Here is a 537,050-nt window from a genome sequence, read left to right on the forward strand (position 1 = left end):
GGAGCCCCTCACTCATGTCTGGGCTGGGGCAAAATGGTGGAGGGAATCTCTGGAGGCAATGATAAACTCCTCCAACTTTACTTATTGAATGCTGTGAGACTTAGACCACCCAAGGGTCAGCTGGCCAGATAATGCCTCCCCTCTACAAGTCTGGTGCATTTTAGAACTGATGAGTTGGGTACTGACATTAGCCACAGCAAGGTAGTAAAGTGAGAACAAAGGGAATGATCCAACATTCTTCTTACATGCCCGGTGGAAGGGGAAATGGAAAGATGGGGTCAATTCAGAAAAAAACAAATTGGGATCCCCTAGGAAGCAAACGAGACCTTGGCTTTTCAGAGAAGGGGGGGAGGTTTCCCTAGGGGTCAGTGGTGAGTGCTGAGCACCTCAGGCACTTCCTGTAGAGGGTGGGGAACTGTAGTGGCCAAGCAGAGCGCTTCACATGGACTCATAAGACGAGAGGGGGGGGGGAGAGGGGGAGAGGGGGAGAGGGAGAGGGGGAAGAGGGGGAGAGAGAGGAAGAGAGAGAGAGAGAGAGAGAGAGAGAGAGAGAGAGAGAGAGAGAGAGAGAGAGAGAGAGAGAGAGAAGTTGGAAGGAGTCCTAGAGCTCATGTGTGTTTGTATTCGCATGCTTATGATGAACTGGTCACAGGATCTTGGGTGATCCATTTCACTTTGCTGGGCCTCAGTTTCCACGTCTGTAAAATGAAAGGGTTGGACTAAATGAAATATAAGTTGTGTATCTCCTAGTTCTAACATTTGATGATGTGAGTGTTCAGTGGGACTGAGTCCTGTGTCAATCTGGTATCTAGAGACATGTCATAATGTCATTAAGTTTGATTCTTCCTAGGACAATAGATGAGCCTCAGATGCGATCTGATCTACCCCCTCCCCATTTTATAGATGAGCACACAGAGGTCCATGGAGGTTCAGAGCTTTGCCTAAGGCCATATGGAGACTGAGCATCAGAGCTGGCATTCAAACCCCAGCCCTCTGAATCCAGATTGGGGCTCCCCTCACTGTATCAAGCCAGTTCCTTCTATCCCAGGCCTTTCTATTCCACAACACTTATTTTGAAGAATAGACAGAGACTAAAATCCTCTTGGAATGTGCCTCCTTTGGCCATAGATTGCATCATGCTATAGATTAAACCATTCTCCACTGCTGTGGTCAAGAGAGAGCAAGGAAATGTCTCTTTTCCATTGCCCTTGATAAGATCTTTTCCTACTGCTTTGGGAATGTTCTGTCTTGGGTGAACCGGCTTTTGACTTGCAGACTGGTCTCTCAGGACAAGCTCCACTGATGCTGACCAAGTGAAACAGCTCCCGGGACAGCCCCTGGGACTGAGGTCAGTCCAACCATCGAGTGTGATGTGCTGAGCATGTCAGCCACCTCCCAATGCCACCACACAGCTGTACCAGTCCAGTTCCCTTCAAAGGCTGGAGCTGTATTTTTATTAGTTCCTGCATGATCCAGTCAACCTCAGAGCCATGTGGTCAACCCAGGCATTGCTCATGAAGAAACAGGCTTACACATTTCCACATTTTGCTGTCCGATTCCTTGGACATAGAAAAAGTTTTTAATACCAGCCCCCTCAATCTACTGCCAGAAGGCACATAATCCCGAGAAGATAATGGAGTGATTGATGAGATTTTCCCCTTCATTTATCCAGATTACACTTTTTTCTAGGAGAGAATCCCATTCCTGGTTCATTGCGCCATATCTGGAGCTGTTTACACAGGAGTGTTTAAGAATGAGCTTGGAGCTGTATTTGCAAATGTTTATTCTCCAACTTGTAGTGGTTGGTGGTAGTGGTACTTCTCCCAAGGGCTCACGTCAGCAGCAGTGACTGATGCAGGCTCAGAGTGAGTCAGACAAGAGTCACCAGGCCTCTGCCCCTTCCCTCCTTCCAGCTTTGACTCATCTTTCCTGTCCTCCCTGGTCCTATCACTTATTGGCTGTGTTTGGGAAGCATCAGTTGGGGTGACAAGAGGAGGGTTGTTCTTATACACCCCCACTGAGGCACTTTTGCTAGTTCTTTGTTTCTTTGTCACATTTGTGTCAAGACCGGTCACATCCAGAAGACATGCATGGCCTAACAAGTTAGATTAAGCCCTGTCCAGTTATGGCATGCTATGATCCCGGCAACTGGGAGAGAGTGTTAGCCCTGGTATCAGAGAGATATGTGTTTGAATTTTGGCTCTGACATTGACTAGCCACAGGGCTCTAGCAAACCATGTTACCTTTATAAGTCTCATTTCCTCACCTGTAAAATAGAGTTGTTAATGGTCACCAAATAGAAATTAACGATGCCATGAGACAAAAAGAAATATTAAAACAAAATCAAAAGTCTGAAAAAAAGTAGTGGAAAATGGAAGTTCTATCATATTTTCAAAAACCAGTCTAGAAAACAATCAAGGAGAGATCACTTTAAAAATCGTTGAGCTACTTGGAAAACATTGCCAAGAAACAAATAGCCTGGATATATTATTTTAAGAAGTCACAAAAGAAAACTGCTCAGATTTATTAGATCTAGAAGGTAGAGTAAAAATAGAAAGAATCAACGAGTCACCTCCTGATAAAAAATCCAAAATGGAAAAAAAAAACCCCAGGAAATTCATAGCCAAAGGACAGAGCTTCCAGGTCAAAGAACATAAATGCAGGAAGTTATCAGCTATCTTTGTAAAGGGGAATGAAGAAGGGGAAAGAGAAAAAAGTGGAAGCAAATAAAATGGAAAGAAATATCCGATAAATATAACTGCAGAGGTGATTGGGATGAGCTTGTCCATAAAGTAGAAGAGCACAGTGGAAAGGATTAGAAACCAGAATTAAACAACATGTTGTTTCAAGAGATATACTTGAAACAAAGATTCATACAGAGTTAAAATAAAGGGTTGGAACAAAATCTCTTATGCTTCAGCTGAATTAAAAAAAAATAACAGCAAAAATGTACATGACTAAAAGAGATAGACAGAGAAATTACATGATGTAGAAAGATAGACACATACATATGTGACGTATTTGATATTGTCCTATTTCTTTGTGGAATGTTTATCTATCCATCTATCTATTTGTCTGTCTATCTGTCTGTCTGTCTGTCTGTTATTGACCAAACAAGGAGTGGAGAGGATTTACAGAAGATAAAATGGGCACTTTTATTGCATAAAATTTCAGAAAAAAAATGTGCACAAATAGAACCCAATGCAGCTAAAATGAAAAGGCAAACAGGTAATCTGGAAAAAGTCTTGGTAGCCAGATATCTGATAAAGATCTTATTCTTAACATATTCTTAACATTCCCATGTATAAAATGAAGAGCTGTTGGCTGTTGGCTCTGACCCTCGGGCTCCTCTTCTCCTGGTGGCCTGGTTCCTTTGCCTCTGGTAACTGGTGAGAGGCCTCCTACAGGGAGAGCTTGGGGGATGTTTCCCCCTAAGACCATGTGCCCCCAAACAGGTCTTAGCTGAGTCTTTTTCTATTCTAGGCAAGGGGAGCGAGTGAAACCAATGTGACCTAGCCTGCAGGATGCAGGAATGCTAAGGCTTATCTGACCCAGAGCTCTGAACCTTGCCCCTGTCCAGCTGCTTGTTTGCTGAGGTTCAGTCCGAGGCACATTTCCTGGGTCCCTGTCCGTTATTCCTCATTCTTCATTAGACAGCTCAGAGGATACCCTGATTCAAGGGTCCAGACTGTCCCAGGGCGTCTTCTCCCTGAGGGTGGATTGGGATTTGTCCTGTCCTGTCTAAAACTCTGTAAATCTGAGTGCTGAGGGCCTTGGGACCTTGTGTTCTTGTGTCTTTGGGGCCTTGGACCTTGGGTCCTTGGGTCCTTGGGGCCTTGGGCCTTGGGGCCTTGAGGCCTTGAGTCCTTGGGTCAGGAACTTGCTCTTTCCCACCAGGTTCTCTGCCTTGACTATGTCCAGCCTGTCCTTGTCCCCACTGCAGACACTGCCTTGTGCTGTTGTGTGGATGCCTCTAGGAAGCCAGTGGGATGATAGGAAGGTCCAAAGCCTCCAGTCCCTTCCTCAAAGTTCCAAAGGGTCCTCCTCCAACCTAGTGACCAAGAATTGCTTGTCTCCCTCCCCCCAAAAATAAATGATTTCTCCAAGTTTCTGGAGTTGCTTCTGCCCCCAAGACATGTATGCTTGACTCCTGGTGTGAACTGACTGATGATCATTTATAGTTGGGACCCTGGACCTGCTCAGGCTTCCCAGCTAAAAGTCCTTCTGTACAAGGTCCCAACAGTGGACTGAAGGCTGTCTGCCTCCATCCCACTTCTGTGATGGATGGATGAGACACATCCTCACCCAGCCAGGGTAGCGCTTACTAAAGGCTTGGGACAATTTGATGATATCCTCCTTCAGGACTTGCCTTTATATACAAGAATAGTCATTTTGGGCTTTGCTTCTGGCTGCCAGACTGAAAGTCTGGATTAAGAAACACAAGCTTATATCAGAAGCATATGTCTCAGAGATGATCTGTTGGCAAAGCTCCTGCTAGATGACTTCCTTAATAATAGAAATTCAATCTCTTCTTCTGTCCTCCCTCCCCACCTCTCCCATCTCCTTCTCCCATTGCTTCAAACTGGCCTGTCAAGACACTTGGCTAAACCAAGAGTGAGGGAACTTTTAAAATCAATCAGCGGGGATCCCCATTTTAAAAAAGAAAAAGAAAAAAGAAAGACTTCTCTAGTTACTCAGATGTCAGGGGAAAGCAGGAAGGTAGAACGTGCCCATGTGATGCTATAGTACAGAGTCCTGAGCCTGGAGTTAGGAGGACCTGAGTTCAAATCCAGCCTCAGACACTTACTAGCTGTGTGACCCTTGGCAAGTCACTTCACCTCTGCGTGCCTCAGAGTCTTCATCTGTATGTTATCTCCTTTGATCCATATTACAACGCCAGGAGGTAGGTGCTGTAATTATGCCCATTTTACAGACTAAATCCATTAACCCCAAGCTCATGTTGAGGATCAGCAGGAGGCTCTGACCCTTCTCTAGGACACTGGAATGGCTGTGTGATCTCAGGCAAGTTCCTTGCTCTCTCTGGGCCTCAGATGGTTCTTTCATAAAGGAGGGTCCAGGGTTGAAGGTCCAAGGTCTGGCATTTTGCCTGGAGGACCTGGACTCAAGCAAAGTTGGGGTGTTGGCCTGGGAAATAGAGACACCCCAGCACTCATTAGAGGCTTACTAGCTGGGTGACCCTGGACAAGTCACTTAATGCTGAAAGAGTTGGGTGCCTAAATTGGTGCAAAAACCGTATGATGTTGCTGCTTATTTTAATTGTTGTGTTCTTTACCTTTGTATAGAAATAATAATAAAACCCTGCATCAAATGACCGAGCCTAGTTCTTTGAAGTATTCTCAAAGTCCTGTCCTTGAACCTCTCAGCCTCAGTTTCTTTCTCTGTAAAATGGGGGTTAGAAACCTTTCCCTTACAGGGCTGTTGTGAGGATTCAGTGAGGTCACACACAAAGTCTCTGCAAACCTTCAAGTGCTGTATGAATGCTGGCTATCACCGACCAATGAAAATATCAACATTATCTATTATTACTGTTTGCCAGTGTTGAGTGGGGCTAAGTGCATTAATTCAAATCTTTGTTCATTGTCTGAAATCAGTTAGAGAATCAACTCAGTGTTCAAAGACCCTTGGATTTCTTCTACCTTGGTGCTGGACATGGTAGCATACACACACACATACACACATGCATGCACACACACACACACACACACCTGATTGGCCCCGTGTGTGAGAGCTCAGTTCAGTATGTACTGTACTGAGACAAGGCAGTGGGGAACCCTCCCCATACTGCACGTCGACAGCCCCATATGTGCTCCCAGGCCTGCTGGCTGGGGACGGGTTAACTTTTTTCCAGTTACCTCATCTTGGCCCCTGGTTCTATGGAAAAACAAACCATCTGGTAATAATATATCTTTAATAGCTGTCTGAGCCTGCGGGAAAAGGTTGGCTTAATTTCTTTAAAACCAAGAGCAGATTTAGATTAAGTTGGGATAGTGGGAGTAGAGTAGGCGGAAAGGAGTACAGGAAGAAGCCTTGGGCTTTCACACACACTCATGTACACACACACATACACACAAGTACACACATGTGCACGTACACACATGTACTCAGGGCTTCCTCCTGGACTGCAGACAAGTCCTCTCCCTTCTCCCAGCTCAGGCAGTCTGGCCTCCCCAGAGTCATGAGTCTCCAGGTGGAGGGAGACACAAGGCATGAGTTGGATGTGGCTATGCCTCTGTAAGGAGGGGATTTCCTAGGGCCAGGGTCCCCTGAGTGCGGGCTCTATTGAAGGCTGCCATTTTGGGGTCACCTTGGCAGCAGAATTTTGCCAGGATTCACAGAATCCTAGAATTGTCCCAAAGTCCACCTGAGGCTTTCCTTTGGGGGAGCAAGACTGTTCATCCCACACATTGCTTCCCAGAATGTCTCTTCATTTCAGAAAAAGAGGGAACAGTAAAAAGGAATTTGAGCTTCTACGCTGGGTTGGGGTCGCATGAAGGGAATTAGAAAGGCTTTGGACCCATAAAGCAGAAGAGGTGAGATTCTTCTTGGGTTACATGACAGAAATCCCTTGGCATTTCCATGAGACTGCCCCCTTCCCAACACTAACACTATCTCTCTCTCTCTCTCACATACACACACACACGCGCGCACACACACACACACAGTCTTTTCATGGGTCCAATTTCCTCTCACTCATTAAAGAAAGGATTGAGATCCTGTAGTCCATGAAAGTACTGGCCTCCCACTGGCTGCATATACCCACAGTCTGGCCGCAGTTCGGAGAGGCCCAGCCTTCTCAGGAAGCTAGGCCAGGGAGCCCCAGGGCCCTTCCCCAGGAAAGGTTTGGTCTCTGCTGATGCTCCCAAGGCATGGAGTCACGGTGAGCCAGGCCCCAGGTGATGGTGTCAGGCCATGCTGCCCATCAGAGCTGAGTCTCTGTGCAGTATAATATCTCCGGGCCTCTAGTTTCTGTCCCCTCCAAACCACTTTCTATGAAGTTCCCCCTTGAGTCTTCTTTGAGGCCAGCTCTGACCCTTCTGCTACCCGGCTCAAGAGCTGCTGGTGATTCACTGTCCCTTGAGGTCATTCTGTTTTGTGTCTGGAAAGTTCCAAGAGGCACCCTCCTCCCTATTGAGAACCTCTGGATACCCCAGAGAAAGCCAAGCAGCCACATCCTCCCCAATTCAGAATTGTCCCAGTGAGGTAGGGCTGTATCTATGGGTCTGTTCATAGAACAGCACCCAGGGGGAACCTTCACCTAACTTGCCATGGCCTTCCTTACTGATTTGGGATCACAGACAAGAGAGGCCATCTCTCTGCCAAAGAAGCTCCAAGTTGGAAGGAGCCTCAGGGGCCATCTAACCCAACCTGAAGCCATAGAATGCCTGGCAGGGTCTCCTTGAGCCCTCCTCGGAAGCCCTGTGGTGAAGGAAGCCTGGTAAGTGCCATCAACTGGTACCTGGAGGTGGCTACCAATAGGGGCTGCTTAGGGATGGGAAAGGCAGGGAGAGGCAGGGGGCCTGCTGGCTGGGCCAAAGGTACAAACTACCAGGGATCTCTGCAAGGAAGCAGGGCCCACTGTGAGTGACTGTGGCCAAGGTCAGGCTGGGCATTTGATCACAAAGCATTTGGTTTTGATTCTCCAGAAGCTTGGGTCAAAGTTTGAGCCAGGTTGGAAAGCATCAGCTGACGTGGCTGAGGCAGTCTTTGTGAGCATTTTTAAGTTTAGGCCTTTGGGAATCTCCACTCCCCTTCCCCCCCCAATTTCCATGGAACTGTCCTCTGGTGGTTTCCTGTTGGCCCAGGATGGGAGTAGGGAGGGCCCATTTGGAATGGCCAAGGGCCGTTCTGCCTCTGGCCAGGAACCTGTCAGCCCTAGGTTGGGAACCCTGGTCCAGCTGAAGCCAGCCGGGTATGCTGGGGTGCTGGAATTGCCAGGCATGGGTTGGCAGCTTCTCCTCTGGGGTGACAGGCAGGAGCCTGATTCCCTTACACACCTTTTCTATTTCCACCCTTCTTCCTAAATATAGATTGACAGAGTTCTTGCTGGCTCCTGATTCTGTCCTTTGGGGTACAATAAGAACAAGTCCAGTCCTTCTGCCTTGGAGAACTGTAAATGTCTGCTGAGAGTTATCCTGTTGCCCTCAGTCTCCTCTTCTCTTGTCCTGGTATCTCCTGGTCCTTCCGCTGAATGCCCGGCCCCTCACCATCATACCTAATGTGGGATGCCCAGCACAGAATATGGCCCTTCAGAAGTGGGTGGGTTGGGGCAATGGGCAGCACCATTGCCCCCCTCCCCCAAACCAGGGACTCCTTTTGTTTTTTTCCCTTTGTCCCCAGAACCAAGACCAGTGCCGTGACAGGCACCTAAGGACCCACTCTTTAGGCCGGTGGATTGGAGAAGCAAGGAGAGGATGGACCTGAAGGGAAGGCCCATCTCACACCTACTCCCTTTGCACCAGCCCCCACAGCGGAATCTGTGCTGGCACCTGCTGCCCCCTGGCTGCACAGAGACCCTTCCCATGAAGAAGACTGGACTCTCATGCCCTGCCTCCCCCATATTGGAGTGTCCCCTGGTCCCGTTGATGGCTGCTGCCTTCACTTTAGGCTTCCCTCCCACGGTGCCATAGCCCCAGGAGGCCCCATTTTAGTCGAGGTCCTCCCATGATCTGCCCATGGACTCCATGTGAGCTGACATGCGGCTTCCTGTCCCCTTTCTTTTTCACTCATGAAAGGCCATGGGCCTTGGTGGAATAGTTACACATTCAGAGGAGGGGTCATTGAAGCCCTGTCCTTGGAGTCTCTGGCTGTGCCCAGCATTGACCTGACAGCTGATTCTTCTCAGCATAATCTCTAGTCTCTGGACATTCAGCCTTCTCAAGGAAGGGCAAGGAGGGTCAGGCTGATGCCCTGGGGGGTGGGGGTGGGTCAGGCTGATGCCCTGGGGAGTTAGGGGTCAGACTGAAGGGGCTGGCACAAACAAAGTCTCTTTTGTTTGACTAGAAACCAAGTGACTGAGGCAGCAGACTCACAGAGAAGTCTGTCCAGAGTTGAAAGGGTTTAGAGCTGGAAGAAGCCCTGGAGACAATGTAATCCCAAAGGGTCCAAGAGGCTGCTTCATCTAGTTCAGTTTTCCCTGTTCAGATGAGGCAGTAGAGGACCAGAGAAGGCAAGCTTTTCTTCCAATGTCAAACAGCATGTCAATGGCAAAAGCTCTCACTGCAGATCCCAGGCTCTTTGCACAGCATCTTCCTGCTTCTTCAGCCCAACACCTTCATTTTACAGTGGGAGAAACTGAGTCACTGAGAAGGGATGTAATATGCTCAAGGTCACACTGAGTTACTTTCCCTCTGGGTAAATAAGCCCTAGAGGTACTTTAACTGACTGGGTGATTTCTGAGTCAGCCAATGAATATTTATTAAGGGTAGCTAGGATTGTCATAGTGCCTAGACTGCTGGACCTGGAGTCAGGAAGACCTGAATTAAAGGGCTTCATACACTTCCTAGTTGTGTGACCCTGAGCAAGTCACTTAACTTCTGTTTGCCTCAGTTTTCTCATCTCTGAAAGGGGATAACAGTAGCACCTAACTCCCAGGGTTGTTGTGAAGGATCAAATGAGATAATACTTGCAAAGCGCTTGGCATAGTACCAGACACATGGCAAACACTGTATGAATGCTAGCTATTTATCACCATCATCATCCTCCTTATCATCATCCTCATCCTCGTCCTCATTCTCCAGACACTGTGCTAGACCCTGGACATACAAAAAGAGGCCACAGGCAGCCCCTGCCCTCAGGTTAACGAAGGGCATAACATGCATACCAGTCTAGACAAAGCCAACCTTGCAGCGAGAGAGGAGGCAACCGACAGAGGCACTGGAGTCCAGAGAGGTTGTAGAAGGCCTGGTGGGGCTCAGAGGAATCCAGGGAGGCCAGGTTTGTGGGAGTTTTTACCCCAATGACTTCACAGTTCCGTTTCTTTGGGTAAACAACAATCAATGTCTCCCTATGCCAGCTGCTCATGTGGTCATCAGCGGTAGACCTGCCCAATTACTACCATTGACCGAAGGGGCTGCCACTCCTTCCTTTCCCTCCCACTTTCTCCTCCCCCTTTGAATACCTCTTCCCCATTATTCAAGCCCCCAGCAGCTCACTCCCCATTTGCTCCACTGTGATGGCTGGGTCTGTCCCAGTCAAAAGGCATCCCCAATCCTTAAGGTGTACATGAGCTTGATGCAATATCTTTTCATCCAATCTTTGCTTCCATTGTGTAAAGTTCAGGCTCATGGAGGGATGCTGACTTCAGGACACATCTGAAACAATACTGGTACAATCTCTAATTTCTGAAGCTAGGGAAAACACTAGGAAAAAGAAATGAGGTGGAGGGATAGCTAGCCTTCTCTCTATGTCTGCTAGCTGTCTGGGGTCTGCCCTAATTATTTTCTTTTGTTTCCAGCATTTACTTATATCAGATTTTGAGTTCCAAATTTTTTCTCCCTTCTCCCCTCCCCTCCCCTTTCCCAAGTTGGTGTGCAATCTGATATAGGCTACACAAGTACAATCATATTAAACATGTTTACACATTAGTTAAGTTGTGAAAGTAGAATCACAACAGAAGGGGAAAGTCATGAGAAAGAAAAAAAAAAGTGAAAATAATCTGCTTTGGTCTGCATTCAGACTCCACAGTTCTTTCTCTGGAAATGGACAGCATTTTCTATCATGACTCTTTTGGAGTTGTCTTAGATCCTTGCATTGCTGAGAAGAGCTAAGTCTATCAAAGTTGGCCCTCAAACGATATTGCTGTTACTGTGCACAATGTTCTGGTTCTGCTCGCTTCACTCGGCATCAGTTCATATAAGTCTTTTCAGGCTTTTCTGAAGTCTGCCTGTTCATCTCTTCTAGCACAATAGTACCCCATCACATTCATATACCACTGGTTCAGCCACTTCCCAATGGATGGGCATTCCCTCAATATCCAATTTCTGGCCACCACACAAAGAGCTGCTATGGGGGGATCATCTCACGTTCCTTTCTTTGCACTTTGTTTTGTGAGATCTTCTTGGGGTGAGAGGCTCTAATCCCTGGCCCCAAATGATTTGACTTTGTCAGCTGTGTTCTTCATAGACTGGAGTTCCATTGTGATTCTCCCTTGGTGTACAGGTTGGCTGTCCTCACTCACTGAAAGTAGGGTGGTGGCCTCTAATAAAGAGAGCCACACAGTCACATGGCCCCTCCTCTCATCTTGTCTTGGTGAAGATGACATTTGAATTGAAGGGTAAAGCTTTATGTTTGTTTCATTTTTTGATATTTCAACAGATCTATGATTTCCCCAATATGGGTAGTTACCCTGTGATACAGGTAGCAGCCCATTTTGCTCTGTCTCATGTAAGTGTCTTCCTAGGACAGCTTTACATGGGGTCTTCTCTGACATTTACACACATGGATACCATTGTATCCATGGTGCTCATGGGCCATTTTTGGGCTCTCTCTCTGCTAATACCTACCCTGCCTTGCTCCTTTCTCAGTCACTTCTATCTCTGGTGATGTCCTTCATGCCATTTCTTGCATTTGTTCCTGCATCCCTATTGCCATTATAGGGGGGGAGAGCTTGGGGATGGGAAGGACAGCCTTGGGAATAGGCTGCTGCCATTCACACTCACCACATGACTGTCCCTGGTCCTCTGCTTAGTGTTCAGCGTTCATTGTTTTGGGGCCTTTAGGACTTAGTCACACAGTGTGCAGGGGGTCTTCGGAGCCTGAGCAATGGTGGTAGGCCTGTGGGGACTGGGAGTGCTTTTGATGCACACAATGTATGCGTGGGCATGTGCGCTGACCACGTGTTCTTGCATCACACAGGGCTCTATATTTCAGAAGGATTTCTCAGTGTAGAATGTCATTGCCAGGATCCATCTCTGACCCAGCTCCAGATTCTGAGGGCCAGATGCTCAGAGGAGGGGGGGCTTGGCAGGAATTAGGGACTTGAGGCTGCTTGGATCCCCCTGGTCTAAGGTGCCAGGGATGCTAGTGATGTGTCTAGCATGTGCCTAGAACAGACCTGATTTGCATCTGTGTTGGATATTAAAGTGTGCAAAGTAGACACCAGTCATTGTCATGTAGCCTTAGTAAGCTCTTGCCAGGGAGGAGGCTTAGCTTTTGTCACTCCCATTAGACAGATGAGGAAACTGAGGCCCAAGTTGTCACAAAACCTCTCAGGAGGGATTCAGACCCCAGTTCTCCGGCCCTCTGTTCTCTGTGCCATACCCCACTGCCTCTCCACCCACATACAATGCCATCAGGAACCCACCATGGAGGTGCCCTGGAATGTATACACGGTTGATGCGAGCACCCCAGCAGCCTGCACATTGCTAAGTTCTTTGGAATGCCTCTGAACAAGGGATGTCACAGAGCCGAGGGAGAGCTGGTGCCAGAGACCCCTTGGAGCTCCCTGAGCACAGCGTGAAGATCAAAGGAGACAATGCCTTTAAAAAGCACTCAGCCACAGTGCTGGCACACAGTAGGTGCTGTATAAATGCTAGTTCCCTTCCCTTCCCTTCCCTTCCCTTACAGGATTGTTGTGAGGATTGAAGGAGGAAACACAAACAAGGCTCTTTACATCCCTCCAAGCCCTGTACAGATGTTCATTATTATGACTATCCATCATTAGATCCAGGGACAAGGGGTTCTGAGGGAAGAGAGCATGCCTGGGAAGGGGGTGCTATCACAACCTGCCAAGGGAAGGGAGAGGGAGACCTGGGAAAAGGCCCCTGGCAGTGAGCCTGTAAGTGGCTTGGTTCAGGGGCTGTGCTTCCACGTTGGGTATGGGGGCTCTCTCAGCCAAGAGTGTCGCTGCCCTGCTCCATCTCTGCCTTTGAATCCCATCGCCTGCGGGCAGCAGAGGGGCTGGGGCAGGACCAGGCGTCCTGGATGAAGAGACCCTCAAACACCCCCCACCCCCACCCCGCCAGGCCCCCAAGCCTCTGCTGGAGGCCGAGCCTGACAGAGGACAAGGCACTCCCACAAGGACACCGCCTCTCCTTGAAACCTCTAGAGACCAGCTAGAGCGAATATGGGTTTAGAGTGCCACCTGCCGGCCACTAGAGAAGGAATGCCAACCATCTCTCACAAGACTTCCATGCCCAAGGAAAGTTTTCCAGGGGTGGGACTGGGGACATACTGACCTAACCTTTCACAATCTCCCCACGGCACATGGCCCCATGGTCCCCAGGGACACTCACAAGAGAAGCCAGCCAGGGTCAGGAGAGGAAGTCTGTAATCATGGTGGAAGACCAGAAGACCTGGGGTCTGGTCCTAGTCTGGTCTCTGCCACTAGGGAGTCATTGCTCCAATGTTTGTCCCTCCCTTGGAGGGGTCTCTCGAAATCAGAGGTCCCTGAATGTCACACCCTGGGATGGGGTTCTGCTTGCTCCACCTAGTTATAGCACTGGGGCAAGGTTTGGGGAGCCCAGGGAGTGGAATGGACACTTCCTTTCTGTGAAGCAGGGGCCACCCATGGGAGAACAATGAAAAAGTTCAAGTCATTCTCCTGACCCATTGGTGCCCACATGCAGGCCTGATGTAAGGAGCCCCAGCACCTGGGGAAAGGAAGATGGCGGCATCTCTGATCAGTGTTGCTCAGAGTATGTGACTTGGCAGGAATTATGGCTGCCCTCAGAGCTTAGGTGGTGAATTCAGGCAGATGCTTTAGCCCTCAGATCCTTCATCAGTGAAAAAAATGTGGCTAATGATGGTGGAGATGATGGCTACTATTTGTACCTTTGATGAAGAGCTGACACCCATAATCTTGTCCACATCCCTGTCAAGCAGGTAGGATAGTTAGGGCATGAGTGGGAAGGGTGGAGCTTCTGGAGTCTCTACCCCAGGCTTTCGACCTCCATACTTTGGAGCTCCATTCTCTATAGTGAAGTAGCTGGGAACCAAGGCAGAGCAGATTCAGGCCTAGGCTCTGTGTTCTCAGCCCCCAAACCCTGGGAAGAGGATAGAAACCTCAGGCCAGATGTTTGGACTCTAAGAAGCTACACATCTGGCTAGGTAGGACCTCCCTGATAATGGATTGGAGTTTTCATCTCCCTACTAGATGACATGTGAATTATTCCAGATGAAAAACTATGATTGATTATCGTCTTTATCTCTGCTATAAAGCACAGCATGTTTGAGAGAAGAAATGTGAACACGACCTTCCCCTAATCCTCCATCCTTCCCTAGGCTGAGAGTTCTTTCAGGAAACTCCCTCCTGCTCAGCCTCTCCAAGCTCTCTGGAAGGAGCAATGGGACCCCAGCCTAGGGAATTCTTAGCCCATCACTTAGACACCTGCAAAATTCTACTCAGTAATGATGCGTCTTCACTGTCGTGAGGATTGGGGCATGGTGGGCAACTTTGGCCAGTCTGCTTTTGGCACCCCCACCCCATGCCTGTAATTGTAAAGAAAAGCCACATTCTGTCCAGGAAACCAGATCACAAGGGAAGGCCTTACCCTTGACAACTTCAAATCAAGGGTGGGTTTTCTTTTTAAAATTTCTTTCTCACAGGAATCAGAACCACTGCAGGTCCTGGATTCCTGGCTTGGCCAGTCCTGATTTGGAGCAGGGTAGTCCTCCGCCTCCGTCCTCAAGGCAGGGCATCTCTGGTGCCTCACAGGCTCTGCCAGCTGATTCTGGATGTCTTTAGGGAAGATAGAATTTGGAGAGACCAGATAATGAGCCAGCAGGCTGTCCTGAGCAAAGGGAAGCTTATGCGTGCATGAGGGCTTGTGTGTGTCTGCAATTGGGCCCAAGTCTATAGAATCAGCAGATGTGGCCAGTAAATTGTGGGGGAAATAACTAGAGGATCAGAGGCTTTAAAGGTTTGGCTATATGCCTGGGCCTGAGGAAGACTGTTTATTAGGCACAACTGTTTCCTTTGGGAAAAACAGGCAAAGGCCAGTGGTCCCCAGGCACAAAGATAGCAAAGGATCTAGAGGACGGATCCATATGTCTTCTTCTCCAACTCCAGTCTGCTCCAGTAAGCAAGGCAAATGAGGTGGAGGGGAGTCAGGGGACAGCACTTGGATTTACCCCAAGTCTTCAAAAAAGAGATTCCACAGATATTCTTTGTGTCCTATGATATACAAGGGAGTGTGCTGGGGATCTGGGAGGGCTTGTCTGCCCTGCTCATCCACCTTTGGGGTCTCCCTGATTCACCCAATTATCTAGCTCCAAGAAGCCGTAGCTTGCACAGCAGTCACACCTCAGTGAAACTGTCTTGGTTGATGGGCTAAACCAGGTTAAGGATAACTAACGGGTCTCAGAACCATTGGTGAGGATGTCTACCCCAAGTATGTGAAGACTTCCATGGCACCATGGGCAGATGAGAACAGTTTGATCCAATCCCATGAAAGTGGCTGAAGCAGGCACTGTGGAGCACTCAGAGCTTGGTCAGACACCAAAGATGCCAAAGTCACCCAGTGCATCACAGGCTATTGCCAGTAGTCCTGAATTTTGTCTAGCTACTGGACTTTGATGACTGGAAGAAAGGGTGAGGCCAATGACTTTGTGCAACTCTGCCTCATTTAAATCTAATTTATGCCCAAGTCAGGACATCACCTCGGATGTCACTGGTCCTCTTCAAAAATGAAGGAGAAACACATGATGTACAAGGCACTGCGATGTGATCTGACTGTGGTCAGGAAGTTCAACAAAAGACAGCTCTCATTCTCCAGGAGAGTGCCATCTTGTAAGGGGCGAGGATTGGAAAGACAGAATGACCCAACGAGAGAGTGGTAAGGGAGTCTGGGGACCTACTTGTCCAACCAGTGCACAAAGGGAACCCCCACTGTCACATACCCAGCACATAGTTGTCTAGTCCTGAAGACTCCTAGTGAGGGGAATCCTCCCCCCGCTTCAGACAGCCCCACCTTCTTTAGGACAGCTCTCCTGGCAAGGAGGGTTCTCCTAACTTCAGGCCTCAACTGGTCTCTTTGCAATTTTTCCCAGCATTCCTGGTTCTGCCCTGGTTCTGCTCCAGGGCCAAATAGAACAAGCTTGTGGTTTGTCTTGTGTTTTCAGAGGATGACCCATGGCATCACAGGCTGATGTTTTAACTTGTGTGTGATTTGGATTTAAGCTGAACAATTATTAAAAGAGTCAACACAGGATCAACATAGGAAGAGCTTTCCATAGGGCCAGGGTGGGGGTAGGGCTGGAGAGAAGTTCTCTAGGACACTTCCTGGGGTTCAGTAGGGTCTAAACATTGGAGGCACACTATTGACTGGAGAGCCTCTTTCTGATGAGCCTGTGAGGGGATGCCTCGTCCTTCATGGAGTCCTTCTCTGAGCGCTCAGAAGCCACAATGACATAATTTCACAGCTCCTCCTCTTGTTCTCCTGATACTCATTGGCTCTGTGAGGTCACTGATGTGCTATATGTTCAGTGGTGCCCATTCATGACCCTCCACATCACCTAGAGTTCTAGATCCACCCCCCCCAATTCTACACTCAGGATGTCCCCACCACACCTCAGGCCTTTCTTTGGAATTGATTATTAGATATGGGCAAGGCAGGCTGACTTCCCTCTCATTCTCTCTATGTGGCTGTTCATGGCATGTAAGCCATCAATGGTCATTTTCTTTGCCCCATGATAATCATCACAGATCTTTCCACTGGTCCTCAGGTCACCTTCCAGGGTGCTCCATGTTTGGCAGCCATTGAGTATCATCAAGAAGAATTCCTTAATCTGGGCAATGGACATCCTTTATCCTCTTGACTATTTGGGGTAGATTGCCAAGCTGATTTCTTTGGAATGTCTATAGATCTCACTGAGGAAGCCAGAAAATGCTCTAGGCATCACTGAAATCAGTACCATGTCTTCTGAATATGAGGAGTATGCCCTCAGAACCTCAGCCTCTACAGGGAATCCTTTGGTTTGGACTATGAGCAGCACATCTTCCACGATGCCCATCATGAACCTTCTCATTGTTTGTTTGGTCACGAGCACATTGGATCAAGGTCTTTATGGTCTGGGACAAGGACTCAGGGTCCTTGGTCAGGGCAGTTTGCTCCCTGGGTGACCCTGTGGAGAGGTCCTGCTCTCTCTGGACCCTGTTTCTTCATCTCTCCAATGAAGACTCAGGATAGGTCACCCCTAAGCTTCCTTCCAGCTAGAGATCATACAATTAATTCTTCTGACATCATTGTGTTCTGAGGTTTGTAGCACTCATGGTCATATTGAATCACCAGGAGAATATTGGTATAAAAATGAGCTTTTGTTTGTTTTGTTCTGTAGCAACAAACAATTGGGGATGATGGAAAGAGCTCTGAATGTCTTCAACTCTGATCTGGCTCCCACTCTTCCTCCCACTCAGTTCTGGGCCCAGCTCATTTTCTGTCGGCAGCACCTGCGTGAGATCTAAGCATGGACAGACCCTCTGGCAAGGCTGTCTCTCCAGCTGCATGTCCCATGGTGTGGGATTTATACATCAGTAATCTATTTTCCCTCCAGTCTCACTGATTAGATCATTCCTTCTTGTTTGGCTGGATCTGAGGTACTATTCAAGATTCTATCCATTTTGTGACTGCTCTGTGGTTGACTAGAGGGAGTTCCAAAGACCAGCTGGTCCCCTTTCTTTCACAGAAAGAGACCCTGGTGTCCACTTAGACCAGTATCAGGAGGGTTTGAGAGGATGAGACAGCAGGTGTGTGGTTGGCGTTTCAATTCCCTCCCTTTGACACAAACACTAACAATGCCCCATCCACTCCTTTGGAATTTTATCTGAAATAATTTGAAAAAAAATAATTGTTGTTGGAGTTCAATATTTCTTCAGTTAGGTTCATATTTTTAGTGAGATTTTTGAAATTAGCTTTTGAATTTATTTATTGTGAACTGATCAACAAATACACACATTTCACTGAAGAAAAAAGAACAAGAGTTCCAAATGACTATTTCCTATTGTTGTTACATACATATTTGTATCCCTTATGCTAAACTTATGCTTGACTTACAAGCACTTAATAGAGGCTGTTCATTCCTTCATTCATTCATCCACCTATCCACCCCTCCATCCATCCCTCCATCCCTCCATCCTCCCATCTATCCATCATGTCATTGCTATCATTATTATCATTGTGGGATCTCCTTCACAAGGTTGTGGTTACATGTCTTACAGTTTCTTCACCTGTCTTAGGCTTCCATTTTCCCTTCTCCATCTTTGCTATGTCCTTTACAGTTGTAAGATAATTTTCCTTGTCAAAGAAGTTGAATGCATATTTGGAGCTGAGAAGCTCTATTTCCTCTTCCTTATACACCATCACCTGCTCAAAGGAGGGCCCCTTCCCTTCCTTCCTTCATTGCAATGAAGTCATACAAGTAAAGTACTTTGTAAATATTAAACACATTACATACATGTGAACAACAACAATGGCTGTCATGAATGCTTATTATTATTTCTTATTCTGAACAAAACCTAAAATGCTTACTTTACTGTATATGAACTTTTTCACAAAACCCATCCCATTTTAGGAATTGGCTTCTCTGAGCTCAGTCTCCTAGGCCCACATTAATGCCCAGTGAAATCTTTGGCATGATGGCTAGGTGGCAAGGGCTGCAGGGTGATGCAGAGACATGTCTGCTTACAGGTTGTGGGTGTCAGCACCCATTAATACTCATTGGTGAATCATTACCATTCTTTGGGTTGAGAAAATGTGAGAATTCATCTAGTTGGAATATTCATTGAATATTTAAAACATCACTTCTGGCCCTATGGGATTCTGGGATGCTATGACCTTTTACCTGGCTAATTTATTGGGGACCCTGAGTATCTTTTTTCCTGGTGCTTCTTGCCTATGTTTGGATCTTCATTGGAAAGACTGTATCTTTGTGGGGTGGAGCCAAGATGGCAGAGTCCCAGAGTCAGAGACCTGCCTGAGCTCTCCCCCCAAACCCGTCAAAATACCTGTAAAAATGACTTTAAACAAATTCTAGAGCAGCAGAAGCCACAAAATGGCAGAGTGAAACAGATTTTCAGCCCAAAACAATCTGAAAGCCTGACAGGAAGGGTCTTTTACACTGTGCTTGGAATGGAACCCAGTCCAGTGTGGGCTGTGCCAGCACAGACGGGACTGGAGCAGGTCTCAGAGTACTGAATCACTGGCAGCTGTAACAGTTTCCATATTTCTTAACCCACAAATACCAAAAATAGCTTCAAAGGTCAGTGGGAAAGCTCTCTCACCTGGGTGAGAGAAGAACGTCATCTGGCCCCAGCTGCAACCCCAGCCACAGCCCCAGCCCCAGCCCATGGCAGCAGCTTTTTCTGGAGCTCTCAGCCTACAGATGGTGGGAGAATCAAGTGATTGATCTGTGTAGCAGTCCTGGGTAATGGTCCTGGGGTGAGGAGGAGCACTGATGTGGAAAAACTGGTGGCGGCTGTGGAGAGGGAATCCTACCTGTAGTTCCAGGGCAGAAAAGAGTACCTATGGTTGCTCAAAGATCAGAGCACAGACCAGACCAGGAGAGCAGTAAACACCTCTCCTTTGATCATACCTCTTTGGAGGAACTAAGCATTTATTGGTCCCTAGAGATATCTCTGAAAACAGCTGCACAAAACCTCTGAAACTTAGGACAGTACAGCCTCCACTAAACAAAGAACTCAAAAGTCAAGTAATTATCTGGGAAAATGACCAAAAAGGGGAAAAATAAGACTATAGAAAGTTACTTTCTTGGTGAAAAGGTATTTTCTTATGACAAGGAAGATCAAATCATACAACTGAGGGAAGAGCAAAGCATACAATCAGAGGAAGATGGCAAGGTCAAGTTTCCTACACCCAAAGCCTCCAAGAAAAATATGCAATGGTCTCAGAACATGGAAGAGCTCAAAAAGGATTTTTAAAATCAAGTAGGAGAAGTAGAAGGAAAATTAGGAAGAGAAATGAGAGTGATGCAAGAAAATCATGCAAAATGAGTCAATAGCTTGCTAAAGGAGATCCAAAAAGATGCTGAAGAAAATAACACCTTTAAAAATAGACTAACTCAAATGGCAAAAGAGCTCCAAAAAACGAATGAAGAGAAGAATGCCTTAAAAAGCAGAATGGGCCGAATGGAAAAGGAAGTCCAAAAGCTCACTGAAGAAAGCAATTCCTTAAAAATTAGAATGGAGCAAATGGAAGGTAATGACTTTATGGAAAATCAAGAAATTATAAAACAAAGCTAAAAGAGTGAAAAAATAGAAGACAATGTGAAATATCTCATTGGAAAAACAACTGACCTTGAAAACAGAACCAGGAGAGATAATTTGAAAATTATTGATCTACCTGAAAACCATGGGAAAAAAGAGGCTAAGCATCATTTTTCAAGAAATTATCAAGGAAAACTGCTCTGATATTCTATAACCAGTGGGTAAAATAGAAATGGAAGGAATCCATCAGTCACTAGAGATCCCTAAAGGAAAACTCCTAGGAATATTGTAGCCAAATTACAGAGCTCCCAGGTCAAAGAGAAAATATTACAAGTAGCCAGAAAGAAATGATTCAAGTATTGTGGAAACACAATCAGGATAACACAGGATTTAGCAATTTCTACACTGAGGGATCGGAAGGCTTGGAATATGATATTTCAGAGATCAAAGGAGCTAGGATTAAACCTAAGAATCTCCTACTCAGAAAAACAATATAATCCTTCAGGGGAAAAAATGGAATTTCAATGAAATAGAAGGCTTCCATGAATTCTTGTTGAAAAGACCAGACCTGAATACTTTCAAATACAAAAATCAAGAGAAACATGAAAAGGTAAGCAGGAAAGAGAAACCATAAAGGACTCATTGAAGTTGAACTGTTTACATTCCTACAAGGAAAGATGATATTTGTAACTCATGAGACCTTTCTCAGTATTAGGGTAGTTAGAAGGGAATACACACACACACACACACACACACACACACACACACACGTATAGACAGAGGGTACAGGGTGAGCTGAATATGAAGGGAGGACACCTAAAAAAGAAAATTAAGTGTTGAGAGGAATATATTGGGAGGAAGGGAAAGGTAGAATGTAGTAAAGTATTTCACATAAAAGAGGCAAGAAGGAGCTTTTACAATGGAGGGGAAGGGGGGGGGAGGTGAGAGGGAATAAGTGAGCCTTACTGTCATGGGATTTGGTTTCAGGAGGGAATAACACACACTCAATTGGATATTGGAATCTATCTTACCCTTCAGGAAGGCAGGAGGGAAGGGAAAAAGAGAGGGAGGATAATAGAAGGGCTGGCAGATTGGGGAAAGGGGTAATCAGAAGCAAACATTATTGTGGGGGACAAGTCAAGGGAGAGAATGGAATAAATGGAGCCAGGACAGAACAAAACTGAAAATAAATAAATTATATTAAGAAGCCAAAAAAGAAAGGCTGTAGCTTTGGCTGAACAGTTCTGACCTAGTCTTGGTGAATCCTATTGTTCTGCTCCTCTCTTAGGATTTCTCACTCAGCTTCTTCTTCCTTATCACCACAAACAAGTTCTTCTGGCCAAGACCCCTCCCCTTAACCAGGGTTTTGTCTGGGCCCAGATGGTATGACGAAACATTTCCGAATATTCTCTGAGCAGAAAAGGTTGCATGGACTTAGGCAAACCCAGTCACAATCTGAGATGCAAGGATGGTTGGCATCATTTATTGTATCAGTAAATGAGTGACAAGAGAATTAGGGTTTGGACTAATGAATGAAAATTAAAAGAGGGATTTCCAATAACAGCATCATGAAATTTTCACTGTTAAAGGATAGCAATTCTCTGTCCATGTATATGAGTGATCCTTCACTAGACTTCTTAGTGATCCTAAACTTACCAATGAAGGTGACCCAGACATTGAAGGGTGTTGGGTCCATGCAGTATGACAGTTAGTTGAAGAAATCAGGAATGTTTAGCCTGGAGAAGAGAGCACTAAGGGTGGCATCACAACTGTCTTTAGGTAAAAGACAAATTAGCTTGATTGTTTGGGACCCTACAGGTCAGAACTCAAAGAAACAACTGGAGTTATAGAAGCAGACTTTGGCTCTATCTAAGACAAACCAGTGGGTTCCTCTTCGAGCAGATACTGGATGCCCACATGGTCAGAATGTCATAGGAGGGATTTTTGACCAGGTGTGGGTCGGGCAGGGTGGCTTCTGAGGGCCCTACCATGTCTGAATTTCTGTGACTCAGTGTATAAAGGAAACCTTTTTTGAGTGTGTTTGTATAAGAAGACTGAAAGCTATTATTCATGGGTCCTCTGACCAACTCTATTAATGGTTTCTTTTCACGTTCCCTCATTAATGACATGAGGATTGATTCAGTGCAGAGCCTTGATGAAAATCAGACATTTCACAGGCTGGAGGTATCTGCTGGGACTCCCGGTCCCCTCCTTTCTTCCTCCCCTTCCTGTTCCCTGGAAGGGCCTATGGTCACACAAAACCATCCCTGCAGTTGAGCCCATCTTGCCCTGCTGGAACAGGCACAGGGGACTCTGAAAATAGGACAGCACATTCACTGGATGTGGTATGTAGGCCTACGCACTGGAAGGGGATTGAACAAAGTGTTAACAGATGTTCTCTGACGAGTCTCCTGCGCTTTCCCTCCTCCAGTAAAGCCTCTGAGAGGGAACTCACTCCAGCTTTTCAATCAAATGGAAGGCCTGCTTGGCACCAGGCCACCTTCCAATGAGGAGCAGAGTCTGCTTGGAACATTGTGCCGAGTATGAAGCTGTTGAGAGCAGGGAGGGAGGGAGGGAGGGAGCAAGAATCCTTAGGACTCGGGTTCTGGAACAGTTTGGTCAAACTCCTGTTCCTGAGCCCATTGGGCTTCCAAGCCTGCACTAACCTGCCTCCTCTTCCCTGAAGGCTTTGCTGGTCCCCAGACACAATTCCCCTCCAGGCTCTGAACTTTCAAGAAGCTCCTTTCTTCCTTTCTTATAGCTCTCATTCACTTAGCCCATTCTCTCTGGTAGTATAGCTATTTCATCTTTCTTAGAGAGTTATCAGGGTTGTCTTATCTTTGGATCCCCCTTGAGTGCCTAGAGCAGCGCTACAGTAGGTGCTTAACAAATCCCATTTTGTATCTACTTTTCTGTGCCCAGCTCCCCTAGGATAGTGCAAACACCCTGAGGGCAGAGCCTCATTGCTCTTCTCTTGGGATCCCCATACTTAAAAAGTGCCCGGCACATGGGGAGTGCTCAATAAATGCTTGTAAAACTGGAGAATGAAGGAGCAGATGGGCCAGGCAACACCAGCATTTGTTCACTGGAAATCCTCAAGAAGCCATTGCTGTGTCAGGTCACCTTGTCCTGACCCACAGTAACAGGGACCTGTAATTCAGGAGGCCATTTCAGTTCAGCTCAACAAATCCATATTAAGCACTGGGGGATGTAAAGGCCAAAAGGAAACAATGCACATCCCTGGGAGTTTGGATTCTGCTGTGATGAAGCGAAATAGTTTATACCAAAATGCAAGTGATATATAGAGTGTGTGTGTGTGTGTGTGTGTGTGTGTGTGTGTGTGTGTGTATTCAAGAGAGGGACCCTGGGCACAGTTGAAGGCACTTCCGAGACTGTGGGCCTGAGGGCCAGAAGGATGGTATCACCTCTGCTACTGAAATTGGGTGAGGAAGACTGGTCTTTGAGGGAAGCATCCTGAGTTTTTCCAAATGAAGTTGTAATTGGTGGCAATAAAGTTCATTGCTGGGCCCAGGGCCAAGGTTTCCTGCTTCCTTGCTTTGCCTCCTGATCACAGTTCTCCAGGCACAATGGAACTGCTTTCCCTCTTACAGTCAAGAGTGAGGTAGTAGATTTTCTCCTTTTCAGCGTCAAGGGGATACCTTCTCTCTACCTCCTTCATCCAGCCTGTTCTAGGATGAAGAAGAAACAGGCCGTGATTCAAAGATCTATTTTCTCTTCTATTTCTTGGCAGGAAGGCAACCCTTGCTCCCCTTAATATGGCCATGTAAGGGCCCCCTGGAGACTCTGAAGTGGCCTGGAGGAAGCTAGTTAAGATAGCTGGTCAGAACTGAAGTGGAGGGTGGCCTGAGATGCCCTCCCAGCTGGGCCTTTTCCCAGATTTGGGGTGGCCCCTTTCTTTCTTCCCAGATCCCACTGAGCAGATAACTGCTTCTGAGGCTCCACCTGTCTACTGCCAGCCTGCCCACCATCTTTGGGCTCTTTTAACACATGGCCTCTTGTCCTTTCTCAGACAATGGAGACTACCCTACTCTTTCCCGAGGACAAAGAAGGGCATTCCCATTCCTCTGCCCCACCCCTCCTTGCCATTCAGTAATGATTATCTGGGGGACAAATGGCATTTGAGGACAAGCCTCTCCCAGCTGGAAGAAATAGCAGTCTCCCATCAATGCCATGGCACATTAAATATTGGCAGTCCCAGTCTCCACAGACCCTAGAGCTATTGAGACTCCACCCATATTTTCCCCTTGGCTCAGGAGGTTTCATTTTGAGCATTAGGGTGGGGTGGAGGAGGGTGATTTTTGATGCTGTTCAAACTCTGAGCTTCCCAAGTCATTGCCAAACTTGGATCTTTGTTCAATTTTCATTTCTAACAAGGCTTAGGTAATGAAGAGGAGCAAATGAAGTAGGTTGGGCACTCCTAGAAAAGAACCCAGCAAGGTGCAGACATTGGACAGAAGTAACACAGCTTAAGAAAAAATGGTAGATTACTGCCAGTCTATTGGAAGGCTGTGGACTTGGTTTCCTTAAGCCACACATGGGCTTTAGAACTTGGATAGAGTGCACAAGTGCAATGACTTTAATCATTTTTGCGAACTTAGAAAATTAGGAGAAATAGTTTGAAATTCTTGGACAAAAAGCAAAGGTCCTAGGTTTCTGCTTTTGTCTCACTTCCATCTCCCGTCCTCCTTCCCTGTGTCCAAAGTGTTGAGGAGGACCCTTCAGGGGCTGGGAGGCTCTTCCTTTCTGTATCCGAATGCTAGAAATGCCACGAGAGGCCTGTGACAGCCACACTTCTCTTGGAAAGTCTTTTTTGACCCAAATTGTCAACTTCCTGCCTCCGCCTCTGCTTCCTTCTCATTCCTCTTGTTGGGCTGTGGTTTGACTTTCATTCGGGTGCTTTGTTCTGATTTCTGCCACACAGACCTCTAAAGATGGAGTCAGCAAGAGATTCATTGCCATGAGGAAGACCGCAAGGGGATGGACTTTTTGGCTGGGTACTCACAAAACAAAGGAAAATACAAATGTGAAAAATCTCCATCAGCTTCTGCAGCAGCATTGGCAGGAAAGATGGAGGAAGATAAGACTCACACTAATTTTAGACTCCTAGGAAACATTCCTTTAACCACTGATACACTCAGTGTGTGATTCTGTCTTCATGGGAGAACTGGGCAAAAATCCACAGGTGGGTTGTAATCTGCTATAGTGGACGAAGTACCTATATTGGTCATGTTCAACTCAACCTAACGAGGATTAATTAAGTGCCTATTATGTGCTATGTTTGATAACCTTGAGAGCTATGTAACAGAGAAAGGTCACAGACAGAGGAAAATTGAGGCCTTTGAGATTCCAGATGCAAACAATTCTCTCCTTCAGTGACAGTGAAGCCACAACAATAGAGTCACAGTATCCTAGCTCATAGTATCTTGAATAAGGAGGAAGTTGGTCCTAAAGAAAACAGAGATGGGAAAAGCTCCTGGACCAGATCAAATTCTGGGTATATGAACATATATATGGATATATATACATATACGTGTGTGTGTGTGTGTGTATGTGTGTGTGTGTAAATAAAAGAAAGACAAATTCCCCAGGGCTTCCTGGTGAAGGAAGACCCATGCTGCAAGCAGATGAGTCAGTCTTCAGGATGACGATGGATCAGTTTTCAGGATGCCTGAAAGAGAAGATACCAAACAACTGGAATAAAATCAAGGCATCATTACTACCAAAAACCTCTATGAGTTCCTTTTCCATCTCTCCAAAATCTTAATGGGAAGAATCCACACATATATGGAAGGTGTCCTTGAAGGTGTCAAGGAAAGGCTTTGCAAGTGATATTCTACCACAGGCTATGTCTTTACAGTCACACTCTTGACAGATCAGGACAGAGAATAAAAGTCAGTCAGTCCAAAAGCATTTATTAAGCACCTATTACACACCAGGAATGATGCCAAGTGCCAGGTATGAAAAAGAAATCCAAATCCTACCAGGCTTACTGCTTGTTGTTGATGTAAAAAAATGGGGATCCAGCCAGAAAAATGCTGCCTTAAAGATGTCTTTCTATCAGGGTGTGTCTAGTGCTCATGTCAACATTACACAGGATGCTTTGAAGAAATAATAAGAGAGGCCTTTGTTCAATGGCTCCTAAGTATACATTTCCCTATAATTCGATGTTGACTCTCTATGACTACAAGTTGTAGATCAGGTGCTAATCTAATGTGGTAGAGGACTTTCCTCAACTGAATGAAATGTAATACGTAGAAATGTCTTATACTTGAGTTAGAAAAGAACTTCTTTCCCTTAGTAGATTAGACAGAAAGGGTCTGGGGCTTCTAGTGTACTTCAAGATTGCGAAGTCATCAGCCAAAAGTAGCCAGTGGATTCTTGGGTTGCCCTAGGGAGGCTTTGTGTCCAGTCTGGGGAGATAATGTTTTCTTGTTCTCTTTCCTGGCCAGACTATATTCAAAGATTCGGGTTCTATTCGTGGGCCACAGAACATAAAGGACAATGACAGCATGCAGAGAAGGGTGACCAGGGTGGTGAAGGCTGTGCCCTATAAGGTCGAGTCAAAAGAATCTGGAGGGCTAGCTTAGAGAAGAGAAGACTCTCATGGCCCACAACGGCTGTAATGTCTGTGATGTCCTTTAGGAGGTTAGATTATGCTCCACTTGGCCCAGAATGTTTGTACCAACTCACAGCTCTACGAAAAATGCATCAGTTTGCCCATTTTCTCACAACTCCTCTAACACTGACTATCGACATTTCTCTGTCAACTGTGATAATTTGCTGGATATGAGATGAAACCTCAGGATTGTTTGGATTGGTTTATTATTACTTATGTTATCAGTTATTATTAGTGATTTGGAGCATCTTTAATGTAATTGTTAATTCTTTATAATTCTTCTTTGTAGAATCGTTTGTTCATATGTTTTGACCACTTACATTGGGAAATGGCAATTGATCTCAAATATATTTATTAATTATTTATATATGTATATACATGTATACATGTGTATATTTGTGTATGTATGGAAACACCAAATCCTTATCAGATTAATTTCATAGAAAGATTTTTTTTCCTATTTCACTGCTTCTCTTTTTGTGCTACGTGAATTTTTGTTTGTGCAGAAACATTTTAGTTTCATATAATCAAAGTTATCTATTGCCTTCTTCCTTTGGTTAATAATACATCTCCTACCTATAGCAGTGAAAGGTGTGTGACCTATTTTTCTACTATTTTTTCATAGTATGATCCTTGATAATTTAGGTCACATATACATTTAGAATATATTATGAAGTGTGGTGTGACGTGTTAGTCTAAGTAAAATTTCTGCCAGACTACTTTCCAATTTTCCCAGCAGTTTTTTTTAATGAAATAGGGAGTTCTTTCCTAGCAAATTATGTTTTCTGCTTTACTGACCACTGTTATTAGGTTTCATTGTTTCTGATTCTCTCCTGTCTAGTCTGTTCCATTGATCTACCTCTCTGTTTTTTAAACCAATACCAAATGGTTTTGATTACTGCTATTTTATAATACAATTTAGTCACAGAAAAATGGTTTGACAGGTCTTCTTGGGGCTTTCATAAACTGCAATTATGGTCATTGTAAGTATGTCTTATGTGATCAGAAATTGTTTCCAATTTGGAATATGGATTAATAAGTAAAGTATACATACAAATTCATCTTTCTCCAATTTTAAAAATGAAAGGCCTTAGGCAGGGGATATGCCTGCATGTCACAAAAACCAGGATCCTATTGAGGTTGGGCCCTCCTCCCTATGCAGACCATAGCCCCATTCTAGTCCTAGAGATGGTTTCATGAGGTGTTAGAGCCCCTGTGGCTGAGGAGGGAGAGGGGTTTGATTCTCTTGAGACTTTGGATTTTGACTAGTCTTCCAGGCTCAGGTATATCATCTCCTCAACTTGTGCTCTGCTGGCAGACATGTCAAGAAGTCAAGGTTACGTTCATTCCCCAGTGAGGTACCCAGGAAGATGGGAAATGAGAATAAAAGGACAATGCAGAGCTGCTCCAGTTTCTGGTCTTAGGAGCCCAGCAAGAGGTCTGTACCCGGAGTATTAATAATTGAGCTCAAGGACAGGCCAATTGAACACAGTGCCTGAGGCAACAGACGCCAACGGGGCTGAAGAACTTGGCAGTTGCTCCATCCTGGATGGAAAAATAATCCATCCTCTGTGCAGTTTTTCAGGGCTGCTCCCAATTTCCCCAATAAACAAAAGCAAGCTGTTTGGTTACGTATAAATGATGCCCTAGTCTGCTTGGATATACAAGCACAGGCTTCTTGGGTTACTTCGTCTGTATCAGCCAATGATGAGAGAAGTCAGAGGAGAGCGGAGATGGGAATTGGCATCTGGCTTTTCATGGCCATGTTGGATTAGTTAGCTGGGAATAGCTGTCTTTGGGTATTTGGACAACTGTCACAAGCTGAGGGATTAGCTTTGTTCCACTTGGCCTCTAGGATGAAGAGTTAAGAGTAAGGTGGGGCTTCCTTCCCTCAAAGAAGAACGGTTCCTAGTAGGGTTTGAAGAATTAAAAAAAAAGCAAAAATCAATCTCCTAACAAAGTTATCCTATTTGTCAAGGGCTTCCCAGGGAGGTTGTGGGTTCTTTGCCTCCCTATGGGACTTCTCAGGGTCATAGATTTAGAATTGCATGAGATGTTAGAGGTCATCCAGTTCAACCTTTTCATTTTACAAATGAGGAAACTGAGGTCTTAAGTATTTATCCAGGTGATGCATGTAGGATGTAGAAGAAGCTAGGACTTCTGACTTGAAATCTCTAGTTCTTCCATCCACTTCATATCCCAAGGTTTGAGATGGCGCACGGATGATTCTTATTCAGGTCAGGACTATTTTACCTTTTTTATATCCTGGATACCCTGGTCAGTCAGTCAGGCAAAGCCTCTGGACTCCTCAGAATAATGTGCTGAAATCCATAAAATGTACAAGATGGCCAAGGAAACTCATACTATCAGAATACATTGAATGAGATATTACAAAAAAACAGTTTCATGGACCTCATGATGATGCATGAGGCTCACTTTTCTGTCTCTGAGGCTTTGTCTTGGTTTTTAATTGGTCCTCTCATCTGTGTCTCTCCAGGGATGCAGGAAGAGTGGCTCCTGTTTCTCTGACACCCCAGTCACAGGAGCTCAAGAAATACTCACTGGGACATTCCTTAGGTTTCCAAGCCCCCAGCATGGAATCGTATGGTCATGGAATTGTATGGTCATGGAAGGTCTTTATATCTCTGAGGAAAGCATGAGTTCTTTCTTTGACATGTGAATCAAATGCCCAATGGGAGAACCAGAGCTCCTGCCATGGGGATTCAGAATCTGAGTCTCACAGATGTTGAATGACAGACCTGAGAAGATGGGGAGGAATCGTCTTCAGGTTGTTTCAAAGCTGTTTTCAGTACTTACCCCAGTGGGCCCTTAATAAATGTTTATTGACTGATTGTCAATGGATTGATTTTTCGGCAAACAGAACAAAAACAATGTGCCATATTAGAGAAACAAGAACCATGGACCCTCAGCCCAGGGCCTGGAACGTAGTGACAAGTGTGTAACAAATGCCTGTTGGTTGATTGGCTGGAAACCTTAATGACTTAAAGCCTCCCCAAACCCAGCCATCTCTGTCTCTGGGCCATGGTGGCAAGATTGTCTCATATTGCCTTCCTCAATTTTGATCAGCCTTGGGACCCTTGGATGCTTTCTGGGAGGAAGGCCATGACCAGGCAGACCTCATGGGCTGTTAACCCACGTACACCTCTCTGGCTTTGGCCGATGCTTGCACGGATGACCCGGAAGCCATTGGAAATTGTGGCAGTACGGTGACTCCCAGAGGTGTCAACTGGGGGTTTGGTGAGGTTATTCACAAGATAGGCCTCAGAGCCTGTTTACTTGTCATGTTGAGACTTTGCAGATCCTCAGAACATCACTCTGACTGTGGCAGGGGTCCTACAGTCTAACTCCCTTACAGAGAAGGACATGGGGGCTGGGAGGGGGTAAGTAGCCTGCCCAGGGACACACAATACTAACTGCCAGGAGTAGGATATAAACTGTGGACTTGCTGACTACTGTGCCGGCCACCTCTTTGGGGGCCTGGAGCTTAGTTCTTGGTAAGAGTGGATAACAGTTATTGCTTGGCTTCTCAATATACAGGAAGTGATGAGTATAGGCCAGAGGGTCAGAGAGGCCTTCCTATGCCCAAGACCACATGGCCTACTTGTGCTGCTTTCATCTCTGGCCCATGCTGAATGTCCCCATGAATCCCACTCAGGACTGACCTGGAAATGCTTTAGCTGATAAGGTTTGGTTGACCTGTGCCTGTTTGCCTGTGGATTATCTGAGGAGATAGGAAATCTCAAGAGCAAGGCCACCCGGAAGACACCAGAGTGGACCAAACACCGTGCCAGGGCTTGGAAGTACTGCCAGGAGCACCCGACTCTCAACTGACCCAGGCAGAGTCAGGCTCAATTTATTTCCCTTTAAAATTATTTTTTTATTTTTAATATTCTTATTTTTAAAAAATTTGAAGCTCCAACTCTTTCAAGTTATTTCTCATGCTCTATGGTCTTCAGACCCCTCCCAGCAGGCTCCCCTCTTTTGGATTTGTTTGGGTTGGTTCCTCTAAGAACTGGAACCTGGAACTGAACCTTGTTCCCTTTCCAGGGTCTGACCAGCACTGACTACAGTACCCTACTATTTCTCCTGATTCCGATGCTATGCTTTGTGAATGAAGCCTGTGACTGAGCCAGCTCCATTAGGGGGGTTGCTATAGTCCCCTCCCTGCTGACTCTTATTAAGTTTGACATCAAATCACATTGAGGACCTCCCAGCCCTACAACTCCCCAATGCCAATGGGCATTGTGGTCTCTCCCATTCTTTCAGGTTTTCTGTTCTGGCATCGGATTGCACCATCATGCTGAACCTTATGGATCTTCTCATTAGGACCAGGCCTGAGTCTTGCCTTGTTCAGAATCTTTTGATCTTACTTCTGTTTCTCTAATAGGTTAGACATTTATTCAAATTACTGATCAAAGGCCTTATGGGACCATCGTAAGATGATACCTGGGATCCAATTTCATCCTTTTGCCATGGCCCCTGGGTGAAAGCCCCTTAATCTCTCTGAGACCAAAGCCTACACCTATAAAATGAGGGGCTTAGGCCAGAGGGCATCTCAGAGCCTTTTCAGTTCTAAGTCTCTGATTTTATGTAGACTAACACAGAGGTGAGAGTAGAATCCTAGGAGCCACCTAGGAGGTGGCCTAGGAAGCCTTCCTACCAACCCATTAAACAGCACCCTGGATCAGGAAGCCAATCTGAGGTTCAGGGTAATCCAGGACCCCAGAGCCCACCGTGGGAATCTGCCCTCACTTCTATGGCCTGCAGAACCCCTCTTTTCACCTCCTGCTCATGAACAGTCTTCATATTAATTCCACCATTGGTACTGGAAAGGATTGGACTATCAAGTGTCCTCTGACCCCCCTAAGCCTCTTCCTGTCTGAGTCAAAGCCCCTTTCTGGCCACATGCCCCCATCATGTGTGGTATCCACCATTAAAGCATACTCTTTTAGCAGACATTGTCTGTTTCCTCAGCACCAAACAACAGAGCCTGGCAGCAGCAGTAGGGGGGCTTAATAAATACTTGTCAATTATCGGTGATTGCTTTCTTGTCCAGGGCCAGAGTAATGCGGCTTTAAACAAACATCCATCCAAAGAGCTCCAAGAATGGATGGGCACAAAGCAGTTTCTAATTAGCTCTCATGCCCATCTCTCCCCAACCCTTCCAGGATTAACTTGTGTCCATGTAAAAAATCATGAAACCAGCAGCCTGACAGTTCCTGGCCAATGCCTCAGAGCTGTCCGTCATATTGCCTCCTCCTGGACTTGGAAAGCAGGTGGGAAAAATATACTCCTTGAGTCTGTCAGTGCCTGGAGGATGGTGAGTCATCCTGACATCCAGTCTGCCAGTTCCTTCTGCCCCCCAGGCCTTTCTCCCCCACAGCCTGATGTAGGGGGCTGCTCTGCTCCCCCCAGACTTCTCCCCCTCTGCAGCCTGATGCCATGGGGCCCTGTTCTCCCCCTCCCCAGTTGGCAGGACCTCTCCAAGCCATTCCTCTCTCCTGAGCTGAGTGGAAAGTGCCAGGACTTCAGTGATTTTAGGGCCTCAGCAGCTAGGGCTTCGAAGTTAATCCCCAGGACTCCAGGGCCTCCCCCACTCCCAGCCCAACTCTAGGTTCCCTCCTCCACATCCCCTTCTGCCAGAAGCCAAGCTGCTCTCTGGTCCTTCCTGTCACATTGTATGAAGTCAAGGCTGGCTCTAGCTGTGGGTCTTGGCTCTGTCTGGTCCCAGGCAGGAAGTAGGGGCCTGGAATGTGGTGGAAGGCTGATTCAGTCCTCTTGATTAATGGAGATAATCCTCCAAACTTCACTCTGAGAAGAAGGTTCACTGGAGGAAGGGACACTGTCCTCAGCCTGGGCTTCGGGGGGTGGTGGGAGATCTGAGGAATGGAAGGGAGCCTGGATCTGGGGCATGGTCTGAGAGGGCTCAGTCTGGGGTTAAAGGACCCAAGTCTGAGACTCAGCTTTGCCATTTATTCCCTGTGAGATCTTGAGTAAATTCTCTACCTTTCTGAGCCTTGGTTTCTTAATCTGTCAAATGATGGGGTTGCTTGAATGACTTCTGAGGTCCCTCCCAGATCTCAGTCCAAGTCATCTCATCTTCCTGGACTCAGGGTCATCATCTCACGAACCAGGGGTGGAGTTAGGAGTTCCTAACTAATAGGGAGCAGCATGGGCCAGGCTCCCTGGTCTCCCACATGAGCCAAGGGGCCACCTTGGCAGTGGAATCTTTCAAGGTGAGAGGGCTGCTGGGCCCCAGGTGGCCATAGTCAGAACTGCCTGGCTTTCCACTGGATTGAGAGGTGGAGGGCCTAGGTTTCAATCTGGACTCAGCTGTTTAGTACCTGTGTGACCTTGGTTGTTATGTTGCCTTTTGTGGTCCCAGTTTCTTACTCTTCCAAAGAAGAGATTTGGACTCAACTCACCCATCACCTAGGAAGTCCTCTTTATACACAACTTAGAGACTGTCCAAATGAATTTATTCTGCTCAGTAGGACCCCCACATCTATTCCTCATCATCTCAGGTGACCCCCCAACATTCTTGTGCTACACTCTGAACTCATCAGTAAGACTTAAGAAATGTTAGCCTTTGTCTGATAGCATTTGAGGAACCATGGAGGCTCTATGGTTTAGCTAAGGGGTCAGGAGGGGATGGGACTTTCCCCAAGCCCCCTAGCTGGGATTTTAGCCATGGTCATCTGACTCTAAATCTATCACCCTCTCTAGCAGGTCATGCTTCTTCTGTCATCAGTCACGGAAAGAAAGGCCTTGTGAAAGAGAATACAGAGCTAAAGCCAATGAGCATAGCAGTACACCAATGAGTATGGCCAAACTGAGAGCTCTCCTGTGAAAGTGGCCCCATGGTGAGGGCCCCTACGAGGATGTGAGTTCCCCGTTCCTCAACGTGTTCAACCAGAAATGGGGTGGCTTCTGTCAGGGAAACTCGTGTATGTGGAAAAAGCCTGACCTTGGTGATTTGAGGGCCCCTTTGGCCTCCAGGGCACTCGGTGTGTGGGCCTGTGGGAGGCTGGCCACCCAAGGTGGGTCACTGGTCACAGAAGGCACAAAACTAATCTGTGGGGAATCACAGAACAGTTTGGCGAATTAGGGGGGAAAGCAAAGGAAAAACCAGTACTGATTTGAAGGCCAATTGTCTTAATAAATGCCAAGTTAGCAAACCAGTGATTGGATTGGAATCTTATTACTGACTTGATGTGGTCTTGGTGGCTGGGAAATTTCAGTGCATGCTTTGAATTAATTTGTCCATCATTGGAATGAGAGGCTCTTAGAGCCATAAGCGTCCTTGGAGATGCTCAGTCCCAGCCACTTTTTCAATGCCCTCGCTCAATAAAAGCTGAAGCCGCAGCTTTGCTCCTTCCCTGGGGGACCCGGGCTGGGTTCAGGACCCAGGACTTGCCCTGCTCTGCAGGCTCCATGTAGACACTCAGTCATAGCTGGGCCTTTTCAGAGCAACCAGAACTCCACCTTCTCCCAGCACTGAGCTTTCTCTAGGCCTTGTGACCAGCCATGAGTGACAGCCACCCCTGTGAGAAGGCCCTGGCTGGAGATCCTCCTGCCACTCCGGCCAATGCCAGGGCTGGGCCCAAGCATCCTTTACCTGTTCCTCCCACCTGTGGCCAACTCCCAGCAGCCCCTGCTGCTCACTGGTCTTTTTGTCCCTTACTCCCAATCCCATTCTGGGCCAATTCCATGTTTCTTGGGTTCAGTCCTTTCACTGAAAACAAACAGAAGGACAAAGTCCCACCAAGTTTGTTTCTGCCTTGGCACTCCTGGAGTCAACATTTGAAGGACATTAAGAAGGAAGGGTACCACAGAGAGAAAACGAAGCATGGTCTAAGTCCCCAGGTGACATGCAGGCAAATGGAAGAGGGGAAAGAGACAGAAGCAGACAGAGACAGACAGACAAGAAGGAAGAGAGAGAGAAATAGAGACATTTACACAGAGAGAAAGAGAGAGGGAGGGAGGGAGGGGGAGAGAGAGAGAGAGAGAGAAAGAGAGAGAGAGAGAGAGAGAGAGAGAGAGAGAGAGAGAGAGAGAGAGAGAGAGAGAGAGAGAATAAAGAGACAGAAAACCAGAGAAAGAGAATGACACAGACACATAGAGAAAAGAAATAGAGAGCCAAAGCCAGAGCTAAAGCAGATTGAAATAGATACAGCTAGACAGAGATTGACAGAGATAGTCAGATACAGACAGACAGAGACAGATGGCAGTCCTCTCCATCAGGCGTTAGGGCCAGAATCAGGCTCTGTCCCAGTCATGTGCAGGGTCTGGGTATGGTTTTCTCCTTAACAAGGGCCATGGCATTGCTCCAGCCTTTCTCTGGCCCCCAGGCTGGCCAGTGAACTCTCCCATCTGGGCCTCAGGCAAGCGTCTGGTGTCTGAAAGGGGATGAGCCAGGCCCTCCACCTCAGCCCCAGTGTCCATTTTAGGATGTGAGCTGATGCCCAGATTGGCTGCTTTTGTCATCATAATCTGGGGCAGCTGAGTTCTGGGCCTCTGGCTTTAGTCACAGCCATTGAAAGAGCTAGTTTCTAGTAACCAGAGATAGCTTTGGACACCGCAGGGGAGTAATGGAAGTCAGAGGCCCTGGTACTGTGATTTACAGGCTGTGGGACCCTGAGCAAGTGCCTTCCCCCCTTGGGCCTAAGTTTCCTCTTTTGTAAAATAAGGTGGCTGGGCTCCATGGCTTCTGGAGCTTGGATCCCCAGAGCCGAGGAGTTGTCTGCCCACCCATGGCTACATTTAGATACTTGCCTAGGGGAGCTCCATGTACTTAACCTTGAAGGCCCTTTGAGGTCCTGGGTGAAGTCCACATTGCTGGCTTTAGGTGGCCTGTGTAGCCCCCCTCATCCCCCCTTTCTCTCTCTTCCCCCACCTCCCATCTGGGAGGAGAAGGGGGAGCTGAATCATCCTGAGGAATTGTGGGGAGGGGAAGGATTGTTCCATCTCTGTTCTACTCGGAATCCTCTCCCATTCATGGTCAGTTGGTCTGAGGGGGCAATCTTTGGCCTTCAGAAACTCATGGGGTCACCTGGATGATGAGTTGACTAAAGCCACAGAAGACCCTTGTAAGGAGTGTCTACACAGACCAAATCAGAGACCTTGAAGAGCCCCTGTTTAGGCACTGTCCAGCATATGGACTCTGGGGGACTCCAGCACTGGCCTCAGGCCTTCTGGGATTCTGTAAACTGTAGCACCTTGTTGATTTATTAGCCCAGGTGAGAATACCCTGGGCTGTCTACTGACATAATTTTGGTGCCTTTGTCTTAGAGGCTGCTAGGGTAGGGGTGGGGGTGCTACAGTGTATAGAGCACTGACTTTGGATTCAGGAAAATCTGAGTAGAGTAGGAGACCTGCAGTCAAGGGAGCTGAGTTCAAGTTCTGACTCTGACCTATAGTGACCAGTCACTACATCTTGCTGAGCCTTGGTTTCTGATTTGTCAAGTGATGGTAGCTGCTCACAATTAACAAAGCAGATTAAGAGCCACAAAGCTCTTTCTTACAGCATCCTGTGAGGTATTGTTGTAAGCATTATTATACCATGTTATACAACTTTACAGATGAAAACAACGAGGGCTCACAAGCTTAAGAGACTTGTCCAAGTAGCAGAGGCAGAATCCAAGCCCATTTCTCTCCTGACTTCAGGTGTAACACCTCATGGGGTCCCTGGCTGCTCAAGGGTGTCAGCCATGGAGATGGATGGAGTCTCTCTTTCACCTGGTCGCGTTCCCCACATCTGGTAGGAGGGAGAGTGAATCCACTTACAGAAGAAGCTGGAAGTTTCCAGCAGGGAAATGTCTGGTCTGAAGATTTTCCAAGGGTGGGTAGGGGAGCGTCGGGAGGGTGGGGAGTGCCTAGAGTAGAAACCAGCAGTTATGAGAAAAAAAGATGATTTACTCTCGTTTTTTTCCAGACCCTGGTGAAACTGCAAAGTGCCAGCCTATTACGCTGGCGAAGCTGGCACCTTCCCACTGCCCTTAGCAGATCACTGCTCTACCCTCAGGACTGAGCTGCTCCCAAGTAGGACTGACCAGTCTGGGAGCACCCCGGGCTCTGCAGTTATTCTGCCTTCCTCCAAACATAGCACAAGCCCAGGATCTCAGTCTTTGCCTCTCCGACACCGCCAAGCTTTAGTGACTGATCACAGCCTTCTCTTCTTTCCAAGGAAGCTTGGAGGGTCACTGGAACTGGCTGCTTGGCTGCCACGAGCTTGAATTTCATTGTTTGCAGACTGCTGTGGCGAAGGGTTGGGCTTTGGAACTGAGTTCATGTTTTGGGGCATAGGCTCGATCGCCATCAATCACTGCCCGTGTTCTTGCCTCTGGGGTTCCAATCCCCCAAAGGAAACCATTCCCTGGGGACTCTTCAGTGGAACTCCAGCAGTGCTTGGATGGGAGTGTAGATAGTTTCACTGCAGAACTACCCTCATGCCTTGGGGCTCAGCCTCAAGATTTCCTTTTTTTTTTTTAAGCAAAGAGTGAAACAGAAATCTCTCAAGGGTTCAGGCACTCTTTGGCTTGGGGCCACCTATGTCCCTGATTCTACCATGGCAATGTCTGCTCCTTGCTGTCTTTGTTATCAGGGGCAGGGAGTCAAGAAACATTTGTTTTTTGGGGTGGGGAGCTCTCTCCAGATGCATGACTCCTGTGGGGTCTCCTTCACCATTCAAAGTTTGTCTCCTTCTGATCCTCTGGTCTCCCTGAGGCCTCTCTCTCTCTCCCACCACACCCAGAGTCATAGGCTCAGAGTTCTCTAGATTCCTTATGGTTTGGATGAGGAAGATTTTGTTTGGCTGCCTTTGTTAGAAACATTCCTCAGTCTTTCTGGATAAATGTCATGGGCAGGGGATTGTGGGCAGCAGTTTGGGCTGTGATCATGGGCCAGTTTTAGGGCAATCTTGGCTAAATTTCCAAGGATTGCTTGGGGTATGTATTGGAAGTAGCTGGCATTTGTCATTGGTTATTTTATGAAGCTCAGGAGTCTTCACGTATAATTCTGGCCACTGGATTGTGTCTTTCTAGGCATTCACTAGGGGCTTAATGTCTGTAGTGCATGGTTTATACTATTTTTCAGACCAATCAACTGGGCTCCTGCAGGTCATGTCTGGTAGCAGATGAATGGCCCTTCTCCATGGCCTTACCAGAAACCCCTCCATGTTTATCAAGGCTGTGGTGTGACTGACTAGCCTGATCACATCAGACATTTGAAGGAGGGTTGGAAGTTTTGCAAACACTTTGCATGTGCCAGCTTCTTTGTCAAAGCGGTCTCATAGAAGTAACACCTTAAGGAAGAGAATAGGGCTAATGGTGGAATCCTGTGATTAGTAGGTCAGTAGATGATTTTGGGAAAAGGGCAGGGCCCCAGTGATGCCCTGCTCATCCTTCTGGGGAGGCAGACATGAACCCTGCTGGTATGTGAGACTGGTTCTGCTCCACAGCCCTGGTGGGCTTGGGGCTTTACCTCTGACCTTTCTGCTCAGAGAGTACTGCCTGATTGCATCTTGGAGACGTCTTCTCCAGGTCTTCTAGGTCTGGGGAAGTTGGTGGCTGGGTCCTATAAGCTAAGATCTGTTCATGTGCATGGTCATCTTTCTTGGGGAAGGCAACCACAGCCTCCAGTGTATCCACTCCCCTCCCCTGGAAATGGGCCTTTGGGAAGGATCTAGGTTGGATGGGACCAGGACTTTACTGGACAGTGCTGACTGTGCCTGTGGACAATAGGCCTTCCCTGTGCCTGGTCCCATCAGACACATGAGCACGCTGGCTAATGGGAGTTCTACTCTTAGATTTCCTGAGGGGTGTATGATCTGGGGAGGGCTGCCTGTGGTTCTGGGACAAGGACCCTGCAGTGAGTGACACACTCAGGGCACACAGACTGAGAGCAGCTGCCCCAGGATCCCTGCACTCTGAGTGGGAGGCAGGAAATACCACAAGTCCTTTCTTCCTTTCTCTCCTCCCTGTGTCTCTTGTCATTTTCCCTTTCTCTCTCCTCTCTCACTTCCTCCCTTCTTTTATTCCTTTTCATCCTTTTTACCATTTTCCCCCTGTTGGCATCTTGGCAGATTTTGGGGCTGGGTTTGATCATTCCGTTATCCTGATGGGGATCCAGGCATCTGAGGCCCTTTTTCCAACAGGCGGGTCATGGGTTTCAGGCAGAAGCAGAGCCAAGACTCAGCATTAACCTTGTAGGAGCCCCAGGATCTGTCTCCTGCTCATCAGTTTATACTTGAGTAAAAAGTAGTTTTAATGGAGAAACTCGGACAAGCCCCACTGTCCAGAGCATCCCCTCCAACTCTCCAGAGGCTGCTCCCCCCACTGACCAGAGCCCCTCCTTAGCCTAGGCTGGGGGTGAGGAGGGCACTGTTCTGTGATCTTGAGAATGCACTTAAGAGGAGGGACTGGACAGGAGGTAGGAAGGAGAGGTCTTCATGGTAGTGACCCAGTGCTTCCAGGTGGGGGGACATGGGGTAGAATGGGCACCATCCCATGGATAGCACCTCCAAAACCAGGCGGGGCTCTCAAGGCTTTGATTAACGGTGGGGAAATCTGCTGGGCTGAATACAGGGACAAGGGGAAATCAAAAGTCTGAGCTTTAAGGTGAAGAGGAAGAGTCTGACACCTTCCCAGACTGAGCTCTTAGGGTGAACTGTGAGTGAGAATCCAGACTCTGACCTTTACTAAAAAGGCAAGGGAGCATGTCCCTATCACTGTGTTCCACAGGGTGGGGGAGAGCCTATCAGTCTTGAAAGCCAAATCAGCTTTGACATTGGGCCAGTGATAGAAGAATGAAATTGACAATCCTGTTTTGCTCAGTGCCTCAGAGAGATGCATCCTGGGAAAATCCTGGGCATCCTTCTCCAGCTTTCTGGCCTGAGGGTAGCTTCAGGTCCCCTTCTTTGCTTTGTGTTCCTTTCCTGGTATTTTTGTGGACACTAATTAGACAGCTGAGATACTTCAACAGTGGTGTAGTATCACAAAAGGATTATAGAGCTGAAAGAGACCTTAGCCTCTCACCCTCTTGTTTTACAGATAAGGAAACTGAGGCCCAGAGAGGTTCAATCACTTCTCCAAGGTCACACAGGCAGGATTTGATCCCATATCTTCTAACTCCAAAGCCAGTGATCAATCATTCCACTAAGTCTGTCCCCCTTTTCACTCCTGTCCTCTCCACTGAAACTATAGTACAAGCCACTTCTCCAGTAGAGTTCCTAGGACTCCCAACTCCAGGCTCAGGTTTGGCCAGATGGGAAGAATCCTTCACAGGAAGCCTCTTGGGGCTGGCATTGACTTGGAGTCTGGACTGGTTCTCTGGTTTTAGATTCACCAAAAGTGTCCACTATCTGCTCTGGGCTGGTATGGCAGGGTGGAAGATGGCTCTGATCTTGGAGTCAAGAGGCTCTGTTTCAAGTTCAATTGGGGATGGATGCCTGCTGACTGTGCTGACCTTAGAAAAGTCACCTCAACTCCCATAGGCTCAGTTTCCATATCAAAGAGGTTCTCAGAGGACTACTTTCCGCTGTCCAGCCTTCCACATCACTTTTGATGACGTGGTCATCTCAGGCCCTGGGCTCCTTCCTTTTTGGTCTAGTTCCATTCTGATTCCTCCACCACAAATACTACCATTCTGTTTCTCTTGTCCTGTGACTGATGTGACCTCCAGAGGGTGAGAAGTGTTCAGCTGATGCTAAGTGCTCTGTGGTTCAAGGAGCTGGAATCCTGGACTCCATTTTAGCCCAAGTCAAACGACCTTGTTCCATGTGCTCGTTCCACTATTTCCAGGAAAGCGGAATAATCTCAAAATCAGTCACTTACTTCTCAAATTTATTGATGGAATTCCCAGTAAAAGCTAGTCTGTGTCCAAGAAAGCTGATGAGCATATTTTCCTTAGACATTTTCCAAATAACTGAGTTCAGGTTCAAATGCTAGACCCATGAATTGTTCCCCAAACTTGGGTCAAACATATTCTTTCCTTTTACTTAACACAGAATAGAATTCTCAGGAAGAAGGGATGGCTTGAAACCTTGACTTTCTCTAGATCACAAAGGCATAGCTCTGAATGGTGGTCATGCTATGTAAACAACTGGAAAGATGTGGTGAGTTCCATATGTGGCCATTGAATTGATTCTTTCTGTCTTGGGTCTTTTTCCAGTTGCCTTGGTAAATTCTTCACAATTGATTGCATGGTCCTGGAATTCGACCTGGTTGGCTGTTGGTAGCTCCCAAGGACAGAACTGTCATTGTGGAGTAAGGGAAATCAAGGAACTTTTATCATGAGAATGTGACCTCTGTAGGGATGATGGGACCTCTGACAAAAGGTGTAGTTTTCCTGTTGGCAAAGTTAGTGGGAGAACTAGGGGCCAACAAAGTATAATCTCTCCATTGGCATCAACTCCCAGGAAGGGACCTTCTGATGTTGAAGCTATGCAGGCATAAGACGTAAGGAGCTTCAACCAGGTCTGACCACACAAGGACACACTAAAGGCAGTGAGGTCATGCCCTGAATTGTTTAGAACACCCTGTGAGTGAGCACCCAGAAACCACCTGAGAGACAGGAGAAACTAGATGTATTTATGCTTGGAAAATAGTGTTTGGTAAAAGGTCTCTGCTTTGTTTAAATGGAAATTTGAATTAAATATCAACTTCTCTTTTAAAAAGCTCTGTGATAAGGAACAAAAAAAATTTGTTCTCATGAAGGGAAATGGGAATTAATTTTTGAAGGCTGCAAACATAATGTGGCCTCATTAAGATAGATTAATCTAATCTAATTTCCTTTGAAATAGCTAACATCAAAAATATTTTTTACTGAATGGATACATCATGAGATTGTCATAAGTACAGATGACTGAGATTTTCACAAGGCATTTGATAAAGCCTTTCATGTTACTTTTGTGGGAAAAGGTGAAGAGCCATGGTCAACACTCAGAAAGCATTTATAAAGTGCCTACTATGTGCCACACATTGTGTTAAACTCTGGGGATAGAAAAGATGGGAAAAACCTGGTCCTCCCAGTCAGGGAGACAACATGTAAACCACTATGTCCATACAAGATACAGATGGCATAAAATGTAGATAATCTCAGAGGGAAGTCTTGCAAGCCTTGGCCTGACCAGGCCATATCCTCAGGATCATCTTCAGTTCTGGGCACTCCATGGCATTGATGAGACAGAGAGTTTCCAGAGGAAGGTAATCAGAATGGTGAAGCACCTGGAGTCCCTCTGAAGATGGGCTTAGGAATGTGGGAACTTTGGGCTAGGAAGGGAGACATGATGGCTGACTTTTCTACCATGTGCTAGAGGGATCAGACTTGGTCTGGATGGTCCCAGAGGGTAGAACTAGGAACAAGGACTGACAACTTTAGACTGGATGATTCCTAACAATGAAACTAGTCCCATGTGGACTGGGATGCCTAGAGAGCACTAAGTTCTGCTACTATGGAGGTCTTCATGCAGTAGCTGGACAATCACTTGTGGGGTATCTTTACTGGGGCTTCCTCTGGGTATGAGTTGGACTAAAAGGTCTCTGGGGTTCCTTCGAACTCTGAAAGTCTAGGATTCTGTCATTCCTTACCATGATAGAAGAAAGGAATTAGTTTTTCTCCAGTGGAGTAATGGAAGTTGCTGAACCCAATTAGCAACCAACAAAGATTTCAGAGAAAATGAACATCACTTACCTTGACTATCCTGTGGTTATGTCCATTGGAAAAGATCATTCCTTTGGTGTCCTCTTGTCAAATTCACCTCAAATTCTTGGATTTTCTCCTTTTTTTAGAATGTTCTCTCCTTGACCAAAGTCCTCTTCTGACACCTTGTTAGGATAGAACGTTGGCCCTGGGCTCTTGAACACTGTTTTCGGGTCATGTAAGTTGGAAAGGTTTAAATTTGGTTCCACGAATGCACTCAACGAGTGTGAGTTATCCAAGAACTAGTTGTCATCATTTCTTACTACCAGCTTATTTACAGGATTAATTTGGGGGCCACAGAACCTCTCAAAGATAATATAGAGAGATAGATACTGTCTGCATTGAAGGAGGAAGATCCCATTTTGTTTGTGAAATGGCCAAAAGGCTGGGGTCACTGAATATGTGTTGAGGGGTGAGGTATAAGGAGACTGGAAAGGGAGGAGGGAGCAGGGGCTGAAGGGCTTTGAATGCCAAACAGAACATTTTTTATTTCATCCTGGAGGCAATAGGTTTATTGGGGAAGGGGGGTGGGGGAAGGAAGTGGTATGATCAGAAGTTTAGGAAAATCACTTTAGTGACTGAATGTAGGATGGATTATTTTCAGTTGCTTTACTTTCTGCTTGTGTAATCTATTCCAGTGATCTTTTTTTTCCTATTTTTTTTAAAACAAGTCAAACATAGTTTTGATGACTATTGCTTAATAATATAGCTTAAGTTGTGGTAATCCTATGGTCTCTTCATTTATATTCTTTCTCAAGATTTTCCCTTATGATTCTGAACTTTTTCTTCAAAATGAATTTTGATATAATTTTGTCTGATTCTATGAAGTGTCCTCTGTGAAATTTCATTTGTAGAGAACAAAAATCTCTAAACTGATTTAGGTGGTATTTTCATTTTTGCTTTTATTGGCATCACCTAACCATGAACAGTGATTATCTCTATAATTACCTCCTTTGATGGCGATTGGAGCTTAAAGGGTGCTTTTCAAGTGTATTTTTATGAAGTTTACATGTATCTTGGGAGGCTAGCTTCCAGATATTTGGTTTGTTTTGTAGATGTTTTAAATATAATTCAATGATAATTTTTATTGCTTTTTTTAAAGCATTGCAGAGGAATTCTGATGATTTTGTGAATTTATTTTGTCTTGCTCACTTGGCAAGTTAATGATGAAGGTCCTATTTTGAGAGTAAAGGTAAACCCAAGAACTAAAGGCAGCAATGAAGGCACCAAGACTCTGCTGATCTTTGCTACTTGCTTTATTTTGCACATGGTGAACTTGAATAGCTAAATTTTTGATGCATTTTCACAAGTAAGTTGATGCAGGCATTTAGTAAATACACCACGGAAGAGCAAGCCCCAGCTGGAGGAACACAATGCAGATCACGGCACAGGGAGGCATCACATTGACTCACAAGAACCACGTGGGGTCACCAGGGGCTCTCTGACTCTATGAAGAGGAGGAGGAGGAGGAGCAGGAGCAGATGCCTTGGTACTACTGGCAGGCAAAACAAGAAAACCCAGGGCAGGACTGGAATTCAAAATAATGAGAAGAAGAAGAAAGAAACCAGAACCTGGCATTACTTCATCACCGCTAAAAAGGAAACCCACACCACCCTAAAATCATGGCATATATCACTATGGAGATCCCAGGAGGAAGGTCAGATTGGGCCAATAGAGCACACACATCTGCCTGTTCTGGGTCCTGGAGTCTCCCCTTCCTTAGCTACAGTTCCCAAGGGTCTGTCTCCAAGTATAAAGTTGCTCTCCATCTCCACCAGGGAGTCTTCACAGCCAGGTCCCTCTCAGAGTCCAGGTTGCCTCCTTCTCAGGTACCATCTTCCTTTGCTTCAGAAATAATTCATGTTCAGTGAGCCGGTGACGTTGGCCTGCCGGACTACTCCTGTCATGCCATGAACGTACTTCTCACATAGGGCTCTGGAGCCACAGAACTGAAAGAAAGAAGTGAGAAACCAGCCCACTGGTGAGGAGAGCTGTGCTTGTCAGGTTGCAGTGCCCTCTCTTGCCCCTGACTCCTTGGTCACCCAGAAGCACATACCAGAACTCCTACTCCAAATGACTTTGAAATCACCATGGCTGGCAAATATGTGTTAGAAGTGGATAAAATAAGGTATCAAAGAGTGGTGGTGGTGGTGATGGAGCCTTGGGTTGGATGGAGTTTGGCTCCCAGTAAGTTAATGAGTATTTACTAATGGTGCATGCCCAGCTCTTCAGAGTCCATTGGGATTCATGGAGGATGAACATGCTCAAGTTCGTAGAATTCTAACTACAGAGCTAAGAGGGCCCTCAGAGGATGTTTGGTCTAGCCCTCTCATGTTATGAATGAGGAAATGGGCCCCACAGAAGTTAGGTGACTAGCCCAAAGTCATAAAGCATCAGGGCCAAGATTCCGACTCAGATCCATGACTCCAAGGGGAAAGTTGTTCATGGACCCATTATGGAATGGAATCACGAGGCAGATTAATCCCCTTGGAAGAGGAGCTGAGGTGGACTTCATCATCCTCTCACTTCCCCAGTACAGTGTAAGGTCCTCAATAGCAAGGGCCATTGATTCCTTTTGTTTTTCCTCTTCTACCCCCTTGCCTATTAAGGGGGGACTGAAAAAAATATCTGTTGAATTGATGTGGATATTCCTTTGGGGGCCTCGGTGTACTCTCCTCATCCACTCAGGAGACTGAAGGATAAGGAAGCAATTGGGGGGCACATTCCCAAATCTGAAGCCAACAGTGTTCAAAAGTTAGAAAAGAGGAAAACAAGAAAGATCCTAATCTTGCTCCAAATACCAAAGCAGAGAATTTAAATCAAACTAAAGAACCGGTTCTTATCACAACCTCATAAATGTTGACCCAACTCCTCTGACCTTCTGGCTTTACTAGGCTGGGAAAGTTGGAGTTGGCTTTTCAACATCTCTGTTTGGAGAAGAAATGCCTCGTGGGAAGTTGTTTATCTAGTTGAGACAAGATGGATAGAACAGGAAGAGCAGTTTGCTAGAGACGGAGGAGAAAAACCAAACATACCCACATGCACTCATGTACACCTACATACATACACATACAGACAAGCAAGAGTTCTTTCCACTTCGAGGTTGAGGTGGACCAAATAAACTCAAAAGAGGGCAATGAAGGTGGCTAAAATGTCCCATACAATGTTAGACTTGGGGGAAGGAGAGGGGACCAATGCCTTGGAGGTTACTTGTCCAGTTCAGCTTCCCCCAGTGTAGAAATCCCTTGCAATGCTTCTGTCAGGTCACTTCCACTGGAGGATTTCCAGTGGTGGGAAGTGAATTACCTTGTACTAATAAAGACTATTCATTTCTAGACAGCTCTAATTGTTTGCAATTGTGTCCTGATATCTAGTTGAAATCTTCCTCTCTGTAGCTTCCAACTACTTGCTCCTAATTCTGGCCACAGGACTATCCAGAAAAAGTCCCTTCTCTCTCACATGAATGCCCTTCTGCTTTTAAAGACAGTTTTCATACCTCCATCTCACTCAAATATCCAAGTTAAACAGCACAGTTTCTTCAGTCATTTCTTAAAACACTTAGTTTCATGAATGTTCACCAAACTAGTTATGTTCCAAATCAATAACATCTCTCTTAAAAATATGGTTCCCAGACTGAACACAGCACTCCAACTAGGTCAGTCACATTCTACGAGACAGTTTTTTTCTCCTCTGTCCTCAGAGAACCACATAAACAAAGGAGATTTGTGACAGCTAGCTCACACTCTCAGTACTAAAACAAATTCTTTATAAAACAAAGATAACCATTCTTGTATCACACAGGGTTATGGAATAATGTATGTGACAATCATAGCAGATAAGGACAATATATTTGAAAAATCCTGTACAATCCTGTGTAACACAACCTATTGCCCATTATCCTATGGCAACTATGGAAAAATGGACATTTCATTGACAAAATGTGGAAAAGGAAATGAAAGATCTCTTAGAGCATGTAAGAAACAGTTTGAAAACTTATATAAATACTTCTGAAACAAACATAGAGCAATAATTATGGCTGACAATAAGTATAGCATTGTCCATTAAATTCACTGAATGTAACCAAAGGCCATCCATGGATGACATCCACATGCACTCAACCAACAATGTATTTGCATAGAAACATAACAAATGACTTAATTATGGGGATTTACTTCTAGAAATAGAGAGGATCAGGGTTAACGTTAGGGGGCGATTCAGCACGTTATGGCTGCCTTCAGAAATTAGAGAAGGGTTATCCTTAAGGAGCCTATGTTTATTGATCAATGCAGGTTGTGCAAAGGAATTAGAGAAACTGTAAATAATATCAGTGCAAGTTGAAAAACTTTAGTCCCAATGTGAAAATATGCTTGATAAGAATGTATATGTAGAACCTATATTGGATTGCACATCGTCTTGGGGGAGGGTGGAGTGGAGGGGAGGGTGACGGAGAAAATTGAAAACTTATGCAAGTGAATGCATAAACGAAAATGTAAATAAATTAAAAATTAATTAATTAATTAATTTGTAACAAAACCTTTAGTCCCTACAGAAGAGCTAATAAGGTGTGACCTGTTGGATTTTACAATAGAAGCCTGCTGTCTTTTACAAACTAATGGATAATAAATCTCCATACAACCTCAAAATTTCCTTGAGAACCCAAGAAACTGTCCTGGGATGGGACATTATACAGAAAACTGTTGCCCATGCCCAGATACAGCATTGATTCACAACAGATTTTAAAAAAAATGTTTTAAAGAGTTGTTACCATACCACCTCCTCATAATCTCCAAGCTACATGGAAGAAAACACTTTTGAAATATAGAGTTATAGGGGGAGAAATCAAAGTTATGTGGTCAAGCAATCATTGACATACACAACATCCTTGTCTCCTACTGTACTTATTCCAAAGATAGTGTCAGTGAGACTAAGGAAGATGATTTTACATACTAATGGTTTTATTCAACTATAAGAAAACAGTTGTTTTATTCATCTGTGCAATAATAAATGAGATATTAAATACCAAATAGTAATTCAAGGAGAATGACAGGACTTTTTCTATACGGATTCTATTGAAAAAGTTGAGAATAAGATGAATATAATGATATTAATAATAATATGCATGCAACATGGAGGTATAATGAATAGAGAACCAGCCTGAGGGTCAGGAAGATGTGGATTCAGGTCCCACTTCTGATGAACACTGGGTGTGTCATTGAATATTTCAATGCCCAGGCAACTCTGTAATGCAAGGAATTAAGAGAAGATGTGATCTGCATTGGTGGTGGGAATCTCCTCAGAAAGAATCCTCTGTCCCAGTGAAAGAGCAGGTTCAGCCTCCAAAAGATGATGATGATGATGATGGTGGTGGTGGTGGTGGTGAGGTGGTTGAGAAATGAGACATGAGAGTGCTTGAGTATGGTTGAGATCCAAAGAATGAAGCTGAAAGATATTGAGAATGGTCTGCTCTGATTTTGAGGGTAACATTTTCCCCTTGCTGACAATGACCATGAGAGGACCAAGAGGCATGTGAGCTCCTTGAGGGCAGCATTGATTTCATCTTTGTCTTTGTAGCTCCAGTGCTTGATACCCAAAAGGAGAGAAGTGAATGCTCTTTGATTGATTGTATATTCTTATATCCATGAATACTGATTCCTCTGATAGAATGTAAGCATCTTGGCAGAAGGAGTATTTCCCTTTTCTTTTTGTATCCTCATTGCTAAGAATGGTTGTTTTTTGTCCTTTGGTTTTGAAAAGAACCATGACATCAGGAAGATGATGCCATGACATGCAAGTGAATTGGATTTGTGAGGGAGGGCTGTGCAAAATCACCAGCCTCACTTTCTCCTCCAGAGCCATCTGGGTCCATTGGCCAGATATAGATCAGGACGATTGGAGATGGCCCAGGATGCACTAGGGGACCTTGGTTTTTTCAAGCTAAAGTCTTTCCTAGGTTTCAGTTCAACCGAGGCAACACTTAATAAGTGACCAAGGCCTAGGTAAGAAGGAAGAGAATGGCTTCTTTTACCTAGTAAAAAAAAAAAATCAGTCTGGGAGAGGAAGACCCTTAGGGTTTCTGGCCAAAATGGAAACAATTGCTATTTATATCCACTCTCAGCATTCAGGGCTGGAGAAATGGTGGGCTTGGACTGGGCCTATTGTTGACCAATCAATGAGAGCCAGAGTGATTTGGGTTTAAGGCATGATGCCTAACACTTGTAGGTACTTAATCAACAAATAATAGATGAATTAATGAGTACTCTGTGCAAAGAACTGATGAGCCTTTGTCTATTTCCTGGTTTCTGGGCTGCATCTTTCCCCCAGAACTAGGACACATGGTTATTATAATAATAATGCTAATAAAACAGTTTGTGTTGGGAAAATGAACTTCAATATTTATTGCTGGTATTTTATTGATGTTTGCATATGCTGTTCCCTTCTGGGCGCTGAGTCAGAATACAATTGAAATGCAATGTTCTAGTCCCAGGCTTGACTCAGAGTTTTTGAGGAAAGAGTTTAATTCCTCAGTGAGAACTAGATTCTCTTGCACATTTGCTGGGACTCTTTGGTTTCCAAGAAGTCCTCATTTTCTCAAATACAAACCCTTCCAAGCCCAGCAGCTTTTTCCCCAGAACAACTGGGAATCAGGGGATGAGGTTTCTTGTCCTGGCTCTGTCCTCAATCAGCTGTGTGACCTAGGGCAACTCAGTTCCCTTTCTGGGCTTTAGCTTCTTCACATTAAAATGAGTGGACTGACTTGGTGCTCTTCCAGTTCTTAAAATCCTGTGAGTCTTCAATTCCTAGTACTTCAGAGTCCAATGCCCATGGTCCCTTTCACATGAAAGCTCAAAGCACCATAGCTCCAATAATTATTGTGAAAAATAGGGTAATTCCAGCTGCCAGCAGCTGGTTAGCACCAGGTGTGTTGATTAAGGTAGGAGGTTGGTTTTTGAAACAGGTTCAATAGAAAATATCCTTCATTTATAAGTGGTAGACCATAATAATTGTTTACAGGTATGTGGTGTATATATAGATAGGATCTTAAATCACATTACAAAATAATTTACAAGATAAACCTTCCGATAACTCAACCATTCTAAGTAATCCTGGCCCTCATCCTGCTTATTTGGAAGAGCAAGTGCTTATAATGCCCATGATGACTAATTGATCAGCAAATGGAGCTGATTCTCTATATGCCTGAATGGTGGGTTGGATAGCGATTCAGTAAGAAGGTAGCCTAATATAACTATGATATCCATGCTCAATTACAACTACAGTAGTGGCAGGGGATATGGCAGGCCTGCTGACACAAACTCTACTGAATTTCTAGTTACCTGTGACATTTACTCTGTTGCCTCTTTATTGGTCCAACAAGTGGTCAATTCCATCAAAACATTTTTTTTTCAATGAATCAATCGGTTAGTTGAGACAGATTGTTAGAGTGGAGAGAACAGGACCCAGAATGGAATCTGTGGGTCTGATTCCCGCTGGCATGACACTAGGCATGCTACTCCCCTTTTCTGACCTTAATGTTAACATCATGATATACAAACAAGAGGATGAGATCAGATGACCTCCAAGGTCTTTGTCACCTCTAAATCTATGACCCAATGAGTCAGCTTAGGGAAAAGTGAAGTAACTTCTCCAAGCTCCACAGCTGATGAGGGGCAGAACCAGGATCTGAACCCAGGATCTCTGACTCCAATGCCATCTCTCTACCACACGTCATCTTGTCCAGTAAGCATTCCACTTTACAGCATCTGGGACAAAGGACTGGCCCTGATTTTGAAGCCTCTGGGATGAGATGGAAGCATAATTGCTCATAGGAATCAATCTCCGGGTTTAACAGCCCTCCCTGTCAGGAAGTTCTGCCTCCTAGCTAGATTTAACCCTTTACAACACAAATGAAATCTACATTATGAGCATAAGTATACATATTAAGTAGCTAGGCAGTGTAGTTGGTAGAGTGTTGGGTCTAGAGTTAGGACTACTCATCTTCCTGAAGTCAAATCTGGCCTCAGACACTCACTAGCTGTGTGACCCTAGGCAAGTCATTTATCCCTGTTTGCCTTAGTTTCCTCATCTGTAAAATGAGCTGGAGAAGGAAAGGGCAAACTGCTCCAGTATCTCTGCTGAGAAAAGAGTTGGACAAGACTAAAACTAACTGAATACCATAATAACAAAATGTGCATTATAAATAGAATAAATTTATACACACAGAAGGCATGTGTGTATATACGTGTCAATGTGGAACACGTCAATAATCCTAGTACACACACACACACACACACACACACACACACACACACACACAAGTTCCACATCTGCTTGGCAGGCATGCCTCATTTGTTTCTCCAGCATCCCAGCCTGCTCTCTAGTTCGCACTCTGGGGGCCTGGGTTCCTGCCTGGGGAGAGGTCTTTATGTTCCACCCTTTTCCACCTCTGGCTCTGAGTACAGTAATCAAGTCTACACCCCCATTCCGGAAAAAAACATGACTCCAACTCACTATCCCAGCCAAATGACTGACCAGAACACCCTGCCCTGGTCTACACTCACCCACACGTATTGTCTTCCCTGGTTGAATATGAGCCTCCTGATGCAACAATAAAACTACCAAAGAGTTCCATTACTGATAGAGCCACAAAAAATAGCACAATTTGTCTGGAGAGATGAAGGGGCAAGAGTCTCTAGGGAAATTGGGCCAAAAGTGGGTAGGAAGGGGGCCTCACAGTGCCAGCTCTGACACTATACTTCAAAGCATCTGGTACTAAAATTGTCTGGTACTGGTTAAAAATCAGAGGACAATTAATGGGACAGATCAGGTCCTCAACATACAAATGCAGAACTCAACAGCCAGTATTTGATTAGCTCAAATACACCCACATGTTTTCATTACTCTTTGATCAAGAAAAGAAAACAACTTTTGGGGAAATTGAAGTCTGAAGGAACTAGGTGAGGACCACCACTTCCTATTGTACACCAGTGTATGCTCCACATGGATTCAAGACTTGGATGTCAAGGGAAATGTCACCGACACATTAGGGAGACAAAGAAGAAAATTTCTTTTATAACTAGGGAGAGGCAGATGCTTTTGGTCAGATAAGGAATGAAGAACATAGAAGATAAAACAGATAATTTTAACTACGTAAATTAAAAAGGTTTTGCACAGGCAAAGCCAATGCTGCTGACATTAGAACGGAAATAAGTAAGTTTGGGAGAATAATTTTTGCATCAAGTTTCTCTGATCAAAGATATAATAATATAGAATAATAAAAATAAAATAATATAAAAGCTTTAATAGCTTCCAATTGCACTAAGACTTTTGGGACATGTCATATATGAGCCGGTAGTCAGTCAGTCAATAACCATTTTTTAAGCACCTAGTATGTGTCAGGCAAGATAATTTTCAAAGGAAGAAATAGAAGCTCTAAACAGTCAGAAAAACCCTCGTTTAGTTCAAATATCCTCTTGCTGTCACCCCCAATCTCTCCTCCCTTTGGGGCTAAGTTCCTTGAGAAAGCATTGACACCTGGAGCCCCCCTTCCCTCTCCTCTCCCTCTCTTCCAAACTCCCTATAGTTTGATCGCTAGTCCAAAGTCACCAACGGTCTTGTAATAGACCAATTAATAGCCTTTGCTCAGTCTCCATCCTTGTTTCCTCTCTGCAGCCTTTGGCATCAATCGCTGGCTCCTTCCCATTCTCTTCTCTCTAGATTATTGTGACCCTTTTCTCTCCTGATTCTCCTTCCACCAGTCTGACCACTCCTTTTCAGTCTCTTTGGATGGATCTTCTCCTAGGCCATGCCCATTAACCAACAGTCCCACAAGGTTCTGTCCTGGGCTCTCTTCTCTTCTTGCTGAAAGATAGTGGCTCTTTTCCGTGGCGATCCCATCATCTCCCGTGGATTCAGTTACCATGTCTATGTTGATGATTTTCAGATCTACTTGTCCAGCCCTAGCCTCTCTGATGGCCTCTGGACCATTTCAAGAGGTATCCTAAGCTCAATATGTCCAAAGCAGGATCATCTTTCCAGCGAAACATTTCTGTTTTCTGGGTTTCCCTGTGACTTTCCTCCCAGTCACCGAGGCTTATGGCCCAGCTGGCATCCTCACTCTCTCTTACCCTGTCACCAAGTCTTATCGATTCCCCTTCACGCTATTTCTCACAACTTCCTTCCTTGCCTCTGACGCTGCCCCTACCATGGTACAATTCCTTATCACCTTCTACCTAGACCATTGCAGTAGCCTGCTTGTCATTCTCCCTACCTCAAGCCTCTCTTCTCTCCAGCCCATCCTCCAATTAGCTGCCAGTCATCTTCCCAAAGCATAGGTTCGACCATGTCAAATGCCACCTCCCTTCCTTCACCACTCAACAAATTCCTGTAGCTCTCTATTATCTCCAGGATCAAACATCTCCTATTTGGTTTGTGCCGTAAGAAATAACAAAAGAGACAGTGTCAGAGAAACCTTTGACAAAGAGAGGCCATGGGCTGAAGATGCAGAGAAGATGTAGATTTTGGACTTAGCCAAAGTAAGAATTTGGCTTGCTTTTGTACATGTATTGCAAGGGTTTTGCTAGTCTTTTTTTCAGGTTGGGAGAGGGAAAGGGTAAGGAAATGGAGATAGGGATACTGTTGCAAAAAGAAAAAAATGAAAAGAAAGAAAAGAAGATCCTTGAAGCATTTCAAAGATACTGAGAGGTAAATAGAAGGAAGTAAGGAGTCATGATAAACAGAAAAACTTTGCAAGTTACATGTGGAATTTATTCTATGCCTTAATGAAAGGTTGGCTCTAGAATAGGTATTTGCCATGTGTGGCACATATCAAACTCTTTTTCCATTTATCTCTGTATATGTTAAATGCTCATGTGATTTGGTGCTTATTAAGTTTAGAATAAAAAAAATAGGTTTGAAAATGAATGGTAACTCCTTCAGGGCAGGGATATCTTTATATCTGCATCTCAAGAACTTAGCAAAATGATTGGCATCTGGTAAGTTCTGATAAATGCTCCATTCATTTCATTTGTTCTATTTAGAATACAGCAGCTAGGTAGTGCAGTGGATAGAGCACCAGTGCAGGAGTCAGAAGGACCTGAGTTCAAATCTCACCTCAGACACTTAACACTCACTAGCTGTGTGACCTTAGGCAAGTCACTTAACCCCAATTGCCTCATCCTGGGACATCTCTAGTCATCCTGATGAATATCCGGTCACTGGATTTAGCTGGCTCTGGAGGAGAAGTGAGGCTGGTGATCTGCACAGCCCTCCCTCACTCAAAACAAAGTCAAGTGCAAGTCATGTCATTATTTCTCTGATGGCATGGTCTTCTTTGGCAATGAAGGACGTAAGCATCTATTTAGAATCAATCTTATTTTTCACATAATAACAATCCTCTCATAGCCACTTTCTTGTGTATGCACCTATGAATAGAAGGTTATGTTTATACAATGCATTACAATGCACAAAACTGATTTCCTCCCAACAATCAGTCCTGTGGGCTTGATTGTGCCAGGGTTGTAGATGAGGAGCCTGAGGTTCAGAGATGGACAGTGATTCACATCCAGGGAGGGTCAGAGCTGGGACTCACTCAGTCCCCTCCCTTTCCCATCAAGTTGTCTCCTCAGTGGAGGATAAGAACCTTTGGAGGTCTATCAGTCTTTGGAAAATGCCATAGGCACTCAAAGCAACACAAATTTTTGATTTCTTTTTCTCATCAAATGTTTTAAAGACATCTCTACAATGTCCTATTTAAGGCTCACTCTAGAGATCCATTTACTCCAACAAGAGTGAGGTCAGGGTCCCTTCCAGTCCCACTTTTTATGATCCTTAGGAAAACTTAGTACTTGAGGGTGTAAGCTGCCCCCTCTCTTGGCCCAACCCTACTCAATAGGCTGCCTCCTTTCTTGTTGATCAGCCCTTGGAGGCCTCCTGTGCCTTGCTCCGTACCACGTAGACAGTGGAGGTGCCAGCTGCCAGGGTGGAGACCCAGCTGAGTGCACCAAAATAGGTGACTTTTCAGAAGTGCACATCCATTTGCCACCTGGGCCAAGGGAAGCCAGCCAGGAAAGTCTACAGGGGTTAGAATGCCACCTTTAGAGGCCTTGCCTGGGCTTCCATATTCCAAGGAAGGCTGGGCGTTGGTTTTACAGAAATACTGAAAGATCTTTTCAGTGATTCAGAGGAAGAAGACAGTGCCCTCTGCCCTGCACTAGGAGGAGGGAGAATGGGAATGTGGATTCCCCAAGGCCCAGAGGGGGGCAGGCACAGGCACACGCACACACACACACACACACACACACACACACAAACTCCCACTTCAGTTGTGTGTGTCAGGGCTCTGGAATTTGCTTGGGCTCCCAAGGACAGACTGAATGAAAATGTGGGGAAACACTGACACCTAGTGGAAAGCTCCTGCAGCGGGCGAGGGATGTTTGCTTATGCAGACTGCACATCTGAGATATGGGACGGGGCCAGGACGAGGCACAAGTTGCCAATCAGACGGAATTCAGGGGAACACAGGCATGAAGCGGTTTGCCATTTTCTTCTCCAGCTCATTTTACAAATGAGGTAACTGAGGTCAACAGGGTTCAGTGACTTGCCCAGGGTCATACAGCTAGGATGTATCTGAGGCTGGATTTGAACTTAGATATTCCTGACTCCAGGTCTGGTGCTCTATGCACTGGACCACCCAGCTGCCCTAGTGCGTCACACCAGAGTTTTCTACTGAAATAATAACAATCACAGGCTCAAAGGATTCTAGAGAAGAAACCTCAGAGTCCAACCTCTTCATTTTACAGATGAGGAAACTGAGGCCCAGAGAGGCTAAAATGCCTTGTTCACGGCATGGGCAACAAATGTCAGCAGTCAGACAAAAACCTGGGTCCTCTGACTCCAAGCCTCAGCCTGACCCCTGACTGCAGGAGCTCCATGGTGATGCTATGCCTTCACTGGTCCCCTGGACTCAAATCCTGCCTCTGGGACTGCTGTTGCTCCTCATGTTCCTGGGGCTGCATCTTCTCTTCGTCAGATGAGGGGCTGGCTTTGATTGTCCCCAGAGACCTCTTCCAGCTCTGCTGCAGAGATGGGGAAAGGGAAGAGGCTTGGGCCTCCATGTCACCCTCCTCCCCCCCACCCCCATCCTCCCACCTCCCCACTCGAGGGAGTGAGAAGGAAGTGACTTTTAGGCAGAGGCTGCCCCTGGCCCCAGACTGCCAAAGACCTCAAGGTGTGAGAGAGGCCTCCCAGACTGAGGGTGGACTCAGCCAAGTGGGCAGTCATGGGAGCCTGCATCGTTCAAAAGTTCCTGTATCTGACCTTGCCTTTGGCCATCATCCGCTGACCCAGAACCATCCCATGACTGTCCATGCCAGAGAGACTGTCAGCATTCCTGCATTCAGGACAGCTTGTGTCAATTTAGGGACCTCAGGGTCAAGTTCAGTGGACGGACCTGCTCTGCTGAGCTGCCTTCACCTCTCAGGCTCTGGAATCAAGCAGTGGCTCTGGAAAGATGGCCTGGTCTGCAATTCATCAGGCTTGGGTGAAGTGTTTCTGCTGGGGGTGCCGATCCTATGGGTACCCTCCCCATGCAGTCACTGGACACCAAGAGGAATACAGTCAGGCTCAGAGAGAGTGAGGCAGAGGAAATCTGGCTGAGTCTCTTGTGTGTGGCCTGATCCTCTACTGGGCAACCCTGGCCAAGAAAAGCTCATTCTGCCTGCGTCTGCAGTGTGCCCAGACACTGGAGCGGGAAATACTCAGTTTTTATTTACTTTTGCCATAGCAATGAGTCCTTCCCTCTTCCCCCTAACCTCTCCCTGATGCCTTTCCACTTCTGCCCACTCTCTGTACCCCCACCCTACTCTATAGGAGTGTGGTTTGGGCTCAGACAGGGAGGTATTGCTTCTGGAAACTGGGCCTTCTGGCATCGAGTGAAAGGAGACCAAGAACTTCCATGACTCCCTGACCCCAAACAACTGGTCAGTTGGGCACACCCATTTTTCAGTTGGGTCCCCTTCTAGCCTCAGTTTCCTTACCTGTAGAGGCGTGGGGACAAGTCTCTTTCAAAACCAAGGATCCATGAGTGAACTTCCGAGTCTGAGCTTTGCCACTGTCTATGTGACCTGGAGCAAGCAGACCTCTCTGAGCTCCATTTCCTCTGCCCATAAAAGGGGGATGGAGTTGTTTACACTACCCAAGTGTGAAGTCCAAGTGTTAGGAAGATTAGTGCCCTCCAGTGTCCATGACTCCACCCTTGGGGGAGTAGGGGACCACCCCCTCTCTGAACCCTGACTGACCAAATATACCAGCACAGCAGGCAAGTAAGGCTAGGGAAAGCAGCAAGACCGCCTGAGGGATAGTCAGTCAGGAGGAGATCACACCACCTCCTCTTCAGACCCTGGACAGGCCCAGCCAGTCTGAGCCCTCTAGTCAGTTGGAGGAGATGAGGTTTGGTCATTTATTGCCTGCCTCTTTGGCGACCACACTGATGAAAAACCAGGAAAAGAACACTCTCCCCACCAAAGTCCTGGGCACTATCGAAAGGTTCAGCATCAGAAATGGAGCTGGCTGTGTCAGTGGAGATGACATCCGAGAAGAGGCCTGGCTGTTGCTTTACCTCAGGGTTTTGGACCCTGGGGCCTTCCTTCTGCCCTGCAGCTGAACTCTACTCTGGATACTGGGAGGTTTCTGTGGTCAGGGTCTGTCCATATTCCTAGGGCTTAGGACACAGGGCTGGGCATCCAGCTTAAGCCATGCCCTTCTTCTGGGGCTTTCCTTCCCAGCTCAGGTTTGGGGAAGTATTGTGAGGCATCTGAAGGAGGGTCAGCTCAGTAATCCACAGGCAGGGGACTTTTACAGACCACTCACACCTCAGCACCTCTGATACCCCAGTGAGGGTAGATGCTGGTGCAGTGAAGGAACGCTGGCTCCCTCTTCACTGAAAAGATGCTGGGTCTTAGCAGGCCTCCCAGGCCTGTTCTCCAGGCTGACTCAAGCTCTGGGCAATTCTCTCCTGTCCAAAGTCCAAGGGGATGGGCAGAGCCAGGAAGAGGCACAGGACCTTCCACTCTGAGCCTCACAGGAGTCAGAAGGTTAACCTACCCCAGGACAGATGTCGTCCCTCTTTAGTCTTTGTCTCACCAGGGTAGAGGGGCAACATGAACTCCAAGGCCCCTCTGACTTTTCCTGGTTGGGCAGCTTTTGGTGGTCACCTCATATCCTCAGACCTCCGTTTCCTCCTCTATAAAATAAGGAGGTTGGACCTCTGAGTCTCCTTCTAGCTGCAGGAGCCCGTAAGCTCCAGCATTGGGGGTGATGCCCTGTTGGAGGAATTCTACTTGTCCTTAGATTGTCTTCATTTTCCTAGTCCATCCATTGGTACCCATGGAGAGCCTGGTGGGTGAGGTCACAACACATTAGGAACCTCATTTCTTTTTTCTCTTTTCCAGTGGTGGTGACAGGATAGGGGGTGGACAAAGATACAAGCTTGAACAGACTAATGAAATGTTAGCCAAGGAAGAGGGAGGGCTGGGTCCTCTCTCCTCCTGTCATTCCACCTGTCCTCCCCTCCCAGTGGGTGCTGCAGAGGGTCAGAGGTCTTGCAGTCCGACAAAGAAGATCCCTTTAGTCAGGTTCTCCCTGAGCCCCTCACTTTGCCTTGCGCATGCAGGGCCAGAAACCACCATCATGCACACAACACTGATGAAGTAAATGCCCAGCTCAGGATAGGCTGCTGGAAGCTTCTATTCAGAATCTATGGACAAGACCAGGATGCCCTGTGCTGGAGAAAAAAATACTGTCATTGTGGCCTTCTGGAGCACCTGGACTCATGTCCTCCCTCTGGCATTTACTAGTTGTTTGACCCTGGGCAAGTCACTTAACCCTTGGCCTCAGTTTTCCCATCTGTAAAAAGGAGGGCTGACCTCCAAGGTCACTTCTAACCCTAAATCTTTGATCCATTCTGCTAAAATGCCAAGGAAACCTTCATCTAATTTCTGGTTCATTTTTGGGGCAGGGGCTGCTGAAGGAAGGGAAGCTCATGTTTCCTTGAGTATAGACATCCTTCTGCACCTCAGAGTGTTGCATCAGGACCATTTGGGCCAATCCACTCAGAGACAGAGACCTGGAGGGGGAGGTGGCTGGGGATGAGGCCCCATCCCCAGTCTCCTCTAGGCCCTAAGGAGCCCAGTTGTCAAAGATGAGCCAGGCTCCGAGCCTCAGTCTAGGCAAGACCTGCAGGCCACCAAAGGGAAGCAAGGAAGAGCTTGGGGGCATTCTCTCTCCTCCCATTACCAGGACTTTACATATATGAAGACAAACTGTATTCCTCTGGGAAAGGGGAGGGGGAGAAACCACATTGGTTTTTTCTGTGTAGACCTATGGTGCCTAGACTTGGGGTTTGAAGACACTAAGCACTTGATAAATGCCTTTAATTGGCTACTATGAGTTAGCACAGAGTCACAGACTTCAAGCTGGGACAGTTATTCTGCTGTTGTCATTTCCCCTCATAGGGGGAAACTGAGGCCATGCAAGTCGATTGACTTGTCCAAGGTCCCAAAGTCAACACAGCTTGGAGCCAGCCAGCCAAGGTCCTCAAATTCCCAGCTGGTGAGTGTGGACACATTTTTCACTGAATCAGCTAGTTCTCTGTGGCTGTGCGTATCCCCACCAGAGGTTGAGTCTCCAGCCATGACCAGCTGGTGTGTGAGACCACATTGCCTCATATTAATAGCTCCCATGAACGCAGCATTGGAAGGTGTCCAACGCACTGCTGGACATCACTTCATGTGATCCTCACCACCTCGTGAGGCAGGCCCCAAAGGTATTATTAACTCCATTTTAAGGATGGGGAAACTGAGACCTGTGCAGGTGAAGCAGCTTGCTAGTGATGGGATTTGAACACAGGTCTCTCTGTGACACCATGATGCCTAGCTTTCCCTCTCCCTTCTGAATGAGTAGACAAATTGTACAATGCTCCCCACAGTGAAAGCGCTAAACTGAGTCATACAAGGAATGGGATTTTCTTTCTTTCTGTTTTTTTTTTTCCAGAAAATGAAATGGGAAAATTATCCAAGAAATCAATGATGCTGAGCTCCAGGTTGACTCCATCTCTGCAGTCATGGACAAAAGAGAATCTAGAACCATCTGTCTGACAAAATACAGGAATAGTTAATAGGCAGCTGAGAGGCATCACAAGCCACAGAACACCAGGGCTGGAGTCAGGAAGACCTGAGTTCAAATCCAGCCTCAGACACTTAGTCCTGAGCAAGTCACTTAAGCTCAGGTTTCTTCATCTGTAAAATGGGGATAATAACAGCACCTACCCTGCAGGGTTGGGAGGGTCAAATGAGATAGTCATTGTGCAGCTTGGCATGTAGTAAGCACCATATAAATGCTCACTATTACTATCATTGCTCTTATTATCATTATTAATGTGAGAGGAGTTGGGGAAAGACTTGCACACTGATACGTTGTTTGTGGAGCTGATTGATGTTTAACCCTTCTGGAAAGCAACTTGGAATTAATTCAGAGAAAACAACTAACACGTCCATATCCTTTGACCGAGGGTCTTGCTGCTAAGCATAGATCCCAAGGAGGTCATTGCCAGAAAGATACCAACGCAAGCAAAGTAGCATCTTTTTTAGGGTAGTAAAGAATAGAGAAGTCACTGTGTGCGAATTCAGTGGACCGTTACAAAGTGGTTTGCCCAGCACCCATTCCCACTTCTGGCCTGGCTGTCCAACGCTCCAAACTTAACACCGCATATCTGACCAATTCTGTGCCTGTTCCAGACCTCCCTGCTCCCTGGCCATCTCACGCCTGGTAGGAAGCTCCAAGCTCCTCCTCTGGCACCATCTTCTCCCACTTCTACTCTGGAAGTAGCAATTGATCAATATCTCAATGCCAAGAAAGGATGGGTCAATCCCTTGCCTTGGGACTCTTCTCACCATCCCTGGCCACCACATATAGAGCATGAAGGCAGCAAAAGTAGGGGACAGCACAGACAGTGACTACAACAATGTCTCATGCATGATGAGACAGCCTAGAGTAGCATTAAGAGAAATGGGTATGGAGCCAAGGGACTTGGGCTCAAGTCCTGCTTTGTATACCCCTGAGGAAGCAGTTCTTACATTCTGGAGAAGTCAGGAATGATGAATTCAGATTTAACAATTTCCTTCAGAAAGCTCCCCAAGTCCAGGGGGGGCAGTGAGAACACCCCCAGAGCTTCCACTGAGCCATTGGGGTTGGGGAGCCAATGCAAGAAGCTGCTCCTTTTTCAGATGTGGCCAGTCACTGATTGGGTTTACCAGACTCCCTGATAGGCTCCCTATTTCTTGTGAGCAAGAGTTCTACTGGGGAGAGGGAATCACTAGGAAATGAGAGGGATGTCATGGAAATGAAAAGACCATCGTGCAGCATTAAATAAAGGAAGATAAAGGGAATAGGAAGAAATCTGCAGAAGTTTGCTTCTGGCAGGTTGGAAGGAGGCTGTGGCCAAGAGCAGGGAAGACCTATGAGGAGTCACTGGCTACTCAGGTCCCACTCGAGGAAAGAAGGCAATGTTCTGGACTAGGAGTCTAGAAAGCCTGGGTTCGAATGCTGTCTTGGAGGCTTCCTAGCTGTGTGAAGTTAGTTTGCTTCTGTGGGGCTCAGTTACCTCATTTGTAAATTGAACGGGTTGGGCTAGATGGGCCAGAGGTCCCTGCCAGCTTGCCCCCTGTGCTCCCATAGTCCTAAAAGGGGAACAAGGACACACGTTGACCTCTATATTTATGCCTTTCCTAACAGAATGTTACCATGCTCCGGCTCGCAGAGGGCCTCCTGTAAACGCAGAGTGGTTTACTGCCCTGCTAGATAAAGCTGAGTCTCTGGGAAGGGAGATGCTCTCCCAAGCAGCAGAGACCATGGCACTGTTCTTAGACCATGCACATCAGCAGCTTTTGCTCCAGGGACATGGAAGCTGGGAGAGGGAGCCAGCCCAGCTGGGAGACATCGCTTAGAAAATCATTTCTTAAGAGCAGGAAAGGGCCCAAACCTCATTCAGATCCTCCTTCTCCCCAGCAAGAAGCAAGCAAGTCCCGCGAGGGAGGTTCTGTTCACAGCCCCTATGTTGATGCGGTCCAAACAAGGACTCTGGGAAGGTTCTGGGCTGGGCAGGTCAGTAGATCATCCACCTAATCCACATACATTGAGCCTGCCTTGACTGTAGGACTGATCTCAAGATAGTCCTCGGGTTGTCCACCTTCCTCAGTATCCCCAGCAGTGCCAATGCTGGGCACTTGTGACCACAGCACCTCGGGGCTGCGAGGAACATCTCCCTCAAAGGGCTCTCGGGCTTCGCTCAAACGTTCTCCCTCACTTTGAGTCTCTGTCAGCCCCTCTTCTGCTCCTGGTGTTGCCCTGTTAGACCAAGAAGACCAAAGGCTGACCCTCGCCCTGGCCACACTCACTCACGTTCCCAGAGCATGGAGGGAGGCTTATACATGATCTCAGTTCAGCTGCCACTCGTGAGTTCTCTCGCCAAACCTCTCCTGCTTTCACCCCCAGATCTCTCTTCTCTGGACCAAACCTACCCTACTGGTCTCTTCAACCAGCCCTCATCCACGCGGCCTCAAAGCTCTTAGCCATCCTGGTTGTCCTTCCTGAACATTCTCTATCAAATCTTTGGTGCCCAGAACTGAGGCTCTCTGGGGAGGGAGTGGGGGTGTGAGCAGGCAGAAGTCAGGAGAGTCCTCTTCCTAGGGGCTAGGATCCAGTTCCTTTCTGAACTGCTTCATCACACTGGTTTGTCAGGTTGAGTTTGGAGTCCACTAGAACCCTTTGATCTTTTTCAGATAAGCTGCTCTGTACCCCTTTCTCCCATCTAGTCCCTGTGAAGTTGGCTTTCTCAACTCCAGGGAAAGATTTTTTCCTTATCTTAATTAAACTTCATCTTATTGAATTCAACCCAATGTTCTAGCATGGAAAGATCTTTTTGGATCCTGACCACCATCTCTCAAGGAGTTTCCCTCCTAGTTTTGGGTCATTCACCCATTTTGTAAGCCAAGGGGATAAACAAGTAGAAGGGATTTTACAAAAGCCTCACCCTGCTTCCTTTCTGACACATAAAGGAAAGACCTTCCAACATCAGGGAGCACTGTAACCCTCACCGATAGTGATGAGGATGTCCCTTCCAGCCCTAAGACCACATAAGGATGAGTGTGTAGCCCTAGGGACATTACTGACCAAGAGGAGAGGGGAATCTAACCAACACCTCACTTACTGAGCCACTCACCCTTCCTAAAGAGGCAGTCTGGAGCCTTGTCCATTTCCACCCTGACCATGGAATCACTCCCTCTCTGTCCATCAAGTCAGTTATCAGGGCCATCTCCTTACTTGAGAAACCTTTTCCTTAGTGGTACTTTGTGCATCTGGGTTGTGTTAACTTTTTGAGCTCCAGGGACATTTGCTGGTGAGATTATTTGAATCGTACTGAACTTTAAAAGCTGCTGCTCTGGGAGAAGGGGCTGAACTAGGAGTGAGAACTGAATTAAAATCTCAGCTCTTTCACTCACTGTGTGTGTGAGGTGCATCACTTCCCTGGAGCTCAATTTCCTCATCTGTAATATGAGGGACTAGATGGTCTCCTCCACCTCTGAGTCTATGATTCTACAATGGGGGAGGGGGATTTCTAAAAGGATATTCAGTACTTCCTGAGCCTCCAGTCACCTTCAGGCATTTGGACCCAAGAAGACTTTGTTAACTCTGGCAGAGTGTTTTCTCTTCATTCCTCAAGGTCCCACAGACAAATGTGAACTGTGAAGGGTGGGTGAAGCTTCCCAGGTCTTTCAAGACCAAGCTGGACCCTCTGAGCTCATCTTCCTGCTTAGAGCAGAATCAGAGTGGAGCTTTGGCTGACCACCATAGAGACCAAGAAAAGGAAGTGGGGCATTATGGGACATCTCGGTGGGAGAAAAAAAAGAAAGGCAGGATTCAGCCTCAGAAGTGGATCATTCTGCTCGTTGCTCTCAGACACAGTCATTCTCACTAACAGACTGTGTGGTTGTTGTCCCTTCAGGATCCCCAGGGACTAAAAGACTTATTTCTTCTTGTTTCATGTTTAGACAAATTTACCTGGAAAAGGTTCCAGGAGTTTTAGTGGACCACCAGCTCAATGAAACTCCATAGAGTATCATGGAAGCCATCAAAAGGAGGCAGCATTAAGAGGAACGGAATTGAGAATGATGGAGGGCAGTGACAGTGGATGCCATACTCTGCACACCATGTCTGCATATTGTGTTCCCTTCTGGGCACTATCTGCTTTCTTCATAGACAAACTGAAGGCCCCTAGCATAGAAGGAGGAACCCATAAGGCGCTCGGAGTGTAGACCATGCCAGGAGGGAACAAAGGATTCTCAGCCCAGAGAAAAGACATATATAAGAAGGATTGTCACTGAAAGAGGGATGAACCTCCTTCTGCTGGGTCAGGGGTAAGAGGTACAGCCAAGGCAGTGGGAGAGGAGAATGACTCTGCAGGGAGATGGATTTGGTCTCAGTGTAAAGAAAAGTTTGCTAATATGTGTGGATAATAACATCCTCAGAATCTGTGTAGTGAGACGGGGAGGGGAGGGGAAGGTCCTCTCACTGGAATTCTAACCGTGGAGACTGGATGATCCCTTGTTATAGATTCTACAGAAGTATTTCCTCTTCAAGTACCAGTCACACTGAGTGGCTTTCTGTATAACTCTGAGACTCTGTGATTCTGTGAAAGGAAGGGAGCTTGTTTCCTGCCTTCATTGGGCTCTCTGTGAAGGAGAAGAGTCCTCTGCCTAGCCATGAGTAATGAGAGATCACAAATCATAGATTCAGAGCTCAAAGGGACCATGGAGATCATCTAGTCCATTTTTCATTATACAAGAGATGAAACTAGGCAGAGAAGGGTCCTGACGAGTAGGGCAGCAGAGGTTGGCATCTAGCCCTCTGTGATCTTTTCCTGCCTCAGGCTACAGGGAAGAGCTCAGCACAGTAGAAAGAGTAGTGGATTTAGAGTTAGGACACCTGGATCAAAATTCCATCTCAGCCACTTCCTGTCCATGTGATCATGGGTAATTCTCTTCTCTCTATGGGCCTCAGTTTTACTATATGTAAAATGAGAGGACTGTGTCTTTGAGACCCTTCCCAGCTCTACAGCTGATCCTAAGACTCCCTCCCCACTCTGAGTCTCCCTTTCTTCCTCTGGAAAATGATGAGATGACCCTAGTCCATTCCCACAATGGAGTATTTTATGGTTCAGTGATTCTGATGTAAAATGGCACCAGGCAGATATCATGTTTGAGTCAGGGTCCAAGTTGAAAAAGACTACATTGCTGCCCCTAGCCCTAAGCCAGTTGAAGTTAAGTGCCCTCCAATGTGCAGATTGCAGCCTCTCTAATCATTTGGCACACGGTTTTGGAAGAGGCTCCAGATCAAGAATTCATGGGATTTCAGGGCCAGTGATGAACCTCTGGGTGTGACTACACTGGCCCTCAGACCCCCAAGGAAGCCTGGCCAGCTTCAGAGTCCCCCCACTGAAGATGCTCCACTGACAGATGCAGCTGGACCAAGCCCTGTGCCCCTTTTGTGTCATGAGGGGGTCACTGAGGAAGAGGAGGAGGAGCCGAAGGTGACGAGAAGAGAATTCCAGAACACTGGAGTTGGAAAGGTCTCAGAGGCAGTCTTTTCCCACCCCACAAGGAAGAAGTGTCCCCACAACAGAGCCCACAGGGCATCTCTATCCTTTGCAGAAGACTTCCTCAGATGGGTGGAGAGGCCACCCTGTCCCCAGGTAGCCTGTTCCATGGTGGGACCACTTCACTGTTAGGATGGTGTCAAGCCTTAGTCTGTCTCTTGCTTGGTCCTGCCTTTGCTTTCAGGGCCCAAGCAGAACAGGCCAGCCCTTCTGATGTCTGAAAACACGCCATGTCCCTCTACCTCCCCAGTCCAGAATCCTGGACCTCTCTTCATGGCACCTTAGTCTTGGCTTCCTTGGCTCCCCTGTCCAACCCCTGACCCACTGTGGGTTTGCATCAATTTTGCAGAGCACCAACTCTTGCCTGCCTCTGGCTTTTCTACACAATCTGCTGCTGAGCCAAGCTCTCCCAGCTTGCATTACATTTTTGAGTCTAAGTATAAAACTCATCACTTATCCTGACTAGCATGCATTTCATTACATCTAGTCAACTTTACAATTTGGTGAGATATTCTGATTCCTACTTCTGTCTCCCAGTGTGTCAGTCAGCTCTCACCCCCCAGATCTGTGCCATTAGCAAACAAAGACATGCAGTCTATGTCTGTATCAAAGACGCAGAGGCAAAAGTCAAAACAACAGATCCATAGGGCACCCCACTAGAGACCACCATCCAAGCTGATCATTGATGAACACATTCTGATGGAGATAATGCTTTGGGTCAAGAATCCATCCAACCACTTCTGAGAGTGTCTCAACCTACTATTCGCTAGCTCATCTCTCTCTAATTGTCAAATACTTCCTTAAAACTTATGGGCACTTAGGTGGTGCTGTGAATAGAGTACCAGTCCTAGAGTCAGGAGGCAAGTAACTTAACCCTGATTGCCTTGCCTTCCCTCCCCCCCAAAATAAACTTAGGTAAACTCTATCTACAACAACCAAGATTAGTCCATTGTGGACCAGTGAGTCCTCTCTGTCTCTTCAGAAGCTACACTTTTGGGTCTGTATGTTGTATCCCTTGGGCTTGAGAGTCAGCATGGCATGGTGCAGAGAGAATTGGCTGGGAGCCAGGAAAATGTGGGTTCCAGTCCTTTCTTTGACCCCTACTGGCTGTGTGCCTCAGACAACTCAGCCTGGAAGTTGCAGAGAAGGTGTTGACCTGCATCAGTGGAGGGAATTTCCTTGCCAGGGAATTCCCTAAACCAATGAGGTCATGGATCCAAAGCCTATCACCATATTTTTTCCTTAGGAGAAAAGAGAGTTAAGCTGTGTCTTGAATAATCATGGAGAGTGGGAGAGTTGGGCGTATTTTGTGTTTGCTGGCCCAGTGCCTACCACAGAGAAGTTCTGAACGTTTTCACAATGGGACGGATGCAGCCAACACTTCTGAGAATGAGAGGATCCTGGGGCTCTTGCTTTTATTGAAAATCTAGACTCATTGCTCATTTCCAATCCTTGGGCCTTTCCCACTCTCCATGATCTTTCAGGACACAGTTCAGGCATTTGTCTTCTCAAGGAAACCTTCCCTGTCCCCTCTACTGATAGTTCCCTTTCTCCCCAACCATTTTGCATTTGGCCACCTTATTTTTATTTGCATTAATTCTTTTTTTTTTCTGTAAATACTTAAAAGTATGTCTTCCTTGTCTCCCCTATGAGAATATAAGCTCCCTGATGGCAGGAATTTCTCACCATTATATTTGTATCTCCGCACCTCTTCCAGAGTCTGGCACCCAGCCAATGCTTGATAAACATTTAATGATTGAGGAGGTGAATCAAAATTAGGGTGGGTGATTTTCCTGTGATAATTTTCTTTCCTGCTCATATCACAGTTCTCTAAATCCAGACTTTACTTTCTCTGCTACAATTCAGATCCCTCCTGTCCCAGCCCTAGTACAAAAAGCCTTTGAAGCTGCTCAAAAAATGTTTGTTATGAATAATTACCAATCATTTTGGTTGGCAGGTAATTCTCCCTGAGCAAACCCCAAACCCTTCTCTGGTGTGTCCTAGGGATGCAGGCATATGGAGGTGTTCCCTTCTGACCCACTTAAGTTCCCAAAAGGTGCTTGTGGGGCATATTGAAATTAGGAATTAGAGACTCTAGGCTAGGAGCTGATTGGAAGCAAAGGGAAACATTTGTAGAAGGGTGAGCTGGCTTGGGTGGACACTGCAAAGAGTTGGGGAGAAGTATCATGAACACAGGAAACAATAAGGTTCCTAAAGCAAGAAAAAGACAAAAAACGTGTGTGGAGTGATGGAGGAAAAGGGGAGGGACAAATGGGAAAGGGTGAAAGGGGGCAGTGGAGAGAAGGAAATGAAGGGAAAAGAAATGGGGGAAAGTGACTCACTTGAGCCAACTCTCAAGTCTAGGACTCAGTATCTTATTTAAACACATTCGTTGATACTGGGCATGCATTCACTGACATCATGGGAGAGGCATCAGGTAAAGCTTTGCTAGACTGAGATAATGTCATGTTTTCATTACACAGTAGCATGTTAGTTCAGTACACAGTAACATGTTTTATGTAAATTGTTTTTGGAAAACATTACTTTCCAAAGGGAAAAATCAATATTTGGTTAAATACTGAAAAAGAAGGAATAAAGAAGAAAGTAAACTAGAAAAATGATCAAATCATGTTCTTCAATACTAGTGGGTCTTTAATAAACAAGCTTTATGAAAATGGGGGACCTTCCCAAGAAGATTCTCCCATGGGCTCATATTGGATGAGTGTGAAAAGATGGCGAATGTACAGGATTCCATTTGGGACACTGGAAGTAATTTCATAAAAGGTTAAACACTTTCTTGGTGGGTAGTCTCTGCCTCAAATGGAATCAAAAGTAAATTTCTACAGTTTCTATTCCTGAACCTTAGATCCCTAGGCCAACCATGGTGACCAGGGGCAGGGCATGGAAGGGTGGCATGATGAGTTCACCTGGGCAATCCTGGGAAGAAGGGAGGAGGAGGGGAGGAGGAGAACAGAGAGACAGAAGTCAGGGCTCATTGGTCGCAGAGCTGCACAGACATTTATTGAGTACAAACAACAGCACACGGCAGGCTCACAGAGACTGGAGCATCCTGAGCTCGATCCAAAGAAAAGGTTCTTGAGAAGCTATTGTCTTGAGCAAGATCCCAGCAGTCCCCGTGGATCCTAATATCATTTCATTCCCCCCACCCCAGCCCCAGCAAATGATTTCCCCATTAAAAAATAAACCTGACTTTCCCCCTTGCTCTCATTAATACTACAATGGCTTGTCTGGACCCTGTCACACTGGGAAAAGACCCTTCCTGTGTGGGCTCCAGTGGAGATGTCTGGAGGTCTCCATTGGTCCCCACACATTCTCTTTCCAAAATAACAAGGGAAATGCCATGCCATGGCTTTAGGACATGGGTTGGAGGGTAGAAGTTGAGCCAAGACAAGCAAAGGTTGGGGGGGGGGGGGAGTGGAGTGGCAGCGAGGTGGGGAACGGAAAGTCATAATGGAATATTGGAGAGTGAAGACATATTGCAAAGCAACCGTAGTTCTAGAGGATGGATTAGATTATAATCTAGTAGATAGCATCCAAATGTCAAATCAAACCTTAGAACATCTAAGCTAGGCTGACACTGAAGGGACGAGCTTCCTTGAGAAACAGCACAATTGGGACCATCCCAAAAAGTATTTAAAATAATCAACACCACACGTGCACCCGAAGCATGGACAGACCTGGAGCATCAATTAAGAGCTCAGGAGACATCAGGGACAGAGGCTGGAGCTAGTCAAGAAGTGTGTGTATGTGTGTGTGTGTGTGTGTGTGTGTGTGTGTGCATTATATATATAGAGAGAGTTATAGATAATATATACTTTTGTTAGTAAAGAGGTTGAGGGGAAGGGAGTACAGTCAATATACAGATTGTACAAGCTGGGTGGAGAGCCACTGGCTGAAGAGGGTCGGGTGATGCAGAATGGAGGATGATGGGTAGAAATTAGAGTGCGCCCATTCCAGTGACCTCAGACGTCAGCCTAGAATAGACAAAGGTAAAGAGAAAAGGGAGAGGAAAGAGATTAGAAATGGAAAGCCACATAGTTTTGGGGCAGGACACTTGGGCCATCTTTTGCCCTGCTGACATGGCTACTCATTTCTCAACTATCAGAACAGGAACAAAGACCAGGATGAGGCCATTGAAACAGTGGATCTTCTACTCTGTTTTGGACTAGTTCCTCCTGTGTGTTGTGCACACACAACAAAAGACAGGAGGTGCATCCATCACAACTGAATAGTGACAATAGCAGTCTTCAGTGAACTGCCAGGGAGAACTCACAGGAAACAAATTCCAAGGGGGCTCCAGAAAGACCTCTGTGGTATATGGCTATAACCTGGCTGTGTGGCCAACTGAGACCACAAAGCAGCTCCCGAGGACTCTGTCTGCCTTAGGACTATCTCCATCTCATAATTCGGATCCCCCATTCGATGATATCTCAGGCTAGTATGACAGACGGCTGCAATCAGGCAGGGTGGAGGGGTGTTCACTGAGAGGTCCCAGAGGGAATAGCAGAGGGAAGGGGACAGCAGAACAGAGGATTCCTAGAAACTGACAGAAGAAGGGTTTTTCTAGCAGTGACCAAAACAAAACCTGGTCCTTTTGAGTTTCCTAGGGTCACCAACAAGAGATCTATACTCAAAGGTAAAAGACGCTTGTGGTCTTTGGAGGAGAACCAAGGCTGGCTGTCATACAAAGATATGTTCATGGGGTATGATAAATGAGAGAAGATTCTCCTTTTAATGGAGAGTTTTATAACCTACATTTCCCAATGCCCCCCCCCCACTAATCTCATATTTTTCCTGTCTACAATACCATACAATAATCCTATGATAGAAGGAGTGAAGTCTAGGGCAATTTTGGTTAAGAAGCCAGATAGTGTCAGGAATCAGATAATCTACGCTTAATCTTGGCTCTGTCACTTTGAGAGCTGGAATAAAATCCTTTTTTAAAAACTCAGAGCCTCTGTAAAAAGCATGGGTGGGACTACATGGTCACTTATACTCATTTCAACTCTAAAATACTGAAAGGTTAAGAAACTTGGTTTCTGGTGGCAGAAGGTGAATTAGGGTCATTTACTGCAGTTGAATCAATCTGACCATCAGCCTCCACTTTGGGCTCTCTCGTCCTGTTTCTAAAATGGAGAGACTTGGTCACACCTGTTCTTCCAAAGGCCCTTGGTTCTTGCTCATGAATTACTCATTGATTTGCCACCAGTCAGTCTAGAAAGGTTCTATCAACTCTCTAGCTCAGCAGCCTTAAAGCAAGAATAATGCTACAGGCAACTCCAACTTGAAGAATTTTTGCCTACAAAGTAAATGTGTTCTTCAAGAATCCCAAATGCCTGTTGAATCATCAAAAAAAGGTCAGGTTTTTACTTTATTCAGTTATACTGTGCATCTGTTTGGATTCCAGTTCCCTCGATGGAAGCAATCTGGGGAGGGCTATGCCCAGTTGCCCAGAACACCCCATTCTTCACCCAGCTGTTGAGAAAATGATGATGCTGGAGAATGGAGCATGGGGCAAATACTGCCCTTGCCTTCTGTTATTGGTCTACCTCATACCTCCCTGCCATTACTACCTGAGCACTCACTCAGGACTATTTGCATTTTGCAGGTTTCTCCATAGAAGATCACTATCATGTCACAGAAAAGGGAGACAGACATATGCTTTCCCATGCAGATATCCCTCTTGGGTGAACCACCTTTACCTCAACTTTTCTAATGGACTATTTTTTAGTGTTGTTTTTGTGTTTTTAAATAGGAAATCAAAATACTGCATGCACAGGAACAAAGACTTTTCCTGGAAAAATGTGTTTACTGGAATGAATCAAAGAAGTGGAAGCTATGTTGGGGAAGCAACTGCCAAGTAAGTAAATAATAACAACCTGGGATACATTGGGATGAAGATGTCAGCCTTGGCCTTGAAATATGTCCAGGGATTTCTAGTGATTTGGGCATCTCTGTTTCCATGATACTGATATATGTGTGCATGTGTGACAATGTAAAATCCCACCTGGGAGATGGAGGGGAATTAAGGGGTTGGGAGAGATCTGCTTAAGCAAGGGATTGAGTTTTGTGGAAATGTGGTCGCCACTAGCCAATCTGTGGGCTAGTCTGACAAACTCTTCCCTGGTCTCTAGTTAGTTGGGACTCAGATGGTAGCCAGGGATCTGGAAGGACTTGGGATTGCTGCACTGGCTGTAGGGTTAGGTGAAGAGAAAGAACAAAGTCTAGAAGTGAGAAGCCAATGTGGGAGAATGGAGGGAAATCTGAAGGAGTGAGGAGAACCTGCCACTGGATTGGTTTCTAGGGATTCAATGATCATTAAACTTCCAGGAAGCTGATTTGAATAATACATATTGCGAACCAGCCAGGCAATGGGACTTCCCCCAGCCCAGACAACTTTTCACATCAAGTTTCAATGAGATTGGAAAGGGAAGCGAGCTGAATGTGGTGTCTACCGCTCAAAAAATGGCACCAGGTATCTCTAAATCATGGCCTATCCACTTGCGGCTCTCCAAGATGGTAGAGAAGCTACTGGATGACAACAGGGCTGGTCCAACATTCCACTTACTTTGAACAAGTTTCAAGTCTCCAGATGCCTTCTCTTCCTGCCTAAAGGTACAGGGACCTCTCCTGAATCTGGATCTTAGCCATAGGAGGCTTGGTGCTATCATATCTGATTGCTTGTTTGTCCTTCCTTTAGCAGGAGCCAGCCCCAGAGGACTAGGGTGACTGGCTCCAGTAAGCACGGCTCACCTGGCATTGATGAGGTACTGGGCAAGACTGATGTTAGCTGGGGTTCCTGTGATGGTAATTTGGCGCTCCGATGACCCTTCTGTGGCGTTGGCGATTTTGATCTGTGCTCCAGACATCTGCCGAATTTCATTGATTTTGGTCCCTTGGCGTCCGATTATGCAGCCTATTAGCTGGAAAAAAGGACGGAGGGAATTTCTTAGAGAAGAATCTCAGGGAGTCCTCTCCTTGCCAGTAAGCGGGATCTTTGCATCTGCTGGCCAATTGACTTTGCTCTTTGAACCAGTGGGAAAATTTAGTGCTCCTGAAAGGAAGAAACCCTGCCTGGGGTCCCACTGGAACTGAGGTCGCTTACCCCACAGTCCAGCAGGTATACCCTCTAACTCTTTCTCCTCAGTGGGATCCCCCATGGTTAGGACCCACCAAGCTGGAGCTCTCTTGCCAAAGGATGAAGCCTTGTGCCGTGATCAGAATTCTTAGGGTGACATTCAGCCTGAGTCATTTACACCTCACTTTCACGTGGAAATCAGATCAGAACTGACCCTGGGGCTCCAGAGTTGGAAGAGGAGTGGGTCGATGCCTTGCTTCTGAGGAAAGTTAATTTAGGGTTAACTGAGTCACTGAAAACCCTTGCCCTTGGTTTGTGGATTTCTGACCAATGGTAGCTCTGTTTTTTCCTCCTAGGTTTCTCTTATTTCTAACAAAAGATCAGATAAAGCCTGGGGAGAGCTCTCATTTGACTCTGCACATCTGCCAAGCATCAATCACCATCTTCCAGCCTCCAATCAGCCTGATGAGGGAAGACAAGGAAGAGTTGTTCTTCCCAGAGGCCAGGTTTAAGAGAAGCAAGAAAGAGGAGAACATGGTGAGAAGGAGGTGGAAGCCAGCGATCCAAGAGTGGCCAGGAAAGGACACTGGGCCAAGGGCATGGAGATGAAAGCCCTCTCTTGGTATCAAGTCTACCATCCAGAGAGAAGCCTGCCATATTAGCCTCCTCTACCACTCTGACCCTGCTTGCCCACAGAAGATCCTCAGGGAAGAGAATGCTGGTCACTTCTTGGTTGCCAACTTTGGAAACTGCAGTTGTAAGATTGGTGCCTTCTCAGGACTTGCAGCAAGGTGAGCACCTGTCCTTTAACATCCCCAAAGTGGCTTTGGAAAGACCATGGCTGACAGGAGCAAGGACTCAATGGACAATACACAGACACCAAGAAGAGCCAGGAGGCCTCCAGTAGCCACTGGCAGAGGAGTTTCCTAGGTTTTCTACTCAGTAGGAATAACAGTGCAGGAAGAAAAGAAGACACTAGCTAGTCACCAAAGATGAGGGAAACTCATGAAAGTCTTGTTTTCAGCTTTGCCTCTGACACCATTTTCCCATCTTTATAATGGGAACAAGAGCATCGATTGCTCTTTGGGAAGTCTGAAGAGTACACATCTAATGACAAAGTGTGAGAACATTTAGGAATTCCAGTGAGAGCCCTGTAGTAGCATCAAGCCTGATCAGTGCCCTTTTAGTTGATAGAGGGGAGATGGTAGAGAGGACACCGGATCTTTCAGCAGAGATGAGCACTAGGGGGTCCCACAGCCACTGATCTTGCACCTGTTCAGAAATTTGCATTCTCCTCCTAGCTGAGGCATTTCTGGTGTTTCTGCTGAGCCTCAATGGGTATGTTAGCCTGTTCAAGATGAGCTCTGCACATGCCAGCTGCTATCAGGTGCCTGGTCCAGGCCCCTCTGTGAACCACAGGGCGCTGGTGGGGCTGGGTGCACAGGAGTTTGGGGCAATCCTTTGGCCCAGGAGAAAGAAGCTGCGACAAGGACAAGGAGGCGCCCACTCCCTGGTTCCAGTCCAGTACTGGGTGGAAACGTCCTCTCATCTCTGGCTGTCTCCACAGTCATTCATTGGACACTTAGAAATCTTTCCGCTCACTTGGATGCTTGGCCAGTGGCCTTTCTTTGATCCCCTCAATCACCAGTGATGGGGCATCTGCATTCTTAAGGCTTCATGGTTCTGCTCTTTGAGCCTATTTTTAAAACTATCTTCTCAAAGGTTGGTTTGCTGTTTTCCATTCAGTTGCTCATTTTCTCGCTTTGCTTGTTAAGTCTCTGACTGGTTTCCCCCTGGGTTGTCTCCATTTCCCTGGGGCCGTTGCTTCATCAACCTCTCGCCTTTCTGCTCCAATCCATCCTTTGTCTGTCCAGCTCCCTCTGTCCTGAGCATCTGTGGCTCCGGCCCACGCTCTTTCAAACCTAAGCAAACTCCTCTCCTTCCATGCCAACTCTTGGGAGGCTGCTTTCTTACGCGGTGTGACCAGTCCAAGGAACAGGGTGGTGCAGTGGGTGGAGCTGACCTTAAATCAAGAAGACCTGGGTTCAAACCCTGTTTCCGATACCCACTGGCTGTGCCAACTGGGCAAGGGGGGTGCTTTAACCTCTCAGTGAGCCAAGCCACTGCGTAAGACTAGAAGGGGAAAATAAGGTAATGACCTGCACATTAGAAGGAGCTTCCTCATTCAGGCATTCCCTGGGCCAATGAAATCAGAGGGCCAATAGAAAAAGAAAGGAGGGAAGAGGAGAAGGGGAGGGGGAGAGGAGAGGAAAGGGACAGGAGGGGAGAGTGGAGAGGGGAAGAGGAGGTGGAGAAGAAGTGGAGGGGAAAGGGAGAGGAAGGAGAGAAGAGGGAAGAGGGGCGGGGAGAGGAAAGGGAGGGGGTAGGATGGGAGGGGAAGGAAGAAGAGGGAGAGAGGAAGGAAGGGGAAGGGGGAGAGAGAAGGAATGATGAGGAGGGGACAGGAGAGGAAAGGAGAGAAGAGGAGGGGTAGAGGAGGGGGAAAGGAAGGGAAGGGAAGGCGACAACAGTTACAATAACCCAAAAACAAGGTCAGAAGTCAGCCACAGGTGAGTCATGGTGGTAGAATTCCTTCTCTCAGGGAGTGCAGAACATCGAAGATGGGATTGGTTATGGTTGTAGACAGAGGCCTGGGGAGCTCAGAGGTTATGGTACTTGCCCAGGTCCCCACAGCAGGCATGTGTCAGACCCAGAGTGTGCCACCAGGTCTTCCTGACACCAAGCAAGGTGGGATCTCTACTCAGTCACACAGGCTCTATAGTCTGCCTACCACCCCCATCATTCCTGATTTATTTAGACAATCTTTTTTTTGGTCTGTGAGAGCTGCTGAATTCCTTCTGCTTTTGTGGAACAATCCAAGGCAGCTTCTTTCTGATTGGAGCCCTGGACCTCTGAGAGGATGGCTGTTCTCCAAAAATACTTGTAACTGATGAGAAGAAAAGGTCAGTTACTTACCCCATGTGCTCCTCTGGCTCCCCTTTGGGACCCCCATTCCCTGAACCTCTCCAGTCATCTCCTCCTCATCGCATGAGCATCCAGGGAAGCAGCCTTGATAGCTGCCCATGCTCACATGCCATTCACCATAGTAGACATCCCTGGGGTAGACACAGCCCTTCTTCAGTGAACTCTCAACCTTTGGGAAATCCATAGGTACACACCAGATGGCTCATGCCAAGATTCAAGTGAGCCATGAGAAAGGCAGCCCAGCATCCTGACGTCTCCTAATGAGCAAAGGAGTCCTTGGCTCCCTCTTCCCAGACCCACAGTCTGGGTCTAGCCATTAGGGCAGGACAGGGTGGGGGACATTGTGGGTGCTCTGGAGATGGAGAGAAGGTGATCTTGGGCACCACTATGAACACTAACAAAGACAGACTTTGATTGATCATCAGGGTGATGTTGTCAATGTCAGGCAGAATTCTTCAATGGAAAGAAGCCAAAAGCTGAGGATGCTTTCATGATCTTTCAAAGGTTACGTCCCTTTGGGGGAGGTTTGGCTCTTTTTGCCTTTAGATCACCACTGACCTCCCTCCCCACCCACACCTTGGGCCTTCATTCCCAGGTGTTAACAAAGACTGATTCCTATCCCTTGCTGTTGCAGGACCATCTTATGTATTTTCCTTCTCTTTACCTCTGTTTCTGTTTATCTCCCATTCTCAGTTTTGACCCTAGTGAAAGGAAAACCTTCAGATTAATGGGGGTGGATTTTCTGACTGTTAAGGGACTCCTAGTGACATCAAGACTTAGAAAATGTTTGCTTGTAAATCATCCATTACATATAAGTAGAAGAGATGGGACATTATGAAAAAATCAATTACCCAGATTGGTGGCCAAGAAGAAATCTCAGGATATTAGAACTTTTAAGTGAAGATTCTAAACATTTGGAGGGAAAGAACTCAGTCTATGTCAGTCTGTTTCAGAGGAAGGCAACCATGAAGATGGTGGAGCCCATGCCAGATGAAAGGCAGCTGGAGGGATGTTTAGCCTAGAGAGGACTTCAGTGAGATACAACGCTTTCTTCTGTAGCTAAAGGTATCCTCTGGAAGTGGCATTATGGAATGAGAATCAAGAGTTAAAGGTGGGAGTTGCCAAGATGTAAACATGGCTTGGTTTCAGGAAAACCTTCCTAATAATGAGAGCTGACCCAAAGCAGAAGAGACAGGTTCCCTTGGGGAGCTGGTGGGATTGCCCCTTTAGGTATTCATGCAAAGACCAGACAAGTGACCATCAGAGATGGGGAATCTGCTGTGTATGTGTTGGATTAGGTGACCACTCAGGACCCTTCCCTCCCGAAAGTCTGTGCACTTCCCTGCAGACTTGGAGCGAGGAGGGCTCAAGGACTTCTGGATCCCTTAGTTCTTTAACAGATCTGGTCTTCTTCAGTGCTGAGGACTTTCAATCCAGCCTCTTTCATGAGCACTAAATTCACTTTAAAGGCAGATACAGGAAGAAGAAAAGATGGGCAAGATTTGAAAACAAAACAAAGTCCAGCTAACCAGTGGACATGGCCACAAGCCAGTGGGTTTCTCAGTCTGGTCCCACGTGCTTGTTTCATGGTGGGCCAGTGCTTAGCTACAAGGTGCCACTGAGTTAGGCAGCCTGCCAGCCAGCCAGGGCTGGTCTCTCTGCCTCATATCGAGTGCCCGATGGAGCACCCAATCACACGTGACCCTCCCTCACACACGGGCACACAGAAGAGTCAGAGAGGCAATACTCACATCATTGGGAATGGTGAGTTCATGAGTACTGGCCGGGGGACTGGCATCCAGACCTGGTCACAGGTAAGGGAACATGGTTACAGCGTGAAGGAAAACCATACCTCATCTGACATTGGGGAAGAACAGAGGAACACACTGATCACAAGTGGAGCTGCTTTTCTACCGAGGGAGGAAGGGAAGGTGCCTAAGAGTGGGAGGTTTGGTGAGTACTGTAGCAATTCCATGGATAGGGAGCCTGGGCCGAGGATGCTCAGCATCCAGGCCCAAGCTGGGGATTTGGGGAGTCTTCTGTCCTCTATTTCTCTCTAAAAATTTATCTTTTTTAATTTAAAGGAGTCACCAAAACCAGGCAGGGACCATCTCCTTTACCACGATGCTGTTGTCTTCTGCCTGCCTTTAGTCTCTTTTGTACAATATCAGATTAGTGGAAGCTACTGAGAAAACTTACAAAACCCATTTGGGAGTCATGAAGCTAGGCAGCATCCTATGAAGAAGCCACATCATTAGACAAGTGGAGACCCTCCCTCTTCTGTGTCAGCAGAAGGTTTTTCACCCTTCTGCACTGGGAAGATTCCATCAGTGTCCAGCAGTGCATGGCTCCGGTCTGGAGGTCACCAGCACAAACCACACTGACCGTAAGAATAGACCAGGTATGAGGGGAAGCAATCAGCCCCGAAGGGAAGCCATGGCTCTTTCTAGTAGCCAAGGTAGATAACTTGTTCTTGTGAGATATAGATGTTACTGGCATACAAGCTTGCCCCACTACCAGCTCTGAAATATATGGAGAAAGCAGGGGAGGAAGGAAAGAAAGAAGGAAGGAAGGAAAAAAGCAAGAAAAGAAAGAAACAAGGAAGGAAGCAAGGAAAGAAAAAGGGAAGGAAGGGAGGTAGAGAAGCAAGGAAGGAAAGTATGAAGAATAGAAAGAGGGGAGGAAGGAAGTGAATAAACAAGCAAGAAAGGAAGGAAAAAGGAAGGAAAGAAGGAAGCAAGGAAAGAAAGAACAAAAGGAAAGGAGGGAGGGAATGAGGGAGGGATGGAGGGAAGGAAAGGAAGAAAGAACGAAAAAAGGAAGGGAAGGATTGAAGTGAGGGATCCTGCAAGAAAGGAAAAAAAGAAGCAAGGGTGGAAGGAGGGAAAGAAGGAAGGATTTCATTCAGTTTTGTGCTGAAAGCCTCGAAAGCCAAATGTCCTTGGGTCAGCATACCACGACCAAGGGGCGGAATGCATGCTAACTAGCTGGGGAAATTCTGGTCCCATGCCATTTCTCCTTCTCTTTGAAAACCAAACTAATGCTTTCTCAACCTGTCTTAATGGCTCAGTCAGTAAACATGTGGGAACTACAGGGAGAGGTAGGGAAGGTGGGAGGTTTGGTAAGTATCACTGAGATTAAATGGAGAGAGAGACTGAGTCAAGGATACTCAGTGTCCAGATCCAAGCTGGGGATCTGGGGACTCTTCTGTTCTCTACTTCTTTCTAAAAATCTAATTCTTTTAATTTAAGGAAGTGATCAAAGCCAGGCAGGAACCATCTCCTTTACCAAACTGTGACAGTTCTCCTTGATAGGAGTTATCAAATAGCTTCTCTGAGAAGGCTTTTCCCACAGTGTCATGCTTTGTTTTGCTCCCATGACTGAAATGGGTCAGCCAAACTCCTGCCACTGTCTCAATGGAAGACAATTGTCTGGCTGGCCATGACATGGGGCCATGAGATTCTTACCAGCAGTGATAGTGGGTGTGCAATTGAACCCCAACATCTATAAGTGGACAAGGTTGGGGTCTGTGGTAAAAACAGCCAGGAGGGGATCAAGGTTGTTTCATTGACGGAATTCTATTCAGTTGGATGGTGTTTACTAGATTCTAAAATGCCAGATACCAATTGCCAGATGTTCTTCTGTCCTAAGTTCAGACAGAGGAACCAAGAGTGTCATCACTTCCTCCAAGGAGGACTTCACCTCCTCTCCCTAATACCCTATAGGGGTTTCCTATATAAGGAAGCTTTGCCAATTTCCTATGGACTCTTGCCCAGGCATCCATAAACATTTCTAGAAATGACAAGGTTAAGCCATCTTTCCTTTTCTTGGTTTTGGAAACTGCTGACCACAACAATGTAGGGGTTATTGACCATGCACTGAATACATCAACCAATGAGTCACATCTCAGCAGACCCTGAGCTGAGGAGATAGGCCAGGAGGCAGAGAGGAGAGGGAGATGGAGGGGAGGCAAATGTGGGAATTCCATCTATTCAGAAGTCATTGATACTATGGCCACAGCCCACAAAATTCAGTACCCAAACTGACCTCACCTGTCTACTCCTGCAGTCTTAGCACCATTTATTTAATTGGCAAATCCCTCTTAGAAGCCTGTGTCCTATGTGCTTTCTGACAGGACAACATAAAACTGTCAACACACGAGTCAGAAGAGAATGCCAAGATGAGCTCCCTGCGAGGGTCAGCCTGAGCGCCACTGCCCCCAGGAAGTCTCTCCTGGTCTCCCAGCTGCCAGTGCCCCCTTCCCCAGTTGCTCTGTGCATCTGATGTCTGTGCACGTGTTGTTTCCTTCTGATTGACTGTAAGTTTTTTGAGGAAAGAGGTCATTCTGTTTTTTGTCTTTATGGGCTCAAAGTTTAGCAGGTTCAGTGCTTAATAAGTGCTCAATGGATCATTGAATTATAAAAGCGGGATGCCGGTAGAGTCAGAGGTGGCCATGAAAGAGCCCTGCACACAACTGACCTGACCATGAGCAGCCCAAGTCTCTTCTGTCTCAATGACAAGTTTGGGACTGGGACTGATTGAGGAGCACAGTTACACAGACCCACCAGGGAAACTCTCTGGAAAAGACCCCATGGCCATTGGTCCAAAACTGGAACGAAACTTAAAGCTCCTCCACTTCCAGCCCTCATGGACTGAGGTCCAGGGAAGGAAGGGACTTGACCAGGGTCACCTAAGCAGCAAGGGGTAGAATCTAGCAATTCTGATCCCAGTATCTTTTTTCCTGTCCCCAGATACCTCAGAGAACAAGAGGGCATTGTTCATGCCCTCAACTCAAGCTCTGCGGTCCAACAGGGCCAGGAAGTTGGATAGGCCTCAGCCACATAGCCCAGACCACTGACATCCAGGGACCAGCTGAGCTGTGTGCATAGTGGAGAGGTATGAAACTTTATTGCCTCAAGTTCTCTGGCCCCTGTGGCTCTCAGGCTGAAAGAAAGGCTTTCCACAGGGATGAAATCGAAGGTCCTTGGAAAACTGAAATAGAATTTTAAAGTATGTGTGTGTGTGTGTGTGTGTGTGTCTGTCTGTCTGTCTGTCTGTCAATCTGTCTTAGGATCTTAGAGTCATAATTGGAATGACTTTTAGACCCTCTTATTTTATGGATGAAGAAAATGATGGAATGGACGGAAAGGGACTTGGCTTACCCATGAGACGTACTAGACACAGTGGGAGCCTGTGGTCACATTACTCATGTGCTCAAATACTCCAAAGTAGCTTGTGTTTAATTTGCATATATTTTGTAATTTATCTTTCTGTCTATCTCTCCATCCATCTGTCCATCCATAATCTGTCCATCTATCTGCCTATCATCTGTCTGTTCATTTATCTATCCGTTCATCTGTCCATCTATTTATCTGGCTATCATCTCTCAACTCTCTGTCCATCCATCATCTATCTATTGATCTATCCGCCTATCATACATCCACCTATTTATCTCTCTCTCTGTCTGTCTGTCTTTTTCTATCTCTTTTTTCTCTCTTTCCCTTTCTCTATCTACCCACCTATCTATTTTTCTTTCAACCCACCTCTCCATACACGCTGTCTCCCCCCTATGAATGTCAATTCCATGCAGCATGGAATGCTTCATTTTGGTGTTTCACTAGTACCTAGCACAGTGCCTGATCATTTAATAAATGGTTTGGGTTGTTTGATTGGTCTGTGATGTCATCAGTGAGAACGTTCTATGCAGATTGACCATTCTGGGCATCTCTTGTTTCTGTCCTCCTGAATGTATCATTTCTACCACTTACCCAGAATCAGTGTGTTAGTAACAAAGCTGGGATCTCATCTCAAGGGTGGCTGTGAATGTGACCTAAGGAATTTGTGATCAGTTAAGGGAGACATGCGGCCTCTGGAGGCCTCAGGGACAAGCCTATCTGATGGATCTTCCAAAGCTAGTGCTCTTGGGCCCAAAAGTAGAGCCTGTTTTTGCCATGTCTGCTTACATAACTAAGGCTCACATATCCCTCGATGCATCCCCATTTATGACTCTTCACAAATGAGCATTTAGAAATGTTTTCACTGAAATAGTTTAAATTAATGAGATGCAGATCTTAATCAGCTTTCCAGGGAACCATCTGGTCCAGTTAAGGGCCTGACAGCTGCCCCCAAACTCAGGGAACGGGACCACTGTCAAGTCTGCTCAGTCATACTCATTTGTTCAATAGTATGGTGGCTGCCATATTGGCAGGCACCAACTTGAAAGTGTGGAGCCCTGCAAGACCGTGCTGATGGTTCCTAAAAGGAAGCAGCAAAGGAGACTTAGGGAGGCCCTGGGGAATCCAGAGAGCCATGTGCCCACTTCATCTCTAGCGCTTCATAGCTATGGGTGACTGTAAGGAAGGCCTTGCCCTGTGAAATGACGGTGTGCTAGAGAGAATGTGGGAGCAGCTGTTACCAAGGTGCTGCCTAGAAGAGAAGACCTTGTTCCTCTCTCCTGGGTCTGGGGAACCTCCCACCCAGAAATGAAAGGGAAGAGCCTCCATAGCAGAGACGGCCTCATGGCCTGCCCATCAGTCAGTAATCTGGGAAGACATTCTATGATCATAAGAAGTATGCATTCCATCTCCCAATCATGGTTTAAAAATGTCTGTCCGTACATCTCTCTCTCACAGATTTAGAATTTGAATATGAATAAATCTGCCTTCAAACCAAACCAAACCAAACCAAACTTTTTTTTTCAGGATTCCTCAAGGGTGAACATGTGGCCTTGATGACAGATTGTCCTTTCCTGGTGTCAAAGAGGCTTAAAAAGAACCAGCTGTCTCCTTGACCCCTGACCCCCTCAGGCCTTCCTGGTCCATCATTGAAATTCTAACAGGACACCCTTTCTTCTCCCTCCCTCCACACTGAATCCTGCCGCTGCCCCTACCCACATTCCATCTTTTATCTCTGCTGTTTTGGAGCCAACTTGGGAAAGTCTTTTCTCTGTTGCAACTGATGTGGCTGCCCATCACCAGGCAGCCTGGCCTCCCTGACTATCTGTTGGGGAGATTCACACTAAGGTGCACCCTGAGGGATTGGAGGGCCTCTCAGGCACTCATAGTTTAGAAGAAACCCTTCTTTTTCCTTTTCATGATTTGATTTCAGGAAAATTAAATTGTCCAAACAAGACCTTTCATGCCCAGCACTTATTTGGTGTTGTTGAGCAAATATCAACCCTGGAATGGGTCTGAAGTATCATCTGGTCTGTATATGTGTGCAGATGGCAACCCATCCTGCATGTTCCATCCTTGTTCTCCTAGAATTTTGAAGCCAGGCCCATCTAACATATTTGGAGTCTCTAGGTCTTTCAACATTCCTGTTGAAACCTTCACAGAGAAACAGGTGAAAGGGAGCTGGAATCCAACTAATCAAGGCATTTTCAGTATCAGAACGTCACCCTTCATAGCTGTTCCATGGAATGCCCCAGACCCTACTCTGGCCATTAATAATCTGCTGTGCTTGGGTTTATCCAGAGACCTAAAGATGGATGTCACAAAAACCCAACAAACCACAACCAAGAAAACTTTGAAAAATATGGGACTGCTTCTGTAGCGGTGAGGTAAGGTGAAGGTGTGTGGGTGGTTACAGACTAAGTGAAAATATACAAAACATGAACCCTAAGTCTCAAGGACTTTCAGTTAGAAGATACTGCAGATGGCCCTGGGGTTACGAAATTGTCATGAGCCTGGGATCTTGCTGTATGACAAAGCTCCCTACCCTCAGAGTCATGCACCCCAAGTAGCAGCACTAGGTCTATGTCCTTGTGAAAGGCAAGAGGGATGGACCAAAGGGAAGATGGTTCTCTGAAGGCCATTATCCTCCTGAGAGCCCGATTCTCCCCAGGGCATGACTTCGAGGAAGGAGTGCTCCTCCCATGGGGGTTCCTGTGCTTTACCTGGTGACTGGCCCATCAGATTTTGAGCTTCTTCGGAGGAGTGTAAAGGCAGCTTTTCTCCTGAAGAGCAAAGAAGAAAGAGATTTAAGGCTTTTGCCCTCAAGGAGATCAGCAATGTCATTCCAACTAGGGAAGCTCAAAATATGATTGATAAAATGGCCTTGTGATCCTCCCAAGAAACTGAATGAACCACTCTCCTGTGGTTATCCACTCTCCCCTCCCCCCTGGCCCGACCAGGGCTGTACATTCTCACTGGCCCCTAGTAGATACATCTACTATGAGAGATGGACTGCTCTGATTAGAACAAGCCCTTGGTCCTTAGGCTGAGTCTGTTCCTTCACTGCTCGATTACCATCTGTCTCCCCTTGCTCTCTCTTTCTGTCCTTCCCTTGCCTAGGTAGTCAGGTACTGGCTCATTCCTGCTTTCTTGTTAGTGCACTCAGTAACCTGGAGAAAAGATCCTGGCTGATGAGCCTGGGAGTGCTGAGAGGGAAGGAGCTCTGGCCCCTGGTGGCTGGGAAGAGGAGATTGTCAGGGACCCAACTAAGGGAGCTGAGGAAGTCCCCCAAAGTGTCAAAGGCATCTCATTTGTTTAGCTCTGGGGAAGCCCTGACAGTTTACACAGGGTGGTCCTGCTCAACTTGAGAATTAATTGAGCCAGGGAGGAGATAGACATGCCCCCCCCCCCATCATAAGCAAGACCAGACTGAACAAAGACAAATTATAAAGTAGACCATTCCCTCCCCAAATATAACTCTGTGCTTTTCATCCCCACAAGTCTGTTAACTTTACACCAAAGAACTTCACACCAAAGTGACATTCACAACATTGCCCTAGTCCAGTATTATTTCATTAAATGATAAAAAAAAAGCTGAGAGAGAGAGAGAAAGAAAGAGAGAGAAAGAAAGAGAAAGAGAGAGGGAGAGACAGAGAAGAGAGAGAGAGAGAGAAAGAGAAACTCTACAGGTAAAGAAGAGAAGGAAATCAGTAAAGGGCATGTGGGTACGTACCAGGGAAAGCGGGGGTGGTCTGTCCAAGGGGAGGAAAGGGGGTTTGCTGCATGGCCAACTGGTGGAGCTTGGTCAACTGCTGAGGGGGTAGGAGGGACATTAGAACTAAGAAGGTTATTGTCATAGAGTACACGTCACACTGAAGCAAAATCAAAAACAAGAAACCCAAGAACAAAATGAGATTTCAAACAAAAACAAGGAAGGATGCCATGTCAGCACATGGCCCACACAACATGAACGGAAGGACTTGGCCTGGGTAAATGCAGGAAGCCCAGATCGGCAGCAGCCATGCTCCCTCACTGCCCAGGGGCCTGAGGACACCCACAGGGCTGGGCACCCCCTGCACTTTCTGGCTTCCCTTCTCCTGGGGCTACTGGCAACTTGCCAGTGGCGAGACCCTGGGACTTCCTTGCCTTACTGGGAGTCCACCAAGGCAGCTGGGGGCTGGGGGTTTTCCACAAAGCAGCATTTGGTGACTGTTCATTAACCCTAGGGCAGGCTCAATGCTCCCTTCATAGAAGCATAACAATCTAATCATCGTCCCCAAGTCATCTGGCTCCAGAAGACGTAGGCAATCATTGCCAGGAAAGCTGCAAGCAGCTGCTAAGGACTGGGTCATTCTAGAGTTCAACTCTGCCTCTCTCTCCCGTTGGAATATAAGCTCCATGAGGGCAGGCACAGCATCTGCATCCTGCGTTCCTGGCACTTAGCACAGGTCTTACTCAGAGTAAGCACTAAGGAAATGCGTGCTGACAATGAGTCTTTAGATTCTGCTGCTTACAAGGCGACTGCTCTGCTTGTCTGACTGGCCAGGGCTTAGCGGGGTTGTGCTGCCCACCCCTCACACCCTTTTTGAGCCCCCATCTGCCTAGTCCTTGGGGTTTTGTTCTATGCCTGTCCCTCACCTCTCCCTCATGCTTGGAGACTTTTCATGGCCCTGGTAGGAAGCATAGTATTTGAAAAGAAAGGTATTTCAAGGTGAGAGTCTCAAATCTGCTGGGGTGCCTAGTGCCCCTTTTACAAAACACAGTGTCTTTCTAGCTGTTGGGAGCCAGAATTCCTGCACTCCTCACCCATCATTCTGGGAGGCCTGGCTGCCTGTGGAGGTGGAGACATTAAGAAAAGACACTGAGGAGGGAGAAGGTGGTGGTCGTGCTGAACCCTGGGCTCTGAAGGGCCGCCAAACAGAACCCTCGATCTTATAGTCCCCCCAGGGGAGGGAAGGCAGGACAGTCAGACAGCAGCAACGGGGTGATGCAAAGCATTGGTGCTGGGAACCCAGGGCACTGAAGAAAATGGGAAAGAAAAGGGCAGGGAAGGACTTGGAGAGGGGAGGGAGAACCATGACTATGCAGACGATCGATCTGCCCCTGACAAGAGACATCTGAACCACCTGAGGAATGGGCACGCACACTGCTAGCTCTTGCACTGAATGTGGAGGAAGCAGAAAGCCTGGCACCAGCATCCTGCACCTCCTTCCACATCTGAGGGAGGTGCCGCCTTCCACTCAAAGCCTTTCCTGCTCTGCTCAGGAGTCAGCGTTCTCCCCTTGCACTATTTTGCAGAGTCTGCATTAATGACTCACAGATGAGTGCTAGTCCTCCAGGGGTAGGGGAGCTTCTGCAGGCAGGTATGGTCCTGCCCAGCCTGGCATCAACTCCTGCCCTGCAGGAGTCCCAGATAAGTCCCAGATCAGTCCCTGCCCTGCAACTTACAGCCTCAGAGAGTTGTCCAGGACACTGAGAGGGGAAGAGGCCTACCTGGAGTCACCCAGTCAGTGTGTCCCAATCGGCATGGGTAACTGTTCTGCAACTTCCATTTTAGAGTACTCAGAGGTGAGGTGGCTTAGTAGGAGACACACAGCCTGGCACAAAGTGGGTGCTCAATAAATGTATGCTGACTTTCTTCTATTGCCATTGACTCCTATGCCTGGGCACTTCTGGGTCCCTTTTCTACCCTCTATTTGCTAATGCTTCATAGTGCAGAGAGCACTGCATTTGCAATCAGAAGACCTGAATTCAAATCCAAATCCCGCTCCTCAGAAGTTGTGTGACCTGGGCAAACTGCTTCCTCTCTGGGCCTCATTTTCCTTATCTAGAAGACAAAGAGTTGACCAACCCTAACTCGAGCTCTACTTGGCCTTGGAATCCTCATGCTACCTTCCCCAAGAGAAGTGACTTTGAGTTTTGTTGAATCAGAAACCAGTCACATTGGAAACGAGGTACCTAGGTGGTAGGTGCCAGTTTGCATCATGTAAGGAGCTTCCCAGGATCAAGACTGATTTCAAAATGAGAGGAAGTGCTGAAACCATCATCCCCACTGGTCTGTTTGCCTTCCCTGGGCCATAGCCTAGGAGGGATTCGCTGGGAGTCTGAGGGCATCCCCAGGTACCCAAAGCCCTCGATGGAAGGACATAGAGCACTCACTAGGTTGTTGCCAGTTCCATGCCAAAGACAGCCCAGCAAGAGCACCCCCTCCCCCCACCCTGGGGGACAAGTGTCATTAAAAAAAAAGATTTTCCAGCGGGAGTCCCTTTTCTCGTGAGCACATTCCAAAGACACAACTTTGTACAACTATTGACCAAAGCCCTACATGTTCCCAGGAGGCTTCATTCCCTTTCTTAGAAAGTCTCCCAGGAACACACTGGGCTGCATGTCTTCAATGTCCCTCTCTCCCCTCTTACTCTGATTCTACTTCTCTCCCTGTTTTTCCTCATGGAAATATCAAATATCACGAAGCCATTTCAACGCGCTTTTTTGGTCAGGACAGTTAATACCGATCCTTCTACAGGGGAGCAACTCAGTTGGCAGAGGATACTTCGCCCCATGCCTAGAAAGATTAGCCCAAAGTTCAGGTAGGAAGGTCAATCTTAAAGCTTAAGATGCATACCATTGGTGAGTGGGTGGAGAGACCACGTCCGGGGTTGCACACTGCGCTCCTAACAAATGGATCATTTGGCCAATTTACTCAGTTTTTCTGGTCTGGCGTTTAGGAGCCAAAACAACCAGGGGATCAAGGGGTTCCCCAGACAGTTAGAGTGCACCCGCATCAATGTGGCCTTCAGATTGGAGCCTAAACACATGCACAGATACTCACCCCATTAAGGTCACTCACCAGCACAAGCCTCTCCCTTGATGCTCCCTCTCCATAAGCTGCGTCCCAACCTTTGAGTCATCCTCATTTCTTCTCTTCCTTCCTCCTCCCCAACCCCACTACTTCTGATAGATTGACGGATGTTCTAAATTCTGTCTTCACTATCTCTCTAAAATCTACCACCCCTTCCAATCAGATTCAGCCCTTTAAACAGCCATTACTCCTTGCCCAGATGGTTACAAGGGCCTCCTAGAATGCAGCCTTTGCCTCTTTCCAGATCACTGATCCCAGAGATGAGAAATGGATGTTAAGAAAGCCCAGGTATGTCTTTGTTCCCCGCAATGCTCAAGAAACTCATTCCTGGTTCCTCTAGGACGGAATGTAAGCTTTTCAGTCTGGCATTAATGTCTGAGCAGGCCACCTCTCTCCTCTCTCTGCCAGCTAAGCATGGATTGTACCCCCCCATGCAGCTTACATCCCAGCCAGACCCGCTTACAGATCACGTTCCTTAAGCACATTGTCCCATTTCTGATCTCTAAGCCTTTGTCTAGGCTGTTCCCCAAGCCCTTCCCCCGCAAGTCTTCTTGGATTGCTGTTTGCTCCAAGAAGCCATTCCAGATTGTAGGTAGCCCCAAGCTTTTTAGTTGTTTGCACCCACAGCTTGTTTTCTTACATGCTGCCACGTTGTCTCTCTCCCCCTACCCTCCCCCAGCGAAAGGGAAACTCTCTGAAGGTAGGGACCACTCCCCTTCTGTCAGTGTCTCAAGTCACTGGAACAGAGCAGGTGCTTCACAAACACTAATGGAGATGAAGGGAAGTGCTGGCCAAGCCACCAGGTGCCGCTGGCTCAGTAGTGCAGTTCTTTTTCTAACAGTTGCCGTGGAGAGGATGGCTGCCAGGCCAAGGAATCAGCAGAGGGTGGTGGTGAGGCCTGGGGAGACAGGCACTGATTTGTATTGCCTTACCCTGGGAAGGGTAAAAGGCCCTGCAAGGGGGATGTCCAGTTCACATGATGGCTCACTATCTGATGTTAGCCCCAATAATGGAAACTGCCTCAATTTCTACCTCAGTCCTTCCTGGCTGCTGCAAGGCTTTAAGACCCCGTGTTCTCCCACACTTTCCTTTCATTCCTTTTTATTCCATGATGGGTGGGAGGACAAAGGCAAGAATGTCTACTTGACAATAACTTTTACACCTAACTTCATACTTGTGATGTTGGTGGCCTATTGGTTGGACAGAAGCCTCCAGGGACAACAGACCATGTTGGGAAATTATAACCATGGCCTTAAACTCTCCCCTGATCCCACAGGTCAAAGAAGCACTGTGCTCTTTGTTCCTTTTCAGTTAATGTGTTTAGTTAACATGGATGAAGTTCATATGTGTTCTTACTCTGATCCATACACACTGTGTGACCCTAGGCATGTCATTTGATTCTTAGCACCCCAGCTACTTCTCTAAGACCAAAAGGTGCAGGGGAGGTGCTGACCTGAATTGGTAGAGGGCATTTCCTCCTCTTGAAGTTCCTTACCCAGAGAGATACCAGGTGCAGGCTTTGTCCCTAACAATCTCCTGCCCTGCTCTCTTGGGGCCCTTTTTGCTTCAGTCAAGATGGCCTCGAGGCTTAGAAGGTTACAGGAGCTAAACCAAGCTGTGACCTGCCCACAGCAGCAGCCCAGGGTTATCTCCAGTCCTTCCTCCCCAGGTTGGTCTCTCCCCTCAGTCCTTCTCTTGCTCATTGGTCACCGGAGGGATATCAGTCAAGTTTGTATAGTAAGATGCTCAAGGCACAATTGCCCCCCTAAGACAAATTCCAAATGGGGAGCAATGAGGCTACCAGGGCAGTCTGTATAGGAAGAGCCAGGGTACCCAGGCACTGGTCAACAACATCAGGCAAACCAGAGAGGATTATTCCAGGTCAGAAGCCTTCCAGGTTCTAAGAGACCACTCCAATGCACTTCATAGAACTCAACTGGCTGCTGATTTAGCAATCTAAGTGATTTCAGAGGAGTGGAGCCGAGAAAAAAATAGCATCTTGAGAGTCAGTTTCCAGCTCTGTAAAATGAGGGGATTGGGAGACATATATACACACACGTAGATGCAGATTGGCATATTTGTATATATACATATCCACATATAGCATTCTACAGATATGATCTCATCTCATTCTCTCCACAACAGCCTCACAGGAGGTAGGAGTCCTTAGAATCTCATTTTACATCTGAGGAAACCAAGCCAGAGAGAGACTTTCCCAGAGTCACACAGTTGATAAGTCTGAAGTTGAATTTGAACTCAGGTTCCTCTAAGGCCGAGACTAGTGTTCTACCCACTGCACCCTCTGTTTGCCTTCTACCATTCCTCTCAGTTCTAAACCTGTGATCCCTAGATTGGTGTTAGTTCTTGCAGGGCGTCCAGGCCTGTCTACAAATGATACTGAGGTCTTCCCAAAAGTTTTTACTGACTAGGGATGCCCCCAATGTTTCCACTTCGCAGTTTGGACCCTGGGATCGAGCTGCCCTTCGGTCACGGGGCTGGAGAACTCCCACAGTGAGACACCATCTTGGCCCCACACGTTGCTAACAGAGCTGAGCTGGGCCCAGCCATGTTGTTCCGTTGCATCTCTCTTGGAGACCCCTCTGGCTTGGGAGATTTCTAAACAACACACTGAGCCCAGGGAACAATGCCAGACCAGGTGAAAATAAAGGCGGCTTTCTTCATGTTTGCAGTTAAGGCAATGGGACAGAAAAACAAATCGTCAGAGGCAACTCAGCAAGTCGGTGACCGAGCCGGAGACAGAGCCAGAGACAGGGTTCCGGGCTTACCTGGGCCCGGGCCAATGCAAACAGAGACGCCGCGCCTGCTGAGCGCACCCAACATCATTCAGGAAGGAATCCGATGTTCCCGTTACAAGGTTGTTCCATTTCTTTCTACAGTGGGCCTTGAATGCCGCAGGGAGCAGGCCAGTAAAAAAAGAGGCATTTTCGTGTAGGGAGCGGAGGAGACAGAGGCAGAGAGGGCAGACCCTGCACTTCAGGAGCTCCCATTGAGGGGGAACGGAGTCAGGGGGCGGGGCCAACTCTGCCTCCCCGGGGTTGAAGTCCAGTTGCCGAGCTCTCCAGGTCTCCAGTTCTCTATCGGACAGGGTCATATTGTCCTTCCACCTCCGGAGATGCTGAAGGACTCGTGGCTCATTTCTCCGAGGCCAGCTCTTTCCTGATCGTGGCTGTGTCTTCTCCTTCCATCCAGGATGGACTTTGCTGGAGGCTTCTGCCGCTGAGGGCTTTGTTGGTTCATCACAGAATGCCTGGGGGGTGGGACAACTGTTCGAGATCCGGCCTGAGGTGTTGAACTGTATAAATGAGAACTCGTTGTCTTCAGCAACAAAATCGTCAGAATGGCAAAGCAAAGGGAGAGCCAGGTCACTGAGACAGCGATGTGGACGCAACTGCAGCAAGTGCCTTGGATTTGGAATCAGGAAGACCAAGGTTCGAATCCTGCCCTAGAAGTTCCGCAGTTGGGTGACTCTGAGAAAGTCCCTTCACCTGTGCCCCTCAGTTTTATTATCTGTAAAATGTGATCATGGTGGCAGCTATCTTTCAGGGCTCTTGTGAGGATCCAGTGAGAGAACAATACTCATCAGATGTTTGGCAAACCTCAGGTCGCTGTGTAGAAGGCAGCCATCACTCACCCCCTGAGACCATTCTTCAAGAAACAGTCTTTGTCTACTCATTTCCAGTTTTCAAAAGAAAACCATTTATGAGAGGGAAAGGTCTCTGCTTCTCAAGACAATTCTCCTAGTGGCACAGAAGTGGGCTGGGGTGAAGTGGGTCTTCTAAGGCAAAAGTTGTCTTGAATTGAGTACGAATGCAAGACAACATTAGAGAGGCCAGGAGGGTGAACGGGCCCCAACCGGGAATGGACCTGGAAACTGCTGGGCTGCCCAGAGTCCTCAGAAAGGCCTGCCACAGGAAGGGAGGATCAAGGGAGATGGCTCAGGGAGGGTTGAGAGAAATGGCTCAGGGAGAGGCAATCTGGAGAATTCCAAGCACTAAATCAACATACAGCTAACAGAACCATTAACAATAGTTCACATTTGCAGAGTGCTCTGAGGTTCACCAAGCATTTTGCTAATGTGATTCATGTGAACCCAGAGAGCTAGCAAGGTGGGGACCAGCCCCTGGGCAGCAGCCACAGGAGATTTGTCTTGTGTAGAATCTGTTGGAGGAGCAGGACCCAAAGCCCTGCCAAGCCTGGTCCAGGGCCAAGGAGTAGGCTAATGCTGCCTGACACCCACATGGACTCTTCACATCTCTGGTGACCTGAGAAGCATTTTTCCACTCTCTGCTTCCTTCCCTGACTGCATCTTCTAATACGTGGGGCCTCCCACCCCCACTGCCTGCTGGGCCTTTCTATACCTCAGTTTCCTTATCTGTAAAATGGGGATACTAACAATCTCGACCTGACAGGGCTGCCTTGGTGATCATATATGTAAAATGCTTTGCAAACCCTAAAGAGACATTGTAGAAGGACTCTCTCCATAAGCACAAATACATGTGCTACCATAGCTGGGCACAATGTAAAGAGCACAGGTCTAGGAGTCAGGAGGCCTGGGTTCTAGGCCCAGAGCCACCATTACCCAGCCCCGTGACCTTGAGTCAGCCCCTTCCATCCTCAGACTGCCAACATCCTCCTTTCTAGAATGAGCATATCCAGTTCCATCATCTTAGAGACATCTTTCCCCTCCCGGACTGTCTTTGGAAGCATTGCTAGTGTTTGGTTACCTTAACCTTCTCCAGCCAGGCTTCAGCTCCAAGGCAGACCCCAGGCAGGGATGTTCTCTTGGATCCCAAAGCCCACCAAAAAGGGAGTGGACAAAGTCTCTGCACAGATATGGGACGGCCACAGCTACTTTTGTTGGGAACCAGGAGTGAAGGGCCAGGACGTTGGCTGCCATTCTGAAAACAGGCAGAGATGGCTCCCACTGGCCAAGGATGGGGTCTCTCACTTGCCTCCTCAAGCGCTGCCTTGACCGTGAGCTCTTTCTCGTCGGCACTCCCTCCTCCGCCTCCTGGAGGACCAGGGCTGAGCCTGCAGCTTGCTTCCATCCTGGGTGACCTTCCCTCGAGCTTGTCCAAGGCCCCTGGGACACGCCTCAGGCTCACAACGTGACCTGTCTGACCCGGCGCCTCACAGATGAGCTTCTTGGTGACAATTCTCTCCCACAGATCATTTCTGGCAAGGTTTCACCCTCCTCACCGTCAGCCTCCCAGCAGAATCCTGGGGCTGGAAGTGCCCCCAGAGGTCATCTGGCCAAGCCGGGCGTCGGCATCCTGGGCCTATGGCACCGGACTTTGATACCTCTGAGGTGGAGCCTCTTCCTGGCGAGCTCACCTGTTCTATTGCGGGGATCTCTCATTCTTAGGGTTTTTCCTTTTCCTCCATTTCCGTAAGATCCCAAATCTGCTCTTTGCAGTTTCCCCCACTGCTTCCGGTGCTCCTCTCTGGGGTCAAGTAGAACCCGTCTACAGACGCTGCCACGTTTCCCTGAATCTTTCCCTCGCCCCTCCGGTGACACTCTGCCCTTCTTTCATTGATCTTCCTATTTCCATGATATACTATGCATGGATACAAGTGCGGGCATAGGCTAGGAGTGGGGGTGGGGACGTCTGAAGTCTTAAATCACCCCGGCTTCCTGAGTTAGACTTTGGCTCATTCCTCCACTTTCCCCAAGCTAAACTGGTTATTTCTCTTCAGCAGAATCTCCTAGCCCCATGACAACTCATTCCCTCCTCTTTCATTTATTCAGGGGGCAAGACTTTGTCAGGAGGCTTGGACTGCAAGCCTTTAATCAGATTTTTTTGCTTTTTCTCTCTTAGTTATGAGCCACATATTTAGACCGCAGAGGCTGTGAGATAAACACGACTGAAGAATGCTTATTGACCTGAGAGAAAATTCAGAAGAGGGAAGCAAATGGTTCCAGAAAAGACGATTCTGGCTGGGACTTTTTCAGAGGACAAATGTGACCAGTCAGGTGCTAGAGCTCCTGGTTATCCCTCCTGGCCCAAGAAACACGGTGGTGACCGCGGCAGAGCCCAAGACACAAGTCCTTTTGGAATCCATCTCACTCCCACCCCCCATATCAGATGCTTAGCGATCAGGGAGTCGTGTGACGGAGAGCTCCGACTCGTTGGGTGGAAACCCAAAGGTGCAGAGGAGAAACGGGGGTGATCGGAAAATACACACTTATATTGAAGACTGATTAATACGTCCACTCACCAGGCCACGTGACCAGAAGCAGCTGCCCCCTCAGCACACTCCATTTCCCTTCTCTCAGCCTCTGCCTGGGACTCCTTCCCTCTTTACCACTTTCTCTCAGAATCCCTCTCTTCCTCTAAGGCTCCCCTCACGCACCTCCGCCTCCTAGCTCACCTTCCCATCATCTTGTCCGCCTGTCTTAATACACACATTTGTATGTACATACAGGTTGTATACACTCATTTAACGAATAAACACTTTAGCGAATAAACACTTTAGCGAATAAACACTTATTAAACGCTTACTGTATGCCAAGCACAGTACCAAGAACAAATAGAAAAACCAGGCAGCGTGAAAACCAGACATTGTCTCGCTTGAAAGAAATGAATCTCCCCGAGGGCCGGGGTCATTTCAGGCTTGTCTTAGCAGCGGCGGTGCCTGGCTGGTTCTCACGCAGCTCCTTGATTGACTCATTGTTCCCAAGAGCACAGGACAAAGTGCACCCATAAGCAGGCACCTCCTCATGCACTTCATGGAACCAACCTTTGAGGACAGAATTTGTTTTCCCTCGAAAGCATCTCTACTCAAGTCACCTCCTTTGGCAAGTCCCCACCCCCCCCCCCCCCCCCCCGGCCCCCCACTTCAGCAACACTCAACCAACACTCAGACTTTGGAAGCAGGCTGTTGGAGGTAAGGAAATGAGCATTTCGCGGGGGCCTCACTCACTGGCGTCCCTAGGGATCCCAGAGCTGCCCGCTGGGGGCAGTTCAGAGGAATCTGAAATCAGCCACCTATGGGGACCCCGATTTCCCTCCCCTGATTGTCCCTGGCAACACTTTACCAGAGGGGTTAGGAGGGAGAAGGACTCAGTTCTTCTGCCTACTGCAGATATGGGGAGTTACCAGGGAAAGGAAGTGCCCTGTGATGTCAATGGGAACCCAAGGACCCTGTGCCTGGGGTCTGCCCAGTAATTATTGGAAGCAAGAGGGCACAATAACTAGAGCAATGGTCCTTGAGTCAGGAAGACCCAAGTTCAAATCCAGTCTCCGGCACTTGCTAGCTATGTGACCCTGGGTAAGGTACTTCACATCTGTTTGCCTCAGTTTCTTGGCCTGTAAAATTGGGATAAATCTCTCCCAGGGTTGTTATGAGGGCCCCTTTGCAGAGTGCCCGGCACATAGGAAATACTATGATAATGTTAGGTAATTGCTGTTGTTAATGTTCACAATAGGATATCATGGATGCTGTTGGAGTGACTTTCACATCATCTGTCTCCTGGTCACTGGGGCATCCGTAGCTGCAGACCCCAATCCTCTCAGTTACACACGGTGGACTCTCTGATGGGGCTGCCATGTTAACTTTGGTGTTTAAGGCAGGGAGAAATCAAAACCACTTGACTTTCTAAGTTGCTCCAACTCCAGAGCCAGAATCCATGGTGTGCATCCTGCAGGCTGAGGCACACTTCATCACTCCCAGGAAGGCCCACTTAGTCATCCAGATTGCACAGTGTTCTAGGTGCACCAAGCTCCCTGCTTGCCCTTGCTCTCATGGACTGTCTGGCCCCCACACCCAGACCAAGACCCCTAAAGAATGGAATCATTGAGGCTGCACAGTCACTCAGTGCCTCACACAAAAGCCTTCTCCCACTCCTTTGCCATCTTGTTCCACCTTTCCACATCTGACTTTCACTCAAAGTGAAATGTTCTGATTTGGGCAACAAAGTGGGTCATTGAGGGTCACAAGCTGGCAAGTTTGCCCAAACCCAGAGGCTTCATATCTATGGAATCTTTGGGATTTCAGGAAGAGCTATTGGGCTGCTCTGGGTCTGGAACCATCAGGGCACCCAGGAAAAAGCAACACTTTTGTTTTAACCCCAAATATAGGAGGGGGAGAACAAAGCCTTTCTCTATTTGGTGTAGAAGGACATGAAGACAACATGCCCCCAGGGAGGTGGAGGACCACGGGTAGCAGATAGTACATACAGTGTTTCTGTTGGTTGGTTTGGTTGAACTATTTTGGCTTGGTTACAAGAACAGATGACTGGGGGAAGGGAGAGAAAGGGGAGAAGTACGTCTGGAAATAGCTATTTTATAAAAATGTAATATATCAGTATTTTTAAAATAACATTTACTCAGAAGGTGTATTTGTCTGCTATTGATCCCTATCATTCGCAGCAAGAGTCAGGGACACACTCCTTGTTTTGTTCCTTTCCCCTTTTCACTATCATCCTCCACATTTACATTTTTTTCTTTACCTCCTTCTATGCTGTATTTAGGATGCACCAGGAAAATCAGTGTCCCCATCATTTATTTATAAAAGAGATTATGTTGCACTCACGTAAATGTGCGCACACACACACACACTGCATTGACACCCCCACCCAAATAGCAAGAAACCACTAGTTCCTCTATGAGAATACAGTCAAGTTGGCAGCATGAAAGGACAGGCTTGTTTTAGCAGAGATAACATATACACTCATTTCATTGTGCACATCGTCCATGTGGTAACCACTGTAACTCTCCCCTCCCCTTTCTTCTAGGAAACTATTTAATAAAATGGAAACAACTTGATTCTTATTTTAGCACTGACAAACACAATCCTTGTTCACAGGGTAACAAGAATCCACCCTCCAACCGTCCCAAATGCCTTGAACTCACCCACAGTTCTGCACCATCTCTGTAGACACTCAATGAACAAATTCCAGACATCAATTGCTCACCATCGCCCAAGAAGTCGGCACAGTATGGAGGTGAGAGAGACTGTCTCATCTATTGATTTTTACATTGTGAAGCTGTTTCTCTTTTCAATGACTAATGAAAGGAATAAAGACATACACGGCCACTCAAGAGGTCTTTGGGTAAACTATGAGTGGGAAACAGGCAGGAGGACAAGGTCTACAGTTTCCCAGAATGCTCCCCTTGGCAGGTTGGGTCTTCTTTTTTCACTGAGGACTGAGCCCAGGAGTCTGGAGTCCTTTAACCTACAAAAATCCAAGCTACGCCTCTGAATAGGAAACCAAACTGGCATTGCCAGCTCTCCAAGTTTCCCTTCTGAAGGTGTAGGGAATGTGTGATGATGGACCCAACTTGGCAACTGACTAGTTAGGAGGAACCCCATTATTGTGACCTGCTTCAAGATGTATCTAGACAAGACTCATAGAGACAAGGTTCTTTGTATTGGATGAATGAGGGGAGAGAGGGGCAAAGCCACTATTAGGACCATTCTAGAAGAAACGACACCATAATGGAAGGATAGTACGGGACAATCCAAACAATTTAACATCAGGCCAAGTCCTCAAGATTAATCCAATTAGTGCTAATAGATTAAAAGTCTATTTGAGGTCATATGGAGACTGCACAGGTCAGTTACATTTAGTCAGTGGTATTAATATTAGTGAGTAATATTAATATATTAGTAGTGACGGACAGCTGCATGCAGGCAGGGGAATGTTAACAAGGCGGGGCAGAGAATAAGAAAATGAGATAAAAACTCACATCCGGGTGTGGAATAGCGTATTGTCCCTGAATTGTATAGGCCTGCAAGAGAGAAACCCATTGTTAGTTTGTGAAGACTAGACCCCTCCTCCCTGAGAGTGGCCACCACTGTCCCCAGTTCCTAGTGACTGTCAGGGGTGTTGTGTGAGGCACTTCCCCAGCCTTCTGGTAGACCTAAAGAGGCTTTCTTCTCCCACTGTGTACTCCATTTCAAAAGCCACTCATGTTAAAGTGTGAGGCCTAGAGTAAGGGCTTTAGAAAGCTAAGAGGAAGTTAAAATTTCAGAGTCTAATTTGCTACATATAAGGAAATCATAGCTAAAGGTGCAGGGGCAGACTTTTAGGGTCCTGGTTCACTTTTGGGGCATGAGACCTTCAACTGACACTACTGTGACAATAACATGTTGTTCATTGTTCAGAACCACTTCTAATTTAATTATAAAAGGAATTCTGTCCCAGGAGGCACATATTAAGTGCCTACTGTATACCAGGACAAGTGAAATAGTCGTTGCCCATAAGAAGGTCACGTTCTATTGGAGAATCAAGAGATCAAATCTGCTCTGAAGTAAGGAATCCTTGTGTCCAGGTATTCTTTGGCGATCTCCATGCTGGTTCTCAATGGAGAGAATAAAGACTCAAGGACAAATACAGCAATGAATGTGAGGGACAGCTGGTTTGGGAGCAAGGTGATGTAGTCTGAAGGCATGGCTTGGTGTAGGTCAACACTCAAACTTAGTTGCCAGTCTTTCCTGAATCTAAGCTTCCTGAAGGCAGGGAATATTATTCATTCTCATATCTACCCCAGTATTTAGTATATGATCTCACACACAGGTACTCAATATATGTCTATGGAAAGAAAATAGACATATAGACAAATGCATGTATGTATACACACTAAATATACACATATGTATGTGTATATTGTATATTTCCCCTTTTCTTTCACAAAGTGAATCAAAAGACTTGCATATTCCTAACAAGGTTAAGTGTGAAACTTTTAGTTGGTAACCTGTTCGTGGTAAAACTGAACAGTATCTTGGGCTCTTCTGCCCTTACAGATCAGTGACTCAGACAGGGGTGTCTCTGCGTTTTCACTAGCAACACTGTAATGATATATGGGAATGTCCATGGGAGTGGGGTGGGTGGAGAAGCACACTGTGGGTCAAGAAAGCCTTGGACCTTTGTTTCTTTCTTCCAACTTCACCCTCCTAGCAAGAAGAGTCAACACTAGGCAGCTCATTCCTCCTTGTGGCAACCCTTGGATGGACTCATAGACTCCTGGATCTCCTTGTTGGAAGGGACCTTAGTTGCTTCATGTTGACAACATGAGAAGCTTGGACACATTCTAAGGTCCTATCCAGCACTAGATCTAGGAGCTTGTGAGTCTCTAAGCTCCACTTTCTCATGTTGTAGATGAGGAAACTGAGGCAGAGAGGGGAAGTCATTGCCTAAGCTCATATCACTAGTAAGTAGAAGAGACTGGATTTGAACCCAGGTCCTCTGACTCCCAATCCAGCCCTCTTTTCACTGTACCACATTGTTAGGTTGTGTAAGATAACCCAGGAACTGGACTCCCATAGGGGACCAACTTCAACCCATCTAATTGACAGAGAGCAATGAATCTCCTCCAATTTACATTATGCTTCCTTTAGGAGGAAGAAATCTACTAAGCTGTGGCAGTAAGGAATGGGCGTGCCTCACCATGGCTCCAGGAGCCACAGAATGCTCTAGCCTGGACCTTCAGTTGGTCCACAGTCACTGAAATGATGATTTCCAGAATCAGTCAAAATACCTTTAAAAGGATAAGGAGCCATTTGTTCCAATGATCATTTTTTTTTATTAGTTTAAGGGGCTTAATGTCAATTGGGAACTAATTGGCAGAAGCCAAACTAATAAGAATAATAATAAAGCACATGTAACAAATGTATAAAGTCCAGAGGTTTAAAGAAAGGCTACTCTCTGGAGGACCCTTGGGATCAGGTCACCAAAGGATAGGTGATACCCACTTTGCAAATACTTCTTTTCAACCTACAAACTATGGCTACCAATTTAAAAGTCTATACACCTACTTCTGTGAAGATAGGGTGAGCTCTAAAGAGGACCTCTGGGTCCTTTTCCACCCCCCACCCCCCACCTCAAAATCATGACAATGCCTTTGATCCTGCATACTCATGCCTCACTGTGATTCTCCATATGGTATGGGTGAAGAGACTGAGGCTTGAATAAACCCATTCCCCAGCCCCAAAGGGCTTCTTGGACAACCAGACACACTTTCTTGGTTAAGATGATTTTAGATGGTTCCAAAATCATGGCAAACAGAAGATGAACCATACTTTGTAAAGGGAGAGCAGAGATGAGACATGCAGGAGCATTGGTTCTCTATGCCCATCAGACCTTCTCAGAAGGTCACCCTGGGAAATGCCAGGCTGGTCCAAGAGAGCCAATTCAATCCACCCCCTCCATTCTGGGCCAAGAGAACAGTGAGGCGTGTAAATGAGGAGTCTGAGACAAGGATGCAGAGCAAGGTTGTGGCAACAAGGCCCATTCTATTGCTTCCCATGGAGTGAGATCATCTCAAAAACAGCTTGATTGATGAAGCTGATGCTTTGGCTCACTTGACTGACATCCATGTAAAATGGGGTCTCTACATTACTCCCCTTGGAAACTCAGTTTGGAGTAACAAGTCCAGCTTCCATTTGGAGAACTTCAAAATGGGAGCCCCCAAAGTTACAGAGCTGCTTAATCGAAGGGCCAAGATGAGAACTCATGGCTAACTATTCATTTGATTGTGTGTGTAGTAGAAATGTCTGTTTAGGCATTCATGCGATTTCAGCTACACTGTAGCATGAAAATTTAACAGGAATGGAGCATGTATTTCAAATGAAAGTTTAGGCAGAGCCCAGATTTTGCAAAACCAGGGCCTTTTGTCCTGTCCAGTTTTTCAGCCAACTAAAAATAATCTCCAACCCAAGGTCTACGCAATCTCTCACCCAGCCATTGGATTAGTCCCCTGTGGCTTTGGGGGAAGGCCAAAATCACAGAGTGAAAATGGCTGTTGAGTCTACCAGGATGGAGCATAAAAATGGGGTTGCATTGTCTTGTTTTTAGAGGAACAAAACTCACAAATAAAGGAATCTTATCAAATGCAGGAAAGTGGACCGTTCTGAAAAAGTGCTTGCTAGTTTGCTGAGGAAAATGGCTCCTCTGCTCCAGCCCCAAGTTTAGGGTCAAGTCAAACTAGCACATGACTTTGGGCTGACTCTTTGAGGATTTCAAGGTATGAACATGACATGGCTCACTTCACACAAGAGGGTTGTTTCTACATTATCAAGTTCTGAGATAAAATTTTGTCCTCTGCCTCTTGGCACAGATAGACCTAAGAAATTTCCAGTCTAAAGGACAGAAGCAGTGAATCCTTCTGCTCATTGAAGAATCCTGGGACAATGTGAACAAACTTTTGGGGAGTATTTTTTTAAACTGGAGCCCAACACTCTCTTGGAGAATTCAAACAACTGAGGGAATGCAGTGGGATGGCTTGGCTGGGGTTATTTCAAAGGGTCATGTGGGGAAGGAGGTAAAGAATTCATGTTGCAGGCAATCCAGAACGCAAAAGTGCATTCTGGATGATTCCATGCTTTCTCATCTTACATATTTGGACAATCCAGAGTCAGGTCTGTTTACACACATGCATCTCTCATGGTCAGTGATTGTATCTTTCCTGCATCATAAGTTGTGGCCAAGGGCCTGTGGCTATTGATCATGAGGGCTCACAACACAGTTGTCTCCATATTAGACACCATTTCTTGGGTTGGTTTTGGAGATGGCAAGGTGGCTTTTCTAAACTCTAGTGCTAGAACTGCTGTGAACCCTGCAAAATTCACTGACTTTTCATTTCTGTGTTGGTGACTGACTCAGTGTGTGGAATGAATTGCAAGATCTTGGAGGAAGCTACATTTACAGCTATTTAGTCCTATGGAAAACCTGGAAAGGGAAACACTCCCTGAGAAAGTATGTCCAGGTTAGAGCACAGGGTTCCTGTCTGTTTCCCTCCATCCTTATTTCTTATGGTTTTGGCTTGCTGGCAAACACTGACTGACTTGAATATTTCCCACCCCAGAGTCTAAATGTAGGGCAAATCAACTCATCCAAATCCAAGTCAGTGTTGGCCAATCGCTGTAGCAAATGGGTAGACCATTGGGTGATGAAAGCAACTACCACAAGTAAATTCAAGAGTCCATTTAAATCTGATTTTCAGTCAGTTCAAACTATCTGTTTTTCCTCCCTGAATTGATTGAATTCACCTTCAATGGAATGAACCACTGGTCTTGTCATTTTGGGGATAATTTTTGTGTACGAACATCACTGGTGTCTCTCTTTAAGTTGTTTTTATTGTTCTAAAGTCATTTACTGACGTCCAACTCTTTGCGACACCATGGACCATACTGTCCACGGGGTTTTCTTGGCAAAGATCCTGGAGTGGTGCACCATTTCCTTCTCCAGTGTTAAGGCAAAGAGAGCTTAAGTCACCTGCCCAAGATCACACTAGCTACTAAGCCTCCGAGGCCACATTTGAACTCAGGTCTTCAGGGTTCCAGGCCTCTGTGCCCTGTGGTGTCCCCTAGTGGCCACCATGTCTTTAAGTTAGAAACCCCAAAAGGATTCTCAGTAATGGTGCTCAGAAAATGTAATTTTCTCTAAAGTTTGACATAAAGTGTATTTTTCATGTAAGTTTATAGTTATGTATACTTTCTTTGCAACAATCCTGTGGGGTAGGTACCAGCTCTCTCCCTTTTCTACTCAGGAGGCAAGGTAAATAGTGCAAGGTCACACTCTGAAGACCAGAACTGGGCTTCTTGGAACAAAGCCACATCTCCTCTTGGGCCTTGCCATGGAAAATGATATGAATGACTTAGAATAAGCAACCCTATTTTTGGAACTCTTCCCATTCTTCAGAGTCCATAGCTTATTAACTGATCCAATATCACTACTAGAAAAACCTTACACTAATTAAATCCATAAACCAGACATTTTGTCTCATGAGTCTTTTCTGGTACTATATAACTCAGCAGAGGGTATCTGATAAGATTCCTTTAAATATCCAGTATTTAAACCAGACTTTATTCTGACAAAGGAAAAAATAAATGTTATGTGAATATTTAGCCCCTTGTGAAAGCAAAGCAGCAGATCTGGTGGAATTCCTTCATGGACCAAGTTCAGAAATGGGGAGTACCTGAATGTAGTCCATTTCTGGTTATATGTGAACATGTAAGTCTATGTGTGTGTATGTCTATGTGCACAGAATGTTCATTTATATACCTGTGTTCAAAATTTACATGCCACCTGTTCTCCAGTCCCTGGATTAGTTTCAATTTGAGTTGAATAATTTTTCAGTAAAGGAGGGGAAAGGCTTCTGTCTTACTCTCCCTTTTATAAAGATACAATTCACTGAACAGCTGGGCCCAGAGCTCATCCACAGGCTGGCTGCAAGGCCAATTGGCAGCCAATTATGTATCAGTCCCAAATTTGGTGACTAGATCGAAGGCCAATAAATGCCAAGAAAGGGGCAAGAGTTGGTTTTTGTACCATTGCACACACTTTTGTATATGTGCCAGGGGTGGCGGTCGGGGTCTTGACTTCTTAGAGACCATAAGAGACTATAGGAGCAGGCATGAGTGCAGGAGAGGGAGAATTCCCTACACTCTTCTCTCCACTATCCAGGTTACTATGCACTACATCCACAGAGAAAATTGCAGCTCCTATCCCATTCCTGGTAACTTCTTCAGTGCTTTCTAGCTATTGGAGGAGAAGACAGAGCAGAGAGATTCAAAGTTCAGGATGAACAGCTACAAACTTTGGATGTTGGGAGTGACCAGCAGCTCCCCTCCGAGGTCTCCTGTGACAAGCAGAATGAGGAGTAAAAACCATCTTGAGGGAAACTTTAACATTAAAACAGGCACTGGTCAAGGAGCTGCTCTCAAGGACACTCGGATTGTTTGGGGGCATCTGGCTTTTTGCCTCTGTTTCCCCTTTTGGACTGCATCTATGTTCTTGTGTAGAGAGATGCTCAAAGCCCAGAATTCATGGTGGCTCCCGTTAGCACGGACACCAGGACTGGGGTGTGTGGAAGACAACATTTCTGCTAAGAAATGGGGTCCCCTGCTTTCCAGTCCAGTTTGCTACGAGAGTCATTAGAAATTTGGAATGGGACTAAACCTACGTTGGCCCTATTGACTAACTTTAAAAACAAAGGAAAATATTTTCAAGACTAGTCTGAGGAGAAAACTAGAGGTAGATAATGATGCTCAATTATATAGATGGATTTCAGGTGTTATACTTGGTCATAAGCCATGATGAGAGATAGAAATAGATAATCTATTTTTGTTAAGGCATTTCTTCCAGGGGACTCTAAGCCTTTCTCTGTACTGAGTTCATTAGGTCATAGACTTTTTATCTGTCTTTGTTCTGCTGAGAGAGAGACAGAGAGAGACAAAGACAGACAAGACACACACACACACACACACACACAGAGAGAGAGAGAGAGAGAGAGAGAGAGAGAGAGAGAGAGAGAGAGAGAGAGAGACATAGAGACATAGAGACATAGAGAGGCAAAGAGACAGATACAAAGAGACAGAGAGACAGAAAGAGAGACAGAGACACAAGTCTCCCCTTCCTCAGTTCACGTCCTAGCAAAGGAGGCAAGCCCCCTGCTCTCCCACCAAGCGGCAGAGCGGTCCGTGCTCATTTGGACTGAATCGTAGGCTGTGGAAATGATGCAGAGCTCTGTGCCCAGCTGCGTGGGCATGCTATGAACGGGACGAGACCATGCAAGTGAGAAGGCGAGAAAACCTGAGCGCACTAACGGGCAGCGGCTGGTGCTGCAGTAAAAGGCTGAGGTTGGCAGTGGAGGCTGCAAGCGGGTCGGCTCTTACCTGACCACCTGCAAAAATGACAGGGGTGGAGGCGGGCTTTGGGCGGTAGGGGATGGTGGCACCTTTCGGTGGGGACTAGGAAAAGGGACAAGGAGAGGGAGAGAGAACATTAGAACGGCTTTCCGGAGACACCCGTCAGAAGAGAGTCAAGAGCGCGCCGCGGCCAGCCGGGGCCAGCAGAAGCCAGGGAGGCTCTGCATTCTCTGAGCCCGTCCTCCTTCCTCGCTCAGAGCGCTTGGGGATCCTCAGGCCAGGCCCGCCTGAAGAACATCCAGGAGAGGGCGGCTGCGAGTCAGACCCCAAAGCTGGCCGCAGGAACCAGCTCAGAGGGAGGAGGATACGCTCTTATTCCCCGCTCACTGGGGAGTCTCCTCCCACCTTCCTTGCCCAACCACACCTTCTCAGGTTAGCCCCTCATAGCTGTTTGTGTTAGCCCATCCTCATCAGCCCCACTTATTTAGGACCAAGCATCCTCACGCTGTCTGTACTATGGGAAATCAGAGACTGATCAAGCCCATTCCTAGAACCCTCCCTGTCTCTGAAGGTCACTAACCATCTTCCCCTAATGGACAGGAAGAGTTCTGTAACCATAGACTTGGTTCTTTGGTGTGGCATTCACAAGGCTTGTTTTCATCTTTCTGGCATGTGCCTCAACAGCCATTGACCAAAGGGGAGGGAAGCATCTTCCCAGCGGTGAGATGGGTGATCACCTGAGCCCTGGCAGTCACTTGTAGAGGACACTGTGCCAGTGTTGATCAGAGACTCCATTAATCTGGCTCCCTTACTTCCATCCCCCATGATTCCCAGGAAGAGAAAGGGGACCTCAGCATTCTGGGTGGAGTGCATGAGGGTGGAATGTTCCTATGGATGGCAATCTCAGCAGAAATTATCATGCCTCCAACAGGATTTTAGAGAGGTTATGGCTACTGCCCAGCAGATTTGTGCTGAAATGAGAAACTTCTGTTTTTCATGGCCCAGAAAAGCAGCTGAATTCTTAAATGAAGCATGTTCCTGGATGTTCCAGACCCTGAAGGCCACATTCAAATCCTGATGAAATCACTTAAGTGACATAGTCATGTAAGGCAGAGTCTACACAAAGCAATGGGTCCAAAACATGCAGCTTTTTGTTTTTCAAAATGACTTCTTTCCCATACACATCTTGCCCTGCTCAGTCTGAAGTGTTGGTGTGTAACAGGCAAGTAGATGGGATGCCATAGCAAGGCAGGATGGGCTCTGGATCTACAAAGAAGCAGTGGAGAGCTCCCTCTCCCTCAGCACACACACCAGCGCCAGCCTACCATGGGTGTCCAGTTTGTCGTTGTTGTGTAGATATGACCTCAGAGGGACAGTTTTGTCCCAAAAAGTAAACTTAACTTAGAGTGCCATATTTGTCAAAACAGAGATTTGCAGAGTGATATTATCATGAATCAGCACTAACACCATGGACCCCCTCTTGTGCAGGATGCTGGCTTTCACCTGGTCATCCTCTCTACAGCTCATTATTTTGAGAAATTTATGAGACCAACATAGTGGCTCATAGGGGCTGGAGGCTGGGGTGGGGCTAGAATTGCTCCCCCTTCAACTATCTCTCATGGATCCAAAGAAGCCCTAGCTTGGTGGGGACTTCAAAGCCATTTAGTCTGGCCTAAACAAGAATGGCCCCTATAGTACCCCCTACAAGAGGGCAACTGGCATGTGTTTAGAGACCATGAATGGTGGGTAATTCATCACCTCTCAAGTAAACCCCTTCCATTTCTGCATAATTGGGAAGCTTTTCCTACCTCTCAGCACCCTCCACTCAGTGTTCCAGTTCTACCCTCCAGGGCTAAACAGAACAATGGAAAATTCTTCTCTAAGTGGCAATCATTCAGACACCTGAACATTGCCCTGACATCCCCTTCCAACCCTGTCCCACACACCCAGTTTTCTAAACTGATCCTTGTATGGGCTTTATTTTATTACTCCTCACCATCCTGACTGTCTTTTTCCTTGGACTCTGCCACTAATATTTAGTAAAGCTCTTAAACAGTCATGCCTAGAATTCAATGTCCCAGATGTGGTCTAGACACTTATTACATGGAGGATGGGGGAAATATGGCAAGGAAGCCCAGCAAATACAATCCAGCTTTCAAGAGGACCTGGTTTAATTGGGTTACCTAGTCCCCTAGTTTGTGCTGGCTCTCCCATCCCACAATAGGAAGGACTGGGCACTCCCTTACCATTCAGTTAAAAAGGCTGGCTTGAGGATTCTGTGGCTTTCATTTCTATCATCTCCACTGAACCATTCCTGTCTAACCCTTGTCTTGGTGACATGCTGAATTTAAAGCATATCTCTGAGAGTAAAATTCAGCCTGGGCTCATACACCTAACTGACTTGACTTTTTCCTGAGATGGTTAGTTAGTGTTCAGCCTGTGGATTCATTACCAAACAGAAAGAAACAAAAACACATTTAAGGAAGCTAACATGAATCCACATGTGGATCAGGTCAGAGCTGAGGACCCTGTAGATGGAAGTTCGTGGCTACTTGAAGTAAAGTGGGTGCCTGTGCCACTTACCCACATGGCTTGTTGAAGGACTTTCTTTTCCAGAATTCCCCTGAAGTAGGGGTTTATTGGAGAGAAATCTGACCTTTCTTGTTTCTAAGGTTCTATGAAGTAAAATGTGATTCATGAAACCCAACACCAACAATCAAAGGAAAGGCAGTCTAGTGTCTGATTTTCCCTCCAAACTCATTTTTCATCCTAAAGTTTAAGTATTTTGTCCGTGGGTCATTACAATGACCCTGGGCATCCTTCACTTCATGACATGATGCACAGTTTAACCAGTAATTATATCCTCACTGTCTCTTCTATATCATTCTCAGGGAAGATATTACTTTAGAATTCGGAGAGATGGCCGATTTCCATGGTATGTAATCACACTTCTTGAGGCTCTCTATTATTCTTCCTCTTTCCATAACACAATTGAAATCTGCCTGTCCCATTTTTGTATACACCTCTTGGAGTTGGCCTGGTTCACACGACCTTCTTTCCTATTCAGATGGAGATCAGTCTAGTTGGGATTTGGCTTCTCTTCCAACTCAGTGATTCTATGGCATTTTTATTTATTCTTTTAACATTTTAATGAGCTGCTCAAGGTAAAAATAGGCTCTTCTTCCTTTGTAGCTTCCCACAGCACTTAGCAGACCTTCCCCTGCAGATAGCAATGTGACCAATTGTGATGACTGGCTGTGCCAAAAGGGCTCAGTTGGGACCCACTTTGGATAATAAAAGTCTGTTTTCTATATAATTCTTGCTCTTCCAGCTAGGTTAAAAAATATTTTTGATTTCTCATTTTCTCATTAGTTCATATTGCCTCTGTGACTTGGGAAGCTATAATTATGTGATCAAACCCCCTTTGACATTGTCATAAGCAGCAAGTTGTATAAGGCTTTCAAAAATTTTTATTTTTATTTTCAGCAGTGGAATCTCTAGACAAGAAGATTTAATGAATGTCCCCCAAAGCCTTCCTCTATAGCTCATTGTCCTCAATGGTTATGGTAGTGGACTTATCAATCTGGCAGATTCTGGTCACCAGCTGATTTAAGTCATGAATTCTTTGAGCATAACGTCCACACTGGGCAGAATGATAGAAAGGAAGGAGAAGTTAAGAATCACACTGTTTTTAGATTGTGTCAAAACATTAATTAAGTGATTGTACTCTAGAAATCAGATATTTATCTGATCATCAATAAGTTGATGCATTATGGGGGTCAAAAGACCAATATCTTTCTTAATAGTCTCAGTATAAATGAAGCTTGAAGAAAAAACATATACCAGCTCAATGTAAAGATGAATCCTGTACTCCAACACAGCTGAAAATATCATTTTATAGGACACTTCAAGATGTCACCTGGCAATACTAATGATGGCTATATGCAAAATGACCAGGAAGATAATTATACCTTATGTGTCAACATTGGTTGGAGAGGATAGAGTAGAGATATGCTATGAAGCTCTTGGCAAGATCTTCCAAACCAAGTCAACAATTTCCACTAATAGAACTAGAAATTACAGAGATCCCCATCAATCAGGGAATGGCTGAAGAAGTTGTGAATTATGGTTGTGATGGAATACTACTATGCTGTAAGAAATGAAGAGCTCAATGATCTTAAAAAGGCATGGAAAGAGTTGTGTGAAATGATGAAGAGATAAGTGAGCAAAACCAGGAGAACATTGTATAAAGTAACAGCAATATTGTTTTAAGAACAACTTTGAGCAGCTCAGTCATTTTGACTATCATAAGTACACAAATTAAAAATAAAGGACATATAGAAATATGTATAGAATAATTTTACATATATATGTGTGTGTGTGTGTGTGTGTGTGTGTGTGTGTGTGTCTAACGGTAGCCATCCCTACAGCAGGGAGAGGAGGAAGAAAAAAAGGGAAAAAAAGAAATTTCCATTATAACTTTGTGGTATATTTGGAGGAAATAACAAGTTGTACACTATATATTTGCAGTTTCATGTGAAATCAGCTCTTTTATTGTACTGTTATGGAAATGCTTGTTTTAATCTGTGAATTGAAAAGAAAAGAAATTTTAAAAAATGTTCAGTGATTTTAATATGAAAGTGGGCACTTGGGTTGATGGAGGCAAATGTATTGGAAAATAAGGCTGAGGTTCAATAAGTGAAGGAAGCCAAAGGCTTATGCCTCACACTTGTAAATCCTGAATACTTTCTTCAAGCTGGAAGTCCCTGGATTGTGGATAAGCACAGAACATTACCACTCAAAAATGGACCTAATTTTATCTTAACATGCAGGAAATGGTTGGTTACTGATATAAGAATAATTTCAGAATGAACTGACTGTGCAGTCAAATCACCTACTCGTTAGAGCCAAGATCTTTATTGATTATATCTGTAACAGCAACAAAATGAAGTAGGAAGTGTCTTGTTGTTAACAACAACAAAAAGAACTGGAAAAAGGAGTGTGGATGAGAAGTCAGTATGTGTGATATCAACAGCTCCAATTCAACCTATTAAAAAAAGCTGTTGACAATGGAAAATGGGAAACAGACAAAGGTAGAGACATTGATTCTGATTGTTACTCTTATTTTGGAGGGCTTAAAACACTAGCTATGACAAAGAACCTAGTCAATACAGAGTATAAGAAAAGAACTCTGTAGAGAATTGCCATGAGGCCCAGTTAAGCCAAATCATATTCAGCACATTAGATGGAACTGGAAGGAGGACAGCAAATGAAAGCGAAATGGAACATGTCAGTTCGCACTTCTGCAGTGATATATTCTCATGACTGGTGTCAATGTAGCCACCACATCGAACCTCTCCACTTTGGTACATGATTTGTTAAATGAGAAGTGATAATAGTGCTCAAGAAAATTAAGTAGGAAAGGGTGATTTGATTTGACCAAATATATATTGAGGAAATTTCTACCACTGGCAACTCAATTTAAGATGAACTTCAAATTAGTTTGAAAGATATCTTGAGAATGTAAAAGAATAGTTATAAAACCTCAGATTGTATTATTGTCCAAACAAATGTAACCAAGTTGATATCAGTAAGTATTGAGGCACTGGTCCATTTTTCATCTCTATAAATGTTTATAACAATAGTCTATATGCAAACTGGGATATCCTTAATGAAAATATCAGAATGGAACAAAATCTACAGACTGTTTTGCTATACTTGGCAGCATCCGTACAATCAGACAACTGACTAAACTGAGAACGTGTGGAGAAGATACAGTCTGGCCTTATTTATTATTTGTTGATTATAAAAAGAAGAAAGTGACAAATCTTGAAGGCTCTCCTTCCAATTAGGTGTTTCTCATAAATGTATTAATATCCCATTATGCATCTATGACATGTAGCCACAGAGACAACTGCAGGACCAAGCAAGGCATAAGCCAGGAGGGTGCATGCTTGCCACAGTTGTCTGTCATTGCCATGGTAGATATCCTCGGCAATCCTACCCAAATGATAGATGGTGAGATTCTCCATGTGAACCTATCTCCCATGACAATGTTCTGGCTGCATGGAGCCCCAGAAACTATGGAACCTCCTCAGGAAAAGTATGGCCTGTGAAAAGGTCTTGTCCTATCAATCCACACAGAGAAAATCCAATGGATGACAACTGCACTTTGCCCAGATGACTTGCAGCCACATAGGCAGCCCAGGGAGATCATTAAGTGAATTTATCTTAGATAGGTCCTGTAAAGGGGCCATAATCTGGACCCAAAACTGAGAAGGAAGAGGAGACCAACCTGGATGGTATCTGAGGAATTGTTCACTGCTTGCAAAGAGCCCAAGTTGTTCTGTGCCCCACACCCAGACAGATACTTTGAACCTGGTTATTCTTCTAATGTTTACTTCTTGAGGGCAGGGACAATTTTTTGTCTTTCTCTATATTCCCACAGTACTGGCCACCTCGTAAATGTTTAATCAACGCTTGCTTATTGACTATTTGATAGTGATGCTTGAAGTCAAGGAATTATGGGCCAACCTGATTTCAGAAGAGTCAAGATGGCAGATAACTCAAAAGGCAATGGAGAATCTCAAGGTGGGTATAAGCAGGTTGTGGCTTCACCAACCTTGACCCATATTTCATAAGAAGTGACACATATGACAGGATCTGGGAGGGGGTAAGTTATTGGTGGGAAAAGCAGTGTGCGAGCACAGTCCAAGAATGACAGTGGTATCTATGACATATTGAGTGTGAAGGGATGGGGGAAGAGTCTCTGCAGATATTTTGTAGGACTTAGTGATAGTCAATGATGAGGTGGGAGTGGGTTGTGATCTGGTCCAGTGGAGGGAGAACAGTCCTAGAAGAGATCACAAATCCATCATGGTGAATAAAATATCACGTGATTGTCCAATGCTCTTAATCCATTATCAAGGTAATCCAAGCCCATACATGTGCTAGTTCATATGTTCCTTAGGAAAACTGTGATGGTTTGCCTAAAGAGGAAAGCAATTCTTACAGTGATATTCTTGCAGGACAGACCGATGCAGCCAAGTAAGACCAGCCCAGTGTCCAGTAGAGTCAGCTTAAGACTCTCGAGAGTGTCCCCCTTCTTAGGAAGAGGACTGAAACCCTGCCTGATTTGAAGAACATTTGAAGGGGAACATTAGGAAAGAAAACTGGCAGGAGTTTTAACTTTTCCTATAACACTTCAAGGGAAATATCGTCCTTAAAACACCTTTGAGTACAATTAATGTTTTAAAAGCCCTGGCAGAGGAAGGCTTAAAGGAGACAAGAGCAGGAGCTGCATGAATTTAAGACTGGCTCCAAATCAGGTCAGAGGGTGCTAGACCAAGAGCTGGACGAGGCTGTGGAGCCCAACCCCTGAGCTGATGAAGAAACAGGCCTGGGTTGGGGGTGGGGTGGCTTGTCCAAGGCCCCAGAAGGAGAAAGTGCCACAAATAGAACTAGCTGTGTTAGAATTTTTTCAAGAGTTGAGAGAATGATCCAAGAATGAAGATTTCAACATGAACTTTGCTGTTATTTTTCAAGAGAGAAGCAATGGGTAGTGCCCACATCAGGGCAGGCTGGCCACAGTGAAAGTAATAAAACTCACTGCTTCTTTGTTGTACTTTATAATGTAGAAAATGTTGCTGTTTTTAACCTTGAGCTTTCCCATATTGTTAAAATGAACTCAGGGTGATCTCCGTTGTTATCCACGGATGTTCTCTGCACTTTTTTGAGGTGTCACAGTTGAGTTAATTTTGTGGGAGCCCATCATCAGAAGCATTGATACCAGGCACTTTTGTTGTTAGTACTACTATTATTTACCTGCACCTTGTAAAGACTATTGACTTGGGCATCACAGCCTTTGCAAGGGAGAGGAGAGATGGTCGGCATCTTTGAAGAACTGAAGATGTCAAGTACAGCAAAAATTGGATTGTCCTTTATTCAGTTGGCAGTAGGTGCATGACCCTTATACTTCACTACTTACCTCACATCAAGGGCTTCAATCAGGTTCACCAAGATGAGATCCTTGCTCCTTGACAGTGGACTTTCAATTGTGAACCAGGAGAGCACCTAGAACATCTCTTCTGATGAAGGTAGGGCCACTGAAATCAGAGCAAATAGTGGAAGTCTTGTGGCTGGATGCATGACCTTTCTTGGTCTCTTTTCTTTCATGAGTGCCCATTTAAATTTGCTAGTGACATGATAAAGTGAATAAATAATGCAAAGACGGAGAGAGGGAAGCACCCATGACTGAGTTATGCCTTCTTCAGGACGTCCCTCCATCACCTGCAGTCTGGACATTTTCCTAAGAAACATGTTTCGCCTTGGCATGGCGACCATAGCAGAAATCCTCCATTGGGTGCCATCTTGCTGTTCCTTGATTAGCCCACATCTCTCTTCTTTGGTCATTGATGTCGATTTTAATTCCCATAGCACTTTGCTGGGACCTTGGGTTATAGTGGTTTCTGTATTGATTTTCTTCCATCATCCAGCTGCTCACTGTCAGATCCATGAGGAAAGGATATGACATCCTTCTCTGTGTCTTAAAAATAGGTGCTCGGTGGCCCCCTGCCCCTGCCTTTTACATTAAGTCAGTGAAGATGCAATGGCCCAGCTATTCCAGAATCCCAGCCACAGTCCCCTTCCCACTTTGTTAAACCCCAATATTAGTTTTCTCTACTTCGAAGCTGACTTAGGAGCCTTCACTCTTTCCCTCTCTCTCTGTCTCTCTCTCTCTCTCTTTCTCTCTCCCCCCTGCTCTCTCTTTCTCTCTCCAATTCTGTGTCCTTTAATATTATTCCTAAAGAACCATTTCTGGTGCACATATTTCTACCATTCATGAGATCAGGACACCCTTGAGAAGCTTCCTGTAACCATTCCCTCTAGTTTCTAGAAGATTCCTTAATTTTCTCCATTTTCCCAATTCAAGGGGAGTGGCTTGCTTTTAGTCCATGCATTTTTTTCCCTTTTTCCCAAACAGTATGAAATACATGAAGACTGTGTGTGTGTGTGTGTGTGTGTGTGTGTGTGTGTGTGTGTGTACGGGTGTGTGTGTGATGAAAGATGCCGAATGCAACCACAATGGGCTTGGCATTGGGTCACCAGGTCTGACCAAGGAGGAAGCCAACACTGGATAACTCACTGATTCTCTCCTAGGTCCAACCCAAATACTCCAAAGTTAGATTAGTTTGGGTAGAAGCAGAATTCCAGGCCCTCGAACTAGGGCAGTGGGGCTGCACAACAATTTCCTGAAATTTACAGCTGATTCCTGTCAATATCCCAAATGAACTAAGATGAAGCCACACGAGAATGGAGATGACCTGAACCCAGGTCCCCGAATGTAATGTTCCCATGTGCCCTAACAGCAAAGGTCTAGTCTGACAATAAAAAGGAATGCTACCAGGAAACGAGAAATGACTCAACCTATGGGTTGTGATCAATGGAAGCAATCGATGGCTGCTCGGCGGTTTGCAGTGGCAAGATTTGTTAGATGGAGAGCCGCTATACATTACCCCCACTGTTACAGACTGTACCTCCAGCATCACCACACAGATCTGTTTGACACATTGGATGATGGCATCGGGGGTCCCCGAGATGGTCACTGCCCGCTCTGTCGAGTTGGGCAGCATGTCCCCCGCCACTTGAACCTGAGCACCTGTAGACTGGAAAAATGAGGAAATTGGAAGAGAAAAAAGAGAGAAAGAACACTGTTGAATCAGCAGAAATGAATAGGCAAACAGTTTCCTTGAGATCTCCATCTCTGCTTTAAGAGGGGCACTGTGTGTTTTGTCTTTAGCAAATCCCATACACATCCACTTGGATTTGCAAGACAAAATAACCAACTATTTTTAGATCCTTCCCAAAAGACCCCTTGTCTTTAGATGTCAACCTTTGCTATCCTCTGGAATATTAAAAAAAAATTAAAAAGCACTAGTTATCATGATCTTGATTTGAGGGAGGAGTTCTGATGAGGGGGCTGCCTATAATTTGATGGACAGAGATTGAGTAAAGATACAGTGGTAGAGACAGGGAAAACGTGGGTTAGTAAATGGAACAGATGGGGAAAGGTTAAATAACAATCTTGAGAGGAATCTTATTAGAGGGTTAATGATCATCACCAAATATATGATATTTTACCTCTAGAATTACACACTAAGAGAAAATGGGTTTAGATGGGACCTTGAGGTATGAAAGAGAATGTTGGATTTTAAGGGCCATAGTATCTATAGTATGATATAGAGTTGTGAGAGATCTTAGAGGTCATCTCACCCAACCATACCATCTTAGAAAAGAAGAAACAGAACCCAAGAAAGACTGAGTCATTCTCCTAAAGTCACACGGTGGTCGGGACTTGAATCCAGGTTCTCTTTTCACTGCCTCACTCTGGTCTCCTCCATAAAGGGCAATGCCTGTGACCTTCTCAGTCATGTGTCTACCAGGCCATGGAGGAATGAAAAGACCTTTGTCAAAAGCCCAAACTTTATGCTAAGGGGGTGTGTGTGTGTGTGTGTGTGTGTGTGTGTGTGTGTGTGTGTGTGTGTGTGTGTGTGTGTGTCTTCTGTGTGTTCATCCTTAGTTTTCGAAGAAGACCATGACATCAGAGAAATGATGATATGACTTGCAAATGCCAAGGGAAGTAAGAAGGAAACCACCACACATCCAAAAAAATCAGAGGAAGTGCAGAAATAGCATAAGTCATGAGGAAGGAGATGTTTAGTGTTCAAAACTAGAAGATATTCTGGCCTCTCATTCTGTAGAGGCCCCAAGAAGGAGCAATTATCCTTGCATCACACAGTGAGTGAGCATCAGTCCAGAGCTCATTCCACCACATACCACTTACCTAGTGAGAAATCAAGACCAGGAGATACATGAAGTGAGAAAGTGAGAAGGTGCCAATGTTCCCTGACTCATCCAACTGACCCAGCTCGAGCCTATGGGGATTCTCTGTGACCCACTAGACCTTGACGACTAATGAATGAAGTCACTTGGGGTTCTGGGTTAATAGACCTGTTTCATCATTATCTATTTGAAGATTCTCAGTCACAGATGGGTCTTAGAAGCTTCATCTATCAAATGCGGGATTTGGTTGAGATGATTTCTCTGAGACGGAGGAGGCAGGCTTTCCCCAAGTCCAGTTTTCAGGTTTGGTGTGTGGGTATAGTATGGTTGTACATGTGGACATATATGTAAACAACATTTACTCATTTTTACTTATCCAAATCCCCAAATCACCTCTTTCAAACTCACATCCTCTGTCATTCTCAAGACCTCATGTCTTTGGGACACATTATATTCACGGGCACTTGACTCAGTGATGTCGTTTTATGGGTATTGGTTGTTGCTCATTTTGTTTTTGTTTGATTGTAAGAGCTCAGAGCAGGGAAGAGATTTTCAATTATGTGTGTGTGTGTCTCCCCCCATGACACCTGGAAGTGTGTCCTTCAATCAGTCAATCAATCAATATGCCAGGCACTGAGTTAAGGGCAGGTGTTCAATAAGTTTTGATTGATTCACTAGATTTGAGCTGTGAATGATGGAAAAGAATTGTTTCCCATGGAGGTGAATGGCTACCATGTTTGTCTTACATGCAGAACTGCCATAGCACAGAACTTTCCAACTGTTTGAATCAAAGATAGGGTTCCCATTACCTCCCGAATCTCCTTGATCTTGGAGCCTCCTTTGCCAATCAGTGACCCGCACTGGCTGGCTGGGACAACCAACCTTAGTGTTACTGGTGGCTTACTGGTCGCCGTGCTGTTACTCATGGAGTTAATGATGTCCTGGGGATGGAAAGAAAAAAGAAATAAAGGAAGATTTGATTATGGGCAGTGGAACTTGATCTGATTGTGCTAGAGAGCAGCCCAGGGGAATCTGTCATGTAGCATAGGATGGAGCTGGAGGAATCAGCCCTGAGTTTAAAGGGCTTCCCAGATCACTAATTGTCCTTGGTCATGAGCCTCCTCCAACACTATTGGTGCCATTTTACACTGAAGAAGAACTGAGGCTCAGGGATAGCCTCAGTTAAATGGCCTCGTACTGTACAGTTCATTGTGACAGGAAGGTTCTTTGGTCCATCAATCAACCAAAAGTATTGGTCAGTGGCTTCTTATGTGTCAGGCATATGGCACATACATTCTGGAGGGAAACAGCTCATGCCTTAAAGGAGCTGCAATTCTGTTCCAGCATCCTTTCAGGGAGTGCCAGCAGGATGGGTCTTGCTCTGAACATTGTATCTGTCCTCTGAGAACCAGCTGAACTCAGTGGAGACAAGGAGTCTTCTGAAGTGCTTTAGGCTGGCACCTGAGACCTGCCTTCATGCCAGAGACATGGACTACCTCAGAAGACCTCTTAGACCTTGCAGAACACAGAATCATAGGATTGTAGCTTCACAGCTGGAAAGAGGAACCTTAGGGTACAGTGAGCTCTCATTTTGCAGAGAAACAAACTGCGACTCAGACAGGAGAAGTGGAGCTAAGGTTGCACAAGTAATTAGTGGCAGAGCTGGCATTTGAACCCAGGACCTCTGACTGAAACTCAGCCTTCTTTCCTTGGCTTCACATCACCGCAGCAGCCCCCTCCCCAAAGCAAGAGCATGCTCATTACTCCTAAGGGTTCTTATCTATTTATCCAAGTAACTGTGCCAGGGTATGGATGCCTATGCATACCAACAGCCATAGGATGTTGGGGTGAAAGGGCTCTGAGGGGTCACTAAAGAAAGCTTTGCCCCAAATGGGAATCACTCTTCAACTTGAAAGTGAGATGCCCCTTAGGTAAAATGTGTCCTTGATAATGAGAAAATTGTATTTCTTGAAAAACAGCTCACCACGCAAAGGCTAAATGAACTAGCCTGTTCACAAGGAACAGCTGCCCTGTAACTTGGAATGGCTCCTGCTTGATTGGATCCTTGGATCTTGTGAGGAAATCTGAGCACTTTTAGGGCCATATTAGGGTATACGACCCTGAAGCCACCCTGCTACCCTCTTAGTTTTGTCCTGGAGCACTATGAGCAGCGTCACTGGGAGGAAACCCCAAATATTGGCGGCAGCACACTTGAGGAGACAAAAAATGGAAGCCAAGTGGGCATTGTTAAAGAGCTAAGCAAAGCGTCCTCGCTGACTCTGGGCATGTTTTGTTCTGTGAGAAACAAGCCCGGCTGAATCCAGAGAGACAGGAAATGACATGGAGGGAAGTGTGGAGAAGCAGGAGGACCAGAAACTCAGCAGCCCTAATAACAGAACCAAAATCAGGTGGAAAGGGGAGCCAGGCTTGGGGGAGCAGCAAGGACCGAGTGAGAGACCTACAGCCTCGCTAGCACCTTGGTGGTGGAGTGCTGTCCAGCAAGATTTCCCCGGGCGGTCGGGAGCAGTCTTTCTGTTGGTTGGTGTGGCTTAATATGATGAAGGGCTCAACGGTGCTGGGGGAAGGAGGTTGGTTTGGAGACCAAAGGCGCTAATGGGACCTTTCAAATGAAGACAAACTCGAATCTCCTAGTCTTTTTTCACACTTGCAAGCAAGCCGGGTTCCACAAGGGGATTCAGACTGGGCTAATCCCAGGCTTTGGCTATGACCTTCCATGAATGTTACAAGCATCCTGTGTTTATTCTGTTCATAGTGGGAGGGGGAGGGTAATGTTCTTACCTCCTCAAACTTGTAGGCGATCATGGCGAAAGCCTTGAAGATGGCATCGGTAGGGCCAGTAATGGTCACAATTCTTTCTGGGCAATTTCCTTCAGAGATGTTGATTCTGGCACCACTCTGGGAGAAGGAATGAAGCAAATCTCATGGGTTGCATTTAAGACTTATTTAGGAAAGAGGGCATTTACTCCAAACGCTTGGTCTGGGCTTGTTTGTGAAAACCAGTGCAAAAATATTCATACAACATCTGCCTGGCAATCCTCAGAAGGGAATTTGGATGTCCAGGGGCCCGCTTGCTACCAATTCCCTTTCATAAAAACCAAGGGTAAGAGCTCCAGAGGCTCATTCTGCCCAGTCTGCACAGATTGCATGTGGAGAGCCTCCTCTCTGCAGAGAAATGGGAACCAGCCCCTGAGATTCACCAGAAGGAGAGGCAATGCTCAGTGAGGATTTCCAGGGCACTGAGCTGAGGGCGAGACATTTCCAGTGGCTTAAGTGCAAATGACGTGTGTGTGTGCGTGCGCATGCATGTGTGCACATGCGCGTATGTGAATGAATCTATGTGCATGTGTGTGTGTGAGCATGTGTATATGTGTATGTCTGTGTGTACGTGTATGTGTGGGTGAGTGGATGTATGCTTGGGGGTACGTGTGTTAGGCAGCCGATCCTAGCCCTTTCTGGGAACTCTGGGTCCTCATGGGTATGAGGGAACTCCTTGTGCCCCTCTACCTTCTCTCCCATTGACAGGCAGAATGTGTGGCCCTCCCTCACGCAGTCAATGAAGGACCATGGATGCTATGTGAGGGCACCATGGAGGGCTTCCCTAATTAGTAACCTCTAAGGTTACTTAAAAACTGAAATGGATTGACTCAACTTACCTCCTCACGCATCTTTTTCACTGTTTCTCCTTTCTGAAACGAGAGTTAGAAAATAGAAGGAAATAATGACATCCACATTTCCATTTGTTGGAATGTTCCCAAAAGTCTGTCATGGTGGTGATGGACTACCAGGTTGGAAATATCTGTGCCTGAAAGGCTGCCCAGGGATGTAGGGTTGGCCTGAAAGAAGAGCTCCCATGAAAGTGGGATGGGACTGCTCTGACCATCATTAACTCTGTCTCTTGGAGGGGGCAGTTGGCACTGTGGACCTGACTAAAGGAATTTTGGGGTGCTGTGAGCCCCCAAATCCCAGGGAAGTTGGATAGCAGCTACCCTGCCCCTTAGGAAATGTGACCTCCATGTACAACAGCCAGAAGGGGTGACCCCTGACTGCCCACCTCCCTCCTCTCCCTCTCCAGAGCAGTGGAGACTTTTGACTCATGACCTTGTCTGGTTCCAAAAGGCCCAGTGGCCCAGTCTAGCCTGAGTGGGTCTTTCCCTTTTGGCTTTGTCTCCATATTTGGGTCAGGGCAGGGGTACACCACAGGCTCTGGTGGCCTTTCTGAGCTTCTCCCAGAGCATCGCCCTTCTGGACTCCATCCCTTATTCTGGAGGCTTCCACTGAACTTGGCATGGGAGCTCTTCCCTGGACCCAATATGCTTCCTGGTGACTATTTCCACAAGCCATGCACCCCGAACCCTAAAGATGTGAGCCCTTCCCTTCTTTCTTCAGGTATGCTCAGGGAATGAGTAGAAATTAGGGCTATGGTTGGGCCCTGAACCTCCCATGCAACAAACAAAACTTAGGGGTATGTTTTGGAGCTCCAGCATCCTAAAAGTTGGCCACACATTTTTCATATACACCATCTACAGCTATCTATGTGGTGTTCCTGCTGGAGTAAGTTCCTTGAGGACAGGACCTGTTACCCCTCAATTTTGTTCCTCTTGCTCTTAGCACAGTTACTGCTACAGAGTAGATGCTTAATTTATTCTTGTTCATTGACTGATTATCAGATTTTGATAAGTATTACCCCTCTTTTCAAATGAATTTCTCTGCATGAAAGAGGGATTTATCAGGCACTCACTGCTAAGCTGAGCTATGCCCAAAGTCACAATGCTCTTAGGTCATGAAAGACAAGTTCTGAGGGGGATCAGTCATTATCACATGGCTATTAACACCTTTACTTGGATAAATTTCCCATATTATCAGGTTAGTCACCCAGCAGAGAACTGAGGGACTAAGGCCCATGCCTGTGATGTGGAGCTGCCTGAGTGCTAGGCCAGGGGAGCAGTTCTGGGGAGCTGAGACCATTGGAATGTCTGGTTGGTTCAGGGGTAGAATCCAGCCTCCAAAGCTAACTTTCTGAGTGACCCTAGACAAGTCACTTTATTTTCCCTTTGAGTCTTTCTATAAATTTCAACAGTAGCAACTGTAGTGCCTAGCTAGGAGCCTGCTAAGGCTTGGGTGAGATAGTGATCCCTGAGAAGTTCTTTGTAAACACAGAAGGGCTCCCTGTGGAAGTGAGTGCAGTGATCAATAATGGGAAAGGCCCAGGGCCTCACTTTGGCTCCAGGACTGTGGCTGTTTCGAGGCTTCCAAGGGGAATAAGGGGGTGGATGTTTGAAAGCAAACTTCCTGTGGCATGACTTGGGGACATTCAGGAACCTGGAGCAACATGGACCTGCTAGGCAGCAGGACAGCCCAGAAATTGGGCTTCGTTTCAACAGCTGTGCAAAGAAGACTGTTTATAACACTAATGGGTTGTGCTCATCCCTGGTCCTTCCTCCAAAGCTCCCCAAGAGCCTCCCAAGTAAGAAATCCAGGCTGCTTTCTGGGAGCACAGGATGCAGAGAATGAGGGCTGTGGCACCCCAGTCTCCAAGGGCCCTTCCAATGCCGCTGTTTAACAGATGAGGGAACTGAGGCCTGAAGCCACCAGGGGAGCATTTGCCCAAAGCTGGAAAGCTGGTAGCTGGGTGGGGACAGGAGCTCAGGTTCCATGGCCTCCATGTCAGCCTCCTCCCACCAAAAGTGGTCGAGGATTAGCCATTATCAAAGATATTGCTTTCATCTCCACAAGGAGGAAATAGGAAAGTTTAGATGTAGAGGGTGATCCCACAATTGAGAAAGTGTGGACCAGAACTGGAATGCTGCATGGGGACCCTGCCTGACACCCTCAGGTCATATCCTGCTAAAAGGCAACAACTTCACTGCTGACCCCACTGGGGGCCCTGTCTCTCATTCAGTAATGGAAAACAATGGTGAGATTCACTGCATAACTTCATCTCATAAAGGGAGGGGCACCTTCTGGTGCCCTCCTTCCCCGCAGGCCCTAGAACTCCTGACCAGAAAGTACAAGGAGGCCAGTAGAGGGTAGTTGGAGGGCTGACTTTTTCCTCAAAATTAATCTCTCACTTTTTGACTTCATTCCTTAATTTAACCATCCCCCTCCCCTTAGAGAGCTAGTTCTTATAATAAAGAATAAAGAAAAGAAAGGAAAATGTTTAGCAAAACTGACTAGCTAGATGCCTTGACTACGTTGGGCACAGAGTCCTCAGTGGTCAGACTCCATTAAAGGAGGACAGGCTGCCCTTGCCATGTGTAGCCCATCCCCAAGCTCCCCAGACACAAAGATGATCCATCCTTACTGGAAATGGTCAGCCATGGAGCCTTTGCTCCCAACAGGGTGGCCGAAGCCTTGAGATCTGGCATGGAGGGAGTGAGAGACAAAAGGCAGAACCCCAGAGCTTGAGGGGGCACCAGAGACCCTGGAATCCCCCCAGAGCCCGCCCTAGCATCCTCTCTGAGACCTGTCATCCCAGACAAGTGGTTTTTCCAGCAGGACTCAGCAGCCTCCCCCTGGAAGATCACCCCACCCTACGGACTCTCGGTCCAATGGGTCAGATGCCTCTAGAACCTCCATTATAAGGAAACAGCCCAGGTTGGCCCTGTCTGAGCACCCTTTCTGAGGACTCTTCACTTCGTTCTCTCTTCTCCTCCCCCTTGTATGGACTGCCTTCCCCAGTCTGAATGTGAGCTCCCTCAGGGCAGGGGCTGTCTTTTTTCTTGCTTGGATCTTGACACAGAGAGTTTAATGATACCTCTAGATTTTGCTTGGCTCAGCTGTTCAGCCCTGGCTGACTGTCACAACTCTAGGAAGGGAAGCTGACCACCAGCCCCAGCAGCAGCTTAGTCAATTTTGGGAAAGCTTGCAGTTTTTAGGTTTTTTTTCCTAACCTTGAAATCTAAATCTGCCTCCCTGCCACCTTCCCCTCCCCCAGGCCCTCCTGGCTCTGCCCCAGGAGTTCATGAAGAACAAGCCTATTTCTTTTTCCCTGGCGGCCCTTCAAGGACCAAGAGGTAGCTCTCAGACCCTCCGTCTTCTCTTCTGTGCGTTGTGCCACACTTTCTTCAAACTGTCATTCTGTGGCAGAAATTGAGGCCTTCCCCCATCCCATCGACACTTCTGTCTACGCTCTACAGGTCATCCATGTCCTTCTTGCCCTAAACCCCTTGAGTTCAGCTTTTGTATCCCTTCTAAGGTCATCTAATGTCTCATTAACCCAATTCACTGCAATATCACACTGGTCTCCCACTGTGAGCTTGTGGGCCACCCAAAGTCCGAGGTCCTTTTTTGTTTGTCTGTTTTGTTTTTGGTGGGGTAGAAGGGTAAAATGACTTGTTATTCATCCTGGAAGTGCATTGTGAAGTCATTAAAGAGACTGTATTTATTATTAAAGAGACATTTATCCCTAACAGCAGAAAAAATGCAGATTAGAAGTCAGGGAACCTGAATTCTGATCCTAGCTTTTCCTCTCACTACCTGAGTGACCTTACATGAGTCACAGAATGTTCTGGACCTTGGTTTCTCCAATTGTAGTGAGGGAGTTGGACTTGATGATCTGTAAGGCTCTTAACCCTATCATCCCACTGCTGTTCAATCATGTCTGACTCTCCTTGACCCTGTGGACCTTCCAGTCTATGGGGTTTTGTGGACAAAGTTACTGGATGCTTTGCCATTTCCTTCTTCAGTGGATTAAGGGAAACAGAGGGGAAATGACATGGCCAGAGCCATACAGCCAGGAAGCGAGGCTGCATTTGAATTCAGGTCTTCCTAACTCCAGGTCTGCACTATCTATCTATCACCCTAGGATCTTATTTTATTTGTCTCAATGTCCCAGATTATGGAGACTTTGCATCCTGACTTTGCTCTCCATAATGTTGCATGTCTCCCCCCACCTCCACTCCCCACAGCTTTATTCCATCTGCGTAAGCAAACCCCCTCCACCTTTATCTGAGTCACTGAAGATCAGTGTTTCAAAAACAGCACTTAGTCAAGAGCTGTCCTTTCAGGCTGACATTGAACTTGAGCTCGGGCCCTTCAGCCAGCTCTGGAGCCACCAAATGCGGCTCCGTACTGAGCTCAGCTAGGACTGAGTGTGATCCCAGACAAAGATTGTACCTAGAGGCTGGTCCTCACTGACTCTCAGCTTGTCCTGAGAACAAGGCAGGACCAAATGGCTTTGACTGAAGCATAACCAATCTAGGTTCCCCGAGAGGGTTGTCGCTGTTGAATGGGTATTAATTGCCAGGAAGGTTATCCAATTTCCTCCTTTCTTATTTTTAAAAAGCAAATAGAGCAGCATGGTTTTGTTATGGTCTAAAATGAAGGCAGGCATGAGAGAGAATAGATTCTGCAGCCACAAGAGTCTCTGGGGCTCTTGGAGATATCAGGGCTTGTTACAAAACCAAGGATTATTTTTAGTTGCTATCTGAGACTACCAATTACCCAACGTGTGCTCACAATTAATATAATCAGGCATTACCAGGTCAGGAAGCATAGAGATAAAGGAGGACATTCCATGAAATAATTACCTTCCCAATGATGCTTCCAACTTCCTGCAGAAAAAGAGAAGACAAAAAAAAATGAGGCTTCAGACCCCTGGAGATGGAGCAGAGATGAGACAGCGCTAAGGGAGCTGCAGACTGGAAGCTGGAGAGTCCTCAGGGAGTCCAAAGCAGGCAAATGACTTTCTTTTCCTTCCTGCACTGTTCATCTTTCTCCCCCCACCTCTAGAGAAATGAACATGCCTATTGGATAAGTAGCTATTGTTTCCCTAGGTGCCTTTGCACATGCTTTAACAAGGCCTGTAAACAATGTGGATTCAGGGGAGCACACAGGGCTAGAGAAGCTGAGCAGCTGACTGTTTTCCAGATGAACTGTTCATGAGATGCACTATATATAAACATAAGACCTTTAGGGAAATGTAGAAGGAGTCAGTGAGGAAAATGAAATCCCTCTTCCCTCACATTAAGGATGTTTAAAATTCCTCTCTGTCCACATAACCTTAAAATCAATTGTGTCTTTGGAGGGACTTTTGGGCTCCATAGCATAGTATAAGAGTACTCCATGCTACTCCACTCCCACCAGCCCCTTTCACAGCCAGGACAGAGCCAGGGGCCACTGCCAGCAGCACAGGGCTGATATTAACTGAACGGCATTGACTTACCTCCATTTTGTCTTAGATTGGCAGGCTAGTGTTCTGGTTTTTCTACTGGTTTGTATTTTATTTATTTTTCTTACCTAGCCCTAATCACTGAGTAGGAGTCTCTTCAGACAAACTGAGAACTGGCTTAAAAAGGCCAATGTCCCCCACTGCATGTGGGGCCATTTTTCAGTCCCCTGATCTATGTCTTGCCACTGGACTCAGATGCCTCCAGAGGAGAGAGTGAGGCTGGTGACTATGCACAGCCCTCCCTCACTTAAATCCAATTCACTTGCAAGTCATCACCTTTCTGATGTCATTGGTCCTCTTCCAGAATGAAGGACAAACAACATCTTTGCCCTGAAGCATTTCACCAGAGAGCAAAACCCAGCCACCCAAGGAAAACTGGGCTTTTGGAAACCTGATTCATTCTAATAATTGACATAATTTTCTTTAATATCGTGTCTTTCATTGTGGTGATCCCTATTCTATGCAGTCACAGAATAAGGTACTTGCATTACATTGAACAAAAATTAAAGAAGCCCCTCGTATTGGTTTTAGACAAAGTACATGTGCAGCTCACCCTTCCAGGAAGTGTCAGAAATGTTTCTTTACTCAGTCCTATTAGATTTTTACAAAATGTCTAGGAAATATGGGGTGATACAATACAATGTGTCAAGTAGCTGTTAAATGTTTTCTCTGTGCATAGCATAGTTCTACAATCTGAAGGAGATACCAAGTCTAGATACTACATGGCCTTTGCCCTCATGAAGCCAAGAATTAACACAGACTGGTGTGCCACACAATATTACATTTTGTTTTACAGAGTTATCAAACAAAATTCTTGGAGAGGGTTCCCCTGAGAGGGAAGGTTATTACCAAATAGAAGAATCAAAGAAGGTTTTGTTTAACCAAAAGGGTGGATTTCAAGGGATGAGGAGGACCTCAACTGATGAGGATGGAGAAAGGGAACATTCTAGGCAAGAAGATGGTGTCATAAGCATTGTAATATGTGCATGAGAGGAAGTAATTGGTACTATTTTTGGGGAAATTGGAGTACCGACAAGGGGGTAATTTGTGGCAAGGATGGAGAAGTCATGTGGTCTCCAATCCTGGAGGTCCTCAAAGGCCAGGGAGAGGGATATAAACACCTCTCAGGAGACAATAGGGAGCAGCTCAAGTTTTCTGAGCAAGTCATAACAGACTCAATGTGCAATCCTAGGACCTTGATTTAGAGCTAGAAGCAACATTAATGACTATCGAATTTAACTCTCCACATTCTACAGATGAGGAGACTGAGGTCCAGAGAGTAAAGTCCCTTACTCAAAGTCAAATGGAAAGAAGGGAACAGAAGTGGGGTCAAAGTCAGTGCTATTTTCATCATGCCACACTGCCTCAATTTGTAAGCAAGATTATTCCAACAGTCCTATAAAGGACAAATTGGAGGAGTGTGAAAGAAGCAATGGAAATAACCGGAAAAACGTTAATGGAGTAGTTGGTGGGTGATGATGGTTGAGAGGAAGGGAGAGAAGGATAAATGTCATGTAGATTGAATCAAAGGGACTTAGTAACTTCTCAGATGGGAGAGGTGCTAGTGGCGATGAAAAGCCAAAGATAAATCCATATCATGAATATGGGAATTGGGTGAATGGTGGTGACCCAGAAATAGAGAGCTAGACACATGGGTCTGGAACTCAGAAAGACGTTAGGGCTGGATGCAGAGATTTGGGAATCATCTGCAATATGGTAGCTGAAGACATGGAAATGAATGAGAACATCAAAAGGGAGAATATAGAGAAATAAAAAAAGAATAAAACCAAATGGAAGGGGTTGGGAAAAGAAAAAGGAGGAGACTGAGGAGAAGCCAGCATGGTTAAAGGAGAACCAAGAAAGCCAATGAAAAAGAGAGTATCCCATAAGTCAAGGACTTTTAGGATTGAAAGGCCACTGGATCTGGCCATTGGTAGGTCATGAGTGGCATTAGAGAGAACAGTTAGAATAATATTAGGGTGTCCAAGGGGGGGTGAAAGTGAGAGTGGATAGTGAGGAAGAGAAGGAAACAAACTATTCAAGACAGCAGTGATGGGGAAGCAGAATTTATGGGACTGAAGGGTCAAGAGAAGAGGCCTAACCTAACCATGTTTGTAGGCAATGGAGAAGGAATTTCATTTAATTCAGCCGACCTGTTACAGGTGAGGGACTGAGCATAGTGCTGGGGTTACAAAGACAGATCCAACGCAGTGCTTGCCCTCAAGGAGCTTACATTCTCTACTGAAAGAGGATCGGCATCCTAGAAAAAGCAGGAAGGAACAGGATAGAAAGGAAAACTAGCCTTAGGAAAAAGTAGAGATAGATCTTTCAGAGTATGCAGGGAAGGAGAGGGGATGCTAGGAAAGCCTGAGGAATGGGGGTGGGAAGCTTCAGTCTTCCCCATGAAGATAACGTCTGAATTCACTTCCAACTTTGTGGTTCTTTATTTCTCTAAGTTGGAGGCAAAGCTATCTCTCTGTAGGGGTGAGGGGCAGAACTATAATTTGTGGCTAAAGAAGGGAAGGAAATATTTGGAAGTGTCATTATGGGAAATGAGAAAAGGAGTTCATAAGAGTAGATTAGGATAGTTGGTAGTACTCAGCTGAAGTGATACCCCAAGAATTTAGAATGGGTCAACTCAGTTGACAATGATGACTTGCTCCATTGATGTCCTGGAGGATAGGAGCAGGACTGATCCAACTAGAGGGTGGTGTTACTTGGAGGTTGGGGATAGCAGCTGGTCAGGGAGCAAGGGATTATAGAGTAATAACTAGTTACATATTATGCTGGTAATCTTCGGGATTCTGGAGGCAAGTAAAGCCAGGGCAGGTAGTGGTGGTGGTGGTGGTGCTGGGGAAATGAACCACATGAATATGAGGAGGGGTTAAGAAACCTGAGTCATTGTAAGAGCTTAATGTGAATGAGGATATGAGAGTGAGGGAAAGGTTTAGAAAGGTAAGAGTTTGAAGCTCCCAGACAAGTATGAAATGAACTTCTCCATCCATTGTGCTGATGGAGAGAGAGAAGGACCAAGTAAGGGACTCAGCAAATAGTGAGGTGTGAAGTCAGGTATTCTGGAGCCTAAATAACATGGCAGCCCCAATAGGGAGGCTCTGACTCTAAGCTCTCAGAGCACAAGCAGATTAGGTTTAAGATTTTTTCTTATTTGAAGAAAGCATGTTAATGTCTCCGTGAAAGAAACATGTGCATTTTCAGAACAAGGGATGTGCCCTGTGGGGAAAGCCCTGGGGATATCCAGAGATCCCTGTGCCTTCTTGTGCATAGCTTCTGAAACATGGGCAGTTAGCAAACAAAATGGCAGCCCTGTCCCCACTCCCCTTCAGTGCCTTTTACCTTTCCATGCATGAGCAGTCGGATGGTCAGGGTCACATTCAGGCCCCCTTCAGAGACTTTGGATTCCATTTTCTGTGGTGGTGCAGGAGTCACTGGGTCAAGGTGTGGAGGAGCTCTCAAGGATGGTCAGAAGGGATCCAAATGATGCTACCTGTACACAGAGAAAGAGAGTACATGCAGACTAGCAACTCTGAAGCCCATGAAAGTACCTCTCTACTTGAGTAATCTTCATCCATTTTCCTCTTGAAGAAACTCCAGCCTGGATAGCATCAGCCTGCTATATGTGATTGGTTTGTTAAGAAGATTACATTGTAGACCATCATGATTTCATGAATACCTAAACCTCCCCATGGTGCCTTAGTACATCCCACTGCCCACATTGATAAGGCCAAAGTGACTGGCCAACAGCTGCGGCGGGACCCGAGGAGGAGGCTGGACTCATGAGAGACATTTGAGGTCAAAGGTTCTTACCTGCTGATTCATGGACCACCAAGAGGGCCAGGGATAGATTTCAGAGAGTTCTTGAACGTGGATGTGTGAGCATCATATCTTTACTTCAATTTAACTAGTTCTTTTTGCAATCCTGTGTAGTTTATTTGCTGCATTTAAAAACAGAATTCTGCCACACTACCAAAGGGATCCATGATACAAAATAAGTAAAGAACATCTACCTAGAGGGTGGAAGAGGAGAAGGCAGAAAGTGCAGATGGCAGAGAAAACAAGCTGAGACCTGGAATTCAATTGGAGGACACTGAGGCAGAGGATCAGACAGAAGAGGTGTAGCCTTGACAGAAGGATGGGGCCAAATGCCTCCTCTGTGTTCATTCAATTAATCTCCAGCCACTCCTGCCTAGGAAGCCCCTTATGCTTGCCTCCCAGAGACTGCCTTCAAGGCTCAGCCTGAAGCCACCTCCTCTTGGAAGCCTTCTCTGATCTCACTCTTCCTGCCCCCAATATCCTCAAGCTTTCCAAAGGTACCTTACCTTGTCATTTCCTTGCCCCTTCACTCCCTTTGTGGTTGAATACTTATTTGTATGTAATAGAATCAACTCCAAGGAACATAAGATCATTCATAGGACCATAGGTCTCAAGCTTAGCAGGACCTCTGAAGTCACCATGTCCAACTCCTCACTTTACATATTGGGTAACTGAGGCTTGGGGAGGTGAAATGACTGATCCAATGTCATATAGGTGATACAGGACAATAGGATCTGAACCCATGTCCTTTGACTCTAAGATTCCCCAGTGCTTTGCATGGTTAAACTGGGGGAAAAAGAGCACATTTTCAATATCAAGCAGCAAACATTTATTAAGTACCTACTGCGTGCCAGAAACCATACAAATCATCAAGGCGGAGTCAGCCACAAAGGAACCATCCAAAATATTTCAGATGTTTTATCTCAGAAAGAGGTTTTGACAAATTGTCTCAGCCAACATTTTCCCTCTGAGGTTCTCACCCAGACTGAAGCTGTGACTGCTGTTTCTCCTACATAGGTAATGACAAGAAGTGGAGTCAAGATGGTGAAGAGCCAGGAAGTTGCCTGGGCTCTCCCCAGTTTCCATTAGAAACAACATTAAATCAAGCCTTTAAACAGATTCTGGAGCAATGGAACCCACAAAATGATGGGGTGAAAGAATTGTCTAGCCAAGAAAACTTAAAAGGATTTTGGGAAAGATCTGTCTCACTTGGGTAAAAGGGGAGCACAGCTAAATGCAGGTGGTGTAACAGGCTCTTAACCACAGCTGAGATTGGTAAGGTGGTCCTGGCTCAGCAGGCTAGTGGCAATGGAGGTCAGCCATGAGGCCTCTAACCCCAGCACAAAAGGCAAACTACTAGCTCCAGAACACAACAGGAGAGACTAGACCTGGCCACCCTAGCACAGTGGACATGCCACCAGCCAGAGGCCCCAGCTCAGAAGGCCAGTGACCAGCCCCCCAGCCCCCAGCACAAGAAGCTTGGGACAGTGCTCCCAGTATCCCCGGAGCAGAGTTCAACTTTAAAAGTCATGAAATGGACTAAAAATGAGCAAACCCCAAAACAAGCCCTGACCATAGACATCTACTATGGCAATAAGAATAAGAAAAACACAAACTCAGAAGAGGACAACAGCTTCCAAATGCCCAACATGCAAAGAGAAATTGGTGTCAGGCCTCAAAAGTCTTCTTGAAGAGCATAAATAGAGCCAGTTATGGCTTCCAATTTACTGGGAAGACACAGACATGAGGAGTCTGATTCTGGCTGCCATGTTGTTGAACAAGTTGTGACTGTCACTGAGGAGAGCAGACCAAGATGAATAGACCAAGATGAACATGTGTGGTCTCCACACCAGGGAGCTGACACCCCTGACAGGGCTTAGAGGGGGCAGCCTGGTCTTGTGGGCAGCATTTACTCTCCATCCATCACTGGTATGCCACAGACACCTCTACCTTCTCCCCCTTGGCAGCTCCTTTATGCCTTACCTTTCCCTGTTAAACCGAGAAGACATCAGGAGAGTCACAGAAGCAGAGACACAAAGGGAGGAAGGAGGAAGCATGGCTGGCCTGGACACTTCCTCCAGATGGAGGTCCTGGGAGGAGCTCACTGGCGAGGGGAAGGGGCTCTGGGGATGGAGGTGTGAGAATGATTCCAGGGGGCAGTGGAGAAGTCCAGAGTGATTGGAGTGGCACTGGGAGGGGAGTGAAGGAGGGACCAAGTTTGCTTACATTTCAGCAGGACAGTGAGCAAAATCATGATGTTCTTGTGGAAAATGCAGAGAGATGTGAAGACTAGACAACAGACAATTATGTGAATGAAGCATAGACCCTTCACAGAACTGACAGTTCTGTCAAAGTCAGTTTGGAAGGAGAACTTTTGTCACATGCCCCAGGCATCTTTGTCCCAGTCTGTGCTGCTCAACATTGTCATCAGTGACTTGGATAAAGGCACTCAGACCATGCTTAGTACTTTGCTGATAGTAGAAACCTGGGGTGGAGAGCTAGCACTCCAGGGGAGAGAGTGAGGATCCTGACAGGGCTGGAGAGACCAAATTTTTGTGCTGAATTAGAACAGGGGACATTGAAAGGGGCTCAATGTAAAGTTTTACATGGGTTCAAAAAATCAATTTCACAAGCACAGTCCGGTGACTCCAACAATATAAGCAGAAATAATAGCCAAAGGAAATTGAATGCTGTATCATTATCATGGCCAAATGTGGGCTCAGAAAACACGCCTGCCTCCATTGTAGAAGTAGAAGACTATTGATATGTAATACTGCACAGCGTGGCTGACAACGTTGGTTGATTTTACTGAATTCGTTTTTGACTTTTTTTTTTTTTAAATAAGAGAAGACCTGATGAAAGTTGTGGGGAAGATGATCATATTCAGAAACAAATGTGATATGAAAACAAATGGAATCAACGACAAAACATTAAATATGGGAGATGTGGCTAGACAGCCATGCATGTAAGAAGAGATCTGGGGCTGGTAGCTGACAGCAAGTTCTATGTGTGTCAATAGCATCTTACAACAGTCAGGATGTTCAGTGTAATGTTAGCAGAGTTTCACAGTGTGTGTTTGTCCTTTGTTGCCAAAAAAGACCATGCCATCAGAGAAATAATGACATGACTTGCACTTGACTTTGTTTTGAGTGAGGGAGGGCTGTGCAGGTCACCAGCCTCACTTCTCCTCCAGAGCTATCTGAATCCAGTAACCAGATGTTCATCAGGATGACTGGAGATGACCCAGGATGAGGCAATTGGGGTTGAGTGACTTGCCTGAGGTCACACAGCTAGTGAGTGTCAAGTGTCTGAGGTGAGATTTGAACTCAGGTCTTCGTGACTCCTGTACTGGTGCTCTATCCACTGCACCACCTAGCTGCCCCTTTAGCAGAGTTTACAGAAAGAAGGAAGGAAAAGCCCTCCCAATCTCTGCTCCTTGGGCCCCATCCTCCCCAGGGATAGCCTCTTCATTTCCTTGGTCAGATCCATCCTCATTTCTCCATCACAGTAGTTAGTTATGGCGATTATAGGCAGCCAGAAAAGCTTTAGAAAATGAACATGCTCCTCACACCTAGAGGCTAGAAACATCTACATAGGAAGAACCTTTGTGAGGGACTTCTTTCTATCTGGAACTGAAAAGACATTGGGCCCTGTGGGAACATTATTCCATGGAAGAATGCTCAGACATCCTCACTGTCTGCCCCATGACCACTTGGGTTAATCAATCAATGAATTAATTAATAATTAGTATTTCATGAGCCCAGAACTTTTTTCTTCCTGTCTCACTAGTGATGATGGTGATAACACATTCATATAGCACCTTAGCCTCCCTAGTCCTCAGATTCCTCATTTGTACATTGAAGAGGCTGAACAGATGGTCTCTGGTTCCCTTCTTCCACCCCTGATCTAGGAGCCTGTGAGGCTATCCCCCCAGGCAAGAACAACTCCACTTTCTTAGCCCATGGGAGAGCAGCCCAAGACAGTGGGAATAGCACTGGCTCTGTAGTTATTTGACTTACCTCGCACTTGGTCTCCTCTACTACACAATTAATGGCTGGACTCAAGAATTTCTTGATTCTTTTAAGTTCTAAATGTACAATCCCATGACTTAGGTTCAAGTCTTGTTTCTGAGGTTTGCTACCTATGAGTTCTTGGGCAAATCATTTTTCCTCCCTAGGCCTCAGTTTCCCCATCTGAAAAATAAATCCAAAGACTCTGAGATTTGCAGAGGGTCTCACAAACACAATCTCACTTCAAATTCACAAAATCTTTTTGAGGTAAGTGCTATTATTTCACCCAGGGGATGAACGGACAAGTGGAGGTTCCTAAAAGGGCTTATCCAAGACCCCTTGGGGCAGCTAGGTGGTACAGTGGATAGAGCACCAGTGCAAGAGTCAGAAGGACCTGAGTTCAAATCTCACCTCAGACACTTGACACTCACTAGTTGTGTGACCTTGAGCAAGTCATTTAACCCCAATTACCTCATCCTGATGAGGTCACCTCCAGTCATCCTGATGAATATCTGGTCACTGGATTCAGATGGCTCTGGAGGAGAAGTGAGGCTGGTGACCTGCACAGCCCTCCCTCACTCAAAACAAAGTCAAGTGCAAGTCATGTCATTATTTCTCTGATGGCATGGTCTTCTTCGGCAACGAAGGACGAACACACACATATCCAAGAACCACTGTCTGTAGGAAGGACTTGAACTCAGGACTTTCTGACTTCAAAGAACCTAACACTCTCTCTGCTATGCTCCGCTCTGCCTCAGCACAATGTTCTTATCCTAGCCCTATTTTCAGCAGAGGCTGCGAGACAAAGTTCTCTAAAGTTTTTGAATGGTTATTTCTATCTTCAGGGAGGAAATGTGGGGTGGTGGGTAGTGAACATGGCTTGGATTCAAGAAGACCTGGGTTTGAATTCTGCTTCAGATCTGTACTGGCCAGATGAGTCTAGGGAAATCACAACCTCTCTGGCCTTAGGTTCCTCATCTGTAAAATGAGGGGTATTAATAAAATTGACTTCATCTGTCATGAGGGTCAAAAGTGATCATATCCATCACATGCTCAGAAAACTTTCTAGGGCTGAAGAAGCTTGAACTGCTGTGACCCACCCCCCGCCATGATTTCCCTCTTTCTTGAGGGAGTTCCAATAGATGCAGGTCTGGGGGAACAAGCCACTCTTCTATTTAATGTCCAACAAACTGCTGCCCAGCTGGATAAAGTAAGGGTTATCATTACTATTGTCAACCAGCTGATAGATGACCGACTCACCAATCACCCTACTGCGGCATCCTGAACAAAGTATCATTCCAAAATTTTAGCCAACATGTCCACCTCAGGCTTTCTATATTTGAAAATAGCCACAACCTCAGAAAGAAGTTGCTCTGATGTTCCTCCCACAGAAGAAAATCAAGGCTGTCACCTCCTGCTCAAGACTCGGTCAAGCCAGTAACCATGACCCCACTAATTCATTTGGACTCCAGAGCTCATGGATCACTTCCTATCTAACACATTAATTCAGACTTTCACCCCTTTCTATTGAATTGGTCCCTTTTAATTAAAACTCTTTCTTCATTGTGCTCAGAAAACATGGGGCCCTGGGTCAGCCTGTTATGTAAATGTTTCCGATTGATTGAAAAAGTGGGTCATGTGTGAGGTGAAGGCTCCTGGCCTGGAGAATGATCAGCATTATTAAATTAAGCACGCTTCATGCTCTGTTGAGCAGGAGGGCTGCTCAGGCTATCCCCTCTCTTGGTGCAGGATGGGAAAATCTTCATCCCTGGTGCTTGGCTCGGTGGGGAGTGGACCACCGGGAAAGCATCTACCAAACAGCTCCCATGTCCACCGACTAAAACGTGGACAAAGGACTGGGGACCTTTTCAGGAGGGAGAAAATGCTTGCCTCTCCCAGTTTGTCCAGCAGGAGGAATGCCAGCCCTCTGGCTCTGGTTAACAAAGACTCTGTCCTCTGCCTTTTTTTCTTTTTACTCAAAAGAATCGAAGACTGGTTTTTTCTTGTCTCTGGACACCCTACAAATATTCTTTCCATTCAGTTCCTGGGCTAGTAAAATGCACAACAGGAGGGGGGAGAGATCTCAAATCACAATTCTGATCCCTCTCTTTTCTCTGGCTCCTGGAGTCTTTCTCTTTGGAGAGGAGACCATGGGACATCCAGGCAGTATCACAATGATCATTAATTAGCAAACTCCTTGAATCTAGTCACTGAGAGGAGCGTCTGAGAGAATGGAGTCAGATCACCTGGAGTAAATGGTCATGCCAGGTGCTCACCAAAGAGTAAGGGAACCAAGAACACCCGCTTGGGGTTGGCTTTCTGCCAGTGTGTCCCCAAGAGGGGCAGGTGGTGCAGGGGAAAGGCCTTTGGCTCTCCAGAGTCCTGGGATTCACACTCTTCCCCTACAGCCTTGGGCAATCTCCCTGTGCCTCAGTTTACTCTTTTTAAAATGAAGACTAGACAGACAGAAGGTCCTTTTTAGCTCTAGACCTTAGGAATCTTGCAGAGAGACTGGAATGAATATCCTGCTGTTGGGGGTGCTTAACTTGTGGAGGGCCCCATGGGACACAGAGGTGAAAGGCTGCCTGTGGGTTACTTTGAGGTTTGGCTTGTTCGGCAGGCCCACCAGCCGTGGAGGGGAGATACTGGGCAGGGAGGCCTTTCCAAGCCCCAGAGCCCTAACATAGGGAAAAGCCTCGACTATGCTAAGATATCCATTCCCTGACTCACCCACAGCAGCCGGAGCAGGATCACAGGCAATCTAGGCTGTGGGGGAGTGAGCTACTTGTTACTTCTTGGCTTATTTCACATTGCCGTCCCCATACACCCCACATTCCATCCCGACTGGCCCACTTACAGTTCCCAACACAGAACATTCATCTCCTTTTTCCATGCTGTTGTACAGCCTGTGCCCCATGCCTGTGATACCCTCCTTACTGATGAGGGCAGTGGATAAAAAGGCGCCATTAGAGGGAAAGCGAAAGGCTGAGGAAGAAGGGGAAAACATGAAAGGAAAAGACACCCTTTCCCTGGTTTCCCCTCCTCTCACTTACATCCACTTCACACATTTTTAGGGCTGACCTTGCTAGGGAGAAAGCAGCTGAGGAGTCCGTGTGGTCTGGGCTATGGGCCACATCTGTCTGTGGCCACAAGGTAAGTACATCAGGGTTTAGAGTCCAGCTTACAGTGGGATGAATCAGCCTCAGACCTAAGCAGGTGACCTTGGGCAAGCCCCTTCCCAGTTCTGGGCCTCAGTGTCCTCCGCTCTGTGGCTCCTTCCTCCCATGATCAGCCTGGGGGGGTGGGGGTGGTGGCGCGGCCTCCCAGAGGCCCCGGTCTGCCTTTCTATCTGCGTCAGCCCCTTCTTAGCCTGTCTCTGACTCCCTCCCCGGGCGATGATGGGAGAGGAGCGTGCAGAAGCGAGAGTGGCTGGCTCTAAATATAACGCAGGCTGCACATCTTAATTATTCTCTTCGAGCCAAAGTTAATTGGAAACAAAAGGCTCGGATCTGGGGGGATTGGATGCCTGACATCTCTTGCGGGAGGCTGGCTGGCCAGGGAGAAGCCAGGCTCTCATTTGCTGCTCTCTATTTGCGCTCTGCTGGGAGCTGAGCCTCCCATTAGGACCTAATCCAAGGCTCTTCAGAGACGGGCTTTATCTCCTGGGAACATGCTATCTCCCAAATGAAATGGACCCAGGATTATGACGTCAATGCCTCTGTCAGCGAGGACCAGGAACAAAGGACGAAGAGACACGCTGTGTGGGGGAGAGGCCCAGAAATGCACTCTCGGTACTTAGAAACACAGATAGACTGCGCAGACAGGCATCAAAGACACTGAGAATGGGCAGAGTGTCTAAGTGTCTAAGGACTAAGACACGGGCAGACGCGAGCATGGATGAATATCCCAAAATGAAATACTAGATTCCCTTAAATCCTACCTCAAAACCGAGGTGCGCTAGGAGGGAAACCTTTGAAAAGCCCCATTCCGCCCCCTCTTCCCTGGACAGCTCCCACTGACAGGCCCAAGCAGGGTTGGGAATGTAGACAGATAGGAGCTTTGGGAAGGTGATTTTGACAAGTTATGAGGAGGGACAGAGAGCAGACACGTGAGAAATGCTGTGGATGGGAAATCTTCATCTGTGGGAGAAATACAATGGAACTTTAATTCTGGGTCAGTATTGGGACCTTCCCTGGGCCAGATAAAGGAGCCAAAGTGGGTCCAGGGGCCTTCCTGGACAACACCATATGGGCATTTCCACAGCAAGAAGCAAAAGGGGAGGACCTCAGGCAGTGGGGAGGGGGGTGGAGCAGGAGGTCACTCTAGACCAACACCCACAAGCTCATTCACACATTTGTAATTGTGGCCAATTCACATATTTATAATGCCTCTTCTTCACCTGAGTGGCTGATATCACCTTTGATTTGTCAGTGCCATTCAAATCATTATTTACAATTTCTGTATGACTGACCCCAGGGGCCACAGTCAGTTCCTGTGCAGCCCAGCCTCATTCCTCTTTTTCATTTGTACTGGATTTATGGCTGTAAGGGAGGGGCATCTCTTACCACCTGAAGGTCTGTGGGGGGAGGGGGGGAAGGTTTAGAAGAGCCTCCCTCAGTGCTCCTAAGTAGCAGCAGTTGATTCCTTTCTAAGGGACTCACAAGAATCTGAGAATAACTGCTCCATTATCCCCATTTTACAGAAAAAAAACCCAGACCCACAAAAATGGTCACATCCAGGTATCTCTGGGCTCCCAGTTCATCACTCTTTCTCTCATATCATCCTGTCTCTCATTATACCATATCTTTACATCAAAGGGTTGTTTGAAGGAAAAGGTGGTACAGATCCTAATTGCTATTGAAATGGGAGTCACTTTTCTCAGAAATAGATGATACTTCTGCTGATCCAACAGAATAGTTTTCTCTGGGCTTTCAATATTTGACTTTGAATAGAATTCTAGGGAGAGAAACATGAAAAATGCACCTTTTAATGTTAAATGAAAGTGCATGCCTGTATTATGCCTGCCAAACCTTTACATGAAATTTTCCCTGTGACAGTATCTCATGATCTGAATAGCCTCCGGGATCAGAGGTCTGATCACTCAGGTAACATCAAGAGGAGGAAGAGGGTTAGAATGTTCCCAGACAATAGCCGCGTTTCCTTGGGGCGAATCCCACAATTTTCTAGCAATCAATTACCTTTGAGACAAACTCCAGTGAGTCTGTGCTTCTGAAATGATCTTTCATTAAAGCATAAAAAGATGATGGAATCAGAAAAGCACCAAACCTCTTTGTTTCTCCCTGGACTTGTCTGTGCAGTTGTGCTACCTTTGAAATCTCTCCGATGATACATCCCAATCACTTAGGGTTTCCTTTGATGGACTTCTTCAACATTAAACATATGCAAAAACGATCAACCCGTCCTTCTGCTTCACTTGGGAACATTTTATCTGCTGGGACTTGTGAAGGGAGAAGCTGTCAGACCTCAGCCAAATAGGCAAAAGTGTTCAGGGGCTAGACTGTGTTCCATTGTGAGCTATCGGAAAAAGCCACAGATTCTCCTGCAGTTTCGCCACCTTCTCTGCTTTCCTTCTTCATGCTCTGTCTCAGTTTGAAAGGTCAAGGCTGCTTAGTCCACTGAATTTCCTCATGAGAAATGTTTGCCATCTTCTCTTTTCACTAAGATCCACCCATTGAGATAATGGTCCCAACACTCACGGTTGGGCTGGGACTTTAGCTGCCTCTGAATCTGTAAAGAATTCAACTGCCTCACACAGAGTAAATGACCCAGCATGGTAGGGATCCATTGCTATGTTCCTGGGATTGCTCTCCTCAAGTCTTGCTTGCCCTTTGAAGACAAACATAATCTGCTTCTTGACTTGATGGAACATGGCTGTCTTTGATCATAGTTTTGAAGCTGGTGGGGACCTCAGAAGTTTTCTAATCCAAGCCTCTTATTTTACTGATGAGGAAACTAAGGGCCAGAGAGGATAAGTGGCTTACCCACATCACAGTAGGAGAGTTATTTTGACAGAATTTGGGAACTGGAAGGGACTTCACTGACTGATTAATACAACATCCACACAAAAGGAGCCTTCCCTATAAATTAAAAAAAACAAACAGTCTCTGCTTGAAGACCTCCAAGGAGGAGGAGAAAGAAGGGGAGGAGGGGAGAGAGGGAGAGAGGGGAGGGAAGGAGGAGGAAGAAGAAGAAGGGGAGGGGGAGGAGAGGAGAAGGGGAGGAGGAGGTGCTCATCCCTTCTAGAGGCAGCCCGTTCTATTCTGGGATGGCTTTAACTGCTAGGAAGTTTGCCCTGACATTCAGCCCCATTTCCCACTTTTCATCTCCCTTTCCCTTTCCCCTCATCACTCTCCTCATGGCTTAGGGGCAAACAAGCCGCATCTAGTGTCTCCTCCCCAGGATGGCCCTTTACTAGTTGCACCCGTCACCCTGCTCTCCCTTCTTTTCTGTCCACTAGACATGCCAAGGGCCTTCACAAGTCATAGACTCCAGCACCTTCCCCATCCTAATGCACTCCTCCAGACACTCTCGAGCTTATCCATGTCTGTCTTAGATTAGGAAGGCCCAGAACTGACCACAGTCATCTCAATGAGGTTGAGGGTGAGCAAAGGACGATGGACTCACCTCCCTAGTCCTGGATACTTTTCCCCACCCTCCTATCATCCTGTTGACTCCCAGTGAACTTGCATTCCGTCCAATCCTTCAGATTTGCTGGGGCTCCCTAGCTTCTTGAAGTTAATTAATAAGATTAATTAATGGAATTAATTTTGTTTTACTCAAGTACAAGGCTTTACATTGATTCCTCACGAACTGACAGATAATGCTTTCATCTGTCAAGATGAGATCCTGACCCTGTGATCCTCTTCTTCCCTGGCCTTGTCACCTGCAGACCACTTATGCCTCTATCTGACTTCCTGATAACAACCTCAGAGAGCCCAGAGTCAAGCACAGACACCCAGGGCACTCTACTGGAGACCTCTTGTCATGGTAGCATTGAGTCATCAGCCGCTACATTGGGGGCCTGGCCATTCAGCCCAGTTGGAGTACTGCCTCATTCCAAACTCTGCATTTCCTCCAAAAGAATGATAGGACCTATTTGATCAGTCTAGAATCACCTAGGCAGGAGCCAGAGCATTGAACTAGGAATTAAGAAGACCTGAATTCAAATCCCACCTCAGACACATATTAGCTGTGTGATTTTGACTGGCAGTGTAGAGATGCTATCAGTGACTAGAAGAACATTGACAAATAGTCTTTCCTTGCGCTCAGCCTAACACAAGGCTTGGGGAATGGAAGAGGAAGGGGAGGAGGAGGGAGGGAGGGAGGAGGGAGAGGACAGGAGGAATAGAAGAAAAGGGAGGAAGGAGGGGAGGGGAGCTCTCTTCTCAGCTCTCCTCTGCTGTGACGAGATCACCAGAAGCCCCTTGAGGGCAGGGGCAAATTGTTTCTCTTTTATGGTTTTCATATTTCCAGTGCTTAACATAGTGCCTGACACAGTGTGTCTTATAAATGTTTAATAAATGATGTTTAATAAGTGTTCGCTGACTCCCTGTAGTGAAGGAGAGGCCGCTCCTTCTGAAGAAGCTGTTCAGCAGCTTTGATTCTACTTGGGGAAACACTGAGTTCATGTGTACATGAAACTAGAGACAAAATAGGCACAAAGTGTATTTTACATATATATGTAAACACACACACACATGTTCATTTCGTGCCCATTTAGAGGCTACTAAAACTGGGGAGTCATGATAGATTTCTTATAGGAGGAAGCACTTGAAGTGCACTCTTTTTCCAGTGGGAAATAGCACCTGGAACACAGTAGGCACTTAATAAATGTTTGCCAAATTGAATTCTTGAATTGAAATGGTTGCATGATTGAGAAATAAACAAAATTACAAATTAACAAGAAAAATTGCTTATATTCTACAATAAGGAAACATGAAAATCTAAAGTAATTCATTCCCGAAGGGGATTATATATTTAATATTATAGGCCCAATTTTAACTAAATTAAAAAATATGAATTAGCTGTTGACTGTGATGAAAGTGGTTCCCAAATTTTGCATATAAGCTATACAACTACTTTCCTTTCTATTCTTTCTTTTCTACTTTTTTTATTTCTACTTTTTACAAATCTTAGGAAGTCCCCGACTGACAAATTATGAATGCATACCCAGACCTCGGAAGCAAACCTGATGATGCTGTGTGGTTAAGAAGAATTGGTTAGTCCTTTTGACTGTTGTACATAGATAAAGTGTTGGGGCCCATTTTTAAGGAGGCTCAGAATTCCAACAGGCAGAAGTAAGGAACAGATGTATCTAAGGGATGGGCTGTTACACTGAGATAGGAGATTGAATGTCATCTATGGGAAATGAGAGGAAAAGATGTGCTAAGATATTATTACCACTAACTTCTTGAAGTTATACTTGGTCTTAGTGTGTGGTTAGATGCTTGACAAACCACTTTCATGGGGCTCTTTTGCTCTGTGATCCTCAATGCAAGACCTTGGGAGACAAGGAGTACCCCTGATTCCCACTTCCCTGTTGTCTCTTGACCCAGTGAGTGGGGCAGGGGCATCCATGACAGTCCCAAGTGGCACCACCACATCACGGTCATTTGACTGACCCCCCCAACATCAGAAGTGCTGTTGGCTGGTTTACTTTCTGTTTACTCCTAACAGTCATCCCATTTCTCAAAGCCAGAGTCATAGCCTTTGATGTGCCTATGAAGTTTCCAAGGTGAAGAATCCAAGGAAATCCCTCCATACTCATTCTCTCCTTTGACTCTCCCTGCAACCTTTAGGTAGGCACTACAGCTATGATACTCATTTCAAAAAGAAGGAAACTGAGGCTCACAGAAACATCAAGGGACTTGCCCAGGATCATGCCATTAGGAAATATGAGATGGAGTTCACACTCAGGGATCCCAGAGTCCAAGTGGGGTATTCTCACCAGTATCAGATAAAAGGCCAAATTTATCATCTTGTCCCCTTTCACAAAGGGAAAAGGAGTCAAGGCCAGGACATGACTAGGGGGAAAATACATTCCAGTGTCCTCTTACATCTTCTCAACATATCTCCCTGTCTGTGGTCTCCTTGCCCTCGTGTTCTACCCCTGACTGATGATAATCATTTAATAACCTTTCTGGACTTTAACAAGGGCTGGAGCCTGAATTAATCATCCAGAAAAAGAGCCTGAACCTAACAGCCTCTTTGTTCTTTGAGCAAACTCAGAGAACACCTCTTCCTATGTCAACAAGGTCAGATGGGGCTGACTTAAGAGCATTCTTTATGAGACCCTTAACCCAAGGCTATCTTGAATGATGGAACTTTTCCCACATCTTAATATTTTGTGGACATATACTATGTTATGGCATGTTAATGGTAAAGGAAACACAGATGCAGGGTGTTGAATTCAGTGAACACTTTGTCAACTCTCTAATCTTATTGTATTTACAACTTATTAAGAAAATTCCTTTCTCATGGTATAGTTAAACATACATAGACACCATAAATCTGAGGGATACAGACATCCTGAGATTGTCCTAAAACAGATTTGAGTCTGACCATTCTTGTATGGGACAGTCAGAAGCTTTCTTCTGGCTCCATGACCATGCATCTACTAGTTTTAAGGGAATAAACAAAATGGATTTACATATCACCACCTTGTTTGCCTCCTTCAACCAAATTTTCAGGTGGACACTGACAAATGCTGGAAGTGTGATCTTTCCCATCAGTTTTTATCATGGAACATGGGACAAGGTCTAGCCAGAGAAATAGTGATTATCTAATGGTGGAACTTAAGAGTACCAATGTAGAAAGGAAAGTGGTGGAAGGAGAGGGGCTTAGAATAAGGAAAGAGAGTTTCAGATGGGGGAGGGGGAACTTTCAAGACACCTTCAAAATATATCACTTAGGGAGCTAATGACTCCACCTTATGGAAACTAATTCTGACTACCAGGCATTTGCACCTATTTTTAAAAAGAATTTTATTAGAAGCATGTGATAATTTATAAGAAGTATGGTGTAAAAATCGCTGGACTTGAAATCAGAAAACTCTAAGATCAGATCTTAAGCTTGCCACTCTCTGGACCCTCCCAAAGTGAAATGTGACATGAGATAGAAAAATGGGGACCAGCCCTCATGGAAGGGAGTTTCTTTATAAGGACAGGCTACTTCATTGTGCTTGAGGCAGGGCCAAGACAGGGGTGATCAGACAGACATCCAGGTGGGGAAATGCTATTGTCCACCTTGGGGAAGAGGTGAAAGTGCTAATGGAGAAGATGAGGAAGCATAAATCTAACCATAAACCATATTGCTATCAGGATGTTTGTGGAGCAGTTAGTCCCAGGTGTATAGATGAAGAAAGGGGGAAAGCCTATTGTTGGAGAAGACTCAAGTTGAGAGCTCCTCAGACCGTTAGATTAGAAGATAAAATGTGGAGATTGCTGGAGCTTCCCTCAACCCTCCATAATGAGCTTGCCTGCACCAAAATGTCTTTCCCCAACTTGTTTTCTGTAAAGGCAACTGTCACCCTTCCTTTGTCCCCTGGTCCCCTCCCCAATGTGCCTATTCTCAGTGTTCTCAGGGCTGGGGTCCCCTGTGTCTCCTCCCACCTAACTTTGCCTACATGCCATGAGTGCTTGCATATTTTGGGGAGTACTTTCCAATATGGTGAAAAGAGATACCTTTGGGCAAGAAGAGTAAGTGATGGTCTAACAAAAACTATCCAAAATCCGCAGTGGCCCTGAAACTGGAGAACTGGATCTGCCAGCTTTGTGGATCTAGTCCAACCCCATCTCAGATGTCCCCTCTGCTGAACAAGGTCTTAAGCCTTATTGTCCAGCACTCAGTTCTTCCCCAATCTCTGCTTTTGCTGACTCAGTATCATCCTCTAATGATTCATGTCATAACCGCACCCCCCCCCCAAAACAGAGAAGGTTTCATGAGACCCTGGGGCTAAACATAGTTAGTTCACTATTTGGTGGCCAGTCTTGGCTTGATGAGCCCCCTGAACTGATCCAAGTTTATCCTAGGACAATAGACACACAGACCACCATGTTATCACCCTACCCAATAAACTCCAGTGCTTCCTATTGCCTCTAGAACCATGTAAAAAACCCTCACCCTTCACAACCTGGCTCCAGGCTGCCTCTCCAGCCTCACTGGTCATTGATCTCCTGTCCATGCTGGCCCATGCAGCTAACCTGGCTCCTCTGGTCCTTGCTTGCTGATTGACCGATTGATGGTCACATTCATATGTGAAACATTTTGAGACTTGGAGGGCCTGCCAGGGCAAGAGGGAACAGCTCTAAGTTGTCAGTCACCAGCAGCTATAATGAGTCATTGGGCAGAACTATGTATGTGAAAATGAAATGGTAACCCCCAAATCCACAAAAGGGACCCTCATCTTTGAGCCCCAAACACCAGAGAGCCAACACTTTGACAACTCTCTTCCACTGCATTGATAACTCAGAACTACTGGCTTAGGAACTGGAGCTTTATCCATGATTTCCAAGGAATTGTGGCCATTATGCAAATCTCAGGCCACTAGAGGACAAGGAGCTCTCACTCTCACCCCCTACCATTCCATCCTGGAATATGGACAGTTGGCCTGAGAAGGGTCTTTTTATGGTCTCAGAACACAAGCATGGCTGGTCTGCTCCCAAAGAGTGGTAAACATTGGCAAAGCTTCACAAGTCTTTTTCTTTCTTACTTTCTTTTCATGGAAAGCAATGGAGTGAGAAAAAAACCAACGATTTCCCCCCAGACAACGAAAAGTCACCCAAATTAGGAGTTATTGACCTCTGTTGTGCCTGGCATTCCTTTGGCAGGTAACTTGGTGAAGCCTATGGGCCCCTTCTTGGAGTCATGCTTTTAAATCTAAGATAAAATACAAGGATTACAAAAGAAAACAATTATATGAAAATATAGTTACCTGATTTAAAAAAGAACGAAATCTCAAATTCATGGATCTCTGGTTGAGTTTCTTGTCTAAGACAAATGCAGGTGGGTAGTCTTTGGGTCAAGCATTTCCCCCTCCCCCCACAATTGAATACTGTGTATGAGCAGCTGTGATTATTTGCATTTAAGAGGCAATGCTAAGATGATTCCCTAGCATGTGCACAACATGGAATGAACACGAGTCTCTGATGGAGTCCTCGGGCTTTGATTTCTTTGGGACTAGTTCTAGGAAGAGAGGAAGGAGGCTGAGGGACTTTAATCCCCAGCAAATGGTGGCTCCTGCCTCTGAGTGGTCAGGACATAAGCCTTCCCCATTGTCCTCCCACATAGTGGCAGAGGATGAAAGAGGACCAAGATAACTTGCCCCTAATTAGGGAATAATAACCCCAGGCTTTGCTGGCAAAGAGAAATCCAGGTTCCTGGCTTCTCTCCCACCCATCCACACCCATGCACACAGAAGGAAAAGAAAAGAGAAAGAACTACAGAGGAAAATGTAATATTGGGGGCAGAACAAAGCTGTGGATGGCACTTGACTGCATCCCTTCTTAAGGAGGAACAGATGCCTATGGTACCTGAGAATGAGAGGACAATGTGGAAAAGTCCAAGAGTTCCAGTTGTGGGGACAGCCTCTGTGTTACTTTTAAATTTACAATCAAACACGTCGTCTTTTCTCAGACACCAACATAGACCAATTCTACTGATGGCTATTGGAAGACCAGAGTTGACATTGAGCTCAGCCTTCCTAGACATGAGGCCCTCTTGGTTGGTCCTAAGAGCATCTGTGTGAGGAATCCCGGCGTGAGGGACCTACTCCCAGCAGCATCTTCAGTTTGCAGAAAACCAAACTGAAACAAAACCTGAGACTCAGGGAGGGGAGGTCATTGGCTTTGGACCAAAAGACTAGCACATGGCAAAGACTAGCACATATCATTAAAGTTCTGCTCATCTCAGGACTGGCACTTTTCCACTGCCTAAGGCACCATGTGGTAGGGCTAACAGTCTCATGTCTGTAATGCTTTCCACCACGGTTGCTGTCTATAGTTCCACACCCAGTGGTTATTATGTGTATGAAGGCATGGTTTTGGTGCCTTAGAATCTGGAAGCTGGAAGTGCTACCTTTTCTTATATATTATCTATAAATAGATAATATGTCCATAAAATAGAGCAATATGTCAGAGATGGGACTTTTTCTATTAAAAAGAGGAAACTTGGGAGGGGCCCATGGAGCTCCTATTCCACCATCCTTGGAAGAACAACAATATTGTAGTGCCATCCTGGATGCAGATTTGGCAGCCCACACTGGCTCCCTTCAGTCTCCAGCCAAGCTCCACAGGATATCTTCTAAGAAGTCTCCTTGGATACATGGTTTGTGCATGAACTTCCTTGTCTTCTCCCTAGCACAACAGTCACTCACTGGGAAAGGATTTTGGTGCTAAATGAAGGCTAAATGAAGGTGTAGAAACTGACCCAATCCCTTCCTCACCTGCACTCCTCTTTAGGGAGCCTTTGTTCCAGTCCCTGACATGAGGCACCCAGGTTCTGGTGCCACTCTCACAATACGACCTAAAGGAAACCATTTTGCTTCGAGTTTTCAAGGAAGATTCCAGAAATTCAGCATTCACTTCCTGATACATCCAAATGCATAAGAATCAAGTGTCTGCTATGTGTGAGACATTCATTGAATCTAAAAATGTTACAGATATTTCAAGTGAATGAGTAGTTGTGAAGGTTGAGTGAGATACAGTCATTTATGTTAGCCAACGGATGAGGGAAGCTTATAGTTATTAACAGTATAAAGGATTATAGGCCTGGGGAGGTTCCATACAGGAAAAAGTCTCTTCCCTTGCTACTTCCACTTATGGAACTCCATGATGGAGACCTAGTGTCATCAAGTGTCCATCCATCCATGGTCCATGAGCCTCGTCTGATTCTAGGTCAAGAACAGCAGTTCCTGCTGAGCCTGCACCTACCCTGCTTACAGAGTGCCAGGCTTCAGCTGCTTCAGGAAAATTTTTCCTCGGAAGAAGCGGCCAAGACCGCGGGCACGGCCCTGATTCATTGTGTTTCACGGCCCAGTGCCCACATCAGCACACACAAGAGCCAGGAGAGCAGAAACTGACAGAACTCATTAGAAGCTGTGTACTTGTCGGGGATCTCACATCAAATTATGTCCTTGAGGCTGGGGTGACGGAGGGTTGGGACCAGAGGCGGGGTGGGAGGCGGGACCAGGGGCGGGACTGGACTTCCTGGAATCTCAAGCTTTAGTAACATCTGGTAACATCCTGTTTCCCAGTGGAGAAGCATTAAAGGTACTTAGGTGTGACCTGAGACCTTCACCCATACTCTAAAGCACCATTGCCGCACCATTCCTTCAAACTCAGCCCTCAATCTGTCAAGTCGCATGAGTTGAGTATGAAAGCTGGTAGCCAGAGGTCCTGCCACATGCTGCCTCCTCTGCTTCTTCATGTCCTGGTATTTCTGCGGCTGGTCTCTGACATCCCCATTGGGCTTTTCAGCCCTGTTTGCAGGCACATGCATGTACACAAAGGCACATACGTACATATGAAGGATGATGGCCATTGAGGCAGCTTCTTGACTCCACTGTCAGAGGGAGTTGCTTCCAAATGCATGTGTGTGAGCATTTGCCTTTGTCCCAAGGGAGGATTCAATCTGGATGAAAGGGGGGGCATGATTGTGATATAAACATAAAAGGTATCAATGAAACTTATTAAAATTTAATTAAAAATCACAAGACCTTGAGAAAAAGGAGAAAAAGCAATGAGAGGCAACGTTGCCCCTCTAATGTTATGGGGCAGCATGGCCCATGTAGAGACAGACATAAGATGGTCCATAGAGACATGCCCCTCATGAACAATAAGTAACCACTTTCTTTGTTCACCCTCCCATGGATCGTGTCCTGGAAACTGAACAGGATAGCAGGTCAGAGCAAGAGGCAAGCCCCACTGCATGGCTCAAAAAAGGCTCCAAAGCACCATTCCCCCAGCCCAATGACTTCAAGCTCTCTCTAAAGGAGCAGGGGCTGAGTTCACAAAACAAGAAGTGAATGAGATGGGGCCTTTGCCGACAGAGTGTAGAATCAGGGCTCTAACCTGTCTTATTCTGGTGTGTTTCAAGGGGGCTTGACCTTCCTGCAAAGACCTATGGCCAGACTAGGTATTCATAACCTGAAGAAACTAAAGGTGACTTGGTTCTTTCTTGGTAGAACAGTGAAAGATATACTACTTTCTTTTATATTTTTTTCTGTATTCTATTAGCTGTTAATATTTTCTCCCCCTCTAAATCTGCAGAAAAGCTTTCTGTGCCTCAGTGGTTCCCCTCAGGATGCATGCAGGATGTTAATGTAGAGTGCTGTGGTTTTCTGAATCTCCCAAACCTCCATTCTCTGTCCTCTCTGTGTCATCTTATTCTGCACTTCCTGTCCCTTGGTGTAATTTCCCCAAGATTATCAAAAGCTTTACTTTCATCCACCTATAGAGAGATGTCTAGTCCAGGCATTTGAAGTAGCTCTCTCTCTCGCATGACCAGGTTAATAAGCACAGAATATTAGCTTGGCTGCACTGTAACAGGTGGTTATTGTTACAATGGTGGGAAGATGCTTTGTATTTATGGGATTGCACATTCATCGAAGTATAGCCAATGTTGTCAAATTCTAGGATGGTTAGAGATTGTGCACATTTTGCTGAATTTCACTGCCCCAAGAACTGACCCTACCTTCCACAGGTCAATTATGTAAATATTCTTCATGATTTTCTCCTTTGAAATAGAGAGGTCATATCTTCCCTTCTCATGTTATCCTTGCTTCTCTTAAACAGTGGAAAAGTTAGGTGGTCATTTTCCCTTCTTTGAAGTCTATGTTAGCTGTTGGCACATAACCCTAATGTGCAAACTGAATATAGATGGATGATATTACCCTTTATAGTGTACAGAAAAGGTCAATTTGGACCTTAGATTGTGGAGAAGAGAGTCATGTATGTAGAGATTTGAAAGATAGGTTGCGAAGGACTCTAAGAGCCAAACAGAGAAGTTTACACTTTGGCTCAGAGACAGTGGGCAGTGATTCAAGCTTACTGAGTTGGAGAGGCAGCATTCATATCTTTGCTTAAAGAAAAGCACATTGGCAGTTGCATGAAGGCTGAATTGCAGTGGAGAGTGATTGGGAGCAGGGAGACCAATTTGGAAGCCCTTGCAATCAACCAGGGAGAGGGAATGATGGTCTGAACTAAGGGGAAGCTGGGTGAGCAGAAAGAAGGGTTCAGAAGGAAGACAGAATCAGAGGCAGAAATGGCAAGATTTGGGTGACTGATCTTTGAAGTGAGGGAGGAAACAATACTGAATTCAGGCTTACAGACCTGAGAGACTAGAGGGATGGCAGTACACTTGATAGATGGTGACATTTGGCAGAGGGGTGAATGTGAAGGTGGGAGAAAGATTTCTGTTTTGGACCCGTGGAATTTCAATTGTCTCAGAGACAGAGTTCAGGAAAAAGTCTAGAACTGGATAATTAGATCTGTGAGTCATCTGGCACCAATGATAATGAAATCCTTGGCTATCCCTGTGGACATTGAGAGTGTCTGGAGAGGAGAGCCCAGAGAGTAGCCTTTCAGTGTATTATATATAGATGATGAGCCACTGATGGAGACGGAGCCCGAGGGGTCCTACCAGTAAGACAACAAAGAGAGAGAACAGTGTCACAAAGACCAAGAGAGGAAAGAGCATCTGGGAGGAGAGAATGTAACAGAGAAACTGGGAAGATTTAGAACTGAAAAAAGACTACCTGACTTGATTGATTAGAAATCATTAAGATAAAGTTTCAATTGAGTGAAACACCTACTGTGTGCCAGGTACCATGTTAACCACTGGGTGAGCACCTATCGTATGCTTACTGGGTAAAGTGATGAAATCAGAAGTCAGATGACAAAGGAGTGAGGAGTGAAGGAGAGGAGAGAAATTCAAGTCCAGGTGACTTTTTCTGTGAGTTAGATGGAGAAGGGAGGAAAGCGATAGGACAGAATCTTGAAGGATGGAGCACTGGTGAAAGGCAAAGGACCATGGGCGGTCTCCCATGTCTGTGTCATCGACTGCCTGTTGGGGGTCTCCACCCAGACATCTCCTAAGTATCGCAAAGGGCCCCACACAAGGACCATCATCTCCCCCCAGAGGGCAAAGTTCTTAAGGGAAGCCCTGGTCTTGCCTTGACTTTGTAACTTCAGTATTAGCCATGTGACCTTAGGCAAGCCAGCTGTTCTTGGGCAGTCTTCTTAATGGTAAAGCAAAGGTGTTGTACTCAGTGGCCCCTAGGAGCCTTTCAGTTCTAAATGCTGGGTTCTGTGAAGGCTCACATAAAAGCTGGATCCACAGGAGCAGTGGGTTTAGCAAAGGCTTATCTCCAACTATGCCATATTTCTGACCCTCTGGAGCCTCAGGATTTTTCACCATGCTTGTGTCCTGGACCCCTCCGGCAGACTGTCTGGAGCTGCCTGGGTGCCGCAGCTTAGAAAACATTTCTAAAGGCATAAAATAAAAGCCTCTGAAATATAGAGGAAATCAATCTGATTGCAATCCAGCTGTCAGGATATTTTTAATTTAAAATATATTAAGGACCCCAGGTTAAGAACAACTCTCCTTAGGGATTCATGGCTCAAGTAATGCTTTGCTATTAGATCTGGTCCCAAAGGTCCGGCAGAGGAAGGAGGGTGGATGGGAGCCAGGTTTGATGGGCACACACAGGCGTATTTTCCACACAGAATAAATACTGAATTTAGAGATCTCATTTCAAATCTTATCTCAGCCATTTGCTGTGTGATCATCATCGATTCACTTGTCCTGAATCTTCATCTGTACCTTCATTTCCTCATGCATAAAATGGAGCTGTGACTTCACCATCTACCTTGCAAGGCTGTTGGGAGACCCATTGACACCTTGCATGGAAAGCATTTTTCAAACACTTAAATTGCCACATAAATAAATGTCAACTCATGATTACAGGACCATGGAATGTCAGAACTACACATGCCCTTGGCCAGCAAGGCCAAGCTGTTCACTTTATGGAAGAGGAAACTAAGGCCAAAAGGTCAAGAGATTTGTTTAAGATTCTCAAGAATCCAAGTCAACCTTGTTTGTCTGGATTTGACAGTCTTCACCACGTGCTCTGCCCCACTTCTCCCTAGTGTATCTTGGGGTCACTTGGGGTCACAAGAGTCTTCCTGATACTAAGCACCTTGCATAGTGTCTTACATAGCAAATGTTTTTTTATGACTGAACAAAAAGCAAGTTTTGTTGTGTTTTGTTTTCCAATCCAAATTGCCATGAATTCTGGGTGAAAGAAGAGCTTGAGAGCAGTGAGGGGGAGAACAGAACCCAGTGCCAGGCAGCATGCCCTTTGGAGAGAGGCTGTGCCTGGAGCAGGAAGACCTCACCATCCCTCCTTTTCTTTTTCTTCAAAATGTGGTGGTGACAATGCATCAATCGTCTTTGTTACAAGATGGGGTCAGGGTCCAGAGAGAAAGCGCATGTGAAGCCCATGCTTTCTGAATGTTAGAGACAGAGGTATTCTTTTATAAAGAGCATGGCATGGTTTACAGGGCACAGCCTCCCTGGCAGTAAAAGTATCCTATTGATATTTTATAGGAGAGTAAACTGAACCTTGGAAACAGAGCCTCTCCAGGGCCTGTCATCACATATGTTACCGATAAGAAGGGGGCCCAGGATCTCCATACTGCTGAATCTTGGTTCTGGGTCCAGTATGGAAGACTCTTTTCAAAGAGTTTCTAAGGCTCCAAATCCATTTTACACACCACCCCCAACAGCAATGGAAACCAGAGGCAGCCTAGGTCCTAGCCATGCAGGGCTGTATTACAGCAGGCTGCAGGCGCCAGGGAAAAACAAAAACCAAGGCCAGAAGTCTCATCTTCTTTCTCTTGGGAAAGAGAAGACAATGCAGAGTTAAGGATGTACTAGAGAGAGCAACGAGGCAGGGACTCATGTAATGGCTGGATAACTCATGTGGGACACAGAGGGTATGGCCAGGAGACACATGGACCCTGGGGGTTTCCAGGTGCCTATGAAGCTTGTGGCCCACTTTAAACTGGTCTGTAGAATGTGCTAAGCTCCCTCTGGTTCCCAGTATAGAGCAGCATCTCTTCAGTGTTACCAGTGGGATCAGCTGGCATGTGAGGGGGTGGCCATCGGTCCCCACATCTTCTCATCGGCCATTAATCATGGGAGCTGGGGGCCCTGATGACCTCTCCATCTGGGACACGCAGCTCAAGCCTTTGCCGTGTTCTTGGTTTAATCCTGTAGGTGATGCCATCTACATAATCTTCTTTGGCTTTCAATCTACTGATCCATTAATACTCTCCCAATCCTCCAAGCCTGAGAAGAAAAGCATCTTTCCTGCCTTATTTCATCTGGTTTCGGGTTATTACTGGTGTTGTTATCCTGGGTAGTGTTGTTACTGTGGATAGTGACGGTGTTGGCATTGTTGGTGGGGTTTGGGGAGGGAATGGGAGTTGTCACCTCCAAATCCCTGGACACACAGTAACGCTAGCAGGATCAGGCCTGATTTTAGTTTGATCTGAGGAGAAGCCCTGGGCAACAGCCCTTCCCTACCCCTACCCCCAACCCTGCCTTTTTTTTAACCACCTGTGTGGTATTGGGAAAGTCACCCTGCCTCTCTGGGTCTCAGTTTCCTCATTTAGAAAATGAAGGTGTTGAAATACTTGACCTTTGAGGTTCATTCCCAGCCCTCAACTTGCCAAAAGAAGGTTGTGGATTCCCGTGTGTCTAAGACCCATATGTAAGAAGGCCTCTAGGCAGGAGCATATTTAAGTGATCCTAGCAGAGGGACTCCAGGGAAATCCATAAATCTGAGTCTCAGTTCAGGTACCAAATAACTATATCACCTTGGGAAGAGCTTTCCCCTATCTAGGTCTCAGTTTCCTCATCTGAAAAATGAGTGAGTTGGATTGGATGACATCTATAAATGTGCTTCCATTAACTCTATACCTATATTCTTCTCCCCAAAACCATTCCTTTTGGGGGGGGGGGTGGTTTTGTAACTCTAGAATAAAGCTGAATACATAGCAGGCACTTAAAATCCTTATGGATTGATTGGTCCTAGAAATTAGTCATGTTCAAATACGTAGGTAATGGGTTTGGATCCAGAAATCTTCAAATCACAGATTTTGAGCCTGAAGAAAGCTCTGAGACCATCTCACCCAACCCCCTCTTACTTTGCAGATTTGAAAACTGAGGCCCAGAGAGGTTCAATGATTTGTAGACTTACAGGACTATAGAATCGCAAATATAAAGTTGAAATCTATGTTAGTGCCCACTTGATCCTGCCCCCAAGGAGGTGAGTGCCTGCTTCAACATCACATGGGCCAGGAGGTAGCAGAGTAGGGTCTCAAATGCTCCAGATCCAGAGCTTTTTCCATTGCAAGACTTTCACCCTCAAACAGAGTTGGGTCTTTACCCAATGCAACCCTCAATCAATTGCACCAGAGGTCTTTGTTCCTTAGCTAAGAGTTGATGGAGAACCACAGAATCTTGGGGCTAGAAGGCACTGTGGGCACCTGACCCTTCAGCCTGGCCAAAGACCTCTAGAGGCTGAGAGCTCACCAGCTCGAGGCCCCTCCCACTTGGGGACAGTTTATGTGGTTGGGAATCTTTTCTTGTTACTGGTAATTCTGGGCACACAGTGGACACATGCAGGTATATGTGGGTGGATCTTCCTTGTGACTCTGAAGATGGTGAGGGAGGAGAAAGGACTTTGGTGCCATGTTTTCCTGTCTTCTGCCCTCTCATCATCTCAGAACCTCAGAATTAAGGGATTTTAGGGTTGAAGGGGTCCCGCAGGGTTGCTCGGTGCAGTTCACTTCTGAATAACAGGCCATGGGGCTGAGGAAGCCAGTCCTTAGCTGTCCTACCCTGGTTTCTCCTCTTCCTGCTGCCTACTCAACCAGCCACTGAACTGAGACCTCTGGGAAGCAGAGAGCTCCCTCAGCATGAGGGAGCAGCATTGGTGACCAGGCCTGATAGGGGCATCACTGACTCTGTGCCACAAACCTTACAGTATGACTCCCCCTTCCTATCCAGTTGGACTCTGGTAATGCTTTCCTCTCCTTCTTCACATATCACTACCTTCTGCCTTGTGCTCTCCAGAAGCCCCCTAATGCCTGCAAGAAAAGCTAACCTTTGCCTGGCATTCTGCTCCTCCATTATTTGGTACCTACTAAGGGGGATATGGGAATAAGCATTTATGGAGTTTCTACTGTGTGCCAGGTACTGTTAAGTGTTTCATTGGACCTTTACCATGACCCTAAAAAGTAGGTGCTATTATGAACCACATTTTACAGATGAAGAAACTGACTTGCCCTGGGTCAAGTGGGGAAAGGAAATTTGTGTGCTAAAACTGCAAAGAATGCTGAGCTTGGGGACATCGGAGATCAAATCCAGCTCTGCTCCCTATTCCCTGCATGACCCTCAGCTGGCTGCCTAATGTCCAGGGATCTCATTTTCTCATATCTAAAATGGGGTTGAGGGGAAGGGGAACTAGCTCCCCCTAAGCTCTCCCCTGACTCCAGATCTCTGACCCCATAATCTGCTTTGAACACCTGACTTCCATGGTATTGGTGGGGGTGGGGAAGGTTATTTTAAAACCAAGATTATATTTACCAACAGTAACTCTAATACATTAGACACTGCGGACATGTCTTGTATGAATTGGCGGCTTTGAAGTATGAGGGATGGAACTCTGAGGATTGTGGAGATGACACCCAGCTCTCAAGCAAATTTCAATCAAATCCAGCTGCAATCATTTTGTTTCAAGCAAACATGACTGTAGACCACTTTACTTTGGACCTAATTGTGGAAATAGATCCTCAGAACAAATGTACCAAAGATGACAACATTCACAGGCCATTTGTCCCTTTTGATCCAAGCCTCAGGCAGGGCCAGAATTCTGGGGAGCACGAGACAGTGTGATTCCACTGATTGTGTGGGCTTAGGTCAATGGCTGTGACTCAGACTGTTTACATCCAAAATCTCTGTTACATAACTCTACTCTCTCCTCAACAATTCTCAGTTCAGGTGGATTTACTTTGGCACTTACAGAAAACTGGAGAACACTCTCAATAAAACATCTCACCCTGGTGAAAGGAGACGCGACTCACAAACCACTGGCAGCATATTCTCCGCCAAGTGTCCTGAACTCCCGCATGAAGTATCCCCCACGTTTCTTAATTATGCACTTAGTAGTCTATTTTTCTCAAAAATGTTCCCCTTTGTTTACTTTGTCACTAATATCTTATGTTTTGACATTCATTTCTGAACATATCCCTCCCTCCTTTCCTACCCATGGAATAATCCCTTGTAATAAAGAATAAAAGGGAAAGATTAAAAACTCAATTCAGCAAAAAAAACAAACAACCAAATACATGATTTGAGTCTGATGGTATTTGCATAAAACTCAATTTGTTTGATTGAGACAACCAGACAATTATTCTGGAGTATCCCCGCCGCTTTCCTAAAAGGGAAGAACAAACGTGAAATTTTTCATGTCTTCTTCAGGAGTGGGTTTGGTCACCTAATCACATCTATTTACAGAGGGAGATAGAAGGCTGAGAGAACCCCTCTTTGGAGGTCTCCAAGCAGAGACTGACTGACCTCATGTTGGGAGGTTGTAGGGGAGCATCCTTGGAGGGGAAGGTCTGGGGGGTCGCTTCCAACACTTAGTTTCTGTAATTTCAAGTGAAACTGCTGACCCCGTGCTTGGGGTCACATGTACTGAATGCTTCACAGGTATGATAGACACTCTTACTGAGGTTTAGAGTCTATGTGGGGATATAGGTACCCTGCATTTATACCATGCTTATACATAAAATGTTTTGTTTTTCTCTACCTTAGCTCTGGGTTCAAATCCCCCTTCAAATACTTGCTACCTCGTGGTCTTTGCCTAGTCATTAACCTCCCTGGACCTCAGTTTCCTCTTATGTAAAATGAAGAAGTTTGACTAGCTAGTCTGTCAGATCCCTTACAGCCTGAGATTGAAGGGGATGTGACTTTCATCTGTGAAAATCCCTGCTGGCCTTTCTTTTACTTCTCTTGGGGCTTCCAGGAACTTGGCTAGTTAGAGGCCAGGAGAAGGGAGCAGAACTCAGGTTTTCAGGTGATGCAACCCTCAAGAGAAAAAAGGAATTTATCTCTGGATCATTCATCTTCTGGGGAAAGGTGAGCTCGCTTGGCCTTTGGGGGCCCTTCTCGGAGGCCTTCCCAGAGGTTTACTTTAGCTGGCTGGTGTAAGTGCTGTAACTCAGTCATCACTAGGTACCCTTCAGTAGCTGAGGGTGTGTGTGTGTGTGTGTGTGTGTGTGTGTATATGTGCGTGCACATAATTATGTGTGTGCAAATGTGTGCACGTATGAGCGTATACACAAAATTATGTGTGCACACACACAATTATGTGTTCACGTGTCTGTGCGAATGCTCACATGTGTGCATGTGATTGTGTCTGTGTGTATTGTGTATCTGTGTGTGCATATGTGAGTGTGTGCATGTAATTATATTTGTGTATGTGTCTGTACATGTGTGCCTACCCCCCCTCCAGGGGCTTCAAGCCTGTCACCGCAGATCTGTTTTCATTCCATCTATGCCTCAACCCAAATTATAGTCAAGAGAAAGATTCCCCACATCTTTCCCTCCCCACTCTGCTTCTTCTCTGTCCCACCACCCCATCCTTCCCCCAGGTCTCTGCACCACCAGTGAAACAGCCACTCCCTGGGGATGGGGATCTGGGAGGGATTTTTGGTTGGGAGGGCGGATCCAAGGGAAGAGTTGGCAAAACAGTGTCATTTATTCATTTTTTATGGCCCAGCATCTGTTGGGCATGAAACTATCAAACAGTAATTTGTTTACAGCCTTTTATATTACATTTTGATTCACACATCCTAATTATTTCCCGTTCACAGCTAATGTGCCCTCCAGCATCCTTAATATCACAGACACAGGCTTTTGTAATGTAATGATCAGTGAACACTAGGTATAATAACCCTTCTCATCCCACCCAAGCGCTGAAGGTGGGGGGGGCGGGTCAAGAATGGGTGAACTGGGTGGTCTGGTGAAAGTGCAGCAAAGGGGAAAGAATCAGAGGCGGTCCTGCCAGGCCCCAGCTCCTCTTAGGCTGCCTCTGTTTTACACACACACAAACCCATTTATGTCTACACATAGGTGGTTTTTTATGAGGTGTATGTGTATATGCATGTATATGTGCATATGTGCATGTGTGCACACACATACATAAACACACATACTTGTAAATTAAAGCTCACAGGGCAGATATGATTCTTGGGGAGCAAAGCCCAGAGTCTGCTGTCAGAGCTCGGGCCTTGTACCTCAGAAGGAAATGTCGCCTACATTCTGCCAAGGGCTGTGATTGAGGCATCCTTCGTGGAATCACTAGAGCGGGGATCACAGCTTTGGGGAAGTACCTCCTTTCTCCAGCCCAAACTGGGGAAGTGAGAGAAGGATATTGGGGCATCCCAGGGATCCCCAGCAGGCTCAGGATTGTGTAGGACAAGGGCTTAAGAACCCTGGCACCTAAATCAGAGTGTCCTCCTATATCGCCTAGCACGGGGCACTTGGAGTCAGGATTGGTGGCAGCAGGGTGGCAGGGTGAAACTGATGTGATTTAATTAAGTGAGATCTCGGTAAAGTGCTTCGCAAATCTTAAGGTGCCACAAAAATGCCAATTATTACTATTATTATCATTCTTATTTAGGGAAATGAGACGTCATTCAGACAGGGCATGAATGAACCCTCAAGATTTGGCATTAAAATTACACATGATCAACTGGAAAACCAATGGTAGCAATTTGAATGCAACATACAAACGTTTTGCTTCAACTGTATACTTAGAACTGGATCGAGAAGCCAGAATTATCCATCAGAGGCTCAATATTCTTCCTAAACTAAGGAAAAATTATCAGCCAATACCCCCCCCCCATTATTCTTGAAAATTCGGCCAATAAATAATAATTATTGCAGACAAAGTTGTCAACCATATGATATTAACCCACATATATTCAGGAATAACATTTTTGACATCTGTTTCCATACCAAATGCTCCTAATCCCCACATGACATGAAATGAAAGCTTTCAGAAAATAGCAGAGGAAAGACAAATCCTGAGAGGACAGGATGAGGGCCACGTAACACCCACTATCCCGAAGGTGCTTGGGAAGGTTACCAAGGAAAGAAGACCTCCCATCCCAATGGCTTCATTCAATGGCTACTCACTTACTAATTTGTTGAATATTAAGTACAAAACATTAATAGCAGGAGAGCCAGATTGCTAGGTTTGTTTCTATCTGAACTCTATCCAACATGAAAATCAGAAAAAGATGAAACGTGATTAAATGCTAACTCATGTTTGCACAGCTTTGCACAAAGCTTTTATCCCATTGCCCCTGGGTTACCATTGCCAGTTTATGGATGAGAGAGCAGAAGTGAAGGGACTTGTCCAGGGTCATCTGTGTCCTTCCATATAAGAACTCAGCTGACTCTACACTCTCTTTCCATTCCTGCTAATGACATTCATTTGACATTCCTCCATGACTGGTGCTCCCAATGAGTAGCAAAATCCTGTCCCATTGTACTAGGACATTCCTATTGCCACAGAAGCAAGGGAAAGAGACTTCTTGAGAATAATTAATGCAGGGACAAAGGCCCTTTGGCTGGCTTTGGTATTCCCAACAGGATCAAGACAAGACATAGCAAGCCGCAGTTTAAGAAATGGAGTCAATGAACAAGCATTTAATAATTATGTGCTATTAAATGATATTCATATATTCTCATATCCTTCTAAACTAGAGACAATGACCATCATGCCTCATTACTCGCTTGTTGTCTTCAACAGGAAAAAACAAACACCTAGTCTATTGAGGTAGAAATAGAAAATCAGACAGAATCACCAAACAGACTGTGAAGGACAGAGGGCAATGTATGTCCAAAGTCATGTAGTTTACACCTGGCCATCTCTTTAAAGTAGTAAGCTGTCATTCTCTTAATAAACAGGAAAATCACAGAAATCTCTTCACTCCTTTATTTCTGGAAAATTAGATGAACAGAAATCACCATTCTCTAAGCCTTGACATTGGTGCCATTTTCATTTCTAGAGCTGGAAACAGTCAAATGTTCTCTGAAAGAACCACAGGCAAGGGAGAGACATGAGGAGGAAAGGGGAACCCAACTTTGCTATTAATGGGAACTTGTTTTTGCTCAATAAAAACTGTTGTGTCGCCCTGTAGCTAGAAGACATCTCTCATCACCAAATGTTTATGGTGGATTTGTGATCTGGGATACGTGAAATGTGGGAGAAGAGAAATGATAAGGCTATAATGTTTCAATCCATATAGAGTGGACTTTGTCTTTTTCTAAGCTTAAATATGCTTCAAAGGGATACCTCTATAGCACAATTATAAACCTCCCAAACAGGCAAATAGTTTTTCTCCCTTCTCACCTTACTTTGACGAAGCAAATTCACAGCACAGGGCAATGATTTAGAAAAGGGAAGTTGGGGAATTATTTTCCTTTCTATGGGATAAAAAACAAAAACAGAAATGTTGCATAACATCCAAATAATTCAAAGGAATAAAATAGGTCATTAGTTTTTTGTAATCAACTTGAATACTTAATACTACCAATATAATTTAATTAGATTCCAGACAGCATTCCCAAGAAGAGAAAAATTCTTCTTGCAATCTAGGAGAGTTTTATTTGTTTGTTTTTCTTTAATCTCAAAGTAAGCTAATCGTATTTCATTCCTTTGCATTTGTAAAATGATTAACCTCTTTCCACCTTTGGGCACAATTCTGAAGAGTCCATGTTTCAGAAAGGCTAGAATGCAAATAAAAATAATTTCTTATTCTAAAGCAGCATAAACAGCCCTAGATTGCAATATGCCCCAAATAAGTGACAAGCACACCAAGTAGAAGAAAGTTCTATCAACGTTTTCTAATTTCAACCAATATAAAAACTGGGTTGATCTTATGTTGGTGGGGAAACAAAGCAGTTATGCTGGTGCTTTTTTCTTTTTGAGCATTTCTAGCTTTCCCCTAGTTCTTGATCCCAAACCATTATCAGAAAGATGCAAGCCTTAGAAATGCCTCAGTCCAATGATCACTTTGGTACTCAACAAGATGGATTGTCCTAGATCCATATAAATGACACCAAATGGAATTACTTTGAAAGAACTTAGATAGCTCATGATTATAGTCACAGAGAAACCATGGAGGATAGCCACCTCAAATGTGAGCAAAGAAAAATCAAACGTGTGTTCTATTTCATAAGGTAACATTAACTCTTGAACAATATTTTCTTAACGAAAACACTTATTTTTTCTTTCCCCCTTCCAAGATTCTACATCATGAAATGATTGCATGCACAGGAGAGGGTTTTGTAAAATACAAATTGAATTCTATCAAACCCAACAAATACTTCATAAGTGCCAACTGGCATATTGCAAAGCAATGTACTGGGCACTTGGTAAAGTGGCATTATGAAAAGCCGAGACTTCAGTTTCACAGTAGTCGCTATTGAAATTGAACACTATATACCTTTACAAAGCTATCAATCAATCAATTCAATTAATACACATTTATTAATTACCTTTTCTGTGCTATAGACTTCCTTTTTAGAAATAAAACTTTCTATCTTCATAATTTTAAACCAATATTTAATATTTGTCATGTAAATTGATCCTTAATAATATTTCTATCACCAAAGCAAACAAAAAACTGAATCAATTATTAAGTAGCTAATATATTTAAGGGAAATGTATTCATTTGCAACTTGTCAAATAATAGGTTTATAAAACTTCAATTTCCCTTTTTCCACTTAAGAAGAAATTCATGCCCTTTATTGTTAATTTTGATCAAGTACATGTTTTAAAGTCCTCACTCAATGGGCTCTGTTTTAAGTTGTGAACTTCCTTTGTCTACCGGGTGCTCTCCCCCTCATTAATTCTGAAAACAGGTCTGTAACAGCACTTTTAATTTTCTGAAGTGATGTCCCTCCCAGGAAAGTGTGTTAAAATCTCCTTACCTCAAATCAAAGCAGCTTTGCTGTTTGGTCACTGATTTGGTTTGATGCGGGTTTTGGACAGATGGTCACTCTTTCCCTGTTTAGAGAAAAATGACAAATGCTAAGAGGAGAAAAATAATCACAGTGATATTTGGTTCTAAATCTGAGAGCACTCACCCTCCCATTGGCCTCAGGAAGAGGCCCACGTGATGGACACCAATGGCACGTGACCTATTTTCCCCCCCAATCCCTTGGTTTCCTGGGCATGGGATGCACTCACTACTGATGCTGCTGTCATGTCAATGACTTTGGGTTGGTTTAAAGGTCCACTGAACAAATCCATCTGCCTCCAGGACATGAGGCTGCATCAGCCAAGTCCTTTTGATAGGAAGGGTAAACACAAAGCCCAGGCTCCAAGACTGATCAGATTGGGCTTTGGCTTTTATTTTGCTTTGCTTTGTTTTCTATGAGAATCAAGTTATGGGTTGTTGGGGCTGTTTCTTCTTGAAGAGGCTCCTGTAACCTCATCATGCGTCAGGTCCTCTTGAAAATTTTTTTGAGGGAACAAGTTGGGGCATGGTACTAAGGGTTCTCTCCAAGATGCCCTGTATTTCACAGGAGCCAGGAAGTCTTCTATTTTGACACCTGACCCTGCTTTCTCATCATGGAAGATATTCAACCTTGAGAAGGTGATGTGAGGTCAGGGAGAGGAAGAACAAGTCACACTGGCTGGGGTTGGTGGCACACACCCTACACTGGGCATGTACAGGGGAGCTGTGGGATTTACTGCCCCCTTCTTTCTACTCACTCGCTGTGGGAACTTGACCAAGTCCCTTTCTCCTTCTGGATCTGTAGGAAATTCAATTAAATTCAATTCCACAAACTTTGTTCAGCTCTTACTATGGAGAAGGCTCTGTTCTAAGCACTGGGAAAAGTTAAATTCATGGATCCCTCAGGAAAAGAGATAAGAGAAGACTCTCAGAACTCCCCAAGGACCCTGGGTGAGAGGGGCAATGCCCAGAGGAGCTGCTTCCCAGAGCATCCCAAGAGACATGTGATGGGCACCAAGGGCACATGACCTACCCCTCTCCCCCAAACCCTTGTCCTATTAGGGATGGTGATTAAAGTTCCCAGGCTTAAAGGGAATCATCAAAAGGAGCATTCAGTGTTCTTTTGGGGGCCAGATGGCTTAGTCATAACTAAGCCTGATGAGGGGAAGTAACTAACCTTGCCCTTTCAAGGAACAGTGGAAGGGTGGGGCTTACTAGGATGGTCTGGGGAAGTCACAATTTATCTCCTAACAGGGCAAATGCCTGGGATTGGATTTTGCCGAAGCTCCAAATCCCAGTTTGGGTTTGGAGGTAAGTGAGCAGCCTTCTTGGCCCCATTCAAGCTGAGACAGTAGACGGCCTTAGGAAGGTCATAGAAAGAATGTCCAGAAAGACCTAGATTAGCCAAGCTCGCTGTCTTCAAATACTCAACTGACCACTGGAATTGAGGGGATCCTTAAAGACTGCTTAAAATGTGAATGCCTTTATTTGTAACCAGGCTCAGATGGGTGATGCAGGCAGGTAAGAACATGATCCAAAGCAGCAACCTCTAGCCACTTCTAGAAATGATTCAGAAGCCAGACTCTGGCTCCACATGAGTTCTACAAGGAGTGGAAGGCACAAACCAGTGTTATCTGCCTATGTCTGACAGCATGAGCTGCTGGGGACATGGGATAGCAGATGGTTCTCTGATAACTTTCAGGGCCCTCTTGGAGGCTCATGAAGTAGGGCTGAAAGCAGGGATGGGGACAACTGAAGGGTTGTTGCCTCTCAACTCTGTGGAGAGCCCATTTCTGCATAGCCAGTGAAGACATCACACCTTGGTCAGCTGGGTCGTAAGGTGATCACTCCACTCTCTTTGGACTCTCCAATTCTATGATTTTGTGAGTTTACAGACTGATATCTGCAGAAAGAATGGGAGTGGCTAGTCAAATCATTGTTCTCACTTTGTAACCAATATATGGATGGACAAGCAGAGGCCCTGCCTCCGTCACCCTGGGACCAATGGTTAAACCCAGGAAGGCCAACAAGCAACCTTCTCATTCCCCCTCCTAAAGGGGATGTTGCTGGAGGCTTGGACTGAACAGCCTGGAAATGTTTGCCAAGTCCTTGAAGACAACATCATTCTAACCAGGTGCTGGATGACATTGAATTAGACAGAGTTAATTGACTTAGGAAGTCAAACTGACTAGTTTAATCCAATTAGCCCAACATAGTCAATATGGCTAAACTAGAGCCTTCAGCTGACTAAAATGAGAATATCTGCATGTCTGTAAGTATCCTCATGGATTCATGGCACCAGCACCTCAAAATGTGAATCTCTATGCCCTGACATTTCTATGTGAACATTTTATGTACATCTTGACTCTTGGAAAGAGTAGGATGGGTATTATCTTAGCTGACAAGAGTCACCAGCCTCCTCTCCTTTTCCATGGATGGAGATGGTAGGGAAAGCTACATCATTCCATCACTGTGGTCTAAAAAACCTGGGATGTATCACAGAATCTGAGATCTGGCAAGGCCTTTGAAGGACACCTGGTTTAGTACCTACCTAAACAAGAATTTCTCATGTCATATCTCTCATAAATCCCTGCCCAGACTCTGCATGAAGATCCCAGAGAGGGGGAGTTCATTACTTCCCAGGTAGCCCCTTCCACTTTGGGATAGTCCTCATGGTGAGAACATTGTGGGGACTTCAAGCTGAATTTTGCTTCTCTGCCACCACCTAGAGCATCTCACCACCTCATAGATGAGATAGAACATAAACAAGCATCAGCCAGTGTGCCTAAGTTACGCATCATATATGGAAGACTCTTCTGAGCCCCAATGAAATTCATGGCAGCTTCCACCTGAGAGGTGCTCTCCTAACACTTGTGGACCTAGATGTTGTTCCTAGATGGCCTTAGATGGCTTGCATGGTAAGACCTAAGGGAAGGAAGAATGACTGGAGCCATGTTATGGCCAGCCTGAACACACCCTCTCAGCTCCATCAGTTGGAATGGCCAGATCCCCATTATTGGGGTCCTCATAGTGGAAGCCCATCCTTCAGAACCACTCCCCTCTTCATTGTGGTCATCTTCAGGATATACTGACATTCAAATCTATGACAAAAGACCACTGTGGTCAATACAGTTCAACAGACATTTATCAGCCACTGTCTACCTGTCAGACCCTGGGAATAATACATGAAAAAGAATGCTGGCAATGGGTGTGAATCTTACCAGTACCACCTTGGGCAAGTCTCTTATCCTCAGAGGCATCTGTTTCCTCACTTATAACATGAAGGAGTTAGGTGCAGAATGAAGATGGAAGAATAGAAGGACACACTTACTGTAGCTCTTCCCCCACAGTTCATAAAATACCTATAAAAAATGACTCTAAACAAATTCTGGAGCAGCAGAAGTCACAAAATGACAGAGTGAAAGAGATTTCCAGGCCAAGGAAGCCTGGAAGGCTGACAGGAAAGGTCTATCACACTGGGTATGGAGCACCAGGCTTGGCCTCCTGGCACCAGCAGGAACAGGACCAGAGCAGGTTGTAGGGACAGAATCCCCGGCAGCAGCTGCAGTTCCCAGATCCCTTAACCCACAATGCCAGAGACATCTTCAAAGATAGGTAAGAAAGCTTTTTCACCTGGGTGAGAAGGGAGCAGGGTAGACCCCTAGCTCCTGTCCCAGGTGGCAGAGGTAGCAGCAATAGCATCCATTTTTGGAGCCCTTGGCCTAAAGACCCAGGGGGAATTGAGCTGCTGATCTGGGTCTCAGCCCTGAGTGGAGGCCCTAGGGCAACGAAGAGTGCTGATGTGGTGCAGCTGGTGGAGGCTCTGGAAAGGGAATTCTATTTGCAGATCCTGGGCAGAAAAGCTTTCGTAGCTCCCAGAGCAGAGGGCAGGTCAGGAAAGGAATAAACTCTTCTCCCTTGATTGTGCCACCTTGGAGGAACTGAGAACTTACAGGTTGCCAGAGTATACCCTCCTTTTGACAAAGGACTCAAAAGTTAATTAACTGATTGGGAAAATGTTCCAAAAAGGGGAAAAAATAAGACTATAGAAGGTTACTTTGTTGGTGAACAGGTATTTTCTTCCATCCTTTCAGATGAGAAAGAACAATGCTTACCATCAGAGGAAGGCATAAAAGTCAAGACATCTGCATTCAAAACCTCCAAAATAAATATGCAGTGGTCTCAGGCCATGGAAGAGCTCAAAAAGGATTGTGAAAATCAAGTAAGAGAGGTGGAGGAAAAACTGGGAAGAGAAATGAGAGTGATGCAAGAAAATCATGAAAAGTGAGTCAACAGCTTGCTAAAGGAGAACCAAAAAATGCTGAAGAAAACAACACCTGTAAAAATAGGGTAACTGAAATTGCAAAAGAGGTCCAAAAAGCCAATGAGGAGATGAATGCTTTGTAAAGCAGAATTAGACAAATGGAAAAGGAGGTTCAAAAGGTCACTGAAGAAAATAATTCCTTAAAGGTTAGAATGGAGAAGATGGAAGCTCATGACTTTATGAGAAACCAAGAAATTACAAAACAAAACCAAAAGAATGAAAAAATAGAAGACAGTGTGAAACATCTCACTGGAAAAACAACTGACCTGGAAAATAGATCCAGGAGAGACAATTTAAAAATTATGGGACTACCTGAAGGCCATGATCAAGAAAAAGAGCCTAGACATCATCTTTCATGAAATTATCAAGGAAAACTGCCCTGACATTCTAGAACCTGAGTGTAAAATAAATATTGAAAGAATCCACCAGTCACCTCCTGAAAGAGATCTGAAAACAAAAACTTTTAGGATTATTGTAGCCAAATTCCAGAGTTCCCAGGTCAAAGAGAAAATATTGCAAGTAGCCAGAAAGAAACAATTTGAGTATTGTGGAAATACAATCAAGATAACACAAGATCTAGCAGCTTCTACATTAAGGTATTGAAGGGCTTGGAATATGATATTCCAGAAGTCAAAGGAACTAGGATTGAAACCAAGAATCACCTACCCAGCAAAACTGAGTTTAATACTTCAGGGAAAAAAACAGCCATTCAATGAAATAGAGGACTTTCAAGCATTACTGATGAAAAGAGCAGAAGTGAATAGAAAATTTGACTTTTAAACACAAGAATCAAGAAAAGCATGAAAAGGTAAACAGAAAAGAGAATCATAAGGGACTTACTAAAGTTGAACTGTTGAAAACTAAGAATAAATAAATAAATAAATAATAAATTAAAAAAAATAAAATGAAGGGGTTAGATTCAATGAACTGGAGAATTGTCAGAAGAAGTGAGCTGCCCATCACTGAGGGTCTTTCAGTAAAGGTTGGGTAATGACATTCCAGGAATAGTCTAAACGTGTTTCTTGTGGGACAACAGGGAAACCTTCTGAGAGGCCTCTCCCAAGTCTCAGATTCTGTTATTCTGGGGAAGTTGGGGGTATTATTCCCTCTCTACATCTGCTAGATTTATTGGTCTTCTACTGGGCCAAGTTGGGCTTCAGAGAAGACAGCTGTCTAGGAAGCTGCCCACCATTAGCTTTTCAAGTTAAAGGACTTTTTCTTCCTCTCCAGCCCCTTCTCACTGTATTCAAATTCACACAATCCTAGCCTGAAACTCAACTCTGTTCTTTGTCTAACCCTGAGATAGAGACCCTATCCTGGATAAGAACCATTTCATCCTGAGATTTCATACATGGAATGAGTATAATCCTCATAGGCAGGGAACACCAGTTTAATTTCATTCTTAAATAATCTTCTAAGTAAACTTTTGCACACGTTCAAGAGCTGAAAGGGTTTTTGTAGCAAAAATGAAAGCAGGATTAAAGAATCAGGCCAAGCACTTGAGGGATTAAAGACACTCAGCTACTGTTTGGTAAAATAAAAATACATTGGTGTGAGTCATTGGAAAGGGAACAGAAGGGGCTCAGACAGAAGGAGAATTTAAGGGACTGTTTTCTGGGGCAGTTCACTCATCGTGGCTCTTCACAGTCCCAGAGAAAGCCATCCATCCATTTCAGAGTCCTGGCTGGGAGCAGATCTCAGGAACCAAGGTTTCTCAACATTCTCTCTGGTCAATTCACTGTGGGACCCATAACACATATGGAGTGTCCACTTAGATTCTCTGAGGAAAGATTTCTGTTTTTTAAAATGCAATTCTAGAGGATCTAATGGCTAGCAACACTTTCCCCTCATGGATTGGAATCCCTGCTCTGCCATGTGATATTTAGTTCATTATGTTTCCTATCTGTGCCTGTTTTCTTATTTATCAAACAAACATATCAATGATCTCTCTGTTCCCCTTGGCCTTAAAATTTCTAGCAATTTTTCCTCTCTGCCTCAGATAATGAGAGTGCTCAAATAACCATGAATTTTTAGTGCATTTAACTGTGTTCCTAAAAGAGATGAATAAATCCTCAGACAAATGGATAGCTGAGATTTAATCCCAAACCCCACCTTCCTGGCATATCCTGGTGCACATATTCATTCCAGTCTCCTATGCCTTCAGTATCCTTAATCATAATTATTCAATCTAAGTTAACTCCACAAGCCTTTCTTAAGTACCTACTGTGAGCCAGGCCCTGTACTATGCACTAGCTTATGAAAGAATAAAGAGAAGATTCTTTGCCCCTTAAGAGCTTCCATTCTATCAATGGAGATCATACATACATAGATAGGCATGACAAAAGCAAAATACAGGAAGGAGAAAATGCCAGTGATGGTGATGTCTTGCCCTGGGCAGCTGGGGGAAAGCTATGCCAATGAAGGGCCCCTGTGCTGAGTTTCCACCTTCTCAGGAGCTGTGTTACCCCCATGGGGTGCTCTTCCATTCCCAGAAGCCCAGCCCCCTTTTCCATGCTTCCCAATTAGAATGTAAGCTCCTTGTGGGCAAGGACTCAGTCATTTTTCTTGTATTTGTGTCTCCAGTGTCTAGTACAGCCCTTGACACATTGTAAGCACTTAATAAGTGGTTTATTTCTCTGTCTGAAAGAGAGTATTCAACTTATTGAGGCAGAGCCAAGATGGTGGAGTAGAAGCAGGGACTTCTAGAGCTCTCCCCTAAGTCTAGCCAAATATCTTTAAAAAATGACTCTAAAGAAATTCTGGAGAATGACAGAATGAAGCAAATATCCAGTCCAAAACAGCCTGGAAGGTCAACAAGAAGTGCCATGTTTGGAACAGAGTACAGTCCAGCATGAGCCACATTAGCACAGAAGTGACCTGAGTAGGCTTTGGGGGGGACTGGATCTTGGGCACCTGTGGTGGTTTCCGGACTTCATGACCCAAAAATGCCGAAGACAAATTGGAAGGTCAGTGGAAAAAATCTTGTGGGACCTGCGTGAGAGAGTGAAGAGGTCTGGTTAGGGTGGTAGAGGAGGGGTGGAGTCCATGGCAACCTCAGCAGCAGCAGGAGCAGAGGCAGCAGCTGTTTCTGGAGTTCTAGACCCACAGACTTTGGAGGGATCGAGCAGCTAATAGTACACCCTTCATCCTTACTGGAAGCAGAGAACTACCTTGACAAACAACTCAAAAGTCAAGTAAATGGCTGGGGAAATGAGCAAAAACGAAAAAGAATCAGACCAAAGAATCTTATTTTGGCAACAAGAAAGACCAAAATATACAAACAGAAAAAGACAACAAAGTCAGAGCTCCTATATTCAAAGCTCCCAAGAAAAATATGAATTGGTCTCAGACCACGGAAGAGCTCAAAAAAGGATTTTGAAAATCAAGTAAGGGAAGTAGAGCAAAAATTGGGAAGAGAAATAAGAGTGATGCAATGAAAAATGAGTCAACTACTTCTTAAAGGAGACCCAAAAGTGCTGAAGAAAACAACACTTTAAAACCCAAATGGCAAAAGAGATCAAAAAGCCAGTGAGGAGAAGAATGCCTTAACAAGCAGAATTGACAAGATGGAAAAGGAAGTCCAAAAGCTCACTGAAGAAAATAATTCCTTAAAGATTAGAATGGAGAAGATGGAAGCTAATGACTTTATGAAAAATCAAGAAATTATAAAACAAAACCAAGGGAATGAAAGAATAGCTGACAATGTAAAACATCTCATCAGAAAAAACAACTGACCTGAAAAATAGATCCAGGAGAGAGAACTTAAAAATTATTGGACTACCTGGAAGCCACAATAGAAAAAGAGCTTAGACACCACCTTTCAAGAAACTATCAAGGGACAGGGAGAGCCAAGATGGCGGAGTAGAAGGACACACATATGCAGAGTCTCCCCACACAGCCCATAAAATACCTGTAGAGAGGGGACTGTCAACAAATTTTGGAGCAGCAGAAGTGGAGAACAACAGAGTGGAGGAGATTTCAAGCCCAGGGTGACCTGAAAGGCCCACAGGAAACATCAGTTGCACCAGACGCAGAGCCAAGTGGGGAGCCCAGCCCAGCCTTGGCTGCACAGCGCATGGCTCGTGAATAGCCCTTGAGGGCAGAATCTCCAGTCGAGGAATCCCCAGTCCCAGCAGCAGCAAGTTCTCAGATCCCTCAACCCACAGGCAACAAAGGTCAGTGATGGTGGTTTTTCAGCTGGCCGGGAAGGGCGAAGGGCCTTCCCATAGCTCCAGCCTCAGGCAGTGGCCCACAGAGGCCACATTGGGCAGGCAGCAGCAGATCTCAAGGCAGCCTCTCCAGCAGCCCGAGACCATGCTGGATCATTCCCCTGGGGACACTGAAGGAGCTGGTCTTTGTCTCGCACTAAATGGTGACCCTACCCCCACAGCTTGACTGAATCCCCCCCCCCCCCACCCCCAGTGCTTGCTTGGCAGAACTGGAGGTCAGGTGCCTGTGGAGAGGAAACTCTGCTAAGATTCTGGGCACAAAAATCCTACCCAGCACCCAGACCAGTACACGCTTGATAATGCCACTTTGGAGGAACTGATATCTTACAGGTCCCCAGAGTATACCTTACTCTTGACAAAGGACCCAAAAGTCAAGAAACAGGTTGGGAAAATGCCCAAAAAAAGGGGAAAAAATAAGACCATAGAAGGTCACTTTCTTGGTGAACAGATATCTCCTCCCATCCTTTCAGATGAGGAAGAACAATGCTTATCATCAAGGAAAGAAATAAAAGTCAAAGCTTTTGAATCCCAAACATGCAAAATAAACATTCAATGGGCTCAGGCCATGGAAGAGCTCAAAAAGGATTTTGAAAATCAAGTTATAGAGGTGGAGGAAAAACTGGGAAGAGAAATGAGAGAAATTCAAGAAAAACATGAAAAGCGGGTCAACACCTTGCTAAAGGAGGCCCCCAAAAATGCTGAAGAAAACAACACCTTTAAAAATAGTCTAACTCAATTGGCAAAAGGGGTTCAAAAAGCCAATGAGGAGAAGAATGCTTTCAAAAGCAGAATTAGCCAAATGGAAAAGGAGATTCAAAAGCTCACTGAAGAAAATAGTTCTTTCAAAATTAGAATGGAACAGACGGAGACTAATGACTTTATGAGAAACTAAGAAATCACAAAACAAAACCCAAAGAATGAAAAAATGGAAGATAATGTGAAATATCTCGTTGGAAAAACAACTGACCTGGAAAATAGATCCAGGAGAGACAATTTAAAAATTATGGGACTACCTGAAAGCCATGATCAAAAAAAGAGCCTAGACATCATCTTTCATGAAATTATCAAGGAAAACTGCCCTGAGATTCTAGAACCAGAGGGCAAAATAAGTATTCAAGGAATCCGCCGATCACTGCCTAAAAGAGATCCAAAAAGAGAAACTCCTAGGAACATTGTGGCCAAATTCCTGGTCAAGTTCCCTGGTCAAGGAGAAAATATTGCAAGCAGCTAGAAAGAAACAATTCAAGTATTGTGGAAATACAATCAGGATAACACAAAATCTAGCAGCTTCTACATTAAGGGATCAAAGGGTATGGAATATGATATTCCAGAAGTCAAAGGAACTAAGACTAAAACGAAGAATCACCTACCCAGCAAAACTGAGTATCATACTTCAGGGGAAAAATGGTCTTTTAATGAAATCGAGGACTTTCAAGCATTCTTGATGAAAAGACCAGAGCTGAAAAGAAAATTTGACCTTCAAACACAAGAATCAAGAGAAGCATGAAAGGGTAAACAGCAAAGAGAAATCATAAGGGACTTACTAAAGTTGAACTGTTTACATTTGTGCATGGAAAGACAATATTTGAACTCTTGAAACTTTTTTCAGTATCTGGGTAGTTGGTGGGATTACACACACACACACACACACAGAAAGAATGAGAGAGAGAGAGAGAGAGAGAGAGAGAGAGAGAGAGAGAGAGAGAGAGAGAACACAGGGTGAATTGAATAGGATGAGATCATATCTTAAAAAGATGAAATTAAGTGGTGAGAGAGAAATATATTGGGAGGAGAAAGGGAGAAATGGAATGGGGCAAATTATCTCCCATAAAAGAGGCAAGTAAAAGACTTTTCAGTGGAGGGCAAAAGAGGGGAGGTGAGAGAAAAAACATGAAGCTTACTCTCATTACATTTGACTAAAGGAAGGAATAAAATGCACACTCATTTTGGTATAAAAACCAATCTTACAATACAGGAAAGTGGGGGAGAAGGAGATAAGCAGGGCGGGAGAGATGATGGAAGGGAGGGCAGTGGGAGGAGGGAGCAATCTGAAGCCAACACTCTTGGGGAGGGACAGGATCAAAAGAGAGAATAGAAGCAATGGGGGGCAGGATAGGATGGAGGGAATTATAGTTAGTCTTACACAACACAACTGTTATGGAAGTCATTTGCAAAACTACACAGATATGGCCCATATTGAATTGCCTGCCTTCCCAAAGGGAATGGGTGGGGAGGGAGGGATGAGGAGAAGTTGGAACTCAAAATGTTAGGAACAACTGTTGAGTATTGTTCTTGCAACTAGGAAATAGAAATACAGGCAATGGGGTATAGAAAGTTATCTTGCCCTACAGGACAAAAGAGAAGATGGGGATAAGGGAAGGGAGGGATGTTAGAACACAGGGCAGACTGGTGATAGGGGCAATTAGAATCCTTGGTGTTTTGGGGTGGGGGAGGGGAGAAATGGGGAGAAAATTTGGAACCCAAAATTTTGTGGAAATGAATGTTGAGAAGTTAAATAAATAAATTAAAAAAAGAAACTATCAAGGAAAACTGCCCTGATATTCTAGAACCAGAGGGTAAAATAGACATTAAAAGAATCCACTGATCACCTCCTGAAGGAGTTCCCAAAAGGAAAATTTCTGGGAATAATGTAGCGAATTTCCAGATTTCCCAGGTCAAGGAGAAAATATTGCAAGCGCTGGAAAGAAACAATTCTAGTATTGTGGAAATGCAATCAGGATAACAGAAGATCTAGCAGCTTCTACATTAAGGGACTGGAGGGCCTGCAACATGATATTCTAAAAGTCAAAAGAGCTAGGATTAAAACCAAGCATCACCTACCCAGCAAAACTGAGTATAATATGTCAGGGAAAAGAAATGGTCATTCAATGAACTAGAGGACTTTCAAGCACTCTTGGAGAAAAGACCAGAACTGAATAGAAAATTTGCCTTTCAAACACAAGAATCAAGAAAAGCATGAAAAGGTAAACAGGAAAGAGAAATCATAAGGGACTTACTAAAGTTGAACTGCTTATATTGCTACATAGAAAGAAAATATGTGTAACTCTTGAGAGTTTTCTCAGTATTGGTAGTTGGAGAGATTATATACATATAGACAGAGGGCACAGGGTGAGTTAACTATGAAGGAATGTTATAAAAAAATAAAATTAAGGGGTGAGAGAGGAATGTGTTGGGAGAAAGGGAAAGGGAAAAATAGAAGAGGTAAATTATCTCTCCCATGAAAGAGGCAAGATAAAGCTTTTTCAGTGAAGGGGAAGAGGGGGGAGGTGGGAGGGAAAGAATGAACCTTACTCTCATGGAATTTAGCTTAAGAAGGGAATAACATGCACACTCAATTTGATATGAAAATTTATCTTACACTAAAGGAAAGTAAGGGGTAAAGGGATAAATGGGGGTGGGGAAGATGATGGAAGGGAGGACAAATTGGAGGAGGAGGTAATTAAGGTAAGCACTTTTGAGGAAGGACAGGGCCAGGAGAGAGTAGAATAAATGGGAGACAGGATAGATAGGAGGTAAATATAGTTAGTCTTTCACAACATGACTTTTATGGAAGCCTTCTGCATAACTACACATGTGTAATCTATATCAAATTGCTTACCTTCTCAGTGGAGATGGATGAGTAGGGAGGAAGGGAAAGAAGTTGTAACTCAAGGCTTGAAAGACAAATGTTAAAAATTGTTTTTACATGCAACTGGAAAATAAGACATAGAGGCAATGTGGTATAGAAATCTATCTTGCCCTGCAGGAAAATGGAAGGGAGGGGGATGAGAGAAGGGAGAGGTGTGATAGAAGAGAGGGAAGATAAGGGGAAGGGGCAATAGGAATGCACAATATCTTGGGTTGGGTGGAGGGGAGAGATGGGGAGAAAATTTGGAATTCAAAATCTTGTGAAAGTGAATGCTGAATACTAAAAATAAATAAATTAATGAATATATATATGCATTCAAGTTCAAGGATTGTGGAAAATCACACAGGAAGCAGTTAGGTCTAGTTTGAGGAAAAGCTGGCTTGCAGACCATCTGATGGGGAGTAGTACAGATGAAAAAAAAAACCTGGAAAGATGGATGCCTAGCAAACTTTCAATGTCAGGTTTTTTTATCCTAGAGGCAACAATCAGCTACTGAATATTTTTGAGCAGGGGAGAGACATGAACGAATAAAGAAATGAATAAACAAATGGGTGAATGACAATCATTTATTAAGTACTTACTTTATGCCAAATATTGTGCTAAGCACAGGCAATATGAAGAGGAAAAAAGAGTTCTTGTCCCAGGGGCTTACATGATAATCGAGGAGAACAATGCCCAGTGGAGAGTGGTGTCCAGGGAGAGTCCTGAGATCAGGGAGGTAAGGGAATGGTAAGGGAAGTCATAGAGCAATGGATGGACATGGTCAAAGATGGCCATGATTGATCTGGCAGTTTCGTGGAGGTTGGGTTGGAAAGGGGAGAGCCTGGAAACAGGAAGACCCATCATGTGGCTCCTCAAACATTTAGGTCAGATGTGATCGGTTAATGTTTTTGGGTCCAAAGTCCTCCCTAGGCCTGGATCCCTCTATTCTTTTCAAGTCCTCCAAGGAGAAAAGCCACAGCTTATTCTAGAGCCTCCATCAAGGTTGATTGCTCTGTCGCGTTTCAGGGCTTCCCTGCTTATATCCCTTCCCTCAATGAACTGGTCCAGGAAGAAGAGGAGGGACTAAAGTACCCGAACCTCTGGGCTGGTGGCCTTTCTACTGTACACACCATCTACCTTTGGTTGTTCACAGTTCTCTGTTAGAATCAACACACTCAGAACATTCAACCATAGGGCAAAGAGAAGGATGACAGAGGAAGAGGGCTGGGTTCCAATCCCAGGAAACATGGTGAAGAGATTCTCTTGTGGTTCAGAGTGACATCTTGCCATGAGGAACCCTACTTACCTTGTTGTAGCCAATGAAATAACTTCATTTATTCAAACTCTGCTAATCTGATTTACATAATCATTCCATCTGGGACAGAATTTACCTTTTGTACTGTCTGCAGAGAATGAGTCTGCTGGCACATTAATCACATAAATCTTATTGCAGGAGGTGTACAGAGACCAGGCAAGACAGACTGTGCTCATGTCTTGGGAACATTTACTGTAGGGAGGCAAATGAATTCTGGGAAAGCCAAATAATTCTACCCAGATTAATCAAGTGAAGGTGGCTGGTGAGTCAATCTTCCATAATTCAAACAACTATCACCCTCCCTTTGTTTAAGGATGACCAGGGGTGAGTGAGTGAATGTGTTTATGGGTATAAAGACAGGAACTGGATAAAGTGTGAGGATGACATGGTGGCTATAGCTGCCTGATGTCTGCAGAAGGATGATAGAGTGAGAGTCAGAGGATACAGATGTCCAGGTACAGGTAAGAGTAGGGGCAGACATGGATTGGGACAGTGTCTTTGATGTGGGTAGTTCACATGGCACAGAAATCATCCTAAGGATCAGTTAAGGGAAATTGAATCAATGGCAAGCTTCCACAGAATTGAGACCAGATTAATCATTGCAGGAGGTGATGGAACCCTGGGAAATGGGCAAACCAGAGGCTGCTTCTCTTTGCCCAACCCTCTGCATTCTTTTCTCTGTAGCCTTGAGCAAGGTTAACAGAGCTCACAGAGCAAGCGGTGCTGTACCAAACTATCTCTTTGACTAATTGCTTCAGAAGGGCGTGAAGAGGATCCAGAAACTAATGGTGGGGGGGGGGGGGGAGTAGGATGGTCCCACTAAGTGAGGGGCAGATGTTCTTTCCTCAGGGCCACATTGTACTGACATAACACCCATGTCCCAGATCAATAAAATTAGCTTTATTGGTTCACCTTCAAATTCCCATCAAGCAGAGAATAGTATGCCAGTGAACACTTTCCCAAACAGCCCCACTCATCTACCTCAACCTGTCCTTCTCCCTTAAAATTGTGCACTTAGCATAATGAGCATGGCTCCAACTTCATAGTGTCACCAGAGGCAATTCTCATAAAAAGACATTTGAATTGATTCCGGATTCTCCCAGGGTGGAAGGAGGCAGAGACCTTGTGGGCAGGAGCCCAAGGACTCTAAGTCTGGTTTCTCTGCATTCATTTGGTAAGGGACAATGAGGACTTGAAGTGAAGGTGGGATCCATGTAACAATCAATCTATTGAGCAGATAGCACACGCATTATTGAGCACTACCACGTGCTCTGTAATGTGCTAAGTCCCGGGGATATGAAGGCAAAGCAAAAACCAATTCCTCAAGAAAGTTACATTCTAAGCACAGCTCAGGGAGAGGAGAACAGGGATGTTGGAAGCAGCAAGACCTGGGCTTGACTCTCACCTCTGACATGTATGAGCTGGATGACAACCTAGGTAGCCCTTCATTTCTACAAGAAAATTATAGTGACAGCAGCCACAATGCCTATAGTACTGGTGTTTACAGGGTTTGTAGGATTATAGTCACAGTCACAAGCAATCTTAGAGGCCAGCTATTTCAGTTACTGATTTTACAGAGAAGAAATAACTTGCTCAGGGTCACGAAGCTGATGTCTAAGGTGATAGGTGAATCCAGTTCTTCCTGATTCCAAGTTCATGGCACTACCTCTGGTGATTCTGTCCCACATTTTATCGACCGGTCAAGTCTGGGGGAATATCTAGGCCAAATACCCTCTGCTTATTCTGCTTCCATCTCTGCTCAAGACCTGGACCCTGCTACCAGAGTATTCCTGAATCATCCCCTCATTGCCTAGAAGTTCCATGTTGGAGTGACTAGTGGGTGAATGTATAGAAGGACAGTAACCAGAGAAGGCTCTGGCTCATTCCTGCAGCTCACTGGGGCTGAGGTGTGTGCAAACCAACCCACTGATCCCACTATGCCTGGAGACTTGATCCCACGCTTGGGTTGTCAACCATCCAACTAGACCATCTCCCCTTCTGCAGCTGCATCTGTGCTTTTTTACTTCTGCAGATAAACCAACCAACCCCTTTCTCTCTTGGCCACTTCTCCCAAATTATGCTTCCTTCCGCAATTAGAATGTAAGTCCCTTGAAGGCAAGGCCTGTCTCTTTAAACTCTTTCCACTCCCAACAATAAGCACAGTGCCTGACATAGAATTGGCACTCACTAATGCTTTTTTGTTACTTAATTCATGTAAATACTTTGCAAGTATTGGAGTGCCCTATAAATGTGCCTTAGTGTTATGAAAAAAGGGATGCAGGTGAGGAATGTCACTAAAGAAGACCAGAAAGACCTTGGCCTGTGCTCCCACAGGCAGCCAAAAATGTATCACCATGGGCTTCTGAGCCTGGAAGAGCAGGAGAACAGAGGGTCAGAAAGAGAAGGGTGGAAGTTGGGAGGAGGAAGGAAAGTAGGGGAGGTGCCAATGATCTCAGTCTTGGGTGTCGTACGCTGAGTGTGAGATGCAGCTGGTGGGACTCCCACCTTTGGAGATCACTGCCTAGAGAGGCCTCCAGAGCACCTTGAGCACACAGCTTTCCTGGTCATCTTTGGAGGGTACCTCACTATGACTGGTCTAGAAAAGACGCCACTAGGGAGTAGGGAATCCTCATATTCACACACTCCAGAGGAGAAATAACTTTAAAGCATCTCGCTACCAGTGATAGATAGCTTTACATATACGGTGTGGACTAGGGTCGTCCAAGACACACCGTTTGTGACAGTAGGTCAAGGGTGACCTACCTGTGGCAAAAAAATGGATTCTTGCAGTGAACACATTGAATCACAAAGAGGCAATGTGATTCAGTGAACAGAACGTTGGTCTTGCTTAATCAGAAGGTCTGACCCAGATCCCCCATATTCTAAGGGCAGAGCCTTGGACAAGCCTTTCAGTCTCCATGAGCTTTGGTTTCATCACCTGTGAAAAGGGGGATCCCAAGTGATAAATGATCAAAGGATATGAACAGGCAGTTTTGAAGAAATTAAAGACATCTACAGTCATATGAAAAAATGTTCTAAATAACTGTTGATTAGAGAGATGCAAATCAAAACAACTCTGAGGTTTCACGTCACACCTATCATATTGGTTAACATGACAAAACAGGAAGATGATAAATGTTGGAGAAGATGTCGGAGAGTTGGGACACTAATTCATTGTTGGTGAAGCTGTGAGCTGATCCAACCATTCTGGAGAGCAATTTGGAACGATGTCCAAAGGGCTACAAAAATGTGTATACCATTTGACCTAGCAGTACCACTTCTAGGACTGCATCTCTAAGAGATCATAAAAATGGGAAAGGGTCCCACATATACAAAAATATTTATAGTAGCTCTCTTTGTGGTGGCCAAAAACTAGAAATCAAGGGGAGGTCCACCAATTGGGGAATGGCTGAATAAATTGTGATATATGAATATAATGGAATACTATTGTGCATAAGAAATGATGAACAGGAAAACTTCAGAGAGACCTGCAAAGACTTATATGAACTGATGCTGAGTGAAAGGAGCAGAACCAGGAGAACTTTGTACACAGCAACAACCACAGTGTGTGATGAATTTTTCTGGTAGATTTAGTACTTCATGGCAATGCAAGGACTTAAAAAATTGCCAGTGGACTCCTGAGGCAAAATGCCTTCCACATCCAGAGAAAGAACTATGGAATTTGATCGCAGAATGAAGCAGACCATTTTCTTTTGTATTATGCTTTGTTTTGTTTTATGATTTCTCCCATTCATTTTCATTCTTCTATGCAATATGACTAAGGTGAAAAGTATTTAATAGGAATGTATGTATAGAACCTATATCAAATTGTATACCATCTCAGGGAGGGAGTGGGGAGGGAGGGGGGAAGAAGGAGAAGGGAGGGGAAAGATCTAAGATATATGGAAATGATTGTAGAACACTGAAAACAAATAAAATAATTTAATAAAAAGAGAAAGTGAAAAAAAAAAAAGAAAAGGGGAATAGTGATTTTCATCTTCCTCCCTTCATTGGGCTGTGGTGAAGACTGACTTTGGCCATGCCCCTTCTCCTCTGAGCTGAGCCTCTGTTTCCTCATCTGTAAAATGAAGAAGGAAGACTGGCTGGTCCCTAAGTTCCTTTCCACGTCTAGTAATCTATGATGCTACAAATGAGATAATGGATCTAAAGTTTCCTAGGCAGAGAACTGAATAATGGTGTAATTCCTGTCCACATCACAGACAAACACAGCCCCCCTCTCTTTTCCCAGACATGGTTCAGATTGTCCCCAGGGCCTACTCTCAATTTCTACTCCTTATTCTGAACAGTTGGGTCAATCACAAGTGTGCTACTAGTTATTGGACACCCAGATAGACCCCATTCCCCTAGTGCTTAAATCTGAGAGGAGCCAAACTGAGTTATATAGAAGACAGTCCCATGGTGACATTGCTGATGGAGGACGATGGATTCTAGTCATGCTTTCTTTCTTCTCTTTGGTAAGAGAGACACAAGGTGCAGCTGGGTGGTGCAGTGGATAGAGCACCAGTGCAGGAGGCAGGAGGACCTGAGTTTGAATCTCCCCTCAGACACTTGACACTTACTAGCTGTGTGACCTTGGGCAAGTCACTAAACCCCAATTGCCTCATCCTGGATCATCTTCAGTCATCCTGATGAATATCTGGTCACTGGATTCAGATGACTCTGGAGGAGAAGTGAGGCTGGTGACCTGCATAGCCCTCCCTCACTCAAAACAAAGTCAAGTGCAAGTCATGTCATTATTTCTCTGATGGCATGGTCTGCTTCAGCAATGAAAGATGAATGCACACAAGAGATACACACTATACCTTATGACATGCATCGGAGGAGATCTATGGTGTTTCCAAGTGGATCTCATGTGCTTAATAAATGATTTTGGTTGATTCAGAATACTGCACAGTTCCCATGTCTTTGTATTCAAGGGTTCCAAGAAGGGAGGGAGTGGGGGAACCAGACATTCTGCCTCACTGAGGCTTTAAAGCAAGAGCCAGATGCCAACTTGTCAGGGATGTTGAAAAGGGCATTCTTGTTCTGGTAGAGGTGGGAACAAAGCTTTGGAGGCATCTTCCGGTCTGGAGATAATTAAGTGACTCTGTCCTTCTCTGTCTGAGATGAGCCCAAGTCCTCAGTACAGGGCGATGGAGAGGGACTGAAGGACAGCCTTTTGTTTGGTTTTATGTCAGTAATAAGTCGATCGTCAAAATGCTGGGCAATAGACTTCAGTCCTACCCTTTAATAGGTCATGCTCTTTGAAGTGGGCACCTCGCCAGCTGCTGACGTGCAGACCTACCTCTGTGCTCATGTCTCTACGCTTAACAACTGAGCAAAGACATTTCCCAGGGAAATAAAGAGACAGAAGTGGGTGGCGGCGGGCTCTCCAGTGTCTCTTCTCCTGCAGATCTCTTCTTTACACTTGACAAAGCCATGCCAGGGAGAGACAAATGCAGTCCTCCCCCCTCCTCCTTCATACTCCCCTTCTTTTCCCTCTAATGGGAAATGAAATCCAGTCAGCCATTTACTGGATTCACATCAGAAGAAGGCATTAAGCTAAAGCGACTTTTACTGGGGCTAACAAAATGTGTGTGTGTGCGTGTGTGAGTGTGAGTGTTTGTGTGTGAGAGAGAGAAACAGAGAGAGAGAGAGAGAGAGAGAGAGAAAGAGAGAGAGAGAGAGAGAGAGAGAGAGAGAGAGAGATGGGGGGAGAGGAGAGGGACAGACAAAGAGAGGGAGAGAGACATAGAGAAACAGAGAGAGGGAGGAAGGGAGAGAAGGAGAGAGACAGACAGAGACAGAGAGGTAGGTTCAGCACATAAAATTTATTTGAATTTCCATTAGCAAGAGGCTCAAACCCCACTCAGCTGTGTAGCTACAGTTTCTTCTTAATATCCATCATCCCAAGGACAGATTTTAAATTGGATAAAGGGGAAGAGAAGGAGAGTCGGATCTACAGCCAGGATTCCCTTCTGGAAGGTGTGTTGGGAGAGATGTCTCCGTGGCCCCAGCCAACTGCTGCCCTTCCTCATTGCTTTCTGGTGGCTTCAGGAAGGCCAGTCCACCCCACCCCCACTTTCTTCTAAAAACACTGTGAAGCCTGCTGGAAAGTCACAGTGCCAAGCCAGGAATCTGTTGTTGCAAGCCTTTCCTGAATCCCCCCTGCCCAGAAAAAAATCATCCTGCCTTCCCTGAAATTTCTATGGCATCTCTCATTCCATGGCATTCTCTCACTGTCCTTTCATTGACAAGTATATGTTGAACACCTACTATGTGCTGGTCTTCATCAGTTCCTGCCTTCAAAGAGCTTTCTTTCTGGTAGGGGAAGTGACAAGGCTGTGTATGTATGTATGCACATGCAAAATAAAGACAAGACAATGGGGGGAAGCAGGACCAGTGCCTGAGAAATGGGGGAGAGTCATCAGAAAAAAGCTTCCAGTAGAAGATGGAGCTTGAACTGAGTCTTGAGAGAAATGAAGGCTTCTATGCAGTGGGGGTGGGGAGGGAGAGCCAGTGCAAAGTACAGAGATCTGAAGAGTGTGAGAGAAATGGCAAGGAAGCCACTATGGTGAGATTGAACCTGAGGGAGAGGGGAATAATGTAGAGCCACATTGGAAAAGGCATCTTCAACAATCAGACAGAGCCTCTTACATTCGGTCCTAAAGGTAATAGGCATCCACTGGAGTTTATTGAGTAGGGGAGTGAATCAAAACATGCCTGGTGTTGAATTCATGGAACTATTCCATCTCACCTATGAGGGTGTGTACCCTACACTTCACTCTACCTTCACAGCAAATATTGATCCTATGAATGGATCAATGGATGGTTGGTTGAATGGATAGAAGGAATGATGGGTGGAGAGACAGAGGGATGAATGGATGGATAAAGGAAATAATCAATGGCATGTATTAAATGTACATTACCAAAGGACTTAACTTGAGACAGGTATTGCAAGGATAAATCCTTAATGATGTCAGGTGCTCTTCTAGAAATCATTTTCTGTTATCCTTCTGAAAATCTGTGACTATTAGCAAGTCCTGCCCATCTGATGCCCTAATGCCCACAAAATGAGTCAAAGAAGTCTTGCTCCCAGACACACTGTGGACTGCATCATTGTGAACATGATCAGTATCTTAACAGTATGATCTTAATACCCTTGAGTATTTTGAGTCATTGAGTTTGATCGCTGTAAGACATAAATGATTACTTAAGAAAAGTAGCAAATGCCTCATAGGTTCAGAAAGGAGTGACTCACCTTGCCCCATAAGCTGGCTCTGAAGTTCAAACAGAGCTGGAGTCAGCAGATGTCTCCAAATGATCTCATCTTAGAACGTTCCCATGAAGAGCTCTCAGCTGAGGCTACAGATCCACACTTGGCTGAAACACAAAGAGATTCCTGACAAATGAGCTTGATTCTTTTTGCCTTGACCATATAGACCTACCATGCCATGTATGCCCTGTTGACTTGGTGTTTCACATGGCACATGTGGTGCCCACAGTTGTTCCATGTGATGGTAGGGTGGCTCCCCAGGAAGTCAGTCTTCCAAGATAAAGGCTAACTCACTAAGCATCTACAGCTTCCCTCTGGGATGTTCTATGGATTGATACTGCTTTAATCCTAACCCTATGTCCAACAGTACCCCTTGTTCTCCCTGGGTGGGTCATGAACTCCCTAACTATGTTACCTGCTGCATGGCTTAGTTTTCATCAAGACTCTATGATCACTTTGGGGTAGTCATCTTCCCATGACCATGGACCCAGCTCCAACTTGACAGGTGGTCTTTGAGAGTTGCTATGGCACCACAATGCATCCATCATTCTGGGGGCACATTAGTGATGATGATCTCTGAACCTTGCTAGGCTGATTCTGAGAAAGCAGCCACACCATCCATCTCTGGGCTTTTACTAGGCTAGAGAGCACCTGGGAAGGAGGTGTCTATCCTCATGCATTTACCCTTAACTGTCTGGGCCATTCCCCTGCTACATAAGAGACCATGGAGGGAGGGTGTTAGTGAGGACTTCACCGTATTGGTCACCAGATCCCTGGTGAGCTTATCCCTAGGCTCCCTTGTTTGAATTCAGTTAACAAGCACTAACTAAGGCGTTGCTATGTCCCAGGCACTTGTGCTGCACCTTCTGTGATCCTCTTTATTTTAGCAATTGCTTCAATTATCAAAAGGCATGATTATGAGAAGGGATTCATCAGTCTACCCAAAAGGGTTCATTGTATGAAAAAAAGATGAGGAAACAGAGTTCTAGAAGCTTGGGATTACTGCAAAAGGTTGACGGTAGGCTCCACATTATTACCCTGAAGGATTATGAGTAAACAGCTTTCCATAGGAAATGTTGCTTCTGCCTAACACTGTAATTATAGTCCACTCCTAAGTTGCTGCTTCCTGGGATGTTCCCATAGTACCTCATTCAGTTCATACTTCCTTTGTCTTCCAACTCTGTACCATCCCCATTTTTCTTTTGTCTTCCCAACCCAATTCAAAAGACTTCAAAATGTTTACATTTTCCTCAGCTCAGTGAAGACCTCATTCATGGCACCTGTTCATGTGGCTGTAGGCTAACTCTTTCCCTCATGTCAGTTTCATTTAAGTTTTTTAGCCAGGTTTGGGACTCACTGTTCTGTGACCAAATTCACTCCTTGAGAGAGGAAGAAAAGGGCACATGACTCAATGTTCACTTCAGGAGGTTGGATGGAGGATGGAAGAGCATTTCAGGAGGATGGAGAACATTGCCTTGACTGACATCCAATCTTGGTCCCCAGATGTAAGTCATAAGAATGCTTTGGCCAAACAAGAAACAAGTTGGTTCTGAAACAATTCAGCAATAAGATAAGGAGTGGAGGAAAGAGAGGCAAGATCAATAAAGGCACTGAGGTTGGAGGTCAATCCAGGTGAAATTCTCCATCAAGTGCTCTACCTTGCCCACCCTCTGAAATATACATTGGTCACATGCCCCCCCATTCCCTCTCCATTTTGATTTATGACATGGCTTTCTTTAGCACAGTCAGCCACTAAGTTAATATCCAACTTTACTTTGATCAGGGTTTATCAGGGGACAAGTAAGGCCATAGCAAGATATATTTTCACCTGTGGCCAAAATAGTCCAGTATGGCAAGGAGGAAGAGGCTGTGGCATCAGAGAAGGCAGTTCTAATGTGGGGGAGGTCATACCCAAAGATGGCATGATCTAAGAGGAAGATCGCCACCACCCCCCCCCCCCAGAAAGGGGACATCAAGGCAGTGAGACCCTTGGGAATGGGAATGGAAATAATCACAAGGTGAGGGACAAAGTGAAGAAGGAAGGATGCCTCCACCAGATGTCAGCACTCTGGGATAAAGGCCCAGTGACCCCTCTCTGATGTCCTCTCTGGCTCCAAATCTATGATCTCAGGAGACCCTGAAGACTCATTTTTGTCTCATGAAAATCAAGGGATGTGCAGAAACAGGAAAATGGCACCAGCATAATTCCACTAATTCTCAGAAAAATCCATTAATGCTTGACAGACAGAGAGAGAGGAGGGGGTCCAAAGGGATGAGGATGAGGATGAGGATGAGGATGAGGATCAGAACAAACCTATGAATGAATGTAACCATGCATTGGATGGAGCTTGTATTCAGGGATCCCACCACCAAGACCAGTAGAATGTACCATTCTCCTCTGTCTGAAATGGGCCCTTTTCCACCCTGGCACAGTCATATCAAATGTATGGGTAGTGAAATCTCTCCCTGGTTAGCCCCTAAAGGCCTGTAAAAGCATGTTTATTGAAAGTTGGACACTTTTGAGAAATTCACTATACCCAATGGGATTATTTAACTTTGTGAATGAAGGTACCTTAGAGACTGTCTAGTCTTTTTTTAAAAATTATTTATTTATTTTTAGTTTTCCACATTTGTTTCCACAAGATTCTGAGTTCCAAATTTTCTCCCCATCTCTCCCCTCCCCACGACCCCAAGACACCATGCATTCTGATTACCCCTTCCCCCAATCTGTCCTCCCTTCTATCACACCCCTTCCTTCCCTTATCCCCATCTCCTCTATTTTCTTGTAGGGCAAGATAGATTTCTAGACACTATTACCTGTATTTCTTATTTCCCAGTTGCAAGTAAAAACAATTTTTAACATTCACTTTTAAAACTTTGAGTTCCAACTTCTCTCCTTTCTTCCCTCCCAAATATCCCCACTGAAAAGGCAAGCAATTCAATACAGGTTATATATGTGTAGTTATGCGAAATACTTCCACAAAGTCATGTTGTGAAAGACTAACTATATTTCCTTCCATCCTATCCTGACCCTCATTTATTCTATTATCTCTTTTGACCTTGTCCCTCCCCAAAAGTGTTTACTTCTAATAATCCCCTCCTCCCATTTGCTCTCCGTTCTAGCATCCCCCCACGCTCCACTTTTCCCCTTCTCCCCTATTTTCCTGTACTGTAAGATATATTTTCATACAAAATTGAGTGTGCATGTTATTCCCTTCTTAAGTCAAATGTGATGAGAGTAAGCTTCACTGTTTCCCTCTCACCTCCCCCTTTTCCCCCTCCATTGAAAAAATTTTTTCTTGCCTCTTTTATGAGAGATAATTTGCCCCATTCCATTTCTCCTTTTCTCCTCCCAATACATTCCTTTCTCACCCCTTAATTTTATTTCTTTTTATATCATCCCTTCCTATTCAACTCACCCTGTGCTTTCTGTCTATATGTATATAATCCCTCCAACTACCCAAATACTGAGAAAAACTCAAAAGTTACAAATTCCTCTTTCCATGAGGAATGTAAATAGTTCAACTTTGGTAAGTCCCTTATGATTTCTCTTTCCTGTTTATCTTTTCCTGCTTCTTTTGATTCTTGTGTTTGAAAGTCAAATTTTCTATTTATCTCTGGTCTTTTCATCAATACTGCTTGAAAGTCCATTGAATGTCCACTTTTCCCCCTGAAGTATTATACTCAGTTTTGCTGGGTAGGTGATTTTTGGTTTTAATCCTAGCTCCTTTGACTTCTGGAATATTATATTCCAAGCCCTTCAATCCCTTAATGTAGAAGCTGCTAGATCTTGTGTTATACTGATTGTATTTCTACAATACTTGAATTGCTTCTTTTGAGCTGCTTGCAATATTTTCTCCTTGACCTGGGACCTCTGGAATTTAACTACAATATTCCTAGAAGTTTTCCTTTTGGGATCTCTTTCAGGAGGTGATTGGTGAATTCTTTCAACATTTATTTTACCCTCTGGTTCTAGACTATGAGGGCAGCTTTCCCTGATAATTTCATGAAAGATGGTATTTAAGCTCTTTTTTGATCATGGCTTTCAGGTAGTCCAATAATTTTTAAACCATCTCTCCTGGATGTATTTTCTATGTCAGTTATTTTTCCAATGAGATATTTCACATTGTCTGCTATTTTTTCATTCCTTTGGTTTTGTTTTATAATTTCTTGATTTTTCATAACGTCATTAGCTTCCTTCTGCTCCATTCTAATCTTTAAGAAATTATTTCCTTCAATGAGCTTTTGGACCTCCTTTTCCATCTGGCCAATTCTGCTTTTTAGGGCACTCTTTTTCTCATTGACTTTTTGGATCTCTTTTGCCATTTGGTCTAGTCTATTTTTTACAGTGTTATTTTATTCAGCATTTTTTGGGTCTCCTTTAGCAAGCAGTTGACTCATTTTTCATAATTTTCTTGCATCATTCTCATTTCTATTCCCAATTTTTGCTGTACTTCTCTTATTTGATTTTCAAAATTCTTTTTGAGCTCTTTCATGGCCTGAGACCAATTCATATTTTTCTTGGAGGCTTTGGATGTAGCAGCTTTTACTTTGTTTTCTTCTGTTTGCATGCTTTGGTTTTCCTTGTCACCAAATCTATAATCTGATTCTTTATCTGAGTTTTGCTCATTTCCCTAGCCACTTACTCTTTCTTTTTTTGAGCTCTTTGTCAAAGTAGTTCTCTGATTCCATGGGGGTGGAGGGTTGTAATGTTAGCTGCTCAATCCCCCCACAACATGTGGGCCTAGAGTTTCAGAAACAGTTGTTTCAGCTGCCCTTGCTGCTGCTGTGGTTGCCATTGTTTCCTTGACCCCATCCCCCACCACCCTAAGACTGGGCCCAGACAGCTCCACTCTCCTGCACTGGTCCCATAGACTTTTCTTACTGACTTTCCAATTTATCCTCAGCCTTTTGAGGTCATGAAGTCTGGAAACTACCACAGGTGTGAGAGATTCAGTCCCCTCACAGTCTGCTCAGGTCTCCTCTATGCACTTGTGGCCCACACTGAATTGTGCTCTGCTCCAAGTGTGGATGATAGACACTTCCCAGTGACCCTCCAGGCTGTCTTGTGCTGGAGATTTGCTTCACTCTGTCTTTCCGTGGGTTCTGCAGGTCCAGAATTTGTTGAGAGCCATTTTTATAGGTATTTGCCTGGGCTTGGGGAGAGCGCTCTAGAAAGTCTGAGGTATTACTCTGCCATCTTGGCTCCGTTCCCCCAAGACTATCTAGTCTTAATTTCTCTTTTTATGGAAGAGGAAAAAGATCTCTCAAGGGATGAAAGTATTGGGCCAAAGTGGCACAGACAATTAGTTGCAGAGTTGTGATTTGGATCCAAGTCCTCAGTCTCAAAATCTAGAGGTCTTTCCCTTACATTAACTCAGCTTAAGACTTTGACCTTGCTATTCAGTGACCTCTTGTCTAATTAATTCCTTATAAAAAGAATTTAAAAGGCATGTGGTTAAAGTATATTTCAGAGGCAAAGTAGAGCAGGTGATGGAGAAATCCACCTTGACTAGCATCTGACCAAAGTTCTTCAGTTGATCATGCCTCTCTTCTCTCCCTCTCCACTCTCATTTTTATATCTTAATAAGGAAGGGGCTTTCAAACCTTCTGGGAAACAATTTGGATTTACGTGATAAAAGTGGACCCACTGATACAGAGCATCCATTACTGGGCATTTATTACAGAGAGGTCAAAGATAGAAAGAAAGATAAAATTTCATAGCAGTACCTTTTGTAGTAGCAAAGAACTAGAAACAAATTAGATTTCCATTAGCTGGGGAATGGCTGAACATATTGTGGTACGTGAATGTAATGGAATGTTATTGTGCAGAAATGACGATGAATATGAGGAATTCAGATACTAATAATGTGAGGGCTTGTATGAACTGATGCAGAGGGAAAGAGGAAAAACCAAGGAAACAATATGAACAATGATTCCAGCAACAGAATGGAAAAGATCATTTAAAGAAATGCTGTGCAATTATAATGGTCAATTTTTTCATCAAAGGGAGATGAGGAATGGTGGGATGCACTGACCTTTTTGTTTTCCATAGGAGAAGTGGGAAACTATGGATGAGGAACATGGTATACACTTTTAGATATCAATGAATTTTCAGTTGAGTTGGCTCAACATTTTTCTCTTTGTTACAAGGAAGGTGAATGATGGGAAACTGGGGAGGTGTTGATATCTAGAACTATAATTTTAAAACTATAGAGCAAATAAAAAAAGGAAGGCTCACCATGATGACCTGTTGTGGTGATGTGAATGGAGGCTGGAGATTTGATTTGCAAGGAATGGGAGCAGCTGGGGAAAGTGAAGCTGGGGATATTCTACCATACCAAAACAATTGCCTTGGTGTGTGAGGGCTCCATCCAGAGATACAGATCTCAGGGTCTCTAAAATGTAGCAAACAAGCTTTGCGATGAGTGCTATCTTGCTGTGGAGCTCCTCCAAATGCAACCAGGCTGGACCTCAGACAACAAATGTGTCATGGATCCCTGTTACACCCCTAGTAGAGGTCCTCATCCCCTCTCACCTTGACTCCTCCTTTCAATGCTCTGCTCCAAGTCTTTCAGCTCACCCATCTATCCTCTCACCACTGCCAAAGTCTTCTCCCCAGAGCTTACTCCTGCCTATGGCACTCCTGCTCTCAAAGATCTTTAGTGGCTGCCCTTCACCTCTTAGAAAAAATTCAAACTTCTCATTTTGGTATTTAAAGCAATTGTAAAGGTGTCGAGGAGTGGGGCGAGTAGCGCTGGGTACAGACATTACAAAGTCATGGGAGGAAATCTAGAAACTAAAAGGTGGCAGGGGGTAAAACATGGCTGTGCAGATTAATAGAGGCAGATTCTGGAGCCATATGATCAATGGCCTATCCGAGAGATGATATATGAGGCACAGAAACACGGTAGGTAGTGACATGACAACAGTTGTCTGAGCATCTGCTGAAGCCTCTCTCTGTCTCTGTCTATCCTTTCTATCTCCTTTCTCTCTCTCCCTCCTTCCCTTTCTCTCTCCTCTGCCCCCTTGATCTTCTCTCTCTGTCTCTGTTTTTCTCACCCCTGCTTCTCCTTTTACCCTTCTCTTCCTCACTGTCTCTAGATTTCTCTCTTTCTCTTTCTCTCTCTCTCTGTGTCCTTTCTATCTCCTCCCTCTCACTCCCTCCTTCCTTTCTCTTTCTATTATCCCCCCTCACTCTTCTCTCCGTCTCTTTCTTAGCCCTCTCTTCTCCTTCTTTTCCCTCTCTCTCTCTCTCCCTCCCTCTTTCTTTCTCCCAATCTCTCTCTTTCTCTCCTCTATTTTTCCTCCTCCCCTCTTTCTTCCTCTTCTTTCTCCCTCCTCACTTCTTCCCTCTCATCTTTCACCTAGAAATATCATGATTTGACTTAATAGTTATTTCCTTATTTAAAAGAGGAAGAACTCACAAGAGGGAGGGGGAACTACTATACATGGTTCTCCCCAACAATGAGGACCTAATTTCTGGGGTGTGAATGATGAGAAGCTTGGGGGGCAGTGATCGCTCCATCCTGGGGTCTGTGAATAAGGACAGAGAAGATTGACTTGTACATTATATTTGAGAAGAACAGAGATCAGAGGTTCTGAGAAATGATAGCCAGGATCTTACAGACTAAAAATTCTGCAGAGGGAAATGAGCCTTAGGAGGGAATGTGTATTGTCAAGAATGAAATTCTAGAGACAGAAAGAGAAACCATTTTAATGAGGGGAAGGGCCAGCTGTCTAAATAGATTCATGTGGATGAACAGAGACCTCATCAACCAACTCAAATTTTTAAATGAAATAGACAGAATATTTTTGCATCATAAGAAATGAAAACTAAGTAATTAAGATAAATACAGAAAAACTCATAGGATTCAATAGTCAGTGAAATAAGCAAAACCAAAAGGAAAATTTACACAATATCTATGACACTGAAAATTAAAAAACAAAACAAAAAGCCTTTCAAAGGAAACCAAACTTGGTACTGTAAGAGCCAGCAATAGCCTTGGAGAGCACTTAACATGAACATTCTCTTCATCACTGCAGCCCAGAGGCAGGGGATGCTGGGGTGGAACATGGCCATCTATGTCATCAGGCACTTGACTAGAGCTGGTCCGTTTACTTAACAGTTTCTGTTACAAGGGACGCTTTAATGTGGAGGAATTAGAGCGGGTGGTTGTTGGTGGCGTTGCTGCTGTTGTTTTCCCCAGAAAGGACTGTTGTGTAAAGACAAATGGCATCAAGAAAGCAACCTTTCTAAAATGTACAGAAGATGGAAGTAAGGGCAGGCACTGTGAGAGGAAGGCAGACATGTGGCATGACTGTGTAAGAAAAGTAGGAGCATTACTAATGCTCTAAGATAACTGGGGCTGGGGAGGAGAGCTAAAGATGAAAAATGTCAGGATGCATTATGTGCCTGTGTTTGTGCATGTGTGTTTGTGTGTGCATGTGTGTGTGTGTGTGTGTGTGTGTGTGTGTATTGTGGGAGGGAAAGATCAGAGCCCCGTGTTCTGTGGCTTATATCTCCCAAAACTAGTCTATCTTAAGCTTGTTTGCCTTGACCCAGACTCTCCCCCAGGAATCTCAGAATAGTGCTCGTGCCTTGGTCTCCAAAGATGTGGACAAATAAGGTCCTTGACTCCAGCACAAGTACTCATCTCATAATATAACCCAGAAAAAGGACAGGGTTTATTCACCCAAATGAAGGAAACAAAATAACATAAAAACTCACAACAGCCTGCTAATTTTTTTTTAGAGACAAGGTGATGTGTTGAGAACTAAAAGGTTCCCAATTCCCTTGCTAGCACCTTTGGAGTCTCCTATAGGCATCCTAAGCACAAGGACTATAAGACTACCTGGGAGAAATGAAATAAGAGACAGAAAGCACTGAAAACAAACCAAAAGACACAATGATAAATAAACCCAAAGAAAAACATTTACAAACTCTTCCATCTAGTCCAAGACATCACAACATTTCATTGTCTGATCCTGTAAATACTGAGAGATATCAACTTGGATCCAGAGTAGGAGACAAGATTAGCTAAGTTCCCAGGCATGATTGTGCCCAGGCCCACGCAGTCAAGGACCAGGGTGACTGGCACTAAGTCACAGATGGAGAAAGAGTTAGAGAAGTGCCTGAGAAGCAAAGCACCTGGAATATAGCAAGGGGCCTGTTACTAGGATGACCCACAATATTTGAGTCACAGCAAAAGAAAGAGACAATTCTGGGTTAAGAATTATGTACAAGAAGAAGAAAGAGGAGCCCAGGTCAAAGACACCAGAAAGTCAAACAATCAGAAAATCCAAAATTCGGGAATTTCTAAAGAAAATGGGGCCTAATAGAGAAGTGAGTCAAATGTACAAGAAAACAAGTCATTCTCTAATTGATAAATGGTCAAAGGATATGAACAGGCAGTTTTCAGAAGAAGAAATTAAAGATATCTATAGTCATATGAAAAAATGCTCTAAATCACCATTGATTAGAAAGATGCAAATCAAAACAACTATGAGGTACCACATCACATCTATCAGATTGACTAACATGATAAAACAGGAAGAAGATAAATGTTGGAGAAGATGTGAGAGAACTGAAACACTAATTCATTGTTGGTGGAGCTGTGAGCTGATCCAACCATTCTGGAGAGTAATTTGGAACTATGCCCAAAGGTCTACAAAAATGTGCCTACTCTTTGACCCAGCAATATTGCTTCTAGGACTGTATCCCAAAGAGATCATAAAAATGGGAAAGGGTCCCACATGTACAAAAATATTCATAGCAGCTCTCTTTGTGGTGGCCAAAAACTGAAAATCAAGGGGAGGCCTATCAACTGGGGAATGGCTGCACAAGTTGTCGTACATGAATGTAATGGAATACTCTTGTGCTATAAGAAATGATGAACAGGAAGACTTCAGAGAGACCTGGAAAGACTTATATGAACTGATGCTGAGTGAAAGGATCAGAACCAGGAGAAATTTGTCCTCAGCAACAACCATAGTGTGTAAGGAAATTTTTCTGGTAGACTCAGTACTTCATAGCAATGCAAGGACCTAAAAAATTTCCAATGGACTTTTGAGGTCAAATGCCTTCCACACCCAGAGAAAGAACTATGGAATTTGATTGCAGAATGAAGCAGACCATTTTCTTTTGTGTTAGAAAAAAAAAAAAGAAAATGGGGCCTAGTCTCAACCATCATATCTAGGACCATAGAGGACCTGCCCACACTAACCAAGAGTGAGAAGGAGTGGAGTCCAACCCAACTGTGATGTCCCAATCCAGAAAATAAAGTAGGAGTAAACAGAATAAAATGTGGAATACAATGAAGAAATGGTATACACTGAGAGAAATCCAAGAAATAAGCAGATGAAGAGAGTAACTCCACATCACCTCCAAGTATTGTCCCAGAGAAATAATGTCCTAAGCACAGAAGCTCTGGATAACTGGGAGAAATGGAACAAGAGACAGAAGATCTTATGTTAAAGGCAATGATAGTTGGGGAGAAAAGAACGGCAAAGGGACTTGATAGCTAGAACAGATGACCTAAGAACTGAACTACGTGAAAGTGTGTAGGTGCCCAAAAAAGCAATGTCTCCATGAGACAAAATTAAATTCAGCAAAATAAATTCAAAAGATTGGGGACAAAAACAGATGAAAATGTAAGGCGTTGTTTGTCCCTAAGTTATTTTGGTCATGTCTGACTCTTTGTGACCCCATTTGGGGTTTTCTTGGCAAAGATACTAACCTGGATTGCCATTTCCTTCTCCAACTCATTTTACAGATGAGGAATTGAAACAACCAGGGTTAAGTGAGTTGCTCAAGGTCACACAACTAGTGAGTGTTTAAAGTCAGATTTTGACTCAGGGAGTTTTCCTGACTCCAGACCCAGTGTTCTAACCACTGTGGCACCTAGCTGCTTTCATGGTAGGACAGAACTGAAAATCAAATAGATGCCCACTGGCTGGGGAATGGCTAAATAAGTTGTCATATGTGAATGTAATGGAATATGACTATGTCATAAAGATGATGAATACGCAAAGTACAAAGAAGCATGGAAAGATTATATGAACTGATGCAAAACGAAATAAGTGGAACCAGGGGAGAAAAAGAAAGAAATATTTGATCAGTCACAACCTGAAAGAAACATCAAAATGAAAACTCCAAATGCAGAACTTTAGGGTTCAAGAAAAAATATTGTAAGTAGCCAAAAATAATGAGTTCAAGTACCAAGGAATTACTTCAGAATTCCATAAGACATGACAACTGACACTATGAAGAAGAGGAGAGTCTGGAAATTCACATTTGAAATGGGGAAAAAAATATAACCAAGAACACTTTGTTTGACAATATTGAGTATTATACTACATGGGGGAAAATATCAATAATGAAATACAGATTTTCAAACATTCTTGATGGAAGGAACTGAATTGAATACTCAAATGCAAAAAGCAAGAGGGAACAAAGGGGATAAAAAGCATTTTTTCATCATAAATGGAAAAGGAAAACTTACAATTGAAGATTAAAAAAATTCACGTCAACAAATCTGATAATAGTCAACACTGACTTTTTTTAATGAAAATATAAAATATCCAGATTAAGAGAAAAATCAACAGATTAAAGAAAAAGCAATCAGACAAGATGTAAGTTAATACACAAAGTGGGAAAATAGGACCAGATGAATTTACAAGAGAAGTTCATCAAGCATACCAAGAATAGTTCATGCCAACATTACACACATTATTTACAAAAATAGGAGATACTACACTTCCATATTCTTTCTGTGATACAAATATGATATTGGTATACATCCTGGGGAGAGATAACATAGAGAACGAAAATATAATATTCATGATGAACATTAGCATAGATATTAAATAAAATATTGATTAAAGAGGTTACAACATTTAAAGATTATATACTATGATTGGGTTTCATTTACTCCAGGAATTCAGAGTTAGCTCAAAATAGGGAAAACTATAAACTGAACATATTGATAACAAAAATAATTAAAGTTACGTGATTATATCAATAGATACTGAAAAAGTTTTTGACAAAACCTAGTAGCCATTTCTTTTGAAAGTCAAGAAATCATAAGAACAAGTAGACCTTCCCTTTCCAACGAGAATGAGAAATGCTCAACTGAGAAATCCTAGTGGTTTCCCAATAAAATTGAAGGGTAGAAGTGGGGCAAGGAAGTCTATTATCACCGCCACTATTTAATATAGTGCTAGAAAGGCTGGTAAAAGCAATAAGATAAAAATAAATCCAGGGGACAAATACAGGCAAAAAGAAAACAAAATTATTACTATATTTCAAACCATCTCTATCTAGAGAATTCCCCCAAAGTCAGTTAAAATGAATAGAAACAATAACTTCAACAAAGTTTTCGCATGTAAAATAAACCTATATAAATCACACGTCACCAATAAAACCCTAAAGAATGAGGTAGAGACATTTCATGAAAATGACTACAGAATGTATAAAACAGTTTAGAGATGATCTATCAAGACACACAAAGGAACTCTATGAACTCAACTACAAAACACTCACTCAATAAACATTTATTAGGCACCTATTATGTGCTAGCACTCTGCTAAACGCTAGGTCTACAGAAGAAGGCAGAAGGCAGTCGCTGACCTCAGGGAGTTGCAATCTAATGGTGGAGATAACAAGCAAACAAGCCATGGACAGACAAGTAGGAGATGGCGAGAAAGGGAGAACCTCAGAGTTCAGAGGGGATGGGGAAGCTTCCTATAAAAGGGGAGACTTGAGTTGGGGTGGGAAGGAAGCCAAGGAAGTTGGCAGTGGGAGTGGAGGACGGAGAGTATTCCAGGCCTAGGGGATGGTCAGAGAAAATCCTTATAACAAAGAGGCAGAAGGTCTTGTTCATGGAACAGCTGAGAGTCACTAGACTGAAAATTTGGGGTGGGGTATGTAAGGTGTAAAAAGACTGAAAAGGTAAGAGGGGCAGAGGTTCTAAAGGACTTTGAAGGCCCAACAAAGCATCTTATATTTTGTCCTACAAGCTACAGTGAGTCAGTGGAGTTTTTTTGAGTTGGGGAGGGTGATGTTGTCAGACTTGCACTTTAGGAAAGTCACTTCATTGGCTGAATGAAAGATGAACCAGAGTAGGGACAGACTTGAGGCAGGTAGACCACTCCCCTCACCCCCCCCCACCCCAAGCAGCTATTGTAATAGTCCAAGCCTGTACCAGTGGGGGGGCCATGTGAGAGGAGAAATTGTCCAAGCACCAGATTGGATATGAGGGGTGACTCCTAGTTGGCTGTCTGAGGGATAGGAGGAGAAGAAACAGGAGAGGTAGGAAGATAAGAGTTTAGGGGAAAAGAGAATGAGTTCCATTTTGAACATGTTGAATTTAATCTACAATTGGAGATGTCTGAAGGGCAACTGGAGATACAAAGTTCAAGGACAGCAGAGAGATTGGGGTAGGAGAGGTAGATTAAAGTTGATTAGTGTAGAGATTGTCATTAAATCCATGGGAGCTGATGAGATACCCAAGGGAAGCAATATAGAGGGAGAAGAGAAAAGGGCCCAGGACAGAACCCTGAGAGTTATCCATGGTTAGAGGGCCTGATCTGGAGGAGGATCTAGCAAAAGAGACAGAAGAGGAGTGGCCAGATAGGTAGGAGGAGAACCAGGAGAGAGGGGTGTCTCCCTAACCTAGAGAGACAAAATCACCAAGGAGAACATGGTGATCCATAGTATCAAAGGCTTCAGAGAGGTTAAGGAGAATTAAGATTGAGCAAAGGCCATTGGATTTGGCATTTAAGGGATTCTTGGGACAGAAGGCACCTGAGTGATAGGATATAAGGATGAGAAGAGAAGAAGGAGCTCACAGGGAATGGCCTCAATTTTTACTGTAAAATATGAAACAGGGTTCTCTACTGAGAGGGGAGGATCATGTAGAGGACAGATTAAAACATTTGGTTCCACAAATGAAGATAGACCTTAGTAAATGGTGAAATATTAATTATATTGGCAATGCCAATATAATAAAAACTGAGAATACTATGTAAATGATTTTGCTTATTCAGTTTGCTTACTTAGTGCCACATTATTCAAATGATGAAAAGCTTACTTTATAGAGCTATAGCAAAATTCATCTGAAGTAACAAAAAGTCAATAATCTCAAGGGAGATGATGAAAAAAATGGAAAGGAAGTGGGTCTGGAAGAAACAGATCCTGAACTATACTACAAAGCAGTAATCATCAAAGCAATTTGTTAACTGTAGAATTTTAGCAAAGCTGATCTATGGCCGAGATTAGGTACATTGCGTACAGAAGCTAAAGGGCAAAGTAGCAAAATGTTCAGCAAACCTAAGACTGCAGCTTCTGAGGTAATAACCCCAGGATGACTGGATGAAAGATTCATGTAAAACTGGAAAGCCCTTGGTTGGAAATTGGCTCCAGACCAATATTTCATATGATCAACAAAGAGGAGCTCCATCTAGATCTGTGACTTGGAGGTAAATCATTACATCCTAAGCAAACTACAGATTTAAGAAAGAAATGACCAGATCCATGGATAGGAAAGATCATACTCCCAAACATGAGAGAGAGAGAATCAAAGAAGATAAAATGGACAATTTTTGTTACATAACATTTTATGTATATATGAACAAAATTAATTCAATTGAAATTGGAAGTGAAATGAGTACTTGGAAGGAAAAAAAGGGCAGCAAATTTTTCTGAAAAAGGCTTTGTTTTCTTTTTCTTCTTTTTTAAGAATTTATTTTTTTAACATTCTTTTCTTTTTAAATTTTGAGTTCCAAATTCTCTCCCTCTCTCCCAACCTCTCCCCCTCCTACTAAGAAGGTAGCAATGTGACCTCAATTATACATGTGACACCATGCAAAATATATTTCCATATTGGCCATATTATACAAAAAAGCAAAAAAAAAATAAAGTGAGAAAATTATACTTCAATTTGCATTCAGAGTCCATCAGTTCTCTGGATGTGGGCAGCGTTTGTTCATCATGAGTCCTTTGGAACTGCCTTGGATCATTGTATTGATCAGAGAAACCAAGTCTTTCACAGCTGATCATCATTACATCTTTGTGTTACTGTGCACAATGATCTCCCAGTTGTTGTCATTTCACTTTGCATCAGTTCATTAAGGTCTTGTCATTTTTTTAAACCACCTTTATCATTTCTTATAGCACAATAGTGTTCCATCATGATCATATGCTACAATTTGTTCGGTCATTTCCCAATTGATGGTAATCCCTTCAGTTTCCAATTCTTTATCAAAAATAGACTGTAAATATTTTTGCACATATAGACCCTGTTTATTTGATCTCTTTGAGATACAGACCTAGTATTGATACTGATGAGTCAAAGAGAATGTACTTTCGGCATAGTTCCAGGTTGTTCTCCAGAACAAAGACAGAATGGACCAGTTCACTATTTCACCAACAGGAAGGAGTGCCTCAATTTGGCCACATCTCCTCCAGAATTTGCTGTTTCTAATAAGTGTGAGGTGATGACTCAGAGTTGTTTTGATGAGCATTTCTCTAATCAAGTGATTTAGAGCATTTTTGTATTACTATAAATAGCTTTGATTGCTTCTTTTGAAAACTGGCTTTTTATATCCTTTGACCATTTATCAATTGGAGAATAGCTTTCATTTTTATAAATTTGGTTCAGTTCTCTATAAATTTGAAAACATAGGTCTTATCAGAGAAATTTGCTGTATTTTTATATTGCTTCATGCTCTATGGTTTCATTGATTATCTCTTAATTAAAAGATTAATTCTTAAGTTAATCTTTCAATTAAAAGATCTATTTTTGCTTTCATTTTGTCTGAGATCATGACTACCATCTTTGCTATTTTTTTTACTTCAGCTAAAACATAATAGGTCTTGCTCCAGTTGTTATTGGTTGTTAAATCATTTCAGTTGTGTCTGACTCTGTAAACTCCCTTAGGGGTTATCTTGGTAAAGATACTGGAGTGGTCTGTCATTTTCTTCTTCAACTCATTTTACAGATGAGGAAGCTGGGACCAACAGTGTTAAGTGACTTGCCCAGGGTCACACAGCTAATAAGTATCTAAGACCAGATTTGGCATTCCATGCACTATGGTGCCTCCTTGCTGCAGATTCTACTTCAGTCCTTTAAAAGAGCTGCTCACAACTACAGAAAATGTGAAAATATCCATATCAAGATATGAAGGCATGGAAGTGTGGATGCAAGAACTGATGATCTAGATGAGACGAGTATAATTAAAAGAAAGACATTGGATCTTGGGCAAGTCACTTAACCCCAGTTGCCTCATCCTGGATCATCTTCAGTCATCCTGATGAATATCTGGTCACTGAGTTCAGATGGTTCTGGAGGAGAAGTGAAGCTGGTGAGCTGCATACTCTTCCCTCACTCAAAACAAAGTCAAGTGCAAGTCATGTTATTATTTCTCTGGTCTTCTTCCACAATGACAGATGAACACACACACTGCAGTCTTTTATTTTAACTCTGTGTTTATCTTTCTGTTTCAAGTGTGTATTTTGTAAACAACATATTGTTGGATTCTGGTTTCTAATCTATTCTAATATCTACTTCTGTTTTATAGGTGAGCTCATCTCACTCTCATTTAGTTATGATTACTATGTATTTTCCCTCCAACTTATTTTCTTCTATTTATTCTTCTCTCTAGTTTTTTGTCCTGTCCCTCCTCAAAAGTCTGTTTTGCTTCTAATTATTGCCTCCCTTAATTTGTTTTCCTTTTTATCATCACTTCCCTTTCTCTTGTCCCCTTCCCTTCCTATCTCCCTATTGAGTAAGAGAGATTTCTATGTACAATTGAGTATATATTCTTTCCTCTTTGAACCAATTCTGTTGAGAGTGAAGTTCAATCATTGTCCACCTCCCTTTATTTCCCTCTCCACTATAAAAGCTCTTTTTTGTGCACCTCTTTTATGTGAGAAGACTTTCCCCATTCTACTTCTCCCTTTCCCTTTCTCCCAGTGCATCCCTCTTTCTCGCCCTTTCAGTTAGTTAGAGATCATTCCAGAGTAATCAGCTCATACCTGTGACTTCTATGTAAGCTCCTTTTAACTGCCCTAATAATGATAAAATTCTTAGGAATTACATGAATCATCTACCCTTATTGAATCCCTTATAATTTCTCTTTCATGTTTACCTTTTCATGTTACTATAGAGTCTTGTGTTCAAATGTCAATTTTTCTGTTTAACTTTCTTCTCCTCAGGAATACTTGAATGTCCTCTATTTCATTAAGTATTCATTTTCTCCCTGAAGATTATATTTAGTTTTGCTGCATAGGTGGTTCTTGGTTGTAATCGTACTTTCTTTGTCCTCCAGAATATCATATTCCAAGCCCTCCACTCTTTTAATGTGAAAGTCATTAAATCTTGTGTTATCCTGACTGCAGCTCCATGATATTTGGATTGTTTCTTTCTGGAAGCTTGCAATATTTTCTCCTTGGCTTAGGAGCTCTGGAACTTAGCTATAATATTCCTGGGAGTTTTAATTTTGGAATCTCTTTCAGGAGATAATCGGTAGATTCATTCAATTTCTATTTACCCTTTGGATCTAAAATATTGAAGCAGTTTTCCTTGACAATTTCTTGAAAGATGATGTTTAAGATTTTTTTATTAAGGTTTCAGGGAGTTCAATAATTATTAAATTATCTCCCCTTGATTTATTTTCCATGTCAGTTTGTTGTTTTATTTTTAGATGAGATATTTTACATTTTCTTCCATTTTTCCATTCTTTTGATTTTGTTTTATTGTTTCTTGATGTCTCATGGAATCATAAGCTTCCAGTGGCCCAGTTCTAATTTTTAAGGAACTACATTCTTCAGTGAACTTTGATTCCTCTTTTTCCATTTGGCCTATTCTGTTTTTTATGGAGTTCTTTTCTTCAGCGAATTTTTGCACCTCTTTTACCATCAGGCCATTTTTTAAAAGTGTTATTTTCTTCAGTATTTTTTGTGCCTCTTTTACCAAGATGTTAATTTTCTTTTCCTAATTTTCTTTTATCACTTTTATTCCCATCCTCCCTATAGCTTTTCCTCCAACACTCTTAACTCTTACAGGAATTCTTCTTGTGCTTTTGTCCAATTAATTTTTGTGAGGTTTTGATTGTAGCTGTTTGCATATTGTTGTCTTCTGAGTTTGTGTCTTGGTCTTCTCTGCCACTGCAGTAGCTTTGTATAGTTAAATTCTTCTTCATTGCTTGCACATTTTTTCCAGCCTACATATTGACTTTGAACTTTTATGTTAAATTTAGTTGGACTCTGCTCGCATGGGTGTAGGGAGGCACTGCTCCAAGCTTCATGATTTTTCTGCTGCTGTTTTCAGATCTAGTTCTGGGGGTCTATAAGTTTTTGGTGCTTCCAAGGTGATCTGATCCAGGGAGAGGTGTGGTCACTTCTCTCCTGGTCTGTGCTCTAGTCTTTATCCGGGAAGGGCCTCTGATCCTCTGTAGCTACAAACATTAATGCTCCTCTTGTCCCTGCTACCTTATGACCAACCACAAGTGCTCCTCTCTTCCCTGGAATTGTGATCTAGAACTTCTATATGTAATAGACTTGCCAATCAGTGCCCATTAAACACAGTGCCAGCCAAGAATTCCTTGTAATCCCCTTCTGACCAGCTATCTCACCATTTTACCATCTCTAGGCAGAGAGTTCCTAAAGCTGACACTTCTGCTCCCATGGTCACTTCCAAAGTCCACTGCTGGTGCTGATGCTGCACAGTGGCCAGCCCCAACCCCAGCATCACAAACTTCTCCTGCTGACCTCCTAGGTTGTCTTAAACTGAAAAAAAAATGTCTCACCTTTTGTTGGTTCTGCTGCTTCCAACATTTTATTTCAGGCATAATTTTAAAGTTGTTTGCAGGGGAATGTTGAGACAATTCAGCTGGGTTGCTACCTGAACTCTGCAATCTTGTCTCTGTCCCAAAACTTCATTTTCAAGATACGTATGGCACTGAATTATATTTATAAGAATAAGAAACACTTCCTATACTCAAAGGATATGAATGGGCAGTTCTCAAAGGAAGAAATCCATCACTCCTTTTCAATGAGTCTGCAAGTGCCCAAGCCTACCACTGAGGTTCTATGATCAAAGTTCTAAATGGAAAGATTCTCACTTATTAAGGAGACAAATCCAAATCCTGAATAAAGCTCTCATGCTCCTTGGGCTCCCTTGGTCCTCTATACTGTCGAAGAAAATCAGTTTCCATGAAAATAATCCCTTGAGGCTACCCTCAAATCAAATCCTCTTCATTTATACACCTTGCTAAATTCATAAGCAAGGGGCAACTGTTTAAGCCTCAACAGAAATCTTGCTAGACAAAACTTTTAGTACCTGTCATCATATCTCCAGGTCTGGGGGATGGACATTATCCTACAGTGTCCTGATTAGCCAGCATCATCCAGAGACTACTGACATTTACCTAGAATGGTAATTCTACACATAGTATTGAAACAATGGCCTGATACATTAGAAGCATTTAATGATTTGGTCTTCTTGTCAGTTGTAAGCTTAGAGGGTAGTGGGAGGCCAGGTTAGGCAGTCTGCTCTCTGGAAAATTCCTATGAGTACATTTCTATTCCAGATCTTTCCATGATTAGTTCTTCTTTTTTCTCCATTCTCAGCTCAAATCTGGATAGACAGAATATGACAGAAAAGAAGAAAGAGCAGGAACCAGGAAAAGTGAAAATGGCCAAGCTGCTTTCCTTTCAAAGATAATTTCACCAGAAATAATTCTGTCTTTCTTTGTGAATCGAGAAAATATTTCAAATGGATTACAAAACACTCTTTTGTTTTCTACTGAACTCCCATTGTTCCCCCCGCCCCCATCCCCAACAGGGACTCTCTAATTGAATTGCAGTAATATTGCTGCTAGCCACCAGAATGAGTCATCTGGTGCTCCCACCCTGTGATAAGATGGATGATCAGAAAGTCAATGGACATGGGAGCAGATACATTGAGAACAGTGTGTAGAATGTTGATCCTACTAAGAAGTGGCTCTTTGATTGAGGGTCCTCAATCTAGTGCCGGGACAGACCTCAATCTCATCTGGTCCAACCTTCCTTGTTCAGAGGCCCAGGAACACAAATGGACTATTCCTAGTTCCTGTGGGAAGTGGGTGGCAGAGATGGGATGCATACTTGGGTCCTGTCCATTCCTCCAGGCTCAGAGCACCACCCTGATTGCTTATGGAGAGGCCCTGAGGCAGAGGTGCAGAAGGGACAGGTACCCAGTCCATGTAATGTCCACATCTGGCAGAGGGGCTGGAGCACCTACAGGGCAGGCAGGACAAAATGCAAGAGAAGGCCTTTCCACATTGAGAACTGTGCTTTCCAGATGCAGATGAGGTTAATGGCATGTTGGGGAAAGTTTGGTTTTTCCCTAAAAGGAGCTCTAGCCTGGGAGCAGACAACCAAACCATTTAGCATCGGGGGTGTGAAGATAGAGGCTGGGATTGGTCATCAGGCACCAAGTAGGAGATCTTGGTACCAAACCATGATTATCTCCCCTCCCAATGGCTGGAGAGTCACCCTGCCCTACCACGCACCACTTTGCAGACAGTGTCCAAGCTTTTGCAGTGAGCTCTAGAAAGCCAAGCCAAAGGGAGAGCTGGGATGGGGACCACACTATGCATGCCAGCAACATGACATTAGACTGGGTCACACAGATGAAAATTCTGTTGCTGACTGGTTGGTGACTGAGTTATCAGAGGCATGGTGACATTGGGAGGCAGAGGAAGGGAGGCTTTTCAGAAGCATACCTGGATTGTGAATAGAGCCAATAACGCTATGGAAAGTTACTCATCGTCCCTTAGAGAGTAGCAAGCTAAACATATGATTGAGATGTGGATTCAGCAAAGGAAAAAAATGAATACAAAAGTTGGTCAAAAATAAACACACTAATCCATAAAGTAGACAGAATCCCAGGATCTCTGAGCCAGATGATGGAGCCTCTGAAGCCACCCAGCTCCCAACCCAGACCTGAACAAAAATCATGCTCATGGTGGTGGAGATAGTAGATTTAGAGTTAGAGGAGACTTGTTTCTGCTCCTTAGGCCAGCTGCTTCCCTGTTTTGGCCCCAGTTTTCTCATCTGTCAAATGGGTGTTGGACCTAAGGATTTCTAAGCTCCCTTCAGGCTCTGAATGTCTGATGCTTTGAATGTTAGAGCCAACAGGGACCTCAGAAGGCATCAGGTCAAATGGAAATTGTCTCTGAGCAATGTCCATTTATACCTCAGTTCTGCCACCTGCAAATCTGAGAAGCATTCCATGTATGCCTTTGTCCACATCTTCGATGAAAATTTCAATAGCACAGGTTCAGAGACAGATCCCTAGGGCAACCCATTGGAGACTTCTCTTATAAGGGCACCGTACCACTAATGAGTACTCACCGGGCATGGCCATACCTTCAGTTTCAAATCCACATAATGTAGCTGTCATCTGACCCACATTTTTTCTTTTAGTTCACAGAAATGATAGGAGAGAGACATCAAGTGTTTCGTAAACCAAAAAGCGCTGTATAAATTTTTTTAGTTCAGTTGCTTTTCAGTCATGTCTGGGAGTCTTCCTGACCCCATTTGGAGTTTTCTTGACAGAGATCTTGGAATGGTTCACCATTTTCTTCCCCAGCTCATTTTACAGATGAGGAAACTGAGATAAATGGGGTTAAGTGACTTATCCAGGGTCACACAGCTTGTTCGTATCTGAGGCCAGATTTGAACTCACAAAGATGAGTCTTCCTGACACCTAGTGTGGCGCTCTTTCCACTTTGCCACTCAGCTGCCTGGAGAAGTGTTTACTATTATTTTACTTAGGTGTTACTATTTATACTGATTTAGAGCCTACTGGGCACCAGTCACATGAATACAACGATGAAACTGCTCCTGCTTCCAAGGAATTTGGATTCCAAGGTCATGGTATGAGCAAAGCACAATTGCAGTCACTGAAAAGAAATATGAGAGGTGCAAATGTAGAGACTTCTCCACCCTGAATGTTCACGTGGATTATTTGTGCCCAAGTGTGGTAGAGTCTGATCAGTCACACTAGGACACACCTCACGTTGACCCTGACATAGTGACACCATTTTGGTCTTCTTTGAGCACAAAGGACAACAACCAATCAACTGATCCAAGTGGACACTGTGACAAGTCCTAGAAAGATGACAGAGTTGATAGTGCTAAGAGTGCAGACTCAGGGACTGGTCACAAGTCTGCCAGCCAAGAAGCAGCATCACCAGCTAGGGAGGCCAGGCTCCCCAGCCCTATCTTTATGCACAGGAAGTGTCCACCTTGTGATAAAATCAGGATCCATATCAGCACAAGATGGACATGCAGCAAATGATGCTGCATTATGAGTCTGGGAACCCAGGCTGGAATCCTGGCACTGGTCCTTATCCCCTTACTGACCACAATCTCCTAGACAATGAGGGAATTGAACATGGTGGCCTTAGAGGTTCCTATGCAGGGGTGAGAATGCTGAGTAGTCTGCAAACTTTCCCCTCTATAGTTTCTAATTGAACTCTCATTTCCAATACAAGTTTCACTCCACCTAAGTGAGGTGGCTCAGTGGATAGAGCACCAAGTCGGGTGTCAGGAAGACCAGAGTTCAAATGCAGTCTCAGACACTTCCTATCTGTGTGACCCTGGGCAAGTCACTTCACTCTGTTTGCCTTAGTTTCCTCATATGTAAAAGAAGTTAGAGAAGGTACTGGCAAACCCCTCCAGTATCTCTGCCAAGAAAATCTCCAGTGGGGTCACAAAGAGTCTGATATAATTGAAATAACTCAAAAATCACAGCATCTCCCTTATGCCTACCTTTTCAGTGAAGTCACCAAACATCAAGGAACACATTGCCTGCACTGGAAAGATGAGTCTCTGCCTGGTCACCCTCTGCCAGTGATGCTGGCACTTGAACTGCATTGAGGGGTTTCATGGTGGTTTTTCTAGTCATGGTCCCCATGCCCTGTAAGGTAGGCTGACCACCCACCTGGAATGAATTTTGTTGCTTATTCCCTTTCGGGGGTAAAGTTTCTTCTCCCACATCCTCCACTGGCCTCTCCAAGAACAGCCAACTTCCTGTTCAGCAAGTTTCTCATGCTCACAGCCACCTGAAAGTGGGGTTCACGGGTCTGCCATCCCACATGTGTGGCAGTGTGCTCAGCTGTGCCTAGGTTCTCACTTACTCCAGAAAGGCATCAATTTCTTTGCTAGGGCCCTGCCAAGCCAGCTTTCTCGGAGTCCCTCACCCATGGGGCTCCTTTGCCTCCTCTTGTATGCTTTGCCAAACTGTCCCCCATGTCTGAAATACAACCCCACTTGACCCTTTCTCAGCATCTCCAGCTACTTTTGGATCCCAGGTCAAGAGCTAGATCCTACAGGACATTTTCCCTGCCCCCGTCCCAGCTGCAATGGGCTTCCTACCCCCCCCAAACCTCATCGTGTACATTTTGTAGATTCTTGCGTGTTCACTTGTGGCTTCCCTGTCAAAGCATAATTTCCCTGAAGAGAGGAATTGTTAAAATGATTTGTCTCAGGGTCTTCAGCACTTAGCCCAGGGCTGGCACACAGTAGGTGCTTAATGAGTACTACTGAATATTGACTACTTGGGTTTAGTTAGAAAACAAGAGGGAAGCACTTTCTGTATATAAAAGTAAAACTTCAGCATCTCCTCACTGGGAGGAATACAAGCTCTCTGAGGCCAGGAAGGGTCTCCTTTTCATCTTTGTATTCCCTGGGCCCCACACAGTGACTGACAGGTCGTAAGGTGCTTAATAAAAGCATTTGTTCTGTAAAACTTGGACTCAGTCAAAAGGTCACACTGAGGACCTAGAGGGCCACATGTGGCCTCGAGGCCACAACTTCCTCACCCTGGCCTAGATTCTGAGAACCCAGGGTCACCTCCACAGCACAAGGTGAGGCCAGAGCATAGCATCTAAGGAAAAGGCCTCATGTCGGATCTGGGGACAGTCAGAGGGAGAGGAGAAATAGCCTCTACCTTCCCGAAGCTGGGAGATGCATTGGCCCGACAGGAGTACGAGTATCTACAACACGAGGAAGATGGTGAAAACCTGAGAGGTGAGCAGTGGGGAGAGGGACAAGAATCCTGAAGAAGTGACACTGGGTGTGGAGATGGAAATGGAGGCGTAACCTCCAAGAAGAGGCTTAGAGGGAGGTGGGTATTCTCCCAAAGGGAACAAAGTGATGGCTCCATGGATGAATCAATGGGTTAGTGACTCGATGAATTAAACAAACCAAGGCAGAGCAGAGGAAAAGTTGAGACTGGCTCAGGGAATGGAATAAGTCTGGCTCCTGGTTGGCAGGGGCAAGTGGCACGAGGCTGCCAGAAGGACAAAAACAGATCTGCCCTCCCTCCCCCTGGCACACACCATAGATCTGGGCTCCATGGAGAAGGAAGCCCACTGCAACCAAAGGGTGAAAAAACCTAAATCATAGACTTGGGACTATGCCTGGAAGAGCTTATCCAATGACTGTCTGCCCCTGATCTGAGCTTTCTCATCAATAAAATGGGGCTCAAAATACTTATGCTCTGGCTTGTTAAACCTGGCCTGAGAGATGCCATGAACTGTTGGCTGTGACCTCCTTCCTCCACCCCCATCAACCCCAACAAATGGCTCAGGGTATTTTCCCTTGGTTCTAGCACCTACACACACTAACAAGTTATGCCAGTTGTTCTGGACCACGGGGGGCTCTTGACTCACCCGTGTCTGGAAGGAGCTTCCTAGGGGCCGGTGTCTTCTTACATAGGACTCAGCAGAGCTGATGATTGGTATCTGTGCAGCCGACACGGACCTGGGGACAAAAGGAATATTAGCTTTAGGACACTGGATGAGTTAGGGCATTAGCTAAGGATGCAACCGTGGAGGATGAAGGAGGAGAAGATTGGGCAAGATGGGTCATCTCCTGAGGAGCGAAAAAGAAGTCAGATGCCCCTGGCATCTGGAGACACCAGCCAGGGGGGTCATCTCTGAGCACCATGGGCCTGCCTCCCATGGGACCAGCACGGCTTCTGATATGGCCCCTACAATGTTAAAGAAAATCAACGTGGGCAGCAGAGCAGGTTTTACAAAGGTCCCCAGGCAAGTGGTACTGGTCTCAGATGCCTCCCTTCCCATGACCCTCCTCAGTCCCACCTTGCCTCTGAACTAGCTGCCCCTGAATCTGAAGTCAGGAAGTTTTGAATTCAAATCTGGCCTCTGGAACTGACTAGTGGGACCTCATACAAGTCACTTAGCTGACGTTTGCCTCCTTTTCCTCATCTGTAGCATCTACCTCCCTAGCCTCTTCCAGGGTATTGTGATCATCAGATGAGATGGTGTACAGGAGCATCCTTCCTTTTGAGGAAACCCTTCACCAGCATCTATGGTCCTGATGAAGCAGTCACAGAGCAGTGAGTGGCAGAGTGGTGCTGCAGATAAACAGCTTTCTTCAAAAGCCAGGAGACCCTGGGTTCAAATCTTCTCTCTGTTACCACCAAGCTGTGGGACTCTTGGACAAGTTTCTTAGCTTCTATCAGTGTTCTAGGCTGCTCTAGTGGTGGTCTGATTAATAGAGAGAAAGCCTTCCCTGGGATCTCCCTGTATCTACAAAATCATAGGTGGCACCCACAGACAGACCAACAATGTACCAGGTGCCAGTCTCTGAGGTCAACCAACTAAACTGTGAAAAGACTCAGTTGCGGGTATATGATGGGGGATGGATGTTGGACTGGGGAGACAGATCCCTCTTTAGAAGGGCTATATTTGCATAAAGGGCTGGACTCTGAGCAGTACCAGGGACCCAGGCCCATTGGCTCAGTCCAAAGTTCTTTCTCTCTTTTCATAGGTCTGGGGCAAGGACTGACTCCAACAAGTTCATAGATTTGGCAGCATGAGCAATGGTCATGGGCCCAGGAGAGCTGCACCATCCACTTTGTCAGACATTTGCCTCGGATGGGAATTTTTTCTCATTTCCTCTTTCTCAGATGTAATTTAAAAAATTAATTAAGTAAAAAGGACATTATTTTAAAAGTCATCTCCCAGAAGCCCTATCTTCAAAGCAGTCTGCAAAAAAGTAGAAAATTTCCTCAGTCTCCTTAAAAATTCATAGTTCCCTGGCATCTCCTGGAACCCTCTTCCTGACGGTGCCATTAGGAAGAAAATGGTCCAACTCTGCGCTCTGCATGGTCTTTTGGAACATCTATTATTTTAGAAACTTTGAAAGGACACCGAGTCCTCCAGAAGCCATTACATCACTGCTAGCGCTGGCAGAACTGGAGGCAAGGCTGTGCAGCTTGAGATGGACAGAGCCCCAAAATGGGGTCAACCTATGGCTCCAGAGAATGATGCCCCTCCCCACCGCCTGGCCTGACTGAAGCTTCCATGGCTGCTGCAGGGGTGGGCACCTTAAAAATACTCAAGGAGAGCGAATATTTGGGACTTTTCTTCTGCAAAAGAGATGGGAGCTCAGAGGGGAAAGGGGGAGACAGTGTAGAGAGAACACAGGAGGATGCTTTCTATCTGTGACCTCTGTCCCCATCACTCAATCCTCTCTGTGTTTTATACAGACAGATGCAATGATTTAGTATTTCAGTAAGCAAGCCATCAGAACAAATCATCTTCAAAGAGCAGAGCCTTCATCCCCGTCACATCACCTCCTGGGCACAGCCTGGTCAAGAAAGCCCATCCACGCATGCGTATGGCCACACATTAAACACAGTGGTGTGTGTGTGTGTGTGTGTGTGTGTGTGTGTGTGTGTGTGTGTGTGTGTGTGTGAATGGATGAGTGTGACTGGTACACAATCTTTTCCTGTTCTTAATAAACCACTAGGCCTCCTCCTGAAGGCTTAGGAAAGCAGAAAAGCAGCTGATTATCTCATTCAGAGACCATTCCTGGACACACATCCTGCTTCCAAAGCAGACAGCTAAGAAAGCAGCTTTACCCAGACAGGCCAACATAACAGGCAAGGAAAGCAGTGACCTGACTACATCTCCGTCTTGACAAAGATTAACTGAGAAAAGCCAGGCACATCTGTGAGCAGAATTGACATGCCCCTCAGGTTGACACCCCAGGAGTAGAGGGGAGAGGAGATCAAATTAAAAGGTTTACAGGCTGATGCCTGTAAGCCTTCTCTAGTAGTCCTGCTATAAAGGGCACTCAAAAAGTCAGCATTTTTATCCTGACTAGAAGACTTGGTCACCCTTGAAGAAGGAGGCACAGAACCACATTTGTTCAGTGTGGACCAAAATAAAAGGACACCCTCTTTCTTCCTGAGCCCTGGACTTCCTTTGATCTTTTCTAAGTGAAATATTCTCCCTCAGAGAGGTGACTTAGGCAAATGCCCATTGGTCTGGCCAGATCTGTGTCCTGAAGCTGGGAGGAAGGTGGGCAGGGGCATCTTGATCTGCCTGACCAAACCTAACTGAAGACAGCTGGACATCAGCACATGTGGGTCACTCACACCCTCTGTGGGTGCTCTTAGAGGGGAGGAGAGAGCTAACTTCCCACCAGCAGAGCTGAGAATCCAAGACAGTGGCTAGAAGGGTAGAATAATGGGACAAAATCTATTGAGGGCATCAGGCAAAACAGGGCGGGGGGTGCTGGCAGGTGTATGGAGGCAAGTAAGGTCAGACTGGGCCAAGCCAAGACTATAAGAAGGGGGAAGGAGGGCAGCCCCTGTGGGGTGCAAGGAAAGGGAGACAGAGAGAGAAATAATGTGGGCAAATTTGGCATCACCATGCCAGGGCAGAACACACAATCTCAAACTGAAGGCCCCACTGTAGCATCAGGTCAGAGTTGATATTTGGGCCCAGATCTGGGCTATGTGGAACTAAGCCCACAGTGAATCAGAGAACCTTCAAAAAAAAATAAATCAAGGTACTTGGATTCCCTCAAAACTCAGTGCTCCAATCAACCTCACCTGTCTCCTGGGCATTCACGATCTTCCCAGGTTCAGGCTCCAAAGGGAAGCAGCCACAAAGAAAAGGCAGAGCTGGGCTGTGAGTCAGAGAGGTATGGCAAGATCACTGCCTCAGGAGATTGGAGGGGCCAGCAAACAGCAGCATTTCCTAGGTTCACTCAACCTCCCTCATCCCAGTTACTCCCCTTCCTCTAAGGTTAGTTCCTACAAGTATGGATCAAGTTTCTGAATGCTGGGTTACAAAGACCAAAACAATGCCATCCTTACCCCACTGGGGATACAAAGAGAGGCCAAAGTGGAGCCTCCTCCCAATGATCTTTCATTCCAGTGTGGGGAAGAAATTGGGAATCATTAGATCCAGACAAGATCCAAACAGTTAAGATAGAGGGCCATCTCAGGGGAAGGTTAGCAGTGAAGTGACAATGGATCAGGCAGTGGGCTGTTTCAGGAGGATCTGAGTTCAAATGTCAAAGAGTCAGCAGACTGCCTCTAACTGTGATGTGACCTTGGACAAGGAGCCTTCTCTATCTAGGTCTCAGGTTCCCCATCTATTAAAGGGGTGTCAGTCGAGATGAGCTCATAGGTTACTTCTAACTTTAGAGCCAAAGACTTGTTGGATGTTTTACCTCCCTCTTTGGTGATGTCAGAGTTAGAAGGCACCTGACAGAATCTCTGAGGCATCATTCTGAATGCCAATTACTCTGAGTCTATGCTGTGGGGGCTTCTGCAGGGGCAGTTTGTACAGGGAGGAATCAGGGGTCAATGGAAGGGCAGGGTGAGGAGGAGGTGGCTAGGAGAGGTGAAGCTGAGGGGAATCTAGTGAGAGAGAAGGCATGTCAACGGGGGAAGGAAGATTCCAACCAAGGAAACCTTTGATATGTGAATCACAAGGATTCATAGAGGAAGGGGGTGCAGAGAGCAAGCGAGAGAGAGAGAGAGACAGAGAGAGACAGAGACAGAGAGGGACAGAGACAGAGAGGGACAGAGACAGAGACAGAGAGAGACAGAGACAGAAAGAGACAAAGCGAGACAGAGAGAAAGAGAGAGAGGGAGAGAGGTAGAGAGGGAGGGATACAGAGAAAGAGAACAATTAGCATTGTTAATATGATTTGCACACATTTGGGCTATTGGGGATCGTCTACCTCAACACCTTGGTGTTTGGGAAGAGCCACAAGATATTTCTTGACTGTCCTTTTTACAACTTTGGACAAGCTGTGCCTCATAAACGAGAAAATGGTGGTCAAGAGACTACTATAGGCTAGCTTACATAAAGTCACTGCTGAAGCGGAGCAAAGCTGGACTCCAGACATCCCCAGTGCTAAAGATGCAGATTTTGCAACAGCCCCATAGCAAGGCCATTCCCCCTGGGGGGACCTATGGACTCTGAAGTCTATATATGCCTGCTGCTGGCATGGCAGGGTCTAGGAGGACCGCCACCATTCCCCCAGACTCTGCTGATCTGTGTGAACATTCCTCCTGAAAGGGTCCTGGTCCATCTGGGGCATTGCACACCGTAACTATTCTAATTGACTTGTTTATTTTGTCTTCCAGAGACTTATTAAAAGCTGTGTGTTTCCACAGCTAATCACCAACATATTAAACAGCTGTGATATGTTCCCCAGTGGTACACTTGGACACCTTCTTCTTCCCGGTCCATGACCTGAACTGACCCCAATTCCCACTCAAATCAATCTCAGGTCAAGGACCTAGGGTTCGATTGCCATTACTGGTAAGACTATGATGGTCGCTCTCTTCCTCCCTGAATCCTTGATATTCCTATTCAAAACCTATCACAATTGAAATATCCTTTCCATTGCTAACATTTATTAAGACCTTACTGTATGCCAGGCACTGTGCCAAGGGCTGGGGGACCAAAGAAGAACTGGCTCTGCTTTCCAGGTGCTCAGCCTGATGGGGGACACAGCACACAGACAATTGTGCCTAAATGAGATCAATGCAGCGCTGATGGGAGGTGATCTCAGAGGGAAGAGCTAGCAGTGGAGGGGACTGGGCAGGGCTTTCTCCAAGAGTTGAGATTTGAGCTGAGTCTGGAAGAAAGCTGGGAAACCAGGAGGCAGAAACTGTGTCTGTGTAAAGACCTGCAAGGAGGCTGGTATTGTTGGATCACAGGTTGTTTGGAGAGAAGTCAGCAGATGAAGATCAGAAGGGTGGAGAGGAACCAGGTTAGATAGGGCTTTAAAAACAAGACAGAAGATTTTATATTTAATACAGAGCCACTGAGGTTTACTGAGCACGAGTTGGGGGAGACAACATGGTTAGACCTGCGCTTTAGGAAGATTGCTTTGGGGACTCCATGGAGGATGAACTGAAAGGGACAGACTGCATCAGGCAGATCCCCAGCAGCTCTGGCCACAGTCCAGGGGTAGGTGATGAAAGCCTGCACCTGGTGGGCGCAGGGTCAGAGGAGGGGGGGACAGATTCTAGAGATGCTATGGAAAGAGAAACAACAAGAATTAAAGACGTTGGATATGTGAGGTGAGAAGGCAAGGCTGACAGGTTGTGAGCCTGACTGACCAAGAGGGTGGTGGTGCCCTCAAAAGGAGTGTTAGGAAGAAGGGTGGGGTTTCTGGGGGGAAGATAATGAGTTCTGTTCTGCACATGTCGAGTTTAAGATGTCTACTGGATATCCAGTTCAAGATGTCCAAGAGGAAGCTGATGATGCAAAACTGGACATCAGAAGAGAGGTTAGAACTTGATGAATAGATATGAGAACCATATGCATAGGGATGATCACTGGAATCCTGGAAGTTAATGAGATCACCAAGTGAGAGACTACAGAGCAAGAAGAGAAGAGGGCCCAGGGTAGTGCCCAGAGAATACCCATAGACACAGGCATGACTTGGGTGAAATAGCCAAGGACCTGGGGAAAGAACAGAGAGATACATGGGAGCAGAGCCAGGAGGAGAGGAGTGAACACCCCAGAGGGAAGAGTCATCAATAGCATCCATGGCTGCAGAGAAGTCAAGAAGGATGCAGACTGAGAAAAGACCATTGGATTGGACAATGGAGAGATCAATGGGAGCTTTGGAGAGGGCAATTTTTGTTGAATGATAAGTACAGATCTGGACTACAAAGAGCTTAGAACGGGGGAGAGGAAAAGTTGAAGCACCAGCTGAGAATGGTGCCTTTAAGGGTTTAGCCATGAAAGGGAGGAAACATGTAGGAATATAGCTAAGAGGGGTGCTCAGATCCAATGAGGATTTTTTGTGAGTGTTTTTTTAAATGAGAGACACATAGGAATGTTTATAAGATGCAACCAATAGACAGAGAGAGAGACTGAAGATAAATGGAAGAGTGGGGATGACAGAGGGGTCAATCTGCTGGAGAAGATGGGATGGAGTGGAATCACTTGTGCATATGGAAGAATTTGCTTTGGCAAGAAGAGCTGTCTCTTCAAGTGAGATATAGGTGAAGGAGGAGATGGTGAAGGAAGACACATGAGGGGTGTGAAATGAGGAGGAGAGGAGAAGAGGGAACCCATGAGGAATGGCTTAAAATTTTTTCAATGAAATATGAAGCAAAATTCTCAACTGAGAGGTTAGAAAGAGGGAGAGTAATGGAGGCTTGAAGAGAAATAGAAAAGTTTGGAAAAAAACACTGTGGTAGGAGAGATAATGATAGGTTAGGAAGTATAAAAAGATTACCTGGCCACAGTTGAGAACCCAATTGAAATTAAATAACAGAAATTTGTTGTGGACCCAGCCAAATTTGTGATTTTCTACAGCTTTATTCAGCAGCATATGAATTGAAGTCAAAGCAGTGGATGGCGGGAATAATTCAAGGCTAGGGTTGGGCATGATTGGTGATAGGATAAGGGGAAAAGGGGCTAGAGTCCAGACTCTTGAATCTTAACTGGTTCACCAAAGGGTCAGGATAGGGAAAGGAAGAGAGCATACCTAGGAAAGAGTATCCTAGGAAAGAACTGAGGGATAGAGAGGTTGGTAGTCATGCTGAAAATGACATTCAGGATTAAGGGTTAAAAGACAGAAATAAAGATGGAATGATAAAAGACCACGATCAATAAACGGATTTCAGAGTTAAAATGAAAGATGGAAGTAGAACATGTGCATGATGGAAAGATGAAGAATATGTGAAGTGAAGAAGTAGGTCATGAGAAATGAGTAGATTCAGGAAATAGGAAGTTAGAACGTTGGAAAGATCAATGTATATGTTGAAGTTCCATAGTATGAAGGCAGGACTGTGAGGCAGGCACTGAATACTGAGAAAAGAGGGAGAATGTCTTAGGAGATGCTAGACAACAGCCCCTAGAATCTTGACTGTGTGATAAATTTGGATTGAATAAACCTCAAAGAAAGACAGGTTATTGTGTAATGGTGGAAGAGCGATCATCTGGAAGTGGAAACGGATGGTAAGGAGCATTTCAACTCTCCTATCTCAACTAGTGAGTCAGGGGGTGTGAGTGAAAATCTAATTGGTGCTAGACAGGGTGGCCAAAGATGTTGTGTCACAGGAGGAAGCTAGGGCTCAGTGAAAACCAAAAGATGGAGGGAGTGCAAAAGGAAAAATGTTTAAGATGAAAGCAAATTTGTTAATTATGGAACAAGCATTCTAGAGAGCACAGCAGAAAAGGTAGAGAAGCTTTGAGCTGAGCTGTAGAAGGTTTGGGTTATGGAGAAAGGGAAGAAGGGAGAAGATAGAGAGAAATGTGGAATGTGATTTGTGGAGGTTGAAGTTTCACAGTCACTGGGACTGGGAGAGAATGTGGTGTTAATAATATGCCAAACATTGAGGAATAAATCTAGGCAGATTATCAGTGGCTGGAGGGGTTTGTCGAAGTTAATAGGTGTTTAAACTGTTCAAGATCCTCCTTGAAGGTCTAACTTCATGGAAAGCCCACTCTATTCATCTCAGTCAGAAAGAAAGGAAGAAAGAAAGAAAGAAGGAGGAAAAGAAGGAAGGAAGGAAGGAAGGAAGGAAGGAAGGAAGGAAGGAAGGAAAGGAAGAAAAAGAAAGAAAGAAAGAAGCTGGAAGAAGGAAGAAAGGAGGGAAGGAAGGAAGGAGAGAGAAATAAACTGACATAAAAACAGGCAGTATAGACAAAAGAAATAAATGCGAACAATGCAAATGCTATCACCCTCAAAAACATGGAAAGGTGAGAAGGGGAGGGGAGGAAAACTGCAAGGAGAGCCATTTTGATCACTTTTTCATTTTAAGGAGGAGAGGAATATGACATAAAAGATTATTAAGACTTTAAGCTAGTAAGCCATGATTCTCCCGAGAACTTTGTCCAGTATGTGTCTGCTACCCAGCTTCAAAGACGTGGTGACTCTGTTATCTGGCATTCAGCTCTTGTCCATGTGATATTCAAACTACCCCCCATAAATACAAAGAAATGCTTGACAGGTGAAGTCAGGAAAGGACATGAAATTCACATACAGTCAAATTGCTGGATCCCAAATGAGTACATCTTGTACCTAGAAAAGGTTTGTTGAAGGAAATCTTGCTAAGCAAACTTCTTCAAGGGACTAGGAATGGCACCAGGGATGGAGTGGGTTGGCATGTGAGACAAGGTGTATTCTACTCCTCACTATATATATATACCTGGCAATTTCATACTTATTGTCGTCTTCCAGGTCTGTGAGTGAGGGCTTAGCACAACCTCCTCCCTGTCCCTAAATGACCTTAGGAATTCTGGTCCCCAACAGGTTTAGGGCACAGAAGACTCAACAGTAAAGGTCAGAGTCAAGACGGAGGACTAAAAGCACTAACTTGCTATGGCTCTCCACACAAGCCCAGCTGAATGCCTATGAAAATGACTCTAAATAAATTCTGGAGATGCAGAACCCACAGAATGATGGAGTGAAACAAATCTCCTTCCCAAGAGAGCCTGGAAGGTCAACAGGAAGTATCTGTCATACAAGGCTGGGAGCACAGCACAGTGCAGTTTGGGCTGCCCCAATACAGATGGGACCTGAGCAGGCATGGGGAGTGGGGAGACTGAATCATTGGCACCTATGGCGGTTTCCAGACTTCACAACCCAAAAATTCCAAAGACAAATTGGAAGGTAAGTGGAAAAAAGCCTGTGGGACTTGTGAGAGAGAGAGAGAGAGAGTAGTCTGGCCCTGGTCCGAGGGCAGTGGAAGGGGTGGAGGAGTCTGCAGCCACTTCAGCAGCAGCAAGAGCAGTGGAAATGGCAGGAGCTATTTCTGGAGATCTAGGCCCTCATATTGTGGGGGGATAGAGCAGCTGAGAGTACACTCTCCAATCCCTACTGGAACCAGAGAACTACCTTGACAAAGAGCTCAAAGGTCAAGTAAATGGCTGGGGAGATGATCAAAAATTGGAAAAAGAATAAGACTATACAATCATACTTTGGTGACAAGGAAAACCAAATATACAAACAGAAGAAGACAACAAAGTAAACTTTCTTACATCCAAAGTCTCCAAGAAAAATATGAATTGATCTCAGGCCATAGAAGACGTCAAAAAGGATTTTGAAAATCAAATACCTCTGAAGCTGGTAAGTCAATGGGGCCCTCCCTAAGGGCTCTTCTGGACACTCCTAGCTCTAGCTTTAGAGTGATTATCAATAGTAATTGTGGGTGTTTCCCTCCCAGCCTGATGTCTTTTTCTTTGCCTCAATAAAGGGGCCATGCCTTGGCTACTTCTTAAACAGTCATATTCAATGAATGGGCGTTGCCTCACCCTAAGTGAGTACCTGCAAAGACTTTGGCCTAAAGGGTCCAAGGTCTTTCAGTGCATCCTGGGTCATCTCCAGTTATCCTGATGAATATCTGGTCACTAAATTCAGATGGCTCTGGAGAAGAAGTGAGGCTGGTGACCTGCACAAACCTCCCTCACTCAAAACAATGTCAAGTGCAAGTCATTTCTCTGATAGCATGATCTTCTTTGACAATGAAGGATGAACACAAAAAAAAGAGAAGTAGAGCAAAAATCAGGAAGAGAAATTAGAGTGATGCAGGAAAATCATGAAAAAGGAGTCAATTACTTGTTAAAGAGGACCCAAAATGCTGAAGAAAATAACACCTTAAAAAATAGACTAACCCAAATGGCAAAAGAGATTCAAAAATCCAATGAGGAGAAGAATGCCTTAAAAAGTAGAATTGACCAGATGGAAAAGGAAGTCCAAAAGCTCACTGAAGAAAATAATTCCTTAAAGATTTGAATGGAGCAGATGAAAGCTAATGAGTTTATGAAAAATCAAGAAATTATAAAACAAAACCCAAAGAATGAAAAATAACAGAAGATGTGAAATATCTCATTGGAAAAACAGCTGACCTGGAAAATGGATCCAGGAGAGACAATTTAAAAATTATGGGACTACCTGAAAGCCATGATCAAAAAAAGAGTCTAGATATCATCTTTCATGAAATTATCAAGGAAAACTGTCCTGATATTCTAGAACCAGAAAGTAAAATAGATATTGAAAGAATTCACCAATCACCTCCTGAAAAAGATACCAAAATAAAAAATCCTAAGAATATTGTAGCCAAATTCCAGAGTTCCCAGTTCAAGAGGAAAATATTGTAAGCAGCCAGAAAAAAATAATTAGAGTATTGTGGAAATACAATCAGGACAACACAAGATCAAGCAGCTTCTACATTAAGGAATCAGAATGCTTGGAATATGACATTCCAGAGGTCAAAGAAGCTAGGATCAAAACCAAGAATCATCTACCCAGCAAAACTGAGTATAATATTTCAGGGGAAAAATGATCATTCAATGAAATAGAGAACTTTCAAGCATTCTTAATGAAAAGACCAGAGTTGAATAGAAAATTTGACTTTCAAAGAAAAGAATCAAGAGAAGCATGAAAAGGTAAACAGGAAAGAGAAATCACAAGGGACTTACTAAAGTTGAACTGGTTTATATTCTTACATAAAAAAATAACATTTGTTACTCTTGAGACTTTTCTCCATATTAGGGTAGTTGGAGGGATTATGTACATATAAACAGAGGACACAGGGTGGGTTGAATATGAGAGGATGATATCTTAAAAAATAAAATTAAGGAGTGAGAGAGAGGAATACATTGGGAGAAGGAAGAAGGGAGAAATAGAATAGGACAAATTATCTCTCACATAAAAAAAGCAAGAAAAAGCTTTTTCAATGGAGAGGAAGAGGATTGAGGTGAGAAGGAAAGAGTAAACCTTACTATCATTGTATTTCGCTTTAGTAGGAAATAACATGCACACTCAATTTTGTATGAAAATCTATCTTATACTATAAGAAAGTAAGGGGAAGGGAATAAGCAGGGGGTATTAGGGATGATAGAAGAAGGGAAAATGAAAGGAGGGGGTAATTAGAAGTAAACACTTTTGAGAAGCGACAGAGTCAAAAGAGAGAATAGAATAAATGGGGGACAAGACAGAATTAAGGTAAATATAGTCTTTTGCAATATGACTGTTATGGAAGTGTTTTGCATGACTACACATCTATAACCTATATCAAATTGCTTACTTTCTCATTGGGGATGGGTGGGGAGGGAGGGAGGGAGAGTAGTTGGAACTCAAAGTTTAAAAACAAATGCTAAAAATTGTTTTTTACATGCAACTGGGTAATAAGACACACAGACAGTGGGGTACAGAAATCTATCTTTCTGTACAAGAAAATAGAATGGATGGGGATACGAGAAGGAAGGGGTGTGATAGAATGAAGAGCAGATTGGGGGAAGTGGTAATCAGAATGCCCACTGTCTTGGGGTGGGTGGAGGGGAGAGATGGGATGAAAATTTGGAACTCAAAATCTTGTGGAAGTGAGTGCTGAAAACTAAAAATAAATAAATTAATTGAACAAAAGAAGACTCAATGGTAGATAAAAGGGGAGTAAGGCTTTTTCTGCTAATAGGCTGCTTAGTCAGTTTACAAGTCTAGAACTAGTGAATTCTTCCATAAGCTCCCTCTTCTATTGCTTTACTAAAGTGAACCAAGGTGAAGACATTCTCTAAACAGCTCTGTAAGTCATTTCAATGGCCTCCCTCCTTCCCTTCCTGCCCAATTACACTTTACTGGCTTAGCCCAGACCCTCTCCCACTAGAGAGTCTGGAGTGACTGTTCCTGCCATTGACTTTTCTGAAGCTTCTTCTGTGGAGATGAGTTGGGTTGGCAGGTGACGGGGATAGGAAAGGCCTTTGGGAATGTCTGAGACTGTTTGGTTAAATCTAAGCAGATTTTTAAAAAATGTATTATAAAACCTGGCCCTTGGCTATTCTGTGCTTTATTCAATTCTAGGCAAATGTCATGAAGGATTTTCTATGGGCTCAGTAAGTGGGCAGCAATGACAAAGATGCATTTAGTGGAGGTAAAGAAGGTAATGATTAAAATAATAGCAACAACAGTAGCAATATTTCCTTATCCCTAACTCCATTGAAAGAGAAGAAAACAAGATATCTATAATGACAACTCTTTTAAAATCCAGCTTATTGCGTGTGGGATAGACAGGGTGAGGAGAGGGGAGAAGGGAGGAAGAGAAAAGAAAAGAAATGCCTACAAGGCTGGAGAATGTTGGGTATGTCATACAGCCTGAGCCTCTCACAGTTCCCATCAAGGCCTGTCAAGGGTCCTGAAGTGTTGGTAAATTGGACACTGGCAATGGATTAATACCCCACTAGTGGCATGGACTGTTCCTAAAAGTCAAAGAGATGGGGGAGCAATGGTTCCTACCCAGGTCCTACTTGAAACCAATGTAATGGTCAGCTTGACATAGAGGACAGGGAGTATGTGGTGCTCTTTTGTGCTTGGTACCACAAGAAGGTAAGAAAAGCCAGAATAAAACACAAATACAGAGGCAAAGCCAAGATGGCAGAATAGAAAGATGGACCTGTAGAAGCTCCCCTCCATAGTCCACAAAATACCTGTAAAAATGGCTCTAAACAAATTCTACAGTAGCAGAAGCCACAAAACAAGAGAATGAAAGAGATGTCTAGTCCAAGGAAGCCTGGAAGGCCAACAGGAAAGGTCTATTGCACTGCGCATGGAGTGGAGTGCAGCCCAGCCTTGACTGCATGGCACCAGCAGGAACAGGACTGGAGCAGAACTTGGGGGCAGAATTCCCAGCAGCAGCTGAAGTTCCCAAATCCCTCAAACCACAACACCAGAGACAGCTTCAAAGGTCAGTGAGAAAACTTTTTCACCTAGGTGAGAAGGGAGCAGGGTCCTCCCTATCCCAAGCTCCAGGCAGCAGTAGCAGCAGCAGCAGTGTCCATTTTTGGAGCCCTTGGCCTAAAGACCCTGGGGGAATTGAGCCACTGATCTTGGTCTCAGGCCTGAGAGGCAGTTCTGGGGTGAGGAAGAGTGTTGACATGATGGAGCTGGTGGAGCTCATTGAGGCACTGGAAAGGAAATGCTCTACAGATCCTGGGCAGAAAAGCTTTGGTAGCTCCCAGACCAGAGTGCAGGCCAGGAGAGGAGAGGAGTAAACTTCACCACCTTGGAGGAACTGAAAAATTATAGGTCCCCAGAGTATACCCTCCTCTTGACAAAAGGCTCAAAAGTCAAGCAACTGACTGGGAAAATTCCCCAAAAAGGGGGGGGGGGGGGGAATGAGACTATAGAAGGCTACTTTCTTGGTGAACAGGTATTTTCTTCCATCCTTTCAGATGAGGGAGAACAATGTTTGCCATTAGAGGACAACATAAAAGTCAAAGCTTCTGCATCCAAAATCTCCAAAATAAATATGCAATAGTCTCAGGCCATGGAAGAACTCAAAAAGGATTTTGAAAGTCAAGTAAGAGAGGTGGAGGAAAAACTGGGAAGAGAAATGAGAGTGATGCCAAAAGAAATCATGAAAAGCAAGTCAATAGCTTGCTAAAGGAGATTCAAAAAAATGTTGAAGAAAATAACACCTTTAAAAATAGGCTAACTGAATTGGTAAAAGAGGTCCAAAAAGCCAATGAGGAGAAGAATGTTGTAAAAAGCAGAATTAGCCAAATGGAAAAGGTGGTTCAAAAGCTCATTGAAGAAAATAATTCTTTAAAAATTAGAATGGAGCAGATGAAAGCTAATGACTTTATGAGAAAGCAAGAAATTGCAAATAAAAGATAATGTGAAATATCTCATTGGAAAAACAACTGACCTGGAAAATAGATCCAGGAGAGACAATTTAAAAATTATGGGACTACCTGAAAGTCATGATTGGAAAAAGAGCCTAGATATCATCTCTCATTAAATTATCAAGGAAAACTGCCCTGATATTCTAGACCCAGAAGACAAAATAAATATTGAAAGAATTCATTGAGCACCTCCTGAAAGAGATCCAAAAAGAGAAATTCCTAGGAATATTGCAGCCAAATTCCAGAGTTCCCAGGTCAAGAAGAAAATTGCAAGAGGTTAGAAAGAAACAATATGAGTATGGTAGAAATACAATCAGGATAACACAAGATCCAACAGCTTCTACATTAAGGGATTGAAGGACCTACAATATGATACTCCAGAAGTCAAAGGAACTAGGATTAAAACCAAGAATCACCTAACCAGAAAAACTGAGTATAACACTTCAGGGGAAAAAATGGTCATTCCATGAAATTGAGAATTTTCAGGCATTCTTGATGAAAAGACCAGACCTGAAAACAAAATTTGTCTTTCAAACACAAGAATCAAGAGAAGCATGAAAAGGTAAACAGGAAAGAGAAATCACAAGGGATTACTAAAGTTGAACCGTCTACATTCCTATATTGAAAGATAATATTTGTAACTCTTGAAACTTTTTGCAATATTTGGGTAGTTGAAGGGATTATACACATATATCTAGAGACAGAGAGCACAGGGTGAGTTGAATAGGAAAGGATGATATCTAAAAAATAAAATTAAGGGGTGAGAGAGGAATATATTGGGAGGAGAAAGGGAGAAATGGAATGGGGCAAATTGTCTGTCATAAAAAAGGCAAGAAAAATCTTTTTCAATGGAAGGGAATGGGGGGAGGTGAGAGGGAAACAGTGGAGCTTGCTCTTATCACATTTGGCTTAAGGAGCAAATAATATGCTCACTTAATTTGCTATAAAAATCTATCTTACACTGCAGAAAACTAAGGGAAAAGGGCATAAGTGGGGCGGGGTTGATGATAGAAGAGAGGGCAAATGGGAGGAGGGAGTAATTAGAAGTAAACACTTTTGGGGAGGGACATGGTCCAAAGAGAGAATTAAATAAATGGGGGGGGCAGGATAGGATGGAGGGAAACATAGTTAGTCTTACACAACATGACTATTATGGAAGTCTTTTGCAAAACTACACATATATAGCCTATATTGAATTGCTTGCCTTCTCAATGGGAATGTGTGAGGAGGGAGGAAGGAAGAGAATTTGGAACTCAAAGTTTTAGGAATGAATGTTGAGAATTGTTTTTGCAAACAACTGGGAAATAAAAAATACAGGTAATGGGGTATAGAAATCTATCTTGCCCTACAAGAAGAGAGAAGATGGGGATAAGGGAAGGGAGGGATGTGATGGAAGGGAGTGTAGACTGGGAAAAGGGTTAATCAGAATGCATGGCGCTTTGAGGTGGGGTGACAGGAGAGATGGGAAGAAATTTTGGAACTCAAAATTTTGTGGAAATGAATGTTAGAAACTGAAAATAAATAAACAAACATTTAAAAAAACCACAAATGCCAGGTGAAAATACCACACATACCTCTGGCTCTGCAATCTGAAAACCTGAATCCAAATCTTGACCCTGATGCTTGTTACCAGTGTGACCTTAGGCAAGTCACTTAACCCCTGTGGGCCTCAGTTTCCTTCCCTATAAATCATGGGACTTGAATTCAATCAGTTCTTAGGTCTCTTCCAGCTGCTAAAAAACCATGGATGACTTAGCTTCTCTTGGCCTTAGTTTCCTCATCTGTACAATGGGGGAATTGAATTAGATGACTTCTAAGGACCCTGCCAGCTGTGGGACTATGACCCTATGATCTAATGACCAATAGCTTAACTGCTAGAAACGCTTCCATGCAGATGTTGTCAACCACTAACTTTGGCAAACTAAGAGGATTCCTCTCTTGTGCCAGTTCTATGCCATGACAAAACTGCAAACACTTTACCCATTACAAGCAAGGCCTTCACACTCCCTCATCCCAACAGTGCTCTCAACTCTAAGTCATGTGACAATGCACTGGCAAGTAGTACAGGACAATCATAAGATATAACTTCATTAACCCAAGGCTGATGCTGATGAAATTTGAGCCCAATCAGTGGCTACAATCAGAAGAGGAAAAAATTAAGGAACTAGACACCACTGAAAATCTTCAGTTAAGATAAACATCCGAAACTACAACCAATTGTGAAACCAGTGGAGAAAAACAATGAACATATCTCAAATGATTTTGAAAATAAGATGGACATACTTGAACTGGAATTCCAAAAAGCACAGCTTGAGTCAGATGGCATGAATCCAGCAAGCAGACCAACTCTTCTAAAAAGAAAAATTCAAAGAATCTGGACCTTGCCATCACCATCATGAGAACCATCCATAAGGGCAGATGTTGAATGGTACCCTGGCAGAGAGAACTTGAGAATGTTTTTAAGACTGTGTAGAAGGTCCTGGAAGATACAGCTAGCCTGTAGTTGGTATATACTGTAGAAACTTTGAATGTCCTTTTGGTCAATTAAAGACAATACTAAGAAACCTGAAGAACTGAATGTGGCAAACAAAAGTAGACCAGAAAAACATAGTGTGAGTGTCATAGGAAGCACCTGGAAGCAAACAGTTCAGGCCATTCCAACTTGACTCCAGAGGCTTGAAAAGTAAAGAAATCAGAAGTGAGAGAAGACTCCAAAGGAAGGAACATTCAAAAATTTCAGTTGGTTTGTGTGATCAGAAGAAACTCAAAACAATAAAAATGAAAGTTGGATCCAAAGAGAACCCCAAAGCTTGTGCACTACTAATATAATGACTGAGCTCAGTTATGTCAGAGGTTTGGGATTGACTGAAATTCTGCATTTCTTCATCTCTGCATCATTGGCTCCAATGTTTCAGAAAGAACCAGCAAAGCGTCTTTGCAGCTTCCTTTCAGATGCAATTTATTTCATCTTTCTTAGCAAAATTCATCACAGATTTATCACTAAAAACAACACCACGGAGCCTTCCAAGTTATGTTTATGTACTTTATTATAATGTATTATAAGGCTGAAATAAAAAGAAACCTCTATAAACACAGATAAGAAAATAAAATAATATATGGGCTGCTAAAAAAAAAGGGTGAGCCAAAAAGTTTCAGTAGTATAAAAAGCAGCTTGTTTCCTATTCAGGAATGATTAAACAAACTAAGCACCCTAACGCCCACACTGCCTTTACTGATTATCACAAAGCCTTTGACTCAGTCCCACACTCATGACTTATCACATACTTAAAATATAGTGAGAACACTAGACTATTTGATGCTCACTTAGGAAACTGCTTTTGAAAACAGACCACTTCCCCAGTGTTATCAGGAAGTATTCATGCAAAATATGGCATTGTTCAAGGATACATTTGAAGTTCATTATGATTCTGCCTATCCTTACATCTATTATTATCCCTCCTAAATAGAACTATATATGGCATTTCACGTTCTAACAAGAGAAGGATAAAAATGTCTTATTCATAACTCAGTGTACATAGATGACAGCAAACTGTACAGTTCTCCTGAAAAATACACGTAACAATTCTTTCAGCTCATAGAATCTTTCTTGAGGGATAGCAAAACATCATTTAGACTTGAAAAAAATAAAATCTTAATATATATCAAAAAAGGTAGAAGCTGAAGGCTTTGGACTTGACCCCAAAGGTCATGGTGAGCCAACAAGTGACGACCATGACTATGAATGTCTTTACTTCTGCCCCATTGGGCACATTGGACCGAAGACCACGGAGGGATACAGTCAGAGATTTACTGAAACTCAAGGTGGAAGGGAACAACATTCTCAAAGCAATGATCATCTATGCCATGTCAGTCTGAATCAACACTTTCAGAAGTGTGAAATGAACCGTAGCAGATGTAGAAAGTATTCCAACAAAACATAACCATCTGGGAATGCAGACAACCCAGAGCCCCTCCCTCCAAGGCAGATCTAGAAAGAATGAATATTTCATTACAAAGAGAGGAAGAGAATTGAAAGATATTCTCAGAGCATGTGATAGTGCGAGTTCAAGTCTTGCTTCTGACACATTCTATCCATGTGACCCCAGACAAGTGACTTCCACTCTCAGGGTTCTAGACCAGTCTCCAACCTTATAAGCTGGAGGGAAAGGGCTCACTTACATTTCCCTGGGAATTCAAAATCACACAGTCTAGTCCCTCTCTCTCTCCAACCCTCCCAACATTCATGAAGCATAGGGTCTATCGCCTTAAGGCAGTGACAGACAGATAAATATGGCTTCCTTTAAAGCAAAAAAGAGGAAGAGAAATGACAGACAGTCTGAGCCCAGGCTGGATGAATTGGTGCCTACACTGGGAGGAAGCCAGCATTGCTCCTTCTGGAGGTCGGGGCCATTCCCCAGCTGTCCTGGCCTCTCCAACCACTGCCTACAGGCAGAACACACAACTGCCCACTGCCATGCCAGGGGAAGGAGGCACAGGAACGGTAGAGTGGCCATCTTTGTCCAGCTGGCACCACCAGGACACTCATTATGTGCCCAAGCAGCCGCTGTGACAAAGACAGTTCAGTGGCACAGAGGGAGGACAGAACAAGCCCCTTCTCTGTGGTTCCATGGCACCCCTTAACAAGTTATTAAACAAGGAAATGGAGGTGCCCCATACCAAGGGATGCTTTGATGATCAGTTTGCAGCAGACCACCCCTCCCCAGCCTGCACAGCCAAGTGAAGTTTGATTCCTGGTTCTCGCTGATAGCGTGAGTTCTATGCCAATTTCACTTCTGAGTTCAAGGAAGCTGATGACTTTTTCACAAGAGGCTTGACTCCATCACATCGTTAAAGAAAAGATGACCTTCTCTTGATGGCCTGAGTCCTACAATATTCCTGCTCTTGGGCATTCTGTCCTGGTTCAGCTACCTGCCCCTTTGATTTCCCATTCAATGTCTCCTAAATGTTTGTTAACTGACATCTTCCCTGGCAGGTTCTCTTTGGGTCTTTCTGAATTGGGCTCTTTTGGCCAGTGTTCTAAGAGCCTTGCTTTCCATTGGCATCTTCTGGAACCATCTGCCTGATGCTGTATTCTGATGATAGGATGAAACCTTTCCCCTGTCTCTTTGCACTTGCCTGTGAGCTCTTTTTTTTGTGCAATGGTGACTGATCTCAGCACGCTCAGGAGCAGAATCCCCTGGAAGTCAATATGCTATTTAATTCAATTTCAGTTAGACAAAGGCTTCTGGAAACGCTGTGGTCCAAGGCCATGTGTTCGGGGCAGGGGATTTCACCTCTGTCTGCATCATTTTCCTCATCTATAAGATGGAGATAATAACAGCACTTACCTCCAGAGTTGTAGTGAGAATGAAACAGGAAAATATTTGTAAGGTCTTTTCCAAGATTAATGCACCATGTAAATGCACAGCATGAGCAGTGTCCCCATGCTAGCTGTGACAAATTCTAGGTTTTTGTTCCTCATTTAACAGGGTCAAGAAATTTCACAAAAAATCAGTCACCATTTCATTGCCTCTGAGGATATTGGTTCACAGCATTTGGAGTGGAAGGACCTCAGAAACCATCTTGTCCAACCTATCCCTGACCAAGAATCCCTCTTTAGGTATTCCAGCATTTCAGGAGTGGGGAAAGTGGGGGAATGGGATCCTGTGTTTCTGTGCTACCCTTCCTCTGCCTCAGGAGGGTCTTCAGGAAAATCTTGTGCCCTGGGCCGTTCTGTCAAGCTGTCTGAGGTCTTTGGCTCAGAGAAGATCCAACAATCTGTGTGACTACTAAGACACCTGGCAATCAGGAGCCTGTTACAGTCAATGAGAGCTATATCCTGGATGCTTCTCCTCTCCCTCTTGTCAAGGGTGTCTACAAAAAGTGGTCCTGAAAGTCTGTCTGCTACAAATGTCAGGTATTCTGTGTAAGGGAGGGGGGCAGGGCTCAGTTGCCGAAAACCATGAGAGTCTAGTTTCTTCCCATCTCAGCAAGAGAGGAAGTTAATATTATGAGATCAAGATGGGAGGTAGGGGACAGAGAGGTGGAGAGAAAAAAAGGAAGAGGGAGAAAGGGAGGGAGCGAGGGAGAGAGGGAGGCAGGGAGGGGGAGAGAGAGAGAGAAATGGGGATAGAGAGAAAAAGAGGAGAGAGAGAAAAGAAAGGAGAAACACGAAGGAGAGACAGACAGACAGAGACAAGACAGAGACACAGAGAGAGACAGACACACACAGAGAGATTCATATTAGACTTGAAGAAGAGCTGCTGGACAACGGTGGTGGCAGAGGAGACACTAGCAGCTCTCTTCCTTTTCCAGGGGAACCTGGAGATGCCAAGCTAAAGGAACGAAGAATCATACTGGTTGTTATCACAGGTGGTCACTCAAGAGCCTGGAGATAAGAAGACCTCAGAGAGGCAGGAACTGGAAAAGCCGCCTTGCAAAGGAGGGATCTTAGGATGGCTGGGACTGGCCCCCGTCTCTAAGGGTGTCCTTCTCTTCTGGTAGAGCCCGCAGCTGACTGGTCTAAACCTAATCCTCATAGACATCCGCAGTTGCCCTGTCCTTGGCATGTCCTGGTGCCCCTTGGTTCAGGGAGCCAGAGCATGGGACGGCTCTGGGCACAGAGGGGAGGGGCTCAGTCTAAGCCCAACCTAGTCTGAACGTGTCCTCTCTCTCTGCTGGAGGCGTCCTCCCCAGTCCTTCATATGTTTCATAATTCTCCTTCCAAGGGCAGCATGACTATGGAATCAGGCTTTTCCATCTGCCCCACCAGTCCGAAAGCCTGAACCTGTTGTGCCGCCTAGTGGTTACATAGACAGGGACCAATAGCACACAAAGAACACACTCAGACCCACCAAACCTCTTTTTTGCAAAAAGAAGATTCGTGCTCTTAACTGGGAGATATCTGGGATCGAAGATTCTGAGGAGTTTTGCCTTTGTCTTCTCTCATTCCCTCCCCTTGGAATCCATCTTCTCTCCTTTTACCCTTCCTCCCAGTGTCAGAACCCTTCTCCCGCTGCTCTCCATTACCTCCCGATCATCCCAGGCAGGCCTGGGGGTCCTCTCCCATCGGTGTCGGGTTGACTTCCAAGCTAAGGATAGTTTGTGGGTTTTAGTGAGTTTGTCCATTAGCATCTATTAAGTACTCACCACGCACCGGGCCCAAAGGCAGACATGTGGTCCTCACTGACAGTGGGGGCGGGGGGGAGCCAACATGCAGAATACCCCTCTCCTCCCACAAAATATATGTGACTTGCAGCAGATGGAATTAGATCAAGGTCTTGAAGGAAGCCAGTAGAGTTAAGAGGTGATGGTTAGGAGGGAAAGTGTCTAGGTATGGGAGACGGCTAGTGCAAAAGCATGGTGATGGGAGATGGAATGGCATGGGGATGGAGCAGCGTGGAGCCAGTACTGCTGGATTTAAAGTACACGAAGGAGGATACAGTGTAAGGCTACTGGAAAGGTCAGAGGGCCAAACTAGGAGGACTCCAAATGGGATAAAATAAGGAACCACTGGAGCTCACTGAGTAGGGAAGTGCCCAGTCGGACTCGGCTTTAGGAAAATGCCTTTGGTAGCTGAGCCGAGGCTGGACTGGATTGGGGAGGCCCTGGAGGCCGGGAGACCCAGGCACGCGCCCTAGTCACGGACGGTCCTGTGAGCCGAAGCGGGGCTGCGGAGAGGCGAGGGCGGAAGCAGGAGAGCAGCGCACAGCGGGCAGCACTCCCGAACCACGCAGCAGAGCCGGCAACTCGCCTGGTGCCCACTGCGCCTCCGGACTGCGCTGTGCTGAGCTCAGAGGGCACTGGCGCGCACGGGAAGGCGTTCCGACCTCGGGCACCCTTGGGGGCTGCAGGCACTTTGCCCTGGGCTGGAGAAGGCCGCGTGCTCCAGGACCGAGGAGGAGAGGACACGCTGGGCAGCAGCCGAAGGAGCGTCTGCAGGTCAGCGGAGGGACCGTCCCCCTTCCTTGCAGCTGAAGCCAAGGGGCCGCAGCCAGCACAGTCCGAGCACCGCGCTGGGGAGCGGCGGTGATCAGCTGGGTCGAGTTCCCTGTGCGCAGCGGGGGCAGCGGTCATTCACAGTTCTCGCGGCTTACAGCCACGCCCGCAGGAGCTGGGCAGCTGCCAAGCAGCGGGGGTGGGGTAGGTGGGATAGGTGGGGTAGGTGGGGAGTGTCAGCGCCCTTTGGTGGCCAGTGAAGACGTTGCTCCTCTCGGTTTGCCTGGTCTTAAGGAAAGGACGGCAACCAGGTCACGGAGCGACCGACCCAGGACCCTGGGTGGACGGCTCCGCCCGGGGGACAGATCAGACCAGCTCCTCCTCTGGAATAACAGACAGACGCTGCTTAGGCTCAGGAAGGCAGCCCAAGACCCGGAATGGGACGTCCAGGCTACCGCCGTGTTCGCGCGTCCTCCGGAGCCCACCCTGGGTTGAATAGGATGTTTCATGGACACCTTTCGTTGAGACACCTGGAGGACTTAGTGGATGGAGCGCTGGACCCGGAATCAGGAAGACCCCAGTTTAAATGGTGGCTCCCATGGGCATTAAGTGGGAGACCTTGGACTAGTCAATCAGACCAGTTTCTTTAAACTCTCTAGCAGACTTTAAACCCCATTATCTATCAGTCCTCGAACCACTATCAGACTCAGAATGTTTAAAATAGGAATGATTAGAGCACCTGCCTCCCAGGGCAGTTTTAAGAAACAATTGAAATGACTACGGGCACGTCTGATCAGCAACCTGAAGAGCTCGTGGCGGCATAGAAATCTATCTTGGAGGATGACATTCTGCCGCACCGCTGCTCACTTCTACTTTAGTCACCATTGGGATGACAGCATTTATAAACACTGGCTGTATTTTCAAAGAAGAAAGAGTTGACTCCACAAGCATTTACTGCCATGCACTCTGCCAACAGGGCTCCTGCTCTTAGTGTGAGTCAGTGCCCGACTTATCAGAGCTAGAGAGATAACAGCAGTTGGCGTGCATGCGCATCTCACCATACCTTAATGAGAATGGAAACTCACAGATATGAACTAATACAAACTTTCCTCAATTGACTTGTAATTTCAGGCTATTCACTGAGTTATTTACTCTAAAGTTCCTGCTGGAATGGCTGTCTGATGGGTTGGGGGGACCTTGATCTGGATCAGGGGTCTCAAATAGGGGAGACTTGTGGGGTTATCAGAAAACTTCAATCCTAGTCATGCACCCAAATTTCTTTGAAAATAGTAGTCCCTGACTTGCAGGTAATGAGCCCAGCAAGCGGGAAGACTTTTCTCCAGTCCCTATTAACTCTCAAAAGACCTGCAACTTCAAAGTATAATTTTGCATTAGAATTAGAACAATGAGAACTGAACCGGGGGGCAAGAAAGCAAGAAACCCAACTAGCAAACAGCCACAGGAATACCAGAGGATGCCAAAACCTCAGTGACACTGAAAATCCCCTCTCTTTGTGCTATAAAACGCTTCCAGGTCCTTGTTCCATTGCAGCAAGTAGCAGGCACTGATTTGGACCAATTCCAAGAAGGGGAAGAATGAGAATGGAGCAAGACTGGGTTTCCTACTGCACAGGTTAGAAAATCTCAAGGTTACAGAGACTGCCCAGAACATCTACTCTACCTTCCTTCAAATCTTCAAAGAGCAGCAAGTGCTTACAGCCTAGTAAGAAGAGGAAAGAGGGGCTGGGCATGAGGCAAGGAGCAGTATACATGGTTACCGCAGGTTTAAAGGACAAAGAACTAAAATTTAGGTGGGGCCAATTCCGTACACCCAATAAGATACTTACAGAAACGAGACGATAATGAACAGTAAATTCCTTAATTTAGGCAGGAGACTGAAGCAGCGATGCCTCATTCAAGGAGGTGGTAGTCAGAAAATTACAGGGGAAAGAAACAAAGGAAAAAAAGTAAAGGCTAAGATCATCATAGATTTCTTGAGGAAAAAAGTCAATTAAAAATATAGAGCACAAACAGAAAAATTACAAAGAGAATACTAAAATTAAGAGGAAGGGTGAGTGCTAAAATCTCAAACTATTTCAAACTTCTCTAATTACACATTATGAGGCAAAGAAAACTAAACCAAGATCTAATAAACCAGAGTCTAATAAAATCCAACTCTGTGGAATCCCAATTGAACAAGATACCACAATAGGTTGAACAAGTGGTTCAAAAAAGACATGAGAAGAGTAAGAGGATAAGTTAGAAGGAATAACGACCAGAATCCATGGTCTGCACATCAGAAGTAACTCGTGGGAAGCAAAAACTTGAATGTACAGCAGTGACTCTCTCCAAAGAAGTGAGACAGAGAATATAGTTGGCTGCAGACACATGGAAGAACAAGAAGGGAAGATAATCAAAAAGAACCAGAGATCTCCAAGCAAGCAAATCTCACTGATCTAGGACACAGACAGAGAGCAGGATCAGAAGCACTGCAGAAGAACAAATGAAAACCCTCATCATCACAATGTAGGAAAGAAGATGAAAACAGAGAAGGAGAAAAAGAGAAACAGAGGGAAATAAAAAATGGAAGGAGAAGACTTGCAAAGTATTTTACAAATATTATCTCATTTTATCTTCACAGCAACCTGGGGGGTAGGTGCTATGATTATAACCAATTTTGCAGATGAGGAAACTGAGGCAGGCAGTGACCTGGCCAGAGTCACCCATCTCTAGTGAGTGTTTGAGTCCAGATTTGGACTCAGCTCTTCATAATTTCAGGTCCAGTGCTCTATCCACTTAGCAGCCTCAAGAAAACTCCCTGGAACTTCTGAATGAATCGTCGTTCAAAGGAATCTATAGCTGGCCTCCAGGAAGATAAAACTAGATAAGCAAACAAAAAAACTTACGCCTCCAACTCTAAGATCCAAAGTGATTCTATTTAATAATTTCAACCCCAAACAACAAATACTTCAACCAAGAAGGAGAAAGATCTTCAAATTCTGTATCTACTAGAAACCAGAGATAATAATAGAAAATAGAAAATACATTCCAAAAAGTAAAAATATCAAATGATGCCACCCCAACTCTGGAAACTGGAGCCTAATTGTCAACTGACGAGGATAAACATGGGGGACAGGATGATAGAAGGGAGGGCAAATGGAAGAAGGGGGTAATCAGAAGCAAACTCTTTTGAGGAGGGACAGGGTCAAAGGATAAAATAGAATAAATGGGGACAGGATAGGATGGAGGGAAATATAGTTAGTGTTTCACAACATGACTGTTATGGAAGTGTTTTGCATGACTACACATGTATAACCTATATCGAATTGCTTGCCTTCTCAATGGGGGTAGATGGGGAAGGATGAAGGAAGAGAATTGGGAACTCAAAGTTTTAAAAATGAGTGTTAAAAATAAGACATAAAGACAATGAGGTATAGAAATCCACCTTGCCCTACAAGAAAATAGAGGGAAAGGGGATAAGTGAAGGGAGGGGTGTGATAGAAGGGAGGCCAGATTGGGGGAAGGGGTAATCAGAATGCATGCTGTCTTGGGGTAAGGGGAAGGGAGAAATGGGGAGAAAATTTGGAACTCAAGATCTTGTGGAAGTGAATGTGGAAAACTAAAAATAAATCAAATAATAATAAAAAAGAAAAAGACAAATATTTAATAAATAAGTGATATTTGAGAATTTCTGGGGGAAAATTACAAAGACACATATACATACAGACACAGCCATGAGTGAATTATTTAAGTTACAAATACCACCGAGATATAAAAATAAATACAACACTAAATGTAACATACATAAACACTAAGATTTTTAAAAAGTATATAAGATATAAAGGGGGAATTTCAAGAAATAAGAGAATAGGGGACGGAACGGGCCAAAACCACACTGTCCTCCCACAGTTGGATAAATACATTTTGAAGAACTAAATAAAAAGAAGAGAGGTGGAATAATTGGGGGTGGGGGGTTGGAAAATAGAGAGAAAACAAACGTGTTGTGCCTTAATCACATCCATGGTTAAATAAAGAAGGGAATAGAAGTTCTGTAGTCTCTCATCAAAAACAGGGGCAAGAGGAGAATGGGAGAGATGATCAGAGGAAGAGATTGAAATGGAGACTGAAGAGAGCAGATTTAAACATAAAGAGAGATGGGTCAGAGTTCCATTGATGGGTACTCACATGGGAGAAGATGTGTGTGTGTGTGTGTGTGTGTGTGTGTGTGTCTAATATGGGAGGAAGAAGGAGAGACAGGATAAGTATTTATAGAGCAGTTACTATATGCTAGGCTATATATTTTTAGAAATATTATCTCATCTGGTGGAGATAAAGAAACCACTTCCTCAAAAAAAGTGGTCGGATTTTATGGTCAGCATCTTCCCTCAGGAGAAGGAAAACTGGAGGTCTTTAGAGTGAGCAGCAGTCATAAAAGTGGGAGTCATGGAACTAAAGAGGAAAGTGCATGCATGGCACATAGTGAGGAGAATGACTAAGGTGTAGTCAGGGGACTGAATCAGACCAGAATTTGTTACACAGTGTGGGTTCTACCATCGGGCAATGAATATATGGCCATCACTTCCCTTGTGAATTGAAGGTTCAAAGAGTTAGACACAATAGAAAAAGGGACCATGAGGCAAGTGGTACTTCAGAAACCTTAATTCTATGAGGGACAGAAAGAGATGAAAGAAAAAATAAAGTACATGGATCATAAATCAAGAAACAACAGTACAGGCTAGACAGAGGAAAAGAGAATTAAGGACAAGAACAAGGTTTCTTCAATAAAAGCACAAAAATCAACCTAAGAATCTGGAGAGGAAGAGCAGAGAAGGCATTTTAAACTAACCAACTAAGGGGATGGAGAGGGAAAGAAATCAATGTTAACTAAAATTCTAAAACTAAGGAAAGAGTTGACAAACAGGATGAAAAGGTTGAGAGGAGAAAGGGACCTTATGGGAATAGGGCTGCATTAAGGTAGATTAAGGAAAACCAGTTATAGGGACAGAATAGTGATTAGATAGAGGAAAGGGGAACATTACAATAAACATCAGAGGCTAGAATGGAGAAAAACCAACTCATAACTTTACATGAGAATAGATGAAACAATTCAATAAAAAGAGTGACAGATGCAAAAAGACCCACAATCAATTGCTTACAAGAAACACATTTAAAAAGCAAAGGAGAGAAAAACTCATACATAGAATGAAACAAAATTTCCTATGTGCATCAGGTAATTTAAAAAAAGAGAGAGTTGCAATCATGCTACAGAAAAAATGCAAAAACAAAACTTCACAATATACAGATATAAACAAAGAAATTGCGTTATGCTTAAATCAACCATAGAAGAAAAGCAATGTAAAACTTATATTCTCCAAATGGCATATCATCTAAATTCATGAATGAAAACCTGACTTACATAGATGGTACTAAAATGATAGCAGAACACTTTAATACTACTCTTTCAGATGGAAGACATATCTAACAGAAAGATAAACAAAAAAGAATGCACAGAATTGAAAAAAATTGACAATTTAGAGGTAAAAGAGTTAGGATACCTTCTTGATGGGATGATGAAATAATATACACACTTTTTAAACACTACATTGAACTTTTACAAAACTTGACCATGTATTAGGGCACAGAGAAATTTCAAATAAAGGTAAAAAGGTAGAAATACTAAACACATCCTTTAGAAACCATAATTGCATAAAATAGTTATCAATTTGGGGATCATAAAAGACTGAAGCAGATATAGGGGACAAAATCCCAAATAACGAGTAGATCAAAGAACAAACTCTGTAAGAATCAATATTTATGGGAAAAACAATGATGATGAAAAACATACATGAAAATTTATATCTCTAAAAGCATACATTAATGAAAAACAAAGAGCACCAATAAACTGAATGTAAATTGTAAAAATAAAACTAACAATAAAATCCAAAATCAGCACAAAAGAAGGAATACTGGAAATTAATAGAGAAATAGGTAAATTTAAACTGGAAAGACAATGGAACTGAAAATAAAAATGAAAAGTTATTTCAAAGATTAACATAATTAATATACTATCAACCAAATCATTAAAAAGAAAGCAGAAAATCAAGCTGTTCAATTGAAAAAAGAATATATTTTGTATGTTCACTTTCTTTTTTGGACATTCACCAACCATCTTTTTAATAATGCGTTCAATTATTTTGCCAGATGTCACGAGGTTATCATTTACATGATCATGTAAATTACACTGATTATGTTCTTTTCCTTTTAAAAAATGATTGCAATTAATGCCTTTATTTAGTACTAGGATCCCTCTCTGTACAATCTCAGCAATTATGTTCGTCAATTCTAGCTGAGAATAGTTTATCTGGACCAAGTGACTTAAATTCAACAAGGACACCTAGGTAGTCTCTTATTATCTCTTTATTTATCTCATGGATTAACTTCCAATTGAGAGAGGTGAAGATGAGAACAATGAATATATATCTGAAAAATCTAATTTCTAAGGGCTAACGTTGTGAGCATGCCTACCTTGTGTAACACAACATTGTTAATAACTAAAGCTTTAAAGTTCTTTGGAAAAATCGCCAGTCACATGTGGTGGATTCCCAAGACTGAGCCACTCTATACAATAACTCCACATATTTTGCCCTCATTTTCCACCAATAGTTTAAAAATATTTATTTATTTCAGCACCAATTTTAAAAATTTGAGTTTATAAACTCGATTGCCTCAAAAAAAAATCGGGCACAACAGATAGAGCACTGGCTCTGAAGTCAGGAGGACTTGAATTCAAATCCATCCTCAGACACTGACTAACTGTGACCCTGAGAAAGTCACTTAAACCCAATTACCTAAAAAAAAATTGAGTTCTGAATTCTCTCTCTCTCTCTCACCCCTCCCCACCCATTGAGAAGGCAGGAAATGTGATGTAATTAAGCATATGAAATCTTGTAAAGCGTATCTCCATATTAACCATATTGCCAAAAAAGCAAGAAAAAAAATGAAAAAATTATGCTTTGATATGCACTCAGACTCCATCAGTTCTTTCTCTAGAGGTGAATAGTATTTTTCATCATGAGGCCTTTGGAATTGTCTTGGATCATATTGTACTGCTGGGAATAACTAAGTTATTCACAGTTGATCATTGTATAATATTTCTGTTGCTGTTTACAGTGTTCTCCCAGTTCTGCTCACTTCACTTTGCATCAGTTCATGTAAGTCTTTTAAGTTTTTTTCTGAAACCACCCCATTTATCATTTTTTTATGGTGCAATAGTGTTCCATCATGATCAAATACCAGAACTTGTTCAGCCATACCACAGTTGATTGGCATCCCTCAGTTTCTAATTCTGTACTATCCAAAATATACTATGAATATTTTAGATATATAGGTCCCTTTACCTTTTCTTCTCTCTCTTTGAGATGAGATTTAACAGTAGTATTTCTGGATCAAAAGCTGTGCACATTTTTATAGCCTTTTGAGTATAGTTCCAAATTGTTCTCCAGAATGACTGGAGAAGTTCACAACTCCAGCAATAGTGCTTTAATGTCCCAATTTTTCTACATCCCCTCCAATATTTATGATTTTTCTTTATCCACTTATCATTTGGGGAACATATTTTTATAAATTTTGACTCAGTTCCCTATATATTTGAGAAATGAAGCCTTTATCATAGAGAAACTTACTGTAAATGTTTTGCCCAGTTTCTTGCTTTCCTTCTAATATTGACAGAGTTGATTTTGTTTGTGCATAAACTTTTTAATTTAATGTAATAAAAATGACTATAGTAATCTACTGTTTAATACATCCAAAGATCCAGACTTTGGGGACAAGAACTCACTACTTAAATAAAAATTTAAAGTTGAGCACAACCAAGACAGTGAAGTAGAAAGATGCACATACACTAGCTCTTCCCCTACAGTTCATAAAATACCTAAAGAAAGACTCTCAACACATTCTAGAGCAGCAGAAGCCACAGAACAATGGAGTGGAGGAGATTTCCAGCCCAGGGTGACCTGAAAGGCTAACAGGAAAGGTCTGCCACACCAGACGCAGAGCAGAGCCCAGCCCAGCCTTGGCCGTGCCCCAGTGCCAGAAGGAGGACTAGAGTAGACCTTGGGGGTAGAATCCCCAGCAGCAGTAGCAGGTTTGCAGATCCCTCAACCCACAGTCACCAAAGGTCAGTGAGAGCGTTTTTTCAGCTGGCAGAGAAGGGAGCAGGGTCTCCCCATAGCTCTGGCCTCAGGTGGAGGTGGCAGAGGCTGCATCAAGCAGCAGTAGCTCCCACAGCAGCCCACATCCATTGTTGGATTGTAAAGCCTCTGGGGGATCTAAGCAGCTGATCTTTACCTCAGCCCTGTGTGGTGGCCCTGCCCCCACCTAATGCTGCTGGAGGAATTGAGCAGCTGATCCATATCTCACGCTGAATGGAGACCTTGCCTCCACTGAAAGCCACTGGGGGAATTGAGCAGTTTATCTGAATCTCAGCCCCCAGTGCTGGTTTGGTGGAACTGGAGGTCAGGTGGTTGCGGAGAGGAAACTACTACTCACAGATTCTGGGCACAAAAGTTTCTTGTTGCTCTCAGACCAGTGTACATGCTTGATTGTGCCACTTTGGAGGAACTGAGATCTTACAGATCCCCAGAGTGTACCCTACTCTTGACCAAGGACCCAAAAGTCAAGTAACTGGTTGGAAAAATGCCCCAAAAAGGGAAAAAATAAGAGTATAGAAGGTTGCTTTCTTGGTGAACAGATATCTTCTCCCATCCTTTCAGATGAGAAAGAACAAAGCTTACCATCAGGGAAAGACATAAAAGTCAAGGCTTCTGCATCCCAAACATTCAAAATAAATATTCAGTGGTCTCAGGCCATTGAAGAACTCAAAAAGGATTTTGAAAATCAAGTAAGAGAGGTGGAAGGAAAATTGGAAAGAGAAATAAGAGAGATGTGAGTCAACAGCTTGCTAAAGGAGACCCAAAAATGCTGAAGAAAATAACGCCTTTAAAAATAGGCTAACTCAACTGGCAAAAGAGGTTCAAAAAGCCAATGAGGAGAAGAATGCTTTCAAAAGCAGAATTAGCCCAATGAAAAGAGTGGTTCAAAAGCTCACTGGAGAAAATAGTTCTTTCAAAATTAGAATGGAACAGATAGAGGCCAATGACTTTATGAGAAACCAAGAAATCACAAAACAAAACCAAAAGAATGAAAAAATGGAAGATAATGTGAAACATCTCATTCGAAAAACAACTGACCTGGAAAATAGATCCAGGAGAGACAATTTAAAAATTATGGGCCTACCTGAAAGCCATGATCAAAAAAAGAGCCTAGACATCATCTTTCATGAAATTATCAAGGAAAACTGCCCTGATATTCTAGAACCAGAGGGCAAAATAAATATTGAAAGAATCCACCAATCACCTCCTGAAAGAGATCCAAAAATAGAAACTCCTAGGAACATTGTAGCAAAATTCCAGAGTTACCAGGTCATGGAGAAAATATTGCAAGCAATCAGAAAGAAACAATTTGAATATTGTGGAAATACAATCAGGCTAACACAAGATCCATCAGCTTCTACATTAAGAGATATAAGGGCTTGGAATATGATCTTCCAGAAGTCAAAGGAACTAGGACTAAAACCAAGAATCACCTACCCAGCAAAACTGAGTATAACACTTCAGGAGAAAAATGTTTATTTAATGAAATAGAGGACTTTCAAGCATTCTTGATGAAAAGATCAGAGCTGAAAAGAAAATCTGACTTTCAAACACAAGAAACAAAAGAAGCACAAAAAGGTAAACAGGAAAGAGAAATCATAAGGGACTTACTAAAGTTGAACTGTTTACATTCCTATATGGAAAGACAATATTTGTAACTCTTGAAACTTTTTTCAGTATCTGAGTTGTTGGTGGTGTCATACACACACACACACACACACACACACACACACACACACAGAGTACAGGGTGAATTGAACAGGAAGGGATCATACCTAAAAAGTAAAATTAAGGGGTGAGAGAAGAATATATTGTGAGAAGAAAGGGAGAAATGGAATGGGGCAAATTATCTCCCACAGAAGGCAAGAAAAAGCTTTTCCAATGGAGGGAAAAAGAGGGACGGTGAGAGGGAAAACATGAAGCTTACTCTCATCACATCTGACTCAAGGAAGGAATAAAATGCACATCATTTTGGTATGAAAACCTATCTTACAATACAGGAAAGTGGGGGAGAAGGGGATAAGCATGGTGGGGGGATGATGGATGGGAAGGAAATGGGAGGAGGGACCAAGTAGAAGTCAACACTCTTAGGGAGAGACAAGGCCAAAAGAGAGAATAGAAGAAATAGGGGGGAGGATAGGATGGAGGGAAATACAGTTGATCCTACACAACATGACTATTATGGAAGTCATTTGCAAAACTACACATATATAGCCTATATTGAATTGCTAGCCTTTCCAGTGGGGATGGGTGGGGAGAAAGGAAGGAGGAGAAGTTGGAACTCAAAGTTTTAAGAACAACTGTTGAGTACTGTTCTTGCCTACAACTGGGAAACAAGAAATACAGGTAATAGGGTATAGAAATTTATCTTGCCCTACAGGACAAAAAAGAAGATGGGGATGAGGGAAGAGAGGGATGTTAGAAGAGAGGGCAGATTGGTGGTATGGGTAATTAGAATGCTGGGCACTTTGAGGTGGGGGGAGGGGAGAGATGGGGAGAAAATTTGGAACTCAAAATTTTGTGGAAATGAATGTTGAAAACTTAAAATGAATAATTTTAAAAAAATTTGAAGTTGTTTAAAGGGGAATATTGGAAGAGTTCAGCTGAGTTGCTGCTTCTTGTCTACCATCTTTACTCTGCTATTTTTGACTCAGTCTTCCACAATGGAGCTAGTCACAACTGACAGTTCCATTTTCCTGTCTTCTTTATAATTGGAGCCAGGACATTTATACCTTTGCCCTTAAATTATTGAAATCTTTTATCAATATACCCAGTCTTGTGAAAAAAATGCTTCTTGTTCTCTTCTCCTCTGCTTCTTCTCCTCCTTCTTATTTTCTTCTCCTCTTCTTTTCTTTTTCTTCTCCTTCTCCTTCTTCTTTTTCTTCTCTTCTTCTCCTTTTCTTCTCTTCTCTTCTTCTCCTCCTCTTCTTCTCCTTCTTCTCCTCCTTCTTCTTCTCCTTTTTCTTATTGTTCTTTTTCTTCTTCTTCTCCTTCTTCTTTTAATGACTGGGCCTGCCATCTCCAGCCCAAATTACAGATAATCCATCGATCACAATTTAATGAGTGCCAAGAGCAAGCAGACTATTACAGTAAATTCCAATCTGATTCAGCCTAATCCAATAAAGTCCAATTTAGTCCAGGCTAGTCCAATATGGTCCAGTATAGTCCTGTCTAATCTTGTCCACTCTATTTTAGTTTGATCTAATTATATACAATCCAATTTTCCTGGTTTAAAATCTTTTTCCTTATGGTCCAATTTGTTCTGGGCTATTTCAATGCAGTCCAATCTGGACCAAGCCAGTCTAATTCAGCCCAGCCCAGGCCAGTTCTGCTCAAACTGCTCTAATCCATTTCAATCTGGTCCAAACTGATTCAGTCCGGTCCAATGAGAATTGGTTTGGTTCAGATCAGTCCATTCTGACCCAGCGCAGTTTAATTCAGTCCAATACAATTCAATCTGGCTTACTCTGGGTCAGTCAAGACAAGTCCAATTCAATTCAGTTCTGAATAATCTCATTGAATCTTTTCTAATTTACTGCACTCCAATTCAATGCAGTCCAGTCCAATATGTTCCAGTCTAATATGGTCCAGTTCAATTCAATTGAATCCAATGAAAATCTATTAATTCTTACTACATGTAAATCGCTATTTTCTGGGCATAACAAGATTTAAAAAGACATAGTCCTTAACCTCAAGGAACTGAGGTTATGCCCCAGGGAGGGCAGGGAGTGATATGTGTCCCAAATAGTATAAGAAAAGATGGAGTTTCATGGTGTGAGGAGACAATTAGACACATGACTTCTTCAGAAATTTTGAAAAAAGAGACAAGAATTCCAGCTGAGGGCATCAGGGAAGACTTCACAGAAGAGGAGATGCTTGAATTAAGCCTTGGGAAAGAGAAAGATTCTGAAAGGTGCTGGGAGGAGAGGGAGGAGGAGAAGGGGAAAGTGAGACACCATCATTCCATGCCCACAAGAAACAAATTGTATCCACAGGACTGTATACAGTCCTGTGGTTGCATTACAAACTAACTAAACCTCTTAGGTGGGAATAAAAAGATATGTGGTAGAAAAGTAGTGCTCTAGTAATTAAATGAAGAAAACAATGATGCAGATAGCTTTTCAAATATATATATATATATATATATCTATTTCCAGATGCTGCTATATGGTGAGAAAGGAAATTTTCAACAGCAGTGACCTACTTCAGAGACTCTATCTTGTTTCTCACCTCGAAAAGGCTGGGCATGAGATTTCACTGAGGAAATACAATACTTTTGGGGGTCAAGAGCCAATGAAAATGTAATTCTCTTTCTCTCCTCAAGCCTACCAACCAAACAAACAAACAAAAATAAAATGTTTTAAAGTAACATTTTTAAACATAATTCTTCTAAATGATAAAAACCATCTGGATAGAAGTTTGCTTCCTTTCACATCTTGGGTCTAGAAAAGTAGGAGGGGAGCAGGATGTTTGTAAGGGACAAGAGGAGCTGGCAGTACCCACAGCACCTTTCTTTGCATCATCTTGATGCTCTGAATTCAAGAGCTCTTCTGGGAGGCTGGGTCCTTCAGAAGGCATTTCATGTCAGTCTTGAAAGTAGTTCTTCCTCAGCCTCCACAATGGTATCTTTCTTTGCCTGGGATGGATGAGGCCCTTTCTCTTAGCTGGACAATGCCTATTCACTCCTCCCTCCTAGCAAGCCCATTACTTACATTTCTCTTAAAATCCCTTTTGAATGGGATGGATTTTTTTGGTCTGATCTGCCCACTCTCATCTTTGCCTATGGTGGACAGGATGGTCTACCAGCATAATTGAGCCTCATGAGGAATCCATAGTCCAGAAAAGATGCCTTTTCTGATATCTCCCAGGGAACAGAAAGTCAAGGGCAGTCACAGACAGAAGGATTAGAGGGCAGCAGCTTGGCCCAGTGGAGCCTGGCTTGTCACAGTGGTGACTCCCTTCCTAATGGTATTGCTGCTCCCTGATATTGGGGTTCAAGGGGAGATCTTGGGGCTCCCAGCTTAGAAATGCCAAGTATTGGCAAGAACATGGTTGGAAGTAAAACCAGTTTGGTACTCTGCTGAGCCACTTTGAATACCCATCATAGTTCAGATAGGTAGGCTGTATCTCCAAAGAAGCCAATGGGACATTTGTACCTTCCAACATAGAGGACAAGCCTGTGTTCTTTCACTATCACTCTGTTATGCTGGGTGACTTGTGGACTTTGAAACTGCTGGAGATTTACTTATCTCAGTTGGACAGGGCACATTCCTCCCCGGTGCTTAGGATCCATTGCTTCTTCATAGATGCCATGTATGACTGGTCTATCTTGTAGCTGGTGGTCAGCAACCAGTGAGCCACCTCGTTGACTCATGGATCCAGAGTAGAATGGCCTTCAGAGGCCAAATTGTCTAACCTGATCATTTACAGTTGAGGAAACTGAAGTTCAAAGAAGGGGTCATCCCCAGTATCATTTTATTTTGATGTGTGGGCATAAGTGAAAACATCACCCAGAGCACTGGAAAGGGGAGGGAAGGGTTATGGCTGAGAAGTCTACAACAAGGTCAAGGTGATTCAGGTGAGCATTTATGGAGCAATTTCCCCAAGTGTTTCAAGGTACCACAAAGGGAACAAGCATTTATAGAGCACCAACTATGTGCCAGGAACTTTGTCAAGCACCTTGACAAATACCATATCTTTGATCTTTACAATGACCCTGTGTGGCAGGTGCTGTCATCATCTCTATTTTACAGTTGAGAAAATTGTGGCAGACAGAGGTTAAGTGACTTGTTCAGGGTCATTCAGCTAATTAGTGTCTGAGGTCATATTTGAACTCAGGTCTTCAGGACCTCTGGCCCAATGCTTCCTCTGCTGTACTACCAGCTATATCCTGAAGTCATTAGTCATGGAGAATCAAAAAAGAAACCAGTTATTGGAGAAAGGACACCCTATTCAACAAAAACTTCTGGGAAAACGGGCTAGTAAATGGATGGAAATTAAGGTTAGAGTTAGACCCTCATCATATACCACAAGTTCCAAAGGAACATATGACAAATAGAAAAGAGAATATGTGTATCCATCACAGTTTTATGCATTTCTTTGAACACAGTAATGCTCTGTCACAGCCATGTACCACCACCGATAGAAATCTTTGATTTCATTTTGCTCTACTTTTTTAAAAAAAGTGCTGCTTTAAATATTTTGATGGATATGGGTTCATTCTTTTTGTCACTGATTTTCTTGGGGTTCCTAGCTAGTGGCAGGATCTCTGAGTCACAGAGTATAGACATTTGGGTCTTTTGTATGACTCCAAATTTCTTTTCAGACTGATAGATCCAATCCCCAGATTATTAACTATGCAATGGTGTACCCATCTTTCCCTCCATTGCTTACTGCTCCCATCTTTGGTCAGCTTGTCCAGTTCGCTGGGGATATGGTGGGAAGGGTAGCTTTAGGTGTTTTTTGATTTGTTTCTTCTGGTTACTAGTGCCCTGGAGCAATGTTGCATGTGGTTTTAGTAGTTTACAAAACTTCCTTTGAAGGCTAGTTATTTGACCTCTTAACTATTGGGAATGACTTTTGTTTTTTATCATTTTTTTTTGATATTTGTCAAATTTATATAACAAAATAAAATAAATAATGGTTAGAAAAAATAAGCAGATAAAACTTGGTGACAAAGAATGGAAGAAAAATACCACCTAATGCACTTAGATAGACCCAGGAAAAATAATAGAAACAAAGATACAGACACACATAAAATCTAAACTAAGAAGGTAATCCATTCTACCTGAAATGGCATCGCTTTTTGTCCCAATCAAACAACCACCTCTGGAAGGACTGATCTAGACATCCGAATGATGGGGCCAAATTTCATGAGCCAAGGCAGGAAAACTGAAAGAAAAAGATGAAAAGTGAAGGCATATAGAGTGTGATGGATAAGAGCAGAACTCCTTTTGCCTCCAGGTCACTGAAAAATGGTGACTTCAACGACAATAAGGCATGTTAAATGGGCACTGAATTCCCAGCTATGGGGGAGGTAACAAGTTACAACCATAAAGGACCCACCAGTGAAACCATGGACAACGCAGGGCTAGGAGCTGCCTCCAAACACATCAAGTCCACCCTCCATTTCACAAAAACAGACACTGGCGTGAGAACGGAATCTATATGGCCCCAACACATGGACGAATCGTCAGACTCGCGTGGGGATCCAAGCTCCTCCCTCTCTCCAGAGCCAGGACTCTGTTCTTTTCACCTTGAAGACCAGGCCATCTGGAATGAGGAACAGTCTTTAACGGCCCCTTCCTCTCCCTTGGCTTCAGTCAAATAGCCACAAGCTTCAAAGGGAGCTTTGGATGGGAAGGGAGAAGGATATCTTCGTCTATGTGGTCACTGGTATTGTCTCTCCACCTCAGTAGGTATCAGTATTGAGTTCTGTGTTATCCAGATCCATTTTGAAATGGAATCTCCCCCAAAGATCACTCAACTACTGGAATACCAGAGGTTTTCTTTCATTAGCTTTGTGAACTTCAGCTGGCAATTCCATCCAATTATCTTATTATTTGTCTACTTTGCCAGTAATTATGCTTACAGTGGATACAATGGGGGCTTGGAGTCAGCACGATTTATCTTTCCGAGTTCAAATCTGGCCTCAAACAAGTCACTTAATCCTGCTTGTCTCCGTTTCCTCCTCTGTGAAATGAGCTGGAGAAGGCAATGGCAAACTACTCCAGTATCTCTGCCAAGAAAACCTCAAAGGGGGTCATGGAGAGCTGATTGTGTATCTGAACAACTGTATTTATTTTTAACTGCATTTATAACTATATTTACCCTGTACACAGTTTGTCTATTTCTTATCTCCCTCATAAGACTGTAAGTACCCTGGGAACAGGGATTTACTCTTTGAGCCAGTGACCTTGGCCTCCCTGGCTTCCTTCAAGTCCCAATAAAAACGCCACCTCCTCCAGGAAACCTCCCCACACCTTCATTCTAGTGATTCTTCTCTGCTCCTCATTTTCTCCTGATCCTACAGAGCTTGCTTTGAGTGTGTTTGGTTGTATGTTGAATCCTTCATTAGACTGTGAGCATCTTGAGTGCAGGGACTCTCTTTTGCCTCTTTTTGTATCCCCAGAGCTTAGCACAGTGCCTGACACACAGTAGGTGGTTGCTAAATACTTGTTTATGGAGTTATGTCATTATATTTAAGGACAAGTATTTTTAAACACCAACTATGGCAGCAAAGCAAGGAGCAGTCCTGTATTTTCTCTCTCCTGGTATGGATAACACCATTCTGGAATACATCATTATTTCAATGTCACTGTCCTCTCTATCCCCTAAATCTCCATTCTCTTCTATTCTAGTCCTTCTATTCTAGTCTAGACAGCAGAATGACCACTCTAGTCCTTCCTGGCCCTAGGCCCGGAGGCCAATGACAGACTAGAAGAACAGGAATTCTATGTTCCTTCCCCCAAACCCAACAGCCGCCCCCAGGGCCAGCAGCTCCCCTGTGGTGAGTTCAACATGACTATGTTTTTGTGTACTGTGAGAAATTATTTGAATTCAGTCAGAAGCCCATTTGTCCCATAGAAACTGCTGTTTGTGAGTTCATGGGCACTTCTCCCTGCTGTGATTTGTCCCCTAACCTCTAAACAAATAGCTTTCTTTCCATGATAATATGACTCCAGCCAGCAGTGAGCTACACAAAAGACAAGGAGAGAACAACCCCTTCTCTCAGGATCTTACATCCGAGTAGGGACACCAACCTGTACACACATAAGCATGTAGAATATATGTGAAAAACAATGCGAGGCAGTTGGGGGAGGGGTGCCAGAAGTCATGTATGTTGGGGGGTGGGGTGTCAGCAACGACATCATGTAGAAGGTAGTGCTTGGGATGGGATCTGAAGGAAGAGAGGGGGTCTGTGAGCTAGAGGTGAGCCAGGAGAGCACTTCAGGCAACAGGGGCAGCTAGTACAAAGGCTCAGAGATCGGAGATGGAGAAGCAAGCAGCAGAAACAGCAAGAAATCTATTTGGACTAGAGGATATATATATATACATATATATGTGTGTATACACACACACACACACATATATATACATATATATTTGGACACAAATGATGAGGAAGAAGGTAATGTAGAATGAGGCTGGAATGGTCCCTGGAAGATAGAGTGTGAAGGGTTGAAATTCCAAATTCATTTCCCTAGACACTGAAATCCAAGGTAATCTGAAGAAGGGGAGAATACTAACAACTTGGGAGAAACAAGAAAGAACTTCATCTAACAGGTGGGACAGAAGCCAAGCTGAGCCATGCACAGAGCACAAGAAATGGGGTTCAGTTTACAGAGTGGGCACAATTCCTTCTTCCAACCCAGAACTGCTCCTGGCAAAGCAGCAATAACCCCATAGTACAGCCTTCAGGGAGTTCTGTAAAGAAATGATTGTGATGCCCCAAAACCTTTGGCAGACATAAAATATGAGTGTAAAGAAATTATTGTGGTGCCCCAAAACTTTGGGCAGACATAAAACATGAAGACAACTCTATCTGTGCCCCTAAGACCTAATGGGCTCATTGGTGCAACGGGCTTTCTTCATGAGTGCCAAGGAACAAACTGGATTCTGTTCTCAGAGGATCTCATCAGCTAAGTTTGGCATCGTGTATTAGTGAATCACTGATTCTCCGCTGGGAAGGGCATGTTCTTTTCTCTAAGACAAAAGCCAGGCATGGGGAAGGATGATAATCCAGCCCAACCTATCTGCCAAAATGGGCATGGGTTTAGTATCAGGGGTCACAGTTCTGGGGACTGTCAGAGAAAATTGAGTTTGACTTGTAAATACACAAATCTGATCAAAATCATTAAGGGAGTGTCTGCAACAAGATGTTACTGGGAGTTTCTTCTTTCATCATAATTAGCTTTGAGTATTGTTGGAGATCATCCCACAGGCAAAGCTTTCCCTCCTCCCTTCCCCTTCTTCCAAGTAGCACCTAATTCTGTTTTGGTAGGGAGCAGAGGGGCTAGTTTCATTCTGTTTAGAGTTGGGTTATTTGTTTATTTTTGGTTTTGCTTTGCTTTTTTGATAAAGAGACAGAAGAGAAAAAAATGATGATATGTCAGGGACTCCTAGTGTTTCAAAATATTTAAAAATTTCCACAAGTCAATTAACTGTCCAGCTTAGCAGGCCTTTGAATCTTACAGATAGGAATGCCAAGAACAGTAATTAATGGAATCTATTGGGATTTCCAGAGCCTACTCTGTATCTTTGTGCAAAATCTGGTCAATTATTTTAATGGGCAACAAAGACCAATCCATTTGTCATGGGCCTTGATTGTCACAACCAACTGATGGAGTATGTGGGTAAACTCAGTTTTCTACTCCTCCATTTCCTGGAGCACCTTAGCACTTTTCAGCCCTCCCTCTTCTAGTTACGACCACCCTAATGGGGCAATCTCCCTCTGATTTCCCCACTACCACAGGACACAGGAGTCAGGACTCCAAAACAGAGTTTTCTTGGAACAGTGAATTAAGCAAAGACTATGGAGTGAAATGAGCAAGGGGCTTCCCAAGGTCAACCACCTAGCTGAAATCCAAAGGGAAAAAGTCACAAAATGCCTCATTCATTCAGGACGTAATCGCTGCCAAGCTGCACTTGGCTAAAAGGATGGGGAAAGAACTCAGGAATCATGGACAGTGAAATCAGAAATGGAGTCCTAGGTCTAGCGAGGATGCATGGATCTTCTCAGGATGGTGGGGACAGGGGATGCAAGGGGGCCACTGACTGCAGCAAAGAGGAAACAGTGGCCAAAGACACAGCCCTGGATCTGCTTGGGACCTGCAGGCCATGAAGAACTTTGGACCTCAGTATTCTTCCCTGTTCCTAGGAAAGCAGTTCAATGATAACAGCAGGATTAGGACTTACACTGGCTTGTTTCTTGTTCATAAACAGGGTTCTGAATACTGAAGTTCATTTGACCCTCTAACAACCACGAACAGTTCCAGGCTTATCTAACAGGTTTCAGATGAGGCCTTCAGGGCTTGGAATAAGCCAAGTGACTTCTACAAGGTCGCCCAATGAGGAACGTCAGAGCCAGGACTCAAACTTGAGCTCCAAATTCAGGGCTCAGGGAATCATAAAATTAGAAGCTCAGGGTCTCTGAGTTGAAAGAGATTTAAGAGGCCACCAAGTCCAAACTATATGAGCAAGGAGTCCCTTGGCAAAACTCAAGGAGGAAAGAAAGTTTATGAAACTCAGGTGGCATTCAGAAGCAATCAGTCAACTCATATGTATTAAATGTCCATGATGTGCCAAGACTGTAATAAGCACTGCGGTACAAGAAGGCAAAATCGCTGTCCATGCCCTCAAGAAACTTACTTGGAGGTGACAACTTTAAACAATTGTGTACATATAGGATCTATTCAGAGTAAGTGGAAAGTAGTCTGAGAAAGATGAGAACCCCAGACTAAGGAGGTAAAAATACTACTGCATCCCATCCTAGGCAGATCATAACTAGACAATTGTGTTCAATTCTGGGGACTGTATTTAAGAAAAAGCATTCATAAGTGAATGCTTGCCTATAAGTATCTAAAGGACTATCATAAGGAAGGGAGGGGGGTTATGTTTCTTCAGTTTGGCCTCTAGACTTTTGCGAGGACAACACCATTAATTCAAACATGGGAATAATATTTCCTGACTGTAGTCCAAAGGATTTCTGTTCTTCACAGTTTTTCAAAGTCACCGAGTGGGACTTACAACCCCATCTGCCAGGTTTTTCATTCTCCCTGGAATGCAAGTATCTGGTGACTTGGGCTGCTCAAGGGTCATTGGGTGTTCTCATCATTTTCTAATTTATCTCAGGTCCCTAATCTTCACTCTTCATTCTACTTGTCCCCAGTGGAAGGCCATTCTTCTTGATAGAAAACAAAAATAAAGAAGTCAAGGAAGAGTGAGGAGTTGCTTGTCCTCTTCATAGTTGACAAATTTTTGTTGATATTGCAAGGGGCAAAGGAATGGAATTCACTGAGAAAGAGGTTGGACAAACCATCTCCATTGAACGAACAGCATCAGTTTCTTTGAAAGGCACATAAGCAACGTGCCTGGTCCGTAAGCATACTGTTAGAGACAACAGAATTTTTTAAAATTATCATTACAAAATCATGATTATCACACAACTATTTTGCTCAACAAATAACTATGACTCCCTAATAATAGTTCAGGTATCATTGGTAGCTGGATGGGAGATGGCTCATCTTAGTGCTGCTATTGTTCAAGGGGAAAATATCTTTTGACAGAGTAGGACCTAACAAGGGAATCTAGAGGGGAGTTGTCACCATTGTTTGGTCTCCAATTCCTGACCAGGTGTTGACCCTTTCAACACTGGTCTCAGCCTACTCGAAGGGTCTATGATATAGGGATGATGGATTAAGTGTTCCAAAGAGCAGCTTCCTGAATGTGAATTTATAACCATAAAGGATACAAATGTAAATTTTAAAAATTCACTCCTTTTTTCTGATGATCAAATTTATTTCACAGATTTTATTTATTTATTTCACCCAAATTTATTTGACAAAGGTAAAAAAGGACTCATGATGGAAAATGCTATCCACATCCAGAGAAAGAACTATGGAGTCTGAATGCAGATGGAAGCAGACTATGCTCATTTATTTGTTTTCATTTTTGTTTTTCTTTCTCATGGTTTTCCCCTTTTATTCTGATTTTTCACAACATTGTGATTATTTCACAACATGGCTAATGTGGAAATATGTTTAATATGATTGTATATGTGTTACCTATATCAGATTGCTTGCCATCTTGGGGAGAGGGAAGAGAAAAGAGGGAGAGAGAAAAACATTTAGGACTCAAAATCTTATAAAAGTGAACTTAATAGAAGATTTGATACATGAGATCCAAGAGAAGAAAAAGTACAAATGAAAGACTAATTACAAGAGATTCAGTAAGGACAAACTGTTTACTTTTTATATAAGGAAATGTAAAACATATGTCTAAGGTTATTAGTAACTGGCTAGTTTGTAGGAAGGATTTTGGTAGACTTGAGTATAATATGATTTTAAAAACCATTTAGGAATAGGTACAAAGAGTCATTATTTTATACAAATGGGAACAAGAGGAAGAACTGACATACAGGAATTAGATGGAGAAGGAGGCCTGGTAGTTCTGGAACCCGATTTTCATCAGGAATGGGCTTGAGAGAACAATACATGTATATCTAGAAGGGTATAAATGTCTTCTAAATTCAGAAAGAAACAAAAGGCCAAGGGAGTGGGGGAGGATAAGGTAAGGATTGTTACAGGGGAGGGTGAGGGAATAGGATAAGTGTTTAGATTGATTGGAATGGGAGGATAAGGGAGGAATCCTTGGAGTGGGGTAGGTTAAGTAATAGGAGGGCAAAGAAGTGGGTAGAAGTAAAGTAGGGGAATCAGGAGGGATAGGAAATGAGATACATACAAATATTAAAAAAAGATTAGGAATAGAATTTATTAGGGTATTAGGAGAAAAAAGGGGGGATAATCATGAGCTCAGACAAAATTAAAGCTAAAATAGAGAGAAAAATAGGGAAACTACGCTATGTCAGCCATATTGTTCAATATTGTTTTAGACTACTTAAAATAACTACATAGTATAAGATTTGAATATGGCTTTGGTGTAGGAAATGATGAGTTGGTGGACTTAGAAAAATATGGAAAGATTCAGGCTTGTGAAGCAAGATGTTATCCACTCTCAGAGAAACAGGACAAATATGTATAGAATAGTCTTACACAGACCCCTACGAATGTATATGTCTATATGTAAATAAGATTATAGATCTCTAAGTATGTGTATGTAAGTATATTTATGTATGTGTATATGTATATATATCTTTGTGTGTATATGTACATGTGTATGTATGCTTGTATATGTTCATATGTGTGTATGTGTGTGTATATATATGTATGTATGTATGTATAAATATATATTCGAGCTTAATTGTAGCCTTCTTGATGGAAGGGGGGAAGAACGAGGAAAAAGAAGAAAGTAAAAAGTGCACAACATAGAACAAAAGAAAACTTATAAGGAAGTAAAGAAAAGGATGGATGGTTCTGAACACAATGTGTGGTAGTTATTATCTAGGATTTCTTCAAATGGAAATTTATTGCTGTGTATTTTGAATCCTCTCTTATGATCTGCTATGCACATGACAATGTGTTTTTCCTTTTTTGTATTTAAGTCTTAATATTTAAGTTTATAAAATGTTTCTTTTTATTTTCTTATTGGGTATTTAATTTTAGTACTTAAGTGAAAAAAATGAAATAAAAAAATTGAGAGAAAAATGTAAATGTTGAAAACCACCATTACATGTAATTGGAAAAAGTAAAATACTATTAAGTGGGGGAAAAGATTATAAGGGTAAAGACCAATTCCAAGTATAAATATTTCCTAAAGAAGTTTAATTCACATCAAAAGTAACATTGAGGAGATGGAAAAGGCACCTGCTCTGCCTAAGGGAGCCAATTCTGTAACTCTGCCTGTATTTAGTGAACACAGGAGCCAAAGACAACACTGGCTGAGAGCCCAAGGTCAAGTGCAAAGGATGATGTCAGAGGATGAGGTAAGAGAATGAGCAGAAATGACTCACAAATCGGTGACAAGGAAAGCGTGAGCCTGCAGCGAGCTTGGCATGAAAGCCACATAAGCTGACTCATTGAAAGGGACTTTGTAGAGGAGCCCAGGAGAACGACAGACAGACAGTTTTAAATAGGAATCTCTCGAGGGTGAACACCACGTCTGAACTCTCTCAACTTGGTGACAGTGGGAGACACATGATGATGACATTCAGATAGATAGCGTAAGAATGGGCGACTGGATTCAGCCAAATTCAGCAGAAAAAGTCAGGGCTAGGAGCAGGGCCCCTGAAAAGCCTTCAAGGGACCACATTGGACGTACTTGTACAATGTCTCCTTTACTTTACATTTTAAAGATGACTGAGGAAAATATTCACAGCCATTGGTCTACACTGACGCTTTCGTAGTTCTTCAATATTTGTGAAAATTGTCTCTGCATACACTGAATGTCTTCATGATGAATAAAACAAGATAGGCAGGCTGTCTTCTCTTCCTAATTTTTTTTCCAATTAACACACATTTATTTCCTCTCCTCCTGCTTTCCTGTCTTTACTCCCATTAAAAAAAGTAAATTTTTCCAGCCATCCTGGACAAGAATTTAGAACTATGACCTCAAAGTGACTAAACTGTGTCCTTTGACTTAGTGATGCCATTGCTAGGCCTGTACCCCAAAGATGTTAAAGGCCAACCAAAAGCATCCCTCTGAACGTGTCTGCTGTCACTGTTTGGTGGAGATGAGGCCTTTCTTTTTGTCAGTGACCTCCTTGGGGTATTTAGCAGTGGGATCTCTGGATCAGAGAGCACTTCATTTTCATAATGGCAAATTGGTTTCCTGGATGCTTTAGCATGCCTGGCTTTCCACAACCCATGTCCTCCAGCACTCAACATCCCATCTTTACCATTTGGTTGGGTGTGAGGTGAGACCTCTCCGGTGACATTTCTCTTAGTGTTTCTGTAAGTGATTTGGAGAGTTATTCAGATGATTGCAAACAGTGTGCAATTCTTCTCTGGATAATTGTTTGTTTATATTCTTGGCCACACCTCCTGAGGGATGCTTTTGGTCATGTGGAGATGGTGAATCTGGATGCATGTTGTGTATGGATTGATTTTGCCAATTTTTTCTTTTATTACTCTTTTTCCTTTTTATAAGGATCCTCTGTTATATGGGCTGACTCTCTGGGGGGAGGAAAAGAAGGGCAAATTGAAGCTATGCAAAGACAAAAGGCATTGATACCCTTTTATATTTTAAAAAGAAATGCACATCTTGGTCACCAGATCATTCCATACAAAGGCTGTTCCGTCTTATTTGGGTTGCATTAATTTTATTCATCCAAATGAGCTCTTCAACTTACATAAGAGAAGCATCTATTTGAATTTTTAGTGTCTCTCTCTTCCTTATCTAGTTGAGAATGTACCCTTTGGCCATAGCTAGGAAAAGTTTGATGGTCATACAAAGAGACTGCATGTCAAAGAGCCACCTCCAGAGCTGGGGCTGTCACTGGGACATGTGACTGAGCAGGTCTCTTTACCATTCAGTGTTCCTGGCATCTCTCTAAGCCTGGGAGTTGCAGGGAAGGAATGGGAGCTTAAAGGCAGAATAATTCTTTCTTCTGTGACCACCATAATATTATCTCAAGAAAAGACAGCTGGATGACCCATATTGATAGAAAAATCCCAAGTCAGTACAACCAGAAGTTCCAGCCATCCCACACCAGGGTTGATGTCTCCAGGAGGTTTTGACAGCAAACTCTTTGAAGACTCATGGAATGTTGGTTCCAGTTTTGGTCACTATACTTTAGCAATATAATGGAAAAGATGCAAAGGATTTTGATGAGAGTGGGAAAAGGCTAAAGAGGCAGAACAGATGAAAGGAATAGGGAGCATGTAGATTGCAAAAGAAAATGCTAAACTGCAAATTCTTTACAGTCTTCACGTATGTCATTTTTTTTTTCAGGAGGAAGCAGTGACAATCAGTAGTTCCTTTATTCTTAAGAGGACTTTAAAAAGAAAATCAGCTTAATTAAATAATATATGACAGGGGTTCTGTCAGAAATAGACTGAGAAGGCCTTCTTAATAAGGAGCGACCCTTAATGAAGAAGTCAGTGAGACCAGCTTCTTAATTCTGCAAAGACACCAGACAACCTTGAAGCCTGAATGATCATTCCTGGCTTTCAAAATGGGGTGGGACTGGCATCCCCCCAAGTGATGATAGGTAAAGAGTCAGCCTGTGGCCAGCCCTCCAGCCTTGTTAAGGACTCCTTTCCAAAAGGTGTCCCCCAGACCTTAGCTCCATGGCCAAAGATCTGGGTCCAGGAGGCAATATTAGAATGCTCTGAAAAGCTTCAGTTTTAAAAGGTCCAGATCGTGTAATACCTACCAGAGAGGAGCATGGTGTGTTTCTTGTTGGGGAGAGTGATTGGACAAAGATCACTTTAGACATTTTTATGGCATTCTTGATCAAGTCTCCCAGAACCTTAAAGTTGCAAGAGACCTAGGAAGCTGCTGTGTCCAGTCTACATGTGACTGAGAATCATGGGATCTTTGTTCAGAGCCAGAAGGGACTGTAGCCAGTCTGACATATGAAGAAACTACAGCCCAGGTCACTTGAGAAGCCACTTATCAGATCCTAGCCAAGGTGGGTCCACGAGCCTCTCTTGCTGACTCCAAGTCAAGTCGAGGAGCCTTTATTAGGCAAGTATCATATGCCAGTTACAGTGCTAAGCACTGGGGATAGAAGAAAGCCAAACAGATAAAAAAAGTACCTGGCTTACAATCTGATAGGAGAGAGGACAACATGTAAACTGTGACCAAACAAATCACATATAAGAGAAAATGGAGCTAAAGCATTAAGGAAAACTGTGACAGTCCAGGAGGAGGAGGGGAGGAAAATAAGTGCTCTAGGCAGGAGACACAGCCAGAGAAAATGACTGGAGTCTGGAGATGGAGAGGCTTGTTCAAGGAGACTTTGTGGAGAGAAGAAAAGTGCAAGAAGCCAGGAGAGGTCATTAGGGAGCCAGTGATGGAGGGCTTTAAAAGCCAATCAGAGGGGGAGGAGCCAAGATGGCGGAGTAGAAAGACACACATATGCTAGCTCTGAACCCACAGCCCATAAAATATCTGTAAAGAAGAACTCCCAACAAATTCTGGAGCAGCAGAAGCCACAGAACAACAGAGTGGAGGAGATTTCTGTTCCAGAGGGACCTGACAACCTGACACGAAAGGTCCGTGGAGCACCGGACCTGGAGCGGAGCCCAGCCTTGCCTGGCCACGTGGCACTGAGAGGAGCAGATCCAAGTAGGCTTCAGGGATGGAATCTCCAGCTGGCCACGTGGGTCCCTCCACTCACAGGTGGTGGGGGTCAGTGAGAGAGTCTTTTTGGGTGGTCGACAGGGGAGTGGGGTGTCCCTGTGGCTCGGGCCCCCTTGGGAGGCAGCGGCAGGGGCAGCAGCAGACAGGGGCTCCCCAAGCAGGCAGGAGCTCTGATCCTTTGTTGAAGGTCTCTGCATAAACCCCCTGAGGCAACTGAGCTCCGAGTGGCAGCCCTACCCCTACCCAAGCACTTGAACTTAATCTCACACTGTATAGCAGCCCCCGCCCCCACCCAAAGCCCTGAGGCTGGGGAGCTGCATTTGAATCTCAGACCCCAAGTACTGGCTGGGTGGATCTGGAGGAGAGGTGGGGGTGGAAATAAAACTCAGAAGTCAGGTCACTGGCTGGGAAAATGCCCAGAAAAGGGAAAAAAATAAGATTGTAGAAGGTTACTTTCTCGGTGAACAGATATTTCCTCCCTTCCTTTCTGATGAGGAAGAACAATGCTTACCATCAGGGAAAGACACAGAAGTCAAGGCTTCTGTATCCCACACATCCAAAGTAAATATACCATGGGCTCAGGCCATGGAAGAGCTCAAAAAGGATTTTGAGAATCAAGTTAGAGAGGTGGAGGAAAAACTGGGAAGAGAAATGAGAGAGATGAAACAAAAGCATGAAAAGCAGGTCCACACCTTGCTAAAGGAGACCCCAAAAAATTGCTGAAGAAAATAACACCTTGAAAAATAGGCTAACTCAATTGGCAAAAGAGGTTCAAAAAGCCAATGAGGAGAAGAATGCTTTAAAAAGCAGAATTAGCCAAATGGAAAAGGAGGTTCAAAAGCTCACTGAAGAAAATAGTTCTTTCAAAATTAGAATGCAACAGATGGAGACTAATGACTTTATGAGAAATCAAGAAATCACAAAACAAAACCCAAAGAATGAAAAAATGGAAGATAATGTGAAATATCTCATTGGAAAAACAACTGCCCTGGAAAATAGATTCAGGAGAGACAATTTAAAAATTGTGGGCCTACCTGAAAGCCATGATCAAAAAAAGAGCCTAGACATCATCTTTCATGAAATTATCAAGGAAAACTGCCCTGAGATTCTAGAACCAGAGGGCAAAATCAAGGAATCCACCGATCACTGCCTGAAAGAGATCCAAAAAGAGAAACTCCTAGGAACATTGCGGCCAAATTCCAGAGTTCCCAGGTCAAGGAGAAAATATTGCAAGCAGATAGAAAGAAACAATTCAAGTATTGTGGAAATACAATCAGGATAACACAAGATCTAGCAGCTTCTACATTAAGGGATAGAAGGACGTGGAATATGATATTCCAGAAGTCAAAGGAACTAGGACTAAAACCAAGAATCACCTACCCAGCAAAACTGAGTATAATACTTCAGGGGAAAAAATGGTCTTTCAATGAAATTGGGGACTTTCAAACATTCTTTATGAAAAGACCAGAGCTGAAAAGAAAATTTGACTTTCAAACACAAGAATGAAGGGAAGCATGAAAAGGTAAACAGCAAAGAGAAGTCATAAGGGACTTACTAAAGTTGAACTGTTTACATTCCTATATGGAAAGAAAATATTTATAACTCTTGAAAATTTTCAGTATCTGGGTAGTGGGTGGGATTACACCCACACAGAGACAGAGAGCACAGAGCGAATTGAATAGGGTGGGATCATATCTTTAAAAAATGAAATTAAGTGGTGAGAGAGAAATATATTGGAAGGAGAAAGGGAGAAATGGAATGGGGCAAATTATCTCTCATAAAAGAGGCAAGCAAAAGACTTTTTAGTGGAGGGAAAAAGAAGGGAGGTGAGAGAAAAACATGAAGTTTACTCTCATCACATTCCACTAAAGGAAGGAATAAAATGCACACTCATTTTGGTGTGAAAACCTATCTTACAATACAGGAAAGTGGGGGAGAAAGGGATAAGCAGGGTGGGGGGGAGGATGGAAGGGAGGGCAATGGGAGGAGGGAGCAATTTGAAGTCAACACTCTTGGGGAAGTACAGGATCAAAAGAGAGAATAGAAGAAATAGGGGGCAGGATAGGATGGAGGGAAATATAGTTAGTCTTACACAACACAACTATTTTGGAAGTCATTTGCAAAACTACACAGATATGGCCTATATTGAATTGCTTGCCTTCCCAAAGGGAATGGGTGGGGAGTGAGGGATGAAGAGAAGTTGGAACTTAAAGTATTAGGAACAACTGTCGAGTACTGTTCTTGCTACTAGGAAATAAGAAATACAGGTAAAGGGGTATAGAAAGTTATCTGGCCCTACAGGACAAAAGAGAAGATGGGGAAAAGGGAAGAGAGGGATGACAAAAGAGAGGGCAGATTGGTGATAGGGGCAATTAGAATGCTCGGTGTTTTGGGGTGTGGGGAGGGGACAAATGGGGAGAAAATTTGGAATCCAAAATTTTGTGAAAATGAATATTAAAAGTTAAATAAATTAATAAAAAACAAAAATTTAAAAAAAAAGCCAACCAGAGGATTCTATATTTGATCCTGGAGGTGAGAGTTTAGTGAATAGAGGTCCTGGAGCAGACTGAAACTTTAGGAAAACCACTTTAGTTGTTTAGTGGAGAGACTCCCCCCCACCCCTCCAGCAGCTCTGGCAGATAATGAGGACCTGCTCCAGGTTAGGGGCAGTGTCAGAAGAGGGGAAGATTTACCTGAGTGATTACTGTAGTAGAACCAACAAGACCTGGCCACAGGTTGGATAGAAGGCAGATGATAAGGAAGAGAGGAGTGGAAGGTGGCTCCTGGCCCATGAACCTGGTGACTTGGGGAAAGATGGTACTGCAGGCAGGAATGGGAAAGTAAGGATGAGGGGAAGATTTCTGGGGAAAGATGAGCTTGGTTAGGAAATAAGTTAAAATATCTCCAAGACTTCCCATTCAAGATGTCCAAAGAATGGAGGTCAGGAGAGAGTTTAGAACAGGACAAATGAGCTAGAGAATCCTTCACATAAAGACACTCATTGAGCCGGTGGAAACTGGTAAGATCCCCAAGCAAAATAGTTCAGAGGAAAAGGGAACAGGAGCCAGGACCCTAATCACCACCCAATACTGTCCCTCAATACTCAATCTGGATTGTCCAGGACCCAAGCCTTGCTCAATGGTGACACCAACTGCTCTACCACCCACACATAGCTGAGTCTCTTTCTACAGACCTGAACCCTAGCCACAGTCTTTGGCACGACATTCCCTATTAGCTTGACTTTGCATCCACTTGCTCATTCCTTTTCTCAGATGTCTGTGTCCTCAAGAAGACTGATGGTCCACAGAATTTCCTCTGCTGGGCCCTAGAGGGCAGAAATAGGAACAGCGGGTGCAAGTATAAGGAGACCAATTTAAATTTGATGTAAGTTTCAAAAAACAAAACAAAAAAACCCAAACCTTCCTCCCATGGGATGGACTGCCTTGAGAGACTGTGGCAGAGGAATAGGAAATTAGGCAGTGCCGTGGGTAGAATCCTGGGCCTGGAGATACCAAGATCTGAGTTCAAATTAAGTATCAGATTTTTACTAGCTGTGTGACCCTGAGCAAGTCATTTAGTTGCTGTCTGCCTCAGTTTCCCCATCTGTAAAATGGGCATAATAAGAGCACCTACCTCCCAGTTGTTGTTGTGAGGATCAAATGAGATCATAATTCTAAAGTGCTTAGCTCAGCTCCTGGCCCATAGACATTACTAGAAGGATTATTAGAGGACTTTCCTCCCCCCTCAGTGGTCTTCACACAAAGACAAGAAGACTGACCACCTAGCAAAAATGTCAGAGGGAATTTTGTGCAGGCCAAAGTCAGGTCAGATTCTTCTGGGCCTGGTCTGGTGTGAGAATGTGGGACACTCTGATTCCTGATGCTCTCCTTAGGAAAAAACAAATCCCTAGCACTTATCAGCTTCTTAAGGTCCTAAAGGCCCCAGTACCCCACCCTGATATACTACAAACAAAGACAGCTGTTCCCGCCCCCCATGTTTGGGGGCTGGGCTTCTTCTAGCCCTCCCTGAAAGATGCGCTCTTCCCAAGATGAAATACTAGCTTGCTACTGAACAAGGCCATTAACACTAGATGGCAATAGAGAACCACACACTGGTGCCCAGGCCCTGGGGAAGGGGACATCTGCAGAATGTCCTTACATACTGCACCCACTTGGAGAAACCCTCAGGCCTGAGATCCTCTGGACAGCTAGTCAGTGCCGACCCACACCTCCCACCATGTTAGTTCCCACACCCAGAGTCTTGGTCTCATCCTCCCAGCCTCCAGCTGTAGGGCATGGATGGGTACCAGACCAATGCCTTGCTGCCCCAGGTGGCCTTTGGGTCCTGAACATTGCTGTAGTTTTCTTTAACCCTGGGAAGTGATAACCTTGCAGCTCAGCTCTTCTCCTGTTTCTGTCCATTCCCAGGGAGAGCCCACTTAGCAAACTCCTCTCTTGTCACGTGGCCCCCCGTGCAAACAATGAAGCAGTCAGAGTTTCTCCACATACACACATGTCCCTTCCATCCCACATTGGTCTCCCTTGTCCCCAAACTCTACACCTCTCAGAACATTCTCTATCCCATACCATCCTCCCCTGCCATAGCTTCCTATGTCATAGGAACTTAGATCTTCATCAGGAAGAGACCTCAGAAATCAAGAAGTTCAACTCACCCATTTTACAGATGAGGAAACTAATCCTCAAACAGGTAATTAGTGAGTTCTAGTTAGTCAACAAACATTTATTTAGGGCTTATTAACTTGCCCAAGTCCACATCAGTAGTAGAAGGAATCAAGAAGTGGGATTTGAATCTGCCTTACACCTCTAGACCCAGTGTTCTTTGCCCTATACCACACTGCCTGGGGTTGGATTCTACTTCAGACAGAACCTTACATCATGTGTGACCATGAATGAGGCCCTAAACCTTCCAGAGCCTCAAGTTGCCCATCTATAAAGTGCTATAAAGGGATAGCAGCCACTACATGGATGACTTCATTGAGATGTGAAGAAAGCATATAAAAAACCCTATAGCCTAAGAGAACACATGAAGACTGCCCATCCACCCATGCCCCCCAAGCTTCATTGGTGCGGGCAGAGGAGCTAAGATCTTGAAGGCAGGGCCGGTGGAGAAGAAACTCCAGTTAGCCCTACAGTAAGATGGCGACCACCCTGGCTAAGGTGGAAGGCTCCGAGCCAAGTGTCTGACAAGGCCATTTGTTGTTTGGTCTCCAGGTTCCTGTCTCTTTTAGAGGCTGGGATCTCCCTTGGCTTAACTGAGTCCAGTCTATGAGCCAAGATGCCCCTCGTGGAGAGTGGAGTGGGTGATGCACTGACTCACGAAGTCTCAGAGGACCTTCAAGTTCACCCCAAACCTGACTGAGGTTGACATCCTTCCCAGGTGTCACAGACTCTTGACCTGAAGAAGTCCAGTTACCTTCCTACTCTCTTTGCTGTGGGAGCTCAGATAGAAGTGGCCCTAGGAAAGCCATTATCCTGGTATTGTTTTATATTATGTGGATATTACAGAAGTGCAACATCCATTTGATTAGTCTGATTCTCTCAGCACCCAGCTGATTCCCATCAAAACTTACACACTGATTCCACTCAACTCAGCTGGCATTTTTTAAGGCCCTACTATGCATACCAGGCACTGTGCCAAGCAGGAGGGACAAAGACCAAGACAGAACACTCTACTGGATCAGTCCTGGCTAAGATGCTAGTGGCTGATGGACAGCAACTTGTAAAAGAAGACCACCTGCCATTGGAGTCAGACCTGGGCTAGAATCCCTAAGCACATGGATGGATCTTTCTGGAAGTCAGCTTCCTAAGATGAGTTATACCCTCACGTGACAACCTTTTAGAGTTGGATTCTGGGGGTCATCTAGACAAAGTCTCTCATTTCACAAAGGAATAAATGGATGCCCAAAGAGAGTCAGTGACTTGCCCAGGATCACACAGGTAGTAAATATCAGAATTGAGTTTTGAACCCAGAGCCTGTGACCATAAAGCCAGTGTTCTTCCCACTGGCCCATGATCCTTCCTTCTAGCCAAGCTCCTATAGCTAGTGTCAGGGTTGAGACTCTTCCAAGGTCTACTGCCTCTAAAGGGTCTTAGCATAGTGCTTGGAACATAGTAGGTACTTAAAAATGTTTGTTCCTTCTCTTCATTCAAATCCATGGCTTTCCCACTATTTCATGTCATGGGTGACTGAGAAGCTAAAACCCACCTTGGTTGACTCTGCCAGCTTCCAAGGCTCCCCTTGTGCCGCTTGCTTCCTGAAAGTGGGCTTGTTCTACTACAGCTAATATCTTCCTTTGGTTCTCTTACCCTCTGGACCCACAGTCCCTCAGGGAGAGCAGAGACAAGGCCAGGTTGGGGTGAGGGATGGGAATGAATAAGGGGCTCTTATGGTATTATCTGTCTTTTTGTCTGTCTGTCTGTCCATCCATCAGTTTACCTATAATCTATCTATATTGCAGATTCATTTAGTCAAGAGACAGGGACTCACACTGGGCTCCCCCAGCACCAGCTATAGGCCTTTGGCTGAGTCCCTAGGGCCCTCAGATTCCTCTTTAAGGAAAGAGAGGCTGCTCATTTCCCTTTGATGTTCTCATTTCCCTCATATTTCTGCTCTGATCCCTTACCTTCCTGATCCATTCCAAGCAGGTTGCTTCATCTTAAGCCTAACCACCACAAGCCTTCCCTTCACAATGTGTCCTGGGGCCTCAGGCTCCTTTGGACCAGGCAAGGTGCTCTGCCAGCTCCTCTTGCTGATGACATTGGCATGCATCTCCCCCAACTTCTCAAAACCACATACAGCAAGAGGTTCTGGCCACTGGGCTGATTGGTGGCCCTGGAGGTGGTACCTTCCCCAGTGGAACTCAAGGGATAGTACTTTTCATGACATTAGAAATGTGTGGAAGTCAAGGGGATGTCCATCAATTGGGGAATGGCTGAATAAATTATGGTATATGAATGTAATGGAGTACTATTGTGCCATAAGAAATGATGAACAAGAAGACTTCAGAGAGGCCTGGAAGGACTTATATGACCTGATGCTGAGTGAAAGGAGCAGAACCAGGAGAACTTTATGCACAGCAACAACCACAGTGTGTGAGAGTTTTTTCTGGTAGACTTAGATTTTTGTAATAACACAAGAACTTCTGAAAAAAAAAAAAAACCACAATGGTGGACCTCAAGGCAAAATGCCTTCCACACTCAGAGAGAGAAATATGGAAGTCACTCACATAATGTAGCAGATCATGTTTCTGTATGTGTATCTGTTTGTGTATCATGTTCTGATTTGTTATACGGATTCTTTCATTTATCTTAGTCTGACTACATAGCATGACTATAGTGAAAATATACTCAATAGGAAAGTATATGTATAATCTATACAGAATTGTATGCAGTCGTGGGGAGGGAGGGAGGTAGTGGGGGGTGGGTGGGGAGGGATAAAATCGCAATTGTATGGCAGTGATTGTTAAACATTAAAAAAATAAAAAAATTAATAAAAAAAAAAAAAAAGAAATGTGTAACCAGAAGAGTGTGTTAACACTCCCTCAAAGCCCAGGAAGGGTGCAGAAATAGGGAGGTGGGGACTGAGCCAGTGATAAGAAAAGAGGAGACTGACACAGCCCACAAAATACCTGTAAAAATGACTCTCAACAAATTCTAGAGCAGCAGAAGCCACAGAACAACAGTGAAAGAGGTTTCCAGCCAAAGATAACCTGGAAGGCCAACAGGAAAGGTCTATCTCATGGGATGCTGAGTGGAGCAGAGTCCAGCCCTGGCTGAGTGGCACTGGGAGGAACAGGACCTGAACAGACCTCCAGGGCAGAATTTCCAGCAGGGAGGGTATCAGCCCACAAGCAACAAAGAAAGCTCCAAAGGTCAGTGTGGGAGGTCTCTCCCAGCTGGGCAAAAGGTGAGCCAGGTCCACCCAGCATTGGCTCCAGGTGGCAGCAGAGACAGCAGCAGCAGCAGCAGCAGCAGGTGGAAGGTGGCTATGTGGCCAAGGAAGCAACCTGGGTCCATTGTCTAGGAAGCTCAGCTTAAAGCCTCTGGGGGAATTGAGCAGCTGATCTGAATCTCAGCCTTGAGCACGGTACTGGCAGGAGGAGGAGCACTCCTCTTGACAAAGGATTCAGAAGTCAAGTAACTGACTGGGAAAATGCCCCCAAATGGGGGATAAAAGACCATAGAAGGTTACTTTCTTGGTGAACAGGTTTCTCCTTCCATCCTTTAGGATGAGGAAGAACAAGGCATACTGTCAGAGGAAGTCAAAGCTTCTGCCTCCAAAATGAATATGAAAGGGGCTCAGGCCATAGAAGACCTTGAAAAGCTTGTCAGCAGCTTGCTAAAGGAGAACCAAAAAAAAATGCTGAGGAAAATAACACCTTTAAACATAGGCTAACTCAATTGGAAAAAGAGGTTCAAAAAGCCAATGAGGAGAAGGAGACTTTAAAAAGCAAAATCAGCCAAATGGAAAAGAAGGTTCAAAAGTTCACTTAACAAAATTGTTCTTTAAAAGAGATACTGGAGTTCAGGGAAGCTAATGACTATGAGATAAACCAAGAAGTTAAAAAACAAAACCAAAAGATTGAAAAAATAGAAGATAATGCAAAACATCTCATTGGAAAAACAATTGACCTGGAAAATAAATCCAGGAGAGAACAATTTTAAAATTATGGGACTATCTGAAAGCCATGATCAAAAAAAGAGCCACAGCATTATCTTTCATAAAATTATCAAGGAAAACTGCCCTGACATTCTAGAACCAGAGGACAAAATAAATATTGAAAGAATCTACCAATCACCTCATGAAAGACACCCAAAAAGAGAAACTCCTAGGGATATTGTGGCCAAATTTCAGAGTTCCCAGGTCAGGGAGAAAATATTGCAAGCAGAAAGAAAGAAATAATTAGAGTATTGTGGAAATACAATCAGGATAACACAGGATCTGGCAGCTTCTACATTAAGGGATTGAAGGATTAGGAACAGGATATTCCAGAAGTCAAAGGAACTGGGATTAAAACCAAGAATTACCTACCCAGCAAAACTGTGTTATAATACTTCAAGGAAATAAATGGTCATTCAATGATATAGACGACTTTCAAGCATTCATGATGAAAAGACCAGAACTGAATAGAAAATTTGACTTTCAAACATAAGAATCAAGAGAAGTATGAAAAGGTAAACAGGAAAGAGAAATCATAAAGGACTTTCTAAACTGAACTGTTTACATTCCTACATGGAAAGATAATATTTGTAACTCTTGAGACTTTTCTCAGTATTTGGGTAGGTGGAGGGATTACACACACACACACACACACACACACACACACACACACACACATACATACATATATATATACACACACAGAGAGTACAGGTTGAGTTGAATTAGAAGAGATGGTATCCACAAAAAAATTAAATTAAATTAAGGGATGAGAGAGGAAAATATTGGGAGGAGAAAGGGAGAAATAGAATGGGGTAGGCTATCACTCATAAAAGAAATAAGAAAAATCTTGTTCAATGGAGGAGAAAAGGGAGGAGGTGAAAGGGGAAAAGTGAGGCTTAGTCTCTTCACGTATGGCTTAAGAAGAGAATAACATGCTCACTAAATTTGCTATGAAAATCTATCTTACACTACAGGAAAGTAGGGGAGAAGGGGACGAGTGGGGTGAGGGAGATGATAGGAGGGAGGGCAAATGGGAGAAGGGAGTAACTAGAAGTAAACGCTTTTTGGAAGGGACAAGGTCAAATGAGGGGATAGAAAAAAAGGGGGGGGGCAGAGTAGGATGGAGGGCAATATAGTTAGTCTTACACAACATGACTATTACGAAAGCCTTTTGAAAAACAACACATAAATAGCCTGTATTGAATAACTTGCCTTCTCATTGGGGATGGTAGGGAGAGAGGAAGAGAAGTTGGAATTCAGAGTATTGGAAAAGAATGTTGAGAATTATTATTGCATATAACTGGGAAATAAATACAGGTAATGGGGTATAGAAATTTATCCTGCCCTACAAGAAAAGAGAGAAAATGGGGATAAGGGAAGGGTGGAGTGTGATAGAAGAGAGGATACATTGAAGGAAGGGGTAATCAGAATGCAAAGTATTATGGGGTGGAGGGAGAGGAGAGATGGGGAGAAAAATTGGAACTCAAAATTTTGTGGAAATGAATGTCAAAATCTAAAAATAAACAAACAAACAAATAACTAACTAAATAAATAAATCAGATCCAAAAAAAAGAAAGAAAAGAGGAGACAAAGTTTTTTTCCAACTCTGCCTCTTTTGACTATGAGTTTCACACTTCACCTGTCTCAGTCTTTGTTTGCTTATCTATAAAATGGGAGTGAGATTGGCTATTTTCCAGGATTACCGATAAGGATGAAAGGAGATCATGTCTACAGAAAAGGTCAACCAGAAGCAACATTTAGAATCTTCAGAGGCCACTTCTGGTCTGATATCAACAAAGACTTCCTGACAATGCAGGCTCCCCATTAGGATCACAGGTCTATATATGGATGGGGCCTCTGAATGGACTCCTCATCTGGATCATGGGTCTACATCTAGGTGGCATCTCAGAAGCCATGGAATCCAACTTCCTCAATTCAAAGATGAGAAAATGGAGGTTCAGCCAAGGAAAGGGACTTGCCCAAGGTCCCCCAGGTGACAGAGCCAGAATTTGAAGTCAGGTCCTCTTCTTTTCAGACTAAAGGCTCTGATGGTTCCCACAGCGTGGCCTTCAGACTGAGACTGGAGGGCCAGTGTTAGTCAGGTCTAGGTCAAACACGATGGTCACTGAAGCTACTTCCAGTATTGAGACTCAGTGACTGCCTGATTCTGGGACCCCCTTGGGCACCGCAAATGAACAAATTTATTTATTCTTGAGTCAACTTGAGTTTTTGACTCATGCATATGGGTTGCTGAAAAGTCCCCTTTCCCAGATTTCCATTATCCTAGTCTTTGACTAAAGGCATGATCTCCAGAGAGCTCCTGGAAAGGTATGACTGTGTCACTTTCAAATGGAGGATGGGATGGTTTATCTTTAGGAGAATCATCAGGAGAAGAGAGCAGAGCCAGGAAGGGACCTAGGATCCATAAGCTGCGAAATGTGGGGTTACAAATGGCCAACTTCAGAGGATGTTTCAGTGGGAGCTTCTGGGAAACCTCTGCCTCAGTGTCCATCAAATTCCCCATCAAAGGGTGCCCTAATGGATCCTTTCCTTTGATCCTCACCCAGTCGTTTTAGTCAGTGCTCTTTCCCTGGGGTCCTGGGCATGTGTCAGCGCAGGAAATCCTAGTTATTAAGGAGTTAAGCTCCTCCAACCAACAGGCCCACAAGGCACTATGCTTTTTAGAGCAGGTTAACAGGTTTGAAAGTTCTCAGGTTTACAACAACACTAGTGTGAGAATTCTCAATTGTGCAGAGATGTTCCCTCTCTAGCCCTGGCTATGATTCATTCATAGCCTCTGAAGACCAATTAAACACTTTCAAAATCTCATGTCCCACTGCCTACCTTGACTTTCAGAACAAGCTCTTACCATGGAGTAAAAGATTCCCAGGATTTCCAGATTTTGGAGTGCTGGAGGGTCCTGGGAGACTAGCTTGTTCAACCTCCTACCTCAACAAGAAATTGCTAACCAGTGCAATCCACTAAGGTCTAGTCCAGTATCTGCTTGATACAAGGAAGGAGATGCTACTACCTCCCAAGGCAGTTCCTTTCACACTGGAACAGCTCTACTTTTTCAGAAGCTCTTCCTCCCTTTGAGTTTCAATCTGCCTCCTGGTGACTCCTAACCCTTGTTGCTAGGTCTGCCCCTTGGAGCCAAGCAGAGAAAGGCTAATCCCACTTTTATATAACAGGTTTTCCAATATCCAAAGACAATATCCAAAGACCTCCCCCACATCAGTCTCCTCTTCTCTAGGTTAATGTCTTCAACGAGCCCTGCCATGACATGAACTTAAGGAGCTTCACCACCCTGGATGACCTCCTGTAGATACCCTCTGACTTGGCAATGCCCTCTCTAAAACATGGCCATCAGAACTGAACAAATCTCCTGATATTAAAGCCTCTGCTAATGCAGCCAGAGACGGCACCAGACTTGTTGCCTCTTAGAAGATGAGTTTTTTAAGACTAGGGAAGCTTTTATTCTTTTCCTTTGTATACCTAGCCTCCAGTACAGCTCCTGGCACAGTACAGCAGAGAATTAATGAATCTGGGTTGATTGATTGATCAAATTATTGGTTCTTAGCTTACAACCCACTAAAAGCCCTGGATCTTTTTCCAGATAAATTGTCTAACTATTTCTTCTTCATCTTGTATTTTTGAGGTTGATTTTTTAAAAACCAAATGTCAGATTTGACTTTTCTCCATGTTCAATATTGTCTCATTAATTTTTTACACTATCAAGATCTTTTTGAATCCAGAATTGATCATCCCATGTATTAAAAGAGCTCTTGCTCTTTTATTTCATCTGAATTTTTTTATGTTCATGTGATCTATGCCTTCATTCAAGTCACTCAACAGATTTCCTATTTTGAATCTCTTCAACTTTGAACCCAACAGTGCACAAGTCAAAAGGCAGGTCTCTGTGCACTATAGCAGTGAGCTTGCAAATGATTTCACTACTTGGGTTCAAATATTGATCTGTTATTTCTCAGCTTCCCTACTTGCAGAAGCACACCAACATTTCCAGTCATGAAAAAGACAGCTTCCCTGTCAGTTTCCAAAGAACTGCATATTTCTTACCCTCTCTGCACGTAATAAAAATGACTAGGGATGGAATAATGAGCTGATTGCTGACACACATTAATGATTCTGCCACCCCCACCATGGGATGGATGGCTATCATTTTTAATGGCAAGAGAAGGATCAGAAGAAGTGGACTGGTGGAGTATGGAATATTGCAGTGCTGTCTATGGGACAGACACATTGCTTTTGAAGGTTACATCAGTCCTTTTCTCAAACAACCCCTAAGGACCTCACAAAGGCTCTCTTTCTGGTAATTCTCCTACTTGACAGGGGCACTAATTAACTAGATGGTTCTGCTCTATCCATGGCTCTCCTCTCCCTTTTGCTCTAATAGGAAGCCAAGAAAATCAACAGAAACACTTCCTATTAGTCATTTCTTTCCCAGAAGACTCATGTGGACTTTCTGACCTTCCCATCAATCTGCAGCCCCTGATCTTTTATTTTTCTTCATCTTAATTCCTCTCAGTAGACCAGCTCAACCAGTCCTTACTCAGTTTTCCAGAGTTTGGAGTCAGGCAGCTCCCTTTCCCCAATGTAGAGTCTTCTAGGGGCCATGGTCACAAATGAGCAGGTCACCAAGAGAATCAAGGAAGAAAGGTTTGAAGCACTACCAAGGGACACAAAAGAACTCCAAGACAGCTCTGGCTGAAAACAGAAATGCTCTCAGTCAGTTGTTGTCAATGCATATCCCTCTTGAGGGAAAGGACTGCAAAGCTGATCCAAGGAGGCCTTAAATCCACAGAGAATGAATAACATCTCACAGATGGACCTCCATGGTGGGACTAACACAAACACAACTTCACTTAAAAGTCTAGCCAAAGCCACAGTACTTGTTTGTAACACTATCAAGCATTTTCCGAGCCGAAAGATGCTAATAGGTCACTTGTTATCATGGGGAAAGAGGCTGGAAATGATTTTTTAATCTTAAAAATGACACTTTACAGATCAAGGAATCTGAGAATCTTCTGGTCTAGCCATAACATAAAAGGAATCAACACAATTACATACAAAAATTGGTCTCCCAGACTGCTTGAAGGCCTTCAAGGAAGGGAATCTATCCCTCTTGAAGTTCCCTCTTTTCTACTGGAGAAGAATGGGAATCACAGGTACTGAATACTGAGTGGATTCACCCCTCAATACCATGATCCCCATGATTCTGGGCATCTGACCCAGTGGAACAAGTATCTGTGAAACAGGTAACCAATCTCAGCATATACTCCAAACAAATAGAAGTCCAATGTTGTCAAATGCTATCCTTGGTGATGGATTAAGCCCCTCCCCTAGCCAACAGTCTCTCCTGACTCATCATGTGGTCTGCATTCCCCTTGCCTCTTTCTGTGTCTTTGCTCAAACCAGGTCCTATGACTGGAATGTACCAGTTCCCCACAAATTCCATCTGTTGAAATCTTCCTCTTCCTTGAGGATACAGTTCCAGTGTGACTTCCTTCACAAATGTTTCCCTGACCTCTCTCCCACATAGTGGTTGGAAACCATCTTTTCTTCCTTGGGCATCTTTTATCCCATGATTTAAACCTCTCTGACTACAAAGACAAAGCTTCTTTCATGTATCTCTTCCCCACTCATCTTGAAGTTCCTTGAGGGTAGAAACCTAGCCTTCTAGCTGGCCCCCTTGCTTCAAATCTCTTCCCATCACCATCTAAATTTCTTCTTGTTGCCAGACTTTTCCTTAAGCACATATCTGACCATGTGATTCTTCTACTCAAACTCCAGTGGCCTTCTATTGTCTCTAAGATAAAACATTAAAAAATGCTCTCTGTTTTTTTTAGAATCCTTCACAACCTGATCCCGATCTATCTTCCAGTTTCATTAATGTTACTTCCCTTCTGACACACCACAATTTAGTCAAATTGGCCTTATATTCCTAATGAGACTTTTATCTCCCACCTCCATACCTGGAATGTACTCTTTCCCAGCAACAGTCCTTTCCTTCAGGCATCACTTTCTACACAAAGCCTTTCCCAATTCCAACTGCTAGAGTCCTCTCTCCCAAACTGCCTGAAATGTGTTTTCCTTTTACTATATGTGTATTTGTGGGAGGGAGGGAGAAAGGAAGAAAGAGAGAGAACAAAGAGAGAGGAAGGGAGGGAGAGGAAGGGAGGGAGAGAGAGAAGGGATAAAAGAAAGGAAAATAAAAGTGATGGGGGAAAGAAGAGGAGAGCAAAGGAATACCAGAGAGGATAAGAGCAGAGAGGAGGAATGAGAGAAGAGAGAGACTCTGTATCTATTAGAGATAGAGATCTTAGCTCCTCATTAGAGTATAATCTCCTTGAAAGTGGGAATTATTTCATTTATTTGTCTCCACATCCCCAGTGCCTATCACAGCACTGCACAAATGAGAGGCATTTCATAAATGCTTGTCTGTTGATTTACTGATTCTTCCTCTTTCCTCCCTGAGTTCAAAGGAAGAGGCAGGAAGCCAGATAGAAAGAAAGGTTAGTGGCAGATCAGGCTGTTCAGGATCACCTTCTTTCCACTCCCTCCCATCTCTGGTCACAACCAGCCCCATGTGTGAACAGAGGTGTAGAAGGGTTATTACCTCCCACTCGACTTCTGTAGGAGATGAGCAGCCAGGCCTAAAAATAACCCACAACTTCTCTCTTCTCTCTCTCTCTGCCTTTCTGTCTCTGTCTCTCTCTGTCTCTGTCTACCCCCATCTCTCTCCTCCCACCCCCTCTCTTCTATCCCTTCCTCCCTCCCTCATCCTCCCCCCTCACTAATGGCCTGGTGCTTGGGATGAAATGGACACAGAGCTTCCAGGGGGTCCGTGAGTCTGGGCTCCATTATTCTAGATGATCCCTCCCGGCAGACCCTCTTACTCATGTTCCCCCAAGTCACAGCCTTTACAGGAAGGGCCTGAGTGCTAAGTAGAGCTCAGCAACTTTGGATTATTATCTGGGGATTCTTTACTGGAAACAAGCCAGGCAGTAGATATACAATGAAGGCTATTTAAGGTATGGCAGTCTATGGCAAGCAGAGCCTAAGACCAGGCTGATTAGACTACTGAAAACTCCCTGCTAACAGAAGGATTAGACTAATAGCCTGGGCTGTGTCTACAGAACAGGAAGGGAATAAACATCTATTAAATACTCTCCATGTGCCAGGTACTGGACTAAGAGCTTTTCAAATATTATCTTGTTTGCTCTTCACAGCAGCCCTGGGAAGTCGGGACTGTTACTATCCCCACATTTTACAGATGAGGAATTGAGGCAGACAGAGCTTAAATGACTTGCCTGGAGTCATGGCCCTACTAAGCATCTGAGGCTGGATTTGAACTCAGGTCTTTCTGACTCCAAGTCCAGTGATCTATCTGGCAAATGGGCACGATAAATGATCCTAGAAATAACCTAATTCTTTGAATTCCACCAACTTTCTTTGCAAGAATCCAGGCTGTCTAATTTCAAACCAGGCTTGTTTAATCCTATTTAGCAAGTACTAGAATTTGAGGATGCCTCAAAGGACCAAGCTCTATCAATTGATATAACACATTTTTTTATTCCTTTAGGAAAAGAAAGCAGAGTAGGATGAAAATTTGTATTTCAAAGCAAAATTATAATATCTTCTTGTAATTATTTGTATTTAAAATGCATTTTCACATATAAGAGAAATTAGAGTCAAATTACAAAAGGAAAAATGCATCAGCTAGTGTGGCAAACCTTGTAGTGGTAATCCAGATGCCTCCCAAGTCTCCAGCTCAGCCCTCGTCTTTCTCCAGAGCATGCAGTCCCTCATTGCCACCTTCCTGATATACATCTCCCCCTGGAAGTCTTACAGACCCACCAAATTCAATATTCCCAAAGCAGAACACATCATTTTCCCCAAACTCCTCCTTCAGTTCAACCCCTTTATTTCTATGTCCTAATCAATGTAGTTATTCATCAGAACTGGATTACTAACAGCAAATGGTCACATTCTTGGTAGTCGCCATGACTTCAAGCCTACACTAATGTGGGCTGCATATGCTGAGGTGAAATCAGTCAGCTAGCATTTATAAAGCTCCTACTATGTGCCAGGCAAGGTGTGGGTTAGTCTTTTCATTTAATATAGGTCAGTAATAGAATAGTGTGAGATGGAATCCTTTGCTTGAAAGAGTGCCATGGCCCAGTATGAGTATAGCCTGTTCAGTCTTGCTTTCCAGGAAAGGATCATGCTATAGTGAACCAAACTGGATACTTCTGAAGTGTTTTTCAACTCAGATTCTGTAATGTTATTATTGTGATGGTGCCTGGAGACACCTTTAACCTTTCAAACAGCAATTAGCTTTCAGACCATTAGACATTGTTTTAAGGCAGGTGGTGGGAGGAACCTGATATCCTAGGGTGGGTGCAATAATGTCAACCTGGAAACTGAGATTGCTTCCCTCTCTCCAAACTGCCAGAAGCAGGCATCTTGCATGAGGAAGTCTATTAAGGGAAACAGTTCCATTTAATTACTACATGTGTTTGGTTGTTGGATTTGAGAACCAACGTGGTGTAGCGGAAGCTAGGTGTCAGTGGACAGAGCATGGGGTTTGGAATCAGGAAGACTCATCTTCCTGAATTCAAATCCAGCCTCAGACACTTACCAGCTGTGTGACCCTGGGCAAGTCACTTCATCCCGGTTGCCTCAGTCTCCTTGTCAACATAATGGGCTGGAGGAGAAAATGGCTAAACCACTTCATATCTGCCAAGAAAACTCAATACACAGTAAACACTTAATAGACCCTTGTTTCTCTCCTCTCTCTTTCTAACAAACTAGAGTAAGAAACTACAAATGGAATCCTGCAAATGTGAATTCTTGGAGGGATCCCAGACAAAGCTGAGGCCCAGAGGAGGAAGTAAGTCACCCAAAGTCACAAAAACAGTGACTGGTGGGACTGAGACCAGAAAAGAGAACTTCTCTCTGGCGTTTCCTTTCAACTTTCCCCTCTCCACAGGTCTTGTCATAAGGTTCTTTCTGAACCTAAAACATTCCAAAAGGACTCTTGAGGCAAAATGCCATCCACACCCAGAGAAAGAACTATGGAACTGGAATGCAGAATGTTCTGTTTTATGTTTTGTTTTGTTTTTCTTATCCTATTCGTTTTAATTCTTCTATTCGATATAATTAATGTGAAAATGTGATTAATAAGAAGGTATGTGCAGAACCCATATAAGATTTCATGTTGTCTTGGGGAAAGGGGAGAGAGGGGGAGAAAATCTAAGACTTATGGAAGTGATTATTAAAAACTGAAAACAAATTAATTTAAAAAATAAGCTTCTTCCTTCCTGCTTTAGTGCTATTGCCTAACACCAATGCCACACTGCTAAATGGTGCTGATTTTTTGATTCCTGAAAGATCTATTGATTTTTCTCAGTGGCTCCAGCTTCACTCCTCTTCCTGAGACATCTGTCCTATCTGAAACCTCTGACACCGGATCTGCATCAGGGTCACCTTCCTGATCAAATGACAGTTTTTCAGTCTTTCCTGTGGTCTAAGCAGTCCATGACAGCCCTTTGAAAATTACTGGGCATGCCAGGGGAGAGGAGGGTGGAGAAGGAATGGTGGGGGAGGGAGATGCCAAGTTACATGTTTCCCCACAAAGGTTAGTAGGTGGGGCAGAAATAGGATGGTGAAGGGCACTCGGGAGCACCCATGTCCCAATACCAGCGCAGTCCTGCTTTCCAGAAAAGGGTCACTGGAGATGTGCATGGACAAAGCAGGCAGACAGAGACTATTCAGAGTGAGCCACCCACATGCAGCAATTCAAGTCATTCTGACCTTTGTCCCTAGGGCAGTGAAGGCATCGAGTGGTATTTTTCCTGAGCACAAAGAATCCTACAATCTACAAAAGACAGAAATTCATTTCTAGAATTTCATCACCCACAGCAACTGGCATTCACTGGATCCTCCCATGAATGGACATCTCCTGTTAGCATACATGAAACAGAAGAAGAGAATGGGAAGTGAATAGAGGGGGGCAGAGGAGGAGGCCCAACAGAATCTATTGCTGCTGTTGAAGGCTTGTGAACAGAAATCAACTCTATAGAAAGTGTAGGATGCCACCTTTCTTGGAAACTCCAGTGAAACAGGAAGGATTGGGTAAGAGAAACACTAAGATTCTCTGTCAGTTTGCTCTTGCGCTGCCTGCCAGGCTGGATCGATTCCCTCCATCCCAAGTGGGTGTGCTCCAAGAGCCTCCTCAGCCTAATGGATGCATCTCCTCCCCTTCCCTACAAACTGAGCTACCTCTCAAGCTAATTTCCTCTAAGTGAAATTAAGGTACAGCTGCTCACCACCAGTGTGGATAGGAGGATGAGCAGAGAATCAATGAGGAACCGAATTTACTTTGGATTCTATATAGAGGCCTGAGGAGAAGGTAGCTGAGCAGGTTGATTAGTCAGAGCATTAGAAAAGCAGATTGCAGACTCACGATGCGATTGGTCCCCTTTGAGAACAAAGGATAAACAGCAACAACAGACAGACAAGTAGAAAGAGAAACATGGGAATCACACCCTGCTAGAGAAGTTGGTTATCTTTAAGAAAAAGATCGGGAGTCCACCAGAACTGAGCGCTGACCATGGTACTGAAACCATCCACTAAGCCTCTCCCATTACCCTTGGACATGACTGAAATGATTGAACAAATCACTGTTGGTTCTCCTCTGGAAGAAACAGGAAAGACCCAGGGAAGACCAATCCCTTGGTCTCCTGAGGTTAGAAAAGTCAGTAAAATCAAACAGCATGACAGTCCTAGAGGGGGACCAATTGGTAAGATCATTTCTCAGTGGCTGCCCCAGGTGTCCACAAAACAAGAGATATTTAAAATAAACATGATGGGGAAAGTCTGATGTAGAGATGCAGGCTGAGCATGTGGAGGCTGCGACATATCAAGAGCTGACTTTTATATCTCACTTTAAGGCTTGTAATTGCTTTGTAGATATTATCTCTTCTGAGTCTCTGTGAGGTAAGTACTTGACCAGGGCTTTTCAAAGTGTGTGTGTGTGTGTGTGTGTGTGTGTGTGTGTGTGTGTGTGTGTGTGTGTGTGTATGCATGTCTGTGTGCATGTGTGTATGTGTATGTATGTGCATGTGCATCTGCATGTATGTGTGTGAGTGTATATGTGTCTATGTTTGTGTGTGTGTGTGTGTGCATACTCTGGACCACTAGGCAGTCTCTGGATATTTTCTCAGAGCAATGTTTTTAAATACATAAAATAAAACACATAGGATTATCAAATAAGTCTATTGTACTGAAATACAGCTATAGAAAAAAAATTAAAAGAAAAATCCTCAGAAGTCAAGTGAAGAATCCTGCACTGGAGGTATGAATGTCTCCATTTTATAGATGAGTAAGTAGCTTCAAACCCACCTTACATGTCTCAATACAAAACTACAATGGACCTCATGGGTCATCTGAGGTCAAATGACTTCACCAAAGTCACACAGGTATTATATGACAGGCCTAAGTCTCCAACTCCAAAGCCAGCCCTCTTACCACTGAGCAACCATGGGGAAGTGACTTGCTTCTGGTCACGTACCTAGTGTATGTCAGAGGTGGGTTTGGAAGCCAGATATAACTTCAGGTCAGACAGCATTGCCATGATACCCCAAAGCCTCTCTGTTGTGACAATAGCCAGTGTACAAGAACTGAAGTGAGCCAGTAGAGGATTACAGACTCCATGTGTGAAGGGACTCCTTCTTGGCAGAGCGGTCCAATGTGCACCTGTTCAACTTCCTCTCTCCAACAGACAATCCCTACACTCTCTTATATGAAGAGAAAGCTAAAGGATGTCCAACAACTGAAGAACAGCCCATTAAAGAGTGGCTTCTTGATGTACGAGAATCTGTCCTAACAAACAATGAAGGGCACAGAAACACTGGAAAGGCCTTCAGAGAAGATGCTACATGCCAACCCCACACTGTTTATGCAGGGACTGAAATCATATTTTAAAAAGGAAAAGAAAAGAAAAACAGCAGGAGCAGACAGAGTCAACCTTTCCAGTAGCAAGAACAGAACTGATTTGATTATGGTTCCAGAATGGAAAAGCAGGGGAGTGGGAAGGGTGAGAACCATGAGTGAGGGTCCAAGGCATGTGGTAGGAAGATGTCCAGGGAACAAAACAAAGCATGGTGAGAGCTCATTCAGATATAGTGGACCACATGATAGATTTACAGGTCCAAATGGAGGAGGACGCTAGAGGTCTAGAGATGAGAGGTGAAATCATTTGGGGGCATGTCTCTGATTCAGCTAGCAAGGTGGGCTGAAAAAGAAGGTGGTGGGGAGTAAAGTGTCACTGAAGAAGCATATAGCCCTCAGTTCAATGGTTTAATATAACTCACCTTGGAACCTGAGATACATTGAGGATTCATAAGGGAGTCAACAGTGGATTCATAGCAAAGACAATCGAAGTCTTCTGACTGCATAAAAGCTCCTGTAGGGGCCACAAGAATGAGCTGGGAGGCCTACACTTGTAACATTGATTCAAAGGTAGCTCAGGGGGACATCTGATTGGAAATGGAGACATGGACAGAACAGTTCTACTCACTGAGACCAAGGGGAATGAAGCCAGAGGTCATGAGAGCTGATGGGAGGGCAGCAGAAGAAATGTCCTGGTTGCTTGTCCTTCATTCTCAAAGAGGACCATAACATCAGGGAAGTGATGCCGTAACACGCAAGTGAAGTGTATTTAAGTGAGGCAGACGGTGCAGTCACCAGTCTCACTCTCTTCTCAGGAGCTATCTGGGTCCACTGTGAGATATAGATCAGGATGACTGGAGATGGGCCAGAATGCAGTGGGAGACCTTGGCCTTTTCAAGTAAAGGTCCTTCTCAGGTCTCAGTTTGACTGAGCCACCCATTCAGTGATTAAGGCTAGGCAAGAATTGAGGCAGAGAATGGCCTCTTTACCTAGTTATAAAAATCATAAAAAAATGATGTTCCTGGGCAAGGTGCACACACATGTTGGAGGTGCTCAATAGAGGAATTCAGGGTGCTGTGCCAGTCAAAAAGTGAATGAGATGGAAGCAACAAGGTGCCAGGTTCAGGAACAGAGGCTCAGACCATGAAGACTCTCATGCTGACCTCTTCTCAGACCAAACCTAGCTCCCTTCCACCTGGCCTTATAGGACTCCATTCAGAAATGGCTATGTTAGCATAATGCCAGCACATAGTAGGTGCTCCTAAATGCTTCCTGCTAGAGGAGACAGAGAAGGAGAGTGCCTTCAGGTGGTAGAGGTCAGTTCTCAAGTGGCCTAACCAAGGTCCAAGAGGCATAGCTGCAAGGGACCTTAGGGGCATCTAGGCTAGTCCCTTTGTTTTACAGAAGAGGAGGCTTGATCCTGGGGAGATTGGATGGTTTGTCCAAGGTCACATAGCAATGACCCCTGGATGCGGGATTTTAATCCAGACTCCAAAGCCAGGGCTATTTCCACTGGACCATGCCATTTCCCCAGGTTTCTCTGCCCTTTGTGCCAGAACTAGGACTCCGTGGTCCATGAGGGAGATGAACCATATTTGGGCCACATTCGTGTGGGCTTGAAGTCCCAGGGAACAGCATGAAGGCATCCATGTTGGCTCCGGTAGGCCTGCTTCTGCTGAACCCTGCTACCAGGGCAGCATTGAGGCTACATGGGGATGTACTGCTGAAGGGTTGGGGCTGGGGCACTGGGCAAAGGCACCCAACTTTTCCGTCTTTGTTGTCTCTACAGCACAAAGGGCTTTTTGGGAACTCTCTGCTTTTATGTGTGCGCACAGGTGATGCCTTTAATGCTTTCACCATGAAAAGAGAGTAAAGCAATAACACCATTGGGGAAAATGGACTTCAGAGCAGAAGAGAAGGACAAAAAAGCCAACTCTGCTTGGGCCAATTTTCGAGATGATGGCCTCAATTCGTGACACATTCTGCTCTTTGGGGGGAAATATCTTTCCTAGTATTCTAATCATTCACCAACAGCTGAAGCCGGGCAACTGGATGCCAATGTTTTTATAAAGTATTCAGTCATGTAAGCTTGCTGAGTAAGAAGGGAAATGTAACGATGTGCCATAACAGACGAACTGTTGGATTTGGAACTCATGTCAGGAAGACATGAGTTCAAATCCTGCCTCAGATACTAGCTGTGTGACTCTGGAAAGTCACTCAACCTCTTTCAGCCCCAGTTTCTTCATCTGTAAAACAGAAATAATAACAGCACCTGTTAGAGCTGAGACTTCTCAGTCATGTCCAACACTCTGTGACCCCATTTGAGGTTTTCTGGGCAAAGATACTCAAGTGGCTCACCATTTCCTTCTCCAACCCATTATCCAGATGAGGAAACTGAGGCCAACAGAGTTAAGTGACTTGCCCAGGATCACACAGCTAGGAAGTTTCTGAGGTTGGTTTTGAAGTCATGAAGATGAGTTTGTGATTCTAAGCCCAGAGCTCTATCCACCGCATCACTGAGCTGCCCTATTAACATCACCCACCTCCCAAAATGGGTATGAAGATCAACCGACAATGTTGGTAAAGTTCATCGCAAACTTTTAAGTAGTGTATAAAATGCTCTATTATTGGGATTATTCTTTTGTCAATGAGTTTACGCCATTGGAGGCAATCACCCACAACTCTAAAGTAGCTGATGACATGTGAAACAGAGTCACAGCATTCCGAAAAATTTTTCCTCCCTAATTAGGGACTTTTATAAAAGCAAAATTAGGCATGTAGAGCTATATATCTGAAAGGGAAAGAGGGAGAACATGGGGTCCTTATTCTCTCTTTGGAGCAGAGGGATCTAAAGGATCTAAGGGTCATTCGGCTTAATCTTCTCCTTCTTCAGCTACTTCATTCTTTATGTTTGTACCCCGGCATCTAACAAGGAGTGGGCACTTAGTAAATGATGATTAATTGAATGATTGACATTAAGGAGGATGCTGCAACCCAGAAATAATAGAAATGACTTGCCCACAGTTATATGGCTGGTATGTGGCAGTCTCATATTGAGAATGAGCTACAAAAGATAGACTGATCAAGAGCTTTATGACTCTCCTATGATGCTTGGAGATCCCAAAGAAGGCTCCACAGCATTGGAAAGACCCTCTGAGGAGGACTGATAGGAGAACACAAGCAAAGATGGGGCAGATGAGATGGCATGGAGAGGCTGGCCCTTTGGCAGCACTTTACCCTCTAATCTCCCTGAAGCCACACACCAACTCTGTGAGGCAGGCAGAGGGGATTACCTCCATTTTACAATTTAGGAGACTGAGGGTTAAAAAGTAGGAATGAATTCCCCAGACTCACATAGTCAGAATGTGTCGAAAGCAGAATCTGAATCTATGTTCTTCTGACTCCAAGGCCAGCATTCTACATACTAACTAAGCCTGCCTGGCTTGAGCAGCTACAACTGAATATGCAAGGTAAATATTTTAAAATTAAATTTTATTTTTTCAATTGACAAGCATTTATTTTGTCTTTCTTCCAATCCCTCGTCTATTGGGAAGCCTTACCCCAAATGTGGGATAGAATGCCACATGGGGCTAGGGGTGAGGAAGGATGACAACTTACTGAGTGAGCCCAGAGAAATCATGCTTGAGATGTCCCTGACTGAGAATCAGGGGTACAGATGTATAATGGAACTGCGAAAAGCAAAGCAGTCACTACGATGGGCACCCCAGCATGGGAGAACAGAAAGGCCAGAGATGCTAATATGAGGCAAACTCTAATTTCCCAAATGAGATGTTCATGTTGGAGTCTGGGATCTCAGGGTTCTCCCCAGCCCCATTCATGTGGATCTGTTTACTGTAGTTGGAGGGCCTCCTGAGGAGGGAGGGAGCCCCAACTCAGCTCATCCGCCTTGGCCCTTCCTCCAAAATGGGCAGATATTTAAAAAACCACCAAGTTCTGCAATGTGCATGGCTGCTCAGGGGCTCATAAACGGGAGGCATTGTCATTACCCCTTAATGAGCCTAATGTATTTCAGAACTCACTGGAGTATGAGAGAGGCTTCGCACTAAAACACTTGCTCAGATTCTTCATGCTCCACAGTCCTGGAGTACTAGGGTATGGAAAAAGGCTCTAATTCTCCAAACAGCTCTTTCTTCATCATGAAGAGGTCAAGGTGTTCAGTTATCTTTGGGTGAGATTAAAAGCAACCCCCCCAGGATGATCTCACATGCATTTCAAGAGGTCACATTAAGAGAAGAAGAGCTTTCAGAAAAGGTGAGCTGACAGGCTTCCAAGGGTTGGCATGTGGAAGGGGGATGGCTGCTATTGTGGAAGAGTTCTGTTTGGACCCAAAGAAGAGCAGGAGAAGGTGCAAAGAGGCCATTGTAAGCTTAAGCAGAGAGGAAATTCGCTAACACTAGACCTGCGCTAAGAGAAATGGCTGCCTTTGAAGCCAGTGACTTTCTCCTCATTGGAGGACTTTGGGAAGGGGCTGGAGGACTACATGTGTGAGGGCTTTCTTTTTCTCTATGTTCTGAGATCGCTGTGAGTATTCTACATCTTTTTTATTTTCTATGAGGTAAAATAAAAGCCAATTTACATTTATTATCTTGGGTGCTTTTATAGGATGTGAGGACTTCTCACCCACATATGGGGAAAGTTTGACATAAATTAAGTCATGGGTAGATTTAGAGATTTTCCTTGACTAATTCCAGATGAAAGCAATGAGCCAATAACAGAAAATGACCCCTACATGAGGTCTGTGTATGCTCAGTCATGAGTCATGACAATAAGACCATCCTTTGGACCTTGCTCCATCAATAATCTTTCAATCCCTTTATTCCACATTAGCTTACTTCCCCTGTTTTAAAAAGTCAGAGAACTTTCCCTTCTACAGTCAAACCCCCAAACTCCTTCTCACAACATCTTTTCTACTTCTTTCCCCAAACTTGTCTCAAAAGAGTAGTCTTAGTACCTCTACTTTCTCAGTACTCACTGTCTCTTAAATGCCCTTGAAATCTGATTTCACACCACTAGAACAACACTATTCTTTTGTTACACTGACATCTTACTCACCAAATCCAGTGGTCTTTGTCACTGGACATGGCTGGCCACCATCTCCTAGAAAATCCCTATTTTCTCTTGGCTTCTATGATGCTGTCCTATCTCAGTTGTCTTCTTATCTCACTACTTTTTGACCATTGTCTTTCTCCTCAATGGTTCTACATCCTTCCTTCACCCTCCAAGTAATTCCCCAAAGTTCTATATTCTCATAGGGAATCCAGGAGATGACCCACAGATAGAGGGGGAATTTTCCTCAATTTTTCCCAAAGGGAGGGAAGATCCTGCAGATTAGGGGCTTGGTAGCTGCACTTTCTGGTGTCCAAGTCCTCTCTTCATTAGTTGGAACATTCCTTTAGCATGTTCTCTTCTAGTGTGATTTGGAGGTTTCCCCCAATCCTGGCTGTGCTCCTCCCAGGATGTTCTCTAGGGGATCAACGTCCTTAAACTGTGAGACCCAAAACCAAACACTCAACACTCTAAGATGGCCCAGTGAGAAAAGTGGATAAACTAGCAGCCTGTATTTCTGAATGCTGGGCCTCTCTCAAGCAGCCTAAGAGATATATGGGAATGCAGCCATCCCTTGAGGGCCCGCCTGATCCACACAGCTTTTTCTCTGCCATCCCCTGATGGCAATTAAAATAGCAATTTTGTGGGGGAAATGTTGTTTTTAAAGTTATGCAATCTCGAGGTTGTGGGAAGGCGAGCATTCCTGGATCAAAGATTGCTCTGGGGATCATCTGGTTAGTGGCAGAGGGAGCTGAACCAGGGCTGATGTCATTGCTCCTCTATCAACATGATGCTGCTTTCACCACCACCAGGTCCACATCTGCAAGAGTTTTTTCTGATGAAGAATAAAGGATTCAAGCTATGAGAATTCCCTAACACCTGAGCTGTTCCCATACCAAACCCTGTCTAGACTTTGGTTACTGAACTCTCTTCAGCTTTCCATTCAGTCCTGCCATTGGACATTCTCTCACCTAATGTCTCCCCTCATCACTTAAAGAAAGGGCCAGCAGGGGATTTGATTGCTTGAGGAGATTTGATCTCCTTGAAGAGAGGGGCCATTTGGATTTTGTCTTTTTAGAAAGAAAACTTCAGTGAGGGGCACATGGTAGAATCAGTGGATAGAGGGATAGATTTGAAGTCAGGAAGACCTGGTTCAGATTCCACCATGGCCCCTTACTAAAGCTATGATCTTGAGCCAATCACTCAATCTGAGTTTCCTCCTCAGGAAAGTGGGGATAATGTGCCTTCTGCACATATCTTACAGGTTCTAGAAATCCAAGTAAGGTTAGAAAACCTTAGGATAAATGTCAGTCATCATTTTCATCATTACCATTCTATATTTATTAAATTTCATTGAATTAGACTGAACTTAACTTTGTGGATGTTTACAAAAATAAGAGAGGGAACAAAAGCCACTGAGCGCTTCCTCTGGAGGTCGCTGAGTCGGCCCAGCTTAGCATCCGTCACTTCCAAAGCTGTCTGCGTGGAGGGCACTGATTATGTAATGCACTCTCCTAAGACTCTTGGGCTGTTGTTTGTTATGTTATTCATAATTCAAGGCTTTTGTGTCAGTCAGCAAATAACAAAGTCCTCAGTGAGACATGAACAAAGCAATACAGGAGGATGAGGAAACCAGGGCAAACCCAGCATCCATCTTATCTTCCTCAAACTGTGTTTTTCTGGGCATTGAGATTCCTATTCGGCATGTGATGTTTGCCTCACACATTCCTGTTGAACAGAGTAGAATAAAACATGTAAATCTCCATAAGAAAGATGAGGAAATATCCCAGGAAGATCTCAAGGTCCTGCAGAATCACAGGAGACATTACTTCTGAAAAAAGAATTTTTGTGTAGCACAAAATTGGGGGGTGTGGTGGTTAACTCAGAAATGATGTAACCTTTGCTAAAAGTCTGTAGGTTTAGAGTTGGGAGCCTGAATCCTCCTCCTCCTTATGCCATTCCTCTTATTAGCAGTCCAAGCACAGTTCCTGGCACAATAGAAGTATCAGTGACTGACTTTGTGTGTGTTACTTAACTTGTCATTAAGGTGGAAAATGGTGCCATGGTTATGACATCCTAATCATTACAAACAGAAAGAGTCCAAGGGAATCAAGGCTTCTTTTCCTGGTGATTCTCTTCTCTGAAACCCTGATCTTTTGGCTCATGGGATACAGGGGGGATCCTGGGCTCTCAAAGGCCCCATAGATGGAGCACAAGCTCAAGCAGGATCCACAAAGCTGGGGAGGCTCTAGGTATGGTCTGAATGACAGGCACCATGCCTGACATCCATGGATGAAACCAACAAAGTGCAGAGAGGCTCCTTCCCAGGCTGGCTCCAGGAGGTTGAATCTTTTTGACCACAGTAACTCTCCTTGAAACATATAAGTCTTTTCATTCCTTACACAGGTAGAACTATGTATTCAGATGACTCTGTAAACCCAGCAAAAGGCACGATGTTTTATAGTGGTCATCTCTCTGTAGCTGAAGGCAGTGTCCTACCATTCCCCCCTCCCCTTGAGTAAAATGCTTTCTTCAATCACTTGGAATTCTCCTAGTCAAGGCCTTTGTGGGACCCTAGTGGCTCAGGCTTCAACATTCTTAGGAATCTTGGTTCCCAAAGCCTGGGAAGCATCTCCTCTCCTGTGACTTTGACAGCTACATCAAGAGCTGAGTCATCTGTTTGCGGCTGATGAGTAAATGGACTCCCACTTTGTCCTTCTAATTCCCCTGCTCCCAGCACCTTCTCCCCATTCCAATGCCCCCCCCCACCATGCTCCCCACTGTTATTGGCCCTCAGTATGGTACAGGAATGAGAAGTGAGCCGAGCTGCTACCATCATCATGAGTTGCAGTAGGCTGGATCTGACCCCAGATCTCATTATCACTCTTCCAATAATTCTGGTGCTCACTATGTGGAAGCCCTGGGTCAGCATGAACTACAAGCCTGGACTGGTGAGGATAACTGCATGCACCAGGATTCTGACTTAAGGGGAGGAAACCTAGGACTAAATACCACACCCTAGTCCCAGCTTTGACCCACCTCCTTCTCATGCACAGACTCACTGCTATGTCCAATGGCTCCCACCTAATGCTGTCTCACAACCACCTATAAATAGATTTTCATATACTACCATCTACATACCAGCCTCCCTCAAGTTCCCTGGCATCTTGAAATATTGCAGGAGAAATGCCCGTGCCCCTCAGTCCCAGGTTCCCTTCTATCTCCAAGCCCCACAACCACTCCCCTCCTCCTGAACGTAAGCTCTCTGGGGCCAATTTTTGTCTTTGTGGTCCCAGAGCCCAGCCCAGTGCCAGGCACGTGAGAGGCACTTAATTCAGCACAAGTGAAATTGATCTGACTTAGCCAATACCTTCAGGTAGCTCAGTGAGTGCCTTTCCTCTGGGTGAAGCCCAGTGACTGCTCCTTGAACAGCTCCTCTTCACACTCACAGCTGGAGTTCTGAAATGTTTCTAATTTGCTTCGGACTCTAATTTGCTTGGGAGGTGTGGGCTCAGGAGGTGATGCTTTTGAGCTCCCAGGGGTTTGAGAGTCTTCCCAGTTCATCATTTTACAGACAAGGAAACAAAGGCATGAGGAAGCAAAGGGACTTGTCCAAGGCCACATGAATAGTGACAGCTAAGGTTTGAACCCAGCTCCTCAGGCCCCAATGTCAGTGTTTTTCCTCACTAAGAGAAAGTGGGGGATAGCTGGGTGGTGCAGTGGATAGATCACCAGGCCTGGTGTCAGGAAGACCTAAGTTTAAATCATCCTCAGACACTTACTGGTTGTGTGACCCTGGGCAAGTCACTTCACTCTGCCACAGTTTCCTTATCTGTAAAATGAGCAGAAAAAAGAAATGACAAACCATTGCAATATCTGTGCCAAGAAAACCCCAAGTGGGATCACTTGAAGAGTCAGACAAAACTGAAATGACTAAATAACAACCACAAAGAGAATTTAGAATATAATGATGATGACGACAGCACTTATATAACACCTTAAGCACCCCAAATATTATCTCCTTTGATCTGTAGAACAACCTCTGGGAGGTTAGTGTTCCTATTTCCCAGGTGAGGAGTCTAAGAGCTCTCAAGGTCATACAGCTAGTTCATGTCTGAGGCCAGGTTTGAACTCAGGTCTTCTAGATTCCAGACCCAGTGCCACATCTACTTTGCCTAACTTAGGATCCAGACTCTAAAGATGAAAAGAATCTTAAACAGTTTCTAGTTCAATCCCATCATCTTATAGATGATGAAACTCTGACCCAGATAGAGGAAGGGATTATCACCCAAAAACACATGCCTAGCCCCTCTGGCTCATTCGTGATGTGGTAGTTAACACTATGACCCACTAACTTTACAATAACATTTAAAAAATACACTTGAACAGAGAACAAGTTTTTTAAAAACAGGGGCAGAAGGGGTGGGGGAGGTAGGCATATTTCCCCTGAAATTGGAGCAGGGGCCAGTTCCTAACATTTGCCTACTTATCTATGGAACCCTAGAGTGGGAGAGCAAGAGGGGATGGAGAGACAGATTCTCTGAAGTAGAATCTATGAACAATAGTCAAGCTGACCCATTGTCTCAACAGGAAGTCCCTCTCCGGTTGACTTGACTCAGCTTTCATTTGACCATCTGATAATGACCCAGGAGGGACCCCATCCCCTGACCAGTGAATGCTTACAAGGGCTCATGATGCCTCTCTTGGCCTCACAGCCATCCCTCCCCAGGAATTCTGTTCCTGGTAGATTAGGGAGCAATCTTTGAGGTGACAGTTGATTCCACAGGAAGAGAGGAGCTGTCCAAAGGACAGAGCAAACACCACCCTGTCAGAAGAATATAACATGGTCTGAGAGTGAAGATAAAAGTGATAATAATGGTAGCTAATATTTGTGAAATGCTTTAAGATTTGCAGAGGGCTTTCCATGCAATCTCTTTGATCTTCACAACAGCCCTCTAAGGTAAGGGTTGTATCATCCCTATTTTACCAATGACAAAACTGAGGTTGAAAGAGTTCAAGTGGCTTGCCCATGGTCATGAAGCTAGTAAGCATAGTAATAACATAGTAAATACATGAAACAGGATTTGAACTCAGCTCTTACTGACTTTAAGACCAGTGCCCTATTCACATACTACCAACTGCTCAGTTAAAGATTAAGGATAAAACCTGATGGGGGTCACTCCTCAGAGGGAGGAGGAGGAGAAGAAACAGAAGGAGGCAGAGAAATAGCTATCATAAGACTGGCAGGATTGTCCAGGGTCTCAAGAATCATAGGGAGAGAGTTTCAGAAAAAGACCACCCCTACCAAATCTCAAAAGACAGAGATGCCAAGGAGAATGAGGACTCAGATAAAGCCATTGGATTTGACAGGGGTGCGTGGGGTGTTCAAGGAGGAGTAGTACTTCTGGTGAGAGGGTTCGCCAAGCCTTTCGTAGGGTTACTCAAGCATCTTTGGTGTCTATCTGGCACTCATCTCTCATCTTTGGCTCCAAAATGCTGTAGCATGTACAGCAGCCACAATCCAGTAAATCATCCTGGCAGATGGGCTAAACCAGGTTAAGGGTTATCAATGGACCTCAAACCTATTGGTAAGTTAGAGGGTGTCTACCCTAAGTATTTTAGGATTTCCCCTGGTGGAATGGGTAGATGAGAACAACGTGAGAATTCCAATGGCCATGAAGTTGACTGGAAAGACACTATGGAGTGCTTCGAGCTTGGTTTGACATCGAATCAATGATGCCAACATCCTCCCCTTCATCCCATGCCATCACGAGTCTTCACTGATTTTTATTCTGCTGCTGAACTTTGTTGACCCTGGAAGAGAGAGTGAGGCTGAGGACTTTATGCAGCTTGGTCTCACATCCAGTTCATGCACAAGTCAAGACATCACCCTATGATGTCACTGGTCCTCTTTGAAAATGAAGGACAAAACAACAGGAGTTGACAATGGAACTGGCACTAGTGATCTTGAGGAACACAGAGTCAAAAGATTCACAACCATTTATTGACCTTGTACCAAGTGCCAGACATTGTTCTCTGTACTCAAAGTGAAAGACAGAAACAAGTTTGTTATGGATTATTGAGGTTGTGCTTCAGTAGCAATGAGAAGAGTTCAGTGACTGCAGAAAGTGCCAGCTGGGTTGGTCACTTCGAGTACCTCTGCTCACACAGGAGAGACAAGTCCAGGTCTGTCCTGCCAGACCCCCTTCTCCAGAAGCTCAACCAATAGCCAGAACTAGATGTCTCTCCTAAGCTTGAGATGATCACCAGACCCTCTTACTCGGTTCAGCTGGTGTCCAGCAACCTCAGGGGTCCTCTCCCATAGGGAAGTTCCTATGTTTCCATGAATCTCTTGTTGCCTGAGTTAGTACATTGCCCCTTACTCCATAGCCTATGTCTCCCCAGTACTGTGGCATGAGTCAGCATAACCCAGAACACGAAAAGTGTTGGTTACAGGGTCCAGAGACCAGAATAAATACCCTTGATTGAATTAACATGGTTATGGGAAAAGTGTCATGAGCTCTGCCTAGAAGGAGGTCCTTAGTCCAACACTGTCCTAAAATTTGAGGAGTGGGCAATGTCCTATGTCTGTAGGCTTACTTTGAAAGGAAGACTGTAAAGACTGTAGTATTCCAGTCCAATTATGGCACAGGAAAGGAGTCAGAGAAGGAATTTTTGTATGGGGGTTTTCAGAGGATAATTGTTACACGACAAGTTACTGTCCTATTTTTCCTGAGTGATACTTCCCTATCTCTGTGAAAAGATCAAAACTCAGTGTAGAAAGGGGGGATAAACAGAAAGATATATGAGTGAGAATGTGTATGGGGAGCGGAGGAGGGAAATGCTCCATTCTGAGCACTTCCAGTGGAGAAATAGAATAGTCATTTGTCAATCTAGCACATTTTGTTAGCACTTAATTCACTGTCTCCCCACCAAACTGAAATCTACCCCCCAACTCAACACATCTTAGCTAACTCTTTCTGAAAGCATTACACTGAGCTGACAGCCACCTTCTGACATCCTGCATATCCTCTTTCACTAAGATTAATTTCCTCCTGAAAATAGAAGTCTGGGATTAAAAAAAATTCAGTCTTAATATTAGCATGTGTTATCATCTTCTTCAGTCTTTCAAGTTCTTGTGCATTTAAATTGCTTGGAAGAGTGAGTCTCTCTGCCCAGGACATTGGCTGTTGTATGCATTCACAAGCACAAAAGGGTTATAGGGAGGATATGCCTAGAGAGAGGAGAGAAGGGGCCAGCATTTGTAGGTAGTGCAGAGACCAATGGGAGATCTGGGGGAAAATGGAGCAAAGCTCTCCAGCTTTATGGTTCTTCTCCAATAAGCCCAGCTTGTGGTGATTTGCAGAGGAGCATGATGGGAAAAGGTGGAACATTGTTTCCTCACCAGTTTCCCTCAGCTCCTTTTTTATTTAAGGAAATGAAGCCCCGAGAAAACCTGCCCTAGTCAGAGTAGAGAAGTAAAAACTAAGAACTAAAATGGGTTTCTGGCCACAGATCAGATAAAAGTTGAATTAGAAAGAGTAGGAGGAAACTAAAAGAAATGTGACCAAGAAGCAGGTATGATCTTATATTGGCAGTTTCCTGCTGTGAGCACTCTGGCTAAGGAGAAGAGGTTCATAGCCACAAGATGAAAAAAACCTGACTGAGGAGAACTATAGCTCATCTACAGGGGAGAGGCTTACTAAGCACAGCATCCCCAGTGCCTGGTGTTCAGAGTATTAGCTCTCCCTGAAGACATCCAGACAGCTGAAATCATTGGAAGCAGACATTTAATGTTCAAGAAACAATGGTAGAGAGAAATGTAATGACAGATGCCTTTGTCATAACTCATTAGGTGGGATAGACCCTGCTGGGGGACTACTATCTCACAGAAACAGCACTGTATTGTATAATTAACAGGAGGGAAGGGATTCTGTAGGAGCTCTATGAAACTTTTGACACCCACCAGCCTCCCATCCAATCCTGGATTAGAATTCTTGAAAAGGAAAAGGATCCACAGTAAAACATGTCCATGCCTAGACTTTGAGTTAGGTCTCAGCATGAAGTATTTCTGCCTTTGTAGATCAATTTTAGGGGTTATTTTGAGATGAATTATCCCAAGGAGATGTAGCTGTTAGTTTCCCTTTTCTTGTGGCCCGCTGGCAACATGCCCACATGCCTGAGGATGCAGCTATTCTGCAAAATCCTGCCAACTTGATCAGGGATACTCTACATATAACAGAAATACTCAAGGCAGGTCATGAGGTGGCAGGTGAGAACCATCTTTATGAACCAGGCCTTAAGCCACAATCAAGCCAACCCAATACCATGGGCATGGGCATGGATGAGGATATTCCCTCATCTCCAGTCTCCCAGAATGATCAGTCCAACCAATCTATGCCAGAGCCCACCTATTCCATTCCTTTGACATCAGAGTTCTGTATTACCAGCATTGTAGGCTCCACCTTTCATAGAAAACTGACTATGAACTTTAGAGTTCTGATTCTTGCCTAATAAAAGTAATTGCATAATCAAAAGGTGCTCGCTTTGGTCCTAATATATGATGCAGGAGACCAAGTCATTGTGATGGTGGAGTGGAAAACATTACAAAATACTAATCCAGAATAAAACCTGCCTTACTCTCTTCTTGGTGGTCCTAGTTATGTGACATCTGGCATGCATAATCTAGTTATTGCATGGAATGCTGGGAAATCACATCACCTTCCATGTACTGTCAAAAGCATTGCCTGGAGCAGATTTGTGGTATCTGGCCAAAACTCCCTGGCCAAGTCTCAAGTCACAGCTCTCTTCCCAAAACGAATGAGACACTATTGAGGAAGAAGAGTTATCAACCAATAAACCATTACGATTGGGTGATTAACCTAACTCAAGGAAAGCTGGAAGTATCAACTCACTGAAAAGACCAAGACTTGGTGCAGTAAGAGCTTTTGAAAAATCCATGGGGGGCGGGGGGGAGGTTCTTCCAAACTTTCTTTGCTCCTGTGTGAATCTCAGAGCTATTTGTGACTTCTTTTGAGAATCCTCCTCATTAGGTCTAGTTGATCCTTGCCTCTGATGCCCATACAACCTGTCAGACCATCTGGTAAGGGTGGTAATTCACTAACCTGGATCTTTGGGGTTTGGAGTAAAGAAGTGTACAATCTGATTCAAGTTTATGGATCCTTAGGGACTTATGATCTTTCTGTTTGAACTATCCTGCCCCCCTTCAAAAATCTGTGATTGTGCCATTTCAGTACTTGCTGACCATAGGTGGTTACTTGTCTTGGTTCTACTGTCCTCTACTGTAGGGATCTAGCCCAGCATCCCAGAGTGGTGTATTCTTATACCTATGACCACGCCAACTATTTCCCAAATTGGAATGGTGAGATGGAATGTGTGGTACTTGCAACAAACCAGTGAAGCAGCTTTGTAGCTCTATGAGTGATGTGGATCATCCTGCATTGTGAGGAGTGGAAATGGGAAAGTGGGGGGAGGCGAAGTCCCATTGATGATAGAACTCCATTAGTCAACTGAATGTACTATTTACCTTTGGGGTTTTCTAGAAAATCTTAGGATGCTTCAGCAGGTTAGAAATGTTATTAGAGCAGGAATCTTGGATCATGAAAAGGTGGTAGCATCCCAGAAACTACTGTAAGAAACCCGTCACTTCACAATGCGGTCTCCAACTCACATGGGCACAATTTGGACCCACCACCTTTTAACACTGAATTTCATCCTTACATGCTATCAGTAAACCTCATTCAGACATTGCAGATCTGAGCCATCAGCAAGTTAGGAGATGCCTGAATCTTGACCCTCCATGATGTAGGTCCCCAAAGGAAGGGTGTTTCCTATGATATCCCTCAGGCATCTCAGACCTGTACATGATCCCCAACAATGCTTGATGTGAAGTGCCCTCCCTCAGCCCCTACAAGCAAGTAGAAGGCTATTCAGGGCTTTTCAGATCATCACCTGTGATCACCTAGCGCTTTGGTAGTAACGAATGTGACATACCTTCTACTGAGATACCCAAAGACACTAGGTGTGTGACTTATTGAAATTTGCTGACTCCTCCCCATTCTGAAGTTGTAAAAATGCTAGACTTTATTCACAGGTCTTCCCTCTTCCCAGGGGTCCACTGCCAGCTAAGAGGTAATAGATACCTTCACCATAGTAGCTTATTCCCCCAGCAGGCTGATTCTACCATTGCCTGTGAGTTTGTAAGCCAATGAAAGATCAATAGATTTGGAGACTGAGAGCCCTGGATTTTTCATGCAATGCATGAAATATGCACCGACAATATTAACAAGTACTTGATGTAACATGATTTTAGTCTCTGTAGTAAAAGAAACCTAGATTCCTCCTCTGGCATTACCTCAGCCTTTCATCACCAAGGTGATGGGTGGTGTTTTTTTTTTCCTGTCCACAGCAAGCCACAATACAGACAAAAATACAAAGCTTGCCCGAGTTTTGTGTGGCTTTCACAGTGGAAAGCAAAAGAGTGGGAGAAAGGAGGGCAGGGTGCTCTCCTAAACACCTCCCTAAAATCCAGTTTCCAACCTCATCATTCATTTGGATAGTGTGAAACAGGAACCTTTCCCAATCCCTCTTCATTCAGGCATCTTTCTTCTGGCACTTCCTGCGCATCCCAGGCCTGTTTGTACATATCTGCTGCCTTATCTCCTGAAGTGGATCGTAAACTCCTCAAGGGCAGGAGCGGTCTCGTCTTATGTCTCTCTTTGTATCCCTAGAGCTTGGCACAGTGCCTGACACATAGTAGGGTGATTAACAAATGCTTCTTTACTGGCAGTTGTACACATAAGTGTTACTGTTGGTCCTCTGGAAGTGTGGTCTATTTCCAGGGGTCCATCCACCCATATGGACACATCCCTGCAGTCTACCCAATGTGTGGCCAATGACCACATTCAGAGGAAAGGGGACAGGACAAACATTTATCAAATTACTGCTGTGTGCTGTGCAGGTCTTTTCATATTTGATACCCATATCATATCCCTATAAATGAAACTAGGAGTCAAACAAAGGAGAATGCCCTGGCCATCTCCATACTGTACTGCCTCCACTTTGGCGGTCATCCCCATCTCTTCTCCATTAAAAATTTGTACTTGGTCCCTAAGCTGGAAAAGGTGAGTTCTCACCTTCCCTTTCTGGGGTCCAGGGCTCTGCTTCACTGCCTGACTGTTCTTATACCACGGTGCTCTGCTCCTTGCTTCCATCTTTTTTTGCACGGTCTCTCCTCATCAGAATGTAATCCTTAGGCAAAGACTGAGATGCTTGTATTTATATCCCCTGCACCCACCACAATGTTGGGAACAGGATAAGTTCTCAATAAAGGCTTTCCCTAAGTGTAACTATGGTTCATAGGTCAGTTCTACTGGGAGAACAATGAGGGTAAAATAAATACTTCACCTTGCTTCACAAAGCTTATGATGAATAGAAGCAAATAGATTATCATGAAGTTGCCAGCACTTTGCGGGGCCAGGATCTGTTGTAGAAGATGAAAAAATGAAAATATTCAGTAAAGACCTTCAGGAGACCTCCAAAGAAGGGGAAAGACACAATATGGATGGGAAAAATTATTGGAGATATCATTGGGTATTAACAAATGTGCCATCAAAAGAAAATTGTAGCCTCCCCAGAAGCTTTCTGCTTGGAATCTTGAATGCCTTCTCAGTCTCCTTTCTTGGCTCTTCATCCATGGTGTGCCCACGAACTCAATATTTTTCTTAAAAAATGAATGTTAAAATTATTTTTGCATCAAATTGGGGAAAATAAGATATTAAAAATAATAAGAGGTAGGAAGAAGGGAGAGTTGGGGAGGAGACAGAGCCTAGGCTTTCTGCTCTTCTCTTTTTACTATATCAGTTAGTGAGCTTATCTCTTCCCACAGATTCAATGATCATCTCTAAACAGAGATTTCTCATATGAAGAAATAAAGCCCTAACTTTTAGTTAGTGCATCATCATATCTGCATTTTGGACTCTTTGAAGTGGATGTTTTGGAAGCATCTCAAATTAAAGATGTCCCAAACTGGACATTGTCTCCTCCCCAACTCTCCCTTCTTCCTACCTCTTATTATTTTTAATATCTTATTTTCCCCAATTTGATGTAAAAATAATTTTAACATTCATTTTTTAAAAAATGTTGAGTTCTAAGTTCTTTCCTTCTCTTTGTTCCCTGCCCCCTCTGTGAGATAGTAAGCAATTTGGTATAGGTTATATATGTGCAATCATGCAAAACATTTCCATATTAGTCATGTAGTGAAAGAAAACACAGACTAAAAAAAAAACAAACAAAATGAAGTGAAAAAGAGTAATGTTTCAATCTTCATTCAGACTCCATCCACTCTTTCTCTGGAGGTGGAGAGCATTTTTATTATGAGTCCTTTGGAAATGTTTTAGATCATTGTATTGCTAAGAATAGCTAAGTCTTTCACAATTGATCATCATACAATATTGCTGTTACTGGGTACAATGTTCTCCTGGTTCTGCTCACTTCACTTTATGTTAGTACTTGACTTTTCCCATTTTCTGAAATCATCCTGTATGTCATTTCTTACAGCACAACAGTATTCCATTATAATCATATACCACAACTTGTTCAACTATTCCTCAATTGATTGGCATCCCTTCAATTTTCATTTTTTTTGCCACCACAAAAAGAGTGTGTGTATATGTCTATGTATACATGTGTATGTATATGTGTGTATATATTTTTTACAAATATTTACAAATATATATTTGCAAATAGATCCTTTTCCTTTTTAAAAAATCTCTTTGGGATACATGTCTACTAGTGATATTACTTGGTCAAAGAATATGCATGGTTTTAAAGCCCTTTGGGCATAGTTCCTAATTGTTCTACAGAATGATTAAATCAGTATACAACTTCACCAACAATGCATTAGTGTCCTGATTTTTACCACATCCATTCCAATATCTGTCATTTTTTCTTTTCTGTCATATTAGTCAGTCTGATAGTGTGAACTCATACCTCAGAGTTGTTTTAATTTGAATTTCTCTAATCAATAGTGATTTAGAGTATTTTTATATGACTATAGATAGCTTTGCCTTTTTTGTCTGAAAACCGCCCGTTTATATCTTTTGACCATTTATCAACTGGGAAAATACTTGAATTCTATTCATTCAGTCTTCCATACAGTTGAGAAATGAGGCCTTAATCATAGACACTTGCTGTAAATTTTTTCCCCAGCTTTTTACTTCTCTTCTAATCTTTGTTGCATTGGTTTTGTTTGTGCAAAAACTTTTAAATTTAATGTAATAAAAATTATCCATTTTATATCTCATAATGCTCTCTATCTCTTATTTGGTCATAAATTCTTCCCTTATCCATAGATCTTAAAGGTTAAACTATTCCATGTTCCCCAAATTTGCCCAAGGTATCTCCTTTTATGTTTAAATCATGTACCTATTTTGACCTTATCTTGGCGTATGGTCTAAGATGTTGGTCTAAACCAAGTTTCTCCCAAATCATTTTCCAGTTTTCCCAAGAGTTTTGTCAAGTAGTGAGTTCTTGTTCTCCAAGGTTGAATCTTTGGGTTCATCAAACACTAAATTACTATGGTCATTTACTACTATGTATTATGTGCCTAATCTATTGTACGAATCCATCAATCTATTTCTTAACCAGTACCAGATTGTTTGGATGATTACCATTTTATAACACAGCTGGAGATCAGCTCTGCCACCTTCCTTCACATTTGTTTTCATTAATTCCATTGACATTCTTGACCTTTTCTTCTTCCAGATTAATTTTAAGTTTTTTTTTTATTTCTATAAAATTGTTTTTTGGTAGTGTAATTGGTATGGCATTGAATCAGTTCATTCCCTCCCTATTATTCTTGAGGGCACTACCAATTTCCCATTCACTCAAGCCCACAACCTCAAAACTGTCCTCAGATCCTCACTTGTCCTTACTCCACATATCCACATCATTGTCAAATTTTGTCAGTTATGTTCCCAGCACCTCTCATGTATGCCTCTTTCTCTATACTCATACAGCCACCACCCTGGTGTGGGTAGACTTTCCTTGCCTGTCTTGGACTATTTAAACAGTTTTTTGGTCAGTCGCCTGTTTCAATCTTTCTTCATTCAAGTTCAAACTCTGCTTAGAAACATCAAAGTGATTTTACTCCACTCCCTAACCTTTCAAACTCCAGAGGTTCCCTATTACCTTCAGGATGAAATATGAAATCATCTGTTTGGTTTTCAAAGTCTTTCACAACCTGGTACTTCCCAGCTTTCCAGCCTTCTTGCACTTTATTCTCCTTTAAATACTCTATGACCTAGCAGCATTGACCTAACTACTATTCCTTGCACACAATGCTCCATCTGCCATCCCTGAATCCTTGCACTGCCTTCCCTTCTCACTTTTGCCTTTTAGATTACCTGGCTTCCTTCAAATCTTAGCTTATATCCTACCTTCTGCAAGAGTAGAGAGTTGGAGGGAAAGATAACAAATCCTGTTCTGAACACATTTACTTTGAGATGCTTACAGGTTATCCAGTTTGAGGTATCCACATTACAGATGGTGAAAGCAGAACTACATCACCTTCCATCCACATTGCACATATAGCATGTGGTACTTTTGCACATTGTCTTCCATTGGAATGTGAGTTTCTTGGGGGTAAGGACTGTATTTGGGTCTTTTTTTATATTCCTAGCATTCAGCATACTGACACACAGTAAAGTGCTTAAAAGATGCTTGTTCACTGACTGACCTTGATGAGTTCCAAATAAGTTCAACAAAAAAATGAGATTATGAGATAATGCTAATAATTAAGAGAAAATCGTGGGTTGCCAATGAAGTCACTTCTGAAACATCTCTCTGTGTGTCATCAGATTACTGACCGTTAGAACAAAACCAGTAAGAAATAGGAGAAAAATATAAAGATAAGATGCAATGTGCTATCATAGCAGCTATATTTCAATCTATCACCTCTGGAATATGGGAAATACAGAAGATTAATGGCATTGACTCTCAACACTTCTCAGAGACATTTTACAGATACAAAACCATTGTCATGAGATGGAGGACAAAAAAGGCCCAGAAACCTACTTGGGTGAGGGAGAGCGATATAACATCCATGGGACACAGGCAAGAGTTTAGAGTCCAAGCTCATTTGTAAAACTTCATGGGTGAAAATAATGGATGATAACACACAGTAGTGATCACAAAAAAATACAAAGCAATCAAGACCCTTTGGAATTAGATGCAGCTAAAGCAGATCATCTTGAGATCATTTCTGGAGAAAATTAGAAAGAGAACAACAAATAACGGGTTTTCTTAAAAAAAAAAAAAACAGATCCACATTGGTAGTCTGATCTAAACTCATCATTGACAAAAGTGAAGGACCTCAATCCACTATGTCAGGAAGTAGTACTGCCCCTTCAAAAGATAAGGCTTTCCAGAATAGATGGACCTGTTGGAGTCCATTCTGAAGAAATCCATACAAGAAACATTACATTTTTAAAGCTCCTAGCCACCTACTTTCAAAGTATCTTAAAGGGGGAGGAAATGACAAAATAATGGAAAATATCAGAGATGTTGTTAAGAAATAAAAACACAGAAAACTAAAAAAAGGCATCAAGAACTCCTGACTGATATTCTCTTTCATAAAGTCTTTATTATGTAGATTAGTACTATCTTTCATGGAAACTTAAGAAGGAAATGGGGATTATTTCAGAGGTGACTTTCTATATCTGACTACATTTTTACACTCATACAACTCAACATGTAGAAAATAATAAGCTTGTGTTCCTCCTATTTGTGAATTACAAAAGATTTCAAAAGAATGAGAAGATTTCAAAGCTTTGTTCAACCGAGGTATCTACTCTTCACATGTTAAAATGATGCACGGTTCTATGACAGATGCAATCACAAATAAAACTTTGTTTAATAATCCTTTTTCACTTCTTTCCCAGCTCTGCCCCTGGCTCTCTACACTTGTCCCCCATTGCCCAACAGCTTTTTCATCCTAAAAGATCTTTCTGCCCCTGAAGCCCCTCCTCTGATTGGTGAACTTCTCCTGAAACCTCCATTTTGAGGAAATGGGCAAACCAGCTGTGCTCCATCCTCTCTTCTCCTCATTCTTTCTACTCTTGACTTATGTAGATGCCATATCCTAGCATATCCTTTCCTTCCCCCTGCCTCCTCTCTTTTCCTATTTCAAGCTTTAATAGCCAATGAAACACAGAACAGAGTGGTATATCCTCACATAAGATATTCACCAGGGCCATGGAGGATTTCTTCCTTAAAATCCAAATGGAAGAGAGAGTTTCTAACCATGGGGAGGCTTTCCAAATGTTTCCATTTGAAGATGACATTGGACACATTGAACTGATCTCCTAAACACTATGTACTCTAAAAACTGTAATCAGTGCAAATATAGCTCCCAGTCTTGCCATGGAAATTTTAATATTCTTGACATCCATCCTGAAAAGGTAAAGAATTGGACAATATCTAGATTTGTTCAGCAGTTGGGTACCAGACCATTCCACAAGTCCTTGAGTACATACACTTTGGACAGATCCTGATATCTGAAGACAAACTGAACCTGAAATTGAATAGGATGGTGAGAATGGTGAGGGTCTAAGCAGTGAGTGGGCTATTACCAACAATGAATTCCATGTGAGAACTGGAACATGTGACATTGTTAAAGACATACATCACTGCTTGTTTGAGGTGGGCAATCATGCCAGTGAAGGACAAGATGGGCAGTCCCAGGGAGGAACCAAGATTCACACATTCAAAGAATTCTAGAGGAAAGCCTCTAGAGCACTGGATGATGTTTCATCAAAGGGGGTGGGTAACAATGACATAGAGTAAGAAGATATAGAGGGGCTGTGAACTGAACTCATGAGGCAGGACCCATTTTAAGGAGGTCACAAAGCTGACAAAGCACCAAAGCAGAGTGATAGAATGGAGGAATATTTACCATACGTTCTAAGTGTTTCAACTTGTGCTAGTCTACTTTTATCAGTTTCCTCAAATACAAGGGTCTCTTCTTGCTCTAAATATATGATACATCCAATAAGCCTAAATTGAAGATATGTCTTCACCTGGAGCAAATCATGGCTGCCCCATCAGTGGAAGCTCACGGAAAAGGTAATCTTAACTTTTGTGATTATCCCAGCATTTATCCAGGGAGGTAAGTGAGATGCAAGTATTTCATAGTCTGGCAAGTCAAAGGTACACAGATAAGAAAGGACTCTCCCAAGGTCATCAAGCAGAGTATTGATTGGAAGGGAAAGCAAAGCAGACATCTTCTCCCTCCTACTTCATCACTTATGGAAAGAAAATAGAAACCATATGGGCTGTTCCTTCAGCAAGTTAGATGGCACTTTCTTTCCACAAAGCCAGACAGACATTCAAGAGCTAGAAAATAGGATTAAAATACCCATGGCAAGGCAGAGAGTTATATTTCAGTCCCATCCACAGGGATTTAGCATTATGGTTAATACCACTGGGTGTCTCATGTCTAAACCTCTCCTCAGCAAAGTTAAAAAAAAAATCCCTGGATTTGCAAAAGTGCAACATGATGCATGACAGCAACATCTAATCCTAGCTCCATGAGATAACCTTATGTGAAGCCTGTCCTGGGATTTAGAATTGGATGATAAACAACACTGAAACGGCAGCAAGAGTGTTCTACATGGTTACATCCATCTCTGACAGAGCCAGAACCAGATGTCCAGGTAAAAGGTGGCTCAGTATCCCAGCCATGGCAGAAGACAGTGCCATGAAGGAGGAAAGCCAGACTCTCCTACAGATGACTGCGGAGGGAAGAACTAGGAGATAAGATGTAGAAAGGATTATCTCCTGTGATAACATAGTGGAGAATTCTTCCATTCCATTGTGATCCTTGGCCATGGAAACAACCTGGGAAACCCTTCATCAGTGGAGTAGCTTAAAAGTCCATATTTTCCTCTTGAACCCAGTCCAACATCCAGAAAGTTCATCCAGAAGGATGGGAGTCTATTGGGAATCTGACTTCCTATTGCCAGCTCAGCAATCCCAGTACATGGTGAGTTGCTCCACTGGACAGCTAGCTCCTTCGAAGTCCCTTCTGTTCTAACCTGTTGAACACTCCTCTGAAAGTTGGTGGCCTCCCCCTTATTGGTCACATGTGACTTCTCTGTCTTTCCCTCTACAGTGACCTTACAGCCATTCTCTATGTACTTGGTATGTTCCTGGTTTTTTACAAGTGGGCTCCCTCACTAGACTGGAAGATCCTTGAGGGCAGGGACCATTGGTGCTTTTCCTTTGTAACCCCAGTACTTGGCACAAGGCTTGGCATGTAGCAGGTGTTCCACAAAGCTTTCATAGCTGACTTCATTCAAAGTACACCTTGGACACTTCTTGTGGAAGACTAACCCACAGAACAGCCACAGCCAGAAAAAGCAGAGAAAGAGCCCTGCCTTAGAACCTTGGCTAGTGCTCAGTCTTCAGAATGCCTGCTTCTCCTTCACCCTCATTTAGTCAATCAGTCAGTGGGTATTTATTGGGTGATTACTCCAGGGAGGCAGAATATAGAACAAAAGGAGTATAGGACTTGGAGTCAGGGGATCTGGATTTCTCCCTTTTGCTGCCTGTGTGACTTAACTGCTCTGGGCAGTTTTCACAGTTTCATCATCTGTGAAATGGTGTGGACTAGATTACTCTTAAGCTTTCTTCATCTCTATAATCTATGATCCTATGCTCTCCAGTTTGCCCTGGATTAGCTATATGACGTTGGGGACCACTAAGTGCCTCAATTTACACATCAGTGAAATGAAGGTATTAGATTTGATGGCTTCAAGATCCCTTCCAGCTCTACCTACATAATCCTATGTGTCATACAAGAAACTGGGTATTGACAAGATGAGCACAAAAGTGGGAAAACTGTGTTCTACTGCCCATGAGTCTTTGTTGACAGAAATATAGTCAAGGAAGTCATTATTTCTTCCTACATATCTAAAGTGGAAACAAAACCCACCAGGGTGATTTTAAGTAAAACTGCAAAACTCCATAACTAGAAATTTTGACACCTGGGACAGCAGCATAAATATGATCCAGTGAAGTAACAAAAATCTTGTTTTCAAATTAAATCTGTGATTCTTGGTATGAAGATATTATAAGAAATAATTACAAAGAATTCAGTTGGCAGGAGGAACAGTTGTTATGGAAGAAGAGTATCCATGTTGCATATTTACCTTTTAAATTTTGGTGCCCTAAGGCACTGCCTTGCCTTAGTTACAGCTCTAGACCTAGTTATGGGCACCAGGGATGGAGAGGATGTTGTTGCAAATGGATTTCTGAGGAATGAGGCAATCTGCTTCCAGAATCCTCCAGGATTCACTGTGAAGCATTACTGAAAGGAGGGACCCCAGGCTAGGGTTCATGGCAAGCTTCCTCAGAGAGCCATGCTTGGATACTGCTGTCATGGACCAGTTGTTTTCAAAAACTGCATGATGGAGAGGGGGAAGCAAAGGTCAATCTTTCTCCCTTCCCTGGGCCCACTCCAAGCAAGAAGGGCTCTGTTGGCTGCAGTACTGTGGATATTGAGGGTGGGTTTGGCATGTGTGGGAAAGACCTCATGTCTCCTGATAACGGCTTCCTCATCTGTCATGGATGGAGCTTTCCCAAGTGCTCACAGTGAGTCTTAAAAAAATTTCAACATTCATTTGAAAATAGTGGCACCATCTCGCCTCTAGGCTAAGAGACAGTCTGGATCCAGCTTCTCTTTTCAGGGTGGTTACACATCACTCTCCCTCCCACACTCTGTTCCAGACAAACAGCCCACTTAGTATTCTTCCCTCGTGCACAATGTTCCATTTCCCATTGCTTTGCCTTTGGCCAGGCTGTTCCTCATGCCAGGAATATACTTCCTCCTTATATTTAATCTTAGAACCTGACTTCTAATTGAGATTTGCCTCATACAAATGACTTTTCCTGGTTTCCCCAGTTATTGGTTCCCTTCTCCCTCGAAGACTTCTATTTATTATTTGTGTATGCGTGGCTTGTTTCCCATTGGAGAATGACAACTTAGCATTCAGTGTCCTTACCTATAAAGTTAAGGGTGTTGAACCAGAGAGGCCTTGGAGGGCCCTCCCAGGTTCACACCTGGCAACTTTAGATCATGCGAATTATTCCTGAAATGAAGTTAAGGGATCCCAGCCTGTCCAGCCACCTTCTAGCCTCCCTCCACTGTGATGGGTAAGAGCCCCTTCTTTGGACACAGTCTGGCTAGGGAAGAGCTATCACTACTCTCATTTTGCAGATGAAAAAACTGAGGCCTGGAGAGTTTCAGTGATTTGCCCAGGATCACATAGCTAATCAGGAGCAGTTCTGAGTTTTTCCTGCCTTTCAGTCTAGCACTCACCCCAGCATTCTGTCCAGTGCCACCCTGCTACAAGGATGGCAAATTCCAAGTTAAGGGTAATAAAGTTTCCAGTCATGTCAACCCCAGTGCTCAGCATGTTGACAACAACCTGTTTCCATGCCACATGTTGCATGGAGTATTATTCAGTGGGACTATATACATCTGGGGTGAGTTGCATGATGGTTTCTGCCCAGAGGGCCTTGAAAAACTACCAGTCCTCATCAGGGCTCAGCTTGAGCTTTCTTGTGGTTAAGACAACAGCTCAGACCACTGGCTTTCTGTTCATTTTCTCCAAATTAGAGGAATATATCCAAAGTTAAATGGAGCTGACCCATCCCCCTCCTTTTACCCTCTCCCTCCCCTCCCAATTCCCCATTCTCCCATTGTGGGAGAAGTTGGCCATCAAGTATGCTAGAGTGGGTAATACCTTGCCAGGGTGGGTTGGGCTAGGGGACCTCTGTGCTGCCTTCCAATGCTGTGAAAACTAGAAGTACTCCAAAGTGGAAAAATTTGAGTCCTTTTTAGTAATTGGCTAACAAGACCCTAGGAATGGCCTGGCTTGGATGCTTTGAATCCTATGCCCATGGCCTCTTCCAGGCATCTTTCTTTGATTAGCAGTATTGTGTCAAGGGCTGTATGGAGGCAAGGCTCAGATGAGCACATTCACTAGCCCAAAGTATAAGAAAAGTCAGTCTTGGGACGACTGAGTCAGTGTGCATCATCCGAAAGACTCAACCCCATTGGAAACCAGATTTGCGATGATGGGGTTGTGCCCTGCCCTGAAGGTCAGTGTGGATATGGCTTCGAGCAGATCCTGGCACCACCCTTATTCACCCTGCTTTGAGCTGGCCAGATGCTTTAATTATAGAGGACTGTTACCGTCAAAGGCAGTACTCACAGGGGTGGGAGGAGAGTAGGAGGGGAGGGAAATGCAGCTGATGAAGCACATCTCCGCTCATTGCTTTCATACCTTGTCAGGCCTTACAGAAGGCAGTAATTGCTGCCCTATTTAAATCATCAGTTCAACAAGCATGTTTAAGTACCAAGCCCTGTCCTAGGTACTGAAGCTACAAAGACCCAAGGGAAATTGGGGTCTACCCTCAAGGAGCCATCATTCTCCTGCAGGGACACAACACAGACATAAATAACAAATACAACAAACACATACAGTGAATACAAACCAAATACTTTGGTCACACAATGAGAAGATGGGACTCACTGGAAAAGACTCTGGTGCTGGGGAAGATCAAAGGCAGAAGGAAAAGGAGGTGGCAGAGAATGAGATGCACAGATAATCTCATGGAAGCACTGAGCAGGAACTTTGACAGACTTTGAGAGATAGTGGGGGAATAGAAGGGCCTGGGGTGGCCTGGGGTGCTGTGGTCCCCAGGATCAAAAAGAGTCAGACATGACTGAACAACAATGCCAAGAGTGGGGGGAGAAGTAACCACTGGGTGAAAGCCTTTGGGAGGAGATAGGCTTTGAATAAGTTTAGGCATTCTAAGTCATGGATGCTGGGAGAGAGGATATCCCAGGCTTGGGTGACAGCCTGGCCAAAGGCAAAGATCACACTGGTAGTAGTTGATGGGATTATATGAGCAATGGCTCTGGAGCTGAATGGACCCCAGAACCCATCTTGCTCAATCCTCCTTTTACAGATGAGGAAACTGAGGCTCAGGGAGGGGAGAAGACTTGGCCCCAGTCATAAAGGTAGTAACCATCAGAGGCAAGATCTGAACCCAATTCCTCTCTCTCTAGCACTTAACAAGACACTGAGCAAGCTGATGAATTTGAAATCCTTTGGGATTTAGGGGAATAGCCACTCCATAAGGCACACACTAGGATTTGTTCTTCTGGTGAAAAATCTGGAGCGTTTTCAAAAGAACCAAAGTCAGGCTCTGGTGCTGCTGTGCTTCCAACCTACAAACTGTTTTTTCACCTCCCACACTTTATGATTTAACCTTCTTGTGTAGGTAACAAGTACAATAAAGGTGAACACTGTTGTTAGTAGATGCAAAAAAATGAGATCTAAATAGCACACGCTGGCTGTACCACATTCCAAAGAGGCAACAGCCAAGATGGCAAGAGAACAGAGAGGAGAAACATGAAAGCCATGGATGGAATGAGAACCACAAACTGGTCAATCCCAGGAAGTGCTAACTCAGACTAGAAAAAGGATAGCACCAAACTCAGCCAGCTTTGGAAATATACACGCCAAGGCTTTTGGAGGACCCAAGCTCATGCTGATGTAGGCCCTACCTTTCTTGTGCCCCCTCCCTAACCACCATCTCATTTATCCTGGGCAACTCATGTCGCTCATCATTCGTCTTTTCAGTCTTTCATCATTCATCCATTCAGAGGAACTGTCCAGCATCCTGAAGACTGACTCACGGACACCATGCTGTCCTCAGGCTACCAAACTGATATTTCATTCTCACTTGCTACATGATCAGCCTGGACCAATATCATAGGAACAAATTTAAGAACTGGAAGAAACCTAAGAGGTCATTCTATCCAATAGCCTCCTTTTACAAATGAAGTCAATGAGGCACAGAAACATTAAAAGGACACTGAAGCCATGCTGGTAGTCAACTGTGAAGTAGGAGGAGTCCCAGCTCCTCTCATGTTGCAAATATCTTTTACGGCCTGTCTGTCATCTACTTGTACCCATAGTGAATCCCTAAATTGTCCTGTGGGTCACCTGACATCTGTATTCTTCTGAGATTATGAAGCCCCACTTGTATGCCAGTGACACCGCTAGGGTACTGTTGGAAGTGAAAAGATGGACTTTGGTGGAAGGCAACATCTGGGGATCCCTGATTTCACTACGGTGTGAAACATGACCCAAACATGACTGGGTTTCCTCTTTTTCATGTCCATTCATTTCTGTCTGTAGTTCATCATCTATTTATTCTACCTGTCTTGGATATCTTTCTTCATGGACTAACTCAGTGGGCTATCCATGAAACTACATGTTATAATCTAAGCCACAGACATTCTTCATCATTTGTTGTTGTTTCTGAGTGAATTGTGACATGTTCCTTTGGTGTGGTAATGGACATCATTGAGGAATCCCTATAGTGTTGGTAAAATTCACATCATATCTTGTGTAGGCAATCAGGAACCTCTGGAGGGTCTCACCATCTCTAGGGAATCTTTCCCATTTGGAAGACCCTTCAGTGACTGTCCTTTTGTGCCCCACTTCCCAGCCGTAACCAGACAGTCACTGCTCAAAGGAATTTTTTTTTTTACCATTACTACTATTAAGGACTAGGCTATGAAGGCAAGAGTGTCTAAAAGCTTGGGGAGGAACAGAAGGTTTTGGCTGCATGTTGCTCCATCAGGTCAACTTACGCATCTTTATACTCAACAAGCAGGGAAACAAATTGGGTTTTCTTCCCCTTTTACACAATTGCATTACTCTCAAGGTGTGGCCAGTTCTAAGAAGTTATCCATTAAAGTCCATCTCATGGCCCTCTCTTGTATTTTCATCATGAACTCCTTCAGAATCCCATAGGCTGCTCTCATTGAGACTTTAGAGCACTAGGGTTCAAGAGCCATTAATCATGTCTTCTTAGTCACTTCTTTAGTTAAGAGTGTCACTACCTTGGCTTCCTCTCCCTGAGTGGAAATTGATGCTAGAATACCACTGGAACAGGAGAAAATCCAGATTCTAGCATGCATTTCTTTGGTATTCATTTGGTGTTCAAGTCTTGGCACCATTTTAACTTCATTTTTTGAGTGTCATTTTCTTTTTTAAAAAATATAATATTTTTTCCAATTATATGTCAAAACCATTTTTAACATTCTCTTTTAAAATTTTGACTTCCAAATTCTTTCCCTTCCTCCCCTCTTCCCTCACTGAAAAGGCAAACAATTTGATATAGGTTATACATGTGCAGTCATGCCAAACACATGCCTATATTAGTCACGTTGTAAAAGAAAACACAGACTGAACCCCCCCCCCCCAGAAAATAAAGTTTTAAAAGTATGCTTCAATCTACATTCAGACTCAGTTCTTCATTGGAGATAGATAGCATTTTTCATCATAAGTCCTTTGAAACTGCTTTGGATCAGTCAAAGCTGATCATCTTACAATATTGCTGTTACTGTGTACAATGTTCTCCTGGTTCTACTCGCTTCACTTTAAATCACTTCATGTAAGCCCTTCCAGGTTTTTCTGAAATCGTCCCACTCATCATTTGTTATAGAATAAGTGTTCCACCACAGTAATATACTACAACTTGTTCAGTCATTCCCCAATTGATGGATACCCCCTCAATTATCAATTCTTTTCCATCACAAAAGGAGCTTTTGTAAATATTTTTGTACATATCTGTCCTTTTCTTTTTTTTATCTGAGTGTAATTTTCAATCCTAACATGAATATGACAAAGGGTTCCCTCTGTGGTATCCTCCATCAAAAGGTTATCCATTCTTTGCCTGAAAATTTCCACTGAAGAGGAGCCCTTGGCCAGAAGAAGGATGGAGCCCATTCCCCTCTTAAATAGTACTTTGAGATAGCTCTCATTGGCAGGAATATTGTCCTCACCTTAAGTCTAAAATTGTCTCTCTGTAAGAAGTGGAAAGTATAGAGGGCACTCAGCTAAGTGAGAAGCCATGCCAACCAAGAGAGGAGCCTGAACTGATTTTAGGTAGATTGGGACAGTGACAATGAAATGAAGGAAAGTGACATTTAAATCCTTGTTTTCGTAAAGACTGAACAAAGGAAGGGCAAGTTGAACAGTTAAGCATTTCTCTTATAGGAACTTATCCTCTCTCCTTAACCATATGCAAGTTGGGCCTTCTTTGTATGGCTACCATATCCAAGAGTAGTGGATTTGGAGTTACAGACCCTGAATGTACACCCTGGCTCATCCACTTATCATTGTCCCATTCACTAGTAAACAAATATTATTACACACTTTGTATGTGCCTAGAACTGTGCTAAGTACTGGGGATACAAAGAAAGGTAAAATCAAAAGAAACAAACAAAAAAACAGTCCCTGCTCTCAAAGAGACCATAATCTAATGCAGGAGACAACATTCCAACAGCCAAGCACAGACAAACTATATACAGGGTAAATGAGAAAGAATCAGGAGAGGGAAGACACTAGCACTGGGGGCATCAGTAAAGGCTTCTTGTAGAGGGTGGACTGGAAGGAAACCAGACAGGCCAGGTGGCAGATCTGAGGAGGGAGAGCATTCCAGGTGTAAGGGATAACCAGAGAAAAAGCCTGCAGCATGAAGCTGAGGAAGAGCAAGAGTCGAGTATCTCTGGATCAAAGGTTATGTAGAAGGGAGTGGGGTGAAAAGCTATAGGAAGGGGGCAGGTTATGAAGGGCTTTGAACACCATACAAAGGCTGTTCCAGAGCTCATCTCTCCTCAAAGCTCCCAGGACTCTGTTGACTCTTACCCTTTCAGCTGAGAATGTTAGCTCATACTTCACTGACAAAATTCACTCACAGGTCATTTTCTGAGAGTCTCGTCACTTCTCCTCTTTCACTTCTCATATCCCTCAGATATCTTCTGCAACCATGCCTCCTTCATACATAAAGAGGGGACCCTTCTCCTTGCCTCCACATACACCCTTGATCTCACCATCTTCATCTTTTCTAGCAGATTGTCCCCGTTATCATCCTCACTCATGCCAGTCTTCCACTTCACCCTATTTGCTGTCTACAAACATGCTCATCTCTCCCCCATTCTCACTTGAGCTGGCCATCCCTTCTAGCTATCATCCTATAGCTCTCCTCCACTCTGTGACTAAACTAAGAAAGTCATCTAGACCAGATGCCTCCACTTCTTCTGTAGATCAATTCCAAACTTTCTGCCATCTGCCATCATCATTCAGCAGAAGCTGCTTTCTCCAAAGTTGACAATGATCTCTTAACTGCCAGATCTCATGACCTTTTTGATCATTCCTCATCCTTCTTGACCTCTCTGCAGCCTCTCCCACTGTTGATGACCCCCTCTTTAGATACTCTCTTCTTTTTAGGTTTGATGCCAATGTTCTCTCCCAGGTTTCCTCCTCCATGTCTAACACTCTTGCTCTGTCTCCTTTGATGAATTTTTATCCAGGAAATGCGGTTGTCCTCCAAGTTTCTGTCCTGACTTGTCTTCTCTTCTGTCTTATGTTATCTGATTTTGTTAGTTCCAGTGGCTTCAATTAGAATCCCTACATAGATCATTCCTCAAGTTAAATATCCATCCTAACTTCTCCCCTGACCTCCAGTCTTGTATCACCAAGTGTTTATCAAATATTTTGAACTGGATGCTGTGTTGACATCTCAAACCCACCATGTCCAAAATTGAACTTTATCTCTTTCCCCAAACCCTCCCTTCCCAGATTCCCTATTATCTTCCCCTTCACCCATTCCTTACTAACAATCACCCTGCATATCTAATTGGAGGAAGAATCATGTTGCTTCTACCCTCATGACATGTCTTCTGTAGGGTCTCTTCTCTCCACTCTCATGGTCCCACCCTGCTTCAGTCCCCAATTATCTTATCCTTTGACGACTGTAGTAGTCTTATCATTGGTCTCCCTCTTTCAAGTCTCTCCCCACTCCATCTTTCACCCGGCTTCCAAAGTGATTTTCCTAAAACTCAGGTCTAACTATGACACCTCTCACCCCACTCAATAAACTGCTATGAACTCCAAATTCAAAGATAAAACTCTGGTCAGCTTTTAAACCCTTCCTAACCAGGTGCTTCCCTGCTTTCCAAGTCTTCTTCCACCTTGCTCACCTCCATGAACCCTGTGATTCAGTGACATGAGCCTCCTGGATGTTTCGGCCCTCTAACCCTCACCTCTGAGCCTTTTCACTGCATGGCGCCCCCATGCCTGGGAGCCCCTGTCTGCTTCCCTCAGCTTTTGACTTTCCTTTGCTTCCTTCAAGATTCAACTCAAAGTTCACCTTCTATGCAAAGCCTTTTGTGCCCCTGAGTCCTGACTGTTAGAGCCCTCCCTCTAAAATTACTTCCCACTTATACTGGGCATATCTTATCCTACATAGTTATTTGCATATTGTCTCTCCCATTAAGATTTGAGCTCCTAGAGGGCAGAGAGAGTGAGTGATGTTTTTATTTGTTTCATTTTGTCTTTTACTGTCATTGTATTCCCAGCATTTAGCCTCCCATCTGGCACATAGTAGGTGCTTATCAATAAAAGCTGATTGAATGGCTGGCCTTAGCAAGTTATTTTATCTCTCTGGCCCTCAACTTTTTATGTGCAAATGAGGGACTCTACCACCTTCAGAATTCCTTCTGGCTCCAGAGGAAAGATCCCACGGGCTTCTCAGGACCCATTTCCTCATTGCTGAGATGAAAGGGCTTGGTCCCTGAAGATCCTTCCAGTATCAGAGCTCTTATCTCATGATCCATTTCCATCTTCTTTTTCAAAAGGCAGTGGAGTGAGTGGAGGACGGAAATCTTAGTCTTTCCCCTCCTTTCCCCTCCAAGGTTTGTGTAGAACCAAATAAACAATCTCAGTGTGATATCCCCAAATGTGCACCATATTGAATGGCCAGTGCTGGTCAGGAAGAATAAAGAGCAAAATATATCTCCCTCCTCATGGAAAAGAAGAGGGGGATTCCTGGGGCAGAACTCTTCCTACTCACTGCATCAGACATTTGGGCTTAATTGTTCTTTGCCCCACCCCCACCCCGAGGTTTCAACCTGGAAGTGAGGCAGGGGAGTCTTTTCACAGAAATGACTGTGATGACAGGCAACAATACAACATCATTTTAAGTACGTGTGATAGCATATGAGGCACTGAGGGTGAGAAGGATCAAATCTGGGAGAACCTCAGCTACCAGCTAAGGACAGTAAAGAGACTGCTGGTCCAGCCCCTACCCCTGTCATTCCCGATATGTGGGGTTGGGATTGCTGGTGAGGGCTCTCTTGCTACCTAGACTTGGAAAGGATTCTGTGTGTTCTGGGTGCCTGGGGACATGGAGTGATCCAGGGAGACAAGGACCAACAGGATTCATAATTAAATGACTGGTGAAAGCCTCACATTGTGCTCTGTGTACACGACAGTATAGATATGTCTTGGTCATGGGCCAGGAAGTATAATGCAACTTCTGAGGACTGTTAGATCTTGTGAACGGGTCACAAATGAAATGCTAATCCCACACTGTTTGAGGAGACAGGTCCTATCATGGGGATGCTTTGTATTTGTGGAAAACTTACCCTGCAATTACCCTGATGGCTGTAATTACCCCATGCCACCACAAGGAACCTACCATATACTTACCCAGTTGACAGTTACTATGGAAACCAAGTAATTCTCCACGCTGGTCTATAGCTTTGAATTCTGTTGTGTTTTACTTAGACCAGGCAGGATTTACTATTTGCCCCCGAATACCAGAATAAACTCACTGTGCCCATTTGAGCCTTTCAGTCATGTTTCATAATAGCCCCTCTGTGTGTGTGTGTGTGTGTTTGTCCTTCGTTGCCGAAGAAGACCATGCCAACAGAGAAATGATGACATGTCTTGCACTTCACTTTGTTTAGCGTGAGGGAGGGCTGTGTAGGTCACCAGCCTCACTTCTCCTCCAGAGCCATCTGAATCCAGTGAGCAGATATTCATCAGGATGACTGGAGATGACCCAGGATGAAGCAATCAAGTGACTTGCCTAGTGAATGGCAAGTATCTGAAGTGAGATTTGAACTCAAGTCCTCCTGACCCCTGCACTGGTGCTCTATCCACTGCACCACCTAGCTACCCCAATAGCCCCTGTGACTGAGATAGTGGATTGGCTCCAAATATGATAGATGATTCAGGTAAGCAGAGGGTGATGGGACCAACATCACTCCTGTCACACTAGAATGGCACAGTGAGCCTCTTTGCCTTCTAATTAGCATTTAAAGGAAATGGCATAGAAACATAGTGCCTATCTGAGAGAGCTTATGAATGTGCCCCCTGACCCTGGCTCTCAGGGGCACTGAATGCCAAACCCACCTGCTTCCCTACAGAGTCAGAAGAACATCCATTTCCCAAAACTCCAGCTGGGAAGTTGGCAGTTTTTTCTAAGGAATTGAACCATGAAAACTTGAAAGATTTCATGCCTACAGAAAACTCCTTCCTCTCCAATTCTACCCCAGTCAAATGATCTCATCCACAGCTACTTATTACACAGGGGAACTTCCCCTTCTGCCATCTATGCCAGGCAGCAGCCACACTGACATTACAATGAGAAATCATGGTTGGTGGCAATCTTCTCACAGCTTAGCTGCTCCCAAGGTTTGTAAGGTAGTATGCCAACAACACTGGCTCATGGAAGTATGAGAAGAAACCTCTAACATTACAGACCTCTTCAGATGCTCCATTGGGAAGTGGAGGGGACCATGGGCTTCCTACAGACCTTGACCTTTGAGTATAGTCATGTTGCTAGTCATCTTGGCTATGATATTTCCCACCTTGGGACACTTTTGCAAGCCCTTCTCTTGTCCTCACTCATCTCTCTCTCAGAATCCTTGTGCTTCTCCAAAGCTCAGCTACCCACCTTTAGGAATTCTGCCCTGGTTTTGTCCAGCTGTTAGCATTCTCTTCCTTGGCAATGTTCCTTGTGTGGTTTTTGGCATATTATGGTTCTCCCCATAGCATATAAGTTCCTTCAGGACAGGGAAAGTTCCATCTTTGTCTTTGTAGGCTTGTACCTACCACGCACATGCCTGGAATAGTGTAAGTCCTTACTAAATGTTGATTTGAGCTGAATTAACCAAGGCTGTTACAGATAAACTCAAATTGGCTTAACCCACTGAGGTAGAAAGCCTTCAAGTTATGGTTGGATGATGGACTGGGTGTCTTTCTCAAGGTCTAGACCAGCTAAATATGCAGGGATTCCTCCTCAGCATGGACCCATGGGGCACATTTTGCAGGCACAGGCTCTCTCAAAGGCAGTCTACAAAGCAACTGAGTGGCAGTGGTTGGTGCCCAAGCAGGGAGGATCCATGTCAATAAAAGACTAGATCCTCAGAGAACTGCAGAGGTCATAGGGGAGAATGTAGGGTCCCCAAAGCACAACTAGTAATGTCCTCCCTAGAACTGGGCCCTGATCATTCCAAGTCTGATCTCTGGATCTGAAAGGGCCAAGACAGGAAGGGGGCTGACTGATGGGCTCATTTAGCTGGATGTGGATGAGTGTTGGATGTTTCCTCCAAAGAGCGTTACTCAAATGAGAGTAGGCAGGGTATAATTGAGGGCATTTTAATGACTGTGACTCGATGTTCCTGATTCAGAGGAATGACAGCAATAGTGACAGAGGCATGGTTCCTGCTGTCATCAGATCCCCAGCCCCCCACCCCTGGGGTAGGAGGAGCCCTTCAGTGCAGGGAGCAGACTCAGGGAACAGAGCAGAGAAAGCAGACTCAGCTTCAGTTGTGAGGCTAGAATGAAGACACTGGGATGGTGATGAGGTTAATCAAGGCTGGCATCCCTAGAGTACCTGCTTTACAGACACCATCTCATTTGAGCTTGGTACCAACCCTAGGAGGTGAGGCTGAGATGCTTTCCATAGGACAGGGGAGTTACTACTTTGTGGAATGTCTGTTTTCACAATACATGTATGCATAATTAGTTTTTAAGGGTTAAAAATATAGTGTATGTTATATATAATGTCTGTATATACAGACACCTAAGTGAAGATCTAGTTTTTAAAATGGAATATTCTTTCTTATTTTGTGCATATTAAAATATATTTGTTGAGGATTAAAGTTCACAATAATTTTTTTTAAAGATGAGAAAATGGATGTTCTAAGAAGGGAGTGATTTTCTCCCAGGGCCATAGAACTAGTAAGAGGCAGAGGTGAGATTTGAACTCAACCCTTCTTAACTCCACCCCCAGCATTCTATCCACTGTCTGAACCGTCTGCTCCACTGTCTGAACGACATAATGAAAGTGCTCTGGAAATGTCTGGGACTACTTAAATATAAGGTGTGTGAGATGGGTGTGTGTGTGCACTGGGTGTATGTATATGTGTATGTGTGTGGTGTGTGTGCATGTATGTGTATGTGTATGTGTTGTGTTTGTGTGTGTGTATGTGTGTGTGTGTTGGGGAGAGTGATGTAATTTTTACCTACAGATTTTACTGATCGACCTCTGGCTGGATCTGTTCATGTGTCTCTGATTTGCTTCCTACTTCACTGAACCCCAGAGGTACTAGAGGAGATCCTAGAGAGGCTGGAGGCCAAGCCTCACCCCAGAGCGAGTGTGGAGCTGCTGCTTGGGACTTCCCAGTGAGGGGGAGCCCCCACCCCCCAGGGCCACTTCTTCCACTCTGGCCCAGCTGTCCCTGCAAGTCAGTCAGTCAACATTTAGGAGAAAGTACTGTCCTAGTCCCCCTGGCTGCCCTGACTGCCCACAAGTGGAATTCTTTCAAAGACGGGAACAAGGGTAGCACTACCCAAGTCTTCTCTTCTCTAGTTGCTGCTCTGCCTAGTGACCTGCATGTCCCTTCCATACATTCCATAGGGCAGTGACACGGACCTCCCTGCTCCTCTCACACTATCCACACTGGCTTGCCTTGTGCCTCAGCAGGTCAGGAGTTCAATCCCTCCTCAGCTCCACCTCAGTGAATCTCCTCCCAGGCCCAGCCTGAGCACCGCTGTTGACATGAAGCCTTTGCTGATCCACCTGAAGCTGCTGTTCTTCTTGCCCCCTAAAAAAAATCAACCTATTTTGTACATGCCCAGGTTTCCTCTTCCAACAAAATGTAAATGCCTGGAAGCAGGGAAGGCACTGCCCCAATTCTCTTCTCTGTGTATCCCCAGCATAGCAGAGAGGAGACATTTCAGAAAATCTTTGTTAATCAATGGACTGGTTGACAGTGAGTCCATGTGTGCATGGCCTAATTTTGTTTACGTTTCATCGGTAACTCAGGTATAGGCACAGATTTAGAACCAAGAGGGAGCTCAAAAGCCACTTAGCTTATCCCCCTTTATTTTCACAAATGAGGTAACTGAGATTCATAGAAGTTAAAGATGGTGGCTTATCAACTTGCCAGGTGGCAAAGTTTGATGGGGCAATTGATCGTGATAGGGCAGATAAATAAGCCGAATCCAGTGAACGTATTGAACAGTAATAAACATCCAGTCTTCAATTTGGGTTCAGAAATCATCTCTCTAAGTGAAAAATGGAGGGATTCTCCTTTGCTAAGGATCTGGGCCTTTCAGAGGATTGTGATCCCCACAGAAGCCAGAACAATGTTGAGTAGAGGTGGGAGTGGAGAAAGGAGTCATCCCAAGAAAGCCAGGGCACCCAGGACCAGGAGGGAATCACCACCCACTCACTGTGCACAGTTCTACTCAGAACAAATTGGAAGTGGGAGATTCAGTGGGGAGGGGGGTTGTCACACTTCTAAGGAGTGTGGACATCCAGGATACAGAAGGTTAGTAAAACTGTGCTCTTTGAGCATTGGCTGGAAAAAACACCTGGGGATAGTCAGCTGGGAAAAAAGAAGTCTGAAGTATGAGGAGGTGACCAGTGACACAGAGTCTATTTTTGATGGTTGAAGGACAATCATTTGGAAGAGTGATTGGTCTAGTTCTGCCTGACCTCAGAGGGTAGAATTGGGTAAAGGTGACAGATCTAAACTTGTATGGAAAAGTCCTCCAATAACTGGGCAACCTGAGGAGGTAGTGAGTTCTCCTTCACTGGAGGTCTTCAAGTAAAAGGCTGAATGATGACTTGCCAGGAACGCTACGGAGGAGAGTCTTCAAAAGGCATGCTCTGGCCTGACTGGTCACTGTGGCCCCTCACAACTCTGAGATTCTTCCATTCTGGGATTGTGGCCTAAAGAATCTCAGGAAAACATGTTGCGGGCTCCTCTTCCTCAATAGCCCTCCAGGGCTGGGCTCTTAGCTCTGCCTGCTTTGGCTACCTCCTTTATCTCACCTCCTACACCAACGCATGGCTTGGTGCTTCCTAGATGCATTCAAATCCACTTGCTCCATTCTGTGCAGGAGGAGAGAGATCTCAAAGACTTCTAAAATGAGCATGAGATCCTACGGAGGTGTAATTGATGCTCCGATGTGAGCCTTCTTATAATCAAGCCTTCTCTAAGACAGCCACCACCCCCAGCCCCAACTCCAGTCTTGCCACACACAGTGGGTTGGTGCCAAGGAGCTTGGGAGAGGGATTTCACAGTCTCCACTCAGCCATGCCAATGCTGACATGAAAGAAAGTTTTGCCATGAAAAGGCTGGAAGAAAAGGCAGCTGAGAAGGACCTTCTACGGCTCGCCTCCTTGGATTCTTGTTTTACCCTGAAGATTCATATTCTTAGACCAAAGAGAATATAGTCTTAACAAGGTCTTGAGGCTGGATGGGACAAGGAGAAGAGGCAGAGAAACGGATTTAATTTGGTCACTCTACTTTCCATCCCCTTGGGTCAATCTTGAAAGGAGAAACAGCTTTAAAATGTAACACAAATTTGTGGCAAAGAAAACTGGTCTTCTAAAAAAGCTACAGCTAGAGACAGAGTGGATGTGGATAGCCAGATAGATAAATCACATACTACTGTAGTAAGTAGGTCCTATTTGTCAGGCAGCGTGCTAAGGCTGAGAACACAGAGACAAGCAAGCAAGACAGGCCCTCCCTCAGGAAACTTACATTGTGATAGGGAAGGCAACCCAGGAAGAAGAGCTGGAAAGGGGGCAGGTTAGCTCAGTGGGTGTGGCATGGAGGTGTCTATGGAGACTTGGTTCTAAGCAAGGCAAGACAAGACCTAACTTATCAGAGTCTGGCATCTCATAGATAGAGTCCAAGGTAAGAGTATGATGACTGAATAATGGATCCGTGAGGCAGAAAGATTATTGGCCTGGAGTAAGGAGCCCTGGGCTCCCATACATCTTAGCCTCATGACTCCGGACAATCTGTTTCTTGGTGAGCCTCCTCCTCTGTACGATGGGAGGAGAATCTCTGGCCTGCCCATCTCACAGACAGGACAAATGCAATTTTGTCTATCAAACATCTTTTGAGACTGTAAAACTCCCAAACAATGTAAGATCCCAGTTCTCCAAAACCTCCATCATGGGTGATAGGGAGGTAAGCCTGGGCCATCACAGGCTCTGCCAGCTCTTGTCTGGCTGCAAAGGTTTTAAACAGGCCTTGAGAAAGGACTGCATGTCTGTTGTCTAATCACCAGGTTTGCTAATCTGGAAAGGTCAGTCGCTAACTTGGTCCCAGAGAGAGAACTTTTCAGCTGCAGCAACCTTCAGAGATCACCATCAAGTCACAAAGGGGATATAATTGATGATAATTTCACCTTGTACTGGTGAAATGCACAGAACTCTGAAGCACAAAGGAAGCCTTGAGGAGATGACCTGGGATAAAGCTCTGGCTGGTCCCAGATTTAACTGGTGGCCCTCATTAGGTGTGGTCAATGCTTTCAAATGGTGCCTCTAACAGAGGGTCTTCTCCAGCTGCAGGAGTGAGGCCTAGGTGCTGAGGCCTCCTTAGAAGCCTTTGGGCCTTGAGCCTCTGGAATAAAGGATCCCTGCTCTTGTCCTGAATTACTACAGGGCACAAGATCCCATGATCCTTTTCCCTGCTAAATGGAAATTAGGCTCCAAAACTTGCTTGTCATTCATAAGTGGAAGCCTGCTTGTGGGTTCCCTCTGAATTCACATTTGTTGCAGTTTAACCACGGGATGCCATCTTCATCAAAGGCTTCTGCCAGGCACCTACTGTACAACAAATTCTGACTTTGCCCCATACTCAGTTCACTAGAAAAAATCGAGATCAACTCTGCCCACAAGGGACTCCTCCCTCCCTGTAACCCCTTGGCCTCTGAGCCAAGAACTTCTGCTGTTTGAGATGATCAGGCTGTGCCAGTACAATTGGGAAGAGGTAGAGGCAGAGTGTGGTTGGCCTTCCTTCCTCCTGCCATGACTCCAAGGTCATCTTGGCCTGGCCATAATAGAGATTTGCTGTCCAGTGAGTCAGCCAGAACTTCCTCTCTCTAGCCATCTTCTCTTCCCCTCTCCTACTTCATGCCCCTGGTATCTCAGCTTAAGTCACAAGCCTTCCCAAGTGAGAGTTCAAACATACTGAATAAAGGCATGGTGCTTTTGGTAGTCACCAGAGATGCACTGTACCTAGCACATAGTAGGCACTTGTAAATACTAGTTGACTGACTGTAGAAACCCTCAGGGCTTCATGAACAAGCAGCTGTGAGAGACTGAAACCCTGACCAAATGAATGGAGTGTGTGTGACACATCAGGCTGGGAGGCTCAGTAAAGACTTTCCATGAGGAGGGAGGATGGGAGCTGGGATTTGAAGGAGTCACAGGATTGGGATAGACAGAAAAGAAGGAAATCCAGTCAATATTAAGTTCATGTGAGGTGCCAGGCTCTGTGCTAAGCTCAAAGACAACAGCAAAACCACCTTTGCCCTGGGAGAGCATAAGGTCTGTTCAGGAGCTGACAAGCTGACCAGGAGACTTCCTGGTGCAGAGGCTGGAGCATAGACTTTCAGAAGGTGAAGTGAAGGAGCTAAGTTTTGGGAAAGAATGCTGAGGCTCTGGAATGCTAAATCAAGGTAGTAGGGAGCAGCAAGGATTTAGAGAAGAGAGGTAATGTGGTCAGAGCTGTTTATTATAGGAAATTCATCTACCAGTGTGTATAAGACAGACTAATGAGGAAGGAGAGGACTGAAGAAAGGAAGAGCATTAGGAGGTCTTTACAATGGTCTGGGTGAGAAGGGATGAAGGGAGCAGGGATGGGAACAGATTCAGGAAATTCTTTGAGAAAGGAATCAAGAGGATTTGCTGACTGATTACCTCTAGGGGACAAGGAAGAGGGAGGCCTCCATGACCTTCAGTCTCCTCATTTACCTACCTGGCAAAGGTGGCTCATGATGGATTCCAGACAATAGCAACGCTCTCCCTTTTAACCAGGACATGCTATTCAATAGAAAAATGTGTAGAATTTTTTTTAACAAATAAATAATGTTAACATACTCCCATAGCAACCAAAATCTCTGCCGGCACCTTTTCCCATGGGCACATTTTAGATGTGTGCATGTGTCTAATAACAGTTTTCACAGCCCTTTGTGTGATAAGACAAGGCCCCCCTGCTGACTGGGAGGTAAGCAGAAAGCTCATCTCTGAGGCTCTGATATTTCCAGACAGACAGACACACTTTCCCCTTGGTGCGATGGGCAGACACGTCCAGGTGGGATCAAAAGGGCACTGAGCTTATGCAAGTTTTCTTTGAGGTATTTGCTTTAAACCAAATCTCTAAACTGAAAAGGCTGAATTAGTCATCCACCCGTACACACAGATGCACATATGAGTACACATGTACACATACATGCATGTATTCATGGACATGCAGACCCCAACGCCTAAGATAGTCTGGAGGGACAGTGTGTGCAGAAATACAGGATAGTTGTTCCAGAGTATGTGAGTGGAATGAACTGGCTCCAAATCCATGGCAATGGAAGGGGGACATCTTGCCACTGGCCACAGAAGACAGATTGCCTGCTCCACATCTAGTCTGAGATGCCATGTGGGCAGTCTGGGGTCTACCATCCATCTGCAGGGGCTAGGGGGGAGGATGAGGGGAAGATCAAAGTGCTCAGGAATTTGTAAGGATCCAGAGGAAGGGAGTGGGACCACACTAAAGGGGAAAATTCATCTACAGAAAATAGACTACTCTATGGAGAGGATGGCCCTAGGCAAGGGAATGAAGATACAACTTTTTAGGATCTCCCAATTAGGGGAATTCTCCAGCCTTGGTGATACATTAAATGCCAATGTTAAGTTCATCTAATGAGCCCACAGGAGAAAAGATTACCAGTCTACACCCTGGGGACCCCTTATGGACCAAGGCAAGGACAAGCAGGTAGTGTTCATTGTTTAAAGTACTTCTAATACTATCTAATCCATGGCAAGGACTGACACGACTGAAGTGGGCTTGGAGTTTTACGGGCCCCTCCCCTCAGGAGGTTGTAACACAAGGGGAGAATTAAGCTAGACTAAGTACTGCCATATGGTGCCCTCTGTACCCTCTCATGGGGCTGCCATGACTAACTGGGAGAGCTAACATCCTCTCTACTTCACTTGCTCTGATCCATGGTTGGAGATGCCATCCCATGCCTCGCCATATTGTAAGCATATGCCATGCATCATAAAAACACTCCCAGAAAGACTGGGAATGGGAACACATGAAGCTGTCACTGTGACTGGACTAACCCTTTGAAGCCCAGAGTCTTCTGAGAATGGCTGGTGCAAGGAAAGGCAGTCTAAGCAAGATTCACTCATTTCAATAAAATGCCAGAAACAGTGTTGAAGCTTAAAAAGCCTCAGAGGCCATCAAGTCTGACGTTCTCATTTAGTAGAGGAGATGGAATATGATTCTCTTGCTCTGTAAATTATACTGGCTCCCTATTGACTCTAGAAAGGGCCACTCGGTAGCACCATAGTGTACAGAGCACCGGGCCTGAAGTGAGAAAGACTCATCTTCCTGAGTTCAAATCCAGCCTCAGACACTTACTAGCTGTGTAACCCTGGACAAGTCACTTACCCCTGTTTGCCTCAGTTTCCTCCTCTATAAAATGAGTTGGAGAAGGAAATGGCAAACCACTCCAGTATCTGCCATGAAAACCCCAATGGGATCATGAAGAGTCAGGCATGATTAAAATGACTCTAGAACCAAATACTAATTCTTCTGTTTGGTAGTTAAAAGCCGTTTACACACTGGCTCCAGCCAATATGTCTAGTAGCATCATATTATTTTTCTTCCACTCTCTGAGCTAGCCAAGAAAAGAGAGAGACCAGGTAGAAAAAAAGGAATTTACTCCAAATGACAAAATGAGTTAGTAACAGAACCAGGCTTAAGGTTGACAATCCAGTGTTCTTTTGCCCAAATCTATGTGGATAGAGAAAGCTATTTATGGACAAAAAACCTATGGTGCATCACAACTACTCACTGCTGATGGAGCCACATTGTTTAGTGATAAGGACATGATCCTAGAGAGATGAGCTAAAACTTCCATAGTGTTCTCAACAGACCATCATCAATCAATGATGAGGCCATTGACCATTTGCCTCAGGTCAAAGTCAATCCCTCCTTAGCTGAACTTCCAACTGAAGAAGAGGTTTTGAGGGTCATTAGGCTCCTTTCAGCACCTGGTGCTGATTCTATTCCAGCTGAGATTTACAAGGTAGGGGGACCATTGCTCATACAAAAGCTGACCGAAAGTTTCCAGGTTATATGGCAAGAGGAGGCTATCCCCCAGGAGTTCAAGAATGCCTCCATTGTACATCTCTATAAGGGTAAAGGGAATAAATTGTCCTGTGATAATCACAGGGGGATCTCTCTCTTAGTCATTGCTGGCAGAGTTCTTGCTAGAGTCCTCCTTAATTGGCTGATCCTTCACCTGGAAGATGGTCATCTACCTGAGAGCCAATGTGGCTTCAGAAAGGGTCAAGGAATGGTTGATATGGTGTTTGCTGCCCAACAACTCCAGGAGAAATGCCAGGAGAAGAAGAGAGGTCTGTACCCAACGTTTATAGATCGGAACAAGGCCTTTGACGCTGTTAGTCATGAGGGCTTATGGAAAATTATGTCAAAATTTGGTTGCCTGGAGAAATTCATCAATATTATACATCAATTTCATGATGGCATGTTTGCCCGGGTTCTGTATAATGGACAATGCTCTCTTGCCTTCCCAGTCACCAATGGAGTGAAACAGAGCTGTGTGCTCACTTCCATGCTTTTTAGCATGATGTTTTCAGCCATGTTGACAAATTCTTTCAATGAGGATGAATACGGCATCAAGGTCAACTACCGTACTGATGGCAAGTTCTTCAATTTGAAAAGGCTACAAGCCAAGACCAAAGTAGAGGGAATGTTGGTGCATGATTTTCTGTTTGCAGATGATTGTGCATTCAGTGTAGCCTCTGAAGCTGAGATGCAACAAAGTGTGTATCAATTCTCTGCTGCCTGTGCCTAATAATTAACGCCAAGGAAACACAGTCACTCCATCAGTCACCACAACATCACCCATACATGAAACCATTGGTTACAATAAACAGAGAAGTTTTGAATGCTGTGGATACATCCACTTACCTTGGTAGTGTACTTTCCAGGGGTGTACACGTTGACAATAAGGTTGATACATGCATTGTCAGAGCTAATTCAGCGTTTGGGTGGCTCCAAAGAAAAGTTTGGGAGAGAAGAGGTATTAGGCTGACTACCAAAGTAAAGGTCTACAGAGCCATTGTGCTGACCTCATTGTTATATGTTTGTGAAACATGGACATTCTACCAGCACCATGCCAAGAAACTGAATCGCTTCCATTTGAACTGTCTTAGGAAGATTCTGAGGATCACCTGGCAGGATAAGGTACCAGACGCTGAAGTCCTTGCTCAAGCTGAACTGCCAAATATTCAAACTATGCTTCAGAGAGTGCAACTCCAATGGGTTGGCCACATTGTTCGAATGCAAAATGTACACTTGCTAAAGACTATTTTTTGGAGAACTCACATGGGGCAGGCAATCACATGGTGGCCAGAAGAAATGATATGAGGACACTCTCAAGGTCTCTCTCAAGAACTTTGGATTTGACTGTGCAACATGGGAGACACTGGCACAGCACCACTCAGCATGGTGGGCCCACATCAGAAAGGGTGCTGTGCTCTTTGAGCAAAGTAGAATTGAGACAGCACAAAGTAAATGCAGAATGAGCAAATTTGGGATATCCACCCCAAATTAACACGAACTATCTGTGCCCAACCTATGGGAGAGCATTCCGAGCTTGTATTGGTCTGATCAGCCACAGTGGGACACATTGAAACTTCACTTTATCATGGAGATGTCATTTTGGTCCTCTTTGAAGATGAGGACAACAACCAACCATGTGGATAGAGACACTTCAGAGGCCTGCACTGTTTATCATTTTGATCACTGACTAAAGTCATGGACGGCATGCTTCTCTGATGTATAGATGATATAAAACTGGGAGAGGGAGATGTACTATATTGCCTAAGAGTCAGGACCTGGAAGACTCTTGACAGGCTAAAGCATTGAGCTGAACCTAATAGGATAAAATTAAATTGGGATAAATGTAAAGTTGGTACTTAGGGGCAAAAAATCAATTTCACAAATACAAAATGTGGGGAGGACAATGGTTTAAATAATAGTTGTGCTGCAAAACATATGGAGGTTTTAATGGACAACCACTACAGCCACATGGCAGCCCACAAAGCCAACGAGGCAGAGAAAGGCAGAACTTCCTGGAATGCACTCACTCAGTCACTCTATAAGTTTGAAGTGTTGTGACAGGGAATGAAACAATCTTTGTCGGCAAAGAACTTCCCTTCTCATGGAGAAGGCAACGTGAACAAACATATATCTATATCTATATCTATACACACACACACACGTATATATATATATTTATATATATATATATATATATATATATATATATATATATATATATATATATATATATATATATATATAATAAACACAAAGGGGATGAGGGGAGGAAGGAAACCATGAGCAGCTGGGGAGTCAGGGAAGGCTTCATGTACAAGGCAGTGAATAAGCTACATCTTGCAGGGGCGGGGTGGGGTTCTCTGGACAGGAGATGAGGAAGGAGAACACTCCAAGAAAAGGAACAGTTAATAAAATGGGAGATGGAATGAGAGAGGAACTCTGACTCCCAGAGTATCAGTGTCCAATAAAGCCAGAAAATTAGGTTGGGGACAGGTTGTGAAAGGGTTTAAAAGCTTAGGGATGAATTTCTACTGAGCCTAAGGGCAAAAGAGAGTAATTGGAGTTGAGTGAGGAGAGGAGCCACAAGGTCAAATCTAGGCTTAAAGATCACTTTGGCAGCTGAACAGGAAATGCTGGAGTGGAGAGACTGGAGGCAAGGAGGCCAATGAGGAGGCCATGGTAATAATCAAGGTGACAGGTTATGCAGGCGTGAATTAAAGGCTGGCTGTGTGAGGCTGTGTGTGGCAAGATCTGGCAACTGACTGGGTGTGGGGAGAGAGGGGAAGGAGGGGAAATGAGAAATCCATGATAATCCAGAGGTTATCTGTCCATGTGGTACAGTGAAAAGAGTGCTAGACTTGGAGCCAGGAAGCACTTAGTTCACATTTGGCCTCAGACAACAACAGTGTGACTCTGGGCAGGTCACTTCACCTCCATTTGCCTCTTCCTCAACACCTTTTGTTCAAGGCTATTGTGAGGATCAAAGGAAATAATATTTGTCAAAGATTTAGCACAGTGCCTGGCACACTGTAAGAACAACATGAATGTTTATCCCTTTCTCCTTCCTTTCAATGATGTGTTGTTCAAATAGGAGCCCTAGAAAATTGAATAGATTAAGCCGAACTTAATTTAGGAAACAACAAGGAATATTAGAAATTAAAAGACTGAAACATTAAAAGAACACATGAGGCATCCATTCTCAAAAAAAAAAAAAAAAAAGACCTAAAACCGTTCACGAACAGATCATTTAAGGATCATTAGACTTCCTGAAAACCATGACCAAATAGAAAAATTTCAGTACTTTCAAGAAATCACAAAAGGAAATTTTCCAGATTACAAAGTGAAAATAGAAAGAATCCATTAGGCAAGTTTGAAAAAAATCACCCAGAAATTCCATGGCTAAAATCCAGAGCTTCCAGGTAAATTTTAAATATATATATTTAAAAGGAGGGGAGGGGAGATTGTTAACAACCGCAAAGAAAGAGCTCAATTACAAATAAGTACAAGCACAACTACACATAACTATGTTGCATCTATTATAGAGGAAAGGAAATCTTGGCATAGGATACACCAAAAGACAACACTAAAAGGCTCACAAACAAGAATACCATACCCTTAAAAACTGAAGATAACCTGATATGAAAAGAAAGACCTTTAATAGAATAGAGGACTATTCCTATAGAAGACTATAAGAAGATCAAAGTTGGGTAGGAGCTTTGAAAAACAGACAAAGAAAACAAGAGAAACCTAGGAAGGAAAATGTATTTGAGAAAGCAGGAGTTATGTCAGGATCCTTAACTTTTTTCGTGTCATGGATCCCCTTGGCAGTTTAGGGAAGCCTAAGGGTGCATCTCTTCTCAAAAATAATGCTTTTAAAAGAGTAAAATGAAACACAGAGGATTACAAAAGAAAGCAATCACAGTGCAATTAGGATGCAATGTTTTTCCCATTCAAGATTCCAGACCCCCTCAAATTGATCTATGGATTACTGGGTTAAATGATGACCAATTGCTTATATGTGCTCCTCCTCATATGACCAAGTGCTCCTTTTCTAATAGCAGAGGAAACAAGAGTTTTCCTGAGTTCAAAGGTCACTGAAAGAGTAAATAAATTCATACTTAAGGCCTGGGAGTGATTTCTTTCTCTTCTGTTACTTTTGAAAGAGAAAAGGGGAGATAAAGAAATACACTAGGGATCAAAAGAGTAGGAAGGTGGAGGAAATTTGGGATGAGTCCAAAGAGGAATATACAAACATGGAAGAGGAAATTATCCAAGTAAGAATCTTGTGAACCTTGATCTGAACCAGAAGAAAGATGTTTGAATGAACACACTTACATGCACACAAATAGTTTGTTGTAGAAATACATTAAATTCAAGAGACAAATAGAGACAGGGGTTAAGAGGGAGGGTAAAGTTAAGGAGGAAATAGACACAAACAAAAAAACCTCCTGCAATGGGTAGATCACAAAAAGGGATTAAAAAGCATAAGAATTAGTGACTATATTCTGGTCTGGATTAATAGAAGATGGTGGAATAGTGGGGGAAAAGACACTCCAATCATGTATTACTAATGATTGTCCCATTCTATTTGTTTTTCCACTCTATAAAGAGGAATGGGGACAAAAATGGGAAAAATTACAAGAGGATATGAAAAATAATAAGTAAAAATCATAAGCATGAATGTAAATGGAACGAATTCAACTATAAAATCAGTGACCTCTTCTCCTCTGAGATTCATGCTATTCATGTCTATTATCCAATCAAAATCCTTGTAACTGTTGTTGACAGACCTTAATTCCAAGGAAGAAAGAAAGGAAGATGGAGGAAGGGGAAAAGGGGATGAAGTAAGGGAGCCTAATCTAAATAATTATAATAATAGCCAATATGGCAATTTTAACAATTTATGAAGAACATGAATTAAGGGGTAGGTCCTACATGAGTCATAAGCCCCATTTTGAAACATCAGGAAACTGAGACTCAGAAGTAGTTTGGACATATGTCATTATCCCCCCTTTTGTTACAGATGAGGAAACTGAAGCTGTGAGATATTAAAAGATTTTTCCCAAAGTTATACTACCAGTAAGTTAGCTGAGATTTCAAATCAGACTTTCCTTCCACTGAGCTTTTCTATAGCATCCTACCTCCTCTCATCAATTTACAATATGAAAGCCTGGCATTGTGAACAAATAACTAATGTCTCCCCTTTACTACAATCTTCCCAAAGTGTCCCTAACCATGACCTCTTGGTGAAGGTCCAGTGGTGGACATCTTAGCGAAGCAGGAGGTAATCCTTAACAGAGTTGTTAAATGGAGCAAAATCCTGGTCTTCTGTGTCCTTAGGATGGCCAAAATGAATGCAGACCATCATTAAACCCTTAGAAACATTAGTAGCATTTACCCTTTCTTCCTGTTACCTCACTCTCTGATCTCATTATCGATACCTTGGAGAGATGGCAACAAATCTTTAGTAGAGCAGCATCGCATCATACAATGTCAAGGCTGAGGATAAGGAATGATTTCAAGGCTGATGATGAGCAATTCCATCTCCTACCTAGCCATGGAGATCTGATTTAAACAAGCTTCCTTTGAGGAGCTCCACAATACCAAACAATACAATCTTCCCTTTCTGAAACTATTCACAGAGTCCCAGCATTCCCACGCATTCTTAGACAGATCTCACCCACACTCCTTCTCAACAGCTGTTCCCTTTTCAACTAATCAAGCATTAGCTGACTCATGGAAACCTGCTCAATAACTTGTTAAGATAAATGCCCTTGCCCTAGCTGAGGAAATCAATGTCATTTGAATGGTTATGTGACTTCCTGCTCTGGGAGGAGGAAGAGACACCTGCAATAAGCCACACCTGTAGACCATTCCATCTGCCTAAGCTTGGAGACCTCAACTGGAGACATTCCTTTCCAGAATGATATTAGAACAAATCTCTTTTATGGGTACATTGGTCTGGACCTATATCTCAGAACTCAGAAATACACTCACTCTAACTTCTAATGTAACTCAAGGAGTTTTGTTTTTAGTTAATAACCTCTAACTTACTTGTGGAATGCATACTTACCACAGGAATATGTGGAGACATCTGCCTGAACTGCAGTTATCCTGAGGACCCATTCTCAGTTTCTGTCACTGTTGTTTGTCGTCACTTTTCTTTTGCTTAGAAATGAAGTCAAGCCCATAACCACAACCTGAGTAATTGGCTTTATCAAGGCTAAACACCAGTTCTGGGTGGTCTGAAGCTGTAAGAGGCTGTGGGGTTTTGCTGGGAGGTAAAGGAGAGTAGGTGAAATATCTTACACATCTACCAGGTGAGCTAAAGTGAGTCAATGTCAAGTACCACTGAATTTAGTAATTCTGAACAGGCCAAACAAGAATGAAAAAAGGAATTGCTAAAATTCTTTTATTACTAAGGGTGGCATTCACGGACTTATTAATCGTTTTAGCTATTTCTGTCGTAAGTTCTCTTGACCTTCTCAGGGGGAAAGCGTCTGGTCTAACTATGCTGTATCATTTTGGAAGAGTATTCAGTAATTCTACTATCACAAATTTCTGGCATAATTTAGTTCCAGGGCCACCTATACACACACACACACACACACACACACACACACACACACACACACACACACACACACCTCTTCCCAAGAGGTTTCCCATGTACAACCTAACATCCAATTCAACAGTCATGTGGATAACATAGTTTTACTTCTGAAACAATATACCAAGTTTAATAGTGCAGATGTGATATGACAGAAGAGATAACTGAGGCTAAAACTTTGGCTGTGAACCTAATGAGGCTGACATGAGGAATTACAATCAATTCAGCTTCAGCGTTTTTTGAGGACAGATAATATTCAGCATCTGAGCATTTCTAACGATGTGGTCTTTTGCCTGACTCAATTCACATCTGTCAGGTTTGCCAGCTCTGAAGCACAGCATTTGCATAGGCCAAGGGAAAGTGCATGAGATCAGGAGGTCTGGAATCTGTTACTAACTGGGTGAATGACCTTAGGTAAGTCACTTCCATTCTCTGGGCTTCATGCTCTTCCGTGAATTGAGGACACTGGACAAGTTGATCTCTGGACTTGTTTCCCACTCTGGCAAGCTGTGGAACGAGCCTTCGTCACTCTCTGAAAACATGTTCTATAGCAGTTCTTAACTTTGCTTGAGTCTCGAACCCCTTGGGTAAGCTGGGAAACCTGTAGGTCCCTTCTGAAAATAATAGACTTCAGTGTCTAAAATGAACTGCATAGATTTTACAAAGGAATTGCTTATACTGAAAGAAACAAAATCATTAAACAAAACCAAACACATTCACAAAGCCCAGGCTGAGCCCCTGTTGTGGTCATGTAGTCCTAGTAAATAAAACATGAAAATAGATGTTGTCCCACATCCCAGAATAGAACAAAGACAGGCGGGCAGTTCACAAGAAATCCTTCTGGGAGTGGGACATGTCCTGATTTTGTTAACAATTTGGTCCTGTGGCCTTGGTGGGCACAGCACTGTATTAGGCTCTGGAGGGGCAGGGGGAAGGGACCCAAGAATGACAAATATGCCATCTCTGGCCCTGGAGTCTATGATAGCACAGACACAAACACATCAGAAATGCACAGGAACTGACTATGAAAAGTAAAGAGCACATGAGAACTTGGATGGGACAGAGAGGGAGGAGAGATGACCTAACAACCCTGAATCTCAGAATTAGAAGGTACCACCCAGGACATCAGGATGAACTCTGACCTGTACAAGGCTTCTGTATCATGTCAGCAGATGAATGTTGTCTGCCAGGTGCCCTCTCCTAGAAGGGACAGAACCTCTCCTGGCAGCGGGAGTGTTCAATGAAGACACCCTGAGCCACCCTGGAGGCCCCTACCCCTAAACTGCTCACATTCCAGGTCTTCGCTTACAACTCTCTGACCACCTAATGCCTGAACCCCTCCTTCCTTCCTCCCTCCCTCCCTTTTTCCTTCTTTATTTTCTTCCTTCCTCCCTCTCTCCCTCTTTCCTTCCCTCCTTCCTTTATTCTTTCTTTCCTCCCTTGCTCCCACTTCCCTCCCTCCTTCCTTCTTTCCTTCCTTTCTTCCTTCTTTCCTCCCTCCCTCTTTCTTTCCTTTTTTCTTTCCTCTCCCCCTCCTTCCTTTTCTCCTTCCTTCCTTCCTTCCTTCTCTCCTTCCTTCCTTCCTTCCTTCCTCTCTCCCTTTCCTCTCCTCCTTTCTCTAACCCCCTAACCCTTGGAGGGTCCTCTGATCTCAGTGGCTCAATAGTTGCCTGGACATTAGGAACATCATTCAATTCTATCCAGGCTTCCCCTCCTCTGAAAATGTAGCCTCATCTCAGGCTTGGACAGATCCCTGTTCCCAAAGAGCAAAGATAGTGAACATCTGCCTTCCTGATTGTAATTAGCACTTGACAAATGCATGTATCCAGACGATGACACCATCTCTTCCTCTGGCAGATTGCCAGCTGACGTCTGAAAGCTCATTTTTACACAGGGTGATTTTGCTTAAGCTGAGGATAAAAGCACCCTGGGGTGGACTGCTTTCAGTGTCCTTCCTAGTCACCCACCCAGTTCACCTGGTCCTCCCTGGGAGAACAGATAGGAGATGGGGAAGGAAGGAAGGATGCTTCTTCCAAACCTGCCCTACCTCCAGCTTTTACAGCACATTGCGAGGCAAGAGGCCACTCACTGGCCACGCTCACAACAGAGCAGAAAAGGCCATATCCCAAGACCAAGAGATGAAAATGCCAAGGTCAGGCAGTTGCATTCCTGGCATTCCTTTCCCCTGAGAGACTTGAGGAAGAAGAAAGAGCAGCTAAAACCCAAACCTCACCTACAAGATCATTGCACCAACAGGCCCTGGCAGTCATTAGCTTTAGAGCAGAGGCAGCCTGCTCCAGTCAAGGGAACCACAGCCCTGAAATCTGAGGTTCTGGTTTAAAATTTCCTCTCTCATTGCCCACATGACTTTGGGCAAATCCCTTATTCTCCATGAGCATCAACCAATCCATAAGTTTTCATTAAGTGCTTACTATGTGGCAGGGGCAGTGCTGAGTGCTCAGCATACAAAAAGCAGCAAAAGGCAGCACCTGCCCTCCAGGAGTTTACAATCTGATGATGGGGAGGATCAGTTTCCTCACTTGTAAAATGAGGGATTTTATAGGATCCAAACCTTAGAAAATTGAGGAGGAAGCTGGACAGATGCTGGGGGTTACCTTCCATACTAAAGTCAGAATTGGGGAGAAGTGCCTGCCCCAGATCCAACAAGGCTTACACGTTCTCCTCTGAGAGTCACTTCTCTCCTTTAACCTGAACCCTGATGCATCCCTTACGCTTCCTGTGGCTCAGCTTCACTTAGCATTGATACTTCTATGCCCTGCTGTGTCGCTGAGTTCTCTTCTGCTTTCCTGAATCCGTCTCTCCCCACTTGACTTCTGTGGTGCCACCTGAGTCTGGCAGGTAACTGAATACTCACTCCTGGAGATTCCTTATTCTGGTTCTCTGTTCCTAGTCTTCGGTGCCATGGCACCCTAGCTCAACAGGAAAAGGACCCATTGCCTCTCCCTCACCCCAATAGTCACCCCTTGCTCATGACATTAAGCAAAGACAACAGCTCAGAGGCATTTGAAACGCCCAAGAGAACAAACTGTAGGCCAAAACTCTGGAGGTGGCCATTCCCATTCTGACAATCATTGCTTCATGACACGTGAAACTTTTGCAATCCCTCACTGGAAGTTATTCCAGAACCAAACTTTATTTGTCAAGACCATGCTCTCTTTCCTATTGACTCACTCATGAGGAATCAGGCAAAAGCTGAATTTCTCTTAAGATATTCTGGAAGAGAGAGCAGTTGCTAATGTTGTCTGGGCTTGTCTATTCATGATTGGAATAGGTGGGACTCCATTAGACATTTACCTCAAAGTAAGCAGGACTCTTATGGTCCTCTTTCCCGAGTTCCCTCTTCCTCCCAAAAGGCTTTCTGTGTGAACAGAACCTCCCCCCTCAGTGTGAAAGCCCTCTTGGAAAGCTATGCCCTTTCCCACTTGTCAGACAACTCTAGAAAAAGTCACTCCCCTATGAAGAGGCCACAACATTCTGTGAGACTGAAGTTGCTTCTGGGAAATCGATATTGCCTTCTGACCAACAATGACCAGAAAAGTCTAAAGAATTCAAGCCTACATGACACTCCAAAAGGATGTTGTTCCAACACCATCTTCTCCTTCCCCCACTACAGGCCACCCACTGTAAACCCTGCTGAGCCCAGGGAATCACAGAGCCAAGCAGATTGAGAAACAGCCTGGGAGCCAACAGGGACCCACAGAACCAGCCCTTCCAAGACTCTACTTTGGACTGAGGAGCCGCCCACAACTAGTCCATCCCAGGATGCCTTAGCAAAGATACGCACACACACAAACACACACACACACACACACAGCAGGTAAAGGAGTGGAGAGCTATAACTCTCCGACTCAGTTACTGCATCGGTTAATTTTGCTTAATTGATCTCTTTTGCCTTTCCTTTTTAACTTTTTGTTACAAATGACGGGGATGGAAAGTGGACAGCGAAGGCACCTATTCAGGAACAATGCTGAAAACAAAAGCTATAAATAGTCAGTAACAGAAAATAGGGACAATATTAGGGAAGGGGGGCAAAGACCCTAATGTGGCAGATGGTTTGAGTCCTGGGTATTGGGGCTGGCAGGGCTGGGGCCCTGATATCATCTTGTCTGAGCCCCTTCTCTTTGGGAGATAAGATGCCTCTTCTGGGGTGAGATGACTCATCCAAACCTCACAGCTGGTTGATGTCAGTGCTTAAACCAGGCATTTGTAACTCTGAAGTCACTGCTTTTCACATGCTGCCATCAAATGAGATAACATTTAAAAAGTCACCCTAGGTGCCAAATAAAGAAAAACATTTAATAAATTAAATTAATAAGTTCTGGTTTTCTCTTATCGGCCATGATGCCAAATCAACACTCCTGAGGACCTCTTCACCCCCAGCCCCTAAATATGTTAACAGTCAAGTGATCACTTATGAAACTCTATCTAAATTCTCCCAATTCAACCACAATAAACCTTTTAAAGTACAAATTTGTGTCATGCACTGTGCTAAATACCAGGTACAGAAAGATTACACACAAAAATTCTCAGCCTCAGAGAACATCCTGTAGGGTGACAGTTTAATTTGTGCAGATACACAAGTTCAAATGAGAAGAGAGCGTGGGGCCATCAGCCTATTCCTCCACCAGCTAAACAGAGTCTGTTGCTGTTTTCAAACATCCAACCAACAAGCCCCTTCTTATTTCCTGAGTTCCTATGGAATTCCAGAGCATGGGTTAGACAAAGCTGAAGGAAGTGGGCCTCCTTTACCTCAAGAATCATGGGATCTAGTTTCAAAGACCAGATATATTACACATGAGAGCATTGGACTGAGTGCAACTCATTAATCAGAAAGGAAAATGGCACCCTGAAAGCAAGAGACCTTCCCAAGATTGTATGGGGAGTAAAAAGTAGCAGCAATGCTGGAAGCCAGATTATCTGACTCCAGGGCCAGGACCACAGTAGCTATCATTCAGTGGAATACATTGGTCCATGCATTGAGCTCTAAATTGGTGTGACAGTCTCCAAGCGATGTCAGAGTTCAGAAAAGACAGAGACCACTGTGACCTGGAGTAGAGGAAGATTTCTCAGAGGAGGTGGAAGTAGGAGGATCATCAGGACTGGGATAGAGAAAGGAAAGGGAGCTCCAGGAGCATCTTTCTTCCCTGCCCCTACCCAATCAGATGTCATGGCCCATCAGTTCTACCTCAGCAATCTCCCACATATCCAGTCCTTCCTTTTCACAATAGTTTCAGACTTATCTACACTCTTGACCTTTCAGACCCCAGCCACTCCAGCCCTCTGATTTGTTCCTTCTTGTGTCTCTTCTGTTCTATAAACCTAGGTGCCTAGCACAGTGATATGTATATTTTAAAATGGAAAGAAGATAGGAAGGAAGGAAGGAAGGAAGGAAGGAAGGAAGGAAGGAAGGAAGGAAGGAAGGAAGAAAGGAAGGAAGGAAGGAAGGAAGGAAAGGAAGGAGGAAGGGTCTGAAAATAATCCTCACTAAATTGGATGATGAGGGCTAAGGAAGAGTGATAAAGAAAGCTTTGGGGATTTTGGTGCATCCAAGCCAAGTAAGCATGTAATAAATGTGTGTTGAATTGCCATGGCTACAGGTGGTAGGCAGAGGGAGCCATTTGTGGCTCTTGAGGAGATGAGTGACATCGTAGAAACAGAATGTGAGAAAGATGACGCTGGCGGCAAGTGCTGGATTGTGCCAACACGTGTCATCCTTGAATTGCAAATCCATTTCTTAGAACTCATATGCTTTTCAGGGGTTTTTTATTTTAAGCCTCTGAAAAATTACTAGAGCTATTTGAATAAAACACTAGGCAGTGGGCAGCACCAGTGAAGGGGGTGGTTTGTAGCAGCCAGAACTGGGAGCTTGAATACGTGAGAAGCGTCTGGAACATGATATCGTTCCATTGGTCACGAGACAGAGTTCCACAGGGGCAGAAAGAAGTGAGGGATTGGGCCAGGGCCATGAGGCTAGTGCAGACAAGAGGACCAAGAGTCAGTGAGTCAGAGATGGAGCAAGAGCACCACTAGCAAGCAGAGATACTCGAGATGGGACCCATTCTTAAGAGAATAAACCAACACGACAAAAATAATGGCTTTGTGCAGATTTGCCTTGCCATTTCAGTTTCTTTGTGCATTCTTTTGTTTATTTGCTCTCTTAAAACCATTTTTAAAAATCAGTCTAGTTGAATGATGAGGTAAGATTTTCAAAGATATGGAAGATTATTGTGGAAGCTGATTTTGAGTGAAAGATGATTTCATTTTGGGACATGTCAAGGTTGAGGTGTATATATATGGCCAGGTGGGCAGGGGAGAGGGGAGTGAGGATAATACAATAATAATCTTTCCTTCTGACCCCAGGATTAGGAAGTGTAGGAGTGCCATTAAAATGAGCCGTCCTTACCCCTTCTCTGATGCTGTCTATTCCAGCTGGACTGACCCTCCTCCATGGAATGGGGAGGGGAGCAGATGGAGAAGACATGTCCTGGCTAGAGCAGAACAGAATCTTGTGTCCGTGTCATGATGCTATAATCTGTGGCCCATACTATCTACTCAGGCCCTGTCACCCTCCCCTTGCCCATCCCTGTGAAGCTTGACTTGCTCTCTAGTAGTGAAGTCCTCAAAGTTTATGCCTGACTTCCTCATAATCTTGGTGTGCCTTTCAGTGTGCATATCATCATTCACAGGGACTCTGGGATAGATACTCAGTTTGCCCAGCTGCCTTGTTCCTCAATGTATCTCAGGGACCTTGATGGTTTACCTGGTACCAGGCCCCTAATGCCACTGTGACCACCTGGAGAAGCAACATGACCCAGCAGAAATAAAGACAGGTTCAGACATCTGAATTTGACATAAAATGAAGATGATCACTCAATGATCTCCTCCCACTATTGACTAAACAATCTTGTCTCAAAGTGCTGTGTAGATGAGTCAGCATGGCTCTTTCCACTTTGGGCCCCACTTCTCCCATTCACCCACTGCTGTCCACATTCTGATGCTTATGGGTGACTTCTTAGTCCTTCCCTCTGCACACCCATAAGGGAGTCAATAAGACAGAGGACCTCCTCAGTAGCATCTCCCTTATCCTTCCTCAAATTTTCCATAGTTGAGTTGAACGCTGGTTTCTAGCTTAAGCACTTAGTCATGAATTTTCAAGCAATGACCATGACTTCTGCCACCATCCAAGTGACCCAAACTCACTGGTAGAAGCAGGAATGCAAAATCAAGCATGGCCCTGGATGCAGCTTTCTAAAAGTGCCAAATAGCCCTCTAATACCTGAAAAGAGACTTTGAATCTTGGACCATCCAGGAAAACAACTAAATATTTACCACATACTTGGAGGCCAATTCAGGATAGCAATGCTATTGGAAACTGTGGTCTCTGTGGATCGTTGAGAGCTGTATACTCTGGAGAAGAGAAGACTGGAGGTGGACTTGACCACTGTCATGAAATGTGTGAAAGGGTCTCCTGTAGAAGAAGGGGACCAAAGTGAAGAGCAGTGAGTGGAGTTTGCAGAGAGCCACACTGATGAATGAAAACACTTCTAGCAATCAGAATTGTCCCAAAGTACTGCGTGTAACCTCAGGAGATGGCTGGCTCTGCCTCAGTAGAGCTTTTCCATCAGAGTTTATTTGGTTTCTCATTGGGTAAGTTGAAGAGTGGATCCTTGGTCAGGGATAGTTTGGAACAGGTGATAAATAAATCAACGTCTTCCAGCTCAGATAGTCTGAGCTTCTACTGTGGGAAATTCCTAAGGACCAGAAGAGTCAGGAGACTTCAGCAAGGAAATGGAATTCAATTGAGTTGCTTGGTATGGGTGGGGCTGAGATGGATGGGAAAAGTGAAAAAGAAGTATTCCTGCCAGGGCAATTCCAGAAAGAAAGGGACAAGTATGTGAAGGAGCATAGCGTGAGGATGACCTCTGAGGAACTTTATGGTCCTGGATCCATGATGCTATGAGTTAGACTAGGACAGAGGCTTTCTGGTGGGAAGCAAAGTTGGCTTCGAAGACTGCAGGGAAATTTTGAAGGGCTGTAAAAGCCAAGCAGAGGAGTTCCAATTTTATAGTCCATGAAGTAGGAACCTTTGATAGCTTCTGAGCAGGAAAATAACTCATTGAAAGCAGAGAACTGGAAAGATGTTTGGCTATGGACAGCATAGTGAATGGGGGGTGGATGAGAATCAAGGATCCCACTCTGGAGGTTACCTCCATAATTAAAGCCTGACATTTTGAGGAGTTGGGGCTAAAAGTTCAAAATGGGAAAGAATCACAGATGATGCCAAGGTTTGCAGCTTAGCAATCTGACAGAAAGAGGGAAACAATGACAGAAATGGGTAATCGTGTATATGGAGCATACTGCAACTGAAATTTGAGAGTCTCTATTACAGAGGGAATAAAAAGCCACAAGGGTGGACCAGATGTTCAAGAGAGTGGCTGTATCTGTGAAAGGGGAGAACAAAGGGCTTTTCAAAAAGGAGATCTTGGAGAATACCTACAAGGAGGGGACTAGAGAAGGAACAACCAGGGAATTTCTAAAGTGCCCATTGGTAGGGGGCAGTCAATGATATCCAAGGTCATAGAGAGGAGACTGATGGATGAGAAAAGACAATCTTTTCTAGCCTTTGCCAAATGATAACATCTAAGAGAGTAGCCTTCTCTCAAGGTTAGCAAGCATATGGCTCCAGGAGGTCCTGAACATGATTGCTCCTGAAGGATACTTAGAGGACAGTCTTTTTCCCCTACAAATATTCATTAAATCTTTCCTTCTTTTGGCTTCAAGGAGCTCCAGACACTTTAGCAAAGTTGTCCCATTGATCCTCCCAATACCCCATATGGCTGTGGAGGGACAGGTGGGATGAGAGGGGAAGCCATTCACCCAAGGTCACACAGTGATTCAGCAATGGAGACAGAAATAGAATGTGTTTGTTGAGTGCCAGTCTAGCGCTTGGCTTCACCAGAGCATGCTGCCTCCCACCAGAAAACTCTCACTTGGCTTTCCACTTACCCAGAACCAAATTAATGAGTGGGAATGATTAGTACATCCACAAAACTGTACTCCAGGCAGCTGAGGCCAGCCAGATCTGGCTCAGGCTTAGGTTCATGTCCCAAGAGAAGGTACAGACAAATTTGGTGGGGTAATGAGATAGGATCACTGCCACTGAAGGGTTGAGGGGGACTCGAGACAGGTGGGTCATATCAAATCTATTTCCTTAATCATAGATGGAAGAGGGTGGGCAGTGGGACTAACTGAAGTTGCCCAATAAAGACCCAATGAACCTCTGCATCAGAGCCCACCAAGCTCCCTGTCTGGGGTCTAGCAGCAAGAACATCACATCTCCAAAGAGGTGACCAGCCTACATAAAACAATGAGCAAACAACTGGATTTTGTCCACAACTTAGTACTAAAGGGCTGACTACCAGCCCCAAGAGGGGCTGTGTGTTCAGAAATAGAGGGCATCGCTGTGGGTTACAGGCAAATCTATGAGGTCAGCACAGAGGAAGTGAAGCTTGGCCAGCCAAGTCTTCACCAGCAGAATCTTCTAGAAGCTGAGATGGGAGGTTCTCTCCTGGCTATGGAGTTTGTCCTTGGGACAGAGAATTCATCACATTTTATATACCCATTCACTTCTGGATGCCAATCAGAACAGACAGCCCACTCCGAGGAAGAGTGTGAAATGCATGACACCTCGAGGTCTACATGGTGCATTTGAAAGGAAAGGCATATACTCTTGTTTCTGATTTTTTAGTCTATTCAGAGGTTGCTGGATTGGAAGTCAGGAGACCTGGGTTGGCATCTTTCCTCCTCCTCCCTCCCATTGGGTAAAGTCACATGGCCTTTCTGGACCTCTTTCCTCTTTAAAATGAGAGGGTTGAATTGCATGGCCTCTTCCAGCTCAAAATCTATTTATGTCTACAACCAGCTCCATTCCCCTGAGTTCTAGCCCTGGACTCTCATCTTCTACCAGAACTGCCCTCAATCCCTCAAGCTGAACCTTTCCCAAGAGGAGAAAGTCATTTTCACAGCCCACTGTGATCAGAGAACTCAGGAAGGTTGGATAAAGTGCAGTTGAGTCACACACAGGAAAAGTGAACATCCCTTCATTCCCGCTGGGCTGCATTCTGAGCCATCTCCCTGAGCCCACAGTGGGGTCCAAGAGTCACATTCCAACCTTACTGCCACCTGGCAGGGAGAGATAGATGCAAGGAGAAGGGAAGCGAAAGAGCCCAGAGAGGGAGAAAAGCAAAGGCTCAAGAATGGCAGGCACCAGGGTGCTGTCTCCCTCCCTCTCTTATTGTCACATAAGATGAAACACATGGAGCCGCAAGGAAACTGAGAGGCAATTATTCCAAGCCCTTGTTTTACAGAACCAGAATTTGAGGCTAAGTGCCTTAGGATCAAAGATTGGGAGTGAAAGGGACCTTTCAGGCTGCTTGTCCAACCTCCCATTCATGCCTATAATTATCTCCACCCCAGAGATTAAAGCCGGAGGAGGCTTAAATGTCATTTGGTCCAACCCACAGCGAAGTCCCTGAGACAACCAGCATCAGAGATGGAGGACTGGAGGGGTCCTTAAAGCCTTCCTAGCCCAATCCCCTCCTTCTTACAGGGGAGGAGAGGAGCCCCAGAAAGGTCCAGTGACCTGTCCCCATCACTCAGAGCTGTACTAGGACACCATTTCCTTTGACCCTGTTACCCAGTGCTCTATCCACTATATTACTGCCTCTCATCCCTAACAGGTGATCATCTAGCCTCATTGTGAATACTTGGCAACAGGAATCTCACTACCTCACAAGGTTGCTTATTCTATCTTGGGGTAGCAATAATGTTTAGAAAGTTTGTGGGATTTCCCCCCACATATTGAGCTAAATCACAGAATTCAACATCTGGAAGGGAGGCATCTGGTCCATCTTCGACCTCAATAAGACTCTCCTTGACAACACCCCAAGGGTTGGTCAGTTTTGTCAGTGTCTTCTTGAAGACCTCCAAGTACAGGGCGCTCACCACCTCCCAAGAGAGGCTGGGGTAATTCTAGTTACTACAAAGTTTTCTTTTTCCTTGCAACAAACCTACACGGTCAATGTGGCTCCCAGTCCTGCCCTCTGGGATGAAGCTGAATGAACCTAATCTAGTTTCTATGAGAATTTTATTTAAAAAGAAGACAAAACTCCCTCCCCATCCTCTTCCTGGTCCAAATCATCCTCCGCTCCTCTTACCTCCTCAGGTTTGCTCTTGGGGATCTCTCACTAGCCTATTACTTTGCTAGATCTTCCCCAGATGGTCTGAGGCCCAAATGAGTTCTGGACAGGGCAAGGATGGCAAGAGGCAAGAGATGAGCTGGAGGCATTGAAGGTGATGGAATAGGCTCAAAGGAGGAGCCCCAACCCTGACTTTCCAAATGGATCTAGGAAGAGAACTTGCATGCCCAACTTGGTCTAATACATGGTCCTTTCTCAGGAAGTTGTTTTTGTCAACAAATAAACATTGCAGAGGCGTCCCACCAAGCCATGCCTCTCCCCACACCATGCATGAGCTCCATAGGTTCCTCTAAGTCTGCATCCCAGACATCAATCAATTGATAAATAAATATTTCTTGTTATGTTTCTACTATATTCGAGGTGCTGGGGACACAGAGACAAAAGGGAGAATGCTCTCAAAGAGGTTACCTTGGCCTGAAGGCTAAAAATGTGGAGAACATATACAAGATGAATACCAACTGATGTCCTTCACAAAATCCTTCTCCAGTGTCTTGTGGCATAGCAGGCTCTCGAAGGCTATGATGGCAGAGCATCATACCTGACTACTTCTACCAGGCTGGGAGGACTTTGAGGATAGCCCAGGCCTAGCCTTGTGATCCCAGAGTTGGTGGCAGTCAGGGATATCAAAGGGGTAGGTTCTTTAAGGAGACAGTCCTGTGTGGGGATCAGGGTTCTAGAACAACAGCTTCTGTTGACCCAGAGATGGGCTGCCTCATTCTCTGATACTGGAGCAAAAAAGAGAACAGGGGATAGAGTTGAAGGGCGTGGACTTACATTATTTGGGAAGAAAAGCCCTTGAGGTGATTTTGGTGGGTTTTCTGTCCTCTGCCAAGGGGGAGGGAGCAGCTGGATGGGGTGGGAGACTTGGGGAGGAAACAGAAGGTCAGAAGAGCTGCTAAAATGAGGGGCTAGAGAGTCAATGTGGGAGTGAGCCCAGGTGAATTTGTGTAACACAAATGGGAGCAGATCCATGTAGCTCCAGAGCACTTTCTACCACTTTGATCAGCATCTTCTAAGCCAGCTCAAAGAATGTAGGGAAGTGCAAATAGCCCAGGGCTGGGGTTTGGAAAGGACAAGGAGGGGGAGTTCAAGGGTCAAGGTTGGGAAAGCTGAATGGCTGACTAAAGCGTCAGCTTTGACAAACCTAGGAAGCTAGGGAGCGTGAACAGAGCTCTGGATTGTGTTTGGAGAATGCTCAGGGTGCTGACAATGTCTAGAGGAGGGCTATCCCTGATCTTTTGACTTCTTCCATCCCCAGGGGTGGCATGGGTCTAAAAAAGAAAAGAAATGACACCAAGAAGGCACAAGTTATCCATCACTCTGTGCGTTGCAGGTGCTTGTGCATGTATGTTGTGTTTTCTCATTAGATTTCCCTGTAAAGTCTAACCATGGTTAAGTATGCCCTCCCAATAGATCATGAGAATGACAGTCATAGAATCATAGATTTAGAGATGGAAGGGACCTTAAAGATGATTGATTCCAACCATTTTTCATGAGGAAATTGAGGTCCAAGAAGCTGGTTAGGAATCACTGATACAGGGATCAGAAACCCCCTTTTAGTCCCCACCTAACTTGGCGTGAGCAGCATGGTCTTAGGCAGAACTACCCAGATGTGTGGCCTCTTCATCCACCAATGAAACAAAGGACTTGAGACATCCCCTGCCAGGGGTGGAGAACCTGGGGCCTCTGGTCCTTCTAGGTCCTTGGGTGCAGCCTTGTTACTGAGTCCAAGTTTTACAGAACAAATCCTTTGATTAAGGGGCTTTGTTCTGTGAAGTTTGGATTCAGTCAAAGGGCTGCATTTGAGGACAGAGAGGGCCACATGTGACAGGTTCCCCACTCCTGTTAGACACTCAGAATGTCAGAAGTGGCCCAGTCTGGATCTAGGAATTCATCCAACTGCCCAATTTTCCACAGTAAACTTGTAGGACTCCCAGGACTGGAGCCCTGGCCTCCTGGCCACTGGTCTAGTGAGCCATACACTGCACCACACTTCCTTTGGGCAGAATGGATACAGTACTGGCATTGGGATTTGGAAGTCCTAAGGTCATATCTTGACTTGCACTTGATAGCTCTGTGGCAATGAGGGGGTCATTCCCCCTATGTGAACCTCAGTTTCCTCACCTATAAATCATACCTCCAATGTCTAAGGCCCGTTTGAGACAATGTCTATAAAGCATATTTGTCATTATTGGTCTTTCATATTGTTGTGTTCTTGCCTTATCAATCTAGCTGTGGTGATAGCTTTCACTCTGCAGTCTTTCATGGGCATCTGCTATAAGACTGAGGCTGGGACAGAGCATGCAGTGGCTTCCTAAGCTCCCTGGCCAATTGATTTCCACAAGTATTCCTCATTCCCCTACTCTGTGCCAGGCACTGGGAACTGACATTCAGGAGAGAGAAGAAAGTTGACTATATAGACTTGGGAGTCATTGGATAGAGACAGCAACTTCATGAGGGAATGGATGGATCACCAAGGAAAGGGTGGGGTAGAAACCTTGGACAGCACCCTACAGAGGAGGCACATTTGTGCAGTGGCTTTAGATTCCTAGACCCAGAGACTGAAAAGACTTCAGAAGCCACTTAGCCCAATAACCCCATTTGCACTCGAGGAAACTGATACCCAAAGAGGTAAGGTGACTTGCTGGAGGTCACACCAGAACTAGGAAGCCCCCACCTTTTAGGAGAAAAATGACTCAGTCACATGAAAGGAGTGTGACTCCTTTTGGTAGGGTTAGCCCCAAACCTCCTTGTGTTTTGTTTGTCCATCACCCAAGCCGCTTTCCTTGACCTCACTCTAGACCTGGATACTCACCATCTCATCCTGTACAATTCTCATCTGTTTCCCCCTAAATTCTCCTTAAATAATCTGTTCTATGAGAAAATTAGCAGCCCAGGAACATTTCTCAGCCTCTGTGAATCACGTTTTCCAACAGAAAGCCTTGGGCGGATTTTGAATCCTTGCCTTATTTAAGCTCTGTCCCTGGTCCTTGCCAGCATCCCATAATGGGCTTCACCCCTGCAGTCCATGACTGAAGGAAGAAAACAGGAAGCAGGAAACACGCTTTTGTTAAGTGTCTACTATGTGCTGAAAGCATATTACTGAACACTGTGCTGGGTCCTTCACTAATATCATCTCATTTGATCCTTAGCAGCCTTGGAGGGAGGTGTTACAGTGAGGACTCAGCTTTGCTGCAACAGAACGCTAAATGGAAACATGCCAATGGACCTGAATTTAGAGAACCTGGGTTCTAATCCTATCCCTGACACTTCCCAGAAAATCAAAGAGGAGGTAGAATTTCCCCTGTGACATAACTAGTAAGAAATGACAGGGGCAGCTAGATGGTGAAGTGGATAGAGACCCAAGTTCAAATCTGGCCTCAGACACTTACTAACTGTGGGACCCCAGGCAAGTCATTAAACCCCAAGTGCCTCAAAAAAGTGGTAGAAACATGAGTCTTAGGATAATAGACATAGAAGAAGAAGGGACCTCAGGGGCCCATTTTACAGATGAGGGAGGCTAAGGACTGACTTCTGGTCCCCCAAGTAGGATCACAGGATCCTAGAATTAGGCCTTGGAAGAATCTGCTCTCATGCAACTTTTCCATTTTACAGAAGGGGAACTAAAGCCCAGAGTGGAGGAGGAGCTCCAGGTTGTGGTCCCAGACTCTCTGCCATCCTGTCTTTTGCTTCTTGCAAAAATGAAACATTCCAGAGGCTCTGAGGAGATGAGATCAAGTGTTACCAATGTCACAGAATTCTGAGGGAAAGAGATTCTGCTGATGCCTTCTGTCTCATTGGCACAGACAGGCCAACATCCCACAGGCAAGAAGAGTGGGACTGAGGAGCAGCCAAGCAGGCCTTGGGCCTTTCCAGACCAAGCCATGTCCCTACTCACAGCGATAGCTGCCCACTGCCACCAGAGTGACCAGGCTTCTCAGCTCAAGGTAATGCCTGCATTCTGAAGCAGCTTGAGGGAAGGAGTCAGAGAATGGAAACCATCCTAAAGGAGAATGAGTCAGAGCTGCCATGTCAGCCCCACCCACACAACCTCAGAGGATCCAGGCCAGGAGCCACTGTGGAGTTTGGCATGGCTGCCCCTGTCACCCACAAACAGGTGAGGGGGACAAAACTGGAGAATGATGCCCATCCAAAGGGAGAGTGAGTCAGAGCTGCCATGTTGGCCATGGGTCCCCCACGGGGCCCCACAGAGGATCCCGGCCAGGCCTAAAAACAGATGTGTGGGTGAGAGACAAGGGTGGTATGTGGCTCTGAAACCCAGCACACTCTGTCCCTACTCTGGGCTGTTCCCCAAGCACCACATGACCTCCCAGCCACTGGAATCAAAGCTAATCTTCACACAGATGAGATCCCAGGGTCACAGAATTTTTAGGACTCCAGAAGAAGGGACTGTGGGGAGAGGAGGGAGCTTTTTTCTTTAAGTCTTTCAATTGTCCTTACTAATTTTCACTTGGTTGGTCCCCCCAAAAGCCAGTGCCCTGCTGGTGCCACCCATGAGTTAAAGAAGCATCTTCTGTCTTCTGGGAACTAGACCGTGTGGGTGTGTATACATCCATACACGTGCATGTAAATGTGCAATACACATGTGCTACACGTGCTGCTACACATATGTGTACATGTGTGCATATGTGGCACACAGCTGTTATAAACACGTATACGTTTTACCCATATATAAGACATACATGTATATGCATGTGAGATTTTATGATATGCATATGCACATATGTGTACATACAGTGTATATATAAGTATATGTGTCCATATAAACAAACATGCACATATCTCTATATCAATAAATACTTATCAAGTGCCTACTTTGCACCAAGCCATGTGCTCAGTGTGACCCCGCCCTTCGGGAGCTCACAAGCTAACGAGAAAAATCGTTTGTTCCAAAGGAGAGGGAGAGGCCTTCCGGAGTCTCCCTGTCCTGCCTCCTTCCACAGCTTGGCTGGGCAGCTCAGCAGTCAGACCTGTCCCAGCCTCAGGTGGGGGCTACCACAGAGAATGAGGAGGAGGATGATACCGAAATAATAACCAGACTTTCTATGGCATCTACGTGTGTGGCAGGCCCTGTGCTTGGGATTCAGGTAATTCTCACAACCCTGAGACACCCAAATTTTACAGATGAGAGAACTGAGGCAAGCAGAGTGACTTGCCCAGCTTGTATCTGATGTTGGATTCAAACTGAGGTCTTCCTGACTCCAGGTTCAGCCCTCTGTGTACTCCAGCACCTTCTGAGAAGCAGACTGAGCTAAAGTCCCCAACATAGTGCAAACCCCCAAATGCAACCTGGGCATGTGTGTGACTAAGTCACGGACAAAGAGATTGGCTTGTTCTGGCACCTTCCCTGGTGAATTGTGTCATCTTGAGAGAGTCCTTTCCCTTCCATGGGCCACAGATTCCTCTTCTTTCAAAATGAGCTGGGTGTTCTTGAAGGCCTCCTCTCACTCCTCTGAGTCTAGGAGCCGCACTTTCCTGTCTGCTTCCTCTCTCTCTCTCTCTCCCTCTCTCTCTCTCTCTCTCTCTCTCTCTCTCTCTCTCTCTCTCTCTCTCTCTCTCTCTCTCTCTCTCTCTCTCTCTCTCTCCCTCCCTCCCTCATCCGACGCTATCAGGCCTCTGAGAATCTCTGATATGGGCCCCTTCTCCCCTCTACCCCTGCCCCCCAGGGCAGACCCTCATTCCCTCCCACATGGACCATGGCAATGGCTTCTGGGAGAGGCGGGTGCCTGCTCCAGTCCAGCCGTCATTTGGCCACTAAAGGTCTGACCACATTACCTCTTTCCCAATACACTTCAGTGGCTCCTTGTCTCCTTCAGGATCAACCACAAAAGGCTCTATTGGTTATTGAAAGTCTTTCATCACCCGCCCCACTCCTCTCTCTCCCATCTTCTCAAACCTGACTCCCCTCCTTGTATTCTTCCATCAGGCTGCACTTGCCTCCTGATTGTTCTTTCATGACACTGCATCTCTCATTTCCATGCCTTTGCCCTGGCTGTGCCCCCTGCCTGGCATGCTCTCCCTCCTCACCTCCACCTTCTGGCTTCCCTACCTTCCTACAAGCCTCAGTTCTCACCCCACCTTCTGCAGGAAACTCTTCCTTCCCCACCATTTACATGATCCATCACCTAAGTGTTTAGAAGGGAGACTCCTTAGGGCAGGGACCATGCCTTTTGTTCTATCTTTAGCCATGGAACATAGGATCAGGTTAGCAAATGCTTCTGATTGGAATCAAGCTTTAAGCGCAAGTGGAGCTAGACTTTGGTTCTAATCCTACTTGTGATATGTGACCTTGGAAAAATCATTCAGCCTGAGTCTCAGTTTCCCCCTCCCCTATAAGATGGAGACAATCATGGTAGTCCCCTCCCAGGGTGGTTGTGGGGCTTCGATGAGCCCTTGCATAGAAAGTATTAGACATTTAATGTCTTGGCATTCTTGGGACAGAATGGAAGCATCTCGGGGCTGGGCCAGCCTGACCTGGCCCAGCTGCCTCAGCTACAGGGGGCAGCCAGCAAGCCCAGGTCAATGACAGATAATGCCACCTTTCAATCTCCTCCTGACAGAGCCAGCAGCCCCTCTTTGGAGGGAAGGGGAGACAGCAATCAGCCTTCCCACTGTATTCCTTAAAGCTTCGATTGAGCTCTGCGCTCATGGCAGAAGAGACATCTGGAGATTCGTTATTGTCCATACAGATGCTGAGAATGATCATGACAGATTTATTTCAAGAACTTGCTTTTGCCTCTTCTGTTCCCTCCATCCTTTTTCTAAGCTAAGTCTCATTTCCTGACCTTGCTCCTGTAAATATGTACCCCACTGGCCTCCTTCTCCTTTGCCTTTACCTCTTCCCAGCAACTTGTAGGAGCCATGGATTCAGTTCAACCTTTAACAAGAACCTACAGAGTAAAAACCACTGTGATGAAGGCCATGAGAGACACAAAGGGCAAAGAGAGATGGTGCCCTCATGGAACTTCCATTCTAGTGGGAGGGGGTGTTTCACACACACATACACACACATGCACTCATGCTGACTGCACACATACACAGTGCATTACACATATGCAAACACATACACAGTGTACACACAATACACACATTCATGTACACACATGCACCTATGCTCACTGCACGCATATGCACATGCACACACATGCACATGCACAAGAGCATGCCCATGCTCACTTAAGCACTCCGAATTATACCCATGGAGGCAAGAGTGTCCCCACCTTCTGAACTGATGACTGCCTTCACACACTCTTTGGCACAGGGTTTCAGGAGTTATTGTAAGTGAATAAGCCATCATATGATGGCCAGCTTCAGATTCCATGTGTCTCTGAACTCAGCTAGGATGGTCTTTGGAAAACACACTAATTCTCTTTCTACACTAATGCCTCCCTTGGAAGCACCTGCCAGAACGCCGCCCCCCCCCCCCTCAACCCCTCAGCTTGGTGGAGAACCTGGGGCTCTCCCTAGTCCATGAGGACAAATGGTATGCTAAAATACAAAAGCACAATATGGTAAAGAAGCTAGGAAAGGGACCTCAATGATGTGCTAAGAAAAGTCCAAGGAAGGAAGGGGCATTTTCAGATGGGGCGTGGAAGAGGGAGCATCTGTGCTGGGTCCTGGAAGATGAGCTAGGATATCAACAGGTGAGGGTGCAAAAGGAGAGTATCTTAGGCAGAGGGCACAGCATAAACAAAGGTGCTGAGGTGAGAAAAGGCAGGACTGAGTCTTAACCAGAAGGTCCCATACATGTCCAACCTCTCATTTTACAGAGCAGCAAACTAAGTCCTAAGAAATGAAGTGACTTCTCCAAGATTCACACCGTTAAAAATGGGGAGAGTTGTAAAAGGATGCCAAGTTGTCTAACAATAAAGGATGGGCCAGGAAATAGTGTAAGACTAGGCTAGAAAGGGAGGAAGGGTGATGCCATCTTGTGGAAAGCCCTGAATGCCAGGTTATGGAGTCTGCAACATTTCCACTGGCAATGGGGAGCTATTGAATAGTTTAGTGTGTGAGCAGAACCTATTAACAAACCTTTATTTTGTTTTTGTGAAAATGTCCCCAATCTTCTGCATCCTAAGCCACTGTGCCCTATTGCCTTATCCTGACCCCATTCCCCAATACACAGTCTCCTAAACAGAAAACAGTAGGGGCTCAATGACCCATGAACCATATATGCTGAAGAAGACAGATCCCCATCTTACAGTGTTATCATCACTGTGTGTAACCCTTTGCTGCTAATCCACTGGTGAACAGAACCCAAGAAGGCTGCTGCCTTCCTCCCAGTCCATCTTGTTTACACTGCTCCTCAATGTGCAGTCGAGCCCCCTGGTGCCCTACGTCCTGGAGAGCCCTTACTCACTTTCTTGCCAATTCCACATACAACCACTAGAATCATCCTCATGCCCAACCCAATCCCAAGACCAGCTCCTCCATCCTCCAGTCTCACTGCAACATACATATTACTAACTCCCCTTTCCCACTACTTCCCTTTTGCCTCTTTTTCCATCACCAAATGATCAGCATGGGTCCTAATGTGACTTCCTATCCCTCCTCCAAACTGCCTGGGAGCCCTTGGAATCCCACCCATGGCTATTTATCCCATCTCCCTTTTGGTCCCTCTTCTATTGGGCTCCTGATGTCTTCCATACTTCCTGTGGAGTCTTTTTGGTTCTCATCACCATGGATTCCTTGGGTTGCATCTCTCAAATGGTGCCTGAATTAAATGTGCCTCCAGTCAGAGTCATTATTATGGCTATAAAGGAAAGGGAGATTTTCCAATGACATATATTGTGAGAAATGAATGCAAGAAGTTCCAGTAAATAATGAAATGGCATTTACATCTGCGGGAGTCTCCACAAACACTTTGACAAACTCCTTCAAACTCAGATAAGATGGATCAATGCAGCAGCGTCGGTGACTTGGTCAGAAAGTAATAAGTGAAGACTTAGGAGAGACCAGAGAGCTCCAAGCTCTGAGCATCTGAATGGCTGCATGTGCCAGTATCTTTTCCAAGAAAAGCTCACATGAGGTCACAAAGAGTTGGACATGACTGAATATAAACTTTTGTGTATTTAAGAAGTATAAATTTTGCTTTTACTTCTTTTCACCTTTTTGAGTGGAATCCAGACAGAAATGGCCCAGAGAAAGATGCCATTTCATTGCTTCTGTTTAATTTCAAACATGCATTTATTAAGCATCTACTGTGTACCTGGAACTGGACTGGAGATACAAAAAGGGCGATAAACATCCCCTAAGCTCTGATCTTGTTCTAGAGACTACTGCACAGCTGGATATGTTAACAGGTTGGGTTTTTCTGTATTTGAATAAATGTGCGGAGATGAAGCTCTTCTTTTATAAGCTCAATAATTCAACCAAACCGACTCCAGTAGCAGACAAGGTGGCGAGGACACCTGGATCCTCATCCTGTGGCCACAAGGTTTGGTTTCCGATGCAAGGTGTCCATATTCTGACTGCTTCTCACTCCATGTACTTTAGAGAGAATAAGTCTGTGGTACAGTGTCATCTGTTTAAAAAGTTTGATCTTAAATTGTGTATAGATTGGCACTATAGACTGGCACTTTCAGGTGATTGTGGGCTGCAGTTTTATCTGTGATAACTAATGGTGCGGCTCTAATAGAATCTCTTTATCGAGTTCCCAAAACTTGGGCTCAAAAATAGTATTTGTGGGGTAAGGATTTTTCTCAGCCCTTAGTGAAGTAAGAGTAAGTTTTTTGATGTCTCGTGCTGGCTCCTGATTCAATAGGTGCTCAGTGTGTGGAGCACCTTACAGAGTTTCTACTGTTTGAAAGACAGCACTGATTTCATCAATGTGTCCTGCCTCCTTCAGGTGGTAATAAGCTAGTCCTGAATCATTGATGAAGATGATGATGATGAGGATGCTTATTGGCATAGGGATGTGCTTCCTGGATGCACTAAGTTCCTCAGAGAACAGACACCATATCTTATTATTTTTACACCCCATCACCCCACCACCCAATTCCTGCTACCTACCTCAGCACTTTACATTCGAAAAGTCTGCTGAATAAAATCTTTTGTATTTAGAGAAATACATTGTAAAGGCATTTGGCTACTCATTTTCTAGAGCTTGAGTCATTTTCACAGGATTAATTTTGTTAATTTTCCCTTTATTGTCATAGAATTCTAAAGTGTAACCTTGTATTTGCTTGACCTGGCATTCATTGCCTTTCACTTTATCTCTGACACTGATTAGCTTTTCCTTGTTCCTCGGGACAAAACATATAGGCCAGGATATCCCTCCATTTTACATATTTGGAGTTAATTTTTTTTATTAGTAAAACAAATATTTTAATTACCATCTCTCTCCAGATTTACTCTTTCCTTAAAACATTTAGAGGCTTTAAAATTAAGGGAAATGATTAGTGGAAGAGAAAGAAAGTTCGGAAATAATTGAATGTAATAACCCATTTGATAAACCTGAAATATAAATTACTTTAGAAGGGACTCTCCCCATTTGACAAGAATTGCTGGTAAATTGGAAAACAAGGCCTGATAGAAATTAGGTTTAGACCAATATTTTGTAGCACATAGCACAACAAACTCAAAATGCATGTGATCTTCATGTAAAAAGTCAACACTATAAAAAAACTAGAAGAGAGTCAGATTAGGTATCTTTCCCAGTTATGGCTGGGAGAAGTTTTTTTTTAATCAAATGAGGGATAAATGCTTTATAGAAAGCAAAGTAGTTCATTTCAATTACATAAATTTGAAAGACTTTAGAATGAACAAAATTCATTCATCAGAATAACAAGGAAATGGTTGGCTAGGAAAAAACCCATTTTTTATTAAATATCTCTGAAAAGAGTTTTGTGTCCAAGACAAAGAAATAACAGATAACTAACAGAAATATGTAAGCCCCAAAGCCATTCACCAATATATAAGTGGTTAAAAACAACGGTTTTGAAAGAATTGCAACTGATAAACAACCACAGGAAAACCTGCTTCAAATAATTAACAGTCCAAGAACTATCAATGAAAACAATCCTAGATTTCACCGCACCCTCAGTAAGTTAATAAAGATGCCACAAATGGGGCCAGTCAATGCTGGAGGAATGGCAAAAAGAGGAGATCCCTAATCAATCACAACTCCATTTAAGAGCCAACTTTGAGACAGACTCTGTACTAAGTGCTGTGAACAAAGAGAGGTAACGGCAAAATACAAAGAATGTAATGCAATATACAAAGAAAGGGAAAAAGCAGCCCCTACCCTCAAGAAGGTCACATTCTAATGGAAGTTGTTGGCAGAAATGTAAATTAGTTCAACTACTCTGGAAGTCAATTGGAATTATGCAAAGAAAATTCAGAAAATGCCTCTCTACTTTGCCCCAGAGAGTTCCACTGAGAGGTGCGTCGAAGGGAGGTCAGGGACGTAAAGAATCTATAGAGCAGCGCTTAATGTAGTAGCAAAGAACTCTAGCTTTTCTTTTTTAAAAGCAGATTCCCGTCAACTGGGGAGAGGCTAAAGTAGCTGTGATCCTTGAGTGTAGGAAACAATGCATATGGTGCATGCAGAGAAGCCTGGGAAGACTAATATGAAATAGGGCAAAGGGTAGTGGGAAGGATAGAGAAAGCCATATGGGCAAAGACCGTAACGAGGCTGATGGAAAGGAAAGCAACAAGCCGAAATAAGGCTCCGTCTCCTCAAAGGAACTGAGCAAAGCTCCTCCTCTTGCTTTTTGCGGAGCGAGGCACCACGAGATGGTGACACTGGGGAATTCAGACTTTGTCAATATGGTGGTTATTCCACTGAACGTTTTATCCTTCATTATGAGGGAAATGTAGAAAGGGAGCAATAAAATGCTATTCGAAAACCTAGGTGAAATGAACTACTGTCTCCTGACAAGTTCTGAGCAAGACTGCAGGCACTGACCTATCTGTGCAGCCAAACAATCTGACGTTTGCCTCGTGGTTCCGATATTTTCTTTTTTGCGGCTCTCCCCTTTATTTATACTTCTATTTAAATGTTAAAATGAGCAGTTTGAAGGCAAAACCATAAACCCTGATGTTCACCTTATATCTTCCAATGAGGCTGATCAGGTTTTCAAACAGGCAATATCAGCCTTTGGTCAAGAGGGTGCCCCTACAGAATGGCACTAGAGCTCTCTCCCAACAGTGGGGAGGGGCCGTGTGGATTCACGGTTGTGTTATAACTTATTGTCAGGAACTTCGCTGACACAACATCCCACCTGCTCTTCGACCCTTCCCCAAGTTTGGAAGGGGGCAGAATTAGGGTGCAAATAGCACATAATAGGTGCTTAATAAATGTTTATTGATTGAAGAGACCAAGCTGCAAAGGGGAAGTTGCTATGGTCAAGGTCAAGGTGAGAAAGCTGGGAGGGCTGAATAATTTTCTGCTTGTTGAGTCATGCCCTTGAGTCCACTTCCTTCACTTTGCAAGCAATGGGTGAGCTAGCCATAGCAACTGGAAAGTCTTGCTATGGCAGGAATCTCAAGCTATCCATAGACCCCAAGTCCATGTCCTATACCAAAAAAAAGAGTTCCTGAGTTTTAATGGAAAGGCTATCCTTGCTGTGATGTGAGTCAAACAGCCATTTGAAGCCATACTGTATTTTCTATGCTCTTTTGTCTGCTTACAGGAGTAACAAGGGATAACTGAAGAAAACAAAACTCCATCTTTCCTAGGTCTCATAGACTCAGAGCAGCCACCTGTATACTGCCTGGGGATTTCCTGAGCCGAGGAGAAGCTAAACGCAAGCAGATGTTGTAATACTCAGGGGTTTACTGCTTCTGTTCGTGCAGGGCAAAGAGCAAAATACTGTATACAATTAAGTATGTTCATGCTATCCATGCAAGGGTGGTGATAAGGCATGCCAAGGTCATGTGATGAAGGCTCAGGGAAAGAGAAAAAGATCAGGGAAATGGCAGCAGCTGCAGGCTTGGGAGTTCAGTCTAATTAGGTACAGTCACACTAACCATACCTAGACTGAAAAGACTGCTTGACCACTCAGAGAAAGGAAAGCTGGGGAAAGAAGGTTGTCTGCTCCTGAGCACCATGAAGAGTCCTTGGCACTGATAGAACTCTCGGTGCAGCTGCCAAGGAAAGTATTGAACTCCCCTTGTCAAGAGAGCAAAGCTACTGCCACCCAAGTCCATCTCCTGTGTCTAGATTCACATCCTACTCTGGCCCACATGTCCTGAAATAACTCTTTGCTTCCCTTGGCTCCTTCACTCCTCTCCTGATTCCTTCTCACTTTCTCTACCTTCTCACCCTGGAAGTTCCCTCTGTCCCTGTAGTGCCTTCTGCTTGCTCCTCCCTGCCCCCACACACAACTTTAAATTTATGGAAGGTGCCCAGGTCAGTAATCTTCATTCTTCTCTGGACCCCACTCCTCAGCCTCCAGGTTTATTCCAGCCTGCTTCCACATGGGGACCTTCTCTGTTCTGCACTCCCACATACCTTTCAGTTTATTCTTAAGTACTTTTGTGTAATCTTTCTGATGTCAGAAACTACCTTTTTTGCATATATTTGTGTACCAAGAGCTTAGAACAATGCCTGCCACATAGTAAGCACTTAATAAATGCTTTCTGTTCATCTCACATTTTATACCAAGATATATCCAAAATGGGTACATGATTTAGACACAAAGAGTGATATCACAAGCAAATTAGAGAAGCATGGAAAAAATGACATATCAGATCTGTGGATAAGAGAAGTATTCATGGCCAAATAAGAGATGGAAAGGACCATGTTTTGTGCAAACAAAACCAGCGCAGCCAGAATTAGAAGGAAAACAGGAAACTGGAGAGGGAAGGAGTTACAGCAAGTTTCTTTTCTGATAAAAGTTTCATTTCTCAGATGTACAGAGAATTGAGAAAACTATATAAAAACAAGAATCATTCCACAAATTTTCAGAAGATGAAATCAAGGCAATCAGCAATCAAATTTAAAATGTTCTAAATCACTAATAATTAAAGAAATGTACATTAAAATAAATCTGAGGCATAATCTCACAACTATCAAATTGACTAGTATGATACAAAAGGAAAATGACAAATGCTGAAGGGGATATGAAAAAACAGGGACACTGTGGGGTTGTGAACTGGTCGAACTGTTCTGAAAAACAATTTGGAACTATTTTCTAAGAGCTAAAACTGTGCATACCCTTCTACCCAGCAATATCATTATTAGATCAATATTTCAAAGAAATCGAAGGAAAAAGAAAAGGACCCCATATACCAAAAATATTTGTAGTAGGTCTTTCTGTGATAGCAAAAAAGTAGAGATTAAGGAAATGCCCATCAATTGGGAAATGGCTATACAAGTCATAGTATACAAGTCACATGATTGTGATGGACCATGATTATACTATAATAAATGATGAAGGTGATAGTTTCAGAAAAACCTGAGAAGGCATATGTGAGTCAATGCAAAGTGAAATGAGCACAACCAAGAGAACAGTGTAGACAGTAACAGCAATATTGTAACAATAATCAACTGTGAAAGACTTAGCTATGCTGATCAATACAGTGATCCCTGACAATTCCAAAGGACTCATGTTGAAAAATGCTCTCCATGTTCACATAGGGAATTGAGGAAGCCTGCATGCAGATTGAAGCATGTTTTCTTTACTTCATTTTCCTGCTTTTTTCACAACATGGTTAATGCAGAAATATATTTTGTGTGACTTCGTGTGTGTAATGAGAATTATATTTATTGACTTCTAAATGGGTAAGGGAGAAGTGGAGAGAGAGAATTTGTAACTGAAAATAATTTTTAAAAAAACATATAAATGCGTATTGTTGATTTGCTTCTGTGTCTGAGACTTAGAGACTCCATCTCAAATGCATACACTAACCCTCCTCCTATCTTTCAAACCATATTCCTCTCCTCTTCCATGCTGCATCTTAAGGTCCATTTCATAGAGAATCCTTACCTTGACTAATGCCAATAATACTATCCAATCTCAACCTACTCAACCAACCCCTCTCAATTCCATGCAACAAATATTCTTTGAGCCCACAATATGTACAATGTATTGTGCTCTCAGGGCATACATCTAATTATATTCATCATGCACTTTGATGTTGATTTAATATCTACATGCCATGTGTTTTGTGTTGAGAGTATACTTGAAGGCCACTTGAAGTCATCAGTCATATCAATTTTTTTGTCATCTAGTTTCCTTAAAATATAATAAATGGTTACATACCAATGGAGGTTCCATCAATGCTTTCATCAAAAACTTATTGATCCCCTGAAATAGGGTTATTACTCTTTTAGGCACTATGTGGGATTATGGGAAAGGTCAGTGGAACTTTGGTTCAAATCTCAATTCCAGGGGCAGAGCCAAGATGGTGGAGTAGAAAGATGCACATACTCTAGATTTTTCCCCACAGCCCATAAAATACCTGTAACAAATGACTCTCAACAAATTCTAGAGCAGCAGAAACCACAGAACAACGGAGTGGAGGAGAAGTCCAGTCCAGAGTGACCTGGAAGGCCAGTGGGAAAGGTCTGTCACACCAGATGTGGCATGGAGTGCAGCCTGGCCTTGGCTGTGTGGTGCCTGGAGGAGCAGGGCCAGAGCAGGCCTCAGGGAAGGAATCCCCAGCAGCAGCAGCCACAGTTCGTAGATCCCACAAACCATAGGAGCCAAAGACACTTCAAAAGTCAGTGAGAGAGCTTTTTTACTTCTGTGACAAGGAAGCAGGGTCTTCCCCTAGCCCTGGTCCTAGGCAGTAGCAGCAGCAGCAGAAGTAGAGGGCAGTGGCTGTGGCTATGGTGGCCAGGAAGGCAGTAGTCAGCATCCATTGTTGAAGCCTCAGCTTAAAGCCCCTGGGGAAATTGAGCAGCTGATCTGAATCTCAGCCACCAGCCAGGCAAGGGAGTAAACTCCTCTCCCTGGATTGTGCCACCTTGGAGGAACTGAGAACTTACAGGTCCCCAAAGTATACCCTAGTCTTGACAAGGGACCCAAAAGTCAAGTAACTGGTTGGGAAAATGCCCAAAAAAAGGGGGAAAAAAATAAGACTATAGAAGGTTACTTTCTTGGTGAACAGGTATTTTCTCTCATCCTTTCAGATGAGGAAGAATAACATTTACCATCAGGGGAAGACATAAAAGTCAAGGCTTCTGCATACAAAACCTCCAAAATAAATATACAATGGTCCCAGGTGATGGAAGAGCTCAAAAAGGATTTCGAAAATCAAGTAAGAGAGATGGAGGAAAAACTGGGAAGAGAAATTAGAGTGATGCAAGAAAATCATGAAAAGCAAGTCAACAGTTTGCTAAAGGAGACCCCAAAAAATGCTGAAGAAAATAACACCTTTAAAATTAGGCTAACTAAATTGGCAAAAGAAGTCCAAAAAGCCAATGAGGAGAAGAATGCTTTAAAAAGCAGAATTAGACAAATGGAAAAGGAGGTTCAAAAGCCCACTGAAGAAAATAGTTCTTTAAAAATTAGAATGGAACAGATGGAAGCTAATGACTTTATGAGAAACCAAGAAATTACAAAACAAAACCAAAAGAATGAAAAAAATGGAAGCCAATGTAAAATATCTCATTGGAAAAACAACAGACCTGGAAAACAGATCCAGGAGAGACAATTTAAAATTATGGGATTACCTGAAAGTCACGATCAAAAAAAGAACATAGACATCATCTTTCATGAAATTATCAAGGAAAACTGCCCTGGTATTCTAGAACCAGAGGGCAAAATAAATATTGAAAGAATTCACCTATCACCTCCTGAAAGAGAGTGAAAAAAAGTGAAACTCCTAGGAATATTGTAACCAAATTCCAGAGTTCTCAGATCAAGGAGAAAATATTGCAAGCAGCTAGAAAGAAACAATTTGAGTTTTGCGGAAATACAATAAGGATAACACAAGATCTAGCAGCTTCTACATTAAGGGATCAAAGGGCTTGGAATATATATTTCAGAAGTCAAAGGAACTAGGATTAAAGCCAAGAATCACCTACCCAGCAAAAGTGAGTATAATACTTCAGGGGAAAAAATGGTCATTCAATGAAATAGAGGACTTTCAAGCATTCTTGATGAAGAGACCAGAGTTGAATAGAAAATTTGACTTTCAAAGAAAAGAATCAAGAGAAGCATGAAAAGGTAAACAGGAAAGAAAAATCATAAGGGACTTACTAAAGTTGAACTGTTTACATTCCTACATGCAAAGATAATATTTATAACTCTTGAAATTTTTCTCAGTTTCTGGATAGTTGGTGGGATCACACACATACACATAGAGAGAGAGAGAGAGAGAGAAAGAGAGAGAGAGAGAGAGACAGAGACAGAGACAGAGAGAGAGAAAGAGAGAGACAGAGAGCACAGGGTGAGTTGAGTAGGAAGGTATCATATCTAAAAAAATAAAATTAAGAGGTGAGAGAAGAATATATTGGGAGGAAAAAGGGAGAAATGGAATGGAGCATATTATCTGTCATAAAAGAGGCAAGAAAAAGCTTTTCCAATGGAGGGGGAAAAGGGGGAGGTGAGAGGGAAAAAGTGAAGCTTACTCTCATCACATTTGACTCAAGGAAGAAACAACATGCATACTCAATTTGGTATGAAAATCTATCTTACACTACAGGAAAGTAAGGGAAAATGGGATAAGATGGGTGGGTAATGATGGAAGGGAAGGCAAACGGGAGGAGGGAGCAATCAGAAGTAAACACTCTTGGGGAGGGACAAGGGCAAAAGAGAAAATAGAAGAAATAGGGGGCAGGATAGGATGGAGGGAAATATAGTTAGTCTTACACAACATGACTATTATGGAAGTCATTTGCAAAACTACACATACATAGCCTGTATTAAATTGCTTGCACTCTCCTTGGGGATGGGTGGGGAGGGAGAAAGGAAGAGAAGTTGGAACTCAAAGTTTTAGGAACAAATGTTGAAAATTGTTTTTGTGTACAACTGGGAAATAAGAAATACAGGTAATGGGGTACAGAAATTTATCTTGCCCTACAGGACAAGAGAGAAGATGGGGATAAAGGAAGGAAGCAGTGTTAAAAGAGGGGGTACATTGGTGGAAGGGGCAATCAGAATGCAAAGCGTTTTGGTGTGGGAGGAGGGGAGAGACGAGGAGAAAATTTGGAACTCAAAATTTTGTGGAAATAAATGTTGAAAACGTAAAATAAATAAATAGGTAGGTAGATAAAAATAATCAAATTAATAAATAAATAAGAAATCTCAATTCCATCTCTTATTGAGTGATCAAGGTTAATATCTGTGATTCCTCCATTTCCTCATTTATAAAATGGGGTTAATAATATCCATGGTACCTAACCCTCAGTGCTGTTTTGAGGCTCAAATGAAAATGCTTAGATGACCATAAATTGGTGGCAATGTCCTGCCCTTCTCTCAAGGAGCTTACATTCTATTTAGGAAGGCAGAGGGTAAATACAGGAAAGCAGAGTGCAATGGATGCTTCCTGATTGCTGAATAGTCTCTTTCCTCCAAGAAGCTCAAGGCATTTCCTAGGTTCCTTCATGCCTACAACAGACTCCTCAGGTGCTGGCAAGGACTCTGGTATTCCATGCCCAAGTTTAAGCAGGGCACAGTAGGCAGGGGAGGTTCTGGAATCCCATTTCTCTCACTCTCCATCTGCTGCTTTCAACACGATACTGGAGTGCCTCTTGCTCTAGGACACACCTCAAAATAGAGTGCTATCGTTAGAAATCCACCACATCTTATAAACAGAGAGTAATCACGAGGTAAAGAAAACAGCAGCAGCTCCCAGCCCTCCCATCATCAGTGCCACCACAGACAGAGCCCCAACTGCAGACGTGAGGCTCATTTGACATCGTCTTTGGCAGCAGATCCTGGCTTGGGGTGAGAAGAGCATTGTCAAGGACTACAGTCCTTTTCCTCCCTTGTTTACCTGAAACCTCAATTTACCGAGCTGTGCCTTTCCCTCTCTTACTAACCCAGCAGAAGCAGCCCTGGTATTTCTGACAGTCTGAAAGAAGGCATGCTTTTCTTCCCAACCCATACTTCTCTTTAGTCTTGATCGGGTCCACATACTCACCCCCATCCTGTAATTACTCCCAAACACTCACTGCCACACATACAAACACCATGACAATCCCAGGTTTGTTACTTAAACTGATATTCCTGAAGCTTTTAAAAATGTCCTCAGCACTTAAAACAACATTGTCATGATTTGGTAGGATGTTATCAGCATGTAGCATGGTGTCCAGCATATAGTAGTGTTTGTTCATCGAAAGCTACTGGGGCCACATAAGTGATATTTGCATATTTTCCTTCCTATCACCCCTTAGAGATAGCCTGATATCTCTGGTGAATTGGCCTCATCCGTTGTCTTAATTGACTTCTTATGAAGTACTGGAGAGTCTTTAAGGACAAAGAATAGGTCCTTCTATTCTTAGCCCCAAATCACATGGGTAGGTAACTTTCTTGTAAGACTAATACCTAGGAGTCTTTCGACTCCAAAGTTTCTACTGCTCATTTTGCAATCCTTCTTGTTCTTGATGACTCCCTAAAGACCCTTCCATGTTGGACTGTCCATCTCAATGGATTTACCAGCAGATGTGTCGTTTCTGAGAGCCAAGATTCATCATGTCCCAGCTAGGTGCCCTCAGCAGTGGGGGGATGGCAATACAGTGTCTGGGGAGTTAGGTCATAGATTTCATCTCTGCTGAATATGCCAACATTAGCTCAGACTTTGCTAGGTCTCATTAAAAGAAGAACAGGAAATGCCGCTATGTTTCCAACCACAATACCAAAAAACAGTCAGGGGCAGGTTTGGGGTGGAAGAGGAGAGCTCTGACTCTGAATTTCTTGAGATTGGGTATCTCATTAAGTTGCCCCCTGGGGTTCCAAAGTACCCCCTGTGGGATGGTGAATTCAGCACTCCACAGTGAAAACCAGTGGGGTAACTACAGCTTAAAACAGTCCATGAAGGGGGGTGTTTGATTCAGCTTAATTCTACATCGGCAGAAGCCACCATTGCAATTAACGCTTCCTAATTAGCACTTTTGTTGACAGTCTCAGCAGAAAAGAGGAGGAGGGAGGAGAGCCAGCCTCAGAAACCACCTCAAAACTCATCTCCTAGGGGCTTGAGGTCAAAGAACCTCAGGGGGAGTCAGAACTCCTGCTCTCTCTGTGCAATGACAAGATGTGGCAAGGAGCTCAAGAGGGACTGGTTCTGCATGAAATTCACCATCATTCCCATCAGGAAATTGATCAAGTCTTCCTTGTCAATTGCACTGTATGCGATATCTCCCAAGTTTTTGTGTAGGATTTCTGTCACCCAGCTATGTCTCCTCCCTGGGAAAGGGGAGGAGGTGGGCAAAGGTGAAGTCACAAAGATTATCATTCCATAGAGGGTCAAAGGGTGAACATGGCTCAAGGTGAGGAGCCAGGAAAACCCAGCTTTGACTGGTCCTTGGAAATACCAACTAATATAGTCCTACCAGGAAATGAGACACAGGACGACCACAAACAAAAATCTATGGGGTGGAAAGAACCTAAGAGGATGCCTGATGTTCAGAAAAGGAGAAAGTCAGGTCAGGGTGGGGCCATCTTGGGGGTAGGGCACTGCAGGAAGCAAGGTGTGTGGGATGGGTTGAGAGGCATATGATGGTTTGGGTAGCGAAGCCCACAGCCCCCCACACAAACCTGCCACTGATCACACAAGTCACATGGGAAGGGCAGGCTCATAGGGCAAGACAGGCACCACTAAATCAACACAAAGGCCTGAAGTCCAGGAAAAATGGGTTGATTTGAGAGTGAGGAGGTAGGAACTCTCTGACAAAGAACAAAGAGTTGGAGAAACAGATCAGAGGAAGGATAGATGATTTCCCCCCTAGCTTTGTCAGATTGAGCTGACTACCCACGTGATTTGGGGCTGAGGGTAGAAGGATCTATTCTTTTTCCTTGAAGACTGTCCAGTAGACTCTTCTCAGTCTAGGGACTGAGGGTCCAGGAGGTAAGGGTAAGACAAGATTCAGGTGAGAAAGGGTAACAGCAAAAGTAGAGTGGAAAGGGAAGATCTCACCTGGTGTCCTAAGGTAGGTACTGGTGCTGGAAGAATTGTACATTATAATTATTAATGGGGCTTGTTACTGAATCTGTTCTAGCCCAGGTATATTATAATCTTACACCAAGGACTGGAAGAGATCTCAGATGCGATCTGACCCAACCCCCTTTTCTTATAAATGGGCCAACAGAGGCTTAGCAAAGGCTAAGGACTTGTCCCAATCCCAGAGCTAATCAATGTTAGAAGTAGGATTTGAACCGAGGTCTCATCTTCTCCCTTTCCCCTCCCCAATTACTCTCATCGATTTTATGATATAGTAGTACTGGCAAATGACATCTTCCCTCTGCCTCAGTTTTCCCTCTAACTGGAGGTAATGTTTTCATGCCATCAGAAACACTTAAAGCACACAGCACCAAGAAAGAGCAAGATGTCCCTGAAATAAGTAGAAGGTTCTCTATGTTTATTCCCTCTGGATCTTATTCATTCCATGGATTCTGACAAGAATGGGTAGGGTATTTATGTCACGAGTGATCTCTAGCTGATAATGGGGCAGGGACACCTGCTTCCTGGAGGTTTCCTATGGATGGGAATGGCAGGGAAAGCACAAAAGCATCCATGTGATGGATTTCAAGGATGACAGAGGATGGAACAAATCCCCCCATGAGCAGCCATCGAGCTTTGCTGTGCCCAATCAGTGCCTGAACTCAATAAATGATCCCCAGAGTTGACCTCAGCATCTTGAGTCTTCAATTTGGCCCCAGAACATTTGGCTTTTGACACTGGTCAATTGATCAGGCATTTCTAGGCTGGGCACTGAGGTTACAAGGACAAAAATGAGAGAGCCCCTGACTTCAAGGAACCTGCTTCTATCATAACAAGCACACACTAAACATATACACAATATAAAAGCAGTGGAAAATCCTAGACAGCTGGGGGAAAGTGACCTTGATGAAGTAGGCAGATTGCTCTGTGGGGAAACCAGTCTGTGATGAACGTTGGCAAGGTCAAAGTGTCCCAGGGAGTGGTGAGTCATGCCATGGTTTAGCCTGAGTATCTGGGGGCCTCAGGAGGAGGAGTGAGAGGCTGGCCTTTCCCCCTGGATTCCCCCTCCCAGGATAGGCAGTGTTGGGTGGGAGGGCACTATAGCTGTAAGATCCTGGCCAGTCTAGTCCTGCTGATCTCACCCCCTTTCAGCCATGTTGGCTGCTGGTTCCTGTGCCCACAGGAAAATGCCAGCCTGTGCTGGGGAGAGAATAGCCTCATAGAGAAAGGCTGAGTTCCCATCTACCACTTCCCACTTCCCCAAAGCCTCAAAGCAGCACTCCACAAAAAGAACAAAATCACCTAGTTTTTGTCCTGGAAGAGAACTTCTACTTCAATCCTATGGAATGATCTCATTTGAATGAACAAAGATCTTCACAACCCCCCAATGTCCCACGGCAGAGAAGCAAGAAATCCAATCACCTTTTCTCTTCTGGACTCCAGTGATGACCATTTTCAGTGACTCCACTCCATTTTTATCCCCTCCTCATTCACCCCCAATGACATGGCAAGCTGCTGGTTGACTGACATGCAAAGGCCTCTGACTACTGGTCATTCATCGTCATCATCACCACTATGCAGTTATCCCCATGAGTATCATAAACTCACAGGCTTATGAATTTAGAGGTGGAGGGGATATTCAAGGGCATTGAGGCCAGCGGAGGAAACAGCCCGGAGAGGGGAAAAGGATCAAATCTATGTGAGAGCTTGTATTCAAACCTAGGTCCTCTGACACCAAGTCCAGGGCTCTTTTCTCTAGCCCACAAAGATATCTTTTCATGGTGATGTAGAGCTAACCAGGGACTCTGGTGGTCATGCCAGGGGGTCACAAGCCTCAGCAGTTCCTACCAGACTGGAGCTCCTTGGAGGCCAGGCCATGAGGCGAGCTGTGACTGGCAGCCAACAACCAATTTAACCAGGACACAGAGCTTCAAGATCAAAATACTAGCCGGCAGCAGATGACTCTGGGTCACACTCATTCATGAAAATGCCTCTAACAAAAGTAGGGTTGAGGACATATATCAGAGAGGATGACATCAGGAATCCTTAGGTACATTTCTGTCTTTCACAAGAGGGTTGTAGGTGTAGCCCAGACTGTACAGTGTTAGAATTAAAAGGTATTAGCACGAGAGAGTGGGCTTGATTTCTAAAGTAATCAGTCCTCTCCTACTTATCTAAAGATTGCACATAATTCAAACTCCCTGCTTTTCAGCCACTGCTTGTCTTTCCATTATCACCTGGAAAATCAGTTACTTAGTTGTAGAAACTGGCAATTGTTACACATTTGTGTCCTTATTTCACTAACCCACTATATGTTCTCCCCGATAAACTTGATATCCTTAGAGAGATTACTGCAAGAAGAGATGGGTTAGAGAAGGCTTCAAAATTGCTATTGAAACTTTGGGCTTTGAGCTGAATTTGTTCATTTTAAAATGCCACTTTTATGTTACTGGTTATCTTACGTGTAACAACTAATAATTAAGTATGCTGCTACTGGGACAGCTAAGTGGTGCCATAGTGCACAGTGCACCAGATCTGGAGTCAGGAAGGTTCACGTTCCTGAGTTCAAATCTGGCCTCAGACTCTTACTAGTTGTGTGACCTTGGGCAAGTCACTTCACCCTGGTTGCCTCAGTTCCTCATCTGTAAAATGAGCTGGAGAAGGAAATGGCAAACCACTCTAGTATCTTTGCTAAGAAAACCCAAAAGGAGATCACAAAGACTTGGATATGACTGAAATAACTGAACAGCAAGCTGCTGCTGCTACGACAATATGGACATTCTCTCATTTGAGCATCACAAAGACCATGACCTTCATTGTTGTAGAAAGGGAACAGCAGGTCACGAGAAGCCACATTGCATTTGGTAAGGTCTCATTACATGGTAAGGTCTCTTTGTCCATACTAAGGTGGGCATCTCCCCCAGACACGTGGACACGTGCATTAGTCGCTGGGTGGGCCGACACAAGAGATCCCTGCACAGTCCTCAGTGGCTGGAAATGTGACTAATAGGACTGGAGTACAATTTGGGGGGGAAGGAGATGGGATCTTTTTGGAGGAACTCTGTTCATGAGTGACCTATAAAGAGTGATCTGTATAAGTTTCTTTGCCATTTTTGCAGGTTTTCTCTCCCTTGAATCTCCACCAAAGAGGGTAGAGGGGTCCTTATTTCCCTACTATCCCAGCACTGAAAACCTATAACAGAAATCTGTATCAGTGAGCCCTGGAGGTTTTGGCAGCCTTCTTTCAGCCTTTCTGTTTCCATTTCTGAGCACAGGTCAGTGACTAGCATTCTCTGGAAATGGAAGTTTCTCACCCCCATTCCCCTGTGGTTGCCCCACTTAATCTTAAACTTGAGAGTTTCTGAAATATGAAGATGAGCAATGGTTGCTTAAGAGGAAAAGATTTCCTTAGAAGCACAGCTCTCAGAGAAAAGAGAAGTAACAGGATTACCCTGGAGAGGAAGAATGAAAGCCATGCCATCAATAAAGTAAAATAAGCCCAGGAAACCTAGATTTTGCACACCCTCCATGATGATGGTTATGAATTACTTGGACAGTGCAGGTCCAAGGTGAAGGTAAAATATCCATTCAACATTCAAATGGTCTTTCCCTTCTGGTGGGCGTCCAATGGGCAGTTTGAGTTCTTTCTGTTTGCTGCATTTATTTATGGGAGTTTATGAGTCCGTTAGCTCTGATGCAGTTTGTGTGGTGAAATAAATACAATTCTGTTCCTGGTGTGTATGTGATACTCATCTTGTACAATGAGTACCCCAATGAGTACTCCCAAAGTGAGTGACAGGTTACCCAGAACCTGTCCCTGTCACCCACTTTGGGGAAACCCTTGCCACACCAAAGCTTTGTTGTAGAGAGCTCTCTGGAGTTTAACTCTGCAGAGTAGCAGAGGCAGAGGGAGAGAGAAACAGACCCCTCAGGGCACAGGCTCCCAACTGTCTACAATTCACATGGAAACCCTTGGGTTTCTACATTTCTGCCAGAAGTTGTCACTCCTGCTAGAGAAGGAGGAGAGATAATGCCCTTCCCTACACTTGATTGAAGTCCAAAGAAGACAAATTCTGTGAACGAGAAGATTTGAAAGGGAGGGGAGGCAAAGCCTTTTATACATCTGACCCCAGAATGATTCTGGGACAGAAGCATTCCTCCAATAAGAAAGAGTCCAGCTCCTTCCAACCAAAGGATGCAATCCCAGCCATTTGGGATCAGTGTCACCCCAGCAGAGGGCTAATTGCATGTCTAGTTCCAGGAGAGGTGTACACCTTGGTATAGATAAGGGTTCATTCCCCATAACATCATCAAGTGGATTGGGGAAAATATCAGAGTTATTGTTCTTCCACTGCATTTTTAGGATTTCTGGATTGCAAAACCCACACCAGCTTCACAGCACTCTTCTTCACTGCGCCTACTCCAGAAAAATGTGTATCCAGCTCCAACTTCCATAAACTGGCCTTCATTTGCCAACCTTGTTTCACTCAGGGTTGCTATTTGGATGTGATACCTGTTGAGTTCTCTTGCAACAAGAGTAGTTCATTTTTCAGGTCTACTGAATTTTCTGTTGTCTATAAGTGTGAGCATCTTCCATGTGCCGATGAAGAATGGAATCATTTTTGCAGATGTTTTTGTACATTTTTGTGTGTTTTGACCACATAGTGGGATTCCCCACCTGCTGCGGTAATCAGGCCAGGGTTGGGTAAGCAGACCATATTTAGGACACCTTTTCTAGCTACATTTCTCACACCAGAAGGTGAGCAGTGCGATTCTTAAAAGACTCCTCAGACACCCAGGAGGCTGCGGTATCCCACTGCTATGTCCAGTGAGAAATGACGCTATGATCAGGGCCACCTGTGTGCAATGTTAGGACTACAGCTCCCAGCGTGTTCGCACTTGCTGCTTCATCATTTGCCTGTCGCCATAGGACTTTGAGGCATAATAGTGAAATGGTATAGGTGGTGTCTTTTGATTCATGCATAAATTGGATTTAAGTGAGGCAGAGTTGCACAAAGTCATCAGCCTCACTCTCTCCTCCAGAGTCATCATAGTCCAGTGGCAGGACAGAGTCAAGATGGCTGGCAATGGCTCAGGATGCAGTGGATGACCTTGGCATCTTCCCTGTCTAACCAAGCTCTAAGCACTCCACATTGCGTGCTTCAGCTGCCTTCATGACCATTGGAACAAATTGTTCTCATCTGCCCATTCCACATTTGTAGATCTGACCAAGGACTTTGACACTGTTAGTCATGAGGGATGATGGAAAATTATATCAAAATTTGGTTGCCCAGAGAAGTTCATCAGTATTATACATCAATTTCATGATGGCATATTTCCCTGGGTTCTGGATAGTGGACAATCTTCTTGTGCTTTCCCAGTCACCAATGGAGTGAAAGATGGCTGTGTGCTTGCTCCCATGCTTTTTAATATGATGTTTGCAGCCACATTGACAAATGCTTTGAACGAGGATGAATATGGCATCAAGATCAATGACCATACTGAGAGTAAGTTCTTCAATTTGAAAAGGCTACATGCCAAGACCAAAGTGGAGGGAGTGTTGGTGCATGACTTTCTGTTTGCAGATGATTGTGTGCTCTATGCAGCCTCTGAAGCTGAGATGCAACAAAGTGTGGATCAATTCTCTGCTGCCTGTGCTAATTTCGACCTAATAATTAACACCAAGAAAACACAGGTGCTCCATCAGCCACCATCACACCGTCCATAAGTGGAACAATCCATTACAAAAAAATGAGAAGTTTTGAATGTTGCGGATTAGTTCACTTACCTTGGTAGTGTACTTTCCAGGGATGTACATGTTGACAATGAGGTTGATGCACACATTGCCAGAGCTAGCTCAGTGTTTGAGAGATTCCAAAGAAAAGTTTGGGAGAGAAGAGGTATTAGGCTGACTACCAAACTGAAGGTCTACAGAGCTGTTGTGCTGACCTCATTGTTATATGCTTGTGCTGATTTCATTGTTGTATGCCTGTGAAACATGGACAGTCTACCCGCACCATGCCAGGAAACTGAATGGCTTCCATTTGAACTGTCTTAGGAAGAGTCTAGGATCACCTGTCAGGATAAGGTACTAGACACTGAAGTTCTTGCTTGAGCTGAACTGCCAAGAATTCAAACTATGCTTCAGAGAACACAACTCCAATGGGCTGGCCACGTTGTTCAAATGCAAACTGTATACTTGCCAAAAAGACTATTTTATAGAGAACTCACATGGGGCAGGTGATCACATGGTGATCAGAAGAAGCAATACAAGGACATTTTAAAGGTCTCTCTGAAGAAATTTAGATTTGAGTCAAGATGGCTGAGTGATCGGTAATTGCTATCTCCCTCACTTTGTTGACCTTGACCAGCCCAGAGAATATCTCCCTGGGAAAAACAATGGAACAGTGGGAGCAGCTGAAGGGGTAAGCAGACTCTTAGCACATGGGGCTAGGAAGATCTCTAAGGAGGTCCCTCTTGCTGTGGCTGAAGCAGACCAGTGCAGGATCAGAGTTGTCCCAGACAGCCCCACCTCAATACACTGGAGAAGATCCTGAGCCCCAGAGAAATCAGAAAGACACTAGCGCAGACAGGATCACCAACCCCTTAAGTTTGCTATGCTCTAGCTCAGCACAGGAGACTGCCTGTGGCCAGATCACCCCTCCCTCACACTTAATGAGCTAGCTCCAGGGTAACTGTGGGGAAACTCAAAAAGACCTCACCTGGCCTCTGCTTTCCAATACCAGTCAACTCAGCACCAGGTAAGCTGCAGCATTTTAGCTTCTAGCTGAAAGAATCAGAGGCAACAACACATAAAGGCTCAAATTTTAAGCACAAGAACTGTGGAACAGAGCCCCTTGTGCCCCAGATGCAGAGATCTACTTTAAAAGCCACTAAAATGGTGATTATCATGAGTAAGAAGTAAAGCAGAAGAGAAAGGACAGTAGAATCTTTCTGTGGGGACAAGAACTAAAACACTAATACCAAAGAGGTCAGCATTGAGACTGTACTCCCATCTGAAACTTCAGAAGGGAATATGAACTGCTCTAAAGCACAAAGAGCCTTCTTGGAAGAGCTCAGGAAGGATTTTAAAAGCCAAATTAGAGAAACAGAAGAAAAACTGACCAATGACTTTAAAAATATTAAAAAAAGAAATCACAAAAGTATTTAGAAGGACAATTGGACAAAAGGAAAAGGAAGTACAAAACCTAACTGGAGAAAATAACTTCTTAAAAGGAACAATTGGACTGATAGAAAAGGACACACAAAAGTTAACTGAAGAAAACAATTTGATAAAAAATAGAATTGGGCAAGCAGAAGCTAATGAATCTATGAGACATCAAGAATTAGTCAAACAGAATCTGAAGAATGAAAAGATAGAAGAAAATGTAAAATATCTAATTGGAAAAACAACTGACCTGGAAAATAGATCCAGGAGAGAAAAGCTAAGGATTATTGGTCTACCAGAAAGCCATGATGAAAAAAAGAGCCTGGAAAATATCATCCAAGAAATCATCAAGAAAAATTGCCCAGAAGTCTTAGATTCAGAGGGCAAAATAGTCATAGGAAAAATCCACCATTTACCTCCTTTAAGGGATCCCAAACTGAAAACACCAAGGAATATTGTTGCCAAATTCCAGAACTATCAGGTAAAGAAGAAATTTTGCAGGCAGCCAGAAAGAAAAATTCAAATATCGAGGAGCTACAGTTAGGATCACACAGGACATTGCAGCTTCTACATTAAAAGATGGAAGAAATTGGAATATGATATTCTCTAAGGCAAAAGAGCTGGGACTACAACCAAGGATTAATTGTTCAGCAAAGTTGAGTATAATATTTCAGGTAAGGAGATGTACATTCAATGAAATAAAGGATTTCCAGACCTTCCTGATGAAAAGGCCAGAACTCAATACAAAATTCAATCTTCAAATGCAGGTCTCAAGAAAGGCATAAAAAGGTAAACGGGGTGGGGGGGAAACTTATTATTCAATATGGGCAAACTGTTTATATCCCTATAAGAGAAGATGATACTTGTTAATCTTGAGAATTGTATATTTATTATGAAATATAAAAGGAATATACATAGAGGGAGTAGGTAGAAATTAAATGATTTGATGATAACAAATGTGATTTAAGGGTGTGAAGGGATTGTAATGGGAGACGTGAAAAGAATGAGGCAGAAAAAGATAAATTCCATCACAGGAAGAAGCACAAAAACATATTAGAGTAGAGTGAAGGAGGGTAGGGAGATGAGCATTGTTTGAGAGGTACTCTCATCTGATTGGATCCAAGGAGGGTACAACAAACTCAGTTAAGTATAGAAATACAAATAGCTCTATAGGAAGTAGGAGGGGAAGGGGGAAAGAAAAGGGAGAGGAGGCTAAAAGGAAGGAAAGAAGTAGTAAGGGAAAGGGGGATTAAAAGGGAGGGGGGCTGAAAGAAGGGAGGGAAGACTGAGGGAGGCGGTGGTCAAAAATAAAAACTCTACTGTGGAGGGGAAGGGAGAAGGGACAACTAAAAGCATAAACAGGGGGAAAAGGGATGGAGGGAAAGACACAGATAGTAATCATAACTGTGAATGTGAATGAGATGAATTCTCCCATATAACGGAAATGGATAGCAGAATGAATTAAAAACCATAATCAAGCAATATGTTGTTTACAAGAAACACATTTGAAACAGGGGGATACACACAGGGTAAAGATAAAAGGTTGGAGCAGAATATTTTGTGCTTCAGCTGATTTAAAAAAAGCAGGGAGAGCAATCCTAATCTCAGTCAAAGAAAAAGCAGAAATAGATCTAATCGAAAGAGATAAGGAAGGCAACTATATCCTGCTAATAGGCACCATAGACCATAAAGCAATTTCATTACTAAACATATATGCTCCAAGTGTATAGCATCCAAATTCTTAAAGGAGAATTTAAGGGAGTTACAGGAAGAAATAGATAGCAAAATTATACAAGTGGGAGACCTCAACTTCTCCTTCTCTGAATTTTATAAATCTAGCCTCAAAATAAATAAGAAAAAAGTTAAGGAAGTGAATAAACTCTGGATAAGGTAGATATGATAAATCTCTGGAGAAAATTGAATGGGGATAGAAAGAAATATACCTTTTTCTCAGTGTTACATGGCACATATACAAAAATTGACCATGTAGTAGACCATAAAAACCTCACAATCCAGTGCAGAAAGGCAGAGATAATCAATGCATCCTTCTTATATCATAATGCAATAAAAATTATATGTAATCAAAGGCTATGGAAATATAAACCAAAAACTAATTGGAAACTAAACATTCTAATCTGAAAAAATGTGTGGGTTAAACAACAAATTATAGAAACTATCAACAACTTCATTCAAGAGAATGACAATAATGAGACAACCTAGCAAAACTTATAGGATACTTGTTAGGGGAAGTTTTATGTCTTTGAATGCCTACATGAATAAAACAGAGAAAGAGGAGATCGATGGATTAGGTATGCAGCTGAAAAAGCTAGAAAATCAACAAAGTGAAAATTCCCAAGTAAATATCAAATTAGAAATACTGAAAACCAAAGGAGAGATTAATAAAATTGAAATTAAGAAAATTATTGAACTAATAAATAAAACTAATAATTGGTTTTATAAAAAAAACTAATAAAATTGATAAACCTTTGGTCTATTTGATTAAAAAAAAGAAAGAAAGAAGAAAACCAAATTACCAATATCAAAAATGAAAAGGGTGAATTAACCCCCAATGAGGAAGAAATTAAAACAATAATTAGAAATTACCTTGTCCAACTGTATGCCCATAAATTCGAAAATCTAAATGTGAAGGATGATTATTTTAAAAATATAAATTTCCCAGATTAACAGAAGAGGGAGCTGAGTACTTAAATAATCCCATCTCAGAAAAGGAAAGTGAACAAGCCATCAATGAACTGCCTAGGAAAAAACTCCAGAGCCAGATGAATTTATAAGTGAATTTTATGAAAAGTTTAAAGAACAGTTAATTCCAATACTATATAGACTATTTGGGAAAATTGTCGAAGAAAGAGTCCTACAAAATCCTTTTTATGATACAAATATCGTTCTGATGCCTAAACCAGGAAGAGCCAAAACAGAGAAAGAAAATTATAGACCAATTTCTCTAATGAATACAGATGCAAAAATTTTAAGTAGGATATTAGCAAAAAGAATACAGCAACTTATCACAAGAATAATGCATTATGATCAGGTATGATTTATAACAGGAATGCAGAGCTGGTTGAATATTAGAAAAACTATTAGCATTATTGATCACATCAACAACAAAACTAACAGAAACCACACAACAGAAGCAGAAAAAATACAACACCCATTCCTATTGAAAACATAAGAAAGCATAGGAATAAATGAACCTTTCCATAAAATAATAAGCAGTATCTACCTAAAACAGCAAGCATTATATGCAATGGGGATAAGCTAGATGCATTTCCAATAAGATCAGGGGTGAAACAAGAATATCCATTTTCACCACTGCTATTCAATACGATATTAGAAATGGTAGCTGTAGCAATAAGAGAAGAAAAAAAATTGAAGGAATTAGAATAGGCAAAGAAGAAACTAAGTTATCACTCTTTGTAGATGATATAATGATAAACTTAGAGAATCCCAGAGAATCATTTTAAAAAACTACTTGAAATAATAAACAACTTTGTCAAAGTTGCAGGTTATGAAATAAACCCATATAAATCATCTGCATTTCTATACATTACTAACAAAGCCCAACAGCAAGAGATAGAAAGGGAAATCCCATTTAAAGCTATGGCAGACACTATAAAACATCTTGGAGTCGACCTGCCAAAACAAAGCCAGGGACTATATGAACACAATTACAAAATACTTTTCACACAACTTAAGTCAGATCTAAGTAAGTGGGAAAACATCAGTTGCTTGTGAGTAGGCCGAGCCAATATAGTAAAAGTGACAATTCTACCTAAATTAATTTACTTATTCAGTGCCATACCAATCAAACTACCAGATAATTATTTTGTACAGCTAGAAAAAATAATATCAAAATTCATCTGGAAGAACAAAAGGTCCAGAATATCAAGGGAACTAATGAAAATAAATGCGAGCGAAGGTGGCCTAACCCTACCAGACCTCAAATTGTATTATAAAGCACCAATCATCAAAACCACTTGGTACAGGCTAAGAAACAGAGGGGTAGAGCAGTGGAATATGTTAGGTACTCAAGACACAGTAGTTAATGAATATATCAATCTCCTGTTTGATAAACCCAAGGACCCCAGCTTCTGGGATAAGAATTGCTGGGAAAATTGGTTAACAGTGTGGTAGAAAGTGGGTATAGACCAATGTCTGACACCATACACAAGAATAAAGTCCAAAGGAATACATGATCTAGGTATAAAGATTGATTCTATAAACAAATTAGGAGAGCAAGGGATCATGTATTTGTCAGATTTATGGAGAATGGAGAAATTTATGACCCAACAAGAAAGAGAGAACATTATAAAATGCAAAGTGGGTTATTTTAATTACATTAAATTGAAAAGTTTTTGCACAAATAGTCAAGTTTAGGAGGGAAACAGAAAACTAGGAAAGAATTTTTGCAATTAGTGTCTGTGATAAAGATCTCATTTCTAAAATATATAAAAAACTGAGTCAAATGTACAAGAATACAAGCCATTCCTCATTGATAAATGGTCAATGGATATTAACAGGCAGTTTTCAGAGGAAGAAATTAAAGGTATCTATAGTCATACAAAAAAATGTTCTAAATTATTATTGATTAGAGAGATGCAAATCAAAACAACTCTGAGGTACCCCATCACACTTATCAAAGTGTCTAAAACACTGACAAAATAGGATGATGATAAATGTTGAAGAAGATGTGGGAGAGTCGGACTACTAATTCATTGTTGGTGGAGCTGTGAGCTGATTCAACCATTCTGGAGAGCAATTTGTAACTATGCCCAAAGGGCTACAAAAATGTGCATACCCTTTGACCCAGCAATATCGCGTCTAGGACCATATCCCAAAGAGATCGTAAAAATGAGAGAGTCCCATGTGTAAAAAGATATTTATAGCAGCTCTCCCAGAAATCAAGGGGATGCCCATCAATTGGGGAATGGCTGAACAAGTTGTGGGACATGAATGTAATGGAATACTACTGTGCTATAAGAAATGATGAACAGGAAGACTTCAGAGAGGCCTAGAAAGACTTATATGACCTAATGATGATTAGTGAAAGGAGCAGAACCAGGAGAACTTTGTACATAGCAACAAACCACAGTGTGCAAGGAATTTTTCTGGTAGACTTAGTACTTCATTGCAATGCAAAGACTTAAATAATTCCCAATGGTCTCTTACGGCAAAATGCGTTCCACATCCAGGGAAAGAACTATGGAATTCGATAGCAGAATGAAGCAGATCATTTTCTTTTGTATTATGTTCTTCTATGCAACATGCATTTAATAGGAATGTACGTGTAGAACTTGTATAAGATTGTACACCATTTCAGGGAGGGACTGGGGAAGGAGGTGGGAATGACGGGGGGGAGTGGGAAAAAATCTAAGATATATAGAAGTGATTGTCAAACACTGAAAACAAATAAAATAATTCAATTTTTAAAAAAAGAACTTTGGATTTGACTGTGCAACAGGGGAGACACTGGCACAGGACTGCTCAGCATCATGTGCCCATATCAGAAAGGGTGCTGTGCTCTATGAGTAAAGCAGAATTGAGACAGCACAAAGTAAACAAAGGGTGGGGAAATTTGGAGTATCCACCCCAAAAATTCACACAGACTATCTGTGCCCAACCTCTGGTAGAGCATTCCAAGCTCGTATTGGTCTGATCAGCCACAGTCACACACACTGAAACTTCACTTTATCATGGTGATGTCATTTTTGTCCTCTTTGAGAACGAAGGACAACAACCAACCAAGATTTCCGGCCTTTCCCAGCCACCTTGCAGCTGACCTTGATTTTCTCTGTTGTCCCCTCCAATTAGAATGTGTGTTCTTTGAAACTGGTGACTGCTCAGCTTCCATTTTTATCTCTGTAGCAGTACTCTCAGTAGTACTGACAGAGCTTGGCACAAAGTAAGCTCTTCATAAATTCTTTTTCATTCATTCATTTTATAGATGAGGAAATTGAAATAAAAAAAGTTAGTGACTCCATTGGAGTAACACAGCTAGGAGTCAGAGAAGGTATTTGAACTCAGATCTTCCTGTCTATATTTCCACTGCTCATCTCAAATCAATATGGGTGGCCTGCCTTACATTTCTCCAGGGTACTCAAATCGTACAAAAATTGATAAAAATTCCTATGGGATACCTTTACAAAGTATGGTAGTGAATGTGATGGAATAGTATTATGCTGTAAGAAATGATGATGGAAATGATTTCAGAGAAATCTGGGAAGACTTAAATGAACTGATGCAGAGTTAAGTAAGAACAACCAAACAAATAATTCATGCAAAAACAAATACATGGTAAAGACCAATAACTTTGAAAGACTTAAGAACCCTGATTAATGCAATAGCCAATCAGATTCCAGATGACTCATGATGAAACTCCCCTCCTGACAGAGGTGATAGACTTGGGAACAGCAGCATAGAAGTAGAGGCTTTTTGGACATGGCCAGTGTGGGGATTTGTTGTGCTGGACAATTAATATGTTACAAAGGTTTTGTTTTTCTTTCTTTTTCAATGGGGGAAGATGGAGATGTGAGAGAAATAAAATATTTTAATAGGAAACAAATAAATTAAAAATTTAAAAATCTACTCACTTATCTTCAAAAAGTCTTAGATAATCTCCCCCTTTAGTGGATACCATCAGTATACTAGTATTGCATTTGCAAGACCTGTTACTGGAAGTTTGGTTGGTTCCTCCATTCCATCTCTAGGTCAGGCAGCTGTATCCAGAAGCATTTTGGTGCCTTGGATTAGGGAGAGATGCCCAGGAGATTAGACTCTTCAGACTGTCAAGGAGAGTGGCTTGCAGTTTTGACACTAGTCACCCCTAGGCATGCTCTGCTGCTAGCCTGGTATCTTCAGTCAATCATTCACCCCCTGCTTTCAGATAAGGCCTCTGATATTCCACTTAACTTCTATTTCTCAGTCTTTTATGATCAAAGGATAAAGAGAAAAAGGTGTAGAAAACAATCATGCTCCTCCTCTTTTACTTCCTTGAAGTAAGATTACTCTCAAGTCCTCAGTCTATTCCAGACAAGCTGCAACTAGGAAAAGACAAAAGCCTCTAGGCAGCACAAAGGTTCAAGACTTCACCCTCTAAATGCCAAATAGGATCATGTAAATTTGGGTTAAATTTAACTCAGAGTCAGCATAGTGAAGGGGAAAACCATGTTGGCCTGGATTTGGCTGTTTTTAGGTTTGCCAAACGCTTAAAAAACTCTCTCTGGTTTGGTCTTGGCTTAGTTAAGACACTGTCCTTGCCCTTCTACTGTGACCAGTCTTGCACATGCACAAGTCATTTGTCTGGCTAATCTGTGATAACAATCTCAGAAGTCAGATAGGGAGAGAAAGCAGGATGCTGGGCACTGGAAGCACCATTGAAGCCTGGAGCAAAGGAAGTCCCACAGCAACATCAAGGCACATGTGAATAGAGTCACGTCTTCCCTTGGATCTCAGAGGGGAGCGTAGCAACATAGAAATGAAGATGGAAGCATTGCTGGGAGGGGTTAGGGGAGGCTCATAGAAGCCATCAGGGAATGAGTAAGCATATGAATCAATTAGATGTTCGATATTTCAGAGTGAGACTGAGCACGGGATGCCGAGGGCACCAGAACTGCAAAATCTCTTTGGAAAATCTAAATGTGTTGGTCAGACACTTAACAAGAGATATCTGAAAATGTTTTGAGGAGTATGTAGTTTGAGGGCCAGCTGGCCTCTTCCCACAAGTCCAAGACTTTCCTCTCCAGCAGGCAACACACATTGTGGAGCTGATCAGAATTCTCCTAATTTTTAAATTTCATGGAACTTTATTCTTTTCAATGAAGGCAATTCATTGAATGACCAACTAATTAGTTTAATTTTGATACCTAGGAAAGACAACTGGCCGTTATATAGTAATTTAGAGTTTGCAAAGTGCTTGAAATCTGTTATGTAATGAGTTTGCAACAATCCTGAGACTGGTTTGACAGGGATTATGATAGCTATTTTACGAAGGAGAAGAATAAGCTTGGGGTACAAAATTAGGAAAATGGCTAGGTGATGCAGTGGATAGAACATTGGGCTTGGAATCAGGAAGATTCATCTTCCTGATTTCAAATATGGCCTCAGATACTCACTAGTTGTGTGACCCTGGGCAAGTCACTCAACTCTGTTTACCTCAGTTTCTTCATTTTTACTATGAGCTGGAGGAGGAAATGGCAAACCACTCCTGTATCTCGGCCAAGAAAACCCTAAAATGGGATCATGAAGAGCCAGATATGACTGAAGAACAAAATTAGGGTTATATTAGAAGTATTGTAAAAGTAACCTCATCCACTACCCACTTAACTCAAATTCAGGTTGATTCAATCAAAGCAATAACAGACTGTACCCTATTAGTCTGCAGACTAATCATACCACCCAAGGATTACTCCCTTCTCCCAATAAGAGAGTAATGGGGAAAGGCTAAGGGAACTCAACCCACCTCCTCATTCAAGGGTCTACCAATCAGGATGGTCTTACCTTTGACAGGGGAGGTCCAAATGATGTCCTGTTAGGCCAATCAGAAGGGAGACACATCTAGGTTTAAAAGACGCTGTCAGCCCTCAATAAGTATCCTTGGTCATTGAGAAAGGTAATTGATTCAAGTTGTTGGTTTATTCTTGTTTTGTTGGTTTTCAGTTGTCCCCAACTCTTCATGACCCCATTTGGAGTCTTGACAAAGATACTGGAAGGATTTGCCATTTCCTTCTCCAGCTCATTTTACTGATGAGGAAACTGAGGCAAACAGGATTAAATGATGTGACCCAGAGTACTAAAGGTCTGTGACCAGATTTGAAGTCAGGCAGATGAGTCTTCCTGACTGCAGGGTCAGCCCTCTATGAACTATGGCACCACCTAACTATCCCATTATTGGTTACTGCTAGCCTAACTAAAAATTGATTGTGCTTGGGAAGGAAAAGAAAAGATACCTATTCAACCCTGCTAGAGGGGTCAGGTAGTGAAGCTGACAAGCTGGCAGCCAGACTTATCCTTGGGCCTGGCTGCCTGAGTTAGCATCCCTTCAACCCAGGTTGAATCTACAGGCACCTGGACAATCATGCTGTGAAAGAGGTTGGAGAAGACACTAAGCTACAAGGCTCAGAATACCAAGGGCACAGCTGAAGGTTAACAAGGATTAGAAGCAAAGAAGCAATTAGTAGGAGGAAGAAAAAGGAAGTGATCATGCCCAAACACTGGGAAGAAGCAAGGAGAAGGCAGGGAGAGAAGCCAAAGTCACAATCAATGGGTGTAGTTGACTTCTCAGGAACTGAGAGGAGAGTCAATCACCTCTGGGAAGACAGTGGGAGAAGCAGTGTCCTCACCATGACCTTCTCTGTGGGATGCTAGAAAGTAGCTTCATACCAAGGAACAAGAAGAGAGAGTAGCTTAAGTTGGATGAGATGTTGTACGCTCTCGCCTCCAAACAAAAGGCCAGGTCCTTTCTCACTCTCTCTCTCTCCCCTACACAATTACTGTCACTATGCAGAACAGCTCTGACAGGCTCAGAAACTGTGCACCCTTAAATTAGTGTGATCACAGAGAAGAGGAGACTAACCTCAAGGCCTCTCATCCACAGCAGCTAAGACTCTCCTCTCCCATGCTGCTCCACTGGAATTCACTTCCATTCGCCAACCAAGAGATGCCTCAGTTAATAAATTCACTGAAAACCAAATGCCTTTTACGAAGGCCTGGGCATGGAGGGGCTGGCTTCTGGGTACTATTGTGGGGGATATAGGAGGGAAGGAAGAAGAGGCAGGGGCTTTCTTAGGCAGGACTTATGCTCTGTTGGCAAAGGACCACACTTCCACAGGTCCTGCCACATATATATATATATATATATATATATATATATATATATATATATATATATATATATATATATATATATATATATATATATATATATATATATATGTATATATGCATATATATTATATATATATATTCTTTAGCAATCCCATTTAGAAAGTGTCATAAGTCTTTTACCTTTAGTTTTTTCATTTGCTTACTTTTATGTTTTCCCTTTTGCTTATCTTTGAAAATGAAGGAAGAACAAAAACCACTTTGTTTCTGTTGGAAACCCTGGGAAGTCTTGGCCCCATGTCTCTAGAGAGGTGGAAGGGGTGGGAAGGAAAGGAAAAATTCCTGCCCTGCCTCACTGGCCAGAGCTGAATTGAATCTCCATGGGAACCCCATGTTTCTAGGCATAGCTGATTATCCACCATTTTTGGACTAGTCCAGGAGTTGTTATTTCTAGCAAAGGTCATAGGGATTTTGACAGAAAATGGCACCTTTCAGTTGTCATGAGTCTGAGCTTTCAAGTGCCCCTGAAACTAACTGTGTACTCCTGGATAGCCTGATTCACCCAGGTCATTTGGGAGCTGAGTTCCTTGCTACAATTTTCCAAACTTGGATGTTCATCTTCCTAGTAAAGCTTGGTCCCTCCGGGGTTATTCAACAGTACTGTCAGTAATGGATGTCCTTGCTCAAATTACCATTGCACATTGTCTAGAACAATGCCTTCCAAGGCTGAGTTTACAAGGTGATGGGTTGGGGAAGAAGCTGATTTTTACCTAACACACCCCCCAAAACAAAATGAAGTTTTCTTTATATTGAGCATCCAAGCTGAAGCTGGCAGCCTCACTCAACCCCTCCATCAGATGGTCCATGTCACAAATGGGAAGCAAGGCACAGAGGGGGCTGAGGACTCAAGGGCCCTCACTCGCTCATCAACTCTCAATGTGTTGAGATGTGCTGTGGTTCACTTGTGTGTGGCTGGCTCACAGGATCTACCTCTTACATAATACAGTTTTTATAAAACTTACTTCTACCAAATTGGCAACTTGTTGAAAAGGATTCCTGCATGGAAATCATAGAATGAGTCTACCAGTAATAATACGAACACACATAGAAAGGAGAGAAAACACTCACAGCTAGATATGCTTGGATGGTGGGAGGTCTTTTACATGTGCTCTCTTGTTTGAGTGTCACAATAACCCAAGGAGGTAGCCCCTTTTTGGAGCCCCACACATATGAGAACGCTGAGGGTGAGAGACTGTAAGTGATTTGTCCAAGGTAACACAGCTAATTCGTGTCTAAGACAGATTCAAACTCAGATCTTCCTGACTCCTAATTCAGTGTCCTCTCTCCCAAATCAAGTTGGTTTCCTTCTACTCTCACATGAGCATGCATTAGTCACATTATACGGTTAAAAACAATGGAGACCTCATCAGAACAGACAATAAGTTAGCCCACAATATATGAAATTCTCAAGAGAATTATTTCAGATGTGAATTTACCCCCTCTCACTAAGGAAGGAACTCAGGATAAGTAGATAAGGTATCAAGATATGAGCCAAAGATCATACACAGCTCAGTAGGAATGAAGGGAATTTAACATCTAAACACCAAGCTTCTGGTGCTGTAACCAACATGTGTCCTCCCCAAAAGCCCTCCTCGCTGCACATGTGAAAACATTAGGAGAATTTTCTTAACTTACAAAAACAATCTGCCAAGTAGGAAGGGAGGCAGAGAATTTGGAACTTAAAATTCAAATGAATGTTAAAATTGTTTTACTTGTAATTAAGAAATATTTAACAAAACAAATACAGACATATGGGGGGGGGGGGTGTCTGCCAAGGGAGGAGTTTCAGTATCCTCTGAACTCATTTGCTTAAACATATTCAAGATTCCACCCTTTGCAATTCATTTGCAAGAACAACTGATTGACATCAGGGAACATGAAAATTTGCTGTCAACATTTCAACAAGAACCTTTGCAGAACCAGGAGATGTCGGCTCAGTAAATAGGGCCAGTGCCGGCCTTCTGCTGCTGGGAGCCCAGCAGAGCTCTGTGAGACTGCTTCTTCTGCGGGACTGCTCCTTAAATTCAAAGTACCCAATACACTGGAACATGAAGGGAACCTTTGGACTGGGCCCCAAAGAGTGGAACCTCTGTCTTCCAAAGTACACAGCCTCTTCAATCCCATTGCCTCCACTAAAACCATTAGTGGGAGTATGATGTTATTCTAGAGCCTCAGTTATTGGACCAATGATTTCTTTAGCATGGGGAAGCTCCTTTGGCTAAGGCAGGCGGCTCATCTGTGCAGCTTTGTCTCTGAGTATTTCCTAGAGCAGAGGTTAAATGACTTGCCCAGGTTCACACAGCCATTCCATGTTCAAAGTGGAACTTGAACCCAAGGCCTCCTGGCTCTGAGGCCACTTCTCCATCTACTACACCTCACTGCAATGCTTTTTACTATTAATTATTATTAATTAGAGAAATGCAAATCAAAACAACTCTGAGGTACCATCTCACACCCATCAGACTGGCTAACATGACAAAACAGAAGAATGATAAATGTTGGAAAAGATGTGGGAGAGTTGGAACACTAAGTCATTGTTGATAGAGCTGTGAGCTGATCCAACCATTCTGGAGAGCAATTTGGAACCATGCCCGGAGGGCTACAAAAATGTGCATACCCTTTAACCCAGCAATATCGCTTCTAGGGCTGTGTCCCAAAGCAATCATAAAAATGGGAAAAGATTCTACATGTACTAAAGTATGTATAGCAGCTCTTTTTGTGGTGGCCAAGAATTGGATGCCCATCAGTTGGGGAATGTCTGAACAAGCTGTGGTACATGAATGTAATGGAATACCATTGTGCTATAAAAAAATGACGAGTGGGTGGATTTCAGAAAAACAAAAAGGGTCTTGTGTAGCTAATAAATGAAATTTATTTTATATTGATATCATCCTTTGCAATTAACCTGAGGTCAAGTCCAACCCCAAACACTGGTTTTGTTATCATGGGCATGTTTGCCTCAGTTTCCTCATCTGTAAAAAGGGTGATAATAACAGCATCTACTTCCCAGGGCTGTTTGCGGATAAAATGAGGGAATAATTATAAAGCCCTTACCTGTGCTGGCACATAGTAGGTGTTATATAAATGTTAGCTCATATTACATGTTTGAATAATAATACATTTGCACACTTTATAAAACATACATTTGGAGTGTATGCTCAGAAATTCTTTTTACCAATGGGGCGAATGATCCACAAAGTTTGGAGAATATAGTCTAGAACCACAGTCTCCTCATTGTTTGGCCACTGAATATCCCAGAAGACAACAGGGTCACTGAACATCCCAGCCATTGGGAGTTCTGAAACCCAGGGCTGAATGTAAGGGCAGAAACAGTGTATTGTTCCTGAATGTATCTTCTGCCCAATCAAGAGCCAATTGCTTCCATTATTGAGTGACTGGTAAGTGACACTTTCTCAGCTCTGGGCAATCTCTCTGGTTGGCTCCATTCCTGGAATGCTCTCCTTCCTCATCTCCAACTGTTGCCTTCCTTCGCTTCCTATCCTAGAAACAGGACCACCTTCTAGAGGAAGCTTTCCCCAACCCCTCTTCATTCCAGGGTTGTCCCTCTGGTCATCATTTCCTACTTCCCCTGGACAGAGTTTATTCATACATGCGTGTCTACTTGTCTTTTCCATTAGAGTGTGAGTTTCTTGGAGGCGGGGACTGTCTTTTGCCTAGTTTTACATTCTTATCACTCAGCACAGTGTCTGGCACACAGTAGGCACTTAGTGAGTACTTGATGAACTGATTGACATTATTTAGCTTAACTCAATTTAAAGAGACAACCTTTCACCCACATCAATAAAACTGACCCCAGATGGACAGCATCTTGAACACTCCATTCATGGAGTTTCTGTTGTTAATGGGTGTTGTTGGGACTCATTCTCCTTTTTACTATAGAGATCACTGTAGGCAAGCTCCATCAGAGAGCCCTGGGAAGAACTTGAAGTGAAATTCAAGATGTTCAAGTATCCCTTCTGCCCACTCTCTTTCCAATCCATTGAGTAACCCAGGAATCTAGGGAACTGAGTTCAAATTCTCTCTCAGATACTTCTAGATGGACAACCATGGGTCAATCAAGCCTCCAGGCTTGGTTTTCTTACCTGTGAAATGGCAGATAATATATTATCTACTTCACAGGAATGTTGTAAGAAAAACACTATGGTTATTACTGGATTTCATTCTCAAATGATTTCTTGATCAGTCAAAATCACCTAATACAGTATAGGTAGTAAAAGAAGAGATCCAAGTTTTATTCCCAGCTGTGACAATAACTAACACAGTGGCTTCGTCTAAGTAACCTTACCTCCACTGGTTTCAGCTTCCTTACATATGACCTGATCTCCAAGTTTCTTTTCTACTCCAGCATTCTGTGCTAACATATCTCATTACATTTGCTCAATCAACCAGATTAAAAAGAAAACTAGTTGCAATCAAAATAAAAGAGACTAAGGAAATCTGACTGGTTGTCGTTGAGCCTATGTAATAGCAAATCAAACCAAGAAAATGGCTGATATAAACTATTACTTACAAAGTGGATTACATAGTATGAAATATAAGACCCTTAAAGTGAAAAGCAATATAGCCCTGAAATATATGTGCAGCTACCCATTAAGAAACACATATATTAAATGAGCTTTATAAAGCCATTTAAAATATCAAAAGCAGAAATTGGTTATCTTGGATTCCAGATGTGTTTCCCATAGAAATAAGGTGATAGTTCAGAGTCAGTAAAAGGCGGTCAGTCTGGAGGCAGTCTAGCAAAAGGAAAAATCCTTCCAAAACAATCAAATCCCTATTTAATCTATAATGCTGCTAAAATGCTTGGAATAAAAAGGACTTAAAAGCCCTAATGGCTACAGTCCTCATTGGTCACTGAATACTTCCACGCTGGGAAGTGATGATTTCCTCAGTGTGCTATTTCCTTCCCTGAGGCACATCACAATCCCTCTACAACCTGGAACAGAGAGTGCCAAGTCATGGATATGTCTCCTAGGCATGCAGGGCATCCTCTGCCAGGGCAGGGATAAATGGCCACTGTGATTGGCTATTTTCTTGCTAGCTTTCCATGTAACATAGCTGGTTTGGAAAGTGTATGGAGAGGGTCAAATGTAACAAGGCTGACAAGGTAGGGAGGGGTCACATTAAGAAGCAGTTTAAATACCAAGAAGTTTTATATTTAATCCTGGAATTAATAGGGAGAAAGGCTGTGATTCCAGGCACAGAATTATTGAAAAAGAACCTGCTGTGGGTCAATCAATAATGTCTACCAGGATTAGAACTGGGTACTACATTTGGATACATTTGGATAGTGTGAGCCTAGAAAAGGCAGAAATTGCTTGTTGAAGTTGGTAGAGGGTGAGTCTGGAGATTGTCATGGGGAAAAAGAAGTATTCCAACTCTTCACCCTGAACCACTGAGTCTAGGACAGGAGTCCAGCATGACTGAAAATATGATCAATATTGCAAAGGGAATGCAGTGATTCAGCATCATCAGGATGGAGCCAGGTCGAAGTGAGTGCCAGAGATGGAAGTGATGAGAAAGAAAAAAAGTTTAAGACAAATGTGAGTTTGTTAATAATGAAGAAGGCATTCCAGACAGCATAGTGGAGGGGGTGGGTAGAGCTGGGCTAAGACATTAGTGGCAGAGTAGGAGTGCTTGGTGACCAAGTTGGTACACATCAATGGGATGAGAATCTGTTAAATGACACCTGACTCCTAAGTCATGAAATATTCTTTTCACTACGCCACATTAATACAAAGGCGATAAAAATTTGTCTTTAAATCTTCTTGGTGTGGAAGGTAAATGGAACAATATCTCTCATGTTTCTCATTGTCATTCATCTGGTAAGTATAGTCTAAGAAACTGACTTGCCTAAGTGCACCCACTAAATTAACAGACAGACCACAAGGAAGATATTACAGCTGAGGCACTAGTATCTGTTAAGAGGAAGAGGAGAGAAATCACATGAAGGATCTGACAGGAAAACATCTTTCTAGATGGTTTCCCTGGGGTTTGTGTATGACATTGTCCTGATTCCACCAAGCCCCCAAATGCCACAGAACCTCCTAAATGAGCTCTCTGAGTGTTCATAAGAGATTGACCACAGGAAAATCCGAGTAGATGAAGGATACATATGAACCAGATGGTGGCAAGCAGATGGATAGGCAACCCACTGAGTTAGTCGATCAGCAGACACCTTGGACGAAGCCTGCAAATTGACAGTGACCAAGGCCCAGGAGATTGTATCTTAATACACAAACCATTTTTCATTAGAATTTTGTTTTCCCTAAAGATATGAATTATCTGGGAAAACTCCTTCAGGAATGTTTTTGGTCAGAATTGCTGGGAAAACCAGACAGCAATCTGGCAGTTATTACATTGAGACCTGCTTCTTACTACATATATGATAATAAGCTCAAAATGAATATCTGAGCTGAATATTAGCACTCATAACATTTTAAAATGAGAAGAGGACAAAATCAGGTGGTTTTTTCATAGTCATGGTTCATTAGTAAATTATTAACGAAATAAGTAATAAAGACAATTCTAAAGTGGATAATTTCAATTATGTTAAATTGAAATGCTTCCGCAAACAAAATTGATGAAACAAGGACAAGAAGGAAAATAGATGAGGAAAAAATCTTTGTATCTCTGTTATCCAGGTTTGCCATCCAAGAAAGAGAGTCAACCAACTGCAGAACTCAGGAATACCAAAAGCCATTCCCCAGTAGACAAGTTGGTAAAGGATATGATCAAACAGTTCCCCAAAGTAGAACTATTAACAACCACATGAAAGAATGGTTCAAATCACTAACTAGAGAAATCCACATCAAAATAAGCTTGAGTTTCATCACATTCAGTAAACTGGCAAAGATGGCAAAAGATGGGAAGAGACAACATTGGCATGCTTATGCAAAGACAAGCTCACCAATACATTATGGGGGGGAGCTGTGACATGGGACTATCATTTCTGGAAAGAAATTTGGAATTATGGAAAGTGACTATAATTTCTATACCTTTGGTCACTGGGTGAGAAAAAGGGGAGGATACATTGAGAAATGGAGGTGATATAAAAACAAAGGATGGCAAATTTTACACACACACACACACACACACACACACACACACACACACCTTTTGGATTATTTTTCATGTGGTGATGCTTGAATCTAAACACCTAAATTGTATCTCTTTACAAATACATGTACCCAGATTGCAGAGTAGTTGTTTTGCTAACTGGGGAAAATTGGTGGGGAGACCTTGAAATCACTCTGTAGTCCCCAGTCAGGCATCCAAGGCACTGCCATCATGGTAGAAACAGCATGCCCCTGTCCTGTTCACCATTTTAATCTCTGTTCTTTTGGGAACAGTCTCTATCCAATCTAGTGGGGATTTTTTACCTGCAGGAAGCATTTCCTACTTTAACTTGTAAATTCTATGGACAATAAGGTCTGTTTTACAGAAATGTGTATTGCAGTCACCTCCACTGGAACCCTATATTCTGTAGAGGGAGGAAATGACTGGGGGGTCACTCTAATGACTCAGCACAAACAGATGGTCCAAGGAGTCTCTTACAGACACAGGTGATAAGTGTAAGGTATAACTGGCTTTCTAAAAAATGATGTATTTTGAAATTTTCTGGCATGTGTTTTGGACTGCATCTTTCTATCCACTCAAAGTATGAGAGAGAATGGTTGTTTCGTGATTCCTCATGGCAGAATCTAGCCTTTCCTCACTGGCCATCAAGCCTTGATGGCCTTGTACTTGTTTCTCCTCTGGCTTTGCTTCTTTCCCTGGGCAGGAACATTGCAAATTTCCTTGATAATTCAAGACTTGGTCTAGGTTCCCAGAGGTTTCGTTGGTGATTGTGCCCTGGATCTGCTTCCAAAGTCTAGTTTCTATCTCTGCTGTCTACTCATAATGCTTACCTGAGATCCTTACTGAGGTGAAGAGACACAGACACCAATAACAATAGTTGTTTCTTCTCTAGAATTATAAAGTGTCTCATACACACTTGCTTATTTAATGATACCGCCATCTAACAACAAAGATGCCTGCAGGATGCACTTTTGTAAAGCAAACGACCTTCCCACTGGTTTATATTTTAAATTTGTATATATTTTTCCCCACAGGAAAGAAAAATTCCCTGAACAGACTGATTTGGGTACATTTCTCACATTTCCTGACACCCAACCCACCCCATCTTCAGTTTCTTATGTATTGTGTGGCACGGTGGGCAGAAAGCTGGACCTAGAGTTAAGAGGCTCCAGGTTGAAATCCAATAATCAGCTGTGTGGCCATGGCAAAATCACTTAACCTCTGATCCTGAGGTGCTTCTTCTGTGAAATATAGATAAAAATAACCATTGGACCATCCTCCCGGTCTCAGAAGAAAAAAGATTATTTCCAAAAGCTTTGGAAACACAAACTGCAGAAATGCCATTGTACCATGCTAGGCAATTGAATGAGGAAATGGAGGCAAACAGGGTTAAGTGACTTGTCCTGGGTCATACAGCTAGTAAGTATCTGAGATCAGATTTAAAGTTGGGTCTTCCTGACTCCAGGATTTTACCCACTTTGCTGCCCATTTGAAGTATAAAAACTCACACTGAAAACTCCTGCATCTCTGCCCAGATTTTGACCATTGCCTTGCCTCATCTTTGAGTACTTGTGTCTACTAAATCATGATCTCTTTGTCTGGTTTCTTGCCTAGTTTTGAGCTGCTGTGCCCCTCTGATTTATGGTACCTGGACTTTATACTGATCCTGATCCCCAGATGCCAAGATATCCCCAGAATGGGCCATTCTTGGGTCCACTCTCTAGTGTGCCCTCACACCTGGTGTTAGTGCTCCTGGGCTGAGTTGTTCATCCTGCCTTCAGGAGTTACGCCGTCCATAACTCTGGTGCTGATACACAAAGTGTACCCACAAGGAAGACAGAAAGTCAGCTTAGGTCTTGTGGGCACCCAACCTACTGGTGATGCTGCTGCAAGTGAGGAAGTAGGGGAAGAATCCAGAAGAAACCACAGGGATGGCCTTTCCAAGCAAGATCAGAGTGGCAGGTGAGTGAGATGCTGTGGGCATAGCAGCAGCTGGTGGCAGTAAAGTCATCATAAGAGGCACCACTTACCCACTCCCGTTGGAGTGTTACGGGGATGCAACCTGACTCCTTCCCTCGAACAGAATGAGCACAGTCCCAAAGAGAAGGCTGCCAAGTGATAGAACTAAGAAGAACATTTGTATAATGATGGTTTTCATAGAAATAAAGCCTTGTATGATAACATATCCTCACATTCATAAAGCACTTTCTAGTTTACAAACTGTTTCTTTACAAGAAGCAAAGTCAGCAGTCATGGCCCACTTTTCACAGAGGAGGAGAGAGGCAGAATGGCATAAGAGAAGACATGATATTGAACTTGAAATCTAGGAGATGCAGATTCAGACCCTTCTTCTGGAACATGCTGGGATGGAAGGAGACAGGAGAAAGAGGGTAGAGAAGAAATGAGGAGAGACGGAAAAGAGAAAAAGAGAAGGAAAGGAGAGAGGAGGGAAGGGAAGAAAGAGGAGAGGAAGGAAGTGTAGGGAAGGAAAAGAGAAAGAGGAAGGGGAGTGAGGCAGAGTGGAGAGGGACTTCAGCAGACTACGAGCAAGTCATGTCATCATGGACACTCAGGCAACTCTCTGAAACATATCTACTAAGTCATAGAGAGGCTGCAATTAGAATTAGTGAAAGCACTTTCTGCACCAATGAAATCACAGATTCTTAACATATTGGCAGATGAGCAAACTGAGACCCAGTGAGGTGAGGAGTTTGCCTGCTCTCTCATATCTGATTCAGGATTTGAACCCAAGACTTCTGACACCAAGTCCTGTGCTCTTTTAACCATGCTAGCCTAACTCACAAAGAAAAAAAAGCCATTTTGTGAAAAGAAGCTTAGCAAACTGTATTACCGAACTGATCACATCCCCATGGGAATGTTGAGACTGTTCCTTCTTAGATCATCATTTAAATGTCTGCCAATCATTGCACTAAGGTGCCCTCATTCTAGTAAAAGGGCTGAGCCACTGTCCAGACTTTGCCGCTAACTACCCTGCCAGAATAAAGATGTTGCTACTAGCAGTTCTAAGCTTTGGGACAGAATTCCTAAATGGGAGGAGCAAGAAACAATTTGAAATTTACTGAGGGAAGACAGGAGGGCTTGTACAACTCTCACATGACCCTCCGTTCCAACCTTGCACAAGTTGCTGGCCTTTTGGGGCCTCAGCCTCCTCACCTACAAATGAGGTGCTTGGACTTGATGACCCCTAAGGTTCATTCCAAATAGGAATCAATGATCCTAGTAGACTCCTTTCAAATGGACATTGAGTTGGAGAAATGCATTTATGTTCAAGGTAAGGGGTTCTGGGATTTCCCTGGTGATCTGAGCCATTAAAGGCACATCCTCATCAAATTATGAGTCACAACTCAAGGCAAAACATGGCCCAAATGTTCACTAGCATAGTAGGCTGGTTTCCTTCTTTTAACAATTCAATTTCTCTCTTTTAAGGACTATCCAAAGAGTTCTGGTAATGGTGGCAATTGGTTAATTAGGTTTTAATACACTGAAGTGGATGGGGAGAGCGTAGGTAAAGAAAGACACAGAAAGCTTTGAAAATGAAACCTGAGTGAGCTGACTTTTCCACCATATCTCTTGAAAACAAGTCACTAAGAAGGTGTCACCATATTTGACATACCTTGTTAGAATAAAAGCTCATTACCAGTAATGGCTGCTTCATGCTTTGTCTTTGTGTATCCAGTGCCTGGTACATAGTAGGCATTTAATAAATGTTCATTAATAGACTGGTTGATTGAGTGCCTTTGGCTTGTGTATAGCAAATTTAGAGACATTTCCACTCCAAACCTTCCTGTGGAGTGTTTATACCCAACCCATGGTAGGACTTTCTGGGTTCATACTGGTCTGATCAGCCCCAGTCAGACACACTGTATCTTGACCCCAATGTAGGGAAGCCATTTTGTTCCTCTCTGAGCAGAAAGGACAACAACCGTAGCAAAGCTGCATGGTGAGCAGTGGATATTATCATTTGACAAGATAAATGCCTACCGTGGGCAGAACACTGAACTAGGCCCTGAGGGGATAAACAAAGTATTGATGAGATAGGTTCCTGCTTGCCCAGCAATGTGGCAGTTTTATTTGACTAGATCAGCCTAGTAAGATGAAAACATAATGGTTAGAGCTAAAAGGGACTTTTAAAACTAAATGCCATACAGATGGAACTGAGCCTCAGAGAGGGAAGCTAGTTTCTGGCAGACTGAGGACTAGAATATTATCAAATTAATCAAGTGTTTATTAAACACTTACTATGTGCCAAGTACTGTACATGCAAAAGCTTCTTAAATCCTAGGCCCAATGCTTTGCCATCATGGGGAAGGGGAAACTTGGAATGTGGGGTAGAAAAGAACTTCAAAAAGTGCTTTTATTCAAAATCCCAACTTGGTACCTCAAAGTAAAAGGCTATGTACACATCTCATCCAAGATGGTGCAAATCCAAGCCAGTAGCTAGGTAAGGTGGGAACTGTCAGAGTGATGACCCCAAGACAGGTATGCTGTGCTAGGAAATTTTGGAAGGGAAGAACTCAGAATAGGTGAGTTCACTGAGGAGTGGGTGGGGTGCCAGGTGTGGGTACTGCCCCCTCACTCATCCATAGTCCTTAATCCAATCAAACTTTAGGGTTTGGAGTTGGTGAACTGGCATCCACACTTGCTTCATAATCTCCCAGTCACCTGACCTCTGGGCACGTGGGCCTGGCACAGAGTAAGTTCTATTTAATGTTAGCTGTTATTATTACGCAGCCTGATAACTGTGATTATGAAACTCCAGGAATCTAGAGGTGACTTGGGGAATGGCTATACCCAGCCTCTCTCTCTCTCCCATCTCACCTACTAATTCTTCCATTTCCTTCCTCAGTCCTCAGAAATGGATGGCATCATTCTGATAATGTCTAGGGGCTACTAAGCAAATAGCATCTGAGATAAGTATCTATAAAGAAACAAATTTCCCCCAGCACCAAACACACAGAACATTCTGAAAGCAGTGAGAAAAGAAAGGCTTTCAAAACCCTATAAATACATGTTCAATAAAACTCTCCAGAGAGCTTCGACTTCATCCTTACAAAGCGGATGTTTCTCTAGTTTTCAATAGTCTGAGGAGAATTCATGGAACCAGCATCACCAGCTTCTCTTGAGCTAGCAAGCATCTGGTTCTGCCTCCTGTGAACCAGCAGGCTTCCAGTTATGACTTGACCTCCAAATACCCAGTTTATACTATTATACCTGGGGCTGTGACTTCACTGCAACATGTCTGGAAACCACACTGGTAAAAGTGGACAGGCTAGCAGACTTTTGTAGAGAAGGGAGAGAGAGAGACACACCAGGACAGAGGGAAATGACCCATACTTACAAGGTTTATAGCAGTGATTTTGTTGTAGCAAAGAAATGGAAACAAAGTGGGCATCCTTAAGTTGGGGAAGAACTGAAAAGATCTTAGTAAATGTGGATAGTGATACATTATTGTGCTGTAAGAAGTGGGTCTGCATCCAAAAGAGATCATAAAAATAGAATAGGACCCACATATACAAAAAATATTTATAGCAGCTCTTTTTGTGATGGCAAAGAATTGAAAATTGAGGGAATGCACCTCCATTGGGGAATGGCTGAACAAGTATGTATGCATGTATGCATGTAGTGGAATACTATTATTCTATAAGAAATAATGAGCAGGCAGATTTCAGAAAAACCTGGAAAGACTTGTATGAATTGATGCTGAGTGAAGTGAGCAGAACCAAGAGAACATTGTACACAGAAACAGCAACATGGTGTAATAACCAACTTTGATAAACTTAGCTCTTCTCAATGATACAATGACCTAAGACAATTTCAAAAGACTCATGATGGAAAATACTATCTACATCCAGAAAAAGAACTAGAGAGTCTAAATGCACACCAAAACATACTATTTTCTCTTTTGTTGTTGTTTTTTTCTTTCTCATGGTTTCCCCCTTTTGTTCTGATTCTTCTTTCTTGAAATATGTTTAATATGATTGTACAGTATAGCCTGTATTAGATTGCATGCCATCTTGGGGAGGGGGGATGGAAGAGAGGGAGAAAAAATTCGGAAATCAAAATTTTATCAAAGTGAATGTTGAAAATGAAGAAAAAAAGTAAAATAAAACAAGGGGAAAAAAGAAGTCTAGAATTGGAAGGGATTTCAGTGCTATCTAGTTCTCCCCATCACTGAAAGAAAATTTTCTACAGATGGATAGCCAGCCTTTTCTTGAAGAACTCCAAGAATAGAGAGTTCACCACCACTCAAGCAGCCCAGTCAGCTTTGGGATAGTTCTCATTTGTAGTAAGTTCTTCCTAATATTGAGCCTAAATCTCTCTCTTTACAAATTCTGCCCATTGCCCCTTCTTGTGTGTTCTCATTTTGTCATCTCTCCTGAATCATACAACTCCACATTAGCAGAACATTCTAAGAAATGTGGGTGTCATAAAATTTGAGATGGAAAGGACCCCTCATTTTGTCTGTAGCATAAAAGATACCCTCTCCCTGGTTCAGTTCACCACTGTGTATATACCCCCAGGTCATAGCAAATGTGTTTTTTAATTGAAGAGCCCATGCTCAACTGGGCTCCACTATGTATGACTCTTCTATTGTAGAAGAAAGTGGCTTCCTACTGCCATGGGAATAAACAAATACATCGTGGTACACAAAACTAAAATGATGATCACAGCTCCTCAGTAAGGAGTGAATACACAGACTTCTGAAAAGTAGGGGAAGGTTGATAGGAACTGATCTATGATGAAGCCAGTTGCTCCACAAAGATATCATCATAATAGTTGTAATAAGCCTTTCTTGCCCCCATTTTGATTTTTGACCACTTTGTTCAATTTTCCAAGGTTGTTCTAAATCCCTTGACTATCATCTACCATGATGGCTCTTCTGCCCAACCTGATGAGCACATACATCTCAAACCCTGATGCAATTCCTGCCCCAGCCCCAAAGTCCCCCACCTCTCCATGGCACAACCTCTCTGTATTAATCAGCCTTAACCAAAAAAGGAAAGTTGCCCTGGAACATCCAACCTCTTTTATGATCCAAATGTCAGCACTGGGCATGACTAACCCTCACAGGCTCCTGAGGATAACAAAGACCCAGCTCCCTGTCTTTATCTCTTATGTTTGTAATGCCTGGATGACTCTTCAGCTTTTCCGGATGTCATATTTGCTGGAAGACAGGCTGGGTGTTTGCTTGGATTCTCATACTGACTGGCCCCTGTCTTTGTTGGGCACCATTTTTTCCCCACAGTGATCATTTGTATTTATGAGAAATGTCCCACCCACTCATCACCTCTAGATAGTTGCTAACACAACAGTTTACAGAGCTATATTCAAACAAATCTGAATTTTCAGGAACAATGCAAAGCCTCACTTGGAAGAGGGTAGGGAGAAGGATTATGACTGCATGGAGAAAGACCATGAGTCATCTTGAAATTTCTGCCCTTGAAACAGATCCAAGGTATAAAAGCTTTTATGGAGCTCAAGTGCATCACCACTATCAATATGCCATTAGATCCTCGACATTAATTCCCTAAGAGCATTTCTGAACCCTCAAGAATTAACCCTTTTGGTAGCCACGCTCTGCTTTGATTTACTACTGGCTTGTTTTTCTTTTTAAATAATGAAGATATGCCTCCTCCTGGGCTTCCTGTTTGCATAAAGTCATTTTCTATGGAGTGACCTCCATGTCTGTTTCACAGAATTAGTGGTGTACATGGAGATTCCTTCCTCAGGTCTGTTATGATGAAAGTGGCAGGTGGACTTAAATAGGCACAAAGCAATTCATGTCCCTTCAGTCTCCCATGTTCTGAAGTCCTGTGAAGAATCAGCCTCAAGGCAAGGGTCTTGCTCCTTCTATCCAGCACACTCCCAGACCTATAACAAGGCAATGTAACCTAATGGAAAGAATCCTGTATCCACAGCTGAGTTCATTCCCTCTGTAACCTCAGGCAAGCCAGTTAATCATTCCATGCCTCAGTTTGCTCATCTATAAAGTGAAGGGCCAGTTGAACTCATTTGAAATTCTAAGTTCTGTCAATACTCCACCCAGATTCCTCCAATCTCTGAGGTCCCTGAGGTCTCTAAAACTACAGAACTCCTTTTTCTCTCTGACTCCCCTCTCCCCAAACACCCTGAAAAATTCACTCCCCATACTTTCCCTTCCTATACGCCACCACTTAAAGAAAATGAACATATCTCTTCCCACCTCTTTTTAATATACAGGAGAAATAAACAAAGTCATCCTCAACCCATTCTCCCCCAGCTCCACCACACAAGGACAAAGATACACACACACACACACACACACACACACACACACATTCACATACACACACAAGACTGAGATGGGGTTTGCTTGAGGGTGTGGGGAATTAAGACTCACCCCCACATCCTGTAATCTCAAACCTGTGATGCCCAGGGAAATTATATCTACTGACCTGAGCTTGGGGGCTTGGGAGTGTTTCCAGAGGCCTGGTGTTAACTCCCACTGAAGAATCCACATGAGGTGAGATGGGACAGACTGGGGCCCTTCTCCTTCTACACTGTGTTGGGGTTCCTAAGGAGAAGCACCCTCAGGCTGATTGGAGCAGAAGGGAGAATAGACTCAGAGCCTCTTTCTTAGCTTGAAATCTCTTTTTAATAGAAATAGTTGTAGAGAGAAAAATCACCAGAGCCCCCAGCCCCAGGCACCATCTCTAGGCACTATTCTCTCACCAGTCTGCCCAGACTTCTTTTTTTCACTCTTTCCCACTCCCCAGATTTCTTCAGCAAATGAATAACAAAGGAATGAAACTAGATACCTGGATGGATTGGTGATCTCATCCACATTTCCACTGCCTCCAGACATGCAAATCTCAGCCTATCCATCTAGTGTGCTTCTTGCTTAGGCATCCCCACCATCAATCCTCCATAGAGAGGCCCCCAATGATGCTGAAAGATGGCACCAAGGGAGTATGCAGCTATCAGTTTCCTCTAATTTTCACCATGCAACCACTCTAGTTTCTTTGTCAGTCTCTGCCTGTCATGGTGTAGCAATGAGTTAAAGCCTCCTTGTGCTCACCATGGACCTCTCCATTGGCCTTTGGTTCACCCGTGTCTTGAATTCTTGTGAGGCTCTGATAGTCTGTGACTCATCAGCAGGCAGCTGGTTATCACATAGAGAAGCTGGGAGCCACTCACAAAAGGTGTGAATTCAGGTAAATGCAAACCACAAAGACTAAATGTAGGTGCCAATCTCTGCCCATCACCCAAGGTAGGTATGAACTGGTGGAGGCAAAGGGATAACAGAAAGATTGAAGATATACTCAGTGCCACTCATTAAGTCCACCTTCTGGAATATTAAGAAAAGTCAGAATGACTTCAATTTCTCAGTTCACCCTTCCCTGGCTCAGTCAGCAAACTTTTATTAAGTTTCTATGTGCCAGGCACTGTGCTAAATGTTGAGTATACCAAAAAGAAAAGGAAAGGGCAGAACTAAGATGGTGGAGAACAACATGGACTTTCTAGAGTGCTCCTGCCAAGTCCAGCCCAAATACCTGTAAAAAAAATGGCTCTAAACAAATTCTGAAACTGCAGAACCCAGAGAATGATGGAGTGAGGCAAATCTCAAGTCTAGGGCAGCCTGGAAGGTCACCAGGGAAGTGTCTCTTGCACCACTCTGGGAGCAGAGCACAGTCCAGTGTGGGCCATGTGTGCACTGAGGGGACCTGAGGAGGCCTTGGGGGGACTGAAATGCTCACATCTGTGGTGGTTTCCAGACTCCATTACCCCAAAACGCTGAGGACAAATTGGGAGGTCAGTGGAAAAAGCCTGTGGGACCAGTGCAGGAGAGTGGAGTGGTCTGGCCCCAACCCCAGGGTGACAGAGAGGGGAAAGTGAAGAGGAACCCCTGGCAGCCATAGCAGCAGCAAGGGCAGTTACAGCCACTGTTTATGGAGCTCTAGGCCCACAGATTGTGGGAAGATTGAGCAACTGACAGTACAACCCCAACCCCACTGAAAGCAGAGAACTATCTTGACAAAGAGCTCAAAAGTCAAGTAATGGCTGGAAAAAGAGGCAAAAAACAGAAAAAGAATCAGACAGTAGAATCTTACTTTGAAGACAAAGAAAATCAAAGCATGCAAACAGAAGAAAACAAAGTCAAAGGTCCTCCATCCAAAGCCTCCAAGAAAAATATGAATTGGTCTCAGGCCATGGAAGAGCTCAAAAAGAATTTTGAAAATCAAGTAAGAGAAGTAGAGCAAAAACTGGGAAGAGAAATGAGAGTGAAGCAAGAAAATCATGAAAAACTAGTCAACTCCTTGCTAAAGGAGGCCCCCCAAAATACTGAAGAAAATAACACTTTAACAAATAGACTAACTCAAATAGCAAAAGAGATCCAAAAAGTCAACAAGGAGAAAAATGCCCTAAAAAACAGAATTGGCCAGATGGAAAAGGAGATCCAAAAGCTCCCTGAAGAAAATAACTACTTATAACTTAGAACGGAGCAGATGAAAACTAATGACTTTGTGAAAGTCATTGTGAAACAAAGAAATTGTGAAACTGAGAAACAAAACCAAAGGAATGAAACAACAGCAGGCAAAGTGAAATATCCCACTGGAAAGATAACAGACCTGGAAAATAGATCCAGGAGAGACAATTTAAAAATTATGGGACTACATGACAGCCATGATCAAAAAATAAAGACCCTAGACACCATTTTTCATGAAATTTTCAAGGAAAATTGCCCTGATATTCTAGAACCAGATGGCAAAATAAATACTGAAAAAATCCACTGATCACCTCCTGAAAGAGATCCCAAAACAAAACTTCTAGGAATATTATAGCCAAATTCCAGAGTTTCCAGGTCAAGGAGAAAATATTGCAAGCAGCCAGAAAGAAACAATTCAAGTATTGTGGAAATACAATCAGGATAACACAAAATCTAGCAGTTTCTACATTAAGGAATTGAAGGGCTTGGAATATGATATTTCAGAAGTCAAAGGAACTAGGATTGAAGCCAAGAATCACCTAACCAACAAAAGGAGTATAAAACTTCAGGGGAAAATGTGGTCATTCAATGAAATAGAGGACTTTCAAGCATTCTTGATGAAAAAGCCAGAGCAGAAAAGAAAAGTTTACTTTCAAACACAAGAATCAAGAGAAGCATGAAAAGGAAAACAGGAAAGAGGTATCAAAAGGGACTTACTAAAGTTGAACTGTTTGCATTCCTACATGGAAAGATAATATTTCTAACTCTTGACATTTTTCTCAGTATTTGTGTAGTTGGAGGGATTATATACATATAGACAGAGGGCACAGGGTGAATTGAATAGGAAGGAATAATATCTAAAAAAAATAAAATTAAGGTATGAGAGATGAATATATTGGGAGGAGAAAGGGAGAAATTGAATGGAACAAATTATCTCTCATAAAAGAGGCAAAAAAGAAAGTGGGGGCAGAGTCAAGATGGTGGAGTAGAAAGACACACATACTCTAGCTCTTCCCCCACAACCCATAAAATATCTGTAAAGAAAGACTCTCAACATATTCTAGAGCAGCATAAGCCACAGAATGACGGAGTGGAGGAGATTTCCAGCCCAGGGTGACCTGGGAGGCTGACATGAAAAGTCCATTCCACCAGAGGATGCAGAGTGGAGCCCAGCCCAACCTTCACCATGCAGCGTTGGGAGAAGGACCAGAGCAGGCCTCGGGGGCAGAATCCCCAGTGGCAGCAGCCATGGTTCACAGATCCCTCAACCCACAGGAGTGAAAGGCAGCTTCAAAAGTCAGTGAAGGAGCGTTTTCACCTCGGTGACAAGGGAGCAGGGGAGTCCTCCCCTAGCCCCAGCACCAGGCAGATGGTGGTGGTGGCAGCAGGCAGTAGTCAGCATCCATTGTTGAACAAAGCCCCTGGAGGAATTCATCAGCTTATCTGAACCTCAGTCTCCAGCCTGGCCAGGGAGTAAACTCAGCTCCCTTGATTGTGTCACCTTGGAGGAACTGAGATCTTACAGGTCCTCAAAGTATACCCAACTCTTGACAAAGGACCCAAAAGTAAAGTAACTGGTTGGGAAAATGCCCAAAAAAAGGGGGAAAAAATAAGACTATAGAAGGTTACTTTCTTGGTGAACAGGAATTCTCTCCCATTCTTTCAGATGAGGAAGAACAATGTTTACCATCAGGAGAAGACATAAAAGTCAAGGCTTCTGCATCCAAAACCTCCAAAATAAATACGCAATGGTCCCAGGCCATGGAAGAGCTCAAAAATGATCTTGAAAATCAAGTAAGAGAGGTGGAGAAAAAATTGGGAAGAGAAATGAGAGCAATGCAAGAAAATCATGAAAAGCAAGTCAATAGCTTGCTAAAGGAGACCCAAAAAATACTGAAGAAAATAACACCTTTAAAAATAGGCTAACTCAATTGGCAGAAAAGGTCCAAAAACCCAATGAGGAGAAGAATACTTTAAAAAGCAGAATTAATCAAATGGAAAAGGAGGTTCAAAAGCTCACTGAAGAAAATAGTTTTTTAAAAATTAGAATACAACAGATGGAAGCTAATGACTTTATGAGGAATGAAGAAATTACAAAACAAAATCAAAAGAATGAAAAATGGAAGCTAATGTGAAATATCTCATTGGAAAAACAACTGACCTGGAAAATAGGTCCAGGAGAGACAATTTAAAATTATGGGACTACCTGAAAGCCATGATCAAAAAAAAAGAACCTAGACATCATCTTTCATGAAATTATCAAGGAAAGCTGCCCTGATATTCTAGAATCAGAGGGCAAAATAAATATTGAAAGAATCCACCAATCACCTCCTGAAAGAGATCCAAAAGGAGAAAATCCTAGGAATATTGTGGCCAAATTCCAGAGTTCCTAGGTCAAGGAGAAAATATTGCAAGCAGCTAGAAAGAAACAATTCAAGTATTGTGGAAATACAGTCAGCATAACACAAGATCTAGCAGCTTCTACATTAAGGGATCAAAGGGTTTGGAATATGATATTCCAGAAGTCAAAGGAACTAGGATTAAAGCCAAAATTCACCTACCCAGCAAAACAGAGTATAAGACTTCAGGGGAAAAAATGGTCATTCAAAGAAATAGAGGACTTTAAAGCATTCTTGATGAAAAGACCATAACTGAAAACAAAATTTGACTTTCAAACACAAGAATCAAGAGAAGCATGAAAAGGTAAACAGGAAAGAGAAACCACAAGGGACTTACTAAAGTTGAACTGTTTACATTCCTACATGGAAAGATAATATTTGTAACTCTTGAGACTTTTCTCTGTCTCTGGGTAGCTGGAGGGATTATACACACACACACACACACACACACACACACACAGCACAGAGTGAGTTGAATAGGAAGGGATAAAAATAAAATTAAGGGGTGAGAGAGGAATATATTTGGAGAAGAAAGGAAGAAATGGAATGGGGCAAATTATTTCTCATAGAAGAGGCAAGAAAAAGCTTTTTCAATGAAGGGGAAAAGGGGGGAAGTGAAAGGGAAAAAATGAAGCTCACTCTCATCACATTTGACTCAAGGAAGGAATAACATGCACACTCAATTTCATATGAAAATCTATCTTACACTAGTAAGATAGGGAAGTAGGTAAGGAAAGTAGGGAAGAAGGGGATAAGTAGGGTGGGGGGGATGATGGAAGAGAGGGCAAGTGGGAGGAGGGAGCAATTAGAAGCAAACACTATTGGGGAGGGACAAGGTCAAAAGAGAATAGAATAAATGGGGGGCAGGATAGGATGGAGGTAAATACAGTTAGTCTTACAAAACATAACTATCATGGAACTCATTTGCAAAACCACACATACATAGATTATGTTGAATTGCTTGCCTTCTCAGTGGGGATGGGTGGAGAGGGAGGAAGGAAGAGAAGTTGGAACTCAAGGTTGTAGGAACAAATGTTGAGAATTGTTTTTATGTACAACTGGGAAATAAGAAATACAGGTAATAGGGTATAGAAATTTATCTTGCCCTACAGGACAAGAGAGAAGATGGGGATAATGGAAGGGAGGGGGTGTTAGAAGGGAGGGCACATTGATGGAAGAGGCAATCTGAATGCACAGTGTTTTGAGGGGAAGGGAGAGATGGGGACAAAATATAGAACTCAAATTTTTTTGGAAATGAATGTTGGAAACTTAAAATAAATAAATAAATTTTAAAAAACAAAGCAAAAGCAAAAAAAAAAAGAAATCAAAGCTATCTATAATCATATGAAAAAATGCTGTAAATCACTACTGATTAGAGAGATGAAAATCAAAACAAGTCTGAGGTACCACATCACACCCATCATGGCTAACATGACAAAACAGAGATGATAAATGTCGGAGATGTGGGAGAGTTGGAATACTAATTCATTGTTGGTTGAGCTGTGAGCTGATCCAACCATTCTGGAGAGTAATTTGGAACTGTCCCCAAAGGGCTACAAAAATGTTCATACCGTTTGACCTAGCAATATCGCTTCTGGGACTCTATCCCAAAGAGATCATAGAAATGGGCAAAGGTCCCATATGTATAAAGATATTTATAGCAGCTCCCTTTGTGGTGGCAAAAAAAAACCAAACTGGAATCAAGGGGATGCCCATCAATTGGGTAATGGCTGAATAAATTGTGGTATACGAATATGATGGAATACTATTGCACTATGAGAAACAATGAACAGGGAGACGCCTAGAGAAGCCTAGAAAGACTTATATGAACTAATGCTAAGTGTAAGGAGCAGAACTAGGAGAACTCTGTACACAACAACAACCACAGTGCCCAAGAAATTTTTCTGGTAGACTTAGTACTTCATTGAAATGCATGTACTTAAAAAATTTCCAATGGACTCTTGAGGCAAAATGCTTCCACATCCAGAGAAAGAACTGTGGAATTGTATTGCAGATAGAACCAGATCATTTTCTTTTGTATTATGTTTTGTTCTGTTTTGTTTTATGGTTTCTCAATTCATTTTAATTCTTCTATGCAACATGTATTTAATGGGAATATATGTGTAGGAGCTATACAACATTATACCCTATCTTAGGGAGGTTGGGGGAGGGAGGGGAGAAATCTAAGATGTATGGAAGTGATTATCAAACACTGAAAACAAATAAAATAATTTAATTTTTAAAAAGGAAGCAAAAAAAGCTTTTTCAATGGAGGGAAAAAGAGAGGACGTGAGAAGGGGAAAAGTAAAGCTTACTCTCATCACATTTGGCTTAAGGAGGGAATAACATGTATGCTCAATTTGGTATGAAAATCTATCTTACACTACAGAAAAGTGGGGGGGAAGGGGATAAGTGGGATGTGGGGAGATGATAGAAGGGAGGGCAAATGGAAGGAGGGGGTAATTAGAAGTAAACATGTTTGGGGAGGAACAAGGTCAAAAGAGAGAATCAAATAAATGAGGGGCAGGATAGGATGGAGGGAAATATAGTTAGTCTTTCACAACATGACTTTTATGGAAGTCTTCTACATAACTGCACATGTATAACTTATATTGAATTGCTTGCTTTCTCATTGGGGATGGGGGAGGGAGGAAGGGAGAGAAGTTGGAACTCAAAGTTTTAAAAACGAATATTAAAAATTGTTTTTACATGCAACTGGGAAATAAGAAATATAGGTAATGGGGTATAAAAATCTATCTTGCCCTAAATAGAGGAGAGAGAGAAATAGAGAGAGAAAATAGAGTAGATGGGGATAACGGAAGGGAGGGGTGTGACAGAAGGGAAGGCAGATTGGGGGAAAGGTTAATCAGAATGTACAGTGTCTTAGGGTGGGGGAGGGGAGAGATGGAGAGAAAATTTAGAACTCAAAATCTTGTGGAGATGAATGTTGAAAACTAAAAATAAATAAATAAATTTTTAAAAAGAAGATAAAAAGACAGTCTCTGCCCTCAAGGAACTCACAATCCAATGACATATGACTATGATATCAACTAACATTTATATGACACTTACCACGTTCCAGGCATTGTGCTAAGTGCTTTACAATTATTATCTCATTTAATCCACACAAAAATCCTGGGAGAGAGGTGCTATTATTATCCTCATTTTACAGATGTAGAAACTGAGGCAAACAGAGGTAAAGTGACTTATCTAGGGTCACACTGAACAAAGCAAAAAATGTCACTTTGTTCACTCATTTTAAGACACTCTCCTCTGGCCACTTTTCCCTTATAGGTGTTGTCTTCCCATAGTAGAACGTAAGGTCTTTTGGGGCAACCGCAGACTCCTTTGTGTTTATGTCACCAGAACCTAGCACTTGACCTGGCATGTGGTAAGCAATTAATAAACAATTATTCATTCATAGGATGGATTGAGGGAAGAGCTACAGGCACGCAGAAAGAGACACACACAGAGTGAATGAGACTCTATGAATAGAAAAAAAGGAAAGTTACCAATAAGAGCCATGATGAACTTGGTGCTCTCACACACTCTGCTCAGCATGAAATTAGGGACATTTGGTGCCCAGCAAGATCATAACCAGCTACAGAGAACTGCCAGTATCTAATTCTGTAAGCATCCGTAGAGAGTAAGAAGCATGACAATGCGGCACATACAGCTAGGGAACCCTCAAATCAGGAGATAGAATTCAGACAGCACAAGCTTGGAATTTATGGAATGGAGAAAAGGGGGCTTTTTCAGAATTGTCTTTCTTAAATGATGTGAAACCTTGCAATGGGTGAGGCCCCCTTCCCTGAACAAGTTGTCTGGATATAATATATGCAAGAAAGAAAAGCCACATTCTAGCCTAGTCTTTGAGACTTTTCAGTTTGTTCCAATCTCCAAATAAATCAGCTTGTTAGAAGTCAAGGCATGGAAGTCCATAGGTCATTTGCCGAACATTATTGAGGTTCCTTCAAGGGTAACCCAAGCACCAAGACTTTCAGAACAACCCAGTGACCTGGCAATTGCTCCCAAAACTCCTGACCCTGGCATCTTTCACAGTGCTTGACATTTATGTGACCCTTGAATTAATGAAGATGGAGGTTTGCATTGATAAAGTGGTCCTCATCTATAGGAACTCCCTGCACCAGTGAGCTCTCATTCATCCTCTCCCAGAGAACCTTCTTGGAAACGCATGAGGTCTCAGCCAACTGTCGCTGAATCATGTTGCCTATGAAGTCAAGAGAAATCCAGAAGAAATCACGTTGATGAAGAGGCCTGTGGTCCATTTACTGAAGCACCAGAAGCCCAAGTCCAGCAGGGGATCAGCCACCCAAGATCCACCAGGGTCCCCAACTTTATCAGTAGGAGTCCTGGTTTCTTAATGCCTGTTGTCTTCAGTTACTCACCTCAGCTCAGAAAGCTGATTGAGAGACTCTTGAATTCCATCTTCCTTCTTCCCACTCTGGGAAGCTACCAGCAACTACATCTGCTCTTTCAGAGGTCACCAAAGTTAGAACCAATACAATGAGACCTCCAGCTCTTTCAGAATGCTTTGTGGATCCTCAAACGACTTCGAATCCCAAGCCCTTTGTGTGTGGGGGAGGAGGCCTCCATGACTTCATCTTGAGTTCTTCTTGATCTTTTCACTGAGCCTCCAACCTCCTTCTCCAGTCAAAGCACCTCTCTAGGGGCCTGTGGGTGGGGAGGGGAAGGGACCATGAAAGGGCTGTCTTCAAAGATGCCTTAAGAGATGCTTGGCATGAACAGCCTTTTGAAAGCACTTTCACATTTTCACTGAACTTCTTCCCCTTCAGAGATTCCAATTCAATAGAGAATTATTTTCATCTATATCCAGGTGAATCTATTGGATGTCCTGAGCTAAACAAGGCAAAGTCATTTGTAAATCAGTTGTCCAAAGGTTTTCAGCAGAGTAAAGATGACAGAGTGCTCCACCTTGGATGTCCATACAGGTTCCTGAGGACAAAACCCATTGGAATAGTCTACCTGTCCACCTTTCTATCTATCCACTTACCTTCCTACCTACCCCATCGACCTTCCTACTTCCCTTCCCTTCTCTAGCAGGGTGGTGGGGAGAGGTCTGACAGAGGAGGAATTCCTTCAAGTTTCAGAGTAGGCAAAATTCACTTCAGGAATTCTAGGTGCTAATGACAAACTGTTCACATGTGCTTTCTCCCTCTCTACTTGTAGAAGAACGAAAAAGGACATCAGTTTTGGAGACACTTTTATAATTCTTTGGGTACTGATCCAATCCAACAAGCATTTAAACATTTCTGAAATGCTCAGTGATGCATGGACAACAAAGAAACAAGAAAGCCCCTGCCCTCAGGAAGCTTATGCTCTACTTGGAGGCTACGATATGTAAATCACCATGGACATAATGACTTGAGGAGAGCGAGAGAACACTAACAATGGAGAGGAGAAGGAAAAGTTTCCTGCTGGCAGTGACATCTGAGCTGAGCCTTCAGGAAAGTTAGGATTCCACAGAAGCTGAAATGAGGAGCAAGGGTGTTCCGGGAATGGAGAACTGGTGTAAACGAAGCCATAGAGACAGAGGATGGCATGTTGAGCTTAAAGAAGGGAGTCAGCTATTTTGGCTGGGAGAGTGACAAAGAAGAGCAGCATAAAATAAGCCTGGAAAGGTAGGCTGGAAAGCAGAGGAGTTTGTATTTGATTTTAAGGCAACAGGGAGTCACAGAAGCTGGAGTCACGGAGGCTGGATTTACAACTGAGGATGATTATTTTGACAGTTGTGTAGAGGATGAACTGAAGAGGGAAAATACTGGATTCTATGAGTCCAATTAGGAGACTGCTACAAAAAACTAGGTGAGAAAGGACAAAAACCTGAGCTAGGGTGGTAGCAATTGCAGTAATGGACAGAAGGGGACTGATGTAAGAGACAGATTTCAGAAAACTTGGGGACTACTGGTTATATCTGGATCTAGGTATTTAGAGCTGAAAAGGACCTAAGAGATCATCTAGTCTGAGTCCCCCATTTCACATTGGTGAAAACTGAGTTTCTGAGAGGGGACATGTCTTGTCAAGGTCACACAGGCAAGTAGCAATTGGAGATTGAGAGTGGAATTATTTAGGAAATCTGCATGTGATGGGAACATCGATTAAGCAGATCAAAAGTGATTGGCAACAAAATAGAAGAATAAAGACAAGAAAGCACCACGTACCATTTCAACCACTTCAATCCAACATTTTTTAAAAGACTGATTTTGAAAAACTGAAAATGGATAAAAGTGAAGATATTGATATATCAGTGCTGTATGAGAGTATGGAAATGGTACTTAAGAAAATAAAATTAGCGATCCATTTTGAAAGTGTTACAATTATAAAAGTACTCAGATCAATTTTTCAATAAATCTCAACTGAGGAAAGATCATTAAAAAATAGAAAAAGAATCACTCCAACCCTAAATGTACAAATAGTGATTTCTTCTTTGGGCGTTATATAACTCTGCCCTGACCTGAGTTAAAAGAATTAAGTCACTCAGTAACTACAATCCACATGCCTAATTCTTCACTGATATATGCTATCACTTCCACATTGCGGGGCAGAGATAGGGGCCCAGCCCTGTGATCTGAAAAATCCACATAAAATCTTTTGGCCCTCCCTTCATACCAGAGAAGAAGTCTGAATTATTATGTGTTTAAAAAGTAAAATATGTTGATATTCTACAATACCATATATATATATTATGTATTTCCGAGTTACCAAACTTTTTCTGTGTCATCTGCTGACTTTTCTCTGTTGTCAGCAACTTCTGCAAAACTCCCTTAAAATGCCCATTTAATTTCTTATGCTGACCTGCCATATATCAAAACTGTGATGGGGAAAGTCACAATGTAGAAGGGATGACTGTAGATTCTTTATGAGAATGGTCTGTGCATGCACTGAGGAAACATTAATGAAAATAACAGAAATGAATAGCTATGTTTTTGCAAAGAACTCTCTTCTAACAATATCTTCATCTCTACATTACCGTGTGACAGAGATACATATGGATATCAAGAACCCAATGTACACTAAGTATATACTCCCCAAAGTACCCATATGTACAAAAATGTCCAGAAGTGGAATGGGCTGCCTTAAGAGAAAATGAGATCTCCATCACTGGAGGATTTACTTGTCTCCTATGTCATGCAGGCATTTCTTAGTGAGAAAGGATAGGGCCAGGTGGCCTCTGAGGTCTCTTCCAGTCCTGGGATTCTGGGTTACTTCAATGTCTTCACCTTTAGCACCTTAGGAAATGTCATATATTTAAAGACAATCTTGTAAAAATTTCAATTCTTCCAAACTAGGGGTGGGAAACCTGCGGCCTCAAGGCCATATATGACCCTCTGGGTCTTTAAGTGTGTACTTTGACTGAATCCAAACTTCACAGAACAAATCCCCTAATAAAAGGATTTGTCTTAACCCAAACCCTAAATTGAATATAATCTTTTGGGGGCTGGGGAGGAGGATGGACATTTAACAAAATAGAAGACTTTTAAGCATTTCTACTTAAAAGACCAGAGCTGCATAAGACAATTTGCCCTCCAAATACAAGACTCAAGGGAAACATTAAAAAGTGAAAAAGAAAAAAGAAAGATAAAACATAAGAAATTCAATAAGGTTAAACTGTTTATATTTCTATATGGCAAGATATTTGTAACTTCTAACAACTTTATTACTATAAGAACATTTATAAGGAGTATATGTAGACAGAGAGTGTGAAGATGACTTTAATGGGATGATACCACCCCCGCCTCCCAAAAAAATGAAGGGGTAAGAAAATTGCATTGGAAGAAGAAGGAGGAGGGAGATTGAAAGGGTTAAATTATCCCACATAAAAGAAGCATGAAAAAGCTATTATAATGGATAATAGTAATCTAGTATATCCCAAAGACATCCACAAAAAGAGGATTTATACAAAAATGTTTATAGCAGCTTTTTGTGGTGGCCAAAAATTGGAAATCAAAGGGATGTCCATCATTTGGACAATGGCTAAACAAACTGTGATATACGATTGTAATGGAATATTATTGTGCTACAAGAAATGACAGGCAGAGTGATTTCACGGAAACCTGGAAAGACTTACATGAACTGATGCATGAAGTGAATAGAACCAAGAGAACATTGTACACAGTAAGAGCAATATTGTTTGGTGAAGAGCTGTGAATGACTCAGCAATGCAATGATCCAAGACAATCCCAAAGGACTAATGGTGAAGCAGCCTATCTGCCTCCAGAGAAAGAACTGATATTGATCGTAAACAAACTGAAGCCTGCTAGTTTTCACTTTCTTTCATTTTTTTCTTTTATTTGAGTCATCTTGTATAACATGACTTCTATGGAAATGATTTACATCATTACACATGTATAGCCTATATGTGATTGCTTACCATCTCAGGGAGGAGGGAGGAGAGGGAGGAGGAAGGGATAGAATTTGGAACTCAAAACTTTAAATAAAAATTGAAAAAGAATTTAAATACAGTAAGTTCCAATCCCAGAGACCAATCTCCTCCCCTACTCCGCACAATGATTCCCATCACAGGCCTTCAAATTAAGAAGCTAATCATCCAACTCAAGTCTAAATCAAAGCCTTCCTTTCTAATCCAAAACTCTTGCAGTATTCTCTGCCATCTCAAAGCTCCGATCAGGCTCAGGATGTCAGTTGCTAAAGAGCTTTCCTGAATCAAGATGTAAATCCCACTTACTGGGAACAGAAGGGTTTATGGGAGCACTTGAACTTGTCAAATCTGAGTTTGCTCAGATTTGCCCCTCCCCCTTGCTGGTGCACTTAAGCCTGCTAAAACCTACTGTCTCTGAAACAGCAATCAGCACACTAGAAAAGTTCAGTATTGCACATTGCCAATCACAATTGTTAGGCATCTTGGTTTCCTCATCTGTAAAATGGGGATTATAATGCCTTAACTATCTGTCCTGTGTAGTTCTTATGAATCTCTTAATACATATAAAATAACCCACAAACCTTAAAATCCTATTTAAATAGGAGTTATCTTGAGGAGAAAGAGAATAGCGATGAAGATAATGGAGACGACTGTGATCCCAATTTTGAGGAGGATGGTATTGATCATAAAAATCACAATGAACACAAAAATGATGACACTGATGATAAATTTCTCAGTTGGAATACATATAGGATGGACATAAAAGTAGGTCACAGTTCATATTTAAATATTTGAAATGGGAGGGGTAATAATGTGAATCTTGGGTGTTGCACAATGTGTGAATACACGTCTGTTTGAGATGATTAGAGCAGGGTTAATTGTCTAGTACTCAGTGACAAAGAGTCAATCCGTATCTGTCCTTTTGTTCCCAACCTACTGGTTTACCTTTGATCTTTCCTGTCTCTCTTCTGTGATTTTTTTCACACACCTAGAAAGAGTCATCTATATTCACTTTCTCAAATTCCTTAACTCCTTCCTCCTAATTTCTCAACCCCTTTGCACCCGGGCTTCTGACCTCATCATTTGATCTTACCAAGGTTCCCACAACTCTAATGCTAAATTCCATCATCTTTTCTGCTATTCACCCTTACTGAACTGTCAGCAGCTTTTGAAACTAATGACCACTCTCTACTCCTAAAGTCTCTTCCTCCCTTAGCTTCTATGAAACTTTGATTTTTCTCCTACCTCTCTGATCAGTTCTTCTCAGTTTCTTTTGCTGAATCATCTTCTACTCACCCACTAAGTGTGCGTGTATGTAAGCCTTTGTCTTGGCCTCTCTTCTCTTTTTTCTATATAGTCTCTTCCATCTCATGGCTTCAGTTGCCATGTCTCTGATGATCCCTATGCTTCTATATATAGCCATACTCTCTTGAGTTATAATCCCAAATTCTCAACTGTTTGTTGGGCACTTCTACTTGGATGGCCTGTAGGCAGCTAGAATCCAATGTATTTAAAATGGAACTTATTATATTTCTCCCTGAATTTATCCATTTTCCAAACTTTATCAGTTCTGTTGAGGTTACCACCATCCTCAGTATACGAGAGTGCTAAAAGACTTCGATTTGGACCTCTAATCAAGCTCAAACTCTGCTACTTTTATGACCCTGTGAAAATACAAACTGACCTAGGATTTCCTTTCTACATCTGTAAAATGAAAGGGTTAGACTAAATGATTGCCAAGGTTTCTTCAAACTGAGTCTTCTCTGGGAAGTAAGGTCAGTTGATGACATTTTAACAGACAACAGAGAGAACACAGAATGACTCAACCTCAATTTGAGTTCTGTCTTCTTTACCAAGAGAAATTGTCTTCTTCTCTTTTCATTTGGAACAAACATTATTAATCTAATTCAATTCTAAAAATATGTGTCTATGTGCAAGACACTGTGCCAGGCAGAGTCTACAAAGGAAAAACAAAACAATGAACGTGAGCTGGCATTTCTACAGCACTTTTAAGTTTGCAAAGCATTTTACAAATGTGTGTTCATGTGGTTCTCACATTGTTATTACCCCATTTTATTGATGATGAAGCTGAGGCTTACAAAGATGAAGTGACTTGTTCAGTGTCACCCAACTAGAAAATGTCTGAGGCCAGATTCGAACTCAGATCTTCCTGACTCTAAGTCCAATGTTCTATCCTCTGGACCATCAATCTGCGTAACCAAAACACAATAAAATAGTGTATATTTTATTAGAAGCAAATCACAAGAAACAAGTCACAAAAACATAGAATTTCAGCACTGGGAAGGACTTTAGTGACTGACTGATCTAAGCTATACCCAGAAAACAACCCCCACAAGACCAAAGGAGATGTGTTCATCTGGTCTTCATTTGAAGCTCTTCCCAAAGTAAAGAGGAGCCCAGTTGCTTCCTGAGGCAGCCCATTCCACTCTGGGATAGATCTAATAAGGTAAATGAATATAAGATGCTTTGAGAAGAGAGAGAATACTTACAATAAGCAAGTAGTAAATAAAAGAGAAAGCACTAGAATTAGGAGGAATTGGGAAAGGATTCTTATAGAGGATGGTATTTAATTGGGACCTGAAGGAAGCCAGAAGTGAAGAGAAGGGCAGAGAGTATTCTGGGAATGAGAGACAGACAGAAAAAAATGTCCCAAGTTGGAAACTGAAGTGTCATGTTCAAGGAATAGCAAGGACAGTGTCATTGGATCAAAAAGTTCAAAGATAAGAATTCCAAGAGGTGTAGGTGAGGAGAAAGTGACTTCCAGGCATGGGGTACAGCCAGTACAAAGAAATGGCAGTGGGAGATAAGATGTTAATTTCAAGGACTTGCGAGTAGCACAGTTTTGATGGGAGTGAAATGACGTGAGAACTGAAATTAATGAGTAGATAGTAAGGTAACACCTGATTACTCTCAATGAGTTTAAGTCTCCTGATACAGAAGTATCAATTTCCAGGATACTAAAAGAATGTAGGCACATGATCACTCAACTGTGCTCTGTAGTCATTGAGGACCCAGTAAGAATGTGAGATGAGCCAAAGGGGCAAATTGTGCCCCACATATCAACAGATTGAAAAGATGGATTCCAGAAAGGATTGTATGTTGTTCTCACACACAATCACCACCAAAATATAGAATGGACAGCTAGATGAGTAGTTTATTGATTGATTGATTGGTGAGCACTTAAAAATGGAAACAGTGTAGTATAGTGTTCAATAAACCCAATGACACCAGCTACACGCAAAAAACAATGGAAACAGCGATCTCTAGGGCCAGTGAGGATGCTTTATTAATGACACCTGCTAAATTAAGATGATTTTTATTTGAGTAAGTAAGAATTTTTAAAGCATCTAGTATGATATTTCTATGTTCTGGGAATGCAAAGATAAATGCAAAATCACTTTTGTTCTCAAGGAACTTAAATTCTCTGTGTCTTTTTATGAAACAGTAACTAAACTGCTACATCGGGGGATTCCTCTTGATATTATATTTGGATTCCAGCAAAGCATTTGACAAGCAATCTTGTGTGATAAAAGGGAAGAGGAGAGAATGAGGAAGGAAGAAGGAAGAGAAGAAGATGAGGGGTTGCCAGGTTATTAAATGATCTAAGTTCCCTAAAGAGATCTCCGATAATGTGGCACAGAGCTCTGTCCTTGGTCCTGCCTGATTTGCCATTTTTATCAATGATTTTGATGAAGACTTTGATAGTTTCCTTTGTAGGATGAAGCCCAAAAAGGGATGGAATAGCTCTTCCCCAGAGTGACTGAATCATCTTACAAACGATCTCCAAAGATAGGAAACCAGGCTCAACAAGTGGAAATTTGACAGAGATGACTGCAAATCTGACCTTGAGGTGGAAAAATAACTAACTTTCAAGGTACAGAATGGGGGAGGCTCAGTTTACAGCAACTTCTTTGGAAAATGACTGTGAATCTTGGTTGAGTGTAATCTCACTGTGAGTCAACGCTCAGCTTAGTATGGCTGCCAACAAAATCAAATACAATCTTTAGCTGCATTAATAAAGACCCAGTGTCTAGAACACAGGCAATTATAGTCTAACTATACTCTCAAATGGACAGAAGTCAATTGGTAGATATTGTTTCCTTCTGGGCACCTTTCTTTAAAAATGACATTGACAAACAAACTCATTTAGGTAAAGGTTAAAGAAACCAAGATGGCCAATTCTGGAGAAGAGAAAACTTGGGATGAGATAGGGTGGGGTGGATCACAATTGCTATTTTCAAATATTTGTATGACTGGTGCATAAAAGAATGATGAGATTTATTCTGCTTGGCCTCATAGAGTAGAACTAATAATGATGGATCAAAGTTATAGGGAGATAGATTTTTATTTAATACAAAAAGATAATTTTAAGGACTTAGAGCTATCCCAAAATGTCATGGTCTGTTTTGTGAAATCAGTGCACTCTCCATCAATGAAAGGGGTTTAAACAGATGACCACATATCAGGGATGCCACAGGGTAAATTTCTGCAACAGCCTACCATTTGTATTAGTGAGTGTCTAAGACTCTCATAATGCCTTATTTTATTTGTGCACAAATACAGAGATGAACATGTATAAAAATAAAATTATATATGTGTGTAGCTGTGCATTTGTAGATACATGCATGCATAGGGAATGTCATAGTAGATAGAGGGCCAGTCTTGCTAATGGAAACAACAATAAGAGCCTCCTTTAAGGCCAACTTATTAGCTAGACTGTGAGCCCAGGGTATGGAAGAAGTTAAGAACAAAGTAGAGTCATACCAAACAGGGCACTGGACAGTGGAGATGTTTGCAGACTTTGTGTTTTATAAGATTCCCACAGTAGGTGGGAAAAGCTGGTGAATCAGTCACTGGAAATACCACTGTTTAGCTTGGCCCCTGAACTATGTGATAGGACTTCTCCTAAGAGTCAAAAATAGGATGACCTAGGACTGCAGGTGCCAAGATGGTCAACCATATGGAGGACACAAAAGCAAATGGCGCTCTTTCAAGGTGTGATACCACAAGATGGTGATACATACCAGAAGAAACCAAAATTACCAATTTCCCACTAGCGATAAATACTTCTATGGAGGTGGTGCTGACCATTAGAGGGCCAAAGTTCATGGTATTGCCCATGTGGACATAACATTTTTCATGGAGAAGGTTGAAGCTCTTTGTGGTTCTGCTGCTTGACTCCATTAGTATTTCCCCTAAATAGAGCTAAGTGCAGTTACTTCCCAGTTAAAGGAATACACAAAAACATCTTACTAATTGCTTGATGTACATGGATGGCACCACCAAAAAAGAGCAGTCCCTTCATGACTCTTTCTCCAATGGTATTGAAATGTCATTTGAACTCAGTAAGTATAAAACAGGTGGGTGAATGTGTAAAGACATTTATTAGCATCCTGAACTCAAAGCTGGATAAATATTTCAAGCAATCACTTTTTGAACTGTAAAACAGACCATACCAGGCTTGGTATCCCCTACAAGCCTAATGAAATAGAGGGTTCATCATCCTAGGGAAACTAAAGAATCATTATTACTGACTCTTTAAAAAGGAAGAAATGAATTGAAATATTCTCAGAATACATGGGAAACAAGTCAGAAGCCTCCATCCAGCCTCAGGCTGCAGTTTTGGGGGTGTCTGCACTCCAGGACTAAGCTGAACAAGCACAGGTCCTTTGAAACAGGACAGTCACTACAAGTTCCTCAAGTCCTGTCATCTTCACCTTCCATAACCCCAGGGTCCTTCACCTGCCCCATCTGTCCTAGCCTCGGGGCCCTTCACTATCCAACATCCTGTCTCTGCATGCTGCCCAACTCACCACTGTACTCCCTGAACTGTCCAGCACCAATTATCCATTCTGAGCTTCTCATCACCTGTAAGACAGAAGGATATGAGAAGAGGGCCTGCTTCAGAAAGTTCAATCTGTGTAGGACGAAGAAAGCACTTTTAAAGCCCTCAACGTGTTCTATAAATGTGATCTGTTATTGTTACTACAAGTGCAGGGAATAGTAGGGGACAGATAGTGAGATTTATTTTGCAATATGGCAAAATCAATGAGCTCAATATGTCTGCCCCACCAAGGGCTAAAAGGGCAAATGATGGCCAGGGCAAAGGCTGATATGAATCAGGCTCATCTTTTTCTTGACTCAACCTGAGTTTTGAACAAGAAATGCCTCATGCCTTCTCTTGAGTTCAGCTAGATAGCAGAGTGGATAAAGTGCCAAGCCTGGTGTCAGGGAAACTCTTCCTGAGTTCAAATATGGCTTCAGACACTCAGTTTCCTCATCTGTAAAATAATCTGGAGAAGAAAATGCAAATCACCTCAGCATTTTTGCCAAGAGAATCCCAAAAGGGCTCCCAAAAGAATCCGACACAACTGAACAACAACATGCCTTCTCTTGCAAATCCATTCTCCACTTTAATAGTTTCCAGTGTACCTACTAGTACACACATTCACCAAAGCCCTTGGGCATACTGAATTAAGGAACAGCATGAATTTCTGTTGGTCTAGACTGTAGACCAACTCTGGAGAGCTGCCTTTCGGATCCATTTGCAGGGAATGATCTCAAGGGTTTCATTCTTACAGCAGATGGAGAATGATTTGGTTCAGTGATATGGCTAAGGGGACTGACTGTTCCAGACAGAAACCAAGCCAAGGAGAAAGAATGTTGTATGTGGAGTCTTTATTGTTGCTCCTTGGTGTTTGTGAAGATTATGGCTAGAAAAGAATTATAAGAGCATTAGGTTATAAATCTGGGGCTGGAAAGTCATCCATTCTCTCTTACTTATTTCACAAATGAGGAAACTGAGGCCCAAAGAGATCATTGCCACACTACCTGTGTAACCTTGAGAGAATCATGGAACATCTCTGGAACTCAATAATTTCATCTACACAATTAGTGGGGTGGGTTAATTGTCTTTTAAGTTCTTATTCTAGAGCTTATATTTCTTATCCAAAGTCATGCAGTCACTTTAGGATGAATAAATGGAGTATGAACAAACAAAATAATTTTGCTCCAAGATGCCAAATGATTGACTTCAATGGGCCTTTTACAGATGCCCCCAGTTGAATCCTACCCATCCCCTAATGCCCACTCAAAAGGTACATTCTCAAAAGGTCTGAGGCCATTTTAGTAATCTCCATATTCTTATCGTCTAGCACCTTAAAGGGCTCAGTGACCATGGATTAAATCACAATGAATTAGATTTTGTGAAATAGGAATCATATATAAAAGCCTGTGAGTCATAGTGGAAAGAGGACTCAATCTAGAATTAGAAAGACCTGGGTTAAAATGATGCTATGACACTAGCCTTTCTTGTCTTTCAATCTCTCTCAGTCTCAGTTTTCTTATCTATATAATGGGGCTAACAACATCTGCAATACTTATTTCCCTGGGTTCTTGTGAAGACCAGGTAAAGTAATGTTTATAAGGCTCTCTATAGAAGTAGAACCATAGTCTGGGTATGTCAGCCTGGTCCCATTATTGGCAGCATCATTAATTCCAGTCTACAAATCTCCAAAGGAAGCAAAGTGAGGGGCTTGAGGCTATATACATCAAGCTGTTTGGATACCGGTGCCATTGAAAGAAGCAGAAATGCAAACCAAAATGCAGCAAGGGGATCCAGGTCATTTGTCAGATACAATGTTGACTCTGTGCCTCCAAGGTCTATGTGGATTGATTTAAGTGTCCTCAACAACGCCAAGTTCTTATATTTGTCATCATAAAAAAAAGGACCCAGACAGTAGAACAGCAAGTCCAATACCCACACCCTGTCCTGGCAACATGGCAATGGGGCCCAAAGATAGTGTCTAGAACTTTAATGGAGGATTGGCGTAAGGTCATGGATGAGAGTCACTCCTAGCAGGAGATGACCGATGAGAGCATCTTGTAATTGGTCCACGCTGAGCAGGGGCAGCACATACTGGCAGAAATCATTCATCTGCTGAAGAGCCATTTTGGCCCTTTGTATTTCCAAAGCATTTTTAAATCCTCAACCCATCTGAGTCCCATAATAACCTGGTGGTACCTGGTGCAGGCACTGCTGTTTCCATTTTACAGAGAGAGATCACAAAACGTTCCCAGAACCACGCCACTTATAAAGAGTATTCTAGCGAGCATGGCCTGATGCTGCATCCCAAGCTCAACCCCACTGCCCCCGTCACCTCTTAGACACATTCAAACACAGTCTACTAATGAGAGCGAGGATGTCAACTGAAGGTGAGCTCAACTGAGAACATGCTTCAAGCAAATGACTTCAAGGAAAACTGAAAGGAAAATTCATTGTGATTTTTTAAGCTCTTGGGGCTAATGTTAGCCACAGTGAGCAAATCCACTGCTTCTGCCCTCATCCTAATGTTAATTCATCACGTTGTAAAAGTCAGGCTCCTCACTCATCAAAATTCCATTGCTCTCCCTACCACCACCAGAGAGAGGGAACCTTTACAAACAAAAGCATAAACAGAGGCTTAATCTATTACTTTGTCAGCTCCAACTTGTCTAATAGGCTAACAACTCCTAAGACAGAGAGAAGGCCACTGTTACATAACGAGCCATAACATTGCGAGTGTAGTCACCAATTAGGTTTGTATTCCAAAAAAGATGTTAAAGAAAGGAAAAGGACCTATATGTACACAAATATTGATAGCAGCTCTTTTCTGGGGGTAAGGAATTAGAAACTGAGAGCAAGTCTATCAGTTGGGGAATGGCTAAACAAGTTGTTGTATGATATTATGATTGAATATTACTGTGCTATAAGAAATGAGGAGCAAGATGTTCTCAGAAAAACATGGAAAGACTTGTACAGGCTGATGCAAAGTGAAATATACTGGGTACAAAGTATCAGTAATATTGTACGATAATCACCTGTGAATGACTTAGCTATTCTAACAATACAACAATCCAAGACAACTCTGAAGGCCTTAGGATGAAAAATGCTATCCATCCCTAGACAAAGAATTGGTAGTGTCTAAATACAGATTGAAATAGACTTTTTTAAACTTTCATTATTTTTGTTGAGTTTTTTTGTCTATGTTTTCCTTCACAATATAACTATTAAGGATGTGTTTTGCATAACTACACTTGTGTAACCTATATGGAATTGCTTGCCTTCTCAATGAGAGGGAGAGGGGAGGGAAGAAAGGAGAATTTGTCGGTTACCAATAGCTGTTAGATAATTTATACACGTTATTGGCAATGTATGCATTAAGTCAGAGAAAAAAACAAAACTGGCTGTATGAGGAAAGACCAATTAAAAATCTATGTGGAAGAATAACCACCACCACCATTATCATCATCACTGACATTTATTTGGCACTTTGATATCTGAAGTTTTCAACATACATCAACTTTCATGCAAGAATCACTTATTAGACTATCTGATACTGGCTAATAAATAGAGTGGAATAGATTAGGCATACAAGACACAGTATTACATGACCACAGTAACCTAGTGCTTGATAAACCCAAAGACCCCAGTTTCTGAGATAAGAACTCACTGTTTGACAAAAACTGCTGAGAAAACAGTATGGCAGAAACTAGGTATAGACCAGCCTCTTACACTATACACCAAGTTAAGGTTAAAATGGATTTAGACATAAGGACTGATACTATAAACAAATTAGGAAAGCAAAGAATAATTTTACCTGTTAGATCTATGGAGAAGGGAAGAATTTATGAACAAACAAGAGATAGAAAGCATTATAAAATGTAAAATGGATAATTTTGATTATATGAAATTAAAAAGAAGTTACACAAACAAAACCAATGCAACCAAGATAAGAAGTAAAGCAGAATGCTGGGAAACAATCTTTATGGTAAATTTCTCTGATAAAGGCCTCATTTGTCAAATATATAGGAAGCTGAGTCAAATTTATAAAAAAAAAAAAGGCCATTTTCTATTGATAAATGGTCAAAGGATATGAACAAGTAGTTTTTAGATGAAGAAAACAAAGCTATCTGTAATCATATGAAGAAATGCTCTAAATCACTATTAGACAAATTCAAATTAAAACAACTCTGAGTTATCACCCCATGCCTATCAGCAGAGGAAAATATTGGAGGCGGTGCGTGGGAAATGGGCCACAAATGCACTACTGGTGGAGTTGTAAACTGATCCAACCATTCTGAAGAGCAATTTGGAGCTATGCCCAAAGGGCAATCGAACTATGATTAGTTCCTTTGATTCATACCCTTTGATTCAGCAGTACTACTACTAGGGATCCCAAAGAGATGACAAGAAGGGGGAAAGGATCCACATGTACAAAAATATTTATAGCAGTGCTTTTTGTAGTGGCAAAGCATTAGAAACTGAAGGGATGTCCATCAATTGGGGAATGGCTCAACAAATTGTAATATATAAATGCAATGGAATACTACTATATTGTGCTATAACAAATGATGAGCAGTCAGATTTCAGAAGAACCTAGAAAGGGTTATATGAACTGATACAAAATGAAATGAGCAGAACCAGGAGAACATTGTACACAGTATTAGCAACATTGTGCAATGATCAACTATGAACAGATTAGCTCTTCCAGCAACACAATGATATAAGATTCCAAAGGAATCATGATGGAAAATGCCATGCATATCCATGACTGATATGGAAATATCTTTTACATGATGGCACATATATAACCTATATCAAATTGCTTACTGTCTCAGGGAGACAGTGAGGGAGAGAGGGAGATAATTTGGAACTCAAAATTGTTTTAAAAATGCCATGTTAGAAATGTCTTTACATGTAATTGGAAAAAATAAAATACTATTTTAAAAAAGGGAATCACTCACTAGCCAAGGATCATGGGAGGAAATCGTTTCTTACCTTGATGGTGCACCAAGGTACTAGAGACAATTCAGAACAGAGCTCTCAGACAAGAGGAAAGTCAAGCTAGTCTAGGGTCCAGTCTCACTAGTTACAGTGCCCTATCCCCCATCAGACCACATAAACCAACTTTCCAGGTCCCTAAAACAATCCCCCAGGACACCTAGATAAACAGGATCCCAATGCAAGATTCCTTTTACCCAAGCAGGGGAAATGGAAATAAAGGTAAGATGGTGCATATCTGTATAGTCACACAAGTGTATGTCTTGGTGGGGGGGGAGGTTTGGCAGTTGTCAAATATTTGAAGGGCTTTACAATAAAAGAGGTACAAACCTTGTGCTGTTTAGCCCCAGAAGGAAGTACTCAAGCAATGGGTGGCAGCTGCTGAGAGGTGATTTAGTTCAGTGTAAAGAAAACCTCCCTAACAATTAGAACAATCCAAAAACTGGATTGAGCTTGGAGAGATATATATGAAATTATGAAATTTGCAGATCAATCAAAATTGGAAGGAAATTAACATGACAGATGCTAGAATTGGGCTTCAGTAAGATGATCTCAGTAGACTCGATTATCAGGATGTGCTAAGATGAAATGTTATAAGGATCTAGGTCAAGTTGTACATTTGGGTTCAAAAAATTAAGTTCACAAATACGTTATGGAGAGGTATGGATAAACAATCACTGGGTGGAAAAAAGCTCGAGGTCATAGTGTGCCACAAGCTCAAAACAAGTCAAGAGTATTAGGTGAAAGGAGCCAAAAAAATCAATGATGCTGCCCAAGCCTGTATGAGGAACATGCAACCATCCTGTTGTGCCCTAGCCTCATCAGAGCCCATGTGGAGCATCTTATTTGGCTATGAGTACTATAGTTTAAGGAAGGACATTCAGTGATCATCTAAATAGCGGCCAGAGAAGGAGAGCCAGGATGGGGAAGGGCCTTGAACCCATTATTGGGAAGGACCATAGAAAGAACTAGGAATGTTTAGGCTGGAGAAGAAAAGTAGGGTGAACAGGAAGAGACAGGAAACACGTCTCAACAAATCTCAAGGGATGGCACATGGAGGAAGAATTAAATTGGTGCTGAAGGCCAGAGGACAGAGCTGGAGGCGTTGGAGGAAATGCAGAGATCTCACTGTAATGGACTGACCCACCTGAGGACCATGTGGCTACACATCAGAAGCCTTCTAGAGGGGTATGGCTAGGAGACTGTGCCACCCTGGCACATTGTGCCAAGGTGAAAGCAAAAACAAAGCCAGACCCAACTCAGGAACACACACACACACACACACACCATGTACACACATACACCAGATATACATACACCACACACATACACACACACTATAGACACACACACACACCACACATACACACACACACTGCATACTACAGACACACTGCACACACATAGATACACACTAGATATGCAAACCACACGCACATACACACACTATAGACACACTGCACACAGATACACACACTGCACACATATGCACACACCCTACACATATACACCACACACAGTATAGACACACACACCATATACATATACGCCGCACACTACAGACACACACTGCACACATACGCACACACCCCACATATATACACCACACACAGTATAGACACATACACACCATATACACATACACACACACCGCACACTACAGACACACACTGCACACATATACACACATCACACTACACCATACCAAACAACCCGCCTCCACCACCAGGTGCATAAAGGCTGTAGATATTCTCACCACATACATTTGCCCTCTGGGAAATTATTTAAAGTAGCAAGCACAAATATCCTCTGTCTCCCTCATTCTCATGATCTCAGCCCCCATACACTCATCTGCCAGCTGCACTTGAGGTAAAAACAAACAAGATGCCCCCAATATCCTCTTTCCCCCTTTAGGGTAAATTTCCTTCCTCTCTCCCAATCTGACCCTACCTGTCAAGAACATAGATGCCATCCCCAGTAGAGGACCATGACTTAGCAGAAGTTTTGATGAACAAAGCAGGCTTGCCAGCTGCAGCCTGAAGTCCTACCAGAGCTGGGTAAGGCTAGCTAAAAGCTGCTATTTATATTTAGAGTGCTTTAAGATTTACAAAGCACTTCACAAAGATCTTATTCTATCCTCATAATCCTGGAGGGAGGTGCTAATATTATCTCCATTTTACAGATGAGAGAACTGAGCCAGACAACGATGTTGATGTGAGACTTGCCCAGTCTCACAGTTAGTAAGTGTCTGAGGTGAGATTTCTGACTCCAGGTCCAGTACTCTATTGGATAAGCCAATTCAGAGGGGGCTTCAGTCATTTTCCTTCCTCCTCCCCCACCCCTCACAGAACTCTTGGAGAAGTAAACGGGTTAGCAAGGTAAAAGGGAACAGCTTCCAGTTAGGGGTAGAGGAAGTGTGTTGCTCGGGGTCCCAGGACTGGTGGGCACTACTTCTGGCTGCAGCTTCTCCTCGATTCCTCCTAGTCTGGCTTCTCAGAGTGGTCTAGCTTCCCCATTCCTACCATCTGTCACAGTGAACAGGGAAGGGTCTGGCTGGCTAACAGTGCCCCTTCTCTCTGGTCAAAGTCTGTTTACTAGGCCCCTTTCCCAGAAGGAAGCCCATCAAGGAGCCTGAGGAGCTCAGAGACCTTAGAATAATGGCCATCAGCCTCTAGGTGTACACTTTCAATCCACCAAGTCTCTCCTAACTATCCTGCGAGAATGAGCTAAGCCCTAACATGAGTGCAACCTCTAGAAAATGTGCTAACCCTCAGAGCTCTCCAAAAGAGTAAGGGGCTGCCTTAAGGTGGGGGATAGGGGCTGGGGGCCTCATGCCCCAAAGTCCAAATGGCAGCTTGAGACATGCAGAGGAGTTGGCTTACAATCTTGGTAAGTCTTGGTGCCTTCATCGCTGGATGACTTTGAGCAAGTCGTAACTTCTCAGAGTCTGTTACCTCATCTGAAAAATGAAAGGGTCACAACAATTTTTCAAGGCTCCTCCAGTACTGAGGCTCTGGAATTTTCAGAGGGAAGGGGAAATGCTGGGAAACAGCATCCCTTTCTGCACAGTATCCTGAAGAAGAGGAGGTGACAAGAATATCAAAGGACTCTGCTGAATCTCTGGAGTCTAGGGAGATACCGCAGCACTATTGAGTGTCTCAAAGGGTTCAAGCAATGCTGGGGGCCTGATGTAGAACTGACCATCCAGGCCCATGGAAACATCCAAATATTTGGCACAATTTTGCCTCAGGAGAAGGTTTCTTGGGGAAGGCAGAGAAGGGTGCCATCTTACTACCTCATGACGGGGGTAACAATCCAAGAGTTGGCTCCAGGCCCAATGAGAAACAATACTAAGCCCGATTTAGTTCTTTAATAGAAAGTGGGAGCCAAAAAGCTGACTAGTACATCATAGAGGTGCTGGCAAGCCTTCTGGCAAGCTGGCCAATCCCCAGAAGAGCAGGATGTGCATGCACCCCATTCTTGAGATGACTCATAGCACCAGTGATGATGTTTGCCACCAGGCAGAGACAAAGTCTTGGACCTGGCTTTCTGGCCCTGTGGTGGCCCAAGCACTGGGCTTTGGGCTGGCCCTTACTGGGCTCCCATGCCTTTTTTCTCAGTCTGATATTACCCTAGGGAGGCAGGAGGAGTTGGTTTATTATCCACCTACAGTTTACACAGACCCTGATGAGCCTCCTGAGCCAACACACCTTTCCTACTGTAAAAACAGATCATTATGTTGATTGTCACTTACTATTTAAAGAGAAGCTAGCTCATGAGTGTCACCTGTCCCCTCAGCCCTCTGCCTGTCTGTACCACCTCAGAAACATGCAACAAGCTGAAGAAAATCTTCATTAACCAAGTCAAGGAGAGTTGTTGAGAAGAAGAAAAACCAGAGACCTCTAAGACTCACCCCCCAAGCTAGGTAGGGATGAACCTGTATGGGAATCAAAGCTGGAGGAACAACTGATGAGGGATGTGCACTCCACTCCCACACTGGCCATTTTCATTCCTCTTTCAATTTGAAGAACATATGTGAGTCTTTGGTCCTAGGGGCATCTTGGGTCACAGCAAATTTCCATGAAATGCTATACCTGTGTGATCACCCTCCCCAGCTTCTGTGCCTTGGAGAGGCATAGCCAAGGGGATCCCCCTCCCATGTACCATGTCCCCAAGCCAAATCTCTGGTGAGTGACCCAAGAGAAGGCCCCTCTCCCCCACTGCCAAATACTTGACTCTAGTCCCTCCCCTGGTCTATAACCAGAACTTGCTAAGTACCTGAAATCTGCTTAATTGGACACTCCCTCCATTAATAAAATCATTCTTTTAATTGGATACCTCCCTTAAGAGGAAAGAGAAAAATAAGCTGGTAAGAATTTATGAAGAAAAGCCCCACACAGATTCCAGGCTCTATCCTGATGCTATTGCCTATCCATCTCAATTCCCCAGAAAAATGGAGATTAAGGGATGACCCAGGGATCCTCCAAGATCTTCTATGTTAATATGTTTTATATATATATATATATATATACACATACACATATATATATACATACACACACATATAATACATATACACATATGCATAAATTCATATTATATATATACATACATATGCGTGCATATAGACCTATATTTGTATCTATCTCTACAAAACTTATATTCTAGGCATCCTATCTACTAAAGGAGTCAAGGGAAGTAGTGGATTTTGGAAAGATTTTTTTTCCATGGTTTCAAACTTTTTAAATTTAAAATTTTGAGCTTAACCTCACTTAGCTAGAAGACTCACCTGAGAACTTTCATTCCCCTTCCCATCCCTCAGCTAAACAACATTATAGCATCAGGGGTGGGGGGTGGTTACTGTATTTACAATAAAGATGGAGCATACAGGAGGAGCGGGAGAAGGTCACCACACACAGAATCATGGAAAGGCTACAACACCAAGGCCCCTGGGCTGAGGCTAAAAATCCATGCCTGACTCACTGATGCAAAGGCTGATCTACCCATTTCCTTCTCACTCCAGAGCTGTTCTCTTCCACATCCAAACCCCTCACTCCTACTGATTCAGCAGCCCCAGTACCAACCCCACAGTTCAGTCTACTGTACCTGCTTGTATAAACTCCAGCTGTGTCCTTGCTTCTAGACTTCTCTCATTCTGGAAAATTCTCTCTCTGAATCTATGCTGCCCATTCTCTCTACTCCCAGTTCATTATTAGCTCTCCTGGATCTGAAATCACTGTCTCTTCCTATCTATAGTTCTCTGGCTCCTTCCAACATCACTGAGGTCAGCGGGCTTCCCACAATGGCTCCTGGATGAAAGCACATCCCCTAATACAGTGTAAGTGCCTCATGGGCAAGAACGGACTTGTTTTTATATCCCTAGCAGTTGGCACAGAACAAGTACTTAAATGTTTGTGACCTGTAAAGGAAAAATCTGAAAGACTTTAGAACTCCGTTCAACTCAATGAGCAACCAGGACTCCAGAGGACTGAAGAGGGAGCATCTTGCTGCCCCCTTCTTGATGAAGAGGATGGTCCAGGAATCAAAAAAGTCAAAGAGTGGATTTGTTTGGCTTCACAGTGCTTGCTGATTACAACGAAGGAATTTCGTTTTCACCTGAGAGGAGGCGAGGGGTAATAGTGAGTAGGAGAAAAAGAAAGGGGACTGCACCAAGGAAACCTTCAAAAAAAGGCACAGACCAGAAAGAGGCTGAGAGAGGAGCACAGGTACATGGGACAGCTCCCTGCCTACCGGCCCTTTGAAAAACCAGGAGCCTGTAACAGAGACTCACAGTCCTGTGACCGACCATTTCCTATTCTTTGTGCACGGAAACACGCTTGTTGGTCGCTATTTGTCAAGTACAGAATAACGAAAAATAAAAATGTATTTTAAATAAATTACAATAAATAAATACAAATGAAGAGACAGAATATAGAGACATAAACAGGCATAGACAGAGACACAGATAAGTAAATGACAGATATAGAGATGATAGATTAAAAAAATTTTTAGAAGGAGATAGAAAGAGAAGGATAGATGATAGACATGGAAAGAGGGACAGAGAGGTGATGATGGGCACACGTATAGACAGATGGATACACAGATACCTGCTGTCCAGTCAGTGAGCCCTTATTAGACACTGGCTGTGTGCTCTAAATACCCTATTGATTGCTGAGGAGACAAAACATAATGAGTAGTGGCTTCCAAAGGTAAGGCCCACTCGAATGCCAGGCTTTTGACCTCTGTAATCCTGGGATCTGAAGGCCAGATTCAAGGCCAAGATCTGTCTTTCTGTCTGTCTGCCCAAAATTATTCACATTTCTGTGAATACTCTTTATAAAAAGGGGGAGAGAGACACTCAACCTTCCCTCCCCCACAGGAGGGGGAGGGGAGGCAGGGTAGGGATGGCAGCCAGGATGCCAGCAGATTTTTAGAATTCTGGTTTGGTCTCTCTCCTCCATTTCTGCCAGTCTCTCTGGAGGCCAGCACAGGACAGAGAATTAGGGGAGTTGGGGTCAAGTTCTGGCTTTGCCACTAACTTGCAGTGTAACTTTGGGTGAGTCATTCCATCCCCACCCCCATGGGCGTCACTTTCATCTTCTAGAGAGTGAATGGAATGAATGCTGGGGGATCCCTCCAAGACCTCTTTTCCATTCCCTGTTACAGCCTTGGGGAGAGCTCTCTAGGCTCATGGCCAGAATGTGCTTTGCATCCTTCCCTCTAAAAGTCAGCTGTGAAAAGTCATCCCATTGCCATTTTAGCCCAGGGCTATCTTAGTCTCAGACCCCAAACTTGGCCTTCACTAGGAAGTAAATTCACCCAATTGAGTCCACTTTCCACCTTTCTTTGGCCAAGACTGGCTGCCTCCAGGGGAGGCCTTCTTTGGCAGAAAGCAAAATAACCTATTGTATAATATTAATTGGTTAATTAATGAGTTGATTAATAGAGTTGGGAGCCCTGACTGACAGCTTAATCAAAAGAGGGCAAGGGTAGCAGCTGGCTGTGGGCCCAGAGCCATAACTAGGCAACTCAGTGATGTTTTAGACCTAATATTCTGCAGAAACGGGACCAGATTTGAGGAGCCTAATGATTCTGGAGAAGCATGCATGCTCAGCTGCGTCATACACCAGGCTCCTCCTGGAAGAGGGAGAGATACTGGAATGAAGCCCCAGGTGTCCCTTCCAGGCTCCTGAGATGGTTTCAGGAAATTTAGAATCAATGCTCCCATGTCCTAGTCCTCTATCTAGGTGCTTCGTTAGTGAGAAAACTATGGGTCTTAGGGACTGAAAAAAGAGGGGAGGCTGGGAACTCCCTATTGCCTTGGGAGTCTTTTGTCACAACCTCCATAGTTTCTCTAGCATCTCTCTCCAGGTCTTAGGGAGAAGCCAACTGTCCCCTCCACTCCAGAAACAAGCAAAGTTAGGCATCCCAGGGTTTGGGAGCCCAGCTGATCTGTCACTCCCTCCCTTGGCTAGACTCAGCTCCCCAAGCCTCAGCTCAACCGGGAGGAAAGGAAACTGTTTCCTCTATTCCTGCTCCCTGCAAATAGGAGGGTGCTTGCTTTCTACACAATCACTTTAACTGTTGGGATGCCCTACCAATATTTTATATATGCTCATGAACAATGCTTTGCCCCTTTAGATCTGGCTCTTCCTGGCAGTATGACCCAGGGCAAGTTACCTAATATCTCTAAGCCTCCACTTGGTCATCTGTAAAATGGGGGTACTAACAGTCCCTGCCTCACAGGATTGTTGTGACGATCACAAAAATGCTTTGCAAGCCTTCAAGGGCTGTGGAAAGGTGACCATTGTCATCACTATTACTTACTACTCTTACTGTTTTATGGCTGTCACTATCAATGTTCTTACCACCTGAGAGTCAGTCACCCTTGGAGGATATAGATCAATGAAATGCAGCCTGGTACTGGCACCATCCTTCAAACCCCATCCAAACAGGGCTATGCCTTGTTCCTCCCACATGCCATGCCATTTCTTCTCTCATCTCTGTGCCTTCCGACCATCTCCCACACCTTGTGGTGGAGGTGTGGTGTCCACCCCCTCCACTGAAGATGGCATCATGCACCCAAACAACATGAGCACCTTGATAGACATTCCTCTGCATTGGCCTACTGTGCATTTGGGAGTACCTTTTTTCCATTGGCTTTTTAAATGGAATGGTCAGCATCTTTAATGTGGTCTGACTCAGGACTTGCCAGGGGTCTTGCTTCATTAGTGTTTGAGAGGGAAGGACTCTGATTCTTGCACACAGTAAGGGAGGGGAGTCTGAAGGCTTCCTCCTCTCCCTCCACCCTCACCCCCACCTAAGGCCAAGTGGCCCTTTCATTCACACTCTATTATAGGATCTGGGAGTGGAGTCTTTGATCTGACTCAGTGATCCTGGAGTCCAGAAATCCAGGCCAGATGTTGAATCTAGCCTAAAGAACAAGGGTTCCAGACACCAGCCCAGCAGGCGCCAGCTCTGCCAGCTTCAGACTTGAACTTGGTGAGACTAATGCTATGTAGGTACCTGAGCTATCTGCTTCCTATCCAAGGTGATACAGGAGGATTCTGTTCCCAAAAATTTAGGGGATAATATGTTTAAAAATATGTTTGTATATTTGTTGTTGTCATGTTTTGAAGTGACTTTCTCTTTGCAAAAGCTAAGTCAATGGTGAGTGGTTAAAGAGGGCTAGTCCCTTAGAATAGTGAATGCCACCAGTGGGTCCTCAGGACATTGAAGGCCCTGGAGGGGCAGGGAAGAAAATATCACAGGCCTGGTCCAGGACCGGAGGGTCAGAGTCATCCACATCACAGCTGGAATGCGGTGACCCACTCATTATTCACCTTTGCCTCCGAGAATTCGACTCTTCCCTTAGGAAAAAGCTCAAGGGCCATCCTCCATACAAAGCCTTCCTGATGTCGACCCAAACGATCTTCTCTTTATTGGGTGTTCATGCTATGTATACTTATATAGGCACATGGTGCCTCACCCAAAGAAACTGACCACCTCAGGGGCAGAGAGCATTTCTCATTTTTGGCTTCGTATTCCCAGAACCAGACACAGGGCCCGGCGCATAGTAGACACTTAGTAAGCACTTATTAATTTATTGATTGGCTTGATATTAGTCATGGAACTTAAACCTCCCCAAGTCTTAATTTTCTCAACTGTAAAATGGTACAACAATCTCTGTATTTCCTAATATCCAGAGCTGTTGTGGAAATAAAATGAAACATAATAACACTGAGCCAAGCAGTCCTCCTTCATGAAGAATCTGTAAATCTCTCCAGTACATATCACCTCCCTCCTGGGAGGAAGGAACTTTACAAACCTCAGAAATGCCATGGAAATGGGAGATGTCAGTATCCCAGTGTCTGGGAAACCACTTTACAAACCATAAAGGGCATATGACCGAATGCTATTATTATCACTAGCCAATGAAATTGATCTGGCAAAGCTGGAATTATTGCAGACTTCTAGAATCCATTTCTCCAGCCTCTCTGGCTCTGGCATCATTTCAGCTCAAGCAGATGAGCCCTCTCCGTCCCCTTCCCTCCATCTCTATCATGCCTCCAAACAAGCCCCTCCCTCCCCCTTCCCTCCCCCACCCCTTTATGGCCATGGGCTGCAGTGTGACTAATCCTTTCTTGGCATCCTGAATGAATCCCAGCATCTCAGAGCTGGCAGAGACCACAGAAACATCTAGTCCAACCCACCCCTGAACAAGAGCCCCCTTGGAAACATCCCCAACAAGCTGTCATTCAGCCTCCTTTAGAAGACCTCTCTTGAGAGAGAGACCGGCCTATTCTCCTTTGGGGCAGCTTTCATTGTGAGGAGGGCTGTTCTGACATCAAGCCTAAATGGGCTTTGTTGCAGCTCTTCTCCATTATTTTGGTCCTCTGGGGCCAAAAGGAACAGATTTAATCCGTCTTCAAACAAAGCAAATGACCGCATGCTTAAAATTACTTCTCATATGTCTTCCAAGTGTCTCTTTTTCCTCTCTGGAAATCCTCAGGAACTTGGATTTCTTGAGAAAAATTCCCTCATTCTCCTCCCCTTCAACTCCAAGAATACTTCTCTTGCCTTAGTATTCAGGTTACCTATCCCAGTAAGAGTTATATAGCAGCCACCCCTGGTGTCTGGGCATCCAAAAGCACCCTCTTTTCCCTGCAAACAGTCTGAGGTTGCATGAAACCCTTCCTTTAGCCACTGCCTGGCCAGGTGCTGGTGTTTAGAAGATGACTGACTGTTCACAACTAGAACCTGATCTCTCACAGTATTGCCCATCGGAGCTCTGGATTGCAGTCCAAGGATGGAGAGGAGTGCTTGTGGTTGAACCCAAGGGTGCAGTGGCCCTGAGGGCATTCTAAGGCAAAGAGGAGAACCAGAAACGTAGCTGGTCATAGTTCTATGGCCAATAAGTGTGCCTAGTGTTGTAGGTTGAAGTGGAACAGAGGTCCTTCCCAGGTTAAGGCCAGAGCGAAGACCAGGAGAGCACTGACCACACCTCCCCCCGCCCCATGACACTCCCCTGGAAGCACCAAAAATGTGCAGACCCTCAGAACTGAAAACAGCAGCATAAAAAAGCTTGAAGCTTCAGACAGTGCCTCCCCACCCCCAACATGAGCAGAGTCCAACTTTAACATGAAGTTCAAAGAAAAGAAATAGGTTGGAAAAAATGAAGCAATAACAAGAACTTGACCATAAAAAGCTACTGCAGTGAGAAGGAAGAGAAACACATAAACTCAGAAGAAGACAATGTGAAAACCACTATGAACAAGGCATAAAAGAAAAATGCTAATTGGACACAAGTACAAGAAGAATTTCTGGAAGAAATAAAGAAAGGGATAAGACTGATAGAGGAAAAACTGGGGTAAAGGTAGAGTGGTACAAGAAAATTATAAAAAGGGAGTCAACAACTTAGTAAAAAAGGAACAAAAATAATGAAAACAGCACCTTAAAAAGCATAATTGACAAATGGAAAAAGTACAAAAGCTTCTTAAAGAAAATAATTTCTTAAAAATCAGAATTGAGCAAGTGGAAGCTAGTGACTCTATGAGACATCAAGAAACAATAAAACAAAATCAAAAGAATAAAAAACAGAAGAAAATATGAAATAACTCACTGAAAAAAAAACAGTTAACCTGAAAAATAGATTGGGGAGAGAAAATGTAAGGATCTTCAAACTATCAGAAGCCATGACCAAAAAAAAGAGACTAGAAATCACATTTCAAGAAATTATAACGATAAACTATCCTGATATCTTAAATCTAGATGGTAAAATAGAAACAAAAAGAATCCACTGAATACCTCTTGAAAGTGACCCAAAAATGAAAACCTCCAGGAATATTATAACAAAATACCAGAGCTCTCAGGTCAAGGAGAAAATATTGCAAGCATCCAGAAAGAAATAGTTCAAATATCATGGAACCACAGTCAGGATTACACAAGATTAACAATTTCCATGTTAAAGAAATAGAGGTTGTGAATATGATATTCTGGAAGGTAAAGGAGCTAGAATTACAACCAAGAACAATCTGCCCAGCAAAACTGGATATAATTCTTCCAGGGAAATGGATATTAAATGACTTTCAAGCACTCTTGATGGAAAGACCAGAACTGAATAGAAAATCTGACATTCAGACAGAAGGCTCAAGAGAAACATAAAAAGGTAAACGTGAGAGAGTAAACATAAATGACTCAAGAAAGTTAAACTGTTTACATTCCTACATGGAAGAAGATACAGGTAACTCCTTAGAACTTTATCATTATTGGGGCAGCTAAAGGGAGTTTACACAGACAGAGGGCATGGAGGTGAGGTGATTCTGTTGAAAAGATCTCCAAAAACATAAAGGGGTGAGAAAGAGGGATATACTAGGAGAAATGGGAAGGGAGAGGTATGATGGGGAAAGATTCTCACATAAAAAGGTTCACAAGGAAGATCTTGTACAGTGGAAGGGAAAAATGAAGGAGGATGGCAGGCAATGCTTGAACCTCATTCTCATCAGAATTGGTTCGAGAGAAGTATCTAGATAGATAGATTAGATAGATAGATAGATAGATAGATAGATAGATAGATAGATAGATAGATAGATAGTTAGACAGATAGGTAGATGGATGGATGGATAGATATGTGTATTATATAATATATACACAAACATTATACACACATACACACAGAGTTGTGTATAGAAATCTAACATACCCAATGGGAAAATAGAAAGGAAAGGGAATAAGAGAAGCGACAAGATGATAAAAGGGAGGACAGATTAAGGAAGGCAGTGGTTAGAAACAAAACAGACTTTCTAGGAGGGAGAGGATAAAAATACAGAGAAGAATAGAAAAAAGAAAATTCGATAGAGGGGAAAACACAGTTTTTAACTGGATGTGAACCAGATGGGGTCACCTATAAAATGGAAGCAGAGAGCAGAATGTATTAGAAACTAGAATTCAATAGAATGTTGTTTACAAGAGGCATACTCAAAAGAGAAAGACACAGTTAAAATAAAGAGTTGGAGCAGAATCTAATATGCTTCAGCTGACGTAAAAAAGGCAAGGGTGGCAATCAGGATCTTTTACAAAGCAAAAATAGATCTAATTAAAAGAGATAAGCAAGGAAACTACATTTTGGTAAAAGATACTATAGACAATGAAATAATATCAAAACTTTGACAGAAAATTTCTCTGATAAAAGCTTCTTTTCTCAAACATATAGAAATCTGAATCAAATTTGTAAAAAAAAGTAAAAGCCATTAACCAATTGATAAATGGTCAATGGATATGAATAGGCAATTTTCAGAGGGAGAAATCAAAGCTATATATAGACATATGAAAAGTGCTCTAAATCACTATTGGAGAGAGGCAAATTAAAACATCTCTTGGGTGCCCCCCATAAGAAATGACAAATTTGGAAGGGATAAGGGAAAATAGGGTATGCTAATATACCATTGCTGGAATTGTGAACTGGTGCAACCATTCTGGAGAACAATTTGGAACTATTCCCAAAAGGTTATAAAAATGTGCATACTCTTTGCCCCAGAAATACCTCTAAGAGATCAAAGAAAAAGAAAAAGTACCTATATGCACCAAAAATATTTATAGCAGCTTTTTTTGTGGTGGCAAAGAACAAAAAATAAAAGGGATGCCCATTAACTGGGTAATGGCTGAACAAGTTGTAGTATGTGATTGTGATGGAGTACCATTGGGTTATAAAAAATGACAAGGGAGTGCTTCCAGAAAAACATGGCAAGACCTATACCAACTGATAGAAAGTGAAGTAAGAAGAATCAGGAGATCACTGTGTACAGTAATAACAATATTGTAAGCATGATCAGCTATGAAAGACTTGACTACTCTGATCAATACAATGATTAGAGACAATGATAAAAGAATGCTCTCTACCTCTAGAGAGAAAACTATAAAACTTCAAGCGCAAATTGAAGCATAATTTTCTTTATTTTGGGGGGGTTTTGTGCAACATGGCAAATAGGGAAATACATTTTGCATGATTTCACATGTATAATCAATACCATATAGCTTGCATTCTTAGTGGATGGGGGAGAGAGTAGGAGGGAGGGAATTTGTAATTTAAAATTTTAAAATAAAGTAATGCAAAAAATAAACAATTTTTTAAAAAGAAAAGTATGTTTGATGACACAGAACAAAACACCACTCCCGAGTTTCTCCTCCAACAAATAGTGTCCTGGGCATCTATTTATCTTTGTTGACTTGTCTGGACCTTATGTTCAAATAAAACATCAATGAGCAAGATATAGACTAGCCCAAGATGTTAGTCTCCATCATGAAGAATGTCCAGAGCAGAGTCCAGATGAAGGGGGGACTTCCCCTGCTCAAAGTGAAATCCCCTACATGCTGCTGTTAATGGCTGACATTTTACAGGTGGCAGTAAGCCATGAAACATCAAGATATTACAGAACGTTCTTAATGAGGTCCATGTGCACCCTATGGAGTTCAGCCCAAACTAGGAAGTTGGGTGGACTCGACTTAGCATCAGCCCATTGTCAGTACCCATATCTTAGACCCTGTCAGTGGGCAGTGAGCTGGGGCAGAAGGGTAGGAATGAGGAGACTGTAGAGTATAACCCATGGATAATTGAGAGGAAAAACTGTTGGGTTGATCATTTAATGAGACTGAGAGATGATGGATGAAGACATCCTGTGTGAGGACTGAAAACACGGAGAGAATGAAAGGCAGGACCTGGGAACATGAGGTGAACTCTCTGAGGAGGAATTGGTCTCACAGAATCCACTGTCAGGGAGTGCCCAAAGACATTCATCAACATATCCAAGCGGAGCATTTGGGACAAAAGTCTGGAGGCTTCATCTGGAGACAGACTTCCAAGGGCTTTACGTGCCCAGTGGAAGAATTGGAAACCATGTGATATGGCATTAAGTGGGTTGGATTTAGAGTCAGAAACCCTGGGTTTGAATTATGACCTTTTTATTCCCTTCATGGTCTTGGGTGAGTTGTATCCCCCCTCTGGATCTCAGTTTTCTCATCAATAAAAAGAAGGGGTTGGAGTAGAGGGTCTCAGTGTCCCTTCCAGCTGAAGTCTGGCTTTCTTCTAGAGTCAGTAGGAAGCCATTGAAAATTCTTGAGCAAGAGAACCACATAGCCAGCCTTCTATCCCCAACTGGCTCCTCTTCGGCAGAGCCTGAAAAAGGGCCAAAGGCAAAGGTTTCCCCCACCGCTCTCCATGATCTCACTCCTTCTCCCCCACTCTGCTCCCAGCCCACTCCTCTCAGGACCCTATTGTGACAGGTCCTAGCCTCCCCTTCCTGTTCCAACAAGTGGAGCTCATTCAGCTGCAGTTTGGGATGAGGGGCACCCAGGTTTCTCCCCTTGCACAGAGCTGGCCATCCCAGCCCTTAAGCAGCCCTGATGGCAGAGTCCAGCGGTGCTCCCTGTTCTTCAGGTCACCAGCAGCCTGGGGGGAAGCATCCCAGACTCACAAGGCCCTCACCCCACCCACCTCTGAGATCCCAGTCTAGACTCACAGGGCTTCTCTTTCCAAAGCAGTCTGGTCGCTTTGGTGGGCATGAACAAGGAGCATGTTTCCCCTTTGCCAAACAGGAGAAATGCCCTCTTGCTCATCCTAGGCTCCAGCCAAGAATCAAGGTGTCATTAAGGCAGAACTGGACAGGACCATCAGGTCACCCAGGCCAGGCTCCCCATTTTACAGATGAGAAAACCGAGACCCAGAGATGTTCAATGACCTTCCCAGGCTCCCGTGGGTAAAGTGCAGGCCTGGGTGAATGCTGATGCTCTGACTTCAACGTTTGCTTCTTTGGTTCGGTTTATTTTGATCTTGCAGTCTTGCATGGGCTCAACCTCCTGGGCCCAGCTCACCCCTCCTTAAGCAGCCTGCTGAGCTCCCAGGGCAGAAACAGGCAACAAACAGAAAATGAAATTAAAAAGGGCAGGATAAAGCATCTGCTGGGGAAGAGAGGGTGGTCAGGAAAGGCTTCCTGTAGGAGGGCAAACTTGGGGGAGAAGGAGCACATCCAGAACATAGCTATGGGCCTTCACAAAACCATGAAAGATTGCACATGGAAAGCAGAGAGTTAAAGTCTAACCTGGAGAGAGCTCTCAGGTCTGGCCAAGGATGGTGGTTGGCATTTGGCCCAGAGACAACAGGAGCCACCGAGCTTCTAGAGCAGCGAAGTCTCCCTTCATGGCTTGGGGGTTTCAGTCAGTCTGATTACACTCTGCAGCTAAGGTCCGGAGCTTAAGCGAGAAGCCAGCACTTTTAGGGATCGCTTGACCTCTGCCCCCTACACCCTCTTCCTCCTTTCCCGCCCTCACATGACTCCCTTAAAAATTGCACTGACCAAACTACCCCAGATCCTGGGCTGGGGAAAGGGTGTCCAGCCCCATTACTGGAACTCTTCTCAGAGAAAACAGGGATAGTTAGTGGGCTGGACACTGGGGTCTCCACACTGGGCTTAATCTAACAAGCTGCCAGTCAACAGTATGGCCATAGGCTCATGGAATCGGAGCTGGATGATACTGTACAATCCAGAACAATGAAGAAACAGAGGCCCTGCCACGTCCATGATTGCCCCAAGTCACACCAGCAGCAGCAGCCGCCACCCAGCTGGGGCTGACCCCTCACCCTCTGGTGCTGTGTCCTTGGCACTATTCCTTGTAGATTCAAACAATCCACTGATGTGGATACAAAGGTGCCCTAAGGGTTAACATTAAAGGTCGCTTTTTCAGTACTTTGTGAGCCCCCTCCTGAGGTAGAGGGCATCAAAAGTCTCTTTCCCTTATCTTGGAATATCATCAAACTTCCTCCTCATTCTGGACCACAAAATTCCTTGTTTCTTTCAGCCTGGGTCACAAACTTTTCCCTTTCTCCCTTATTCTGTCCGTATAAAAACAAGCCCCTGTCCCTGTGTAAATTGTTAGTCCTTCTTCAAGGGCTAGCCTACTGCTTTTGTATCGATAAAGCTCCCAATGGCTACAGAGAAGGTCTAAGGGAATTCTTTCACCCTGAACCAGCTCTAACACAGCCAGCAACATTTAGAACTCAGTAGTCAAGGCCAGGGAACAGTCCTTGGGGATAGGATTGGGGGGTTTATAGGACTACAGCTGTCCAGAAGTCCAAGGCGGGCTCTATCAGCCCTAGGGCCATAGCCCTCTGCCTGAGAGAGGCCACTGTGTGCTCCACACTGGGCTCCGCTCGGCATCCCACCACAGGAGGCTGCTGACAAGCCACAGTGCATACAAAAGATACCAAGCCTCCTGAAAGGACTAGAACTTGGACAAAGTGAAGATTGGTTAGGAAATAAAAATGACTGAGCATGTGGAAACTGGAGGTTTGGGGGAGGCCCTAGAAGAACTGGGGTCTCTGTGAGAAGGAGGGCCATGAACAAACCTTGCTAAGGAAGGCTACAGGAGCTGAGGCTGGATGTTCTTGAGAGGATTCCCCCTCATACGGGGCTTGGATTTGGAGGCCTTAGCAGGTCCCCCAGGGTCTGGATATTCATTCACTGTCTGGAAGGCAGGCAATGGGCCCCATGCCCTGGAGATGTCAGTTGGATGTGGGTGCTTCTGGGAACTTCTCTGGATCCTCCTCCCCACTCCCAGAAGGCTCCAAACTCCAGGTATACGGCCCCGGCCCAGAACCACAGACTCCCTCACAGGATGAAGTCTCAGGAGGTAAATGCTGGAGGAGCAGCCCTCCTTGCCCCATGATTAAACTCACTTGGAGGTTGGAGGTCCAAGACAAAGAAGGATCAGCTGTGTTTAATCAGTTTCCTCCAGTGAGCATCCTGAATCCAGCGCCAACCCACCCGGCCATTTCTCATAATGACTGGGTGGGCAAGAATCGAGGCCTGTGGCCAGAACCCAACACAGACCTGGCATGCAATAGGAATCTAATGGCACTTAACAGAGAATTGGTGAATTGAACTGACTTGGGCTACAACAGTTGAGTGAAGGGGTTGGTAATGGCAAATCCTCTATGCCACCTGTAGTTCCAAATGCCAGCCCTGCTAGTGAGGCTGCCATCACTACAAGGATCAATATTGAGCCTGTAAGTCTAACAGAGGCAATGTTGCCCAGTGGGTAGAGAACCATCTTCAGATTTCTTGAGTGCAGGAAACCTGGGATGTAAGTCCCATCTCTGACATCTACTGATTTTGTGACCCTGGCCAAGTCCTTTTACCTCAAAATGCCCCTCATTGCCCTGGCAACTCTCTCAGACATAAAGTTGAAAAGCCAGGTGTCAATCTTCATGGGCCAACAAAGTTTTCAGTCTGGAATTTCTTAGACCAATGAAAGCACTTGTCTGTTCCAAATACACACACACACACACACACAGATCTCTGAGACAGAGACATGGAGAGAGAGAGAAACCAATAGATAGTGAGAGACAGAGGGAGACAGAGATATTACTTGGCCTTCTGTTGGGGGTCTGCAACCCACTGAAGATGAGATATTTCCAACATAAGAGGGTGACCCCAAAATTCACTGTGTCAGCATGCCCTAGAATCCAAGCCACAGAGGGCATCAGCTCAACCCTGCTCTCTGGTCAGGTAGCCTTGCTCTCCAGGGGGCATGGAAATTAGAGTTGCCTGACCTTGGTCTGCAGAGACACATTCAAGTGCTATCCCAAGATCTAGGACCAAGGAAATGATTCCAAACTGGCAGGTGAAGGTCAGAGGGTGAATGGGCAATACCAGGGCTGTGAACCAGGAACTCATCCACATCTCCCCACAGTAAAGGGAAGCGGATGTCTATTGAACATCCCCTCTGGCAAGGTCCCAGTGCAAATACTCAAGTGCCTAGAGCAAAGAGAGGGAACTGTCTTGCGTGGGCCAGGCAGTGACTGGGCTAGGCAGTAGGGACACAAGGAAAGAGCCTCTGTCTGTGAGAGCAGGATATCATCTACACACAGGTTAGAAAATATACTGTGATAGAAGGAGCAAAAGAACAGAAACAGCTAAGGGGGGGTAGGAAAAGCCTGGGGAGGCAGGGCCTAAGCTGGGCTGATAGGGAACCAGGGAATCTGAGATGAGGAGAGAAGAGGGGAAACATCCCAGTCTGGTGCCATGGAGATCTCTATCCATAGGCAGACTGAGTGGAATCACTTCAAGTCAGATTCTCCACAAGGCCTCAGTGTGCCTGAGCTTTCTCCCACACCACCCCGTGTGGGGAAGGCCATTGCTAAAATGGACATCAGTGAGGTGGCCAGCAGGACACTGGCCTTGCTTGAATGGGTGGGTGAGGAGCCAGGAGATTTGGGCTGGGAAGGAGGTGTGGAGGGAGGCACATAGCTCTCCTCAGTACTGAAAGGAAGGGGACTGAGCTAGCTCTGCCTCGCCCCAGGGGCATAAAGAACACCAGTGGGTGCCAGTCATAGATGGGTGGGTGAGCAGGCAGAGCAGCCTGGCAACACCAGCTGTCCCAGGGGGGAAGGAGCTGCCTGCCAAGATCATGCACACCCCTTTTCGGGCTCTCTTTGGGGATGGCTGGATAAGTCCCTGCCAAGAAGGCTTGCTGTCCTGGGGCCTCGGAGGTCAGTTTTCACTCTGAAATGTCTTGACTCTGATGTCTTGATGAGTTAAGAAAGACCCAATGGGTGTTTGGGTCCCTAATTAGAGATCACACCCTGGCTTCCTCCCTACATATCACCCCACCTCTACTTGTCCATTATATGCCATGTTGCCGTTCCACCTACCCCACCCCCTTCTGATCCCTCCTTCCAATTTAGTTACAACAAAATGGAAGGTAAGACCCTCCTGGGAAGGTAACCTAGAGGGAAAGGCCCCTCCCTGCTCCACTCCCCACTCCCACCCATACAAACCAAAATAAGATGTGGCCCAGCTCTAAGGTCCTTAGCCATGGCAGCATCACAGAACTGGGGATGCTGGAAGGGACCCCAGCAGCCATCTGATCTAGGCTGCACACCAGGGATGGCCATCACACCCCTGACAAGTGGGCCTCTAGCCCCTGCCTTCCACAGATGGGGAGCTCACCACCTCATAAGCAGTCCACTGCTACGGGGGAGCCCTCATTGCTAGGACGATCCTCCTGCCTCAATTTGCCTCTTTGACACTTTACCCCATCATTCCTGCTTCAATTTCCAGTGGCGGCTCACTCTGGTTTCAACTCAATCCACACCGTGCCCATGGATCAACTGCTCCCCTTCTGTGTATTCCCCTCCCTCATCATATTATAAGCTCCTAGAGGGCAGGGATGATCTTTTGTATCTTTTTGTAGTTGCTTAGCACAGTACCTGGCATGTAGTAGGTACTCAGTAAGTGTGTAGTGACTAGTGACTGGCTTGGCCTTTGAGGGCCAAACAATCAAGTCTAGCACCTCTCCCACTTGTCCTCCTGTCCCATCCCCATGAGGTTTTCCTTCTCCAGGACAAACTGTTCCTTGGACAAGCTTCTTAAGCCATGAAGCCAAAGCCTTCCCCCTTCCAGGCTACTCTTCCCTGACCACTCTGAGTCATCAATATTCTTCTTACACTGTGATGCCCAGAACGAAACAGACACTCCAGAGGAAGTCTGATGAGGGCAGAGGGCAGTGAAGTTGTCATCTATCTCTTCCTGCCTCTTTTCTTCGCACAGCCCAAGAAAGAGCTAGCATTTTTGGCTGCTACATCACACTGTGGGTTCATTTTGAGCTTGTAGTCCACTAAGACCCCCAGATCTTCTTTTTAGAACACCACTCAACTAATAACCATGCCTCTATCCTTTACTTATTTTAATACTAGTCCTTCCTGAAAGCCCTCTGATTTGATGCACTGCAGTGCTCTAACCTCGTGAGTGACTTGCCCAGATGGTGTTCTAATGGTCCATTCCCACAGAGTGGGATGAGGGGCATGGCGGGGGGGTGTTCTAGAGTGGTTTCACTCTGGCTCTAATTTTGAAGTTGAGTCCTTGGTTTGGTTTCCATGGTTCTTTGGTCTGTGCAGGCCACCCAAGCCCATGTCTTTTCTGCAGGTAAATATGAATCTTTCCCCAGTTTCCTGGTAGCAGGAATGGAATATGGAATCCAATAACATCAATGGAATTGGTAATGGGTCTGTTTCAGGGATGAGAGAAGCAATAATGACTCTGGGCACAAGAGAGTGTTTCTGAACAATCTATGAGGCTGGACTGAGCCAAGGGACACCCTGCTTTGCAGGCCCAATTTCTGGTTTTAGAGACTTGAGGCAGGTGAGCAGGTGGGTCCATGCACTGTGTAACCATAAGCACCTGCGGTGAGGTTTTCATGGACTGCACCCATACGCTCAGGCAGTCTTCCAGGTGAGCAGTTCATTTACAGTTTGGGACCCGGCTTGGGAAAAAGATGATGTCACACGGCTCCCTCTAGTCCTGGAAGAATTCTCCTGGACAGTGGCACAGCTGTTGGGCTGGATTAGGACATCCTTCATTGCCCCCATGGACTTTGTACTGCCCCGCCCCCAACCCCTGAGGCCTGGGGATCTGCCTCCAAGGAAGAACCACTCTGTGACCAGCTTCATCCTGGTTTCTATTCGATCTGTTCAATCTCAGGAGTTAGTTGATCAATCAATAAATGCCTACTGTGTGCCAGACACTGGGCTAAGCTGTACAGAAAGAAGCAGAGAGCTCACAGTCTAATGGGGAGACAAGCAAGCAGATGTACACAGAGAGTACTCTATGTGGGATAGAGGAGATAATGGACAGAGGGAAGGCCTGGAGTTAAGAGGGGGAGGGGAAAGCTTCCTGTAGGGGGCGGGATTTTAGTTGGGATTTAGAGGAAACCAGGGAGAAGAGGAGGGACAGTGCTCCTCCAGGTCCGGAAGAATGGCCACAGCCCAGAGACTGGACAGAAAACAAATGAAATGATCCCTGTTCCTCTAGTGTCACATTCCAATGGGGAAGACCACAGAGATACTTCTAACTACCTACAGCCTTATAATCAGGGGATAAATGCAGGGTAGTGAGAGAGGGAAGCATCATGGGGCAGGCAAGATGCAGGTGCAGTGGATGGAGCCCAGAGTTTGGAGTCAAGAAGACGTAAGTTCAAATCCCGCCTTAGACCCTTATTGGATCTGAGACCTTGCTTGGGCAAGTCATTTACCTTCCCTGGGACTCAGTGTCCTCATCTATAAAATGAAGGGGTTGGAACTTGATAGTCTCAAAGGTCAATTTCAGTTCTAGAGTTATGACCCCATGATGAATTCAATCTCCAGTGTTCTGGAGGGAGGAAATACCCAATCATTAACAATTTTCACCAATATTTTTTTATCTAACAGAATAGACTGTATGTATGTGTGTGTGTTTCAGTCATTTTCAGTCCTATCTGACTCTTCATGACGCTATTTGTGGTTATATTAGCAAAGATACTGGAGTGGTTTGCCATTTCCTTCTCAGTTCATTTAACAGTCAAGGAAACTGAGGCAAATATGGTTAAGTGACTTGCCCAGGGTCACATAACTAGTAAGTTTCTGAGGCCAGATTTGAACTCAGGAAGATGAGTCTTCTTGACTTCCAGCACTCTATTCACTGTACCACCTACTGCCCAATCTAACAGAGTAGTCAACCTCTTTGCCACTGGGTTACATAACTAATTGTCCTTTCTTTCTACAGGCTATAAGCATATGGCAAACATTTGGTCTAACACAGTCATGTTCAATGGACTACCAAGAACTGAGAGAGGCCATAGGAAGGAAACAGTGGTTGGTTCCATCCCTACCTGCCTCTCCCACAGTAGGGCACCATCTTCCCACTTCCTGAAGAAAGGTACTCCAAAAGTGCTAGGCTCCATCTTTTCTGTTGGCTTGGTGGGTTCCTCTCCTTCCATGGTTGCCACTGGCCCCTCTGTATGGGCAGCTCTCCATTCCAGGCCCCCAGACTCAATCCCTCTCTGGAATTCCATCCTCCCATTTCCAACAGAAGATCACACCAGAGCCTCCAACTCAGGGTCCACACCAATGATCATCTACCCTCTGCCTCATCCCCAGCCTCTCATCCCAGTCACCCATGCTCAAGACTCTCAAGTCACTTCAGAGAAATGACAGATGTGGAAGAGAAAGGCCTCTAGAGGAGGCTGAGTCCTACTAGTTCTACCCTCTCAGAGCCCTCTCAAAGCCCCTCCCTTTTCATTCCCATGGCCACCCCACAATTCAGATTATTACCTCTTTCCTGCACTAATGGCAATTGCCCTTAATTAGGCTCGCAGCCTCTAGGTCTTCTGCAATCCCTCCTAAACAAGGCCAGATTAATCAGCCTAATGCACAACTCCAGTCACATCTCTCCCCGTGCCAAAGCTCTGCAAGGTTCCCAAACAGCATCTAAATGCACCAGCTTGGCATTTGGAGGACCTCTGTGACCTGGGACAGACTGTCCAGAGGACTTCTTCCTCCCTTGCCTTCTCCCCAGTCTTTTCCATGTCTGGGCCATTCCAGAGCCCATCTAGGACAGCAGGAAGGTACATCTGCCACCTCCACCCTTGTATTTCTTCCTCCATGCCTCCCCCAGCAGCAACTATACAGGAAAGCCCAGAGGCTGGAAGGTCTTCTGCCACAGGGCACATCCTCTCCACTTTCTGCCTGACTCCTCATTCAGTTCGGAATTTCTAACGTTCTTTCTTCCAGTGAGATGGAGAGCCACCAGCCACAAGATTCACTGGACCTCTGCCTCCAGACCTCCCCATTGTTCCCTACTTCTCTGCCCTGATGTTCCCCAGCCCTGTAGTCTGGTCTGTGTTTGTATAACCTACAGAGCCCTTGGCCTTGCCATCTACCCTGAGGCTGCCTCTCAGGGCTCCTGGGCTCTTTTCAACTGAGTTCTTTTTCTTCTTTCTTTTTCCTTCCTGCTTTTGGCATGTGAGGTCCTATAGGACAGGGACTTTCTGACTTTTTCTATTGGCATGCCCAGCTCCTAGGTCAGTGCTTAGCATACAATAAGTGACTAATAAATGCTTTCCAGTATTACTACTGCCTTTTGGATACCTTATCTTCCATTTCCCAAACACTCAGTCTTCCATGTCCTTCCCTCCATGGAAGAACTCTCCTGCTTAAGATGGTGCCCTTCATCTCCAACCCAAATCCACTTCTTTGTCCTTTCCTGTGGCATGTCCTACCACCACCACTGGACCATAAGCTTGTACTGGATCCCTTTTTGCCCCCTTTCCCAAAGCTAGACCCTGCCCTTGCTTGTTGTAGGTACATCGGAGGGGCCAGAAAGGAGGGGAGTCTGATGCCTCGCTTTTCTCTTAGAACCTGGAGCAAGTGCCCCTGGGATAAGCTGTCCATTTTTATTACAAAGTCAGGTGACTTTGACTGGCTTCAGAAGGGGCACTGGCAATGGGAAGCTTCTCCCCTACTCCCCTGCTGGACTCACACATCACCTCATGTACAATCTGCCATCCATTGGCCTAGCCCATGCTGGGACTCAATCTTGCTAACCCAAACAGGCCACGCCAGTGGACTAATGAGACTAACCTAAGAGAGAGGAGAGGCTGACCCAAAGAGACGGATGTAGGTATCGTCAGGGGACCAAGGAGGACCACGCTGGAGGACCCCTTTCCGCTTCAGCACCTCCTCCTCAAAGACACCTCATGGGGTCAGTGGCTGTCCCTGAATTCTGTCACTGCCAACCAGGAGCAAGACAAAGGGGGTGCTCCTTTCTTTCCAGGCAGGCATATGCACCAAGAATATGTACACACGCACACAGGCACACATGTATGCATACACACATACATAGATGTAGAGAGACCTTTAACATAGAGAGGGTCTGTTACATTATATAGAACATAAATATATTATGGATGTATATCCAGGTGGTTGTATATTTAATTGCATATTAACATATTTATTACTAGAGACTTTCATGTTGGGTATTTGGTCTAACCTGTCAGTTCATTGGTGTGGAAAAGTCTTAGGAAAGAAACTGGACGACTCATAGTCTCACAGAGGTGCTTGTGCACCCTGGGAGGTTAAGTGACTTGCCAAGGATCATCCAAAGAGGACAGGGGCAGATCTGAAGGCAGACTGCCCTCATGTCAGTGCTGCCCTCTATCTAGTTCACGGTGCCATTACACCATTCTCTGTCTTTCTTCTATAAACACACAAAGATGACATGGGTGTATATCATGCACAATCTACACATACATAAACACACATATTCCTACATATGTCACATGTAGGTACACACACAGAAAGAGACAGAAGCTGTGCTTGGCACTGGCATGCAAAGAAAGGCTAAATCAAACCAAAATCCCAGTGTCTGCCCTCAAGGGACTCAGTTTAATGGAGGAGAAAACATGCAAACAACATGCACATACATGACATGCACAGGAAAATCAGAGGTGATCAGCAGAGGGGAAGGACTCTGAGGGAGAAGGGCCTCTGGGGTATAGGTCCTTACGGCTGTATATGTGTGTGTGTACACACATAGGCACATATCCGTGTAAACACATATATACAAATGTATCTACAATTGCCCCTATAAAATGTTTTCTGCCCACGTGCACACATGTGTGTAGCTTCTATGAAGAGATATTATACACACATAGCCTCTACATGATATAATAGGATATAGTAAAGTAGACTATGATGTGATATACCATCACACATATGTACATGAACATAGGCACTACAACATACAGATACTGCTCCAGCCATACCATTCTTTATCAGACAGCCATGAAGTCCAGACAACCCACAATCACTCATTCCACTCAGTTCCAACAGGCTTTACATCTGGTGCATTTCACTGAGATGTACCTCAGAAGTATCTTACCTACAAGGTAATCAAGGAATCATGAAGAAGTCAGAGTTGGAAGGGAACCAAGTGCCCACTAGTACAACCCACCACTGGCCAAAAATCCTGAAGGGAAAGTCATCCAACAAGGGTTCATCCAGTTTGAAGCCCTCCTGTGAGGAGGAAGCCCCTCCCTTCCCAGGCAGTCCCTTCCTCATTAGAGCAGCTCTCATGATGAAAAAGTGCAGGGGCCTCTTACTTGGTTTTCCAGCCATCAAAGCCCACATTTGCCTCTGAAACTTCCACCCATTATTCCTGCTTCTTCTGTCTGGGACCAACCAGAGTAAGGCTAATCTCTTTTTCACATGACTGTCCTTCTCTTGAAAGCTGGCCATAAGCGCCCTGATGTTCCCCTTCTCTGGTTCCTTGAGCTGATCCCTTGTGACCTGGATTCACCAACCTGGTTTCCACACAAGCCCTTTATATGTTGAGACATCAAGAATGAACACAATACTCCTGGTGAGGTCTGAAGGCAGAAGATAGTGGGACTACCACCTACTAATTAAAGGCACCAAACTTGGCATCTCCTAATGCCTCATGACTAGTGATCCAAGGATGCCATGGTGGATCAAAGGAGACAATGCAGATGTGAAGTGCTTTGTTTTCTCTATCCAAGAGTGTCCATATCAATGGGTGCAGTCCCCTGGGCCCCCAAAGCTGACAAAAATGTTAGCTCTTATTATTTCTTGTTCCTTTCCTATTTGGGTTGATTGGATGGCTGCTGAGCTCCCTTCTAACTGGAATTCAATGATTCTCTTGTTTCTCCTTAAACAACAGAAACTGATTCTACTTGCCATGGATAGTTGGTTGCCCAGGGACTCTGGGCTCATAAGACAAGAGAGAAAGTGGTCTCCATGACTTCAGGGGTTCCTGCTATAGGGTGACAACATGGACCTCTTGCCAGGTCTTGCTTCATTTGTATGGAAGGCTTCCTTTCAGCCATCCTCATCCCCCCAGGAATGAGCACTACCTTTATGGACTTTAGTGAAATGGATCCTATTCAGAAGGGGAGCCAGCTACCTAGCATGCTGCTGAGATTAAGTAAAAACAAAAAATAAGAATAAAAAAAGCTTTCCAGCAGAATTAGTGACTAAAAAGGTTTATCCCTTCAAGGCTATTGATTTTTTTCCACCCTGAGCTCTAAGAAGTATGGCCTGGAGAGATCCCATATCCAGATCCACCCTCCCCAGCCATTCACTCCCATCATCTCTCACAATGTCAACTATAAGACCATGGATCTTAGAGACAACTGAAATGACTCCTGTTCAGCAAAATTTGGTCTTACCACTGTGGGATGGCTCATCCTTCAATTGTGCTGAGGCAGCTGCTGCTCCACCCAAATCCCTTAAGGAAAGGAAAGCCCACTCGTTGTTCAAGATTCTCATGGTCTTGGATACTACTATGCTTCCTACTTCCCATAAACCCCAACTTTAAGAAAACTAGGAGAATGAGAATGCATACAAGTCAATGGCATGCCCTCCAAGCTAACTTAAAGGTCATCAGCATATTTCCCTATTGCATGGAAGGGGTACCATGTTGGAGCTAAGATGTGGATCACCCACAGGTCACAGATGCTATTCTCTAAAAACATCCCATTAAAAAATATGGTGTGGCCAATTATTACTGCTAGTGATTCACAGCACCAACAAACTCTTAATCATAGGTCACTGCCAGAAACATCTGCTCCCTCTGGTCAGGCTTGCTCAAAATCCTTCCAGTCTGAAGAGGGTGAAGATCGAGTCTACCTCCCCCAAACCCCACTGACAAATTTCTGACTTTTTATTTATCATTTCTTCCATGAGGGCCCTGAGTCTGCTGGAACAGCACAGAGCACCAATACTGCAAGAATGCTGGCTTCAACGCTGCTCTGGAAATCAGGACCTTTGGGTGACAAAATAAAGGAAGGGTGGCTATAAAAAGCTGGCTGGTCCCAGCTTATGCCTGAGATACAATCCCACTGTCTTGGATGCCATTTCTAAGGTTTCCTCTCCATCACTGCTCCATGCTCCAACAGCAAGGGTGATCCTACCACACAAATTTGTATCATTCAGAGAAGCCCCTGGAGAGAAGAAGGGAAGCAAAGAAGGAAGGAAGGAGGCCATTTTTTTCTCTGTCTAGTGACTGGATGTGATGGAGCAAAAGCTTCCTTGTTCTGCCTTCCACTGACCGAGAAGCGTCTTTCCACTTGGGTGAGAAAAGAATGACCTCAGTACACTTATTAAGAGAGTAACAGGAAACCAAAGCTGTTCAATACGAAGACCCCCATAGTCCTTTCCCCCTCAGTAAAGTCCCCCAAAACTTTGTACCAATTCACTCTCCTATGAGACTCACTGGCTCTTTTGTTTTCTCCTGGATTGATTTAACCTCCACTAACCATAAAGGGGAGTGTGGTGGGCTGACCGTTTTATACGGTCCTTTGACAACTCCGATTTGGGTCTCTAAAAGACATAGCTGCCTTGAAGGACTCTCAACTGGCTCTGCCCTAAGTCCCCCAATTCTGGCCCTGGAGAAGGAAAGAGGGAAGGTAGTCTGGCCCCACCTTCCCTACTTGGAAAACGTTAAGGGGGAGCGCTCTCCCTCCTGCCTGACTTGCGAGCCTAGCATGGAAGTCACTTCTGTTTATGGAGCATCCTCAGGGAGGGCGGGGTGGAGCCCTGGTCAGGTGGGAAAGAGACCGATCACAGGAAGGGCCAGGCAGGCACAGCATCCCCTCCCCCGCCTGCCGAGAGGCCTCCTTGGCACCTCAAAGACTCCAGAGCTGCCCCCCACTCCACCCCCCGCCAGCCCCAGCCCCGGCAATGGCCCTGTTTACTTGGCATTAGACATTGAGCGTCTGAGCTCTCCCAAGAGAACCCAGACGACAGTGGCTACCTGAAGGCAAAACCAGCCCTGCCTTTAAAAAGAGGCCCGTGTATTTGAGAAAGAAAGCCCTTGCCCCACGCATGGGCTCAGCTCTGTCCCTTGGCAGAGCCCCCGGCCATTCGGCCTAGCCTTGCCTCAGCAAAACCCAGAGCCCTGACTCAAGAGCAACCTCAGTGGCTGCCTGGAAACCAGTCCCCGATGCGCCCACGCCGGGAGGCGCCAGGAACCGGCTGCTGCGCGGGAGGGGACTGGAGAACTAGGGGACAAAGTTTCTCAGCACTGCTTGGGCTTAGCTTTGGGACCAGGGGCCTTTTTTATAAGACCAATTTCGGCTGCTCCCGCCTCTGAACTCCCCAGAGCTCAGAATGAGGCCACCAGAAGCCCAGGAGGTCGAGGGAGACGAGAAAGGGAGCTGGGATCCCGAAGTTCACAGCCCCGGGAGCTGACAGTGTGGAAACAGTCTGGTCACCCCATCTCGCCCCCGCGGGCTACCACCCCACCCCCCCCATCCCCATCCACATAAACACACGCACACTTCTTCTCGGCCCAGAGCGCCCGTGGTCAAGTGGCCCCGGGAGAAGCCAGGAGGCACTCACCTGTCCCAGGAAAGAGGATATCGCCTGTTGGCCCAGGGCAGGGCGCTCGGTGGCTGGCCGACTGGCCGTCAGTGTGCGCACACAGGGGCTGGTCCAGGTCGGACTGGGGGTTACCTGGGAGGGATGGAGGGAGGGGAAAGGGTGACGAGGGGAAAACAGGGGAATGCGAGGGGGTGGAGGGGAAGCCCTGGTCTCTGTATCTTGCTCCCGCACCTGTGCTCGCCTGGGAGGAGGGCACACCAGAGACGGCGGGAGGCAGCCAGCCAGGAAGGGAGCGGGCTCACATTGAGGGCGGCGGCAGCGGCGGCGGCGGCCCAGCCCAGACACCGAGGCGGGCTCTGCCCCCTCCAGTTCCTTGAGCCAATCCCAGCCCCCGAGAGCGCACAGCCTCCGCTGGGCAGGAGGAAAGTGAGGAGCTGGGCCAGGCGGTTGACTCCATTGGCCAAGCGCGGCGCAGCGGCAGCCAATCAGGGCCCTGACGGAGCCGCCCTGATGCGAAGCCCAGCAGCATCCCTGCATCCCAGCATCCCAGGAGCGTCCCAGCGTCCCAGCGTCCCAACGTGCCCGCGTGCCCCGCGTCCCAGCATCCCGAGAAGCGGCCCAGTGGTAGCCAGAGAAGTCCAGCCGGTCGCCTGGCCTCTGGCTGTATGGCTGTTGGAGAATCAGCCCCAGCCCCTGCCGGGCTCGGGTTCGGGGGTGTGGCTTTGGGAACGGGGGGTGGGGAGAAGGAGAGGGACTGGTGTTTGGGGAGGTGCCCTCTTCTACGCAATAGAAATAAGCGGCAGCGACAGCCGCGCCTGCACCTGTAACTTGAGTACTTTTCATTGAGATAGAGAAGGGGGAGCGACAGATTCAGCTGTGGCCTAAGTCGCTCGTCTTCTCTGCCTCCTCTGTGCCCCCACCTCAATGCCCAGGGTGCCGTAAGACTTGCCTTGCTCTCTCTGACCGCACATCCCAGCTTTCCCATTGCACTGGGCCGAGCCCGGCTTTCCACTGTCCCTCAGTCCGCATGGTCAGGGCCCAGAGGAACCCCGGAAAGGATGGTTCCGTGCCCTTCCTGGCTATCGCTATCTCCCACTTTGTTTGAGGGCCTCGTGGTGGCGTAATCCGGAGAATCGCCCCCAAAGCAGCCCGAGCCTGCAGAGGAGAAGAACCAGCTCTGCACATACTCTCTGTACTGATCTTGGCCTTCTTACATCCTCTGGGCCTCTCTACCTTGTTCCTACGGTTAGCATCACAATGAAAATCCCCGTTTCTCAGCACACCTGTCTACCAGGGATCCGGTAAGGCGGAAGTCCCCTTGCCAGCAAAGTGGACTGTGAACAGGGCATCGCATTCAAGCCTTTAACTGGAGGGTCAGCAGCCAGCGAAGCCCTCTTGAGCTCTGACCAAAGCCACTGTGAGGACGAGAGTTCTTCGTCTTGAGTGGCTGCAAGAATCCTTGGGGAGGGATGGGATCTGATATTACTGGTGCAGGAAACTCCTTGGGAAGCCCCTCTTCTATCAGGGAAGGTATTCAGCTTCTCTGCAAGTTACAGCCTGAGAGAACTACCTGGAGCACTTCGAGGCCAGTGCTCATGAGCTAGTGCCGAGTCAGAAGCAGAGCCTGAACCCAGGTCTTCCTGGCTCTAGGACTAACAGTTTATCAGGCCACACTGTCCGAGAAGGAAAAGGAGTCAGATTTCTCGGAAAGTTAAGGTGGGGAGTATTACTTCTAATGAATAGGGTGAGTTTTCCCCCATGCTTATGTAGCTGGGTCAGGAACAGCAATGCAGCAGCCGTCCTTGGTGGTGCAATTGTCATGGAATGTCTCATGTTTGTCTCCAGCAGAGCGGGACAGATGGATCTCTCCCTCTGTCTCTCTGTCTTTTCTATCTCTGTCTCTCTTTGTCTCTGTCCCTATGTGTGTCTTTCTCTGTCTCTGTCTATCTGTCTCTCTCTGTCTCTGTCTCTCTGTCTGTCTGTCTGTCTGTCTGTCTGTCTCTCTCTCCCTCTCACACACACACACACACACACACACACACATGCTGGAGTGGAGGTGAGGATGGCACTCTCCCCAATAAACTCCCAGACATTGTGAATTAACATGAAAACGGAGCCAAGAGGAATGGTAAATTTCTCCAATGGACAGTTTTTTTCCCTAAATTTTAATTTACTCAGATTTCATGAAACAATTACAAAGTAAGAATCTTACACATGAGAGGCAGTATGGTGTAGAAGCGAGGATCCATACTGGCAATCAATTCAACCTCTGCCTCAGTTTCCTTCTTTATAAAATGAGAGACCTGAACTAAAATGCTTCTAAAGCCCCTACAGGTCCATATCTGTGTTCTGTTACCTTCATGAAAAGCAAAAAAAATTAAAATGTAACTAAGTAATATGGAAATGAGGTAAGCAATTTACCTTTAAAGCAAGATTCTTGCTTTTAATATTTGCAAAAATGTTGGGTAGGGAAAGCTCAACAACCTTACATAAACATATCACTTGGCTGCTACACACACACAGATATACCCCAAAAAATGCACATATGTGTACATGCACACTTGCACACAGAGATAAACATGTGCACACAGAGGTACATAGACGCACACATGCACATACACACATGCTAAATACACACACATGCATACACATGGAGATATACATGTACACACTTGGGTGTATGTGCACACACAGAGATATATGTGCACACAGAGATACGCATGTTCACACACAGAAACCTGCACACACTCACACAGATACACACCATACATGCACACACACACTGATCAACAAAATGAGCATTTCCCAAAATATTTGCAATGCTTTTTTCCCCAACTCTTGGCATGTTGTGCCAATGTGGAGCAGCCAGGAGGGCACAAATTGAGGATGGATATGCAGACATGGCAAGGCACACCACTGATGCCCCTTACAAATCCAGCCATTCTCCTTATGATCACCATCAGGGGAAAGAGGAAGACTATCAGGCCAAGTGTCCAGAATCAAGTAGAGGAAAGCAAAGATTTTCCTGATAGTGTCAAGTGAAGAGGAAGGTATCCTGATCTTGGAGACGTGAAATGATGCCAAGGAAAGCCTTGGCCTCCACCATTGGTGAATGGTGAATGAAAAGAATCAAAGAATATGAGATTTGCAAAGGATCTCAGCAGCCACTAGATCAGGAGCCTAATGGCCCCCATTGGCAGCTGTCTGGGGAAGCCTATGGACTCTTTCTCAGGTTAAAGGTTAAATAGATGAAAGGTTAAAAGCATAAAAAAATTGTGCATAGAATTACAAAGGAAACCAGTTATGTTGAAATATAATCATCACAATATTATTTTGAAAAACCAATCCTCAGACCCCAAGTTAATAACCAGTACTCTAGTCTGATACATTGGCTTTGCTTCTAGAGATTGGGGACAATGAATTTGAAGTAAAGGGAACCAGAGTAGCTGTTATCCAGAAATATCTTCCCCAGCTGCCTCCCCTAGTATCCAAAATTCCCATCATCCAGGGACCTCTTTGAAAGTTAAGGCGCCATTTCCAGAAAGTACCTCTTTCAATATAAGTATGCTACCTGGGATGGGTACCACAATGATAGGGTCCTGAAGGAAAGGCCCTGAGGGAATAAGTGGTCAGAAACCCAGGGAAATGGGAGTCAGAAGACCAGAGTGCTACTCCCACCACAGCCACAACCTCTCCATGGGACTTTGAATGTCATTCTTTTCTTGGATGTAGCGTTTGCTTGATTTGTTTTTTGTTTTTTTCATTTGTAAAACAAAAGCATTAGGAATAATCATCTTTAAAATCCTTTCCAGCTCCTGGGTTCTGGGCTTCCAAAGTTTGACCAGAGGAGCAGTCTCTGATTTCACTACAATAGAGACCTCTGAAATGGTGAAGATTCTTCTCCCAATGCATGTTGGCACCTTCTCTGACATATATCCTTCTAAAGACTGCCTGCAGCATTAAAATCCCCTTAGCGATTTGTCCAGGATCCCGCAGCCAATATGAGTCAGAAGCAGACTTGAACTCAGGTCTTCCTGGCTTTGAGCCCAGCTCTCTATCCACTATACCACATGTCTGTTTTGAAGGAGAGAAGATGACAAGGTCTAGTATGTGGGAATTTTTGCTTCCAGAGCTGACAGGCCCTGTGCAGGGGACAGTGATAGGAGATACCTAGGTATAAAAGTGAGAACAAACACAGTAGGTACCAGGAAGCTAGGAAAGGTGCCCCCCAAAAAAGAAGGTATTATGAAGAAAGGTGGTGGGGACTGGGGTGCAGCACTGCAGAAGACAAACTACTTCATTTTAAATCAATGGCTGGCCATACCTCTCTATTTCTTACTCAAAGGTCATGGTAAGACAATATCCATGTTGTTGATTGTTTCCTCTGCTGGAGCCCCACCATAGATCCATCCCAGAATCTAAGAATTACACCTCTAGGAGCATCCTTAGGAGAACCTAGCACAACCCTGTCAAGATATTAGGAGCTCCAAATTTCCAGAGCTAAGATCCAGCAAGCAAGCTCTGCTCTGAGCTTGACATAACAACAATCCTTTGCTCCTCACCATCTGAATGATCTCACCCTCTGGCAAAAATCACATAATTATTGTATTGCTTTGACCAGCACCAGACGTTCTCCACGTTCTGGTCATGAAGTCCTGCTATGAATCAAACTTGTCTCATTCTCTCATTATCAGGGCTACAGCTCACTGTGTAGCCATAGATAAAAGATCTGCCCACACTGAAGCCCCACTAGGGGGATGAGACCCCAACACGTGTGTCTAAATCCCCTTCTTGCTTACAAGCCATTTCCCTCACTTTGAAATTAAATTCCTGTTTGATTCCCGACCCTCTTGTCTCTAGCCTGCTCCAGCCCTGGCCACCCACAGGTTAGAGGCCAGTTCAGTCCAGCTAACCACCCATATCTCTTTAAAAGCATCCTCAACAAGGGGCCATACGGCCTCTGTTTGGAGATCTCCAGTGACGGAGTCCACTCCCTCCTGAGACAACCCAGACCATGTTAGTTGGAAACCTAAATGTATATTGCCCACTCATTGCTGCTGGTTCTACCCTCCAGGGCCAAGCAGAATCAAGCTAATCCTGTTGCCATGTTAGTCCTTGAAGACATCTATCATTTTCCTTTCCGCTATCATCATCAGAATTCTTCTCTCCTCCAGGATAAATAACTTCAGGTCCTCCTTATACAATATTTCACCATCATAGACACTGTAACTGAATATTAGTGGAGTTAATATTTGAATTCCCTCTCTGTTTTTTAACATTCAATTTGTGCATTTTGTCTTTACATTACAAATATTTACCAATTACCCCATTCTGGGAGAGATGTTAACAGGTATACAACAAGTAAAACTAAAAATGTAATGACTTCACTGAAGAGTGAGCACAGCATTCCACATCTGTAGCATCCCACCTCTGTATTTATTTTTGAAGTAATTAACAGAAATTTCTTTTCTCTCCCTCCAACCTCAGTGAAAAAAAGAGAAAATAAAAAAAATTTCTTGTAACAAATATACACAGAAAACCAAAATAAGTTTCCTCAGTTTGTAAACAAGTACGTGTATGTCTGTACATATATCTGTGCTGTTGTTCAGTAATGCCCAACTCTTCATGACCCCATTTGGGGTTTTCTTGGCAAAAATACTGGAGTGGTTTGTCATTTCCTTCTCCTGTGAGGAAACTGAGGCAGACAGGGTTAAATGATTTGCCCAGGGTCATACATCTAATAAGTGTCTGAGGCCAGATTTGAATTCAGGTCTTCCTGACTCCAGACCCAGATCTTTATCTGCTGTTACCTAGCTGTGCCATGTATGTATGTATGTATAGATAGATGGAGAGATATAGATATAGATACACATATGCAAATGTATCATCTATATCTATATACATGTATAAAGATATTCAGATACATATGTTGCTTGTCCTTCATTTCAAAGAGGACCAATGACATCATGGGGTGATATCTTGATTCAAACACATGAATTGGATTTCAGTGAGGCAGAGCTGAACAAAGTTGTGAACCTCACTGTCTCAGAGTCATTGAAGATCAGTGGCGAGACAAAAGGCAAGCTGGCTGGTGATGGCCCAGGGTGCAGTGAAGGACTTGGTCATCTTCAATGTCTGACCAAGCTCTAAGCACTCCCCAGAACTCTGCTCATTGCATTCTTTATCAGTTTATAAAAGTCTTGACAACTGTTCATTTCCATAATATTAATGTTATAGCATTGGTCATTCTCCTAGTTCTGCTTACTTCATTTTGCATCAGTTCATAAAAATCTTTCCATTTTCTTTTATCCTCCACCTGGAAATGTTTCCTTTAAAGGATTCTATTCTGTACTTTCTCAGTTTTCTTCCAGATATTTGAATGCTGACTTTAGTCATGTTCCCCCACTCCAGCTTCCCCTCTTTGGAGGTCTGAAGCAGCCTCTGTGGACATTAGTGCTGTTCCAAAATAGAATGAATTGTGTTGAAGTTCAATGGGTTTGCTTTCTCTGGAGATTCCAAACAGATCTTGAATGACAGTTATCAAGGATGGAATAAAGGTAATCTTTCTTCAGGTACAGATCCAATAGGACACCACTGAGGCTCAATCTAGCTCTGAAATTCTAGGATGCCTCACTTTTCTCCTCTTTTGTGAGTGGGGCAACACCAAGTCAAGTCAGGACCTTGGACAGCACAACCTCCTACTTAGGCTCTGATGAGTTAAGGAACTAAAAATCACAGGCCAAGATCACCTTCATGGCCAGTTTCCTGTGTGTTAAGTGGTGGGGGTGGAGGTAGAGGAAGAAAACTGAAACCTGACCTGACAAGGCTTCACTCGCTAGATTACAGGGCTACTAGTCTCCCCCTTCCTGTGCCCTTGCTTAGGGGAAGGAGGGACCCATCTCTTCTGTCACTTTCATCCCTGTCTCCTGAGACAGCAAGTCATTAGAATACAAATGATAATGATCCACATCCCTTTCACTTTTTTCCAGTTCCTGGTGGAGCAAGAGAGAAAGTCCCACTCACCCAGAACCATCTGGGGCTGCCCTAGACTGATCAGGTTCCCAAATGACAAGCCCCATGCTCCAGAGAGCCTCCCCCTCCATCAACAGGCTGGCAGTAGAAGCAAATGGGCCAGAGGCCCTCAGGACTGCCCAAGCTGTCTTCTGTCTGCTCTAGATAAAACAGACTTGGGTTTATTCTGGATACAGCACAGTAATTCCATTTATTCTGTTGTACTGGTTTCACTCCCACATGAGAATGTAAGTTCCTTGAGATCAGGGCTATATCTCTGTATTCCCAGCACCATGTACAGTGTTTGTCTGATGACACATAATCAGTACTTTACAGAAATTTATTGGCTGATTACCCACAACCCAGGGTGTGGCATAGAGGACAGGAGCTGGCTGTACAGGGCAGATTCTTTTAGTGTCATTCCTTTCTCTTTGTCCCCTTCCCTCCATGAGCACTGTGTGCATATATGTGTATATGCATGTGTGCATGCATTGCATGTATGTGTATATGTGTACACATATGTTGCACATGTTCTTGTGGTCAGCCTCTCTGGACTTTCCAGACACTCTCTTTGATATTTGGGCTCCTGTGTGACACCTTATTCCTCAGCCACATCCCGATGGCCACTCTCATTCAAACCTTGTGAGAAATAGGGCTCTCAGCTGAGGGATGCAGGGTTGTTATTAAAAACCACCATCAACAACAACCTTTAGAGTGTGCCTTCCTATGAGGAAAGAGCTTCAAAATCACCCCCTCCTCACAGGGTACCTCCCCATGCATATCCTCTCGGATACACTCTACATGACTGTCTGACATGCTCCACACCTAGCAAGATGTTCTACCTGGGAGCACAAGCCTCCTGCTTTCTTTCACCAGACAAGACAAAGGCTTTTCCACGCGTTCAGGAATCGTGTTCACAGTGGTGATAGTGAGGGCAGTGTACAAATGCAAGGTGTTGCAATGTGGCTGCTATTGCTTCTGTTTCTATTGGAGCATACCTGTCATGTCATTGGCACTGAACATGTCCAGTGAGAACTCTTCCTCCAACCATGGAGATTGACACCTGCCTCTCAGTCCCAGAGATATTCAGGACTCCTAAGAGATTAGATGTCTTGCTCAGATCCCACAGCCAGGACATGCCTGAGAGAGAACCTGAACCTTTCTCTCCTTGAACACCATGCTTTTATCTCCCATCTCTGCCTTTGCATTTGCCCATCCACCATGCCTGGAATGTTCCTCCTTTACAGCTCTCCCTCTTGGAATCCTGGTTTTGTCTAAAGACAGTTCAAATGCCACCTTCTGCCAGGAGGCCTTTGAAACTGTCCTGCCCAGCCCCAGAGCTCAACCTTTCCTCGGAGAGTGTTTTCTATACATATCTTGCATGAACACTGTTTTTTGTATTCTGTCTCCCCCTTAAACATGTGAACTGTTTAAAAGGACAGAGATCATGATTTAGTCCTTCTAGCTCCAGTGCTTGGCATATAGTAGGTTCTTCATAATGGTTGTGTACTCACTATCTAGTTCTATGGGTTGTATGTACACACTGATGATGTGTCCATATGTCTCCCCCATTAGAACAGTAGCTCCTGAAGGACAGGAACAGCTCTATCATTTTTGAGCTGATCACATGATCTGGCATACAGTTGGCTTATAATAAATATTTATGGAAGGTTGGACTGGAGAGCCCTGGTGTTGGGGGGGGGGGGGTGAACACTCCCTGTGAATCTGTGATGACAAGAACTGGGCTCTATTGCCCCAAATTTCATTTTACTTGCATGAATGAAAAAAGAAAAAGGTTTTTGTCAAGCACTGAGTATATGTCAAACCCTGAGCTAATTAAGAAAAAAAGCAGCAACCTTGAATTTCTGCTTTGAAGGGGAAAGTCCACCCACTTCCATGGGATTCTCTGATCTTTGCCTAGAAAATCACTGAGTGGGAAGGTTCCCATTTCCCTCCCCCTTGGGAGCACTACATCCAAGCTAAGTTTTTTACAGGTCCCCAGTCCTTACTCAGCCCAGGCAGAAATCCCAAGTGAGCGATGACTAACATGCAAATTTGTTTTCAAAATAATCATAATAACTGGCCTCTATTAAGTCCTTTAAGATCACTGAAGCACGTCCAGCCATTATCCCTTCTGACTCTCTTAAACATCCTGTGAAATGAATTCTACAAATATCCTTATCCCAACTAGATGAAAGTGGAAAGAGAGGCTAATGGAAGTCAGATGACTTGCTCATGGTCACACACAGAGGGAGGAAGGCTTCCAACCCAGATCTCTGCTGGCTCTGGAACCCCTGATCTGTACACTGCTCCTCGTAGTTTCTAAAAGAAAGGCATCCTTTTTGATTACATAAAATTCAAAAGTTTTTGCATAAGCAAAATCAATGCTGCCTAAATTAGAAAACAGGAAACTGGGGGCGCATTTACATTGTTTCTCAGATAAAGATCTCATTTCTCAAATGTATAGATAAATGAACAAAGTTTATAAAATAAAATAAAAAAGAGACATTTCCCAGTTAATAAATGGTCAAAGGATATGAACTGATAGTTTTCAGACAAAAAAAATGAAAACTCTCCTTACTCATATGATTTATACTCTAAATCACTAATACGGGCAATCCTCAACTTTCGTGGGAGCAATATTCCTAGAAGACAGTACAAAAACAAAAAAAAAAAGGATGAATGTTGACATATTGAACTTATGAGAAACAGGCAGTTAGGTTCCTGTGACGACCAAAAAGTGTAATCTTTCACTAGAGATTTTTGAAAATACATTTATCTGCACACATTTCTTTATAGCAAAACCTTAATTCTGATAATATGTACTTTTTCTAACATAGTAACCATAAAATAATCCATAAAATGGAGTACACAAAATAAAATTGGTAACCTGTAAAACGTTTTTTCTCACTAGTAATTCCCAGAATTCTGTGATATTTTGTATTAACATCTCAATTTTTAAAAAATATCCATCAATTTCAGACAATATTCATTTTTCATTCAAATCCACATTAATTGAACTGTCTTCAGAAGATTCTGAGGATCACCTGGCAGGACAAGGTACCAGACACTGAAGTCCTCACTTGAGCTGAACTTCCAAGCATTTAAACTGTGCTTCAAAGAGCCCAACTCTGATGGGCTGGCCATGTTGTTTGAATGCAAAATGTACATTTGCCAAAAAGACTATTTTATGAAGAACTGACATGGAGCAGTTGATCACATGATGGTCAGAAGAAGCAATACAAGGATACTCTCAAGGTCTCTCTCAAGATCTTTGGATTTGACTGTACAGCATGGGAGACACTGGAATAGGACCCTTCAGCATGGCATGCCCACATCAGAAAGAGTGTTGTGCTCTATGGGTAAAGCAGAATTGAGACAGCACAAAGTAAATGCTGGATGCTCAAATTTGGAGTATTCATCCCAAATATTCACATGGACTATCTGTGCTCAACCTGTGGTAGGAGCATTCTGAGTTCATGTTGGTCTGATCTGCCATAATCGGACACTCTGAAACTTTACTTTATCATGGTGATCTCATTTTGGTCCTCTTCAAAAGCAAAGGACAACTAACCAACCACCATAAATACTATGCAGAACATGAAACTCTCTCAAGCTACTCCTTGGAAGATCAAATATTGAAGCTGAAGTTTAAATACTTTGGCTACATAATGAGAAGACAGTACTCATTGGAAAAGACCCTGATGTTGGGAAAGATTGAAAGCAATAGGAAATGGTAGACAGCAGAGGATGAGATGGATAGATAGTGTCATGGATACAATGAATATGAGCTTGGACAGACTTCGGGAGACAGTGAGCATAGAAGGGCCTGGCGTGCTGTGGTCCAAGAGTCAGAACTTAATGACTGAAAACAATAGCAAATCTTTTTAAAACTGAATCTTACCTTCCACTGTGTCAGTTTTGTAGCTCTCTGGGTATAGTTCTAAATTGGGATGTTAATGCATTGTTGGCGGACTTGTGAACTGATTCAACCATTCTGTAAAACAACTCCTAAAGGGCAACCAAACTTTGATCCAGCAATAGTACTACTAGGTCTGTATCCCAAAGAGATCAGAGAAAAGGGGGAAGGACCAACACATCCAAAAAATCTTTACAGCAATTCTATTTGTGGTGGCAAAGAATTGGAAATTGAAGAAATGCCAATCAATTGAGAATTGGCTGAACAAGTTGTAGTGTATGATTATTGTAAAGGAATATTATCATGTTATAAGAAATGATGAGCATAGTGGTTTCAGAAAAGCCTGGAAAGAATTATATGAACTGACAGAAAGTGAAGTGAGTAAAGCCAGGAGGTCATTGTACACGGTCACAGAGACATTGTAATGATGATCAACTTTGAAAGACTTAGCTACTGCGATCAAGATAATGATCTACCACATTCCAGAATGTTCTCTCCCTCCAGAGAGAGAACTGATGAACTCTGAATGCAAATTCAAGCATGTTTTTTCTCATTATTTTCCTTTCTCTTTTCATAACATAGGTAATATAGAAATATGCTTTGCATTGTTTCATATGTGTAACTGATGTTATATTTCTCACCTTCATAATGGATGGGAGACTAAAGGAGGGAGGGACAGAATCTGCAACTGAAAATAAACATCATTTTTTTCCCACAAATATATCCTTGTTGTGTAAGATGAGCGCCAACCAGCCTGGCAAACCCTGGAGGTCAGTGTGAGCTGGTTGGTGCTTTCTGCCCAGAGTCTGACCCAGGGACCATCCAGATCTCCCTGGGCAGAAGCAGAGAAGCAACCTTTCCCTGGATGAACCCTGGCCTGGCTCCTGCTTCAGTGGGCCAGCTATTATCCCTAGGGGGCAGGCCCCATCACTGGCCTTGGCACTAGGTGTCATTTGCCTGCATCCTGAGAATTTTTTGTAAGGAAAAGAGTAAGGAAGCCCTAGGAGCTGGCAGCTACCTCTTCATTTGTGTGTGCAAGCTGAGGAGGTGCTCATCGCCATGGTGTGCACTTTGTTGTGAGGTTGCCTTTTTTAACTCTGTGGATAAGGGCACCTGTATATATGTGCATGGGCATTTCATGCCTGCATTCATGTGTGTATAAATATGTATGTCTACATGTTGAATGTATTGAGCATGTGTGTCCATCATGCATGCATATTGTGCAGGTGGGTATATTGAGTGTTTTCTGCATTTGTGTGAACTTTGTGTGGTGTGTTCATGTGTGTATTGTTTATAGGTAAATCTCTTCATGTATAAAATGCACTTCATGTGTGGTGTTTCATGTCTCTGTTCATGTCTGCTGTGTGCATTTGCACATGTCCTTACATATATGTAGTTGGGCATTTGGTGTGTGTCTGTGATTGTGTTTATCTGTGTGTGTGTTTGTATGTTAGTGCCTGCGTATGTGTGAATAGGTGTGTAAGTATGTATGAGCTACTCACAGTCACCCAAATTGAGGATCAGACTCTGGGCCTTGGTTTCCCCCTTTGTAATAGGAAGGATGACACTAACAAAGTTTTCTGAAAGAGGAGGGAGAATGATGGCAGCCAGCAGGACACACTCTCTGAGAAGCACCCCCTGCTTGGGGGGCCGAGTCCTGTCCACACTCATGACCATCCTGGCCTGAGGTGGCCAGTATCTGGCTTGCTCGCTCAAGTCCATTAGGCTAGGATGGGCAGCGTTTTTGTGAAGGACAGGGACTAGACCCTCAGAGGCTGGGCCCCTCCTGTGCAAGACCTTCTCCAGCCCCAGAGCCTCAGCTGCCACCTCCTGGCATCAGGCCTCCCTCCCAAAGTCAAGGCCTAGCTTCAGCCCCTCAGCACCTCCTGCTTGTAAAGGCTTCTCTAAAATGTCTGTGATGGCCCCCAGTCAGTGTCTTGGCTTCATCTTGCCCCTGCTCCAACCCATTGTCAAAGTGCTATCCCTCAACAGCACAGAGAACTGTCCCCCTCCCCCTCCAGGGTCCCCTTGTCTCTGCTCGTCAGCTGGAGCCCATTACTACGTGCTGGACTATTCCACCTTGGTCTCCATGATTGTGGTGAGCAGTTCTGCACACAAATGGTGCAGGTCTGATGGGGAAGAGGTCAGGTCTTCAACAGCTCCAAGGGTGTTTGCTTTCAAGGGGATCTTCAACCATAGGATGCTGTGGTCTGACCATGAGACCTTGTGAGAGAGAAAGCTCACCAGGGAGGAGAGCTTGTCCTCCTGCTATGTCCAGTGAGGAAGCCTCAGCCACAGGGCGGGGCCATGTTCCTGGGGGTAAGAGGAGCTCCTCAGAGGCAGCAAGAAAATCAATCTAATGGTGTGGACTCGGTTGCAAAGGTTTGACATCTCTGCCCAGTGAAATCAACTGCCCTGTGTTTGCTGTATGTGGTAAGCTTGTTTGCTTCCCTGGGGAACCTGGGGCCCTTTCCCCTTCTATAAGGAGGGCTAGGCCTGAGTCAGTGTCTGAGGCTCTCTGCAGAAGCCCTGAGTTGGGGCACAAGGCAAAGTGTGTTGGTAAGAACCCCTCCCCAAGGCCTGAGCCTGGCCAGACTGAGGTCAAGGCCATGGGGTATCTGTGGCACAGTAACCAGTTCTGTAGTTCATTTTAAAACCTGCACTGAACGCATTCCCATTGTCTCAATGCCACTCTTCTCTGGCATTGCATTGTGGCTCCATGCAGGGAACAGGGAAGGAAATGAAAACCAGTCCCAGCTGCTTCTTATCAGGATGAGTCACCCACCTTCCTCCCTGCTGAGATTTCATTTCTGGTGGAGGCACAAAGGAAGGAGATGTCTTCTCCAGGATGTGAATACCACTTGTCACAGGCTGGCTTGCATCGAGCGAGATTTCAGTCCGGACATATGTCTTTGATGGACATGGGAAGCAGGAGGATGGAGAGAAATCTGAGATCTGCATTCAGTTTTAGAGCCCCGATAAAAGGGTAATACAATAAAGAAGATTGTCTGGGAGATAGAGACGGTCTGCGTTTCATTTCTCTTAAGCCAGCATCAGACTGGATGCTGAATGCTGATATTGAAAAAAGCAGGAAAATGAGAGCATTTGCTGGCTCTCATAAAGAAGCATTGGGGAGAGCTGTCCTCCCATGGGGGAAGCAGATCCTAGTCTCTTCATCTGAAGACCTCAGTTTTACAAGCTTCCCCACCACCTCCTTCAAGGATACCCAAATCCCCATGGAGATACACTCATCAGCACCATCAGTAATCACTATGGGTCTCATGAGACCATGAAAGATAAAGTTCCAAATGAAAGGGAAACCAGCAAGCCAATGAGGGATGTCAGATTCTAACTCTGGAAGGAAGGAAGGAAGGAAGGAAGGAAGGAAGGAAGGAAGGAAGGAAGGAAGGAAGGAAGGAAGGAAGGAGGAAGAGAGGGAGGGAGGGATGGAGGGAGGGAGAGAGGGAGGAAGGGAGGAAGGGAGGGAGAGAAAAAAACAAAATGAAGGAACAGAGGAACAAAGGAAACCAGAAGAAAAACACATTGATTAAGTGTCTACAATGAGCTAGATGCAGTACTTTACAAATATGATCTCATTTGACTCTCACAACAACCCTGGGAGCAGATGCTGTTCTTATCCCCATTTTATAGTTGTAGAAATGGATGTAAGCAGAGGTTAAGTGACTTGCCCAAGGTCACACAACTAATAAGTGTTTGAGTCCAGATTTGAACTCTGGTCTTCCTGACTTCAGACCCAGTGCTCTGTATACTGTGGCGTCCCCTAGTTGTCTGGTGCTCTGTTCCTTAGAGCTGCATTTCTAAATTCTTACTTAATCCATAGTGTCCTGCAATTAGTAATGAGCCTCACGATTTATCAACCTCTTGAGATACTAGAAAAGGAAACTGTGTCCTCATGGCATTTCATTTTGACATAGTCCATCAGTCAAAAGGTTTAACACAGTGACAAGATGAATGGAAAAGAAGGGAGGGAAGGATGAAGGAAGGAAGAAAGGAAGGAAGGAAGAAATAATTGATACTGTGGCCCAAGCAGAGGGTGACTTTCTTCAAATATATCCCATTCTGAAGGCAGAGATGACAAATTGAGGAGGGCTCCGCTTCCAGGCAGATGGAAATCCCCAGTGGTCCTTGGCGTTCAGTGGCAAAGCAGATGGGAAGGCCTCTTCTTCAGGGTAATTTCCAGTGATAAAGTCATCCCCGTTTCTTATGTTAAATCTTCTGACAGCACCAAGGACTTAGGAGGTGAGAACTTTCTTCTTGAGTAGCTACTTCTGTTGAGGAGGGGGGACTACAGCAGCCTCAAAGGGAATCATCAGGCTGCTTGTCTGTGAGAGTCGCTTCCCTGGATGATGGTTCTGGGGGCTGGGGTGGAAGCAGAACTGAGAGTCAAGGCAATGCTTCTGTTCCTGAAGTTCTTGGGTTTGTTTTCCCATCAACTGATGAGTGGTTGTTGTTGGTAGTGATGAGGATGCTAGGCCCCCTTACCATAGGGCTTAATTCTCTTTAATAATGGCTGGAGGCAACTAATCTGTGGGTCTACAGGGCCCTACTCTTCACATCTAACATGTCTAGAGAAATATCATTCAATTCAGCATTCCTGAAATGCCTAATATTTGCAGAGCACAGTGCGAGATGGGTAGGAGAATACACTAAAACAGAAGTGGGTGGACCTTTGTCATAGCAACATTAGAAAGACACTAGACTTTACTGAGCAGAGGAAGGGCATGGTGAAGTCTGTGTCCTGAGGATATTACTTTGGTGTCTGGAGGGAGGATGGAGTGGAATTGGAAGAGACTTTAAGCAAGGAGTCCAATTAGAAGATGGTTTTAACAGGTGTGTATGTGTGTGTGTGTGTGTGTGTGTGTGTATGTTTGTCCTTTGTTGCTGAAGACCATACCATCAGAGAAATAATGACATGACTTGCATTTGACTTTGTTTTGAGTGAGGGAGGGCTGTGCAGGTCACCAGCCTCACTTCTCCTCCAGAGCCATCTGAATCCAGTGACCACTTTATTCATCAGGATGACTAGAGATGACCCAGGATGAGGCAATTGGGGTTAAGTGACTTGGCCAAGGTCATACAGCTAGTGAGTGTCAAGTGTCTGAGGTGAGATTTGAGCTCAGGTCCTCCTAGCTCCTGCACTGGTGCTCTATCCACAGCACCACCTAGCTGCCCAAGTTTTAATAGGTAACGGATGATGAACTAGATTGGTGGTTGCCACGAGTGTTGAGAAGGTCATGGTGCAAGGGATGTTGTGGAAGTAGGATTGATGAGACTGGATAGGAAGACTGAGGATGAAGGAAGAATCAGCTCCAGTGCTGTAACCTTCTGACTCAAAAACAGTGATGTCCACAATAAAACTGAAAAGGGGTAGATTTGGGGGAAAACATAATGACTTCCACTGTGTTGAGATTGAGATTCCTCTCTAAGCCATATAGAGGTTTCCAATAGCTAACTGGTGATGAAGATCTGGAGCTCAGAAGAGATACCATTGAATGGAGGTCACATGGTGTACACACACACACACACACACACACACACACAGACACACACACGCACACACACACACACATACACACACTCAGGACCAAATGAATTTTCAAGTCAAGTAAATCAAATATTCAAAGAATAATAAACTTCAATATCAAACAAATTGTTTGCAAAAGTAGGAAAAGATGGGATCCTACTAAATTCCTTCTGTGATACAAATATGATGATCTCTAAGCCAAGGAGAGTCAATAAAAAGGAAAAAAAATTCAATCCAGTATTCCTAATAAAGATTGAAGAGAAATAGATAAATAAAATATTAGCAGAGAGACTGCAGTAACCTATCCCAAAGATTATGCATTCAGACCAGACTGAATTCACATCAAGGATAGCAGGGTTGGCTTAATATTAGGAAAACTATAATCTAATTGACCATATTACTAACAAGAACAACCAAAAAATCATATAATTGTAACAATAGGAACAGAAAGGCTTTTGACAAAGTACCATGCCCTTTTCTAGTCCTATCCCTAAAATTCCATAGGTGTTTAACAAGCCTGTCGTGAATTTGTGGAAAAAAGGCTTATGGAGTGTGTGTGTCAAGGTGGGGAAGGAGGGACAATGCCTTCACTAGACCTCTGGTCTTTCTGGGAGTCTTCATTCCAGGAAGGACAGATGAGAAAGCATGTCAGGCTGGTTTAGGGGCAGATCTGAGTCAAATTGTTCCAGCCAGTAACAGGAGGTTCCAGGGCAAAGTCAGCTACAGAGGATGATCTCCGAGAGGTGAGCACAGACAGCAGGTCAGCACTCCATGTGCGTGGGAAAGTGCTTTTTTGTCCATTTGACATCAAGGAATCCAGAGAATGTATCAGGCAGCTGAGCACCATTTTCCTTTTAAGCAAATCCTTTTTCAAAGACATCCAAAGTCAAGTGTGTGTGTGTGAGGGGGGGAGGGAGCCAGAGCGAGAGCGAGAGCGAGAGCGAGAGAGAGAGAGAGAGAGAGAGAGAGAGAGAGAGAGAGAGAGAGAGAGAGAGACTTAGGGCAGTGCCTGCTGCCTCCTCCAAAATCTCCATGTCCTGTTCCACTCCTTTGTTGTTCAATCATTTCACTTGTGTCTGACTCTTTGGGACTCCACTTGGAGTTTTATTGGCAGAGATACTGGAGTGGTTTGCCATTTCCTTCTCTAGGTCATTTTAAAGATTAGGAACTGAAGCAGATAGGGTGAAGTGACTCGCCCAGGGTCACACAGATAGGAAGTGTCTGAGGCCAGATTTAAACTGGGACGATGAGTTTTCTGACTCCAGGCCCTGCACTCTATGCACTATGGTGCCACCCAGATGCCCTAGATATTCCCCTCACAGGACCCTCACAGCTCTTCTTCTCTCTCTTCATGAAGTTAGAATCATGGAATCTCAGACTCTTGGTGAGAGTGAGAGCCCTGGGGCTCAAATGTCCAGTCCCTGAGTAGTGATTAGCTGTGCCCCCTCCTCCTCATCACTGATTCCCCCCATCCACCATGGCTTCATCACTGGCATTCACATCATCATCTCTTCTCATTTTCCCACGTGTCACAGACGCTAACTGCACTTGACCCAAATTAAAAATGACCTTGTCTTCTTTTTCACCACAGAGTCCTCCTCCCTCCTTCTCTTTTTGGGATTTGCCTAGTCTGGGATTCTAATAGAAGGGCTCACCCTCAGGAAGCTCCCTTACTGATGTTGGGATCTGTGGTGGATAGGGTAGAGGACACCTCAAAGTTTCTATTCATTATTGTCTACTCAACTAGCTCTCTTCTTGATGGACCAAGGAGATTGAAGGTGGAGAATGAGCATGAAAGAAAGAAGTTCATCTAGTCCTATCCTTTAGGGGAAGAAAACTGATGTCCAAATAGAATTTTAATATCTCCAAATCCTACTGGACCTTTAATGCCATTTTCTAACCCTTACCATCCGTGGATCGTCTGTGTCTGAACCCATTTCCCCAAAATATACAACTTTGTTGTATATTTAAGAAGAATAGTAAGTTATACATAGTAGATTTGCAGTTTCAGGTGCAATCATCTTTTAATAATATATGATTATTGTATATACTATTATGTATTATTTTTATTATTATTCCATTATATGTGGAAATGCTTGTTTTATTCTATAAATTAAAAATAAAATAAATTTTAAAAAACCTAATGCCCTATTGAAATGTCCTTCATTACCTAGAATCAGAGAAGCTCTAGGTTGGAAAGGGCATCCCCAACACCTAGTCCATCTTGTCCCTAAACAAAGATGTCTTCTATATGGTCCCAGCTTCTGCTTTAGGCCATCTAGGCAGGGGGTATAGCTATCTTAAAAGACTGGAAATAGCCCCTTACACTCAGGGATGGCTTTTATGCAGGGTGGTGTGTCATTTGGCTAAGTGAAAGTGGGCCTTATGGCAATAGTCCCTTGGCACCCAAGAGTAGAGGGGACCTCTCCCAAAAATAGACCAAAGTCTATCAGTCTGGGGGGCAGAGCTGAAAATCTGTTGCCCACAATTCAAAGGACAAAGCAGGATATTTAATATTATGCTTTAAAAGAGTTCTCAATAAAAATGATTTACATTGGGTTGTGGGGGAGAGTTTGAGCTTGTAAAAGGATAAACAAGATCCCTGCTAGAAACACATCTCGAACATCATCTTCCCCAACATTAACACCCTAAGGCTTGGCTCTAAAAGTGTCTTGGAAGGTGGGGAAATGCAAATTAATACGTAGTTTTTGGATGATGCTTTAAAGTTTGTGACACAGTTTTACATACATTGACATACATTTCACATCAAGCCCAGACGGTTGGTTCTGTCATTATCCCCACTGCACAGAGGAGAAATCTGAATCAAAGATTAAGTAAATTGCCCAAGGCAATAAGTGCCAATGTTGGGATGTGAACTTCCCCCATCCAAGTCTAATACTGTACCTGCTACACCACCTAGTTGCCTGAAGTAGGAGTTTAAAAGCACTGACAAGCAAATACAAACAGGAAGGACTCCTGCTGCCCTTCATCTGGACTCTGTGACTTGGGGGTAGGAGGATTGGGGGATAAGGGGAACTGCTGAATAGAGGGGGATGAGATGAGCCTTTGGAATTGATTCATTTTCTTTTTTTTCTCTTGGTGTGACAAGATACAAGGTATGCTTTACTGTTGTGAGATGTCTTATTTCTCATGGAGTTTCATCTGTTCAGTAGTGATTTTTTGACTCACACAAGACTAAGACACAAAGTCCAGAATATATGACATCATGGAAGTCAATAATACCATCCCTATACACCCTTGACCCACTCCCAGGGCTGACCAATAATTCTGGAAATAGACAGTAAAACTACCAGTGGGGGACTTCAACTTTCTCCTCTCAGAATTAGATAAATCTAACCATAAAACAAATAAAATTAAACATGTTAGAGCACTGGAGAAAACTGAATGAGAATAGAAAGGAGTATATCTTTTTTTCAGATGTACATGACACTTTCACAAATATTGACCATGTATTATGGAACAACAACCTCACAAATAAGTGCAGAAAAGCAGAAATATTAAATACATCCTTTTCAGACCATAATAAAGGGCCATAGAAACAGATTAAAAATTAATTGGTAACTAAATAATCTAATCCTAGAGAATGAGTAGTCTAAGGACAAATCAAAGAAATAACACATAATTTCATTAAAAAGAATGACAACAAAGTTGCTGCATCTGATTGTATGGAATACTATTGTACTATAAGAAATGATAAGCTTTCAGAAAAACCTTGAAAAATTTACATGAATGATGCAAAGTTAAATGAGCAGAATCAGAACAGTACGCAATAACAATATTGTATGGTGATCAACTGTGAATAACTTAGCTACTCTCACCAATTCAAAGATCCAAGGCGATTCCAAAGAAATTATTATGAAAAACGTTATCCATCTCCAGAGAAAGAACTGATGGAGTCTGAATGAAGTTGAAGTATATTTTTCAAAATTTTACTTTTCTTGTGGGAGGGGGGTGTCTGGTCTGAATTTTTTTCACAATATGACTAATATGGAAATATGTTTTGCATGACTACATATGGATAGCGTATCAAATTGCTTGCCTTATCAATTTGGAACTAAATTTTTTTAAAAGAATGCTAAAATTGTTTTTACAGGTAATTGAGGAAAAATGTTAAATAAATATGTTCTAAAAAGAAATTGAACAAGTCATAAATGATCCCTCTAAACAAAAAAATCCCCAGGACCACCAGAATTCACAAGTGAATTCTACCAAACATTTAAAGAACAGTTTGTCACAATACTATATGAACTACTTTGGAAAACAGGAAAAGAAGGAGTTCAACCAAATTCCTTTTATGACACAAATATGGTGCTGATAGCTAAACCAGGAAATGTAAAAACAGAGAAAGAATACTATAAACTATTTTTGCTAATAAATACTGATATAAAAGTTTTTAAACTTTTGTAAAGTTAAATAAATAAAATACTAGCAAAGAGATTACAGCAATATATCATAAAAATCATATGCTATGACTAGGTGGGATATTTACCAGGAATGCAAGGCTGGTTTAGTACTAATAAAACTATAAGCATAATTGACCATATCAATAACAATAACAACCATAAAAAATCATCATTATCTCAATAGATCCACAGATGGCTTTTAACAAACACATTCCTATTCAATGAAAGCATAGGAATAAATGAAATTTTCCTTAAAACGATAAGCAGTATTTATCTAAAATCACTATCAGGCTTTATCTGTAATGGAGATAAATTAAAAAGCCTTCCCAGTAAGATCAGGAGTGAATCAAGAATGCCCATTATCACCACCATTATTCAATATTGTACTAAAAATGTTAGCTACAATAGCAATAAGTAAAAAAATAGAAAATGAAGTAATTAAAATAAGCAATGAGGAAACAAAACTATCTCTCTTTGCAGACTATATGATGGTACACTTAGAGAATCAACTAAAAAAATTAGCTGAAACAGTTAACAACTTCAGCAAAGATGTAGGATATAAAATAAATCCAAATAAATCATCAGCATTTCTATGCATTTCCCAAAAAACAGCAAGAAGAGATAGAAAGAGAAATTCTAATTAAAATGACTTCAAATAATATAAAATAGTTGGGAGACTACCTGCCAAGACAATCTCAGAAACTACATAAACACAATTACGAAACACTTTTCAGGCGAAAAAGAGTCAGATCTAAGCTGTTGGAGAAATATTGTTTATGAGCAGGCCAAGTCAATATGACAAAAAAGAGAATTCTACCTAAACTAATTTATGTATTCAGAGTCATGTCAATCAAACTACCAAAAAATTATTTTATAGAGTTTGAAAAAATAGTAACAAAATTTATCTGGAAGATCAAGAATATCAAGGGAATGAATAACTGTAAAAATATATGAAGGAAGGTGGCCTACTAGTAGCAGAACTCAAACTCTATTGAAATGCAGTTATCACACAAACAATCAGATACTGGTTAAGAAATAGAGTTATGGGCCAGTGGAATAGATTAGGTACATGAGACCCAGTAGTAAATGACCACAGTAATCAAGTGTTTGGTAAACCCGAAGATTCAAGATTTGGTTCATGAAATCACTATTTGGGGAAAAAACCTAGGAACACTAGAAAGCAGTTGAGCAGAAACCAGTTATAGACCAACCCCTTACATCGTATATCAAGATAAGGTCAAAATGGGTACGTTATTTAGACATAAAGGGTGATACAACAAGCAAATTAAGAGATCATAGAATAGTTGATGTGTCAGATTTATGGATAAGCAGAGAATTTAGGACTGAAGAAGAAAGGGAGAACATTACAAAATGATATGTATACATTAATTTATTTACTTATATAATATAATATAAACACACATATTATATATATATATAATTTTGATTACATTAAATTTAAAAGGTTTTCCACAAATAGAATCACTGTAGCCAAAATTAGAAGGAAAGCAGGAACTGGGGGGAATTTTTTCACTGTAAGTTTCTCTGATAAAGGCCCTATTTCTCAAATATATAGAGAACTGAGTCAATTTAAAAAAAATACAACTCATTCTCCAATAGATAAACAGTCAAAGGATGTGAACAGGTACTTTTTAGATGAAGAAATCAAATATACCTATAGTTATGAAAAGTGCTCTAAATTACTATTGATTATAGAAATGCAAATTTGAACAACTCTGAAGTACCATTTCATACCTGTCAGATTGGCTAATATGGCATAAAAGGAAAATGGCAAATGTTGCAGGGGATGTGGGAAAACTGGGACGCTAGTACTCAATTGGTAGAGTCGTGAGCTGATTTAGCCATTCAGGAGGCCTATTTGGGACTATGGCCAAATTATGCCCTTTGTTCCAGCAACACCATTACTAGATCTGTATCCCAAAGAGATCAAAGAAAAGGGGAAAGGACCTATCCATGCAAAAATATCTATAGCAAATATTTTTGTTGATGGCAAAGAATTGGAAATTGAGGGAATGCCCATCAATTGGGGAATGGATGAATATTGTGGTATATGATGGTGATTGAATTTGTGCTATAAGAAATGACAAGGGGGGGATGGTTTCAGAAAAATCTTAGAAGACTTATATGAAGTGAAGCAAACTGAAGTGAGTAGAACCAGGAGAACATTGTACACAGTAATAGCAATGTTATGAGAATGTTCAACTGTGAATGACAGCTATTCTGATCAATGCAGTGATCCAAGATAGCTCAGAACGACTTAATATGAAAAATGCTGTCCACCTCCAGAGAAAGAACTGAAGGAGTCTGAATGCAGATCAAAATAAAAGTTTTTAAATTTCTTTATTTTTCTTGGTCTATGTTTTCTTTTGCAATATACCTAATATGAACATACATTTCGCATGTGTAATTTATGTAAAATTGTTTTCCTTCTCAAGAAGAGGGGAGGGGAAGAAGGGAGAAAATTTGAAACTACAAATTTAAAAAAATAAATTTTAAAAATGTTTACATGTAAGTGAGAAATATTTAATGAAATAAAAATACATTAGGGGAAAAAACCTTCAGATTTTTTTAAATGATATTTTTAATGCAATTGCCATCTTCCACATGTGAAGCTGATTTTTGGAATCTAAGTATACAACTTTATGGGGTTTTTTGGCCAGTTTCACCTTAATTGTTTTGGATCAAAATGCAGACCTACTGAGGAGACACTTTTGGATCCAGACTCTGTCACCCAAGTCATAGCTTTACTGACCGTCAATTCACAGAAGCTTTGGGCTTTAAGAAGAGGCATGGCTCCTCTGCATTGATTGACGGTCTTGGCTCTTATCCAGTGAGACAGTTCTATGATGCTCAGTGAAAGTAATTGTCAAGCAACAGTGACAGGATGCACAAACCCTGGGCATACACACGTATGTGTGAGTATTAATATGTAAATATGAACATACATACATGTATATGATCTCATTGGATTTTCATAGCAACCCTATGAGGTAGTGCTGCCGTTACCCCCATTTGGAATGTGAGGAAACTGAAACTCAGAAAAATTAAATGAGTTGTCTAGGGTCACAGAGCTAGTGTCCGAGGCAGAATCTGAACCCAAGTCCAGCACATACTTCTCCAAGCCTCTAGGCTGCATTCTGTGGCTCTAAACATCCTCTCATGTGAACTATACCTTCTTTCTTTCACTTTTTATCAGCTAGAATCAGCATGTGGCAGTTAGAGAACAACACTTTTACCAAATCAGAGAATAAGTTATAGGGAAAAGGATGCTCTGGGCAGCGTATTGTAAAATAAATACTGAATGAATGAATGAATGAATGAATGAATGAATGAATGAATGAAGGAGTCCAAGTACTTTTCTTTTTCTGCACCAAGAGCAGAAAGAAGCCAGGTTTTCACCTTTGGGGTGCCAGGGACATTTAATCTCAGAGCGCCACCAACTGAAATACAAACTCTGTCAAAGATCAGTCACTTCAGGCATCCATAAAGCCCTGCTCTGAATTTGCTCTTACATGTTCAATGCTGCGTGTTTGTCCCAAAATAAATATCCTCTGTTACCCTGAGTAACACCCAGTCTGGCAGGATGAAGAAGCTCACCGCCATCACCAGGTCTGCTGAGATCACTTGCTTCGCAGGCATTAGATCCTCTTAGTTCCTTGGGGTAATGGGGTTGACATCAAGGTGGGGAACAGGCAGGATGCTAAAGAGCTTCACATACTCTGGGGGGGGGTGGCTTCTGATGCTCCCCAGTTTGCAAGAATCTGTCCTAACCTGGAATTAATGAGAATGAGAAGTTTGAAAACAGACAAGTTCATACTTTAAGACAGAAGAGAGAGAGAGAGAGAGAGAGAGAAAGAGAGAGAGAGAGAGAGAGAGAGAGAGAGAGAGAGAGAGAGAGAGAGAGAGAGAGAGAGAGAGTTCATATTCCTTTCACAGCTTTGGTAGAAGATGTGTTCTAAGCCAAACAAGGGATAGAGACAATTGCAAGCGATAAAACATTTAACCTTCATTATGTGAAACTGAAAAGCTCCTGCACAAACAAAATTAATACACCTAAGATAAAAAGGAAAGAGGTTGAATAGAAAAAAGCATTTCCATCGAATTTCTCTGACAAAGGTTTATATCCAAGATATGTAGACAACTAACATACATATAGAGAAACAACTGTTCTGGGCCTAGATTCAGCAGGACTTGGTTCAAATCTGACCTTAGACAGTCACTAGCTTTGTAACCCTGGGCAAGTCACTTAACCCCCATTTGCCTCAGTTTCCTCATCTGTAAAATGAGCTGGAGAAAGAAATGGCAAACCACTTCAGTATCTTTGGCAAGAAAACCCCAAATGGGGTTACAAAGAGTCAAATACAATGGAAAAATTACTGAATGAACAGAAGTAAAAGATAATGTGCATGTATACATGATATAACCAAATACATGAATATGACCAAAAGGCATTCTCCAGTAGATAATGGACAAAGGATACGAACAGGCAGATTTCAAAGGAAAAATTACATGAAAGAATGCTCCAAATCACTATTGATAAGAGAAAATCACATCAAAATGATGAGAGCTGAGAGCTCACATCCGACAAATTGGGAAAGATGAAAAAAAAAGATGGGAATAGTCAATATTGGGGGATTGTGGGAAGATAGGTACATGATTCTAAGGATATTTAACATAGGGGCACAAAGCCCTACCCAGCTCAGCAACACCAAAGGTCATCACTGTGCTGTAGCCTCAACCAACAGGGGATGTTCTTAGTGGTCTCAAAATTCTTGGAGAGCTAGGACAGACTTCAAATGTGACTCTGAACCATCACAAAAGAGTCATTTCCTTTGAGTCAGAAATCGCAGTGTTAGGCAGGGAGGTCAAAGAGAAGAAAATGTCCCCAATATACCAACTTTGGGGTGAACCAAGAACTGGAGATGAAGATGGCACCCATCATACAGGGACTTGCTCAGGAAGCTGTCCCACATGCATATAATTGACTTTATTGGGCTGAGAATTGACTACCTGGGTTCCCTTTCTTCCTATGACTCCCTCTGGGAACCTAGGCAAGGCATTTCCTGGGCCTCAGTTTCCTCAGCACTGAATTGAGAGAGCAGATCAAATCACAGGTTCTTAACTTTGTTCATGTATCTTGAACTTTTTTGGTCATCAGTCTAGTGAAATTCATGGCTCCTTCCTCATAATCGTGTTTTTGAGGTTACAAATGAGATCAATTATATTGAAATACATTTGTCCAAATGTTTTTTTTAAATTTGTGGGCTTAGGGGATTAAGGTTAAGACACCTGGCTTAGGGGATGCCTAAGGTCCCTTCCAGCTTGACCTTTATGATATCATTTATATGCAGAATAGAGGGAAATATTGGGCACTGATGAATTAATGAATCCATTACAATGTAACTTCCTGCATTGGACTGTAAGATCCTTGAGAGAAGGATCCATCTTTCTAGTCCTAGCTCTTAGTCCCATGCCTAGAACACAGTAAGCACGTGATAAATTCTTGTTATTTACTTCCTTCAGAGCTAACTCAGGAGGTGGAGGGTATCTCATCCCTGGAGGACCCAAACAGCCTCTGGTTTGGAGTCCTGTTGAGAGGTTACTTGTTTAGCTGTGGTTGAACTGGGTGCCTTAGAGGTCCCTCCCGACCCTGAGGTTCCATGATTCTGTGAATGAATGAAGAGTACATGCATGTGTAAAATGGGACCATTGCCACTGACCCCTGCATCCCTTGTTACAGAGACTTGAGTTCTGACATCAGTCTCCTCAGAGCAAAGGTGACTCCATGTTGATTAGCATTGATTGCTGTTACAAACTTTGCTCTCCAAGGCCTGTAAAGCCAGGACTCCCTAGCTGCAGCCTCATGCAACTTTCACCCCAACCGCCTCCCAAAAGCCAGCTTTGATTTGCCCTCTGCAACCTCTGCAGAAAGTGCTTTTCTCACCTGGGTTTAGCTCATTTCTGAGCCTCCTTGGAGCTGGAGGCCTTCAGTGAGAAGCATTCTCAGCCATGATGATAACACTATGGTCAAAAAGCCTTCCTGGACTCCTTGAGCTCCATAGGCAATCACTTGGTTCCTTGGTTCCATAGTCCCACCCCTCCCTTCCCTAGCTCCTCCCAAAGGAGACTTTCCCTTCCCTGCCCAATGTCCCTTGGATGAATTTTGCTGGGAGTTGGGTCAGGCCGGGATTGTCTGAGCAGGGCTGAGAGCTGCCCCAGCCCCTTCCCATCTTCAGCTCATGGGTCATTTGGAGACTCTCCATGTGTAGATGAGCCTACACTGCTACAGCCTTCTCATTCAGCAGAAGCCTCTGGAAGGTTTTCTCAGAATCATGGAACCTTGGCTTTAGGAGAGATGTCAGGGCATCTGGCCTAAGCCTGAACACATCATCCAGCCACTGCTTAAAGGCCACCAAGATTGAGTTAACAAGCATTTATTAAAGACCTACTATGTGCTAAAAACTGAGGATATAAAGGAAGGCAAAGAGAGGTCGTCCCTTTTGAGAAATTTGTTCTAGAGAAATTTCTCTTTATATGGAGTGGAAAGATCCACCTCCCCCCCGACAGCTCCCACTCTGTGCTCCTGTTTTTTACTTTTGAGACTGAGCCCAAAAGTGTAATCTCTCTTCCACAGGATGCCCAGTACCCGAAGTTAGCAGTCACACCCTGGCCTACCCCCAAACCTTGGCTGATCCCTCGCTCAGCAGCCCCTGATTCTCCTAAGACTCAGGGTCCTCCATCAGGGAGCATCTGTGGGACCCAGCAGATAGACCTCACCTGCAGTCAGGAAGACCTAGGGTTCAAATGCTCCTCACACTTATTAGCTGAATGACTCTGACCATTCTGAGAATCACTTTGCTTATCTGTGATATGGGGATAATGATAGCACCCAAGGAGAAAGAGAAGGAGGAGAGAAGGAGGAGGAGGAGCTCCCTGCCCTGAAATCCCACAACCCAACCCCTGAGGCTTCATTCACTCCAGCTTTAAAATGGGCATAACACAATCTGCTTATCTACTTTCCAGGACAGACCAACAAGCGTAGAGTGCTGCACTCCGAGCTTCTTTGCCAATCCATCTGTCTATGAGCATTTATTATGTGTCTCCTGTGTGCAGGCACGATGCTAGGCACTGGGGACAGTGAGACTGGCCCTGAGCTCCAGATGCCATTCACATGTATGACTTCATACAGGATAAATCCTGGGCAGTGGGTGGGGAATGGCCTGGGACTAGACGAGATTAGTCCAGAGAGAAGCTGAGGCTTGAGCTGCCCTTTAGAAACCAGAGCAATTGACCTTTGGATTCGACACTGGCCCCAGTAGGAGTCACCAGGCAGAACACAGTTCAGCTGAAAGACGTCCCATGCAAGAAGCCACCCAGGCCCCTTCCCCTCAGCCTGGCCTAGCTGCCTGTCCCAAAATCCTCTCCCCCATGGCCATATGTGCTCAGAACCACAAGAGAGGGAATTGGTTCTGGTATCAAAGCCACTTTCAAAGTCTTGTAAGAGCCAAAGAAACAGACCAAAATCTAAAGTCATCTACACACACACATACACACACACACACACACACACACACACAGGGAAGATTGGTGATGCATTAAATAAAACCTGAAATCTAGCCTGGAAATGGGCAGGAGAAGATTCTCTGTCTTCCACAAGACTCTGTAAAGTCCCATGCAGTCTTCCTGTGAGGTCTGCAGTCCATCCCAGCTGAATGGATCTCTGAGGAGAAGATTGAGGTGGGGAAGGGAAAGCTGACTTCAGCAGGTCCCATCCACTCCCTGGAACTTCGGAGCACATCGCAGCCACCTTTAGTCTCCTGCCATATTAAATTCATGGATGTTTTCAATTTTTCATTGTCACCATCTCCCAGGAGGACTGGGCAGCACAGATTTGGCTCCATACAACGGGCCAGGGTGCAACTCTCTCTGGCCCAGTAACCTGCCATGTTGAGAGTGCTTATAAGAGCCGGCTGTGGGCTCACTGTGGGACTGCGCTCACCCGGACTCTCTATTGTCGCTGGTGCCCTCCTTCACAAACCAAACCTGTCTCTTAGCAGACTCCCAGGGCAGGGACTGTCTTTTGCCTTTTTCTATCCCAAGTGCTTGGCAGAGTGCCTGTCATGTAGGAGGTACTTAATGCATGTGTATGGGTTGATTGGTTAATCTGATCCTCTATGAACCTGCTAAAACAATCTTCCTTAGGCCACACCCCTGCTCCAGAGCCAGCAGTAACTACTTGTTGCATCTGGAATAAATTATAAACTCCTTAGTCTGACATTTAAGGCCCTCCTCTGTTGGGTTCCAACCTACTTTGGGGTCTTATTTCCCATTAATCCATTCACACACTCTTTGCTCCCCAGATGCCCTCTGTCATCTCCAGCCTTTGTGCATGCCTACAGGCTGTACCCCATGCCTGAACTGCACTCCCTCATTCCCAGTTCCCCACACCTACTGTTCTCTCCCATCTCAAATATGGCAGATTTCATCTTTACCTCATTACAACCCTCTTTTCATGACACATCCTTGTGTGTGGATCCACTCTCTCCCCCTGCTCCAGCAGAATGTAAATTCCCTGTGAGCAGCAGAGCAGAGTGAAGAGAAACCTGTTCTCCAAGTCAAGACATCTTGAGGTCCAGTCCCACCTCTGTGCCATCCTGGCCAGGTGACCCTGGGCAAGTCCTCACTGTCTAGCGCAAGTGTCCAGGGAGCTCTTCAAGGGTAGGCCACATGTGCCCCCACTGGTAGAGAAGGAAAGCTTCCTGGAGGAAGTTCCCCATACCCACAAACCATGAGTCTAATTAAAAAGATTTCCCAAGCACCTTGCCTATCTTCTCTGACCTCAATTAGGGAACTTCCTCCAGCTATGGAATTCACAACCCATCCTATGGGACTCATCCATGGAGGGGGAGGGGGTCAGGGGTGGCTTCCTTGCCTTCTCAACATAGCCAGGTACTGTGAGGCACAGCGGTTGTCCACAAGTCACCCTTCATTCTCACCATGTAACCAACCCCCCTTCTCTTTCTTGAGGATAATTTTGATTTCTGTTCTCCTTTGGAGTTCTTCACTGGTTCTGTGTTGTTAGGATTGGAATGCACGCACAAACACAATGCCCTTCGCTATGGTCCTCTAAGCAATATTTCTGTGTAATTCTTCATAGAACAAGGAGATCAGTCCCTTTCTTTGGCCTTACACTCTACTCTCACATGTTCTTGGTTGAGATGAGTCTCCAGGAGCCCTTGGGACTAGGGCAAGGGAGGCTGAAGAGAATGAACCAAAGAGGAGAGGAAGAACTCTTGTGAATCAGAAGGATATACTTGGCTTAGGCAAGAAACTAGCCTTTTGGAGCCCTTCTCTTGGAAGAGCTTCCAGCAAGTTCTTCCCCTTGGATTTCTAGCAAGTGGGAGATAGAGTTCCCCTCCCCACCAGGGTAAGTGAGGGCTACGAGGACATAAAGGCTGGACAGCATGTGTGCCAAGGTGAACCTGAGTCCCTGACCACTTTCCTCTGCTTTCTCCTTTCTCCCATGTATACATGGGAGACAGCCAGTAATCAGTGACATTGAAAAGGTATTTATAGCCAATAAGTTGAGTGCAGAATTCCTGAGTGGAATGGCAGCTGTCCAACAGGAAGTGACTTCCATAAAAACATGATGCTCAAGGAGGAACTATTGCTTCCAGGAAAATTCTACAGCTGAAAGACTAAAGGTAACTCAAGCTGCACCCTGTCACCAGGTCCCAGGAAGCTGATTATTGGCATAACCTCATCACCCCACAATATTCCATAAGCTTAGAGACTCTACCTGATGAATAACCTCCAATTGGAGGGTGGAGCCATGAACTCCCAAAGCTACATTGAAGGAGGGAGTCCAGAAGAGAAGAGCTTGCTTCTCACTTGGCTGCTCTACTTTGTGACTTGTCTGCCGAGTCTCAGCATTGGATCCTTACCCTTCCCCCACTCAGCTTTTCAGCTCCTTGTGTGTGTTGTCTTCCCTCATTCCATTGCTCCTGAAGACATAGACTGTCTTTTAACAAAATCTAATTGTATCCTCGATGCTTAGCACAGTCCTTGGAATATAGTAGCCATTTAATAAATATTTATTGGATGACTATTGACAAGCAAGGCAATCGAGACCTTGTGGACTGATTGGAACATACAGACCCAAGCGGACTTCACATATGAAACGTCTGCCCAGCCTTCCCACACAAGGCTTTTATCTTTGGGATGGGGGTAGAGTAGGGTGAAATGGAATGAGTATGATGGGCCAACTGACTGTTTCATGTTTTCTCTTTTGTTGTGTGAGTCTTTAAATCATTTCTGCCGTGAGTGTTTCTCTGTGGAGTAGCAAATATATAGCTTTCCTATACTCAATATTCATGTTGAACATGGAGTATCTTTGGGAGAAGGAGCTCTTTTCCCTACATTTTAAGGAGTCCCTGGACATGAGCTTAAGCTTTGAGGTAGAGATTTTTCCAGTTACTGGAGGAGAAATCTTACTCCCACTGTTGGGATTTAGGATGAATCCCCAGGATAAATCTGACCCTTGGGAGTCTAGAGTGGAGCCTCTTATGGTAGGGATGGTGCCCAATACCCTGGGTCACATTCTGAGACTCTTGGATTCCAGATGTCAATGTTATATGGCAGCACCAGTAGAATTCTGGGATACTTAATGGTAACCTTTGTTTCCTGAGGAAGTTTGGAATCATTGAAGGTTCTTTACCATTTCCTAAATAGATAAGTAGGTAACAAGCATTTATTTGTTTTTCTACATTTAATTTTTATTTTGCTTTTTCTTAATTACGTGTAAACAAGCATTATTAGCATTTGTTTTGAATTTGGAGTTCAAAATTCTCTCCCAGCCTTCTCCTCTCCTTGAAAAGACAAGCAATTTGATACAGATTATATGCCATGCAGTCACGAAAAACATTTCCATATTAACCATATTACAAAAGAAAATGTAGATCAAAAAAAAAATAATCCCACCAACTCAAGAATAACAAAGACAGTATTAAGTAACTTCATTAGTGCTTTCTCTGGAGGCGGATGGCATTTTTCCTCATGAGTCCTGTAGAATTGTCTTGGATCATTGTGCTGCTGAGAGTAGCTGTCATTCATAATTGATCATTGTTGCTTAATTGTTGTCCTTTGTTCCTGAAGAGGACCAAAATGGCATCACTATGTTGGATTTAAGGTCCAGTGTGTCCCACTGTGGTTGATTAGACTTATCTGAGCTCAGAGGGCTGTACCACAGGTCGGGCACAAATAATCCACATGAACATGTGGAGTGCAGATGTCTCTCAATTTGTGCATCTCGTGTTTCTTTTGAGTTACTTTGTTTATAGAGCACTGTGTCTTCTTTGATACCAGCATGCCATGCTAAGCAGTCCTGTGCCAGTATCTCTCATGGGAAACATTTTATCTTAAAAGCAGTGGAGATGTCCTAAAGCTTCTTGAGCAGAGGGGTGACATGATCAGAACTGTGCTCTAGGGAAATCAGTTTCCACACTGGATGATCCTGTGCCAGTGTCTCTCATGTCATGGGATCAATTCCAAAGTTCTTCAGAGAGGCCTTGAGAGTGTCCTTATATCTCTTCTTCTGGCCACCATGTGAGTATCTGCCATGTGTGAGTTCTCTGTAAAATAATATTTTAGTCAAGCATATATTTGGCATTCAAACATGGCCAGACCATTGGGGTTGCGCTCTCTGCAGTAGAGTTTGGATGTTTGGCAGTTAAGCTTGAGAAAGGGTCTCAGTGTTTGGTAATCTTGCCAAGTAATCTTCAGGATCTTCCTAAGACAATTCAAATGGAAGAGATTCAGTGTCCTGGAATGGAGCTGGTAGACTGTCCAGGTTTTCGCAGGCATACAATGACTCTGTAGACCTTCAGCTGGGGAGGCAACTCCATAACTCTTCTCTCCACTACTTTCATTTAGAGCCTCCCAAACACTGAGCTAGCTCTGGCAATATGTGCATCAACCGTATCATCTATGTGCACTTCCCTGGAAAGTATACTGCTACTGTAAGTGAACTTATCCACAGCATTCAGAATTTCTCCATTTGTTATAACTGGTGTTTTCACATATGGATGGGTAGTGCTGGCTGGTGGAGCACCTGTGTTTTCTTGGTGTTATTTGTTAGGCCAAATTTAGTACAGGCAGCAGAGAATTGATCCCATACCTTGTTGCATCTCATCCTCAGAGGCTGCATTGATTGCACAATCATTTGCAAACAAAAAATCATGCACCAGCTCTACTTCTACTTCAGTCTTGGTTTGTAGCCTTTTCACGTGAGTCTACCATCAATGCATTAGCTGACCTTGATGCTGTGTTTGTCCTCCTTGAAGGTGTCTGATGACATTGCTGAGAACATCATGCCAAAAAACATGGAAGCAAGCGTGCGCCTTGCTTCATTCCATTGGTGACTTGAAAGGCATAAAAGTCCATTATCCAGAACTCAGGCAAGCATGCTGCTTTGAAACTATATTGATGAACTTCTCTAGACAATCAGATTTTGCCATAATTCCCACAAGCCCTCACAACAGTCATGAGGGCTTGTGGATCATTATGTAATATTGTTGAAGAACAAACATTGATTACTGTGTGCCAAGCATTGTGCTAAGGCCTTCCCCTCAAGGATCTTGCAGCTCAACTAGAGATAATAGAACTTTAAAGGGAGATGGATGGTAGAGGGATGGAATAAAGGCCTCTCCTTTGTCATGGTGCAAAGTCCTTAAAGTCAGAGTACAGCCAGGAAGAGAATACAGCATGGCCCTCCTGGGTCCATCCTCCAAATAGAGTCTCCAAAGGATCTCACCAATGGGAGAAGGGGTTGATATGCAAAGTGATGTTGCATGGTAAAAAGCTCTTAGAAGCTGAGCAGAAGGTTCAGGATAAAAAGGCACAAATCTTTAGAGCCAGAAGCATAACCCAAAGGACAGTTTAGGCCCTCTTGTCTTCTTGTTCAGTTGGGGTCCTAACTCATCACTGATTGTACACTGTCTCTCCAAGAGAGGCAGACTGTTCAGTTCTATAGAGAATCTATGAAAATGGGTGTCTTTATCTAGAAAAGACAGTTCATCCACTTGGTCTTTTCTATGTGGATAGTCAGACCAAACTCTTTTGAATGGTTACTGTCAGACCACAGACCTGTTGGAATAAAGGAAAAAAAATAACAAGGGAGAAAATCCTTGTGTCTAAAACCCTAACCTACACATGAACGCATCAACTCTCTGAGTTGTAAGGGACTTCAGTGACCAGCCAGATCTGAATACGAGTCCTCACTACAACCTCCCCAACAAGCAGGGATTTGCTTGGGGATCTCCATGGAGGGGATGCCCATTCCATGCTGAGACAGTTGTTTTTCTTTAGAACCACTCTCAGGCTGTCTCTTTATCCCTCCCCCTTCCCCCTCATCTCATAACTCCTGGTTTTGCCTTCTGAGCAGAACAAGACTCATGAATCAAGACTCAAGAAGACATCCTTCAAATTCTTCAAGATAGCTTCTATGTGGCCCCTGAATCTTCTCTTTTCTGGAATAGTCGTACCTCACTCCTTTATCCAATTCTCACATGCTATGGACTCAAGGCCCTTGCCCGTCCTGGTCCCCTTCCCTCGGATACTCTCCACTTTGTCAATATCCCTCCTAAAAGACTGCAATCCTCCAGCTGTGGCCTGAATCCAGTAGGTTCATTTCTCCTTAGCCCTGGACACAGTAGCTCTCTCATGTGGTCAAAGATTGTATCAGCCTTTTGGATTGCTGTGATGACTCACACTGAGACTGAAGCCAGCTAAAGCCAATGGCTCTTTTTCAGACAAGTCTGCCTGGTCAAGGCTCCCTTCTTGTGCATGTCACAGTTCATGACTGGCCAGGGCTGGAATGCCCCTGGACACACAGGGAAGGGCTGAGGCACTGTGGCCCATCTCCAGTATGCTCACTTGTCCTGTCCCCCACATGCCCAAACACATATTGAATATCACTTGAGAAAGCAGAAAACTTTGTGCCATTACAAACTAACACAAAAATAATTGCTTTCTAATCAGACATTAATTAGAACATTCAATAAACCCACCTAGGGATTTGCAGAATCACTGCTTTGGGCATCTCTTCTCTCCCTGGAGCTCCCTGTGACAAACATTTCTGCTCCCTATCTTCTTTTCCCATCTAGAAGATGATGGGATTGGACTAAACAATCGTTCAGGTCCCTCCCAACTGTGACATTCTATGGTCTGTTTGCTCCTATTTTATGTTCTAAGAACCTACCTCACTCTGATGCGCTTCATTCATTAAAATAAATAAACATGCCACTTAGAACATTCCAAATTCTGTAGTCTCATATTCTCTATCTTAAGGTCCCCATGAGAGGTGGTGTGGCCCCAAAGATAGAGGGCTCTTCTTAAAGTAAAGACCTGCCTTGGACTTTGAGACCTGGGGCAAGTCCCTTCTATTTCCCATGGCCCTCTCAGCAACTCTGACTCACTCTACAATGCAGTTGAATTTCTGCCTAGCAGCAGTAGAAGGTCTTCCCATGTCCCTCAAGGTTCCTTCCAGCTTGAAGACGGTACTGAGGCCCAGGCCAAGGGTTTTACCGAAAGATTCAGCAAGGTTTGAAACCCAAGGCCTTTGACTTCCAAGGAAAAGACTCTTTCCCTGCTGGCTCTTGCCCTCCCAGAGATCACAGGTATGTGGGAAATGACCCATTGGAGAGCAGCGGGTAATTTGTAATTAACTGATCATTTAAATGAGCATTCCAGCAAAGCAATCAGCAAAAACCTGACACAGCACACTGGGTTTAGATTTAGCCACACAAATGTATGTGGGTATTGGGAGGCAGCACTTTTCACCCCTAAAACCACACATTCACTGCTTCTCTAATTAAAAACATGTTTTAAAAAATCAGCAGGTTTGAAAATGTTGAAATGATTAATTTTAAGTTACCTTGGGAACCAAGGAAGATGAAAAGAGATGTGTTATTTTGCAGCTAAAAGCAGTTATTACCAAAGATAAATGTTAGGTACAACGAGAAACCAATTGAGCTTCAAATGGTTCCTGCAAATCACATCCCAGAACCTTCCTTGACAACCAAACAGCCTAGCAGGTAGGAGGCATTTGGTAAATGCTTGTGGATTGATGAGGGGTTTGGTTGTTTGGATGGGTAAGTGGTTGTTTAGTTGGTTGGGTGGGTGGGTGGTTGGGTGGTTAGGTGGTTGGGTGGTTCAGTGGGTGGGTGGGTGGGCAGTTGGTTGGGTGAAAGGACAATGGGAGGGACATTGTATAATGAGGTCAAGAAAAGAAGAATGTGAACTAATGAAAACTTACATTCTTCCTTCCTGTGTCCTCACAGAAACACATAACGCCCCAGTAATTATGCAGCTGGTAGTGAGTTGGCTGGTGGTGCTAAATGAGACAGGCCAGCTGGGAAAAGGCAAGTCTCAATGGATGAATGTGAATTCTCCTGGCATCAGTGTGCCAGGAATCCCAGCCGGGATGCATCGAACAAACTGGTCAGGGTTGGCTCTAGCTGCCTTCCTGCTCTGTTATGGTTTTTCTCTAAGAGCCTCCACATTCATTCAGGACTCAAGTCAGATGCCACCTAATCCAAGAGGTCTCTCCTGATTTCACCTACCACCCATCACCAGTTGCCAATGCCCTCTCCTCCCTATTTTGCACCTACTTATTTATATGTGCATACACCCAATCCTGCTGGTGGAATGTAAGCTCCTTCAGGGACAATATTTTGTCTTGCTTCTTGCACATAGTAGGCACCTAATTAATTCTTGTTGAATTGAATTTCTTGCATATTAGTGTTAAAGAGATTGTCTTTTCTTGTTTGGAATTGAAGTTGCTATAAAATTTCTCGGATAAATTATCCCATCCAGTGTCTCTCACTCATCAAGTCCAGTCTCAACCCGTCGTGCATCTTTGGCATTTTCTCTGATATCCGTAGGCTGTAAGTCATAACCTGGGCAATGGACTTTATCCTCTACTTTAGTTAGATATCTCTTTACCTTACATAATTACATCTAAATTATATAAACTTTAATTACCTATTAAATCCTGCATTTCCTAACATGAAAATTCACAGTCCCTGCCTTCAAGGAGCTCAATGTGCTGGGCATCCACCATTTTATCCATTAAGGATAATACTAGAAATAATTCAAAAACAACAAAATAGAAATTCATATAAAATGCTATCCTTTGAAAACTACTGTTTTTCCTTTTCCTGCTCCTTGCTTCAGTTTCCATGTCTATAAAATGGGGTTCATAATAGCACTTACCCCCCAAAGGTAATTGTGAAGATTTATTGGCACACATCTGGAAAGTGTTAGAAAAATCTTCTTTTATTACTAGAGATGTACATGCATGATCCCTTTCTCAGGCTCAGTTATTTCAGACCAAAGATTCTAGTTGGTAAAACTGCTAAATCTCCCTATCCAACATCGGAGTCTCATTCAGTTTAAGCAGAGAGGAGATGGAGGCCATCCTTCCTTTCTCCATCTAGTCTTTTGTGTGTTTGTGCCTCTCTTTCTCCATTTGACTGGATGGAGAACCAACTTTTCTGTGTTTGGAATGGGAATGAAGCTTTGAGACTAGATCTAGTCAGATCAGACTATGAGCTTTCAGCCTTCTTGGTAGGTCTCTAAGGGGATGTTACCAGTCTGTACTGTCTGCATGTGACTTATACAAGGGCCTTGATCAATGCTATGGAGTGAAAGAGGAAATTTCAGCACTGAAAAATCGGTGAACTACCACCTAGATGAAGTCAGGCTCTGGTCAGAGGTGGCCAGGCTGAACAGAGCAAGAAGTATCTTGCCCAGAGGCCCCTAGCTAGGTTAGGTCAGAGGTGACCCTTAAGCTAGGAGGCCTTCCTGACTCCAAGGTGCCTCTACCCACTACCCCACACTGCCTCTCCTATTACTGGCCTTGGGTTCTTCATTGTAGAATTTAGCAGGCACAAGCAAATACATCATGTTCCACCCCTAAGGACCAACTTCAGAACACCCCATCACCTCTTCCTATCTGTCTACTTTCCTTTCCTTCTCCTTCTCATCCATAATCACATGATCCCATGACACATAGATAGATAGCCTGGGTTTGAGAAGAAGGGGTAGGGATGGGAATCCTCAAGGTCCTAAAAGGCCATGAATGCCATAGATTTCAACAGTGTGATATGGAAACCAAAGAAAGGGAATACCTTCCTGGGTTGCTTGGGGAGACACAAGGCATCCTGGGAGTAGTTGCCTGGCCTGGTCAGTTGATATCTGGGTTCAGTTCTGGACATTTTACTTTAGGAATGACTTTGAAAAGCTGGAGCGTGTTCAGAGGAGGGAGACCAGAATGGTGGAGGGCTTTGAAGTCACCCAGGCAGCACAGTGCACAAGTGCTCGACTCGAGAGCCCAACTCAGGAACCCAACCATGTCACAGACTCCTGTTAGCTAGGTGACCCAGGGCAAGTCCCTTCAACACTCTCAACATCAGTTTCTGAATCTGTCAATGAGGGTAATGAATGCATCTGCCTTCCAACTTTATGAGTATCAAGTTGGATCCTATTTGTAAAGGGTTTAGCAAATCTTAAAGGCCTATGCTGATGCACACTGTCCTCATCACTGTCATTGTTATTGTCACTGCTGTCTCATATGGGGATCAGTTTGAGAAATGGGTAACATTTAGCTTGGAGAGGACACTTAGAGGGACACACACCCTGTCTGCTTTTTGGAGAGATTGTCTCATGAAACAGGACCCAGATGTGGCTTCAAAGTCAGAAGGAGAAGCACGAGAAGTAGGTGGCTAGGGCTGATTCAGGCTGGAAGCCAAGAGTTCTCACCACGAGTACAGGCCCAAAGTGGAATGGATGGCTGGGGAGGTAGTGAGCTCCTCACACAGAGGCTGGATGATATGTCCAGGCTGGGGATAGTGTAGAAGGGAATGGGGTTGTTTGGGACCAGGTATGACTTGATGTTTGGAAGGGAGATGAGGTGCCTTTCCATCTCTCAGTGCCTCCAAAAGGAAAAATCCAAATCAAGAAGGAAATGCGTGTGTATGTATGTGTGTGAGAGAGAGGGAGAGAAAGAAGAGGAGAGGAGAGAACAGAAGAGAGAAGAGGAGATGAAGGGAGGGGAGGGGAGGGAGAAAAGGGAAGGAGAAGTGAGGGAGGGAAGGGAAGGGAAGGGAAGGGAAGGCAAGGGAAGGGAAGGGAAGGGAAGGGAAGGCAAGGGAAGGGAAGGGAAGGGAAGGCAAGGGAAGGGAAGGGAAGGGAAGGGAGTTTAAATGTTTCAATCTTGGCTGCTAAATGAATGAAGGTGTGCTTTTACACATGAGAGGTAGCTCATGAATACAGTTCTGTTTTACGAAGGGAAGGAGGGAGAAAGGAGTTCTTGTAATGAAAGCCTGATCATTTCTGAGTTAGGTCTGGTCTGCCCCCAACAGTCTCATCCACACTAACCAAAACTCCCTGCTAGTGCCTCAGATGCATCAACCTGTCCTGAGAAGGGGCCTAGGAGTAAAGAGTCTAAGCAAGTAACCAGGTATTTTCTTTCATTCTTCCTTCCTTCCTTCCTTCCTTTCTTTCTTCCTTCATTCTTTCTCTTTTTTCTTTCTGTCTTTCTCTTTTTTCCTTTCTCTTTTTCTCTTTATCTATTCTCTTTTTTCTTTTTTTGTTTTTCCTTTCTTTTTTTCTCTCTTTTTCTTTTTTCTTTTTCTTTCTTCCTTCCTTCTTTTCCCAAAAAGAAAAAAGTGAACCTGCCCACTGGCTGCCTCTTTGCATCAGCCCTCTCTGATGGAGCCTTCCCAAGCCTTCCTGAGGGAACTGGGTCCAATTTAGAGAGCCCTGGCTCAAGAACCTAGCTTTAATATGACCAAATCTGGAGCTGTGAGTGTCATTCTGATTGGCTGAAGGAGCCAACAAACACCACCTGCCCCATCACTGTCCTGTCACTCACCATTTCCCCTAGGTTCTAAGCATCACTTTAGCGATTGGAAAGTCAAACAGCATTTCCTTGCAGTCAGCTCCTCTGATACCAGCTAAGCTCAGGAAGGATAAATATTTAATTAGGCCAGTGCAGATATGTCAAGTCGCATTTGCAACCAGCAGGATAACTACCAGAAGGGGGGAGACAATGGAGATGCTTACATCTCACAGGCTTTTCAGTCAAATCCCTGAGGAGCTCTGCCCAGTGAGCAGGCAGTGGGGTTTACAGGGGCTCAGGCATTCTCTAGTTGCTGATTCCTTACTAGGTGCCCAAGCCTCCCACTGAGATAATGCTCCCTGTCAGGCCCCAGCAGCAGGGACAAAATGAGGATGACACAGGGGACTTAAGGCATCCTTCAGATCCCAAACTTACTTTGGAGCAGGACAGGCTAGGCAGATTCCATTTGACTTTCCTGCATCATGTGCTCTCCTTACCTCTCTCCTCACCCTCCCAGCCCTATAGTCATGCTCTGATCCCGCCCATTTATTGCTTAAATCCAATTCACTTTCAAGTCATGACGTTACCTTCTTGATATCAAGTCCCCTTTGAGAATGAAGGACAAAGAACAATGACAACAAGCCAGGGAATAAATCTGGTGAAACCTGTTTGTTGGTTTGTAAATCTATGAGGATTGTGTTAGTTCTGCAAAATATTAACACCGTGTGAATTATGGCTTCTGTTTAGGATGATGGACATGATACAAATATAGTATAATACAAGGCAAATAAAATTCAGATTTCAGCTTTGCCAATGACTAGTTACCCTGTGACCTTGGACACATGACTCTAATTCCCTGGGCTTCCTCAGTTCTTAGCCTGTAAAATGAGAGATTGGACTAGATGGTTTTTAAGACTCTTCTTCCCTCACAGTCCCTTGTGAACTGGCACACTGCTTCCCCTGGGGTTCCTGAATGGTTAACTCTCCACCATTTTCTGTGTCAGGGACACATTGCCATTGACTTCCACCCACCATATCCCTCTCTATAGCCCTTTGGACATCAATAGCTGATTCTTTGGCGTCCTGTAGTCGCAATGACAGAGCATCACCAAGGAAAGATAGAGAACACAAGATCTTTAGTGCTCATTCACTGTAGAGTACAGAAAAGTAAAGCCAAATGTCACTTTAAGAGTGTCCTCCAACATGAGGTCTCTTACACATGTGGTGAGACCATTAAAGAAAGAGAGAGAGAGAGAAAGGGAAAGAGAGAGAGAGAGAGAGAGAGAGAGAGAGAGAGAGAGAGAGAGAGAGAGAGAGAGAGAGTTGTTCAACAACCTTTGGATAGTCCAAGTCAAAAGAAATATACAAAAGGGAAACAGAGGTACCAAAGGTGAGCCACTTCACTAAGGTTATCCAAAGGAATTTCAATGCAAGAAACATTAACTGTAGATGGAGAAATCCTTCAGATGCTACTGTTTGAAGATGACATTGTGCTTATGCATTCAGCCTTACCAGAGGGCATGGTTCTTCCAAGGAGATCCGAAATCACTCAACAGAGTCTAGCATAACCATACACAAGTGGGTGAGAAATACCCATTTCTTAGGTAATTAGATAGGCAACCTGTAGAGATGGCTCATCAGTGCATATAGCTTGGACAGATCCTGAATATAGACAGTGAGTGGAGTTCAGAATCAACCTGGGAGAAAAGGACAATTGGGTTGAACTTGGGGAATTGACCAGAACTCCTAATGACCCTGAGATGCTATGATCTGATATGCGAAGCCATCTCTTAGCACTGACACTACTAGAGCAGGGTGTTCTCTCTGGATGCAAAGATTTGATTCAGTGAATAAAGCAATGAGTCAACAAGCATTTATTAAGTGCCTGCTGTGTGCAAGTATAGAGTGAATGTGGAGGTGTAAGACCAATAACGCAAGCACACAGGAGGGCTTCTAACACAGGTTCTTGATCTGCTTTTCTAAAGGAAAAACAGTTTCAAAGGGGTTAATATTCTTCCTTTAATTAAACAATGCAGATAAGTAGAAAGAAGTGAGTATTCAAGAAAGAATCCAATACACAAGGCTTGTCTAAACAGAGTAATAGAACAATTTACATCACCAGATCAGGGAGCACCAACATCTGGATTCAAAAGTTGGAGGGGGGAGGGTGGCCCTTAACAACAACAACCCAGAGTCTCATATGGCCAAATCACAAAGAAACATTCTTCCCATGAGTGAGTCCTAAAACAAAATACCAACCTCCCACAATATGTATAGGTTTCAAACAAAGACTTGACACCTGATTGGCTGACTACCAAAAATCTTGAAAATCTTTGTGCCTCTTAATTGGATCCCTGTGGCTCAGAGTCTGATTGGCTTGGGCCAGAGCTCTATGTGACACAGCACAGCTGTGAACTGGGCCAGAATTCAAAACAGTAAGACATCCCTGATTGAGATACCTGTGTACCTTTAGATCGAAGAACATGGCCTCTGTTCAAAGGGAAAAAGGGAACACATGTTGTCACATAGGCCTATAAATGGACAGGGAAGATCTTATATTCCTTTAACCCTCAGCAAGGCATCGAGAGAGACCAAAGTGAAACCAAACACATTCCCTGCCTTTAAGGGGCATATAATCCAATGTGTCATTCAGTGATATATTTAATAGAATAGAGAGTGAGATTCAGGCAGAAAAGTTGTCTGGGCAAAGAAATTGGAGGAAGGAGAGCCCCTTCCAATTGGGTGGATCAAGAGTAGTGTTGCAGGAAAGTGGCGCCTGAGCAGAGTCTGGAGGAGAAGGAAAATCTCAGCCAGCAGAGATCTGGAGGGACAGCCTATACACGTGCATAGAGGTAAGAGAAGGTAGGAAGAGACGGGGAGATCAGATCAACAGCATGTATGAAGGCAAGCAAGCCACATGAGACTGAAAATGGGATTTCAAGCCCAACTGTGGAGACCTACAAAGGCAAGCTAAGGAGTTGATATATTAGCCAGTGGCACAGTGGATAGACCACTGACCCAAAGTCACTAAGACTTTTCTAGCTGTGTGATCCTGGGTAAGTCTCTTAACCTCTGGTTACCTGTTTCCTCATCTGTAAAATGGGGATAATAATGGCACCTAGCATTCTCATAGGGTTGTTATGAAGATCAAATGAGATCATGTTTGTTAACTTTGCAAACTTTGTTCAGTTGTTTCCGCCTCTTCAAGACCGCATGGGCCATAACCCACCAGGCCTTTCCATCTTCCACTATCACCCAAAGTCTATCCAAGATCATGTTCATTTGCTTCCATGACAACGTGTCCATCTCATCCTTTGCCATCCCCTACTCCTTTTGCCTTCAATTTTTCCCAAAATCAGGTCTTTTCTAATGAGCCCTGTCTTCTCATTATGCAACCAAAGCATTTAAGCTTCAACTTTAGTATTTGTACTTCCAATCAATAGTGTAAATTAATTTCTTTAAGTATTCACTGATTTCACTTCCTTGCTGTCCAAGGGATTCTCAAAAGTCTTATCCAGCATCATAATTCCAAAGCATTGATTGTGTGGTTCTCAGCTTTTCTTATAGTTCAACCTTTATAGCTACTCTACATTGTTGGCAAGGTGATGTCTCTGTTCTTTAGTATGCTTTCTAGATTTGCCATAGCTTTCCTTCTAAGGAGCAGGCATCTTTTAATTTCGTGGCTGTAGTTACTGTCTCTCATGATCTTTGAACCCAAGAATAGAAAAATCTCACTCTGCTTCCATTTCTTCTCCCTCTATTTGCCAGGAAGTGGCTTCTTAATTTTTCTTTACTTTCTGCTATCAGAGTGGTATCATTTACATATCTGAAATTGTTGTTCTTTCTCCTAGCAACCTTGTGCTCTGCATGTAAGTTAAAGAAATAAGGTGACAATGTAGAGTCTTGTCATATTCCTTTTCCAATCTTAAACCAATCAGTTGTTCTATGTTTGATTCTAACTGTTGGTACTTGACCTACATCCAGGTTCTTCAGGAGACAAGATGATTTGGTGTTCCCATCTCTTTGAGTACTTGTCACATTTTGTTGTAATCCACAAAGTCAAAGACTTTAATGTAGTCAATGAAGCAGAAGTAGATGTTTTTTTTCTGAAACTCCCTTGCTTTCTCCAAAGTACAATGCATATTGGCAATTTGGTCTCTAGTTCTTCTGCTTCTTTGAAAATCAGCTTGCTTTTCTGGTAATTCTCGATTCACATATTGTTAAAGCCTAACTTGCAGAATCTTAAGCTTACCTTGCTGATGTTGAGATGAGTGCAATTGTTCTGTAACTTGGACATTCCTTCACATTGCCCTTCTTTAGGATAGGGACATAAATTGATCTTTTCCAATCCAGTGGCCACTGTGGAGTTTACCGAGTTTGCTGGCATATTGCAAACTTTATAGAGCTGTAAAAGTGCTAGCTCCAAGTATTAGTTAATGGGCAGTCATTGACAATTTTTGAGGGTAGGGTCCCTTGATAAGATGATTTTAACAAGAGAGTCTGGAGGTGGTAAAGAGACCTCACCATACTGGAGCAGATCTTGCCTGATCCCTGGGGCTTAATGTTCTCACCCACCTCCAACAAAATTATGTTGGATTTATTTTGTGTGTACTTTCTGTGTGTTCAGTTTTCTACACATCCATTCCCCCATAGTTTTAGCCGCGACAGTTTTGTGTATGTCTTTGAAACCCCACCTCTTAGCATGGGACCTGGCACTTACTTGAGTTAGGTGTTTAATAAATGCTTATTGCCTTTAACTGAATGAGCAAACCAAATGCTACATAATTCATTGAACCAACAACCTGTTTTAACAACAAATTCCCCAAAAATTCCATTTTCTCAATGAAGTGAAGAAAAACAAAGGTACTATGGTAGGGTGGGTTACAGTTGAAGTCAAGATAAACTGGATTCAAATCCTGCCTCAGGTTATTTTTAATTGGACAAAACAGTTAAATGTGCTTGTTTCTACATCTATAAAATGATAGCCTATCCCTTATGACCCTTGTTGGTAGCCACTGGCTACATTAGGCATTGACTTCTAACTGCTTTCTGGTACTGGCCTCCCCCAAAATGTAACAAGGCTGGGATGTCAAATATTGCAATGGATCCGTGATGAAGACTCAAGGGTCAGGGAACATTTCAGCACTACTCAAAAGGACAGTAGAGGCAGCTGGCCAATGTAGTGCTCTTAGAATCACAGGAATAATGATATGAGGGAGTAAGGGAAGTACAGAGGACTCACAACCCTGTTTATTGTCACCTTCTGGTTGCTGAATGAGTCGGAACCACTTATTCTCTGAGTTGCAAGGGACTTCTGGGATCACCTAATCCATATCCTGGATAAGGCACCCCACCTTTTTTGGATGTGAAAAAGTCTGAAGGAGCACTGAAGACAAGTTTATAGGCTCTGAGGCCCATAGACTTACCTAACATAACATGAGAATTTAATGGCCAAGGCAGGATTTAAACACAGGTCCTCTGATTCCAAATTTGGTGTTCTCTCTACTGTATCACAATATGTGGTTAGAAAGAACTTAGAGATCTTTTAGTCATAAGATTTTAGATTTAGAGATCTAAGCTTAGGAGCCTTCTAGAAGACTCCCTTGGCTCAGGGCTAGATAGACAGTATGGGTCAGGGATAGGACTTGAACTCAAGGCCCTTTGTTGATGACTCCTGGCTTCCTTTCCCAGAGAGTAGAAGCCTCAAAGTCTTTCCTCACCAGTGAAGGAATCTCACTATTTAGATATAAGAAACTGGGGTTCTTTCTCTATTTTTAGTTTGTTTGGGCTTCTCACTCCTAAAATCACTGAAGTCTAATACTCTGAGGCAGGAGCTTTTCCCTGTTGGCTTCTCATTTATGGCCCTGTCTCATTCAAAGTTAAAGAAGTCACTAGAAGGAGTCTTGGGAGTCTTAGGCTGTTCAGGCAATTAAATGTGACCTCAGGGCTACGTGACATATAAGATTTATGATCCTGTTGGGTTCTAAATATTTGTATTTCTCATGGTGTTATAATAGGTCATGTGGACCCTTTGGTTACACCCTTCATGGGGAGAGAAAGAATGAAGGTATTGGGGGGAGGGGGCTTTTTGGAGAGGAAAAGACAACTGGTTAGACAGAATGCACATCTGGGAGTAGGGAGAAGCTTGGAAACTGGACCTGGGGACATCTCCTTTTCCAGGATACCTCACCTTGAAAAGAAGCTATTTTTAAAATGCTACATTTTAACTATATTAAGTTCCTCTGACATTTAAAATGGAGCCTTGACAATGAATTTTGCACATTCCAAAGTGTTTCTGAGGGAGACAAGAGATGCCCTGAAGCAGGACCGTATGCGCATATGTGGGGAATGTCTCATCTCGACTGCCTTTGGTGGCATTTTGCAGCCGTCATCAGGATGCTAGGTCTATTTAAAATCTTTTCCACCCAAAGGAAAACGGGTGCAGCATCTGTTGCACATCTGTATTCCCATTTTGAAATATCTCCATAATATGACTTGGGTTTGTTTTGTCTTTGGGGAAAGGTCTCATCTTTGACACCTGGACACCACACCTATTAGCATTCTCAAGGAACTTATGTGGCCTGGTCAGGGCGATTCAAGAGCACAAGGACCAGCACCCCTCTCCTATGTGGTACCTAGAGTCCTAAGACAGATTATGTTGGGACTCAGTTGACACTGAGGACCATAGTGAGGGAGGTGTTTTGGATGGGGAGGAAATGAGAGAGGCAGGTTTGGGTACAGAGCGTTCAGCTAGGAGGAGAAGGGTCTGGCTGTGGGGATCAGGGTCAGCCCGGGAGGCAAGAATGACATTGGAGGGGAGGCAGACAGGCAGGCAGACCCTAGAGTCTTAGCTAGGGCTAGGAAGCAAAAAGTAAAGTCAGCCCAATGGCTCTCATCATTTCCTCTTGTACAATAGATTAGCGGGCTCAAAGACTGTGGCACATAGGTAGAGATTACACTATCAACAACTCTCAGCATGCCTGCGATGGTGGTTCTGACTCGTGACCTTGCCGCTAGCGGTCTTAGTGCAAGTGCTCATGGACCAGCAGTGCTAGCACTGTAGAGATCTCCCCGGTGCCCAGCATCCCACTTCTGTGACCCAGAGAGGCCACTTAACAAAGGTCAGCATTGTTCCTCTCCAGGGTCTGCCTGCCTGGGTGGTCACTAGATAAAGCTGCAGATTTCTTTCTTCATTTCCTTCCACATGTCATGAGGGTGGAGGGCTGGAGGAAAAGAAATATAGGGCCCCTGTGAGCTCCCTTCTAGGGCCTGAAGGCTCATCACATAAAAAAAGGATCAGCTTTATTCTTCTTGGCCTGGGGGCAAAAAGTGGTGGAGAGGCAGATTCTGGATGGCTGTCAGGGAGCTTTCTGCTGCTAATTAGAGCTGTGGTATGAGCCACCTTGGGAGGAGGGGTAAAGGGGGCTTCCCACTCAGTGTAGGTCTCCACATAGAGGAAGGATGTCCACTTGTCAGGGATGTTGTCAGATTTGGACCAGACCATTTGGCTCCAAGGTCTCTTCAAATTCTGATATTGGGAATCCCATGAAAGACAGACACCCTAAGGAGGAGAACTACTCCGTATGACAGCCTGAATTCCCTTTTACTGGAGATGCCACTTTTCAGGCATGGCATTAAAGGGGGGCTTGGCCAAATGTGAGTTGGTCCAAATGTCCATTCAGCTCCCTTACATCTCTGAAATGCTCTCATTCCATTAAGTGAGGTTACTAAGCTCACTCCAGTTCGCTCTAGATTGTCTCTCCAGAAGGTCCCAGATTCCATGCCTCACCTCTGGATACAACTCATCCATGAATCTTGGGAAGTTTCCAGTAATACTCAGGAAACAAGAGACACCATTGGATCGCCCATCCTCCGAAATCAACAAGGCATAAAGCCACTCGGTAGAATGGGTTCTAGTCCATTCTTCCTGGAGGAGGAAGTATGCTCACTGCATTCGTGTGTCCTAGATTCCCCTCAGCAAATTCTGAGCTCCATAGCTGCCTGGTCAAGATGCCTGCCAATGTCAATTTGTTTTGTCTTCGGGGAGAGGTCTCTTCATAGGTATGCCCCTTTGATTGTAAAGGGAAAAGAATTCTTAGCTGGGATGGTCCTTTGAGACCAGTTAGTGAAGATCACACTCTACAGAGGAGGAAGCTAAGGCCTACAGTTGTGCCAGAATTTGTTTATCCATTTCCCAATCGATGCATTCTCCCTTAGTTTCTAGTTTGGGTACTGTAAAGCCTGCTATGAATATTTTTGTACAAATGGATCCTTTTCTTCTTCCTTTGATTTCCTGGGAGCCTAGACCTAACATAGAGTAACATTGCTGTGTCAAAGGGAGTATACAGTTAAGTAATTTGTGGGGTGCGATTCCAAATCTCTTTCCAAATGTCTGGATGAATTAATAGTTTCAACAAATGTGCATTAGGGTGTCTATTTTCCTGAAATACCATCACTATTTGTAATTTTCCTTTTTTGGGGTCAACTTTGTCTTTCTGTATGTATGAGGTAGAAACTCAGAGTTGCTTTGATTTTACTCTAATGACTAGTAGTTTGAGTTTATTTTTTCGTAAGGTTAGTGATAGACTTTTTCTTTTTAAAATTGCCAATTCATATTCTTTTTCATAATATATCAATTGAGGGATGACTCTTATTGTTATCAATTTGAATCAGTTCCTTGAATAAATTGGAAATGATATTAACAAAACTTGCTAAAAGTACTATTCCCAGTTAACTGTTTCTTTTCTAATTTTAGCTGCATTAGAATTTTTTGTGTAAAAACTTTTAATTCTACATGATCACCATTTATATTCTGTGATCGTTCTCTATCACTGTTTCATTTCATTCACTGTTTTGAATTTGAGCTCATTTTATTTAATGGTGTGAGATGTCAGCATGTGCCCCATTTCTGCAAGAGTGTTGTCCAGCTTTCCCAATAGTTTTTGTCAATTAGTAAGCTCTTTCCCCAGTAGCTAGAATTTGGGTTTATCAAACACTACACTTTCACTACTTCATTTGTATCAATTTGCTAGGTATCTAATAAGTTCTGCTGATCATCCTCTGTACTTATTAACCAATAAAATTTTTGACAGTTACTGTGCATTACAATATAGTTTGAGATCTGGTACTGCTAGTACCCTTTCGGTCCCATTTTTTTCATTATTTTTTAACTTTCTTTCCAAGATTAATTTCATTTTTTTCTAGATCTATAAAAAAAATTCTTTGGTGGTTTGACATGGCTTTGAGTATGTAAATTAATTTAGGTACTATTGTCATTTTTATTATATTGACTTAGCCTGCCTATGAGGAATATTCCTCCAGTTATTTAGGTTGATTTTTTATTTCTAGAAAGTATTTTATAGTTGTTCTCTTATAATTCCTGCATCTTGTATACCTTGGTAGGTAGACTCTCAAGTATTTTGTACATTCTGTAATTATTTGAAATGGAATTTCTTTTTCTAGCTCCTCTTGCTAAGTAATGTTGGTAATATACAGAAGTGCTGATGATTTGTGTAGGTTATATTCTGCAACTTTCCTAAAAGCTATTGGTTGAATAATAATTCAACCAATTTCTAGTTGCCTCTAGAGCACTCTCACTACACACCCCATCATCTGGGAAAAAAACAAAACAAAAAGAACCAAGGTGTGAATGGGTTTACAAGTGCCCTCAGGGCGGCTCTCATCAATGCAATGACAGTTGGAACTTTCCAAAGACTTACCAGAAAGGTAAGAGACTAGAGGAGCAGGAGGAGACATATGACACACATGTGGGTTTTTTCTGAATGACTCTATTTCTCATGAGGGAGGGAGTCTAGAGGCAGGAGAGTGAATTAATAGGTAGTAACAGAAATGGAGGGCATATAGAAATATTGTAATGCCACATTTGCTAAATACACATTCAGTCATTTATTAAGCATCTACCATGTGCCTAGCATTATGCCAAATAATAAAGATCCAAAAACAAAAAGGCAAAACACCGTCACCAATCTCAAGGCGCACCCAGTCTATTGGTGGAATGGGGTGGGAGTGGGGAGAGACAACCGGCAAACAGTTATGTACAGACAAGCTACATGCAAATAAAGTAAATAGGCAGAGGGGAGGCACTAGCATTAGGAAGGGTTGGGGAAGGTTTCCTGTGTATGATGAAATTTTAGCTGAGACTTGAAGGAAGCCAGGAGGCAGAGATGAAGAGGGAGAACATTGCAGGTTGTGGGCCAAGCCAAGAAAATGTCCAGAGCTGAGACATGAAATGTTTTTTGGAGGAACAGCAAAGAGGAAGAAAGCACAAAGAAATGCAGGTGTACAATAAGGGCTATTTGTTACTGCTTGGTTCAATTAAATATGTACTTTAAAGAAAAGCAAACTATATCCCATGAGTTCATCATCTTACCCACTGTATTTGTGTTTGTTCATTTCTGTCCTCAGCACATAAATGGATGTATGATCTCACTGACTCTGGAGTTCACTCTAGTGATGTGAATCATAACCAACAGAGGTTGTCCCCAAAATTCCACAAAAGATTTACCAGATGTCCTGGAGGCCATCTTCACTTCCTCCTGTTATCTCAAGGGAGTAGCACTCTGGATATCCCCAATCATCCTTCTCTCTCTTCCTATCTCCCCTGCCAGGGACACTGAGACCTTGGGTGGATGGTGAGTGTCTAATCTTGAAATGCCTGTCCACTTCAAGGGAACAATATTAACAACACAATAAAGATCAAGAAAGATTCACTTAAGCCCCTACTGTTTGGGAGCTTACCTCTTTCTGGGAAAGGGATAACACAAGTGTAGACAAAGTAAGTGTGGAAGGAGAGAAGAGGAGGTACACCTGAGCTCTGGCTCACATGATGTTTGTGATCGCTGAGGCCACAGGTGAGGAGGGAGCCTATGACAGGTCCAAGAGCAGCCCTGCTTCCCCACTGCCTTGTCTTCTCATCCCCAGGGAGTTACTGGCAGCCATACAGATGGAAACTCCTCCACTGGAGCTCTCCCCAAAGCCTGTCATTGGTGTGGGTCTAGGTGACCCTCCTCCAGATGTGCTGTATGGGAGAGTAGGCATCCAGGTGATGAATCAGATCAGTTGTTCTTGATGACTTTTTGAGATATTGAGCCCATAAGGGCCAAGGATCTTGTGCTCCCATGCCTTTCTTTGGATGCCTCAGTCCTCCAGCACCAGGACAGATCTCCTCTCTCTGTACTGGACACAAGGCAGCTGCTTTTTTCATCTTGTTCTCTTTGATGCTGTGTCTGCTCCTCCACATACACTGCAGGTACTGGCCTATCAGGGCAGCTCCACTGGCCAGAGGGGAGGACACAGTTGCCTTTTTAAAACTTTCTCCATTCTTCCTCTGCTTGGAGTCCTTCTTCCTCCATTTTCATCCTTGAATGCCATTGTGGTGAAGCCCTTCCCCAGTGGCCTAGTGATGTTTCCCAAGGCCCAGTTCAGCTTCTAACACACCAGGTTATTCTTCCAACAATGGCATGAGTTTTCTTGGGTTCTTCTGAATTTCCCATCCCTACAGGGTTGCCCCCTAGCAGCAGGTGGAGGCAGAAGGTTGATGCCCTGCCCAGGACATTGCATTAAGCTTTATAATTTGGAACAAAGTTCTGTCTGAGGAAGTTAGCATAGGCTCAGAAGGGGATGCAGGTGGTTTCTTCATCCTCTGCTCTGGGGTGAAGGTGATGGTTGCAGCTTTCCAGGCAGGTTTTGGGACACACATATAGGGCTTCTGGGAGGTTTCCTCAGCCTAGGCACATGGGAGTGGAGGCCAGGTTGCCTCATAGTGTCTCTGTATGCCCTTAAAAGACTGGTAGTGACTCTGTCTGGGGCCAAAAGGACTAGGGAGCTACAGGACACTTCTCTGGCATTGTCACTACCTATAAGACTTTGGGCAATTGTCTTTTTCTGCCTCAGTTTCTCCATCTCTCAATGAGAGCCTTGAACAAGGAATCTGTGGTTCATGTTTTCCTGTGATCTGTATCTAATATTCTGGGATCCCTATACCTCCTTTAAAAGGTAAGTATGTATTATGTTATTTTGAAATTTTCTTTTTTATTATGAATTTAACGACAGTCATCACCCATTTCAACGTATAAGTAAGAAGTGGGGATGACTTTCAGGAAGTCTCAGAGCTCTTTCACTGATCCTAGACTTCCCATAACAGCAAAGATCCATCTTTTCAATATAAATAGTTTATTAATATTGTCATATAACACAGAATCATGAAACACCACTGACTCCGAAGAACTAAGGCTGGGCATACCATGGAGGACAATGGAGAGGCCCATTGTGGTGGGATCAGGCTGCCATCCAAGCCCAGTGAGGTAGTCTGCAGGGCAGGAAATAGTAAGTTATCAAGGACTCATAGGACAGGAAAAGAAAATAGGCTAGTCGCCTGAGGAGGAGGGAAGAAAGGAAGGAAGGGAAGAAAGAAAGAGAATGAGGGAGAGAATGAGAGACAGAAAGAGATAGAGAGGTACAGAGAGAGACAGAGAGGTAGACACACACACATACACACACACACACACACACACACACACAGAGAAGAGGCAGAGACACTCCTTCCCAGAAAAGGACCCTAAGACCCAAAGAGGATAGGACACTTAGTCAAGGTGTTACAGAGAGTACATGGTAAAATTAGGATTTGATTGCAGATTCTCTGAGTCCAGATCCAGCTTTCCTTCCACTATACCATATTTCCCTTACTGTCTGGGCCATGACCAGCAAAGAATTGATGAGAATCAAGTGAGCCATCTCCATTCTGGAGGAGAGGGTGGGGCGGGAACCAGACATTTGTCCAACATTGACATTGACCATATAGTCATTCTAACCAATTGATGGATTTGGAGCCCAAAACCCTTCGAAGCACCTCAGAGAGCAAGGAGACAAGACTCTGAACCTCCTCCTCCCTCCCCTTCCCCCCACCCCGCTATCCAGGCACCTCTCCAGCACAATGACCTCAGCCATCTCTGCCAGCTTGACTCTGGGGAAGGGCTCATTATCCTGGCTTTAATGATGAGGGAACCAGAGGGGAGAGATGCTCAAAAAGGAAAGGTCACCCCATGAGTCAGAAACTGAGCCTGGAGCAGAAGTCAAAGCCCCCTGAGCTAGGCCCCATTCTGACTGAGGCTTCCTTTGTTACAGGGAGAGGGTAAGAATTTTCTTGTCTGGTCTGGTGAAAGCAGACTCAGAGACCTGTCACTACAGGCCTCCTGCGTTGTCCTGCAGGCTCATCCACCTTTAGAAACATGCCACAGCAATGGGCTAAGATGGCTAGGAGTCATGAAGACACAAGATGTGGCTGGTACTGGGCCAGCATCCAATGATTATATTCACTTTTGTTAAATCTCCAGCTCTCTGGACCTGGTTTGACAGGCAGGCATCAGTGGGGTGCAGGGGGAGAGCTCCCATCCCAACTCTGCCACTCACCATCTAGGGGCTTTGGCTAAGCTGTCCAACCTTTCTGAGCCTCAAAGTGAGAGAGGACTAAGAGGCTTCCACAGTCCCTTCAAACTGGAAAATTCTGCTCCCAGGATCCTACGAATGTCCTTGGGAAAGAAGGTAGCAAAATGGGAGAAGCCCAGGTCTCTCTACTGCATGGGAACTTTGACCTGCTCTGGTCCTGACCGGGCTGGGGGGTTCACCTCTCCTCAAACAGCCTTTGGCCACTCCCTCTCCTAGGGGTTCATCACATTAATGTTAGACTCCATGCCAACACCAGATTGACAAAGCCCACTGAGGCTTAAAATGCCTGAGCTCAAGGTGTGTTAACCTCAGCCTCCCCTGTAGCTGGGATTTGCAAGCATCAATATCATGCCTGGAGATACTGGGTAATCATAATCCCCAATCTTGAACTTAGAGAAGAGAAAAGGAAATTTGTCACCTCTTGAACAGGCAAAGTGGTGGACTGTTGATGAGGAATGGAATAGTGCACGCTCTGCCCCCCATGCCTCCTCCCTCCATTCCATCAAATCCCTACTTTCAAATGATCAAAGGTGGCATATGAACTGAGCTCAAAACTTGACCCCAATGCCATGTCCTACACAAGATCTGGCCTGACCTCCCCAGATAACTGTACTTATTTCGTGCATGCTCATATGTCCATGTTGCATTACTAATTGGATTCAAGGCTCTTTGAGGGCAGGGTGTGGTTTGTCTCAATAACCCTAATGATCATGACATGTAGAAAGCATATAACAAATGCTTGTTGGTTGGGCTTTACATCTGACATATTTAACACTGTCTGGCACATAATAGGCACTTAATAAAGGCCTGTTAGTTGATTGGTTCAGTGCATCTCCCAGTGTAAAAAAAGCTGAAGGAAGGCAGGGAGCATCTCCACTTATACCTTTGGATCCCTAGCTCCTATCACATTGTCTGACACAAAGTCAGACTTCACTGAGGTTTGCTGACTGGTTAATTAAAGGAGGCCAGGACTTCTCAACAGCCTTCCCCTGTATCTGGGCCAATTTGGGACCAGATTCCTTGAATCACATGGGATCTTCTGACTAGTTGTAGTAGGCAGGCTAGAGAGTCAGAGAGTGCGGCCCTTGGGGGCCTTGTCTCTCCCCCCTTCAAGTTGTCTGCCACTCATGCCCTCATCAGCCTTCCATAATTTGGTTGATCAAGGATATCTGGTTCTCTGGGCAGTTACAGAAATCACTGGCACTCAGGTACAGAGGTCAGAAGATCTTTAGGTTGACAGAACAAAGTTTATGAGCAGGGGGTGGTCATTCAGAGTAGGGCCTGGCCTTATCAAACAGTATGAGGAAAGCTACATGAACATGAACAAGGCAGGATTCACAAAGATTGGAGGTTAAAACCATGAAAATCTCTAGTTTGACTGTATGTCCAGAAACTTCCTCAACAGAAAATTTCTCCAGTGCTCTGCTTAGTTTCTCCATTCTCTTAGAGAAGTGGTCGGCGGCAATCAGATGACCTCCCTCACCTGCCTGCAGTCTCACATGGTCATTTATCACATATCCCATCTGTCAGTGCACTGAGGTATTCTGGAACTCAATTACACTTGATCCCTACTGGACGCTACCCAACATGGCAGGATATGGGGCTAAGACCACTCCTGGCATACAGTCTCATCCTTTCCCACCATTTTCCTTCCTCTAGGGAGAGAGGGAGACAGGACCCTCCAGGAGGCATAGATGAGCAGTCACCAGTTTGGGAAGTGGAGAGGGGAGGGAGCCTACAACAAGGACACATCTACCCCACTAGGGTTCAGATCTGTAGGGAGCAAGCCAACTGACCTAAATCCTAGACAGAAGGATCTGAAAGGTGTAGAAGCTATGCGTGGGGTCTGAAGAGAAAGCATGTTGAAACCAAGAGTCACAATAAGACTTGAGAAGGTGCTTGTGAAAAGAGCAGCTTGGGTGTCTGGAGGCAGTCATTTGACACTGAGTAACTGGGTCAAGTGGCCTATGGGTGCCTGTGTGTTGATGCCCAGCCAGAGGAGGCTGGTTCTGTCTCCAGTCTCTTCAAGAGTCTCATGTTTGGGAAGTTCCAATTGACACAACACTCATTGGTGTGTATGACAACAGCCTACTAGCACTAGGGCCTGGGCCTCAGTTGAATTGAGAGTAGGGAGCTGAGTCAGCACTATGGCAAGGGACAGCTCCAAGCTACTCACCACTGAACTCAATTATGCTCCTCTTGGATCCATATTGGTAGCATACAGTGGGGAATTTACAAGGAGACGGAGCAGAGCCTATGACTGGTGGCAATAGTGGAAGTCTCCATTGTTTATGGGGTTCAGGAAGAACCTAGATGCATTGTGGACAGGAGCCCTATTGTCTTGGTAACTCTAGGCTTGAGAGTGTAGATTATGAGATAGGGATCAGATGAGCAGCCAAATGAATGAGTTCATCAGTGTCCATATGTTAGGCAGCCACTGTAATGAACTGATCTCAGAGTAGCAGAGGGTGACAAGACAGACTAGATTACATCTGGCAAATTATCCAGAGCCTTTAATGATCCTAAACTGCTTCTGATACAACACATCTGTAAAACAAATATTCTCTCTGTGGTGTTATGTGACTACAAACCATGGAACAACATGATCCTCAAAGACTTAAGATTGCAGATGAGCCAGAGGGCAGTAGAGGTCATGACTAGGGCATAATACACAACCATTGGTGACTAGCATGATTAAGAACTGGCATAAATGTTCCAGGGGTGGAGCCAAGTGGCAAAGTACAAGCAGCAGCTCAGCTGAACTCTTCCAATATTCCCCTCCAAACAATTATAAATAACTCCTCACAAGCCTAGCTATGTCTGTTTGCCTGCATCCTTCCCAGCTCTCACTGGCCTGATCAACTTCCTCTCAGTTCAGTTCTACCCTTCCTATTCCATCTGTTCAGCAAGCTCCTACCACCTCATGTGACTTAGGCTTCCATGTGATTTAAGAAGGTAATATGGGCCTATTAATCAATAGGAAAGATCTTCCAATTTAAATTACCATTACACACAGGGTGCAGAAACCTCCTGAATTACCCATACTCATTTCCAGATAAAAGTTCCAGGCCATAGAACAGCATTATCATTTACAGTGGCAGAGAATTAGGGACCCCAGTAACAGTTCCAGAGAAGAAAAGATTACTTATGGTCACTTACCAGGGTCTATGCACCCTAGTCTTAGTTCCAAGGCAGAAAGGAACACTAGTGCTTGCAGCTGCAAAACAACAGGGGAGCTAGTCCCAGTTCCAGGACCAAGAGAAGCACTAGTACTTGTGGATACAGGGGAGCAAGGTCTTTTCCTAAGCAAAGACCAGAGGATAGGCCAGGAAAATAGTGGTCACACATTTCCTTGGATCATACCATCTTGGAAGCACCAAAAACCTCCAGGCTCCAAGAGCTAGCTCTAAAAGCTGTGGCAAAAAATGTCTGAAGCTTAGGACAGTGTCTTCTCCAGGAGCAGAGTCCATATTTAACATAGAGCTAAAAGTCAAGAAATAGACTGGAAAAAATGACAACAATAACAACCACAAAAGAACCTGATCATAACAAGTTACCATGGTGACAGGGAATATCAAGACACAAACCCAGAAAAAGACAACAATGTGAAAATAACTACAATCAAAGCTTTAAAGAAAATGTGAATTGGATACAAATCCAACAAGGATTCCTGGAAGAGCTCAAAAGGGTTTTTAAAAAATCAAATAAGAAAAAAAAGGAAATTTTGGAAAAGAAATGAGAGTGATGCAAGAAACTTATAAAAAGAGAGTCAACAGTTTGGTGAAAGATGCACAAAAAAATGTTGAGAAAAATAACGTCTTAAAAACCACAACTGGCTAAATGAGAAAAGAGGTACACTCAATGAAAAATTAGAATTAAGAAACTGGAAGCTGACTCTGTGAAACATCAAGAAACATTAAAACAAAGTTAAGAGAATAAAAGATAGAAGAAAATGTGAAATATCCTATTGGAAAAACAACTGACCTGAAAAATAGATTGAAGAGAGATATTGGACCACCCAAAATTGTTATCAAAAAAACTTAAGCATTATATTTCAAGAAATCAAGGAAAATAGCCTTGATATCTTAGATCCAGAGGGTAAAAGAGAAATCTAAAGAATTCACTGATCACTTCCTGAAGGAGATCTCAAAATGAAAACCAGAAATATGTATAAATAGCTAATAAATATAGCTAAATTCCAGAACTCTCAGGTCAAGGAGAAAATTTTGCAAGAAGCCACAAAGAAATTATTCAAATATCATGGAACTACAGTAAGTACCACAGAAGATTTTTAGCAAAAAAAGAGTAGAGGGCTCGGTATATGATATTCTGGAAGGCCAAGAAGCTAGAATTACAACCAAGAATAATCTCTCAAGCAAGACTGAGGATAATACTTTAGGAGAAAAAATGGATATTTAATGAAATAAAGGACTTTCAAGTATTCCTCAGGAAAAGACCAGAGCTGAATAGAAAATTCAACATTCAAAGTTAAGATGCAAGAAAAGTGTAAAAAAATAAAAATGAAAAATAAATCATGAGAGTTAATATGAGTGAACTCTTTACATTACTATATGGAAAATGATACTTTCAACTTCCAATAACTATATTATTATTAAGGCAGTTAGAAGGAGTATACATAATCAAGAGGGCACAGGTGTGAGTTGACTATAATGTAATGATTTTAGAAAAATTAAATGAAGGAGTGAGAAAGAGGTATTCGTGGGGAGAAGGGGGAAGAGAGTGAAAGAATGGAGATAATGATCTCATATATAATAAGCACTCAATGAAAAACTTTTACCATGGAGGGAAAATTAGAGGATGGTGGGCAATGCTTGAATTTCACTCTGGGGAATTTGTTCAAAAAGGAATAGCATAAGCACTCAGATGGTAAGTCAAATGTACAAGAATACAAATCATTCCCCAATTGATAAATGGTCAAAGGCTATGAACAGGCAGTTTTCAGAGGAAGAAATTAAAGATATCTGTAGTCATATAAAAAATGCTCTAATCATTACTGATTAGAAAGATGCAAAGCAAAACAATTCTGAGGTACCACACCATATCTATCAGATTGACTAACATGACAAAACAGGAAAATGATAAATGTTGGAGATGTGGGAGAGTTAGGACACTAATTCATTGTTGGTGGAGCTATGAGCTGATCCAACCATTCTGGAGAGAGGTTTGGAATTATGCTCAAAGGGCTACAAAAATGTGCATACACTTTGACCCAGCAGTACCGCTTCCAGGACTGCATCTCCAAGAGATCATAAAAATGGGAAAGGGTCCCATGTGTACAAAAATTATTTATAGCAGCTCTCTTTGTAGTGGCCAAGAACTGGAAATTGAGGGGATGCCTGACAATTAAGGAATGGTTGAACAAGTTGTGGTACATGAATGTAATGGAATATTATTGTGCTATAAAAAATGATGAATGGGAAGACTTCAGAGAGTCCTGGAAGGACTTATTTGAACTGATCCTGAGTGAAAGGAGCAGACTTTGTACACAGTAACAATCACAGTGTGTGAGGAATTTTTCTGGTAGACTTAGCCCTTCACTGCAATGCAAGGACCTGAAACATTCCCAAAGGACTCTTGAGGCAAAAGGCCTTCCACATCCCAAAAAAGAACTATGGAACTGAATCACAGAATGAAGCAGAATACTTTCTCTTGTGTTATGTTTTGTTTTGTTTGGGTTTTTCTTATGGTTTTTCCCATTCATTTAAATTCTTCTATGCAACATGACTAATGTGAAAATGTGTTTAATAGGAATGCATGTGTAGAACCCATACAAGACTGAAAGTCATCTTGGAGAGGGAGGGGAGAGGGATGGGGAAAAAAATCTAAGACTTATGGAAGTGATTGCAGAAAACTGAAAACAAATAAATTAAGAATTTTAAAAAGACAATAAAAATAAACACTCAGTCAGGTATAGAAATCTATGTTACCCAACATGGAAATAGAAGGGGAAAGGGAGAAAAGAAGGAGGAGATAATAGAAGAGACAATAGATTAAGGGAGGCAGGAACAAGGTGAAAAGAGAAATAGATGCATAAAAAGGAAAAAATAGGATGGAGGGAAATACATAATTAGTAATCATAACTGTTAATGTGAATGGAACAGATTCACCCATAGAAGAGAAGTAGATAGCAGAATGAATTAGAAACCAGAATACAACAAAATGTTGTTTACAAGAAACACAGTTGAAACGTACAGGCACACAATGAGTAAAAATAAGGGTCTAGAACAAAATCTACTATCCTTCAGCTGAAGTTTAAAGGGAGTGGGAAGTAGTAGTCATCTCAGACAACACAAAAGCAAAACAAATAGACCTAATTAAAAGGGATAAGAAGGTGAACTGCATCTTGCTAAAAAAAAAAAAAGGAACCATACACAAAGATGTAATTTCAATATGAAAAAGAATGCACCAAATGGCATAGCATCCAAATTCTTGAAGAAAAAAATTAAAGAAGTTACAGGAGGGAATACACAGTAAAACTGTACTAGCGAGGGAGCTCAACTTCCCATTCTCAGATCTAGATAAATCTAAGTATAAAATGTACAACAAAGAATTTAAGATGATAAGTAGAATCTTAGAAAAAATGTTAGATATAATAGATTTCTGGAGAAAATTCAATGTCAATAATAAAGAGTATACCTTATCTCATCTAGACATGGTATTTTCATCAAAAAAAACTGACCAAGTATTGGGGCATAAAAACTTGATAAACAAATGCACAGAAGGAGCATATTAAATATATCTTTCTTCAGATCATAATGAAATAAAAATTATATTCAATAAAAGGGCAGGGAAAATAGTTTTTAAATTAATTGTAAACTAAATAATCTAATCTTGAATAAGTGGGTCAAAGAACAAATCATTAAAAACTCAGCAGGATGAGATAGAAAGAGATAGAAATTCCCTTTAAAATAACTGCAGACAACATAAAGTACTTTTGAGTGTATCTGTCAAGCCAAAGCCAGTATGAACACAATTAAAAAATACTTTTCACACAAATAAAGTCAGATCTAAACAGTTTGCTCAAGGTTACTGAGCCAATATAATACAAATGACAATTCTACCTAAATTAATTAACTTATTTTGTAGCATACCAATCAAACTACCCAAAAATGATTTTATAAAGCTTGAAAAGATCATGAAAAAATCATCTGGAAGAACAAAACGTCAAGAATATCAAGATAATCAATGAAAAATATGTGAAAGAAGGCAATATAATAGTACCAGATTTCAAACTATATTGTGAAGAAGTAACCATCAAAACAATCTGGTAATAGCTAAGAAATAGAGTGGTGTATCAGTAGAATAAAGTAGGTACACAATACACAGTAGAAAGTGATCATAGTAATCTAGTGTTTCATAAACCCAAAGAACCAAATTCTGTAACAAAAACTCATCATTTGACAAAAATTTCTGAGAAAACTAAACAGTAGCTTGGTAGAAACTAAGTATAAACTAACATCTCACACTCTATACCAAGTTCAAAATGAGTACATGATTTCAACAAAGAATGCTATTATAAGCAAATTAGAGATGCATGGAAATTTTTACTTTTCCTATCTATGGATAAGGGAAGAATCCATGGCCAAGCAAGTGGTAGAGAGCATTATGGGTTGTAAAATGGATAATTTTGATAACATTAAATTTAAAAGGTTTTGCACAAACAAAAGCAATGCAGCCAAGATTAGGAGGAAAGTGTGAAAGTTGCTTGCAGAGGGCAGGGAGGATTTACAAGTTTCTCTGATAAAGGTTTCATGTCTCAATATATAGAAAACTGAGTCAAATTTATTAAAAGAAAACATATGAGCTATTCTATTCTCCAATGGATAAATGGTCAAAGAACATTAATAGTTTCAGATGAGGAAATCAAAGATATTTATAGTCACATGAAAAATGTTCTAATTCACTATTAATTAGAGAAATGAACATTAAAAGGGTGAAGTCAAGATGGCAGAGTAGAAAGATGGATCTGCTCTAGCTCTCCTCGAATGGCCCATAAAATGACTAAACAAATTCTAGAGCAACAGAAGCCACAAAACAGAGTGAGATTTCCAGCCCAAGACAGTCTAGAAGGCCAACAGGAAAAGTCTATTATAGAGGAGCACAGCCCAGCCTTGACCATGTGGCATTTCATGGACAGGACTGGAGCAGGTTTTAGGACACAGAATCATGGATAGCAGCTGTAGTTCCCATATTTCCCAACCCACAAACACCAAAGATAACTTCAAAGGTCAATGAGAAAGCTCTTTCACCTGGGTGAGAGGGGTGTGCAATCTGGCCCCAGCTCTGGCCCCAGGACAGCAACAGACACTCTAGCAGCAGAGCCTACTTTTGGATCCCTCAGCCTAAAGACCCTGGGGGAATCAAGAGGCTGATCTGAGTCTTAGCTCTGAGTAGCAGTCCTGGGGTGAGGGGGAGGGTTAGTATGATGGAGGTGGTGGTGGCTGTGGAGAGGGAATCCTACTCACAGATCCTGGGTAGAAAAGAGTGCTTGTGGTTGCTCATAGATGAGAGCACAGGCCAGGAGAGGAATAAACTCCTCTCCCTTGATTGTGCCACCTTGGAGGAACTGAGAACTTACAGGTCCCTAGAGTACACCTTCCACTTGACAAAGAACTCAAAAGTCAAGTAACTGACCGGGAAAATGCCCAAAAGAGGGAAAAAATAAGACTATAGAAGGTTACTTTCTTGGTGAAAAGGTATTTTCTTCCATCTTTTCAGATGAGAAAGAACAAAGAATACCATAAGAGGAAGCTGTCAAAGTCAAGTCTTCTACATCCAAAACCTCCAAAAAATATATGCAATGATCTTAGGCAATGGAAGAGTTCAAAAAGAACTTTGAAAAGTAAGTAAGAGAGATGGAGGAAAAATTGGGAGGAGAAATGAGAATGATGCAAGAAAATTATGAAAAGTCAGTCAACAGTTTGCTAAAAGAGACCCCCAAAAATGCTGAAGAAAATAACATCTTTAAAAATAGACTAATCCAAATGGCAAAAGAGGTCCAAAAAGTCAATGAGGAGAAGAATGTTTTAAAAAGTAGAATGGGCCAAATGGAAAAGGAGGCTCCAAAGTTCATTGAAGAAAACAGTTCTTTAAAAATTAGAATGGAGTGGATGGAAGCTAATGACTTTATGAAAAATCAAGAAATTATAAAGTATAACCAAAAGAATGACAAAATAAAAGACAATATGAAATATCTCATTGGAAAAACAACTGACCTGGAGAATAGATCCAAAAGAGATAATTTAAAAATTATTGGTCTACCTGAAAACCATGATCAAAAAAAGGGTCTAGACATTATCTTCCAAGGAATTATCAAGGAAAACTGCCCTGATATTCTAGAAACAGAGGGTAAAATAGAAATGGAAAAAATTCACCAATTACCTCCTGAAAGAGATCCCAAAAAGAAAACTCTCAGAAATATTGTAGCCAAATTCTAGAGTTCTCAGGTTAAGGAAAAATATTACAAGCAGCCAAAAAGAAACAATTCAAGTATTGTGGAAATACAATCAGGATAACACAGGATTTAGCAGCTTCTACACTAAGGGATTGAAGGGCTTGAAATAAGATACTTTAGAGGTCAAAGGAAATTCCAAAAAATCACCTACCCAGCAAAACTGAGTATAATATTTCAGGGGGAAAATGGAATTTCAATGTAATAGAGGACTTCCAAGCATTCTTGTTGAAAAGACCAGAGCTGAATAGAAAATTTGACTTTCAAATACAAGGATCAAGAGAAACATGAAAAGGTAAACAGGAAAGAGGAGTCTTAAGAAACTCATTAAAGTTGAACTGCTTGCATTCCTACATGGGAAAATATTATTTTTAACTCATGAGACCCTTTTCAGTATTAGGGTAGTTAGAGGAAATGTGTGTGTGTGTATATATATATATATATATATATATATATATATATATATATATATATATACACACACACACACACACACACACACACACACACACACACACACACATATACATATATATGTAGGTGTGTATGAGTATGTATGTGTGTATATTATATAAGTGTAGGTATATATATGTACATGTGTGTATGTGTGTGTGTATACACATAAAAATATACACATAGACAGAGGGCACAAGGTAAGATGAATATGAAGGGAGAATAGCTAAAAAAATAAAATGTACTGTTGAATGGAATGTACTAGGAGTAAGAGGAAGAAGGGAGAGGCAGAATGTAGCAAATCATCTCACATAAAAGAGGGAAGAAAGAGCTTTTGCAATGAAGGGTAAGAGGGTGGAGATGAAAGGAAATAATTGAACCTTACTTACTCCTGTGGGATTTGGCTTAAGGAGGGAATAACATGCACTCAATTGGATATGGAAATCTATTTTACCCTGCAGGAAAGAAAGGGGGAAGGGGATGGAAGAGAGAAGATGATAGAAGGGACAGTAAGTTGGGGAAAGGGATAATCAGAAGCAAACATTATTGTGAGAGGACAGGTCAAGGGAGAGAATGGAATAAATGAAGGAGAGGATAGGATAGAGGGAAATGTGGTTAGTCTTTTACACCATAACTATTATGGAAGTGCTTTGCATTGTTACACATATATTACCTATAGTGAATTGCTTATTTTCTCAATGAGGGTGGGTGGGGAGGGAGGGAGAGAATATGGAACTCAAAGCTTTAAGAATGAATGTTAAAAAAGTTGATTTAGAATGCAACTGGAAATTAAGCTATACAGGCAATGAGGTTTGAAAATCTATTTTGTCCCATACCAAAATAGAGGGGAAGGGGGATGAAAGAAGGGTGGGTAATAGAAGGGAGGACAGACTGCAGGAAGGGGTGGATGGGGTGCATACTGTCCTGGGGTGGGATGGGGAGAGATGGGGAAAAAATTTTGAATTCAAATTCTTGTGGAAGTGAGTGTTAAGAACTGAAAAATAAATAAATTTTTAAAAACATCCTTGAAGTACCATCTCACACCTATGAGATTGGATAAAATGACAGAGAAGGAAAATGGCAAACGTTCAGGAGATATGGAAAAATTCAGATGGTAATATACGATAGAGTTGGGAATTGACCCAACCATTGTGTAGAACAGTTTAGAACCATGCTCAAAGAGTTATAAATTGTGCATACTCTCTGACCCAGTAAAAACACTACTTGGTTTGTATCCCAAAGAAATCAAAGGAAAAGGAAAAATATTTAAATGTACAAAAATATTTATGGCAGCTCTTTTTGTGGTGGCAAAGAACTGGAAATTGAGGGAATGCCCATCAAATGGCTGAACAAGTTGTAGTATATGATTGTGATTGAATATTATTGTACTATAAAAAATTATGTATGGGATAGTTTCAGAAAAAAACCTGGGAAGACTTATATGAACTGATGCAAAGTGAAGTGAGGAGAACATTGTACACAGTAACAGCAATATTGTAAAGATTATCAATCATAAAAGACTTAACTACTCTTATCAAGACAATGATTCAAGAAAATTCTGAAGGATTTAATGATGAAAAATGTTATCCACCCCCAGAAATAGAAAGGATAAGAGTCTGAGTACAAATTGAAGCATAATTTTTTCATTTTATTTTTGTTGCTTTTTTGGCCACATGGCTAATATGAAAATATTTTTGCATGATTTCACATGTGTAATTGATATCACATTTCTTGCCTTCTCGATGGAGAGAATTTATAACAATTTTTTTTAAAGAATGCTTAAAAGAAACATTTTTTTAAAAACACTCTTAAAGAAAAAGAAGTGATTTAAGTAATATCATCCAAGATATATTTGACCAGAAATAGAAGCAATTTCTTGGTCATGATTTTCTGGTCAAAACTAGCCATGCAGTAAGCATAGAGGATGACAGCTTTGTAGTCCCAAGTTTCATGGATCTCATAGCACTTTGAGTTGGGAGGGATTATTGAGACCATTTAGTCCAATCCCCTTCTTTTATGAATGAGGAAATAAATAGTGGCCTCCAGAAATGAATGGCTACCTAAAGTCATCATGACCAAGATATGATTTGAACTCAGGCCTTCTGATTCTTCACTTTGTGAACTTTTTGCTATCCCCTGCAGAGTGCTGATCTGGAACCCATGGATGTTAAAGGAGATGGAGGAGGCCTCCAGTATATTAAGTACATTCTCTTTGGAGGATTTTGGGAAGGACATCAAGTTATATCACACAGAATAAGAAGGCAAGAAAGCATTAGGACCTGTATTGGTAGAAAGTGTATCCATATTAATGAGATTCACCATAAATTCACCATTGAAATGTCACCATTCTAAGAATTATATCATGGCATGAAAGGCCATGTCCCAGGAATGAGATCTGAAGACCTGTGGATGAAGCCTCCTTAGATGCTTATTAGCTGTGTGAAATTACTTGAGAAAATTATTTCACTTCTCTATGCCTCGGTTCCTTCTTCTATAAAATGATGACCTCTAAGGTCCTTTCTTGCTCTAAATATGTTCTCTTGCTGTCTATATCAAGTTAGGCCTGTAACCCAAGCACTGGAGTTGGTAATGAGGGGAAGATAACTATTTACACAGAGTCCAAACAGCTTGCATTTGGAGATATGTCTTCATGTTGGCTGGAATACCTCTCACATTCCAGCATTTGATTAATGAAAGGCTGCCAAGTCTTCTCAATGAACCTTTAGCAATCTACTTATGTTAAAATAGTCAACCTCAGGTCTTCTGTTCTTTGTGGAGACAGACACCTTGAGCATAGCTATTAGGGCAGCCCTGACTCAGAACACATGAGAAAGGAAGAATGGGACTGAGCCTTGGAATCTGTACATGCCAGGCCCATATTACTCAGACCAGTTGACCTCAGTAGAGAGATTATGGCACTATGATCCAGGTACTGTTTGCTATCAAAACTGCCTGAAAACTTGGTGGAATCACTTGGAGGGAGCAAATTATCTATGACAGGTTGTGGTAGACCACAACACTTGAATTTACTTTAAGGAAATCCAATCTTTATCAGATAGCCTTGGTCTGTGACCGTTATTATTTTCATGTGTTTTTTTTTCTTTCATGTGATTCATGTACTTAGAGTAAAAATCCTCCTTACTAATGTGTTCCCCTGACCTGACCTTAGCAAGAGCTATAGGAATGAACCACAATGCCACTATACTGCAAAGGGGATACCTTGTGGGTTCATCTAGATGCCCTGTTATCTGAGAGTCTGGGTAAGATGGAAGGAACCAAGCATTCAGCTCACCAGCACCAGAGTGTAGCTTCATACTTTAAACTGGCAGTGGTATCAGAGCAAGAGAAGCCAAATCAAAGAAGGTGTCCATCAATTGGGAGATTGTGTAAATCATGACCTATGAATGGAAAGGAATATTCCAGAGCTGTAAGAGATAATACAAATAAGGACATCTGATCAGTCTAAGAAAGTTTCGATGAGTTTCTACCTGGTGAAGAAAGCAGAGCCCAGAGAACGCTGCCCACCTACACCATGATCCAGTGAATGACGATTGCCCAATGCCCCTGAACTCCTGTGAAGGTGAGCAACCCATCCCAGACCCGAAGAACAGAAGGAATTCATTTCCTTCCTCTTGACAGAGAGATGACAAGTCAAACCAAGTCAGCAAACCTTTGTTGAGCATTGACTTTGTGCCAGGCACTAAGCAGAAAGATAGTCCTTGTCCTCAAGAAGCCCATATTCTAATAGCAGGAGACAATACAGAAAAGAGACTGAAAAGCAGGTGGAAGCAGAGGAGAGGAATCACCCAAGGAGTGGAATGATGAGAAAAGCCCAGAAGGAAAGAGGACACAAACACCAAGCATTTATATAACCCCTCATGAGTGAGGCACTGTGCTAAGCTCTTTATACATGTGATCTCATTTGATCCTCACAACAATTCTGGGAGTTAAGTGCTATTATTATCCCCATATTACAACTGAGGAAACTGAGGCATATTGAAGTGAAGCAATTTTGCCAGTGTCATACACTAGTAAGTGTCTGAGGATGGATTTGAATTCAGGTCTTCCTGATTGCAGGCCCGGCACCATATCCATTGTGGCACCATACTCCTACCTGCCCCTGCCACCAGACTCCAGAGAGTCAGGAGTAGAGTCAAAAAAATGAAAGAAAACATTGTTGGTAGGGGATATTTTCCACAAAATGTGTGCTCTGGAAAGAACCAACCCATCAAAAGAAGGGGATACAGTGTACTTCCAGGAAGATGCCTAGTGTTGGGAGTGAAGCTGAAGAGGAAGATGTCTCTGAGACATTCTTGTTGAGAAAGTCTGTAGTGAGATCCCAGGGTACAGAAGGTGGCAATTGCTGCCAGGTGTCATCGTTTTGTCAGGCATTTTGACTCAACTGTTTTTACTGCTTTGCAGGGAAGGGTGGGTGGGAATGCAATATGAAGAAAGAAATTTCAGTAAAACCAGAGGAAGAAAAGGAAGGAACACCAAGAGGCCATGGGAGAGCCCTCAGGCACTGGCCACGTGCCCTTGACCACTGAAGAAGGTATTTCTTAACATGGGGATGCTTCCCATCCCCCAGATCAGGGTCATTTCCCCATGGCAGCAAGGATAATTTCTGAAGACGTCAGGTAATCCCACCCCTCTGGCTGCCCCTTATCCACAGGCAGTGCAACATTTTCTACAGGAGGATCTTCTATAATTCATGGACTCCGTCCATGAACATTGTTCCTCATTGATGCCCCAAGTTTGGTGGTAAGTTCTGAGAAGCTCATAGAGATGGGGGGGCAGCCTCTGCCTACACTGAGAGTGGGCCAGTGGACACTAGTGTGTCCATGCCAGAAGAGTCAGCATTAAGTCCTGTGCATGCTGTACACATGTGACCTGGAGCTTAATCTGACATTCTTTTCTTGGAAAATACCCCCTGATAAGAGACCTCAATCAGAAAACCTAGAAACATCAGATTCCAACCTTGGTCAACTGGAAATAATCCATGTCAAGGGGGATCCAGGCTGCTCAGCAACCATCCAGACATGTACAAGATCTGTTGAAAGAATCGGGAGACTGAAAAAGGACCAAAGTCCCATTTGTAGGAGCCCAAACACCAAACCTTACTAGATCCCATCCAAGGATGCTTTTGGCCATTACATGAGATCATATGGTCCTTGGTTTAAAGCTGCAGGAGACCTTAGATATCCCTTTATACAGCTGCCTCATTTAATAGATAAGGAAAAGGAACTTGCCTAGGGTCACACAAGTAGTATTAGAGCTAGAATTCAGAACCAAGTCTTCCTCTGGATCAGACAGACTTTGCATCAGACTGTGCTGCCTTTTCAGAAATACCCACATTATTTGGTGATTGAACACAGGAACATAGGGGCTCTATGGACCTAGATGACTTATCCATGCATTGACAGCTACTGGCTTCACCTAGGTTCTCCTCTGTCCCCATGAAGGTAGAGTTTAAAGGTGTATGAGCTCTTGGAGATCTAGGACAGGTAGCAGATGTTCCTTGATTTCCTGGAAAAGAAATCACCCAGAAGTCTGCACAAGGGAGCTAGTCAAAGATGCTTCTGTCTCTGTCCTCCTTAGAGAATGATAACAGATCTAGCTGAAAGACCCTAGCCACTTCCTTAGTGGGAAGGTGGAGGGGGATTTAAAAAGAGATCATATATAGGTAAAGAATATGGTAAGCCCATTACTGGCCCCAAGGAGTGGGGGAATGATGTAGTAGGAAGCTGGATAAGGAGAAGGAAAAAGCCCCTCCTGCCAGAAGGCATGACTACTCTCATGGAGTCTTATGGGCACCTTCAGTTGTGAACAAAGAACACCTCAGACTTGAGTGAGCCTTTGGGGTTCAAGAAGTCTTTCCCATTGAACATTTTCCTTTGCCTTTCCTGACAGACTTCTGACCCTAGAAAAGGCAAGCAGAATGGTCATGAAACCCTAACCCTAGCCCCTTTACACTGACCTCCTCATGTGCTGAGGCAATGCTTTATACCTGCTGGCCCACTGACTGGGGGGCAGCCTTTCATCAGATGAGTCTATCATGAGTCAATATTCCAGTCACAGTCTAGGTCACATTTCTGATATGGCCACAGGTTTGAACCCCCAGATAATGTGAATGGGTCCACATACAGTCTGGATATTCCTAAAGGTCAGAAAGTGAAGCATTTAGCAAGAAAGATCCAAAATGTACACCTGAATGGGACTCTCCAAGCCATCAAGTCCAACCCTTGATTTATAGGTGGGAAAACTGAGGCTGAGAGGAGTATATTACTTTGCCCAAGTCCATCCATTCAGCAAGTGTCCAAGGCAGGATTTGAACCCAAGTCTAACCTCTTATTCACTATACCACACCATCTCTATATAAAGAATTGTGTATCAAAGACTATGTTCAATTTAATGCAGATCACATGTCATTTATCCCACAATGTGCTATTTCTCAAGTTGACTTTCTCCTTAATTAACTTGCCCACTGACATGACATGACAGCATTAGCTCCTGGGCACACTCTCCCTTCCTGTCATGAAATGAACGGTCTTCTCTTGCTTCTGAGGAATGGCTGGTCTCTATTTGGGTGGACCAGTTATGGATTCTGGCCCCTGGAGCTGATGGCTATGGCAGCAGGGAATGGGGTTGGGAAGGGGAAGAAAGGGGAGGGAGCTGTTTTTTGCAGCTGTTTAGAACACGGCCATGCAATTATTCCATTATTTGGCTAACTTCAGGACAGCTGTCAGCTCTTCAATGTTCCCCCACGTTTGCTCACAATAATAATTAGCCTGAGTCATGGGAGCCCCAAAAAGTACAAGAATGGATGGCCCACCATGAAGGGGCAAGTCACGGTCCCGAAAAGCTAACATTATCCTCCATCCTGCCAAGGTCTCAGGTTTCCACATATTGCTAGCTCTCTTCCTGCTGCCAGAAGGAGATGTGTGGAGAACACTGCAGACCTAGGATAAGGAACTCCTGTTTGTGATCCTTTCCCCCACTCTTCCTATCTAGCCAACATGCCTCCTCTCTGTGCCTTCTACAGGAGGCCCTTCCCAAGCTTTTCTCTGCTCATGCCTCCCTCTCTCTGGTTGCCTTCTGTCTACTTTGCATCCTGTCTGGACCCAGTAGAGGCATGGGGTCTCCCTCATTAGAAATGAAGCTCCTAAGGGCAGGGGTTGCCTGTCCTCTTGGTGTCTCTATCACTTAGCACACTGAGCATTTGCTGCCGGATGGGCTTTGTGCAGTCTATCACCCTACCATAACCAAGTGTGTTTGGTGGGAGAACAACGCACTTGGCTCCGGGATCTCAGTCCTAGCTCTGCTCCTACTTCCTATAGGAAGTAGGACAAGACATGACATTTTCTTGGACCTCTGTTTCTAAAGCCTAGAATTTAGAGTTACAAGGAAAATTAGAAATGATCTAATCTAAGTCCCTCATTTGGCTGATTGGGAAACTGAGGACCAGAGAACCCAAGGTCACACAGCTTGATAGTAAGAGGTAACAGATCTCCCAATGCTCCATCTAATGTGGGTCCCCCAATACCATACTGCCTCATGCCTAGTTTCATTCACTCATTAGCAAATACTGACTGCCCTGAGTCAGCTCCAAGATTGAGATGTTACAGAATGAAAGCTCTGCCACCATCTGACCCACCCCTCATTGTACAGAGAGGGGAACACAGGCTCCCAGAGACACACAGACTGTAGCTGAAGGAGACTTGCTTCAGATTCAGGTCTCCTGATTCCAGATCCAATAGTCTTTTCTATTATCCCCTCCAGCCTCCTTAGAGCACTACTCTGCTGGAAAGGGTTGGACTAGGTTGCCCAAAGACTTTCTGTAGTATCTGATCTTCTGGTCTTTGCTCAGTGACTTCCCATCCTTCCACACATCCTTTCCAAACCACTCTTGCATTGCAAAACACAGCTAATCCAGCATTAAAAATAGCACTTCCCAGATTAACAGAAAAGAGGTAAAACACTTAAATAATCCCATCTCAGAAAAAAAAAATTCAACGTGCCATCAATGAACTCCCTAAGAAAAAATTTCCAGGGCCACATGGATTTACAAGCAAATTCTATCAAACATTTAAAAAACAATTGTCATTACTGTAGAGACTATTTGGGAAAACAGGTGAAGAAGGAATCCTTACAAATTATTTTTATGATACAGATATGGTTCTGATACCTACACCAGGAAGAGCCAAAACAGAGAAAGAAAACTATAGAACAATTTCCCTAATGAATATAGATGCAAAAAAAAAATTAAATAAAATACCAGCAAAAAGATTACAGTGACTTATCATGAGAACAATACACTTTGTTCAGGTAGGATTTATCTCAAGAATGCAGGGATGGTGCAATATTATGAAAACTATCAACATAGTTGATCATATCAACAATAAAACTAATAAAAGCCATATAATTATCTCAATAAATGCAGAAAAAACTTTTGACAAAATACTACATCCGTTCCTATGCAAAACACTGGAGAGCAAAGGAATAAATGGAGACTTTCTTAAAATGATAAGTAACATCTATCTAAAATCATCAGCAAGCATTATATGTAATGGGGATAAGCTAGATGCATTTCCAATAAGATCAGCAGTGAAACAAGAATTCCCATTGTTACCACTATCATTCAATATGGTGCTAGAAATGTTAGCTTTAGCAATAAGAGAAGAAAAAGAAATTGAAGCAATTAGAATAGCCAAAGAAAAAGTTGTCACTCTTTGCAGATGATGTGATGATAAGCTTTGAGAATCCTAGAGAATCAAGTGAAAAACTACTTAAAATAATAAACAATTTTAGGAAAGTTTCAAGATATAAAACAAACACACAAATCATTCACATTTCTATATATTATAAACAAAGCCCAACAGCAAGAGATAGAAAGAGAAACAGCATTTAAAGTTATTGTAGACATTATAAAATATTTGGGAGTCTACCTGACAAAACAAATCCAGGAAATACATGAACATAATTACAAAACACTTTTCACATGAATAAAGTCAAATCTAATTAATTGGAAAAACGTCAGTTGCTCATGGATAGGCTGAACTAATACAACAAAAATGACAATTCTACCTAAATCAATTTATTTATTCAGTGCCTTACCAATCAAACTACCAAAAAATTATTTACTAGAGCTAGAAAAATAATAACAAAATTCATTTGGAAGAACAAAAGATCCAGAATCTCAAGGGAATTGATAAAAAGAAACTATAGAGAAGGTGGTCTACCCATAACAGATGTCAAATTGTATTACAAAGTAGCAACCATCAAAACCACTTGGTACTGGCTAAGAAATAGAGGGTAGATCAGTGGAATAGGTTAGGTACACAACACATGGTAGTCAGTGATTATAGCAACCTACTACTTGCAGATTTCTGTAAGACCCCGGCTTCTGGGATAAGAACTCACTGCTTGGCAAAAATTTCTGGGGAAACTGGATAACAGTGTGACAAAAACTGGGCATAGACCAATGCTTGACACCTTACAAAAGAATAAAGCCCAAATAGATACATGATCTAGGTATAAAGATTGGCACTATAAACAAATTAGAGGAGCAAGAAATACTTTATTTGTCACATTTATGGAGAATGGAAAAATTTATGACCAAAAAAGAGATAGAGAACATTATGAAGTGCAAAATAGATAATTTTGATTATATTAAATTGAGAAGTTTTTGCACAAACAAACCCAAAGCAACCAAGATTAGGAGGGAAGCAGAAAACTGGGAAAGAATTTTTGTAACTAATGTCCATGATAAAGATTTCATTTCTAAAATATATAGAGAACTGAGTCAAATGTATAAGGATACAAGCCATTCCCCAAGTGATAAATGGCCAAAGAATATGAACAGAAAGTTTTCGGAGGAAGAAATTAAAGCTATCTATAGTCATATGAAAAAATGCTCTAAATCACCATTGATTAGAGAGATGCAAATCAAAACAACTCTGAGGTACCACATCACACCTATCAGATTGGCTAACATGACAAAATAAAAAGAAGATAAATGATGGAGAAGATGTGGGAGAGTTGAACCACTAATTCATTGTCAATGGAGCTGTGAGCCCATTCAACCATTCTGGAGAGCAGTTTGGAATTATGCCCAAAGGGCCACAAAAATGTGCATACTCTTTGATCCAACAATATTGTTTCTGGGACAGTATCCCAAAGAGATCATAAAAATGGGAAAGGGTCCCACATGTACAAAAAATATTTATAGCAGCTCTCTTTGTGGTGGCCAAGAACTGGAAATTGAGGGGATACCCATCAACTGGGGAATGTCTGAACAAGTTGCGGTATATGAATGTAATGGAATATTATTGTTCTATAAGAAATGATGAACAGGAAGACTTCAGAGAGGCCTGGAAGGACTTATATGAACTGATGCTGAGTAAAAGGAGCAGAACCAGGAGAACTTTGTACTCAATAACAACCACAGTGCGTGAGGAATTTTTCTGGTAAACTTAACACTTCACAGCAATTGCAAGGACCTAAAAAATTCCCAATGAACTCTTCAGGCAAAATGCCTTCCGCATTCAGTGAAAGAACTATGGAATTGGATCACAGAATGAAGCAGACTGGGAAAAGGAGGGAGGTGAGATGGAAAAAGTGAAGCTTACTCTCATCACATTTGACTCAAGGAAGCAGTAACATGCATACTCACTTTGGTAGAAAGATCTATCTTATACTACAGGAAAGTAGGGGAGAAGGGGATAAGTGGGGTGGGGGAGATGATGGAATGGAGGGCAAATGAGAGGAAGGAGCAATTAGAAGTAAACACTTGGGGAGGGACAAGGTCAAAAGAGAGAACAGAATAAATGGGGGGCAGGATAGGATGGAGAAAATATAGTTAGTCTTACACAACATGACTATTATGGAAGTCGTTTGCAAAACCAAACATATATAGCCTATATTGAATTGCTTGCCTTCTCAGAGGGATGGGTGGGGAGGGAGGAAGGGAAGGAAGTTGGAACTCAAAGTATTAGCAATGAATACTGACAATTGTTTTTGCATACAAATGGGAAGTAAGAAATATAGGTAATGGGGTATAGAAATCTATCTTGCCCTCCAAGAAAAAAGAGAAAATGGGGATAAGGGAAGGAAGGATGTGATAGAAGGGAGGGCAGATTGGGGGAAGGGGTAATCAGAATGCATGGCATTTTGGGGTGAGGGAGGAGAGAGATGAGCAGAAAATTTGGAACTCAAAATTTTGTGGAAATGAAGAATGAAGCAGACTATTTTCTCTTGTGTCATGTTTCAGTTTGGTTTGTTTTTTCTCATGGTTTCTCCCATTCATTTTTATTCTTCTATGCAACATGACTAAGATGAAAATGTATTTAGTGATAATGTATGTGTGGAACCTATATAAGATTGCACACTGTCTCAGGGAGAGAGTGAGGAGAAAGGGAGAAGGGGAGAAAAAAAGGGGAGATTTATGGAAGTGATTGCAGAAAACTGAAAACAAATAAATTAATTTAAAAAAACCAAAGACCCCAGCTTCTGGGATAAGAAATCACTATTTAACAAAAACTACTGGGAAAACTGGAAAATAGTATGGCAGAAACTGGGCATGGACCAATGTCTGACATCGTATACCAAAATAAAATCCAAATGGATACAAGATTTAGATATAAAGGTTGATACTATGAACAATGGGGTAGCAAGGAATAGTTTATCTGTCAGATTTATGGAGAATGGAGGAATTTATGACCAAACAAGAGATAGAGAACACTATGAAATGTAAAATGGACCATTTTGATTACACTAAATTAAAAGGCTTTTGCACAAACAAGGACAATGCAATAAAAATAAGTTGCTTGTGAAGAAGGAATTCCCTGCATGGTGAGGGGTACAAGAGCAGTCTCAGCTAGCCCAAATCTTATGCCTTGAAGCACAGCCATGTAGTGAACACCTCATCATATACCAAGGCATGAGATTGTGATGACAGAATTACCAAGGGATTCCACTGCACCTCAAGCCCCTTGAAAGTGAGGAGCTAGTCCTTGATCATTTCCCCCAAGCTAAGTGCCAAGTCATTATCTCCATTTCAGCATGAATGACTGTCACTTCACCCCACTCTTCTAAACAATTCCTTATGGAATTAATTTCCTTGAGGCATTTTTAGTCTTTAAGATAGAAAAACAAACTCAACTTAAAATCCAAGAAAGAAAACAAAGAGAGCTGCTACCAAGGGAGAGAGGGGATATATGAATCCAATAGCCATTTCTAGAGATCACCCAGAAATGCCATCTGGAGCCCTCATCCTCATCATCTCCTGCATCATTTTGTTAGTCAAGTAGACCTGCCTTATGAGGGGAAGGAGGTGTGCAGGATCTTCTTCTGGCCAGTGGTAGCTAAAGACTTCCATTGTCATTCAGCTACAAGTGTTCAAAGGTACTGACCTCTCCTCCAATCCTGGAGCACCTGGTCCACTAACTCATGAATCTCAGGGGTCCTATTGGACACACTGAGACCTGAAGTTCCCATTGCTGGCTTGATTACTTTTGGCCCCTGCACCTCTGGTGTTTTTAAAATGCCTGCTATTTGACTGACCAGTAAAAATTGGATCTCAGCCTACAGAACAGTGCAAAGACATGTTCTGAGAAGAGCATGGAAAGAAGGCAGGGCCCTGAGGATCCCTAGTACACTACTAGGTGCCTGGCCCATGGTGTCTCCAAACCAATGCTTATTGATTGACTGATTGATTAGCACATAGCTCTTTCACCTCCCCAGGGGCAAAGTAAGACTGGTGCCTGGCATCTCCCCAGGGATGCCTCATTCTGCAGTTGTAAGAACAGTCACACACCTTTGGGACATGCAGCAGAATGGGGCCCATGAAGCATCAGGAGTCCACAATGCTCTCACAGGACTGCCTGAAGACACATTCAAAAGGCGCAGGGGCAAAGGGGGGAGTCGGCATTTCTGCCCATGAGGGACAGGCTGACAGCTAACAAAAGATGCGCAAAAGGAGTGGATTTCCTCAACTTGACTGCCTTGAAATACTGTTAAAAATGTCATCAGAGCTTCATTTCTTTGGTGCCTTCCTCTCTGGTGTACACCTTATCTTCAGCATGAGAGATCATGACGTGGGAACTTTGGTTGAAGGCACTGGGGATCCATAGCCTGAAAAGAAAAGACACAGGAAGACATAAGAGTAATCTCAAAGTCTGGGGAGGACTGCCATGAGGAAAAGCCATCAGACTTGCCCAGCTTGAGCTGACCTCACAGCTGGGTGTAGTTGTTGCAAAGAGGCAGATTTGGGCCTGGTACCAAGAAAAGCTTGTTCATGGAGCTCTCCAAATGGATGATGGCCTCTCCAAATGGATGATGGCCTCTCCCTCCTTGGAGCCCTTCCAGCAGAGGCCAGGGAAGTGAGGGTAGGGTGATGTTATCATCAGGTGCAAGCTAACTCAGATACCTCTGAGGTCCCTTCTCCCTCTCAGATTCAGAATTCCAGAACCCCCTCTGATTAGGGACCCTCAGAAGATCCCAGACTCAGAGCCATAGTCTTGCTTATTATAATACTGTGGCCATTCTGAGATTCTCATCCTGAGTCAAATAATAAGGGCCTTCTTACAGAGACCCAGAGGATCTCCTTGGAAGTCACATCAGCTGCCGTGCTAGCATTTTGTGGGACCAGAGCAGATCAAGGTAAATATGGAAATCACTGACTCATGAGTTTGCTCAGACAAAAGCCTCAGAGGCTCCAGAACTCCAACAAGAGAGTATTGCTTTAAGAAGAGATGCCTTCTACTAGCCAATAGGCAGATGACCGAAAAGTCAGGGCAAAAAAAGATGCTGTTAACTTATGAAAGCTTGGTGGCGCCAGTCAACCAATATTTTTAACAAATGGGGCCTGTAAAAAAAAATGTAATCAGTTAATGGACTACAGGACATGACATGACATTAAATCAATGGGCAGGGGGCAGGGGAGTCAATGGAACGTCTCTGCATGAAATATAAATTCAGCTAGGGAGAGATGGCCAATCGATTGAAATAGAAACAAATCAGCTTAGCTCCAGGCTTTATTCACAAGGCTGTCTGTGATTTATCAGGCCCACAGCATGGCATGGGAAGGGCTGCGGGAACCAAACACAACTGGCTTTGCAGCCAAGTCTGGGTGGTTGGCACTGGACAGTGTCCAGACCACAGGGGAGACTCAGAGAAATTAGACTTGGGGCCCAAGCAGGACTGGAAAAACATGGATAATTGAATTTATTAAATTCTAGCATAAACAGTATCCAGGCCCAGCCAGTGTGGAACCTAGGGAGCTCTGTCTTTGCCCAACTGCGATTGACTCCTTAACAGTGTAGACTCCAAACAAAGGAGGATGCTTGGGGTTCTATGTTTGAGGACTCCAAGCCCCCAAAAGTGGCCCTTCTGCCCACTGGTCCATTGAGGACTGTCTAAACCTTAGCAACAGTGATGACGATGGCAATGACAATGCCGATGAGGATAGTGCCACCTAGTGTTCAGATAACACATTGCAGCCCCCTGAACCAACCCTGGTGCAGACAGACCCTCCTCACCTCTCACCTGGGCCACTAAGACAGCTTTCTGATTGTTTTCCCTCCCTTCTGTCTCCCCACTTTCCAGGTTATCCCCGCCCCCAGCTTATTTATTTTCCTTCTCGGTTCAGTCAGGGGCTGTTTGCTTCACCAAGCTCCCCAGAGCCCTCTTCTCCCTCCCATCACCTTGTACCCCTTAGATCCCACAGCAGCCGTAAACTCTCTGAGGGCAGGGTCTGTGTTCTCTTTTAGACTATGTATTCCAAGGCCCCAGCACAGGTCTTGAGTCTGGCTTAGGTCAGGAGTTGGCTGAGCTGAGTGGATCCAGTCTCCAGGTTCTGGCTCAGACCTGTTTAATGCAGCACATTAGATGGAAGACCATTAACTGAAATCTTGCTGCCAGAAACAGCCATCCACTTGTGACACTGAAGAAAGGAATCCACGCATGGGGTGATGATGAGCCAGTCACTGGCTTCCTCTTGTCCTGCACCTCCCCATGGCATGATCAGGGGAAAGTTCTGCCCAAGTACCTTTCCTCATCTTATCATCCAGGAGAATATAGGGCAATGTGGCCCCAAACTCATTCTGAGCAAGTACAGGGCTGGTTGTGGAGGGCTAGGAAGTATGGGACTGTGGATAAAGCTCACCCACCTCTAAGACAGCAAAGTGATTTCCTCACCCCAGAGAAACTAAGGAGTGCAAGTGTGACTATGGCCAATTTACAAGGGAGCGAGGTTGGTGTCCAAGGTCTCATGGCTAGAAATTCAATTTGATTCAAAACAGCAAGTGCCCACTCAGTGCTGGAACTGTGGAAAGAGCTGGGGGTGCAGACAGAAAAGAGACCTTACATTCTACTATGGGAGGAACCAAGATATACAGGAATGAGTCAGTACAAGTCAATACAAAATACCCCAAACATTCCTCCAGGCTAGGATTCCCTTCCTCTGTCTCTGCAGTTTCTTGTGTGGACCTAGGTAAGTACCTGTTGTCCCCCCATTCCCACATAAGATCCTTGAGGGCAGAGGCTGGATTTGGGGGTGGGGGGTCCTTTCTTTGTATCAGCACCTAGCAGTAATTGCCAAATTAATACTTATTGACTGATTGAATGAAAATAAATCTGAGATCGTTGAGAGGGATCACTAACAATGAGGAGTCAGGAAGGGCTTCTTTTTTCAGTTTCTCATGCATTTATTAAGGTCCTTTACGTAGAGCTGGAAAAAACAGATGACACATAAGCTGGTGTCTGCCTTCAGGAATCTTATAGTCTAAAATGACTCTGCTGAGAATAAATCTCCACTTGAATGAGAAAGTGGATGGAGCACCTGGTCTTCACAAGCTTCTGGGGCCGAGAGTCCCAGAGAGTCAATGGCCCTCACAGGTCCCGGGACCAGAGCCCTTTGCCTTTTCTCAACTGGAATAGGGGAGAGAGACTCGGTGTGAAGGAGATGAACCAGCGAGCCTTGCCTTTCTGGGGTGGGGGCCAGGTCAGGGGGCAACACCAATGACTTCTGTAACTCAGGACCTCTGTCAGCAGATTGGTCACAGCCCGTTATTTCTGACAGTCCACTTATTACAGGGGCTTCTGTAGAAAATAAACACAGAGAGAAAGTAGCATGGTGTAAGAGAAAAACAGAATCAGAAGGCTTGAGTTCCAGACCAGGACTGGGCCTCTTTGGGAAGTGGGAGCCTGGGAACCAAACAAACGGAGGTGACCCAGCACTGTCTGGGGAGGAAAAGAGGGGAGGGGAGAGGAGACAGAACAACTGTGAACTATCCCCAACAATCATCAAGAAAGACTTGCTTTTGTCTGTCTCTTACACTCTGGGGAACCAGGCAAGGGTAATTTATGAATTTCTCTAGGATAAGAGAGAGTTCTTTCAGAGATTCACAGAGATCACAGGTACCCGCGATCACTTATCCAATCCCGTTGCCCAGGGGATCCCCAATTTTTTTCACTATAACTGACCAAAATCTTTCCAAGACTTCCTCTTCCCCTTTTCTTTTGTTCCTCTTTCTGGAAGCAGAAATGGCCACTTACAGTAGAGACATAAGACAGGGGTGGACGTGCTCCCACACACAGATGAAGAAGGTACCCAAGGATGGTTTTGGTGGAACCCTGACCTCTTGCTTAGGGGAGGGGATTGTTGATTCCCAAAGCAGTGCATGCTCTTGACCTAGCCTTGAGACAGAGAAGAAGAATTTTGTGGATCATCCCAGCTTCGTGTGTTGCTTTGTGGGTAACCCAAAGTTCAAGTATTCTTGAGTTCAGGAGTTAGGGTATCATACCTTCTAGCAAGAGGAGATTTCATGGTACAGCGATGCTCCCTGGAAAAAAAAAGATGATTGTTCATAGGGTTCCAATGCTTCTTGGAGAGCAAAGTCAGTGAGTCCAAGTCCAATGCCCAGAGATGGGCTTATTCAGCAGTTTCAGAGTGGGCTCACCTTCTGCCAGGGGACAGGGTGTCTCAACCATAGCAAGGTGTTAAGTCTTGGGGAGACTCTTCAGGCCCCCATAACGTTGGTTCACTAGCTCCCTTAAGGCCTTTGTATCTCATGCATTGGCTAAAAAATGAAATTAAAACTGTCTCATCTAGGTATCTCTGCTGGACACTGAGCACCTGTATAGGACTTGGGGACCCTGTCACCTGCATCTGGGGAACCCTAAGCAGGAGATCTTCCCACATTTCTCTTCAGACATTTACCTGGATTTACTATAGGTAGGAGAGAAGAGCTGCCTCTTGGGGAGGGTTGTGCCCAGGCTCAGACCCAGCCTTCTAAGACTTGTCTATTGTCAACTCTCTGTGTTCATCAGAACAGCTCCTGAGGGCAGGGACTGTTAGTTTGGCATTCTTGTTTCTCTTCTGTGTTTAGCGTTGTTGTTGAGTCATTTTGGTGACATGTGACTCTCCATGACCCCATTTGGCATTTTCTTGGCAAATACTGGGGTGATTTCCTTCTCCAGCTCATTTTACAGATGATGAAACTGAGGTAAGAAGGGTTAAGTGACTTGCCCAGAGTCACACAGGTAGTATTTGAGGCTGGATTTGAACTCAGGGCTAACACTCTATCCCCTGTGCCAGCTAACTACCCAAGCCATACAGTTAGTGCTTAATAAATGCCAGTTGAATGAATAACTGATATGAATATGAATATTTCCTGATGTTTCTGGGGCTTTATTCAATTTACAAATCACTTTCCTCAACACTCCTGTGTGGTCGTGGTGTGGTACTGCTACATTATTCCCATTTTCCCGATGAAAAAATTGAGATTTATACATAGTCACAAGGCGAAATGAATCACTTGGCTAAAAATTAGCCCCGCCCCACTCCAAAGCATCTAAGTGTGTTCTCCAGCACATTGGTTGTATCCCCTTTTCAGGAGACTGACTCTCTAAAGCCTCCAGGGCATCTGCTGCCATCTCCCTCCCCCCAACTCTCCCTTGCCATCTGTAATGAAATCTGACTCCATCCCCACAGACCTCCCAGTTCAATTAAATCAGTCCAACTTGGGGAGACTGTTTAAAAACTAATGACTCCCCAGTGCTCCAGCCAGGGCTTTGCTAATGGCCCTTGTCAGAATTGACGAACCACCCTGTTCACTCACAGCAGCCCTGAAAAATTGAATTAAAATGGGAAGACAGGCACTGCCCAAACTCAGCAGACCATGATCATTTTCCAAAAGCAGAACATTGAGCACCCTGGAACTGCCCAGATTCAGAGGAATCTACTCTCTACCTCAGCTCTGACAGACCAGACCTTGAGAGCTGCTGGGGGTGAGTCATTCAGGAGTCCACAGCTGTCCTGGAAAAATGACAAAGGCAAAGCAAATAGCTTCCCCCTTCTGCTGCTTCCTCTTTATTGTCAGCAACAGGGACAGAAAGAGAGAGACAGAGAGAGAGAGACAGAGAGAGAGAGAGACAGAGAGAGAGAGAGACAGAGAGAGACAGAGAGACAGAGAGAGAGACAGAGACAGAGAGACAGACAGAGAGACAGAGAGAGAGACAGAGAGAGAGAGGAAGAGAGACAGAGAGAGAGACGGAGAGAGGGAGAGAGAGAGAGAGAGAGAGAGAGAGAGACAGACAGAGAGACAGAGAGAGACAGAGACAGAGAGAGAGGCATCAGATCTGTAATATAATAACAATCCTTAGAGTTTAAAACCCAAGAAGGTTTATCTGTTTGAAAACTGACCTTAGACTAATGAAAAGAAATGCTTGGGAAGGTGGCCTAGCGCTACCAGACCTCAAACTGTACTATAAAGCAGCAATTATCAAAACCACTTGGTATTGGCTAAGAAACAGAGAGGTAGACAAGTGGAATAGACTTGGCACTCAAGACACAGTGGGCAAGGAATATAGCAACCTTCTGTTTGATAAACCCAAGGACCCCAGCTTCTGGGATAAGAACTCACTGTTTGACAAAAATTGCTGGGAAAACTGGATAACAGTGTGGCTGAAATTAGGCATAGACCCATACCTGACACCATACACAAGAATAAAGTCCAAATGGATACATGATTTAGGTATAAAGATTGATACCATGAATAAACTGGAGAAGCAAGGAATAGTGTATTTATCAGATCTATGGAGAAGGGAAGAATTTTTTACTAAAGGAGAGATAGAAAGCATTATGAAATGCAAAATGGATAACTTTGATTACATTAAACTGAGAAGTTTTTGCACAACCAAACCCAATGCAACCAAAATCCAGAGGGATGTAGTAAATTGGGAAAGAATTTTTACAGCTAAGCTCGGGGATAAAGGCCTCATTTCTAGGATATATAGAGAACTGACTCAAATGTATAATCATACAAGTCATTCCCCAATTGATAAGTGGTCAAAGGATATGAACAGGCAATTTTCGGAAGAAGAAATTAAAGATATCTATAATAATATGAAAAAATGCTCTAAATCACTATTGATTAGAGAGACGCAAATCAAAACAACTCTGAGGTACCACATCACACCTATAAGATTGGCAAACATGACAGAACAAGAAAATGATAAATGCTGGAGAGGATGTGGGAAAGTTGGAACACTAATTCATTGTTGGTGGAGCTGCAAGCGCATCCAACCATTCTGGAGAGCAATTTGGAACTATGCCCAAAGGGCTACAAAAATGTGCATACCCTTTGACCCAGCAATATCGCTACTAGGACTGTATCCCCAAGAGATCATAAAAATGGGAAAGGGTCCCACATGTACAAAAATATTTATAGCAGCACTTTTTGTAGTTGCCAAAAACTGGAAGTCAAGGGGATGTCCATCAATTGGGGAATGGCTGAATAAATTATGGTATATGAATATAATGGAATACTATTGTGCCATAAAAAATGATGAACAAGAAGACTTCAGAGAGGCCTGGAAGGACTTATATGACCTGATGCTGAGTGAAAGGAGCAGAACCAGGAGAACTTTGTGCACAGCAACGACCACAATGTGTGAGAGTTTTTTCTGGTAGACTTGGAATTTCGTAATAACGCAAGAACTTCTTAAAAAAAAAAAAAATCCCAATGGTGGTTCTCAAGGCAAAATGCCTTCCACACTCAGAGAAAGAAATATGGAAGTCATTCGCAAAATGTAGCAGATCATGTTTGTGTATGTGTATGTTTTTGTGTATCATGTTTTGATTTGTTATATGATTTCTTTCATTTATTTTAGTCTGACTACATAGCATGACTATGGTGAAAATATACTCAATAGGAAAGTATATGTAGAACCTATACAGAATTGTATGCAGTCGTGGGGAGGGAGGGGGGTAGTGGGGGGTAGGTGTGGGGGGGATAAAATCTCAATTGTATGGCAGTGATTGTTAAACATTAAAAAAATAATAAAAAAAAAGAAAAAAAAAGAAAACTGACCTTAGATTTATGAAAAATGGGTTCCCTATGGCTCCCTAGGAAGCCAGAGTCTCCTTCAGTGCCTGGCCCTGCCCCACCCCCCACCTATCTAGCTATACCCCTGACCATCTCATCACCAGCACTAGAGGCAGAGATGAAAGCTGTGTGATGGAGGAGGGGCCAGCCTCCAGATGATCTTTCAGCCCAAACTGAGACTCTGGGCAAGCTGAGTCACTTCTCCAGCCTCAGCATGCTCATCTGTAAATTGGGGATAATGGTAGCGCTTGCCTCACAGCGTCATCATGGGATTCCAATGAGACAGACTCTACAGGGCACCTTGTAAGCCTCAACATGATATAAAAATGTCAGCCAGCACCAATGCTGTCTTAGTGTTAGTTAGGACTGCTTGGGGTGGGATGAGAAATGAGAGACAAAGAAAAGAAAGGCCTTTGAAGGTGCCCCAGACAGTGGGCAGGATCAGATTTCTGGCCATGGGCATTGCCCAGTGCCCTGGCTGCCACTCACCACAGCTATCACTCACACTCCTGGGAGGGGGGAAAAGAAACTCACACTAGCCTGTGGCCCACATCAGCTGCTGTCTTCACACAGTCAGAGCACTCATGTGTATATTGGGGAGAGGAGAGGGCAAAAGCCAACTCCAACCTACCAATAAGCTCTTGGTGCCCCAAAGGGCAAATGAGTAGAGAAAAGGCATCAACCCAGATTCAAATCATGCTCTTCTTCCATGTAGGTACCTTGTTATCTGACTGGACCCCAATCTCTTCTTCTGTAAGGTAGGATGCTTGGCTATGTTACATCTCCTGTTTCCCCCAGCTCTGACATAATGGCCTGAATGCAAGATGAGTGAAAGTCCTCCCTTGGAGGTGCTGGATGCTATCACCTGAGACTTCCTGTTGCCAGGGCCTCAGGCCAAGTAGGTATTTGATTAGTGGGGATGGGTTTCTGTTTTTAGTCTGAGATGAGTATTTAATCTTTTGAATCTCTGTTTAGCACCTGATTATATGCCATTTTTACCATTAAGATAAAACTTTCCAGCCAGTGTTTCCAAATATTTTAGAAATATCAAGGTGCTTGGCACAGATGAATTTAATAGTAAGGCCTAAAAATAACCCCCACCCTAACATTTCATGGCTCTGTATCCCAAAGAAATGGAACAAGTGTCAAAACGGGAACAGGCCTCTTTCCCTTAATTAGAGAAATGAGAAGACAAGCCAAGGGTGTGAATTGTGTGATTCACACCCGCTGCATTGTTCAGCAGGAGACCAAGGGCCATGCTTCCATGGTGCTATTCAGAGCGAATTCATTAACACAACTAATTCTTCACTCTGGAGAAAGTTATGGCAAATAGAATGTTTTATCAGAAAAATGTTATTTTAAAATCTATTGGTCTTGTTAATTAAGCAGAGGCCTTTATTTTTGAGCTGTGAGAGAGCCTTGGCTCTGGGTTCTGCCCAGGTCTTGTCAAGGCGAAAGCCTCCACTTGACTTTCTTATTTCTGTGAAAGAGCATTGACCTCCTAGCAGGAAGGCAAATTTCTGAGCAGCAGCATCTCTCTGAGAGTGGAAGGGAAGGACAACCCCCAAGAGTCAAGAACCACCAAGGTTCCAGACAGACTTCAAGGTCACTGTTCAAGGGGCCATGCTAGGAGCACCTAACTAGAGAATGTGGACACCAGCTGGGCATGAAGGAGTCCCAGAGTGAGCCACTTTCTCTCAAGTATGAGGTGTGACTATAAGGCAGAGACCTTGGGACACACACACACACACACACACACACACACACACACACACAGAGCCAAAACCTTGGGATTGTCTCCAGTCACTTTTTCAATCCCACAAGAAAAGCCATCTGCAGTTCTACTTATAATCAGGATCACAGATGTCAGGTCCTAACTCTGCCCTTGTACACCCATAGTTATACCTCATATCACCATAACTGGCCAGATGGGGCACCACCTTCCCCTTCCATCTTAGATAAAAATTCCTGCCATTGCCATCATGAAAGGTGGGGACCTTGACTTCACAATATGGCTCCTAGATCCCACTGAAGGGTAGGAGGGTGCTGGGAGCGAGTAAATCACTAATCTCCTGTAGCTCTGTGCTTCCAATTATGCTCACCTGAAAAGCCAAGTGGACACAGCTGAAAGGGATAGCCAGACAAAACCAGAAGCTTCAGGCTTCATGGTCAAAGACTAGCCAAGAAGAGGGAAGAAAGATGGCAAATCTTCCAGGTGTGAGGAATAAAACCTGGAGGGGGAGAGAGAGAGAGAGAGAGAGAGAGAGAGAGAGAGAGAGAGTTTTCATTCATAATCAATTTATTAACTAGACTAGACAATAATCAATGAACTGATTGTCCACAGCTTCTCTAAGTAACCAAAGCCTCAAAGGGAGACTCTGAATCACCTACTGACAGGGAGCGCCAGACAAGTGAGACTCAACCCTGATTGGTGGACAGTTAATGAGGAGGGAAGCTAGAAATTCCCATCCCTCTCAGTTGCTACATTGTTGCGGGAGTGTGAGAAGTGACCTGGTCTTGAATTTTGAGCTCCTGCTAGCAATTGGGGCTTCCCAACCAGCTTCTCTCTGGTTCAGTTTCTTTTTCTCGAGGCAAACTCTAATGAAGGGCCTCTAGAGGAGGAGTTCTTTCCCCAGGGAGAGAACTCCCCCAGACTGGATTCCCTTTATCTTCTAAACAGAAATCAGTTTTCCTAGTTGGGTGGGGTCCTCAAGCAGAGCTGGAATGATCCTGACATTCCAGAGGAGAGGAGATGGACTCCTCTCTAAGCTGTCTTTTTGACAGAAAAGAGAATATTACAGGTTATTTTTAATAATCAAATGGTACCACATTAAAATTAATTTCTCTCCCCAGACAGTCCAAGTGAAAGTGCTGGATTCAGGAGATCTGAGTCTCACAGGTGTCATGCCTCATGTTTTGAGACCAGGTCCAGAATTCCTGATCTCTTTATCCGAGGACTGGGTCTTCTGAATTCCTCAGTCTGATTGATGTCACGCATCCTTTGGGAACTGCTCCCTAGACTCCTCCAAAGGCCAATAAGAGGAGCAGTTATGGGCCCTAGATACCCTGGACTCTGCATGTCCTAAAGCTCAAAGTACCCCAAAGCAATTGCTTGGGCCAAGATGATGGCTAACAGCACCACCTGGTGGTGAAACAGATGCTCCCTCCCACGACACAATTTCACAACTGATCTCATTCTGCGTATTTCATCCCCAACAGAATGTAAGCTTCTAGCAAGCAGAGTTTTGCTTCTGTCTTTGGAACCCCAACCCTTAGCATAGCTTTTGGCATGCAGTAGGTGCTTAATAATGACTTATACATTGATTGATGGTTCCATCTCTTTTTGCAGTCACCATCACATGTACCATCTCCCTACAAGACGAAATAGCATAAAAGAGTGGTTGGAGATGATGGGACCTGTCACTTGACAGTTTGGTTGCTGACTGGGGGGGTGTGGGGCTTTTTTTAAAAAATGTCACACAGAATTCCAGGATCTGTCTTTGGGGTAAGCAGGATCTAGGGAGGAGTATTGTCTATGAGCTAAATTGTTGTAAGGGTAAGTGCATTTACCAGAACCTTTTGTCTCGGGTTCATTGCTTGAAGGAAACACGTGGCCATTGTCCCTCAGCAAAGAACCAAAGACCATAAGAGCTGGGGGAGTCACAGAATATGCAGTGACACCATAGACCATCTAGTGGCAAAGTAGCAGGGAATGGTAAGAACCAAGAATGCTGGAGTGTGAAGAAACCTTAGAGCACATAATAGTAAAATAGGAAAGGACCTAAAAACACAAAATTTGAGATATGGAAGGAGAAATAAGAACATAAGTCAGAACTAGAAGAAGCCTCTCAAAACCTAAAATGCTGCAACATGGTAGACTGTAAGGTCCTTGAGGACGCAGAATTTGTCACTCTTTTCTTTGTATCCCTAGCACCTAGAATCAAACAGTTAGAAACATTTATGAAACACCTACTGTGTGCTAGGCACTGGGTCAAGCCCTGAAGATACAAAGAAGGTTAAAGATGCTCCTGCCCTCAAGGGGTTCCCAGTCTAGTGAGGGAGAAAGCATGAAAAAATACTTATGTACAAACGAAATATAGAAAAGATTCATTGTAAATAATGTGCCTTGCACATAATAGGCACCTTATAAATGTATGCTGAATTGAACTGAATTGAAAATACACATCTTTCATGATGTTCTTTCACTTTAACAAATTTAGCTCAATCAATATTGTGTCTACACACAAAACACTGTGTATGACTTGGAGAATACAAATGGAGAGTGCCTGGCTTCAAGGAGCTCACCTAATAACTCCTGCAGTTCACCATCAGCCACACACCACAACCTCCTTATGCCCATTATTCTTTGGGGCACATTTAGGGGTGATTTTTCAAGGGGTGGGGTGGTATTCTGAGACACACAGCACATAGGAGACCCCCCTTCAGAGTTCTAAGGGTCCCATGTGAGCCACTCAGGCTCCCACTAAAACCTCACGTAGATGCTTCTTTCTGCTGTGTGGGTGACCCGGGATGCCCAGAAATCATGGTGGCAAAGTACCAGACTCTAACAGGTACAGTTCAGGGTTCCAACAGGGCCCTGGGGATGGTGCCCTTGTCTCCCAAGTGGACGGCTCTTCCTGATGATGGGCTACCAGTGTGGCTTTGAAAAATTGAAAGACCTGGGTCCAGCTCCCAAGTCTGCTGCTTCCTGCTTCTATGTCTCAGGGCAAACTACTGCCAGTCTCTGAACCTCAGTTTGTCCATCTGCAAAATAGAGACAGCAATGTCCAAACTTGGATGTCCCAGGTTTGGACTGCCCCTACTGATTTGGAGTCCACAGGACAGAAGTCACTGGCCATCCCAGAGCAGTAATTCCTCTGGAGAAGCCAGTCCTGAGAGGCCAGTGCATTTTTGATCCTTTCCCAGCTGCAGGGCCTAGAAGGGACACCAAGGTCCCTTGCAGTTTCTGAATATCAGACAAGGTCCCTGGCCTTCCAGCTCTGCCTGATCCTTGCCTGGACTCATTGGGTCTTTGATCACTGTCCCTCAGCCCTGAAGGATGGTCCCTTAACTTTCCTTGTGACCCCATCTATGCCCCCCCAGATGCTTTGAGAACTCAGTTTCCCTCATGTGTTTCATTGCTGAGTAGAAGAATCTCCCTTGAGGGCTTCCCAAGTCCTTCCCACTGAGCCTTTGTTTTGTTTTGCCCTCTGGGTAAGGTCAATTGTCTCTGACCTACAGACTGACAAGATGCCTAGAACCAGGACAGAGAATCAATAATCAGTTGGAGTAGTTCAATGGGATTTAGTCCTTGGGAACAGCTGTAACTAGTGTGCGGCAACCAGACCTTGTCTCCAGGGTGCTGACATCCAGTGGAGCATGAGTCCTCTCTGTAACTTTGCAGGCCTCTTCCAGGCCTGTGCCATCCAGCATGATCCCCCTCCCCTCCTCAGGCCTTCTGACTGTGCCCCATCCCCTCGGAATAAGCATCAATGGTAAGGAATGCCTTGCCACTCCAGCAGCAGTGTGGGAGAAAGGGTCTCTGCCTACTCCCCAGGTGCTATGTTTCCCAACAATGGCCCTGTCCCTGCATGACTCACTTCCCAAAATGGTTTCATCTCCTTCAGCCAGCCACAGTGGGTTTTGAGAGGAGACCCCCACCTCCCAAGTCCTTCTGGTAGGCTGCAGAGACCCCTTTCAGAGAGCACATAAGCCCCAAGTGAGAAGAGAAGGGTTAACAGCCCACACACATGCTAGAAGTAAGGTTGGCAGAGATGGCACTAAAATACTCGGCTTTTTCCTCATTAAGAAAAAGTCTTGCACCTACAGGGGCTTTGTGCAGCATAAATAAAGTCGTGTGTCACAAGTCTGCACTCAGCAGGTCCCGTGCAATCTTCCAATTATACCTTGAAGCCCAGAGAGGACTGAGACAGGCATGTGGCTAGGGCTGCATTTGGAGGAGGAACAGGGTTAAGTCAGAGCATGAATCTTTATCCTGTCATTTATAAAATGAACTGATATCACAAGGGCTGGGTTTGTGTATGTCTGGGAATGATCACTCATGCACCTAAGGATGACAGGGAGGGTTCAGTGTCCCCTCTGAGTCAGCAAGAGGGACATCTGGAGAAAAGCATCTGCTCCTGTCATAACAACTCTGACACATGTGGGCACCACGCCATCCTTGGGGCCTTGAATGCACCATCTCAGTCCAAGCATAGGCAAAAGGCACATGTCTACACCACCCAAATGCAAGTCAGTTAGACACAGGCTTGTTTGTGGATCCTCTTGTGCCTGGCACTACACCAAACACTGGCAGAGACAGAGACAAAAATGAAAACATCACCTGCCCTCTGAGAGCTTCCATTCTACCTGGGACACATGACCCCTTTGTGGATAGGGAAATTCAAGGCAGGTGGGGGAGGAGGTAAGGGGGGAGGCACTGACCCATCAGGAGATGAGGGGGTTCTGGGGGAGACTGGAAGGAGGAAGACAATGTCAGTGGAGAATATCTAGACATTTCTATGGCAGGAACATAGTGGGGAGCTCTCCCTGGAGGAAGGGGAGATTGAGGCCACCATAGGATGGCTAAGCCTTTCCTCCTCACCACAACAGGGGAGGGGTCTGCTGTTATGATCCCCATCTTACAAATGAGGAAACAGAGGCAAGCAGGGGAGGAGTGGCCTGCCCAGGACCAGCAACTGGGAAGTGTCTGAGGCCCACTCTGACCCCAAGCCCAGCCCTGTGACCCCCTCCCCCTTACCTCCCTCCCCTCCTGCCCCTGCAGTTAGTTGCCTCTGACCATCCAAGTCAGGCCCAGAGGCTGAGGGAGCCACAGTGGACTCCTGACCAGGTTACTTTAAGAAGGCCACTGGCCATGAGCAGGGGACTCAGTAGAGGGCACAGGCTTGTGGTAGGGAGACCTCCTGGGAGACCATCATCTCTTCCAGCCAGGAGGGAGGGGAGGAGCAAGGAGGGGGTGAAACCTCAGACCCTCTGAGCCTCAATCTTCCAATGCGCAACATTGGAGAGTTGGACTTGCCTCTAAAAGCCCTTCCAGCTCTAGAGACAGGATTCTATCATTAGACATAGGGGGAGGAGTGATGAATTGAAGACGACACCTCAGTGATGAACCTGCTAGACAATAGGGACCACAGCCTCCTGGAGACAAAAAGAAGTTCTGAGGAGGGGCAGCCTTGGGGGGGGGGGGAAGAGGACACTCAGTGGGGCCTGGGGCTCCCTCCACTGCACATCCAAGGGAGAAGCGCACAGTGGGGAGAGATTTCTGTGAGGATATCATTAAGCCGCAGACCTCAGCTGCAACGGACAAGTGTCTGGCTCTGTGGCTCCTTCCAGTGCTGATCACGTCTGTGCTCCCATTGGTGGCTTTGTCTCTGCCCTAGACGTGTATGCTTCCCCTTCCCAGGACCCGCTGGCCCAGGAATAAAGGAAGGAAGGAGGGAAGGAAGGAAGGAAGGGAGAGAGGGAGAGGAGGGATAGAATCCTTGCTTTGATTGATTCCCACCAAGGTCTCTGACCCCCACACACTAAAGGAGCAGTTACATTTTTCTCAAGTATCACCAGCCCCAAGCCTGGTGTCTGGCACACAGTAGGTGTTTAATTAATGCACATGAGTTGCTTAGTTGATGTCCCATAGCCCCAGCTGACTTTGCACTGCTCATCTCAGATGTGCTGATGGTTCCCCGTGGTCCCTAACAGGGTAGAGGGGTTAGTTAGATGGGGTGGGAGAGTGCTCCTCCTGGCGAGGGCCCAGAAGATTCCTCTCATTTCCATCCTATTTTCTCTTTCAAGGACAAGCTTCAGATATGAAAAGACAGCAAGCAAGTCTCATTCTATAAGGGGCTAAAACCCCAGGCTGAGGAGGAGCCAGGCAGCCTGTGCCCAGCTGTTCCTGATGACTCCAAGTCCCTGGATCCAGAGAACTCCCCTGCTCAAATGCTAAAGAACTGAGGAATGTGAATGCTGAATAGCAGTGACCCCTGAGCAGTAGTGGTGACCTCTTAGTGAGAGGCTGCAGAGGACAGAGCAGGGGCTGCTGGGCCAAGGAAGGATGGATGTTTTCCTGACTTTCAGAACACACCTCTCCAGGCCAGAGAGCTTTCCTTGGACCATTGGCAAAATGGCAGAGCATATTAAAAGGGTGGACAGGGAGTATCTAGAAAAGGAGGCCAAGACCCCATGTTTCCCCTCAGTGTCCAGGGTTACCAGGCTACCAGAAGGGGCAGGTAATACTGGGCGTCCATTTTCACCCAGCACTGGACAAAGTCTCTCCTACCCTTCTGGAAGGGGCAATGGAAGTTCTGTGGGCTGGAAAATAATTCAATGAGGCAGATTCCAAAGGGCTCAAATACTGTACTTAAGGGGCTGTTAATGCTCTGCTTCATCAGGGCAGGGGGTCTCTGGTCAAGCACCCCAGGGATCTATGCTCGGCCCAATGATGTATAACATTTTGGTCACTAAGTTGGGTAAAGACAGAATAAAAATTATTATATGATCATGACAAGAATGGACACATGATGCTTTAAAGTTTCTACCAACAGCCTTCCCAGATCCCAACTGTTGGTCTTCCTCTCATGCCCCAATTACCCTGCACCCATTGGGTACAGAGTCCATACAGCCTGATGAGTGTATGCGGCTCCCCATGGGATGTAAGCTTTGGGGCCTCGAAGGCTGATGACACTTTCTTTCTGTCCCTGTTTTCCCAGCACGTAGTAGGTGCACAGAGTAGATGTTGAATCATAAAAGCTCTTTCCATCCATGGTTGGGCAGGTGCTCTGCTTTCTCCATTTGCAGATGACACCAACCTCAGAGAATGGCTAGTGTCCTGGAGGGCAGAACCCTGTTATCATACTCTCAGCTATGGAGGGTACCTCAGAACCAGCAATTTCCTCTAGTATTTGATCCCCCAAACAAATGGACATCTGATCTCTTCTTGATAACACCCAGTGAGAGAGAGCCTGCCCTTCCAAAGCAGCTCATTCTGTTCTCTTTGGAGACAGCTCCAATTCTTGGGGAGCTTTTCCTAGAGTCCAATCCAAACTGATCCCTCTCTGCTCCTGACTCAGTGTTCTCTGCTAGCAACACAAGGCTCTTCCACCCCATGGTCTTTCACACACTTAAGGCAGCTCTCAGTTCGTCTCTTCCCCAGGCTCATCATCCTTGATGCCTCATCTGAGTTTCAAATGGCAAAGACTCCTCTGGAGGCTCACCAGCCCATCCTTGAACTTCCTACCACGTGGTGCCCGGAACAGAAGCTTTCATTACATGGTGTCAGCTGCTTCTGATGTTTTCAAAGAGCTGTATTAATGGGCAAATGAACAGTTTGCCTGCCAGCAGTCCCTGATGAGACCACAAGCAAGTTTCTTCACAAAGATCCAGCAACACCTTGGCAGGCTAGTCTCCTCCTCTGGGCATGTGCCTGTGAGGGGGCTGTCTGGGTCAGCAGGGAGCCGAGGGGAGCAGCTCCTGTACATCACCCGCTCCCCCAGAGCCCCAGCCTCCACAACCCCTCCAACATGGCCTGGCTTTACCATCTCTGGCAATTTGATCAGAATGTCTCAAAAGGATGGTTCTTGAGCACTGAGAAAAGGAGGCTGAGATCGCAGCGTTTCTTCAACAGTTGGTCTTGGTGGACCTAAAAAGAAAGTGAGAAGGTGAAGCCTGGGGATTATGTTAATGTCCATTTCTCCTTTTAGTCATTGGGAGCTTTTATTTTATGTGGCTATTTAGGGTTGGCAATTCTTTTTTGAACATGATTTGATCATATCTTTAGTAGAGTAGAAGTTCCCTGAGGGAAGAGATCATGTCACACTTATACTTGTATACCAAGCCTAGCAGACGCATAGCACACAATAGGGGCTTGATAATTGCTTGTTGATTTGTTGGACTACTTACTTACTGGCAAATGGTTGTTAATCTTCTGCATTTTCCTAGACATTCCACCAAAGACTGCTCTCTTTGAATTCACTCAAAGCTCAGCTCAATCACTCCCTCCTACTAGAAGCCTTTCCTGATACCTCAGGCTGGTGGGGCCCCCACCCTTGAGGTTAGCACCTATCCACAGAGGAATAACCTTAGTATTTCCTCATACATGCTTCTATGAGTTATTTTCTTGGGCAGACCATCAGCTCCTTGAGGAGAGGAATGCTTTGTACCCCAGCACCAAGAACATAATAGAACATTGTTAGAGTGAATCCAATATGGTGAATTTTAGCAGGAACAAATGAAAGGGCTTAGACTCTGGTTCCAATATTGACTTTGTAAGAAGGAGACAGGGCAGGGTGGATGGGGAGGGAGGAAGAGAGATAATATGGAACTCAAAGCTTTAAAAATGAATGTTAAAAATTGTTTTTGCATGCAACTGGGAAATAAGTTGTATAGGCAATGGGGTATAGAAATCTATTTTGCCCTACAGGAAAATAGAGGGGAGAGGGATGGAAGAAGAAAGGTTGATAGAAGGGAAGACAGACTGGGGTGCATACTGTCCTGGGGAGGGGGTAGGGAGAGATGGGAACAAAATTTGGAATTTAAATTCTTTTGGAAGTGAATGTTGAAAACTGAAAAATGAATAAATTATATTTTTAAAAAAGAAAATGAAACATGGGAGGCAGGGCTAGGTTCAACTCTCAGACCCTGCCTTGATGCTAACAAGGTGTTGAAGAAAGGCCTGGTCAAGGACTTAGAGGCAGCTAGACTTTCCTCCTCTCCCCCTCTGTAAAGTAAGCAGAGGACACCCACAAGTCCTCATTCTATGATCCTGGGACCAGGGCTATCCACATGACACACCAGCCTTGCCCAACCACTGTGGCTGCCCAGCTGTTCTCAGAGGACGCAGGACTGCCTTTGGCAGGTCCCACCATGGGACTTGCCCAGCATCTTTTCAGGAGTAATGGTTAGGAAAGAGAAAGTGACAATTAGCAAAAGCTGCAGAAATACCTCATGATAGATTTTTCCAGGTGGGTAGAGCTGATGTGAAGCCTCAAAGGATCATCAAATTAGTCACCAGCTGATTTCCATGGTCCCAAAAATAAGAAAAAAATGGACAGAATTTCATGTCCATTCTCTGACTCATTTCTCAGCATCCATAGAAGACAATTTTGGAGAAAGCATCTTTTCACTGAAGCACAGATTCTCTGCATGGGCTATTGCTGTCACCTTTTGGCCAGTGGAGCAATGAGATGTCTGACAAACCAAGAGCAGGTCTGACAAGCTGCAGATCTGGGGATGCATGAAGCTCTGCTGCTCCCTGCTGTCCAAAGAAGGGCCCTGTCTCTTTCTACCTCTTATTTT

The 537,050-nt window shown here is 43.8% G+C and overlaps 1 protein-coding gene and 1 long non-coding RNA gene across 23 annotated transcripts; one reads left to right on the top strand and one right to left on the bottom strand.

The window, feature by feature from the left end:
• Positions 1-43,816: 43,816 nt before the first annotated feature.
• Positions 43,817-442,489, bottom strand: PCBP3 (poly(rC) binding protein 3). Of its 22 annotated transcripts, none has more exons than XM_072640808.1 (18): positions 442,165-442,489; positions 242,655-242,758; positions 205,471-205,561; positions 180,730-180,851; positions 159,941-160,016; positions 127,356-127,506; positions 123,361-123,384; positions 118,486-118,518; positions 117,611-117,727; positions 115,621-115,752; positions 113,506-113,634; positions 103,997-104,071; positions 97,069-97,110; positions 84,230-84,305; positions 83,220-83,279; positions 77,074-77,126; positions 72,013-72,182; positions 43,817-44,485 (listed from the first exon to the last, which is right to left on the bottom strand). In XM_072640808.1, exons 6-18 carry the CDS (start codon positions 127,422-127,424, stop codon positions 44,440-44,442), a joined length of 1,026 nt encoding a protein of 341 aa, XP_072496909.1. In that variant the 5' UTR covers positions 127,425-127,506; positions 159,941-160,016; positions 180,730-180,851; positions 205,471-205,561; positions 242,655-242,758; positions 442,165-442,489; the 3' UTR covers positions 43,817-44,439. The 22 variants fall into 22 exon arrangements, with proteins under 22 accessions (XP_072496909.1, XP_072496907.1, XP_072496902.1 ...); XM_072640806.1 differs by having other exon boundaries at positions 84,230-84,308; XM_072640801.1 differs by having other exon boundaries at positions 103,928-104,071.
• Positions 339,638-342,768, top strand: LOC140523509 (uncharacterized). The gene is made up of 3 exons (XR_011973420.1): positions 339,638-340,161; positions 340,961-341,152; positions 342,626-342,768. It is a non-coding gene; the product is annotated as an uncharacterized lncRNA (long non-coding RNA).
• Positions 442,490-537,050: the final 94,561 nt, after the last annotated feature.

The sequence above is a fragment of the Notamacropus eugenii genome, chromosome 2 (genome assembly GCF_028372415.1).
Source record: "Notamacropus eugenii isolate mMacEug1 chromosome 2, mMacEug1.pri_v2, whole genome shotgun sequence".
In the NCBI taxonomy this organism is placed as follows: domain Eukaryota; kingdom Metazoa; phylum Chordata; class Mammalia; order Diprotodontia; family Macropodidae; genus Notamacropus; species Notamacropus eugenii.

Bases quoted from the DNA above. Each gene is read 5' to 3' on its own strand.
- PCBP3 (XM_072640799.1), bottom strand. From the start codon at position 127,424: ATGGAATCCAAAGTCTCTGAAGGGGGCCTGAATGTGACCCTGACCATC. The intron at 118,519-123,360 runs GTAATTATTTCA...CTCTCGTTTCAG, and splicing joins TTGGAAGCATCATTGGGAAG to AAAGGAGAAACAGTGAAAAA. The intron at 113,635-115,620 runs GTAATGGGAACC...TCATTTTTCCAG, and splicing joins AGATCAAGGAGATTCGGGAG to TCTACAGGTGCTCAGGTTCA.